Source organism: Oryzias latipes, chromosome 13, assembly GCF_053564925.1.
Source record: "Oryzias latipes strain Hd-rR chromosome 13, Olatipes_Hd-rR_3.1".
NCBI classification, from domain to species: Eukaryota; Metazoa; Chordata; class Actinopteri; order Beloniformes; family Adrianichthyidae; genus Oryzias; species Oryzias latipes.
Window position 1 is genome coordinate 20,072,872 of NC_136249.1, and position 474,113 is coordinate 20,546,984.

A 474,113-nucleotide genomic window follows, 5' to 3' on the forward strand; every position below is an offset into this window, starting at 1 on the left:
TAAGGTATAGGGTACCAGTCTGGTGCTTTTCCAGAAAGTCAATTACATAGTATTTTGTGTCTTTCTTCGGCTACTCTTTGGCAGCCCAAGAATTGATTTTCATACCATCCGACTGATATGCGGGAGCTTTGTTCCTGATTGGCAAATGCTGCAGATATCCAAACCATGGCATTCAAATGTTTATGTAAGGAAAAAAAAAGTTTTACCTATCAGAGAACTCCAGTTTTGTTAGCCGGGAGGTCAGAATAATAATAAAGTCATCTGAAAAAGACACACAAAAAAAGAAGTTTAGAAGCAAACTCCTCTTTCATTAGCTTCCATAACTTTCTTTGGCAACAATCATTGGAAGTGATTGATTTATGTATAACATAACACAAAACTTTTCAGCTTAAAAAAGAGCATTCTCAAATCTTGATTTTAGTATTCCTTATTTTGCAGAGGAGCTTGTGTTTGTTTGTGTTTGTTTAATTTAATCCTGAAATTATATAAAGCTGCAGTTAAAAAAACAACTTTATGGGATTTTAATGTGATTTTACATCTCTCTTTTGCAGCAAATCTGGTGTGTGTTTTTAATCTTCGATGATCTTACTGCACATCCAGTGGACTCAGTTCAAAAACAGAAAATCCCCAAAACTTCCCACCTTTCTTTAGTTTGCTTTCACATTGCAGAATCAAATTGCATGAGGCAAGAAGTTTTAAAAACAAAGTCTTTGTGTAAAGTCTTTATTGTTGTTCACATAAACGTTTAAGTTAAAAAATGCTGTGAGAAATGTATCATTTTTGCAGAAAAGCTTTCTGATCATTTGCTTTCATTGCCAAAGGCAGGTCTGTTTGTTGCGGTCTGCAATTTTCTGGAACTAAAAGACCAGCAATATGTTTGACTATCTTGAACTGTGAAAAAAGATCAGATTATTTTAGAATGTATCCTTCAAAAAATGACTCTGGCTGTAATACAGAATAATCCAAAAAATGACAACTCCTTTTAATTAAAAGTGAAAAAGTGAAAGCACCTGTTGAGAAAATATGACAAACTTGTACAGGTACAAATGACTTGTAATACATAACTGCTTCATATCATAGAAAATAACATTTTAGGTTAAAGCTATTTTGACTATAAATCCATTTGTGGCTTTGAACTCCTCTACTGCTCGCTTTTAATATGGTCTTCCTTTCATCCTGGCCCACATTCATGAAACCACACAAAAGCACAAACAATGCCGGATCTCTTCTCCACCCTTCATTTGCACCCATTAATAACCTCAAACTGCAACTACGCATGTGCGTAGTTTTAGATAGAAATTTGACTTCAATTGTCTGAATGCGGGGATGGTTGAGCTTTGGCACCAGCGGAGATGAAGTATCTTCAACTTTACCAGGCACACCGGCTTTCTTTTCCTCCTCCTCCAGCTGCTCTATAATGTCATTCCTATTTTTATTGGCTGAAAAAAATAAACATTTAGTAAAATAATGCACCATCTAGAGAAAGTAATTAAAAGAACCGCTTCAGCAGACACCCCTCCCTCCACACCTCATCAAATGACGCACATAGAGTGGCAGAGCGCATGATTGCGCGCGGTGGAGGCGGTCCCCCGTCTCCGTCTCTGCCCCCTCCGCATCATCTTCCCCTCTCGCACCGCTCCTCTTTCTCAGTTTCCCAGCTGGACCAGTATCTTTAGCACAGCCCGCACGTCTGTGGCACCCTCCACGCACCATGGCTACACAAATCACTGTCTCTTTGCTGGTTGCGCTTTTGCTCTTCGTCCACACCTGCGGAGGTGAGCCTATTTTGTGTTTGTGTGTGTGCGTGCACGCGCGCGTGTGGGAGGGGGATGGGGGTGGTCAGAGTTATTTTAGGTGTGATGATGTGCTTGCAAAGTTTTCAGGACAGAAAGAAGGAGAAACAAATGATAGAAAAGCCCTACAGCGAGGATGTTGGGTGTCACTTCTGTTCCAAGTTCATGGAGGAGTAACGCGTGAAGACCCACGGGACAGTGGAGAGGATCCACTCACTCTCATGCGTTAAAGCGCAGCTCCAACGACAGAGATGTGACTCTGCTCTGGGTCCTTTCTACTCACATGATTCATCCTGGAGCAACAATCCTGTGCTTCTGTGGAATTCGCATCCAGTTTTAGAGAGAAAGTTGACTTGGATGAGAGGAATTCATGCTGTTGAAGTGGGCATGCCTTTCACTTGCTTGCAGGTTTTTGATGTTTAGTTCTGTACTGAGGTGAAGGGGCAGAGAGGGCCATCTGTCTGCTGTCTGCTCTGTATGTGCTCAAGTGGTTGGGAAGGAGAGGAACACATTCCCAAAGAGAGCACTCTGCAACAGAGCACTTAGTGCACAGACTCACAGTGGAATTTAACTTCTTACAAACAGAAATAGAAAAAAAGAACACTTTTGTGGAACCTCTTTAAGATTGTTTTTTTTTTCACACTTATATATTCCTCCTCCTAACTTAAGCAGATCCATTGTTTTGTTTTTTTGGGGTGAGGAAGACAGGTTATCTCAGCCGACCACAGCTTCAGTTTGACTGATTTGTCTCCTGAATGTGCCCCCGTCAACCTTTCCTTGTTTCTTTTCACGCCTTTACCTTTGCTTTACCATGTTTGCCCCCGAGCACATGAATCACGCCTGCCTCCTCTACATTGTGCCGATCTCCCGCTTCAGTCCGGACCATTGTCTTTGATGTCCTCAAACTCTTATAGGCTTGTCTTCCTGCATTTGTTTTTCTGAGGCTTTCTGACCTCAGCTTCATTCATACTTTACACTTGGAACATGTTACAAATACTAATGATCGGCAGTTTTTTAAAATAATTTGTGTTGTCAGGAAGAATGTGTAGAATAATACTGCAAATGCAGTCTGATAAGCATAATTTTTGTTCCATTTAGTGTAAAATTCTGCTATGCAAGCAAAAAATTTCACAGCGGATGCAACTTTTATATTTTAATATCAACTATTGGATGAAAGTGATGTGCAAGACAAAAAAAAGGGATTTTAATTTACGTTTACTAATCACCTCCAAATTAAAATAGCTGGCAAATGAGGTGAATGTTGGTGATTATGTTCACATAAACCATGTCTACACTTCCGAAGACCAGTCCAGACCAGATCATGACGTCTTGCAGAGACAAAACCCAGCACCCAAGTGAACTCAATAAACCCCAAAGAGTCAAAGGTTTTCCCTTGGCTTCCAAACTTCCTAGATATGAATCTATAGAATGTGCTGGCATTTAAGGGAAGCAAGTGTATTTTCCGCGGCTCCACCCCAGAGGATGTACAGTTGCTGGTTCCAACACTCCAGGACATTGTCTATTGTCCAGAATCACACTGCTGATATGAAGCAGTGCAGATAATGCTCAGCGGAGCTCCACTCTGACTCTTATCTGAGGAAAGTTGGACTTTTAGCGCTGATCCTCCAGAAGGATTTAGCTCACTTCCTGTGACATAAGCCCATCAAGCCTGACCAAGAAGCAGCCACATTAAACCTCTGTGATTTAGAAGGTCATCAGTCGTGGCTGTGGCTGAGGCGTTGTGTCTTGGTTTTATGTGTTCAAAACAACTTCTGCTCCTTGGAGGAGGAGAAAGCAGCCCCAGACAATAATGGCCCTTGTTTGAGACCACAGCATACAAAATTGAGGCTAAGTAATCTGATAGAAGATCAGCAGAGGAGAGCAGCTCTGAATGGGACATCTACTGTATAGGTTAAAACCTCTTTTTGAGGAGATTTTTTTTCATTTCAGACAAATCTAGACTAGTTTCATTAAGTTCTAGTTCTAGTTTATTTACTTATTTGAAGTTCCACTGCATGTGTTGACAAATATGCGTAAACCCAGCACTTTTGCATGTAATTGTCAGATTCCAGTATAACTATTGCATATTTTTCAAATGTCATGCCTTGAAAGCATGTCCTTGTGAGGAGAAGAGTCCTGCTTGGGTAGTCATGGTCTTATCTTTGTCCTTAACTGAAATCTGAAGCAGAAACTCGCTCTGTTTACATGTTCCCATGGGACACGCTCCACAGAGCAACAGAACCGTCCCACTACTTTTGATTATCAATCTGGAAAACTGTTTTGGTGAATTCAAAATTGTTAGGATCATGAAACAATCCAGGCCTCCCCCTGTGATTCCTGAAGAAGAAACAGCTTAAAAGTTTGTTTTGTGACACAAAAGCAGACAGGTGTCTTTAAACACTGAACATTCAGTAACTCCGAAAGTCCTGTTTGGATTTGTATTTATCAGTTCTTCCCTTATGAATATGCTTTTTCTTTATTTCTTTTGCAGAAAACCCGAAAAATGTGTTTCTTCTACAAACAAAAGCACCTCTTCTCACTAATCTGAGTTTTAGATGAAAGCTGCTGTGAAAATAATGTTAAATGTGACCTGAATGTGTTGTAATTCAGAGCAGCCTCACAGTCATTACCATTTGTACCCACAGCTGTTGCTCCTCCGCCAAACTGCCATAAACTTGACCCCTAATAGATTACGAGAGCTTTAATTCTGCAACACAGAAACCTCACAGTGTCTGTATTAGGAGTCAGAAGCAAGATGTTTTCAAGTGTTTTTGTTTGGATGCTGCACTGAAGCGTGTAATGTGCTCAAGCTGCACACTTGGGAGCAGGAACTGTAGAAGGAAAGGGCTTCCTTTTACTGTTTGATCCTCCTATTGATGCAAATAACATCCATTATCACCATTACCTGGGTCAATACAGCAGAGCAGGGGTGGAGAGGGTGGAGAAAGCTCTCAGGACTTTGTGCTGCTGTCATCAGGGCCATTTTGTGCGGCTCCACCGAGTAGCAGTAAATGATTGTTTGCATAATGTAGCTTCTGCGAAATAACATTCTGCAGACATGGCTTGCTGAATGACGGCTTAATATCAACGCTTTTTGTTACAACAGCGAGCACTTTAAAACTGTGTTTACAGTGAGATCAGAGGGAAGGAAGTTTCCTTAACTTTTCCATTATAATCAACTTTTTTTCTCTCAAATCGAAACAGTTTGAAGCCACACACACACACAAAAAACCCCATCTTTGGTCGTTTTTTTTGTGAAAAAAATTAGAATTTTTGCAGCTTTTAAACTCTTTGAAGGTCTTAAACCACAGCTGTGTTTTATAAGGAGCAGGCTGTCGGTAATGGCCGTCAGAAAAAAACAAAGCTCAATATCACTTTCACCTGGAGATTTGCAATAAAGCATTTCACCTCAGAAGGTTTCTTTTTGTTTCTGATGTATTGCCTCGTGTATGGCCTCAAGGCGAATCCATTCTTGTCAGTCAGGGAAGAGCTGACTCCAGGTACCAGGGCATCTGAGGAGCCAACTCTCTTCTGACTGGAGCAGCTTATTGCAGTTCTTTGAAGCTGTCACAGCTGTCTTTGCTGCAGTCACAGACCTGACAACTTGCTCAGGCTGAAAACACCTGTGCATACACCTGGTTTACTTTTGAGAGACATCTTTTGGGTTTCACTGTGCGCAGAACAGTTTGGAGGTGAAACTCCACTGTTAAGAGACTGGATAAGAAAAGCTGCATACTATTATATTCACATTTTTAAAGTCTCTTGTAACAATCAAGCCTCCCTCTCTGTTCCTGAATTGAACGCAATCTTAGAAAAATAAAGTGTTGCAGTTCCCCAAATGACCACCAGAGGCAGATTTCAGAGAGGAATAACTTCATTTACTCTTGTACTAAAAAGTCCTATTTTATATAGACACAAAAAACATATGTACAGCCTGGAGTCAATAATATTTTTGTTTTTCTTTGCTGTTAATGACAACCTGGTGCTGGTGGTGGTGGTGGTGGGGTATTGGGGGAGGGGTTTACACTATGGTTTGAAATTGGCCGCTTTGATTTTTTTTAGAGCATGTTTTTGATTGTCAGCTTAGTAGGGTGGACAGTTGACTGAATATGAGAACTGGACTGTGGGACCCCTCCCCCCACGCGTTCCATACAGAAAATACCTGCTGGCTAAAATTCCATAGACTTCTATTCAGACATAAACAGCTAATATTCAGTCATTAGATTTGTCAGAATAACCATTCTTACTCTACATAATTTAACGTTTTCTTGCTAATCCACTTTTTGTTTTTATATTTTTTCTCTATGGCAAGATATTCAAGTTCTAAACTGACCAATCAGATGACAAAGTTGCCTTTGAAAACGTTTGAAGCATTTGATTGACAGATTCTCCTGAGCCCGCTTTCAAGTGGTAAGGGTGTGGACTTCCAATAAACTCATTCCTTATTGGTCAGAGTGGTATCCATAGAAACGATGACTCAGACTGATTCAAACCAATCACTAATTACTAATGTCGTCTGGCTTCAACATGGCAACATCCATATCACCAAAAAACAAACAAGCAAACAAACAAAAACATTGTTCAGGTAGGCGGAACAAACTTCAGGCGATATGGCTGACCTTCTTCAGGCTTCATTTTTTGCAAAATCTTCTGGCTGAAGTTAGAGATTATCGACAGATTTAATGTTGTTTGGGTAAATTTTAAAACCGTCTGACTTATTGTTTATCAACGTTTTCAAAAACAAGTTTATCATAAGGCTTGGTTGTTCTGTGTTTTAAAAAAACGAATTTTCGGTTGCTGCATGTGCAAGCACTTTTGCAGGGGACTGTTCATCCAAACATCTGCATACCTGTAAGGAAGTGTAATCTAAAATGACCAGATGAACGCTACAATAAAGCTATATGTGCAGTGAGGGACGGAGGGAGGAGAATTCCATTGGATTGTCTTCAGTTTCCTTCTTTGACCTCAAGGCTGTTTTATTGGAGCATGAGAGGTTAAGGGGATAGAGTGCTGGCATTCAGAAACCTCACGATGAAGGCTCGTGTTACATACTCCATTTCCTAGTTCAGTTTTTGAAACATTTTCCACATTGGCCACACTGTGGGAAATCAGGCTGAGGGACAGCAGAGGGCTTTCTTCTAAATAGATTTAAGGCCCTTGTGCTAATTTCATGCAGCGTGACATCCCGACATCCAATAATTTGTTTTGATGACGTTTTCAAATGAATTCAGCTTTAAAATAAAGAGTCAAACCCTAAATGTCTGAAATGTTTCTCCACTGCTGTGATCGCTGTTGCATGTCTGCCTCTCTGTGTTGTGTGGTCTGAGGTTTGTGTTGGAATGTGGGACTTCCAGAGCAGTCAAACAACAGTCAAACAACAGCAAAGTAGCCTCAGTTTGCTCTGATGAGGAGCTCAGGTTCTGCTAAAAGAGAGGAGAAAACCAGTGTACTGCCACTGGGTCAAGCTAATTTCAACGAATTGTTGCAAAAACTCACCATTTCCTGGGTATTTCATCTTTTCTTGGGAATAACTGGATGGACGTGTTAGTTAAATTCAGTAATCTTAAATACAAGAACCTTCCGAATTAAAGGAATCATACACAAAAGTGGCAACAACTGTAATTTCTACACAACAAAACAAGTTTTGAATGTCGAGGAGCTTTCACACTAGCAGTACTTAGTTTGATTGGATGGAAAATGCCGAAAAATAGTCCACTTTTGGTTGGTCCGCTTTGCTTTGTGCAATCACCAAAAAGGAGCTTGTTTGGAGTCAGAATTGCTAAAGTAAAAAAATAAAAACAAAAATTTGGAAGCAAAAATCCAATGTTGCAAAGTTTGCACAATTTAGAAACTCCTTCAGCTCTTTGGTACCCATCATGTGTACTGAGGAGACCAATAGGGTGTTTTCTTACTTTACTGAAGGTGCACAGGTTTGTTTTGAAACTTTTTGGTTTACTTTGAATATTTCATCGTTCCTATGTAATAAACCACAGCAAAGTTCACGTGAACTCTTCATGTGAACAGAAGCTCTCAGCTTCAGCCTTTTTTGGTCCAAAGATTAGGGTTCTGTCTGAAGTCTTTCACTACTCACTACATAGTGCACTATGTAGTGCATTTGACATTTTGTAGAGCTGTTTGAGTCTATTATTCCAAAAATAAGTGCCCTGGAATTTTCCTCAGAAGTCTGCAAAAACTCAGTGTACATTGATTCTAACTAGATAGGCAAATATAGAGGATAATGCATTTAAACCATGTTTTATGTGAAAAAAATGTATTTTGATTAATTTTTTATAAACCGTCCAAGTTTTTACCACAAGAGCACAGTGGAAATACTCTTTGTAAAATGTTTCCATTTATTAGCGTTTTACGTTTACACGAACATTCATTGGGATTGGTGCACCATAAATGGAAATTGGTGATGTCATATTTGCCATAAAAAAAAAGTAGTGAGAACGGTGTCCAAATTGCTTTTACTATATAGTTTCTTAGTAGTTAGGGAGAAGGAAGGGAAATCGGACATAACAACTTAGGTGAGCTTTTAAGCCAGCTGGGGATCAGGAAACAGGCTCTAGTGCGGACCAAACAGGCCAGTGTGAAAGCGTCTTCAGGCTATTGTCCTTGAGAGTGGATGGTTGTCCAGAAATAGATGTGAACAACAGGAAGGGTGGAAACCTTTGCATCCTGGAAAATCACACACAATTAATTTACAGTTCAAGCAGTTACTTTAGCTTTAAATGCAAAGGTTAACTTTTAATAAAACAATTCTGTTAAGAAACAGTAAACTTAAATGCTCAGTATTTATTAATTTAAACATTTTCTCAATGACTCTGCACACAATAGTTTGATTAAGCTTGAAAATCTGTTAATCTCCTAAAACACTGAGGTTAAAGTTTGCACTTGTATTTTCTGAACTTTCATAGTGTTTGGCTATTTTTGTAGGTTGACACATTTAATTGCAGGCTTCCATCTTTAGAGAAGTGTCTCTATTTTCTGATCTGCTTGCATAAACCTGCTGATTCTCCGTTTAAGTTGATAAACATGCAACATAAAGCAGACACTGTAAAAATCAGGGTCACGAAAAGGGCTGAAGCTGCAGGTGGTAAAAATGTATTTGCACACATTTGCAATGCGTGAACGATTTCCCTGAATGAGTATATTCAAAGCTGACATAACAGCTTGAACCTTTCCTTTTTTTCTTTTCGTCTGACAGATCACCAGTAATGCTTTTTCTTACACGGGATCAGAGGTTGTTTAATGGCTCTCTGATGAGCCAGCTGCCCCAACTTGTCAGTCACAGTGACTCCAGTGTCAGAGTGATGGCTTCACAGGGTCCTGCGGCCTAAAATGTTAATTAACGGGCTTGGGCGTTGCAGGAGTTTTACAAGAATGTTGAAATCATTTTCTGCTGTCGTGGTAGATGCCATGTGGGATGCATGAGATGTGTGTCAGTTATGAAATATGTCTGAGCCACTTTGACTTCAGTGACATTGAAAAACCTACCCTTTTCTTAATATGTAGGAAAATCTGTTAATTTATTTCCCATAGAACCTCTTTGACACTGACATGGGGAACATGAATCATTCCAGTGCTGGGAGTGTGCAGTTCACTGTCAGAAGAAATGGTTTTGGTTCACAATCTCTTCCTTCTTTTTGCCTTGTTGACTCATATTTCACATATTTCCATTTTTTTATTTTCCCCATATCAACATAATTGTATTTGTCACATATTTATTTCTCAGTTGGGACCTGTTTGTTGTGCAAAGCTCCTCCTCAAAGTGCTTAAAGATGTAGAGGTTTTTAATGGGTTTATGAAGACAAGAAACTTAATACTACATTTGATGAGAATAAATATTCTGGATTGTATTAAACATAAAAAAACAAGGGCAAGATACATTTAATTAAATTATCTTTTGTTTCTTTTACTGCAAGTGTATATACGTGGACTTTAAAATAAAAGAGAAGAAAAAGTTTTGTATCTTTACAATGTTATCAAAGAACACAGTCCTTTTTTAGAGAATGCATCCTGAGCCAGAAAAATATTCAAAAAACAAATCTTTGTCCTTGCAGAACCTTATCAAAGAAATCACAGCTCTGCGTAAAAAGGTGACATCTTAAACAAAAGCCCGCTCTGACCTGCTTTCCAGATTTTTCTGTGAGGCACAGCTGCAAAGCTACTGTAGTGCATGTGGAGTCATGGATTTCAGCCAGCATGTCTGATGTTTTTATGAAACGAGCTGTGGATCACTATGACATGTGCTTTTAAGCTGGGATGGAAGCTGAGGGTCACTTCAAAGCTGCCAGGAAAACTCCAGCCTTTCACAGCAAGTGTCAGGTTAAGATTTTGAGTATTTGGGACCTTTTGAAAACTGTTATAAATAACTATTGGCTCACACTTTTTTTCTGCAGATGTTCAAATGTCTGAGCCAAATAATTCTCTGAAGTGCTGTAGGAGGAGAATGTTTTTGACCTTTCAGCTGATACTTCAAAATCTATATATGACACATTTCTCAGATGGGTCCACCGTAAGTGGAAATTTTATTGCTTAAATGCTTAAAATATCAATTTTCTATACCTGCTTAATCCTGTTTGGGCTCACTGGAGTTTACCCAGCCACTGTTGGGTGAAGGTGGGGTACACCCTGGACAGTCTGCAGTCCATCAAGGCTGCAGAAAGACATACAGCTTAGCTTCAATTTAAAGTCACCAATGAAGCACGTTTTTGGAGTGCCTGGAGAAAACCCACAACATGTGGAGAACATGCAAACTCTGCACACAGGACCCAGCTGGGATTTGAACCAGGGCCTCACCATTGTGCAGCCCTTTATCAGAATAAAATATATTTTTTGTTTTTAGCAAATGACTTTTGTCCACATTTATAACTGGGGAATCCCTGTGTTGTTATGAAGTTCAGGAATGCAGAAAAAAGAAAACTGCAATACAAAAGTAGTGAAAACAAACTCTCTGTCTCTGTTAGCAGAAACGTCTGATAAATAATGCATGTTGTTTTTATGCAACAATGCTTTTTGCAAAAATGATGACCCTTTTAACCTAATGGTGACTCCACAGAGCAGAACCGCTGCTGTTGTCCTTCTCTGATTAGTTACATCAAATCTTTTGGTACTTCTCATGATTAACGTTTTGATGCTTCTTTATCCAACTGATTATCTCTCTCTTATCGGAATTGGTCTTAAAACTTGACATAAATCTGTCATTGCCTCCTTTTATAATGGAAATCTTCTCATACTGGGTCACACCAGAGATCTTCAACACTAAAAGTAATCAGGCTTCATTTGATTCAGTTACTTTCATTCCAACCCTGTATTCCAAGTAGAAACAGCAGATCCAGTGAAAAGAGACCTTTGTTCCCATCTCTGTGCTGCTTCATCAGACCTTTTATTATTTTCTAATAAAGCTTCTGATGAGGGAATCATGTGAGCCAGAAGTTGGTTTCAACACTGTTGCAGTTTCAGTGTGTTCTCAGTGACGTAAAGGAGAAGTTACAGGATGCTTCTTATTCTGTTTTGATGTTTTCTTTGGTTAGATACAGCACACAGATGAGCCGTGGGTAAATTCCCCTTCAGTTATGATGTGCACAGTTTGTGGGACAATATTCCTTAAGATGAAGCTGATAAGAGTCATGCAGTAACACTGTAAGTCTGATTTGAAAGCATGGAACTAACCTCATCACACTTTTCTCATGGAGAACATGTTTCTCTGGATGCGTTTCCATCACGGGAGTAAGCACTGGGAATGTTTTAGATAGAGTCAGCCTGATAAAAAAGTTTTTCATCAGGATATAGACTCAAATCATAGTTCAGTCAATGATTGTTTTAAATTATTATGCATTGAACCCTCAAATCTTGAATCTGAATCTGAACACACAGCTGTTGGAAAGAACGTCTACTTTGTAAAGCAACAAGAAGATTGAAAAGCAGCACAAACTAGCAAACAACAATAAAGTTAAACTTCTAGCAAAACAAAACATAAAAAAATATTTTGGAAGAAAACATAAAGGTATCAGTACTTAAGAAGTCCACCTAGTGCTACATTGAGAGTGGCGTAGAAGTATCCATCTAGTAAAAGATATGAACTCTGGATGTGGTCGCATTGGTTTGTACTGAGCTTGTTTGAAACTACTTTTCCCTTGTGCGGTTGTCCTCATCTTAGCAGACGTTAAAATCGTTTAACCTTAACCACTTAACTGGGTCGGCAGTGGCTTAGGTGGTTGAGCAGATCAGCCATTGATCGAAGGGTCGGTTCTTGGAAGCCCGCTCCCCCAGTCCACTGTTGGAACTGTTGAGCAAGACACTCCGCCCTCCCTACCTCCAGTGTGGCTCCACTGGTGTGTGTCCCAGTTATTGTCAGAGGGCGTACTGGCAGCCAGGCCTCTGTCAATCTGCTGTGGCCACATCAGTAGCTTACCATCACAGCATGTGAATGAGGAGTGAATGAATAATGGATATACACTAGGGCTGCACGGTATGAGGAAACTTGCAATTTGCAATATTAGTAATCAATATTGCGATGAAAATATGACTTGCAATACATAAACAAATATAAAAAAAAAAACAACCATCATTTCCATTACACTGCAAAAGTTTAATTTAAATAAGAGTCAACATTCACCCATTTTTTCACACACTGATGGCTTCACCAGAAGTGACCACAAACTTTAGGCGCAATATTTATACCAAAGATTATAGAAATGACAGGTTAATAATATTCATACCAAAGATTATGAAAATGACAGGTTAATAAAATCTCATCTTAATGTATGCATCAAAAATGCTAAAAATAGCTACAGAGAGTTAAAAAATTGTAAGGGACTGTAAAATGTATGTTTAAGGTTTTACATTGGAGGAAATTAGAGTTTTCTTATTTGTTTAACCCTTGTGCTATCTTAGATGACCCCACCCTTACATTGACGTGTTCTCCCTACCATGACAAAGGTGGATAAAGGTGGAAAGATTTCATGTAATCCATGGACACCAGTGAAGATCACAAATCATTGACGAAAAAAGGTTCAGAGCACTGTCTAGTGGGTCTAGATGACCCAACTCACAATGTTAACATGTCTAGGATAGCACAAAGGTTACCCAAAGTCTGCTTTAGTTAGTTTGGTTTTGTAAACAAGCTTCAATCTGGAATTCAAAAGGCCGTCCCTTCATCTGAGTTGAGGTCGAGTTTTGATATATACTCACTTGTCTGCTTTTATATATTTTAGCTTTTCCCGGAGTTTACTGTAGTGTAAAGTCACAATAGTGACTTAATGGAGTGAACAGATGCAAACAAATGTGCCTTATGGACTACATATTTTGAACCAGACTTAAAGACATGCATGGGTCTTTAGCCAGAAGACTAAGAATCATGTCAGACAAAAGTTCTCTTTGTTCATGTGGAGTATAGGCAGCACACATTCACAATCACCTGCATACAAAGCACAAGCATGATTGTGCTGTTATGAAAGAGTTGAAAACAACGAAGTGATTCATTGTAGGCAAGTGCAGCTTCCGCCAAAAAAGGCAAAAGCTGTTGCTGAGCACCTTCTTCTCTGTTTCAGTGGGTACGGAGCTCTGTGCATATCTGCTTGCATGTGTTTGCTTCTGCAATCTATATTTAGCATGATATGCCAGCAGTGAGCAATGCACATCTCATACTTTTGAAGCCATGTCATGAGATCGCTCCCACCCCCCACTCTGAATTGTTATAATCAGCCGTGCACATAAAAATACTGTCCTTGTTGGCCTTTCCCATACAGTTAGTGCGCTTTTTATTTCGGAATACTCATAGACGGGCTGGTGTTGATACTATTTTGCTGTCTAGAACGTGGGAAAGAGGATGGAGGGAGCGTTCGTACCACCATGGGACCAGGCACAAGGAAAAACTCGGTTTCACTCTGACACACAGACACGCTATGACTCTTGTGGCTGTGCAAATATTTCCCCTTTTAAAAAAAAACTTGATATAGTGTTAAACACAGGAAACTGACCTCACCAGAAGTTTCTCATGGAGAACACGTTTGCGTGGATGCCTTTTTATGCTGATCATGGGAGTAAAGCACTCGAAGTAGAAGGCATTAGATCTTTTGAGTAAGTCCTAATCAGAACGCAGAGATTCCTTTGGAGTGAAGAACAGACAGAGGACCAAAGAGCTACTTATCAAACATGCACCAGCCTCAGGTCAAAGAAACCTGAAAGTTTCTAACATTTCTGTCCAATGCTTTTGCATTTCTTCCTGATCTGTGTCTGCTATCTGTAATATCTGTTTTTAAGCAGTTTTTTTCTTTTAAGACCTCAGTGCAAAATGTCGCAAGGTACTTTGACAAAAATGAAAGCCTCCGGAAAAGCCTCTTCCACAAGTCTGGCTGTGCTTTCATTTAGCTAAAGTTTGCACAGCGGAAATGGCAGCTGCTTCAGAAAATATCATAAAGCCTGATGTCGTATTTGCCGAGCATTTATGAAAACTTCACAGTTTTAATGATAAATAGTGGTAACAGCAAAACAAACCCAAGATAAAAATCAAACTGACTTTTCTGAGACAAGAAAAAAAATAACCACACTGACCTCAAGGTAAGAGAAATCAGGAGAATTTCCAATGTGGCTTATAAAGTTGGAGTTTACTACACATTGCTAACGATTTAAAGAAAGAAAAAAACCTATGAATTAAAAGTTAACTCTGCAATTAAACACAGTAAAAAACATGAATCACTCCAGATCCTCCTCCTCCACGGTCATTGGTGGCTGGAGCAGCAAACTTTGGCCTAAAATTCAGCAGAAACTGGCAGATCAAGAAACAGGAAGCAAAACACCACAGATAACTCACAGAAAATGAAATTTTGCTAAAATTGAACACAGAAGAATCACAGATCAACAGGAACTAGTGCTACATAGAGTTTATCTTGACGTGGTTAACTGGTTAAAGTAAATCGTGTGTATATCTGTTGCTTAGTTATTGTGGTGGCTGTAACTGGAAATAAACTTGGAAAAGGATTTGGAGTAGTGAGCAGAACTCAGATGATCGTGTGGCGGTAAGCTCCGCCATCACATCACCTATAAAGATACAATCACATTGTTATAAGGAAGAAACGGTTATGGCATGTTCACATCCAGAACCCTGTTTCTGTGTTCCTGTGTAGTTTCTGTCTGCTTCATTATTTCTTCATCATATTTTTGCTCCGAGAACTAACCCTCTGCCTGCTATCCTTCATCTGTGCCTTTCAGTGACCATAGTAGCAATCGAGACACTACAAGTAGTGCAGATCGTTCCATCAAACTCTTGCCAGGTCTGGTTTAAGTGTGGTGAGTCAGCAGAGCCCACAGTGGACATGTGACAGTGGAGGTGTGCCAGTTTGATCTGTGCAACAGGTGGTCCGTTGAAATGGGAAGCACCATCATCAGGAGGGCAGCTCTCTGCTCATCTCCCTCTTTGTGTGGTCTGCTCTGATTCCCCTCCACCGTATTTACATTCTTTGAATCCTCAGTGTTCTCTGCCTTTTGGAAATGGCTAAATGTGAAGGCATGTTAAGTGCTGCTGGTGCATGTCTTCAGAACACCAGGGATTCCTGTGTTTATGTTGGAGGAACTGTCTGATGCATCCGTGTAACAAGTTGACCTTGTTGTCTCTGAGGTATTGTGGGAATGTCCAGTTTGGTTGCTTCAGCTGCTACTGTCTATCTGTCTCTGCACTTAAAAAGCACCACCTGAACCTGATCCACATTGGGCTTTCTGTCTATTGTAGTTCACATTTAAATGAAGTGGTAGAAATTCTAAATGTAGGTACCTTAGGAGCGTGAAGAGAGTTGGGCATCCTTTAAGTTTAAGTTTTTTTTTTTGTTTCTGTAAAAAACATACAAAAACAAAGTTTATTTGTTTGTCGGCTTCAGATAACGTCCCTGTTTATTTGAATAGAAATGCAAGCTGAAAATAAAAGCTACATGAGTAATTATAAATTCTGTGAAAAAACACAGTGCATTTGTTTTAAAGCAGTCAACACTTAAATATGCAAAACTTTAAACTATGTGTGTAGCTCCAGCTTCCTCACACAATCTAAAAATATGTTTTAATTGATGATTCTAAATTTCCCCTTAGGAAAACACAATTACAGTGAACCATGGGTTACCTGCCCAGGTTGTACCACACCTTTACCCTGCAGTAGCTGAGATTGGCTTTGGGACCCCTTGTGACCCCTAAAAGAGATGCAGCAGGTTTGTAAAATGAATGGATAGTTTTAGTTCTAAAGTTGTGGCTTCTTCCTGCACTTTTAACAACATTTTTTAAATTAAAAAAACAAAAGTCTAAGTCTTTTTTTAAAGTCTGTCCAATGCAAACAGTGAGTAATGATATACTCTGCATGAAATAGTCTTATGGAGTTTCATTACGACAAGCAGTGCAGTAATTTTTCCTTTTTTCTAACTAAATGATTGCACAGGTAAAGCTTTTGAAAGTCTATTACTCTGGTTTCCAGATGTTATTTCAGTTTGGCTTTGTTGGTCAGTTTGCTGAGATTCAGAAAAGTTAAAACGATCCACTCAGTACAAAGTGACACCAGAAGGTTAATAAAACATCCTTTCTGTGACCAGAGCCCAAATTAGGAAACATACACTTGCTGACCACTTTCTTAGGTACGCCTTACCAGTATCAGATTGGACCCCCTTTTTTTCTTTAGAACTGCCTTAATCCATGGTGGCATAGATTCAACAAGGTATATGAAACATTTCTCAGAGAGTGTGATCCAAATTGACATGACAGCATCACACAGTTGCTGCAGATTTTTCGGCTGCACATCCATAATGACAATCTCCCTGATCTACCACATCCAAAAGGTGATCTATTGGGTTGAGAGCTGGTGACTGTGGAGGCAGTTTGAGTCCAGTGCACTCATTATCATGTTCAAAAAATCAGTCTGAGATGATTCCAGCTTTATGACATGGTGTCTTATCCTGCTTGAAGTAGCCATCAGAAGATGGTACACTGTGGTCATAAAGGGATGGAGATGGCCAGCAACAATTCTCCAATAGGCTGTGGCATTGTAACCATGCTAAGTTGGTACTAAGGGGCTCAAAGTGTAGCTAGAAAATATCCCCCAGACCATTACACCACCAACACCAGCCTGAACCATTGATACAAGGCAATAGGGATCAATGCTTTCATGTTGTTGACGCCAAATTCTGATCCTACCATCTGAATGTGGCTGCACAAAATTAGATTCATCAGCAGGCAAAGTTTTTCCAATCTTCTATTGTTCAATTTTGGCGAGTCTTTGTGAATTTTAGCCTCAGTTTCCTGTTCGTAGTGGACAACAGTGGCATCTGATGTGGTCTTCTGCTGCTGTAGCCCATCTGCCACAAGGTTGGATGTGTTGTGCGTTCAGAGATGCTTTTATTGGTTGTAACCAGTGGCTATTTCAGTTCCTGTTGTCTTTCTATCAGCTGGAACCAGTCTGGCTATTGTCCTCTGATCTCTGACATCAACAAGGCATTTCTGCCCACAGAACTGCTGCTCACTGGATAGTTTCTTTTTTTGGACCATTCTCTGTAGAATGAAATGGTTGTGGGTGAAAATCCCAGCAGATCAGCAGTTTCTGAAATCCTCAGAGCAGTCTCTCTGGCACCAACAACCATGCCACGCTCAAAATCACTTCAATCACCTTTCTTCTCCATTTGGACAGGTGCGCCTATTAACCCTTGTGCTATCTTAGATGACCCCAACCGTACATTGACATAATATGTATTATTATTATTATTTTTTGGTGTTGTTTTAAAGTATTTTACTCATGTTTTATTTTTGTCAAAATCTATCCAGAACATTTAGTTTAGTTACATTTAGGTTTTGTTTCTTTCTATGCTTTTCATGATCACACATGGTTTAGGTTAATCATCCACACTGTTTCAGTTAGATTAAAAACTCTATAGATTCATGTCCATGCTCTGGGCTGCTTATCGTCAGCATGTTGTCATTCTTCTATGTTTCTAGATATGGCTCGCGTTGACAGTTAGAGAATCATTTATAACATTTAGGTTTCTTTAAATAAATCAGTTTGTTTCCGGATCTGCTGCCTTTGGGGTTTCCATCAACCACAAGGAGTAACAAAATGATGTAATATGAGACTGCGGTCAAGTGGAAGTAGAGGAAAAAAAACATTTAGTAAGTCATCTTTTGAGTGTGGTTTTCCTTCCTCTGTTTAGATTTTAGGATTAATTATAGTCAAATTTACAGAGGTTGAATTGTGTTTATGCAATAATAGCTTCTGGTTTTATGCTTTGTGTTCAAAACATCCCTGTTAATTTAAAGATCTGGTGGTTGGCTTAACTGTTAATATAAAAGGACCTTCAGTAGCTAGAATTGCAACAATTCCTCATTTGTAGCCACAATAAAATAAAGAGACACAACACAAAGGAACCCCTTCAGCTTATAAGAAAAATAAAAAAACACGCGGAGTTACTGTTATTCTTGGTTTGACACACAAACAAATGTTCTGCATTTTTATATCCATGAGTCAACAGTCACATGGTGCATAGTTTTGTATTCTGTTGTGGAAAATCAAATGTTCTTTCATTTGAACGCATTGTTGATGACAATCCTGTGATGGTTTTTGTCCAGTTCTGCTTTCACGTGAGCTTTTATCTCCGTTGCAGTACACCTGTGATTCATGGTCATGCAACAATCCACGTTGAGTGCATGCTGTTAGCCCTTGTGCTATCTTAGATGACCCCACCCTAACTTTGACGTGTTCTCCCTACCATGACAAAGGTGGATAAAGGTGGAAAGATTTCATGTAATCCCTGGACACCAGTGAAGATCACAAATCATTGAAGAAAAAAGGTTCAGTGCACTGTCTAGTGGGTCTAGATGACCCAACTCCCAATGGTAAAATGCCTAGGATAGCACAAGGGTTTCGAGAACATTTTTGCACATCAATTAATAAAGCTGACTTAATACAAACAAAGACTGGAGTGGGGGATGCTGTTCTGGTAAAGGGATTGTTGAAGCTCATATTCGTTTACCTGCATCTGTCAGACTTGCTGTAAATTTTACATGGTGGGACATGTGCTTCATTTATGTATATTTACGTTTAACCCTTGTGCTATCTTAGATGACCCACCCTTATATTGACGTGTTCTCCCTACCATGACAAAGGTGGATAAAGGGGGAAAGATTTCAATGTAATCCATGGACACCAGTGAAGATCACAAATCATCGAAGAAAAAAGGTTCAGAGCACCGTCTAGTGGGTCTAGATGACCCAACTCCCAATGTCAAAGTGCCTAGGATAGCACAAGGGTTACAGACGAGGTGTTGAGACGTGAATTTTAAAGTCAAGGTACACGACTTTTCTCGGTCTCGGTGCAGACCTAACACCATGTTGGCTCATAATGAAACCAGAGCTTTGAAATGCAGTTTACATGAGGAGTGTTGATGGTATTGTCTTTATGAGGGTGAGAAAAAAATAATAAAAGCTTTCAAAGTGATGAAAGCCACATCCGTTTGAGCCAAATAGGATTACAAATTGTGGTTTTGCATCCTCGGTTCTCATGTAGGCAGTTATGTTTGTATGAAAAAAACATAACTGCCTGGATTATTTAAAACTTATTAGTTTGACTTGAATTAGATCATTTTAAGTGTAAAAACCAAGTTAAATATTGATAATCATTTGGAATGCAGTCTTAAGGCCTTAGTCGCAACTCGCCTTATGGCTGCATATGGGTGATATGTCTGCGGGCAATCAATGGGCAAATTTGTCTGAGGCCCGCATAAAATATCAAGGTTGTAGACCGCTCAGTGAGCCTGTAGAGCCAATGTGTTTACGGACATTTTTTGCTACACCCATGCTGCGGGCGACAGCTTGTAGCAAACACCTAAACAACATGTAATGCTACATAAACATGTGATGGGTGTTCAAGAACGTGCTAAACGTGGGTTCTTAAACGTGCTTTTAGCATGGTTTCTCAGCGGAGCCTGAAAACCGACTTAATAACTTGTGTAGCAGCGCATGAATGCGGAAGCTCAAAAAGCGCGAAAACATGAGTTTGCATTGGAAGTGCCTGCTTGAACCCGTGTTTTCAAGGATGGTGTGATGGTAGCCTATGGGGAAGTATGTGAGACGCCGGTGCTGTTCAAGTGAAAGGTGTGCGCTTCTTGTGTAGCCTCTTGCATGCAAGAAGAGCTCAGCCTGGCTGTTAGAAATGTGAAAATTAGACAATCAGCGATGTCGGTGTTTGGCATCCAACGTGTGTCCTACAGGCACTTACATATCACCTGCAATTCAATTCAATTCATTTGTTTGTTCATTCATTCAGTCATCTTCTAAACCGTTTGTTCCCTTTCGGGGTCATGGGGCTGCTGGAGCCTATCCCAGCAACTTGTGGGCGAAGGCAGGGGGCATCCTGGACAGGTCACCAGTCTGTTGCAGTCAATTCAATTCAATGCAATTTTATTTATATAGCCCAATATTGCAAGATAAGTTGTCTCAATGGGCTTCAATGAGGAGCCAGTACTCCAACCTTAGAAATGACTTGGGGGCAGCGTAAGGGCGCAGTGTAACAGCATCATCCTACATCATAAGTGTGTGCAACTTATATTATCCCTTCACATACTAATATCACACACACGGCAATGTTACATTCGATTTTCAGGTGAATGTAAAAAAATGAGCATTTAAAACGTTTACCTCCAGTTTGATGTGGCTATATTCATAAATCTGTCTCTGTGTTGCTAAATGTCCTAGATACTCATGTCAGGTGTGTCACCTTCCAGCCCAGAGTCTCTACTTATGTTGTTAGACATTTTAGGAAATGCTGTCATTTATAATCAGTTCCTTCATAATGGGAAGACACTCATGACGCAATGGAAGGACGTTTATGTAGCTATTACATGAATGCTGCAAGTGTGAAATAATGGCATGGGTGTGCGAGAAAGGTCAAAAAGCCTAAAGTCAGTCCCAAAGCACAGCGATTTTCTGCTTGACACTATTGTCTCACGCTTCACCTGTCTTTTTAGTCTTTTTTTTTAACATGTAAACTCTCTAGAGACATGCTTGCATTCATTAACAGAGCAGGCTCGGCAAGGGACTTGTTTCCCATGCTCTTCTCACCCAGGTCCTGCAGCGAGCCTGCTATTTCTGGAGTCAGTGGGGTCAGTGTACTGTAATTCTGCTCTATCATGTAAGCAAACAAGCTTGATAGGCTGTTGTTATTCTTAGATGTGACAGGATTGGAAACAAGTCACCGAGCTGTCACTTCTTTTTACCCGTCCTTGTATGGGGGAATATATAGATTTTTTCTGGGGAAAATATACCCTGGGGTCTGCATTTTAGCACAAATCACCAGGACGATGTAACGCAGATTTGATTATAATGACCTTTAATGAAGCTTCTATTATTTTAAAGTTGATTGCAGTCATGCTTAGTTGTGCAGCCTAATATCTGCTGCATTTCTGAGTTGTTAGCTTTGCACCTACATGATTAAGTGGAGGATGATACCAATTAAGTCAATTGATTACCAACACATGCTCACACTCGGCATCTTTTTTGTTTCCTTTCTTTTGTCGTCATTTTTTTAACTTCTGTTATGCCTCAGATTTTTCCTCTGTATCCTGTCACGGGTACAACCCGAACTGGACTGTTAGTTTTAACGAGCAATGTAAACATGAATGCAGAGCCATAAAAATAGCCCTGTGGACGAAAAACACGATTACATTAGCATACCTACAGGCAAAATAGCCATGCATTTTCCCCCTTTAAAATATCTCCACCCTGACTTGATCATGTCTAAAATGAGCACGGCATGCAGCCCATTTAGAGTTTAGAAAGACAGGAATGTTAAAGGAGCAGAATAGGAAGTGAGGCAAGAATCCTGTCATGTTATATGGCTGTATCTGCACCATATCTTTTTTCCATTGTCTGCTAGTCTGTCTGAATATGACATGGATGCAAGATTATTGCATCATGATTCATTCTAGTGCAGGAAATAAATTATGCATTTTTCATTCTATTTCAAAATTACCCTTAAAGTTGTAGCTGCTAAGGCAAAGGTCAGACCACATGATTCTCAGAGTCAATTAGATTGTCTTTAGTCTTCTGAACTTCATGCTTTATCTACAACAGAAGAGGACACGCTATCTACATTTTCCAGAAGCCCTGACTTCATGTGTCTGGTCTTTGTCAAACAGAAACGACTGTCGAGTAAGCTTTACAAAAACGAGCCTTAAAAAATGAAAAAACTTGAAATCCCGTAGTGTTGATCTATTCTGAGCATACAGGAAGTGATGGTTACACGATTGTAATGATGACAGTTTGATATTTGCAAGTCGTGAAGGATCCCCACAGTATATTTAGAATCTGAGCGTTTATTCTGTTCTGTGTAAAGATACATGCCACAGCTAGTGCTAGCAGAGCCATTTTCTGACATCAAGTCCAACTGGCTTCAAGAGAGCCGTGTTCCAAAGTACGGCAAGTCAAAAGGGTCAATAGTTTTCAACATTTACACTGTTCTGGTCAGCACAATCTCTACATTAAAAGACAACATAGTTATGGTAATCAGAGCAAATAGATGGATATGTTCACCACTTTCATAGCAAATATATATTTTTTGGTGCGTATCCCACAATTTTAACACATAACTTTTAGGATGTGTAATGGTCTGTCTTTTTGTTTTAATTATACAAAATGCTATTTATTCCTACGCTTCATTCCCCTGTGTTCAGTGTTCCCTTTGCCTTTTTTTGTTTCATTGTCAGATGGGAGAAGTGGGTGCAACATTGACAATATCAATTGTTGTTTTACCTCAGTTATGCTCAAATTCCCGTTATAATTTGGGTTCTGTTATGGGAAAATAAGGAGCTATGACTGGCAGCTAACATTGTGATGTCTGTTTCTTTTTCGGTAAACTGTATGTTGTCAATGAATGGAGGTGGTCTCCAAGGGTGCTGCTGTGTTACAACGTCCTCTATTTCCTTAGAAACAATGCAGAAGGGAACCGCTTACAGATATACATTGCAAAAAAAATGTTTTATACAAAACACTGTGAATTACTCAAATATCAATGAACTACATCCATTTGGATGGCTAAACTTTCACTTTTTGTTGTGTAGGAGTGTAGTAATTTTGTACTACTGACCAGTTTTTAGTCATGCAAAAGAAACAACCCTCCCAAATGCACATATGGTTGCAGGGGTGTATCCCAGCTGTCATCAGGACACCCTGGACGTGTCAACAGGAGGACCACACAGACACACAGCAGACAAACAACCACACACACTCACTCCTACAGTATTTTAAACTTTCCATCGCGCTTAAATATTGTCTTCCCTTTGGATTCTCTTATTTTATTCTTTTATTCTATCTTTTCTTTTATTCATAGGATGATAACCTTGATTATCATTTGAAACCACCCAGGCATTTTTCAAAATAAATAGTTGCAAGATTGTAGATCTTTTTTTTTTGTCGGCTTAGCTAAACCTGCTAACTTTCTTTTTTAAACTTTTTTTCTTTTTGTTTTGCCAGACTGTGTTTTTTTTATAGACTTTTTGTAAAATTTTTAGAATTATGTAAACAAATAATGTGTGATTGGACAGAAAGAGCAGGACAATGAAATAATTACTTTGAAAGAGAATGTGGCAGGCTTTAAAATGTCTAATAAAAGAGCATTTGAGCCACCACAGCAGTTAGATCCCCAGAGAGTGATCGGCTCTGAATGCCAGTTACTGTGCTTAAGTTGAGCCTGCTTTCCTGCCTTCTCCCATGGCTGTGTTTGCTCTGGGCTTCATGCCAGATCAGCCTGGGGGAGGAGGGAGCGGTCTGACAGACAGCTGTTATTGAAATCCTCATTCAAAGAAAGTCAAAATAGACCTATTCTTTTGAGCGGCCTCGCGCCACAGCTAATCTGTCTGCTTGCAAGAAGGTCGTCGATGGCTTTTCTCCGGCGCTGTTGCAAATGACCCCCTGATTTGTTGTCTTTGATGAACCAAACAGGAAAGTTTATTGCTTCTGTTCACTCAAACAGACTCTTGGTTTTATCAACATTTGGGAAGAAAGCCATTTTTTCTGGACGCACGCCTTGTCAGACAGGACGTCCTCCTCACATTATCTTATCCTGTCTTGATAAGCAAGAGTTTTATCGTTTTTTCAAATTTTAATGGGCCTAAACTATCTATGTGTTTGAGGAAATCATCTGAACACTCTTTGTTTTGCCTTCAACTTTGACCAACTTTTGCCACAAATGTATTAATAGCCAAATTTTCTGCTTTTTTTATATTAACCCTTGTGCTATCTTACATGACCCCCACCCTTACTTTGACGTGTTCTCCCTACTATGACAAAGGTGGATAAAGGTGGAAAGATTTCATGTAATCCATGGACACCAGTGAAGATCAGAAATCATTGAAGAAAAAAGGTTCAGAGCACTGTCTAGTGGGTCTAGATGACCCAACTCCCAACGTTTAAGTGCCTAGGATAGCACAAGGGTTAAAAGGAAGCTGTAGACTTGAAATACAGCTTGATCTTTAACAGATCATTCATATTTTGCAATCAAATATTATATTCTTTAAACTACTACACTTTTGGGAAATCCATACATTTAAAATAAATCCATTTTAAATCTCAATTTATGTACAGTATGTGTCAGAAGGCATAGATTCCACTTATATTAACCAAAAATAATGTGTTGACATAGTTGAGACATTTAATTTTTTTTTAAACTGTCAATAAATGATTATTCAAATCATTTTCTAATTTTTGAGAACTGAACGTTTGTGATACAATTTACTTTTTGTTTCCAGTTTTGTTGGGAAAAAAAAAGATTTATTTGAACAATTTCTTCTATTTATTCTTTGGATCCTTTGTTAAGGAAAAGCATTTTCAATTTAAAATTGATTATTTGAATGTCTTGTTTAATGCTGCAAACACTTTTTCTATATTCCATGTTTGAAAGGTGATATATAAAAGTTGTCCTGCCTTGAATAAAATTGCCTGATGGATTATTTTCTAACTTAATAGACATGATCGATTTTGGAGGCTTGGGACGATCCTCTTCAGAAGAAGTTATAGTATTTTAATTTGATAAACACTTGAAACATGAGAAATGACAGATGAGGATGACTCTCAGCGCTCCCTTTCATCATTATCATCATCATCATTAACATCATCATCATCTTTATCATAAAGATCTGAGCCCCTGCTCTGTCAATCTTCATGATGGATAAACTAGAGGGGGAAATGGTGGTCAAGTTACCAAACATGACGTGCCTGACAGCCGTCAGACTGGATGAAGGAAGAGTGCTGTCTGTAGATGATGGGTCCACAGGTGGGGGCTGAAAGAGGGTGTGGGGTTATGGGATGCTGCAAACGAGTGAGGCTGTCCTTCCAACACTAATGGCCTGGAAATGTCCATGTTGTAGAAAATAATTGGATTTCTTCTACAGGAAAGCATCCATCCAACTGCATTAGTCAGAAGTAAACAGCAACAGAGGTCTGGCCGGGTGTTGGTTGGGAGGCGGGGGTTGTTGCTGAAAGTGAAAGTCTCTGAATTATTATGGCAGAGACAACGCAAAACAACTTTAAGTCTTTAGAACTGGGTTTATGTGAAACCAAACACAAGCATGCAAACTGACTCCCCTGTCATATTTTCTGTAAGCTCTGTGGCAATGGATCCGTCCTCCAACATGCGTTTTTGCCCTTTGACTGAATTAATTTTGTTTGAACTTTTTGGGGTTTATAATGTCAGATTAAAAATTCAAAAGAGGGAATTGTCTTGCATCTGGAGAAGGCAGAAGAAAGACAATTTTTTTTTCATTTGTTCACCTCACAACTGTGTAAAAGCAGCTTTTGACCTTCATTTTCTCTTTGGCACTGTGACAGGTCTTACATAAATGTCTTTGCTTGACATTTCAACCAATGGTGCAACAAAACCCACAAATAACGATCATCAATGTGGCACCAAGTTACATGGCCTTTCTCTTGCTAAAATTAAATATTATTTCCAAATACCCAAGCTAGGTACAGTATCTTTGTATCCTACCCAACATGGAGTAAATCTCACACTGCCTGAACATTAAAGGTCCTAACTGGCACTATACAATTTTTTTTGGTTATGATAACCATTAACAACATTGACCTGTACCTAGAAGTCCCACTCCGATCATCTTTTGATCTATTGTAAAAGCTTTCTCAGTGGTCTTTTACTTATGATTGTGCAGTTTTTAGCCAAAATCCCCCCAAACCTGTGTTGTTTTCTAGGACCTAGTTTCTGTAAAACAGCAGTGGTTTATCAAAAATTCGCCCTGGAGTTGTGAGTGGGACCGTTGGTGCAGAGTATGCTGGCCCCCATTTCTTGTCACTCATCTATTTACACGCTTTCTCCTGCCACCTAACAGCCCTTCACAATCCCAATCCAACATTACTGGTGCAACAAAAATGGTGAAGCAATATTGAGACTATCCAGTTGTACAGTTTTGGGCCAGATACCAGCTCAGACAAGGAAAACAAAAACGTGCACACTTGTGGTGGTCTTCAAGTGGATGCATCAAAATGGAGCGGAGCAGGTCGCTTGTGGCCTATTAATTGTTGTTTGTACGTCCCTGCTACAAGTTTTTTCCAACAACATGTTTTTGTCTGATCCTGATTCACAGTAATAAATAAAGACATACTCAGAAATGAGACAAAGGATGGTAAACAGTCCAATTTGAACTATCAGTGCAGTTCTAATCACCACTAGAGCTTTTAAAAGTGATTTATTATGCAGAATAATGAGACTATGTGGGATGTGTGGTTACAAGATCCCACTGTTATTCACTGTTTTGTTCACAATCAAAGCTGACCCTTGATGTGTGAACTAGTCATCCCTATTCATAATTATCCAAGCAGTGCTTAGCATAAATCTGATGTTTCCCTCATTCCTTTTTTTTTTGTCCCCCGTCAGCAAAGCTATAACAAAATGAACACACAGGAAGGAACTGATAAATCAACCCCAGCAGGCTTATGACCTTCGTGCTACACTTACACTGTTGGGCAAAGTTAATTGAGGGCCTCTTCAATTGACTTCAAGGGTGTGTCATATGGAGAGACACTGAATGGGGGGAAAACCTTTCTATCCTCACCGACAGATCATAGAGGAACAGTGGCGCTTCTATATTGCCTGTAAATTGGGCCTTTCTTCCTGGTAGAGGGTGACATGTTGGAATGCAGCACATAAATGTGGACATGGGTGGGCTTTCATTCTTCCCATAGCATCTCTCTCTTTCCTTTGACCCACAGTAACTCTCTCTCCTCTAATGGCCTTCATGCCTCCTTTTGAATTTATCAATGCAAAAGTGATTTAGACACAGAAGCGGTCATAACAAAAATGAGGACCATAAGCTGCTGCAAGCACTGAGGATTTTAGTTTTTGTATTGAACCTGAACCTGAACCTGAAAAAAACCACTGGCTTCTTCACATGACACTTTGGTTTTGTACTCTTGTGATTTTAAGCAGCTTCTGCCTCCATTTCTTACAAACATTTTGGACAGTCACTAAACCCCAGCTTTTCAGAAAATAGGCAGCCTGACCAAGAAAAGATAATGCACCAGTTTACGAGCAATTTCAAAGTTGAATATCCATCCATTTTCTTAAGCGACTGAATCCTTTTCAATGTCATTGGGCTGCTGGAACCAACCTAGCAACTGTTGGGTAAAGGTGGGATCAACCCAGATAAGTAACTAGTCTATTGCAGAGCCACTCAAACATGCACACCTAGTGGCAATTAGGAGACATCAATTCACCCATGAAGCCTGTTTTTGGACTATGGGAGGAAGCTGGGGTACCTGGGGAAAACCCACGACGAGAACATGCAAACTCAATGTAGAAAGTCCCCAGCTGGGATTCAAACCAGGGCCTTCTCACTGTGACGCAAGAGCGCTAACCACTGCACTGCTGTGCAGCCGGAACAATAATAAGGTTCTTTAAATGATGTATAATAAAGTCTGACAGGTGTGATGTGTTTATTTTGGCTAATCATTGAAGCATACCTGGCTTCAGTTACTTTAGGGAGAAAATTAGCTTCAGTTTAAAAGCCAACAGGTTCCTGCTCTGCTGTGGTGGAATGAGTGCTGCATCGTGGATTTAGTAATAGTGACACACTCCTGTCACTCAGCTGTTTCGTAGATGCTCGTTTGTTGGTCACAAGCACACACTGTTGTGGCACAGAAAATGACAAAAGTTGATGAGAGCTGTTTTTTCAGCAGCTGGATGGCTCAGTTGGCTGCATATAGAACTGGTGTATGGGAAATCAGGGTTTATTTCCCAGGGGATGAGCCTCATCTATAGTGGGTCTTTAGACAAGACCCTTCGAGCTACTGCCTGACTGTTGCCACAAGGGGGGCCAAGTCCAGGTCCGCCTGTGCTAGTCCCCAGTCTGGATGAAATGCCCATTTGCTAAGAATGGCATTACCAAGGAACAATATAGCTAAAAAAAAAAAAAATACTCCATGGGGCTGCCTTGTTATTTTCTTGGTTTTTAACAACAAAGTACCTGTAAATATTCTCTTTCTGAGATCCGTGATGTCTGTAGGAGAAACAAAAATGTTTTCAGTCAAAGCCTAAATGACCCTTTGGCACAAGGAACATTTAATTGAATGTTTTCTTTCTGTTGTCCAGTATGGGCCGTTGTGGAGGTGAACATGGAGGAAAAAGTGGAGGTGATGCGTGGAGAAACAGCTCAGATCACTTGCATGTACACGTCAGACGAGGGCATCGGTGGGACAACCATAGAGTGGCTTGTCGTGAGTTTCTTCAGTCTTTATGAACGCCTTCACAGAATGGTAAAGTGTGTTTACATGTGCCTTTTCTCGTGAGTTTTCAGGTAACACGTTCAGGAGAAGAGAAGGCGATCTACTTCCAGGACAGCTTTCACACAAAAACAGAGCCAAACACTCCCTACACTGACCGGATCAGCGTAAAAAGAACCGGAGCAGAGGAAGTGGTGTTAACCATCAATAACGTGCAGCTGCAAGACGAACGGGAATTCATCTGTCGCATCAAAAGTCTCACTGATGGAATGGGGATGGGGAGCACAAACCTGAGAGTATTTGGTAAGATTCAGTGTTTTCATTAGGAAACTAGGATGTGTGGTAGACTTTCTTTTCCCTCAGGCTGTCAAGTGTGCTCCATTCCATCGTGAATTATATTTGAAATTTTGCCTAAATACATTACTTTTTCTGTCATCTGCAGAAAGACCAAACTTTCCTACCATTGAGAGTAGGACAGAAGGCGTTACAGCTGACCAAGACAAGCTATCAGAGGTGATTAGGTTTTAAATCAATTCCAAATTGATTATTTTGTAATTACTTTCATCACTTCTTACACTCTTTGACTCGTATCCTCTCATCCAACCCCCTAGATCGGCACATGTCAGGTGAAAAATGGATATCCCAAACCAAACATCACTTGGTATAGAAACAACACTCCGCTGCGGAGTGTTACGAACGGTGAGAAGGTTTAGATTTGATCTGCTTTCCATTTAGCTGCTTTAATTATGTGTTAAGGAGTTTAAAGTGAATTGTCTTTTGATCTTTTGTGGAAGCATTCCAAGTAGTCTTTTCATTATGAGTAAGCCCCTTCCAGCCAAAATAAAAAGACCTGTGTCGTTTTCTAGGACATAGTCTCCCCCCCCCGTTATGAGAGCTCTCTGTTTACGCGCTCTCCCACTAGCTTACAGCCCCTCACAACCACAATCTATTATTAGCGGTGCAACAAAATGGCAGTATTAGATAATGGGATATTGGAGCATCACAATAAGCAGGGAGCTTGTGGCTTTCACAGCGTATTTTCTATGTCACAAATACGCTCTTCTTCTAACAGCATTTTTTTTTTCATCTGCTCCTGATTCACAACAATTTGAATAAAGAGATACTCACAAATGCAATTTTGAGTTAAATTTTCTTTCTACATGTCCTCCATCATCCGACAAAAAGTCACTTGTGACACATGTTAAAAAACACCAAAAGCACACTTTTAATTGGAGTGGGTCTTTATAGACATTGTGTAAGTGCGGTGAAAAGCACGTCTTGTCCATGAAAGGATGAGACGGGAATACTGTCTTCAAAAAAATGAAAATAAGTTCATTATACCTTCATAAAGAAATGAAAAACAAGCAGCTTTTAGATTTGAAACGCACTCATGTGCACAATGTATTCTACTTTAGTTTTGATCTTTTTTTTCTGTGTTTGCAAATGTTTTTGTGCATCCAGAGGTGGAGGTGTCCTCAAGCACCACAACTGAATCGACCGGCTTGTTTTCTGTCCTGAGTAAACTGAGTCTGAACGTGAAGAAGGAAGACAAAGACGCTGACTTCTATTGTGAGGCCACCTACCTTCTTCCTGGATTCAGCGGCATGAGTGAAACTGAACACATCAACATCACAGTGTTCTGTAAGTTTCAAAGGGGGACACTTTCGGTCTGAGTCACACCTCACGGAAATTTATTTAACACCAAAGTAACTCGCTTTCCAATGGGAACAGATGATCATGAGAAATTTGTATGACTGTGTCTGTCATGCACTGTTGGTCCAGTCCACAGTTGGACAGATTTTCAGCTTATGCATACACGACACTATCTGCTGTGGAGGAGATAAAAGAGGAGCCAAAAGAGACTTCCAGACAAAAAAAACAAACTTATTCTGATGATGTTTGAAAAAAAAAAACCAACAACAACGAAACCTTGAGGATAACAACATTTAAAATAAATCACGAGACATTTAAAAAGAACTGTAAAATTAGTTCATTACAGGTAAAATATCTAAGAGTTGAAATTGTTAACCCTTGTGCTATCTTAGATGACCCCCCCCTTCCATTGACGTGTTCTCCCTACCATGACAAAGGTGGATAAAGGTGGAAAGATTTCATGTAATCCATGGACACCAGTGAAGATCACAAATCATTGAAGAAAAAAGGTTCAGAGCACTGTCTAGTGGGTCTAGATGACCCAACTCCCAATGGTAAAGTGCCCAGGATAGCACAAGGGTTAAAGGAAGATTAAAGAGTGTCCATTTTTTCTTTATCTTTTGAAGAAAAACCCAATTCAAATGTAATAGCCCTTTTATTTGGTTTAAGCTGTTTGTATGTTTTTGGTAACACTTAAAACTTCTTTGACTTCTGTTTTTTTGGTCTTATTTAATTGTCTCTGTCATAGATCCTTCCACTGAGATCCATGTTTGGGTTGAGTCTCCAAAGGTTAAAATTAAAGAGGGGGACACGGTCGTACTGCAATGCAGCGGCAATGGAAACAGTCCAGCCTCATTTTTATTCAAGCACAATGACGTAAGAACATATATGTGGTTTATTTTGCAGTCGCTCTAACTAAACCAAGCCTGCATGTGCATTGAATTGTTGGGTTGTTATTGTTCTTTTTTTTTAAAGGTTGACCTGCCTGGTGAAGCTGATGTGAAAGTTCTGGAGAATGTTTCTCGTCAAAACAGTGGAGTTTACCAGTGCACCTCCACTGATATGGAAACCTTTGAGGAACTCCTGAACACTACTACAGTATCTGTCAACTGTAAGAGGCGCCATTGTCAAATGATTTGGAACTACTGGAAGCAGAACGGTTTTCATGTGTCGACTTTGCTCTCTGTCTGTAAAGATCTGGATGCTGCGGTTGTTACTCCCCGTGAGAACGTTTCCATGGCAATGGGGCAGGAGTTGGAGGCCACCTGCAATGCCCTCTCCTCTCTGCAGACTCAGACAGTCTGGTTAAAGGTTCAAAGCTTCTGTGCAGTTTCAAAACCATGCAGCGTGCTGCACATATTTATTAGATCCTTCAGTCTTAAATGTGCTCAAATCAGTCATACTGTTCTGTTGTGCAGGACGGAGAGGAGGTGTCAAAGGGTCACATTTTGAACCTGAAGGCTCAGTCGTTGGACACAGCAGGGACGTACGTGTGTGTGGTGACTGTTCCAGAAATTGAGGGAATGGAAACCAGCAGCTCACTGCGTGTGTTTGTCAAGAGTGAGTGTAATGAGCAGTGGGTCACTTATCCTGTGAATTCTGGAATGATGGAAGCCAATATAATTGTATCAAAACAACTAGATTCAAGGGTGTCAAACTCCAGGCTTTGAGGGCCGGTGTCCAACATGTTTTCCAAGCATTGAAGTTCCTTATTGACTAAACACACCTGATCCAGGTACTCAGTAGCAAATAAAGCAGGATTTCTGGAAAACCAGCAACTAACCGGCCCTCGATACCTGGAGTTTGACACCCATGATGATAAATCCTTTTATTTAATGTACTTTTATTTTTCTAATTTGTTTTAAACTCTACACAAAATCAACAAAAATTCCATTTTTCTTTCTGTTGTTATTGTAGTCTCTGATCAAAAAGTCTTGTATTATTTACTGGAGTATTACAGTTTTTCTGTGACTGTGTAACACTGTTTCTGCTTGAGCTTAGGTGGATTTAGTTTTGAGTATTTTTTCAGGTATCATCTTTTTCTCGCTCATTTCCCAATAGGCCCACCGGTGCTCAAAGAGGATGATGTGACAGAAGTGGAGACAGAGGAGGAAACTGTAGTCCTGAGCTGTCATGCCAGAGGCTATCCTGTTCCCACAATCACCTGGGACACCAAAGATGGAAAGAAACAGTCTGACCCAAATGTAAACTTGGTGAACTATTTCATTTATCAGCTTATTTGATCTTAACTCACATCTTGAGCGATTAGAATTGCTAGCAGAGATGCTGTCACTGTCTCTTCGGTTAGACATTTTAAAGCTGAATTATTTAAATGCAAAACATTTTTCTCAAACAAGTTGTTTTTTGTAAAGAATGACTACTCCTGATATCTGTACGGATGCTCTTTGGATATTTTTAGACATTGCTAAATTTTACTCGTATGACAGCAGCGTTGCACTTAAAGGGCCTATGTCATGTTTTTCTTAAGCCTTTCACAGTGAACTAAATCCATATACGGTATATGTAATATATTACCTTTGGCACATTAAAGAACACATTTATTATATTTTCGCAGCTAATTTTCCTAGTCAGAAGTAAGACGACTCAATCTCAGATCCACCGCCTTTCGCTCCGTGTGGATGCCGCCCATTCATGATGTCAACCTAGAGCTGGCCTCAGCAGCGTGCCTGCTTTTCGCCCATGAAAACAAACAACATCTGAACTTTTGCAATGATGGATGACCATATGGTGCATATAAAAGAAAATCATTTAACTGAACACCGCTAGCTCCGCTGAGACAGTGTGTGTGTGTTTGTGTGTTACCCTGGGGGCGGGGCTGGCCGCGCAGACTCTTCCTGGCTGAGGCAGGTCCTCGTTTATTTACGAATGAATGTGAGGACCCGCTCGTTTTCATGGATTGGGAGGGGCTGGTGCTCAGAGTGCAGGGTTTTAGAGAAATACTCAAAAAATATGTGAATGGATAAAAATACGGCTTTGGTTTTTTATGTGTAAAGAGTGACCATTGTAATGCACACAACCCTTGTGCTATCTTGTGGTGATCCCACCCTCACATTGACGTGTTCTCCCTACCATGACAAAGGTGGACAAAGGTGGAAAGATTTCATGTAATTCATGGACACCAGTGATGATCACAAATCAATGAAGAAAAAAGGTTCAGAGCACTGTCTAGTGGGTCTAGATGACCCAACTCCCAACTTTAAAGTGCTTTGGATAGCACAAGGGCTAAAAGTGCAATGAAGTTGATTTTGCATGATGTCTAAGCAGGAGCATCATCCTGTTTTCAATCCATCCCTCATGCAGCAATGCTGTCAGCTAAAAACCTGTAGAAAATTCACTTTTCACTCCTCTATCAATATTGCTTAGTAAATCTACTTTTCTGCTTGTGAACAAATATATAAATATATAAATAATAATAATAATAATAATAATAATAATAATAATAATAATAATAATAATAATAGATTGGATTTATCTGCACTTTTTCAGATGCTCAAGCGCTTACAATTTCCATTTAGCCTGGACTCCTTTCAGTCTGATTTCAGGTGTGTGACCTTCTTTTCTACCTTTTGTAACAGTTCAGGATATTGTCCGATGACAGCTCTCAGAGCACGCTCAGCCTTAAAGTGGATTCCAATGCCACCGTTTTCTGCAAGGCTTCCAACAACCAAGGGGATGATAAGGCGACATTCAACATCAGAGTCAAGACCAGTGAGTTCCTGCTGCTGTCATCTGTTCTCCTTTGTATTCACATGTGTGAATGCCCGTTTGTTCTCCAAGCCCCCCACCCCCCCCCCCCCCCCCCCCCTCCATCTGTGCCTCTTCTTCTTCTCTCTTTATTCCTTCATGGTTCAAAGGTCCCCAACCTTGTAATGTGTTGTTAGCGTGTTCATTGTTTTTTTCTGAACTTGTGCATTGGTCTTGTTCCAAGCGTGACACTGTAGTTGTGTTGTTTGTAATGTGAAACCCTCTTTATCCCTGATGTTGTAATGTGTGTTGTACTCCATTCTGCTGTGTCCCTTACCTGTTCTTAGCTGTTTACACCACACCAGTAGCTACCACCACTACCACCACGACTACCACCAATAACACCATTCCCATTTCCAATGTCACAGGTAAGAGACACTAATCCACTTGACTGGGAACAACTTCTCTTTATTTGCAATGATCTGTGAAATTATTTGTTAAATTCTTTTATAACAACAAAAAAGATATACAATTTCTAAACAAAAAACCGAAGGAGTACTTCTTACGATAAAATATTTTTTTACTCATGTCACTATAGGTGAGGTGAGTATCTCAGCCATTCTACTTCTAGTAGTACTCGTACAGGATGCCCTTCAAGTGAGGCATTATGGGAAATGTCCAGCTAATAGGAGGCTGCGTTTCTATTTCTCAGCTGGCCTCCTATTATCTCAATAACCTCCTGAAACAATTGGACTGGCCAGCTTTGGAGAGGGACCCAAACTTAGGGCAAAGTGGTGAATAACAGATCATAAACAAATGGATGGATGGGTTGTTCTTATTTTATCCAGCACTGACATCACCAAACCTGCTGCTGTCATCTGTTCTTTTTTGCATTCACATGTGTGAATGCCAGTTTGTTCTCTTAGTCCCCCCCCCCCCCCCCCCATCTGTCCTTCTTCTTCTCTCTTCAAGCCTTCATGGTTCAAAGGTCTCCTGCCTTGTAATGTGTTGTTAGTGTGTTCATTGTTTTTTTCTGAACTTGTGCATTGGTCTTGTTCCAAGCGTGACACTGTAGTTGTGTTGTTTGTAATGTGAAACCCTCTTTATCCCTGATGTTGTAATGTGTGTTGTCCTCCATTCTGCTGTGTCCCTTACCTGTTTTTAGATGTTTACACCACACCAGTAATTACTACCACTACCACCACGACTACCACCAATAACACCATTACCATTTCCAATGTCACAGGTAAGAGACACTAATCCAATTGACTGGGAACAACTTCTCCTTATTTTTAATGATCTGTGAAATTATTTATTAAATTCTTTTAGAACAACAAGAAAGAAATCCAATTTCTACACACACAAAAATGAGATTACATATGTCTACGATGAGAAACTGAGCACAGCTCAGCGATCAGACTTGTTTTTCTGGCTTTTAATTGTTTGCCTATTTGTCAACAGGGGTGTGATGTTGTCCTTTAATAATTGTGCCTGTTTGATTTTTCTCAGTCAAACCAAAAACCCCTAACTCAGCAGAGAAAGTCAAGGCAGGTCTGTATGTTTAAGATGCTGCAAATCCTCTCAAAGATGAGAAGCTTTTTTCCATTTCTTCTTTAAAGCACTTTGCTTTCCATCCGCCTTCTACTGCAGCTGCTGCTGAAGGCCAAATCACCGAGTTGTTCAGCACCTTCACCGTCTGCGCATGCCGTCAATGAAAACCCTCCCTCCTGCTGCACTCCTACACTTGCCACTTTTTAGCCACTTTTCCTTGCAGTTCCCAGGTTTTAGAAAACCTGAATGATGCTCGCGCTGCACTGTAGCTTATCTGTCTGCCACCTGCTGCTGCCGTCAGGTCTGAAGTTCAGCTGCAGTGACTGATCCCTGTGGTTGTGTGTGTGTGTCTGCTTTCTCTCCACCAGAGAGCAATGGCGTCATAATTGCAGTCATCATTATCTGCATCCTGCTTCTGGCCATTCTGGGCAGCGTGCTCTATTTCCTCTATAAAAAAGGAAAGATCTGCGGCCGATCTGGAAAACAAGACCTGTAAGTTGAAAATCTGATCTGTGGCATAATAAGCATTGAAAGAAAAGTTTTTTTGTCATTCTGTCGTTCTTCTGATGTTTTTCTACAGTTATTCTATACATTTATACATAGATTAAATATTTTTATATATCCATAAAAATGACTTTAACTGGAGTCTGAAAATCAACAAATGAATACTTTTTAATAAATATAGTGATACAGTTATTAAGCTCAATAAATGTAGCCTTCCATTATCTTTATCTCATTTGGGCTTTTCTAAAGATTGAAAGGAACTTACATACCACAGATTTATTTTTTAAATTCAGACTCTGCAGCTTTTTTTTCAATGATCACTCAATTCTTCTAATCATGAAAATGTTCAATATGTAAGACAAACAGGTAAATATATTGGACATCAATAATTTTCATGAAAGGAACAAATAAATAAATGAATGAATGACTTCTCCCCAAAAGAAAAAAAGTGGATCTTTAAAATTCAATTAAAAAATGCTCTTTTTCTGGAACTTTCCAAACTTTTTTGACTCAATTTACCATCAGATTTGTCTAAAACAGGGTTTTGTAACATAGTAATGTCAATGCACATGCATTTTTTTTCCAGACGAATCCTTGACAAAACGAGCTGAATAGATGCAAATTTGTTCAAAGTAATATAGTTAATGCCTTAGGTGGACCGCTACATTTCCTTGTTATTATGCAGAAATAGTCTCAGTCATTTGTTCCTGCTCTTGTCTTTCTAAAGCACAAAGGAGAAGTCCAGCAAAGATAACATAGTGGTTGAGATGAAGAGCGACAACACAGAAGAATCCATTCTTCTCGGTGCCAATGGAGAAAAGCAGCCCCCCAGAGACTAGGTGACGGAACAGGTTCCTGAAGTATTTATGTCTAATTATTATAGAAATGTTAAAGAATAAAGTGTTTTATTCTCTGTTTTTGGAGGAAAGAGTTGGGAGAACCTGCATGTGGAGCCATGAGGAGGCATCTGTGAACCCCACCGACAGCTGCACCCGCTCTCCCCTCTCAGGCAGAACTACCCTTCAGGTGTCCAAGCCCGCAATCGGATGGTGACGAAGAACAACCTTTTCTTCCACCCCAACGCCATTCAATAAGACGTGGTTTAACTGCGGATGAATCCTTCACCTTCAAGCCAAAGACCCCTCTGTCCATAGACCGTTTTCCTCCCTCCATGCCTTTGTACACTGCTGAATGTCCACAGAAAAGCCATCCGAGCACAAAGCTGAGCAGGGACTGTTTTTAAAAGTGACTTAGCATGATCGAAACCAAACTAAAGAGCAGCCTGAAGCCTACCAGTTTGTGTACATATTATAATCTGTGTATATATTTCTTTATTTAAAATAACACAGAAGAAAAGGAAAGTAGACATTAATCAGGTGGTCTTTTTTTAAGTTTTTATTTTTATTTGGTGCTTTTTCACAGAAAGAATGGAGAGCTATGTTGAGCTAGGATTGGTCTGCACACTGAAAGTGTGAGGCGCAGCTGAGGCCTCACCTCTTACCGCCAGTTCGCACCTTCACCGACTCTTTGCCTTTTTGCTGCAAATTAACTCGTCAGGTAATGTTCATGTTTTCCCGTCCTCTCTTCATCTGCGTCCTCATAAATTTATTATAAATGAATGAAGATACTGTTTTGTCTGAATAAACCTCACTTTTCTTTACGTTTTCATTTCTCATCAGTGCCATCCGACAGTTTTGTGTTTAATCTCCAGTGCACTGAAACAGCTGTGATTTTACTTTAAAAGGATGAAGGAAGTAGTACTTTTAACCCTTGTGCTATCTTAGATGACCCCACCCTTGCATTGACGTGTTCTTCCTACCTTGACAAAGGTGGATAAAGGTGGAAAGATTTCATGTAATCCATGGACACCAGTGAAGATCACAAAACATTGAAGAAAAAAGGTTCAGCGCACTGTTTAGTGGGTCTAGATGACCCAACTCCCAACGTTAAAGTAAATAGCACAAGGGTTACACAAACCAAAGACTCTTTTAGGAATGAATGAATTTATGTTTGGTTGCAGGGAGACCCAGAAACCCCCCTCAGAATCAAGGCTTTAATCAAAAATATGGATTTCACTGTTGCTGTTTTATTTTTGTGTTCATTTGTAGCAATAACTACTGAGGTGGGGGACTGACTGTGACTCCACCTGTCATTTCTGTTGGAAGATAATCAAGCCTCTCAACCAATCCTGCTTTCAAAATTATTTGTTTTTATTAATGCCGATTAAAAAAAAAAGTATTCTTTAAAGCCTTGGAGTTGTAAAATGTATGTAATTAATGTTTTTGAAGATATTCAAAACATTTCACAGTTTTTAGTTTTTTGGAAATTACACTGATCTAATTAAAGATGAGATAAAAAATTAAACTGCATTTTTATGGTTTTTATGTTTATTACTGGTGACACAAAACAAAACTCTGATAAGAAAAATTGAAAAAAAAAAAGCATGGAGGTAACGTATATGCCACTTCAAAAAATAATTTTTGTCTCTTTCTTTGGACAATAGATATTATGCTTTCTAAATTTTCCAGATAGATTTGCATGATTTTATACAGAAGCCAAAATTTTGTGTAGGACAGGCATGTCCAAAGCCCGTCCCGTGGGGCAAATGTATCCCACATTCAAATTTCATAAAAATGGCGGCCCCCCAGCCCTTTCCAAAAACTGCAAGATTTAATTGATTATGGTTTGGTAAATGATGTTACAAAGTGTTGTAAACGTGTGGCTACACTGTTGCTGGAGCCTTCTGTGACATTCTCTAGCTCATTTCTAAAATAACGACTAAACAAATGAACTTTTTTGTTTTTCTGATCAAAACCACAGTGGTCTGTAGTTCAGAAACATAACTACTAGTCTTCTTTTCCTGTTCATGGGATTTACATGTAGAAGTTTAAAGTGAGCATTTAATGATCAATACGTAGCATTTATCATGATTCCAGGTTTTATGCTGACTAAAGTTTTTTTTCCCTTCATTTTGAGTGCTGGTCATCAAATACAAAATGTAACACTACTCTGGGTAAAAATGTATTTAGCTGAATTTCTGTTGTATGTGAAGAAATGAAAATAATCTTATTGCAAAAACTATTTCATTAAATTGTTTATTATTTAATGTTACAAGTGTTGAAGGAACGCCAGCAAATTGGTTGGCCCTCAAACATTTTCACCTCACCAAATCTGGCCCTCTTTGCAAAATGTTTGGACTCCCCTATCCTATGACCCCACCCTTACATTGACATGTTCTCCCTACCATGACAAAGGTGAATAAAGGTGGAAAGATTTCATGTAATCCATGGACACCAGTGAAGATCACAAATCATTGAAGAAAAAAGGTTCAGAGCACTGTCTAGTGGGTCTAGATGACCCAACTCCCAACGTTAAATTGCCTAGGATAGCACAAGGGTTACTTGAACCATTTTGAGTTGATTACAATTGTGCTGACTCTGCAATTTGTTCACAAGCAGAAAAGTAGATGCAATTTTTAAAAACTTGACTTAAAAAAATGTTTCTTTTTCATAATTTCAACATAGAAACTTGGTAAATATGAGCCTTAAAACATGTGCTAGTCCAGGGCTGCATGTTTGTCTGCAAACACTCAAGTTCCTTCGAATTTCCTGCGATGCCATTTGATCCACATGTGAGGCTGCTAAATCTCATTTTGGTTTTTCCTGTAAAACCTGAAGGCATTCGATTGCGTCATACTTTATTATTGCTTTATTATTTATTATACTAGTAGTTATTGCTTTCTGGTTTACATTTAAACCAGAAACGAACTTAAATATCGACCGACTGCAGCTCTGAGCCGTCTTGAGGTTCTGAATATGTTTGTGTGGGATGGAGGAGCTGCAGTCATCTTCATTTGTGTCATGCCTGGACGTTTACGATGCCTTCTGTTAGTGCTGGTCCTCGTCTGAGGATTCTTTCTGTAGTTCAATTCCTATTTGTTTTCACGTATGCTGTAAATAGTCAGGGCCGTGAGTTCTTGTGGTATGAAAAATCAATCTAAAGAAAACATTGCCCCAAAATAACGTGAATATTTGAGCTTAATGGCATCTAAATCTACATCTGGTGAAAAACAGACAGGAAAAAGATGCTTTTACTCGCATATTTTATTAACAGCAATGTGCAGACTTTCAAACTGATATGAACTTAAAAAGGTCCTACTGAAGAGAAGCAATGTGATACAATGGCTCCCTCTCCTGGTGAATCTTAGTACACTGGTAGTTGGGCTGGCAGTAAAAAAAAAAAAAAAGAAGAAAAAAAAGTTGGGGGGCCAAGCAGGAAGAAGCACCTTTGCCTGGGTGCTGGTCTGCGATGAGCGAGCAAAAGGACGGTCCCCGCTGAGCGCTCACAGATCACGCAAAGGACAGGTCAATGGGAGCGTTACCGCACAACCGTGCCCGCACAGATCCACGGGAAAACGCCGTTAAAGCCAGACCCCGCCCAGAACATGGTGACGGCCTCGAAACATATGGCACCGCTGAAGGGATCAGTCACATCAGTAAACAAAACATACAGGAATGCAAAATGAAAAAAACAAACAAACAAAAACTTTTTCTTCTTTTTAAATTTCAAACATGTTTCTTTTCTTTAGAGTGACAGTATCAAAGCACAAAATGGTTTATACTGTGCAAAAACTAAACTTCTTAATACACGGTGCTTTTTATTCATAAAAAACAAAAAAAACCTTGGTACAGTATCCAAGCCCCCCTCGTTCAAGAAGTTCTTTTTTTCAAGGCAACTAACAGAAGAAGAAGCAGAAAAGATGGCAAGTCAGCGTAGACAGTATCCAGTCAACAGACAGCATTACCCACAAGACACTGGGACTGCTTAGCAGTTAACATAACTCGCACACATTCTTCCTAAGCAGGGACAGGTTCAAGCTCATGTACCAAAAAGCTGCTTGTATGAGTGTCTTTTTTCAATCATTAGTACCTTTTCCATCCTGCCATCCAGCACTGGAAAGAATACAGACAAATGTGCAAGTTGCAGAGGGACGAGGAAAACGTTTTAGGCTACTTGTGTGACTTCATCAAGCGGGTAACTTCTGGCTTCATGAGCTGCTGCCGAAATTCCGGCTTTTCTGACAGCTTCGTCCTACACCACCTTTTTAGACAAGCAGTATTCCTGAGTTCTTACAGTCGGCCCAAACACTGATTTTTAACGTAGGCTTGTGGGCGGGGCCAGCAGGCCCCCCAAACTCACGTCTCGACGGGTCGCAGCAGTCGCCGCCTTTTAAGAGCAGCAAGCACCGGCGCCACAGAGGGACGAGACAAAGTTACTTTACAGAGTTTATACAGAGATATACTTAAAAAAAACAAAAACACTGACAAGTCGACAACTTGAGGGAACTGCGGCCTCCCAAGCTGCTTTCATTTTCAAGTATGCTACATTATGAACTGGAAAAAACAAAAAGATACTGTCACTGTAAAGAAACATTATTCACAAATGTACATTTAAGGCTTTGTCGTTTAGCACTAATAGTAGCAGCAGTGAAGCACTTCTGACAAAAATAAAAATCGTAATATTTATGATCATGGTACAATATGTCAAAGGAAATGACCTTTTTGTTTCGTAACAACAGACTTGAGCTGGAGACAAGGAGCCTGAGCCAGTCAGTGAGGTTAAAGAAAGACTAAAACATTGCCGTCGCCGTGGGTTACGCACCATCTAATCGGTCTGCCGCTGCTGCCGCCGCCAGGGCCGTTGACGTTACCACGTCCTTTCATCATCTCACAGCTGCAGCAGAGCCGCACCGTGTCACTTAGAGCAGTAGTACGTTCAAAGAGGGCAAGTCCGAGCACACCGGCTGTGTTTCCACATTCACTTTGTACAGACGTTTGTTGGGGGTGGGGGGTGGGTGTTCAGGCCATGAGAAGTCTGTCTGGTTGTGACATGCTCACACTCACACACATTTAATACAGAATCTGCCAGCACAAAGGCCAGATCTGACACCGATGTCATGCTACTTTGGGTTAAAAAAAAAAAAAAAAAAAAACACAACAAAGACACCAAGCGTACCAAAGCAACATGAACCAAGACGGGCCGTATCAGACTGAAGAAAATAATAATAATCTGCTGTGTTTTAACCTGCTGACCAACACAACTGGGGGGGCAAGACACGCCCCCTTCTCATGGGACAGAGAGGGCCAACCCTTCCTCTTTAGGGTTTCCTGTCTGCCCATGTAGTTTGTACCAACTGCAACCCTCCAAGTTTTTTTCACATGTCGTATATGCACGTACTGTATATATTACACACATTTAATATATTTTCACTCATATATTAAATTTTTCATATAGATACACACTTTTAGTTTGATTCATGAGGTGTTGGTAACATTTTTCAAACACCAAAGCATCCGTCTTCCCAGCATTCCTATGACAGGTTCTGGCAGCTCCGCGTCTCATTCCTGGGGAGATGCTGATGCAGCCAATGAGGCCGGGAGAAAAAAAAAAAAAAAACAAAAAAAAAACAAAAAACGAAGGCCTGTTCAAAGCGCTTGGAGTGCAGGGCGCAGAATCCCAGAGATGCTGTAAGCCTGGAGAAACAGCCAGTTAAATCCACAGGGGCGAAAGGCGTAAGACGACGCGGGAGGCAGCGCTCCACCAAGGGGGCTTTCAGCTGGCCTAAGCCGACACGAACCAAACCAAGCTGGGCCAAGCCAGGGCGAAAGAGCCAACAGAGGTGCAACAATGTGCTATGTGAGAATATGAGTGGTGGAGGGAACGGAGACAAACTCGCGTAGAATATTCTTGGCCATTTCTACATTGTTTTGTGCAATCATCAGTGCTTTCTGGATGTCCTGGTACGAGTATCCCTGACTCATGAGGTGCTCGATCTCACTGCTGATCTGAGGGCTGGCGTCTCCTCCGGTCGCTCCGCAAAGCGGGGGGACTGGGGGGACGGGGCTGGGCCGGCGCTCCGAGTTGATCCGTCTGGGGAGAGGCTTTGGAGGTCTTTCTGGCGCTTCCAGAGGCTCTGACAAAGCTGAGCAAACAGAGGAAAGTAGCCTTTAGATTCAAACTTCTAAAACCAGCTTAAAAACTTTTTCAAAGCATGTTTCTTTTTTTTTTATACATGAAAAAACATTTTGCCGTCTAGAATTGTTACTATTGGAGAGCTCAACAAGCTTATTGTTGGACGATCAACGGGTAAATACTCAAAACAAGGAACTTCAGAGGAGAATTCAGTGTTGGATGTGACCGGCTGTAAATGTTAAACTGCTATTTAGAGAGAAAGCTGCTCAAAAAAGCCATTTTTGTGGGTGAAATCAGACAAGTTTAGACCTTTGCTCAGTTCCTCAAAGCTAACACCAAATGACTCACCAACTACCTGGACCGCACTCTCATTCAGGTTCCAAGCCAGTGTTTTTAGACTTTGGTTTGAGCATGGGGGGGGGGGGGGGGATTATTTCCTCCAAAAAATGAGTTCTAGACATTTTACAAGAGTTGTATTTTTGCAGTCTCACCAACAGTCCTTCCAAGCTGCTTTCCAAAGGGCACAAAGAACCAGTCCCATTAACCATACATCACTACACATGCACCCAGAAACCACTGCAGGGTAGGAGGATGGATGCTGAACAGTATAAATGAAAGGAAGCAAAGAGAATCCTCACCTAACATGTAAAAGTCAGATTTTAAATACTAATAATACGTCAAATATGGTTGGGTCTGAATTTACTCACTACTTAGTAAACTATATTGTGCCTTCGCCATTTATTTGTCCAAATCTACAATTTTCAAAAATGTACCGCCCTAGAAATCTCTAGTGTGCATTGATGCCCACTACACTAATGAGCATAGACCACAATGCATTGCGCTGCATGGTTTGTCATTAGAAAACAATGATTTCAATTTATTTTTTGCATAAATTATCCAATTTTCATCATCAGAACACAGTGGATTCATAAATAGTTCTTATTTATTAGTTTTTTTATTCAAGAAATGTGTGACGTCATATTTAGCGTTTGAAAAAAACAAAGTAGTGAGCATGTGTTTGAGTTGCATTACAATCTAGGACACTAGATTGTCCCACGCTTGATATTCTTTTAGGGGTTAGCAGTAAGGGGATTTGGAAGTGGGAAAGGACATGTCTGGAAAATGAATGTAGATTCTGTATTTCCACCTACAGCTGGAGTGGCAAACTACCCCGGGAACGGAGTATTTTCATGACTTAATACATTTTAGCTCAGGAATGATCCATTTACTCACAGACCATGGAAAACACAGCTGCTCTTGGCAACAGTGGCAGAGGATCTGATGCTATCAGAGCAGGTCAAGAAGACTAACACTTTGTATTTGTATGTGTTGGAGGGTAAAGGTCAATTCGGCAGCATGAGAAATGAATGGTTTGGCTCACCCCATTTTAAAACCGTATTAAGTCGTTATAATCCAGGTGTAATCTACTATAAATACAAGTAATCGGGGAAAAAAGTTGCATGTTTTACTCTTGTTATTGAATCAAAGAACAGCTGAATGTTTTTTCAGAAATGAACTTTTTTTCTTTGTCAGCGTAAGTTTGGAATTTTGCTGCACTGTGTCGTCCATGACCACATCAGTATCTTCATGCCTCAACAGGCTGGACCTTCTCTTCATCATTTGCATTCATATGCTCAGATAAACGGGAGGCTAAATAGGAAAATGTGCGCTTCACAAAACAAACAAGCCAACGATGAGTTCACTCACAAGCTGCAGCTCCAGCATCTGAATCCAGAGAAAGACGGCTGAAAGCAACGGTAGAGAATGAGCTGGACGACGATGACGAGGAGGAGGACGAAGATCCGCCGATTTCTGAAAGGGTTCTTCGAGCGGGGGGCTGCGGCAGTCGGGGCTTTGGGAGGTCATAATCGTTGTCAGCTTCTTCTCCGTCTTCAGCTGCATGTTCTCTGGGACCGTTCGCCACTGCTAAAGGTGGCAAATCGGAATAATCTGGAAGAATTCAGAAATATATATCTTCAGTTCTAAAGGAAAAAAAAGAAAGACATCAACTACAAATACTTGAAAGTTAACAGCTTAAAACTGTCTCTTGACACTCATCTGAAAGATGCTGCAGATAATTCCAGAGTTTTTTTGTTTATTTATAGCTTCAAAAAGCTACAACTCTCACATAACAATCCTTGCATTAGTTGTAACCGAAACCAAAGTCTGCTGACGGATCAAAGTTTAACTGAAAAGTATGTAAGAAAAAAACAAAGTGGCGCAGACATTTGGGACTGTCAAGCACTTTGGGCCTTCGAAGACGGCAAAAAATAATGCATTTTTCTTCTGTGTGTTTTAGTCTGAACTGCCTAACGCTGAACTGCTAAGTCATAACCACTCGCACAAGCACAAAGCGTGGCTTGTGGTTTGAAGATGGCTGTCGCCTTCATTGTGTTCAAAGTTGGTGCCTGCTCTCAGATGCTGATGTGCTGACCCACAGCAGTGAGCGTTCCGACCCTACGAGCTCTCCATGTCAGTGTGGTGCAAAAAGAGGCGGAGCTTTGAACGTGGTCAGAGGTTCAAAATACCTGAGTCTGTGGCTTGTTGTGACCTGGACTGCATGTGGAACATGGCTTCATGCATAAAAGGTGCCTCATCTGGGTCAGCCAGTGTTGACCTAAAATAGCGTTTACAAAAAGTGGCACAAAGCAATCATCAATAAAACTTCATGGTGTGCTCAGTGCAGCTCCTCTGGGGGGGTGTAAATACCTTGAGTTTGAACTAGATGCTTGTATCTGTGCTTGGGGCGTTGCCAGCGACCTAGGGACAGGTGGGATTTCTGCTGGAGGGGGAGCAGTGACGGGTCGAGAAGAGGGGATCATGTATTCTGAGTCTTCTTCGCTGTCATGGGCGTCATCTCCCGTCACTGGCCTGAAGAGCGAAGACGGTCTGGAAACAAACCAACAGTTCAACGATATTGCATAGATGCACATCTGTGGGTTTCCTCCCACCCTCAACTATCATTTAAACATTAATGTCTTATTAATGAGAAATGAATACGCAAATATTCTGCAGAAACTTTATCAGTCAGTTTTGCTGACTGAGATTAAATCACGTCTCTAAGTTCAATTCTAGTGCAGATTGAGGATGTGGACAGAAAAGGTGTCATCTTTTTCTGAGCACACACACACACCTCTTACCTGCCTTGAGGTTGAGTCTAACAATCTTCTCCTTTAAAATGTTTCACAGTCATCCAAGTGGCTTCCTTGTATGCAGGCTGAGGAAGCTACTTGGATGAGTGAGGAAACGTTTCAGGGAGCAGATTTAAAATTCATGTGACTCAAATTCAAGACATTGTCACCTGGAAAATGACAACTTTCACCGACCTTTTCATCTGCAAGCTTTATGGCTTATTTATGAACATAAGTAAGTACCAATGGACTTCAAAAGGTCTGATGTTCACATCTTAAGGTACATTGGGATTTCATGAGCACAAAGGGAATGCCGGGGAATCATTCCATACCTGTTTGCCAGTGCATAGATTGCATTGGCCGAGGCTGAGGGTTTCACTTTAGGGCTGTCATAATCTGGACTACTGACTGAGCCAAAACTCTGGAAAGGAAGCAAAAAAAAAAAGACTTATTGCAAAACAAATTCAACTTTTGCCATTTAAAAAAAAATAATGTGCTTGTTAATTTTCTGTCTAGAAGTTAGATGGTAAAACTAATGGAAATCTATATTTAAAAATAATGACCTGCATGCGTTTCTATTTTTGCAAAAAAGGACTACCGTACATTTTCTTTTTCACTCATGTTTCTTTAAACAAATGGAAAATGCTACAGAAAAACAAGTAAATAATTGGAAGCCAATAAAAAGTGTAGGACGTGGAGGCAGTCTGTTGACGTTAAGCATATTTTCTGTGACAGCAGCAGCAGCACGGCGATCCCTTCAGTAGACGGGGATAACAGTGCCCACCACACTGACGATATCATTGGGAAGTCCAGCCTTATACACTGACTGCAATTTCCCTGCATTCAAACACAAACTGGGATTTGGAGTTAGTCCCATTTTTGCTTGATCTGATGGCCAAACATTTGGCAGCCAGACTGCTTTTGATCTGGCTGCCAAAATGCAGAATAATGACATGTCCCTCCCTGAGCTCCACTTCCTCTGCTCCACAGTCTGGTGGTGGTTTGCTGTCACGACATGCCGTCTGCAGGCTGCCATTACTGTTTGCAAGCAGCTACCAAGCTGTGGACACCTGTGGCATGAAACTCCTGCTGCAGTTTTTGGTTTTACATCTCTGATGCTTTGTAATCAGCAAGGCCCTGCACATTTTCTGCAGAGTAAGCTTTATATGATGCTGGAATAGATTTATTTCAGTGATGGCTTTTTTTTTCTAGTGTCACTCAAAGGAGACTCATCAGGATGAATCATTGTGTTTCTTCAAAGTTGCAAAGTTGGAGTTAAGTAACAAAGAGCTTAATTTTTAAAAGTAGTGGAGTTGTGTTTTACTCAAGATTTCCCATCATAAAAAAGTTAATTTCACACGCAACTGGGCATGAAATGGATTTAAAATGGGTTTAGTCTGTTTCTTTTTATGCAAACAAGAAACTCACCATATCAGGAAATACAGTTATAACCTTCTGTGTTTAGCATTTTTTAATGCTTGTTATAGTAAAACCGTAAGTGTGACGGATAAGTATGTAATGTGCTTTGGTTCTGACCAGTTGGTGGTCCAGACTGTTGGAGCTGTTGTTGGTCTGGGACTCGGCGTGGTTGTCCAGAGCAGAAGGCAGCGCCAGGGGCAGGGAGTGTCTGTTGGACAGATCCCTGAGCCCCGATCGGACGTCTCCCCCTAAACTTGACACTTGAGTGGATGAAGAGGAGGAAGACGAAGACGATGATGAAGATGAGATGGGGGCTTTGGGAACGGGCCTGGAGTTCCAGTCAGAGAGAGGACGGTTTGGGGGCGTAGGAGGGAGCTTATCTCGAAGGGGTTCCACTGGAGTGGAGGGTAGAGGCCGTCTCTGAAGTCGGCCCTCGGGGGCCGCCCCGACTGTGTGGGGTCGGTCAGGAGGAGGAGGAGGAAGCTCCCGCAGTGAAGGGGGCAGAGGAAGAGGCTTGTCTTTGTGGTGAGTAGCTGCCTAGAAGCAGAGGTGACATTCTCACTTTAAATTGCAATATTGACTTCAAAACAAGAACACGTATTTAATTCTGTGCAATCGATTCCTTTATTGAACAAAGCACTGGGATCAGATTAGTCATCTCTGAGAATGCCTGCATAAACCACAGCACATCTGCAAACACCAGTGTTCACATTTCAAATGGATGAGAGAACACCAAGGCGGACCTACAAATATTCATTAAACAGGATGCAACACTTAGGTTGGTGTTAGTTTGCATTAACTGCTAAAATTAGGTTATGAACAAGCTAGGGAGGCAGTACGTCTTCGTTTTAAACTCTACTTCCGTTATAACAGGTGGTCCATTTATCGTCTAGGCATCAACACTAAGCCATGACAATAACTTCTGTCCAGAAGGCATTTTCACACTACTGCCATGCTCTATGGGGGGAAACCGGCCAATTGTGTTCAAGCTTTTATTCTGTCAACAATTACTGCAAACTAAAAAGAAAATTGAGTCTGGAGCTCAAATTGAATCACCTGGCTGGCATTCTCATGAAGGTGATGCTTTTTGACTTTTGTAATCATTCAAGCTATTATCGTGCCTCAGCTACTGCTTCATAACACGCTAAAAAGAGTTCTAACATGTCAAAAAGGAAGACGTGGCCTTTAACAGGGACAGAAAATAATTAACCCATTGACCACTCTGATCATCTTTAGAGTTATTTTCAAAGCGTTCCCAGCGGTTCTTTGTTTCACTATGATTATGTAGTTTTTGGCTAAAATCTTAAAAACTGTTTTGTTTTTTCGGACATAGTTTTTGCAGAGTTCTGGGCGGGACCATTGGTGGACTAACTCCGCCCCCTTTTCCCTCCTTGTTGCTGAGGCCTCGGAGCAGGGAGCTTGTGGTCTGCCCAGCGTAGTTTCTACGTCACAGATAATCTCTTTTCCAAGCAGCATTTTCATCTGCTTCTATTTTACTACAATTTGAGTAAATAAATATTCTGAAATACAATTTTGAGCTTAATATTTGTAATATATGTCCTCCATCACCAGAAAAATGCCACAATAACATGTTAAAAACACCAAAAACACAATATTCATCAGAATGGGTCTTTAACCACAGGTGCAACTGTCTGCACCGCTGTTGTTCTCCTACCTTACTGGTGGCCCCTGGACTGGAAGCACCAGGGGTGCTCGGAGGTCTGTGTGGTAACAGATCGAGTCTGGGAGGCACTGGAGGAAGAGAGGCCTGTGGAGCTGAGGACATGGGTGATGGGGGCCGTTCCACCTGGATCACACACATGCAAAATCATCAAATGATATGTGAAGAAGCAGAAAACAAACATTTTGTTGTTGAAATCCCCATGTTTTGCTTAATTTACTGGAGTTCAGAAATGCTCACATCTTTTAATTATTCCATTTGTACCAACCCTGCTGAACTCTGTTGGCAGTGTTATTTTCTAGAGATAAAAGGGGGGGTTACAGCGACCACATCAAAAACGAGATCTCAGGTATTCGGCTAATGTTATTTTAGCACACAGAAATGTTCTCAGAGGCACATAAAAGATGTGAGAGTGGAGAACCCAGAGATCTTTAATATTAAGGCAGTAAAAATGTTTAGCAGCATGAAAGGAGGAAATAAAGTCCTAGAAGAATTAAAACTTAATGCCAACAGTGTTTCATCTCTACTCAGATTGGGAAAAACAGAAGATGGCCCCAAAAAACAATTTTTAAAAAAAAAGGCAAACAGCAGGAAAGCTCTCTCTGTGAAACAGAAACGACTATCTGAAATGAAATTCAGGCTTTTCCAATCTCACCTTTGAAGAGGAGAGTTCTTTCATCATAAGGTGGGGGTCTTCAAGTCTGTCGTCGTCATCGTCGTCGTAGCAGGGTGAAGGTGCACCCTCGGCTCCCAGTGTGCCTCGACAAGAGCCTCTGCTGTTGTCCTTGGGGTCAAAAGGGTCGACAACGATGGGCTCCGTACCTTTAATCTCACAGCGGCAGAAGGGACATCCCGTGCCCTGACCCTCCGACTCCTGAAGGCCAGTAATGGCACACACAGCAAAAGACAGTTGCATGTAGAGATTATGTTAGACTCCACCTCTCAGCAGTTCAAAGTTCGAACATGAATAAAACGTGAGAAAGGCTTCGCTTTCATCCTTTTCTCATACCTGCCAGGCAGTGAGACAGGAGGTGCACATGAGATGGCCACATGGTTCAATCTTCACGTCCTTGTCATTCTCCGCACAGATCTTACAAAGCTGGAAAGTGGAGCCCATCTCACAGTACAGCTCATATTGCTCCTAAAGAAAAAAACACAACATTTTCTGAGAATCTTTTTTAATCTCCAGAGATTTTTTTAATGGTCTTGAAAATATCATATAACAATTTCTAACAAATAAAAATGTGCAACATTATCCAGGGGCCTCTAAAGTAGCCAGGCACCAGGTGATAATTCACAAGTGAAGTGAGTGAAGCAGCTGCCGCCTACTTTTTGATGACGAACAAAATTTTCATCTCATAAATTGCAGCAAATAATTTGTATATGATGCAATAATGAATTCATTTTCACTAGGAGAAAAAAATCCTTTGAGACATGTTTGCACCAAATTAGTCATGTTTATTAGCCCTCTATTTGGTGAATTTCTTTTTCCTTTAATGCTCCTCCTCTCATGTCCACATGCAAACAAGAGCACTCGACTCACAATTCAATCAACTCAAAAAAAGGAAGAGAAACACAAATGAACAAGCAATTCCAATACAATACATATTTGGAGGCAAATTACAGTGGAAAATCCTTGATGATAAGGATTTTTATCTGACCTGCGTGACTTTGATGTGGTCTTGAGGCGATGGCTCGCACAGCCCCGTCAGGTCGGGGTTTTGGGTTCGGCCATCAGGGAATAAGTAGCTGGGAATAAGGAGGAATATAAATGTGAAGGAGCTCCAAACATTTGTGTAAAAATATGAATGTACTTGATTTGGTCCAAATAACTTTAAATGAAAAGTTTTAAGCCTGTGTGACAAACAGAGAGAAACTTGGAAAATTAACAGTCTGGCTGTTCAAGGTTTAGAAAGAACATGGAAGAGGACACACTGTGGTTCCCTTTTGGCTAAAACTTTGATATTTTTTTTTTCTCTGATGCAAACATGACTACTTCAGGAAATAAAAAGGGAAGCCTTCCATATGAAGATGCATCAAATAAACATTATAAATCAGTCATTGAGAGGAACAGAACAGCAGCTCCAAAGTTCAGATAGAAAGCCAAAAAACTGGACTTACAATCCTTCCCTAAAACCATCGATGAGTGCCTGGAAGAGGGGTTTGTTATGGGGAATGGTCTGAAGAATGTTTCCGTCTGCCGTCACATAACCGATAGCCCACTGGCCCAGCCGTGTACAGCTCAGCCGGAAGATGTAACTGAGGAGAGATGAGACTAAAGTTTCTCTACTGAAGACTTGCATGCAACATTTAAATAAAATACATTAACTTCTCCCAAAAGTGCAACTTATACACTGGTGGTACTTATGCATGATTTTTTTCTTCTTTATTATGCAGTTATTGGGTGTCTGACTAATACCTTGCAGTGACATAGTAGGAAAAACATGGCAGGCCCATGGATTGACCTCGCAGAAAAACAGGAACTTTAATCTCAATTTTTTGTATGACATATTCACAAACAATGTTATGACATGTGGAAAGAGAAAAATCCTATATTTAGAGCCTTTTGGGCAAAAATGATCAGAATTTATGATAAGTCCATCTTTAAAAAGTCACACTATAAGAAGAATTGAATTAAAAACAAAACATTAGCTTCAAGACCTACAAATTGTTCGAGCAAAGAGTGCAATTGGGGTTCCTTAACACACACTTACAGAATACGACCTTGTAATTAAAAGTTCTGCATAGCTATGTTGATACTGGGCATAAAAGTGGAATGACTTCTGTATCCATTAAACCAACAAATAAACTAGTGACAACACTCTAAATTACAGGACACAAGTGCTGCAGTGACTGCTCAGATGTCAGAGGAGCTCGACGCAGGCCCAGCCTGCAGACTGACATCAGCTCACGCTGCACAATTAAGCCATTGATGGAAGGTACCAGTGCCCCCCCCCCCCCCCCCCCCAACTGGTCACATTTAGCCCTCCCAAAAATAATAATAATTTAAAAAAAAAAAAATCACACATGACGTAACATAAGTGCCTGTCTGTGAGAGGTGTGGTTACCCACAACCTGGATGCGTACTATGCTGACTAACACGTAGGAGTGTCTTTGTGTTTGTCCTGTAAAGCATTTGGGTCACTGGGCCTCACCTGCCGGGCTTGTGGATAAACTTTTGAAGCCGAGCTTTGACCTCATCGTAGGTGAGGAAAGCCATGTACCCCGGGTGAGTTACTGCCAAGCTGTTCCAGTTCCGCAGCAATGATGACCAGGGCTATACACACACACACACACACACACAAATGGAAAATATAAGCTTGAGTCATCTATTATAGTAAAGAGTGGAAATACTAGCATAGTGCAACTAAGCAAACTGCACATAAAACATGTTCATCCAGCTGCTAAATGAACATATGTATGATTTACACTGTCAAGTATAAACAAGCTGCCAATACAGATCACTATTTTTTAAGGGATTTGACTAAAATTCAGTTTTAAAAAAAAAAGGTAAAGCCTTTTAAGTAAACAGATCTTAAACTATTGAAGTCAGACTGAATGTGATGGGGGTTTGAGCTTTCAGGTCTCATTCTAAAGTAAAAGGAAGAACAAACAAACCACACAGGAAATGACTAAATAGAAGCTTAAAAAGGTAGCGAGTCATAGGCAAAGGTAAAAAAAAACCTGCCTTTTCTATAAAAGAAGAGAACAAGTTCCCTTTGTGTAATTTATCCTAAATTAAAACCCAATGCTGGTCATAAAAGTCCAATTAAAAAGGTCAGAACTCACTTCCTCTAGTAAGGCTGATGACATTTAGATGAAGGCTTTTTTTGTGTAAGGGAGTGTTCCATAAGAAATGTCTTTTGTCTCAGTGCAGCATAATACAAAACCAGCAAGGAGCATTGTCCCTCAGAATAAAGATTAGACTGTGCAGATGTGATGTTAGAGGCTTTGGATTAGGATTAGCTCATTAGCCTGCCAGAAATATTTATAGAGGTGTTTTCCTTCTTTTGCATCAGCAGTGATCATGTCTGCATTGTGGTTTCATGCATCATATGGTTAAAAACACTTGAGTTAAGCTACTAATAAATATTGTGTTTTGCTTCACATTATCCATCTGACATCTTACCTATATTGGGGAATCAATAAAGGGGAGGCTTAGCTCTCTCCCTTAACAGAAAGCAGGTTTTAAAGTGCACAAAACTAAGTTATGTTAGGGTGAATTTTTATTGACCTAACATATAAACTGGTGATATTTTACCAGAAAACCCTTCCATCATTATTCTGTCTGCTTTTAAGAACTCCGATCGTGTTCTTCTCTGATTGAGGTAGACCGGAGGAAGCTATGGTGCAATTTCCTCCATCTTTCCATTTCCCTTCACAAAGTCCTGTCAAGGCTTCACTTGAGAAAGCTCTTTTCATTGTTTTATCATGGTGAGATTATGAATACTACTGCGCAAGGAAAAAAACAAAACAAGGCAAGGTACTACCAACTTGTTCATCCTTATTCATTTAAAGGGTTATTTCAAGATTTTTAGGTGCTGTCAGGTTTACGGGCAAGAACGTGCCATTTCATCATGACATTTCATCTCTATCGTTTCCGTCCATTACACGTTTGGCTGGTCAACTATAATTGGAGAAAATTATGATTTCATAAAACGAGGTGTGAAACATGCTGCTCTCCTACCTGGAATAATCTGGTGAAGATGTCAAACTCAAACACGGAGATGTAGTCGTTGCAGGTGAGGTCTATGGTGGACTTGAGGGCCATCGCCTCCAACCCAGAGCTGATGGGATGGAACTCGTGGAGAGACTGGCGGAAAACCTTCCAAGGCACAATGGTTCTGTGATTGAATAGGGCAGAAACAAGAGACAGAGAAATAAAACACTGAGAAAACAAATACCCTCCCATTAGGACCTTACATATATTAGCTAAAAAAAAACCTGAATACATATGCAACTGGGATTTTCTGTCACCTTGTGATGAAAAGAGTGCTCAAAAACAGGTTAAGGTCAGGGATCACAAAAATGAATGTCACGGCTGAAAAGACTGCTGCATGATATGCAAATCAACACATTTCTCTCCTAATATAGCATGTGAACATTTGCAAAGCCAAAAACAATGGGATTCATCATGGTGCACATTTGCTGACTGTGTTGCATAATCCATGCTTCTGACTAAAAGGGAAGCCAGTGAATTTCAAAGTAAAACGAGAAAAGAAAGTTATTAAAATAGCCTGCATCAGCAGTGTGCACATGGAGACAGAATATCACAAAAAAACGTTGCTTACTGCCCAAAACCTTTTATTGTACTGCATCACTTATTGAGTCCACGGATGTCTGTCTTTTTTTTTAATAACATGCTGGCATGAACCTTACCAAATCATCTCAAACTAGCTCCATAAGAAGAACTCAAGGGTGATGACACACAATGTTTAGTATGAAAAACCTGAACTGTGGTATTTCAAAATAAAAGATAAATGTCCCATTATGCGTGACAGGTCTTACTTGTCCCCAAAAGCGCGTCTCCAGAACTCTGCTGCATCTGCTTTAGTAATGCGGAAGTTGTCCCCCTGAAACAGGCCATTGGGGAAGATGGCCTTCAGCTCAGCCAGCATGTGACTGAAAATCAGCGACAGTTTGGTGAGATTTCGCCTGTGAAAAGCAGAAAGGCAGAGTTAACCGCTGTTGTTTTCACAGTCTTCTTCAGAACTTCCAAAACAACCGTCAGACGACAAGAACAGAAGTAAAAAGAAAAGAAAATCCCAACAACGAGCAATATTGGAGCTATCCAGCCGTACAGTTTAGAGCCAGATGCCAGCTCGGACGATGAAAACAAAGATCTATTTGTCGTCAGAAGGGAGAACAGCAGGGAGCTTGTGGGTGCTACGTCACAACTAAAACCAATTTGTCGTCTGCTCCTGATTCACAACGACTTAAAGAGATATTCAGAATAGCAATTTTAATCTTATTTTTTTATGCCTTTAATCAATAGAAAAATGCCAAAAGAACTTGTTAAATAATCGACCTCAGCGTATCCGCGTCTGGTCAACCTTTAGTGTCGCTTTAAAAACTTCCTTTATTACCATTTCTAGTATTCTTTTCTTCAGGTGGCATCTCATTTTTATGCATTTGATGGATGAGACAAAAAACAAACAAACATCAAAACACCAGGGACTGTAACTGCTCCAGGAGGGACACCACACCAACTGCTCTTTTTTTTCTTTTGTTGGGGGGGGTCTTTGCATGTTAAGCTGAACAGAAAGAGTCATTTGCTTAATATAGAAGAGATATAACTGACCAAGTCTGTGTCTGTAAGGGCTCCACAACATGACAAGACTTAACACTCAGAATATCACAAGGTCATTACACAGCTTCACTTCTGGATGTATGGCTGGGGTGTGTATGTGTGAATGTGACTGTTTTTAATTGTATGACAAAGAAAAAAAAAGTAATTTTTAAATTTTCTAAGAAAATATGCTCACTACATAATGTTCTGAAAAGCATATTGAAGGAGAGAAGTGCTTCTCCTAGTGGCATAGTATGGGTGAATGCATCAGAGCAGGCAGTAAAAGTTGTTCTGTTTAGCGTTGTTCTCCACACCAAAACGCCGTGCAGTGCTACCCTGAGTTGATCAACGGCACCACGAGGGGAAATGAGTAGGACAGGAAAATGACACAGAGGAAGTGAAGAAATGAAGAAATGGGAGGGACGTTAGCCAGACAGAAGAAGCCACACACAAAAAAAAAAGGCGACTAGGAAGTACATTCACACAATGTCATCGCACCACTGCAGCACTGTTCGATGCATCATACTGAGAGAGCATGGCAGCACAGAGGGAGGCTGTTCCTGGCTGTGGGGCAGACTGAATTGGCATGCATGAAAGAGTCGACAGCAAAGGAGCCGTTTGCTGCAGCTGCCCCACACCAAAGCACGGCACACACCCTATGAGAACAGAGAATAAAGGGGGGTTGGACTGAGCGAATGAGGAAGGACAGTGACAGAAGATGGAAGAATTAGATTAGTTAATGGAGACAGACTCAATGCCTTTCTGAAACTTTTAGAGTAAATAGCTGAGAAAAGGTGTTTTAGAGTCAAAATTCTCTATGTGTGCAGCCAAATGTTTCATCTTTCACTGTGCTTTTCCTCATGTTCTGCAGCAAAACATTAAGGCATAAATGATGAATGCAGCAATATTTATCATTACAGCAAATGTCTTACTATTTCCCAGAGGAACCAACAGGGTAGTTGTCAAGTTTCTCATGAAAAGTAAGAGTGCTTATTTTCCCTCCGCTGCATTTGTGTACTTTAATCAGCAGCTATATTCTCGGCAGGAGGCGAGCCTTCATTTGTTCTGCTTCCTGCCGGCGCTGACTAACTGAGCCTAAAAAGCTGCAGTCTCATCCATCCTTCTGTCAGCCTTGCTTTCATTCAAGTTCGCACGAAGACAACTTTCTCGTCAGTCAAGTCTGGGCAAAAGAAACCCCTTCAAGATTTACATCAGTTGCCATTTTCTTCATTTAAATTATTCATATTAATACATCACTACAAACTCAATCTCACCACATAAATTAAAGCTTCATTCATCAGAGAACAGCAACATAAGTCTTCATTATACACTTGGCTACAAGAGATATAATCTAAAAAGAAAAGAAAAAAAATCTATTGTATTAGAATCTAGAGAAATCAATGCTACAAATCTTTACATCGTCAGTACCCGGACCATTAAGGTCGAATAACGCTCAATGCCTCAAAGCTTCATGAAAAATAAATGCCGACTAAATGAAAGGAGTGAGGAGCCAAGAGGCTTGATTTTTGCCAGTTTCCAAACGCTGATATATTCAAACACGTAGGCCAATACCCACAAACTCTTTGATATTTAATGTGTAATTAAATCTTTATTTTCATTTACAAAAGTTGTCAAAAAAAATTCACGTTTCAAATTCTAATGAATCTGACCAAAAACGGAATCAACACTAAACCAAACAAGAGCACAGTTCAGAGTCAAACAAACTACATTTATCCTAGTTCAAGCCTCAGGAGTCACTTCAGTCCAACTCAGCTTTTAAAAACAGGAAAAAAACGCCATTAAAGACAATAAACCAAAGATTGTTTTCACTGTCTGCCAATACGTTTCTTAAAAAATTAAATCAAGAATGGTTTCTGGCACTTGGTAACTATTGGGAAAAGCCAATGTAATCCACAATACCGACTGTCTTTAAACTGGGATTTTGCTTTGGCTGTATGTGTGCACCAACACTAAAGGCATGCAAATCTTGGCAGTTAGGCAGAACTCCTCAGCACCGGGAACTGTGGGTACATGTCCAAACTGCAGGTTTGAAGAAAAAAAAAAGGAAAAGTGTGAGGATGAGTCTTATGTGCAGTTGGTAAGTATATCTGCAAACCTTTTATTTATCTACAGATCCCAATAACTGCATAATAAAAAGCATATATCTGCAAACAAAGAGTGTACAGCCCTAGATAGTAGAATAATTACTGGACTTAGAGCAAACAGTAACTACCTGAAAAGTCTTTCTCTACAGCCAAATTGATCAATTTACCTTTGGGGGTTAACGCCATTGGCTGTGAAGAAAATTGTAAATAGATAAACCTAAAACCTGCCTGATTGCCATGAGATGATTAACACATAAATTATATCCTTAAATGACATAAAAAGAACTTCTCCATCTCTGCTGTGTGCAGTCTGGGCAGTGGCCAACACTTTAATTGCCAACCCCTACAACTGTTCATGCTATTTAAGCTATTGTGCCAATAGCGAGTGACACTGCAGAATGAGGTGCTCACTACTGTAGGATGGTTTAGTAAACCAACATAGACACTCATATGTCCTTAGTGTCACTGTCAGGGGAAAATTTGTCTTTTTCCCCCCGAACACTAGGTTTTTGTCCTCCTTCCCCCTCGTTCAATACAACGACCTTTGACCTTGCAGCTGGCTGCTCCCTTCCTGTTTCCTGCTGTCTTTGATAAAGTTACACAGCAAGCCAACCCGCACCACACTCTGTTAATGCAACGCAGCACAGCTAGTAAAGGTCAGTTTGGCCGACTCACAAATAGCTGTGGCACTGTCATGCAGCTTTATTATGTTTTCTACTCAAGACAAATCAAATGCTATTCAAATAAATACAGCTAGTCAACAAAGCTACTGCAGACCTCTATATTTAAAAAATTAAAAAAAAGCTAAGCTAAGACCAGGGGTGTGTTACTGCAAACAAATTCACTTTCTGTATTTTAAATTGTTTCAAGAAATGCAAGGATTTTCATTTCAGGTACTGCAGATATTTTCTCTGCGAGGAACCATGCACACCAACAAATGTGAAAAAAGAAGTCTAGAAAAACAAAAATGGCAGCCGTGGAGCAGGGTGAGGGCGGACAAATTCTGATAAGAAGATCGCTGCTTTTGTACAAGTTCTACAGAAGTCTCACTGTTTATGCATATGGCTGTAGGTCCCCACTATAGTCTCATCTGGAGGCACATCTGGTACATTTGAAACTAATGTGAGCTGTGGTCTAAACAAAGAAATTAGGTAGCTGACACCTCTAGGGGCATTGATTCTTGTTTGCTTTAATATAAAAGCAACTTTTTTATGTCCTAATACATTCAGATCAACCTGCAAGTCACACTTTTCCCCTCCATGCATAACACAAATCTCCATTGATTGTGCAGACACTGTCAATGTTCTTCTGTGTGCCAATACATATTACTCAGGGTTTGTTGCATTGTCGTCATTTCCAAAAAGCGGGGTTACATTAAACTATGTTTAAGATTAATTGCAAAATACTGGCAATGTCAGTGCAAAATCATGGAGTTTACTGGATTTGAAATAGTTTAGTGCTGCAAGACCACACTGAAATTATTGTATTATTGTATTCTGTTTAGACTTTTGAGCCCATAGTAATTATTATCAAAGAGGATGTTCTTTTCCTCATGTGCCAATAAGTTTATATTTTAAATTGCGACTGCTTCAGTGAAAAGTAAGCTTTCATTCCGCAACTAAACCCTCCTAAAGCCCTCTAAAAATAGATCTTTGCAAAGCAATCGGACCAGATGTTTTTAGCATAAATTTTTAAAGTTCAACTTTTAACTGTACATCTGAGTTCTACATAAGTTGTCTATGTATAAAAACAAAAGTGGCTTGTATGCCAAAATGGTATTTGCATCATTCTAATTATAAAAATCAAATAGCTCAACAGGTATACACATTGGTTGCTCCCTGCTACTCGCATAACGTAAATAGCCACAATACTCTGTTGTTTGTGTTTGAACACACAAACAGCACATATCTACACACAAAAGCCTCAAGCTACAGCAAAAAGAACAAAAAAAAAGGTAACTGAAACCTAAACACCTGAAATGTATGAAGTGTGAAGCCTTTACTTAATTTACCCCACTGATAGCCATTTGGCTGATATGCCAGCAATTAAAACTTGACCTCATTTACTTTCAAGTCCCAATATCAAACTCTGTCTCCCACTTGTAGTGGTGCAGAGGCATTTCATCTTTTAACTTTGTCTCTCTTGCTTTGCACAAAACCCAAGTGGAGATTCCGGTAAGAAGGAAGTAGAGATGTGAAAGTTCACAATGGCTCCCACACAAACAAGACATGGACTTTGATTATTTACCACAAAAAAGACACAACTCTTCATTGTGGTTTGAATATTGCAGAATGGTGTAAAGGACAAACTTAGGCCATGCTGGCATGATTTTGATTTAAAAAAGAAAAGCTGTAATATTTCGTAAAGTTTGTTACAGATCAGAACAACTTCACAACTGGGACATACAAGCTGTGTGCAGAAACAGCCACACAACTTTTCTTTTAATAATGTTTGTGAAAACTATATTTTTCCATTAAAACTCCAAGCTGCCGATAGGAGGATGAATGATTTTCATGCAAAATTTTACTTCTTATCAGTTTAATCTGACATTAGTGTAAAGACAGTAGTAATTTTCCTAACAACCACAAAGGATTCTGTAATGATAAGATGTATTTGCAGATAGTCAAAGTTAAGAACTGGTTTCTCAGGGACAAACTATAGATCTTAGTTATTGCTAGATACCTTTATATACACTGGGAGGTCATAGCTTAGGGTTGGTGAACAAAACTTGAAATCAATGTTTTTTAATTCTTTCAGATATCAGATGTAGTGCGAGAACATGAACCGTTTGTCTTTTCAGGTAGTGTAAAAAAACGTACTAATCAACCAACTTAATGCTATATTATATAACTTTTTTAATCAATTTGAGGTTCATTAGGCAAGATGTGAGTGTTGTACCAACCAAAATGAACTCTTATCATTATATCTCATTTTGTTGAGTTGATAAAGAAAAAAGCAACACAAAGGCAGTCAAAGCTTTTTTGTGTTTTACACAAAACCAAGAACATGTTTATGTTGTTGTGTAAAGATTAATTTGGTCAACAAAATGTATCTATGGTCAGAATGTTTTACAGCAAGCTTAGTGAAATAGTAATTACAAAAGTAGGATAATCCTCAGGCATAAAACCACATCCTACAGACTTGCTCACATTGCAGCTGCATTACCCAGAAGCCAAAGAGATTAAAAATTTCCTGTAACTAACTGAGACAATCAACAATGGTCAAGATACAAAGCCGAAGTGGCCAAAAGGTTAAGAGCAAACAAGAGATGTCTCTGACCTGATGGAATATCTGAATAAAACCAGAGTGGAGAAAGCCTGAATGCACATCGATAAACCACCTAATATAGAGTACAGCGCTTTAAGACTGTGCTCTGTGTAATCTATTAGGGATGTTTATTTTACTGACCTGCTTTGATCATTTTACACTTAAATAGAGAATTTGGATGAAGAAGTTTTAACAATCAAGTAAAAATAAAAAAATACTTAACTATTAGGTGAAAATTAGTTATTCTACAAAGTTTGCTGAATGAAGATGTAGTATCTTCAGAACTACTGAACACTTCTGATCATAATGTGATTCATATTTAACTTAAAAATTACAACAAGAACAAAAAAGGCTTTCTTCCAAAATCCTAATTGTAGCATGAATATGATGATAATTATTCATGGATATATAATATCAGTGCAATTACTTCTTAGTTTTGGTTGTTTTTGAGAGATTGTTATATTTTATTTTTTACTTTTTCCTGGAGCTTGCACTGGAGCAGATGGTCACTTGGCAGTCATTTCACTGTCATCTCTTTCAGCCGCACGGACAGGGACGTTCTCATCAAAAAGAACCAAAAATGCCCAATCTTTTTCTTTTGAATTGCCTTTGTAGATTGTTGTTTGAGTGTAGGAGACACTTACTGTTAGTTTTAAATACATATTTAAAGTTATTGACCCTGGAAGTCAATCTGTGAAACTCTTGCCAACTTTACCAAACTGTTTTTGTGTGCCTCCAGCTCAAACTAGCGCCGCATTCATCTGCGTTTCACAAGAATAAAATGCTGTGTTTCGTTCATGATATGAAGACTACTACAAGAGTATTCATCTGTAATAATAGACTTAAAATATAAAGCGCTGATCATAACATTGAGAATAAATAAATATCCTATCCCTGATCAGGACGCAAAATCCTATTTTGACTGAGTCTGAAACCAAATGATTGGGCCAATTTTAGATCATGTTGCAGGTAAATAATACAAAACCCTTTAATCCAACAAGAAATCCTACAACTATAGTCCAACCCAAACAGATACTTTTCTATTTTCCTTCAAAAAGTTAAAATAAAATACAACAACTACGTTAACGTCAGACTACTGTTGCACAACTTAAAGGAGCAGAAATTACCTAAAAAGGAAGAACTAATAAATGCAGTTTCAAGGAAATGGTGTTTTAGTTAACAAGGCAGTACTGGGTTGCGATTTGATTCAGTTTTAAGACAAGCTGAAAGAAAATGTTTCACACTTGGTTGGAGGAGACAGTAAAAACTTAGTAAGTACCAATTTCTGTGTTGCTCTCTAAATTAATGTCTCAGTTGAGAAGCATGTAGGGTTAGAGGAGGAAGTCAGTGAGGCAAACGAGGAGGAAGAACCGACTGTTGAGTCAATTATAGGCTGTGTGGTTAAATTTTTATATTTTTTCCTCACATGGATCTCAGTATACTCTCACTTTCTCTTGGTATTAAAAGATAGTAATCCTTTTCTTTTGGATCCCTCTGTTTGTATTAACATAAATTTCATATCCGCAACTTTGCTACTAAAACCAAACAAAATCCAGTGCAGTTGCTTCACAAATAAACAGTTTTATTCTACAACATCCCCCTGCTTCATTTCTGGAATAATCGGTATAGTTTATCACAAAGTGAGGGACTTGTTGAATAAAGGGTCTCTAGAGAAGAGAATACAGAGAAGTTTGCACAGCACATAATGCAGCACATCCACCCACGCTCAGTCTAGATCTCTCATGACGAAATTGGAAGCATAGCTCAAAACTGAATGTACCAAGCAACAAGCCATGGTGCTGTTCTGAGTCATTTAGGTAAAAAAGTACCAAGCACTAAATCTGATTGGAGTAACAGAAAAAAGAAATGATATTAGCTTTCAAGCTGAGGAAAAACTGAGGAGTTCAAATATTCTTTGTACCATAAGATACCATTTCATTGTGACGGTTTTATTTATCTGACTTGAATGCTACGACACGACTCTTTCCACATACTAGTTAGTTCCCAGCCATCCGAACATCACTGGCTGATTCTACAGCATTCTTAAGTGGGCTGAAACCATTGGTTAGTGCCACAGACACTGCCTTCTCCAGTCATACAAAAGCAGTCTTTGTATTTAATGTGTGTGTTTGTGTGTGTGCATCCGCACATTTCCTCTGTTTCAAGAAGGAATTTCTGTTTCAGCAGCTTCTGTGCAATAAAGTAACTTGATTGTGAAAATAAAGGTGTCACTCAACAAAATATCACTACAGCTATAAACAAACGAAGCTGCTAATGATGACGGCAGCGCATGCTAAAATGGAAGCTTCCTCTCACCACGGGTGACTTTCTATTCTGTCATTGCAGCTATGAAAGAACAAACTGAGGACTTGACTTCCATATGACTACGTATATATTTGGGCTCGACTGGATAAACCTGCATAATTTTTTCCAATAGTGTTTTGTGATAACTTATTTGCTGAACATATAGCACGGGTTGAAACACGTGTCACCCAATACTAGTTAGCCCACCCTGAGCAAGTGGTAAAATGTTGTGGTTCCAGATGATTTTCAGTATCTTCAGGTTCCAATCTTCAAGCTACATTTGAGCAATGGCAATGGTTTCTGCTCACCTATTTCTATAGAAAAACACCCACAGCAAGAAGAGCATGCAAATGTGACAGCTACATGACAAAGTTAAGGAGATGGTAGAGATTAAAAAAAGAACTGAAGTGGCAGACAGCTGTAGCTGTAGCACCATTGGAACCACAGATGTTGACATGCTCAATCAAACCACAAAACGTCTCTCATTGTGTTTTGGCTCATCTTCATCTGCAACCATCCAAGGGTCTAGGAATGGATATTTTTCGCATTGTTTCTGCACAGGCATTATTCATAACAAACACCAAATGAATTTAGGCATCAATCTGACGATAAACTTAAAAAAAAACAACAAAAAATCAAAGTGTGTAGACTAAAAAGAGCCTACTTTTTCCCACTTCACTGACCTGGGTTGAGAATTTTCCTCATACATTCGCTCCTTGCCTTCTTTAAACAAGCTGATGGTCTGCTTGGTCTTCTTAGTCAGGTTCTCCACGAAGACCCGGAAGTACTCATTGTCCCCTAGTGTCTCCATTTTGCCGTCGTAGCGTGACAGGATGGTACGCAGGTGCTGGTAGGTGTCTGGCAGCAAGTCCAGGATGTAAGGGGGGCTGTTCTTCAGAGCCAATTTGGGGTTTTGGCACAACCGCACCACCTGCAGAGACAGATGAGGCAAAGGGGATGAGATACAGATAGCTTTTAGAAGTGAGCTTTGAGGAAAACAGGTGAAGCGAAGACAGAACAAATGTCAGTGCTTTGTTTTTATTGTACATTGTTCTTCTCACATTGTATATTGTAAAGCTTTCTTTTTAAAGTTAAGGATGTGGTACAATATAACAGCACCCAATAGTATCACCTTAAACACAAAGCATTTCCTTACAGAATGCAGAACACCAAGGCTTGAGCTTTCAGTGCCATGATAGTCAACAATGAAACACATTCAATGCACAAACTGAACAGCGAAGATACTCTCCCTTTTTGGGGTTCATTTCAATTTTTGTTTAAATTCTGAACTTTGCAAACCCATAGAGGAATTTTTAAAAAACGATTTTTTCTTCATTTTTCTGCTCCCCGACACAGATAGATTGGTCCGTCAACATTTTAGTATAGGCCGTCGCTGCGTTTATTTATTTATATATTTTTTAGTTCCCCATTTCAAATCGGCACATCCTCTTTTTTTTTCCTTTTCCTATTTAACATTTGAATACGGCTGCTATGCAAATTTAAACAGATAACACAGACTGTTGCACAATGTGATCATGCTCTTTCAACAAGAGATGGTTGAATTACTACAACTAAAAAAAAAAAGAAAAGTGAAGAACAAGGTTATGTCTGATGTCTGGTCAGAACAACTGGACACATTTGGCTAAGCACATTTGCACGAGTTTGATCTTCAGCAATGTTCAACCAATCTCTCACTCATCTCACTGCGCTGTGTAATTCCCCTTTAAAAAAAAAAATCCTGCATGGTTGCAGTTATTCATTACTGGATGGGTCAGTGTCAAGACTTCTTTGTTTAACAGCAGGGGTACATAACCTCAGCTAGCGGCCGAACTGTTGCATGTCAGCAGCAGGATATGGTTCATTCTTTGTAGATCGTGTGTAAGAAAGAAATACAGCCGGAACTACTTTACAGGAATGTTGCTGTCAATTTCCTTGCCAGTCATTTATAAAAGTCAGGACTTTGGCATTGTGGGGAAAAAAAATTAAAGGTTAAAAAACAACCTTGTGTTGATGACTTAATATTAAGTATCAACACTTCATGAATCAAAAATAGACTTTTCTTATTAGTAGTCTTTTTTTCCCTCTATAACCAACATTCAAACATAAAAAGGCAAACTATCTCCAATGCCCCTAAGATTAGCAACCAATACTGAAGTATGGGGTAAATGGCAAATTATTTGAATACCATCTTTACTTACATTTCTCTAACAAGCTCATGTTTTCTCAGTTGTGTTAAAATTAGTCCCATAAACCAAAATGCCCTTTAGTTAGAATGCTACATTTGGACATGTTGCACTAAAGACCATTTGTGACCGCTGCACTCAAACCTCATCATTAGCACATCAAAGGTTGCTAAAATAAATGTCAAACTTCATAGTTTATTTTTAACCAGAACTAAATTTAAAACAGGTGACTTTGGTTAAGGTCATTACACCTTCTTGGCGTCCATCTCCATCTGAAGCAACTGTTCGCTGGGCTTTTATAGGACCAATTCAGTTTAGAGGTCAAATGTTTTTCTGTTTTATAATCAAATGACCACTTGATGACACTGGCAAACGGCATTTAAGGATTACAATTATAAAAAATGATCTTACTTTCTTTCCCCAAATACAAGTGTTGTAAGCAAAGATAAAGGATATAGTCTGAAATAGACAATATAACTGATGTAACAGGATGCAAAAACTGTTATAACTTAACATGTCCTGAGTTTCAACTATTTTAGTCTTAAAAACACAAAAACCAACCACCACTGGATGCATGTTGGAACCCAACATTGGGCTGCTTTACACAATGTGAAGAACAAAAACAGAAATGATGAGCAGAGGACAATTTCTGAAATCCTAGAAGACATATAAAGGTGCTTTTACTTTGCAATATTTCAGAGGATCAGCATAGATCAGAGGAAATGCTGAAAACATTCACACCTTCAATTGGTTAACCCAAACTTACACACACAAACACTTAGAAGAAATCCATTTAAGGACTTCGTCTTTTGACAATATGCGTACGTAACAGATAACTCATCATTTTTGCTTTTCTGGTTTCAACTTTGGGCTTATTTTAGTTGAAATGCACGGTGTGTAGACATTTACTCTCTTTTGCTCTGTCTTCAGTCCATGTGTGTCAGCACTTACATTGAGGTGAACCCTCCCCAGTGAAAATGTGTAAGCAAATTGAGTCCCTCATTCTCACAAGCATCAAAGTTCTGGTAAACTTTGACACCTGCTAAAGTTAGAGATAACCAATCCTGGTAAGGAGTAAAGCACTACATCAGAACCAAAATTTTTACTATAAAAGTGTGTTAAGCCTTCAAGTGGGCCCTTTTTAAAGCTAAAGGAAATCCATAAAAAAACAGCACGGGAATTGACGTTCATATGACAAAATGAAAAAAAATAAAAATGACTAAAGCTAAATAAAATAGAACTGAAAAAAAAAAGCATTTTAAAGTTTTGATCAGGCAACAGGACGACTTTTGGATTGTTATCCACAAACAACTTGGTCCAATTGAATTAAAGCACCTTTCTGAGTGTCAGACAAACACACCCACTTCAAGTGGCTACAAAACAATTACTCAAACATGAATCTAATTTAGAATTTAGAACATAACAAAAAAAACAACAATTTCTATAAATTGTTTGTTTGGCAGTCATACATGTTTGTCTTTGTTTATTTTTTTAATGTAAACAAAAACAATGGAATGGGATAGATCACCACTATATTTAGCAAAGCTCCTTAACAGATTTGAAAACTTTTGTCCTGTTGTTTGCTAATACATGTATCCTTTTTAGGAGAAAATTGTAGAATTTCGAAACCAGTACAAAACATTTTTGATACCATTTTAGAACAAACACCTGTTGGCAACATCTAAAAAAAATAAAATTAAAAATGACTGGGTCAAAGAATTGACTACATACAGGTTCTTTCCACTGACAAAGCACTGTGGGAACATGTGATGGTGGTTTAAATGAAATGCTGCAATTTCAAAAGTTTTGACCCTGACTGGCTTAATCTTTTGGTCAGAGGCCACAACTCCGGAACGCACACACAAAAAAAACCTGCAAAAAAATTAAGAGATTAAATGCTTTCTAACTACAATGACAAAGTTATATCTGAGTCTTATGACTCTTTTAATTCTTCTTTTAATTCCGTTTATTAACATATATAGCTATAGATATATAGATGCAGATATTCCACCTGGCATGCGTTTTACTTTTAAGGTTTTGCTACCTCAAAAAACATTTCATATATATAAAAAAAGAAAAAAAAGCATGTTTTAGCTGGCCCACTTTAATGTCATTGCATCTAAAGATTTAAACCATCCCTACATATTAAAGGCGCAGTCCTGAAGTCAAAGCTTCACTGCCTCTAACTAAAACTGCCTTTCTTTCCACTTTTTTCCTATGTTGGTACATTTTTCGGACACATTTATACCTGCCAAAGACCAGCGTTTCTGCATCAAGCTCCTGTCCTTAAAGGTTAATGAGACGAAGACATGTTCACATCAGGGAAATTCTGTCTTAGCTGTGAGCAGGCACATCTGCCTCTCCTGAAATTGCTGTTCTGCAAGACGTTTTAGGAATGACAGACTTTTTTGGGGCCGTTCTCTGATAGTGAAAAGGGTTTTTATTCCCAACGTGGATTAATAGTGTACTGTATATCAATTCGGTACCAATACAAACTACAAAAGTAAACCTAAACTTTACAAAAAAGAAAATAAGCTTTGTGCAACAGTATGTTATGCAATATTTATTGATTATTATCAGTCAATAGTTAAAAAATTCAAAGTGTGCATAGATGCACACTGGTTTTTGGTATGGTATGGACAGCACTACATAAGATATGGGAAAATAGACCACAATGCATTGCGTTTGAACAACTTTTGTGAAAAAAATGTATTTTTTTCAAATAAACCATCAACGTTTTCATCATCAGAACACAGGGAATTCATATTTAGTTTTCATAAAATACTCGTATTGATTAGGTTTTCACTTCGTGAAAATCAGTGACGTCATATTTGCTGTTTTAAAAAAAAAACGTAAAACCCAGGGCACTGGATAGTCCCACGCTATTTAGTTTTTTTAATAGTTAGGGAGTAGAGAGGGAATTTGGACAAAGCCATAATATTTCAAACATGGCTCGGATTTTTACTACTAACGTGAGTTGTGACAACAATTTTAAATTAAATATATATATATTTACAGTTTAATATTTGTTGCACAACAGATAGTTCATCTTTTGATTGTACTAAGCCTAGGCTTTAAGGTGAAACAACGTCAGTGACAGAGCACGCTTCAGCTAGGAGAGCAGAGACACAAGACGCTGTTTAATTAGACAGGAAATTGGAGGTCAAACTGCTTTTGACTTTTCTCCCCGAGAAGTAAAACCGTGAGAGATAAGTTTCCCTCGTCAAGAAAGAGCACAAGTTACACGGACACGCTCCGTTTTGCTCAATGATTTGACATGAGTGTTTAAAGGCTGACCGTGGAGACTTTTCAGCAATAACTAGAAGGGAAGGACTTGACTAAGCTAGCAGCAGTCAAGTCAGTGCAATGCCACTGCTGCTCCCACTAATCTGCATTTGTGAAAAGTCTATACATATATTGCATGTATATTCAACTAGCAAGTGTATTGAACACACTTAATTGGCTGGATAACATTTGGACAACTACCTTTAGCCCCGGGTTATTAGACCCCCGTGCACTAGTGTTCACGTATTTCTTTTGTCGTTAGGTTTGTGGTAATGTTAGTCTAAAATAGAAACAGAAATAAGGCGTAAATTGGAGAATTAGCTAAAGTGAGCTAACAATATTTTAACTTAGCTAACTCAACATTAGCATCAGACAGCGAAGATTAGCCATCTCGTTGCTAGTCACTAGCTGTGTTTAGCCCATTGACTGTGTATGTTTCTACAGTCTATGATTTAGCCGAAGTTGCCCTGGTTAAAATGAGAGGCGTCAGCTAATAGGTAGTTAATATTTTGCATAACAAACCTTGTCCATCAGTTTCCAGCATTTCTCCACCGTCTTCTTGTCAACGGCCCCCGGCTGGTGATGGGAGTGGAGATGGTGATGGTGTGGCTGGAAGGCATCCTTCATCATTCCGATAATCCCTACACCTTTTTTCAGGTTCCCTGCCATGTTCGGGCTCGGCTGGGGGGGGTCGACCAGAACGCCAGGCGTATGGGCGAAGCAGGGAAGGGGTCCGGAAGACCGAACCGCCGCCTGGAGAGTTAGAGCGACCCGGCGACGGTGATCTCGTACCCCCCTACAGCGCCCGAATGGCGTATCCTAGCCAGGGTCCGAAGGGGGTAAAACGGGGAGGGAGGGGGACTACCCAATGAAGGCTCCCATTGCGAAAATTAGCACCGGTTTGCCCTGATAGTACAGTGTCCAGATTGTGGGTGAAACAGTCGCGGCGGACACTCACACACCAGCAGCCTCGCGCTCTCCAGCTAGCAGCCTCGCGCTCCTTCTGCCCCTTTCTGCAGGGACCAATGCAGGCTAATTAGCCGAGTACAAGGCTCGTCCCCGCCGTTAGAAGGCTGTAGCGCTCTTTCCCCGTCCAGAGGTTCTTGTTTTCGACTCGTGCGCACCTTTTACTTTTGACTACTGCCGATGTCGTTCCTCTTTTTTGCGAGCAGCAGCTCTTTTCGCTTGTGCCGCGTCTTGACGGGAAGTTCACGGGCTGTGTGTCAGCCTCGCTCTGCGGGCTGAGAGACTGACGACAAACACCCCTCAGGGAGGAGGAAGTTACACTTGAAACTGCGACAGTTTCGCGACTCAAAACGGGAACAAGGGTGAACAAATAATTGTTGGTATTAAACATTGCCCAGTCTTTTCTGCTGGCCATGTGACGTGTAGATGCGGCCTTAGCCTTTCCTGTACGTCCCCTTCCGTTCACCCCCTTTCCCCCCTCCATTCACGCCTACCATCTGACCGTTCCTGAAGACACTCTGTCGTCTGGGCTGCATTTACACAACATCAGGAGGCTGCTTTTGTTGTAGAAGACACACTGACTTCACAAAACTAACTCCTACACTGACCAGGTTAAGGAGCCACTCCAATGAAAAAAACATTTTTGGTGATTTGAACATGTTCTTCTAGCTTTTTTCTCAAGCTATTGGGAGAGAGTGTACACAATAGGATGATGGGAAATCATTGGAGGCTTACTTCCACGCCAACTGTCCCACCTGCAACTTTTTAAGTTTCTGATTGAATTCCTGCCACTCTGCAGAAACTATGTCCTAGAACAGGGCTGGCCAACTCTGGTCCTCAAGAGCCCCAACCCTGCCAATATTTTCCAGTTCTCTCTGATCAGCTCGCTGCTGATTAGCTGACTCAAGGAATTCCACATCCTGATTCACTGAACATACCTGATTACTAGGTAGTCAGCATCAAGCAGTCCACGGAGAGCCGGAAAACAGGCAGAGTTGTGGTTCTTGAGGACCAGGGTTAGCCAGCCCTGTCTTGGAAAAAGACAGGTTATTTCATTTTGTCCAAGTTATAATAATTAATAGAGCACTTGGAGCACTTTTACAATTGATCAAAATATGACTGGAATGGGACTTTAAATTATCATTTCCTCGGCACGGTACAGTCTAGTCTAGTCTGGTATTGTGAACATTTCCATCATAAAATGGACCCATTTAGCTGGACCGGACTGTACCATGTTAGGGCCTGAGTTGGTTGTAGAAATGTAAAAATGGAATGGACCGGTTAGGGCAGAGCTTCTGTTGAAACCCGTTGATTGGCTGAAGGTCATTATGACAAAAGAAAGCGGCTGTATTCCTCTTCGCCATCCGCAATCTTCTCTCAAACAACATCAAATGCTTTGTTTATATGAAGTACCAAAAGCCAAGTGGAAAAACTGCTGGATGACCTCCATTGTTGTTGGTGTTAGTTGCACCCCGCATGCACCATGACGGTCCGACTTTGAGTGGAGACGAGCGTTTCTGAATCGCCTGGATCATTCTAAACCGGAAACAAGGTTTCTGCTTTTTCTGAGGGGTGTCGTTATTTCTTGATCAAATTGGACCTTGGACTATAACTTTTATTTTTTAACCATCCCTTTACAGCTTGATAAAAAAGCTAATAGTCGACCTCCACCATGTATGTGTTCCACATCCTTGATGTTTAACTGTTTTTAGAAGTAGCTAATAAACCAGTGACTGTCAAAAATGTGCACTAGTTGATTAATTCTATTGTTGTTTCCTGCTTTGCTAGAGAAACAGAAGGAAGGCACTAGCTGACCAGTGAGATCCAACATTTCTACAAGTTCAATAGTAAAGCCCTTCTACACCTGAGGCCCATAGTTAACTTGTCTGACAAAAATGTCCACTGGTTTATAAGTAAAACCCTTCCTAGATGTTTCCTGATAACCACTGACAGAAAAACCACACTTATTGGCTTTTTTGGTTAATAAAAGGGATACCAATGAAGTGATGTTCATGTTACTTTTTTTTCTACATGTATGCAGCACACCATGCAAGAATCACTAGTTTGGAACTGCATGTCAATTAGTGTGACAGATGCTAAAAAGGAGAAGGAAACTGAGCTTCCAATTGGCTATCCAGCAAGACTCCTTTGGAAACCAGGATCAACCCTTTCAGTACCATCTTTTTGTGATAAAAGAAGAGATATAATTATGAGGGGTTAACTAGCAGTAGACCAAAGGCTGGAAAAGCCAACACAGACATTACAACTACCAACACATTGGAATTTGTTCCAAACTTGTATTGTTACTGAACTTTAAAGCAGTATTTATTATTATAAGTTGACTAGAAATAGGTATAGACAAGAAATGTACATCATGGTACCATTATCTGCACCAGACATGTAAGATATTTTTAAAAGATTTTGCAGCTGTGGAATATTACATGCCTTATCTTATCTAAAACCTGGCATTTTGAATCTACCATATTTTTAAACATCTTATTAATTTGGACGGCCAATGCTTTCTTAATACAAAAAGCCGTTTGCCCGGTTGTATTATATCACAAAAGATTTCTCATAGTACACTAAAAGGTTGTATATATTATCATTATTATTTCAGCACAGATGTCAATAAAGAAAAACTTTATTAGTTCTGTTAGTGTAACCAAAAGTAAAAAACTCATTGGGGCTTGGTGGAGAAGGAAAAAAAGATCCTCAACTTCCTGTGTTCTCTGCTACTTTCTTTCCATACTTGAATTAAATGAGGAGGACCTCCACTGAAAGAAACCTAGAAAGTACATTCATCACTCTTCTCTAACTTACAGCTTTTCACACGTAAACAAGTATTTACATGTCTATTCCTAAAAAAATGACAATGAACGATTGACTTAGCAAATTTATTTCTGAATAAACTCCGATGTAGCCACTGTGTCAAACTGTGTTTAGCAGGAAAGGAGTGAATCAACACAAAAAGGAACAAGAACCTGTCCTTTCGTTGTGCTCTATCACTGCTGGGGTCCATCTAGCGACAATGTTAGGTATTACAGCTGTGCATATTCTGAAAACATGTTGCTTAAAGACAGTGTAAAAAGACTAACAATGTCTGTTTTATTGGGTTTTGAAGTGACCATGACAACATCTTTACTTGTGTGCATTTGTCCACAAATCATGAGTGTTTTTTTTGTCTCAGACTTCCTTATGCAGCTTTATTCTCTCTGACGTTTTGGCTTTTGTCTTCCAACTTGACTGTTAAATGACCTCGAGTGAAATTTTGAATGGTAATAAAAACTTTCTCTGTCACTGTTGGGATTCATTTGGAATTTTTATTCCCAATAATAATCTGGAAAATGCATAATGAACTGTTGAAAACAGACTTCTGTTCCTGTGAGACAACCCCTGCAACTTTTCTGGATCTGGTTTTCGAATGCAGCAAAATAGATTCTTGCCTCCTTCCCCGTTCATTAGCCTCCAGTGTCATTTATGGACTAGTTTACCAGTGTACTAGTAGTGCACATTACTACGGTAACTCTTTTGCTTTGCAAATCTCCATGGGAAGTTGTATATGTTCTAAAAAGGCCACCAGTTCCGGGCCATCCATTCTTTGAGGGCTGGTGAACTAATTGCTTTCCAGTTATGCCTGCTCTACCTGAATCAGGTGTGTTTCACCATTGAGGGCCGTGAAAAAGCAGGCCAGTGGCTCTTAATGCCTGGAGTGGGGCACCTCTTCTTTTCGCTGATCTAAAAAAGGAGACTGGGGTGTGTCTCTGACTTTATTATTACCCCTGTGACCCAGTCCTGAATGAGCAATAGACAGTAGATGGGCGGATGTAACTAAATAAACACATGGGAGGTGGCCACTAAAAAGGATGACTTGACAGATACACGTGCTGTGTCAGGAAGAGGTATCTGTTCATCTAGAGCTGCGGCAGGAAGAGCTGAGTAAAGACAAAAGGGAACATGATCTAGTGCAGGGGTCGGGAACCTTTTTGGCCAAGAGAGCCATAAACGCCACATATTTTTAAATGTAATTTCAAAAGAGCCATACAATAATGTAGTGTCTCTTTCCCACACTGAGGCACGGAGACTTAACCTCTCTTAAGGTTCTTTATTCTGGTTACTGTAGACTGCAACAAACGCCGTTCAATTAATTCAGCAACTCCTGAATCTCTCCCGCAGAGACGAGAGCGCTTCTCCCAACTTTATATTCGCTCCTGCCGCGTCAGCCCTCCCATTTCCCTTATTCGGCCCACAGCTGAACCCCATTGGTCCAAACACCCTAACAACAGCCTGAGCGACAGAACTGAGAGCCAATCAGATCTCTGCTTGATGCGTTCATGAACTCCAGAACTTTTAACGCGGCCCAACAGCCATCCAACTCAGTCCGCGACAATATGTTTAAAACTAAATATACAAATGAATGTGTGCATTTGATGTAAATTCAAAACTTTTAAAGTACAATAAGTCTGTGGATTCTTTTTTAATAACATTGTTATGCTGTTGCTAATAAATGATGAGTATTTCTCGTGGTGGTTCTGCTGATTGTCTAGTCTGGTTGATACGTGGTGAGTTTCTGCTTCGTTCAGGCGTTGAGACTTTAAACGTGATCGTAGGTCTGAATGTTCTGTAGATGTGAGACAGACTGCTCACATGCAGACGTGGAGCCAAACACACACTCACGCTGCAGTGAGTGACGGGCAGCAGGTTTTACGTTATTACAATCCCTGCGCGATTCACCTGCTGCTGGTCCCCCTCACCCCCACCCTCTGCTTTCTCCCTCACATCCCGTCCCCGCAACTGCGCGCTCTTTCTCAGAGACGGGAGCGCGCAGTTTTAGGCACGTCAATTCACAGGTTTCCGGCTGGTACAAACTCTGTGAAATTATAGATAATAGTAAAGTGACAATGCTGGCGCTGATTTTTCTCTCTAAGCACCGATACTACTCCGCGCCTCTGGCATCGCATCGCGCCCGAGAAGGACTGGTCTAATGAAAAAAAAGTATAATTAAAGATTTGTCTGCGAGCCACATGTGACCATCAAAAGAGCCATATATGGCTCGCGAGCCATAGGTTCCCGACCCCTGATTTAGTGGATCAGGAGAAGGACAGTCAAACCAGATCGGCAACACAAGCTGGATAACATTGGAAGAGTGTGAGCTGAATCACAGCACATTAAACGCTAATAAAGACATGAAAAGAAAGAAGCTTTTCACAACTTTGACCTCAAGCTGTTTTCTGTTGATGTTCTTGGGACTTTTTCTTTCATTTATTGCTGGTTCCACCTTATTTGAACTCAGTTTGTTTTGTTGTGCAAAAGATCTGACAGTGTTGCATAAAGTTATAAAATTTGACCAGGAATCAGAAATAACTTTAGTTGTAACTTAAAAAACAAAAAACTTTGCTTCATATAAATAAAGGGGTTTGAACTTTTTAACAGGCACATAGCATAAAGATGATGAATTAAATAGCTAATTAAAAAAATGCAGCTTCAACTTATTAATGTGAGAAACAAAAGCATACTTCAGAAAAGTTATTGCTTTTGTAATGATCACAACAATCAAAAAGGTGGATTGGTTTGTTAAGATGCGCTTAATGATGGAGTCATCAGATTGCCTCTTAAGTTTGAGTTTTTGTTCTTTTTTTCTGCACTTTATATTTCTCCTTGGATGATATTGTGACGCACAGGTTGCCAAATGACACAGCAGCTGTCCAACTGGGCTTTTTATTTTTTAAAGCTGATGAGTGTTTGCTAATACAACAAGCACTGTTGGAGAACCAGAATCAGTACATTTTTGGACCATTGCCTCAACTTTTTTTCTCTGCTGAGTTTTTTTTTAACTTTATTGCTCAACCCAGGTGATTCTAAAAAAGGCCCTTGGGTGTGTAGCCCTGCAATGGACAGGACTACACACCCTGTCTTTGCCCCGAAGTGACTGGGGAAGGCTCTCGTCGACCTTTACAGCCCTGCACAGGGCTAAGCAGTGGCACAAGATGGATGGATGGAAACTAAACTTGATATTTACTAAATATGACGCAGTCCTGGACCATTGCAATCATCAAGTCAACTATAATCGTTTGTATATGACAGAGTATTTCAAAGTCAGATGAGTGAACGTCTGTCCAACACCCAAATGGTTACCATATGGATTTTGCTGCTTGACAATAATCTAAAACACACGGACTGTAACTAGCCTCAGTAACACAGACGTACAGCTGTGGCTCAGGGGCTAGAGAAGGTTTCCATTGAAACACAGGAAGTGTTCTTGGTCACAATACTGGAGCCAGAGCTCTTTTTGATGTAAAAAAAAGTGGTGAGTTTTAAATGTTTAAAAGTTTCTCATGAGATTGTAATTATTTTACAATGTTACATTCAATTTACTATGGCCAAAACTTAATATTATATGCTTTCAGCATGTTTTTAGTTAGAGTTATGAACTGTGTTGCAAAAAGAATGATGTTTTCTACATGTTTTTTGTCATGATTTGATTTTGTTGTCTTGTTTTTGGTCCTTGTTCTGTCTTGTTTCTGTTTCCTGTTTTATTTTGAAAGTCTCCTGTCTTGTCTGTTTTCTTGAGTTTTACTTCCTTTGGTCCCCATCTGCCCTGATCGTGTTCACCTGTGTCTTGTCTGCCCTGTCTGTATTTAAGTCTTGTCTCTGCCTTCCTCCTGTGTTGGTCCATTATTCCTGTCCTGGTTGTCCTTGTCATGCCATGTTCCTCGTTTCTTGTTCCACGCCACAGTGAGTTTTGTTTAGTTTTGTCATCCTGCTCTGCAGCGCCTTTTGTTTGTTCATTAAACCCTCTAGACTCTGATCCTCATGCCTCCACCTCTGCGTCTGGGTCCAACCGGCTCTCGAGCCACCCTCCACCATGACAGTTTTTCACTCTATTAATGCAAATTAAAAGATTAAATAAAAGAAAATTACGCTAATGAACAGTTAAAAATATCACATTTTTATGACTTAATGATGTCATGCAAATACTTACAAATTAAAATCTTAATCTCTTCTTAAAAAACAACAGGATGACATAACTTTGAAGCACAATTTAGATTTCACGGGAGGGATGAAGTCATTTTTGGCTGCTCAGATCTTTAAAGGTGAGTGGTAAAGCCCGGGACTGTGCTTGTGGTGGTGCTGATGGGATTTTAATGTGTTTTTATCCTCATTTATCTCATCCCCACTAAACCTGATTAGCATTTGCTCACTCATGAAACCCAATGGAGATACAAGGAGAGGTATTATATTCAGATTTAAAATGGAAAATCCTATCCTGCATCATAACATTATTGACTTTCTTTTTTTTTTCTTATTTTTACAGGAAACTCTTGATGCTCTGACCTCACATCTAGATAGAGATGGAAGATTTTTTTTGTTTAAAATAGTGTTTGATATTCATTTTATGATTTGTTTCTGTCATTTTTTTAGCATCACTTTAAAATGCACAGTTTAGATGAACTTCTTTTTCAGTACTTCAAGAAAATAACAATAATGCTCAGATTTATCATCTGATGGAGTTTTATTGGAAGGCATATAGCAAACGCGCAATGGCTTTGTTTTGTGTAAACTCCCTCAAAATGTTTATGTAGAGATTCTTAAATCCAATAATAGCACATGGAGATTATTTACATGTGGAGTAAAATTGAAGAAGTGGATAGGACATCGCTGAGCCTTTCATCATCCTCCTGCATTAAGCATGTCAGCATATGTCAAAAAAGGAACTGTGAAAAAAAAAAAGCGCCTGGTGCAACCGGTCTAATGCATAAAAAAAGAAAATAATCTGAAGAAATATTCAGGTTGTAGTTGTAATATGTAGTTGACATGATTTAGGTGCCTGCTTTGATACTACTTTTCCCCCTGCAGAGAGCAAAAATATACAGTTGATGTGGAGCTGCCGTTTTTGCTTCTTTTTTCATTGCCTTTCCGGTCTTTAGCCTCTCATCTGTGAGGCTATAAATCATTTACCAACAGATTATAATATCTTGCTCTAACAACCAAATGTGACATTAACTCAAGAGGCCTTTATCTGAAAGCCAATATTTTCTCATGAAAGAAAAACAAGACGCTATTGTTCTCAGAGGGTGTGTGTTTCTTTTTGTTTGGAGTTTAACAGGACTGACTGAAGCCACCAGAGTCATTTGAATTAGATAAGCACCATGCATCCATTACTGAGAAAAAATCATCCTCTGTGTGGAAAGCTAAATATGCCTTACACCATTGAGTGATCAAATAGAACTGCACTAAAAAGTGGTAGAGCCAAATTCAAACACGTCATATTGTAACCCTTGTGCTATCCTAGGCACTTTGACATTGGGAGTTGGGTCATCTGGACCCATTAGACAGTGCACTGAACCATTTTTCTTCAATGATGTGTGATCTTCATTGGTGTCCATGAGTTACACGAAATCTTTCCACCTTTATCCACCTTTGTCATGGTAGGGAGAACACGTCAATGTAAGGGTGGGTTAATCTAAGATAGCACAAGGGTTAAATGTGCAGAAACAGAGGTGGAAATTCATCAACTTCCAGTCCATGTTGAGGTGAATTCCAGAGAGAGAGTCTCGCTTTGTCCCACTTCCTCTTCCTCTTGCTGGTCTCTCCAGACCCAACTTTGGGAAAACCATGTGAACAAACAAGATGTGATTTCCTTGTGTATGAGCAACACAGTGCAAACACACTTTACCTGTGCTAACAGACAAAGTCCTTTTCAGTCATCTCTGCAAGAGCGCATCACACAATCAGTAACTGTGTCTGCAGTGATCAAGGCAGGAATCAAGAAATGGAGTATTCTGAGAAGGCACAAAGTGCTTTACAGTCTTATTAACCCATGCACTCACACATTAACACACTAATTTCTCAGGTGAATAGACCTTCTTTGCAGTCCCGTCACAACAGTCACTGTCTTATGTTCATTTACAATAGCTTGCTTGGTCTCTCACTTCCATATTTGAAACAGTTACAACAATTAGAGTATCCCTCAAGATACAACACTCGTTCTTCACAACTCCTCAAATTAAAAGTTCCAAAAACACAGTCTTCCTATGGATTTATGTCTTTTCGTTTTGCTGCTCCAAATGAGTGGAACTTCTATCAAAATACGGCATTTGGAAACTCTGATTTCACTCTCCGCTTTTAAACGCAGAGTGAAGGACATTTTTAAAGAGTCACGTAAATGTTTTCTCAATCAGTAATTTAAAATGTCTAAAACATTTTTGTTGTCTTCTTCCCTCTCCTTTGAGTGTTTTTTTTAGCATTTTCAGGCCAACATTGTAAATGAGAAATTGTTCTTAATGTTTTGCCTGGTGAAATAAAGGTTTCAATCAATAATGGTGGCTCCACTGCTAAACACTGACCATTGTAACCACCAAGAGCAATGTGCGGTTCAGTGTCTTGCCCAAAGACACTTCGACACATGGGTGGGCAAGGCGGGAACCGAACCTGCGATACCCAATCCGAGGTTGACCACTCTACCTCTGCTCCACAGCCACCCAAGAATATATATAGAAAAACAGCACAACAGGTAAATGAAGTTCCATTTTTATTTCTCTGAAAGACAGGCGATGTCAAGACGTTTTGGTCAAATTCTTCAGCATCCGTCAGTGAGCAGAAGGTTGCAACGGCCTTGACAGCATCCTATTTTGTAGACATCACATACACCCTGAAAACCCCCTCATATGAGAACACATAAAGAACAAATAAGTTTGCAAATACAAAAATAAAGATCCTTACCGATGTATTCATCAGAATTGAATTTAGTTTGTGTTGACGATCATCTAATCCGGTGCTCATTAGTGCTAAGGATCCGTAGAGGGAAAGATCTTGTCCTTGCGAGTTTTGCTTTGAGCAAGGACAAAGCAATGATCTCACAATGACATGGAGAGGACAGGGGAAATGAGTTGAATAAGTTCAGCTACTGCCATAAAAGAACATATCAGAATAAAAGCAGGGGTACATGCACAGAGGTAGGAACTAAAGGAAAGGTTTTGTGGTTTAGCAGAAAACATGAGCATGTACTGTCAGCCATTATTAGGAAGAACTGTTACTCTTCACATGGTAAGCTTGAAGCAGCTCTCCAGGTGCTTAGTACCTATTATTGGCTTCATAAATCCAACAGCAGCAAGACATTGGACAGCAGCAAAAGCTCTTAATTTATGGAGGAGCACCAGATGATGACCAGAATGACAAACTTTACACACTGACATACAAGTAGAGGCGAGTGCCTGTGTGTCACTTTCATACTCAAGCATGTGCTTGTTGAGGAAATGCCATGTTAAGGTAAAGCCAGCACTAGACGAGGCCAAGTGCAGTCTAACTGACCGGTAAATCAGAAGCAGGTGATCCATCAGCATCCTGAGGAGGCTGGAAACTCCACCACAAATCACAATGAACAACAAACTGCAACGGAATTTAGACTTGTGCATAAATATGGGTCTTTAAAACTCGTCATTCTTTGCCAAAACTTCCTGCAAACACAAATTCTAAGCTTTTGAAAGATTCATGAGCATTCAGATCGGAAATGGAATAAAATCAGGATGTTGATGCTTTAAATTCCTGGATTTCACTCAGTTCCTCCTATGTTTACTCGGCAACCCTTACATGGCTGCCCTTTCGTGTCTCAACAAAGACAGTCAATCGTGATCATTTCTCCTGATTGAATAAATACATTTTAGGATTTAAAAATAAATAAATAAAAATGTTCCCTTAAACTACAAGAGGTGATTCAGCATGACCGATGGGAAGTTTACATAAAGGAGAGAAGAGAAGAGGCAAACATAAAGGGGGGAAGTTCAATTAAAAACAGATTATTATGGAAGAAAACGTAAGCAACAAATATAAAGCATATAGAAAAAAGCAGCCAGATATTGTTGGACTGTTTGGTAGAGAAAGTCGCCCGGAGCCTCAGTGGAATTTGTTTTAATCTTTACTTCTCTGCTCTCCGTGCTGTCAAGGTAATTGGCAATCTCAGTCGAAGCACGCTTGATTTAGCAGCCTTGTAAGTGTTTTCAGAGCTTAAGATGTTCCCATCAGGACCAGTGAGACCCTTCAAACTCTTACGAATAGTATTTTTTTTTAAGTTACATTCAAAATACGGATGGCAACTATTTAGAATACAATGATCACATGTGGATATTGCATTTTTTTTACACTTGATTTGGCATTTGAATCATTTATTATTAAAATAAAAGTATTTACCTAGAATGTGTCATTCTTTTGAAACTGAACATGTGCTAAAATATTGTGAATCTCTGGGTTTCCTCTCTGAAAGCATTGCAAAGTTTTGCTTGGGGGATGAAAACAATAAAGAGGTTCTATGAAGAATGGAACAATAAACAAGCTCAAGCAAGCTCAATGTGTGGAAAAAAAACATTTGGAGAAGACAACTCGTGGGAGAAAAATAATCACGACAAAAAAACAGACCTTTGAAGAGCTGTTGTGGTTTGATTTCCAATCTGCTTAGGTGGCTTTGCTATGATTACTGACAGCCGACAGGTGGATAACCTCTGATTCTTGTTGCTGTGACCTAAATCTGAGCAGGTTTCACGCAGCCCCTTCAGAAAAGATGAGCAATCTTTGTTTTTGGCGGTTTTTTTTCCTGAGGCAACAATTTCTACTGGAAACACAACCAAAATGGGTTAATTATATTTTTAAATAGAGGTATCAATGTATTTTGAACAAAGGGCTTTATTCATCTGATTAAATAATTCAATATAATTTGATTTGTCCAATTTCAAGAGGGAAAAACAAAGAAATGATTCATTTTTTTTAGCTTTTCTTTTAGTATTTTTTTACCCTTATAACAACTTGTTTAATATTAGATTTCTAAGACCCCTATTTCATTAGCATGATCCAAGCTTTTAAAAAAAACTTTGGATGTTTTCTGCCATGTAGTTTATTATCATTCCATTGGGGCAGTAGAAGTGCTTTTCCAGTCTGATTTCAAAATAGCTGCTTTCCCTAAATCTCAAAAACACTTGATGGGGAACATTTTGCTGATTTTAAAACCTTTAAGGTTAGAAGAACTCATTTGTTGTTATTCATTTTATAAAAATAATGAATTGCTGTATTAAAATAATGTAAGATTTGTTTATAATACTTTCTTTATAATAGTTATTCCATGTTAAAAATGTGTGAATCAAATTAGAGACAGTGGGTAAATAGTAAAAGTGCCTTTATCAATATGTGTCAATATTTTTATTTTTTAACTAACAATGTTGGCAAAAACTTACCAAATCATCATAACTGAGACTAACTAATCAAATGATATTGAATTTTTACATGTGGATTTCATCAGAAGGGTTTAAAAAAACATATTTATTCTTCCCCAAAAATCAAATTTTTGTCAGGACTTAGTGGGCTTTCTTAGTGTTTTTCCATTCCTATCTATCCCTTTAAATAAAAGTAAGAAAATGTTATAGCCTGACAGAAGGAGACCACAATTGAAAAGCTGCTTTAAATGGTGTGTGTAAAACTTCCCAATCAATAAAAGCAAAACTGCCTTGACATTTAGAAGAACCCCAGTCAACTGCAGACATAAAAAACCTCTTTGCTTTACTAGAAACTTTATGCTTTTGGTTAAATGTCATAAATGCTGGGTTTGATTCATCCACTGATAAAACCAAATCACCCTGCTTATATGCGCCATGAAAAGTATTCACCGGTGTACATTTTGAACAGTGAGGGTTCCAGTAAAGGGGTTTTTGGTACATTGAGTGGCGTAAAAAAGAATAAATAATGAAAAAGTAATCAAACGACACACAAAAAAGAAAAAAATGAATGGAGGTCTGTATGCAGGTATTTTTTTCCATCACTTTCTTTCAGCAAATCATCACTCAATGCCAACCCCTCCTGACATGCGATGCTGTCTTTCAGAGATATCAACAGTTAAAAATGTTTTAATTGAATATCATTACTACAAAAAGAAGTCTGTATGTTTTCTAACTTTGTTGTCTTCTCAAGGCTCAGCCACAAGGTCAAACTTATGGTTTTTGGCACTTTCAAAATAAAAGGTTTTGAGGAATGACCTTGTCGTAGCTTGTCCATCTTCCTCCAGCTGTTTCGAGGCAATACATGTTCGTACAGCAGAATGACAGATTAAAAAAAGAAAAGAAAACATACAATACAATACTAATATTCCAACAGAAAGTCATAATATTAATACCAAATAAAAAAGCAACAGCACGATGATAACTGACGGAAAATACTGCATAGTACAAATGCCCCGTTGCTGTCTTTGTCCATCCTGTGCAAAGAGCCAACAGGGACTACATGAGACAGACTCATCCATTTCTCATCTGCTGTGAGGGAAAAAAATTCACCCAAGGAGATTCCAAAAACTGGCTCTGGACTGTTGTCTCAAGGGCAAAGCAAAGCCCAGAGCATTGTCCTGCCCTTCAACAATAAGCTCCAAATGGCTGAATCAAAATACCACAATGTCTTTGATCCCTGCAATCAACAGGGGTGTCAGCTGGAAGGGTCAGTCTGGCATCATTTCCCGTGTGTTATTCAGGTTCACTGCTATTTGTGGCCTTGTCCCAGTCTATGCTTTCCTCACTGTGCGTGGGAGACGGCAGGATCCCCGTAGCCCCGGCTGCAGGACGCATTCTCAGTCCCTGGAAGCGACGGCACTCGGGACAAATCCGAATATGGGTGCAACCCCTAGCAACCAGGGCGGCCTCCTGTGTGAATCTGTGAGAGAGGTGCTCGGGCAGTCCGGTACCACCGCAGATTTTCCCGTTGCTGAGGCTGACGGCCGCAGCCCGCGCGCGGCGTTCTTCCAGGGGCAAAGGCTTTGGCCGCAGCATCGACGGCGTCCGCCGGCGCCTCACCTGGAGGCTGTTGCGGCACAGAATGATGCCCTGGAGCTCCCGTAGCATTTCGTCACACACTGACTGCTGCGAGCACACACACAGGAAGAAAAAGACAGGGTGCAGAGGGGGTAAGAGAGGGAGACAGGGAGAGATGCCAGACCACTCACTGACTGACTGACTTGATCAGGACAGACTGATGAACATCACAGACACATAACAGATACATTTTATGGTTATCGGAAGTGAATAGAGGGAAAAACACACAAATTGCAACACACACAGAACATCTGTACTCAGCTCATCTAAACGGACAACAATTAGAGGTTTAACTTAATTTTTCACAGAGCGAAGTCAGCAATGTACAATCAGATTTGCCTCAAATACACACAAAAAATAGCTTTTACATTTTTTAAGGGCAAGCAAATTTAAAAATAGTAGAATATCAATGTCTCTCTTCAAACAATATTTATATATCTGATCTCTTATTTGTGACGATACTACGACAGCGTATATTAAACTATGTACATCACTTTATAGATCGTTCAGAAATTAACAAAGTCAGAAAGAGGAAGACCTTTTTGACACCCCTTTCAGATGAAGTATTGGATTGTGGGGAAAAACTGACACAAATACAAAAGAATATGTCAGAATTCCCTCTCAAACCAATAAAAAACGATATAGTGCAGGACTATCTAGTGCCCTGGATTTTAAAAGCAATTTGGACACCACGCTCACTACTTTTTATTTTAAACAGCAAATATTTCACAAATTCCACAGATTTCACAAATTAAAAACCTAAGCAACACGAGAATTTTACGAATACTATTTATGAATCCACAGTGTTCTGATGATTATAATGTGGGTGGTTTATAATTAAGTCAATAAAAATATATTTTGTTTCAAAAATTATTTAAACGTAATGCATTGTGGTCTATATTCGCTAATCAGTAGATGTAGTATGATGCTCTCTCCCACCTCATTTCCTGGTGTTTGCTTTAACATCCAGACAAACTCCAGCACAGCCATGAGGATTGCTACAAGCAGGCCACACACCAGCACCACAAAGATACCGCCTATATTCTCCATACCCAGACCTGGAAAGAAAAAATCCTGATCAAGAATGAACACATTCGCTACACGTGAGCCATCCAGATCAGGACTTTAAAGTCGAAGAAAAACCTTTAGCTCGATGATCCTCCTCTTTTGGACACTTGCCACCATCCCACCATTTCCTCTTGAGGATCTCCAAACGATTCTCTTCCTGCAGTTTGAGGATGGCGAGGTCAAACTCATCACGGTACACAGACCCTGGGGGGGAAGAAGGAGGAAAAGAGTCTGAAATAAACCCACATTTCTAATATTTTCTGTGAGAGTTTACTCTCTCCTTTATCCTGTGAGTTTTTTTTAAAAGAGGAAATAAATTCAGAATTCCTAATATTTTAAATAGCCTCAAATATTGTACAACCAAAGCTATAGCAACACATCAATATTTGAACTACATAGCTAGATAGAAAAATTATAAACACAATACTCTGAGTTAACTTGCTCCTAATGTTGCAGTTCATTAGGCCTAAGCAGATCTTAGCAGATCTGTTCTGTGTGAGCTGCACCGAGAACATTATAGCCATGTGTGATTAAGAAAAAGCAGCAAGAAAAAAGTTTTGTTGGAGCACAACATGAAGAATTTTAACTGGAATTTGAAATGTTTTATGCTTGGAGACTGAGCAGCCAGAAAAACACAGTATTTTATCTGCACTGTGCGATGGCGATAGTCCAGGTTTTGGCCTTGTTTTACATCTTTTACGGGACTCCTTTGGCAAAGGAAGACTCATCTGCAGCATATCCTCTCTAACTGTTCTTGATTAGAGAAGGATTTCCTGGTGTGCACACAGACAGAGTGCAAACTGCAGCTCATTATTCACCCCCTATAAATAGCCAGCCGCTGCCTCCACATGACACCAGATCATAAACTAATGGACCACATAAGTCACAGCCAAGACATGTCAGGGGTTTTGTTAGTTCATCGTGGCTTGCAGAATCACTCACCACTAAACATCAAACAGGTAACTTCTGATCTCTTTGAAAGGATCAAGTTCCAGCACAAGGCCTTTTATCATGTGTCTGACCTGAACTCCTTTCTCTGGTTCTGTTTTGACACATATGTGTGACAGCAGTTCTGATGCAGGCATGGGGCATACAGCAAGAATGACAGGTCAAACGACGTGTGACCTTGCCTCCATAACCTGTCACCTAAAGAAGAAAAACAAGAAAACTATACCTACAGTTGAACTGTCCTCAAACTGATGTAGTAGGGAGGTAAATTAGTCCTCGGTTATTTTAAAGTAAGAAGTAAACCGGAAAAGTCTTATGAAGTTCTTGAGCTGGTTGGTAAGATTATTCGTCCACCTGGTTGGACAGCTTTGTGCTGTGTGATTGGTACAGACGGCAGGGTAGTCAGGGGGCAGTACACTTCACGAGCCTTCATCTCCCTACTCTCCTCTGTGCTTTACATCCTCAGAGGACACTCGAAAATTCATGCATTCCGGTTAATAGGATTCAAACTACCGTAAATAAAGATACAAAAAACAAAAAAAAAACTGAACAAAAAACAGATCCTAATAATACATGAGGCACAACATTTTCAATTATTTATAGTACAGCAAAAACTGGTCCAGAATACAGAGCTAGACTCAAACTGTCAGCTGAGTTGAATGCATTGGACAATGTTGAGTGCTGTCAGTTTCAAACTTCACCTCTTGTCTGTTTTCTTGCTAGCTGAAACGGACTTGGAGACTGACCAATGAGACGGCAGGGCCATTTCCGGCAGCGTTTCTCTGTTACTGAACTCAGAACACACTACCCTCTTTTTTAGAAATCAAGATTCATCATTTGATTTATTGATTTATTTCAAGCATTGTAGTCAAAGCAATAAAGAATTTACAGATATTTATCAAATTCATTACAGAAATGATGAAATGCATGGATTAAAAAGACAGAAAATAAAACAAAACAAAAAAGTCACTTAAATCACATTTGCTTAATTGAATACAGTGATCATTAACTAAAGTTAAGTAGAGCTTGATTTATTGCCTGAAAAGGAGTGGGAAGAAGCAAATTTATATAATCCCAGCCCTATCACGAAATAATCCGTTTTTAGAAATAAGGAAAAACAGCTTCTTTCATTGGAGAGTCATTGAGAAGAAGTTTTGTGTCTTTTATACATTCAAGAATTGATCATCGTTTTTGTTTATTTTAAGATTCTATATTTTTTGCAGCCAAGCATTGAGTTGTAAGTAGACCTATTACTTTTTCTCATGTTAGGTTGATTTATCTTTACTAAATTACAGAAAACAATAGTTTGCTTGTTTGGACCTACACTCTAACTACTTTTTTTTCTATCTATCTCAGCATCCCTGTGGATGGAATTAACAGCGAACCTCGAACCTCTCCTTCTTTCTTCAGTCACTTTGAATTCTTCTCTCATGCATCACTCTCTACTCACCCAGTGGCATGCCGACGCCATAGCCTTTGGTGTCCAGCAGTCCTCCGATCTGGGTCAGGTTGCAGTTTCTCTGGTGGTAGTACTCATTCATGGTGCTCTCCAACAGATAGGCGTAGTTGGAGTTTAAGACCCGAGCAATCCCCTCCTCTGTGCTCTTCACAAATACACTGGGCTGCTTTGAGTGCATGAAGTTCCACATCCGTTGATAGGTTTGATAGCGGGAGTTCTGCATGGCAGTGACAGAAATGGAGGATTAGCTGCAAATGTGCATGTACACAACCTCTGCCCATGTCTTTGTTTAGCATTTAGATATCTGACACTTTGAAGAGGAGGCAAAAAGAGCTTTGATTCCTGTCAAATGATGACCATCTATTCAAGGTCTGGTGAAAGTAAAATCACCAAGAAGTCCCAAGTTTCCTTTCCATCCCTCTCACCTTCCACTGTACTCTTCCCTGTAGCAGCATCTATTTCTCAGTGTTTTTTTTTCTGTCTGCTTTGTGTGATGTGCGTGTGATGTGGACAGAGCCTCGTCCCCCCAAAGGAGACACATATTTAATAGTTGTGCAGATAACAGATGTGAAGCAGATAAAGGTTGCATATAGAGGTGGCAGACGGCAGGAACAGGAAAAAAAGGCACGGGTCATGTCTCTCATTGATCACTAGAGTCTTTAAAGGGAGCAATGCTTGCATGTGTTCAGTGGGCTGCGGATGGATGTAGTCAAAGCTACAATGTGATTTATAAAAAATAAAAAAAAGGCAGACCTTCCTTTGATGCATGTCATTAGAGTTCAGGAAACTTTTGGATTTTATGTCTTTAATAACAAAATAATTAGAGAGTATATCAAAATGTTTTTTTTTAACTTCAAATATGTTTTAGATATATGTTTTTTTTGTAGCACACTTTTCCTGCTTGATTAGAGAAAATTGATGTTAAAGACTTTCCAAGAGACAGTTCAGAACTGCATCGGTGTGTAGCCTCAATTTATACTGATCAATTTGTTGCACTAGGAGGAAATCTCCCATAACTGTACAGTGTAGTCATTAGATTATAAGGGAAACAGGAAGTAACTAATTAAATATGTCGTAGTTAGATTTATTTTACTTCATCGTCCAATTAAAACGTTCCTTTGGGAAAAAGGCTATGTTTGTTCACGTACTTTTTTGCCATAACAGCTGAAAATTTTATTTTCAGGATGCACAACATTGGCACAATACATCTACAGACAAATGCATAAAAAAATGAGATTTTTGGCATTGGTCAACATAAAGATTAATTGCCAACAAAGTTCAGCTTTGACCTTTTAACTATTTTCTTAGTCTCAGAACCCATCGATGAGTTTGCCGCTCACAAAGTAGGAATGAAACCCCATTAGTATAATTTTTACTCTAAGATCCACATAAAAGTTTCAGAAAGTTTTTAGCTTTGACATTTTTGGGTCAAAACAAATATAAGAGTTATGACACATGATCATAAAAGAGCTTTAAATGGAGCCCTGCCTTTTTTTAAAACTTTTTCAAAATATTATTTTCCCTTTGTCTTTGCTTTGTCTTTTGTTTTTAGAATTTCTTTTTGCTGTTCAAATTTGATATTTGTTAGATAAGTATACTGTTTGCTCCAAATTTTTTGGGACTGATGCAGCAAAAAAAAAATTAAAGCTTACTAAATGTAAAAATGAAAGACTTGAAATTCAGATTTTCTGCCAATTACTGTGTAACAAAAATACCTGTAAATAAAAAAAAAAAATGGAAATCATGCATTGCCACATAAAATAAGTTTAAAGTTAAATTAACAGAGCAAATTTTAAAGTAAAAAAACAAAGACTTCAGACTACTAAGGGTTACGTTTGGTATAAATCAGGTACTGCAGGTTTAAACTATTAGCACTGTGTTACTCTTTCTCTAATGGTTTAGACATTCTTCTTGTACTTGGGCATTATTATTTTGAAAGTAGTAACACTCTTCCTAGCACATCTTTTTTTTAAATATTCCCCCCTTATCTATGAAAAGTTTAAGATGAAATTTCTAAACCAAAAATACAAGTCTAATTCCACCTCTACAGAAGATCAACACTGTTTCTTCAAATGTCTGACATTTTGCAAATCGGATGAATTCCGTTCAGCTATCCTCTGCGTCAATGTAAACTTTTGGTTGCAGCTGCATGCTGAGTGTCAGCCCTCACCTGAAAAAAAGTCATTGTGGATCCTCCGTGCATTGTGCCATACTCTATTGATGTCTGGTCTGCCAGATCATCCACCGACTCTATCGGCACCTCCATCCTCTGGACCGTTAGGAAGGCAGCCAGGTTGGCGGTGTATGAAGAGATGATGATCAGCGTGAAGGCCCACCTGTGTGAGCAGACAAATCCCTGACACATGTAATCAGATACTGCACAGACACATGTATATGCGCAGATGGCTGTGTGGAGATGGATTATTCAGATGAACGTGTGCAATCGCACACCTTGCAGGAGAACGCACAGCAGGATTTACGGAGGATTTTGCGGTGGATATATTGGTGGGCGGGTGTTTATGGAGAAAAGGTGAGAATGCTCGGTTTGGATGGTGACTAAAATGCAGACAATGTCTGATGTCATGAATGCACACACACATATGTTGCCGTTATCTTGAAATATGATATCCTGAAAACCCCGAGTGAAGTTAATAAGCAGTCACTTGGACAGCAAGTTATGGCCGTGTCACACAGACACTACTTACATTTTGCGCATATTGCACAAATGAAGATTGGTCATACGTGAATATACATGGAAAGAGTGAGAAACGTGGTGGTCTTTACGTGAAATTGTTCACAGATGTATCACGAAGGAACCACGTTAAAACCACGGAAGAAGTACAGATAAAACACGCAAATAACACGCAAATAACACGTAAATCAAAGTAGAACATGAACCGTGCATGATTATTGCGCTGTTTATATGCAATTCATTAGTGATTTGTGCATCAATTATGTAATTTTAACGTGAAATGTGCGCAGAACACAGTATAAATTACATGGTGGTACATGCGTGAAAATTTTGTTAGACATACTGTATGTGGAACGGTAGTGGAAAGCCATAAATTTGTGTATGCATCTCACAAAAATCACACACAATTCTTTAAGATTTGCAAAAGAATTGCAAATAAACTACGTAAAATATAAATAAACTGCGTAATTCACCATTCGAACAAAAATTTGTATTGCTAAAAAACTAAATTCAAGTAAAGACCCGTCAGCTGAATACCTTAATGGAAATCTGCGCACATGGATGAATGACAAACACAAGAAACATGTATGAATTACGTATAGCACGCATTTATCACGAAAGACTGAAACTTCATACATGGAAATTGCACAAATTGTATGTAGTGGCTCTATGACCTGGCCTTTGGGATTTTAAGCCTTGTTATGCCTTGGCAAACTGCAGAGACGTCAACATTTTCAAATATGAAAGCTGCAAAGATTATCTTTACATATCTGCAACTCGGTGCACAGAGAGAAGCGATAACCAAAATATTAAACACTCCAGCCACGTGCAGCCACAGCAGAATATTGCATTTCCTGCAATTAAAAAAAAAAGCGTACTCCAACTAGAAAAAAAATGATTTTACCAAAACATTTTAAAAGACAACTGAAAGTAAACTAAGCTTATTTACTTTAAAGAAATCATTAAAAAAAACTGTTTTTATTCTACATTATTGATTTAAAGGTGAATACTGACCATACGCCGCTCACACAACGTGTGGAGAGAGCTCTGGGAGCTATGGTGGACCCTTGCTGCATGAATCCCCCAACGGGGAACCAGAAACTGTTGCCGAGTGAGTACTGGTTGATCAGCAGGTTGCATTGGCCCTTCAGACACGGGTGAGGATTGTACCACTCATACGGTGTCAGTCTGGGGATGCAGAGACAACAGGTTATGCAAAAAGTGACAGGCAGGAAAAATGTATTCAGCGTGTGTAAATCCCCAGGGATAGAGAGATACAGAGGCAGAAAGAGGGTTGAAGGATGAGGTGACTAACAATCAACTGAGCTTGAAGTCACCATCAGTGGCTTCCTTTCATACCTACGTATTCTATATTTTCACATCTAGCAGTTACTTTTTTTTTTTAGGATAGTCAAAAAGGTATTTTCAACCAGTCTTTGAATTAGGGTTGTGTGTGTTTTGATGTAACACATTTACAAAGAAATGTGCTTTTTATAAAACCATTTTTAAACAAATTACTGCCCAATTTAATCTTCTCTTTGTAAATCCAGGAAAAAATGAGGTGCACACTTGATTTTAAGCATAATTACAACGATTAAATTGCATCTCCCAACCTCCATAAGTAGGGTGCCAATTATAGCCTCAAGCCACCCATACAGCTCTCTTCAGAGATGCAATAAGTCTACCAATCTGGAATCTTGATTAAATCAGCAGGCGTAGGGTAATTTTCTATTTTTTGTGACTAGATGTTTCTGATGTTATGAAGTATTTTTGCAGCAGTTATGCCACTTCCATCTCTGGCCAGCAGGTGGCAGTGTGGTGCCAGGGACCGACTGCTGGAAGGGAGGGGGGGAAACACTGTGATGTGGAAGATCAACGGCAGACGCCAAAGAGATGCGAGAGAGCAGACACCTGTTTCCTGCAGCATGCGTCCAACAAACAAACCTTTTCATGTTTAAACTCTCGTCAGAAGTCTTTGTTGGTTTTTCTCCTTCTTTACTGCCTGTCTCATCTGCAGAGAGACCCACTGAGCTTTTTACCTGGCAACGAGAAAAAGGACGCAGCTGACAGCCAAGTAGGCTAGAAGCATGAAGAGCCAGACGCCAGGGGAGAAGGGATCGAGGAAGGAGAAGTAACCTGGCCTTCGTCCCTGAAAAACAAAACATAAACTTTAGAAATCATTAGCAACATCCCACATTTAGCCCAGACATCAACCCAAAACAAGCTTTTGTTAAAACGACAGCAAAAAGTGAAAAAATAAGTGTAATGATACACTTATTAGCTTGTAAAAAAAAACATGGATTTTTGCCTGAGGACTTGAGTATTTCTGAATTTCAGTGTTGAAGCGTTTGACAAAACTCCGTGTTGCCTGGTTTAATTTGGCTAACAAGGGGAAAGAAAGTGACCGTGACCGTAAATATTGGGCTTGTGGTGCAATAAAAAGAGACTTTTCTGTCATGAACTGATAGCACTATTATTATTTGAATCTCATTTGCATGTAAACATTCAGATCAACACTGTATGAAAGCACAAACTCAGTCTCCCATGAGTTGCCAACAGAGCTGCACAACAGTGTCCTACCCAAAAGAAGATGCTTTCCTTTTTTCAGATATTAGTCCCAGAAATACAACAATAAAAGACGACTGCTGCTGATGCATTTAAACTACATGAAATGTTGGGTCCTGCAAGGTCCTCAATGTGGAAAAAACAAGAGAAAAACACGAGTATTTTTGCACGATGCATTTCTCCACAAGGAGATGCATTAAAGGGAAAACAGGTCAGATAATCAACTATACCAGTCCAGCTACATTAACTACAAACTCATTTCCATGACCTACACTTGACCTACAGTCTAACTGAGGGTACACAGTGGCCCAGTTTAGAGAAAATGAGAGAAACATTGTTAAAAGCTTTGGCTTGGGCAGGAAGGAAGCCAAGCAGTGCAGAAACAGATGCCTTTACCTGTTTGGACCGGCTACCAGGAGATAAAGTCGCTAAAATCCAACAAGCTAGTATGGAATAACAGCAAAGGAGGGACTGTTTCATTACAAACAGTAAAATTGTTCTCTAAAGTGAAGGCAGTTACTGATGCACTGGCTGGTGTCACTGTTTGTATGCGCATGTGTGAGATCATACTGTATTTTCCATCGTGCATCGTCAGCTTATAGCCTGTCAGCTGGGGGATATTAGCCATTTACACGCAGATGCACGTTTACCATCTGCTAATGACTGTAAAATGAAGGCGGCTGTGGGGGCCAGGAGGACAGTTGTACAGCTGAGGCGATCAAAGAGCCAACTGTCCGAGGGTTGTTATGAGGTAAACGCAGTCACTCAGCTTCAAGTTCCTTATGCTCTATTTCTGTGGTGGTGGGGTAAACACCTGAACAATTCCATTTCAAGCAGTCTCTGCAGTAGAGTGCTCCTTTGGGGGGGACGTGGGAGTTAAACGCTGCAGTGATGCATCTCTGTGGTCCTGAAAATTAAATTTGAGACGATGAGGGAGCACATATTTGGATGGGCGTGTCTTTGGAGGACCACATTCCCATTCGGAGTTGTTGATAGATGAAAATGAATTGTAATCGCTGGCATGTTGGCTGGGCTGCATAACACAGGAGTGAGCAGAAAGCAGTAAAACGGAGCACGTTTTGGGTAAATCCGGCTGCCAGTCATAACGAGTGCCAGTCTATCTATAGAGCGTAATTGCTTTTGACGATAATGATGATAGCCGACTGAAAATAGATCCGACAGCTGAAACACACACAATGGCCTCTCGGCGGTAGAGCGCTGCTGTAAAGACTCCTTAACTGCTAAGCGGCCTTTTGGAGTAAGAGCAGTATATGCTGACATGGGTCCTGCTGTTTGCTCATACAGTTCGGTGCATGCTGAAGCAGCATTTTGAGAATGGTTGGCCCTGTGTACTCACACTTTAAGTTCCCACCAAGGTGCTGTTATCAAGATGAAGAGAGCTGCAGAAAAGTGGGACTCTTAGCTAACAGATGGCACGTAAGTGGATGTGAAGGAGAGGAGCTAAGAAATGAAGACAACAGGAGGAATTTGAGAAAACGACAAGGACAAAAAGGAAAACAGAGGGATCTGTGCGGCTCAAAAGTCCCCACTTTGTGCTTTAAATTATTTACTCTAGACAAAGTTCTGTTTTCTAAGGTTGGAGCAAAAATGATGCAAAGTGGGAATGTGGGAAGCACTCTCAGGAGCACAGAGGCTCATCGAAAAAGACTTAACCTTTTTGTAAAACGTGTCACCGTATTTTCTTCCTGGAGTCATTTCTTGTTCAATTTTATTTGAAATCAAATTGGATTTGAGGAAAAAAGCTTAACACTCATTAAAACAGAGATAAAAATAAAACAAGGATTTTTTAGTGATTTGTCTTAATTTTCTAGTAATCCTACATTATTAATGGACCAGCCATAACGCGTGAAGAGGCTCCCCTGCTGACTAATGAGAGGATAATAATCAAGTCGCTCATTATTTTTCTTTTTTTTCCCTCTAAAGCTTAACAATTTGATTTACTTTGACTCCACTTCACTTTGTTCTTTGTAAATCTATTATTTATTGTAGAACCAAATCAGACATGTTCCACCAGTGACTGTCCAGTGAACGAAAACATTTAACAGCTGAGTGGCAAAATATGAAATACTGAAGCACAACAAAATATGAAGCTTACTAATACACAGTATATTCCCGTGCTTTCATGGAGTGATATTTCCACCTATATAAGTGGTCTCCAACCTTTTTAAGCCCATGGACCAGTCTAATGTCAGACATACTTTCATTGAGCTTCTTAATTTTTTTTTCTTTTTCTTTCCAGTTTCCTTCAACTTTTGAGGGCAAAGGTTACTCTTATCCTCTGTAAAATATCTGCAGCTCGTCTAATCAGACTATAAATAAAACAGAAAAAATACGTATCATGTTAGCAACTGTCCAACTGACTGGACCGTAACTCTCTGACACGGTGAAGTGCGGCTTTGCACCAATAATGACGACAGAAAAAGTTGATCGGCGCTGATTGCGTGATCACTTCACTACTGCACAGTGCTGCATATGAGCGAAAAAGATGGCTTATCTCCGGTTCAGAATCCTCTGGAATTACGTTAATTGCGTCAACAGTTGAAGAGTTAGTTAGTTGACCGAATGTCATCAAATAAAGGGTTAAAATCCTTAAACAAAATGATTATTGTAAAGAAGGTGAGGCACGGGGCCTCTGTTCTTTGTAGTAGTACTAGCATGCACTTGTGATGATTACATCGTTAGTAGAAAATTCCTCTCCAACATTTGTTTTTAGTGCAAACAAATCCACAGTGAACACAAAAGCTGCCTGAATGAAGAGGTTACAGCAAGACAAGCACCTCCAGATGGTCTGGGATTTAGCTTGAACACTATTATCATAGATGAATAGGTGGTCTACTCACTTTATTTTGGAGGGCTAGCCTGCAGGTTCGGGACAGATTGTCAGCAGTTTTGTGTTTGTGTGCGCCCCTGTTTCAAATCCTGTCAGCAGCTGTCTATGCTGTCAGCCATCTTCAGTTAGGCAGATGCAGTACGTGATTGGGCGGCTTCATGCAGCAGGCGCTTGTTTGCTCAGCCCAGAGGCAGCAGGTGAAAGAACACAGAAACTAACTGTAATCTGTAGCTGTTTGGGTAAAAGTAGTAACTTGGACAAGGTGGGAGGCAACAAAACCCACACTACAACCAAAGTGTGATTGCAGCATGGATCCGAGTCAATGAGCAGTAAATGTGAGTTTACGAGTGGTTACTTCAGCTCTCACAAACACTTTTTCTGCCATCTGTAAATTATTTTCATTGAGAGCAAGGGATCAATTTATGCCGGTTTATCGTTGTGTTAAAGAAATGAAACAACGTGAGGCAAAAGCAAAGGGTGTGAAAATAATGCAGACTTGGTTTACGGACGGAGAAACAGCCTTTATGACCTGCTTTTATGAGAACATCTCAACAAATAAAACAGCAAAAATGTCATTGCGCTACTGTAAACGTATGTTCGCTCTTCTCCTTTTAACAGGCAGATCAAGAACTCATTTATTTTACTTTGATCTGTTCTTGTCGGCACTCAACCTCCCACCCCATCCCCTCCTTCCGTCCTTGCCTCCCGCAGGGGGACTGTGTGCTGAAGGGGGGCTGGCTCAAGGAGCTCGTGAGGCTCAAGGATGTCACCCGTTCATTGGGTATTTTGGTATTCATACCACACAAACCCTCCAACTCCCCCAACAAAGTCTGCCTACCTGAATTCTAACTCACTGACGGAGCCTTCCTATTGTCACACACCTGCTTGCTTCCCTGGACTAGTATTTTCTGTCTGTCCTTCTTCCACTGCTTCAGCTTTCCCTTCCAGCTATTTATCACTTCCTCCTTTACGTGTGGTCTTTCTTCCCGTCCCTCCTGGGCTTGTGCCCTTTAATCTGGGCTCTTTGATGATGTGCACATTTCTAATTGTGTCAGAGCAGATGCTGTCAGCTGTTATGTTATGATAAAATGACTGCAGGGGCTGTCTGTGCAGAGGAGTTGATTTGGCAGAGGTCACTGGGTCATATTCACAACAACATTTAACTCTGAGCATTGTCTGGCTTGAAGTCAGAGGGATTTTCGAGGCCACAAGCCTGTGTGTGGGTCCCCGTCAACAGAGCGTTTGGGTAATTCTGTAAATAGCTGCAGCCAGAGTCAATAACCCATGGTATGGGTCAACCTGGACCAGTCTGAATTCATCAGCTGACTTAATTTCTACGTACTGTTTATTCTGTACTATAGGGCGCACCGTCAATGAATGGCCCATTTTTAAACTAATGCCATGAGGCGCACAGACGGCGCATTAGGTGAGACAAAAGAGTCAGTAGCTGAGTTTCCATTAAACATATGTACAAAACTTTATTGAAATTCTAGAAATGTAGAGAAAAAAAACAATTTCGCAATTACACCGTTTCCATTAAATCCCAATTATGCTAATAAACACAAACCAACTCAGGCGATGTCATTCGAAAACATGGTGAATACTTTGATTTACAGCAGTTAAATCCACATTTCTCCCACGGCACTAGCGCTCATCATCATCTATCAAAGGAGACGTCAGCGTCATATTCAGGCCATGGAGCAACAAGCTCCTTACACATGGGAGCGGCTATGAATGAAGTGATTTGGGGTTTACAGAGGAGCTGTGGATCCAACAATTCTGCATGACACACTCAACTTTTGATGAGCTGTGCGTGCAATGCTCTGTGGAAACTCCTGTGGTGTCCGCTGTATAGTGTCCAAAGCAGCCATCCGATTGTTACCCACGTGACTCATTTAATCCTAAAAAAAATTCTTTGATTTGCAGTTTTACAAAATGTGTCCTTTTTTAAATCCTCCCCAAAAACCAACTCCTCCGAGCTCAAAAACTTTGTTCGATAAATGCGAGTTTTTTCGAAGTTGTTGGGCTTCCATTAGCCAAATTTACTTTCCCAAATCAAGTTTGCGCAATTTCATAATGATCGGCTTTTACGTGTGCCATAAAATGTGGAAAATATGATTAGGTACTCTTGCTGTCCTTTTTTAAATATTTGCTTTCTCAAAAAAAATAAAAACTTGGTCACAGTGTTAGAACTGGCAAAGACAACTGGACTCTTTCTTTATCTGCTGTTTTAATTAGAGACGAGTTTTTTATTTATGAAAATGAGAATTTTTGTGGAGTGAGATACTCAAAAGTATCAAGTGTGTAAAAGACCACATTGGAAAGTAAAGAGAAAGGAAAAATAATTTTAAATGTGCGCCATAAAAAAAAAGAAAAAACTCAACATTTTATACATTTTCTTCCCCATCTTTCTTCTCAATACATTATAAATCTTACATCAAACTCAAAATTTGAAACCTTATTTTTTCATGTACTCACTTTTCTTATGTTAAATATTCCTTTTGGTATTAGGACAAAAAGGTTTTTTTTATTTGTTTTGTGCATTTGCGCCCTGTTGATACACCTTAACCATAACTGAGAGGAGAGGAAAAAAAACCTTTTGATATTTTAGTCTTTTGCTCACTATCCATGTTATTTTTCAGGGTTGAAGAGTGGTATTTTCTGAAAATATTACATCTTCCTCCCTAATTTTTAATGTAGATCAAAGGGGAATTGAAATGTCTGCAATGGGGCTAACAGAAAAAATGAAACCATTATGAGGTCACACATAAACAAGATAAACAAAGTTCTCTCCATCTTATGTCTGCATGGGAGAATATGCAAACTCCACACAGCCAAGAACCCAAATGAGATTTGAACCAAAACCTTCTTGCTGTGAGTCGACGGTACAACCCATCACACCAGCATGCGGTCCAATTTGTTCCAACTATATGATTGTATGCAGCACATCTACGAGTTTCATCCATTCCCAAATGTATTTTGGCAAAAAAGGGCAAGCACGGACAGATAGGGCCCTAACGTTGAAAGCAAAATTCATGCTGAGAAAATAGCTTCAGAATCTTTGCTTTGAGGTAGTTGAACTAAAAGTGCTTCTTTAAGTTTATGATCTCTTTTTGTGGTCCATTTTTCTATTTAAAGCAACACGATGATGCAAAATCATCTGGCTAGTGTTTATGCTTTATGATTTACTGCTAGTTTCCAGAAACAGGGCAGGTTGACATTTTTTAACACTTGCTGATCAAACTACAACAACATTTTGGTACGTTTCCCCCCCTGCTAATTTTAGAAGATAATGTTTTTCAAAGTTTTACCTAAATATAATTTTTGTTGCAGTTCATATTGACTAGAAAATGTGTTTCTTTATCCAGTTAAACCAAATAATGAAAGCAAAAATAACATGTAGTAATAGAATAAAGACAATAAGTGAGGAAAACACAGTGTGCCTGAGTAAGACTGACATGTAATACATACACACTGACAAAGATTAAATGGTAATACCCTGCAGACAATTTCATTTTATCACATTCGCTATTCTTATCGATCCCACTGAAATTTTCATTTAAAGTTTGAAATAAGAAGCCAACCTCCTTGTAGAAGTCACTGTGGCTCAGATCAATAGTCAGTGGGCTAGAACTAAATAAGTGGAGTCAAAGAAATTCAAATATTGAATTTTAGAGCATGTTGAGGGACCGCTGTGAATCAGATTTAAGAAAATGCCAAGGGAGGAACGGAGGAAACCACTGTGAGGGGTTAACTCTCATTTTTCCTTCTTAGCTTTTCGAACATAGCTTTGTTTGCTTCTGTTTTACAGTCATACTGGTCCAAAATTCTGTATGAACTGGGTCAGGTGTGTGCAGGTTTGACTCGCTGACTCTGTGCCAGCACCTTTGGGGTGGCAGCTACACATCTCCTCCTGCTGCTGCTAGCCTCCCGCCTGCATCCCAATTCTGGGGTCATGCGCTGCCTGGTAGCCCATTTAACATTGCACCTGCTGCAAACATTGATTGATTCTCTCCAACTGTTGGTGGTCAATTGAGTCTCCAACAGCCATAGCTTCTTGGAGTGCACAAAGACCATGGGACAGTGCAAAGAAGTAGGGACAAAAGCGAGATGGAAAGGGAGTGTGAGTAAACGCCCCTCTGAGACACTACAGTAATGTTAGTTTGTGCATGTGCAAGAACCTCAGTGTGGACTGCGGCCAGTGCCACTGGGCCCTGCAGTGTCACCTTGTATTTTGGGGGCGGAGGGCTGATGATTAATGGGCCACTGACTCTGCACACGCTGGCTCATTTCCACCTGCGAGACTTTTATTTCGGTCTTTCTTGTTCGGGCTCGTTCGCCGCCGTGCATGGAAGGCATGGCTTGTGTGAACACGTCTGCTGTACCTAATCAGACAGCGAGCAGAAAACAACTGCGAAACCGCTACATTCATCAGAATCTTCACACCGCAAACACACGCCATCTGGCGCTGCCGGGATTGGGGTCAGAGGAACAGAAGGAGCAAATTAGAGAACAGAGGTGAGCTGGAAAGGAGTGGAGGCCGTCTAAATGTACAACAAAAGAGCCAAAACAGCTGGAGAAAAATAAGCGCAAAGCAGGAGGACTTCTGCAAAACCATGAAAACAAAAATTTGAGGAAAAGCTGTAGCTGAAAACCACAGGACAGAAAAGATGCACCAGGGAGGAGAAACTACAGTGGAGATTTAGCAAATCTAAGAGAATACATAACAGCAGGGAGAGATGACCAGAAACTCTTCCAGTATGTTTCTACGTACGACCGAATGGTGTGAGCGTACATGTGAGGTTACTCACCAGGTGGACGCGATACATGATGCTGATACCAAGCGTCATGAAAGGCTTGGAGAAGTCGATCACCTTTTCACGCTCGGCCGTAATGGTCAGGCCTGCCACTGCCAGGTCAGCTTTCTGAAAGGCAGGTAGCATCACACATTGTCAGCACAAACTCAAAGATATTGAACACAGCTTTGAGGGGCCAAAATCCTCTTTGTGACATGGCCACTTGCAGAATAAAAAAAAAAAAAAGACCAACTGGCTGCTTGAACGGTAAAATGCTCTTTTGTATTGTTGAGCCTCTTTGTCCACCACTAGTGCTATCTATGGTGAGGATAATCCAGCATCAGCTGTGTGTGTGAGCTCATGGTAGCTATCATGGCTAGCCAAGAGAGCACTGTCAAGACAAATCACTTGACAAAGGAAAGGCTGCTAAAAAACAGGCAGAAATACACGCCCAACCACACACATGTAGAAATGGTCACTGCAGCTGAACACTGGACAGCCTCCCACTAATAATACAGGCTGGCAAAGTGCAACGGCAAGGGATTTTTCATTTCCCTGAAGAGCAAAGAACGAAAGCAGGAAAGCATTCCTCTTTGTCTGCCGCGGGAGGACTAAGAGGATTGGGGAATGTGAGGAAGACGGAGAGAGGAGAGCAGCACTCAAATCTGCAAGTTTTACAAGTGACACTGGCATCTGATATGTATGGAAAAGACTTTCGAACAAGAAGAAAAACATAAGTGATGTATGGAAATCTTTAACCTTTGGAACATATTTCAATAGCGTCATCCAAAAAAAAGTGCTCCGACCTGCACTAAAATTAGTGCGATGCACTTAAATTTTTCACCTCTTTAACCTCGTCCCTGCCTGCGCTGCACACTCAGGGTCTAATGTCTCCTGCTGCCCTATCCTCCGCCTGCAGGCTTTGACCCTCCATCATGAGCCGTCTCTCTCTTCCTGCTGTTGAAAGTCAAATCACCTGCTCCCACACTAAAGGGAGGGAACATGCAAGAAACCACTGTGCAGGGGATTCTGACAAAAAAGACAATTATAATAAATACTGTAAAAAACACGAATTCAATATTTATGATACAATATCTCATTAATGCTGACACACTGGCGCTTTAGCTTTAGCTGACATTCTTTTAACTACTGTAACTCTTTAAGTGTTGACGCAATCAACCTAATTCCAGCGGAATCTGAAGCAAAGAAAATCAGCCTGATATGCAACCCTTTACAGTAGTGCTTATGCAATCAACGCAATGATTCTGTTAAGGCAAAAAATTGACTTTGTGCCGTTAAGCCGGACTTTACGTTGGTAATGTGTTGTTCATTTGTGCAAGGCTGATATCAAAAGCCACTTATCTCCATGTTAAAGAGTCAAAGAGTGTTATTTAGGTGTTGCCAGCGATATCTCCGATGATAAAGGGTTAAAGATGAAAAAAATATTTTTGGTGTACCTTTGTTATGCATTTTACAAATCCTAAAATGCAACCACTTGGTTTAAAATATTAAGTAACATCTACTCTATTTTTCAGTGTATAAACTGCAATTTTTTGCATAGTTTGGCCAGGGATGAGACATACATCTGGTTTTCAAAAATAAATGTTGGCTCATTTGTTTTCCTGTTAACAACCGCTAGAGGGCTCTGTAGCTGTGTGTATCAGTATTTGCTACTGACAGCAAGGTAGAATAAGAAGTGCCTTCCAAGACAAACACGGAGGATAATCTGATCATTTCCTCCCGAACTTCATAATTTTCTAATTTGCATTGAGACATTATTTTTCTTCTTTCCATTTTTTCCTTATTCTGACTAATGAGGGGATAATGCCGGAAAGCACGTCATTAAACCGGGTTATAGAGACACGGAAGAACCCCTGAAAGCGCTGTCACTCAGACGCAGGTTCTGCAGTAGAAAGTAAAAATTACAGTTAAAAAAAAGACTCATAAACTCAGAAATGGAGACGTGATTACTTATGTTATTGTACTGTAGAGCTCTTCAAAATACATAAGCCAGATCTTTCAATGCTTTGCAAATTATATGTATAGTTAATGCATCTATGCAGCAATAGGCTACACACTTGTCGGTAGCCTCTCCACCAGACATGAGTATTTAGTTACTGAACACATTTTTGGACAAGCCTCGAGCATCAACAGCAGACACGAATTTGACACGTGAATCCCATTCGGTGTGAATGCAGCATTACGCCGGGTTTGGCAGATTTCTTTAGAAGCGTTGCACATTTAACCCAAAAGTGCGACTTACACTCCGGAAAATACGGTTATTTTAGAGCAGGGTTCACCAACCTTTTTGAGACCGAGGGCTATTTCATGGGCACCAAGTGGTATGAAGGGCGCCACTAAAAACCTCCTATCCCCCCCCCAAAAAAGAAAAAAAACAACACAATTTGAGGACTTCCTTTTGTGTGCCCTATTTTTATTTGCTCATTTTACACACAAAAACATGCATGAATTTTCTAGACTCGTATTACAGGGGGGGGGGGGGGGGGGGGTCAAACTCAGTTGCAGAGGGAGCCTAATTTCAAAACAGACTTTAGGTTGCAGCCGAACAAGATAAATATTTATTGAACACACTAAAGCTAAACTTTTAAACCTTTAAAACTTTAACTTAATTTTAACTTTTTAAACATAAATGTAAATAAAAACAGACAGGAATATTAATCCTCACATTAATGGATTACTCAACCACCTCAACCTATTCTCAAAATCTTTACATTACATGAATCATAAGAATGTCCAGAAATTGTGTAATTTTTTTGATCTATTTAAACTTTTGTAATAGACCCTTACTTTTAGTGATTATTTTTTAAGTTATATTTGTTTACATATTTGGGTTTTCTTTGTCTACCTTTATCTCAGAATTGATATTGTTGTCATTGACAGACATGCGGTGGTTGTTTGTTGAATATTTGCTTCAATAAAAAAAAAAAAGATTTTTTTTGGGTGCATTCCCTGCGGGCGCCACAAGGGATGCTCGCGGGCGCACTGGCGCCCGCGGGCACAGGGTTGGTGACCCCTGTTTTAGAGTAAACTTCGTAACCTGCTAAAAGGTAAGTCAGTTTGTGCTCAACAAACTGTGGCTTTATGGAAAAAAACTGATCCTATGATTGAAGTCTGCTTTCCTGCAAAACTACCTTAGAGTTATCTAACACCAGCAGAATAATCGCCCTCATTAAGTGACATATTATTTTGACTGACTGGATCAGACAGGGCTGCTCATCGTTTGTACCAAACATCCTCAGGCTTCCCTCCCTCCTCCTGCTTCAAACTACCTGTGCAATTCGTGTCCTTTCAATTCATCCTTTTAACTTTCCTGCATGACTGCTCCTACATATTTTTACTCTGCCTGTTTTTTCCATTTCTTTTCACAGCTCCAAACCCCACAAGCTCAAGGGTTTTGCTTCATTGTGTATCATCCCACCAGGTGACCTCTGTCCCATGACAAATCCCTCTTTCTCAAGTATCTTTTTGTCTGCTGCTTACAAGCTAAGGCGGCTATCAGAGACACGTGTTGCCTTCAACTATGGCCCCTTTGAAGGTCAGCTTTCCAGAAGCAACTCATACGGAGACAAGAACAAGAACAGGCATATCTCGCTTTACATACTTAATGGCTTTGCCCTCCATTAGCCCTCAAAATTAAGACAGATCACCTCATAGAATTACTCAGTCATTGTCTGCATCATTGCCCTTCTCCTCTACCACCCCCCCAGCACTACCCCTTCACTTTTTCTATCGCTTGTTTCACTTTTATTTCCCCCCTCCCTCCGATCCCTTTTTATAAAACCTTATCTGCCTGTTGACAGATGTATAAAGCATTGCTGGAAGAATGTAAAAGCTCACTCATGAGATTTAACCGCAACCCCAAAGACGGATTCAAGGGCAATATCTATTAAGGTCAGTTCAGGCAGCTCAAAGAAGAAGTGACAGCAAAAGAGTCACCAACAAGCTTTAAAAAAAAATGAAAGAGAGAAAATGAAAAGGCCAACCGCTGCTGGAAAAACAGCATGGCGTATGACATGGAAATTGAAAACCGTCTGAACCCGTTTTTGCCATAAGTTACTTGAGAGCACACAGGCTGATTTGATGTATGAGTGTGTGTTAAAAATGTGAGATGGTTTTTGGTTGGTTCATAGCTTATTTGTAGGCTGTGCAAACATTGTGACAAATTTACATCCTGTACAAACCCGGGAAATGAGCTCTCCGACCATGCCGGTCCATGTTCCGTTGGCTCCGGGAACGCCGTACAATCCATCCCCAACCAGCCGGATGCGATACTTGAACTTGAGAAGTTCTGCAAGCTCCTCCAGCATGTCCACGCAAAAGCCTTCATAGCGATCGTTTCCCTCAAATTCTTGGTAGTTTGGCTTCAACATGACGTATGGACTCTCCTGAAAGCACACACAGTTGACTTTGCAACACCGTGACCTATAAACAGTGGCGTAACAAAGCAAAACAAAGTATTGAGAAGATGCAGTAAATGAAGCTCAACAAGGAGTGAAGCATCTCCAGTGGACGCTGCCTTCTTCGTTCCTCCATTGTATGCCTTGAATTGTATATATAAGTGCTTTAATAAATCAGAGTGGCCCTTTAGAGTGTTATGTGATTGCTTTACAGAACCCGACTGGAATTTACAGTGAGGAAGACCAGTGAAAGCAAATCTCTTCCTTTGGAGGTCACGGTTCATATCAGGTTTACAGCCTTCGATGAAAGGTGAAATTTGTGGATTTGAAGCAGAGCCAAGTACTAAACTCAGGAGCTCAGCCTGCTATTTATCCAAAGGAAAGAAATCTGTTTAAAACCAAATCATTTTTCATCTCACACACAACCAAACACACATATTTACAACCTGTCTTTAGAAGAACCAACTGAGTGTTTGACTGCCGGTTTATTTATCTCTTTTTCTTTCTTTTTGACATAGTGGGAAGATTTACAGATCTCCTCAGTGCTGTGTTTCGGTGTGAATCTCACTGTGCTGTTTTTCAAACAATGCATCTGTCAAGCTGGTATTTTCAGCTACATCACACCAGAGATTCTTATTTACTTTGCTGTTGCTCATTCTCAGCTCATAAAATCTCCCAAACCATTAAATTTCCTCAGATCTAAAACGCTTGAAGAGTGCAAACACAAATTTTCTATAGCGCAAACGAAAGTTCCACTTTATTATTGAAGTCAAACACCAAAATTCTTGATTGCAGTTTTAAAAGTCAACATACCCAGCAATCATTGCTGTCAAATACTTAACTCAAACGCCTGCAGCCACGGAGTTCCATGTGTGAGGCCTTTAAATCCAACTGTGGCAGCTTTTATCGGGGAAAGTAAAGAGCCGTGATGTGGTGCTGTGTGTGAAGAACTAGAATCGAAGTAAAACTGTTTGTTCTTGGCGCAGCGGGAAATGTTTGCTTGTGCAGGCGCTGGTCCACTGGTGATGCATTTGCCACAGTGATAGTTACACTTCAAATGAAAACACTTGAGGACTTCAAGCATATTATGAGGTCCAAATATTACTGTGAATTGCCCTGTTGTTGTCATAGCAACTATTTGGTTCCACCTTTTAAGAAATAGCGGATGTGATGAAGGAGGGTGGTCACTTTGATGCCTTGTGCTGAGTAATCTTTTGCCCTTCTGGAACTTGAACTGAATTTGAATGGAAACCGAGGATAACACATATAGATTAACTGTTTTGTGACTCTAGTACAGTAGTCGCTCATAGCATTGCACGAAGTTTCTTACCAGACTTATAGCAGAGTTTACTGCAGAAATCTGAATTGGCTGCTTGGAAAGGTCCATTTTTGCTCTTATTTTTACTTTAAGGTACAGTATGAAGAATTTAGTGCCATCTATTAGTAGGTTTGAAAACTCCAGTCACTTTATAAATATATCTGATCAATAAATATACCTACAGTACAGACATGAAGTTTGGACACACCTTCCCATTCATTTGAGTGAGAAGGTGTGTCCAAACTTTTGGTTGTTACTGTATACAATCTTTTTTTCCGGAATCAGTTTTTTTAGGAGTTTTTCCTTACTGCGTAGAAGGGTCTAAAGGCAGAGATGTCCAGTTTAATTTAGCTAGTTCAGTTTAGAATTTTTCAATTGAATTGTATGTATTCATGATCCTTTTTATTTTATGTTTTACCCTACATTTATCCGCACAAAGACCATCGAGACAACTGTTGTTGTGATTTTGGGCTATACAAATAAAATTGAGTTGAATTGAATTAAGATGGACTGTGGATCTTGGTGGAGCCTATCCCAGCTTTCATAGAACGAGGCATAGACATCACATTGTACATGTCACCTGTCCATTGCAGTCACTGGCCACTTAATCATAGTCCACCTGTTTCTTAATGCAAATTTCTAATCAGCCAATCAAATGGCAGCAACTCAATGCATTTATGCATGTAGACATGGTCAAGACGATCTGCTGCAGTTCAAACTGGGCATCTGAATGGTGAAGAAAGGAGACTGAAGTGACTTTTGAAGTGATTTTTCTGATAATAGACTAGCAAGTACTTTTAGGTACTTTAAGACATAAATACAATTTAGCACTTTTGTCAATATTTTCCATTTATTCACCTTTTAAATAATAATATCCGTTCTCTGCCACTAGTTAATTTAAATATGCAAAATAGGATGCAACATATTGCCTGTGTATGTTGCACCCTTAGATCTTTTAGTATGAAGTATGAAATAAAAAACGTGCATACTGTTCTTCACACCAGTAAAAAAAAAATGGCTGCAATAACACATAATTAATAGAGCTCTTATTTCTCAGCTTTCCTGTCAGACAACCCCATTTTAAATTTTTTTAAGCACAAATTATAGAAGTTGCTCATCTACCCACAAAAGAGCCAAATTTACAAATGTATAGAATTTATTTTTCATAGAAGTAACTCAAAGGCAATACAGCCCCTAATACTTTCCTATGAAGACAAAATCAACCAAGAAAGCATTGAGTTTGAGACCACAAAGAAATGTCTATTTTAAAGCTGTCTCTTGTTCCCATTAGCAGTGTGGTTGCAGACAGATAAATTTGGTAGCACACCTTTAAAAGCAAGTACGCACATTTACTATTCAGAGCACCATGTGTGCAGTTAGATGTCCCTTTGAAAATGTCTCCATGTTTTGAGGCGTTTTTTTACAACTTCATTCTTTTTTTTTAAACTGTGTTCTTTTTTGAAAAAACGGACAACTGCAGAGCAGCTGGGGTGTTTAGTGAGTTTTGAATTTATGAAATTCTGACAATTCTCCCAAAAAACAAAACAAAAACCAAAAAAACTGGGTCAGTATAAAATGAGTATTTACACACAAAGCTAGTACAATAATAACAACAAATGCTTCCAACAAAGAGGCTGCACAAACGTAATTATAAAATAATAATTATTTTTTTCTGTCACATTAAAAATTCTTTCAAATCTTCTGCCAGACAAATAATTTCCTACATTTTTACCAGGTGTGAGAAAGTTTCCCAAAAGATGTTTTTGAGTCTACTTTCATCAGTGAATCTCTGAGCAGACTTTAAAACAAGCAGAGATTAAAAAGCGAGCACTGCGGAATTAAATTAAATACAAGAACCTTACACACACCTTATTTGCATAGAAAACAACACCTAGCCCTTGTTAAATCCTAACTTAGATTTAAAAATCAGAAAAGCTACAAAACTACTAAATGAAATAACCAAACCATTTACCCAAAAACAGGGCTGAACAAAAGCTCCAATCATCAAGCCTCCCCACTGGGTCTGTGTCAGGATTGTGTACTCTAGTTGGCTTTTAAGCCAACCCACATGTCCAGAATCGGCTGAATCCCTTTTGGGGTCATGGAGCTACTGTTGGTACAAGGTAGGGTACACCCAGAACTGATCACCAGTCTGTTGCATGGCCACACACTCATGCTCACATGCAGCTTTTTTTGTTTATTAAATGCTTACGTTTCTGCCACCAGGACGAGGTCCCCACATCGTGTATCCTGCGACACCAGTTCCTGACAGTCTGTTTGTTTTTTAATTATGTCGTCTTCTTGCACTCTTTTTTCCCAATTTTTTATTTTAAAAGATTGTCGTGCGTGGAGTAAATGTATTGGAACGTATTCATAAGTTAAACGCACTTATCACACACAAGCAATGCTGTTGTATGGTGCCCTGACACCACACTCTAGTCGTTAGGGTGCGAGTAGTGGCCCTTTACTACCACATGCGAATGCAGGCCACACGGGGTCTACAGGTAATACATAGGATGCTTGTATGATGCCCACACAAGCTAGATTATTTAATTTCCTATTTTCTAACTCTCTAACTGCGTAAGCAGCCCACATTCAGTGTTGCTAGATTAGGCGGCTTTGGTTCTAAATTTGCGGGTAAAAATGGCTTTGGGCGGGTATGCATAATTTGGGCAGTTTCAGGGTCAGTTCGGCGGGTTTTTTCCCTCATGAATATAAAATAGCAGACTAAGTTAGTCTGTGTGACTGTTGTAATCGTATGCACTGAACACGCTCTTGGAATCAAAGTCCCAGCTGTGTTTTAAGTCACACTTTGTAGTATTGGCTAAAAGGAGACAAACATTCACCTTGAGAGTACAACCATTTTTTTAAAGGATTAACAATGTAGCTCATATCCGGGGTCTAAGGTTTTAATTAAATTAATAAACCCCGTCTTCTCCTCGGTATATACGGTACCATGTCTTTGGCTATATGCAAAGTGACCGCTTTGGCGATTGTTCTCCCCCGTGCCCCTTTCCTAGGGATGGGTACCGAGCCCCTGTATTGAAAGAACCCCGGGGCAACATTGTTCAAGACTGCAGTATCATTAAGATCTGACCTCAACAGTTCTGCTATCGGTACTGGAGAAGTGGCATTTTTTGTCTCCCACAAGATACAAACTAGAACTGTGATGGTGTGGGGTTTTTGATCACCGCTATGATAAAGCACGCTGTGTGTGGAAGGAGCGCGTGTCGCGCGAGATTTAGTGAGAGCGAGCACAAGTGTTGGGAGTGCATGTGCATTCATGTTTGGAGTGACGGAGTGAAGGAGAACAGTAATAAAAGGTTTCCCCCAGATGTTGGAATAGGTTTGTGGTGCTGCTGCCTTTGATTGTGATGGGCTTTAGGCAAATGCTACAGCAAACCCATACCAGTTCCAAACAACAGATGATTTTATTCCTTTCTTGGGAACAAACATCCCATTTTCACAGGTAGCCATGTTGTCGCTGGTTGTTTCGTTTGTGCTATGATGTTGTTGTTTGTGGCTTGCCATCCTGCCGTGTCAAACTAAGGCTACCTTAAATCTGGGGAGCCAATTACACAAAAACTCGATTTAGTTATTTTTTAAAACCGCCCATAACAGAAAATTATATATTAGATGACTTTTGGGCTGGAAAACTGTGACACTATTTGGCAACACTGCCCACATTATGTCAACAGCACTCATGGGCGTCCTGTGGAGTGGGCAGGATTTGAATGTGAAGTATCAGTACAAAGCATGTCGTGTACAGTGTACGTCTCACCTACTTCACCTTTACTTACTCTTGCATATTGTGTGAGTCAACCATGACTGCATGCCCGTAGAAGAAATGTGGATCAACATTTCTGCTCTATGGGCTCACCAAGCGGTCTATGACCTTGCTATTTTGTGAGTATAACCTGCACGCCCTGTACAGGATTGCCCATTTTTCACCCGCAGACAGTCCGTATCCACCAGTAAGAGCTGTTGTGAGTAAGGCTTAAATGGATTAATGGAATTCTGTGAATAAACAATGGAACAGTGTAAAAGTCATTTGACTATTATCCTAAAATGAAAGTCCAGGCACAGAACCACACATTTTATTTGGTTGTGAAACTATTGAAACAAATTCAGGATGTTTTTTCAATTAATACAATTCCTATTTAACCTTAATAAACAAAAACAGGCAATACTAATTTAAACAAATGTATTAGGTTATAGGGCACTAAATTAAATTATCACCAAAGGAAAAAAAAAAAAACAATAATCGCCATGGCTTTACTGAATGTATCAGTAAATGATAAATTGTTGCATAATATTCTATAAAGCCTGAAGAAGGAACATTGAAAATGCTTATTAAAGTTAAGTTTATTGCCTCATGGCACAGCTGTCAAGTTTGTATGCATAAGCAGGATCCTGCTAGTCGTATCATGTTTCCAAAATAGAGCATTTGCTCAAAAATGAAAGAAATCCCTGAATAAACATGCTAAAGTACTAAAGCATACCAGAATTAATAAGTGTGCCACTGTTTTGCCTGGACATTGCTGCATTTGTTTATTAAAAACACAAATGTGTGTGTAAAATTCTTGATCGCCACCTTTCAAAGAGAAAGAAACACATAGCTGGAGCAGTATTAAAGTGTCCACTCTGTTACTTGGAATTCAGCTTTCTGTTTCTTCTTAGCGTAAGGACATGGATGTGAAAGAGAAAGATTGTCACTGAGAAAACAAAACCATCAAACTGGCAGTGAATGCTAGTCATATATATATAGTACATGCAAAAATAGAATTTGATATCGAAATAAAAACGCCCCTCTCACCCTCTGCGGGTGGTTTCTCCTCCAAGCTCGGGTCCTCTACCAGAGGCCTGGGAGCTTGAGGGTCCTGCGCAGTATCTTAGCTGTTCCTAGCACTGTGCTTTTCTAGACTGAGAGGTCTGAGGTCTTTCCAGGGATCTGTTGTAGTCACTCCTCCAGCTCGGGGGTTACAACCCCGAGTGCTCCAATTATCACAGGCTCCACTGTCACCTTCACCTTTCATGCTTTCTCCTGTTTTTCTCTGAGTCCCTGGTATTTCATCTGTTTTTTATCCACCACTACAATGTCTGGTCGGTTCACCATTACCATCATGTCATTCTGGATCTCGATATTCCACAAGATCTTTGCTCCCTCATTTTTACCACTTTGTGAGGCATTTCCTATATTGACCTTGGGGTTTGCAGTTCAGATACTGCATTTTTACATGTTCCTATACACTATTCCAGCCACTTGGTTGTGTCGCTCCATGTATGCTTTACCTGCCAGCATCTTACACCCTGCAGTTATGTGCTGGATTGTTTTAGGCGCCTCTTTGCACAGCTTACACCTTGGGTCTTGTCTGGTATGGTAGATCTGAGCCTCTATCATTTTGGTGCTCAGGGCTTGTTCCTGAGCTGCCAGGATGAGTGCTTCAGTGCTGTCCTGTAGGCCAGCTCTTTCTGGTCATTGGTAGGACTTCTTGATATCAGCCACTTCAGTTATGATCCGGTGGTACATCCCATGAAGGAGGTTGTCCTTCCGGAATAATCTGTCCTCCAGCACTGTATCCTCTGCTCTCCGTTGCCTAAGACATTCACTGAGCACAATGTCAGTTGGGGGCTTGTGCTTGATGTATTCGTGGATCTTGGATGTTTCATCCTGGGTAGTAGCTCACTATTCCTTGGCCTCCTTCCTTGCGGCTAGCATACAATCTCAGGGTGCTGGATTTGGGATGGAACCCTCCATGTATTGTGAGAAGACCACATCTGTGGTCTGTCTCTCTTCCTTTGGCCATCTTATCATTCTTGCAAGGAATCTGATAACTGGCAGTGTGTAACAGTCTATTGTCCGGGTTTTGTTCTTGCCGTTGACCTGGCTTGAAGGTAGACGGTAGAAGGTATTTGGCTGTTCCAGGTTTCCTCGTTTCCTGTTCCAGGTTGCCATTTGTCGGTGGTATTCCAAGGTACTTGTAACTGTCATCAATGTCTGCCATAGTTCCTTCCAGGAGTGAGACCACTTCTGTGTGGAAATATCTTGCTTCTTTTTGTCATCATCCAACTGCATTTCTCAAGGACAAATGACATTCCGACGTCCATATTGTAGATTCTGGTGGTGTGGATCAAGGAGTCAGTGCCATGGCCGCTCTTAGCACATAGCTGGATAATATAACAGATCATAAATTATATATATAAATGACTAAAAATCAATATGTCACAATCTTGGTGACTTTGTGATTTTGTGATTTTATGTAGCATCTTAACAGTTAAGATAAGCTGTAAAAGGACTGCTGCTCTGACTGTTTCTCTACTAGCAAATAGTCTGTATTCCTTTTCTGAGTTATTAAAGACAAAAGAAAACAAAAAACAAACATGAACATTTGGGAACAAGAGTAGCTCCAATGCTCCAGCATTTGTCTCTGAAATGCTTGTCCTACCTGTCCATCCACACACATGTACATTGACTCTACTGACAATTTTATTTTGTGGTTTTAAAAGTCTTTGTGTTATACACACTGTGTCTACACTAAATATAGGTTTGCCTTTGATTATGTTGTTCTTTGGAAATTGTCAAGTCTGTGTGGAATTGTGATAAATTATTGCTAAAAAAACAATACAATGACAAAGCTGGTAGTCTGAAATGTCAAGCTAACAGTTTCATTGATTTCTGAGATAACCCTAATTTGAAATGAGGTTTGTGTGTTTAAAATATTAACTGAATGAAATTCAGAGAATTACTTCAAGGATGCAAGATTAGCAAGTACCATAGCATTTTCCTCATAAGCTTGAGGGCAGTTCAATGTAATAAGTTGAAAGGTTTCAAATAGTTCAGCTTGATTTACCTTTCAAAGTCGATTGCTTAATGCCAGCAGGATCTATGCAGCTTTGATTTCCAATATAGTCTGCAGTTCACAAAACGTGTATAACTATAAAAATAAAGATTTACACATATTCATATCTGTGTCACTATGACTGTGATGGTTATTTTTCCTCTTTTCTTCCCTGCAGGTGTGCATGTGTTATCTCTGGATCCTACCAGCAAGAGCAGCAGGGCGTTATCAGTTCATCAATCTCCAAAGCTCTGACCAGCCATCCAGATTGTTTTTACCCACTCGGTAACAAATTGCCCTTCCAGTTTTTCCCTGTCTCTCTTCTGTATTTGGGAACCCCTAGTCTTTTTGACCATGGTGACCTTTAGGGGATGTTTGATTTGACCACAATGCCCCTGCTTCTCAGTAGGATAATTCACTTAGGGGCAAGTATCAGGCTAGTACTGTGCCAAGACTCCTGGAGTATATGACAGGAACTGGGAGAAATACTGAAGACTAGAGAAGATGCCAGGAACTTAAAATATTGAAAATAAACTTGAAAATGACCAAACATTGATAAAAGAGAAACAAATTGCCACATAGCAAAAGACTGAAAACAGAGACTTTAACGCCTTCAGGCCTGAATTTATTTCCAATTATATAAAATTATTTCTTTTTTCATTTTTTCCCTTTTCAGTGAGAAGCAAGTTCTGCAGCAGTCCTGGATAAGATGATATGTTGCAAATAAGCGACATAAAGGGGTTAAATGCAATGAAAAAGACCTGGATGATCATCCATCTAAACCATGTTTGACACTCTAGGGAAAAACACAAAACATGACCATAAAAATGACCACAAAACCCAAAGAAATATTCCTGAAATAAAACCAAAGGGATGCAATCCACACACGATCAGGTTCATGCTCTATATTTATGAAAACAGTTATCAAAATAGATATTTCTCATGTGTTTAGTTCACTTGGTAACATGAAAGTATTTGTAAAATTACATTTTTTTATTGTCCCATATGCAGACACATTGTTATTGTTAAATCACAATAAAAACAAGTTCTTTCACAGAAATGGAGATTTAAATATGGGAAACCTTGTTTGCTCATGCGAGAAAGAACAGCATCTCTGGGATTTAAGGACAAGGGGGTTGTAGCCATTGTACCAAAGGCAGACTTTGCTGAAATTAACTGAGAACACTAAAACCCCTCAGGTTGATCTTGGCAGTTGACCCATTCGTTTTCTGCTTGAATAACTTTCTAAATAACTCGTTTAAATGTCCGTATCCCAAAGTCTTTCTTTTTTTGCTGCAAATTCTTTTTGCCTGAGGCTTAAGGTAAGTCATCTCCTTGTTCTGTGTCTCACTCCATACTGTGGATGGCAAAACGGACGGAGCTATAACTATTTAAATGGCATGATGGCGTGTATGTGCCGCTTTAAAACCCAACACCGGCGATATTGTGTAACCTACAGTGGGGTTCAGTGTCTCGTCTAAGGACACTTTGACACAAGGACCGGAAAGTCAGGAACTAGACCTGCAATCCTCTGACCAGAGGTCGACCACTCTACCCTTATACCACAGCCTCTTGCATCGGTAATAACAGTTGTAGGTGAAAAAACTCTTTCCGTCTTCAGAGTGATCAGAACCAGGCTAACAACTTAATTTAACAGAGAAATTAAGGTTTTTCAAAGCAACAGGGACCAGTTTTTAATAAAAAATATATTTTTTGCTAGTAATCAGCAAAACTTATTTTAGCTAAAAAGAAATTGCCATCAGGGATGACTCACTGTTTTCCCTGCATGTAAACATGTACTCCAACTGTTCTGCTTACAGAAGCTCAGAGGTGCTCAGCATGCAGTTGCTTGTGCTTTTGACATTCTGACAGTTTGTGGATCTTTTGCCAGACTGCAGGTAAAGAAGATGAGCTGGGGGCAGTAACTGGCCCAATGATCTGTTAAACACTTTCAAACAATATTTAAATTATTGATTCTCCCTAAGCTAACTTAATACCTACGACATTTCAACAGCAGAGCTAGTTTTACATGTAACAGAAATAGTGGCACAAAACGAAAAATGGAAATAATGCTTGATGATAGAGCACAGATTAGGATCCGTATACTAGTAGCATCCCTTCACATCGCCACTTAAGTGGATAGAAATGAGCATGAGCATGTTATCATATTTTTAAAGACGGCCTACTTCTTAAAAGTGCTCTTATGGGAAGCCTTCTACATCTTACCAAAATGTGATCGTTTCTTTGATTTATCTATTGTGAACATCTCACATGACATCATCTGCTTAAACAATGAAAGATGCTAGTTTGAAGGAGAGTTTGTAAGCAGATTCAAAGTCATTAGAGGCACAAAAAAGAAAAAAAAAGCCAAATTACTTTTTAAACTGCTCATTTTAATTATCAAAGGATATAAAAATATTGAGGGCCCTTCATCCCTTTGCTCCGCTGAGGAGATGACATCATTCTTTTCCGAGCCAAGGTTGGCATAATGTATAAATGCTTCTGGGAATAAAAAACAGGAGAAGTGTTCCAAAATACACTCGCTTATGTTGTGTTCTCTCATTGAGTATTGTACTTATTGGTAAACAAGCTACTGTACAAATCCAGGATTATAAGAACCTGACAAAGATGAATAATTTCTGATGAACAGATTTTTTGGCTGAGATCTGAGCAGAGCCTGCACCAAACTCATCCAATACTTATAAAAACACGTCTTGTGGCCCTACAGTGAAGTTCTAATCAATTCTGACATTTTCGTTTTTTCCAGGTGGTATTTTATGAAATTGAAGTGGGAAGTTGACAGCATGTGTGGGTGTAATAAAACTGCTATGCTAAAGCAACACAGATGTGTCAAGAGTGTACACAAACCCAGCGCTTGGAGGAGAGAATCCATAAATACTGTAAAACACACATTTTCCCAGAGCTGGTGCAGCACACAAGGCCTTCAGCTCTGGAGGCCTTCAGTACCAGCTTGTCTGCTGCCCATAAGCAAGATAACAGTGACACAGCAATCACACTATGATGAATGAGCTCTGATAGGCACTGAAAATTGCTTCTTGGTGGCTTGAGAAGTTTGCTCCGGGGACTCTATACTTCTTAAGTGAAATCAAAGCAGTGTGTTTGTTCAATTCTTTCCCCCACACCCCGCTGTTTTTGTGTGTGTGAAAATATCACCTTATTCACACTCCAGTTTGGCCCAAACATTGATGCAAACATACTCATCTCTTTGGCTTTCCCCTCTCTGTTTGAAAAGGAGCCATTCCATCTGAATCCCAATCAGTCTCAATGAGACCAGTGAATTGTTCGGTGGTGAAATATGGCAATATGCCCTTCTCTCATTCCCATGGTTTGCAGCTGATAAGCCATCCACTCAGAATAACACACTGGGCCAATTGCTTCTGCTTACAAGCCACTTTGCCTCTTATCATGTGATTCATCGGCGGGGGGGGGGGGGGGGGGGGGGGGGGGGAGTGAGATGTGTCTTTGGTGCACAGCTGCCCCACTGAATAATAAAGATATGAAAAAAATGTGCCAGGTGAAAAACTAAATAGTAAAATATTTGTAAGGAAAAGTCCGCTGGCTGAGAGCTGCATCGACTTTTCAATAACTTGCTGAATCTTGTCCAACAGCTTTTTTAGTTGTTGTCTCACTTTGCACAGATTTGACTTTCTGGTTAGGTGCTGACAGTAGTTGAAACCTGCTTGTTAGCATCTGTTACCAAAGACCAGATTCTGACTGAGCTTAATTAATGTGTGAAGACCCTGAAAACATCCCTAAATACAGCCATGTTTTTTAGTGGAGAAAGTGTGATGATGTAGGGTAAAATGCAGAAATGCATGCAAATTTGGAAGTAAAATCATGCCAGTCAAGATTTTAAAATAAGTGTGTTGGAGTGGTTGTGTGCATTGCGACAGACTGGCGACCTGTCTAGGGTGTACCCCAACTTCGCCCAACAGCAGGATCCGGCAACCCCATGATCCCGAAGAGGGTATAGTGGGCTAAGAAAATGGATAGATGGATTCAACGAAGCTCTTTCCTGTCAGTAGATAATACTTGGACACTCCAAAGAGCCTGATCTATGTGTTTTTAATTAAAACATATGGTAAACAAAGTTTTTTTTAAACAACTAGATAATATAAATAATTACTGTTTTTGTTGTTACAATCCCATTACCATTACTGAATGTTAAACAGGTACAATACTATAGATTGATTTAATAAACTGTGCAATCCAAACCACTGGCCGGTGTTTGCCATGCAGTACATTTTTAAACTGGACGGGTTTACACAATTATAATCAATTATCGTTGGCTAAAGGCAGTGCAATTAAAACAGTTAACATTGTTTTACACACAAGCCAGGGTACCACACACAAACCCAAACACCAAACTCGTGGAAGAAGCTGCAGAGATGGTCAATGCAGGGAAAGTTCAAATTTTTAAGTGGGGATTTAAGGACTTCTGCAAGACTATCGTCTCAGGTTTTGAGAGTTTGATTAATTTAACCATAGGTACAGTTTCTGCTATAACCTGTCATAGTGTTTATCTTTTTACTTTACAGTTAAAATAAGTACAGATGACCAAATTGTAAATTTGATTATTTAATTTGGAATACAGAGTCAAGGTCATCATTCGTTATTTAAAGGTTTATTTTTGTTGTGTCTTCACTTTTACTATTATCTCAAGTTGTTAAGAGGTCATTTTAGAGTGTGGTAGACTTGAAGTCGCTTTAAAAGCTGTAACTTTTCACTTTCATGTTATAAAAGAAAAGATAAACCTTTGGCCATCTACTGATACTGATACTGAGATTACTTATTTCAATTGACTTGTGAAAAACTGATCAGAAAAATCCAAATTATAACATACAGAAACTTTTCTGTAACTATATAATTCCTTTTCCTCAGATAATTTGAATTAATAAATCAAATACTTTTTGATTACTTTAAAAATTCTTTAAATTAAAGTTCCCAACACTTTATTTTTCATGGTTTTTGGGATTGGTCTTCACGGAATCTTGACCTCCAATTCATTTTTGGGTCAAAGTGACCAAAACAACCACACGAGTTGCAAGTGACAAATACTGAATAAGGAATAGGATGCTATTCCTTAGCTGTATAGCTTTTTTTTGTTTTTACTTAGACTCCTGCTTGTGTAACAGATTAACCCCACAATAAGTCTGGCTTCTTGTGACTTCAACCACCCTGACCAACCCAAGAAAGAGCCAACAGCTAAAAAGTTGTTTGGCAGAGAAGACAAACCTAATAGTCTTCTGAACTACTTGCACTACAAAAGCATTTTCTTTACTAATCTGCTGCCAGATACATTGGAAATACACAGACCAAAGCACAGCTGATACAAATGATCTCAGAAATTCTACTTTTTGTGGCAACTTTATTCATAATATTTAATGTTCTTTGTATGCTAATGCACAGATACAATATTAAAGCAGTTGTTAAAAGGAAAGGGGGTGACTTTTGATCCCAAAACATCTGCTCTGGCAGTTAAATAAGGCAGATAATTATCGATTGGTGATTAATCATCATTAAGAAGCTGTTAAAGAGAAGTAGCTTTTTTCAGAAGCTTTTAAGAAGCACTTTAAATTCCGCTGTAGAACCTGAGTTGAATTTTAACTGGAAATTCACTCTCAATATGACACAGAAAAGTCTTTTTTCTTAAATGTTTGCAAAATAAATCTGGATAAATGAAGGGTTGTATTGTAATTTAGCAACAAATAATACATTTAACATCAAACAAAACTGCTGCATATGTGTCATCATTTGAAAAGAAATCATTAAGACTGTAAAAGATTAGTGTCTCACAAAGCTGGATTAATGCCTGGGCCTTGACTAGAACATTCCAAAGATAAACTTTTCTTTTATTCTCCAAAGTCTGGGAAAATGCTAGACTGTACCTCTGTTTAGCAACATCCATTAATCCTTCAATTTTCATCAACTTTCCTGGCTTGGTGAATGAAAACTGTCCCCACATTCTGATGAGAATACAAGTTATCTTCAGAGTGGTGCTTTTAGCATAATGGTTCTCCGCCACATAACATTTGTTTCACATTAAGTCTCATTAACATGTCTGAAGACTCCTAAATGGAGTTTGGAGAATGCTTAATTATGCATTTTGCGTTTCTTTTTGAATGAACTGGCAGTAGACCATCCCCTTCGTGCACTTTATGGCTTACATTTGTCTGCTCTGAAGAATCACGGCTTGTTCTCAGTTACTTTCAGCCTTTTTTCTCTCAGATTAATGACCCTCGAGCCTGGTCCTTGTTTTTTGGCAGTCACCCATTTCGTTTATTTATTTATTGTAAATCATTTTTATCCATAGCTTTGTTTTTATAGGAACTTAAAGAAGTTTAGAATTTTTCAGTCTTGCAATAAAAAAGGAAAAACCATACTAAGTAGCTTTAATCTGCACGGTACGGTGGCCGACAGGGCTCACACTACATTCAAAAGAAACAAGGCAGCAGCATTACTCGAAGCCAAAACCGTAAATTTACGAGAAAAAACTCGTAATTTTACGAGATTAAAGTGGAGGTGAGCATACAGAGCAGCAGCAAGTGAGCGCCACGCAGCAGCAGAGCAGACCCACTAAACTTAGTTAAACAGGTGAGCTGAATATTTATTGATAATGTCCAAATGTTTGGAAGCTCATTTATTTGATTTACGATTTATTAATGTTTTATTATTTGATGGGTGGTTTGCAGGATCTCTGCAGCCCGATGAAGCTGTCGCTGACGGCGTCGGTATTCCTGCCCCATTCCACTTGAATCCTTTCTTCTTCCATTAAAGACAGGATCTCCACGTTTGTGTGACGCTTCCGTCTGAGGTGTAACATTTTTTGGGATGGTCAACGTTTTAATGCAAATATAACAGACTATTTTCAATCCTCTTTATTGTTTTATGTTGAAACGGGATGTTTCATCTGGAGGAGGGGGCGCATGTAACACTGTTTACTTCCGCATAGGTGTTCGGATGACAGGTTCATGACGTAAGGAGATAAATGAACTTCAGGGTGTGTGAATGAAAAGGAAAATGAAGGCTGCAGCGGTCCTCTACACCCAAACGTGTCTCCACTGAATATAACCTGATTTTGAGTCGCCAAAAGGTTCAGAATCTCTGTTTTTTAAACCATTCAGGAAATAAAGTTTCACAAGAGGCTCCACATATTTCATCTTCTAGCTAGGCTCTGAAAACGGAAAACTTAAAGGATTTTTCCTCGTTAATCTATGAGTTTTTTTCTCGTAAGTTTACGACTTAAAAGTCATAATTAAAAGAAAAAGAGCGTTAGATACAGATGTCACTATGTGGAGAGCTGGGTAAATTTATAATTTTAGACAAACGTAGATTTGTAAGAAATTACTTTATCTAGTAAGAAAGCACCCTAATCTTGTCCAAATATAACGTAGCTCTCAGGAGCGCAGAATAGTTTGAAACGGAATCATTTTTTTTCCGCCGGTAGGAAAAAAAAAAAGTCCTCATTTCCGTTGTGCTGAGGTTAATGCTATTGCTGTATGTCGTTGTGTTGCATGTAATTTCGTTGTGCTTTGGGTAATGCCGTTGGGTTGTTTTTTTTGTATGTAGTGTGAGCCCTGTCGGCCACCGTGGCAAGGCCCTAAAGTGACATAGAAGATGGTTTTCGGGTGTCTGGTGTGCACCTTAATCCAACTGGTGCACACCTGAAACTAATTAGTGTGCAACTAAAACTAACCGGTGCACACCTGAAACTAATTAGTGTGCAACTAAAACTAACCGGTGCACACCTGAAACTAATTAGTGTGCAACTAAAACTAACCGGTGCACACCTGAAACTAATTAGTGTGCAACTAAAACAAACCGGTGCACACCTGAAACTAATTAGTGTGCAACTAAAACTAACCGGTGCGCATCTAAAACTAACTGGTGCGCACCTGAACCTAATTGGTAATGTCCGTTTAAGGGAAGATTGTTGTCATATTCTTTTGGAAATCTGTGTAGATTTTTTTTCCTCATCAATAACTGAGGTTGCACACATATCTTCGCAAAGAACAGCTCAGACGGGTTAAGCTTCTTTTTATAGCATTTTTTTAATTAAAAAAATGATTTTCCTTGAAAAACTACAATCCAAAATCACATTAACAAAAATAGCCGTAAGGAGGGATTAACATAAAAGATGCTTTGTTTTTGTAGTACTGATTTTTTAGCTCAGTGCATTGACATGACAGAAACATACAAATTTATGGAGAGGCAAGGGCATTCAGCCAAGAGAAGCCAATGATGACAGGCCTTTTGCTGCACCACTGCACCAGATGCTCTCAGATATGGTTGGACAAGATGTTAAAGGTTGTTTTCATTTCTGGTACATTTAAGCAACATCTGCAGATGCAGTCCCATCTGTCTCACTAGTGCCCACCGTGTACCTTCTTTTGTTTTTACTATCCACCTGATTTTCTAATCCCTTACCTGTTTTATTGTCTTTACCCAGGTTTTTGCCATGAATAACCATTTCAACAATGCTCAGCCTTAGCTGCAGGTCGTCAGTAACACTTAACAGCAACATAGAGTTCATGCCTGCTTTCACAAATACAAGCTAAAACTCCACTGAGCACATAAAAAAAAAATCCTCTCGAAAATGTTTGATTTCCCAGCTGACCTAAATTCATTTAGGATGAACCGAGGTGAAATGGAAGAATGTCTTTGCTCTGCGGAACAGATACTTGGTACTCCCTTTGGAAAACGAGGACGTGCAAAAATATGGACATCCTAAGGGCAGAAGTGTACAAGAGCCCATCTGGCTTGTTATCAACAAACACAGTTTAAAAAACAAGAATGCTGAAGTTCTAATAGGGCACATTTCATAAGCACTTTCTGCAAAAGCAACAGTATTGCTGAATTATATATTAAGGTTTTAAAACCACATATACTGTACATCTAACAGCTCTGAAATGACACAGTTTGAATCAACATTGCATCAAGTCACAAAATCTAAAAACCCTGAGGGCCGAAAGCAATGTCCTGTCTTAAGATGACCAGACTGCAGCCACCCTAGTGACAGGATGCAACAAACAACACACAGTTTAAACATCCATCCATCTTCTATTCCCAGTCAGTCCTGTGCGGGATCATGGAGGAGGCTGGAGCCTATCCCAGCTACTTCAGGGCGAGGAATGCACCCTGGACAGTTGGCCAGTACATTGCAGACACTCAAATTCACTTGCAATTTAACATCAACTTTGAAATTTTAAACAATCAATTATTTTGAAGAACAGATAAACATGGCAACACTTCAGCAAAACCAATGAGTCATTTCCAAAGTCCAAAAATACTGTCGAATTTGTTTGGCTGTCAAAAAAGTTGTCTGCGTGTTCCTCACGCTCTACAAAGCCCACTTAATTAATTAATATTTTATATATATATATATATATAAATCTCTCTCTCTCTTTCTCTCTCTCTCTCAGTCTTTATTTGAGTAAAGACAGTTTTTTTTTAAATTTAAACAAAAGTTGTTTTTGAGAAAAGTTCTAGAAATGAATTAATTTTTGTTGCAAAAGTGTGTCTTTGTAAATAGAATCAAACTGCGAACCTTTGAATCTAAAATGAATGGATTCTCTATTTTGGGCAGCGATGTCCTACTAATCTGCAAAACAAAACCTTGCTTGAGGTGAAACTACTACGGCCTTGTGAACCTTGCAAACACATCCACACAAAAACAGTCAACCCACCACAGAAAATGAGCAATGCAATAAATAAATAGATTTATTTATTTATTAAATGGCAGGTTTGGCCTAAATATATGCAACTAGTGTTATACATCATTGTGTGATTTCGACCTCAACTCTAATCTTAAACATGTTTTGAACACTGTGCCCCTGTTTTCATTCAACACACTCCTTTCCTTTTTCTTAGGACCTTAGGACCACTCTCTGTGCTGCTCAGAGATTCATTGTTAATCCTGGCCACTTTAAATGCACACTGATTCAGAAGCAGCTTTGTGGCAAATTAGCTTTATCCTTAAATGTATCTAAAAAATAAAAAAAAAGCAAAAATAAAATCGGAAAAAAAATTGAAACAAGGTCTTTATATGGGGGGTGTTGACGGTAATGGAGGGAGGGGTCTGGAGTAACTGTTGCAAGGTAATACTCAGAAAAACTGCAAATTTAAAATTGAACCTTTAGGCTATGTTCGCTTACCATTCATAATATTATGGTGCCTAAAAAATAGAAAAAATGAAAGAAAATAATTGAAGCTTATTACAAATGTACAGATTTGCTATATTGACTTTAAAGGGAACGCTGAACCTGATTCAGTTTTTTTGTGTTTCTAGAAACAAAGGCAGAAGATACAGGATTTAGTTAACTCCTGTAACAGATACATCTATAAATTTAACTCAATTACTTGTTACCAATTGTAGTAATTCATTTAAGTTGGCAAAGTTGGATAAGTTATATATATATATGCGTCACAATGAAAATAAAAATTAGATAGAAACTTGTGCGTTTACTTTGTCCGTTATTTTTCTCCAAGCAGAAACTCGTATTTTATTTTTATTTTTTTTTTGCCGATGCAGCCGTGTTACTTTTTTGATGGGCGTATAATCTTCACAAGCCGTTATTAAAATTTCAGACTCTCATGTGTAGCGCTCTCTTTTGCTCTCCACGCGTTTCCATGGTGACTCCGGAAATCGGCGATCCATTGAGAATGTCTTTATGTACTTGCCGTGCACGTGCATTAACCCAGGGTTACCAAGTCGAGCGTATTTACGCCAACTCATACCCGGTCTTTTGGAACCGACGTACCCAGAGTAAGCTAGTTCATGTGGATTTCAGCCAGAGTTCAGGGTTAAAGTCAGGGTAGTTCAAACATGCTTCCTGGAATACCCCCCAGGTATTAATGTTTGAGTCACACTTTTGGCTGAAGATGTCCTGGACTGATTTTAGGTCAGTGAATTGAATTATTCAAAATGAACCAATATTGACTATGAATTGGATTGGGAACTACAAATAATTATATAAATGAACTGAATTGTTAAAAGGAATCATTACAAACCTAGTTGGGACATTGAGATGCTTCCCATCATCTGAGGTTAAACCAATCCCAGAACATCAATTTCCTTTGGTTGACTCTGTTTTTCAGATTGTAAAAAACAATTCCATCTGAATGAAGTCCATTTGCTACACTCTATTCAAATATGTAGTTGTAGAATGAGATAACCTAATTCTTTTTTGGCAGTTCTGGGACATCGCCTGTTCGTCCTGGAGGAGGATCTCTCCTTCATGCGGACATCCCTGAGGTTTCTTCTTTTTTTTTCCAGAATCTGTTTTTTTAAGGAGTTTTTCCTTACAGAGGAGGGTCTAAGGGCAGGGATGCTCAGTTTAGTTTAGTCTGTTTAGTGTTGTTTAGCAATTGCCTTTTGTATTTTATGACATATGACTCATTGATATAACTATTGTTGTAATATTAAGCTATATAAATAAAATGTAATTGAATTACCAGAGTGTCAGTTGATGGTAGAACAAATTAGTCTGTGAGCACCTAAACCAGAATAACAAAAAATGTGTATTTGTGTGTGTGCATACAGTTCTTACCAAAATTGTTGTGACTGTCAGAGTAGTATTGAAGAGGGTGTCTGTTACATTGATAGACAGAGGCATTCTCTCCATGGACAGTCCGTCTTCAGAGTGCCACAACCCAATCTGCAAAGTCACACAAACACACAAACAAAAGACTGTCACCAAGTCCGTCAGCAACAACTATTTAAGCTTAATTCTGATCAAAGAAGTCCTTCAGACAGAGAAAAGTCAGTGAAGAAGTCACTGCTGTGTGAGGCAAGGTCACAGGAAATTTAAGGGTGGGGGTGGTGGGCGGCTGCCTAGAGAAGGCAGTAATTCTGGCTCCGTGAGGAGCCAACAAAGGGCATGTGTTCAATCAGAGGAGACACAATAGATTCATTAAATCAATTACCTGCAAATCCAGCGGCACAGAGCCAGTCGCCACAGCTTGACAAGGACTTCCCGCCTCCAGCTTTTCCATACAACATATTTCAATTTGTCCCTGCTTTTTACAGCTTCACCTTTTCCCTGTTTAGGTGTTAGGCACATCAAAACAATTTGAATCATCTAAAGTCCTAAATTTATTCTTTACAGTATTTCTTAAATTACAAGCATTTGCCCTGTTTATTTATGCCTGTATAGACATTTTCCTGAAAATTAACAGATTTTCAGGAATTTTTATTTATTGCATGGTCCTTTCATTACCTAAATTTATATGGTAATAGTAGCACAACAAAAGCAAAGGAAGTGTCAATGTTTTGTTGTATTACCACAGGGAATCAACTCAACTTCATTAAACACACTGACAAAAGTTTAATTGTACTACGGAATTAATCGCAGCTCACCTCCAGCTTCAAATCGCTATTTTTAGAGCATAGGTGCTCAATCTTTCCAATAGAACTTTAAGAACGATTATTTTGAGACCTGTGGTTAGGAACATTACCTTACTTTGAATGTGAAAAGTCTTTCAGATAAAAACCATGAAAAAAAGAAAAAAACGAACAAATGGTGCCTTAGATGTATTTAGATATCTGTATTCAAACTCACCCTTTCCCTGCATAAACATCCTCACCTTCATCTTTTAGATGAAATAATAATATAAAAAACTACCTTATCATAATAATCAACTTTTCTCCTTCATGAATGTTTCATAAGAAGATTTAATAAGAAAATATGGCATCTAATTTACACTTGAAACAGCCGCCACTTTTCAGTGCCTTTCCCTGGATTTAGTTCTACAATAACATGGTAGAGAACTACAAGGGTACAGTCATTCAATTTGGACTCAGAATAAACTATCAAGTTATGAGGGATTGAAACCGCCATCACTCTTAAGAGGTTAAGGACATTTTTAAATCTAATCCTTTATTTTAAAAGCCATTGACTCCTTTTTTACAGAGTTGGTAGGTTTTGATATGGGATTTGGGGGGAAAAAAATGGTTGAAACTAAAGACAGCTCCAAGAATCAAAGTTTCCCTTGGAGAGTGCAAGATCAAAAAGATCCCCCCCTACATTTCCTCTAGTGCACTTGTTGTGGGGAAAAACAGCACCTTGCTCACACAAACAGACTCCCCAAACCTCCCTTGCAACACATTGCACACTCTGCTAGTGATTGCCTGAAGAGACAGAGAGGGAGGAAGTGTGAGTCTACCGCAACACGACCAGAAAAGGGGACCAGTGAAAGACGCTGCAATCACCGCAATCAGCTGTCGAAGCCTGTGGAGGTGGTGGGAAGCTGGGAGACTTTAGCTTGGCTGGGCGCAGCATGTGTCAGGAGAGGTCTGAGCATGAGGTGACTGAGAGGCTAATGGGATGAGGTGGCACCGCGACTCCAGCCCGAGAAGAGTAGGTGGAGAGACAGAGGCGATGAGGGAGCTGTGAGCTGGAAGAGAGAACAAGCACATGCTGGCGGGGGAGGAAGTGGCCTTTCGGTGGCCCTCGCTTCAACTATTCCAGCTGAAAGTCGTGTGAAGTAGAGCTGTGGTGTCTAGAAGCCACTTTGGCGATGAGGGGCAGCAGGCGTGCATTTGATCATACAAGCAGAAATGCACGTTCAAAGGCAACAGATCACAAAACCTTTAAGTCATGCATGCTCACTCTTGAAAACCCCATTCAGCAGTTAATTATTCTTCCTAATATTGATTTGTGCAAAAAACAAAACAAGAGACTCATTCGTAAATGCAAAGATGAAAGCCAAAGGCCTGAATGCTAAAGGGAGAGAAAGAGCTAATTACGCTGATGAAATATTAATCAGAGGTCTACCCTTAATCCAGGGGCTGCATAACAGCTCACAAGATCAGTAACTGACATGTCGCTTTGCTGGAAGTACACTTCATTTTGTCCAAGGGTTAAATTACTTTTACAAAAATAAAGTAAAAAATTCCCAAACTCCACGTTCAATTTTTTGTCGAACAGTGACACAAGCTTTTATTTCTTTCTATAAAAAAAGAAGCAAAAGTCCGAACGTGGAGGAAATTGAAATGGGGGAAGTTTGATACAAAGATTTTAAGACTTTTGCCAATAAAAAACTGTAATTTTGGTGTTTTTAACATGTTGTTATGGTGTTTTTCTGATGATGATGGACATATATAAAGGAAATTAATCAGATATTTACATTTCTGAGTATTTCTTTATTCAAATTTTTGTGAATCAGGAGTTGACAAAAAAGTTTAAAAAGTGTAGTTGTGAAGTCCCTGCTCCAACGGTGGTGGTGGTGTGTGTGTGTGTGTGTGGGGTTACTCTATGCCAATGGTCCCACCCACAACTCAGCGGCGAATTTCTGACTACTGCCACTTCAAAATGAGTTGGATGTGGTGGGGAAAATTTCCACCATTAAATCTCCTTCACAATCAGATTTTAAATAAAATGGAAGAAATTCTACAGTATTTTCTGCAATGTATGGCAGACTTAAAAACCTTCATTGTCTTTCAAGAAACGGCAGTGTACCTTGAAATCTGAGGAACCTTCTAGCCTACATGGATTACGCATGTTGAAGCGATTATGAGACATACACAGTGCTCTGTCAAAATGTCAGTATGTTCTTTCTTTTGTCTTTATGAGTTAAAAACAAGGTTGGATGTTTTTGTAAATTCGCAAATCCAGCTAATGTTTAGCGGTGTGGAATTGTGTTTGTTTTTAAGGTTGGTATACCAACTATAGTCACTAAAGTCACAAAAACATTTGTTTTAGTGGTATCAGTCTGTTCTTTACGTGTTTCAAGCAAGGCTGAGATTTACAGGTGTTGTGAATACAGTAATCCCCCGCCCATTCGCGGTTTAATATTCACCCATTCGCGGGTGCCCGCAGATGACGTGACGTCACAAGCGTGAGACGCAGAACAGCGCTCATTCCACGAATTTTGAAAAACGATTTACTCTGTACTTTACTGTAAAGTATTGTTCACGCGTTTAAGACGCCATCCAAACGCCCTGCATCATCTTCAGCTTCTGGAAATGAACCGGTTGCTATTGGCAAACCGGAGAGTTCGATGGACTGGTTGACGCCCACTCGCAGCCTCTGACTGATCAAGATTTGGCGGAGCTGACGCAGTGAGTAAGGCTCACATAAGGCTCTGGGAGTTTTAAAACAGCATCAATTATTCGCGGATTTTCGTTATTCGTGGGGGGGGTGAGGAACGTAACCCCTGCAAATACGGGGGATTACTGTATACTAACATGGCTAGCGTGTAGCGTGTTACAAACAACTTCTAGAGTTACTGTGTTTGCAGTTGATGAAGTCTGGCAGACGTACTTGTCACTGACTCGCTTCATTTACATCATAGTTCGGTGCGGCTTACAAATGAAATAAATTCAAAAATAGACCATTCATCGATAGTACACCTCATAATCTGGTATAGTGCTGGTAGGTCATCTTCTTCCCGGTACCAACTGTCCCATCGACATGTATCAATCTGCGGCCAAGAGGTTACCGACCACTGCTCTAAATCACTTAGTGGTTTTACTGCACATGCCCGGAGGCTTTTTTATGAGAACTGAAGCTATGAAAACAACCAAGTCTGGCAAAACGAATCCACTGAATCTACTTCTAATCATGAAAACAGATAACAGAGCAGACTGAATGTAACTTTAGACCTCTGAAAACTTGGAAAGATGCTAAATATTGTATAACATCCAGCCTTGACTGGAAAGAGAAGGGAACCATTGAGGTAGCTAATGAGTGAATACATGTAGCAGACAAACTGGAATGACTGTGAAAAGGAGAAAAGAAATGACATACCCCGTCACTGAACCAATTTTAGCTGCTGCCATTTGTTTCACTGTGATCCTGCGGCTGTTTCCCAAGGAGGTTACTTTTTTTCACAGTTGTATCTTACATATCTAGAGGAAAGATGTCTGGGGCTCTATATAAATAAAATGAATGAACTAATATTTATTTACTTGGTTTACACTGAGAAAAAGAGGTTGAGACACAATTTTTGAGAAACAATTTTTGTCATTAATATTGACTACTTTAATTGATACTTTACTTAAAATCTACTTCAGTAAATACTCAGAAATCCCATGGCGGTGGTATTCATTTGTTATTTTTAAATACAATAAAACAACAGATCAGGAGTGTGCAATGCCCCAGTGAATCTACAAAACACGCTCTGACTTTTGATGAATGCTTTGCTCTATTTGCTCTCCTGAGGAGCAGAAAGGCAGGCAGCAGAAATGGAGATAATAGCAACGAAGGGAACAACAGCAAAAGTAAAACAAAAAAAAATATGCTGGGGAATGTCACTCACTTACTGAGTAGGTGTGGTGAGGCTGGCAAATAGAAAGAAATCAATGATAGAGTAGGAGAAGCAACCAGAACATGAGGTAGAGAGAAAAAGAAGAAAATGACAGAAACTGAGGACGGAAGGCACAGAGAGCAGCCACAAAGACAGAGAGTTTATGGTTTATGTGGGGGGAAAATATGGGTGAGGAGGAGAGCAAGTCAGACGAGGAGAGTGACGACTGGTGGAACGGTGTGCCCTTTGAAGGATTACGCCGGGTTCATTCTGCAGCCGAAATTACAGTGCGAGGAAAAGATTAGGGCGGTTGCTCGCTCAAGCGTCAGGATTGGCTGATTTTTTCTGTCAGAAAAATGTTGTGTCCAATAGGGTGTAGCAAGAATGCCACAGATACATCAATCATTTGTGAGAGAAGCAGTATTTATCATTATCATGCATTATGCCTCACAGCCCACTTAGACTCAGACTAAACCACCCAGGTGACACAGAGAGGAAATGAGTTAAAATTTGAAGACTGCTCTTTGTGGATCTCCCTAAGATACTCATCTTTTGAGAAAAATATCTTCCTGGATACTACATTTTTAGGCGGTCTAAGTGTAGTTAACAACTGTAATAAACAAGAAACAGTGAATGGACAACATAAAACGTACTTTACAAATCTCTGTTAATTTATCTTTATAACCGTTTTTTTGTGGCAATGCTTGATATAGATCTTTTTAGTACAACCCCAGTTTCTCTTTTTACTGATATTTTTCACCACATTACACTATAAATTCACATTTAACCTAAAATTGTCCAAACAACTCAATTTTTTTTGTAGATTTTGGCATTCTATGTTACAAAAATCACAAAAAATAAACCCAATAACAAAGCATAGGCAGAGACAAAACAATAGGAAAATGTCTAAAACCCAGGCGAAGCCTCACTAAACTGTATAGGATTTATTCCAAGGGATTATTTATTCTAACAGTTATGTCTCATAACTATTTTTATGTTCTTTTTAACAAAGAAATTAAAACCTTCATATTAAATTTGGAAGGAAAACTAAACAAGTGGAGGGGTTGATGTTATTTCTACGACCCTGTTAACAACCAATGTGATTGGCAAACTCACCGGTGAGTTCAGAGACTGTTGTTTGTTGTTCACCTTTTCAGGGGTTGCCACAGTATATCAGTTTGACTGATTCACACAGGTGATTTGGCAGAGATTTTTACACCAGATGTCCTTCCTGACACAATCCTGGCTGGGGACCGGCACTGGGGGGGCAGACGTGCGTTCAGACACTACTATGGGTCAATAATAACTATAAGAATACTAGATTTTGGAAATTGAAATCAAAGTAGCTGAAAAACTAATAACAATTAAAGTGCCGGTATTGTTTCTCTTAGTGTAGCATTCTCAGTCTGGAGAGAGAATATTCTCAGACACATGTATAATAACCTGCTGATGTTAGTGGCGGTTGAATCAGCAGCAGGTACTCCCAAAAGCAAACAGAGAACATGGAGTTATATTTAGATTAGCTTGTATTGAGTCCATTTTTGAAATAAAACCCAGACTCGGCTGTTCTGCGTGTTCTCTACGGAGCAGTGAGTGGGGAAATAGGCAAACATTTTACTGAAGGTCCTTCTGCCGTGACTCATCCACAGAAAAGAGACTCATCAGGGTGACGCTGCAGGCAAACTTTAAGAGCCGAGCACGCACAGGTGGTGGAGTAGGTGGTTTAGACCGTCGGGCACTAAAGACAGCTCTGACAAAAGGATCAACTAAAGCCTGGAGCTTTTTCGGCAGCATATCTACCGAGATCAAAAACGCTACAAGAGACCATATTTTTGAGATCTCTCCATTAAAATCTCAACTATCCGTTGAGTTAAATTTAAAACAGCAGGGATCAATGCACCCCTAGTTCAGCAATCTGACTCAAACTTGAAGAGTAGACCTTTGAGTTTACAAAGTGCATTCCCCTGGCAACCACAGCCCCGGCTCAACCTTTTCACCCAGACATAGAGGACTAATCAAACATCTTGATCTCAAACGCTCACAGTAGGAGAGTCGAACTAAATCACTGGGGACCGAGCAGTATTATAGGAGGGCAAGTTGGAGCCTCAGCTACTCAGTATTGTCTTCCTGCAGAGGTAATAGTCCATAGTTTTTTTCATTATCTTTCTTCAGGTATATTACAGCCAAGTTCTCTGGTCACATGCGCTGGCATACACTGATAGTCTCAGATTCTGATCACAACAGGCCCAATCTAATCTAAAACCCACAGGTTGAACCCATCTCTACAACTATAATGACATCTAACTGTGCGATCTCATCTTCTCCAGTTTTCCCTTTTTACCGCTTTTCATTTTGATGTTAAATTTTTTTAACGATGGTTGTAAATACATCCATTTATGTGAAACTTCAGCAGCTAAGCATGGTGTGGTCACCGGAGGTTAAGTTCCTGAATGAAATTACTTGCTTCACGCCTGAGTTGCACCCAATTTCCACAGAGGTGTATTTCTAGCACCACAGATGCGACTGACTGATTGCTTTAAAGAAAACCACAAAAATATAATGTACAAGATTTTTTTCTGAACTTGCTCTACAATTTCTGAAAGATGAAAAATCTTAAAAGATTTGAATCTTTGTGTTTTTTTCTCTGCCAGGAATGACTATATATTGGTAATACAGACTACAAAATAATACATAAAAATACATTACACTTTCAATTGGTGGTGTGCCTTGTTTTTTTTATTAAGGACAAAGGGTGGCTTGGCTTAAAAAAAGGTTAAAAATACGGTGTTCTTAAAAGAACTTTTAAGTTCTGCTTCATCGGGTGGGAGACCTTACAGCCACACCTTTAGTAGATCAAGCCTGTCTTGAACATGTACAAAATAACCAGAAACTTTGAAATAATCACAAAGCAGCAGCGTAATTCTGAGAGCGGAACATCTGATGACAGATAACCTCGTAGAAAATTCAATGCTGACATTAGATACACTGACAGGAAAGAAAGAAGATTGATCATGTCTTTACAATGCGGTGCTCTGATGGTTAACCTTGAGCCTTGGCATGAATCTGGATTACTCTGATGTGTTGAGCCTTCCTAACAAATATCTACATGACCTCACCTTTAAACTCCCCAAATCCCAGTCTGATTGAGCATTCACGGCATGCTGGGGCGCTGTCAGAGGAGCTCAGTCCGACTGCACACTTCGTGTTCGCCAGTCCCTGAACATTCTATGTCTTTAACTTGGTTTCAAATAACAATTCTGATGCTTATAAATAAGCCATCCGTCCATTTTCTTAACCCGCTATATCCCTTTTGGGGTCACAGGGTTGCTGAAGCCTGTCCTGGCAACTGTTGGGCACCCTAGACAGGTTCCCAGTCTGTCGCAGGGCTTATAAATAAGCATACATTCAAATATTTTTCAACAAATTCTAAAAGAAAATTGAGAATGTGAATGTAAAATCAAATAAGAACCCTTTGAAGAAATTCCATTGTAAGAGTCACAACAGCAAGTAAATGAAACAATTCCTTTTGGGATTCTAATCCTCTTTGGTGCTTCCGGAAATGCAGCTCGGTACATTTTGAATCTTGGTAGGAATTCAAGGGTGCACCGAGCTGACTGACGGAAACCGAGACACAGAGGAAAACTTGCAGGCACACAGGAACAGGGGCTTTTAGGCACAGACATAAATTTGCAAGTACATGCATATTTCACATGCACACACATTTGCACTCACACACGCATGCTCGCACGTGTGCGTTAGCTGAGCAACACATTCACTGCTTCACCAAGCCTCGAAATCCGTTAAGACTAAGGGATCTTGCAAAACAGCTCATCCATTCTGCTTTTGATCTATTCCCCATCTCCAGCCTGCAAAGTGCAAACTGAGAAAAACAAAAGAGGAAAGGGGACCGTTGTGCATCTCTCAGAGACCAAACAAAGGATATAAAGAGACACTCAAAAGACGGCGGTGTGTGCGTCTCCACATTCACTAATTCAATATGAATTTCAAAATACAGCCACAGATTGAGGACGGGAAGGATCATCCTGAGAAGATGGATGATTTCGTCAGCCTGTGCTGATTTCTTACCTGACATGGGAAAATCCATCATGCATGGCTTAAATCGGTGCCACACAAATGGACACAACAAATGGAAAAACTTGGTCTGCAAATTCATGCAAAGGAACTGCATCATCGTGGCTTGAACAGAAAAATTCCTCCAGGTTTTTACATAAATCCTAACAAAAGACCCAGTCTGTTAGGATTTACTGTATGTAAAGCACTCAAAAGCAAAATGCCTCGATGGAGATAATTTTAGAAGACAGCTGTGTTTCTCCGCTTCTGTCTTGTCTCTGTTTATTTTGACAGTGATAATTTAAATGCGACAGTGGCCGTGACCGTTAACTCCCCAGCAGCAAACAGCTTTGTGTCTTTTGCATGCAAATATGAAAGAAAAAGAACGTTTTCGATTATTAGTCACCGCATGAACACAGGGCTGGAATCAGAATCCCTTTCATGTTAGGGTCAGGCATTCTCATTATCCATCAAACACTGCATACAAATCCCTTTTATAGCTTGGGAGTAAAATTTGTCCATACTTTGATAAGTTCAATGTGAAGTAATAAAAGTTTGTATTCTTTGAAGACAGAATTTGTTTTATTCAAGAAACATATTTCTGACTTACAGGGCGGCCTGCAATTAAACCGTTTAGTTCACAATAAGAACGTTTGAGTAGACAAAGCTGGTCAAAGACAAATCCCCGCCGCTGTGGCTGAGCGATGCTGACGTTAAAGAAGGGTTTTATGCTAAAATTAAGCTTTCTGTAACAGCCTCCAACATGACATTTTCTAAACAAGGCTGATGTCAAATGAAGCCAATGTACAGTACATTCTTTTACAAATACACAGGGAATTTAGGCAACATTAAAGAAAGAGATCCAACCCCAAGGAAAGATGATACCTAATGAAGCGAAGCATTAAAAAATGAAATGTTTTGGCAAGAGGACTAGAAAGTTACTATAATGTGTTTACACATTTAATATCAGGTTTCAGCTGGATGATTCCTACTCCAAACTACACCTTAAAGGACATTATTGTCTCTTGATTTCACAAACATGGGGAGAAATAAACCATTTCCATTGCATGATCTTTAAAAGAAAAGAGGAAAGGAAAAGGCTGACAACAAACATACACTGTGATAACCATTTGTGAGGCACTTTTTTGTTTTGTTTCTGGTTGTGTCAAAATAATGTTTCAGTCACATTCACCCGTAGGAGGGTTGACTCGTCATCTGAGTGCTGCAAGATGTGAAGTCACATCTTAAAAGGAGGACAGGTGAGTTTTGCCTTAAATAGTTAACGATGAATGTATATATACTTTCTGCAAGGAACAATGTTGTTTACAAATCACTGAGACCATGTATACGCTGGAAGACTTTGAAAGGGTGGTCAATGAAATGTTATTTCAATTTATCGTTGATTTAATGTTAATTTAATTATTGACATTTTAATTTAATGTTATTGTTATTTTTGCAATGCCTTACGAGTCGTGTATTGATGATTTCTTAATCTTTGTCAATAATCATGCTGATAATCACTCACATGGGCAGGGGCAAAGTATTTTTGCTGAGGGGGCCAACCCATAGCTCCGCCCCTGCACTGTTGGCGACATGAAAGCCAGCTCACCATGGGCATCAGTGCGTTGCCCAAGGACACTTCAACAGAAACCAAACCTGTGAGCCATTGATTTCTATTAGCAAATTAAACTTAACACAACGTAGGTCGTGCTGTAACACTTCACTCTGGGCATGTGAGATGTATCAAAGAATGTATCAACAAAATCTAAGTACTTGGTTATGAGGATGTCCTACAATAGACTGGCGACGGTGTACCCTGCCTTCGCCCAACAGTTGCCAGTACAGACTCTGGCAACCCCAAAAGGGATAAAGGGGGTTAGGAAAATGTATGGATGGCTGGGTTCATGAGGAGAAATTAAAATCCTGACCTGATATATTGAACAAAAACCACGCAACATACAAAAAACTAAGCAGATCTGAGTGATGGACAACAGTTGATCCAGCCTGATTTATTACATAACAGTTGCACCGTGCTGTGCCTCAGGGGCAACACACCATACACGGGTTGCAGAGATATATTTATGATACACCTAAAGAGCAAGACTTCAGAAGTGCAAAAACACCCAAATACTCCTACTTGACTTCAGAGAGCTACCTCAGTTATTCACTGTATTGTAACCTCAGTGGAACAAGAGAATTGAGAGCAGGAGCTGCAGTTTTTACACACACCTATCAGCTCCTGTTAAGAATTATTCATGTCTGCAAGAGTGCACGATGGAGAAAGAGATCCCAGCAAAGTCAAGCTCCTGTAGCACGACAAGGGTAGAGAGGCTAGAGTCTCTTAAATCTCTGAGCCTGCTGAGACCAAGCCACATCTCTCATCCCTATTCACAGCCCCCCAACGATCCCACTGGATGTGTCCCTTTCGTCCCTTTCACTGCAGCATATAAATTGAATTGAGTACATCTGCATCTTCAGCAGCAGGGGCAGCTAGAGTAATAGTGTTCTCAGAGATGGTTTGGGGGCAAAGAAAAGGGGAGGGAGAGACGGAAAAAAGCAGCTTTCCGTGATGAAAGAAGGAGCAGTGCCGGCAGGAAATAAATAAATTCCACAGAAAAGGGAGAAGAATTGAACAAGCAGATTTATTCTTTAACTGGAGGAAGTCTTGTGTAAATAACAGCTTAAATCATTTCATGCAAAGGTGGTGCCCATGCAGTGTGAGTGTATCTGTGTGTGTGCACATCTGAAACAGTGAAAGTCTGTATGTTAAAGATATTCAGGGAACACAGCTTTCGCTCAGATGGAAGAATGCAGCTGAGGATAAAAAAGAGCCCCTCTTCCTTCATAAATTCTGCAACTTGACACCAAAACTCAAGCTTTAAATGTCTCAATAAGAAAATCAGAAACACTGCATTAACTTGGACAGCAGGGAATGATTAAACTTTTTATGGATTCTCGTGTCAAGAAGAAAAAACAAAAAAACAATGCTCAACGCAGGGATGCTGCAAAATGTGGGACAAAATAAAGCAATCCTGCAACTGTTATTTAGAGCAGACAAATTACTTGATAAACTCTTTGTTCATCAAAACGTCAGCTAAAAATGATCAGCTGCAGGTTGAGTTAATGTTTAGTTGCAGCTCCTGGAGTGCTTTTTTCTGGTTGAGAGCGAGGTGAAGGATCACAGCTGATCAATGTAAAAATCTGGATCAACCACGTTTTAGATTTTATGAGAAAGCAGCAAAAGTGAGTGAGAAAATAAAATGATGGTTTATTAAATAAGAATTTAAATGTGCAAATATGGATTAAATCCCCTTCAGCTACAAAATTACCTTATTTTAGCAAAAACATGAGCGATTTATTTTATAGCTGGAAATATTACTAGGCATCATAGGGGAAATTCATCTTTGATTTTTAGAAATAACAAAACTAATTTTGTTTTTGACCCTTTTCACTTTTTTTATTAAGCTGATCGTGGCCACATTTTTTATGTTTAAGAATTTTAAACATTGCTTTGTCATGAAAAGCACTTACTTTTCTAAACCCAGTTCTTGTATAAGGCCAAAATAATTTATTAGGAACAGTAAACCTGAATAAAATCAAATGCTTAAAACCTGATTTTAATACAGATCCTGGTTCTGCCCAAGTCGAGTACATTATCTAAACAGGTTAGGCATAAATTAAATGAAATAGATTTAATTGATAAGTGAACTTGTTAGCTTTTTTGGTGATACAAGAAAAAAAACATACAATTTGCACAGATCTAACTTCAGAGGAACCTGCAGTGTTAGTAATAAGACCAATTTGCTTTGACTCATGCTTCAGAGGGCCTTTGGCCTTTCCACTTCTGCCCAACGTGTTTTGCGTGTAACCTTTTCATAAAATGCTGTTAGCTTTGAAGCCATTTACAGCCTATTCCAACTGTTTTCCTAGCTGCACTGATTTGCCCTATTTCTCCCTCCCTCAGTGACACAGGAGTGAAAAACTATTATTGAGCTAAATTAGTGTAACTCTTCTCATTAGGAAGGTCTGGAGTTTGCTACCTGTCTGCACCACGCATACACATGGACAGACACATTATTTTTACAAAAATGCACATATTACAGTGAGGCTTATGCTCTTTTTGCACTCATACCCATAATAGAGTCAACGCACCCCAGCAGGCAGCAGCTTGCCTTGTTCAGACTGCAATAATTACTCGTTTTGCTGCTCCCCTCCAGTTAATCAGCATGCTGCTGTCAATGAACTATCACACAAAATGATGGCCTGTCCAGGGCAAAGGGCTGGACCACTGAGTCAGTATGGTGCACACTGCAGTGCACTTGGCTGGTGGGGTACAGTGTGTTTGGCTGGAAAAGCACTTGTGGCCCTGCATTTACATATTCAACAGTCAAGGGTTTTCTGACCACAATTTTTTGTAGCACCAGTATCATTGGTAAACGTCATCCAAACCATTGGTTCCAGAAAGGGTTAAATTAGAACACACACACACACACATATAACTTCAACAGCAAAAAGCATGCTAACAGATAACCCAAAGGCAGACAGCAGGACCTCCACCATGAGTTGATGACAGCATCAGTCAGAGGTCCAAAAGCAATCAAAGACAGCATCACAACAGCGTAAATGAAAACTGCTCTCATCTTCCCAACAAGAAAGCGCTGTAATCCATTTAAGGGAGCGAGTTAGATAACTGCAGGGTTTTTGGATACTCCTGGAGAGATGGAAGCTGTGTGTTTTCCTAAAAACAGGTTGAGTCACATTTTTTAACTGAATACATCTGGAATGATGTTGACTTACAGTGGAGTCCTGATGTTCGCACCATCTGGAGGGAGCAGGTTGAACACAAACTGAGTACAAACGACTTTATCATATATCACAAAGGATTGCATGGCGTGTTTATGATAATAGAGTCATAGATCACCCATTGGAAAGTATTACTTTAAGGTGACCACATCTGCCGTCACTAATACGTTCAAAAAAACTAAGCTACTTTATTAAAATCAAGTGCACCTATTCTATTTTTTTTTTTAGAAAGATGCCTCCTAAAAGTCAGTTTTTTATATTGCCAGCTCATTTAGTCCCTGTCTCCTTTCTTTTTTTTTTTAAACTTTCACCTTTTTTTAGGATTATTTTTGGCTGTGGGTGCCACTTGTACATTGGCCAGAACAAACAGTCATGCCAACCTTAGCATGACCAATGGTCCACAGGGATGGGAAGCAGCTGTGAAGTGCCAATCATCTGCCAATACTGAATAGGGAAAAAATGTTCCAGTTTCATGAACCACCCTCCTATTATACCCATTAAGCAACCTGCAATTTCAAGTAATCCTCGTCATTTCGGTTTATTCATAAACAAATGACAAAAAAATGTATTATGATTTTGTTTTACTTTTTTTCCCCAGAAGTCTGGATAATATGTTTTAAAATAGCTTGTAACTTATTTGTAATTCCCTCAAACAAACTTTTATTGAAATACTCTTTAAGTTAGATTATGAGTGGGTCTAATGACATATGAGGCCTGTTATGTTTGAGTAGTGAGGAAACCCTCTGCCCTGCAGCGTTTGTTCCATCTGCTGCAAAAGCGGCTCAGGAGGCTAACAGCTGCGGCAGCCAGCTTCTGGTATAGCTTCATCGTACCCGGAGCGAAGCAGCTGTCGCCGATTTCACCCAAGATGTGCAAAGAGGCAAAGACATGCAACCTATGTCTTATAGCATCCACATTCTGGCTACGTTCACACTGCAGGGCTTAATGCTCAATTCGGATTTTTTGAAAAAATCCGAATTGTTTGCTAGACCGTTCACATTTCCAAGTAAATCCGAACTTTTGTGATCTCCAGTGTGACCGTGACACGACCCAAACGAGACCCGCATGCGTAGAAGCCAGAAGAATACTCAACGGTGAACGACGTCACTTGTTGTTTGCGGAGCCAACGTTAACAATGGATGTCAACAACAGTGTTGTCAAAAGCGGAGCTCTTTTTGTAATATTAAATTTATTTTCACGAAGAAGCAGCACAATTACAATCTTCTCATTTTAAGAAGGCATTGGAGTCGGGATCGTCTGTACCCACTGTAGTGGAAGAGGAATGTGTATGTGCTGGGCCCGCGCGCCCGCGTGTGTGTGTGCAAGCGCGTGCCGCGATAGAGAATAGGGGAGGGGGGGGCAGTGTGGGCGCGCATTCATGTTGTGTGTTACGGAGGACGGTAATAAAAGAAGGTTTCCCCCAGAATAAATGCTATGGACTCTTTATTAACCCGTTCTGGAGAATCTAAGGATCAGAACAGGGAGGAGGAGGAGGATCGCCTCGGGTCCCCCGCGCTTCTGAGCACGGTGGAAAGGGGAGAAAGGAAAAAAAAGTTATCGCGGTAAAGGTTCAACACCACGCTCTGCCATTTATCTGGAATTTTTTTCAAAAACCGCCCAGTTGCGATAAGAGCCCTGGAGTTTGGCCTGAAAAAGGCGATCAGCCCAAATATTAATCCAATCGGGGATCTCGCTTCTCTTCCACTGACTGATCTCAGCAGCATCGTCCACCATGGTTAATGTTTACGTTCTCGTTCCCGCCTACTTCAACGCAAAATGATGACGTTTGTTGCGTGTCGATGACGTACAGTTCGGAATCAAGTCGCCTGGCCGGTCAGACGGCGGTCGCAATTGAAAAGATCGGCTACAATTCGGAATCAGGACGGCAAACCCACGGGGCCTGGGTCGCAATTGAAAAGATCGGATCTGTGTCATTCAGACTGTCATGAAAAGATCGGAATTGGGCCGCTTAGGGGCAAAAAATTCGGAATTGGGTCGTTTCAGCCTGCAGTGTGAACGTAGCCTCTGAGACACACCTGAAGATGTAAAATCTGCCTAATGAGTCACAGAACATAAAATATGGAAATGACAAAACTTTGTTGCTAGTGGGAATGAAGGGTAACTAAAATGTGTTTCTTGCTAGTTTTGCAAAAAACTGAAATGACAAACACAGAGAGGCTTAGTGGTTTACTTCTTCTAGCTCTGTATTCTTTTTAAAACATGTTTTCTAGATTGTGTTGTTGGTTATTTCTGTTCCGTTTCTGCTGTCCATGCCAGCTTCATGACATCTCAGTTAAGGTACTGAAAAGCTTTATTGTTTTAGATCAGGGTTGGGCAAACTTTTAGACTTTTGGCCAACAAAGTGGGTAAAATTTGATAGAAGGGCTGGACCAGGAGCAGATGCATGAAGTGTTATCATAAGAGAAATAAATAACATGGAATTTGGAAGAAAACTTGCTTTAATGTGGATTAAAAATGAAATATTTAAAACAGAACATTTTAGAGTTTTTAATTTCAAAACTTTTACTTTTGTTCTCATTTTAGTGCCAATTGCACCATTGCGTTGATGTCCCTCAGGAAAAAAAGCAAACTTAAGTGATCACAAAAAGGCCTGTCCGACTCATAAAAACAAATCTACCAACACCATATAAATATAGAATTGTGTCTTGACTTTTACTGTCTCTAAAAAACATGTTTACGTCCAGTTATGTTTCAGTTTATCCTTTGAATTAGTATTACCATAGTTTTTAATGTATTCATTAGATCAAGTTTTATACCTCTAAACTCCTGTACTTTAATCGTATAAGAGACTGTATTACATAAAAAGGAAAGAAACACAAAAGCCAATAGGTCTACAAAAAGAAAATGTGCCTGGAAGGAAGATGATTGGCTAAGTCAAGCTGTGAAAATATTTTCTAATGGGACATTTGAACCAAGAATCTAAAACCATTCATCATTTCTTATTAGATATTGAAGCAATAGAAAAGTCGTACACCAAACTAAAATATCATTATGCTTAAATATTTGTAATTATGTTTAAACCTATGGGATCCACATACTATAGTTAGAAAAGTTATGCCAATTTGTCACTCACTGCTCTGAAGGACATACAGCGCTTATTTACTACTTTCAAACACGCTGAAAGGCTGTCAACTCTTGTCGACTTGAATCAGTTTTTGTTTTTAAATAGGAGAACCATAAAGACTAAAACTGCATGAAAAACCTGGCCTTTAAATTTGTCATTTTTTAAGCGAGTTGGTGTCACATAATGGGTCCTGGGAAGCCAATGACAAAGAATCGGAAAATTGAAGCTTGAAGGACATATCTCAAACTGAACAAATCTCAAAATTCGTCTTTTTTAGATGCTCTTTATTCCTGTTCTCATCCTTTTAATATAAATTATAATAGCACAATCCATTTAATTTTGACTCTGATATTTGTATTCTGAATCTAAGGAACGGCCAAGGTCAAGGTCAAGGTAAAACATTCAAAAGGTTACAATTAAGTTATATATAAACCTTTGTAGTTTTTAAAAAATATATATTTTATGCCCTAACTCATCCTGAAGTCTGGTCGCCTCTTTAAGTTTTCAAGTCTGCCATGCTTCATTTGTGCCCACTAATAAGTATGAGGCTTCATTTCTTAGATGTCATCCTAAATCAAACCGATAAACTCCATTTCTGAGCAGATTTCTTTCTTATTGCATGTCTGTTAATGGCAGTCATAAGCGGTTTGCAGTAACGATCACACACCGGAACATAAACTGGACAAAAGTCCCGGAGCATGGAGGTGTCAGTTCTGCAAATAAAACGCTCAAACAGAGTGTGAAGGCAGCGTGACACCTTCTCTCTCTGCCAACAGCTTGCCCCTTCACTGTCTGTGTGGCCGAGGTTACCCAAACCCAACATGGGGTGGGAAGTGTTCGTTAACAAAGCAAACAACACCCCGATTCTGTCCCCCGATCTCACACCTTGCCCCTTCCCATTAACATAACTGGCAGCTCTGCTTTACAATGCGTCTGTTTGGAATCATCACATTAAGCCTGATAGCATTATCCTTCTGCTTTACTGGCCTAGAGCCAGAATGAAGAGGGGAGACAGACAAGGTTAATAAAGGCAAATAAGACATTATCTGACTGTTCCATGATCAGTTTCAGTGGGATTTTCCTCTGATCGCTCTTCCACTCAAACGAAAAGCTGGGATGTCACAGACCACTGTCCAGTGATACTGCCTATATTGTGCACAAAAAGAGCAACTTACAATGCTGCTGACAAGAAAGGTTATTTGCAGCTGGGTTCTTTGGATAATGGATGGGTACGTAGCCACCATAATGCCACACAAACACAAAGTAAGGGCAGTGAGTATTGTAGCTGTCAGTGTGAGGGGCAGACATATCCAGGACTACTCACTCAAATGGGGACACATAGCCTTGGTATTACACACAATTTATCACAACAGGACTGGCCAATAAAAAACTAATCTGCATTATTTTAAATGTTAACACTTGATTCAGATTCAGACTACAAATCATTAAATCTTTTTTATCGTGTTTTATTTGAGATCCACTCCCCACTGTTAGTGTAATGCCTCTCACTGAAGTCATAAAGCCACTGCATCTGTACAAAATGAGAATTGGGATGTGAAACAGTAAAATCTGTCAAAGTTTGCCTTTAGAGTTTCGTCACCTTCTTAAAATAATTGCCTAAGTAATTTTTTGACAGAAAGTTTTTTTTTTTTTACTAAATCCTCTCCTCATGATGCTGGCCACCTCTGGTAAAATTGCCTACATCCTCAGTTAAACAGAACATGCCATTCTACTCTTTTAGTATAATTGCCTATGTCAAGAGTGTGACTTAGGCAGTTTTATTTTACCTAAGTCACGAGTCAATGTGATTTAGGCAATTTTATAAGAATTTCATGATGGCTGCTAATTCAAGAAATAAAATTGTTTTTTTCAGATTTTGAGTTTATTTCCATAATTCAGTGCTCATTCGATATTGGTAGGTAAAAAGTTTTACTATGCTATACTCTAGGCTAAAAATATTCCATGAGATTTCATCTTCTGATCCATTTTTTTGAGTTAAAATTTCAGTTTAGGAAGTCAGCTAAAAAAAATGATAAAAGTAAATGGCTTTTAATAGCTTTTAGAAGTGATACTATGTCTCATCAAACAATGTTTGAATGAACAGTGGGATTTTGATGTCTCCTTTTCTCAACAGTCCATAATCCAATTGACATTTTGATACTGTATTGCAATCTACAATCTAAAAAGAATCCCAAAGGACTTTCTGCACCTTTGTGCTTTTTTAGTCATATGTAATATGAGTTATCATAACATGATTTGACTGGTATAATAGTATGCTGTTCTGCTATATCTAAAGGCAACTTACAAACCATTATGGGAATCCTAAATGTAGCTTAATTAAATAGACCGCAAGATAATGTTTCTCAGAGTAGTGATACATTTTTGAAGAGTCATGAGGCCAGTCATACGTCACCACTTAGGTCACAAAAATTAACATAAAAAAATGTTGCTGAGAGATCCTGGTGCAATTCAGCATTTTTCTACCAACTGAAGTTAAAAAATGGAAAAAATTGTTAAAGTGTGCAAGGCACTTTTTTTCTCTTCTCTTGGTCTTCCTGAAAAACATTAAAATATGGTTGAACAATCCCATTGACTGTGAAAACATGCACCAGCCCCATCTAAATCTGGACCTTAGAGCAACAAGCAGATAAAGGTTGAACCTGAATTTAAGAATTTCATTAAGACCGGGTTAAGGGACCTGCCCAGTACTGCAGAAGCAGAGCTACCTACAAAGACTAGAGGTCCCTTTACCCAGGTACCACCATCTCCTAACTACATTGTGAACACCAACAGAAAGCTACAACTTCTGGGGTGAGGGCTGTTGGAGTCCAATATTTCCCAATGTTTTCCATGAGAACTATTATATATTTATTTTGAGAAAAGATCAGTGGGACTTTTGTGTTTTATTCAAACACAGGAAAATTAGTAGGGATGTGTTTGACCCATGTGTCTACAAGAAGGATGAAGCGAGAGAATTCTCAGGATAAGGATTCTGCCAATGAAAAGAAGTCTGTTGGGACAATGAAACTTGTGCTACTGTGTACAAAAACCCCAGCTATATTGCAAAACAAAACTGCAGCCCCATACCTTTACCCTTTACAACTTAGGTTCAAAGAAAGCTACTGCTACATTTGAGACAAATCAGAAGGTTATCTGTGTCGTGAGATGTTTGCTCTTCTTTAATATTGTCCTTTCAAAGTGTGATCAAAGGCTATGAGTTTTCAGGAAAATATGGGGTACTAATAACTCACAAATACCATGTTGCAGGTCATACAAATGAAGTTAGACAGCATTCGTAGTACCATTAAACAAAACATAGTTAGCAGATACTTTCACCCCAAGACACCATGTCATTATACTTCAGATTGCAGTATAAGGCTATCCCTTTAACATGTGAAAGTGCTTAAGCACAATAGATCTTTCTTCAGGCTACAGGCACAAAAGGCTACAGGCAAAAAACCTTGATATCCAATTGTCCATTACTTGAAGGCTCTTCAGTCTATCAGTGATGGCAAGGTCCATTCAGACTGTCCTTCTCATGAGTCCCTGTATGGAAAGAACTGCCACAAAGGGTACAGATGTCAAATGGGCAATTGGTATGGATAAGATTGTTGTGCTCTGACAATCAAGAAGAAAGTTTCAGAACGTCCAGTCAATGAAACCCATCACTTCTTTTACAATTTTCCATACTAATAGGCATTAGACAAGAACCCCTACAAAGAAGATCTGGAAAGAGAAGTGAAGAAATGCACATTCCTCCTAAGCATTATGTTCAGTTAGTTTGTTAATAATGTTTTTTTCCTATTAAAATGGAAGGCTTAAAGTTGCCTAAATCACAAAGGCATGTTCAAAACTGTGCCTAAGTCATTTAATTCTCCTATGTTCCATGTTTGGGTAACTTTGTTGTTTATATGTCAACAGGCATGTTGTCATATCTATTTTGATTAAAATTGTTAGTATTTATCATATATTAAACCAATTGTTTAGTTTTTTGCGTTTCCTGAAAAATCAGAAAAAATGACGTTGGCAAGTATTTTAAGAAGATGACAGTATAAAACTCGGATTAACTGCCAATAAACGTACTAATTTTTCAATTTTAATTTCTTTTAGACATTCCTTTCCAAAGCCCTGTATGACTCCTTTTTCTCTATACAGGTGAAGGCAATACAGTTTTATCAATGTTAACAAATCAAATCAAACTTTATTTATAAAGCACTTTTCATATAAAAGCATGACACAAAGTGCTTTACAATAAAGCAAAACAAATTAAATAATATAAAAACAAGCACGAAAATTAAAATAAACAAGCACAAAAATACCTACACACAAGCCGCCACTCCTTTCCCACTTCCCACCCCCTAACTGATGGGGAAAGACAATGAGAAATAGGCTGAGCACAACACCAAGATGTTGGAAACGCTAATAATTGGAACCTCCCTCTCTGTGAACAGTCGCATAACCAGCCAAATGCAGCATCACAGGCGGGGACCGCCCCACCACAGCAAAGCAGTGATGCAGGTTCCCAACTAGACCTGCAGTGACTGAATGGCAGCCGACCCAGAGGGAGTGATTCCAGCTGAGAAAGCACTGGAAATCAAAATCAAAATAAAAATGAGAAAGAAAAAGTAAACACACTGATGAAAGGAATAAACAAAACAACGAAATAAGGTCAATTAAAATAAAACATTAAAAATCTAATGTAAGTTCATAAAACAAGATAAAATGGATAAATAAATAAATAAATACATACATACATAAATGAATAAATAAAAGTAGTACAATTTAGCTAAAAGCCAGGTTAACCTTTGTGCTATCCTATGACACCCTTACATTGACGTGTTCTCCCTACCATGACAAATGTGGATAAAGGTGAAGAAGATTTCATGTAATCCATGGACACCAGTGTAGATCACAAATCATTGAAGAAAAAAGGTTCAGTGCACTGTCTAGTGGGTCTAGATGACCCAACTCCAAATGTTAACGTGCCTAGGATAGAACAAGGGTTACAACGATGGGTCTTGAGCCTTTTCTTTACGGCATTAATGCTCTCTGCGGCTCTCATGTTCCATAAATGAAGACCATAGAGCTGAAAACTTGCCTCTCCGCAAGTTTTGGTTTTTACAGTTGGAATGGTTAGAAGACCAGTGCCAGAGGATCTCCGGGTCCGCGAGGGTTCATACTTTATTAAAACATCTGATAAATAAGAAGGCGTAAGACCGTTAAAACATTTAAAAACTATTAAAAGTAGCTTAAAATCAATCCTGAACCACATGGGGAGCCAATGCAGGGATTTTAAAACAACCAACAGTCATCTTCTGGCATAACGACAGTCTGTTTCACACTCAGTTTGACAATATAATCTGAACGCAATCTATTATTTTTCTTCTTTTTATGCATTTTTCAAAAAAAAAAAAAAAAAAAAAACCTCACCATGTTACAAAGACTAAATTCATCCCATTACAGTTTTATGGTCTTTATCCTCCAACAAACTGGGATGTCTGTCATAACACATCTTTGCACAAAATAGAAACCAGCAGATTTGTGACTCATCTGAAAGACTCGGTCTTTATGCATCCTTTAAAAGCCAGCTATTAGCAAAGAAGTAAACATGACTGTGGACACACTCTTTGTCTGAATGCACATCCACATCAATCTTACGTATGTTCGCTTTTGAATCCTTTCCTTTCCTTCATTACTCACAGGCATGAGGTTTTTAGTGCAGTGCTTTTTGGAAATGCAGTAACAGGTGGAAAGGAAATGAATAGAGAAATCTTTTTGTTTTTCAACGGCTTCAGTTCTCCAAAAGAGTGTTTTTAAACAAGGGAATTTCAACCACTAAGTATCTATGAACTTCATAGATCACATACTAGAAGTTCCTGCTAAATAATGATTACTAAAAAGTCAATTCTTTAAGCTCACCGTAAGCCTTCTTTTATTTCTTTGCTATTTGCCCTTTTAATGCTTCCAAAGACCCTGGAGGTAAAGTAGAACCAACTCACTACCATTCTACATAAATCAGTAGAAAAGGCTGCCTTCTTTCACTTTCGCTATGTAACAGCTGGGAATGTGACAGCTCCTGTTTGTAATTTTTTTTACAGAATACTGTCACTGAGTGGATGTTTTTTGCCATGTTACGAGGCTTTGCTAAAATCCTAGCTTGTTAAATACGCTTGTTTAAAAGCTGTCTGACTCTGGATCCTTTGTACACAAAACAAGAAAAACTTTTCCCGGACTATTTAATTCCCTTTTACTACATCCTGGTGCGCTGCAGATGACAACCATCTGTCATTCCTGAGAAAACTCTACTCTGGGTTTACCGTGCACAATAAATTAACTGATAAATGGATGGCACTGAAGGCAAAAGCGCAAGAACGTTTTTCTCTTTTTGTCATTGGTAATTACCAAAAAATTACAACAGCCATTTGTTATTTTGTTTATAGGCCTCCACTATTCTTTATCCTTGAATTAAGATTTCCCTTTCATCAGCCTGCATTATTATTGCTGGTGTTTTCCATACAGCCCTGACATGCTTACAGACATAAATAGAGATGAGTGCACTGAACTTTCTAAAGGACACTGTATTGATTACAAGAGGTTTTTTCTAATTCTATCTGCATGCATAATTAGATTTTTATTTTATTTTTTACCTTAAAAACATTGATTGGTATACTTAATGTTTCCACCAGGGACACCCGTAACTGTTAACTATTAAATAGTCTTTAGGGTTGAAAATAGAGCAGCCCCTGGAGTTTTTCAAAGGCCAGAGGAGTAAAATGAGTTTCACCTTTCATCTACTCAAAAGCGTATTTTCAGTGTGAAACTGAATTAGCAACATGGTTGATTTGAGTCAAGATGGTTAGAATAAAACTTCTATTTTTAAGCCACTCTTTTGCTATACAGCTTGATGCGACCTTCCAATCAGAGACAACAGAAACACTGACTTTTCTAAACCATGCAAAAAATATGTGGATTCTCTCTGCATGAATTTTAGTGGTGACAGATTATTAAAAAGTTAAATAAAAATAAATTAGGGACATACTACAAAAAAAAAACCCAAAGTATTGCAAAACCTGAAAAAAAGGTGAATGAATTGAAGTATTACTTTCCAAACATGTACATCTAAAGGTAAGTTGGAAATTGACACGAAAACTACAATAAACAAAAAAAATAAATAAAAAGAAAATATTGTGATGGGGGGTTGATTTAGAAAACAAAAAGGTTGTTCTGTGATGTGTAACAGTTCTCTCTGTTGGAGGAGATTTTTGGCCACAGAGAGTTTGGTTAATCCCTCGTATTATAAAGAATACACTTTCAGGTGATGCAACCATTCGGTAGAACTATATACACTATTGTCTTCTGTGGGAAACCCAAATAATAGGTCCAGTGAAATGTTTCTTGAATCATCCATCTCATAATTAGCTTCTTTTAAATCATGTATTAACTTGATGCTCATTCTTTAGCAACCTCGTACCCTGAAGCCCTGTGCCCACCAGCTGTCTGCGGTTCCCCAGCATCTCTTCAACCTGAGCCTGAAACTGGAGAAAGTACTGCTCCTCTGGAAGACCTCCTGCCTGGTCCCCGTACCCAAGAAGACATCTTCATCTCACCCTAGGGATTTCCGTGCAGTTGTCCTCACTTCTCATGTGATGAAGGTGCTGGAAAGGCTGGTGTTGGCTCAAAGGGGACCGTTGGTTAGTTCTTCTCTGGACCCCCTGCAGTTTGCCTACCGGCCACGCCTGGTAATGGATGATGCTGTCATCCATCTGCTGCAGCTCACTCACTCACTCATATCTGGATGGTGGTGGAGGCATGGTGAGAATCACCTTCTTTGATTTCTCCAGTGCATTTAACACCATCCAGCCTTCTGTACTGGGTGATAAGCTGCGGCTGATGGATGCTGGTCCGTACACTGTCTCCCGGATCACTGACTACCTGACAGACAGGCCACAGTTTGTCCGACTGGGTGGCGTCCTGTCTGACGTGGTGCTGAGTGGTGTGGGAGCCCAACAGGGCACTGTGTTCTCTCTATTCCTGTTCACCACCACACCTCAGATTTTCAGCACAACTCGCAGTTATGCCACTTACAGATATTCTCTGATGACTCTGGTTGTGGGGTGAATAAGCGGTGGACAGGAGGAAGAGTACAGGAGGCTGGTGGACGGATTTGTGGAGTGGGCTGGAGAGGATCACCTGCTGTTCAACGTGGACAAGACCAGGGAGATGGTATTCAACTTCAGAAGGAAGGGGACAGTCTTGCAGCCTCTCTGCATCCTGGGAAAGGATGTGGAGGTGGTGGAGGAGTATAGATATCTGGGAGTGACTATCAACAGCAAACTGAGCTGGAAGAGCAACAGTACTGCTGTGTACAGAGAGGCCTGCAGAAGACTCTACTTCCTAAGGAAGCTGATGTCCTTTAACGTGTGCAGCAAGATGCTGGAGACCTTCTACCAGTCTGTGGTGGCCAGCACCTTGTTGTCCTCTATGGTCTGCTGGGGATGCAGTATTGCAGTCAGTGACACCAACAGACTGAACAAGCTGATTAGAAAGGCGGGTTCTGTCATTGGCTGCAAACTGGAAACATTTGAAGCAGTGATGGAGAGGAGGTCACTGAACAAGCTCTTATCCATCATGGACAACCCCGACCATCTTCTCCACCCTGTGCTGGACAAACAGCGGAGCTCCTATGGAGGCTCAGACGGCTCCGCTCCAAAAGTGCCCGGTACCGGAAATCCTTCATATCCAACACAATAACTGTGTACAATAACTCACAATGCAACAGATAACCTTTGCAAATTTCATTTGTTGCACATCTTTTTACCTGCACTGTCTATAAATAGCTTTTTAAATTATACCACCTTATTGTTTACATTTATGTTACATTTTTTAATTTTAATTTACCTTATCTCCCATCAAACATTTCTTGTAACACCAAGTTTTTTCTATAAGTTATCAAGCAGTGTTTAGAGCAGGGGCGAAGCTACAGAGGAGCAAAAGGGGGAAGCTGCCCCTCCCAACAAAAAGCTCTGACCCAATTTTTGAGTCATTATTACTGTCATTATTGACAAAGATTAAGAAATTAAGAAGGCTTTGCAAAAATATCTATATTCATTTTTTAAATGCAATCTTGATATATTATTAATAACAAAAACTGCTTGAAATTATATATATATATATATATATATATATATATATATATATATATATATTTTGTCCTTTCATTTGTAATGGCCTTCCACTCTGCTCTGTCACTCTTCCCACATTCAGAGCGAAAACATTTTGAAGACTGATCAAGGTAGTTGTTAAGAAATAGACCTAAATAGACCATATATTTTCTAAAAATAACAGCACTTTAAAAATTAAACCAAAAAGAAGTATTTCCAAATCTCTGATGATAATTTATATTGTAATATTAAAGGTTAAGTGCAAAATTTTCTTCAAAGAATCACAATCTCAAATATGTCTCTGTTATTTATAAATTTGAGTATTTACCAAATTAGAAGAATGCATCTTTTCTAAGAAACATGCTTCTTCTTACCTTTGAAAGGCATTCTGAATTTTTAATTACATCCTTGGGCATCTAAGCCTTTCTGTTTCAAGGATAATTGAGATTGTTTGTAACATGTCAGCTCAGAAAATGTTATCACAGCTCTCTTTGGTGGAATACCGGTCCAGTAACTGTGCCTCACTTCTGTAAAGTAAGTGGTCATATTGGCTAGAAGTAGTGCCCTATTGGGACACGTGATAGCAGTCCGCTGTGGTCGATAGCTGCCGTATTATAGGCTGTATCTTGTGAAATCTCCTAACAAATAAAATACAGCTTGTATGTAAATCCCTGACATCCTGCCGCACAAGTGTTTTTCAGCAGCAACGCTCTGTGCTGATGGCTGACGGTGGCGGGAACATTGGAACTGTAGCATGAGGCAGACACAATCCCCGCGTCAGATTATTATTCTTTTTTTAAGGCTGGAGGTTTATTTACCTGCCTCAGGCCCTCCTTGCTGTTCTGCATAATCCTCAAAGCGTAGTTAGATCGTTGTCCTTTGCTGTTGAACTCAATGTGGCCTGTCAGACCTTCCAGCTCTACCTATCAAACAAAGAGACAGAATTGTGTTAAAAGGCTCACCACCAACTCTGCCAGCCTCCATCTCAGTAGCTATGATCCAAGCAGATATTAATCATCATTTCTGTCAAATTTAGATTTATGATTTGAAGGCAAAATTGTAATAACTTCAATTTATGACAAAAAATAACACTGCTAAATCCCTACTCTATTCTATTTTTCGAGTGGAAAATTCTAAAAAAAAAAAAAAAAAAAAACTGACTTTTTATCAGATTTACATCATCATTGTTGACCTTACAAGATTGAAGGCTACATCATCAGACTTTAATGAAGGTAAAAAAAACCTTGTGTTAATGTAAACGGTTAGGTTCTGGCATTTTTTTAGAAGAATAAATTAATGCTAAAGGAGGTAATAAAAAAAGTGAATTTTTTGAAGTATTTTGACAGGTTCTTATGTTTATGTTTAGGTTTTATTCTGTAAACATAAAACTTTACCAACAAGAACTGATTATAATTATGAACGTTTTTTTCTGCACGGATAAAGGATGTGCTGGTGCTTTCTACAGTCAAAGCGTCTCCACATAACAAAAAAAGAAAATATATAATTTTTTAACCCATGTATTAACAAAAGAGCATTTTATTGGTCTTTTGCATCTATTCACTCAAAGTTTTGTAGGCCTGTCTGCCCTGGGGCCTGTTTCAGAAAGGAGGTTCGACCAACTCTGAGGTTGAACTTGAACTCTGAGTTGGTCAATCGGGAGATTAACAACTCTGAGTTTTCTGTTTCAGAGAAGCTGATCCGAGTTAGATCAATCAACTCTGAGTGGACTGATTCGGAGGTGACCGTGCGCACCGCGACTATGAGAAGCCATTATCAATGGAGCGCAGATATCACGAGTCACCATGGCAACCGTGAAAAAAAGAGGTCTGCGTATTTTTCGCCAGCTGAACTTGACGTGCTGCTGCAGAGTTACAGTCAATATGAGCACATATTCCGGAAGACAAGCAACACCGCTGCATCTGCAAAACAGAGACAGTTAGTGTGGGAAAACATAGCTGCTCAAGTTAATGCATAAGTTTGCATTTAAATCATTGTTATAAAATATTGACTGTAATAATTTTTTAAATAGCGTAAGGAGTGAAATAAAAAATGGCGATATTTAGATGTACTTTTGAAGTGTTATTCCTGGTGTAAATGCATGAAATGCTGCATAGTGTACAGAACCAATCTGGGGGGAAAATGCATTTAACGTCGGTAATGTTTAGAGGACTTTTTTGTTAACCTTCCCCTCTTGCAAACGTTGGTCAGTTTAATATTAATACATGCAATTGTGTTTTTAAAAGTGAACTTTTGTCTACTGTTGAACCTTTCGCTGCGCAAAGACTTCTCCTTTCTTTTCTCTCATCTTTCCGACAGTGGTCAGAAGCGCAGGGGAGATTTCCTTCAGGGCCGAAGGGAATTCTCCTTCGGGGTTCACTTCCCGTTGGAAACCCTCAACCTCCAGAGCGGATTAAGAATGACTCCAAAACAGTTATTCTGGGAATGACACCTTCTCTTTATTTAACGAAGTGCTCTGTCCTCCGAACACACAATATATTCCACGCACACACCTCTGCTCCTTGCTCACCCCCCCCCCCCCCCATCTGCACCTGCAATCGCCCCTCCCCTTGTCTCTCGTGGATCGCACCCCGCTCAGCACACACACACTGCAACACTACCCTTGTATTGATCAAGTGGTATAGGTTTATATGGGATTAAGAAAGTAAGCAGTGCTAGCAAATTGTGTTTCCAAAAAGTAATTGTTACATTAATCTAATTCAATGTCCCTGATTTCATTTTCACGTAGTTGCAATCCTGCAGGAATTAAAAGAACATGGCAGCAGCTAAAAGTGAAAAAAAAAATCGAGTCTTCTCAAAATCCTCGTACGAGGTAAATGTAATTCTCTACGAAATAATGCAGCCTCTTCGTCTATTGGGTCCTCCAAAAAAGAACAAGCCATTCTTGTCACTTAGACCGTCTCTGTGTGACGGAAATGTGGGCAATGAAGGTTAAAGCGAAAAATACCGCTTCGTCTTTAAAAAGGGGAGGGGACCGGCAGAAACCTTGAGTTTGGAGAATAAAACCTGCTCCCGACCAGGTTTGGTTCACAGCATAAGTTACCATGGACACTGACTCCGAGTATAAGTTACCTCGCATTTCAGAAACGGGTTTGACTTACTCTGCTTTCTCTGGTTTAACAAACCTCCCATTCTGAAACAGAAAACCCAGGGTTTCCCTGATTTCAGGGTTAATGCACTCAAAGTTTACACTTAACCTCCTTTCTGAAACAGGCCCCTGGCCTGCTGACAACATAAATCCACATTTGTTTCCTCAAAACTAAAGAAAATTAGCCAGGTTTTCTATGAAGTACAAATTTAAGTGGCTGCTTTAAATTTTGGTTGACATTTAAAAACAAACGTCCGCATGTAGTCTGTAAGTACAAAAAACAACAACCTCCTACTCCCATCGGAAAATGTCTGTTAATCACTTGAAAAAAATATTTCCTTTAAATGTTCAGCTGGAAACATGAAGGGATTCAGACAACAACACCCCTGCAGACCTCAAAAAAGTCAAAGTCACATTAGTTGTCACGTACCTAGTTGTGTGACAATTGTTCTTTGCATTTTACCCCCTCCCCTGGGGGGCTGCAGACACAGCTGCACTTGGGTACCATTTGCTGGCTTAACCCCCCAATCCAACCCCCTTAATGCTGAGTGTCAAGCAGGGAGGCATTGGGTCCCATTTTTTAAAAGTCTTTGGTATGAGTTGGAAGTGGATTCTAGTCTTGGGGGACACTCTATCACAAGGTCACTGAGCTGTAGTTTCCAATATGTTATTTCTGCTCTGAGGTTTAGATTGTCCAATATTTCCACAACCCTGCAAAAGAAACACCACCACCGCTGAGAACAGGAGGTGGCAGTGCTCACAAAAACATCATCTCTTTTTTTGATTTTGACAACCCCCCCCCCCCCCCCCCCCCAAAAAAAATGTTTTTTTTGCCTTTGTGCACAAAAAAATAATGAAAAGCATTAATATAATTGGGCATCACTCTTTGTTATGGCTCAAGCATTCTGTTTTCGTAACATACGTTTAACAAATTCCCAAATGTGGCAGTAACAACAGCGAAAACTGACTTGACAGCGAAAGACTGGCAGCTTCTAGTTAGCCCGTCCCTCACAAGACACACGTCTGCCGTGTTTGTGATTCTCCTCACAAACTTATCTCCCTCTGATAGCCATCATGTCTGCCTATCCTCAACTAATCCACATTCTGAGGACGTTTAACAGGCTCTTAATTAGAGGGATGAAGTCAGTCATGTAAAAACAGGGATAGATTTTCATTCCCCCCACAGAACCACAGTTGTAATCCATTTTTGTGTTTTTATATATATTGAGCTCTCATGCAAAAACAATGTTTAACCTTTCAAATGCATACATTTTCAAAAGATTCAGCTGATATTTCATTATCTGGCTTGCAGCATCTTTTTTGTTTTGATGGTCAGAGGCTGCTTGGTTGCTGTTTGAGAATAAAAATCAAGCTAATTATTCCACAGACCTATTAGACTAATTCTATAAAATCTTTCACACTGAAGTTAACACAAACAGGAATTAGGTGTCTTTTTTTATTGGTTTCCAATGACTTTTTCCTCCTCATTTGGCTCCTGGTCACGTGAACACATTAGTTAGAATAAAGCAGCGAACATTAAGCATAGCCTTATCATCATTCCCCATCTGCTGAGGAAATGATAAACACACTCAAAACGTTTTAGAGAGAAAGGATAAGAAATGTGTAATCACAAGTGACAAGAAAAAGCGGGGACATGAGCGCTGTCTGCTGACTCATTTGACTCCAGACAGCAAATCCGTATTTTTCCAAAAAACATCAACCCGTTTCTTTAATCCAAGCAGTCAGTTATGTCATCTTCATTATGTCCAGCAGATTAGACCTTACCATCCTCAGGTAATTCATGAGGCTGGTTCCATGCTCCCAGATCTTGGAGGACTTGCAGGAGAGCTGAGTGGCGCCAACGTTCTGGCTCCGGTTCAACTCTTGGACCGCTGCCACCACTGCATACACCGCATCAAAGAGCAGCGCTGATGAGAGCTGTGTAAGCAGAGGAAGAGAAGGTGAATACTTTGTATCTATAGAAGACACACAAAGCTGCAACAACTGGGAGTGTAACATGTCAGCAGTTAGCGGTCAGTGAGGGTTTAATCCATCCCTGGAGTGGCAGCCAGATTATTCTATTAGATCATTAGGAAGAGTGTGATCTGCTGACGACGTTGAAAACTGTCTCCCCTCCCATCTTCTCTCAGAGAGATTCTGTCCTTTCCTGCTCTCATCCCAGATGAAGCTAGCCCTCCCTGACCATTCCAATTACTGTCTCCTCAGCTGAGGTCCCAAAAGCAGCAGGCAAGATAACTTCCATCTCATCCCCTCTTTACAAACAGCCGCATCGTCACTTCCCCTGCATCCTGCCATGCAAATTATACATTAATAAAGCAATACTCTATTTTAGACCTCAGGGAAAGAGTGAAAAACAAAGAGCTTCACTCCTTTATTTCTGTCCTTCATGTTTGGCTGGCAGATTTGATATGAAGCTAAGAGGGACTTTAATGGATATGACGATGTTAGGTAAGCCCCCCCATAACACTAGAACTGTTATGCTGTGCATTACAGTGCTAAACAATGGCTAAAAACCTGTTGAAAGAAGAGAACAGGCTGCTCTTGATGGCAGTCTATTCTATGATTCAAAATTATTCCCGTGATGTCACAAAGTCAGAAGCGAAAAGTCACACAGCGTATTACAGCAGCATTTTTTTCTCCATTTATACTGTGAAAAAATGAGCAAGATTTCATCTGTGTTATCTTTTCCTGCATCCTGCTTTGATGATAATTTATATGACTCACATGGACTTTCTTATCCTTCTTAAAGACCCGATCCGATCATTTTTTGATCAATCGTAGAAGCATTCCCAGTGTCCTTTTAATTATGATTATGCTGTCTGTAAGCAAAGAAAAAAAAATCTGTGTTGTTTTGAAGGACATAGTTTCTGTAGAGCAGCAGCAGTTCATCAGAAATTTGCCCCTGAGTTGTGAATGGAACTGTAGGCGTGGAGGTAACCCTCCGATGATATCCCATTGTCCCTTTATTTACACTCTCTCCCACTGGCTTACAGCCCCCTCACAAACCCAAGCTAACATTAGAAGCACGACAAAAAATGATGAGCAATATCAGAGCTTTCCAACCGTACAATTCTGAGCAAAATACCAGCTCAGACGAGGAAAACAAAAATGTATATGGATCTTGTCGTCTGCAAGTGGATGCATCAGAATAAAGCAGAGCAGGGAGCCTGTGGCCAGCTGATTGGAGTTTGTACGTAACAGCTACAAGCGTTTCTAAATGGCCTTTTATCCATTCATCATGATTTCAATAAAGAAATACCCAGAAACGAAGATTTAATCTTAATTTTCTTCATATATGTCGTCCATCATGAAAAAAAAAATGCTACAAGAACTTGTTAAAAACACCAAAAGCCTGATTTTCACTAAAGTGGGTCTTAAGATTTATGATCAGAATGATGATAGAAAATAAAAAAACAAACTGCTGCATTTTATTTCAAATCAGCAACCCTTGCCTCAGCAGAGAAAAACAGCAGAAATGACACTAAAGTGAACTGGATAGAAAATGCAGCACCTCTGGTGTCACACAGTGACATTTATGCACCCAAAAAATATTTGTCAAGTGTGTTAAACAGGTTTGGAGCTGTACTAAAAGGAACACAGTGACCTCAAACGACGTTAGAGCAGTGTGACATGCACACATTTCTTATATCACAGTTGCTATTTGTTTACCCACCTTCATCTAAAAGGAAAGCAACTCTGAAGGTAGATGCCATTTGTATGTTGACATCATCTTTGCGTGCAATTGATGGAAGTTTAATTGAAGCCCGACTGGTTTCTCAAAAAAACGTCTACTTTTCCATCACTGTTCAGTTGCAATCATAGAAGCAAAGAACAGCAAGAAAAAAGGAGATACTAGTATTTCAAATAAAAAATGAACTCATGTATACTGAAACTAAAAAGTAAAGGAAGGGCCATATGTCAAAAATATTTTTTGTAGAATCCCTTTTTGCGGCAGAAATTTAAAACAAAAAATTCAATTGTTTTGATTTTTCAAAAGTTAGTTAATAAGCTAAGATAAATAATCTCTTAACATTTACAGATATTTATTTTAAAGTTGGAAACTGAAAAATTAAAACAAGTTGCTATATTGTTTTATTTGATAAACATTAAATGGATTTTATAATGGCCATCTACTATTTCAGGTTTTGTTACAATTTTGCACAAAACCCTATTAATCTACTATCTCTGATACCACAATTATGTTTTACTGTAACTGCCTGCCTGTGGAATAGAGTTTTTGACATTTAGAAAAGTGTCAGTAATTGCACACACGCACATCTGTTAAAATATTCCAAGATACGTGAACAGTAGATTCAAGCTGTTTTCACGTTTACTGCAGCATAAAGTGCACAGCGTGCTAGAGCTTCTAAAAAAGGCTCTAGGAGGAAGAATTCAGGGTGACTGCTGGAAAAATTTTGTGTAGTATAGGTCCTTTAATGCTAATATAGTAAATAGAGATGAAGATACATTAAAGCGGGGTCAACCTTTGACAATAATAATTGCTGGAAAGAACAATTTTCTGTAACAACACATGAAATAAAAGGAGCTATAGGTACAGATAATTTATATTTTTTAAATCTGGCTCAGTGAGTTTGTGTAAATTATACAATAGTAACTATTTGGTGAGTGCAATGTGTAAGAAACGTCTATAGGTAATTTCTTAAACCACTTGGTGTTTTTCTTTGAGACAAAACATGTGTATTACCTACCGGAGTGCCAGCAAAGGGTGCATGATCACAGTTCTCTTGCCAGGAGCGATTGAGGCTTTGCACAAAATCCTGGAAAAAGGGATGAGTTTTGTTGAAGACGGAGAAGCCAACAATGTTGACTCGTTGGTCTGCCACATCGTCCAGTCGGAGTAAAGTGAATTCCTGTTGGTAATGAGAGACAGAAGTGTGAGCAGTCACACATTTGGATGCTCTTCTAATGTTTGAATGACAACAAATCAGTGTTAGAGCAAAGACAGCATGTGCTTCCAAAAACAAGAATTTATGTGACTGACTCTTTATTAACCTTCATTATTCTGCTTGACTGAAAAAGGAATCTAACACTTTCTTCATTTAATCCATTTAGCGATGCTTCACTGCAGAAAATTAAGCATTCTGAATATTTTTCCTTATGTGCCGGTCACTGTACACATACTAAAGCAGACTGCTGGCAAAACCAACGGGCCTGAAGCATGTAAGAGAGATGAAGGCAGAGAGAAAGTGATGTACAACCTTGGAAAAACTTTATCAGACCTGTGCTGAATTGATAGAGAAGCCTACATTATGCTGAAACGTTCTAGGTTGGGTGACGAGCAAAAGAAAAATGTGTCATTGGTTATTTTGACTCTTTTGCTCTAGGGACAAGCTTTCACTGCCCGGGGAACAGTGGAGACGGGGGACAGGGTGAGCGATGAAGCAGAGGAGGAAAAAGAGGACACAAAGGTGTGACAGTGGATGGACGTCTCCTGAAGGTTAATGGAAGTGTCAGAACCCAGTCTTCCCTCAGGTGGCGGCCTTCACCCGCCGGCCCTTTTAACCATCTAGCTTATGACAGGCAGACCAAGCCCGGTCTCCATATATGCCTGTCAGTGAGGCTGGGCAGCCTGGAGATAAGAGGAGATGGTGAAGGGTGGTGGAGAAATGATGACAGAGATGGTGGTGTTGGAGAAAAGGGCTGCCAGGTGACAGTAAGGAACAATTGGGGAGGGTGTATTATGTAGGCTGATGAAGTTAAAACGTCTGCAGCAAATAGACTGCCTCTTCACAGCAGACTTTCAGCCTGTCAGAAGGGAAAATCTCAGGTGAATCAGCCATTATTAATGATGCTCTGGTCCCTTAAGTACGAAACTGAGCACAAAGCATACAAAAATTCTTCAACTATGAAATGTTGCTTTCATTAACATTACAAATGTGTTTTTTTTCCTCCAATGACAACTTAAACAGACTGCTGTGGGAAATGTCAGCCAGGCAGGTAAAGCAGCAATCTCCAGCATATAAACAGGAAAAGAGGCAAAACCGCTGGTACAAAAACATCAACTCAAGCTCTTTAATCTTTTGAAGTGAACACCTGGCATGTTTGTGGTCTGACTCAAGTGTGGGATCGACCCTTAAGGACCTCACACATAATTTAGGCCAGCAAAGAGGAACCTTGACGAGCTCCTGGAGACATCAAAAGGAACAACGGCAAGTCAAGAAGCAGAAAAACAGCCTTTTCATCTGTGTGAGGGCAAACAGATGAGTTTGGCCGTTTGGCAAAACAGATAATGGTTGCTCCCACAGAGTGCTCAGGTCGGTTGATGAAGCGATACACAGAAGGGTGGGGGAAAAAGCTCTGTCCACAAGATGAGCTGGCAAAAGTCAGGCCACCTTGAGCTGAGCTCCTGCTGACAAAGAGTGCAGCGGGGCAGGCAGAGCAGTGAACACTGACTTTAAGTGGGAGGTCTATTATCCTCAGTGCCAACCTCACAGAAACCCAACTGTTCTGTTAATAACATGACCACAAGTGGAAGCTCAGTGATTCTGCATGCATTTATGATCTTATTTTTTTTTGTCCTCTGCAAAAGGCCAACCTCCTCATCAGGATTTAATGTCATTTCCCTAATACAAGTGTAAAAAATACATCCATCCATGGTTGCATCACTTAATTGCTTTCTCTGAATGCCCCAATCTTCCCCTGCTGGGGATGTCCTTCTATGACAAAAGCAGTCGCCACACCAAAATGCATTTGCAGTTTTTCTCTACAGGGTGACGTGCGTTAGCCTGCGTTTGAACAATGAACCAGAAGCAGGTTGAGCTAGTCTTTGACATGTCACTAAAGAGACAGCTGCAGTAAAAAACAAAACCTGTGATGTGTCAATCAAGTAGCATTGACTGGAACTTTGTCATGTAACAGCATGGAAAATGAATCCAAGCAGCAGGCTAATTTATGTGTTTGTGCTATTTTTTCCTCTGGCTCCATGCAGCTTTTTCACCCTGTTATGTAAGTAAACTTTATCTGTCTGCGTCTAACACGCCTGTGTCTGACCTTCGCTGACGCGACTTCCAAGTAAGAGCATTTAAAAATGCAATTAAAACATTTTCAAACAATGTTAGGGTTTAAAGCAAAGCATAATTAGAGGATGTGGGACTTTTGCTGCAGGAGCTTGTAGCTGCTCTTGAACCTCAGTCAGATAGGCTGATGATGGCACTAATGTAGTTAGACAACACTACTGTACACTTAAACATGTAGAGTATTTGACTGGAAATTATATAATATGTCGTATGTAGTTATGTGAATTAAAATCCAAAATGTTGGCCATTTGTAAAGATGGCAGCCATCCACTCAATTGTAGCCAAAATTATTTATTGTCTCATAGCCCCAGTCTCAACTAAATGAGCCCTTATTCACAAAATGCAGTCTTTAAACTTGAGGGGTACCTACCTAATATTATAGGTATATGTGTATTATATATATTTGATAATCCCAAAAGCCAAGTTCAAAGACCAGGGTTAGGGCCGCCGAGGCACCTGCCTTTGACTGCTACCCATACCACATTCCATCAGTGCCTTTGAGCTCTCCTGCAGGTGGTGGGCCCAAGTCGTTCCTTTGGGCTGGACCCAGTTGTCGTGTGGGAGGAGCCCCGGCCAGGGGCCCAACGAACCCCAGGCCTAGCTCCAGGGTGGGGCCCCTGGTGATGCCAACTTGAGTGATGTAGCAGAATCTTCCCTTCTACTTCTCATAAAGGGGGTTGTTTGTCTGGCTCATTGTTAGAATAAATTTGTACATACGTTATCCCATTTTCACTCAGAACTTCTGTATTGTTGCGTTATCACATATAATAAAATGTGTTCATTGTTTTTCTGCGAGGAACGTGATGCTGGGAATGCAGTAAAAGATTTTGTATTGACCCGGCTGCAGCTGTTCACCTTAAATCTGCAATAAATCGGCCTAATCTACAGCGGTGAACAAACGATCACAAGGGATGTTTTGATTAGCTTCCTGACGATGTCAAGAAATGTTCAGATTGGTTTCCTTACTTCTGTAAACCATATGTGTGTGTGTGTATGTTTTTATCCCTTACCCTTTAGACATAAATGTCACATGTTGTATGTTAGAAAACACCCAGATTCTAATAAAGGTGGGAGCAGAGCTTTGCAAAACACAGAGCAAACTAGTGCGTTGTCTGAGTACAAGTTTTACTTTGCTCTCCACGTGAAAGGAATTCCTCGAGTCCGCGTCCTTTCTTTTGGCATACATATAATTGATAAATGTTGGATTAGGTCTGGACACTCGTCACCCAGGACCTGGGATCACTTGAGCTCTCAAACCCCTCCACTACATTAAGGTGGTGGTTGAGGTGGCTCATCCATCTGGTCCGGATGCCTCCTTGACGCCTCCTTCGGAAGGTCTTCCAGGCATGTCCCACTGCGCAGGCCTCGGGGAAGACCCAGAACACGCTAGAGAGACTACGTCTTTTGGCAGTCTGGGAATGCCTCGGGACCCCCACAGAGGAGCTGGAGAAATTGGTCGGGGTGAGGGAAGTCTGGGCATCTTTCCTTAGACTGCTGGCCCCATTACCCAGTCACTAAATGAGTGGAAGAAGATGAATGAAAGGACATTTTAAAATCTTGAATTTTCTCATGGTTGACATGCTTTTCTGAAAGATGGGATCCTAAAGTACATTAATGCCAGATTTGGTGCTTGTATCTCAAAATGCATGGTTATTTTAAATAATCCACTACCACAGCTCCACTACTAAGTCAAATCGTAGGGAATTTCACCAACTATCTGGTCACAGCTGGAAAAAGAGTTTAACCCTTTATAAACAAAGATAAATCTCCTAATTCTGCAAAAGCACTAATTTATGTTTATATAGGAGTCCCATTTTATATACATATCTGCATTTAGTAAGGCTGTTAAGGCTTCATAAGCCTTTTGGGGCTGTCCATATAATTACTAGTTAAGCATACTTTAATAGTTTATTAGAGTCAGTGCAGTGCAAACGAGCCCATCATTAAGCATGCCCCTCAAGGGTACCTGTAAACTGTTCCAAGAGATGTGCATTAAATTGCAACACACAACTTAAGTGAAGTGTATGTGAGGCTGGCCACACAAATATAAATCAATAAAAACAGAGGAATGTCGTTTGGTTTACTGAAGAGCCAGGCCACCAAAACATCCTCATGATACATCAGAGAGAAACTAATGGACTGTGTTTGTGGGTTTTCAGGCTTCTGACCCGATACACGAGCACACACACGTGCCAGCAGAGCTCATTATACCGACTCTTTTTAACCACCACTATTCCTAATCGGACATATCATTAAACCGAAGGACTCAATTGAAAACAGTCCAATTTAATTGAGTTCAGCTCACTTCAAATTAATCAATCCAATATTATTTATGGACTACTATTACCTGTTAATAATAACTTAATAACTTAATAACATTCATAATTGTGTTTGATTAACAACAGAAAACTCATTTCTGCATGAGTGAATCCAAAGAAAGTTCTCCTGCTCATTTTGCAGGTCAAGAAGACAGATCTGTAATTTTAAACCTTTTTTAAATGAAAGCATAAACTTTGAATATACAATATGACGTTTAAACGTTTTCAGTTGCATTGACTGCATTGACGTCAATGCATCTACTTGTCTGCAAGTGAATGCATCAGAATAGAGTGGAGCAGGGCGCGGCCCACGGAGGCCATTTCAGTTTCTACGTCACAACTGACAGCTTTCTCTGCTCCTGCTTTACCATGATTTGAACAAAGAAACACTCAGAAATGCAGTTTAAATCTTAAATTCTTTTACATATATATCCTTCATCATGAGAAAAATGCTACAAGTGCTACAAAATGCTACAAATTTTGGTGTTAAAAACACAATTTTCTTTAGAGAGGGTCTTTAAATATACTTACAAATGTATGGCAATGTATAGTCAATGTCAAAATAAAAGGGCCATGTTGTAATTTACATGTCCTATAAATAAGGCATTATGTTTGAACTTCAGAAGCATTGGATATACGTGTAATTATTGTTCATTTGAATGCCAAAACAGACACAAAAATACAGCCATTCAAGGCCCCTTTTTTTCCATTTAAGAATGTTATCAGCCTCAGAATAAACAAGTTGGATATCACTGATGTCGACCAAAATATATCAACCCCATGATACAATTAGCTTTTAACCCCTTTAGCTTTAGCTACAGGAACTCCTAAACCGTTTGAGTAACCAACATAAATCAGCGGATTTCGTTGCAGAGAAAAGCAGCTTGGTGCTGTTACCCAACGCTTTCCTTTTTTCCCTGTCTCAAAATTAGCAGATTTATGTTGATTGAGTGAGCTTTTGAAGAGTTATGCTCGGTCAAAATGTGTGTGTTGTCAAGGTGTCGCTAGCGACAACTCCTGTGGTAAAGGGTTAACAGAGCAATAGTCTCTGCATACGGCAGCCTCTTTAGGTATTTAGTAAATCTGTTACATTTTGAATGCAATCCCAAGACATTTATTTAGTATTTAGATCAGTGCATGTAGAAAAACAGTGAGTGCTTCTATTGCAGTGATTGAAACCCAGCCCAGCATGCCCAGAGGCGTGGCAGCAGGCACTTTGCAGCAGCATGCATTCTTAAATACGATTTGAAATGGACAGTAGATTTCAATCAGCGAGTGGACAAAAAGCCAAAAAAAAAACGAGAGCTGCAGATGAAGCAAATGTCACCACTAAAGCAGGGAAAGGGCAATTGGACAGAACACTGACGAGGACAACAGAAAGACTGGAAGAGAGAGAGAGAGAGAGAGCAAGGACTTTGAATCAATACAGAGGAAAGAAGGTGAGAGATTAACTGGCACCAGAGAGGACTTAAAAAGCAGCAGGGGAAGAGAGACAGGCTGACAGAGCGAAGATGAGCAGGGCTGTGAGGGTGGAGGTGGGGCGTGGGGAAATGACAGCCTGGCTCAGGGCCCGTGACATCAGCTGTCACCTGGAGATCAATCAGTAGGCAGGACTCCAGCCAACCAGCCACAAACTGTTGCTGCTACCCCTCAAATCTGTTCCCTCTGAACACACCCCATACTGTCCTTCCCTTTTTCCTTGCACCTTTTTAAAAAAAAAATCTCAAATCTCTTTCACCCATTTTGGCTAGATTTCCATGTTATTTTTAATGATCTACCCTTCTTCTTCCTTTTCACCTCCCGGGTCATTCAGCTGCTGATGAACACTCACCTGTAGAGGCGCCTGAATGCATGACCACTTGGTGTTTGGAACAATATAGTCAGCTTGAGCAGAGAATAATGAGATCCCAAGAGGACTGATTCATCTGATGGTAGGATACCCATCTATGAACCTCAACCCCCCCATGCTTTTCCTACTATTTCCATTCCCTTGCATACACGGCCACATCATGTTCTTCAATAAAACGGGGCAAAGAGAAGTCCTTCCTGTCAATCTCTGTTCCCTCTCAGCTTGAATTAATCTCACACTCACAAAAGTAACGCTTACTCAGATTTAATAGTCATTTAAGGACATCCGCTACATCAGAATAAATCTCAGCTCCAACATATGTGAAGAATTGTGGTTGCTTGATAATAATGTTTTTTACTGTCATGAGTAAAACAGCAATTAAGAAGTTATAGTTTATTGTCACATAAGATTACAGAAAACAGAAAAGAACAACCTGATGATTGGAGGCGGTGTGATATAACACACAAAAATAAGAGTTGATTACTTGGTGACTCAATAGCACCTTTGTTTTTGATTTCTTGAAAGTTTTTTTTACAACTTTCAAAATATTAAAGACAAAGGAGCTAAATTTAACTAGCAATGTTAAATAGTTCTAATCACTGCACACAGGCTTCTGTCATGTCTCTCCTGGTACACATCTTTTCATCAACCAGCTGGACCTTCATACAATCCTGGTGTTGTTTTTTAAACATATATTTTTCTTTATTTCAAAACTGCTTTTGTGTTAAAAAAAATTAATGCTTGAGCAAAGCTGCTTTTTTTCTTATAATAAAATTCCCTTTCTCCTAGAAAAATTAAGAGATGATAGATTTGGGCTGCAGTTTTGTCTTCAGAATGAGTCCTTCCGTTGTCTTGGCTCAAAGGTTCTCTGCATGTCAGCCTGAAGGAACCTCCTTACTCTCCTGCTTTATGATTTTCACTATTAGTAAATGCTCATTTGCTAGACACAGTTCTCAATTACAGATTTCAAAAATAATAATAAAAAAAATTGTGTTACATTATCAGAAAAATTTGGGGTGTTTTGTTATGTTTTATGCATGAACAGAACCCAAACTGATGTCATACCAGCTCCAAGGATACTTTTTACCCCTCGAATTCATAATTGGTGGTTGCATGGTTGCAGGAGCGAAGAGAATCGAACAACTGAAGATGAGAAGCATTACAGAGTATTGCTTGTTTTGTAATGTACTTGGAAAGGACTGTTGTGAGCCAGACCATTTAAGGCCTCAGCCCACCTTCAATCTGTAATAAATCCATTCTGGTGGCATGTTGATTGTTCGATAATAGCTTAAACCTGCATGTCATGCTTTAGGCATAACTCATTTCATACCTGTGTCAAATTCCGAGGAAGCCACGAAGCTTCCTGCAGATTCTTAATTATGATTCTCTCTGGGAGTGCGGGATAGAATGAGAAGCAGAGCAGATCGGGATCATTACCAAATGTCATGACTATCTTGAACCTGGAATGTAATTGTAGAATTGAATAAGTGACTCAACAAGTTTTCTGTCTATTAAATTCAACCCACCGGCCTTTTGAGCTGGACATGGAAACTCATTGCATCTGTCCTTCACTTCATGCCTGTGTGGATGGGGCATGGACCATACTTCACTCTGATGGTTTGAGTCTCTGTGGGATGACCCTGACATTAAAATACCATTTATCTCAACACAGGGTTCTCTGGTTTACACTTTAGCTTTGTTAAATATTTAATAGCAGCACGAGGGAGCCAGTTTAGCTCGTGCTGGTTTGCGGCGCCTTCCGTCCGTGAAACCCGGGTTCGACTCCGGGCTGCTCCCTGTTCCCTTCTCTACCTCTGCCGGTTCCAAGCCCGGTTTGAGAAGGTTGCGTCAGGAAGGGCATCCGGCGTAAAACATTGCCAAATTTACCATGCGACTCGTTCGCTGTGGCGACCCCTGATGGGAGAAGCCGAAAGTGGAAGAAATATTTAATAGCAGCACATATCAAAACAATTTGGTAGCATTTCTGCAGATCATCTCTAGTTTTATTATTAATAAATGTTTGAACTGTAGGAAGAACTAGAGACTGTCAGCCCTGGAGTCCTCTATTAGAATTAATTTTGCAGAAGCCAGCATATGTTTGTAATCTGACAGCTCATTTACTGTAAATCTTAGTCATAAAATGCACAGGCAGCCGTGGTGCTGAAGTAGAACGGTAGACCTCTGATTGGAAGATCGCAGATTCGGTTCCAGCACCTGCCCACCCATGTGTGGAAGGGTTCTTGGGCAAGACATTGAACCCTACATTGCTCCTGGTGGTTTTAGGCTGGTGCAAGTGTTAAGCCCGATTTCCACTGTTCCGCCTGCAGTGTGTCTGTATCCGACATCCGCAATGCAAGCTTTACTCAAGAGTTCTATTTCAGTTTGTTGATGTGACAATGTCATGTCAAAAAGCTGTAGAAATAAAAAAAAAAAAAGGGTTTTGTTTCTAAATAATGACTTCCTTTGTCCTTTCAAAATAAAACTATAAAATGCTAGTTTGTATAAGGTGATGTACCTAGACAATTACACACTGCACACCGCACCACAGGACAAACCATTCCTGCACGAGCCAGGCGGGGGGAGAGACAGACAAGAGACGCAACAGAGACGATGTAAACTAACTGACGATCATGAGACGAACACGCAATGCATTTGAGACGCACCACAGAGTGTAAATCCGAGGTTTCACAACGACCCACATTTGAATCATTCATCCGTGTGTGAATGTGGGTGAATGGGACTGTGACTGTAATGCATTTTGGGCCTTAAAGGAGGGAAAGAAAGTGCTATATAAAGGCCTGTTCACACCGGGACGAATTTCGCCGGCGATTTTCGCCGACGTTTAACGCCTCGTGACTAAACAAAGGGCCCCAATGAGAGTGTGCACACCGACGCGAAAAAACGCCAGGCGTTAAAGCGTCAAAAAAAAAAAACGCCTCGGGTTCGTTTTTTTTTTCCGACGCGTCGCGTCGAAATCTACTCGACCAATGAGAACGGCGCTTTTGCTCACGTGTCTGGAGCTTCTGAAGTTACAGTAAAACACAACTTGGGGGCGCTCAAACACAAAACTGCCTTGCTGAGCACACATACCAGCGAAGAAGATAGACGCCAAGTAGCGTCTACACAGCCGCGAAGCAATAATGACGGACATTCTAAAACATCCCCGAACCAAGCACCAGTTGGAGCTACTGGTGCTTGAAATATTCATGTTTTCTTTGTTTGATTCTGACAAGCGTGTAAAAACTTGCTCTCTTCTTCTGAGTGAAAAGCGACTTTAAGAAGCGTAAAGTTGCGCAGCGCCACCTTGTGTACAGGAGTATTTCTGTTTTACATTAAGCGCCATCTAATGTCAGGGAATGAAATTGCATGTTCACTCCACTCATCGTCAGCGAAAATCGCCTGGGTGTGAACACAAAAAACGTGGCGAAAAACGCTGGCGAATAACGCCTGGCGAAAATTCGTCCCGGTGTGTACGGGCCTTAAGTATGTTTTATTGAAAAAAACTGCAAATTTCTGTGGGAAGAATAAATGCAGATTCAAAGATGTAATGTTTATGGATAAGACTGAGTCATAAGTCTGCTAACTTTGTAAAGATTCAAGTATCTTTCTATCCATTTGTTAGATTTAGAGACTACAGTGTTTTCTAAAAGGGCACTATAGAGATGTAATAAATAAAACATAATACAGGAAGTGCCTATAAAGATTTGAGATTATATTTTTAAATATTATTGGCTTTTTGGGAGGAAAAACAAACATTTTGATTCTAGTGTCCAAGCTAACAGTCTTCTTTCCAACAGCTCCCAGAAATAGAAGATTTTGCTCAAACAATTTCTTTTGAACGAAACTTGTTTTCTTTCAAACCCATGTTTCCACTTTATCATGCAGCACTGCATTTCTGATATTAACCCAGGAAAAAAATAATAATAATGCCCTTCACCTACAAACTGTCGTTCTCTACCATTGATGCTTTTGATCTCAAAATATCTATTTGCATTTTTTTTTTCTGTGCTACTCTTGAGTTTTCTCATTTTTGCTTCAAAAGAATATAAAAAATTGCTTGTAATTTTTCGAAGTACTCCTAGATACAACAGCCACATTTAAAAGAATAAATAAATAAAAACGGTGCTAAATCTGGAACTAATTGAAATGAATTAGAAAGCTGACAGACAAGAGAGCTCTTAAGCCCACAGTGTAGAGACATTACACACTGCTCAAAAATTGAGTCGATACAAGCTGGTTTCACAAGTGATATTCATGTTGTGAAAAAACAACAACACAAAGACTAAGTAAACTTGACCAATTATTTGCAGCAAAACGTCTTTACAGGATGATTATTTTACAGGAGTCCCACCCTGCTATTGATTCAATTTCTTTCATGACCTAATCCTGAGCAGATTCTTTTCATGCAGCACCACTTTAAAACAAATGCCATCTCAAGGTACTTTACTGAAATTCTAAAAGAAGATCAACTTACTGTAAAGAACTTCTTGTGTCACACACACACACCCTCTCAAACACACATACACCCACACACATTTTGCAAGGAAGGTGGGACCTGGGTCCATCTGTCCCCTACCCCTTCCCTGGTGGGGGGTGCGGGCCCCTTGGCGATGGCGGCCGTGTCCCTTGGGTGCTGGCTCCCTGGGCCCGGCGGTGCTCTCTCCGCACGGTGGGGGGGTTCATATTACACCTGAGCCGGGGGTGTTCGTGTCCCTGGGGGGTGGGTCCTGGTCCTTGCCCCTGAGCGCTGGGCCCCGCCAAACTTCCAACATGGCCGAGCCTGGTCGGGCCATATTTATAACACCTCTTGTGGGCCCTCTTTTTTCCCCGGGGTTCCCCCTCCTGGGCGGGGGCGGCGGGCCCCTGCCTTGCTCCTCCCTGGACCAACCGTGGGCCGGGCGGATGGCTGCCTGGAGTGCGGAGCAGTTCTCCCTTGGGGGGTCCTGGCTCGTACCTGGGGTGGGGGCGGGGGGATGCCCGGAACTCCTGGGTGGTGGTGGGGTGCTCGTCTGGGGCTGTGGGCGTCCTTCTCCGGTGGGGCCCTGCATTGGGCGCTCCCGGCGCGGCGGGGGGGCTGCTCTCTTTCCCTCCGTGCCTCCCTGCTCTCTGGCTCTGGGGGCCTTGCGGCGGTCCTGCTGGTCCTGGCCTGGGTGGCGAGCTTGGTCGCCCGGGCGGCGGTAGTTCCCTACCGGTTCCCGTGTGGCGTTGGGGGGATTTTGGCTGCCCCTGCTGCTGCGGTGGGGGTCTTGGGGTGGGGATGGCTGGGCACTCTCCCTCCTTCTTGTCACGTTCCACCATCCATTTTAGAAGAACATAAACACTCACCTGAGCACAGGTGTTAGCTTACCTTTGCACTAACAGTTTGCATGATTGAATGACTGAAATATTTCACACTAGTTGGTTTTAAGGCATAAGTATGCGTGTGAACACTATCTGTTTTGTGTACATGTCGACAGGTGGACATTTTTGCAGCTAGCAGGTGTGTTTATAACATTTGAGTGTGTGTGTGGATAGGCCCCGCCCTTTTTGTACTACATTTGAACCTTACTATAATGATTAACAACCAGTAAACTTGTTGCTTTATGCTGCTTCATGGTCTTACCCCCCTTCCCCTCCTATTATCACCCTCCTACCCCCCCTCTCTCTAACGTCCCTCTCTCTTCTTCCCCTCTTTCCATTTCCGTCCGGTCCAACACCAAAGATTTTCAAACATGATTGAAATTAATAAAGTTTGGCCTCAATTACAAAAGGGGTTTATTCAGACATACCTTTGGTTTGTCTGAAGATTAATAACCCCTCTTGTTAAAGTAAAATATGTCCAACACAAGAGGCCCTCAGCTCTCATCTGTCTGCCTAGCTGTTGGACAGGACAAGTTAAAAAAAAAAAAAGAACTTCTTGTGTCATACTTAACAAAAGAGGTCGAGCTCTGGTGAGATATTCCATCACAGTCAAAGCTACATCATTAAAAAGCAAAGATCGGCATGTAATTAAAAATCCATTAATGCCCAGTTAGGGAAAGTAATTACATGTCTTTAAATGCTGTATATGAATACTTGAAGACATGTAATTCAACATATTTCCTGAAATACAATGAGAATTGCTAAAGTATGGCAGGTCATGACATCACTGACAGCATATCATCAAAAAAAACAAAACAAAATAATACTATCCCTGCTGCTGCAATGAACACCACATGTTATGTAAAGTATCATATCATCCATGGTGCTCATTCAGAAATGGGTCTTTAAACCTTAATGCATAGAACCAAAAATGATTCAGAAGTCGTACACATCACCAGAAACCAAAGACAAAAAAAAAACAAGATTACAAAACATAGCACATTTTTTTCCTGTGGCATTTATCATCTCACAACCCATCTGGTTCCTACATCTGAAGCAGCTCAAACCGCCTCAACAGCAGTTAAAAACTGTTAATAATTCCTCACTATTAATCATCTACTGATGTCAGACATGATTACATGATGAGGAGATGGTCTCCAAAACCAAAATAGCAGTTTCCTATTAGTGTTGAGGTATTTGAACATTACCACCCACACACACAGCCGGGCTGTATTTAGCTCATTCTTAAACGCTCTATCTTAACATTTAATATGGAAAATGTGTTTCTCATATAACTTCAGTATATATACACACTCACCGGCCACTTTATTAGGTAAACTTTGGTAGTACCAAACCAGAACTGCCTTAATCATTTGTGGCAAAGATTCAACAAGGTACTGGAAAAATCCCACTCTATCAGAGAGTTTGGTCCATAATGACATGACAGCATCACACAGTTTGCTGCAGATTTTTTGGCTGCACATCCATGATGCAAATCTCCTGTTCCACCACATTCCAAAGGTTCTCTATTGAGTTGAGATCTGGTGACTGTGGAGGCCATTTGACTCAAGAGAACTCTTTGCCATGATCAAGAATCTAGTCTGAGATGATTTCAGCCTTATGACATGGTGCCTTATCCTGCTGGAAGTAGCCATCAGAAGATGGATACATTGTGGTCATAAAGGGATGGACATGGTAAACAACAACTCTCAGGTAGGCTGTGGCATTGCAACCATGATAAATTGGTACTATGGGCCCAAAGTGTGCCACGAAAATATCCCCCACACCATTACACCACCACCATTGCAGCCTGAAATCATGGACACAGGGCAGGATGGAGCCATGCTTTCATGTTGTTTACGTCAAATCCTGACCCTAGAGTCCGAATGTTGCAGCAGAAATGGAGACTCATTAGACAATGCAACATTTTTCTAATTTTTTTCGTCCAATTTTGATTAGTCTGTGTAAATTGTAGCCTCAGTTCCTTTGGTGCACTTGGTGTGATCTTCTGCTGCTGTAGCCCATCTGCCTCAAGGTTTGACATGTTGTGCGTTCAGAGATGCTTTTCTTGGTTGTAACCAGTGGTTATTTGATTTACTGTTGCTTTTCTATCAGCTGGAACCAGTCTGGCCATTCTCCTCTGATCTCTTGCATCAAAAAGGCATTTTCTCCCACAGAACTGCTCACTGGATATTATCTCTTTTATGGACCATTCTCAGTAAATCCTAGAGATGGTTGCAGGTGAAAATCCCAGTTGATCAACATTTTCTGAAATACTCAAACCAGCCTGTCTGGTACCAATAAGCATGCCATATTTAATCGCTTTTTTTCTTCCTCATTCTGATGCTTGGTTTGAACTACAATAGATCCTCTTGACCATGTCTACATGCACAGATTTTTCAAGTTGCTGCCATGTGATTGGATGATTAGAAATGTGCAATAAGGAGCAGTTGGACAGATGTAAAGTTTCCGGTAGTGTATATATGAATGCATTGAATTGGTTAGTTCAAAAGGGGCCCAATTCCGAGAGGTTTGTTTTTCCAGGAAATTATTGTAATTGCATAGCTTAAAGGGAGGCTACACCAAATGATAGATACTTTATCCAGATTTAGCACCAGCTTACAAATGCTATAATATGAAGCACCTCACTTTTATAATTTCAGAGGACTAGCAAACTAAAGTCTCTGGACTTGGGCCCTTCTTGAATTAAACAGGGGCACTGCCATATTGGATAACTAGTGCTGCCATCTATGAGACTAAGCAAAACCCATGGAAGAGAGGCCCAAGTCCAGGAATTTCGCACTTAATGCATTGAAAATGTCAAGCATAGTCAATACATTACAAAAGACTTGGGACCTTTTTGCACATAATAAGATAGCTTTTCCCTTGAAGACCGTAGAACATATAATATCTCTATTTTAAAAAAATTGTGGACTTCGCCCCATTTTGAACTAACAGATTCAATTACATATGAACACAGTAAAATAATGGACACATTAACAATAAAATTTTATTTTATTAAGAAATACAGAAACTACAACAGCAACAATAATATTAAAAATAATAATCAAAGCTGGGACCAGCGTTACATGTCCATATAGCAACTTGCCTCCACACCCACCTCTTCTGCAAACTTCCACATGAGCTTATCAAGCAATGGCGCAACAGTGACCTTGTTATTTTTCTACGTATCCCCTGACGATCATGAGCAGCCAAGGGCGGTATATTGCTAAACAAAGGACCTCAGTCCCAGTGCTTGCACCCCCCTCTAGGGGTACTCCCGCTGTCAGCCTTAAGGGAGTGCCATCAGCCTCCTCTTCTATCATCCACATGAGGCCTTTAAGCAGGCCAGGTAGAATATTGCCATACAAATCACATCTGTACTGCAGTAAACATCCAGCTGGATGATGCAATTGAGTGGTGGCAATTAACCTTCAATTGACTTTTTGGACCAACAAGGCTGCTCCAGTGAATGTGGTAGGCCATTTGCAACAGTGATATGTCATGCCCTTTTGTTAAAAAAAGGACAGATTCAAAATAGTGGAACTTTTGCAAAATTATGTAGAGAAAAAATCTACATTTTTATTTTCAGGCCACCCTTGCTTAAACATCAAATATCAAGATGCATTTAAAGAAAAGTTGATCATTATCTGTAGAGAAAATTTTTTTCTTCAAAAAGAGACCACAGTTTCTGCAGGCAGAAATGTTGGCCGCAAAGACCGTGTCTTAACGTCAGATGACAAGATACATTTACATACAGTAGGTTAAAGCCTAACAAAGCCACCAGGAGGTTTGTTTGGAATAAACTGTTAATACACATTTGAATGCAAAATATACTGCACATCAATTTTACAATTGAATGTAGTTATTTCACAATTTTGTTTAAACTTTACATTACAAAACAGGTTTGTACATGAAACGAGCAAACGTCTCTTTAGCAGTACGATGTAGCAAACACATCTTGTTCATTCACACATTTGCACCTTGGTCGGCTCACAGTTTTTTTATTTTTATGTCTAAAGCAATTGTTCCAATTGTATTCTAAATACATGCACTATTGCATTGTTGTGGCTAAATCCACATATGATTCCCTGCGTCTGTTGGTAGCGTCACCTCCCCAGACTGCACTATAGACTGCAGAGAGGACATCAGTTATTTTCCCAAACACAGCTCCTTGTTTGCAGTTCCTCTGAGATTTCTTGTTAAAACGGCTCTTACGACTATTGAGACAAAAATTGCCAAACCTGTACGGTGCACGCAGGTGACCTGCACAAAATCACAGGCCATAGACTGCTTCTACAGGTGTGCAGCAAGCGACAGGTTGTAGCAAACATTTATACAACTCACAAGGGTACATAGTAGGTGAGACACAGGTGTCCTTTTTTTCAACTCCCCCCAAATCTTGCAGACTGTGTAAAGAGCCTGTTAGTGAAGTTCAGGTGATAAGTGTGTGCTACTTGCATGCCCTTGTAGAGGTTTGCCCATTTTTGCCAGCAGACAGCCAATTTCTAGTTGTAAGGAAGTTGTTGTTACGGATGAATAGAGTGTGATGTAAGTGCACCGCACAACAGCGTCACCTGTACATCATAAGTGTGTGCTATTTACCATATCTCTACAAATTCCTACGACTATAGAGCCAGGTTGTCTGTGGGTGAAAAAATTTGTATGGGGCACGTAGGTGACCTGCACATAATTGCAGGTCTCCTTAAGTGTGTGCAATTTACCATATCTCTACAAATACTTTACCATACACTTACCACACTCGTCTATCGAACATTCCATTTTTAACGAGCGTCAAGAAAGCTGCAAGCCACACCTGCGCTCCCCTTAAGATACACCTTGAGACGGCCGCTTCACTCCATGAACCTCCTTGGACCTGGACAACCCAAAAACCTGCAGCACCTGTTTAACTGTAAACAAAGTTCTTCTGTTGGGTCAAACAAGTAATGTGATATTCTACATGCCACAGAACTTAGGTCTTGGGGAGCTCTAAACTTTTATCTTAATAGGTGTGACGGAATTTCTGATCAAAGGGAGTCTTTCTGGTTCTTCCTATTGAATCTTTGTGGCACCTTGTTGACATTTGTTTAATTTTTTTACGCATCCATCATCCTGAAGTAACAAACTTTCCTGTACTACTTTTTTGTAAAAATACTCTTATGGTTGTTACGTTGGTTGTTGGGGAGAACATTTCACCAGAGTTGATTCCCAGCCTCCAAATTTAACTTTATATGTAAAATTGCCTTCATCAGTCTCAACAAAATTCACCCTCTTTCCCTGCACGGGTTTCCTGCCTTTTAGCACAATAATTGCTTTGAATGAACTAGTTCTCAAGCTTTCTTAAAGACCCACTCCTATGAAAATCAAGTCTTTAACATGCTTTTATAGCATTTCTCTCATGATGAAGGACGTTTATAAAAGTATTTAAGATTAAAACTGTGTTTCTGAGTATTTCTTTATGAAAATTGTGATAGATCAGGAGCAGATGAAAATGTGCTGACTGAAAAAGCTCAGGTTTGTGATGCAAAAACTGACATGGGCAGGCCGAAGTTTCACTGCTCCGCCCCTCCTCCTCACCCCCCCCCATTTACATCTTTGTTTTTCCTGTCGTCCGAACTGGCATCAGGCTCAAAACTGTTCGGCTGGATAGCTCCAATATTGCCCGCCATATTTTTTGCACTGCTAATGTTAGCTTGGGGCTACAAGCTTGCGCAGGAGCGCGCAATCAGAGCTTTGCGCCAATTGTCCTGCCCACAACTCAAGCAAACTGACTAACTGCCGATGTGTAGTTGTGTTTGTAAAAATGACGTTTTTTTTTTTAAACATTTGTTAAACACTGCATAATCCTACTTAAAAGACCTCTGGGAATGTTTTAACAACAGATAATTATATAATTTAAGAGGGACTTTAAAGATATACCCCACATAATGCTCTGCAGCAGTAACATACAGTGTAGTAAATCAGATCTTAGTCAGTGTTGCCAGTTATGAAATGTCTTTAACCAGGTTTTCTCCTCTCCCTGGTAGAAAACCTCCCGATGGCACACTCATCACTTGTTACACCTGTCTCTTTTTGCCTAATAACATCAGACGTGTCATTATGCAGATTTTTTTCTCTTATCACTGACTCTTGAATCCCCTTATGGCTCATGTCATTTTCCCGTGTGACTCAGCTATAGGCTGAATGACTCTGTTGCTGGCTTTCAATGTCTGTGTCCTTGATCCTGAAGGTGTAATCGGCTTGCTCAGCTTCAGATTTGTTGCTGCTTTCATCTGCATTTTTCTCTAGTCTATCAAATTTGTCTTCTTGTCTCTACAGGTGGCGTCACCGTATGAGTTTGTCTTTGCACACTTTTACACGGCGGTACCTTGTTCCACACCTAAAACAAATTATTTCAGCATCACTGTCTCTGCTGTGGGTCTCTGCAGCGTGTCCTGGCTTGGCTCTCACCTCAGTTTTCATGATATTGTCACTGGATTTAACCACAGTTAATTTTTGTATATTTTAATATACAAAGTTTTGTTTTTATTTCTGTGTTTTGTGTATCACAAATGGTTTTCAACTTTCAGACATTTCTTTTAACCCTTAAATTTAACCCTTTAACACCGGAGATGCCACCTGCGACATCTATAAGAATCAGCTGTTTTACGTTAATTGGATGAGGACTTCACTACTGTAACGTGTTGCATATCAGTGCAAGGCTCACTAGAGTATCTGAAGCCTTTATTTAAACTGACTGTTATGATGCATCAACTGAAATCTAATTTTTACAATTTTGCCAAAAAAGACAGAATAAAGAAGGTAAATGTAATGTCATCAACTTATAGATATTTTAAAATTTGTCTTTTTTAGATGTTCCATTTTCTTGAAAATATTTATACTCAAATTGTGTTACTGTTTTTGTTAGCCACTACTGTGTTGATACGTGATTCCCCGTCCTAGAACATCTCACCCGAGTTCTTTTTATTTGAGGGAGAAGCACAATCCAGGAGATTAAACTAACCAATTTTACTTTAGATGGACAGTATCTGCAAAGTTTTGGAAAAGCATCAGCATTTTTTAAAACTGGTCTGACTTAATCCCCCCTTTGCATCCCTTGGTGCAGGCATGCAGGGATGTACCCTGAAAGTTTGCACTCACAAGTCATTGGTAACCTCACACCTGAGGCCAATTTTTGACCAATACCAATCCGAGGCCTCCGTGAGCTCCACCCCTGTCTCCTGCATGCCTCAGGCCTCTTCAATACTCAATAGACCAATGAGTAAAAGCCATAAAACACACTTTCGATGATAGCATAAAGTAATTAAAAAGCAAACAGTAATTAAAAAGCAAATAATTAAACACTGTATAAAAGATTTATAAAAATAAAATCTACATAACAAACTTTTATATGAATCTGAAAGGTTTTATAAAATTGCAAATCAGTTTTTTATGCACCAACAAAAATAATTTACAAGAAAATCTTTAAAAAAAAACTGAAATGATTCCTAATCACTGTTCAATGAATCAGCCTCATTTTCTTCATGGTCGTGACATTGGAGGTTTTATTTAGGCTTAATCAACACTAGCAAGTCTTCCGTTCAGTTAACAATACTGTAAAGCTTTTTGTTTTAAAAAGTCAACCATTTACCCAGGAAGTGAAGCAACCACAGAGCCTCCAGTTAACTGGTGAGTGGAAACGAACCCAAACCCAACTACACTTATTTTCTTTCTAAAAAAGAAGATGAAATTAGCTATTTATTTCCAATAAGGTTTAAATAACGGCCCACTGCAAAAAGACTTTACTAAAAGATACATTTTAAGCAATAACTTCATTACACTTCGGCCAAAGTACCAAAATTACTTTTGTGTTTAAAAAGGGTAGACTAGAACTAGTCATCTCCAGTCTGCAGTAGAAGTGAATCAGTTCCACGCTGGAACAGACACACCGTCTAGACAAAGTTCTCCACCGTCCATCAGGAGAACACGCAGTTTTACAAAAGTCTGATGGTAGACTGTAATTACCTGGTGGTACTTACTTGTTGTGACACAGTTATGGAGTAGTTTATATTCTGACTGGATGTCACTATCCTCTTAGCCTGTTACCTTTTCTATTACTCAGTTGATTGATTCTGAAACTCTGAGTCTAAACAGGGAAATATGAACTTTACATAAGCTGTGGAGAATTAATTAAAGCCCAATCATTTCCGGAGTCACAGTGGATGCTCTCTAAAGCACTTTGAATGACAAGATTTTTTCCATTTTATATTGGGGTGTGAATGTGGGGTGTGGGGGTCTAAATCGGTGCCTTTTCCTTCATTCCTTTTAAAACAAGAATTTGTATAATTTACATTAAAAAACTTGATTGCTCTTTGAACCGATAGCACACAGTTACATGTTTAACTAAATAAATCACAGTGAACTCATTATGCTTATTATAATGTAGGAATAATTGTGATTATTGAAGCAGATCTGAGGAAGCTTTGACTTATTGCTGTTGTAGAGAGGGTGTGTTCTTCAGGGATTCCAGCAGGAAGTTTCATGTCTTCTATAAGCCTGCTGTGGAAAGCGTAATCACACCTGCAGTCACCTTTTGTGGAGCAGCAGCAATACAAATGGCTTGAGGATCCTGAACAAACTGATGGCTCTGTTCTGGGCTCCTCTCTGGAGCCTTTAGAGCTGATTCTTCATAGAAGGATGCTTCTTAAGATAAAAGCTATTATGGAAAACATTGAGCATTCTCTTTACAACACAGTAGCTCAACACCAGAGCGTCTTCAGTCAGAGGCTTCAGATCTGCTGCCGCCAGCTATAACTACCTACACTGAATCTCTGAAGAATCCTTGAAAGTTAGTTACCTAATAATGTTTTTTCTATTATTTCAACTGAATTAAAAAATCTTTTGATAGGACGCTGACCTGAGCTGAGACCGTTGAAACACATTCATCTCACGGACTCTCCTGGTTCTCATCAAGCAAGTGCTCTTCAGCTGTAAACCGCTCCACTCCTGATCATCCTTCAGTGTTCTGGTGGTGTCCAGCTTTCTGATTTTTGACTGTGCCTTCCTTCCTTCCTTCCTTCCTAAATACATATTTTCTTTTTTTGTTTCAGTTTACTGACAATTCGAGGTTTATTTTTAGGAAAACACCCCAATGTCCTTGAGGGAATGGTGTTCTCGTCACAGAAGTTTGCTTATTCCTTGTTACTCGCAGTGCACCTCACTCTGTGGTTAGGATCGGTTTGATTGCATCTTTTAAAAATGCACAAGTCATTTGTTTTTATTGCACAGACATAGACCTCTCACAACTTGAGATGTCTCGCATGACTAAACAACCTTAGGTTTAGTTTCACCTCCCAAAGACAGAAACAAGATGGAAGAATGGAGGATGAAGGTTTTTAGGAATGATCAATACATTTGGGAAATAAAATACAAAGTGCTTTATTGAGAAATTTTGTTCAATACATTCATTTCAAAGATCCAGATAAGAAGTTGTTTGGCAAACAAGAGAGTACACCAGGATATGAGGACTGTGCATGTAAATGTGGTATTGGAAAGTTTTCAGGATTACATTCAAATTTGCAAAAGAAAAAAAAAATCTTTTGATTATAAAGGGAGGACTAATTAAGAGCACAGACCATGTCAAGCTCCAAATCCCCAACTGGTCAAGAACAAAGGTGTGTGTGTGTGTGTGTGTGGGGGGGGGGCACATTTAACTTACTGAAACAAAAGGGATTAGCTCTGAATAAGAACATCAGCCATGCTTCAAAAGCAAAAGCAATTTGCAAAAAAAACAATGATTTTAATAATACAAATAATTATAAAGGAAAAAGACATCTAAAAGAAACAGTAGGAGTTTTTTTGTTTTTGTTTACTAAAGCTTTGCCAATGGTAGAAATATAATTCAAAGGGGCACAGAGAAGATCCCCAGACCAACGCTTTATGCTTTTCTGCGTGATAGAGCATGTTTATAAGCTTATATAGTTTGATTTTATCCTTTCTGCTTGTGTGTGACGGTGACAGTTAGGAAGTGTTGACAGATTTTTAGGCATGGATGCATGACAGGGACAGCAGTGACAGGAGGGATCACGGTCGCGTGGAGGGGAAATGGGACATGAGGAACAAAACAAACAGGCCAAAGGGGGTCGAGGGGGGTGTTGGGGTGAACTTACAGCCTTCACTTTTTCAGAGGGGGATAATGTGTCAGCAAGCAAGGCGTGTTGGAGCGTGACTTTGTTTTTTTGTGGATTCGGTGGAACTAAGAGAGAATCAGACAGTTCGCATGCTCTGCAACAAGACTCAAATTGATATCCCAAAGTTAAAGTGAACCACGTGGAGCGCTGCCGGCTCAGTCCCCCGCTCATCTAACCTTCAAATGACATTAGACGTACCGTCAACATACGATGAGTCACTCCCCAATCTGATGTGATTTATTCAATGCAGTAGAGAGGCTTGGATGCAGCACACAAATCACTTAGATGGAAGCCGTGGAGCGAGCCACTGTGTCTCTCTGCGTGTTGGGTGTGTGTGTGTGTGCACATCCTTGCTTGTTTGGGTGTATCCGTGCACCTGAAACCCACAGACATGTGTGCACTTTTTGCATCTGTGAGATGATGTCAACAAGTTAAAAGTTTTCTTTTCACAAAAGGAAGGCTGTTAAGAGTTCAGTGTTGTCGTTTACAGACAATTAAAACAGAAAAGGTCCCACTTTTGTACTACTGTTAACAAATCAAGATTAATCGAAAAGATAACTTTTAACTTTTTAAAATTATTAGCTATTATTGGAAAAAAGCTGAACCATCGGCTACTTACAGGAACAGTTAATGGAGGTAAATAGATTCCTGTTGATGTGTGCTGTTACTCCTGGTAACGGCATTTACTTGTTTATTTATTTGCTATTTTTTCCTCTTAAAATATAGCAAAGTGGTCTATGGAGAGAAGAAGGAAAAGTGGGTGTTTTTAAAATATATACTATATGATTTTTTTTCACGTTTTAATCGTTTTTCAGAAAAAGTGGACCAAACGTGGTTTGTTGCATTGTCATGGTAACAGCTACAGCGTCCTCAGCAATTACTACAGCATCACTTCAGAGGGAAAGTTCACCTCTTAACACTTGTCCAGATAATGAAGCAAAAGACCGGTTAAATGAAACTATAATGTCACCCATGTCTTCTGTACTGTCTTGCGGTTGTGTAAGGTATAATACACAAATTATAGTATTAAAGTTTATGCTTAATATTTTTTGGATTGCCCTGAAAAGGGGTCCTACTGTTATTTGATCTGGTAAAAAAGAGATATTTTTTTGCTTGTTTGTTTTTGTTTTCCTAATTGTTTAAGATTGAAAAGAGAAACCCTTACTGGTATAAAAGTAAAGGCTGGAAGTCTGTTATAATAAAGAAAATAACTTAATTAAATCACTTTTTTACTTGTATTTTGATCTTTTACTGTGTGACAATGTCACAGCAATTACTATGTAATAAAATAATTTCAATGAAAGATAGATTAATAAGATTGATTGATTGATTAATTAGATTAATTAATTAGAGGTCACAACTAATTAATCAACCAAGAAAATGGATTGCATGACAGCATTGATTTTTACATGTAAATAACTGTCTTTTTCCACTTTGACTTGTTACATAATTTGGAGGGACAAACCTACTTATTAGCTTTAGTCCTGATTGGTGCTACCAGCTAATAAAAAACTGTGGATTTAGATTTTGAAGTTTCATAATAAACAACCAAATCAATGAGTAAAGCAGACAAAGAGAACTTTTGATATCCTTCGAGACTAAATATACTCAAATAATTGGACTGTTGTTGAGTAAATTATATTCTTTGCATTGATAATATGCTTTCAAACATCAGTTTGCCTTTTTTATGGGTAATAATGACTGGGGTTTGAAAATGTGCACCATTTTCCCTTTTTCAGATTCATCATAGCAAATTATTCACGTCAACACGAAAAGGAGTAATCTAAACCAACTCAAAATGAGGGCTGAAAGCAATCAAATCGGTAAGTGGCTCTGACAATAGTCCCGACTGGAGATGGGAGCCGCGTGAAGGTGTCGAAGAGCTCTGCGAGATGATGATTCAGGGGAAACAGATTAGGCAGGCAAGCAGTCTGGCAGATCGTTAGTCAGGGATGTCAGGACCAGATACAAATGAAGTGTCTGCACAGGAGGAAGATGGAAGCTGGGAGATAGTTGGACAAAATAGAGAAGCACAATGAACAGAAAGCAAGGATATGAAGTGGGAAATCATGTTGAAACAACTGTAAATGAAGAGTGATACACTTGCACAGGCCTCAACAATTTCTTAGGCAACTACCAAAATTTAGTGCAACAGTTGACACTATTTTAATGGAGTCAGCTGCAAATACCAGGTATATAGAGATCATTTATTGTGGGAATTACGTTCTAAAAATAACCCGCAATAGGTGAAATCTGTAAAGTAGTCAATGTAATTTTTTTTACATTACAGATGCTTCAGGGTTGTAAAAATCCCTTACTACACACTCTACACTTTTGTCAGACAGAAATGAACTTTTTCACACTTTTATGTCTTGATTAACCCTTTTACACCAGAGCCTTAGATCCAGCATTGACATTCTTTCGGCAACCATAACTCTTCAACCGTTTATGCAATTAACGTAATTCGAGTGGATTTAGAAGCAGAGAAAAGCAGCCTTGCGCTGACATGCAACACTGCACTGCAGTAAATCAGCTGACTAAAAAAATGTGTCTTTGCACCATTTATGCAACACTTTACATTACTAATATGTTACATATCGGTGCAACAATGAGACACCACAAGCAACTCGTTGAAATTTGTTCGGTTGATAGCAGGCTCATTAACACAACTTTTAATGTGATACATATTGCTTTTCACATTGTTTTCCTCACAATCTATATATCACAAACAGTGTACCTTCATAGTTGTCATTTCCTCAGTAACTGCCTTAGCATGCCTCTGCGTACCAAAATAAAAAGTGTTGTACCTGACGTGGAGGCAGATGATCAAAATTGGTCAGAAATTGTAAAGTTTATCCGGACAAGGATCGCAAGGCGTAGAACTTTATTTTTCTTTCTCTCTTTGCTTTACCCTGCCTTCGTAATTCTTGGCCAGGGACTGAAGAGATACTTGGTCACGTGCTTTTGTTTATGATGGAGTTTATGTAGCTATCATTTGCTCACACATGCAGTTATTACCCTAATATGATTGTGTCTCATTTCTGTCTTTCAGAGGGAAAACACTGGCGTGCAAAGTGCTGATTATACAAGATATGATGTTCCTGTTCTGCCTGATTGAATGACCCACTTTCATTTAATCAACCTCTGCCAACAATATGAACGGACTGCATGCAGTGGGAAGACGCAGTTCCTCTGTGGCAGCCTGAGCTGTGACAGACAGCTGTTAGACTGTGGTTCTTCTCCTTGTTAAAGAAATACCGGTTAAAAGTTAACCGGTATTTAGTTAAAATACTAGTTAAAACCATGACAATTTACAAGTTTTGGTTAGAATCAGAATAGTACGGTTGAAGGAGCCTGAATACAGACCAAGCGCAAAGCTCAGGACTCGATCCGGACCAAATTAAGTGGATTCAGTCTGAGCCAACAGAATTTTTCTGTCAGAATTCACCCTTAGAGGTGAATTGCCTCTAAGAAGTACACTTTTTTGTATTATTTATACATAGTTAAATCACTTCACAACTCTTTTGATTTTTCCTTTGGTATATGCAGCTTTGTTGTATTTTTAAAAACAATCAGAGTTTGTGTCTGTTAGTTTTTCAGATTTCTTAATCTTCTCCTAAACCCTGTTTGCAGCTAAATGATCCTAGCTATATTAGCTGCAGATGTGGGACTGGCTTCAACTCAACCCGGCTCGCTTTTCCTTCTCCTGTTTACCCTATTTAGGCTTGTTTGCTTTTATCCTTCTCTCCTTGTACACAAACATGTCTGTGCGTAACGTGTGTCCTACGACTGAGTCCTCCATCAACCTGCTTCTTCTACTGTTGCAGCTTGCATGCTGACAGATTTTCTTTAGTCTGTCGAGTTTGTAGTCTTTTGTAAATGAGATAATCATAGTTACTGATGTGCATGCATGCAGTTAGGAAGAGGACACTTCAAATCTCACTGTGGGAGAAATTAAGAAAAAATAGATCTTGTACTAGACTTGAAAAAGAGAAAAAAAGGGGGCTACTGTGCATAGAAAGCAAGAATAATGCAATTCCAACTTGACATGAAGTCTCTAATATAGCAGATTAGTATTTTTTTCAACACTAAGTAATGTTTTACTGAAAGAAATTCCTTCCTGGATGAGATCCCAGGACTGGAACAAGTCGCTGCTCTTGTGCATTATGGGTAAGAGCACTCTGAGCTTCTTAAAAAAATGTTAATACCTCGTGTACAGTCTTTTGTAGTATAGACTTTAGTTAAGCCATTCTGCTTAAGTTACCCATTATTTATATCAGCATTCACTTTAGCTCCAAACTAAACTTTATTTTTAAGATAAAAAAAACAAACAAACTGTAAGATAATGTAAAAACTCCAAGCTTTTCATCCTATAACCATAGGCACAGCCAAAAAACTCCTGACAGCAATTCAAACTGATTATGTTCTTTTGATCAGAGTACAAAAGTGGATGTTCCCACTCAACACATCATTTTTTAAAAGGTCAGAGACTCTAGTCTGATCCTAACAAGTGAGCGGGTGCTTTGGCATAATTTGATTGCGATTTCTGCTCACATAGACATTTCAAACAGGAGCAAAAAACTGTTTTTCTTTGCATGATGAGATTGTTAACATGAGAAAATCTATCAGAGAACGATAAGCTGTTTCTACAAGACGACTTCAACAACAGCTCAAAATATTTAGGGAGCTAAAAAAATTAAGAGAAGAAAACCTTTTAATGCTCATTTTAACAATGGCAAAGAATTTAAAATGGTGTTTTTCTTTAGTTTTTTTCTCTTAAGTTTTACTCTTTTATTTTAAACAGGAATCAGAAATCTTTTTTGATTTTCATGAATTGGCGTGTGGAATTCAGAGCTGTTCTTCCTTCTTTAATGACTAAAGCGTTTTATTAATCACACTCTTTTCACACTGCCAATGGTACTGTAATGGAGGCAGATTGATAGCCTTTCCACCAGGAGCAATGGGGGGGGGGGGTACAGCGTATTGCCCAAGGACACTTTGGCACACATTGGGCCTTTACATGTCAAACCACTCTAGCTCTGCACCATTTCCTCACCCAAATAATCACTAATACAAATGTATTTTTGTTCCATATATTACTGCCCTGAATGTACACATGTCCAACAATCTGGATCTATTGAGGCCAAAACAGAGAAATCAGACCTTTCAGTTTCACAAACATTCTCAATTAATTTAAAGTAGTTTAACCCTTATTTAGAAAACCTTTTGCTCTTTTAGGCATCAATGCTCCTTACAATCCAGGTTTCTCACTGCATGGATAATAGTAAGGCAGAAGAAAAACTGACTTTTCTCATGATTATCTTTTTGTATGCCAAAGCGTGAGCAGTTGTATGAAAATGATCTCCATCACATTTGACCTCTTCCCAACACTTCTTCAAGTGAGAACTTTTTTTTTTTAGGCTTTTGTGTTTTTCCTACATTTTTTATTTTTGCCAGAAAATATATATATATTTCTTTTATTTCTGAGAACTATATTTTATTGTGGGCTGTGAAAAATAAAAAAAAAACAAAAATATTATAAAACTAAGTGCAGGAAAGCATCCATGCTGACAGAATGTGAGTTTTATACTTTATCTAACCATACCAAGACATTTAAAGAGATTAGTCTTATACATGAAAGGCTAAGCTCCCATAATAAAATGGGAAATGCCTCCAGATTGGATTTGTGACAGATTCATACCTCTGAAATTTCATTCACTGGAGGTTTGCCCTGCCATTCTCCAGGAAAAAAAAGTTCTATTACGAATTAAAATTTAATCTTTGAATAAATCAACTAAAATCAAAGTTTTTAATAATACATAAGACTTTTCAAACTTTTGGGGTGTGATTTTCGCTCTACTAATAAACTTGACGCCTGACTCTATAGGAAGACTGCCAGGTATAGCCTTAGTCTCATAATAATTTGGTAAATTTTAAATTCATGTGCATGTTTTTCACACTTTCATTATGTTTTATGTAAGTTGTTTTTTTGATTCATCTTCTGTTTGTACAAGGTTATATTTATTTATTTAATTATTAACATTTTGGGGCCCCATACTCTATGGAGGGTTGACCCATTCAGGTGGTGCGGGTTTTTTGGGTGGTCCGAGCCAGAAGAGGGTCATAGGAGCGCCCGCATCTTAAGGGGAGCACAGGTGTGTCTCGCACTTTCCTTGAGGCTCATGCGGCCTCCTTAAGAGATGTCATGAAAACGGAACGCACCATGGTCATGATAAATAAAAATACATGTCACGTCTGCTTCTCACCTATTTCCCCCCTTACTTGTTGTATAAGTGTTTGCTACCACCTTTTTTGTGCATGAACATTTCCCTTCGATGGGCTCTATGGGCCCACTATCTTGATATTTTGTTTGGGGTGTACCTGCATGTCCTGGACGGGTTTGCCCATTTTTGCCCCTGCAGACAACTCCTATAGGACTTATGCTTGACAGAAGTGACAGTAAACAATCAGTAAATACAAAAACTCGAAGTGAAAGCTTAGGAAAGTTTATTTCTGTAATATTAGGCTGCTTAATTGAAATTCGTGCAATTTCATATATGAAACTCTGAAGCTGCGTTCACACCGAATGGGGTTCATGTGACAAATTTGCGTCGGCTGCCCCTCTATCGCCACTTGCCAAAAAGTTTTGTTCATGAACTTGACGGCTGCGTGTGGGAGGAGCAATCAGCTAATGTTTTTAGCCTGATGGCTATGGAGCGGTGTCTGTGTTTCTTTCGTTTACAATACATGGAAGACATAGATGATATTGAGAGATTAAGTTTATATATTTTGAAGACCTCTTAAAAAGTGTGGGTAATCACGTCTCCATGTTTGGGTTCATGAGATTGTCACACTACAGTGATCTTGTAATGAGACGACTGGTGTTGTGAATTTGGTCTATACAAATAAAATTGAATTGAATTGAACTTTCACTCCGTGCAGGTGAAAGGAGCCATCATTAAGCTGAGAAAACAAAAAAAAAAGCATGCCAGAAATTGCCACAGTATTAGGAGTGGCAAAATCAACAGTGTGGTACATCCTGAGAAAGAAAGAAAGCACTGGTGAACTCAGCAACGCAAAAAGACCTGGACGTCCACGGAAGACAACAGTGGTGGATGATGGCAGAATCATTTCCATGGTGAAGAGGAACCCGTTCACAAAAGCCAACCAAGTGAACAACTCTCTCCAGGAGGTAGGGGTATCAATATCCAAGTCTACCATAAAAAGAAGACTGCATGAAAGTAGATACAGAGGGAACACTGCAAGATGCAAGCCACTCATAAGCCTCAAGAATAGGAAGGCTAGATTGGACTTTGCTAAAAAGCATCTAAAAAAGCCAGCACAGTTCTGGAAAAACATTCTTTGGACAGATGAAGGCAAAATCAACCCCTACCAGAATGATTGCAAGTGAAAAGAATGGAGAATGCGTGGAGAAGCTCCTGATCCAAAGCACACTTCATCATTAGTAAAACACTGTGGAGGCAGTGTGATGGCCAGGGCATGCATGGCTGCTAGTGGCACTGCGACACTAGTGTTTATTGATGACGTGACACAGGACAGAAGCAGCCCAATGAATTCTGAGGTGCTCAGAGACATACTGTCTGCACAGATCCAGGTGAATGCAGCCAAACTGATTGGGCGGTGTTTCACAATAGTGATGGACAACGACCCAAAACTTACAGCCAAAGCAACTCAGGAGTTTGTTAAGGCAAAGAAGTGGAATATTCTTGAATGGCCAATTCAGTCCCCTGATCTTAACCAAACTGAACATGCATTTCACTTGTTGAAGACTAAACTTCAGACAGAAATGCCCACAAACAAACAGCAACTGAAAGCCGCTGCAGTAAAGGCTTGGCAGAGCATTCAGAAGGAGAAAACCCAGCATCTGGTGATGACCATGAGTTCAAGACTTCAACAAAGGGTTTTCAACCAAATATTAGTAATGACCATTTTGTTTTCAGTTATTTCATTTGTCCAATTACTTACGAGCCAAAAAATGAAGGGATTGTGCTTAAAAAATGCTTTTGTTTTTTACATTTGTATGCAATCTTTTTGTTCAACCCATGGAATAAACGCTGAAAGTCTGCACTTCAATGGCATCTGAGTTGTTTAATTTAAAATTCACTGGGGTAATGTACAGAAATAAAATTAGAAAAAAATGTGTCTCTGTCCAAATATTTATGGTCCTGACTGTAGCTGGATAGAAGTTTAGGAGAACTATTGGATAAATCCATCTTGTTGAAAGTGTTTTATACCCTCTGATCGAAACAATGAAAACGTAACATACCCAAAGTTGAGTCCCTAATTGGTTGACACAATGCAGTGGCCTTGCCAAAGTTTAGATTTTTAACTCTGGCCCACTGCGGCACGCCGCCCAAATCCAAAATTCCCGCAGCTGCCAGACCTTCGCTCAGCGCCCGCCGCTCAACTTTCACCGCAGAACTTCAGATTACGTCTGTACCATTGACTTAACTTTGAAACGGGTTGTCACTGACCCGCGAATCGTGTGCGGTGTGAACGCAGCTTAAATGTGCAGCAATATCACAAGACAACGCAACTAATGTAAAGACAATGTTTAAAATATATTCTATAATATGTTTGCCCGAGTAGAGACCAAATGTTTGGACACAACTCATTCAAATGAATTGGAAAGTGTGTCCAAACGTTTGGTCTGTACTGTACATTGCTGTTTCTTCTATCTGTACAGGTTGAAAAAAAGAAGTGAAAAAGAACAACAGTTAAAAAGCAGATAAAAACTTAAAGATGACAACAGCTTGCTTCTAATGAGTCATAAATCACCCTGATATGCATCCTCTCTGCTGTTATCATAGGAAAGTGTTCTGAACCTCATTAACTTCTATTAAGGAGCAGTTATTGGCAAAGGTTATTGTGGCATTAAATGTTCTCCAAGCCACAACGATTATGATCTTATAATAACCCTTTGTACTAAATCTAAGCCTCTGCCAGCGGAAGTAGGTACACTTAGGTCACATTAAGTGACCAAAGTGCAAGGCAAACAGAAAGATGGCCTTTAGATTATGGACATGTGCAACCAACTTAAAAACATTGGTCCCTTCCGTTTTCATGATGTACCTTGAGGTGACCGTACAAGCATAAAGATACACTCCTACAACCCTCCAAGGGCCCGGACAACCCAAAAACCTGCTGCACCCATGTGGGTCACCCCCCCCCATACGAGTGACTAAGGCTTAACAAAACCTGCATGACTAAAAGCTCTGCTCATGAGATGGTTTGAGAAATGAGTGATGAATCATTTATTCAAACAGATCATCTCACATGCCATTGCTTCAAATATACCTCTTTCATTGATCAGATGAGATCTGAACAGATCCTTTTGTTTAACCATCTTTTTAAAAGATTAATCCACAGGTAATTTCCCAAACACCCAAACGCACATTTTTGAATAAACCTACAGTTTGACTTTAATAATATTTCGAAAACCCACAAAATGATTTTCAGCACCAAGCAGCTACTTTTAATCTTACAACTGCACCACTTGGGGGCTACATCAGCAAATCATCTGCCCTATTGAATCCTATCTTTCTCACTCACACTAACCACCCTCGTGTCCTCCTCGACTCCATCTATGAACCTCCTTTTTGGTCTTCTAGACTAGACCTTGTTCCTGGTACTCCTAACCTATGCTTCCTTTTTCCAACATAATCACAGCTCCTCCTCTAAACGTATCAAAATATTTAACGCAAGCTGTTCCTCTGAACCCCCTCACAACAATAAACACATTGCTGAATGACCAATAATGCACACAAACACAAGTCTGGAGCTAAAAAGACAGAAAGAGTAAGCATATTTGTGTAACGATCTAGAACTTGCTTTCTCTGTGCTCAATTTATAAATGAATCTTATTTCCCTTTTTGTCTATCGCTTTTTTTGCATGTTTGTCTTCTTTAGTTTGGTTGTTGTTTTTGTTCAGCTTGCTTAAAAAAGTAACAAATCCAATCAATAGAAAATAGATTGCATTAAGAAAAATAAATCACATTGTCACTGTGCATTTGTGGTAAATAAGGTCCTGGTGATTTTGACTTTTCTACATCTACACAGCAGTAAATATAAAACAATATAGTATGAGAGTACATGTTCAAATGATAATCATCTAACCTTTCTTTAATAAATCCTAAAAATATACTTTTTATTTTCTACTCAAGCCCACCATCAAAGCACTATTCTCCCCCTGCAGATAATAGTGCAATAAAAAACATTATACCTATAGTGTGATAAAATCATTATACAGTGCCTTACCAGAGAGGTGAAGATGTAAGTGTAGTAGACTGACAGCATTCCCAGTTCTGATGCCTGAGAAGAAAAAATAAGAGAAGAGAGATACATGCATCAAAATCCAAGTAAAAAACAAAACAAAAGAAATACGAAGCACAAAGAGGAAACGGGAATCGACTTTTGCACAGACTTGTGTTAAGCTGGAGGTTAAAGAAATACAGAACGAGTGGGAGAGGAGATCAGAAAGCTAAGAGAGAAATAACTGGGGAAAAAGTTGAAACATCATTGAGTCACAGTAACTCATGCTCCATTCTGGGCACACAGATCAAATCCACATCTTGATAAGAGCAGACACCTTCCCATCTGACGAAGACTCTCAGTGGAGCAATTAATTTCAGAGATCCATTGGTATGCTGCATGGCAATGTCGTACACTGATTAAATCAAAGTCAGTGAGGAGTTGTTATGAAGGGTAGAATGAACTTTCCGTCGCTTCTTTTATTAAAAAAAAAAACATTATCAAAGCAAATCTTGTTTGATTATTGGCTTTAGTTCAATTACGCTACAGTGCATCCCAGAGTACAAGTGTAAAAACATACTGGACCAGTGCATGATAAAGAACATCTGCCACTTTAATATGTCTTTTTAATGAACACACTGCCCAATAGTTTACAGACGCAATGTGGGATTTATATTGACCCAATGACCGAATTCCATACAAACGATCTCACCTTCCACACCTGCCAAGTGTTAGTTTAAATCTGTATGTGTCTAAAGGCCTGTTCACAGCGGGACGAATTTCGCCGGCGATTTTCGCCGACGTTTAACGCCTCGTGACTAAACAAAGGGCACCAACGAGAGTGTGCACACCGACGCGAAAAAACGCCAGGCGTTAAAGCGTCAAAAAAAAAAAAACGCCTCGGGTTCGTTTTTTTTTTTTCGACGCGTCGCGTCGAAATCTACTCGACCAATGAGAACGGCGCTTTTGCTCACGTGTCTGGAGCTTCTGAAGTTACAGTAAAACACAACTTGGGGGCGCTCAAACACAAAACTGCCTTGCTGAGCACACATACCAGCGAAGAAGATAGACGCCAAGTAGCGTCTACACAGCCGCGAAGCAATAATGACGGACATTCTAAAACATCCCCGAACCAAGCACCAGTTGGAGCTACTGGTGCTTGAAATATTCATGTTTTCTTTGTTTGATTCTGACAAGCGTGTAAATACTTGTTCTCTTCTTCTGAGTGAAAAGCGACTTTAAGAAGCGTAAAGTTGCGCAGCGCCACCTTGTGTACAGGAGTATTTCTGTTTTACATTAAGCGCCATCTAATGTCAGGGAATGAAATTGCATGTTCACTCCACTCATCGTCAGCGAAAATCGCCTGGGTGTGAACACAAAAAACGTGGCGAAAAACGCTGGCGAATAACGCCTGGCGAATATTCGTCCCGGTGTGTACGGGCCTTAATGCTACTGTCACAACCCCTCAATAGGGAGGCATCGGCAGAATCTTCAAGATTTCATGCCGCTGCCTGCTTTTGAAAATTGTTGGGGTCGTCATGAATGTAGACGGCAGCAGTCAGGCGGCCATCAGTCGGGTCGCTCCGTGGCCACTGTGCGGTGTGTAAAAATGGGACTGTCGTCTCCGGATTACAAATGCTGCCACGCGGTCAACTGCCAAATTGACTGTGGTTTAAATATACTTGGCGGCCAGAAAAGTGAAAACTTTTAAAGTGAACATTTTTATGTGAATGGGAAACCCAGGGTCTTAAATTACAGAGTTGTCATGATCTTTTCTACCAAGCATATTACAGAAGCTCAGAAGGTTCAGAGTGGAGCTTTATTTTAAAAATCAAGCGCTTCTGTAAAGCAATACGCAATAAACTATTCGTAACAGGCTTTTATTGCTTTTTTTTTTGAAAAAGTGAGGCAGAGCAAGAAGACATGATAATGGAGAAAATATTTTCCTACTCCTTTGTGTGCTGCTTTCTGCAAACAGGAGCAGGGTTAGCTGGACTGATCAAAAGGGGACAAATTCTCAGGGTCTATACTCAGCACACCAGTTGGGTGGTGCCAGAGTCCTTACGAGATGTAGGTACTCAGAATTAACTACTCTCGAAATAAAACCCACAATGTGATGTCCTCATATGTGGACGCCAGGTCTCAAGAGGATAGATATAATTTTTTACATTTGATCTTCCTCTACTCTCCAAAAAGAGAGCATCCAAGGTACTATTAACAGCATTTTTTTCTCCTTCACAAAGACTTCCTGCCTAACATCCATGTGAAAGAAGATGATGCAGTTACTGCAGCACTTTAAATTAATGTTCACAATCACAATAGTACCTAACTGGTTTTCTAAACACCTAGAGGATTGCGGTGGTACATGACCTCTTACTCCTTGCTACATGTCTGCACCACAAACCATTCAATACATTTAGGCCTTCATAGATTAAAATAAACTGAAATGACAGCATATGGGTGCTGCATAAAAGGCAGTGAAAAAGCTCAACAAAAGCAAAACCAGAAACTTATTTATAATCCCTTATACCGATAATTTAAACCCTTTTAAAATCTTCTTCTTTTCCTTTTTCATGTCTGATCTTTTTGTTGCAGGTTTTTGGTCACAGTGCACATGGTTTGCATCACTGAGCTTTTAGTAAACGCCAGCCTGTCAGTTTGCAAGCATGTATCCTTGAATTCCACATAACATTTGGGACAACCATCCAAAGACCACGACATGACATATTAAGCTCAAAAGAATGAAAGAGGGAAGGATGACGCATTTTGTGTGAAGAAGAGTAAGAAATATGTAGATTTGTCTTCTTTGCATAAAGAACGTTAAAAGGCAACTCTTTGTTTGAGCCGAGCAGAAAAAGCCAGAACATAGAGAAGCCTATGATTGCCACTAATTGCCATGTTTGCTTCTGTGACTAAAGGCACAATGGGAATAAAAAAAACAAAAGAGAAAGATATGGTCAAATGTCGTGTAGACAGGGACAATAATAAAAAAAAAAAAATCCTTGGTCACATGCACCGGTAGGGAGGTTGACCCGTATGGGTGCTGCTGGTTTTTAGGTTGTCTTAGTGGAGGAACGTCGTATCTAAGGGGAGGTTTGGCTTGCAGTTGAGGATTAAAGGACGTTATGAAAATGGAACATTCGATTTTAGTACTTGTGGTAAGTGTAACATACTCTTTAGGTAACTTGTGTGCACTTATGACGTACAGGGGATGCTGTTGTACGGTGCCCTTACGCCACACTCTAGTGGTTAGTATGGCGTGAGTGCTCGCCCTTTATTGACAGTGTGTGACTGCACATGCAGGTGTTGTCCAGGTGACACATAAATGATGCCCATATTGCCCACACAAACCACACTCTATTTCCTGATTTCTAACCGGCTGCATGCAAATTACACTAAAGTCAGGGCTCCTTGCTCAGTCTGCTGCATTTGGGGGGAGCTGAAAAAAATTTAAATCCTGTGTGACACGCCTGTGTCTCACCTACTTCACCCTTGCTGGCCCTTGTGTGTTGTATAAGTGTTAGCTATGACCTGACCCCCATACCAAAAGTGTGCATGAACATTTTTGCCCTACAGGCTCACCGAGCGGTGTAAGACCTTGCTGTTTTGTGCAAGCCACTTGCACAACCTGTACTGCTTTGCCCATTGTTTGCCCGCTGACAGCCCATACCCGCCCGTAAGGGCAGTAGTGGCTAAGGCATAAGGAAAAACCATTTTTTAGCTACAACGGAGGCCAATGTTCACACAAACAATTATTTTCAACTGTATCTGTTTCAACTGTAAATCTAATGTTTAAGCTTTTTAGTGCAAATTTGATGTGTGTTTTTTTTTTACAGCCTGTAACATTACACATCAGTCCACAAAAACAAACAGTTTTCCTGAGAAAGTCAGCTTGTATTTTTATTTGTCTCAAACTTTTGAGGGTAAACTTTCCCTCTAAACTGCAGATTAGACAGCATTAATAATTACTCATCTAATTAGACTTTTAAACTGGAGCTAAACGTAATTTAAATTTCTTTTACTGTAGAAATTCTTGTCAAGTTCATTTCTGATAGCCCCCTTAGCAGTCAGTTTGGGTAAGTTTTCCATTAAGTCCAGCCAGTTCAGTTATCCTAGAATCATCATCCTCACGGAGGTATTTTATTTAATAGCTGCAGAAAACTGCACTTTTTACTGGATCTTGTTTCATTTTTACCCCATGAGTGACATTTGGAGAGCTTTCTTTGACTTGTGGTTTGACATGTCTTGACTGCATGCCAACAACTGACATTTTAGGAGTAATTAATAGGCTCGTTACCATTTCTGTGTTCGTTTTTTTATTTTATTTCAGTCACCAGATATTTCATGCTTGTTTGTGTTTTTAAATAATTTCTGCTTCACACTTTTGGCTAATTTGTCCACCAACAGCTTCTGTTTTTAACACCTTAGTATTTGTTAACACCTCATCCAATCTCTAAACCTCACATTTGGATGTTTTAAATGTTTTTTGGTCTTTATGTTACAAATATGAATTCAAAAAGACAGAAATTGGCTATTTTAGAAATTTTATTTATAAAGTATTTCCCTAAATCATCTTGACAGTTTTTCCACTATTAAGAAAGAAAAATAGACCTGCTGAGTGGCACAAAGAATCTTTAATGTTGGTCCCAACTAAAGCACTACCCCTGGAGAGTGTGCCACCGGGTACTCCTCTGAAGTTCTCGACTGGCCAACTGGGTTTGGCTCTTTCCTATTAACATAATCCTCTTTGGTCTCCATTTATGAGCAGATTCGTGCCTTTCACCACAGACAGTCATGAAACGATCAGATACATTTTAATGACAACGAAGAGATATGCAGCTTTCTTGCAGACACGACTGTTTATTCTGTTTGAGTCCCATCAATCGTTAAGATTGAATTAATGTCTCAGCCAGAGGGGAAAAATAAGTATTTTTAAGTAAAGCCTGTGAGCATCTTAATCAGTGGATCACACAATAACTTTGAAGTCTTTTGGAGGCTGTTGCTGTTGGCTAGTTGATTTTTGTCACTGTGAAACAGCAAACCCTGCAACCTTTTTTGTGACCTGCAGGTCATGGTTTAATCCTGATACAGATTACTTTTGTCCAGAAGTAACAATGCACGACATTTTCAACTTGTGACCCTTAATAAACAAAGGAAGCACTTAAACCACCTCCATGTTTACACTGTACTTTACTTTGTACTAAATGTGTAATAACCCTTTTACCACAGGGTTGAGCTTTAGCTGAAGTGTTTATGTTCTTTAGACCAGTGTTTTTCAACCTTTTCTGAGCCACGGCACACTTTAACCTTAAAAAAAATCCCGCGGCACACCAGCATCCAAAAATTAAAAAAAAAGGAGAAACTCATAGTCTGTATTGATCTACAGCCCCTGCACAATCTCACATGCATTTTTGAGATAATTGTTACAGAAAAAGCTGGAAACTGCAGCTGTTTTTTTTCTAAAAGATGCAATAAAAGTTAAGTTAGAAGATTTAAAAACAGTTTGTGTGTTCGTTAGTTTCAAGACGTTTAACAACAGATCTCCTTTTGCGCTGTCACTCTCACAACCCAATGCATCATGGGAAATGTAGTGCATAAAACGGCCGAAGATCGGTTTTCGGAGCTTCATTGTTTTGTTCACTTGTTCCACGGTCTGATACCGGATTCTGTGGAAAGCTGCACTGCTAAAGACGAGCTTTAGCTGGTATTTCTGTTAGAACTGAGCGACTTTACGAGCTAAATCGGGACAAGGAAGTGAAGACTTTAAGCACTTCTGATTGGTCAGACCGATGACATGTGATTAACCCCCCCAACACGGGACTTTTCCAAAATACAGCCGAAGGTGCAGCTGAATCGCGGTACGTCATTCTTATCAAAATGTCTTTAATAAAATAAAATAAACGCAAAGAAAAGGTATTTTATGATCTTTTATATTCCTAACTACTCAGTGTTTTATCAGGGCCTGTTTGGATGAACAGAGAGCTATAATCCTGGAGATGGGAAATGTTTTTAGATCAGTTAATGAGGGCAATTTCCCACGGCACACTTGGCCATCTCCCACGGCACACTAGTGTGCCGCGCCACACTGGTTGAAAAACACTGCTTTAGACTACTGTAAAGTTACAGTAGATTGAAGAGTACTCTTCAATCGTTTACACAATTAACGTAATTCCCGCAGATTCGGAAGCTAAGGAGAGCTGCTTTGCAGTTATGAAATACTTTATGTTAGTAAAGTCTTTCATAATGGTCATATTGGTGCAAAGCTGATATGTAAAGCTGATTTTCTTTGCATCATAATCAGCTGATTTACGTTGATTGCATTGGTCAACGGTCAAAGAGTTATAAAATGTCAAGGGACGGGGGATATTTCTCTCCAGTGTTAAATGGTAAATTACTTATAATGCTGCGTTCACATGGAACACGGTTCACTCGTCAATTTAGCATTCCTGGTTCTATTTCAACGCACGGCGAAATCTCTGCTCGGTGCCAGTCGAAGAATGTGTACATAAACTTGATGCCCCAGACACTTGTGGGAGGAGCTACTACTAAATATTTTTAGACTAATAGCTACATGGAGCAGTGTCTGCGTGTGTCTCATTCACAACGAATGAAAGACACAAACAATCAGGTTTATATATTTTATTTTTTTATTTATTTATTTATTTATTTTTAACTTGTCCTGTCCAACAGCTAGGCAAACAGATGAGAGCTGAGGGCCTCTTGTGTTGGACATATTTTATTTTAACAAGAGGGGTTATTCATCTTCAGACAAACCAAAGGTATGTCTGAATAAACCCCTTTTGTAATTGAGGCCAAACTTTATTAATTTCAATCATGTTTGAAAATCTTTGGTGTTGGACCGGACGGAAAAGGAAAGAGGGGAAGAAAGAAGAGAGAGGGACGTTAGAGAGAGAGGGGGGGGGGTAGGAGGGTGATAATAGGAGGGGAAGGGGGGTAAGACCATGAAGCAGCATAGAGCAGACAGGTTTACTGGTTGTTTATCGTTACGGTACGGTTCAAATGTAGTACAGAAAGGGCAGGGCCTGTTCACACACACTCAAATATTATCAACACACCTGCTAGCCGCAAAAATGTCCACATGTCAACATGCATACAAAACAGATAGTGTTCACGAACGCATACCTATGCCTTTAAACCAACTAGTGTGAAATCTTTCATTCATTCAATCATGCAAACTATTAGTGCAAAGGTGAGCTAACACCTGTGCTCAAGTGAGTGTTTATGTTCTTCTAAAATGGATGGTGGAATGTGAAAAGAAGGAGGAGGAGCGCCCAGCCACCCCCACACCCAGACCCCCGCCGCTGCAGCAGCGGCAGCCGGAATTCCCCCAACGCCACACGGGAACAGGCAGGGAACAACCGCCCCCCGGGCGACCAAGACCGCCACCCAGGCCAGGGCCAGCAGGACCGCCGCGAGGCCCCCAGAGCCAGAGAGCAGGGAGGCGCAGAGGGAAAGAGAGCGCCGCCCCAGCCCAGCCAGGAAAGCAGCCCCCCGCCGCGCCGGAAGAGCCCAACGCAGGGCCCCACCGGAGAGGGACGCCCACAGCACCAGACGAGCACCCCACCACCACCCAGGAGTTCCGGGCATCCCCCCCGCCCGACCCCAGGTACGAGCCAGGACCCCCCAAGGGAGACCCGCTCCGCACTCCAGGCAGCCACCCACCCGGCCCACGGTTGGTCCAGGTAGGAGCAAGGCATTGGCCCGCCGCCCCCGCCCAGGAGGGGGGAACCCCGGGGAAAAAAGGGCGGCCCACAAGGGGTGTTATAAATATGGCCCGACCAGGCTCGGCCATGTTGGAAGTTTGGCGGGGCCCAGTGCCCAGGGGCAAGGACCAGGACCCACCCCCCAGGGACACGAACACCCCCGGCTCAGGTGTAATATGAACCCCCCCACCGCGCGGAGAGAGCACTGCCGGGCCCGGGGAGCCGGCACCCAAGGGACACGGCCGCCATCGCCAAGGGGCCCGCACCCCCCACCAGGGAAGGGGTAGGGGACAGATGGACCCAGGTCCCACCTTCCTTGTAAAAGGTGTGTGCGTGTATGGTCGTTTGAGAGGGTGTTTGTGTGCATGTGTGTGTGTTTATGTTTGAATGTATATATTGAAGGGGGAGGGGTGTGTGTATTAAGGGGGGTGCAGTTAAAATTGGCGAGTAGGGCACTAAGGGGACATCTCCTGATTACTCACAGTGATGTCCCCTCACCCTCCACACCAAGGGGCCCTAAATGTCTAAGGTGCGCTTAAAATTGGCGGGTAGGGTGCCAGGAGGACATCTGCTGCTTGCTTGCAGTGATGTCCAAGCACCCCCCCTACCAAGGACCCTACATGTCTAAGGTGCAAATAAAACCGAAAGAGGGGGGGCCCACTCCATACGGCAACCATAGGAGGGGGGCCACTCCCAAGTAGCCCCCCCCCAAGGCGCATCGCAGGCTAGACCCCCCACCCCCTCACCCTAATATGAGGTTATATAAGGAAGGGGGTAAGTTGGGGACAGCTGGTAGACTGTCCCCCGGTGGTCAAACAGCCGTCCCCCAGCCCACCCCCAGCAAAGGGAGGGCTGGGGGTGTGTCTCATTCACAACGAATGAAAGACACAAACAATCAGGTTTATATATTTTAAAGAGATCTACAAAGGCATAGGTCATCACGTCTCTATAGCCGCGATTACATGCGCAAAATATCTTGATCGGATCAATGGTCGGATTAAAGTTCAACCGTGTACGTGGGATCAGAAAAACTTTTCCGATTAGAACAAACGTTCACATGGGTCTCACTTTCGGTCGGAATAAATCATTTGGGCATGCGCAGTAGTGTTGAAAATACTGGAAGAGGAAATGAGTCCTGTTGTAAGCAGACCTAGCTGCCATGTACATTCATGCAGCAGCTCAGTAATATACGAGACGATCTTCTAAACGTGCTTTTATTACTGTTATGAAAATTATGAAGCGCCTGTTCGCTCATCATTTTATTTTTAATCAGTGTGGTCAGTGCTTTTTTTTGTGGAAGAACGGAGCTGGAAGAAGCCAGGGTTAGGAGTGGGCTAACATGTGGTAAAAACGCCTTGTTTGATGAACACAAAATCCATGTGGGAAAAGCCGCAATCTGCATCTTGGCTGCACGTAAATATGTGGGAATAACATCAGCCTTTATTTTGTCTGGAAACGACTGGAAACACAAATCCACGTTATTGTTTGAACAGTTCGTAAGGACTGATTGGAATTTCTGCTTTGAAAAGCTCACACACTGCCCCAAAGCCGCTGGGTGAGGTGGAAGTCCGAGCTCTGCTCGAACACACGCTTCTCCTGAGTCCAGCAGTTGCTAAGCCAGAGCAGCGGGACGGATCGCAGTCCGAAGTCTCCCACACATAACAAAACAACAAAACGCACACGTAACAAAGCATCCTCCCTTCCCCTAAAACACAGAGTTATTAATCCAGCTGCTCTGCTCTTGGGACACAGTTCGTTTGGTCCACCGGCAACCGAGTCCGAACCACGCAGGGTCCAGACGTCACTGGGCACGAAGCTTGAGGCGAAGAGCCAGTGGGGCGAAGGCAGAGCGGCGCTTCGCACCGGGCATCCGGTGTCCTGTTTGAGCTCCAAAGCTGTATCTGGAGCAAAACACCGTCTATGCATGACGTTAAACCAGAGCAGTAGTGACACACGACTGGAATGAACCGTTTACATGAACAACGATCGAAACAACAATCGGCATGACCCACCTATCTCGATCGGAAAGAAATTTTGATCCGAACGAGTCTGATCAGGGCAGAATATTCACAACGGCGTGTTTACATGACAAATTTTTCTTCCGATCAGGCGTTCTTTCCATTACTTTTGTCCATGTAAACGCAGCTATGCCTGGGTTCATGTGATCATTCAGACTCTCCCAGTACCTTGAGCTTCACTGCAGGAGCTGTACTCGGGTCCCTGAACACATCACGTGACCAAAGCTGAGTCCCTGATTGGTTGGAGCTACGAGGCGATCCCGCCAAGGTTCAAATATTTGAACTCTGGATGCTGCTGCTAGACCGCGCTGCTGCTGGACCGACCCGCCGCTCAAATCGCATCACAGGACCTCTGACTCTGTCTGACTTAACATTGAAACTGGACCGAATTGTGTTCGGTGTGAACGCAGCTTTAGGTTGTTGTTGTCATTTTTAATTAAAATGTTCAACCCCTTATATGACTGTATTGTACTTACAGCATCTACTAAGTGGTGCTTCCGTCATGGTCATTTTTTATTTCAGATTTTGATTTTTCTTTTTTTTTAACTTTATTTTATCTAATCATGCATTCCCCTTTCTTTTTTAAGTGTGGTTTTCAAAGTTCTGATCTGTTTAATTATCTAAAGTACTTTACATAAACTTTGCTTGAAATGTGCCATATAGACAAAGTTGTCTTTCCTCTATAAAATTCTAAGACTTTCATTCCTTGGATTTGCCACTGGCAGTGAAAGCACAAAAAGGTCAAACTTGCATGCAATGAGCTGACAAATAAAGTGCTGACTAATTTTGTCAGAAAGCTCTTATGCCACACAGAATGGGTTTTATGATTCTTGCGGATGACATTTACATTACACTTAAAATGATGTGTTTGAATAAAGAGACCGAAGATTTATGACTAATGAAAAGAAAAATTTGACTTTACTTCACTTGTTTTAATCCTGAACATGGCCTGCACTAGGAAGCAGAGGTGTCTAATACTCCTACTAATCCACATAAAGCAGCAGAATAATTCCTGTTTTACTTACGGATGATCAATGCTTTTAAATAACCTAAAAGTAAATGCCCTAGTCCATGTGCAGCTTTTAGGTTTGCAGCCTGTCAAGGTCTTCTCAGTTTGTTTGGGTTTTCTTCTGACCATGCTGTGTGTAATTTCATGATTCCCTTTGTAGAGCAGAGTAACTTGAATTTTGATGAGGGATTTTTTTTTTTTACCACATTTTGCATTGATCAAGAATACAGGTATGTAGCTTTGATTAAAAAGAAAATAATACATTTGTAAGGAGCCCCTAAAGGGACACAGAATTAAAATAAAGATAATAGCATCAGAAAGTATCTGGTGCGCACCGGAAACTCATAACTGAGGTGCATACTGGCTTAAAGTTCAGGACAAAGCATACCTAATATTAGTCAATTCCACTTGGAAGACATCAAAGTTGCAGAATCCGGTGTTTATTTTCAACCAGTTTAAGAGAAATTTACACTCATTGTTATACCACCAAACAACTAATTTTATTGGAAAAACATTCAAATAACTTTATTAAAAAAGAACTGAGGTCACATTTTTGGGCTGCATATTTTTAATGAGGTGTATGTCTGAGTAAAAGTTGAATGACATACAAATTGTGATTGTATAATTATTTTAAAACATAAAAGTTTAAAACACAGAAACTCTTGTTTAAACGATATTTAAAATGTGAATTTTTTGTGTTTACGATATCATTTTTTTGGAATACCATAGAAACGCATTGATGTTTTTATTTTTATTTTTTTTGTTATATGATGTGTTTCTTATGTAGCTCAAGAAGGGTAGCTCTCTGGTAAGGACAACTAATGGAGATCCTCTAATCAATTAATAATAAACCTGAAACTACTTGATGAGCACCAGAAATTATCTGGTGCACACCTGAAACTAACTAATGCACACCTGGAAATTAACTGGTGCACACCTGCAACCAACTGGTGCTCACTAAAACCCGGCGAAGAAAAAAAAATAGTAGTGGTTTCTGGTGCCCTCCAGAAACAATCTGGTGCGCACTGGTTAGCTTCAGGTGCGCACCAGAAACCAGTACCAATTTTTTTTTTTTACTTCTATGTCCCATTAGGGCCTCTGTAAATATGTGTTTGGATTCCAAATAAAGATTACTTGAAAAATACATTGTTAATATCAAACAAACTGAGCAAGTGTATAACTATCAGGGTTATCACGAGAAGCATACTAACCCGCTCTAAAATGATATGAGACATGGTGGCGTTGGCATCCACTATGATTGTGGCAGTCTTGTCATCTCGAATCTCTTTCAGCAGAGGCGTTGGGTCCTGGCTGTCGTCAAGCATGCGCACAGACAGAGTCTCCTTGGAAATGAGGAACTGCCTGAGGAGCTGCTCCAGGTTCAACAAGCCTGCCAGTTAGAAAAACCACACCAACCCACACACAAACACACACAGACACGGAGAACACATTAGCAAAGCGTACCGGTAATTGTGATGAAGAAAAGAAAAAGGCTTTAGTGTTGTCGTCTCATAAAAGCAGAGAACCATTTGCCTTCATTTATACCACATTTATCTCCTGTTTCTTGTGTTTGCCATTATTAGCTTGTCACTGGCCTGACAGTCCACTTTACACCTCCTCCAGCCTGCATCAGTGGTCCTCCTGACTACTGGGCAGCGCATGACTTCTTCATCCCCTTATTATTAAGGTAAAACATATAATCATAGTTCAACAGTCAGTTATGGCTAAGTTGAACAGTTTTCTAAGTGTGCTCCACGTTTTAGCTTTATTCTTGTAACATTTTCCAGATCTAATCAGTTATTCAGCTTCATATTCATTATGTTAGGATCTCTGTTTCAGCTATGTCAGTTTCTTTTTTCTAACTCCATTCCCTCCTCCATCTATCCTAACATACTATGTTATCTTAAAATAACTTTGCACCGTTGATATTGTGTCATTTATTTGTCCTGCAAGGAACAAATTAGAAATGATCTGTTGGCGTTTTGACCTTATTTTATCCACAACTCTAACATTTGATTTTAGTTTGCAGGCATTTGTTCCATTTAAGGTCAACTAAGTCAAATATTTTTTCCATGAGTTAGCTGAATCATAGAGGTCAGAGGTTAATTTTCTTGAGTTGTCAGATAAAATGCAATCTCTGACCGTCTGTATAGAATACGTTTTGATGGTCTTTAAAGGAAAAGGTAAGTTAATTGCTAAATATGACTCAGTATCTGCTTTTTGCTTCCTTCTTTTATTTTTCTGTAAATAAAAATTATCTACTACAAGCAGCTGACATTGAAATAAGAATCTTATATTTGGTAAAAAAAAAAACAAACAAAAAAAATAAAATTTGAACCACGTGATAAAACTTGACTGTCAAAACAATCTTCAAAGGGTCACCAAAATTACCCAAAGCCATGAGCAGCACCCTACATAATGAATCAGGAGTCTTTGATTAAGACATTACAGTGCCGTTCATTTCTTTTCACAAGGTTCTGCTTAATTTATTCCTCCCACAATGGAGCAATAGTGCTTTTATATAGTGCCATATTTAACAGGTTTTTTTGGACATTATGTATTTAGTACAAAGCTCTTTTAGGTACGGTTATTGGAAATTAGTCCTAGGCTATAATCTGGTATGTTTGCATTACTAACATTTCATAATATTTTATGTAATAAATATAAATGAAAAACTATAAATTCACTTTCAACCTTTTAAATGCATTTTTTACACAAAAAACCCCCAACAATAATGAGGCTGTTAGGCTGTCAGTACCTCCTTCCTTTGGTAGATTGGAATAAATAAATTGATTATTTGGCATTTCTGTATGTCTTCTGAAACCCTGTATGGTACTCTGCTGTGAGCGAACCTTCATTTTGACAGATCCCATTGAATCAGGCGCCACCTTCCCCTGGTGTTGTAAAGCGTCATACTTCAAGGACTTAACTTTCCTGGAAAAGGGTTTGCATTAGCACAGCTTCCACCTGCCATTACCATTTAAAGTAAAAAGCTAAACAGCTCTGGCGTCAACAAACATGCAACATCAGTTTGGCCGTGATGACAAGCAGAGCAATTCATCTGTGATTTGAGAAACCTTTTTGGTGAGGCAATTTCAAGTCATCAAGCTCACTCCTACAGTTTCTCTATGGTACATTACATCAACCTACGGTGCTGCTTCAGTGGCCAGCATCATCCCTAAAAGCTTCTGTAATTATGCCTCAGTATCTGTAAGTTTTATGACGTGCGAATTCACCTCTGTGTGCTCGACTACCTGTGTTTGAGTGCTCCCGAGACCTGATTCCTGACTGCTGTTTCCATGCATGCCTGTGTCCTAAACCTGTCAGTCCTGCTTCCTCTGAACTATGAAGAAGAATCTCTTTGATGAGCTTGAAATAGCCTCTGCTACAGAACCCTCATACTGCACCTACTGCTTGCACTCTACTGAATCTTACAAGGCATCAAATAGTATTTCACGTTGGGTTTGTGACATTAGATGGTGCACTGCATCAGATAGTGCTGCTAAAGAGCAAACAACAGGAACAGAGATGTGTGGCACAGGGCCCATACTGTCTCTGCTGTTTTAGCTGCAAACGAATAAAAAAAAAAAAATAGTCTTTTTACGATTGAATGCTTTTCTGCCACCATGTGTTTTTGCTCTGGTGAACCAATTTCAATCAAATGATAAACATCTTGCTAAAGGAAAAATGTTTTTTTTTATGTGCTGAAACTTATGAGTCCCTTTAAGTACATAAAAACAACTCCGACTTTTGTTATCAGAAAACTGCAACTTGCATTTTTTTCCACTGGATAAGAATAGATGTTCGTTTCCTAAGAGTTTTAAATATGCTATCACAATTTCAAGCCATTAGATTTAATCTATTCTTTGTTGAGGCAAAAGTTTAGTTGGCAGACTGATGATCAGTAATTAAGGCTATAGTCATATTTACAACTGCCACCGCGCGATGGGGAGGCATCAGCAGGATCCGCTGGATTTTAGAAAAAAAAATGGTATATGTGGTCATGAATGTAGACGGCAGCTGTCAGGTGTAGATAACATTACTACAAAATTGGGCAGCCACACGGCAGTGGCAACAGGATCGCTGGCCAGTAGCAGCTCTGATTGGATAATGTATAAATGTCTCCGGAGGGCAGCCGTCCATTTCGAGTGCCACCGGCCGCCAGCCGCTTGGACGTCCGGGGGTATATAAACTGTTTATATACTGTCCTAACTACATTCTGCACTGCAACCACAGCCTCACCAAACAACTTCTTCTTTGTCCTTCTTGTGCGTATTGCTTTTCTATTTTGAGTAGTGCAGCAAGCACTATGTTGTTTCTTCCTTGTATTCTTCTCAGCATCAATTGCAATTTGTCAATACGCAGATCTCGATGTCGCTGTGGTGCTAATGCAATGATGAGTTTTGTGCAGCATCAATGACTATTTGGATCAGGCCCCCAGCCCATGTCAACAGCCCTTGTCGGGTGCCAGCGCTGCTAACAAGTGATTTCTAGCAGTCAGATGGTGGCAGTGGGACGGCAGCATGGAGGCAAGGGTGGCAGTCAGAAATGAGCCAATGATCATACAATTTTGGGGAACTTGAAGACCCTCCTATCAGTCAATTGTCTTCCACTACGCGACCTTGAAATGTACCTGGGCGGTCACTGACCAATGTCAAAATATCCTCCAGTCGCTGTGAAATGTAAGCTTCTTCTTAAAATCTAAGTGGCCGCAGCATGGCGTAGACAAATATAATTGCCGCCTCCTGATTACAAATGCAGCTGAGCATGGTGCCATTTTGGGATATGTGACTGTGGTCTAAGCCATCTGTAACATCGTTTGCTTCCCTCTGCAGAGGCTAACCAGTTCACAAATATGTTTGAGCAAGATGTTCTAAAGAATATCTGCTAAATACTATACAAGACCGCAAAAGATTTTTAGCAACATGTGAAAGAGCCACATTCGGATGGTAGGGACAGAATTTGGCGTCAACAACATGAAAGCATGGATCTATCCGGCCTTGTATTGATGGTTCAGACTGGTCGTGGTGCAATGGTGTGGGGGATATTTTCTTGGCACACTTTGGACTCCTTAGTACCAATTTAGCATGGTTGCAATGCCACAGCCTACCCGAGTAATGTTGCTGACCATGTCCGTCCATTTATGACCACAGTGTATCCTTCTTCTGATGGCTACGTCGAGCAAGATAAGGCGCCATGTCATAAAGCTGGAATCATCTCAGACTGGTTTCTTGAACATGACAATGAATCCACTGGAATCAAATGGCCTCCACAGTCACCAGATCTCAACCCAATAGATCACCTTTGGGATAAGGTGAAACGGGAGATTGGCATCATGGATGTGCAGTCGATGGTATCATGTCGATATGGACCAAACTGAGGAAGGTTTCCAGTACCTTGTTGAATCTATGCCACCAAGGATTAAGGCAGTTCTGAAGGAAAAACTGGTTTCAAACCCAGCAATAAGGTGGCGGTGAGTGTAGTACTGTGTTAGCGGCAATGATACACTTCAAGTAAAAATTTGACTTACCGTAAATATAGAGCTATAGAGCGCAACTGATTACAAGCCGCACTCTTTACATTTTTAAAGGGTAAACTATTTTTTACACACACAAGCCGCACCAGTATATTAGCCGCATGCGCTCATGTTCAAACATGTTGTGGCTTTTGTTCCACATGTCTCCAACAGTTTCAGAGAGTGATAAATCACTCAGATTGTATATTCTCCTTTATTGGCACTTCAGACTTTTCATTTTAACACACTCAGAAACAGCCAAACAGCATGGATATCACTTCTGCTCACAGCCACCTCACTTGTAGTTAGGAATTTTACACCCACGATTCCCCACTTCACATGAGTCTTAGGGCGGGGCAAACCCCCGAGTCGCCATGCTGTGTTGTAGATTGAGGATGTGAATGTGACAAAACCGCGCGCGTGTGTAAGAAGGAGGAGGGAGCGCGTGCAGCGCAAAAGGGAGTGAGAGCAAGAGCAGTTTAAGTGTGCTGGGGGTGTGTGTTTATGCTTGTTATATAAAGTGAAAGAGAACTGTAATAAAAGAAGGTTTCCCCCAGAAGAAAGATGAATGATACTTTATCAACCCACTCTGGAGCTCTGAGGGTCTGAACGGTGAAGTGAACAACCAAAGGAAGATCCGCCTTCAGCGGAGAGGAAAGAAATAAAAAAAGTAATGCAGGAAAGGTTCAACACATGATATATTTACAAAGAAAGATGGTACGCAGAAAGAGTTTTCAAAGTTTTAATAATGTTCAGGCACTGTTCTTTCCAAACAGTGCCTGTGACGCAGCAGTAACACGGCAGCAATATGGTAGTAACAGAGCTGGTTAAAAAAACATGAATGTAAAAGTCGCTGAGAGCTTTCTTCATCTTCCTCCTGTGCACTGAAACCATGGAAGTCTTCCTCCTCAGTGTCGGATTGGAATAGCGCCAGACATTCTTGGCCACACACTCTCTCAGTTTCTCCTTCATTGTCGTCAGTGTCACTCTGAGGCAAAATCACTTCTTAACTTGCGCTGATCGCTGAAAAGCAGATCGGCTTTTCCAAACCCGTTGTTGATGGTGGATTTTTTCACACTGCTTTTAACGATTGCTTTTAACTTGAAAGCTGCGTCATATTGTAGTGGCGGTCACGTGCACGTTGGGTCTAATAGCAGCAAGGGATTGTGGGATGCGGCCAAATTAGGGCTGAGCATGGGTGTTTCTTTTTTGTTGCACCATGACTCGCTCATAGCCTCCTCCTCAAACTGTTCCGAGTCAAGAGGTGTATGGTTCACAGATAGTTATCCATTAAGGTCAGTAATGTGAGTGACAGCTGAGATGACTGACATCTAGAACCATCTGCTGTTCTATTTGAATTTTCCGTGAGTATCTGTTCGTGCCATTCATTCTCAAAGCGGGAAAGTACATTAAACTTGCATTCCTCCTGTCTCACGCTTACCTTTCCTGCTTGAGCGCATAAATTAGCCGCATCCTTGAATGAGCCGCAGGGTTGAAAGCGTATGACAAACAAGCGGCTTACAATCCGGAAATTACGGTAATTAATAAATATAGGTTTTATTTAGGAAAAAAGCGGATGAATTGATAAACTATAACATTATGCCAGTATTTAAAATCTAAATAATATATTTTACATTATTAAAAAAAATTGAAAAATACAAAACTTCTAACCTTGCTAAAACAATGTGGAAAAGTGCTTTGACCAGATCCCAATAAGCAGAGTCCTCCTGCACATGAGTAGGCAGTCATACAGAAACGATGCTGAGTGTAAACTTTGAGTGTGATGGATGAAAGAGAGGAGAAGAAAACAGGAAATTAAAGATTTGTTTCCACAAATGTAGAAGTAATGACTCCATGTGTTTATTGCTTCTGACAGAGGATCCAAAACTGCCAGCAGCACCTTCCCTGCAGATCCCACGCCCTGTCTTAGCGAACAAGCATGAATGATGCTTTCACTGCAAAAATATGGAAGGTTGTCTTATCTTGTAAATATTAAAAAAAGTTAAAGAGTCCTGAAGCGATAATATATCTGTCCAACCTCTCATCTGCTGACTGCTAGTATCAGTTCCAATCTACAACGATCTCATACAGGATTCAAATAAAAGCACACCTACCAAACTTTTAAATGCACTCATGAAATCCCATAATAAACATTTCAAAACAACAACACAAGCTTCAGCTTGTGAGTGTAGCTCAACACCTGAAAATGAGTTCCTTGGCATGTAAAATAGGCTCTTCAGTCACAGATGAAGCTTTAACAAAGATCTAAAAGCTCTTTTGACAGCTCCACACCATGAGTTATGACGCAGCCTTGAGCAGTGAAGTAAAACCTGATTTTATGACTCTGTAATCATTATGGCTGTCGCTTCAGATCTGTGCATGTGAGGCCATGTATCAGAACATTCAATGCATGTCTAAGCACGATCTCCATCCCATAAATAACACAAATAGCCACAAAAGCTGCACTATCAGTCCAGACTGTAAAACAGCATTCAGTTCTGATAAAAGGACTCCAGCTGACACATAATTCATGGAGTTCCTAGAAGAAATCTTTGTTAATTTTGATATAATTTGGTCTCACCCACATCCACAAAGACAAAAAGAAGAGTCATTGCCTTGTGAATGCAAAAAGGGGAGCTGGACTTCCGTTATATCCAGAGGAGTGTCAAGACTTATGGAGGTCTCAGAAGAGCTTTCCTGATCGGCAGACACACTGGTTTAAAAGTCCCAACACTTTTTTAGACTGCTCAGAGAAGAAGGATTTAAGAGGAGCTGCTGTTAACCTTAGTGCTCAACCAGATTAGAGATTGTTACCCCGTGCTGTGTCACAGCGTGATATTCCAGTTTCACAGCAGCAGACAGGAAGGCTCTGCAGAGGGAGGTTTCCATTGCAGAGGAACTCATTCACTGTTCTGTCTTCTTTAAAGAACACAACTGCCAGAGTGTCAGCAGAGCTGGGACGACTGTGCGTGGGCAGCACAGGAGCATAAAATGCTGGAGAAAACAACTTATTCCTTTTTCTGTCTAAGCCTTCTCTTCTAGTGCTTCAATAATCAGACCTGTTTTTCGGAAATGTGTTCAACCACAGCAGTCCCAGCATGCTCCTCATTTTTTTTTCCCCGTTTAAAGTCTCATGTGGAGAAATTTCTTCACTTATCTGTTGACATTTTGTGACAATTTGATTTCTTGACCAAGGAAATGACAACAACGCCATAATACAAGCAAAAGTAAAAATTATAATTTGCCAAATAAAGAAAGAATAAAATGTTTGACATGAATGACATGAAAGACTTTTAATGTAGGGATAACGGCCTTCAGGTGTCCGTTATCAGAAATTAAGGGACTTCACGGAAGTTTAGGCTTTGGCTTCGTGTCGGACGGTTGCTTTCATGAAGACCGTTCCATTCTGATGATGGACACCTGAGAGGCCATCATCTCGCTTTCACCATGGTCACTTATGAAAGAAATAAACATTCAATCAATTTTTAGTTCTTTATTTTTGTTATCTTTTCAGTTTAAATCGCTTTTCACAAAAATCGACTTTTATACATGGTCGGGCTATGCGACGGAACTTCTTTTTCAGTTGTTGCAAATCACTGCGGTATATCACTTTGTAATCCACAAGCAGCAGCCATTCCGAACTGAGCTGGACCATGGTTTAAATCTAATTAAACAATAATTGTACATCCTGTTTACATTTTCAATAATAAAAAAAAATAACAGCTGATGGTGTAAGTTCTAAAGAGAAAAAGTAAATGATTCTAAATAATAAAAAAGAATAAAAAGAGTTGCAATAAGTCATCTGTGTGATAGTGCATCGATGTGAATAGTTTTTGCTCATCTTTGTTTATTTGTTGTGAAATTGAATTAAAGCATGATCTGCTCACACCAGAATCTGACAAACTTCAGATAGTAAGACTCTTGTAAAATTGCTTACTTAAAAGGAATGGGGTGTATAACTACTGAATAGGCTTTGACAGGTTTGGCTGGTCTTTAAATACAAAACAGTGTAGGTAATTACTCCGGAATAGTCTTATAAACAAATCGAATGCAATTAAAGCATGTTTCACACTCCATTTTTCCTTCTAAAGTAGCATCACTACACATCACCACGCCATGCTATAATGTTTCTGGGTATGTGTACATCAGACTATTATTAAGTTTAGGACACACACTGTAATACAATTTACATGTTGGTTTAATGAGAAATACTAAGAATAAATTAGGCAAAAGGCACCCCAAATGCCAACAGTGAAACGTTAACATTAATTTCAGTCAGATCTTATTAGCAGGACTGGACTGACTGCCACAGCTTCATTAAGAGTTAGCAAAGGCCAAAGTGAGAGATTCTGCTTCAAAGGCTTAAAATAATAAAATTGCAAGGTTTAGTTGTGAAGGATTTAATGATTCTTTGAAGGGTGAAGGGGTGTTAATACCGTCTCCACACTGCTGGGCCATAAATTCCAATTTTTTATGTTGAAACATAAAAACAGAAACAATTCCCTGTGTATACAATGATAACAACTTTAAAAGTAAACTTTATTCAAGCCTAGAAATGGCACCGGTTAGAACCTTTTTGCAAACCTGTGACATTAAATCTGAATCATTTTTATCTTGCCTTTAAGGCTGACATTCATGCAAACATTTTACCTAGTATTCTTTCTGTTCTATTAGTGATTAACATAGGGACATATACTCTTTTTGATACAGATATAATCATAATTGTACCACGGTCCGGGTGAATACTCGATACTGATTGGCTGCTGGGTGTGCATTAAAAAGTGATATACCACAGTGATAACTGCACGGAGAAAAAATAAGTTACGGTCACCTTTCTTAAATGTTTTGTTTCCGCTTCACGTCGGATGGTTCAGGCTTCCACGGCGTGCGTTAAAAAGTAATAATGCACACTTCGTCGGCCATTAACCCCTACGTGACCATGCCTTCTTCCTTTATCTTGCAGAAGAGGAGTATTGTTCCTGTCGCCATGGCTACTGGAACCCACACAAGGGTGGTGGTGTGAGGATCTGACACTTTCATTCAGTCTTTTTGGAATGTCTCCAAATGTGAGAGTTAAAGTTCGTTCAATTGATCTTATTTGTTTAGGTGCTGGTTTAACACATTCAGTGTGTTTACATCAAAAATGTTGAAATCTACAGGTTACACACTGCACAACCCACTCCTATAATCTTTATGAATATGTCAATTAGTGCCAAATAAAACAAACTTACAAAAAATAAAACAAAGATTTCTAAGACATACTTTCTGGTGAGTGGCAGTAGTTACTTAGAAATCTGCCTCCAAGTTGTGGGCTAGGACTGTTGGTGCTTAGGCAACACCTTCCCCTACCCATTTGTCTGCAAGCTACTTTACAGCCCTTCACATGCCCAACCTAACATTAGTGGAGCAGTAAAAATGGCAGGCAATATTGGAGCTATACAGCCGTAAAGTTTTGTGCCAGATTTAAGCTCAGAGGAGGAAAAACCAACAAGTACAGGGATCTATTTGTGCACAAATGGATGCATCAGAATGGAGCGTAGCAGGGAGCTGGTGGCTTAAAGTTTTTTACGTAACAAATACAATCTTTTTCAAACTGCATTTTTTGGTCTGCTCAGATATCAAAATTTGAGTCGAATTTTCTATTATAAGAAAAATGCCAAAAAAATTTGTTTAAAAACACCAAAAACAAAATTTTCTTTAGAATGGGTCTTTACAAAGCAGTATGTTGAAATTTTGGCAGTTACATAATCTTGTTCACACATTTATAATGTACTTTTATTTATTCAAATGTTTCATCAATATCTGTTATTACTCCTGTTTTATTTCCCATGGTTAAATTCAAGTCTGTCCTTGGTTTACAATGAATTCTTCCTTTTTTAGGGACCAAATTTTCAGTTCTGAGTGAGTACCTTAGCTCAGTAGTGAGACACATTACATACAGGTGTGGGGCTGGGATTAAGGAGAATGATCAAATTTCCATGAGTGACATGTTTAATAAACCAGATATTCCTTGTGAGATGAATGAAAAGCTGAGCTTTTAAGTATAACTCCAGGTAAACATAGGAGTGAAGAAACGGCAGCTCATCATTCCTCGGATTTGCTTCTCTTTAGGATTATGATATCACTTTGATTTTATAAATTGAATATCATGTTATAGACATTGCTTAGTCTTTTAATGTAACCAGCTGACCTTTAGACGCTTCACTTTAAGCAGGGAGGAGGGGGGTTGTTGCATTACTCAGTAGTTGATAAGCATAGCAAAGACTGTACAACCACAGTTGCTAAGTGCACTGGCCTTTACAAAATTGAAAGCTATGTTATAATATTACATAGTTGAATACATAGAAAAACATTCCTGATATGAGAGGATAAAGATAGTCTTTTACTGAAATTCTGCATACATTTCAAACTTTAGATGGAGAAAAGGCACCTCTCTGGCTGTGAAAAGCAAACTTCTTCTTGAAAAGTTCTAAATTTAAACCATCTCTGATGTGGCTGCAGCAGCTGCCAGAAAAAGGAGGGCCAGTCAGTATTGCTAATTGCCAGCTGTCACCATTGCACCTCTTAAAGTTTTGTGAAGGACAAGAGATAATCCATTCATAAGAGGGGACATTAGCCACAGCATCCAACTCAACAGGCAATTTACAAACAGCCAGCGCCTGACTTTTATAAGCATGAAGTTGTGCTCAAGAGGGGGCTCACAAACCTCATCTCTTGCTTTTTCATACAGAGAAAAAATGTTTGCTCGCTAAAGCTTTCAACTCTGAGTAAACATGTCAGGAATTGTGCAGGAGATTCAACTTGGGGATCTTTATTCATGCTGTGCCCGTTTTGGAAGTGCAGGAAGTAAAGGGGCTTCTCTAAAAGGCTCTTGTCCTTGGGTAGAACTTCTATTTGGTAAAAACGCTTTAGAACCATCAAGTGCCCTCAGCTATCCAACAGTGCACTATGTTCCATCTCTCTCATACATTACTGTAAAGAGGAATCATCTACCTTTGACGACAGTCGCCATAAAACATTTGCGCTACACACGAAGAAGCTCATTTCAGAAATTAAATCAATATAAAACAATGTTTTGTTGAATGACCTTAGTGTACAACAACAACATCAAGAATTAGTCTAAGACAAAGTATGGGTACTACTAGAAAACACCAATTTACTAATGTACAATCTGCACTGTAGCTTCACGTTAGGTTTCTCTTTGCCTTCTGGGTGTTCCTTTTCAGCCCACTGACAGCTGCCCACCAATACACTCACTAATAAAAGTACAGTAGGACTGAGGACCCATGAGTGTGAAAACAGGGTGCCGGTGAGTGTGCAAGCCTTGCACATTGTACATTTTGTTCATGTTGTCGACATGACGTAACAAAAACAAGTCTTGAATCGTTTCTGAAAAATATTCATGAACTGGCTGTGCTCTATTAGGCTGGGGGTAATTAATGAGGCCAGGAACATGGGTATGAGAGACTGACAGACGTCCGGGGGGCAACTAACCAACTAACTGAAGATGGTGAGAGAGGGAGGGCGGCTGGAACGGGTGTCAAACTCAAATGAGTCTTAGCTGATGATATTGCTGAAAAGGCCTTTACCCACACAGCAAACACACACAGACACAATCTAGGCAGGCCGCCATATGCTGTATTTTCTATTGAATGAATGCAGGTCATGTGAGAGCATGCAATCAATACAGCAGTCCATTTCCAGGATAATCTCCTGCTTGCTGCTTAAGTATAATTCCAGCGTGGTTCCCACCTCCCATTTCCTGATCCAAGTCATTTCACCTCGCCCACTCATGTCATGCTCTCCTCTCAATTCTACCTCCCCACAGTCTTTTTAACTCTGACTCATATGAGAAAAGTACAGTTCTCAGGCTGGAAGTATAAGGAAGGGAGTGAAGTAGAGTTCGGTCAGCGAAATCCCTAAAAAAAGCAAAAAAAAGCAAATACCCTTTCACGTCCATTTATCGTTACCAAATTACTTCAGTGTGCTAATCTCATTTTCTACTTAATGCACAAAATTTGCCACGGTAAAGTATGTAATGGAGCTCGTTGACAAAAATGAAACACGGCATTCTCAATGTTATAATTATGATTGTTATAATTCCTAATTAGAAAAGTCATGTCAGAGTTAAATGCTGCTGCTGCTGCTCTGAGGACATTTGCACTTCGGATTGCACCGGATGATCAGAAAACCAACATTTTTATTTTAGTTTGTTTTTACTTCTGAGATAAACCTTTGAGGCTTCAAACACCTCAAAACACAGAATTACCAATTTCAGTAGAAGGCTAAAGGGGGTCTGAAATGTGCAGCTTTTGAGCAAACGCCTTACTGAACTAGGGCAGGACTGCAGCATCCTGTTTTTACCTTCAGCTTTAAACAAGGGAATTGCATGAGTAAGTGAGTTTCCCCAATTTACATTGATTTATCTGCAACCACTGCTGTAGCATGTCCTCGAAGCATCTTTTAGCAGTGCATGTTCAATACAATTAAATATTTATGACATTTTACAAGAGCATTAATGTGCTGATATGTAGTTTTTGTGGAGACGTCTTTTACTTCCTTTGGTGAAACACCTTGATATACTTGTTTCATTACATATGTATTTAAACCTTTATTTTAAATGAATTACACTAATTAATGCTTAAAAACTAGCTGATTAATATTTACATTTGAATAAAAAGTCCCAGATAACGAGTCAACCCGCTTTATTGGTAAAATGTGTTTTTGATTTCAGAGTAAGTTTCTGTAATTAAAAAAAAAACAACTTTTTTTTTGTGTTTATATAATAGATTGATTTATTTGTTTGTTTTTAGAGACCAAATTAAATCATTGGTTAATTTCAATAATAATTTCACTAAATATGAATAATTGTTGATAATAATTTCAGCTTTACTGGGAGGTATTATTAAGCCCTTATGAAAGTTTAACCCCAGAAGAAAACCCCATAAAGAAAGAAATCCCTATTATATTACTGTACCTTTCTTTAAAAACATTAGTCCTAAAATAAAGATCAGAACATCATGAGAGGAAAAAGTTGAAAGGCAAAGGCACTAAGTAGTGACAGGCAGCTCACAGTGGCTCAATGCCACCTCCCAACTTCTGACACTGCTGATTTCTCAGACTTATTTCCTGTCTTCAAAGCCTTGAAGTGACTACAAAAAAAAAACAAAAAAGAAAAGGTCAGCTGATGTCACAGGGTTATGCTGCTTTTGTCTGGGGGATCTGTAATTACTGCTTTTTGGACTTCAAGAGGGTGGGAACAAGTCCTGATTTAATCTTCCACTCTATTTACAAAAATAACTTCCCTTCAGAAGATTTGCAAGCTTTTTAAGGTCATTCAGTCAAGTATCTTTAGAATCTAACGAGCACCTTCTACATTGGTGTTGGAGACAGCTGCATTCTCCATTGTTTTTGTCTTTCCCTTTTCATTAGCAGCGCTCTGTGCACACTCAGAGCGCTGCTTACAGTAAACCAAATTGAGAGTAGAAAACTGATTTTTATGACATGGAACATGCTGAAATGTAATCACTTTAATGATAACAACAGTCCTGTTACTTAGAAAGAATCATCTAGTAACCATAGTTCATTATTTGTTGGTGTAAGTCATGCGAGGAGTTTTATCTGTTGACAGCAGCAGATGCTGCAGATGAAAGCGTGTCACAGGCTGAGATGTTGTTCATCTTTGCATCTGCTGTCAGATCAAAGTCTGAAAGAAGCCTATGTGTGCTAAAACATGGTAAAAATAGCAAACAACAACAAAAAAAAGCCTGCGCTTCACCGGGAGACGTACAAGACACCATATGAACACTTCCCACAGGGGTGTAAGATTTATGCCGTAAAAGGTGCGAATGTCGTACTCACATTCTGCCTGGGCACAGATGAGGCAGGCGGTGGTGCTGTTAAAGAAGGTGAGAAGGCCGGCCACGGCTAAGCTGATGTCAGTGTTCGTCGGTCTCAAATCCAGAGTGGTGAAGCGGGGGAACTGCACCTTTAGAATATCCTCTGGGGCCACTTTGACATAGGGGACCTGTTTGACACAAGGATAAATGAGCAAATGTGAAAATGGCAATTAGAAGTTAGAGTTGTTCTTAAAAAATGTTTAAAGGTTAAACTGATGTAGAAAAAGATCTGAATTTAAGGTGGTAATAGGAACAAGCTTTGGTAAATGAAGCGCTAAAGAATGTTCAAGGTTTGGATGAAATATTTAAACATACTCTTTAGAGACTCACATAGCAGCCTATTTAAACATATGATTGATTCAACAGCATGAACCTCTGGTTTGTCTTGAGACAAATTGAAGAGAGTTTTTAGTTCTATGATCACAGATGACCCAAACAGATAGAACAAACAGCCCTGACACTTGTCAAAGGATGTCCTGAAGGTTGTTCTAAAACTGAGCATATGATGAGATAGATGATCTAAGGGCATAGATGCCAGTTTAGCTTAGTCTGTTTTGTTTAGCAAACAGCAATTGTATTTTATAAAATACATACAATCGATTGTACAACTGTACAAAAGTTCAAAAATCCCTCTTAATACATTTTTTAAAATAAAACTCTTATCTAACCACATATAATAATTATTAAAAAAGTTTTAAAACGTGGTTGTACGCATGTTTATTTTTCTTTTGTATAGTTGAAGTCTTTTATTGGAGTAAAAAGCCCCAAACTTGCATGTATTACTCATCGCCTAGTGGTCTCTTGGTGAACTGCACTTGGATTTTTTCTCCTCTTTTGTTTTCAAATGTGCTTCAGTCAGGAAGTCGAAGGGTTGCCTTTTTTAATGAACATATGTACGTAAAATGATGCATAACAAAAAGTCATTAATCAAAGCAGCAAAAGTTACTGCACTTGGATTTTTTCTCCTCTTTTGTTTTCAAATGTGCTTCAATCAGGAAGTCGAAGGGTTGCCTTTTTTAATGAACATATGTACGTAAAATGATGCATAACAAAAAGTCATTAATCAAAGCAGCAAAAGTTACTGCACTTGGATTTTTTCTCCTCTTTTGTTTTCAAATGTGCTTCAATCAGGAAGTCGAAGGGTTGCCTTTTTTAATGAACATATGTACGTAAAATGATGCATAATAAAAAGTCATTAATCAAAGCAGCAAAAGTTACAATGAGTTTATAATTTGGATTTCAAATAATAACAACTCACGTAATTTCAGATGACAATGTATGTGTCCCAAAAGTAGTGTTACTAACATGCAACACAAGCTTAAATCTACAGAGCTTCTGCTGTATCAGTAGTCAAAACAAAGCTCATACACAGTAACAGCCAGATAAGCTTTCATTAAAAATCAATAAATGTATAATTCTTTCATCCCATCCCCACTGGGAGGTGTACAACCTTCAGTAAGATTGATCGCAGTGTTTTCCAAGTGTTTGTTTGCTGTAGCTGTATTACTTGGCTGCCTCTAATTAATTTATCATACCACTCCCACAGCACTAACAGGCATATTTGACACTGTCTTGTATCTGCCGTGAAAAATGAAGTCAAGTACACAACAGTTAACCTTGCAGCCTTCGGTCCCAGGCCACAGCAACAAAAGCTGAATTTCAGCTTGATAAGAAAAAGTCCACCCGGATGCACAAAATTCCTCCTAATTATCCTCTCCCAAAGTAACCAGTCCTTTCATTAATCCAAAACATGAAAAAAGGAACAGAGGCGTTGTACCAGGCCTCATGTGGTTAGAGTGGCCGGGAGGGTGGCGGATGTCATGTCGGTCAGCTGGCAGCTTTAGCGGAACTCAGTGAAGCCTGAAGAGGATGTGTGTGGGGGGGGCGCTGGGTCCGAGAAGGGGTGCAAAAATGGGAGGCCCTTCATCATGGCAGATTGCTTGTCTCTGTGGCTCCCAGTGCCCATACAGTTCTTTCGACCCCCGCACCCGGATCTCCTCGATTGGTTTTCAATCCCTGCCCATCAGAGTGTAATAAAGTCCCTGGGTGTGGATGGATGGTGAAGCAGCCGCAGCCACTTGTTCCCAAAATGTCGGCAGGAAGAATAAAGCCCACGGCAGAAATCAGCCCCCCCAATCAGGTGCATCCTCATCACCCCTGTTTCATTTGTACAATTTCTCACCATCCCTGTTTCATTCCAGCTGCCTGTCTGCTTTGATTCCTTTTGTCCCTTTTTACCGGCACTGTCCTTCTCGACAGCACCGCAGACCGGGGCCTGCAGTAAATCTCACCATAGAATCCCAACACTTAGTTGAACCTTACAAGCACAGCTAGTTTACTAGCTATAAATGTCAACAAACGCACTTAAAAATCACAAGTACAGAGACATCCGCTCATTCGCTTTAACCTGTGAGATGTTATTATAAACACTGGCATCTTAAAAAAAACTACCTAATTTTCCGCACTATAAGAAACACTGTTTTGTTTTCCAAAAAAAAATAGTGGACCAAATTGGATTAATTTTGGTTTTGTGTACTTATGTTGAAACGATTTTGAGAGGCACATGGTGCTCTGTCAAAATGTCAGTTTGTTATTTTAAGTGTTGCAAAATAGGTTGGATGTGATTGTAGATACACCAACGGGGCTAACTATAGATGCGATTCTGTAGCGTAATTAAAAATAAGTCATAACCGTAAATGCTTTTTCATTTCCAAAATGAAGCTGCATTTTTTGACTCAAGAAGAAAATGAAAAAGCAATCCGCCAAAATGCTTTTTCATTTTCTACTTCAACACTACTTTTTCTGTCACTTAATTAAAATGAGAGAGAAAATGGTATTTGACATTTTCCTACTTAAAAACCGCTAATTCTGTGACATAATTAAAACGAAAATGCAAAGAGGGAATTGCATTTTGAAAATTAAAAAGCATTTCTGTTAATCCATTATAATTGTCAAATTAGACATTTCTAAATGAATTTTGCTACACATTTACCAGAGAACTTTTTGAAAATGAAATGTCAAATACCATTTTCTTTATCATTTTAATTAAGTGACAGAATAAACAGTGTTGAAGAAGAAAATGAAAAAGCATTTTTGCGGATTGCTTTTTCATTTTAAATTTGAGTCAAAAAATGCAGCTTTATTTTGAAAATGAAAAAGCATTTATGGTTTTGACTTTTATTTTTAATTATGCTAGAGAATCGCTTCCATAGCTAACATGTCGCAGTGTTACTAACAAGGCTGGGAGTTAGAATAGTCAGGGGCGGAGCTACAGGTGCAAGCCTCAAAAGCTTTGCTCCACACTTGCCCCTTCAATTTCTGAGTCAATATTAGTATCATTATTGACAAAGACTAATAAATCATTAATACAAGCTTCTTTAAGCATTGAAAAAATAACAAAAACAACATTTTATAAAGAAATAAAACAAAAATAATTATAAAACTGTTAGAAATATGCATATTTGATCATTTAATCTATAATGTCCTTGCACTCTTTTATTTTTCCACCCTTCAAAGTCTGTCTCCGCCCCTGAGTATAGTCACAATAGCATTTGTTTTAATGGGATCAGTCTTTTTGATTACGTGTTGCAAACACGGTTGAGAGATACAGATTTTGTAAATATGCTAACACGCCTAATGTGCCTAATAAGTAGCTTAATGGGCCTTAGTTCAGTACTCTTGATATATGACAAAAATTCAAAAATAGACTATTCATTGACGCTGCCACTCATAATCCAGTGCGCCCTACAGTGTGGAAAATACAGCATTTGTTTTTCAGTCAAAATTCGTCATCTAAGTTTACCAAATTAGGTCAAAACTATTAGAAAATATCCAAATAAAGCTTTCATTTATCTTTTTGTGTACCTTTAACAGAAATGTTAACATTTTTTGAAGGGATAAACATTTGTGTTAGAAGAGTGTCAATTGTTACTGTTCATTGAAAAATTCAGGGACTTTATCATTTATGTGGATAAATGCATTAGGATTTAACTGAAACAAAGGTTGTGCATCTCAAACTGGTGTCAATCACATCTAATAGATGATCGATTAAAGTTCCCCCCAAAAAGCCTGAAGCAGATTGTGTAAATGTGAAGTTGCTGCACTAAGTTGATGTCCCACTACAGTATGTGTTCATTAAATTTGGTCAATTGTTTCAGTGTTTCAATTGTTTCAGTGCGGTTTTTTCTCAGCTCCTCACCAGTTTGTACTCGTTGCAGTGCCCACAGCCGCACACTTTAAAACTTGTATCATGACATTATATTTTGTTTTTACATTATTAAACATTTCGAGATTATAGTCATAAACTAGAAAAAAAAAAAAAATCACCGTCACTAGGAAGAAAAATGAACCCCAGCATCTTGTAATTTTGAATGCTTGGCTGCTTCATTAAGCTTCATTAGAATCAATATGTCTCTGTAAAAATGTTTGCCAGCTTGGAAAGCATGTTAATAAATGGTGAATTAGTGTTTTAATAACGCAAGGCTTAGCGTTTGCTTGATAAAGCTGGTTAATCAAGTGGATTCAATAGTTATTGCTATCCCGAGAACAAGCTGCGTCTTTGTGGTATGTTGGGAGCTTTGGTTTGGTTGACCATTAAACTAACAGCACCCATTTCTGCAGGCCAGCAGAACTTAATGTCTATTAGATGCTAAAAAAGGATAATTAAATTGGAGAGATTTTTTTTATTCTTTTAAAATGTGGATAAAGGTGCAGGTAGAACACAAATACTCATTGTTGAACCTTCTTGGTGTTTTGGGTGTCTCTCTCTAAGGATCATCCATGATTGAAAAGGAATGAGGCCTGCCTGCACCCTTACACTGACCGACCTGTGTTTGTGACGCAGGATGGTTATTACAGACAAGAGAAAAGAGGAAAGTGGATTTGCGGATTGTTTTAGGTTGGAGTGGAATGTTATTTATCACGTGGCCCCCCACAAATATATGAAAGCATGTTTTTTTAAAGCCTTTTGATAGGTTGAACACTCAAGCATATGTGACTGCTGTATACCTCCACAGAAATGATCATTTTTTTATAATGTTTTTGGTTCTTTTGTTTGATCAAGCAAGCCAATGTAGCTTGTTTTTGATTTTGTATATTTACAATCATTCAATTCTTCCAGTAAACTATAAGCCTTAGTTATTTTTTATCAACAGTTTAGAGACTAAGCATGTCCAAACTGTGGCCTGGGGGCTAAATGTAGCCCACAGCCTATTTGAATCCAATTAATAAAGGAGCAGAAAACATAACTGTAAAAAAAAAAAAAAAAAAAGCTTTATATCTCATCAGAAAACAGCTGTAACACTGCAGCTGCCAATCTCACTAAATACCTTCAGAGTGTGCTCCCCTTGCAAAAGTTTCTACATGAAGTTTCACAATTATTTTCAAACTTTTATTTTGTTTTATGTTAAAGGTACACAATATGCCGTATATGTTAAGTATTCTTCAGCGAACCTTTGATATATTTGATGCAACAAATTGAAGTTCAGAAACAAGAACAAAATTTAAAAATGAGTTTGACTAAAATAGCCTCACAGGTTTTGCACATTGATGGTTTAGTATTAAAATATACTTCTTATGCACTCATGCATCTTCAGATGTAGTACTTTTGTACTGTTTTCCTGTTATTTGTTTTCAATTAAAACTTTATTATTTAGTATTTTTGGCATAATATTTATCTTTTAAAATGAGTTTATGCTGTGTTTTTCCTGTCTTAAATTTTTCTTCTTCGTTTACAGCTCAATACATTTGACATGTAATGAAAGTGAAGAGAACTGTACTCTATTTCTAAGAAATTTATTTTGCATGTTATGGTTTAAGTTAAAACATGTACAGCTGATTTTCAAAACCTTATCTTGCACAATCTGGTGCTCCTTGTAAGAAGTTTGCACAATCCTGATTTAGACTATGGTCAATTCTGTTTTTTCACCTATCAAACTTGACTGTTATGGAGTTGATGAGATCTGGTCGTAAGTTTATTCTAAATTCAAATTTGTACCTTCCAATTTCTACAGAAATGCCACAAATTAACAATTCTTTTATTGGAAAAAAAGTCTATTTCCTGAAAATTCCCTTTAATCCTGGGCCTGAGCTTCAGCCCTACATGCTTTTTCATGCTCTTTCTGCAATGCCTGATTCCGCTCATGAGCTCTGCTGAGACCTGATACTGAATTACAGCCTTTTGAACCAGGTGTGCTGGAGCTGGAAATCAGTTGTACATGCAGGGCCGTGGGTCCTCAGGACCAGGATTGAGAAGCACTGATTTACAAGGCGTAATTAACTCTTATCACCAAGTAGCAGTGCATTTTTTGTTGATATCACCGTAATAACCAATCTGTGCATGACCAGTAGATGTTTTTTTCACTCTGTACAACATCCGCTAAAGGCCGTGACACTAGTGGTGTGAAACTAGTTAAGCTGGCAGATTGTCAGGAGGGACTAAAAGCTTCTGGTAAACAATTCAGTTCAAGGTATCCTCACTTACAGTAAATATAATTGAATCCTGAGGTGTGTGCGGAAGGACAGACATGTGTCAAGTGGATGGAAAACAAACAAAATAATGTGAAAGGAAAATAGAAAAGGGGGGAAGGACTGAAAAAATTCAAGAGGAACAATCCAATTGGGGGAAAAAAGAAGGTTAAAAACCTAAACGATGTTGGTTAAAAAACTAGACTGAGCAATAACAAAAAGGATGTTTGGTTTTTTGCATGGTAATTAATGCTACTCAAAATCATGCATAAAGGGAAAAAAATTGCGAAACCTTTTAATCATACTGTATTACTAAGGCCTTACTCACAACTACCCTCTCGGGTGATTATGGGATGTCTGCGAGGGAATAATGAGCAAACCAGTACAGGGCACTTCAAGTGGCCTACACGAAAAGTCAAAGTTGTAGACGGCTCATTGAGTCTGTAGCTCAAAATTGTTTATTTGCATTTCTTTCTACAAGCAAGCTGTGGGCGACAGGTTTTAGCGAACACTTAAACAACAGGTAAGGGTAAAGAAGGTGAGATTCAGGCATGTCCTGCCGATTTACCAAATCCTGCACACTTTCTCGCAAAGAGACACTGAGTTGTACTTTCTTGTGCAGCCCAGCTGTAGATTGTCCAACCCTGTCACCCTTTTTTTCAGGCCTGCAAATGACGCGTCAGCTGCTGGCCGTGTCTGTTCAGCCTGACTTGGAAGTGTGCTCTTGTCCGTTTGTATATGTATGTGAGTGTGTCTGCTGCAATATGACAGAGAGGCTGGCAGGCCTTCAGACAGAGGTTTGACAGGCGTTTAATGAGAAAGCTCTCACAGGACACAGGCTTTGCACACACATCTCACACAAAGTGGGCAGAGGAAAATGAACAATCTTTTCTCCGCCTGCAAAAATACCTTAACGCAATTATGACGGCCTTCAAAATATTTACCTTAATTACCCTGAGCCTGCACTCTGAACTGCTTCGATTAAATACCAGACATAAAAAAAAAGAATTGAAAGCGCCCTGTACATTCCAACTACCTCCTAAGCGCCGTTTCCTTCTGAATTATAATTTGTAATTTCAGAAAGGTGGTTTACATCTGACAGAGCATTAGCGAGGAGGCCCAAAACTCATTTCCCTCTGTCCAGTTCAGCAAGCATGAGGATGCCCTGTGTGTTGAGCGGACAAAAACTAAAGTCATGCTGCTACCTGACCACTGGGATTGGAACAGGAGGCGGATGAGAAACGAAGGAAGGGGCAAAAGGGTTTATTTGGTGGTAACATGTGGAGAACAAGTGTAATCAGCCACCACATCTGCCGGCTTGGACACAGAGTGCAGAACCACGCGTTTTTTAATAACAAATAAGTGAATTTTACAGGTCTTGGAACGCTATGTAGCACAGCTGTAGAAACGGTTGTATTTGCTCTGATCATCTGTAGTGTTGAAGTGACTTGTTTACTTTGTTGCACACTGACCTGGCCATCAATTAGCACATAACACATGCCTGACAGCAGCTGTCCTGAGCCGATGTGTCCTTGAAAACACAGATTTCTCCTCCAAGAGGATGGCAGCTGCTCTTTCTGTGAATTGAATTCAAGGCTTTGCGAAAGCCGGGGGACTACTAGTCTATTCACAATCAAACAAATGTATATATATGAATAATTAAAGTGTATATAATGAGTTGTAGAAAATGAGCCAAAAGCAGATTATAGCAAAGTCTGAGGTCTGGATTGAAGCAGCCTTTTGCAAGCCAGGGAATTATGTTGGCCACTGAGCTTTACAGAACAGATGCTGTTGGAGACGTTGTCCATCAGTCAGCAAGTGGAATGAATGCCAAGACTGAGATACCAGAGTGGAGCTGGCTGAGGTTGTGTTGCAGGGTGTCGTCGAATGGAGGAGCACAGGTGGTAGTCTATGACGCCAACCTGATCCCCTTTTGAACCAAGAGGTTTATGGAGGATCGGACAGACCAGCTGTTGGCATTTAGAAAAGGCAAATAAAAATCTCAGGAGAAAAAAAAAAGAGATGAGATGCTGAAGATAAGTGAGGCAGAGCGTCAGTGCCGACCTATCAACAATCTCACCCCCAACTGCCTGCTCGTCCTGCTCTCAGCCCCTACAGCAAGATCTCTATTTGTGCTCGTAATGAGCTTGCATCAGGTCCCTGCGGTCAGAGCAGAGGCAGACCAGTGATAAAGATGAAGTGGGTTGTGCATCCCATGATGCCTTTTAGGAGACTGGAACATTGACCATGAGATCTCTATCTTATTGATCAGCCAGTTCAGGAAAAAAAGTTCCTTTACTCCAGAGAAGCCTGTTCCTGACTGCACTGCTCAACGCTGGAGAACTACTCTTTGTAAAAAATAAAATAAAATAAAAAGTAAATGTTTTAGGACATTGTTAGGATCTGAGTTTTTATTATGAGCAGTTAGTATCAAACAGAATGAATGTGCCAAGCATGCTAAACAAACCTGCTGGAATCCTTAGCAGTTATTTAGAACTTAATGCAGTCAACCTGTGTTAATTACAAGGACGAAAAGAAAAAAATTGTAGTACTCATAATTTCCCCCAAACGGATTGTTATCGGAGAAAAAATGTGTCGTCTTGGATCAAACAGTGGGATAAATCTATTTCTGGAACTTCATCCAGTAAAAATCTTTTTTCCCCCTACAAATGAAAAAAAAAAAGATGCCTAAAGCTTTTAAAACTTTAAAATGCTTATGAAGAGGATTACACTTGATTATTTTAAACCACTTGAGATGACGTGGTTACTTATTTTTCCCCCTTGCCTTTTACTCTAATCAAGTGGATTTCTTACAGAACGTTTAACATTTATGTTTTTTTTTTCTTTGTCCTACACATTAGAAATAACCATATTGTTAACACAAAGTCTACAACGTATTCAAATCTAACTTGTTTTCTTGTTTTTTTTCTGAAATTTAAGACTTTTTTTTTCTTTGTCTCTAAATCTAAACCTTATCTATTTTTATCCCTTGGTTATAATTTTACCTTCTCGTGAGTCAATATTTGATAACTACTTACGTCGCCTGAGGTGTTATTATTTTAAAGTAACACTCTTACTTGAGTCCAACTTTTTGAAACTCTGTCTCCCCTCATTAGTAACAGAGTTGGGTTTTCCTTTTTTTTTCAAACCCTAGAAAACTGTCAGGGCTTACAATTAGAAAAACAAAGTGACAGAGATTTGCAGCAGATTCCTCTGCTCTAACACTCTGATCAGTTTAAATCCATGTTGCTTTCTGCTCACCTGGGACTCGCTCTGTTTTTCCTTGCAGTCATCTCTGCGATTAGATGAAAAGACAGCACTACGAGTGGTAAACGTTCATGTGCTCTAACTGGTTGTGCTATTTTGGTCTCAACAAGATCAAGAATATTTTTAGAAAAAAGATTAGCGAAGGTTAAAAGAGGTGAGAGCGGCAATATTCTAATTATGACAAGTGAGAGACAAAAGAAGCACCTTTGTCTGTTGGCAGGCAGACTAAACAGAGGGATCCTGTGTGAGCAGGTTTAAACAGAAGGTTTCAAATCCTCTGATCTAATCTGCAAACAGATGTGCATAACTCTGTGCTATCAGCATGAAAGCCTCAAATTATTTTCTTGTGATCAATTTTTCATATTTTGAATGAAATTATCACTTCATTTTTGCATCAATCTTGTCACTTTGTGCCTTAAGTTGCTGTGATTTATGCTAAACAAACGGCTTGTGGGGAAAATTTTCTGCATCACGCTTTGCATCATTTTGATAAAATATGAATTATGACAAGAAATCTGTGTTTCATTTACTGCAAAATGCGCTGCGAAATGCATCAGGTCAAAAGCTCCTGTAATTATGCTTTATTCTTTTAGTGAAACTGTGTACAATACATCCAAACAGGGATGTTATCACAAACAGTCCAGTTTTTATCTGCCGGACAGGTTCAGTATTTAGCATGAAACATCACTTAAAGACAAAGGAAATCAAATTTTTTTCATGTGTGATGACACATATAATAGAGAATTTATTTGTGGGCTTGGCAGCACTAAATTTCATGATCTGATCGGACCTCCTTTTGTGTTAAATTTGAGAAAGTCTGTTGTTACTTAACAGCTTCTGTTGGTTTGCAAACAAAGTGGATCACACAAACCAGGTCCTTCCAACATTTCCTTCATTTCTGAACTGGACCTAAATATTAACCTTCATCACATGTTAATGCAGAAACCTAGTTTTGCCACTGCAATCAGAAGTGGAGGTTTAGATGACCAACATGCAGAATACTTGCTAAAGGATTACAAATACAAAATAAAGTTAAAAAGATCTGAAACAAAAAAATGGAAAATTATATAGAATAGGACTCAGACAGTTACAATTAAAACTTGAAAAACATGAGAAAAATAAAATGGGGGTAACACAATGAGCCTGTTAACAGAACTTGCCCTAAACACAAAACCATGCATATAGCTTCTAAAGCACAAAAAAAAACCAAGCTTTAAAGGAACCAATTTGCTCAATACTTGTTAGTTTAGATCATAGATGTTCTGACATTATTCTTTAGAAACTCCTAGAAAAAAAATTCTCTGCAGAATATCATGACATGTTCAGACAGCTGGAGACATAAAAAAGGGCCATGATTCTGCTGCCACCATGCATTAAATCTAGAAGAACAAGTGGACAGGTCCTGAGTTTGAAAAAGTCCCCCTAAAGAACCACAATCTCTGGATGGAGTAAACAATAAATTACCTTTTTGAGGTTTATAAGGACTTTTTTCTGAGAAATTTTACTGTCTTTAATACCATTTTATGCCCTTTAGAAAAAAAATAAACCTAAAGGCACATCATCATATTAGAAAAAGACTGAAGATTTTGTTACACAACTTTGGAAAAGAAAAAGCAAGACTGAGGGGTTTACAGACTTTGATCGTTTAATAGAAATGTGTTTGGGTTATTTTCTTTTTTCAAAAACAAACACTATTATAATAATTTTGTGTAATTTTTAAACGAAAATCATCCCTTTGCATAACGTTAGTGAAACTGATAACAATTAGCATCATCTTTGCAAAATTCCTCCAATCCCAGAAAAGAAGGAACAACAAATTTCCAAGTGATATTCTGGTAAATCCAATGCCATAAAAGCTTTAAGTACACAAATTCTGTATCCCGATAGATAATATCTAAAGTCTACTAAAGGGGACAACAGCTATTTAAGTGCAGTATATAGTGACTGCTCATTAAGTAGCACTAAAGATTTACACTCTAATTTGAAGGAAATAGAAAAGCTCTTTAGGAGTCCAGTGAGGGAAATAAATGTGAGAACTATGATGCCGCCCCAGTTTTGAACTAAGCCGAGCACCTGCCGCTAAACCATTTTGACTTCCACTTCTGAGTCTAAAATGTAATGTGTAAAATTCACCCACACATATACACAAACACACAACTGCGAATAGCGACCAAATCTTAATGGAAATCTTTGCTGGGTTTCTTCCTGTGTTTCCATGCATGAGTGTGGTTAACTCTTAAGCTCACAAAGGTGAACGTGTCTCATTTTAAATGTAAATGAATTCAAGAGAAGGTGCAAAAAACTGTGAAAACGTTTGAAAAAGACAATAAAATTAAACATATAACTAAAATAATTACTTAAATTCAGTTCCAGTATTATCACTACGTAGCTCTGAGCAAACTGCAGCTTCAGTTTTTCACTCCACACTATGTACACTTGTCTGACGTGGCTCCTCTGCCGGGCACGCTGCATCGCAGAAAACACAGATCTGCTCCTCCATCAAACTGAAGGTTGAGGCTGAAACAACCTCTGGCAATAGCTATGGAATCTCAGGTCTTCTGGGATGTTCGCATTTATATTGCAGGAGTTGTAATGTGGCTGCCAAAACAACATCAGCTGCAGTAAATGAAAAAAACAAAACAACTTAATAAATGGTAGTTTTAAAAGCACGTTACTCAGAGAGGTTGCGGGATCGGGCAGCATAAGACTAAGCAAAACGGCACTAATGTGAATCCTAACCTACAGATTTATTGTAAAATCAATATGGAGGAATTAGGGAGAGGCGAAGAAAGAGGAGCAACTGACATCAGAGAACTACCTCCCCCACTGTTACTATTGCTTTTCTTAAGAGCCAGGGAGCTACTTATTTGTAGCTGATATCAGCGGGAGAGTTAGGAGGAAGGAATATGGGAGAAAATGGGAAGTTGGAGGGATTTAAAATAAAAAGAGGAAAAGAGTAATAGGAAATAGGCCAGAAAAAAAAAAGAAATAAGAAGGAACAAATTAAATTTAAGAGAATGGCGACAGACACAGCTCTGTGTCTGTTAATGTAAAATAGAAGACAGATTAGTGAATAATCAACGTCAAGACTTTCATTATCTGATTTATGAAATTGAAAGCAGTTGACCTTTTACAGAATCCAAACTCTAAACAATCAAGAAACAAGGCTGATATCACTGCTTGGAGATAATAAGTAAGCTGTCTTCATGAAAAGTAGCAGACAAATTCCTATGAAGACTGAAATGTCATTAAATAAAAAAGATTAATGTGTTGTGTATGAGAAAAATAGATGCCATCCTGTTCATGCAGAAAATGGGATTTTGGATTCCCAGACTCGCCGCCAAGAGATTCTTGTTGGAACGTTCTGTTTGTTTTTGAAGGCAGCTCAGGAAAAGTTGAGGCAATTAAAAACTTAGGAGAAAGCATTAAAGAAAACCTAAAATGTGTTGGTGATTTTCACCAATCTGACAAGGGATTCTGCTGTGACAGGTGCTGTTCATATATAAATAACATTCATTGTTGTTGTTCACCTTTCAGCATATCCCATCACAGCGAATCAGCTTTCACTGATTCACAAAATTGGGTCTGGCAGAGATATTTACACCAAAAGTCTTTTCTGACACAACCCTCTATTTATCCGGGCAAGGGACTGGCACAGGGAAACTCAGGCTAGGGCCCCCTTGTGGCTATATAGTTAGGCAGTAATGTGAACGGTCATGTCTAAAGACCCTCATTGGATGAAGATCATTCCAGTCCCCCCTGGGAAACAAACCTTAGTTTCCCATGTGCCAGTTCAACGGCTGAGCCATCCAGCCCTTATTTAAATTACAGTGATTAATCAGTCAACTAATACATACATACACACATTTACTGTGAGTGTGTATATATATATATATATATATATATATATATATATATATATACATATTTTTTTATATTTTTTTGTTTTTTTTATAAAGGTGAATTCAATAATGATTTTTGCACTTGTAGAACTTGGCAACATAAGAATAAGGGATGTGGTCTGCTGGTTTTGCTGTGAGCCATTGCAGTGGAGTATCTTAAGGAGGACTTCAGGGGGAAGAAAGAGTGTTCGAGCAATCTCTGGGCAGCAAGGATTTGCTGGGTTAACTTGTCCACACTTCATGTGACAAAAAGCTGTTCCAGACTTTAGTGTGGTGCAAACACACCCATTTTTAATCGCTCAGGACACACACTTGCACACACTGCTGGGTCAGAATCTGAAAGTGGGACTGCTAATCACTGAATAGACACTAATGTGGCACCCTAAGGTTTGAATGAGTAAACTACTTCACAATTATGATACAACTGAATCAACGGAGCTGCAAAATATTTTTTTTCTCTGGGAAATCTCCAGTTATCATCTGCTGTGATAATGTTTTAAGATTTCCTCCCAAAAATATTCACAAGCAATCAGCTGTGGCGGCTGGGGTTTTCTCTCATGGTGTCAGCAGTCGTTCCTCTCTGGCTGTGTGCAGTAATCCCACTTCATTTCCTCCTAATAAAGCAATCATAGCAAATATGCCCGACTCCCAAAGTGTTTTGGAAGCAGAGTTAGATTAATAAATAGGGAGAAAAATATTTGTTTTAAAGACCTGGAATTAGTTTTTAGCAGCACTTTCGCTGGTGTAGTGATGAAAAAGCGCAACCAATCCATATTTTAGTATCCCCACTTAGATTAAATTACATTTTCAAATAAAATTGACACTATTAAAACATTGTTTAGTTTTACTGACCTTTTTTGGCCATTTTCATTTACACAGGAGGAATATTTCCTTTCTGTGGAGCTTGAGCGTTTCCAGCGACCCCTAACCTTCATCTAGTCTGCTTTCTTATTTGTTTGCAGACTTCGGAAACACCATCCCCAAATGCAGCTGTGCAATCTGTCTGTACCCCTACAAGCTGATGGTTTTATTCAACCAAACCAATCTCCAGAAATCAGATATTATATTAATATTCATGAATATTTGACACATGTGAAGTCTACTTGGGGATGCTGAACACTCCATCCTTTGGGAGGGATGAAAGAAAATGAGATAACGTGAAAGTGTGATCATCAACACTGGAAACATTTCATTTGATATCTTCCAACAAGAGAGTCTCAGGACGCGATAAGGAATGTTAATAGCTTGAGATTCAGAGTTTCAAGATTCGGAGATCCAACATCTAAACCAGGCAACATACGAGAAGCACCAGGAGCCATTTATCCAAAGCCCAAACTAATGCTTCCTATTAGAGGATATTAGAATGCCCTTGTCTGAAATCTAGAGTCCGAGGTTTGCTCACCGCAGTGTGTGAGATGGATTCAGCCTACTGAACACACTCAGCCCTTTCACTGCATTGGCAGAGATTTCTATTAGTCCCTATTAGTGTGAAACCCAGATGGACTCGGTCCCTGTCTGTCTCCTCAGTGGAAATGGCCTCAGCAGCAGCAAGCAGCAGCAGCAGAGCCCAGACAGTGATTTATAGAGACCAGAAAATGATGTGCTGATCACCTAGTGGGGTCTGTCAGCTGCAATATTGCTGCTGCTGTCTCAGGCAACGAGGCGTTGTGATGCCGGCATCTGTGGCCTTTTTCGCTCACAGTGAGAGATTAGGAGGTCAGATTCAGGTATGCACAGCAGTGGGTAATGACACACAGATGCACTCGTTCTCTTCAGAGGCTGCATTCAAGGTGACATGTTTTCACAATTAATAAAGAAAGAATTAGTCACTTGTGGAAACCAGTTATGGATCTGGTAACTGCTTCCTGTTAGGCATTCTCTGAACTTTCAGTGTTTATTTGAAGACACGCTCTGTATGAATTAGAATGTATTGTAGGCTTCATTAGGCATGAGGATTCTGTCTGAACATCTTTGAAGTCCTGGACGTCATGACTTTCATGCAGACGAAAAAAAATTATTTAACCCTTTAACACCGGAGCTTTGGCTCCAGTGTTGACATTCTTTTATTACCCTATCTCTTCAACTGATGACGCAATTAAAGCAATTCCAGTGGATTCTGCAGTAAAAAAATTACGCTTTGAGCTGATATGCAGCACTTTACAGTAGTAAAGGGCTTGCACCATCAAGCTACATCAGTGAAGTCTTTAGTAGAGAAAAAGGATATTATGTAGCTCTTTACATTAGTACTATGTTGTACATCAGCATAAAGCTGGAATAAAAGCCGTATTTTTCCACATCAGAATCAGCTGATTCACGTGGATCATGTAAACGGTTGAAGAATGACAGTACGTCAAAGAGCGTTTGTTTTTTAGGTGTTGCCGGCAACATTTTCCGTGTCATGCTGCGTTGATACAGAACGTGATTCGTGTGTCCAGTTTGCATTACCGGCACAAGTTTTGAGCCTCATTGCTACATGGAAGCATTAACTGTCTATTTTATTTACAATGCATGACAGAAAACAGATGATCAGTAAGTGCGTCTCTAAGTCTGGGTTGATGACATTATTCAAAGATTCTTCCAGTACGGTTCACCATCTACTGCAGGAGCTGCATCTGAATGACGGCTGCTTTCAGCTGTACCTTTATGTCTTTGTGACCCAGTCTACTGACTAGTTCTCTTGAATTAGTCCAAGGAGAGAAAAAATAAATATTAGATTAAAGAGGCCCTTTTTAGTATTGTCAAAATAGAAAAAAAATATATCACAAAGATCAGAAGGAGAACGATTAGATTTTCCTCCATTTTAGTTTTAGACACAACGCACTGATTGCATCAACAACGGGTCAACCCCGAGCCCCTGAATGGTTGATGCAACGGGTCTTCTATGCCAATGTTCAGATATTTGAACTCTTGACGTGCCGCAATGCGCAAATTAATTCGTAACGGCCAAAACACACCGATGTGAGAGCAATGTGCCATACCCTACACTCAAATTATCCTGCAGGACCTCTAATCGCTTCTGTACATTGATTTAACATTGAAAATGGACACTCATGATGCGTGAATCACTTTTCAGTGGACGCACCTTAAAAGGGTTAAACAGAGAGGCTTCTTCTCTCATTGCACAATAATGGGGTTTGTACTGCTGCTTCTCTCATCCTGAACGGTCCACAGAGGTGTGCTGCAGATCATTTGCAAGCCTGGCATAGAACGCAGCTTTACGTTATTTCCCAAATGGGTTGTTGGTTTGTCTGTTGTGCTATTGGATGAGCTAGTTTTTTAGAACAAGAAATGTGTTGCTCATCTCATAAACGACGATTTTGTCATTTATAGCTGCATCGAGTTGATCCCACTTAGCAGGTGGACCGGCTGTGTGAAATTTTGCATCATGCTAAACCTTCAGCGATTTCTCTTATGATCCAAGATAGACTGGAATTTTACAGGTCCGCCGTGATCGGCAAACAGTTTCACTGAATAATTACTGCTGTGGTGCCAAGGTTATAATGTTTTATTGTTAACACCAGTCAAATAAATCAGCATGCTTGATAGCATCTGTTTTTGAAAAGCAAAACTATATTTCAAAGGCTTGTCTTTCATCTTTAGTGATAATCAATGCAATGTTTCTGCCTGCAAAATTGTTTCATCTTTACTGCGATTACTTTCTGTTATAGGATTTGCGGCACCCTAAAAGTTCTGTGGATACAATGATGTGATCACACTGCAACATTAGTAAGCATATTTAATAATAATATAATATTTTGCTGGTGGAGATCATCATTCATGTTGCCCTATTAGGGTAATCGGGACTAGAACAGGCCCATCTCGTATTGCTCAAAAAGCAGGCAAAAGTACACTAAACTCCAACAATCAGCAGCCTCAAATGACGGACCTAATCATTGTCTACATGTGATGTCAAATTCAAATCTACACTCACCTGAGTTTGAATGAAAAATTTGCTGCTCTATAAATTGAAACCATTGATGGTTTATGAGAATGGGACTGAGTGACCCCTCCCACCTCACATTACAAAAAGGAAGTACCTGCTGGTTCCAAGAAGCCAAAATCCCGTAGACTTCTATTGAGAGCTATTGGTCAGTCATTCTATTTATCAGAATAACCATTCTTAAACTAACACCTTTTTTAAAAAGTTCTTACCAATCCTCATTTCTTTTTCATGATTTTTTTCTTTAGTGCAAATTCTTCAAGTTATGAACTGGTCAATTGGCTGCCTCTATAAAAGACTGTGGTGCTTGTTGGCCTCCACAAAGAACGTTTGAATTGTTTGATTGACAGATTCTTCCGAGTGTGGACTTCAAACAAGCACACTCTTGAGTTTAAAGAGTGATTGCCATAGAAACGATGACTCAGACCAATTCAGACCAGTCATTGCTTACTGACATCATCTGACTCCGACATGGCAGTATGCGTATTGCGAAAAAAAGAATCGACATAATTTTGTTGGACCTGGAAGTAAGTAATTTTCTATGAATGACATCACACTCACTTCACTTTTCATACAGTCAAAGGTTGAAGCAGGATTTCAACTTATTAGACAGTACTTTTTAAATGACATTGGTAGACTTTTAATTATTAAATTAAGCACTTTTACTGAACTTTAAGTTTGAAGCAGTTACTGGCCAGATTTGGTCTGCTGATTTAAAGTGGATCAGATCTGAGTGAGACTGAATTGAATTGAACATGAGTTTGAACCAACATCAAATTCAACTGAATTTGGAAAAAAAAAAATAGCTCAGTTTTTGAGCAAGCATACCTTGAGTTTTGAGCTATGACTTCGAAGTAAATATTAGAGATAGGTTTGAAGTACGTTTAATTGACTTGGATTGCCTTTGAAAAGGAACAGATGGGATTTGATAGGATAGAATGATATAAATAAAAACTGACCACATTTATAAAATTACAACTATAAAAATGAGTTTGTCACAACAGCTAAAAAGCCTTTAGAGTTTTTTTTGTTTTGTTTTTCAAAAAATGGATAAAATGTAATTTTAAAAATGTTAAACTAGGTAAAAAGGTGTACTAGAGGTTCACCATCTTTGCATTTGGTGCACCACCAACAGAAAAAGGCTATTTCTACAACAACTTGGCTTACATCGAAATGTGAAAAACAATGAGAATTGTAACAAGAATAAACCCAGACATGTGCAAAGGGGACAATAATATTTTAGTATGAGAGGCTTTTGCTACCTGCCCCTAAAATAGCAATAAGTACAGGACAATAGACTGCCCCCCCACCTCTAAAATAACACCTACTGGAAATATACTGTTACATACAAGGATATCTAAATACAGTATGATGTTCCAGACTATAAGATGGATGAGTTCTTAAATTATTTTTCCATCAGACACTGGTTTGTTTTTGTTAAACGTACCGACATGTTTCGGTGGAATACCTTCAGCCTTCGTCAGGGTCGTCATCAGGTGGTAGTGTGTTAAAAACAGATGATTTTTAAAAACGTCACAAACTACCTGATGATAACCCTGACGAAGGCGAAAGGTATTCCACAGAAACATGTCGGTAGGTTTAAAAAAACAAACCAATGTTTGATAGAAAAATAATTTAAGTACTCAGCATGCATTTATAGACACAATGAACTTTATTGAATCATATAAGATAGATGCTGTATTCAAGACAACCAGCTCAGTGAAGAACTCTTTTCACGTGTCACATAGCATGTTTGTTCTCGTCATTTTGCTTGGGTCACAATAACTGTTCATAGCCCCAATACTGAATACAGCTCTCAATTCAGCCTATTGAAAATCACCACTTAATCAAGTGTTACACAAGAAAAAAACACAAAGATTAACTCACTACGACATCGTATGATCTTATAATCCCTCCGCTTTCTGCCACAAAAGCCTAAGATTGGCTCAGCTTCCAAGTATTTTGTCAATGCAGATAATTACTCTATCCTGTCACAATAAGAAGGAATATATAAGGATGAAATCTAACACATCATTCCCTCGTCTGGATTGGATTAATAGACTAACAACTCAAAAATGTGAAATCCCCTGTGACTGGCTCGTTAATATGCATACAGTAGTTATCTCAGTCAGTGTTTCAAAGCAGTTGCTCCCACAAGTCGTCTCCACCAGAGGTTTTTATCAGCAGGGAGTCGCGGTCTGTCTTTGGTGGTGGCAGAGTGATGTCTCATTAGAACAACCGGCTGTACTGTGGCAGAGGACATTAGAGAGACTCAGATGGATATGGGATGTCTGCTAGTGTTGCAATCATTCTGATCAGATTTGTGAAGGCAAAAGGGCGGCCTTAATAGGCCAAAAATAAATATGAAAAGTGGCGTGCAACATGGCGCTGGTGAGAACTGAAAGACTGGTAAAGAAGACGCCAACTAACATTTTTAAAAATGCATGTTTGATAACCGAGTATTGGTTTAAAATGTTTCTGAAAGTGAATGGGTTTATACTGATTATGAAGAAAAAAAAGTGATTCATTTGGGATTGAATCAAGAATGAAGGCAAAGCTTCCACTATAGTGACTCCAGTTGTTTCCTATTCTGTTTGTAAGAAAGTGCCACCTCAGCAGAGGTGATGTTTTCATTACTGCCTGCTTGTCGGGAGGATCATTGAATAACTAGGAAGCTGAATCACACAATGGGTGGTTTTGATTGCAGATGCGCACATCAAAGCAAAAATGGAAAATTGGCTTTGGCACAGATCTGCCCTCTCCAAACGGTACTGTAGTTAATTATTCATTTAAAGCCAGTTCATAGTCTTGTACAGCTCAGAAGCACTCGGGCTCCTACGAGCTGAAGACAAGATACACAATTTCCCAGAAAATTAGAAACCTATTCGGCATCAGTCGAAAAAAGATTTGCTGGAGTGTAGTTTAGTGGCCACACAAAGTCTGGAAGCAATTTTATTTTTCAGTTTTATGATCAGTAAATGAAATGAGATCCAAAAACAGGAAACCGTTTGCTTGGAAATCAGAAATGAATAAACAAACATATTTTTTATTTATTTCAAAATCAATATATATATATATATATATATATATATATATATATATTTTTTTTTATTTCAAAAATATGTAAAGTAAAAAGAAGAAAAAAGAACTAAAGAACTATTACATGCTATTATTTATGTTTTGAGTTTTTTATGCATTTTCTTTTTCTTAAAAACCTTCATCCCCTTATTTTTTTTTTCAAAATAATAATTTTTAAAAAATGACTGTTTTAAACAGTTTAAAGACTCCCTCCCATGAAAACCGTGGTTTTACCATGTTCTTGTTGCATTTTTCTGAATATGGAGGACATATTTATTTATTTTTACATAATTAAAAATCAGTCTTAAATTCGCTTTTCTGAATATTTCTCAATCACTGTTAATCAGGAGCAGAAGAAAAAAATGCCAGACAGAGAGCACTCAGCAACAGGGAGGGGAAAGGGGAATATCTTATAGGACAAAACAGGTTTTTTATTTTCCCTAAAAGCAGCAAAATCATAATTAAAAGACCACAGGGAAAACTTTGAAAATAGATCAAAAGATGATCGGAGTGGATCTGTAATTTGTAAGTGGGCTAACAAACACATGGAAGCCGGGAGGTTGCAGAAACTCACCTCCTTTTCTCCACATATATTGCTGATGATGGAGTTGGACGCTGGACTGGCAGACGGACCAAGAACTGCCACCACCCCTTTAGACATGATCTGGCACACTGAGAAGCAAACAGAGGGCGGAGAGGACAATAGAATGAGACTATGTGAGCCTGCCAAAAGTAGGCACAAAAACATTTCGAATAACTGTCTGTGGCCAGCTGTTAAACCGACAGAGTCCTCTTTAACTAGGAAAAGGAAGGTAGTGTGGTAGAAAATTAGTCAGAGGATTGATCAACTGCTTCAGAGCTTAACTAGTGGTAATTTAAGATTAATAGTAAGACACATTCAAACACAGGGGACACAATATGAGAAAAAGAGACAAAGTCACAGGATGACAGGCACTGAGAAAAGTCAGGAGACAGAAATAGAGATATCTTGAGGCTTAAAACTTCAAATCCGGCATTTGAAATATTTGCACATGAATAGGATAATATCCTCAAAAGTGACACACGTCTCTTCTTGTTTCTTGAGTTTGACATCTACAAGTACTGATTTTAGGGATTTAAAGTTGAAAACATATCTTTTGACAGTAGCATTTCAGTAGAATTGAGTAGTCTGACTTGTGTACACAAGCTTTCATCCTCCATGCAGAAAAAAAGTGAATGGCTCTTGTGGTGAGTTGATAATCCTTGACTTTAAAACACACACACAAATGTGTGAGGCAGAAAGAGTTACAGTTGTGGGCTGTTGTCTTGTGTGAGTGTACATGTCATTGCAAGTAAGTGTTGGTTACTGGAGCAAATACAGAGCATTAATCAGTCATGCGTGTGAAAAAGGCAAAGCAGAAGCATTTTCAGGCCTGTGCGGTGAAGAGGCGGCGAATCGAATGATTAATAAGTAATCCCCTAGTCACCCATGGGGCCTGTAGGACATGAATACACTACATCTTACAAGAACAACACCATGCAGAGGTCTGCTCACATGCACACTGCATTTACACACACAGCTGCACCTGTCTGCATATCTTCACTGAATTATTTACCTGACTGATCTGACTGCTGCTGGTCATGATGACACTTTCATTTGCTTACTTTCTACACTGTACAGCCTGTTAAATATATCCTGCAGGATTTCAAACAAAATGTTTAGTGCAACATTTAAGTTTTGGCTTCAGAACAAGTGTTGTTTTAAGATAACTTTTGGAGTTATATGGTACCGAGCACTTAAAGGAACATAGAAGTATAAAAAAAAATAAAACAATGTTCTTGTTTCTCATACGCACGAGAAAGTAAGTGGTTATTTGGGGACCAATGACTTTTATTTAGAGTCATTTACCTGAAAATGACATTATGTGAGAAGGTGGCGTTTTTAAAAGCATACTGACCAGGCTTGATAAAGGCTTTCTGAAATCCCTTTTTGTGTCAGTTGTAAAGGTTTTTTTTTTTTTTTTTTATGCCAGCCAGCATTTTTAATTAATGCATCCGAGCAGGAATTTTCTTTTTCTTTCTTTGCCATTGGCAAATCTTACTCTGTGATCCACTTACACAGGAGAAATAATCCACATGGACATTAATAAGAAAGTAAAATGCAGAATTTAATAAATAAAACCGATTCACTGAACATCAGACACACCATGCAGGAATTAACCCAGAAATAAAGAATCAGGAATGCAAGCATTAGTCGTGGAGGGAACATACATATTCAGGGGTGAATTGAAAACCTAATAAGTGAAATTATGAGTACCTTTACAATTAAAAAGGCATATGTACTTTTCATTATGTTTAATGAATGTCTGTTAACTCTGGTTGACTGGCCACACTCCTGCATCCACACGCCCAGACCGCCAGAGTTATCAGCTGAAGTTAATCTGTTGTTAATTAATATGAAGCAGCAATACTTGTAGCAGTATTGAGACTCAAGTATTTTTCTATTACCAGTTGAAATCAGCTTCACTGTCTGATAACCTGATCTTTAAATAGAAGTTTTTTTTTTGTTTTTTAAACCTGCAAGGTTCCAAGAAAATAAAAGTAAGACACTGGTCTTCACTTGATAATTTTATTTTACTGTTAGTGTTTGTTTTTCTAATGTCAAATTATATTAAAAAAATGCTTTCCACTTTATTTATCTTTAAGTGACAGTATGATGAGGAAATGAAACCTTTCTTTACTCAGGGATATTAAAAAACAGATATTAAAAGAATGAATATTTCTATTTTCTAAAAAACTTGTTTTTTTCTTTCTTAAAAAAAATTAAAAAGGTTAGCTAAAATGAAATTATCTAGTCTGATTTTTTTAATTACTTTTTACAAGTGCAATGGTTTCACTCGTTAGAAAGGTTAATTTTGAAAATAGTTACAATTTAGGGCATATTTACCCAACTTTTAAAATCAAGAAACATATGACATAAAACAAACAAAAAAAAAACTTAAAGAACTATTTTAGATCTATAATGGTCCTACATTGACACATTATTCCTAAGAACCTTACTAATTGTCTAACCCCAAAGGCATAGTTTTCGTGTAATTAAAGTTTTTCTTTTTTTTTTAACTGCAAGCTTGAATATTTATCTTATTTTCAGAGAGGTTATTTTTTCCAGTTTTTCTCTCAAGGATGAATAGAAAGTGTCAAATATCAAGGCGGTTTATTACATCTGCACACTGACATTTGCTGCAAATGCTATTAGAGGCCAAAAAGTGACTTAGACAGATTTGGAACAGGGGACCATCTGCCTTAATTTAGCAAAACAATAACTAATAGATCCTTCCATGGAAAAATGTCCATAATAAAAAATACTCTTTTAATCTGATGAATTAAGATTTATAAATTTCAACCAAAGTTACAACCAAAGGTGGCTGTAAGTTCCAGTTTCTGAATATCAACAATGCTAATACAATTTGATTTGCTAACTACATGGGCTCAGGCACAAAGTCGAAACCACTGGTCTGTGCTTCTTAAAACCACCTTAGATTGTGTAGATTGTAATAGAGAAGTGGACCTTTTTATTGTGTAGACACACTTTGCAATGTTCCTGCCACAAAAAAAACAAAACAAAAAATAACAACCACAAACCAGGTTATTGGTCACACAATCACAGATACAACTCATGTGCAATAAAGGCTCACAATCCAAAATTTAGCCTCAACCCAAACATACATCAAAAGCAGTTTTTTTTAAATTATCGATTTGTTTTAATTCAAGACCAGTTAAACAATCTTTTAATTTTTTTTCAGCCAATTTCACAGTTTTTTAAATGAATCTGGCCCTCTTGCTTTTCTTTTTAGTGTATTTTATGGAAAAATCAATCTCCTTAATTTTCATCGCAGCTGTTTTTATTGGTCATGTTCTAAAGATGAATTCTGTGTCGTATTGATGTTGAAAGCTTTTCATTGAAATGAAATAATCGAACCAGTAAACAGAGAGGTGTGAGGTAACCACTAAGGTGCAGTGATCTCGGGATGTGTCAAGTGTGTATGCAATAAAATACCAAAGGGTTATCTTCCTGGTGTCAAAGGTGTGACCTCAAGTGTTGCATTTATCACAGAAAACCACATAATGGGCCATTTAAATAGCCCTTTACTTCATTCTGATTGAATACAGTGAGGAGAGCTTTAGAGTGCACAGAAGTCTCTTTTATCTGCTGAGAAAAAAAAACTAATCAGATCAAATGTTTTTTTTTTATGAAAATGATCAAAGTTTTTGATCTTAAATAGTTTTTAAATGTGAAAATATTTTTGTCTTCCTTACATTCATTGTTGTAATTATAAATGAACGGATCATTCACTTAACATATATTTAAGGAGTTGGGGCAGGGTCTGGCCATATAGAAAGAATCAGCTCTTCCTGCAGGTTCTAGGCCCAAATGATCTCAGGTTCATACTCAAATAGCCGTAAGTCTCTGCAGGAGGCCTTTGAGCTGGCACAGAGAGAGGGGAAAGTATGCTATGGCCTGGACGGACAAGTGAGAGAGAAAAACAGAGGTCCAATGCACAGCCGGGTGTCCTTTGGAAAACCAGGCCTGCAGAACCACCCTAACAACCAGGGACAAAGCGGTGTCCTGACAGCATGCCCCAACTAGACCGGCAGCAATGCGATGCTGACGTAGAGGACAGAAATGACCTCTGAGAATCTTGTGACTTTTGGCTAAACCTGTGTTGGAAAATGCTGGTTTGCCAAGGAGATCTGAATAATCAATCCAGGAAGGCGGGGAGATCATTCCTGGAGTGGGCGGAGCACCGCATTGTTTGTTGTTTTTGTTCCTGTAACTTCAACATGATTTGAGTGAATTATATTGTATGTAAAAAAATGTTGTTTGTTACTTTTAAGTGTTAAACTTTTTCTGTTCATTTAAAGTATTTATGAGATTAATTGACTTTTAATGTTAGATAACTCCTCCCTCTTCAGGCATGTCAATGACGAGCCTCACATTAAATAAAACACCTCAGTGTGCCTCGTAGGGGAGAAGACTATTGGGAGGTCAGGTGCTGTTTGGTTCACTTTTCAATCTTTCTCAGTTGCACACAAGTGTTTTGTTTTTGCAATTTACTTCAAATCTCTAGTAAACTTGGACCAAGTTTCACACCTTTGTCCAGGTGCCTGATATCCATCAAGACATTCACTGGGCTTCTGAATGAGTTCAGGGCTGATATGGACACAGTCATAGTAGGGAGACATTAACTAATTGCCTGTTTTCCCCTTTTTGCCAATGTCTCATTTTTACCTAGAATGCCCTTTTGTGCACAGTCTATTCATTTCCTTCATCACTGCTCCTCTCTTCTTCCTTTCAAAGCTCCAGCTGCTGCTCCATCTGGGCCAGCTGATATTAAGAGCCCTTGCTATAACATGTATCACATCACACACGGGAACTATTGGCCATCATCGACACCTAATAGCTGCCTAAAGCGTGCTGCAATGACCCGAGCATCTTACCTTAGTACTTGCATATTAGAAAGCAGTGCAGACTTTGTGGGAAAGATGTTAGATCATCATCAAGAGCTGGAGAACATTTAATTTCTCCAGGATTCCTTGTGTACTTCTCCAATGTACATTGCATTGCTTGCACTGGTTTAAATACTGCTGATTGCACCTGTTTTCCATTGTGCATTCAGTCTCAGCTAATCACTTTCAAATCCTAAATTAAGAGGATTCTCTATTTATTTGTGTACACATGCCATTTTTTTCCTTCTTTTTTAGGAACTTTAGTAAATCACTCCCCATGTGTCATGAGCAGAAAGAAAATACATATTTTTAAGAATCAAATGGGAATCTTTATGTTCTAGCAAGGATTATTTTTTCCAGGTTAGTGCTCCTCTTGAATAATACGGTCACAAAAAATGTAGGAGTAGTAATTGTGTAGTTTGTTTTCATGACGTACAGTGTAAAAGAAGACCAAAAAGAAGAAGCGGGATTAAATTAAGTGCGCTGCGGCTTTTCTGCTCTAAAAGTGCCTCAAAAAGCTAAGAGTATGGTCACATTTACCGAGATGCCATCGTCCAGTGACCTAAATGCAAGTTTTTCAGAAAAATCGGCAAGAGGCCACGTGATGGAATTTGTCATCGGCAGACGGTAGTAGTATTATTACGTGGTGGCCACAGAGGTTTTAAGAAAAAATTAAAATTTTACAGTGAATAAAAAAACTTTTAAAAATTGGTCAGTGGCGATCCCGGCACATTTGGAGGACTTGACACATGCTGTTGACATGGGCAGGGAGCCCAGCGACGACCAGACCTCAATCTGGCAATCCTGGACACCATGGGCCCTGCATTTAAAAAGGGGGAAGGCACTTGTGATGCACAAAACTCATCATGGCGTTAATAGCACGATAGCAACTTAGAGACCTGCGTCTTGACGAATCACGTTTGATGCTGGGAAGAACACAAAATACAGAACGTTTTGTTTGCTGCACTACTCATCATAGAAAAGCAACACGCCCAAGAGAGGCGAAGAAGAAGTTGTTGGGTGAGGTCGTGGTTGTAACGTAGTGTTGCTCGGACAGCATATAGACAGTTTATTTACTCCCAGGTTACAGGCAGCCAGCGGCACTTAATATCGATGGCCACCTTTCGAAAACATTTACCCATCGTCCAATCCAACAATAGCTGCTGCTGGCCGGTGATCCTGTGGCTGCCCGATTTTGTAATGACATAATTCCTGCCTGACTGCTGCCGTCCATTATCCTGACCACGCCAATTATTTGTTTTCCTCTAATCAGGCGGCGGCAGCTAATCTTGAAGATTCTGCAGATGCGTCTCCATTTGCGGCGTGGCAGTTGTATATGCGACTATGGCTAACTCCATGATGCAGTACAATACTAATTAATATCTATATCACATATTTCTAAGCAAATGATCACAATTCCTCAATTTGATTAATGATTATGTTGCACTGTGTGATTAAAACATGCATTAATTAAGGTTAATAGTTGCCCCCATTATATTACGGTAAAGGGGAGTTCTTATGTTAGGAGTTCAAGAGTTTGCCCATAGAGTAAATTGCATTTTGTGATTTGCCCAATCATAACAGTTATGCCATCTGTATAACTATACAGAACTGTACCAGTGCTGGCACAATGTGATGTTTTTGAGATATATTGCTACAGAGCTAGGTTCTGTGTTTGGCCAGTACTAGTTTATTGTATGGGTTAATAGTACAGGGTTAGGCGAATGCATCAGTAGCTGATGGCGGCAGAAAAAGAGCAGTCAGTACGTGATAAGCAAGACTGCAGAGTATGTGACCAAATGCGCTCGTATGACTTTATTCTTGCATATTTTGGATCTTCTTCAAAAATTAAATATGTTGGAAGGAGAGCGAGTTGGCCGATCATTCTTAGTCGTGTAACAATTACACTTCTTTTTTTTAAGTGCAAATCTTTCAGTACTAACAAGACCAAATTTGCAGCCATGTCACACTGAATATTTCTTATGGGAAACATTTAATTAAAAGAAAAGATGTTTTTTTTTTCCACCTCAAAAAGCATTACTTCCATGAAAGTTCAAAATGTATTAGAAAGATAAAATTCAGCCTTGCTGATAAAAAAAACCTCTTTGACTCCAACAGGTATTAAAAAAAGATGGGGAAAAAAACTCCTCTCATGTTCTTGCACAATACCTGTCATTTCCTTTCATTTTGTCAACAATGCATTTCACAAGACAGTGAGAGAGAAGACATCAGTGAGGTTTGAAATGACAGGCCTACTTAATAAAAAACAATATGCCTTTTGCTGTTATGATTGCTGACTGGACTCAGCAGCACACCTTGATTTTTTTACTGTCTTTTTTTTGACACATACACATGCACTTTGATTCAAATGTATAACAAACATACAAGATCTCTGTTTTTCCTCGACAGTTAGTTGGCATTGTTTGTTTAAGTCACTTACTTGTTTCACCCATCTCATATTCACTGTCTCTCAGCAGTTCAAAGATGTCCACCTCCAGCTTGCCAGTGGTAGAGCGGTTACTGCTCTTGTTGATGTTTTCTTTGGCCAGAGTGATGGCCAAGCGTTCGCCTCTGCTGCACTCCATAGGATCATCAAGGATGGCAGCTGGGTAAAAGAAAAAGTAAAATATTGTATTTTGAAAGAGGTAATAAAAAAACAAGAGAGAAGCTGTATTTATCTCCAGTGCAAACTTTTAAAGATGCCACCAAATGAATGAGAGCCTGGATGAAATGTGTGGCTAGTCATCTGAGAACCCACAACCACTTTTTCCTAGTGCAATAAAAGGTTATTCTACTGAAAGCTGCTCCCTCGGCGCCTAGATTTATTGTGACCAATTCTTACGTGACATTTCTTGAATGCTGCTTGCCATTAATCTTGGCAGAGTATTTCCCTTAATAAATCTACATAATTTGGTAACTGCTTTTATTGGAGAGGGACTGGTGTTGGTCTAAAAGGCTGAGCATAAGAAGCAAATCTGGAATCTCAAAAGTTTGAAAATCCTGCAACTCCTCTAAGGTATTTCCATCAAAAAAAGGAAAAAAAATGTTTTTCATTATGCCTTGTTTACTGCAGCAAAACGACTCAAAACATCTGCTGGTTGTTTGGTTTTTAATAAAGGCACACATGAGACTCAGTCACTGCTGCAGCTTTTTAAAGATGTTACGCAGTGTAAATGTTGTACAAAATGAAATCAGTCTCTCACGTGAGCATTAAGAGGCAAAACATAATATTCAGAAATTATTCAGATGAGTACAGCCTGGGATATTTGCTATAATTTGGAACAGTCAGAACAAATTTTTGCCCCCATGTGTGTCGTAGATGAACAGATTATAAAGGCAGCAAATATTCATAATACATCGTCTTTCTATGCAGAAAATAATGCAATTTCACCATCATAATTCTGCATAAAATACTATTAAAATGTAGCAGTGATATATTATGCATGTATACATGCGCTGTAATCTGTGAACTTTGACAGCATAGGATTCAAATGGGCCATTAAGTGTGTACAGCAAACATCAATTATGTGAAGAGTTGTCAAACAGGTATAACAAAATGGCATTTGCTTTCATATATACAATATAAATTATCTGGCTTATATTTTTTTACAGAGTCTGACCATAATTTGCATCCATCAGAGGTTCATAAAGTAGCTTTGCACTGACTTTAGCACCTGGCACAAAGCTGCATAACTAAATTATTTTTGCATTAACCACTCAGTCATGCTTTGGCTTAGAAATAAGCTGATACAAATGTTTACAAAAGCCAATATCTCAGTACAGAAGATTCTATGAGATTCATGTTAATTATATGAGATAAGTACCAAGGTAAGAATGTCAACAGATTTAGTTAAAAACCCAATACTTGTTGGGGGTTAAAATAACCAACAACATGTATAAAGCTAATCAATCAAACACATAACCATTTATTCTTGTCCGGATGAAAAACCCTGCACAGATGATAGGAAAGGAATGTGATACACCCATGAAAAACAAACACTGGAATGGTGGGTGGTGTGTTGTGTTGTGGGCTTAAGTCTAATCAGATTTGAAATATTTGCATTTAGGTGCTGAGAAAATTAAAGATGTTTGAAGTAACATTTTTCCCGACTGACGGCACAGCTAAATAAAAAAAATCTCAGCATTTTGTTAAAAACGAAAAAGAAAATGCACTCAAATAAAAACATTGGAAGGCCAATAAACAGCTGTTCCCCAAAATTATTAAAGTGTTGAGCTAAAAAAAAAAAAAGAAAAGCCTTTAAAGATTCTTTAAAGCTTCACATCTGTTTGACTTGAAACAGTTACAACTCCTTTCTTGACATAACTGTTATTTGTCAAACTTCATTAAATACACGTTTTTATAAAGTGTAGGTACACGCAGATCTTGCCAATTTCATTGTTTCATTAGGGACCATGAAACAAGATCTGTTATGTCTGACTGATTTAACCAAGTTTCCTTCTCTTTTTACAGTTTTTCAATGGCTTCGGCCCAGAAAAAAAAAGGCTTGCCTTACTATATGCTCATTTCCCACAGGAACTACTATAAGGGGTCAGTGTCCTGTGATTTGGATTCCAATGGACGCATTAGCAGCTAAATGAACAAAAATGGACTCTAACCATTGAGACATTGAGTGTTGTCTCACTTATGGAAAGGAGTCTGAGATTGTGTGCAGGGCCAGTCACAATTTGTCCCTAACAACCACTGTGCTTGATCATAAGGGTGTCTAGCAGTGCACCTGGTACAAGGACACCCTAGGCAGGAGGTCAATGATTGACCTTGTTGTTGCGTCAGTTGACAATGTGTGAAGAGAATGGCAAAACTGTGAGTTGATCACCACCCAGTAGTGTTTCGATTTTCTGGCTGAGGAGGAGGCCAGACAGACTCGTGAGCCAAACGGATTGTGAGACTCTGTAGAGAAGCTCATTATCCGAAGGGTCTTCAACTCTAACATCTGGGAGTGCTTCAAACAGATACCAGGGAACCAAGTGGACCGATTCTTTAATGTCAATGTAGATCGTTGAAGCTTAGACTGCTGTGTCTCTGGTGCCTGTCAATGCAACAGTCTCCAAGTGGGGTTGGTTGGAAGTAAGATAATTTGTCAAGCTGAAGGGTTTAAAGTCTTATCAACTCTGGTTGGCTTGTGGGACCCCAAAAGCAGCTGTTGGGTATCTGCAGCCCAAGCAACAAGTAGTAACAAAGTCAAAACTTAGTTCTGGAAGGAGTTGAGGGAAACCGTATAGAAACACTAAAGGTCAGCTTGAAAACTAATTTAAAATTATTTGGAAAGGGTCTTGGGCCAGATGAGGCCTGAGTGCATCAAGTCTCTGGATGTTGTAGAGTTGTCTTGTATGGGTGACACGTCTTTGCGACACCTGTAGGGTAAAGTAGAGTATCTCTGGCAGTTTAGGGCGGTGGTGTTTCTTTTGAAGAAAAGGTCTTTTCTGGTCTAGAAGGATGTGCAGGGGGGGGGAAAGACTGCTTAGCCAGTCTGGGATCGTCAACTCCAAGGTGGAAAGGAAAATTTGTCAGATAGTCAAACCTCTGATTTAGGAGATACTCTGGTTTTCATCCTGGCTACAGAGCAGATCAACAATAAACACATTCAAGTGTAGAGCCCCACTCATAGTGGTATGCTATGTTCTGTAAGAGGGACTATGGTTAAAAAAAAAAGAGGTCCAGCGCAGCCTACTAAAGTCCGCCTGACTCCCTAACAGCCAGGGCAGGATTTGTATTTTAACCCTTGTGCTACCCTATGACCCTACCCTTACATTGATGTGTTCTCCCTACCATGACAAAGGTGGATAAAGGTGAAGAGGATTTCATGTAATCCATGGACACCAATGAAGATCACAAATCATTGAAGAAAAAAGGTTCAGAGCACTGTCTAGTGGGTCTACATGACCCAACTCCCAATGTTAAAGTGCCTAAGATAGCACAAGGGTGAAGCAACAAGTTGAACTTGTTGGTCTTCTAATTTAAGGAAGGACAAAGTGTACAAGACAATGTCATAAATAAATAAAAATTCTGATCAACCGGTCATTTCATGAGTCAGTCAATAAATTTTGAATTAAAATTTTTTTGATATTATTTACTTAAGTGCCAACATATCTGAGTTTTTTTTTCTTTTTTGTTTTTTATTAGAAACCATTGACAAAAAGACAATCAGCTGAGCTAACCTGGAAATAAAAGCTCATATTTTAGAGTTTTAAGGGGGAGCTGCCTTTATATTAAGCAATCCAAAAGATTGTTTTTTACATTTAATTAAATTGACACTGAGCTTTTTAAGAGGGTTTTATTCTTGCTCCTTTTACTCCCAGAAACTGTTTTCTTTTAAAAATATATTCTCCAAAAGAATACACCTAATTTGTGTCTCTCAATAAACAGTGCAGCTCTTCCCATTAAACTGCAAATTTATTTTCGCTGTAAATCATTTAACGCTCCTCCTCTGAATTGTTATCACAAAGAATTTTGTAGGGTTGGATGATATTTCTTCCTTTTACAAAGACATTTCCAGCATATCTTCTTTTAAAGGAGATAATGAAAGGAGCATTGGATTTCCTTTGCTTTATTACATGGTGAATAACTATCAAAGGACACAGTTATTTTAAGGTAATTTCATTCCAAATGAGGGATCCTTCTTTTTTTAAATGAGTGCTGGGATACTCAACTCAACTCAACTCAACTTTATTTATAAAGCACTTTAAACAGAACAAGGTTCACCAAAGTGCTGAACAATACAAAAATTAATAAAAGCACATAAAAATATAAAGCATAAAACACATAAAATAGGTCCGGATCCCAACTCAGTTAAAAGCCAAAGTGAAAAAATATGTTTTAAGAGCAGATTTAAAAATACTGAGTGAGTTTATCTGTCTGAGGTACAGGGGCAATTCGTTCCAGATTTTTGGTCCGAAGACCGAGAAGGCTCGGTCACCTCTCAGTTTTCTCCTGGTCTTCGAGACGACCAGCTGTGTCTGATTTGTTGACCTAAGGGAGCGGGGGGGATTGTACACCTGAATCAGGTCAGACAAATATTTTGGGGCGAGTCCATGGAGACATTTAAAAACAAATAGGAGAATTTTAAAATCAATGCGTAAGCGAACTGGGAGCCAGTGAAGAGATGCTAAAATGGGAGTGATATGTTCTTGTTTCCGTGTACCAGTTAGAAGACGGGCAGCTGCATTTTGGACTAACTGCAAACGAGCAAGTAATTTCTGGGAAAGCCCAACATAGAGAGCATTACAGTAGTCCAAACGTGTTGAAATAAAAGCATGGATTAAAATCTCAAAGTCATGGCGGGAGAGGAGAGGTTTAACCTTGGCCAGTTGTCTCAGGTGAAAAAAACTGGATTTCACCACTAAGTTTATATGAGCATTAAAAGTTAAATTGCTATCCAGTTTCACACCTAGACTTGTTGCTGTCTGTTTCAGGTGATCATTTAAAACGCCTAAGTCGACATGTGCCTTAGAGACATCACTTGGACCAAATAGCAGAACCTCTGTTTTTTCCTGGTTTAAGTGCAGGAAGTTACATGACATCCATGTCTTAATGTCATCAAGACATTCTAGTAACTGGTGAGCAGAATATGCTTCTTCCTGTTTTAACGGTATGTAAATCTGACTGTCGTCAGCATAGAGGTGGAATGAAATCCCGTGTTTGCGGAGAATAGACCCAAGTGGAAGCAGGTACAATGAAAAAAGAAGAGGCCCCAGAACAGAGCCCTGAGGTACACCACATGTGAAAGTTGCTCTACGGGATTCTGCACGTCCAAGACGGACACAGAAGCTCCTCTCATTTAAATAAGATCTGAACCATTCTAAAGCACTACCTCGAAGACCCACCCAGCTTTCCAGGCGAGACAAAAGGATTTGGTGGTCAACTGTGTCGAATGCAGCTGCCAGATCGAGCAGAACCAAAACAACATGGTGACCGGCATCCGTTGCTAGAAAAATGTCATTTGAAACCCTCAATAGCGCAGACTCGGTACTGTGACGGGGTTTAAATCCTGACTGAAACACCTCAAGGATGCTGTTCTCCTCTAAAAACGTTGTTAACTGGCAGTACACAATTTTCTCCAAAACCTTCGAAAGGAAGGGGAGCTTAGAAATTGGTCTAAAGTTTGACAAAATGGAGGAGTCCAGGCCAGGCTTTTTAATAAGTGGTGTTACTACTGCATGTTTGAAGCACGAAGGCACACTCCCATGAATTAAACTGCCGTTAATTAAATCGAGAACATAGGGAGCCAGAGTGGGAAACACTTCTTTAAAAAGACGAGGTGGAACTGGATCATTGGGAGATCCTGATGGCTTCATCTGACTAATTAATTTTTCCAAGTAAGACAGACTGACATGCTCAAACCGGTGGAGAACAGTAGAACATGAGGTGGAGACGGAGTGACTGAAAGAGGGGGGGCTAATGAGGGTCCTAATGTTCTTGATTTTATCAATAAAAAAGGTCATAAACATCTCACAAACCTCAGTTGAGTTCTCAAGAGAGACCGGTTGTGGAACATTTAAAACAGAGTTAATGGTTTTAAATAAAACCCGAGGATTGTGCTGGTTGCTTGCAATGATGTCTGAAAAATGTTTAGTTTTAGCAGCCTTCATGGTCTTTTGATAAGATCGCCAGCTGCCTCTCAACAACTGGAAGGAAACTTGCAGCCGGTCTTTCTTCCATTTCCGCTCGGCTCTCCTGCACTCTCGCCTGACGGCACGAGTGGTCTCATCTAACCAGGGCTCAGACCTCAACCTGGAGAGCCTTGTTTTTAGTGGAGCTACACTGTCTAAAACAGTTTGACAGGTTGAATACAAGCAGGATGACATGTTCTCAACATCTGAATTGCAGCTCTGATGTTCTGGTAAAATGATGGTAGAGTTAAAAGCTGCAGAGAATTGTGCGGCCGTATGGGAGTTAATAGTGCGACTGCATAAAAAAGGGGCTGGAAATTTAACTGTGTGACATGGCAGCTGTACATTAAACAAAACAGGCATGTGGTCAGAAAACAAAGCATCACAGATTTCAAGGTCGAAAGTTGTTAAGCCATGGGTTAGAATTAAGTCAAGTGTGTGACCATGTTCTTGCGTAGGGGCAGACACAAGTTGAACAAGATTAAAAGAGTTGATAAGATTCAAAAAGTCTCTGGCCGGTGCTTTATCAGGACAGCAGACATGAATATTAAAATCCCCAACTATTAAAATTCTGTCATATTTTGGCATTATTCCAGCCAAGAACACAGCGAAATCATCAATGAAGTCCTTGTTGTATTTTGGCGGCCTGTATATAACAGCACAAAACATTGAGAGAGCAGGGTCTAGTTTAAAGACGCTTGCCTCAAAACTAGAGTAGGTCTTTGTTAAAGTCACCTGTTTACAGTTGTAGCTGGTCCTGTAGACGGTGGCCACACCCCCTCCTCGACCTGACGATCTAGGAGCGCTTAAATATGAGCAATCCGGTGGTAAAAGTTCAGTGAAAGCGCTACTGTCGTCTCCAGAGATCCAAGTTTCAGTTACATAAAGGAAATCCAGTCGATGGGTGACGAAGAAATCCTTTAGGATGAAGGTTTTGTTGGCTAGCGATCTAGCGTTCACGAGCGCCATCCTAGCCGGGATTGGAGTGCCCTTCATTGGCAGAGCGCGAGGAAGCTGCCGCAGGTTGTGGAGGCCTCTCCCCCGCTTGCGGAGGTACGGCAAGGTGGGTCGACGACCCCGCAGCTCCACGTCCACGCCGACCAGAGAAACCAAACAGGGAGCGACCGGGTCCGTACAACGTACAGCTTTCAGTTTCACCAGTAAACCGCTACGTCTCCCTCGCCGCCTGCGCCGCCATCGCGGAAGCGGAGCACGATACAGGTGAGCTGGTATGCTTGAGAAAAGCGGGGGACAGCGCGATTCTTGCCCGGGGAATTTAAGTTGAAGCGGATTTTGAAACGGGTTTCTGAAGGGGGGACGTAGATTCAGAAGAGTTTGGCGATCGTAGATCAGCAACAAGTTGACATTCGTCACTAAAGTCAGTAAACAAAGCGCAAATACAAACAACACTCGTAGAGACAGAAGGCTAGCCAAGCACACCGGCGCCATCTTGACTCTCATTGTGCGACGATGACAAAGACTGAGACTGGATACATCCATGTTATCCCAATTGGAAAATAACAGAAAATTTCACATAATCCATGAATATTTCTTTGGTTTCATCCTCCCTGTATTATGACTATTATAACTGGGCAGATGAAAAACAAACTAGTTGGGTGATAAAATAGATAAAATTAAGGTTCTGCTAATTACACCAGGAGCTAAAAGCGAGCACACCGCATTTCCCAAAGGTTTTAAAAAATGATTACTTAAAGGGATAAGGGCTATTGTAAAATTGAACCAGTCGGCTGCAAATATAGTTGCATAATAAATGGTGTAGGCAAAGCATTGTCTAAATGAAAACAACACACTCCAGACTATTAACCCCATCAAATATTGATGAAGCATAGAAATTGCCTGCAACTGTCTGTGATTTTGATTCCATTGTCTAATTAGTTTTGGTCCTTTTAATATAAAGACATAATTTTTCCAAATTAGAGGTGGGTACCCTGAAACTAACACTAAATATCTGCACTTTATGTCCACTGCATTGCATACCCCATATATTACCATGAAATAAATATATTGAACAGTAAAAGTTATGAAAAAGTCCAGATATTTTAAATATTTGACCATTAAAAAATAGTCCAGCTTTACAACAGAAATAAACAGCTGGAGTCTGGTTTCAAATGATTTCTATCATCTACATTAGACATGATTTATAACCATGTCAAAAGTACCAGGTGTACATTTTGTGAGTCGCGTATTTGGAATATAAGAACAGGAATTAAGCACAGACGAGGCGATGGTCTTTTGATTGACAGGGAGCTGTTGCATCTTTTGCCATCCAAAAGAACTTAATAGTGTTCCAACAGCGGCCAGGCTTGGTTGTCCTGCTGGATTTAGATTTTGGTCAACAGAAGAGAGCGCTGGCACATAACATACTAGCAAGGAGTGGCGTAAGGCCAGATGAAAACAAGGATTATGATGCTCTATGCAACCAGCTGCAAATACAGACAATTAAATTCTCTAGTAAGATTGACTGTCTTTTTAAGCCATGGGATGTTCAGAAAACATTAAAACACTCCGCCTTGTACCTCATGGATGAAGCTGCACAGGTACTGTTATTGTATATTCTTTTTGTTTTTTGTTTCCCTTGTTTTGAAAGGGTTAATTAATGTGTTTTTTAACATTGCCTGTATATGGAGAACTAGACAGAGCAAGTGAAACATCACAAATAGAAAAAGCCTTCAGTTTCAACTAAATTAAGTCATTTTTGCATGCATTTTACACACTGCAATTGAACTCTCTTTACTAAATGTATAATCACCCTTGCATTACTCAGCATTTAAAAGTTATTTCTAAAAACAGTTTCTAATAAAGCATACTGCTCAATGCCTTTTGTGCAAGAGCTCATTATAGATTATTTTTCTACATTAGTGAATGCAAAGGTCATGGATCTCACTATACTGGAAAATGAAGTTAATGAGTTAACATCTACAAAAATATTAATAGGTTAGCACATGTAGTCCACACCTAAGTAAGAAATATAAAACCATCATTAACCACACTAAACTGACTTAGATTACATTTTGGACAAAATTACAATTAGAATTACAATTGGACGCAGCAGGACTGATATTAGAGTTACAGTCCAGTATTTGTGTTTTGCTCAAGTTTTATTTGGAGGGAAACCATCTGAAAACCAGTAACTCCATTGGGAGGCACTTACACCATCCTCGAATCTGTTGTTCCATGAACTGGGGGGGAATTTGACAGACTTTCTTCATGAAGATCTCAAAACAAAAAAGTCAAAATGCAAGAGCAGAAGTTTCGACAGCATACGGAAAAAGTTTTTAGCGCAAGAAAAACTCAAAATGGCAAGAAACACATTCATGGAAGTAACATGTGTCAGAGATAAAAAAAAAGTTTTGAAGAAAAGCGAATGTTCATGCAGGGAGGGACTTCTTAAATGTGTGAGGGCAGAAATTTGTGGAAAAGTTGTTTGACTCATGAACTAGAAACATGCAACCGCGTTTTCAAACAATGAAAGATGTGTTTTTGATTAAACCGTTGCTGTGTGGTATAACCCCATAGAGAAAATTTGCACTAAATCTATTTTTAAATAAGAGCTTACATAGAACAGGTAGAAAATCTCAAAGAGTGAGTAGGTTAGGTGCATTAGGAGAGAAGGTGTTCCCTGAAGACTCGCATATTCATCAGATTCTAGTCATTGAGGAGGCACGTGTCTGCTTTGGTAAAATTCGGTTGCTCATTCCACCATCAGGGAGCAAGAAATCAAAACTCTCAAGATTAAAAAGACAGGTATGCAATGTGGGAAACGGAATCCACCATTTCTTAGAGAAATAGCACAAGCCCCTGGTTTGGCTCAAGGTTAACTGCTTTGTTTACAGAGCTGGATTGGAGACTCACAGACAACAGCTAGTTCACTGCCAAACTCACTGTAAAACATTTGTGGTAAAAACTTCACACCTTCTTTGTTGATGTAGACAAATATTAGATTTTAGTCCCAAGTGACCTACTTGCCTGACAAGTTTGTTAGTTTCAAGAATGGTAGAAAGAAATTGCAATACCCGGCAATTCTTTTCTAGAATATTTGCAGCACGACATACTTAAAAAGTGAAAACAGACCAGATTGAAACTCATTTGAAAATAAGCGTAATTGAAGCTAGGTACAGTTCACCAAGTTACCTCCACCATTGGCTTTCTAAATGCAATTGCATTGCATTCAAACTTAAAATAGTTAGAATTTATAAGTATGACATGGACCAACCCCCCTTCCCTGCCTGCTGCTGAGAGCTCTCTGTTTACATGCTCTCCTCCTGCTAGTTTCCAGCCCCTCACACCTCCAACCCTAACATTACTGAGCAACAAAAATGATGAGCAATATTGAAGCTATCCAGCTGTACAGTTTAGAGCCAGATTGCAGCAGAGATGGGAGCTTGTGGCCTGACCAGTGTATTTTCTATGTAAAAAAACACTCTCTTTGCTCCTGATTCACAATGAAATGCAATTATGAGCTTAATTTTACTAATATATGATTTTCATCATCAGAAAAATCCCACAATAATATGTTAAAAACATCTAAGGCCGCATTTACCCTGCATGGTTCAAGTGACCCAATTCCGATTTTTTCCTCTTATGTGGCACAGATCGGAGATGACCGGTGAACGTGTAAGCAGGAAAAAAGCCCATGGCTTCCGATTTTCTCAGATCGGATACAGGCCTCATTCATATGTGGAAATAAATCGGATACTGCATTTGCGCGTGCCATGTAAGCAGAAAAATCGGATATTCCCCAGTAAATGCTAGTCGTAAGTCAGTGACATCAACTCAGGAGACCACCAACTGAGATCACATGACTCATTAAAGTGCTTTTGTGCGCTGATTTTGCTGTCAGCGTGTTACCTTTCAGCGTCAGGCTTCAGACCGTAGTCGGAAACCGCTGTTATTTCCGGTCGGAACAAGCTAGAAGCCGTTCATTTATTTGCTTGTGTTGGGGAGTGGGGGCGTGTATGATGGGGACCGCGCGTGCTGTGTGTGTGTGTGTGTGTGTGTGTGTGTAAGGGGAGGAGAGCTGGTGTGAGCGTGGAGCGGGGGAGTGTCGGAGAAGCGTAAATTAAAAATAAAGTGTCTCCCGCAAAAGTTTTGGAGTCTTTCTTAACCCACTCTGGAGGCTGAGGGTTCAGAACGGGAAAGTGAACCCCGAAGGAGAATCCACCTTCGGCCCTGGAGAAAATCTCCCGTGCGTTTCTGACCACGGTCGGAAAAAGAGAAGTCATTGCGCACTTCCTCATTCAAAACTCACAGAGACCACATAAGCCAGCCGAGCAGCCCCCCTTTTTCCTCTCCCCTCTGTAGCACCCAAGGCAATGCCTCCTTCGTCGCTGAGTTGCCTCCATGACAACCGCAGTCACAAAAGTCTGAAGGTGGCCCGCGGAAAGCGGAAATGCTTCTGCTTAGTCCTCAGAACGTCTACGTTTGATGGTTTCAGCATTGTGTAGTGTAAATGCAAAAATCGGATACGGGTCACTTGTAAAAGATGATGTAAGCTGGTCGTCAAAAAAATCGGATATAGTCAGAAAATCGGATATGGGCATCAAGACCTGCAGTGTAAATGCAGCCTAAAACAATTTTCAGAGGAGTGGGTTTTTAAGCCAAACCTAAATATCACTCAGTTCAAGTCCACGCTTTGCGTGAAAAACTTCTTGCAAATGTTAAAGTGCCTTGCAGAATTCTTCATGGTTTTTACTAAAAAAAATTTCTTTTCACCAAATATTTCCTATAACAGTGAGGCACTAAAATAAATGAGAGCAGTCTGGACAGTCTGTTATGCATCACAGCCGATTGGACATCATCTGATTGACAACTTCTTTTTCAAATTGCAAACGCTGCATCTGTAAAAGTTGGGTTTCAAATCCCTTGGGTTCTTGCACAATACAATCCAACAGTGGTTAAAAACTGGATTTGACTAGCCTCTTGTGTTCTGAATTTAGGTTTTCTTCTCCCCATAAATCCTGAAATCTTTACATAGTTTTAGTAGTACTGGGAAAAAAAGAAAAAGCATGACAAATACACATTTAAATGAGAACAGTCTTTGTAGTTGCAAATCCACCTTCTAAAGGTGTCAGAATCATGTTTTTTTAATGGTTAACATGAAATTCCCCTGTTGGTATTTTCAAAAACATCTCACTCATTTCGTAGTGAATTCATATGAATAAAATCCATGCAGCCACCCAAGCCTTTTCCTTGTAAATGTGGATTTTTCAGAATCCACACCTGTGTGAACTCAAACCCATACCAAGATGCACACAAGGATATTTGTGCATGTCTACTGCAAAATGCATCATGTTTGTTTAATAGCTATTTTATTCACTTGGAGCAGCGTGACTGCAAATTTTAACCCAACCAATATGTCTGCTTGTCTGACTGGATGGTAATGAAATTGCTGCTTCTACGCTTTAATCAATCTCATCCTAAAGCCCTGTGGTGTGAACTACCGAGGGAAGCAGAGGTGCTACCTTATATAATTAGAAAAACCTTGCTCGCCGTAGACCTAGTGACAAGAAACTGATTTCCTGGTGTCACATAATATAATTACAGCCCACAGTCTTCTATAATAATGTGTGAGTGGACCAAAATGGTGAGTCTCATTAATCTGAAGCGGAATGTTGAAGCTGTGCCTACAAATCTGTAGAAAGGTTTGGCTGTTTTAGTCCTTTTCTGGTTGCAACTGGTGGTTTGGGTTATAAAATTGGTCATCAAAAAATGAGTTTAGTAATTATAATGAGGAGCTGTTAAAACCACACTTGATTTAATAAAAAAAAAAAAGAAGAGTAAAAGACATCATCAGGGAACCATAACATTAAATGTGTTACTGTCTTTGACATTTCTTTAAAAATAAGATGATGGATTGAGGATTTTTTTGGACAGAGTGTTTTTGCAACAGCCGGTTTTGGCTTTTATGACTGGAACCCAGGAAACCCAGGAAAAGTACTTTGTTTTTTTTACAGCAGTCAGTAATCCAGCAGCTCAACTGCTACATAAAAAAATATATATATCTATTATATGATTTGGTGAAATTAATTTTTCTATGAGTGTAATTGCCGTAATTTCACACAGTCGCATTCGCATGCTGTTATTTCAGACAATAATAGACTTTTATTGTCATTCGTAAAAGATCATTTAAATTGAATGTTAGCTGTAGGTCAACTTTCATTTTTATTTCTTAATTCTGACACAAAAGGTGACTTTCAAAATAAAATATTTCCAGAAACTACTTTTATAATGAACCAGAACTGAGTGAAAAGACATGATTTTAGTGGCTTTGCACAAAATGTCATCTAAACACAGTGCTTTAGCATCATTATGGAACTGTGAGATAACACCAACAATCAATAGTGCTGCCTCAAATGTCACAAAGAGAAATTACCGTCTAAGGCAAGAGGGTCAATGAGAAAAAAGATAAAGACATTTTTTTTTTCTTGTGAGGAACAAAGTCACTAAAGCGAGTTAGAAGTCTTAGTTTTGTTGGAGTTTACCTTTAAAAAGAAGACACATTTTGAAATGAAAAGAGGTACACATATACACAGACATGGACAAAACTGAAGGTACGTCCTCATTATTGAAAGTAAAAAACACGTAATAGCCACTGAAATACCTTTAAACTTCTGAAAGCTACAGTCAACTAAATATAAACTTGAATTCATTTTGAATAAAAACAAAATTTGAAAAAAAACAACTTTGCAACACTCTTTGCAAAAAGAAGACTGACTGATATTAGGTTAAACGTTTTTAAGCTTATTAGAGGTTACATATGATTTTTATCTATTTTTTTTATCATTTTTATCAAGTCCTGATTTATCAGTTTTTATCAAAGCAAAGGTGAAAGCCAAAGACATTGCACGTAATGGATGGAGAAAATGAAGGACCATCTGTGATCAAGTAAAAAAAACAGTCAAGAAAGAATTTTGAAATAAGTCAAAGGCATTAGGCAGGAATCTCTGCAGCACTGTCAAGGGCACTGCAAAGTGCCATCCCAACCCATATGTGGAATTTGAAACAAGGACAACAAAAGAAAGAAAAAAAAATATGAAACTATTTCTGATAGGCATTTCAAGAATAATTTTTCAGTCAAGGTTAAGATAAAACAAAACAAACAAATAAATAAATAATGTTCACTTCCACAAAGCAAATTAGCCAAAACTGTCAATAAAAATAGAAAAACCCTGACAAGCACAAGCCTTATCATTTGTAATTATTTGTGGGAGCAGTACATAAACAGGTGTAGGAGCCATGACTTTTACAGAAAAGAAGAAAAATACCCAACATTCTTTGCACGTATACGCAGGAAATCACTGTACTGGTATTCTGTCAGTGTGTTAATCATCCAAAGCAAATTCTAAGAACTGAAACACTTTTTTAACGGAAACTTTTCAGGTATCACAAGATGCTACACAAGCCATCCTAAAAAGTATGAAACAACCTCATTTAGAAGTTACAGGTTTAAATATCTTTTTTTGAAGTCTGGAACTTTAACTGCAGGCGTAAAAGCTTATGGTTTAACTTTCTGCAAAGTAAGCTATGAATTATATGCATTTTTATTCGCTTTTGAATTATTTGGGATTCAGCCCATGTTAAAAATGCAGTTTCCTCCTTCTGTCATATATTTTACTTTGGATTTGAATGCCAAGTATATCCAGATGTAGCATATATTTATGATCGGGTTTATGATGTGAGGCTTATTTCACTCAGGGGAATAAATGAACAGAAGCTGCCATGCATCACGTCTGCGAGACAGGACTCATGAGGCGGAGAGTACTTGTGAGTTGCTGTGTTTGCTTAGTGTTTCTGAGAGTGTGCGCAGTTGGCATATGTGTCTTGGGAATAATTGTTTGCATAATGTCACTCTAATTTCTGCTCCACTTGAGCTTGTTCCCAGCCAGCACGGCAGAACTGCTGTGCTTTAAGACACTGGCGAGCCAAAAGCGCATCTGCAACTAGCTGATGGAGGCGTTTCAGTGCTGCACAACTTGTTGAGGTGAGCAGGATGATGTATCTGAAAAGTTTTGCTAAGACCATTCAAAGAGGAGGAAGTGTCGTCATTCAATTATAAATATTTCTACATAAAAAAACAGTTATATGGTTTGTGTTTAGTTTGGTGCAAAGACACCTTAAGAGTAAAAAACAGAATGACCGCACACATACAGTCAGTGTAGGAGAGTGTGCGGTGGTGGTGGTGTGTGTGTGTTTGTGGGGGGGGGGTAATCTATCATCAACTCGTAATGCCAGGGTATCCTAAACCCAGGTGCTTTTAATCACATTAATTGGATAAAGTGATCATCAGCAAGTGTGACCCTCCACCAGCAGGTTTGGCCGTCTGCTCTCGAGGAGCATTCAGGCGCATCACAGCCGGCTGGGAAATGGAGGCATACTGCTGGGCTCTCATTGATAAAGAAAAGACCTGAAGATGACTGCTTATCACTCTTCCCACCAAGGAATTTTTTGTAACTATCGTACCCCTTTTAATTCTAGAATTAGAACATGCTAGGAAACGCCTCAGAGTTGTAGCAAAGGTACAGACTTTTAACTACCTGAAGAAATGTAGAGTGTCCTTGAAATACATATTTTTGTTTTCTTTTTAATATATTTTTTCCAGATACAAAAATATATGCTGTCAAGCACAAAATGCCTTTTATTTCTTTTGATATGTATGAGTGTGTTCTTTAAAGCAAAGTGTACCAAAAAGCAGAGCATGACAGGTGAAAATTTCTGTATTAATGGAGGAAAGAAGAAGAATGAACATTAAAATAAAATCACAGCAATTCAAGCAAACACAGCAGCTGCAGATGGTGAAATGAGAAACAACATAAATAAAAAGAAAGTATCGCACAGAACAGTCAACCTTTTTTTGCACAGGCATTAGCATCGGTGAAGTGTTAATGAGGGCGCTGCATCATTCAGTAAGACAATTCTGAAGCTGTTTGCGCCAGAATTGGTGTAATAAAAAACAAAAGTAAAAATGTCAGAGGCTGAAAAACAGATGGGATGCTCAAGCTAATGAACATGTTTGTAAAGGCAGGACACAGCATCCTAACTGTTTTCACTTCATTGTGTTAATGAATAAACTATAGAAAATATTGCTTTTAGTATGACTGTGTAAAGGAGACTGGAAGATGAGGCTTTCAAAATGTCTGCTTCCCACTACTACTAAGTGAAATCACTGTCTAATCTAGCTGTGTAATAGTAGACACTGTTGCCTCATGCATAACTAGCATTTTTTATACCAAGATTGCATAATTTCTATGCTCATATAATCAAACAACAACAAAACACTTCACTTTTTCAGGAATGTCATGCAAAATACTTTAGAAGTCTTCCCAGTCAACTGATTAATCGAAATAGAAACTGTAACTTGTGAAAGAATAATCTAAGGGTATAAAATTATTCTGCAGTCAACAGAAATTTGCATTTTGTTAAAGATTACTTTCCTCCAGGATTTTGCAAAGTTGGGATTGCACCATTTCCAGTGAATTTAGACCAAATCCGCACATTTTTCTCAACGTAGAAACTTTGTCCAATCACTGGAACTTTGTCACCACTTTAGCCAAAAGTTGTAATTTTTAACTAGTTCTGTTGCACTTTCTTGTAATTCCAGAATGTTTTTTTCTTTTCTTTTGTTGCAGTATTTGAGGCAAGAAACCAGGTCTGAGTTTATGTGGCTTTTATGAACACATCTAAAGAGTGTAGTTACAGTTCTCTCACAGAACCTCCCATCAACTCCTCTGACCAATCCTATACCTTTTGACTCTTTTAGGCATTCTGGGTAACAGTTAAACCACAGGTTAAACCAGTCAATCAAGTTTGGGAGCTCAAAGTATAACTAATATCTAAGTATCTAAAAAACCATGGCCCCCACAAGTTTACCACGCTACACTACTATATGCTACTATTATATACTATTAATACACTGATTTGCAGTTTTGTCGAATTCTCGCAAAAACCCTCGCAGTAAAACAAATCAGAGGCCAGTTACGTTCCATAAATCAATCAAGCCTATACTCATAGAGACATTTTGGTTACAGTCAAATGCATGAAAATTTTGCTTAATGACAGGATAAATGAAATAGAACCATACCATTTCTATCACTCAAATAAAATTCGAAAACAAGACTTGGCACAGAAAGCCTTCAAAGAAAGCCGTCACAGAAGAGCCATCTGCATCAGGAGGTGGATGCTGGCATTACCAATGTGGACAAATGGTCCACAGAAGTAAAACCAGTACCACTGCCCTTTTTTAATGATGGCAAAAATTGAAATCTGGTAAAATAAGACATTTGATAAATTGATTCTAAAAAACACACAAAATGAAAAGGTGAACATGAGTTAAAAGCCAATTCAAAGAAGTGGGTTTTGATCCCGTTTAAAAATAATTAAATTATTTGCAGCCTGTGGCTACCTGATAGGTTGATCCAAGGAAGCACTGTATTAACATAAACATCACTTTTTTTTTCAGACCGCTGAAAGGCTGGATGTCATTATGGTCTGCAAGGGCTTATATATTAAAAGCAATTATAAATATAAATAACATTCCATTAATTGTTTCAAAACTAGTACAAGATCTTAAAATCCATGCTAAAAAACATGGAGAACCATTGGAGTAATTTGAAATATGCCTGACTATTTAGGCTTTCCTATGACACAATGCATGACAATTTCACCTTGGCCACCAATGCCCTACAGGGAACTGTGGTTCTATATTGAGTCAGTAGTTTAATCAAAGTTCAATTAATTGGGTCTACTTTCAAGGAACAATAGCAGAAAGAGAAAGCTACAGACTCTGAACAATTGTTATTCTTGACATATATTCATAAAATATCATCAGTTGGATTCTCATATAAATAAATGTAATACTTTATTTGTAAAAAATATACTAGGCTAATATCTCATGAAAAACTAGTTGACATTTTTTTTTTTGCCTCAAGGGTGTGATACACACAGTCAATGTTTTTAATGTGATATTTTCTAAATGTGCTCTACTGTTTGGTTGAGCACACTGTTAAAGGGTTTTAAGCAAAGCATCTAACCCTACATTCCTTTAACTGTAAGAAACCTGAACTTTTCTTTGATTAAACCATCTGCTATAAATAAATGGAAATGTCTTGGGAAGTCTAGACCTAGTATTTTTAATACTAGCAAGGCATAATACATCTGACACAACCCATTATTTTATTCGGACTGGGAACCGGCACACACCATTGTAGCTACATAGTTAATCAGTAGTGTGAAGGGTGTTGGCCAATAACCCAAACTGGATGAAGCTCGCACAGCCAACAGAGCCATCCACCTGCTCATTTTGGCATTTTCAGATGTGCTTCTTCTAAATACTGAACCTGGTTTTGGTCCAACACTGGCCTTTAACAGCCCCGTTTCCATTCCCATCAGCCTGAGGCTACTTTCCTTATCTGTCCAAAGGATATCAACAGTGATCAATATTTATTTAAGAATCATTTTATAAATTGGTGTGGAGGTTAAAGATTGTGGTTCTCCATGTTTCTCTGTTTTGCTTTAACATATTATTTATAAGTAAAAGTTTCAGTTCTTTGGCACTAACTTTTTTAGCTTGAGAACAAAAAGCTAAGGGTCAGATTTATTTTTACCTTTACCGGCCTTTCTGAAGAGCACTGATTTCTATAGTTGTCTTGAGAAAAGGTAACACTTCCTTTTTTCATGTCCTCCTCTTTACGTTAGATTTATTGTTTTTGAAGGTTTGTTAGCCAAATTAATTGTCTGTAGGCAAAATTTGTACCACTTCGCCCAGCTATTTGAGAAATACAAAATAAATAAAAAAAGATATCCTAATGACTCTGAAAGTATTCCAGTGTTTCAACAATATGCACACATTGAACCAGTATTGTGTTCCAAAGTAACCAGAGACAGTAAAAAATGCAAGTCCACATCTGATTGAAATAAGGAATAAGATTATGAGGTTGATAATTAAACCAAAATCTAACTTTTGCTGATAATGTAGTATATCAAATAGATGCTTTGGGGTGTTCAAATCTCCTCTGCTGTGGAAGTGTCTAAGAGAGTGGCTTGACCAGTGGACCATAAAGTAAAGCCTATGATAAAAAGCTCTGTATTTATTATAAAGACTGCAGAAGGACATGGACTGGCAATTTTGGAATTTTAACAGGTTCTAATATATTTTGGGTTGAGACACTGACAAAGGTCACTGCACCTATAAAGCAAATTTCACGTTGTAAGAAATGCACTGCCCAACTCCCCCCTCTGCCTTTTAAGCAACAGGCAGCAGCAAATTGAGAAAAATTTGAGAACAAAATTTGACCCAGTAAAGCTGTGCTAAAATGCAACACGTGCCATTGAAAAGAAAAAAAAAAAAAAGAAAACGTGTCGGGTTTGTGTTGGTGCACCGGGAAACAAAAAAGATGAACCGGATTAAAATAATCGGAATGGTACTTTAACAAAAGTCCAGCAACGACAACGGAAATTAAAAGATGAGGTCAAATAAATTTTTTATGGCTAAAAAGTAAATTCAAAATCTTCATTTTCAGGAAGTCTGGTCACTTTTTTTATTTTTGTTTTATTTATTTATTTTTCTTAGGCTCTGTCACTTTTGGCTTCAGTAGGGACTACCATAGTGATGGACACAAACTCATTAAAAACCGATTATACATATGATATAAAAAAATTATTTAGGGCACATTAATCACATAGTGTAATTTTAAGGGCTGTACTTGTTTACTTGTTGTTTTAAAAAGAAGAAGAGAATCCTCAAGATTTATTTCTAAAGTGAAGAAGAAGAGTAAAGATCTCTACATTAGCTGAATGGTAAGAAAATGAGCTTTCTCTGTGTGCAAACAGCAACTGTTTTATAAGTTCCAGGTGGTTTACATCCAGAATGGTTTGCCTGTCAGCAAATGAAATTATACATTTACTTCTCTATTGATGTGTTAATGAGCTTTCAACGGCTGTCCTTCTTCTGAACATCTTTAAACCTGACGCCCCAGAGGTGAACCAAGTCGGTCCATTTTCCCATCCAGCCTAGTTTATTCAAAAAGCATCAGATAGAATTTCAATTCCTGAGGGAAAATGGCAGCGCCAGGTGCCAAGCCTGTGGTTCTCATCAATTATCACAACTGCTTCATTGAGTTACGAAAACACCCACCTGTCTTTCATAAAAACACATGAACACATCTGTGTAGATTTATACTTAGAACTCCTTCAAGTCATCATCACATCATTAGCTTATACTCCATAGAAAAGATTATTTAAGTTTCAATTTTGTGTCTCTCTAAAACAGTAGGTTTGGCAGTGGAAGAGCTCAAAATATTTAGCTTTTGGTCGTCTGATGTCCATGATGAGGGGAAAAGAAGATGACACTTCCATCTGAGTCTTTGATAGTTAAACTGCCAGACAAAACATCAAGCGTTACCAACATCACCACTGTATGAGACAAGGAAGAGATCACACTGGCACACCTGGTACGAACATCAATGATCTGATAAACCTGACAGAGACACAAAATAAGACAACTGACAGTAGAAAAGAGAATGTTTTTTGCCCAAGGCTAACCCTCCCAATAATAACTTAAGGAAGCAAGCCAAATCAATTTAACAAAACATTTATGCAAGTAAGCTTCATTCCTGGATTTAAAAGAAAATTAGACGGCAGGTTTCCCTATCGTTTTGCAGTCTAGCAGACTGTATGTCCTGTGGGAATCATGTCTCTCAGTGGGTGTCATTACCTGTCAGCCACTATATCTCCCTCAACAGGACTTGCTCAGAGATAAAGCTCCTGACATGCTATTGTCTGGAAAATCAAGAAAGACCAGTAGACATGTAGATCGAGCAAAACTTTTCGTGAAAGAGGTGAAGGCCTTTCGGTTTCTGGGAAAAAACTTTTACCGTTGAAACAACCATCTGATTGCTGATGAGGGTGCTTGGTATCTGACTGATATTGCTTGAATTTGAATTCTTAAGTTGTTGTTGTTGACTTTTTGACATTACCCTTCACAGCAAATCATCTTTCACTGATTCGCACAGATGGTTTGGCAGAGATTTTTACGCCAAATGCCCTTCCTGACACAACCCTGTATTTAATTCGGGCTGGGGACCGGCACAGGGGTACCCAGACTTTGCCCCCCTTTGGCTAAATAGTTAGGCAGCAGTGTGAAGGGTCTTGGCCAAGGACCCACACTGAAATAATTGCTTTGCCAGGGAAACAAACCCTGGTTTCCCATGCGCCAGTCCTACACACAGCCTACTGACCTGTCCAGCCACTGAAATCAAATATAAATTATAATTTTGTTGCAAATATAACTCAAATTTTTATTCCCGAACTCAAAATATATTCCATATCGAACTACAATATCACATGGGTTGACAACAGCTAAACTGCAAATACAGCTAATACCTGGTGACATTTTGTCCACAGCAAACAAATCCAGCGATACCATCCTTGAATATGACTTTATAAGCTAGATATGATTTTGAATGGAGAAAGCTGATTGTGTATGGATTTTACACACACGTAACCACATAAAACCTTTGTTGAAAAGGTCTTGAAAGTAAAAAAAAAAAAAAGATTGTTGTACTGCACCATTTTCCTATCCATTATTACCATGTGGCTCTCTTTGATGTGACAGTCCAGGGAAATGGTCTGACATTCAGCAACTCCAATGGGCTGAGAGCACTCAAGGGGGCTAGTTGCTCATCCTGTTGCTTTAGGGCAATGCTACATCATACAGTAATCCACCACATGAAAAGGACAAGAGTAACCTTTGCTTTCAATCACTAGTCTCCCCTCCAACTCTGTCTCATCCTTTTCCTCTATTTCTTTTTCTCTAATGCATACTGGCATGTGGTCCAATGATCCCAGTATGAGTGATGGGCACTGCACATGAAATATTGACTTTGCATCACCACTTCTACAGCTCGGGCAGAGATCAGACAAAAGTCGTGTGGTGTGAGAGCAGCATTCCCCGAAGATAGAAGACAGTTGTTCCTAAAAAAATAGTAGTTTTATTAAACTTAGGATCTATGGAACCCAAATCTGTCAGCTCTTGATCCAGACGGGCAATAACAAACAAATACTTGTGAATTGTTTTTCTCATTACATTTCCGATGTTGTTTTTGTCTTTTCTTTTTTGTTTTTTCTTGTTTGCACAAAGATAAAAGAAAGAACTGTGTGGCTCAAGAGCATTTTTTTTCCCTTCGGCATGCACTGTAAGTACCATGTACAAATATTTGAATGAACTAAATAAAGAAAAAAAAACTTTTTTTTTAACCTTAGGGGATTTCAGACCTGAAAAAAGACAGCAAATTTGATCATGACTTGATTAAATGAGCAGGGAATTATGGAAAATCTTGTTATATTCATGGACAAAAATATTTGACATTTTGGACAAAAAAATCACATAGAAATTTAGAAAATGATCTTCATAAAGTGTTTGCTTGTCATTTTAAATAAGCTCCCCATTTGGAAAAATGAACTGAAATCAATTGTTTCCTTTAACAACAAATGAGTTTGTCACACCTCTGTACATGAAATTTGTAATTTTCTTTTTTGTTGTTGTTGGAAACTGCTTTTGTTCGATTCAAAATATGCCCTCTTTAAACAGCTGATTTGAGATTTCTTCACAGGTTCTCTATGAGATTTGGACTTACTGCTGCCATGTCAGAACAGTTCTTTTGTTTGTAGCCATTTCTGAGAGGTTTTTAAAGTGTTTCAAGTTGTCCCGCTGGAAGATCCATGGAATCTGGAAAGATGCTGCTCTCTGACACTAGTCTCTAACAATGTGCCCCAATATCTTTGTTAATCATCAGATTTCGTGATAGTGTTCACACAATCAAGGAATCAAGTACCAGAAAGCAACCCCAAAGCATCTTTGAACATTTACCATTTTGGACTGTAGGGACTGTTATTCTCTTTGAAGGTCTCATTTCTTTTTCTGTAAACAGTGCCTTGATGTCTACTTTTGTCTCTGCTGTCCACAGCAAGTTCTCCTACAAAGATAGTGGTTTTGTGTGCCTGGACGCACATTTTCTTATCTTAGAACAGAGAGGTTTCTGGAGGGGAAAAATGTAAAAAGTATTGAAGTTTTAAGTAGAGAATGCACGGATTTATCTGAGGATACATGAGGTTCGAAAGCATTACTAAAAAAGCTTTGATGAGAACACCAGCAGGCACAGTAGTACACTGTTTTGGCTTGTGTCCACATACATCTGAGTTTCAATAACCCTTAAAGATAATGGCTGGAGCCCATGCAATGTGATTTTAGCAGCAGAACTCAGCGGGCAATTATTCCCTCCTTCAATTTCTACCCCGGCTCATCACCTGTGTATTACTAAAGTCCTCTTTACTGCCCTCTAAAATTATGACCTGAGAGTCTTAGGGTTCTAGAGACCATATTTTGTTACAACAACACATTTAGATCATTTTCTCATGTAGGAGGTGCCACTCTGTTAGTGGAAAGATGTTTTTACAGTCAAACAGTTTTCTGCTAAACAGGAAAGAAGAGCTAACAATGTAACTGGTAGGACTCTAGGGATCTGCCTGGGTAAACACAGTGTGTTTACTGGACAGATAACAACCTGTGTCAAGAGATGGTAAGTGCATAGTGCATGTGACAATAATACATGAAGGACAACATGCAGGGGATGGAGAACCCGCATGGGAGAAACTGCTGCTGAAATGTGTTGTTGATAAGGTGAAAGATCCAGGGACACTACAAGACACAGGTGAGTGGAAGTAAAAGGTGATTCATGGTGATTCCCGGATGCTCGGTAATTTGAGATGAGGAGAAAAGGAGAAATACAAAGAGAGACAATCTTTCCCTGACCCTGAACGGTACAGGAATGGGCAATGGAGACAGCTGTAGTGAGAGGCAGAAAACCACACAGACACATGCACTAACTCACACACACCGAGACAGGGAGACCTGTCAATTGATTCAGTGTAGAGCAAGATAATAATGCAGTGGGTCGGACAATGAAAGCAGTAGCCCTATTTGTACACTCTTGGCAAGGTTTTCCGGAAGCTTTTGTTAGATCTGTCACTGTAATGCTGTTTAATTGATGCCATTAGTATGGGGGAGAAGGACCACAAGCTCATCTAAAAAGCTAGTCATTGTGTTTTCTCCAAAATTCTGCTTACATGACACCCACATGTTGACTATAGTTTACCAAGTTTTGTACCTCAGGCTTGGATAAAAGTTTAAGAATAATCAGAATCTTCTGGCCCGTGTGGCATCTTCATTTTGTCACTGAAAGGCACCAACAATAGATGTCCATAGATGTGAAATGTGTTTTGTCATAAATGAATACTTTGATAATGCAGTTAGACTTCCCTATACCAGTCATATCTGCTTAATTTAATACAACCATAAGAAAAATGACCTTACATGGGGTTCTTTCTAGATTTAAAAGCTCTGTCAAAATGCTGTGACTACATAGGCGAAGAAGATACATTAAATGAAACATACAAGGAACATTTACACTGTAGATAATCATAGCATTTTGTTTAACATGTCATGTGTGCTTCCATCTGTGGTTGCATTTACCTAGTACCTACATGGGTTCAGATCATTTTTATGGCAGTTACGTTGACAGGACAGAGAACATTCTCTGTCAATTGCTGCACTAATACAGTGACATGGATCATTGGGGGTGCCGCAGTGGTGTTATAACTCCTGCATTGAAATTATCTCAATGCAGAGAGATAATGTGATATTCTGGCACCAATGACAATCCAATATCTTCAGCACTACAATCTAACAACGATGCACACACGCACACACACAGAATGGGGTTTATACGAGTATGAATAGATTCCGGGAGTTTCCTGAAAATTACCAGCCAACCTTGATGGCATATCTGCAGCAAATGTTGGGAAATAACATTCCACAGCAGAGTAGGGCAATCCTGATATGTAAAGCTATATAGAGTTAAGCTAAGTTCTTCCAAAGACTGATGGTGCTCCATCCATTCATCCATCCATTTTCTAAACCCGCAGTATCACTCTTAGGGTCATGGGTTGTAAGAGCCTAACCAAATGCAACAACCTGGAGAGGTCGCCAACCTGTTGCAAGCCACATAATTACACACTCATACACACTCTCAGTCACATCTATAGGGACAAATATAGTAAATAATAAACCAATTAATCAAGCATGATTTTGGACTGTTGAAAAAAAATCTTGGAGAAAACCCACGGATAAGTGAGGAAAACATGCTAACTCCACACACAAAGGTCCCAGCCGGGTTTTGAATCAGGGCCTTCTCATTGTGAGGTGAAAGATTCAAGATTCAAAGGGTTTATTATCATATGCACAGTAAGAAACGGGTTTCCCTGCACAAAATAAATTCTTAATTTGCGTGCTTATGTATCCAGTCACATAGTCAGCATAATCCTGTATGCTGACAAAAGAAGAAGAGTCCTCCAGAGTGGCTGCAGCTTTGGACACATCCCAGTCTGTTGTCATGAAACAGACCTGCAATGTGCTCTCAGTCTCAGGTGTCCAGAGCTGAACCTGATGTCCGGTCTCCCCGATGAGTGGAGTGCGTCTGTAGCTGAGGAGCGGAATCTGGGGCGTTTTCTGAGAGCCAAGTTTTGGTTAAAATCAGAGTGCAGCACTCTCTTATTTCCCGCTGGGTCATCGTCCTGGCTCTTAGTTCGTCCAGTTTGTTGTCCAGAGACCGCACGTTGGCTAGCAGGAGGCTGGGTAGCGGTGGTCAAGTTGCACGGGATTTTAGCCGAGCGTGGAACCCCCCCCTCCATCTTTGAAGCACTCTCCTCGGGTCAGCTGGCTCGCAGGTGATGATGACCTGATGGCTGTGGCGGCGGTGGTCATTAGGGCGTACAATGAATTACAGATCCGCAGGTATAAATCCACTAAATCCACGCAAAAAAATAACAAAAAGCCGGCATTCTAGAGCAGTGCGAGCAAACGTGTTATTCTTGGGGGGCGCCATGTTGCCATGTTCAAGGCAACCCAGATGGTGCTCGTGTTCATTAATTGATACGTTTTCAAATTTGTCAAGATGATTTCTTCCGCCAGCATTAAATCATCTTATTATACAAAGAAAAGCAATTCTCTAAACAAGAATGATCTAGTTAGAGAAGATCTGGCAAATTTGAATTGGGTACGTGCTCAAATATTCAGCTGTGCTACTCATCCAACAAGCCCATGTCACTTGCAAACGTGGCACCAATAAACTTGTTATGCCTACTGGAAAATGTCCAAGACGTCTGCTAAAACAAAGGAACAAAAGGCAAAATATTTAGTGTTTAAACCTAAATATTCAATGAAAAAAAACTTTATTGCTTCATGGATGGAATTAAAACTATTGAGCTCTACAATAGTCAGCATCCCAGCAAACACAAGCATGCAGCAGACATCTGTTTAGCCAGAGGTGGTGTTCAAGGCAAAGGTGGCAACTCCCGCTGGCAACTTCAACGGCTGAGTGCCTGGCAACAGCTGGAAGAGGAGGGCTCTGAAGGCTGGCCAAACTCCTCACTCTGTACCGAGATCAAAGGTGAGGCATAATGGACTGAGATTGGCAGAATGAGGTTTCAAGTGTGAATTTGTAAAGATATTTTAAAACTTTTGCTGTTGCTTCCTTAAAGTTAAACATTCTTATTTAAATTGTTTCAGGCCAGATAGGGTTGGGCTGACCATAAACCAAATTTGATAAGTGATTATGTCAATAATTAAGCTGCTGAAACTTTTTCTTTTGAGATTTTACATTGGATGTAGGTTAATATCCAACAAGAAGTCTTTAGAATGAAAACAGGTGACAGGTTTCCATATTAGACTTAGCTCTACATGCTCCTGCATGCATAGAATGAACGGATCTGCAATGAGAGGCAACCAACACCAGGAGAAAGGATTGTGAAGATTAAAAAATAAAAGTAGTTGGAAAATAACTTAAAGTGAAAGCCAAACGATAAAAAGAAAACTGAAAATCATTCAACAGTATCTATAGAAATCTGCAGAGTTTTGCTTTAAGATGCAGCACAGGATCAAAATATTTAACCTGCTCCATCATACTGCGTTTTTCTGGTCTGTCTTCTCAAATAAAAGCCACACACTCAGGAGAAATGCAAAGCAGTGACAGTTTTGTTTTTGAAAATCGACCCAAAATACTTTTCATCTTGGCGTGCCATCCATTTTGTCCATACATCAAAAGCACTTTTCACATTTTTTCACATTTTCAGAGGGATTATGTTGTTGTCGCTCAGATAATTTGAACAAAAAAACAGTCTGGAATCTTACAAAGAAAAAGGCTCAGATAGAGAGCAGCTGAAGGAAAGTCTGTAGTCTCAGATGAAAAGCAGCAGCTGGTGCTTGCATTGCATGGAACACTCTACTTATCACAGTTCAACTGTGATAAGCTGTGGAGTTCAAGAGGAATTGACCGATTCGAACAGGAAGAAAAACCAACAAAAGTGGGTTTTGGGATTATTCCTGCAAACATACTTTGGATGCAGAAGTAAGAGGAGAACAAAAATAAAGAACAGAAGAGGAGAAAGAACAATAGGTCGATAAGGCTGCAGGGCCATAGCACATAGCCATATCTCATCAATACTCTAATCTCAGCCATTACTGCTGTTTCTCTGCAGTAATAAAGCCTTTCCCGTTCAAACCTAAACCCATTATGTTTCTATACCATCAGTTTGAGATGTTGCAGCTCAGTTTCAAAAGACAGTGTGCAATGCAAGAATTTTGATCCCTTTTCTGAAACTGAACAAACTCTTGGCAATAAAAGATATTCATTGGGCTTCAAAAGAACAAAGACCAAAAAAAAATGTGGGTCAATTTTCAGTCGTTTTCTGTACTCTTTGTTATAGAAAACAGTTAGCTTTTACTTAACTGTCAGAGAGAAAAAGATCTCATAAACTGCACCTCAAGTTGAGGAAATGTTTTGTTCCAAAAAAGCTAAGGGGAATAACTGTTAAGTAGTGCAGGGAATTTGATACAATTCAACATCAAAAAAGCCCCAAAAAGTTTAACAGAAGACTGACACCTACTGCAATGCAGCTTATATATCACATAGTTTACCCTCAGTGCTCAGTCTTCTCTAAATAAGAAATAAATAATAATCATCACTGTTGTTTTCTCTTTTATGAGATTGAATTAAACTAAGTTGTCTTCTGATACTTTCTTTGTCTGTGCTGCTGGGGCTGCTTTTTATCAGGAGGAATTCTTTTCCTTCTCCGTTCTCCTTGGGTTCCAACAACAGATTCATTGCTAAAAATAGCTTTGAATTACTTTGTGGAAACTTGCTTCTCAGTATGAAAAAAGCTATTCCAATAAAACTTCTTTGCCTTGGTTATAAATGTAGAATGGTTTTCCATGTGCCATCTTTTTGTGCCCTGTGTGATATCAGAAAACAGCATGGCCACAGCTCCAAACTAAAAGATTTCCATCTCCACTGTTTCAGCCCAAAACTCAGAGTTTTGTCTTTTATAGAAATTGATGGGGAAAAAATGATAAAAAGACATCTGAAAATGTTACAGTCAGTGCTGTTTTTTTCTTTCCATCTTACTCCAGCTAGTTTGCTGTTTGGCTCCAACTACACCTCATAAATTTGCACAGACTAAATCAAGCTGGCAAACAATCAGCGCATAAATGCCATGGGCCTATGATTCATTTTGAAAATAAAACTGCACAAACATACTTTAAATAATTCAAAAAAAAAAAAAGTTTAATTGACAAACCAAAAAGGGCACAAGCAAACCACTTTGGGGGCGCCAGCGTTATTTTATAAATGCAGTTGTAATTAATTTTGAAAGTCATACAATAGAATGAGACACCATGGATAAGAAAGCTATTTTTCTTCTTCTCATTAAAGATACAAATCGTTTATTTTGCTGTTTGTAGATTTTGCTGCCATACGTAGCAGAGACTGAAAGCTGAAAGAGTTTTTTAAAGACCCACTCCAATAAAAAACATGTTTTTGGTGTTTTTAACATGTTCTTCTGGCATTTTCTCATAATGGTGGATATTTATTAAAAGGTCAAGCTTTAAATTAAATCTGTGAGTATTTCTTTATTCAAATTGTTGTAAATCAAGAGCATGATTAAAAAAAAAGTTGGAAAAGGTCTGTAGCAGCGACATAGACTCCACAGTCTGCGGATGACAAGCCCCTGCCCCACTCCATTCTGATGCATCCACTTAAGAACAAATAGATCCATGTATGTCTATGTTTTCCTCGTCAGAGCTGGCCTCAGGTTAAAAACTGGACAACTGCTTAGCTCCAATGTTGCTCGCCATTTTTGGTGCACCACTAATGTTAGATTGGGGTTTTAGGGAGCTGTAAGATAACGGGAGAGAGAGGAAACAAAGGGGATGATGGGGAATAAGGGCTGGCTGACTCCATGTCAACAGTCCTGCCCACAACTCAGAGACAAATTTTATTGAACATCTGCCATGTTATGTCTGAAAGTGTTCAGATTAATTTCATGTTGGTTGCTGTTAAAGCAACGTTAATAAGAAGTGAGTTACTGCGCCTTTAAGAGCAGAAGCTCTTTGACTGCAAAAGTTGGGATAAAGATATTGGGGGGTTGGGGGTTAAAATAAAGGAGTTTTGAGCAGCAACGCGGCGTGATCCTTGTCTCGATGCAGACGCAACATTTGGCGAACGAGGATGTCTGAATTCACTTTGCCTCCACCGCCGTCTTTCTTACTGGTGCCAGGGGGTCCCGTGGGTCCGTGGGACCGATGTCTGGCGTCATTTGAGGACTATTTGCTGGCTTTGGGCCACACGGATCTGGCAGAAGCGCGAAAGTGCGCGCTTCTCCGCCATTGCCTCGGACAGTAGGGCCAACGAATCTTTGCAACGCTCACCTTATCAGATGATACGTACGCTACAGCCACGGCCGCACTGAAGTCCCATTTTTGTTCAGGGAGGAGCCGTTGGATGCATCGTTTTGAGTTTCGCCAGCGCTGTCAGCAGCCGGGTGAGACTGTTGCACATTTTGCATCGGCACTACGTGAGCTGGCAAAGCTCTGTGATTTTGGGACATTAGAGGATGGACTCATAGTCGACCAGTTAATTGAAAAAACGTCTTCAAATCAGCTGAGGGAGAGGCTGTTACTAGAATCTAACTCCATGACGTTAGCAGATGCTTTAGTGATCGGGAAACAGTTGGAATCTGCCCTGACGGAGGCGCACAGATTCGTCCGCGCTGCAGATCCGCCCGTGACGTCATCATCACCGACGCAAACCGTGACACTGCCCGCAGAGGTTTCTGATGATCTACCGATCCAGAGAGTGGACAGCAGACCCAGAAGGAGTGGGTCTCGGCGTTGTAATAACTGTGACTCCAATCAACACTCTGCTAGAGATCAGTCATGTCCTGCAAACGGGAAACGCTGCCGTAACTGCAACAAGCTGAACCATTTTGCACACTGCTGTCGCTCTTCTCCGGCGCACGCTGGCCCTTCCACTATTCCCATTAATTCAGTGCAGAGCTCCCTTCCTGCTTTCAAGCTTTGCACCAGTCGTGTGGGCACAGCCCAAATTCCACTGCTCGTAGATACAGGTGCTAAGGTATCAATTTTAAACAAATCCACTTATGATCGTTTCTTGAGCCGTGTGCGTCTGGAAGCTACAGTTAGGAATCTGTCTGGTTATGGCCATTTCCCTATCTCCAGCCTGGGTGTTGTTCGTCTCCCTGTTTGTTACAATCAACATTGTGCACCGGATGCAGAGTTCTGTATCACTCAGAGAGGAGCTAACATTATGGGCCTAGATTTGTTTCTTGCTCTTGGGTTTTCAGTGACGGATTCTAGCGGCACTTGTGTCCTGCATGTCGTCTCGTTCTGGCCAGATCGCTACCCCCAACTCTTCACAGGGCTCGGTCGCATGTCCGCCTTTGTGCACCAGCCCACTGTTGACTCGTCTGTACGCCCAGTTATCCAACCATTGCGGCGTTTTCCTCTGGCCCTTCGCGACGAAGTCGAAGCTGAGCTGGGTCGCCTAGTGGAAGAGGATCTTATTGAACCGGTTGACGCCTCACCGTGGGTGTCTAATTTGGTGGTGGCTAGGAAAAAAGGGGGTGGTCTGCGCCTTTGTGTTGACTTGTCAGATGTGAACAAAGCGATAATTCCTGATAAGTATAAGCCTGCATGGAAGAACGGAATGTTTTCAGCGAGGCCCTCAACCAAACTCTTTTGAGCATTCGAGCGACAAGGGCACTCCACCACTGGGGTGTCTCCGGCTCTGCTCATGATAGGACGCGAACTGAAACAACCCCTGGACGGTTTAGGGCACAGCCTGTCCCTCCACATGGCACTCAAGGTTTGCAGAAAGTCAGGGCCCGGGTCATAAGTTCACAGGCTCGGATGAAGAGGCAATTTGACGACACACATCGATTGCAGACCCCTTCACTAGCTGTTGGGGATTGGGTCAGAATTAAACGGGCCCACCGCCAGCACAATTTGCAGTCGTACTGGTCAGACCCTCTCCGGGTCACTCAGAAGCTGGGGTCGGTCACCTACAGACCAGAAAAAAGGACACGGTGGCACTCAAACCGTCTGCACAAAGTCCCAGCCCCGAAAACACCTATGTCATCTCCATCTTCTGCAGCAACCTTGGTTTGTCCGGCTGGGCCGAGGACCAACCGGCCTCAGGGAGGTGTGCCACTCAGGCCTGAAGCGGAAGTTCAGCCAGCACGGCCACAGAGGATAAGAGGCCCACCTATCTGGCACAGAGACTATGTGACTAGGTGATGGTGACATTGGGGTGGGAGGGTTGGAGTTTTCGTTCCAGTGAAAGGGGGGAAGAAATGTTATGTCTGAAAGTGTTCAGATTAATTTCATGTTGGTTGCTGTTAAAGCAACGTTAATAAGAAGTGAGTTACTGCGCCTTTAAGAGCAGAAGCTCTTTGACTGCAAAAGTTGGGATAAAGATGTTGCATGTGGATGCAAAGCCCTCACCGGAAGGTATTGTTGTTTCATTTAATTTATCCCACAAAACTTTGGAAAACATTTACAAGTGACTGCATTCAGGTTTGATTCGAACAGTTATTGATTACAAAATGATATGTTCCTTAGCTTTTTTGAAACAAAATCCTTTGGTTCCTTTTAATAACTCCCTAAATCAAAACTGTCGGTCAATGCAGCTGTTCAAGCCATAATCTGGAAATGTAAAACTGGTGAAAATCATTTTCAAATGTTGCTCTCGTATTCATATTGATCAAAAGTAACGCAGGTACAATGTCCTGTAACATTCAAGATTATATTTGGATTCTAACAGTGTATTTTTACCTCCTAACCAGTTGAGTCATAAATAAAAAGTAGAAACTGGTGGGAAAGAGAAAATAAATTCATGTTCAGGAGAAGTCTAATTAGCAGTCTGGACCACTACTGTTTCAACCTTAACGCTCTCCCTTTTGTAAACAACCAAACAAAACCAAACAAACAAGATTTAAGAAGTGGATGAGTTCCTAAAGCAAATCTTAAATCTGTTCTAAAATGCCCCATTTGCTATTTCATGCTTGGTTGTGAAAGGGAACAACCTGTTGTAACTTCATATTTCTTTGTCTATATCCATTAGTGGTCTCATCCTGTATACAAGGACAAAGTGCACATTACCTCTAACTGAGAATTCAGCTTGAGCCCAGAATGAGGCGAGCATTGGACTGTGGCTGTTGCCCTCTTTGATTCACTTTCTGGTTTATGTCAATACTGGATAAAGGACAAAAAATAACATGATGCAGATTGTTTGTGTGTTTAAATGTGTGTGAAAGTGTTATGTACCTCCTTTAACCTTGGTTAGTTGTTGTAGATGCACAGTGTCAGAAAACAAGGACAAAGGCTTTTGATCTGGATAAAACTGCTATTGCAACACATGAAACAACTACTTGGGTTCTTACATCCATTTTAACTTATCATTAAATTATCATTCCCATAGCTAAATCATGCTGGTGCTCGTTGTATTTAAGTCCCTCTAGCTTTTAAAAAACACAAAATGCGAACCCAATCGGCCTATGTTAAGTCAGCTGTAACAATAATCAGACACTACTGTCCGCTGAATTTGCAAGGCTCGGGATGTTTGTATTAGAGCAGGGAAGCTGGAAGTACTTAAGCTCATGAAACCCCACTTTACTGGATGATACAAGTTTTTTTTTTTATCAAAGAGGGAGCTGGCAAAATGGTTTACCTTAACTAAATGTTAAGTTTGTAGAAGTAACACCTTTGAGGACCTGTGATGGACTGTTGGACCATTCAGAGTGGACCACATCTTTGTCCAACAGTGGCTGGGATAGGCTCCAGCAATGCACTGACACCAAAGGGCATTTAGTGGGTTTGGAAATTGGATGGATTGATGGTAACACCTTTACAAAAAGAAAAAAAAAATCAATTTCTTGTTTGGTAGCTCCACAATGGGATAGTTTTGTTTAGTTAATCAACAGGTGATCCATAATTAAGATTACTGCCATTGTTTTCATCAAGTTGTTTCTTTCACTGACAGCTACAAACCAGTTAGACCTGTAATTTCAATTTCCCTCTGTTATACTGCCCTTCACGATGGCCTTGGAATTTTTTTCTTGTGTATTTGTTTTTTTCTGTGCCTATATTCATTTTGCTGCATTTCTCTGTGTAAAAGAATGTGAACAACAAACCAAAAATTTAAGACAATACAGGAGTTCACAAGATGATTTGTGGGCTTCACGGTGGACCCGTGGTTTGCGCTCTTGCCTCACAGCGAGAAGGCCCTGGTTAAAATCCTGGCGGGGACCTTTCTGTGTGGAGTTTCCATGTTTTTCCTTGTGTGTGAGTTTTATCCAGGCTCTCTGGCGTCCTTATACAATCCAACAACATGCTTCATATTACCCTAAATTGCCCCTAGGTGTATGTGTGTGCGTGAGTGTGTGGGCATGGAACATACTTGCAATCTGTTAAACCCCCCTTAGCCCAATAACAGCTGGGTTGGCTCCAACAGCCCAAAAGGGATAAAGCATTTTCTGAAGATGGATGGATGGATGAATGGATTGATGGATATCCTTATCAGCCTTTAAACACTGAATGAATAGAACTAGTGCAAACAAACAGACATTTTTCTGATACTGACCAAATAAATGCTTTTTAATTGGCCAATGTCTGAAATACAGAGTAGAACACACAAACATTATTTTAGGACTAACTGTTATTTCCCATATCTTGTTGGTGACACACCACATGTTTTCCATAAAATCTTATTAAAGTTTCATTGCCCCTCCAAATCTACCGTGGCTTTTTAATATATCGGGATATCTGTATTGTTCAAGAAAATGTGACTTGAAAACCAAACAATACAATTTTAAAGCATTTCTTATGAGGGAAAGTCCTAGCCATTCTGCTTGACCTTAGCACCAACAACTGGGCAGTTGGGCCTGATGACATTTGATAATGCTTATTTCCTAAGGTAACTAATACTGAACCTGAGTGGTTTTTAACAAAAAGCAGTATAGCCAGATATCCAAATGCATATACCCATAGTAACAACAGACTACACTTACTTTGAAGATAAATCTATCATTACTCTGATTACGAGAACTGCTTGACTGTGTGTTTAGTTTTAGAATCAGATTTAAACTATTTTTGTTTAAACTGCTTTAAATCCTTTAAATGATACTAGTTAATAGACAACCCACTAAATAAAAATGAAAGGACCAAACTTGTATTTAAAGAACAAAACATGTTATTTTTGTCTTCATCAGTAAATTTAGGAAGGATATCACTTAATAACCATAAGCTTAAAGAAAAATCTTGCCATTAAAACCTTCTGGAACACTATGCAATTACTGGTAATTTGACTCTTATTCTTGTCTTTTTGTCTTGAAAAGAAATGTTTTAGTCATGAGTTCAGATATACAACAGCAGTGCTGCAATCTGAGTATGAAAGCGTATTTGCACAAGTCTAACAATCAGTTCACAGAAGGAGAGGTTTAATGGCTGTGCAGCTCAGCAGGAAAATGCATGCGTTTGTTTATGTTCATGCATTGCAGACAACTGATGCTGTGTGTTTCTGCCCTAATCAAAACAAAAAGCTGTTTTTCCCCACTAACTGCCAACAGATTGACTACAGGACCAAAAGCAAAGCTTTATCAACACTTTTGATGGAAAAAAAAATAAAACTTTATGCAGAAAGGCATAAGTGGAAACATTGGCACAAGTTTACAGAGCTTACACGGTAAGCCTTGGCAACAGGAATTTGGTGGCTTTGTGACTGGCGCAGGGGTTGTGGTCACATGCTGCAGATGGAAGACTGTTCAGGACAGGCTCAATACCATCACAATCAATATTGAGCCGGCATCAATCATGTCTAATCAAATCATGTCATTTAATTTTGTTTAAAAAGATCCTGCTGTATAACTGTGACCCTAATAGAGGAGGACAGCCAACATCTGTAGTGCCATGAAAACTGTTCAAGACAGGAAGTGGATGTGTTTGTGCGGGATAAGTGGCAGAGATGTGGGATGCAAATTTGGGATAAATTAAAGATAAACAGTGCAAAACAAATCTTTGCTTCTATCTGAAGTGATTTCAAGGAAAACTAAACACTAGGAAATTCAGATTATGCTTTAATACACAGCAAGGAAGCTTCAAAAGGCAGTATGTTTGGCAAATGTTTTGGTCAGTAAGCTCACATGGCATTTAAAAAAAAGAGAAGTCATAAAATGCATTTAAACATGCTAACTAATCTAAAATCAAAGTAAATAGAACTTGTCTTGGTCTGATTTACACATGAGAAAGACAGCTGAATTTTGTTTTTGCTAAACATTTGTGTTTAGCTGGATGCAACGGTTAATCTTTTTCTTCTTCAAAAGACAGCAGCGAAATCAAGGAATAGAGTAAAACCATTGACATTTATAATATGCTCAAACTGGTTTTAAAAATTTCTAATTCACTGCTGGACATAAGCCAGTTTGGCTTCTTGGTAAAGTGCTCCATCTCTTTGTTAAGTGGCATGATGGGTCAATAGAAAAAAGACAAATAGTGAGAATCTCATTGGGGACATATTGCTACCTGTCGTAGTGCAGTCAGACATATGGTCAATAAATCGACTTACTTTCCTATCTAGACTAGGACAAGGACAGCAGTCCAATTAAATGCCTGAGCTATAACCATGGTTCAAATGTTAGTGGCATGGAGTGGTTGGTTCTGGGATTGTGCAAACAAACTGCTGAATCTGTCTTTCTGCCTGTCTTATTACAAAGCCTAAACTCGTCCCAGACTAATGAAAACAGTTATGGTACGTGTGACGCGTTCAAGGATACGCTGAATGTGATTTCATGCGTTTTTAGCATATGGTGTTCACACAGGTCTGTCGCTACCCAATCCTAAGGCATGTATTCACAGTTGGAAGAGGCAGGGTGCAAAATAAGGAAGCAGTGCAAATCTCATGAACCTTGCTCCAGACTTTTTCTTTCACAGCTCAATTCCAATAAATATTAAACTTGGTGTCACGAAATTTCTGCTGAGAACAAACCACAGTTATTCATTTCTCCTTCATGATCAATTTTCAAATGGTTGGCTATTCCATGTTTTGAAAAGAATGCTATCTATACGTCACTATAACTAAACCCCAGTCCCTGATAGGTCAAAGATCAACTCATTTACCTTTTAACGCATACTCTTTGCTGTGGGTTTTGTACGCAGAGCCTGAAAACCAACTTAAAAACTTGCGTCTTTTGGAATGCAGGAGCTCAAAACACGCATTTACGTGTGCTTAAATAGACTTTTCACTGAAAGCCAATGCTTGAAAACGAGCCTGATGAGAGCGTATCATCAAACCACCTAGAAACCCAGATATTCATAGATTATAAATGGTAACTGCTGCTATGACATGAATAAAAGTTAAAATGGCAATGTCCTTCAAAGTGTTTTCAACAGGGATTCGACATAAATGCTTGCTACATTCTTGTTACAACTGTGCAATATTAGTGTAGCATTTAAAAAAAAGAATACAGAGGTGTCCAACACTGTTGTACATTTTGGAGTAGACACATAAGTTAATTTATATGTATGTGGTGTCTTTCATGTGCAAGTTGTATTTTATGTGTATTTTTCTAGGTTCACAAATAAATATTGGGAAGTGTTTATAGTCAAATATTATTTTTTTGTAAAGCTGGAAAGCATTGATTAAAGAGTTACTTTTATTTATTTAGAACTTTCTTCTGACTTGAAAATGCTAGCTTACAGCCCCCCCACAACCCTAATCTAACATTAGCAGTATGACAAAAATGGCGAGCAACATTGGAGCTATTCAGTCGTACATGCCAAAAAGGTAATAAGATGAACAATCTCAGCTTTCATTTAGGTTTTGTTTAAACTGCTTTTGTAGAAGTGCAGAAGATCAGAATATTTACCAGGTTTATGACTCTTTTTAAGCTTGACTGTTTTTGTGCAAAGTTTTGCATGAAGGCATGTCTAAATAAATTAAACTTTTGTAGTGTGTGTACATGATTATCGGTGTGTTTGGGTTTTGTTATCATGAATGCACATTTCACAAAAATGCAACTGTTGAGGATTGTAAATTGTTTTTTGTCAGTTATGTTATGGTTTTGGGTCATGTTCTGTTTTGAATTGTTCCTCAGCTAGACCAGTTTCAGGTTTGTCATGAATACAGCTGTCTTCATTTCACTTATTAACCTCAGTCTGTTTAAGTGTTTAAGGTTTTCAGTTCTTTTTTGTCAGGTCATCTGTTCTGTTCTGTCATGTCACCTTTTTGTTGATCCATGGGTTTTGTCTTTTTCAAGTTTATTTATTAAATGTCTAAGTTTCCGTCACCAAGCCTGGTCTCCTGCATTTTTGGTGCGTACACCACCACTCCCTGATAGTGACTGTATGTATATAAATATATCCCAAAGATATTTACTCTCTTATGTCTTCTGTTGATTACTTTTATTGTCCTCTATATTTTTTTGATTCAATTTGTTTACTTCTCTTTTCTTTCTTCCTTTGCTTTTTTTGTTCCATCAACCTAAATGAAAGAACTTTAAACTGTGTTTAAGAGGAATGCAAATGAAGTTGCAGAGCCCTCTTTCAACCACAAGTTATTCCACAAGTGACGATTGCAGGGGTCACTAGTCTATACAAATCTATCCGTTTTGGGGTTTGTGTAAATATACAACTGGAGCTTCCAATTAGGAACATAGTTAACCTTTATTTTAACAGAGAAACATGTTAATCACAGAAGGAATGTAATTAGCTTACATTTTTTTCTGTTGGACAGAAAAAAAGACAAAGAAATATTTTTCTTTTTGACATGAACAACATTTCTTCCACAAATGCCATCCTGCAGCATGAAATGTGAATATGAAGTGCAGATGCACATTTGAAAATGAGCAGACTCATTTGAATTTGTCTCTGTTAACTCCACTGAGGATATATTGATTGAGGACATTGAGTTTTGTGTGTAAATAGGGTTTGTTATTGAAACTAAGCACACACACGTGTCTATGTTTGGGTAAGACTTATATGATTTACTGCTTAATTTATGCAGTACACTGGAGGAAAGAAGTGTGCATAATTGCATAACATCGCTCCTATCTGCCATTGCTGCCATTAACAAAACGACCGATCCCAGCACCTGCCCTGGTAATTAAAACCTCAGAGATTAATCATAAACTCTCCTTGTTTCAGCCTCGGGGTGATATTTGTTTCAGGACTCCATTCTGCGCTGTAAACACAGGAACACACTTTTAATGCCCAGTGGCACAGATTCTGGTTTTAAAATCATGGTTTCATACGTCTTCATTATCTTTCTGAAATCTCACTAAGTTAGAAAAAAATAGACAGATGGTCACCTACAAAGAGATGCTGCTCAAAATAGCCCTCTGACCACAGCTCCATGAGTCCACACATGAATCACAGAGCAATTAATTGCTCTTTATCCTCTGAGCTTATTTGTTTTTAACCAAACATTAGGCCAACACTAAAAAGTTAAGCACAATGACAACACCAGAACAGTGGTCATCAACAAAAACAACAACAGCTCTTCTTGTTTGTCATTTAACTGCAACAAGCTTTTTTTTGGGGGGGGCAAACTGGGAGAAATTGCACTCGAGTTTAAAATACCAAAAAAGACAAAAACAACAAACAAAAAAAAGCTCATTAGAAAACACCTTTTTCAGTTCAACAAGTTCCAAAGTGTTTTTCTTAAATCCTAATAAAGAGCAGCTTTGTTGGTCCCTTAGAAGGAATCCATGGAGGATTGCATGGGTCACTGCAAAACAAGAGCTAGAAGTGCTCATTGGAAAATGACAGAACGGCTGTTAAAGAGTAGAACGGATGCCATGCTGGCATCTGTTACACACAAGTACCTTTCAATCCTTAACACTTTGGCCTCAGATAATGTAAACGATCTGCCTCGTCACCCGGATGGGAGAAAGAAGGCAAGTTCTGAAATATTTAGTTTTTTAGAATTGTTTTCTTTTTTTTTTTTATTTAAAACATAGTATTCTAGTAATGACATTTATTCAGTTGTTAACCATAAATAGTTCATCACCCCCTAAAGCTGATGCGTAATCTTGGCATCTTCATTTTTATTCTAAGATTTAGGGTTGTTTTTTTTGTGTCATACAAGATTTACTGTTTAACAGGGGCATCAAACTCCAGGCCTTTTCCAAAAATCTTGCCTCATTTGCAGCTGATTACCTGGATCAGGTGTGTTTGGCCAATAAGGAGCTTCAATACCAGGCTGGTTGGAAAACATGTAGGACTTCAAAGCCTGGATTCTGACAGCCCCGGTTTAGAATCACAGTGGTTATGTTCAAAGTTTCCTAAAATCTGTTAAAATATGTTCTTAAAATATCAATATTGAAACTTATTTCACAGAATTTTACATTGTATTTACTATGGAATACCTGGAACACTTTGAAGTAATTGTTTTTTGTCATCGGGAAAAGTAAGAGAAAAGAATCATTGACCAAATGCGATTCATCTCCACAATTCCAACAGTTGTGATATTTAAAAATAATTGATTAGATTTTACATTTTTAAACAACTTTTACCAAAATAATCTGGTTCACTTTTAACAATATATACAAGTTCAGAAAAGCTGGCCGGAATCAGTAAAAATGAGGGCAGAGTGAACCTGACTGGAGGCAAGGGCACAATGACTCAGCCGCAGTGGCTCTAGCAGCCACCCTTAATAAGTCACTGTGAGTGCAGGACTGAGGTTTGACAGTATGGGGCTGCTGACTTGTGGGTATTACCTCAGCGGGGCTAATTACACTATTAGAGTCTGTCTGTTGGCTTCAATTCTGCTGACCAGTATGTACAAAAACAAGCCAACACACAATCTCAGCCTCTATAGAGTTTGTTTGAAAAAAAATGAAAGAAAAACATCTTTGGGGTTCATGGCAATAAGATTGCGCTTTTTTATGAAAAATATATTTCGTATTTCAAATCACACGAGAAGTGCTGCTTTAGTTTAACAACAATATATTGTTTTTGGATGGAAGATTGCCATTAAATTGACAAACCACATCTTTAATAAGCCGTGCACTTACAAAATGCACTAAATATACACATCAACTAACTAATACTTGATATTTACCAAAAGTGTGACTCTCAAAAATGCCAGCAAGGCCTGTCCCAAAGGAACACTTATCAACCTCAACTTCTTACAGATAAAGTGAGGTCAAACGAATTTAGCCCACCAAGGATCTGCTATGCTACTGAGAGTGGAAAAAGGGAGCAAAAGATGCACATAGATTTGTCTGACTTCTACCTGTGGAGACAGTCAGGGTCAGAAAGCTGTGCAGGAAGTTTTTTCTTCATGTAATACAAAAACTAATACTTTGGTTTGACAGGAAGTTAAGATGTCTGGAAAAAGTAAAAGGATTCAAAACTCGACATACTAGACCAGCACTCTACTACATACTTACTAAAAACAAATAATGTAACAACGTTTTTATTATTTTCTTTACATTAGAAATCACATGGTACTGAATTTTAATGCCAAACAAATTATGAAAGATTACAAAAATCAGAAAAACACTAATCCTTACAATAAAACACGATAAAACACAATAAAACATAGTTAAACACAGAAAATAAAAACCAATTAAAAAAAATGCAATTTTAAAAAGATAGGTTTTTAGCTGTTTTTTAAAAGAAAACACTGAGTCCGCGGATCTGAGGCTGAGAGAAAGGGAGTTCCAGAGGGATGGAGCCACTGCTGCAATATTAATAACTATAGTAATAAATTATGAAAAATAAATTAAAACCTACTATGCATGAGTAGCTAACAATTGCTTCTGATATCATAATATGCATATTAGATTAGAAAGGTTTTTTTTCTTGATGACATGTACAGTTTGTTCATCATAAGTGTTGTCACTACAGTAAATTTGCCTAAAGTAAAAAAGGACTATGTACACTGAAAGAAATGCAGTGTTAATCAAGATGCCGATACAATAATGCCGTATGATGCAATGATCCTGTAAAAAACAAGAAAAAAAAGAAAACTTCATAATTCAAGTTCCTGCTTTTGAAAAAAAATTAAAATTTTTGTTTTGTTTGTGTTTTCATTTTTTACTTTACTGACTTCTATGCTTCTCTCTTCTGTCTTTACGAGTACAGGTCAAACCTTAAGTTTGTGAAACTTTGTGGGGTAAAAAATTAAAGCAGAAGTAATGGTAAAATATTACTTGTGTTAGTTCCAGCCTTAATTGACAATAAATAAATAAATAAAAGCAAAACTGATATTTTAAACAAAAGACAAAGGAATATTACAAGATTGCATCTATTTAGCACTGTCAATCTTTAAAACATTTAACCTGGTTTATAAACTAAACTACGTGTCTTCAATGCAATGTTGAGACACACACAGACAGAAATGTAAAGGTATTTGCTGTAAATCCAAATATTGCTCACATCCGTGTTTATGAAGCTAGAAGCTAGGAGCTTTGTCTGGTAGGCAAAGCAGCAATCCGTGTTTATGAATAACTTATGACGTAAATAATTACTTCGCTCGCACGTATTAATTGATGCATCGGAACAGAATATTATTTTGTAGGAACAAGATCCTATTTCGTTCGCACAACTTAATTATTTCGAGGGAACGAAATAGTATTTCGTGGGAACAGAATATTATTTCGTGGGAACGGATTATTAATTTGTGGGAACAAAATATTAAATTGTGGGAACTAAATATATTTAATTTTTTCCATGTCAGGACACTGGCTCTGTACTAAACAACCGTTTAAATGGTGAATGTAAGATTAGAAAGCCTTAATTTCCTACAAAACCCTGCTTCATAATTTTTTTTTTTTTTTTTTTTTTGTGTGTGAATTCAAAATGAACTAGACAGTTTCTGGATTGAAGAAAAGAGATGTTTTTTTCCCCCCCGATAGAGATAATTGTGTTGGTCTAACTCTTTTCTACAGCTTTCAAAGCTTTATTAACACAAAACAGCCACAAACTGCAACAGTCATTATGTGAACGAGAATCTTTATTTTTCTACACATTAGTGGTTGTAACAGTGCATAAGATATGATGCTCTCAGATAAATACAACTTGATTACTTGCTAAATAACTATACTTCTATAAAATTTTGTACGAAACAGGCTGTGTGAGCATGGTGACAAGATTAACTAACACGTGCCACCTCATTAACAAACAGTAGTCCATTTTAGGCCATAGTTTTGTGTCCTCAACAGATATGGCAACAATAACGGGCCCTCATTTCACCTAAACAGAGCTTAGAAGGAGGAGAGACACCATTATTGGAACTGATACATTAATAAAAGGCCAGACAGTGACATTATGCCTTCCAGACTGGACTCGGGAGACACATGTTAAATACCATCTCCAGGAGCGCAAATGGCAGGGACTTTGTGGCGACATTAGGGAGTATGTCTTTGTTTCTGTGCTTCTCTTCACTTTGAAATGTCCGTGTGGGAGTCTGTACCTGTGCCTTGAACTGAAAGTACACCAGCAAGAAGAAAATGCTGCTGTGTGCAGACCACAACAGAGGAAGAGGAAAGGAACACAGGCCATGCACATAATTATCCATCAGTGATTCGACACAAGCAAAACAAACCATTGCTGCTGTAGAATTGCCATCAATAGGTTTGGATCAAAGCTAATGCACACAGGGTTCTGCTGTGGCAGTAAAACCAGATTGAAAAACCTGTGTGAGGCAAAATAAGTTACTCAAAAACAATAAATATTGATATTCTCTAAAGATAACCATCTTGTTTTTAGCCAACATCTGAAATACTGGCAGAATAAAAAGACCCTTTCTCTTGAAATAGCAGGGATTTGCACACATTTTTCGACAGATTATTTTTGTCAGGTTAAATATTTCACAATTTAAACTAAGTCATAAAAGACAAGCTAGTCCGTATTCCCCAAAACAAGGAAAGTCTTAACTGAAAGAAAGAATGGAACTAAAATCAGCTCAAGGGTTACGTGTTTGCTTGGGTCTGGGAGATCATGGGCTCAAATCCATACCAAAGGCATAAAAATTGGACCTGATGGCTCCCTGCTGGACACTCAGCATTAAGGATTAAATCGGGGGGTGTAAATCATTTAAGTTTTCAAACCGGGTTGTGACTCTAGCTCACAGACACCCCCAGCCTCAGCAAGTTTTGGACATTTTTGTGTTTGTCAGTTGAACACAACCATGTTAAAATTATCTTAATCTCTGAATTGAATTTGACACAAACTCCAAAGGCTCCAATTCCACTAAGGTGAACAATTTGACTTATGGGGCGGTCTACTTTTCATGGATTTACTATTATTTGATACAATTATCGTTACACAATGTCAAAACAATATCAAACAAGCAAAGACAAAATGAAAAGGTGCACTGGTGTAAAGCCAAATAGCAAAGGTAAAAAAAAAACATCCTGGACAGAGACCTCATAAAAATAAGATCTAGAATCTCATAGTTTATGTGTTGAGATGTACCTATTCTGAAGGACAGTGGGCCACCAGACGTGCTTCTCACCAACATGGCTAAGAAGAGCAGAAGCGCCCAGGCTGTGAGCATCTTCTATGACTCCTCATGGGTCCTGCCCCGGGTGTGCCCCTGTCACAGCCACCTGTAAAGTACACAGATGAAGTTATTTACATTTGTTCAGCAGTGACACTAAGAAAAACAATAAAAGCACACGTCTAATCCACAGAGATACATTCTTAATTTTTTCTTTTTTTTCTCTATAGATTTCTTTACTTGCATGGTCAAGATTCCCTTTCAGTGTCTGTACTGCAGAGTAATTTTATTTGCATGAGCATGTTATTTATTAGGATTATAATTACTGTAATTGTTTTATTTAATTACAAATATCAGTCACACAATTGAGGTTTAAATAATAACCTTGATTTGCATGGAATGAAAGACATATTCCAGTTAATAACGTTTCCCTTGTGGAGACACAATCAAAGTATTGTCAGACTATTAGTGCTAATGCCAAATACGTATACCTAACGTAAAATACAAAGGCTGTATACTTCATAAAAACAAGCTTATTTATACACAGTGATTAGATTTAAAAGTCTGATAGACCTTGTTCAGGGTATAACGGTTTCACTGACAATAAACCTAATAGATTTGTGCGGCAGAGCAAAATTTCCCATTCCATAATTTCCTAAATGGGCATTATTAGATCAAGACATGTTGTCTGTAGGCCACTGGAGTTAATTAGATTTTTGTTGATTTTCAGTTAAGTATCCTGATCTGGAATTGGATGTTCTTTGACATGAACCATTATGTTGCTGAAAGCGACCAGAAGGAAATTGGTGCATTAAGTTCATAAGAAGGAAGATATGATCAAGGTAGCAGGGAGTATAAACTATTCCCAAGCAACAACACATTTTCCCCTAAAAATCTGGTTTTCAGACAGGACAAGATCCTGTTTCATCTTGGTTTGGTTAGCTTCCAAAGAAAATAGTTCTCAAAGAAATGCAAAACCTACTACTACTAGTTATAGTTTTACAGTGATTTGCTGTTCACTTTTTTTTCCAGCTGTAGCGTCATCAGATCACAGCTTTTTTAACAAGCATAAGGAATTGCTGGGACATACAATTCAGAAAACAAAACGATAAGCAGATATAACGACAAAAAAAACAACAAACATCTGCAGTTAAGGCTCACTGACAACGTTCCTCAACAAATATAACCAGTAAGTCATGTTTCTAGATAGGGGTGATCAATGCAACTGTGCCAATCAGGAAAAGCAAGCCAATTAAAAGTAAAACAGAAATCACACTGGGTAGGGTAAGGGTTAACGGGATAAGAAAACCTAAACAAACACCTGGGTCGTTAACAACTGAAAGAGATGACCAGTGTGGGGAGGGAGTCACTGGCTCCCCAACCCCCAGCTGAGGACAATGGACTCTTAGCGACCCGAATCCATGTATGCTAAGTGGAAAATCCCATCCAGTTTCAGGTGTAACTCCTCCCCCATGAGCGCATACCAGCTCTTTTACCAGCTAATTCAGAATTGACAAAGCCTTTTGGAAAAGAGGTGAAACGTCTTCTAACTTTAAAAACTCAGTCCAGATGACAGCCCCTAAACCTACAACTATGATGGAATCAACCTGGATGAATGAGAGTCTTCATAGACAAGATAAGAAAACTGTATTTCAAAGCCAGATATAAAAAATAGTACACAACCCTTTCCCTATCTTAATGGATAACAAAACTCTTAGGTTTTCTGTCAAGTAGCTTACCTAGTTAAATAAGCCCGTTAATAAAGACCTTGCATTCTGCTAAATAGTGGAAAGGTTTGCTAGAAATGTTTAGTATTGAGTTCTTACGCACCAAAGAGTCATGTCGCTGACATTTTTTTCCCTCAACAGACTGATAAAAATGTGCATTATTTTCCCTTAAGTGCCTACAATGTTAAAATAACAGAGCAATGGCAGCCCTTTTTCAAATTGAACGATGGAGTAAATGACTGATTAAAAAAAGGCAATTATTCAAGCAGTGCTGTTGTATTTGATGGAGGTTTTACCAACGTCTTCCAATCTTAACCTGGGTTAGAAATAGGAAAGGAAAAACATTTCGACTTTCATAAACAACAAGGACATTAGTGATGGTTATTTATCTTGTTGAGTGTTACCTTTTTTTTTTTAATTGAGAGCTGTTGGTAAAAGCTCTCTCAAATTAACATTCTTGTGCAAAAGGCAAAAGCAAAAGGTTAAAATGTATAAGAGGGACACTCTCAATGCATGAGTGTTTCCTATTAAAACAATGGTTCAGGTTTTATTTAAAAAACAAAACAATTTTTCCTTCTTACTGACTGTCATGATTTAATTATACAAAATTTCACTTGTATTTATCAATGTTCAACAAATACACAAAGAAAATCTCAAATTTTGATTTTTCTTTACCTCCGTTTACTTCTTCTTTTTTCTGTTGAACCACCTAGTTCTCCTCCTGAACAGAACTACTTAGAGAGAGCATAGACATTACCTGTACAGTTGTCTGCTCAATGGCCAATCAAGTGTCCCTATATAACCTTCAGTCCCCATAAAGTCAGTTATTATACAATAACTAAATGCAGGTAATCGTCCTCATAATATAACAAAAACAGGTACATGTGCAAACTTATTTTTGTTTACCAACATCTCTTTGGTAAATGTGTTTTTAGTTCCATTTACACTCTTTGTCTCTTCTTAGATTATTAAGATCTTCATTGAATACTAGTTCTATTTTTGTTCAATCAAAGCAGATCATTTTTGGTTTGAGAAAACCAGCAAAATAATGGGTTGATTTTAGAATTTAATCATAACGTGCTTTATGTTAAGGGTAGACAGTGCAACCAGAGTGAAAACCTGGCCCTAAAGAAATCACGATACAAATAAAATGTCTTGTTTTTTAACAAACTAAAAACATGTTTTACACACATCTTACTAAAACTAGTCTGACAGTTTGACTTGAACAATCTAGAGTGTAGGCAATACCTTAAAACCAAAACTGTGTCTATGTGTACGCAAAATGGAAGAAAAGTGAGGTAGAAATGTCACCAATATACATTTTTAGTTAAAAAGAAGTCTGATGCCTTTGCCCAACAGTGCCCAAGACGGGCTCCGGCAACCCAGTGACCATGAAAACAATACTTTGGGTTAAGAAAATGGATGGGTAGATGGAAGAAATCCAGTTTTCCGTTAACTAAATCTATATTTGTGATGTTTGTATGAATGTTTAAGAAACATACACACATTGTTACGTAAATGAATTAGAAATACTGTCCTACAACCTTTTTTAACACTAAGATATATGAAATAATTATATAACTTAGGCTACACTGTTGAAACAAAAAAGAAGACTCATTTTTGTAAAGGTTCATGTTTTGCTGCTTTTTTAACTATATGTTTTTTTTCCATTTTTTTTTTTTAAATCCAGGGGTAACCAAAATCAGAATTGCATATTTTCATGAACAAGGTGTTATGACTTACATATATTGCTCTTATTCTTGATGTCCATGTTTTCAAAAAAATATTACAAATGAGGCAGTGCATGATACTGATTTTAGTGTTATTTAAAATTATCCCAACTTGTTCTTAACAGTGTTGTTTTTTAAAGTCTTGTATTGCCCATCAGCAATGTATTATTAAAGAGTTTCTTGTCTGTCTTTTATATATTTGTTGAGAAGGATAATTGGATTTGTTTTTTAACAACCTGTCTCCTAATAATCTGGAAGTTGTATTCTTCTTGTTTTAGGACATAAAACAGAATCAGTCCAGACATAGTGATATATTTACTTTAAAAAGACATTACAGGAGCAAATAACTATATAATCCTTTAATGTATAGATTGGATATGTTTGTAATTTTTTTGTTTCCAGTTTAGTATATTTATTTATTATTTATCTTTTTTTTTGTTTTGTTTTCTGCAGCCAACACCTCAAAGCTGCAGTCTTAATAAAACCTGGAAGATTGACAGGTTGACCGGTTAATATTCAAGCAACCCAATTGATTAGTTATGTTTCAGAAGGCAAAATTAAAAAGAGCTGGAGTTTTTTTTTTTTTTTTATGTTTTTAACGCCATAGAATTTGTATTTAAACATGTATCAACTGCAGGTGTTACCACATTGATAAAATGCTCAACTTTACAATGATCAGGAACCGTTCATGGAAAAACACCAAAATGCAGAGGATACTGTAGAACTCTATAGGTTTACTGTATGTCTGGAACAGAAACACTTCAATAAATAAAAAAAACCTGGAGCGAAACAAGAAAGGGTGACAAAATGGATATCATGAAAAGCAGACCCACTGAGGATGATTAACTTAAATGATGACAGCTGTGTGGGTATTTAACAGCTTGAACCTGGTGTATGTGTGTAACAGGAAAAACAAAACCCGAAAACAGAACATGACAAGAACCAAGAAAACATCTAAAAACAAACCAAACAACAGTGCAGTTCTGTACTCTCCAGCAATGGATTAAGCACTTACTGTTTAGTGTAGGCAGCTAAATTCACCTTCATTCTAGGCTGCAGTTGAAAATTGTATGTATTAATTATGAAAATATTCCCGCCTGCTGTGTAAATTTATCTCTCAATTTATATGAGCATGTGAAGAAGTCATCCTGCATGCATGTAACTTTAATACTTTTTTTTCAATTAAAAATAAACAAAAAAAAAGAAGCATTATTAGCGTTATCTCAGTTGACACTCTTGAAGAGGTGATGGTGAGAACAAATTATATCCAGAGACATGTTTATGGGTTTGATATAAAAACCTAAAAACGCGTTTTTTCCCCCCTCCTTCTTGCTCATTTATGTTATTAGACATTAGGTTATCCCTCTGTGGGGGTCTGTAACCTCACGACTGCTTTGCTTGTTCAAATGTTTGCAAGCTTGCTAAAATGTAATGGATTTGAAAGCATCAAACATTTATAGGATGCCGATTTATCACAACCACAGTGTTGTTGTTTTTTATTTATTTGTTTCATTCATTCATTTTTTTATTTATTTTTTGTTCACCTAATAATTTGTGATGTCCTCCAAATGTGTGAAGATTGTGTCTCATCATTTGGGCTTTTAGACTGGGGAAAAATACAACAATACATTAATTTATTGTTAAGGCAATAATGTTGAAATTCAATTCAATTTCAATTCAGTTTTATTTATGTAGCCCAATATTTGTCTCAATGGGCTTCACCAAATTGAAAATAGCTCTTATTTAGGACTAGACAGTTACATTGTTTGTATGTAGGAACAAAACACTGAATACATTTTACATTGAAATTCAAATTGAGCAAATTTTGACCCATTTTCAACTGTGAAAATGAGTTTTTATCATCTTAAACAAGGAAAACAAACTGTAAACTAAAAATAATAATATAAACAGTTAAACGGTATCTAACATTTCCAAAAGAAGCTTCAGTGTCAATGCTCATATGTTACAGCAGCCTTCGGTGCCTAAATCACCACTGAATAGAGACAATAGCCTTGTCAAGCTTTAGACTGATGGTGCACTCTGCAACACTAATAGCTCCTCTGTGAAATCAGCCCTTTCATATTAGAGTTTAAGACAAATTCCAATTTGCTCAGTTCAGGGGTAAAATAAAAGTTGAGTTGAATGATAGTCCTCATTTTTCAGCACTTTAAGTCCATCATATCAAGTCTAGTTAAGTTTCTCATTTGTGAAAGACAAACAGAAATTGATTTGTATCTGTGCTGCTGTACTGGCACAGAACCAGGTTGGGAAACTATGTACATCACAACTCAAGAGACTGCATGCATTTCTTTATATGAAAGCAAAATGAAGGTGATAACTTTGAAATATTACATATACTTAAAAAAGGACACGACAGCACCTTTGACCAAAGATATTTCTCATAATACTGTGTCCATATTGACTTTTTATGAAAACCCATAAAAGGAAGGGTCACTTTCTAAGCTACAATCTTTTGATTTACTTCAGAACAATTGACATCATTTAAGCCCCTAAATGTAGCCATGAAAAATGACTATGTTGATTAAAAGATTTTCCTTGAAAATCCAGGGTAACTGGGATCCGTACATGTTCTTGTGATATTGGGGGTTCCCTCATGGCTCTGTGAAATATTTTCTTCAGCTGAGATCTAGTATACCTGGGCTACTGAATATCTGCTCTAAGGTGTTTAACACATCTTTTTGGGCCAGGTTCTTTTTTGTCTTTTTTCTTCAGGAGTGGCTCCAAACGCAGCCCAAGTCTTGCCAAGAGAATGAGTTTAAAACCCATGTCGTATATTTCAGATGGAGAACTGGCTTCTGTCTTCAGAGAGAATTTTTGGGGATGCCCCATTAGCAGAAAAAATACAAACACTTTTTAGAGTTCTCACTCCATCTCTCTGCTCAAGCAGCACAACATTTATCTGCTCCAGCACTGCATCTCAGATGCTCTAGCACTGCATCTCAGATGGACTTTCCTTAACAATTATGCAACAATTATTATGTACATTCTGAGGCAAAAAAACATCATTCTTAACGTACATTTTGCATAATTTTAACCATTTTTGTTTTTGGCATTTCTCAGGAATCGTTTATGAATTCAGAATTTACTGAGAGGTGGGCTGAACTCCATTGCCTATCATCTTACCAAGAAGTTATGCCTCATTTTTTCTTAGAGCTAATTTGCCAGCATGATTCTTAAAGCTTAAATACATATTCAATAAAAGAAAACATAAAAACCTTCAGTGGAGGTCAAAACATAGGATAATATCACAAGAGAAGAGAATCTGTTACACAAACCTTTTTTACCATCAGACACATTGACAATAGAGCTGCAGGGAAACACTGAAAACCTTGCAGCTTAGATCATTTTATCACTTTCACTGCTCCCACTCTTGGTAACACATCCATACAATTTAATAGTATAGATTTGCAACTGTACATTTAAAATCTAAAAATACAAACACATCTTTAACATATTTTAAAGGCAGTAACGATAAGCACTTACCATATTTTCCACACTGTAGGGCACACCAAACTATAGGGCATATTGTGTGAGACAAATCAGCCAGAGACAAGTCCCCAATCTTCACAGTAACAGGTGAAAAAAAAAACACTGTCCGACACAGCTATACGTTTGTCGTGATTACGTATTTACAATAACACGAACCTTGTTTGCAACATGTAAAAGAACAACCTGACGTTTTGACAGAGTGCTGTGTAGCCTGCCTCTCAAAATTACTTCAACATCAGTGAGCAAAACCAGAAAGAATCCATTTATGAGCACATTGTAGTTTTTTTTAAAAACATTAAGGCTTTTAAGTGTGCTTTATAGTGCAGTAAATATGGCACTTATAGAGTTCTTACTTATAAAATTAAGGACCACATTATCTTGTGGCTGGAAAATATGTTGAGTTTCTTTCTCTCTTTGCATAAAATGATTTTATAATTTCAAACATCTCCATTAATTAATTCATAACTGATCAACACTGCTGAGGCTTGAGCACACACTCACAATCCTGAGAGTAACGGTGTTTTCGCTTTGTCAATATGGCTCCACAAGAGCGGATCAACAACTGTCATGACAGGTTGGTCTGACAGCTGTCTGGCTTGCCAAAGCAACATTTGACACAATTCAAATGTCAAAACTGTCAACGCCACATCAAAGACTCTATTAATTCTGCTGAAAATGGACCTACAAGCTGATGGTTTGAACCAAATGTGAGTCGGGTACATAATGAAACTTGTGGATCAGCATGAATTCACGTCCTACTGAATTGGGAATTAATTTTAAAAAAAACATAACATCAATGCGAATCAATGTTAATGAATAAAAACAGTGAATTGATGTAAGCTCCAAAAGAATTTTGAATGTTACAAGATGTTAACCTGTATTTGAAGTAACTTCTGCCATGATTAAAAAAAAAATCCCAATATGCTCCTGACATCGTAAGAGTTTTCTAATTACCCTAATTAAAAATGATTGTTAAAATATCAGAATTTCATAAGGGCATTTTACGTTTGGGTGGATGTTTTGAGTCTGTTGTTAATGAATACTCCTCAAAACATGACAGGCATCAGTTATTCTCAGCAAAAGGGCAAACACTGCACAGCTAGTCCTATCAGGATAATAAAGCAGCCAATGATATGAGGACTTCTGGAAGCAGTCAATAAGCTTTCTGCTGAAGCATATTAAAACGTACAAATTCTGATTTCCACAAGCGAAAAGTAAAACAAAATGTAATCCTGGTTTTGTGAAAACTATCATCATGTTCACAGCTAAACTATAGCTAAGCTACACTGCTACACCCAGAAATGCTTGAAAACAGGCGTTCAAGCGACCACTTCCGATGAAACGTCTATGTAAACGGACATTTGTACATGTTTTGGGCTTCCCCATTCAAAACTCTCACGCTTGTGAGACACTACACGTTTTTCAGTCTGTTTTCTGGTTCAAAGCAGGTGACCATTGAAAAGTTAAAACCAGTTGAACGTTGTCCAATCAGGGACTCAAATTAGATAGCGACAAATGGGTAGCATCCTTTTCAAAACACGGAAGTACCCAACCATTTGAAAAGCAATCATGAAGGAGACACTAATAATCGTGTTCCAGCTGAAATTATATGACATCAAGACTTTAAATTATCTGAATAAAGTTCTGAAAGAAAATGCCTGGAGCAAGATTTGTAAGATTAACTTTTGACATTTCACACCAAGCCTTTTCCAACTGTGAGGACATGCACTAATAGTAAAGTCCAGCGTTAACACCGTATGCTAAAGCCCTGCGTTCAGCACATCCTCTAGGGTTAAGTGGCAGGTTTAGAGGTGGCCTACATGTAAACTTTGCCTAAGAGCAGAGGAATAAGAAAAAATACTCCTTATTTTTAGGGTAAAAATGAACATGGGAAACAAGGGTTACAGTTGTTGGCACATTGTTGCATTAACTGGACTTTTACTACTGTATTTACAAGTACACTGTGACATTTCGAAATATTCTGTTTTGGGTATATCTTTCAGGTTTCAGTCTCATCAGTCATGTCACATTCATTAGAAGTCTGTCTGTTAGCTTTAATACCAGTGTTTTCTGTAATCAGACAAAATTATAAGTCCCAGGTGATCATAATACACTGGACTGCTGGAACATCCCTAGCCTGAGCCAATTTATCATCTTGTTGAAAAGATTTTAGTCATTTATTTTGTTCATGCTCAAATCCCCTACAGGTCTCCATATTCTGCTTTTCTGTAATCTCACTAATGGAAAAACCAAATCTCTAGCTTTGGTGAGATGTGACTGTATGATGGGATGGCTGACACCTTTTTTTCTGATAGAAGCCATATTACAAGGGCTAAATTTATGTAACATTTTAAAGCCAAAGTAACCTGGCCTAAGAATCCCATTTGTATGACTTTTTGCTCCATTTTGAAAGATTTTAGGATAAAATTTGTGTACCTATTTGAAGGTACACAAGTAAATTTGAGCTGACTGGTGAACAGGTATAGAAAGCAATGATCTTGTGGTAATCATGACCTAAAATCTCAGACTTAAGGGGCTCAAAAGGCACTCCAAGAGAACCACTTTCTGGGGTGTAAGGAGGAAAAGAGTACACAAATATCCATTTGTGTGTTGCAGGCCCAGCTGATGGAACATGTGCAGAACTGAAGTACTTACCACTATTGAGTCAAACTGATGTTAGGGGGCTAATGTGGCTTGCTTTTTAGAGAGCTCTCTTTGCAGAACCCTGACCTGCACTTGTGCTCTACAAGAAACCTCTTGAAAGTGTGATGCTTTTCACAGTAGGTGGGCTAACCAGAACCAATGGAAGCTTTTTGACCCATTTACGCCACGTCCTGATTTAGGGGCTGAATCCTTTAAAGGATGAATTTGAAGTCTGGTTGCATCACAGCGACGTGATGAAGGCTGTCCCATTTTAACAGCTGTCTTGGAGAGTCTCCTTCTTTTACTGAACACAAGTGTACAGGGAATGTTTTTAAGGGATAGTGTACTGTGAGACTCCTTGTGCTACCTATCACATGGTTGAAAGTGCACAAGGACAAAGTTTTAATTTACTTACTCTTGCTACTTGTTTTTCTAACTGTTATATTTATATGCACATACGTTTGTTTTTCCAACATGTTATATTTCCCATGTGGCTGCTGTAACAACTCAATTTCCCTCCAGGGATTAATAAAGTCCCATCTCATAGAAAACTTTTTTTTTATTCCTTTAAATGACATTATCATAATTAAAGGACCACTGGGAGTGCTTTGAAAATAGATCAAAATGTGATTGGAGTGGGACATTAAAGGGCTAAACTATAGTAGAGTTTACAGTAGTGGAAAGAGAATGTTGAATTATTAACCAGAGCAAATGAAGTACACAATTCCTGAACACACAATAATTTCCACTGAGTTTTTTAAAATGTTAATAAAGTACAGAGAAAATTGCTTTTTTTTTCTTAAGTCTGAACTTCAGGAAGTCCCTCCACACACACTAATGAGGCATTATTCAATGAATGGACTCCTTTGATTATACAGTAGTCATTTACTTAATTAAATTTCCATCTTCAAAAAACAAGTACAGAACACACAGTGATGCTGCAGTTGGGAGGCATGAATCTAATAGATTCTATTCAATAGAAGTCCTTACCAACACTCATTGGTGCAGTTGTGAAACAGTCAGGAAAAATGACATGAGTTTTATTTTTGCTGCACTGCAGTGGATAAATCAACATAAATGGAACCAGGCAGAAAGTGGATTTTCGTAAGGGTTGGAAAGACAGAAGGAACAACGCAGATAGATCATTTGCTTTTTTTTAAATGTAAAACCAAAGCAAAAAAGAGAAAACTGGTCGGCTTTGTAAGTTGAATCCTGTATCTGTGCCTTAAATATAACTGCCTCGCACACATGATGCACAGCTAAACACTTGTGAGTTTTTGTGTTTCAACTCTTTCACTGCTTGGATTTTAGACTCTATTTGTTCTTTTATTTGGAACCAACTCCCTAAAAACTCCCTGAAAATAGGAGAATTTTACTAGAGAGAAGTAGATATCAAAATAGTGTAAAGAATGACAACCATTCTCGTAGGTTGTAAATTACTCCAGCTTTTATGTCCTTTTAAATTTTGTGAACAGTATGTTTAGTCAACACTCCAGAAACCACCCCGAATGATGCCCCACTTTTATACAATAAAAACAGGAGCCAAGCTCTCAATCCTGAAGCCACATTTGCATTCATGCTAGGCGCAGGACTACCAGGACCTCTGCACAGGCAGAAGTCAGAATCTGTCTCCTGATGGTAGCTTACAGGTGCACTCAGGTGCATTCTGCAGTACAGAGACCTGATCTGTATACAGAAGATGAAGAAAAGGTTTTTTAATCAACAATGGACATTTATGTTGCTCCAGATCCTTTTATAAAAGTTGAAAAAGTTACAAAAAATAAAGCATTAAGACCATTCAATTCTATGGTTTTACACGAACAATTTAAATAAAATTATTTGCAACTTAACATAGAACATTTTAATACTACAACAAATTGTTCGTTGGGTTTAAATGAGCTTATTCACAATTAACTTAAAACTTAAAATAAGACAAGATTATTTTGTGAAAGATCTTTGAAGGTTCAAAGTCCTGAAGTTTTTGGGCATGCTAATTTGTCTGGTGACACAAAAAACTTCATTTTCTCTGACCAAGTCTTTTTTTAATGATGACAATGAAAAGTGGGACGAGTTGTTGACACAAACAGGAAGCTTTCTATTGGTTTAAAAAAAATGGCTAACAAACATAACGGTCTTTGAATAACTTTGATTCTTTGCAAGTGACAATATTGCAGCCACAATAAAACCCATAAAACGAGTGAACAGCTTCAGAATCAAGCTCATGGCACATCAAAATGTTAGGCTCATACAAATATTATTATTGAAAAATTAAATGCTAAATAAACTGTTTTTATTTAGTAATTCTGGCATGTTTGCAGACAAACTGACATAACAAAAAGTCAGGGGAACATGTACGTTTCTGAGTTGAAACAAGACCTCAAACAAGCCAAACAACGTCTTTAGGATCATCAAAAGTTCAGAGACACTAACAGTCATAGCACCATGTAATTGTGGCCATATGACACATAAAGCATGACTTTCCAACAGCGCTAAATCAATCTCTGGTCTTTTCTATTGCCTAGAAGTCATGCCAGGTTGCTTGAAATGTCATTGCATGTGGAGAATCCCTCATAAAGCCAGATTTTCTGGTAATCATTGATCTATAGACAACAGTTAGCATTAATATGTCTGTAGTACATATAATTTAGCTGCATAACTTAGTCAACGCCTAGATATCAAACTCTTAGTAAACAAAGAAATCGCAAGACCCAATCAGATAAAACGAGCTCCTGCAATCACACCTGCAATTGTACAATCGTGTCTGATTGCTTCCTTGATTTTCCTGCCAATGCCCAGTGAAACTAAATCACTTATGAGAGGATAACCTTGCAAGTGGCCAGAGAACATCTAGAAATCAGTGAAATTTTATGAGGCAAAAGAAAAGAAATGAAAGGAAGAGAGAGAATGAGAGCGAAAGGGCAGGGCTGAATAAAAGATGAATGACTTTGGAGGAAATGCTTGTCTGATCTCTCCTTTCGAGCATCCCCCAGTCTCACCGTCCTTCTCAGCTGGTATACTTCACATCCTCTATTTCTTACTTAGACTGGCATTGTGTATAATGTGTGGAAATATACAGTTTGAACTCAGTCTCCACACACATTCAGTGTATGTGTGTGGAGACTGAGGTCAAACTGCTCCTTATTTGACCCTGATCTGTATGTTTGTAAAGTGCTACGTATGAGTCCTTCCAGTAAATGTGTTTAATGACCAAAACAGACTCCAAAGGCTGGAGGCTGTTAAATCATAAACACCAAGGGCAACAGAAAGGAGGCGGAAACACAAGTGACAGGCAAACAGCAAGACTGGTCTGGAAATCCGCTTGTTGGCAGACTGAGGCAGCCTCTGCTTCCAGTTGGCAAAACGCACTGGAGGAAAACGGCCTGATTTTATAATCAATGCCCCTCCAAATTGTAACAACTTGTCACTCCACTTGAACAGCTGTAAGGGTCGAACTGCATGGTACATTTGTTTTTGCATTGGTGTTCTGTGCATGTGTGTGGTTTCACAAGACAAATGTAGTGAATAAAAGCTAATGGGGTGTTGATGGAAGAAAAAAAGAAACTCGCTGATACTTAAGAGCAAATGAATTAGAAAGCTATGGGGTTGATATAACAACAGTAGTAGCAACAATCTTTTTTGAGATGCAAAGCTCAGTGTGGGAGCATGGTACCCTGCTCAAGCATTGTTCCAGTGGGAATAAGAGTGGTGCTGAGGAGAAGGGAAAAATACCGATCTAGTTAATTGTATCTTATTTTCTCAGTAGCAAGTTAAGTTACAGTCCAGCTCAACATGTTGAGAAAAGGTACAGTTTCTAAAGAAACTTGAGTTTTCAATTTAGTTGCATCTAAAGGCATTAGGCTGCAATGCAGCTTGTATATTCTTGCATGTTCCTTTATTTATTCAGCTATGTGTAAATCATTTACAATAAGCCAATTGTACCTTTTGACAAAAAAACCTTGATTGTGTTTATTTTTTGTAAATTTTAAGTGCACACCACTGCTGTGATAATTGGCACATTTGTTCACTACATGCTTGGTTTTGTTTGTTTGTCAGCCATAAGCTGAATGGACAGCTGGCCTGTCCACAGCGTACACCACCTCCCTGCTGATGGCTGCACGGACAAAATCCAGTTTTTCCAGCGTGAGCCTAAAAACAATCAATCTGCAGTAGGACAAGAATTGCATCTTCTAGCGCAGCTTTTATACAATATCACAAATATTACATTCTTCATTTTCAGAGGGATTTGCTTGTTCAAAGTGAAAATAGTCGTACTTAATAGTCGTTATTTTTTCTTTTTCTATTACAGCAGTAAGTTTAAACTATGGATCATTCTTGACTGATCCATATCTGCAACATCATTCTGACATGGGGTTAGTATATCTGCGTTGCCTAAGTGGGAGGGAGAGTGGCTTCCTCCAAAAGACTTTCCAGAGAGTTTGTTCCAGCTGTGAGGCAGTTTCACCCCTCATCCTTCCAAGGGGCTATGTCAGATTACTAAGGAAGAAAATAGAGGACAGGTTCAGGAAGAAGCGGGAGCATTCTAGAACTGTGAAAACCTGAACCGGTTTTCTGTTCATTCCACAATCCAACATTTAGAGACATAGAGTAATTCTGCAGAACTGCCAAGTACAAAAGTGTTTTGGAGTCGGGAGCCTTAAAATCATGTTCTGCAAACACTATTGCCCTCGCAACCCAATTCTGGATGAGACGGAGATAATGAATTGGACTTGAACAATTTTTTTACACAGCAGAACAGTAAAACGTGAAAAACAAACACAAAAACAAGTCTCAGGGCCTCAGAGGGTTTAATAGCTGCAGTGTGCTTTCATCCACATTGTAACTAAGAAGTCAATCTCTATTTCAGTCTGGCTGTCAATCTCCTTTCTTCCCTGTGTGTCCTTGAAAGACCCCAGGCCCTCATGTGCCTTTTTTTCACTAATTAGGTAGTAGCCGGAGCTCCTTCTAATACTTCAATCACAGAGATATTTGTAGCTAATGTTTTCTATGGGTTTGTCACAGACAAGTAGGATGCAGTGCATTTGCTTTGACACTTTTTGTAAAATACACATCAAAAATCCTCCTACATTCATCAGATGGCAGATCAGCCATCCTTCTCAATCTCTAGAACAGAAGATGACCCAGTCATAGTTTGGTTTTGTAACACATGCATTATGGGTAGCCTTTTGTTCTCCATGACTCATTTCTATAAGACGTAACTACATTTAGTTTTGCATTAAAATGATCAAACTCTTATTTCACTTTGTTACATTAATTGATGCATGTAGCCCAGATTCTGCTATCTGTTTTTTTTTCATTTATCATATTTGTTTTTTGTTTGTCATCAGTCTCATTAACGTACACATATGTCATGGTTTCAGTTCAGTGACTCAGAATTCTTGATTCTCTGTCTTTAGAGGGCAGATATTCTCCCTCTCTCTGCCTCCTCTTCTGTTCGTCCTGCATTTTGGTCCGTCCTCCATGTACCTGACCATGACACATCATCCTAAATTTCTGACAGCTATCTCAAGTCATAAGACCGTGACAACAATGGGCTTTGAACCTTTCCTACTGTCCGGAGTAGAAGTACTGTTTTTAGCTGTGATCAAAGTCTCACCAATTTTTTTTTTTTTCTTTTTTTCAATTTGGTTGTCTTTCATCTGAGACAGCCAATATTCGCAGTGCACAGCCCGCCTAAGGCACAGCCATGTAAAAGGAAGCTGCAGGAACTGGGCAGGTCTGCCTGCATACTTCAGCTTTTCCTACATGTTTTAGGGATAACTTCAAACCCTGCTTTTGATAAACAACTGAAAGTGCGCTTGCAGGAATAACAATGCTGCTAGCTGTACAACCTCTTTCCAACGGTGTTACAAACCTGCAGTGTAGGAGAGGATGAAGAGATAGGAAGCTGGACAGACAAGTATTCTTGGGGTTTTCTCTCATTTAGTCTTTCAATACCACCCTTTTCGTTTATTTGCCAGCTGATAGTTCAAGGCAAAAGTTTTCTTTATTGATTGTTAACTGGGAGGGGCTGAAGAACATTCCCTAGTAAAATAATTGAACATATTTGGGCCAATTTCCCAGGGGGAGCGAGTGAAGTGCACTTTTACTAATGTAGGATGAGTGCTGCCAGAGCAGTTAAACACTCGCAAAGAATAGGTAGCGGAGGCTAATGTATCACTTTCTGCCAAATGTGCCAGCTTTATGATATTAGTTAATCACCTAATGATTCCTCAGGTTACATGTCAGTTAGTAATTAGTGAATTATTTAAACCCTGCTGTTTAAACCACCAGCCTCTAAGGTGCTAAAAAAACAAAGAGAGAAGTTACAGTAAAAAGTAAACTGCATGGTTTTTGAAGGGGTTCTTTGGTGTATATGCATCATCTGAAACAGTCTAGTTATCCGCCCTTAGACGGTTGGCTGGATAACAATCGCATATCAACCTGCAGCAAAGGCGACGCCAAGCCAGAGAGATATGATAGAGAGATGCTGTGAAGAGAAACGGTGCGGACATAATCATCTGAAATAGTTTTGAAACAGCAAAGTCTGAACCCTATAGAATCCAGGGTTCTTATAGACCTCAGTGGTTGCCATGTGAAAGGTAACGCTTTCATCAGATGCTGAGATAGATTCTGTAATATATTATTTTGCATTTCAATTCACATATTTTTGAATAAAACCTTGGTTTAAGCCATTGACTTTATGACAAACAACAGGGCATTGAGAGACGCCGTCACGTTAATGCAATGCATCTTGGGAGTTTTAGGGAAAAGCAGTGGTGCTGATGCCAGACAGATGTACGTCTCTGAGCTTCATTATTTCATTCACTTCTTAAATGGTTTGAGACTGGATCCCACGGGAAGCTACTAGAGGTGCACAGATGATCGAAACGTACGGATCAGTAACCCCGGTTCTGCACAGACATGTGGCGAGAATTGTGGGAGGAGCTACCTTCAAAAGTTTTTCTCACCCTTCTTATGAAAGACACTGAAGATGCTGAGAGATCTGGCACATTTATTTTGAAGAGCTCCACAAAGCTGTCAGCAAACTACCCAGTGTGAAACACAGACCTTTGTTGATGAACACAGAGCTGTTAATCTGGTGATCAAAAGTGTCATAGATCAGAGAAAATGAGTAATTACCCGTGACACGCCTGACCATCGCTCACAGAACACTTGTGTGCCGCGGCACAGTGGTTGAAAAACGCTGTTCTGACAAACATAATGACTAAGCAACAGCTGTTTATTTCTCTACAGAAGTCTGTAGGATTTTGGCTTGTTGAAAACAGCCGGCAAATCCTATGAGAAATACAAAGGTGGAGGGGCCACTCAGTCCAGTTCTCATGTATAGTCAATGGTTTGAGCAGAGGGTTTGCTTCCATGCCACTGAAGCATCTTCTAACAGCTGATGCTAAGGACCCCTTCACAAATTTTTTATCACTGCCATCTAAAGAACAGTCACAAATGACATCAGACACTAATGCATCAGAGGATCTTACTTTTCAAGTTCATTCCTTGAATGACGCCAGAGAGAAACAAGGCATTTTCCAGGAGATCCAACTAATGAGCACTCAACTTGGGAGCTCCTAGTTTAAGGATTACACTCCCAAAGTTAGCTTCCTTTCAATCGGAGGCTGCAGCATGCAGAACTTGTTAATAAAGCACACCTGCATTTCCTGTTGAGTCTTTTTATTGACTGGTTAAGTTGAAGCTGGATCTCTTGTAGGTGGAAATGTGGTAAGGTGGAGAGCTCTTAAATGTTTTATTATTTATTGTCTGCCTGCAACAGCTTCAGTTAAACTTCTCTGTGGTAAGAGACCCTCATTAACAGCCAGCTACAGTGTGTGCCACACACCAATGCAACAGACACACACAGCAAGCTCGGGAGTACAGCATCTGCCACAGCTTTAACCATGTCTTTGGCATGATCCTCGAAACGACCTCAGACAGAACTCTTGCAAATCCTCCATAACAGAAGAATATGCTCAAGCCCGCTCACTTGGCATGGCTGGAGTGTGAACACGGAATATGTTTAGCATGCATGGCTGCTCTGTTCGGAGTCACATCCCCACCCATCCACACTGCAGCTGAACTGATGAGAGTCATTGGACTTACTCTGCTTGTCCAAAAATCTGTCCTAAAGCTCAGCATATTCAATTCCTATAAAACATAAATAATTTTTTAAAGTCTCCATAAAATCGTACTGGCAATGTGACAACGTTTAGGATCTTATACCTGGCCTCCAGCACAGCAAGAAGACAGCAAAATCACTTGTAAACAACGGACAATGGCTGAGTTTCCAACAGAACCTAAGTGGTTGTATTGTTCTTTTCCCATTTTTTCTCATAACCACTCAGGATAAAGTTTGTTGCTGCTGCTGGTTTCTGCTGCTAACAAACTCATCGTACTTGTCTTGTGCTGACTCTTTAAATCTATATTTAAATGGGGTACAATTTTGCATTCTGCTGTATTTTTGTCAGTCATTTTAAAACATTTTCACACAGCAATCGTTTTTCTGTCTCCCGCTACTCAGAACAGTGAGCACTGCATGTTAATGATGTAAAATCATTGAAAATGTAGGAAAGCTGATATTGAGTATTGACATCGATTTGAAGGCTTGCCTTGTTGACAACTCACATTGAACATAAGATCTAAAGATTTTCAGACATAGTGCATTCCTGCAAACTAAAGAGAATATTCAAACATGCAATACCACATGCAAAGACATTTTTGAAGCAAATAAGCTTATCTAGGTAAAGAAACAAAAAAAAGTTTGTGTCGTTATTATGTGCCAGGTTTCTTTTTGTACATGTTAATAAAAAAAACATGCATCCATCAATTTTCAGAACCCGCTGATTCCCTTTCAGAGCCTGTCATGACTATTGTTGGGCGAAAGGCGGGGTACACCCTGAACAGGCATGTTGCAGGACCCTACAATCACACACAGTCACACCTAGGGGCAATTAAACAAAACCAAATAACCTATGAGGCATGTTTTTGGACCGTGGGAGGAAGTGCCCGGAAAAAACCCAAGCATTTGTGGGGCGAACATGCAAACTCCACACAGAAAGGGCCCAGTCAGGATTCGAACTCACCAGAGACGAGAGGGTTAACAACTCCGCCACTGTGCAGCCTTTCTCTTCAAAACATATTTTGAAATATGTAGCAAATTCTTATGAACTAGAATATATTCCTGCTAGTAAATAACTTAAGTTCATGCAAAACACTTTAAAGAAAAAAAAACTTAGCAGTTATGAAAATGCTGACAAGAAAAAAACAGAGGTTTTGACATAACATACTCTAATAGGCTCTTTGGTTCCTGAGCTGCTTGATAACATTCAAGAGAAGTCGTTTGGTGGAACAAAGATTAAAGATAAAGAAAGTATCTGATATTTGCAGAATGGATTTGACAAATGAACTTTTTAGCTTCTTTCTATAACAAATATTTAAAGTTTGCTAAATATGCAAATGTAAGTCTTGTAAAGCTTAAAAGCTACAAGTCTGACAAACTTTGGAAAAAGGCCCCAAAGCAGGACTTAGTTCAGGTGACTAAGAGTTGAATTGTAGTTTTTTTTGTTACTTTTTTTAAGATCAATGATCCCAAATGGCCAAAATGTAACCTGTATAGATAATCTCACCTGTGACTCCTGTCATCAGATGTTCACAGGATAAAGCCGGTAATAGCCAAAGAGTAAATCAAGTCAAATATCTGCAGAAACGATCAACTGGCTAAGCCAATGACGAAGCAAGCTTAAAAAAAAAGAAAAAAAGTTTCAACACTTGAAAGAAGTCCAAGCAAGACGCATTATATCAATACGCTCATGTCTGCAGATCTGGTTCAAACAAAGGTGAAACTGTGTAGAAATAAAAATAGAAAAAAAAAAATCAGTATGGCCACAGAATCGCAAAAGGAACTTGCAGTATTGCTCATTGAGTTCTTATAAATGTTGGCATCGGACTGACGTCCCTGCCCTTATAGTTGTTTGTATAAAGCCCATGACAGATGTCAGATTTGCATAATCACTCTCAAATGTTTCTACACCGGTTTGTGCACTCGAACATTTGGAAATGACAGTGCGAAAAGTATTCCTAAAGAGGCAATAATTCCACCAAAGGAGGATTGATTTATTGATATGAAGTACATAGAAGTCGTTTACAGCAGCAATAGATCCTTGGGGAACTGCACATAATTCAGTGAAGCTCGAGAGCAATGCTCCTTTGCAATGACTCAGCAAATGTTGTAATAATTTTCACAGTGATTCACTTCTTGAGGATATGTGCTACAGATGCTGCAGTTTATTGTTACAGAAACAAGATTACACTGTTTAATTACTGCTCTGCGTATGCTGTAGTTAATGACGCAGGACCACAGCAGAAATGTTTGGAGCTTCAGCTGAGAAAAAGGAGAAATAAAAGAAAAGGAAGAGGAGGATTTTTACATGTATTCTAAACAAATGTGGGCATATTGAAGGGGGACATAAAAGAATGGCTACAGATCCATAAAATAAGAGCTAACAGTTATTGCATTTTTTCTGTTTAATGAGCTGCGCTTTGACCTTGGAGTCAAACCGCAGTTCTGTCACAACATTAGCTATGCCTGAATCTCACACACACTGTTAAAAGTGTGTCAGGCTTCATTTCTATAGAATGAGAAGTAGTTACTTCCCTAACCTTAACATCCTTGGGAAAACACATCGGGTCTGACCAAAGCAAAGCTTTTAATGGTTTCTGGGATCAGGCCACCTTTCATATTTACTCATTTTAAACCTCATTAGAAAGCACTGCTGGGGTAACTACAAAAGGACAAAGAAAGGATATATCGAAGATTTAAATGAGAAAACTGCAGATGGAGAAAGTCCAAGGTGGTTTGTGCAGCTGAAATTAAACAGAAAGGGAGAAAAAGATGTAAGTATTCAAGAATCAGAAGCAACGGCAGTGAGAGGGGAAATAATGGCACAGAGGTGTTTAAGAAATAGGATGGAAAGGATGAAAAGTGTGGGCAGAAACCAGTTGGGGCTCATTGTTAGTCCTGCTTAGAAAGGTAAGTTAATTTTGCCCTCTCACGCATGCACACTTGCACATGCTCATAAAGAGACGTGCTGATCCTATCAAAAGGTGTAGATGTGTTGATGGGCACCTCGAAGGCTCTCCTTCATCACTTCCCCCTCTGTGCCGGACGGCCTTACTCACTCAGGTGAACATTTAAAAGCGGCTGGAGAACTGTGCACTTACATTAAGAGAGCAGAAGAACAGATGAGAAATCCCTTTTTAGGTTACCCGTGCACTCAGAAAAATCTGAAGCTGCACAAATATGAGCCAGCATCAATATCCTATCAACCATGTAAGACATTAAACATGAAATAGAGAAGCTCTTTGTTCACACACCTGGATAAAAAAAGCTTTTGAAGTGCAGTACTAATAAGGATAGCATTCCTCATGTTTCACTTTATTATTTTCTTATAATAAAGAGCTTCTGACATAGTTTTTTAATAAATGGTGATCTCTCAAACCTTGATAGAGGGAGACTGATTTAAAAAGACTGTCCTCTGCTGATGGGTAGATCAGTACTTACACAAGTGCTATTTAGAATTAAGAAGATAAATAAAATATTGTTTTTGGTTTATTTTGGCTGCTTACCATTGAAAATGTTACAAGTAACTCCTGATGTAAGTGGGGAGCGGTTTCTGCACTGACTGTCCTTTTGACACAAAATAAACTGATATCGAACCTGGTCTCAAACGTGCCAAATACGGTCCAAAACAACTCCAAAATGTTCTCTAGAGTCTGAAAAAATGTAGAAACATAAAAGAATTATTGAAAAATATCTTTGTTTCCACAAGGTCACATCTTCCATCCAATCAAGTTTTACGACACCGTTTACTGGTAAACTTAAAGCAACCAAGATTTCTACATGTCCTTTTCTTTCTGTTAAAGGGTGAACAACTCCAAAAGTTTTTTTTCCGTCCATTTTAACATAAAGCTTTACCTAGATTTTTTATTTACCTAATACATTTTTTATATCCTAATTGCGAGTTAACTGATAATCCAGACAGGAAACTATTTTCTTAGATCACTCAGTTTTAAGGAATTTCATACATTTTGAAACTAAATATAATAGTTAAAGGCAGGAAAATCGAAATAAATTTGAAATTTCCTGTGGCTTTCTCTAAAGCTGTTTTTGAACCTATACTCGTTTCCCTCTGTTGATGTCCACGTCATTAACCCATGATGGCCACTTCAAATGATCACATTTAGCCATAAAACTCATTGTTGGTCACCGTTTTAATCACTGCTCTTCTAACTCTGAATATTGCTGATTTTAAATACAGAACTTTCTAAGCAAATATTCAGTGAGACCTGTATAACACACAAAAAATGTCATATATAAAAAACTTTAAGTTTATGCTGATTGAAAAGAAAAGTTGAAAAGGGCTTTTGAGCACAAAGGTTACATTTAGTCTTTGTTGATTCTTCACTTTTCTGTTGTATTTGACTGGATAGCTATCAATTTGAATCTGTTCCATCAAATGCATTACTGCAATAATATGTCATTGAATGCTGGAAACAAAATCTGTCGGTGCCCAAAGAATGCTCTAGATGATTTTTTAGCATTTTCAGATACCTTCAGTTATCTTTTCTCTGTGAGTAGCAGATTCCTGAGTCCAAAAACCATGTCCTCATGACGTTTTGTGTCATAAAGGCTTTTATCACTTTCCCCTGAATTATTATTGTTTTTTTTTTTACCTGAACCTCGTCGTCTCTATTCCTACCAGAAATGACTCATCCTTTATAAGCTGCTTCCCACTGATCAGAGCAGGCCCAGCTTAATGTGAGTGCCTTTCTACAAAACTCAACATTATTACTAATGACAGTAATATTAGCCAAAATTAGTTATTATTACTGTCGTTACTACAGATACAGAAAATGTGTAGGTACAGTGTATCTTGCTATGAGCTCAATATTAATTAAGGGTGACAAAAATCCAGTAATACATATTAAACAAATATTATTTTACTAAGTAAAAGTCTGGTAGTTTGAAAACATGCATCAGTTGTTTGTCTGGATGCAGATCATAGGAACATGCGTAGTTAGAGCTCAAATAAATAAACCACAAGTCTTTATGACAGATTAAGAAATGCAAAACTGTTTTGTATCAAACTTAGAAACTATTTCTACATTAAAATGCACAAGATCTCTTAAGGTCACTTATTATCACTAAGGAAAGTTAAGTTTGACAAAAAAAGGACATTGCTTAAGTAGTTTTCTTACAGTCTTTAAAAAAAAATGTGTTCGCCATCACAGACTGCCACAAGGGGGTTCAAGTCTCACTGTGCTGGTCCCCAGCCCAGATAAAAATAAAGGGCTGTGTCAGGAAGAAGATCCGGCGTGACAATGTTAATGACCCTCTGCAGTGCCTTTTTGTGTGCTGTGGTGCAGCTGGAGAACCACACGGAGATGCAACATGTCAGCACACTTTCAATGGAGCACCGGTAGAAGACAGTCAGCAGCTCCTTCTTCAGATGGGTCTTCCCGAGAATCCTCAGAAAGCGGAGACTCTGTTGGGCCTTCTTCACAAACTTTGAGGTGTTAGAGATCCACTGGAGGTCTGCATCTGTGTGCACTCCTAAGAATTTGCAGCTGGTCACCCTCTCCACACATTCCCCATTGATGTAGATGGGCTCAAGGTTGGACTTCTTCCTCCTGAAGTCATTAATTAGCTCTTTGGTTTCGGAGATGTTGAGGACCAAGTTGTTGTCTGCACACCACCCCACCAGCTTGTGGACCTCACCCCTGTATGCTGTCTCATTTCCACCGGAGATGAGCCCCACCACGGTGGTGTTGTCTGCAAACTTAATGACAGTGTTGTCTGGGAGGATGCTGACACAGTCATATGTGTCGAATGGTGAACAACAACAGCAGGTTTGTAAGCAACATTGTTTGCAGAAACTGCTCATGAGTTGGGTCACATTTATAACTTGAGTAATTTATATTTTAAAATTTAAATTCATGAGTTTACGTCACTAAAAATAACCATAAGAAACAATGGTAATAAGGGAGAAAAGGGCAAAATTAAGCTTTAAGGATACCAATATGGCTAAATCAATATGGTCAAAGTTGTTAGGGACAAAGACAGAATCTAACAAAGCCTTAGTAAATGTATTAATCGATCAAAAAGATTTTTTTAGAAAGCCTAAACTCTTTGCAAACTTAAGATACCTTGAAAAAATGATTTGGTAAAACTTTATATTAAGATTCCTTAACAAGCTTTGTTAACACATTAACAAGCATTATAAATGAATTTATAGGGTGTTAGTAAGACATTTATTAGTACAATAAGTCTAATAAGCTTTATTAAATTACTTAGTTAACACATCTACAAGCATTATTATTAGAATGTTTTTAAGATGCTAATGATGCATTTACTGATATTATAGGTGCCTAACAAATGTGTCAGTGTTAATAAGCTTAATAAGATTTATTAACAACATTTGTTAACAAATTAAGAAGTATTATTATTATTGTTTGGGGTACTACTAAGATATTTATTAGCATTATAGATGTCTCACACAAGCCTAAGTGTTCATAAGCTTAATAAGTTATTGACTAACTTAACAAATTAATAGGCTTTATTAATGTGTCAGATGCTAATAAGATTTTTATTAGCATTATAAATGTCTTGCAAATATCTGAAAGTGTTAATAAGATTTATTAACATCTAAAGTCAGACCATTGTCTTCTAAATCCATATTACTAAACTGCTTATAAGTTTTACAAATGTATTAATTAACTTTGTTAATAGGTTATTAATTGTTTTGCAGCACCTCATCTAAAGTGTGGACGTTTTTTAGCACAAACAACCACAAAGCATAAAGATTGTAAAAATAACTTTATGACATTAAAACAGACTAAACATACACAAACCTTTCTGTGAAAGATATATAATAATTTAATTCAGACAAATAAAAAATATTAAAAAACATATTGTGTTGGTGGTGTTGGATGACTCTAGCATCATAGCTAGTTATAGGATAAAGTATTAGCATCTATCCTGAGTGAAACATTCATTGCAAATCCCATCACCAGGAGACAGTTCTCTGCATTCAATGCCAACTGCATTCAACCACCGTTGCCTTGCTTCAAAGTCCACAAGAAAGTTGCACAAGCCAGTAATTTTTGAAGAACGAAGACAATAAACCTACAGGAGCCATGCTAAAGCTAACACGCTAACGACCGACCGGTACAGAATCAAAGATGGGCGGGGCTTTTTTCGTCACCTGTGTGAAAGCAAAGTCTAAGAGGCCATTCAATTGGCTGAAAGTAAGAACGCCTGTTTTGCTGATGAGTTTGATTGACAGATTCATTAGCCAATGGTGACATTAGTTAACCTGCCCATCTTTTATTATGAATCAAAGATGGGCAGGTTAGCGTGTTAGCTTTAGCATGGCTCCTGTAGGTTTATTGTCCTCGTTCTTCAAAAATTACTGGCTTGTGCAACTTTCTAGTGGACTTTGAAGCATGGCAACAGTGGATGAATGCAGTTGGCATTGAATGCAGAGAACTGTCTCCTGGTGATGGGATTTGCAATGAATGTTTCACTCAGGATAGATGCTAATACTTCATCCTTAATATTAGCTATGATGCTAGAGTCATCCAACACCAGTATATATGTTTTTTAATGTTTTTTATTTATCTGAATTAAATTATTATATATCTTTCACAGAAAGTTTTGTGTATGTTTAGTCTCTTTTAATGTCATAAAGTTATTTTTACAATCTTTATGCTTTGTGGTTGTTTGTGCTAAAAAACGTCCACACTTTAGATGAGGTGCTGCAAAACAATTAATAAACTATTAACAAAGTTAATTAATACATTTGTAAAGCTTATAAGCAGTTTAGTAATATGGATTTAGAAGACAATGGTCTGACTTTAGATGTTAATAAATCTTATTAACACTTTCAGATATTTGCAGAACATCTATAATGCTAATAAATATCTTACTAGCATCTGACACATTAATAAAGCCTATTAATTTGTTAAGTTAGTTAATAAAACTTATTAAGCCTATGAACAATTAGGCTTGTGTGAGACATCTATAATGCTAATAAATATCTTACTAGAACCCCAAACAATAATAATACTTCTTAATTTGTTAACAAATGTTGTTAATAAATCTTATTAAGCTTATTAACACTGACACATTTGTTAGGCACCTATTATGTCAGTAAATGCATCATTAGCATCTTAAAAACATTCTAATAATAATGCTTGTAAATGTGTTAACTAAGTAATTTAATAAACCTTATTAGACTTATTGTACTAATAAATGTCTTACTAACACCCTATAAATTCATTTATAATGCTTGTTAATGTGTTAACAAAGCTTGTTAAGGAATCTTAATATAAAGTGTTACCAATGATTTCAGTTCATCCTAAATACATTGCTTGCATGGACATTAACCCTGTGTTCTCCTTTTATTGGAGCTAAGAAAACAGATACTCCAGTATCCTAATTTTTGTGTTTTTCAAAATTGTTTCAACCAATTCAAACACATTTTGCATAATTTTCTTCGTAAATAATTAAACTTTGACTTGCAGCTGAAATAGCACCAGGAAATAACTCCAACCATCTCAGTTTTATAATGTCCAGTATGTAAAATCATTGTATAGTGTGTGTCAACACTTACAAAGGCTTTACTTTGAAAAATCTGAATGTATGATGAGTCATTAAGAATTGTTTTAATCATTCAGTAGTAATTTATAATTCATTTGGGCATCATAATTTTGACCTTAAATGTACCAGAGATAATCCAGAACATAATTTATCTTTAATCCAATTACAGCCAGATCCTTTTCAGCATTCCTCAAATAGTGTTGCGCAATGTTCTGCCTGGAGCTGGTGTTTACAGACGCATGTGAAATGTCTACAGGCGCTGAAGTCTTGCAGCTCTTTCACAGTGGGGAGGAACAGGAAGATGTATGCCAAATTACAGATTTTCTTGAATCCTAGACTTTTGTCAAAAAATATTACGATGAAGGACTCCCACAGTTATTTTTCTCTCCATTTGTCTTCCCTAAAGTGATATTAAATTAGTGTTTTCAAAGACACAGTGCGTCATATTTTGTTTGATTCTCACAAAGCTATTGGGGGTATACATTATTTTTTAAAGAACTCTGATTATTTTAAGTTAAAGTTTGAAATTTTCTTTTGCAAATGCTTCAAAAAAAAAGGACATCAGTGGAGCTTCTGCCCAAAAGGAATCAGAAGACTTAGTTTGGCCTGGCAAGCATCCATGAAGAAACCATAAATTGTCTGAAAGTGGAGGGTAATCTAAGTAATCATTTTTTCTGGGTGGATGTTAAAAACATTTAAACCTGTTTTCCTGCAATGAGAAAGGCTGTTTATTCTAATTAAAACATTCAAATGATTGCTTGCTGGTGTTGTTCTTTCCGTCTTTTATTTTAGTTCAAGACTGACGTAGTGAAGGTTTGCCATCGCGCTTGGCTGCAGATTGTTACAACTGCTAAACTTCTATCTGCCCTTTGTCATAAAATGTGTTGTTTCAGTTACTTTACACATATAAAATAATATTCTTCTTGAAGTTTGGTTTAAAAAGATGTATTTTAGAGTCTCAAAAACGTCACTTTAGTTTCTATATAGTAAGTATAATATTTCATGACAACCAAAAACATGTCACTTTTATTATCATCTCCTTGTATCTTTTCAATAGTCACAAAGAAACACTGAGTAAAAGCCTGTTGACTAAACTCCTCTTAAGAGTCCAAAAGCAGAGTACAATTAATGTTTGACAATTGAGAATAAAAGAAAACAGTGTCGTACTTCGTCACACTCATGGCTCCAACATCAAAAAACATCACAATCAAAGAAAATGTATAAAAACTTGTAGCATTTAGCTGACTTTGTGCTGTTGCTGACCTTCAAAAAGTCTTTAAAAAAAACCTTGAGTGTGAAAAGAAAAAGCTCTCTCGCTGTTAAACAGAAAAATCGATCATTTCAGGGGCTGGAAGAAGAATTAATTTTCCTTGTGCCTCTAGATTCTACTATATTTATTACATTCATACAGTCTTTAGTTAACATATCGGGAAATGACCTACTCCAATGACAATTGTGTCTTTAATGTGTTCTTAAAAGCATAAAATAGCATTTTTGAGTATGTCTTTATTCAAATTGTTGTAAATCAAGATCAGATGAAAAAATGCTGTTTAATAAAGATTGTATTTGTTAAGTAAAAAACAGACTGGGGAGGCGCGGGCCAAAGGGGAAGCTGAGACCCCAAGGACCCAGGAGTGATGCAGCAGGGATCCCGCCCGGATCCAGGCGCCACCACCACAGGCCAGAACAGGTCCAGGGGCCTCATTTATAAACGTTGCGTACGCACAAAAGAAGGCGTACGCCACTCTCTACGCAATAGTTGAGATTTATAAAAAGCAAACTTGACGGGAAAATGTGCGGTCCTTCACGCAAGCTCTGACCCAGGCGTACGCACAAAAACGGGTGAAATGAGAAACGGCGACACCGTTGGCAGATGGAAGAAACACGTGAAAGTGAAAATGACAATACTGCCTCTCAGAAATAACATGAAAACTTCACAAAGCAAGTCTGACAATTAACAGCTACACGAACACCCGTTTGATCGATCAGCAGTGAAACAAACAAAAACAAAATCAAACGAAAATTACAACAAAAATTCAAATGAACACTTATTTGCAGAAAGAAAAGTGAAATATTTTCTGCAATATTGGCATGTTGTGCAATTCATCCTCATAAATAATATAGTTAACAGAACGAAATAATGTACAAAACTGATATTCTCGTCAGTGTGTCCGTCTGGCGGAGCAGATATAGGTGCGGGCGTGCGGACGGACGGACAGACGTACTAATTGTCCACAAGTTGTTTACATAGTAAAACATTTCTTCATAAGCTACAGAATTATGGTATTCATGCATATGCCTTTAGTTTGTTTTATTTTTGATAAAACAATGTATGGCGTATGTCTCAACAATTCAGAAAGCAACAAGAAATTACATTTGCGCTGAACAATTTCCCATTTGCACGTCGATTATTACCGACATCTGTAGCTTGTCAGATGTAATTAAATGGATGGAAATAAAATGCCTCATCACAATGCGTAATGATGCACAATGGCTGATCTTGCGCTCTTAGAAGATGTGGCAAATGGAAGAATTCGGAGTGAACGCATCTTTAGACAGCAAGAAGACTTGCTTATGAGTGGCTTATGAGCCGGTTCCGACTTCCTCGAGCCATCCTTTTGGACCTCTGCGGGCTTTTGGGCCCGGCGTTACAGAGGAGCACTCGGAGGAACCACGCGTCACCCAGTGAATCTGGCGCTCCGGTCCCCCCCCCACCCACTCCAGCCCCTCGGACCGGCCACGGTCCGAGGTTGTGAGGCTACAGCATTAACGGCGTCTGCCACGTGCCTTTTTGGCATTAGTAATGCCCACACTGTGCCCTCCAAACAACACTTTTCTCCTCTTTTCCACCCCGCCAACGATAACTTCTACTTCACATTGAGTGAAGTTACGTTTTTTTGATTTCCTCTCCGTGTGTGCCATGGTTTCGCAATTAATGAATATTCATTTGTGGGCGTTTCACGGACTATTTATGGGCAACTATGGGCGTGTCATGAGGCCGCAAAAGCTGCGCTGCATTTAGGATCGGTTGTGATTTATTAAGGGAAAGATGCGTAGGATGTGCGTGCGCACGGTTTTATAAATCCGAATATTTCTGTGCGTACGCACGTCCTATGTTTCATCCGTACGCCACTTCTGACGCAAATCCTACGCAAAGTTTTATAAATGAGGCCCCAGGTGACCAGGCTGAGAACGCAAAGCCAGGCCTGTCCCCACCCAAGCACTCTCAAACTCTCTCGTCTGGGTGCTTCCCGTCACTACACAGCAACCCCCGCCAGGCCGACCGATCCCCCGGCATGGCATGCCCAGCCACTGCCACAGCCAGCAGGACCCCGAGAGGACGGTGGGGGAATAGAAATAGATCAAAAGATGATCAAAGTGGGAATTTAAAGCAAGTTGGGCCAGATTTTTAAAATATAGAACCAAAAATATATGTTAGATTGTAGAAAATATAATTTTGAAAATATAATTTTGCATGATACAAAGGCATTGTTGTAAAATATAACTTTCTGATCCTCTTTATTGGCTTTTTTTTAAAAACGAATTAATCATCAGTGTAAACACTGAAGTTAGAAATAAAATAAAAGTGAAGCTGTGGGTGAATATAAATCAGTTCTGCAGAATGTATAATGTATATGTATTATGGTACGTTTTTTATTAATGTTTAAAGCCCTCAGACTGCAGAAAGAGGTTAAAGGTAGACTGAGGGGTTTATTTGTCTATAGGTGCTAGTGTCCAGGAATCATTAAACATCTTTCAATTAAGTTTGTCCCTGCCTTTATCTGTTGACTGCTTAGCTTTTCATCTCCTGCTGATTACTTTGTGCATTTAAATAGATTTTCTCTGTGACAGAGACGCATTCTTATCTACAATATCATCCACACGAGCGTAATCCGGTGACTGCGATTTTTAAACGTCAATACTGATGTTTTCTTGATAAATGAGCACCCTGTGATATGGTGCAGAATACTGAATCTTTTCTGCAAAGTTGATTAAATATTTGTATTCATAACACGGCAGAAAGATTGATAGATTTGTTTCAACTTCAGTCTTAAAGATAAGGACTGCATCTTTTTCAAGGATGGCACGGCAAGGCCTCCATGCATTATTTAAATCTTTTGGCAGAGCAACAGGGTCGCTAGGTTATTGAACGTTTTTAAAGATTCCAAGACATTTTTCATCCATTCCGAGTTTAACTGTAATTTTATGAGTTGTCATGCTGTGCTTAGAGTGGATTTGAATGCACAGTCATATTTGTGGTACTTCATTCTTGAAGCTGTTGTTGCTTTAGATGTAGTCATATTCAGATAGACCAAATTTCAATTATCTCCCTAATTCTTGCTATTGGTTTGTGTTGGTGTTTGTTAGGTGGTCCAAATCCTCTTTTAGTTGTAGAAGGGGAAAAGACTGCGATGGATCTTACTACAACCTCCTAAATATTCACCAGGACAGAGGAAATATTCAACAAACATGTATGAAAAACCTACAAAAAAACTGTCGGAAATGTAAGTATTATCCCAAAAACCAGGGATTTACAACCATTGCCTTTTTCTTACAGTGAATATGATTAAATTAAGTAAAATGTGTTTTTAAGGGTGTATTCCGACTGGAAAAATCTGCTGGTCTGGACAAAGTTTGCTTAACTTGATTTGGATTACTTCCTAAACCTTGCATTTGGTCTGTAATCAGACTGCCTTCAACCGGACATTTCTGTTTCGAACTAAAACTTTTAAAACCGAGAGCGGTTCCTGATCCCACAAATACCAGCTCTCTTTAAGTGAACCAAATCTATTGAACCAAAATTATGACGAAGATGCCATATTTTATTTGCAGAATGGCTTTTTTTTTAACCTTGAAACCTCAAAAGATAGCTGAACTTTTCAATTTGTAATTGTAATATATTTTAGAATCTGCATGGTGATAAATAAAAGCTTTGCACTCATTTCATGGCAGTTATTTGGAATGAAGCACCATGTGAATACTCTTTTTTTTAACCTCTTCTCTTAAACAGCATCAGCAACGAAGCTGTTTTAAGAGTCAAAGAGAAGAGTGAAGGACAGGGAAAAGGGTCAACATTTATACATCGTTGTTTAGAAAAGTTTTTTTTTCAATAGTTGTGTTTTCAGGTAATATGTTCTTTTTAACCCTTGTGCTATCTTAGACGACCCCACCCTTACATTGACGTGTTCTCCCTACCATGACAAAGGTGGATAAAGGTGGAAAGATTTCATGTAATCCATGGACACCAGTGAAGATCACAAATCCTTGAAGAAAAAAGGTTCAGAGCACTGTCTAGAGGGTCTAGATGACCCAACTCCCAATGTTAAAGTGCCTAGGATAGCACAAGCGTTAACTGTAATTGTCTCTGCCTCAGCATCACTTCACCTGTAGTTTTGTTGCTAAGCTTCTCCTTTAAAGCTAAACACAGTTGTCCTTTGTTCATACAGCTTTTCAGGCAGAAACATTTTTATGCTGACAATTATTTTGCAAAATAAGATGAGGCCTAAAAAATACACGAAATCGAAAAAAATGATTGGATTGATGGATTTTTGTTGTTTGTTTATGTAAAAATGCTGCAAAGTCACAGCTGCATTTTGTTAAACAACATGAAAATGTGAGTTTGAAGAAAATAAGATGTCTAATTTGCATTTCCCCTGGAAACAGGAAATATTTGAAGTCTAAAAATTGTAATTAAATAAACTAGTTTCGAATTGAAATCCATATTTATAATATTTTTAAATAGATTCAGAGCAAAACAGATTTTTTTCAGGTGGTAAAATTACAGAACAGAAAAGAAAAGTGCATAACCTGCATCCAACAAGCTATGACTGAAATGATTTTAAGCCATAAATAAAGCTTTAAAAATGCTAACAGGTATGTTGTATGAATTACAAAATTTGCTGTGTTCACACAATACATTATTGTGCAGATTATAGTTTTCCGCGTGTAAGGGGAAAAAAAAGTTTCTGAATAATCTAAAAAAGCTTTCACCAGGAGGTTTTGAGAAATTAATGCATACTGATGCAAACATTCATACAGAAAAACGAACACATGCGTATACATGTACTCCCATACTAAGACTTATTTAGAAATTTCACAGCTCACCTGTGTGGAAATTCTTCATGATTAAATTTCATCTGTAGCAACTGGAGTTTCATCACAAAGTAAGAGGCAAAGAAGCTGAAACATGCTTGGTTCCACTTGGCAGCAACAGAATATCAATGTGAACCACCATTTCCATGTTTCCCTTCATTCTCTCCATTTTCTACTTCTTTTCTTGTTTTCCAATCCCTTTCACAGAACCACTTCATCCCCAGTTTCAGCTTATCTCTATCCTTCACTTCAATCCTTTAATTCTGCTAAATTATTCCCACTTTCTTCCCCTTGTTGACATCATTCATCAGCACATTGGCATCACACAGAGAGAAACCACAAGCAGACTAAAAAACACAGCCCAGGCAGAAAAAGGCATCTCTAAATGACAGCAAAGGCCTGGGGCCTCATTTATAAACGTTGCGTACGCACAAAAGAAGGCGTACGACACTCTCTACGCCAGTGTTTTTCAACCAGTGTGCCGCGGCACACTAGTGTGCCGTGGGAAATTGCCCTCATTCACTAATCTAAAAACATTTCCCATCTCCAGGATTTCAGCTCTGTGTTCATCCAAACAGGCCCTGATAAAACACTGAGGAGTTAGGAATATAAAAGATCGTAAAATACTTTTTCTTTGCGTTTATTTTATTTTATTAAAGACATTTTGATAAGAACGACGTACCGCGATTCAGCTGCACCTTCGGCTGTATTTAGGAAAAGTCCCGTCCCTTTAACTATCTCCACCAATCATTCTTGAGGGGCTTAATCACATGTCATCGGCCTGACCAATCAGAAGTGGTTAAAGTCTTCACTTCCTTGTCTCGATTTAGCTCGTAAAGTCTCTCAGTTCTAACAAAAATAACAGCTAAAGCTCGTCTTTAGCGCTGTAGCTTTCCACAGAATCCGGTATCAGACCGTGGAACAAGAAAACAAAACAATGAAGCTCCGAAAACCGATCTCCGGCCCTTTTATGCACTACATTTCCCATGATGCATTAGGTTGTGAGAGTGACAGCGCACAAGGAGATCTGTCGTTAAACGTCTTGAAACCAACGAACACACATCAAACTGTTTTTAAATATTCTAACTTAACTTTTATTAAATCTGTTAGAAAAAAACAGCTGCAGTTTCCAGCTTTTTCTGCAACAATTATCTCAAAAATGCATGTGAGATTGTGGAGGGGCTGTAGATCAATACAGACTATGAGTTTCTCCTTTTTTTAAATTTTTGGATGCTGGTGTGCCGCGGGATTTTTTTTAAGGTTAAAGTGTGCCGTGGCTCAGAAAAGGTTGAAAAACACTGATCTACGCAATAGTTGAGATTTATAAAAAGCAAACTTGACGGGAAAATGTGCGCTCCTAGACCTTTTTTTGCCTCGACTTTGATGTCCGACCATTTCTTTTTTACTTCGACCACGGTCCGAGGTTGTGAGGCTACAGCATTTGGCGTCTGCCACCGTTTGCCACTCACGTGCCTTTTTGGCATTAGTAATGCCAACACTGTGCCCTCCAAACAACATTTTCTCCTCTTTTCCACCTCGCCAACGATAACATCAACTTCACATTGAGTGAAGTTACGTTTTTTTGATTTCCTCTCCGTGTTTGCCATGATTTCGCAAGCCATGAATACTAATTTGTGGGCGTTTCGCGGACTATTTATGGGCAACTATGGGCGTGTCATGAAGCCGCAAAAGCTGCGCTGCATTTAGAATTGGTTGTGATTTATTAAGGGAAAGATGCGTAGGATGTGCGTGCGCACGGTTTTATAAATCCGAATATTTATGTGCGTACGAACGTCCTATGTTTCATCCGTACGCCACTTCTGACGCAAATCCTACGCAAAGTTTTATAAATGAGGCCCCTGGTCATTAAGGAGATAGACAGAACCTTTTTGCAAAAGGTTCAAAAACAGAACAGTTGAATCGCAAATAAATTCTTTGTCTAACTGACTTTCTAATTTATAGAGAGTACAGGTAAATACGTCCTATTCAGTTCAATCCTGGACTTCCACGGGCTCCCCACAAGGATTCCTTTTCTCCAATCTTTTACACTGATAACTGTTGAGTGGTCCCCAACCCCACAGACAGCATACCAGTACCGGTCCATGAGCCAATTAAGCCTCGTTTCCATTGATTGGTACAGTACGATCCGGTCTGGTCAAGAACAGTTCAGGTGAGCGTTTTTACTTAAAGTTGGACTGTCACAGTGCATGTGGGATGTAGATCGATTGTGTAGCTTTGTTGTGCGCCTACAACAAAAGGGAAGCTATCAACAACAAAAATGGATGACAAGGAATGTTGTATTTGTAGTGCCAATCAGACCTTGCTGTTTGTTGCAGGCATCTTTTCCTGATGCACGTTGATTCAAAGACAACAATTGAATGTTTAGAAACGTTGGCACTGGTTTGGTGTTTTCTGTTGTTTTAATGACCTTCTGCCAATCAACAGGTTTCATCGTGTGATGACAATAGCTCCGCCCTAACCGGTCCGTTTCTTTTTTTGGTGTCCCCGTTGGTTCATACAACCAACAGGGGCCCAAACCTGGTTTTGTTTTTGTCTGGCTCAATGGGTCCATTTTATAATGGAGACTCTCAAAGTACTGGACCAGATCGTACAGTATCGTACTGCTTGGTGAAAATGAGGCTTAAGTGCTGGGCTGCAGAGAAAAATGTTTTACATTTTTAAAAATATTCACTGCAATCGCGTGTTGAAATACATCTCCTACCTTAAACCAGCTTCTCTGATCGCTGAATTCTAACAAATTCAAGCTAACAAAGTTATTAAAGAGCCATTAAGGAAATGGAGGCAGAGTCTTTGACTTAATGCAAAGTGTGCAGCGACTGACTCAATGGTGTTACATGTACCCGCTGGATTTGCATTTAACATGGTATTTAAAAAATATCAGTTTTATGATGGTTTTGTCATTTTATTTTACTTTATTAACTATTACACCTTAAAAATTGGATGCAACTGTTAGTGTACACTCTGACGTTTAAGAGAAAAATGACATCAAATTTGAATGGGTCAAACACTAAATTAAAATTTAAACCAAATGCAAATATTTTCTATAGAATGAAGGTTCAATACATTTTTAGAATCTGTTGCTGGGTTGTCAAAACTTGTAAAAGGGACATCTTAGATTTTTCTATAGAAAAATTATAATAATAGCTGAAGTTACAATTTATAAGGCAGGCACCTTTAAAGAAACTTTAGCATAAACAGTACTCCACTGTGTAAAAGAAAAATAAACAATGAATCAACATGTATTCAATAGCAAACTATGATTAATCATTTTGTCCTGAAAGATAATCTGAGCCTGAATTGCATTATGGGTGTTACAGTCTTGTAATGCTGCCTTTGTTGAATTTTCGCAAATCAGAAATATCGTTTACAAATCAACAACTATGTCTTCGTCTGAACTTTACCTGGACTAAGAAGATAATTGTGACTTTCTTTCCCAGGCAGAAACAGAAGTCTGAGTTAGTCAGGTCTAACGCTGGAATATAAGAAACTGGACTAGTTTTGAGAGAGAAAATCTTGAAGGAATGCAGCCAGAGACAGTACTTACTCTGAATACCAAAATCATTTGGAAACATTGATATTCTCACTGCTTTCTACTGTAAATTTATCTGAAATGTAATACACTACTTTTTCACTCACTGGGATCGCTCTCTCTGTACAGAACCCCAACTGACTGCTGAGAGTTTTCAAAGTCTGCTCAAAAATCAGACTCTTTGATGCCTCACAACGTTGTGTCATCAACAGACTCTCAGAACAGGACAGAGAATTTCAAGAGTTTCTTCCTACAATCTGTCTTTTGAATCTGAATGGCTTCCCTCAGGACACAGACTTTACTCTACAGCTTGTAAAATACAGAGGAGGAATTGAACCTTTGTACCAGGAGTAATGCAGCTCCTCAATGCAGGATTTTTTTCAACTGTACTTCACATAAATACTCCTCAATACATTTTACCTATTTTATTTAATTTATTTACTAATAATTATCTATTTATTATTAACAGTTTATTACTTGTGACTGTCAACCTTGCTACGTTTTGACATTGGGCAGCTTCCTGCACCTTTTAAATGCCTTCCAGTAACAATAAGGTAATTGGAAGTGGATTGAACTTTATATTTGACTACTTTTTCCCATTTTCTTAGCCTTTGCCTCCTTCCTCTTGGTATAGAGAAGAACAAACACTTAGAGATGAAGGTTCTTAGTACAACGAGCAGAAGATGCAGCAGCAGAATGACCCAGTCTGTTTGTCAGGGGAGCAGAAAGCTATGTGGGTGCTGGGAGAAGCATCTCCAACCCAGCAGAGTAAATAAAGCCTCTTTTTGCTTGTCCACTCTCATTATCAAAACACACTCCACCACACAATTCCTGTCTCACGTTGCAGACCAGGTCATACTCAGCAAATTTAGTCAATCCAGGCAAACAGTCCGGGGTTTAGGTATCTTAGATACTATTTCTACAAACTGGAAACAAGGCAAACTGACTCGCAAAGCTGACAGCCCAGAGATCAAATGGACCCCCCCTCTAACAAAAGGCAGGCAGATCACAAGAATACTACTGCTTAGTAGGTGGTGAGAGACCATCCCACTCTGATTGATCAAAACTTGGGTGTAGAAGCTGGTTGGAGCAGATGCTGAGAATTATTGTAATAATACACACAGAAACAGAAGGAATGACCTTATAAAGAAAGTATGGGGCTACGTTCACGCTGCCCTCGGCAACGCATGTTCTTGTGTGCACATGTAGCTACACTAGTGTCTACAGCGGTTTTCAGGCTCAACATACAAAACGTGCGAACATTGAACGGGCGTTGAAGGTTAAACCAGGTCAAACTTTGACCAATCAAAGACTTAAGATTGGGTAGTGACTCATGGATGGAGTCTCTTTAATTCAGAGAAGGGGGAAGCTTTTGAAAATTAATCATGGAGGATAACAATTGCGGTTTGTGCCCGGCCAGAATTATATGACACAAAGTCTTTCATTTATTGGACTAAAGCTGTGAAAGACAAAGCCTTAATGCAAAATACACGAGACTCGCACTATGTCACAATTACGTACTAAGCCTCTTCCAACTGTGGGTGCCAGACATGCACTAATAAACCCTAGAAAAAGACGAAGACCCTCCTTGCTTGTTCTTTGTGAACAGCGTAAGCTATACTTGAACATGTCTGGTGTGTCTAGCTTTAGAGCAAACCATGACAGACCCTAAATAGGACCTTATTTTTGTAAGTTTACCCGGCAGTCTTTTACTCATGTTTTATTCATATTCATAAGATTGAATCATCAGTGTGCATTTTTGGTGTAAAAAATGTATTTTGCATTACTCTGTGCAGCAGGTTGAGTTGAACATTTTTAATGAACACATCTTTACAAAATATGTTTAAGGAAGTGAACCAGCAGATTTTTGGCCTCATAGGTTCCTCTTTATTAATGTTCCCCTTTGTACTGTTCATACACACTAACTGAAGATAAGGCTGTCTGTTCTCTAGTATGTCTTTACATTCATGCTTGTCAGCCCAACTCTGCAAAAAAAACCTTATTTTACACCAACGGTGAAGCATATGAATGGAGTTGCAGTGAAACTGCTGCCAAAAAACTGGTTTCCATTTGGGTTCTCTGTTTGTGTTAAATTATAAAATGCTAAAACATTAGAAAAAAAAATCCTGATTTGCATTTTTCCTTTTGTCAGAACAATTAAAGGACTCACATGTATATAGAAAGAGAGAGAGAGAGATGTGCGCTATGGCCACATTCTTAATGTTCATTTCAAGAAATGGTATCAGTGACTGAGGGTGACACTTTAAAAATAAATAAATAAATAAAATAAAAAAACAAACAAAAAATACTGCAAACACAAAGTGGTTGCTAGGAAACTGATCATGTCAAATTAAAGCATTTAGAGGAGGAAAATAAATTAAGGTCTGTAAATAAAAAGTCTAAGCAATATATTTCAAACCACTTCAAATGACTTACAGCTGCAGTGACAAGTTATGATATAATTAAGAGGAAGACAACTATGAAACAGAAATAAATCCCAGTCAGTATGGAAGGCTCAGGGTCAGGAAGGTTTTGCTAAAAAGGGCAAAGACACTTTTTGCTGTATTGTTGTTTCTTTTTTTTCTAATGTAAAAAGACTTTTTGATGGTGGTGACATGTAATGCCATAACGCATCACAAACCCACTTAACAAAGCTAAAACCTGTGCAACAGCAAAACGTTTGCCATTTTTTGTTTAAGAAGATGCCCTAAAGATACACATTATATGGTGGCCCTGAAATGCAAAACACATCAACAAATCACTTGACGCAAATACATTTTAAAGATCAAAATGATAGTATTTTTATTTTTTAAACAGGATTATGATTTTGAAAACTGACTTACATATGTGGAGCTACCTGTCACACAAACAGCATAAAACATAAATAAACACGCAAATTATGAAGCAATAATCTGTAAGAGCTATAGTTATTTTCCATAAGAAGCAACTTGGTATGTTTCTTGCAAAACCTAGATAAACACAATTAAACTGAAATTTAAAACAACTCATAGTTTTAAATGTGATCATGGTCATTGCTGATCATCATCATTCAACATTTCAGTTATTAAGCCTCTTTACAACCTCTACGTGACAAAAACATGCTTCCACACAACAATATTTTAGCACTCCAGATTTTTTTTATTTTGGTTGGTAAAGTTTAACCTTATTGGACGCACTTTATGCCTGGTTATGACACAGAGACTGCCCCAATCTGCCCTCTACTACCTCAAAGCCGTGTCACACACCCAATATGTACATTTTGCGTGTATTGCACAGATAAAAATTAGTCATACATGAATATATATGGAAAAAGTGAGAAAGGTTGTAGTTCTATAAGGGAAATTTTCACAGATATGTCATTAATGAACCATGTGAAAACTACGGCACAAGTACAAATAAACCATGCAAAGAACATGTAAACCTGCACTTCATTCAATTTCTTCACTTTGGCATTCAGAGCAATTCAGAGCAAAATCACATTGTGTCAGCACTGTGGTCAGCAACCTGCCAGGGGCCTTCGCAATGTTTCGCTTTAATTTAACAGTCAGATTCCCCTGCTAGGCGCCAGCTGTGGCAGCTGAGCCGCACTCAGCCGGACACCTCCCCTCTAGAGACCTGACCCTAACCTGGACAAGCCGGATAGGGGGATCAGGAGGTCCCCCACTCTGTAAAGAAAGATTGGCCAATTTATATACCTGTCACACAAAACGCCAATCATGCGTGACCTGTGCGTAATTGTTGCGCTGTTTGTATGCAATTTTTTGGTGATTTGCGCATCAATTACATCATTTGACCGTGATATGTCAGCCTTATAACCGACAGAGACCTGGTCATACATGTAATGGTCATGGAAAGCCACACGTTTCTGTATGAATCTCGCATCAATCACGCATGCACAATTGTGTAAGATTTACATAATAAATGCATATTGACCAAGTAAAATGTGCATGTACTGTGTAATTCTCAACTGACCAAACATTTTGAACAGCTAAAAATTCGCAAAGACCTGTTGGTTGAAACCCTCGACGGACATCTGCACACATCATCAAATGAAGAGCCCAAGAAACACTTAGGAATTACACGTATCATACATGTATCACTAAAGATCGACATTATGTATGTAGACAATGCGCAAATTGGACTTAGCAGCAGTTTGACATGGCCTTTACGAAATTGTATTTGTCAAGAGTTCTAGAATTTCGATAAAGTTTTGCGCATTTGTGTCATGGAAACACAGCTAGTGACCGCCTGGTGCTGCGTTTCAAACAACTAAGATGCTTTGCTCATATAGAATTGTCTGTAAAGCAAATCAATAGAAGCCAGGGAAGCATGTGGTGTCTGTGTTTCTTTGTGTTAGCTGACATAAATGTACCTTTACGTTACTGCCTCAGAGAGTGTAAGCTGTATTGTGGCCCTTACCCTGTCTTTGATCAGTCCCTTCCTAAGAGATTTCAGACTAACTGGCCCTAACCCAATTCTGTGGCTAATGCACCAACACCAGCTAAGCTTAGTTGGGTGCGTGGGTACCACCTACACACTGCAGCTTTGTTTCTTTATATTTCAGCTTCGCCTCTACACCTCCTGGCCGCTCCAAACACAAAGTGTTCAGCCACATTTCAGAGCATGTCATTGCTGATGCTTTTCTTCAGTCATGTTTTGGTCAAGATACATAAATGTAAACTTTTTCTACGTAAAAGTCTATCTATCATAATTCAAGGTGACACAAGCCGTTGGCCAACAGAAATTATTTTTCAACAGCATTTTGAGACATATACATTTATTTCATATAACTTTAGAGTACTAGAGCAAGTATTAGAGCACAAAAGTACTAATAATTTTCACATAATGTTGTTTTGAACTTAGAGTGCCAATCCGACGCTGCTGTGTGTGCATTGACAACAAAGGATTCTGATTATTGCTTTACAACTGCTTGTATTCTATAAGGCATTCAACCCATTGCTTTCCTGTTTCTATCTTTTTATTAGTTGAATGCTATAAAGCATAGAAACAGGAAAACAATGGGCTGAATGCTATAAAGCATTCAACCCATTGTTTTCCTTTTTCTCTTTATTTCTTTATCATAGTATCTTCCGCCATTTTTTACCGCTTAACTCTTTCTACTTTTCAACAATCTCCCCTGCTCTGGCATGACGTCATTCGCTGTGCCGGTCAACGGAGGAAAAAAGCCTACAACTTTTACAAACAAAGCTCCATCACGTCTAGAATGTCAAATGTTTTTATTTATTTATTTATTTATGTTTTGATTTATTTATTTCAAGCATTGTAGTCAAACCAATAAAGAATTTACACATATTTATCGAACTCATTTCATCCCAATAAAAATACGTATGAAAATGTGTGCATTTTTGTTGGCTTTTCGAAAATGTATTTTGGGTCAAGATATTAGTTTTACTTTTCTTTTAAATCATCACAGATTCCAGAGTCGCTGCAACACTAAATTTCACTAATCAAAAACAGTGGTTATATGTCCTATCCACTGTACCTGGTTGGTGGTGTCATGGCATGACATGTGAGCTGTGATGCACACCTTGCTGGTTTGATACCTGGTGCTCGCATTTTTCATAATCATATCTTTTTTGTTTTTGTGCTGTTTTCACTTTATTTATGCTCATTGATCATGTATTTAATTTTTTTTTTTTTTGCCAATTAGTACCCTTTAAGTTTCATCTTCATTCAGCAATATAGCATTCAACCCTGCATTTTCTTCTGAAAATGCAGCTCCTTCTAGTTGAATTAATATTTTCAAGAACAGGCAAATCTTACTTGTTGTTCCATAGACTTGAATACGGAGGTCTTTTCATACTTACAATTCCTAAAAATGTAATAAATCAGATTGTAGATCTTTTGAAGTCTGTATTTAAGTGCTAGTTCAATGACACCAAGACTGCTTACTTTGAACTATGAAAAATACTGTGTGTGATGGCTAACCTTTAGATTTTATTCCTAAGGTCAGTGCACACAGTCTTGGTAAAATACAACAAAAAACATACCTCATTGGTACTTTACGGAAGAGGATTAGGGCCATGGAGAAAGCAAAAAAAGGGCATGGAAAATTATGACTTTTTTCTCAGAATTCTGACTTTAAACTCAGAATGACTAGTACAGAGCAAGCTAATTAATGACTAGTTGGTGTCTAGAACTGAAATCTAATAAATGTGGTTCTGATAATTTTATATGGTTTTAAACTGTCATAATTAGATTTCATTCAAACCTCTGTTTGTTAATATGCTACAATAATTACTTGTGAACCTTTGAGTGCTGGTCAATTGTGCTTTAAAAATAATGAAATAAAAACAAAACCAAAAAAAAAAAATGTGTAAGGCCTGAGTGGGTGAGAAAGAAGCAGAAGAGCTAGATTTCCTATTGTGTTTAAAAAAAGTCAAGCTGTAATCTCTGTCCACTCTCAGTTATAGGAGGACATTAAGTGGGACAGGGTTGTCATCTCTATCCGATCCAAAGTGCTTCATAGATGGGAATTGTTTATGCAATGTGGTTGTTTCTGAGTGTATACCAGAGCTTTCATGCAGACTTTTTGTGTTTGTTTTGTTACTTCTCCTCAAATTTTGTTCAGGAAATGTTACCCTATCAGCACAGTAGAGTAAAAGGTGTCAGGGGAACTCACAGACACTAAAGTCCATTTATTGGATAAAGCATCACTGTGAAGGTACAAAAAAGCTCTTAAATAACTTGATGTAGACAGCTCACTTCAAGAAAGTGTCATATCACCAAGAGAAAACAATATTCTATCACTAAACATCAAATATAAAAAGGTCTGATCTTATATATGCTTTTTTTGCAAAACAGTAAACGTGGTGGATGCAAGTGCCATTTATTTTGCTTTTATAAAAAATATTGTGGTCACCCACATATGTTTGAAAAATTGCAACGAGCTCTGCCAAAATTATTGTCAAAATGTCTTGTGTTTTACATTTATGGCATTCAATCAAACTATAATCAGAGAAATAAAACATTCGGATATCTGTTGATGACATCTGAATGTTGTTAAGTAAATAAAGACATCTGATACCGGAATGATTTTAATACACAGGGGCTGAGAGTGAAATAAAACAACAACAACAACAACTATGTAGTTATTTGAGAATGTGTCATTAAAACTGCACATATACGAATGCAAAATTTTCTGTTTAAAGGTTAGGGCAGAGAAAAACGTTCCAATTTCAGATCTTGCCTGTGCCTTTATGAAACTGAAGGGACTGCAGGGAAAATGGGTTTTTGTGCATTCCTTTTTTTCCATCCTTTTATTTTGGTGCATAAATGAGTGTTTAATTTTCATCAAAACAATTGCAGAATCTCTTTTGTTAAAAAAAAACAGATCAGGACTGACTGTAATCAAAGGATGATCCTATTGTGTTTTATATGTGCTTCATGTAAAAGATGTAAAGGGGCTATGATTTATATTTAGCAATATTTATTTGTATATTTTATTGATTTAACTTAAATTTCCAATTTTAATGTATGTATATTAACTGTCTTTTGAATATATTTTTTTATGAGGCTTCGTCAAAGAAAATCCTCATGCAGACAAAACCTTCCTCCATTTCCTGTTTTGTATTTGTAAATAGGCATGCATGTGCTTTTTTTCAAGAAACAGCAAATATTGTTCTGGGATTTTAATAGAAAAGCAAAACAATGACTAATCCCTATTAAAGAAGATAGGCTTCTTTAACCTCCCACAGGGTCTCAAAACAAGTCAAGGTGAGAAAATCTGGCTTTTTGTGTGATCTTGCAAACTATTACACTGGGATTGATTCCTGCAGCATCTGCCTGAATGCCTGTCTACATTTCAATGACCTGCATCACTCTGCTTCTCCCAGATGTACATTGACTCACACACAGCCTTGAGGTGCTGTTGCACATACATTTTTACACTACAGTAGTGAGAGCCAAATGTTATGCATTCACCAATTTTGTAATACAGATCATAATATACAGTTGCACAACAAGGATTTTCTTGTCTTCTAAACTTAATGTTTACACATTATAATTATTAAATTATATATATTGCTATGGAAATCAAGATGACCTGACTGACTTTGTGATGCTGAAGGGGAGAAGTAGAAATAAAGCTCATCGATGTGGTGACATCACAAAACAAGCCATGAAAGCTATATTACAAATATATGCACATCAGGAGTTTGCTTACATTGTGGCAGATGCTGCAAAACTATGTATATATTTTTATTTTTTTTAAGGAGCAAGAGACACAGATGCAATTCAAAAGTGCAATTACAATTTTTGAAACTACTGCAGTTCACAAATAAACTCACTGGCCACTTTTTTAGGCACACCTTGCTAGTATCAGGTTGGACCCGCTTTTGCCTTCAGAACTGCCTTAATCCTTGGTGGCATAGATTCAACTGGATATTTTCTCTTTTTCTGACCATTCTCTGTAAACCCTAAAGAGGGTTGTGGGTGAAAATCCCAGCAGATCAGCAGTTTCTGAAATACTCAGACAAGCCTCTGGCACCAACAACCACATTCAAAGTCTCTTCAATTTCTTTTCTTCCCTATTCTGCAGCAGATTGTCTTGACCATGTCTACATGCCTATTGGCATTGAGTTGATGCCATGTGATTCGCTGATTAGAAAATTACATTACCGAGCAGTTATAGAAGTGTGCTTAACAAATTGGTTGGTGAGTGTAGTTTATACATTACAATCTTCATGTACAAGTAGATAATTTATTAGTCATTTATTATTAATTACAAAACAGATTTTTCCACAGATTTTGCAACGATACATCCTAAATTCCAAGATCCAGAATTGTGAAGTTTTTGCAACCTTTAATGCAAATCCAAGTGCATAAATATCTTACTGTGCATTTCTAGTGTGTGGAGTGTATGAAAATTAATCTCAGTTATTCTAAATTAATCATCAAGTGTATAAAACAGTCATGTGTCAGGAAAAAAGTGTCTTTCAGCATCTGTGCTGAGCCAAATATTTTTCTATAATACACAATTAGAGAATCAAGAAATAATCCCCTGGCTTCACAAATACACTTTGAAACCTTCATGTTGTGACGACCAAATGTTTGGCTTTGCTCCTCACTAGGCATAAATATATGAGTGTGCTGCAATCTTTCCAAGCATTGATCACATGGGAAAACGGTTGAATGCTGATCTGAGGGAACAGTGATGCACTGTGTGGGATATTGAGTTCCACACTGTTCAGGGTGTCCAATTGAAGTCCTACTTCAAACACAATGTTACCAACATTATGTGGGAGTGTTTGCACATATTTTCTTCTGCAAGACGAGATATATGTTCTTGTTCGAACCATTTCTTACCAATCTCATGTTGGGAGATGAGAGCTGAAGTAGCAAATGACTACTGTATCTTCAAAGTTAGATAGAAATGGAAGAATTAATGGTAAATGAACCACAAAAACCAACCCCTGACCTAATGTATATATTTCTTTTTGCAGAAGAGCAATAAAAAACATATATGGAAGGGATTCTAGAATTTAGTTATCCTGAATTGTTACAACTCAGATATAAAAATATTTTCAAGTTATAATAACAATATATGTTTAGTCAACCTGGTGACAACCAAACTATTCTGATTGGTCACTTGATAGAGTTTCCAGAAATGGTAACAAAAGAGGCCCTAAAGGGTAAATGACATCACTGCGTTTTTGGCTTATAGCTGTTGGCCAGGACTTTCAAGCAATGATTGGGACCAGGGTACTGTAAAAGGACAACACAATTTTCCGTTTGTCAATAAAGCACTTTTGTTTGCCAAAGTCTGCAAGGTATTGGACAAGTTAGAGGCTCATACTCAACAAATTTATCAAAATGCACAAGTCCATTGCACTTTGCTGCAAACACTGTCACAAAGACTATCCTGAACTTTTGCAACAAGCATTGTTTGTATATTTAAATGGCCTGCAGCCATCAGTGGTGTTAGTATATGTGAAGAATAGTTAGAAACTGCCTTTAACTTTTATTACACTAACTGTTTAAACTTAATTCACTGAGAATGTATTGTCATCTCAAAATTATATTACATTTGAATACAGCACAGCCAAGCTATTGTTTTCACAGTTTATTCTCATCCTCCCTTTTTTCTGTGCATATGTGATCTGCTGAGCAGGCCTCAGACTTATCTTCACTTTAGCCTTGAAGCTTCTCTCCAGCAGTAACCTGTGGGCGTGATTTTCACACGGGGTCCATCGGACGATCTTCTGAAAATGCAAATGCAGGGTTTTTATACCAACCCCATCCCTGAGCTCGTTGGTTCGGACTTTGAATGCACCATGTTCATCTGTCTGTCCCCTTCGTGTTTGTGCGAAGTAAAACCTCCACAAAAGCTAAGTAACTGTCTCTGAGTCATTATTCATTATTTCTGTGTGCAAGAAACTGACGGGGTTACGAACTAATACAATACAGTCCTTTCTAGAAAATCCAGTTTCTTCACAGTATACATATGGTGAATCTACTGACACGCGTTGCTTAGATGTCAATAGACATTTGAGAAAAAACGTTGACTTTGTAGTGATATATTAGTGAAATATAACTGACCATTAACATTAACAAGTGCTTTCCTTTTTTAAAAAAAAAACATAACAAGTAGAGTGAAGCTTCATTTACAGTGTCAGTTAAAAGCTGTGACATTTTCATTCAACTGTGACATTTAGAAATGAAGAGAGCTCAGGATCAGAAGCAATATTATATACAGCCGAACTTGACCTACTTGGGGGTAAGTGTTCCACCTTTAACCCACTGACGGCTGAGTAAAACTCTGTAGACCTCAGGGACAAAAAATGATAAAGCAGGTATGCAAAGCAATTTGATGAGGTTAAAATATGTTTAATATGATAAGTTGTTGTTCACCTTTCAGCATATCCCTTCAGGGGTCGCCACAGAGGTTCAGGTTTTTACTGATTCACACAGGTGGTTTGGGAGAGATTTTTACGTCAGATGTCCTCCCTGACTTTACTTGTACAAAACGTACCAAACTAGGGGACCACTTAAGCTTATGGTATCATTGAAAACAACTTTAACTTTGAAAAAACGTTATTGAGAAGTTTCTTGATTATATTGGCTCAGTTGCACTACTAGAATGCCAACAGCTAAATGCCAGATAAAACTGGACAAATAAATGGTTGTACAGTAGCATTGTGCCGTGTTTACATGAGGGCATGCTACAAATGTAGTGTGACAAACAACAGATGGACCTTAAACACAGGATATGCATTTATGAGCAACTTTATCAAACCACTATCGACGCAGCATATGTAAGAGCAGGAAAATCAATGAGCTTTTGTCGTTTGCAGTAAAAGCAAATGTCACTCTTCATTTCCATCCAGCTGTTTTCCAGCGACCTGCATCTAATCTGCTAAAACTAATGTAATGGAGCCTTAATGTCCGGGAAATAATCCTGCTGCTGAAGACATCCGGTACATGAACACAATTACAGCTGAGCAGATCAGGAATAACTCCTGCACCGTTTAACATGCAATTAATATTGCTTTATATTGTAATTGCTTATATAGAAAAATGATCTGCCCTGGGATGGGGTAGAGACCTGTCCAGGTATTACACCGCCTTCACCCAACAGTAGCAGGGATAGGCTCCAGCAATGCCATGGCCCCATCAGGGATAAAGCGGGTGTGGAAAATGAATAAATAAGCTTTAAATAAAATAAATGACTTCATAAACCTTTTTGTACTAGTAAATTAGGTATTTCTCTTGTATTTCTATAAAACTAGAACAATAAATATCTGATTTCATTTGTGAAACAAGAGGTTTTTGTTTAGTAATTCAACTCTATCATTCTTTCGATTTGTGTCTAAAACTAACAGAAAAAAACATCAAGGTTTTTTTTTTTTATTGTAAATATCAAATGATTGCCTCAAGGCTGTGACAAGTGCAATTCTTTTATCAGTTAATATAATTATCAAAAAGATGTATATACAATCCTAAGCAACTGTTTGGGATCATTAACCAATTGCTTTTTTATGTTATGTGTTTTAAAACAACAACATATTTTTGCAAATATTGGTAGTTTCTAAAGGATGCTCCAGATTATCATTATCATTTTGAGCCTAAAGTTAAAGTGTGCTCGATTAAAGGATAAATGAGTTTTTTTTCTTGCAGAAAACATCATTGTCTCATACTCCTTTTGTGTGACGTGTCCCAACATTTTCAAAGCTTTCAAAAAGCCCTATGTTGAAATGACATCTCAAAGCAGAGACTGTGAAATGATGGAGCCTGTAGTCAGGAACACAATAGTTTCAAACCATATCAGTGCATTTAAAGTCAGCTTATAATTCATACTCAGAGTCCAACTCTGATGAACCGCCTGAGCAAAAATCTGCTATGATCCTAGAATGATTTACCCCCATCCTTTTGATTACCCCAGAAGGCAGCATCTTTACTTACAGCCAAAAGGAAACTTTGACATATCCATTGAAATGCACCAGTGCACCACAACTAATAAACATTCAGGGGACAACAGCCAGACCACCTAACGGCATCACAGAGTAAGTCAGGAGTGCATAAATGATGGAGCACTCCTTTAATCTAGCCTCCTTCTTAAAGCTGCATGTGCTTTTCTATGTAGCACCAGTTGATGGTGAGGGGGGCATGGAAATTATTTTGGAATACATGATTAGAGTCAGATGAGAAAATGTTTGAATGCCATTGTGCTGACTATATAGATTACGTGCACAGAAAGTGTAAAGTGCTTCTGTCAGAAGGAAGGGCAAAAATATTTTAATAAGCAACACCACTGCCTTAATAAAGCCAGGTTTTGCTAACAAAATGTACAATGTGAAATAATATTTTTTTATTGAACATGAACATGCTGGAACGGAAGTTAGTTAACTAAACTCAGTTAAACATGAAAGAAACCATACAAAGTATCATGATCAATGTTTTATTTTTTCAATATAATTAGATTACATCTATTTGGAGCTTTGGCTGACAGAAAACATTGAGGGGAAAAACACAAACACATAATGAAAATAAAACACAAGGCTTAAATTAGACAATAAAACAAAACAAAAAATGTGCTGGTCGTGTGGGCAACGCAGCAATATGCTTGGTTGCATGTCATTACGTGTGAATGACATTAGCCTATGCAATATTCTCTGATTTTCATTAGTTAAAAGAAGATGCAGACTATGTTTCAACAATTCTGAATAAAACTAACTCAGATTTAATATCCAGATTCAAAGACAGCACCTTAGCTAATACAGTATTGTGATACTTTTCAGTAAAAGACATGTTTCACCTTTAATCCTATAAATTGCCCATTTTAAGTATCACATCTGTAATTTCCCATCCTTTCTTACAGACCACAGATTTAAACTTCATCCATCTTTAAAAAGAACAGAACATTTATTTCCATTATTCAAAAGACGGCAGTCTAAGACTGGTGGAGAAATTAATTACTAAAATCAGTGATGGTATCTGTTAATACACACAGTACGAAGGAAACAGCATTCAAATAGGTGAGTATAGCGCTCAAGGTGATGTTCTGCTTGGAAACTCAGGCACCAGGCATTAATATATTAGTATTATATAATAAGACGGGGGTCAGTTTAATATGAAACCTTTGGCCATCCTGGAGCCCATTCAGAATAAATCCTACTCTAGGTCAGAATTGCAATGCTAAAAAATAAAGAACTGATGGGATCTGTAAATCAGGAACCAAACTGACAGAGAAATACCAACAGTGACAATGCAAATCCATGTGATTGTGTGTTCAAATCCACATACCAAATACTAAAAGATAGAACTATAAGATGCCGGTGATTTCATTCCTTCCTGCCAAGCACTATGCCAAACAGTGCCTTGAACCATAACCTCCTTCTTTATGTTGCAGGGTTACCAGCAGAATGCACATCGTACAACAATTTGCCCTGAAGCATTTAATCCAATGACTGCAGTTACTTCTAAAAGTGCCAGTACTTATCTATATATTTTTAATCCGTATGTGTGTAGGAAGCAAGATACAGAGGCCCCATGGTGGAATGTGGGTGTCATGCTGATGGAGGAATGAGCCATGTCAGGTGAGCAAGAAGGACATGTGGTTAGTGCTGCACTGCTGAGGCTCCCAGCCAGGATAAATCGAGCCTGTGTGAAAAAGAGTCCAGGATGCAATTACACAGAGATGGAGGGACAAAGGGGTGGCAGTTTGTTTGACACAGCATGGACGCTGTTGCTCACTGCGAGTGAAAATAGAATGTATGTCCCACAGAAAAGACACTGTGCTCCCTGGTTTTCTTTGAGAAGATCCATTTGCCATGCCACTTGATGTGCTTTTTATTGCTACGTAGACTTTGTTTACGAGAGGGCGTCTTTCCCTTTTCTCTTTTTTGCTACTAAGCAGTTTTTTGTTCCCGAAAGACAATTTTAAGTTTTGCTATTTAAAAAAAAAAAATAATTTCACTATAATTACCAAAAAGATAAAGTTAGTTTATGTCATATTTTTGACTACTTTGTGTTTGAAGTAATCCATTTAAGAATGGTGATCTGTATTATTCAGTTTGTATAATATTCAGTAATGTCTGGAGGTCACTGGCTGTCACCCAAAAGAGAAAGAATCTGGCACAGATTTAGAAATGAGAAGTAAAGTTGTTTTTGATCAATTCAAAGTAAATGACCCACGAGAAATATCCATCCATCTAAAGTGACACCAACTGTATTTATTAGCCTACTCTTAAGTTGATGTCCTTTTCTAAACTATCGGCTATACATTCTGTTCTTGTTTTTCCTTTTTTGTAAATGTTTTACTGTTAATTTAATGTTTGAAATAACATTTTTAATTGTACAAATGCAAAAGCAATTGGTGATGCCTCAAATGCTCTCTGAAGGCAGGACAAAAACAACAAAATTAATTTATTTATTAAACTTTAAAAAAAACAGACAGAAGGACAACCATGAAAAACACAATAAAGACACACCAATCCAAATCCTGGTATGGCTCAAACAAGCAGAAACGTCTCATGCATGTCTGTCTGCTTCCAAATTGACCCGGTACGATTTACTTTGGTTCCTTATGGTGTAAACATAAACTGTTTCTGACCCAACTTCAAATGTAGTCAGCCTTTTTATGAACTTACAAGCTACCACAGCTTGGGAATTAGAGAATAAACCGCGGAGGAAATCACACAAAAATACATGAACCATGAGCATAAGGAGATCTAGAGCCTCTTTGTTATTTGGAGAAATACAAAGAACTAAATTGGTGAAGACGTCTAGCAAAAAGACAATGGAATGTAGTTTTGTTCTCTTTAATAATTTCATTCTGAAGTAAAAAAAAAAAAAAAATCACTAAGTACAACATGCATTAAGCAAGAATGGAAACTGTAATGAATAAAACACCAACTAGCCTCGTTTGACAAACTTGAGACCAGTTGTTTGTCCAGTGGACAGTGTAAAGACCAACGTAAAGTTGAAGAAACCAACCAGGGGCCTGTTTCAGAAAGGAGGTTCAACCAACTCTGAGGTTGAACTTGAACTCTGAGTTGGTCAATCGGGAGATTAACAACTCTGAGTTTTCTGTTTCAGAGAAGCTGATCCGAGTTAGATCAATCAACTCTGAGTGGACTGATTCGGAGGTGAGCGTGCGCACCGCGTCTATAAGAAGCCATTCTCAATGGAGCGCAGATATTACGAGTCACCATGGCAACCGTGAAAAAAAGAGGTCTGCGTATTTTTCGCCAGCTGAACTTGACGTGCTGCTGCAGAGTTACAGTCAATATGAGCACATATTCCAGAAGAAAAGCAACACCGCTGCATCTGCAAAACAGAGACAGTTAGCGTGGGAAAACATAGCTGCTCAAGTTAATGCCTAAGTTTGCATTTAAATCATTGTTATAAAATATTGGCTGTAATAACTTTTTAAATAGCGTAAGGAGTGAAATAAAAAATGGCGATATTAAGGTGTACTTTTGAAGTGTTATTCCTGGTGTAAATGCATGAAATGCTGCACAGTGTACAGAACCAATCTGGGGGAAAAATGCATTTAATGTTGATAATGTTTAGAGGACTTTTTTGTTAACCTCCCCCTCTTGCAAACGTTGGTCAGTTTAATATTAATACATGCAATTGTGTTTTTAAAAGTGAACTTTTGTCTACTGTTGAACCTTTCGCTGCGCGAAGACTTCTCCTTTCTTTTCTCTCGTCTTTTCCGACAGTGGTCAGAAGCGCAGGGGAGATTTCATTCAGGGCCGAAGGGAATTCTCCTTCGGGGTTCACTTCCCGTTGGAAACCCTCAACCTCCAGAGCGGATTAAGAATGACTCCAAAACAGTTATTCTGGGAATGACACCTTCTCTTTATTGAACTAAGTGCTCCGTCCTCCGAACACACAATATATTCCACGCACACACCTCCGCTCCGTACTCCCCCCCCCATCTGCACCTGCACTCGCCCCTCCCCTTCTCTCTTGTGGATCGCACCCGGCTCAGCACACACACGCTGCAACACTACCCTTGAATTGATCAAGTGGTATAGGTTTATATGGGATTAAGAAAGTAAGCAATGCTAGCAAATTGTGTTTCCAAAAAGTAATTGTTACATTAATCTAATTCAATGTCCCTGATTTCATTTTCATGTAGATGCAATCCTGCAGGAATTAAAAGAACATGGCAGCAGCTAAAAATTAATTATAAAAACATAATTCAATCAGGTCAGATTTGAGCATTTCATGGATGTAGGCTTTGTTGACAATATTTGACATATGAAACATCTACATAGCAATACATATCTAATGTTGTTTTCATTCTATATATGTAATTGACTGCAACAAAAAACGGTAACGCTCAAACAAAAACGTATGGGGAAATGACAAAAAAATCGAGTCATCTCAAAATCCTCGTACGAGGTAAATATAATTCTCTACGAATTAATGCAGCCTCCTCGTCTATTGGGTCCTCCAAAAAAGGACAAGCCATTCTTGTCACTTAGACCGTCTCTGTGTGACGGACATTTGGGCAATGAAGGTTAAAGCGAAAAATACCGCTTCATCTTTAAAAAGGGGTGGGGACCGGCAGAAACTTTGAGTTTGGAGAATAAAACCTGCTACCGACCAGGTTAGGTTCACAGCATAAGTAACCATGGACACTGACTCCGAGTAAAAGTTACCTCTCTTTCAGAAACGGGTTTGACTTACTCTGCTTTCTCTGGTTTAACAAACCTCCCATTCTGAAACGGAAAACCCAGGGTTTCCCTGATTCCAGGGTTAATGCACTCAGAGTTTACACTTAACCTCCTTTCTGAAACAGGCCCCAGGTTCATGTTGTCATGCCACAAAAATAAGCAGAATGTGTTGGAACAGACTTTGTAACAGCTGCAGGAGAAATGATGTGTAACACCTGCAGTGTTGCATTGTCGAACCCTTGCCATTTGTAGCCAATGGATGCAACTCTCGCACACATGCTTCTGTTTACTAATTTTAGTCCAACTCCAAAAAGTGCAACAAGAATACAAACTAAATAAAAGAGGATAAAGTTTGCACTTGCTCCATACTAAGGAGGTGTATAAAATGTTTTCAAATATTAAGCATTTTCTTCCCAGAGACCGTCATTTCAACTCATTTGCATCTAATTTCTAACCAAACTTCATATTTTTTTATGAATTCAATGCACAAACTCAGTAGGAAAGTTTGTCTGTGAACTAATAATACATATTTTGTGACCATTTTATAATAATCTCTTTAAATAAGAGAATTGACTGTAGTTCAAAATTGATATTTGACTGATGACATGTTTTTAGGGGTAAAACAGAAGTCCAGTGGAGAGACCAGGGTTGACACATCACTTGTAAGGCTGGAGATGACTTAAAAAAACAACAACACACAATTGAAGACAACATTTTTTCTTGGTGGAAGAATTTACTTAATTTAGTTTTTTACTTAAGAATGAAAAGTGAAAGAAGCTCAGACCTAAACAGCAAATTGAAGAAATCAGAATCATTATTTTCTTTTTAAAAGTCCAAAAAACAAACTAAGTTTTCAAAATTGAATAATGTGTTAGCACAAAAAAAACAAGAAAAAAGAAAAAAACTTAGGAAAAAGCAATAGATGATGCAAAAGGTTAATGAGATGTAAAGGTTAATTGATGTATGTAATCTTTGTTCACCTTAAATACTGTCACAGAAAGCATTAAAAGATGTAAAAAAAAAAAAAAAAAAAAACTATCACCATTCTTTTCTTTTAAGAAAAAAGAAAACCTTTTTACAGTTAAGGAATGGAACCCTTTTGTTTTTCTGATTGCTATGATTTTGTTGGATTTTTATGCAGCCACAGAAATTGTGTGACAAGGCTTTGTGTCAATGGTTATCTGCCGCTGATGCAATTCACTGAAATTCAAGGATTCAAGGAACTAAATCAACTGAAGCTGACTTATACAATACTTCAATCTCTTGATTATTTTGCAAATTAACTAAAATTATTTTACGATCATCTGAATATCTAAGCTCCATTCTCTTAATTTTTCTTTTTTTCTTTATCTGTTATAAGTTGGCTGTAGAACCCATTGCGATGACTAGGATGTAAAAACTTATTTTTATGCCCACATAGGGATTTGAATTAAAGATAAAAAAAACTAAAATGTCAATAATTTAGACTGATTATGCTCTATGATATTTAAAAAAAAATGGTTCAAGATAATTGCCATCTTAGTAGAAAATTGATAAGCAATAAATCACTCTACTGTGCAGCTTTTTCCTTGTGACACGTTAGGTTACCATTACTATTTTAGTAAGTTTTGCAGCAAGTTAGGGAAAAAAAAGGATCGTTTGGGTACAAAAAAAAGATAAATTCATCAACCAATAGCAGAATAAATATATACCATCCCTGATGTGATTTAAAACTTAATTTTCATACAAAACATGAGTGAAAGGGAGCCAAATGTTTCTGCATTAGTTTATATTCTGCCTATCTTTGCAAATGTTTAAAGTAGATGTTTTTTCATTATGTTTTTCTGTAAAATATTGAGTTAAAAAATGTGCATTCTAGAGAACTGCATCATTTATACAAAAAAGGTTATCAATACCTGTAACATTCCAACTTTCAAATAATTGAGTAAGCCAAAATAGCAGTAATATAAAACTTGGGCTTGCAATAAAATCAGGGCAAATATATAAAACAAAGTGCAGGAAATCAAAGCAAAAATAATGTATGGGGTTTAAAAGGAGGCAAGGTTTGGGTGATTTCTGAAGCAATTATCTACTCTTGATATTCAAGAGATTAAAAGAGCTCCATGAAGATTTTTTTTTTAAATTAAAATTTTATGTGAAGATTTGCCTGAAGCAGAATTTTTAAAAGCATAGGCTGTATTATATGAAGGACCAACAGTGAGCCAGCACACTTAAGAGACTGAAGCATCACTTTTTAGAGTTAAGCTTTGCATGGTCTTCCCAAGGAGCCACTTCAGAGCTATATCAGCATCCCAAATGAGTCGGGACAGACAACCTCTGTAAAACCAGCATCTTTTACCATCCAGCTCACTTTACTAACACTTCATGATCAAAGAGGCCAGCAAGAGACAAAGAACTTCAGGAATTACAAAGTTCCTAAAATGTCAGCTTGACGCGCATAATGTTAGAACATGATTGAAGTCATTTCAGTATAAAATAATGCAGAGGGACATTTCCTGTTGGGACATAGGTTCATATAATAGGAACTAAGAACATTTTTTTTTATTAACAAAAGTTAGAGTAAAAAAAATACACCACTCATATCAGTTGGATCCCCTAAAGAGAAATAGAAGTAAAAGAAAAATAGTACTGGTTAACCAAGCACACAAAAAAGTAAATTGTGCGCAGTGCATCAGTTGATCAAAGCGGGTTTATGGTTTACCCCCCGCGCCGTAACAAACCACATGGCTTTAGAACCCCTTTTGAGGTTACGCTCAGAGATAATATAATTCTGAAGCCGGATAAGCAAAGCTGATGTGTCTTTGTAAGCGAATCCGAAGGTAAAATAAAAACTCAATAAGCTCACGTAATGTCATTTTCAGGTACCTGACTTTCTCATGCACACAAGAATTTAGTACCGGTATTTTTATTTTTTTTACTTCTATGTCCCCAAAATAACTTTTTATCTTAAGTCTTATCATTAGTTTTCTGTCATTCTGCACTTGTTTAGCACACCTCCTAGCTCTTTATGTTTCTGCCGTGCATGTATTTTTACTTACTTTTAAATACAAATAATAGTTCCTCACTTATTGGGTCTATACTCCACTAGTCTAAACTCACTATTCTGTTTACTGTAGTTCAACAGATGAGGTTCACAAGTCCTCAGAATTTTTACTCTCGAATGACATGTTGAATTATTACAGCATTCTACTCATTTCTTCAGTGTCTGTGAGATCTAAATATACAGGTCTTGACTTAAGTGGCAGTAAAATCTTACCAAATATCCGGTTGCTTCCAGCGCGTGGGCCAGCTGCCTTCACCTCCTCTCTCCTTATCGCCTCCTCAACCACCCTTCCTGCTTCCATGTGAAACAGAGGGCTGATAAATCTTTGGGGTAATGATACTGACTTTATCTGTCTCATTACCATAATCTTTACCGATGCTTGAAAAAAAAAAAAGATTTTATTTATCCATCGTCATTGTTTACAAGCCAATTAAAAGATATGTACATGTGCTAAAATATAAATATAAAAAATAGAACTTTCAGTCTCAAACCCAAACTGGTTAATTACTCTATAGGAGCAAAGCTGGTGCCACTGTTACTGCCGCTGTAATCTGCTGCCTTAATGACTTCTCTACTTTGAGCTATTAAACTCCTGCTGCACTCACCTCCAGAAGCTCCCCCTCAGGATCGCTGCTGTCCTGCGCCGCAATCAACTAAGTCCTGATTAATGAGAGTCTGAACTTTTTGGGAGCTTTTTTAGAATCCCAGGTAAAACAGTCACTGGAAAGACACTCAAATTATTTTTAATCGAGTCAGTGTCTTCAGTTATTGATGAATCAGACATTATATAGTTATAGACTGCACAAAAAAAACAAATAACCGATTCCAAATGCCTGTGCAAATAGTATACCTATAGTTTGGGGTAACACTGGGTTGTCATGGTGATCAAAATGCATAGAGGCAGGCCGTGACTGATGACTTAAGGAAATTGAACCTCTAGTAGGAAGCACAAAGCGTAAATTGATTTAGCCACTTGAGGCTAAGGTGGTGTAGCACAGATTTCCCTCCTTTTACCTCCCCAAGGAAATGTTATGGGTCATTTGGGCTGAGAGGGAGAGACTTGTCTCTGCCTAAATGGCATGTTGGTGGTGGAGGTGCTGGTGCATCTTATGAAAGGAGGCAGCGATTGCCCTCATCAATCTAATGCTTTTCCTCCCAAGGTAATCATTTCCAAGCAGCACCATGCTATCTCATTAGGGTGATTCGCTTTCAGTGTCAGTCAGCCTCAGCCACCTTCACAACAAAAATCTCTGCTGCGTGAGAGAAAACACACTTAAATGATTACACAAAGTGACGGTGCAGCCTCTGTCACAGACAGTGACCAGGTAATGATCACATTCTTTTAAGCTATTAAGGAAACACTCCTCGACTGGCACTCCTGAACGTGAAGGACATGACTGAAAATGATAGAATGTATCCAGTTTTTCCAATAAGGAATCAATTGATACCATTTATGTGGAAATGTAGAAAAAAACCTTATCCTAAAATAAAATATGAGTATACAATTCATGTATTGAGACTGGAGTAGCAGAGAATTTGGAGTTGTGCAGGACGTGAAGGCTGTGAGACAGTGAAATGTGCTGTAGGTGTGACAGAGAAGATCAAGGTGGAGGTGGGACTGCACCAAGGATCAGCTTTGAGCCCTTTCTTGTTTGCTGTGGTGATGGAAAAACAGACAGAGGACACTAGAAAGGAATCCATGTGGTCCATGATGTTTGCATATGACATAGTGATTAGTGGTGAGAGCAGGGAGCAGGTGTTGAAACACCTAGAGAGGTGGAGGTTTACTCTTAGTAGGAGAGGAATAAAGGTACAGCAGAGTGTGAGAAAGAAGTGAAGAGGCATGTGCTAGCAAGTTGGAGTGGGTTGAGGAAGATGTTTAGTTGCGATGTGTAAGAAAAAAGTGTCATCAAGAATAAAAGGAAAGCTGGTGAGAGCAGCCATGTTGTTTCAGAGACAGTGACTCTGAGAAAGAGACAGTAGGCAGAGCTGGAGGTAGCGGAACTGAAGATGTGGAGTTTCTCTTTGGGATGGATGACGATGAGGAATAAAAACATCAGAGAGACAGCTCATATTAGATGTTTTGGAAATGAAGGGAAGCAGTCTGAGATGGTTTGGACACATTAACATGAGGGAAAGTGATTGTGTTTGTTAAAAAAAGCTGAAGTTGGAGCTTCCAGGAAAGGGGGCTAAGGAATGACCAAAGAGGATCAATTAAGGAGAACATAATAATGTTTTTTTTTGTGAGGGAGGCAGATGCTGAGGATAGAATTAAAATGAGTCAGATTATTTGCTGAGTAGACATCGGAAGGAAGCAGCTGAAAGATAAAATAAAAAATTAATTGTTCAAAACTGCATACTAGCAACTAACTGCACCAACGGAATGATAGCATGGTGAAGGAAAAAAAAAAACGTAATTTCAAAATGCTGCAAAGAAAATAAAAATTCTGATAAGTATTAACTTCAACTTTTGCTACCAAAAATGTCTTTATTTAAAAGCCACAACAAATAAATTAATCTCCTCTGGGATGTGGTGGTGCAAAGAACCGTAATGTGATAAGACTCCAAAAAACTCTGCAACTGAGGGTCTCAGTCAGCACCCCACCACCAAAACGGAGACATGCAAACATGTGTAATTGAAGACCTGCCCCAATGAAAATTGTGTCTCTGGTGTTTTTACATACTGCAAAATTTGCATGTTTGCAGTATTTTTTTCACATTAGATAAAAAAAGATTAAAACTGTGCTTCTAAGTATTTCTTTATTTAAATTGTGAATCACGCACAGATGAAAAAAATGCAGTTTGAAAAATTTTATAGTTGTTACGTACAAACTACAATCAGCAAGGCCACAAGTTCCCTGCTCCTCTCTACTCCAATGCATACACCTGCATACAAATAGATTAATTAATTGAATTAATCTTTGTTTTCCTCGTCTGAGCTGGCGTCTGGTTTAAAAACAGTACAGCTCAGATACTGCTCACTGGTTTTTTTGCACCGCTAATGTTAGCTTGGGGTAATGAGGGGCTGTAAACGGGAGAGAGGGTAAACAAAAGGATCATGGGAAATGAGGAGAGGTTTACTTCCACACCAAAAGCCTCATCCACAAATAAGAAGGGAATATGAAATGAACTCCTGCCGATCTACAGAAGCTATGTTCTAAAAACAAACATATTTTGGTTTCTTTGGCTAAAATGGCATAATAGTAATTAAAAGATCACTGGGAACCGTTTTACAATAGATCAAAAGATTATTGTAGTGGAACTTTAAAGGAGGAACAAGTAGAACACAGATTCAGACAGCAAGAGAGAAAAAAAATGAAGTAGAGTGTCACGGTTAGGGGGGCTCGAGAGCCGGTACGACCCAGACGCAGAGACGGGAGGCAAAACGGTTTCGGGACTAGAGGGTTTAATAAACAAACAAAAGGCGCTGCCGAGCAGGATTACAAAACAAAACAAAACTTACTGTGGCGTGGCGAAGAACATGGAACAAGGACACTAAGACAAGAAGACGTGACACCATGACCAGAAGCTAATGGACCAGCACAAGAGGAAGGCAGAGACAAGACTTATATACAGACAGGGCATACAAGACACAGGTGAACACGATCAGGGCACATGGGGACCAAGGAAGTACAACTCAAGACAAGACAAGACAGGAACCCTTTCAAAATAAAACAGGAAACAGAACCAAACAAGACAGAACAAGAACTTAAAGCAAAACCCAAGACAAAACAAACTCAAACCATGACATAGAGTCCGTTTCAGAACCTGTCATTGACTGGGTCAAACAATCAAATAAACAAGTTTAAAAAGTGCATTTTTTTTCTATGTTGTCTAAATGAAAATAAAACTACAATAAAAATAAAAGTGAAATAACTTACAGAAGCTTCTACTTTTATTTGGTACAAAATAAGATGCACATTTTTCCTCTTTTGCATTAAGAATTCATTGTTTTGGGACCTTGGTATTGTACAGAAACTATATTGTGAAACCTTTTTAAATTTTCTTTTGAAAAATAAGAAATAAATGCCACCACAAATATATGTGCTTATGACTGTCATTAAAGCCCTACAGATATTTTTCATAACTGCATGTAAATGCTTCAGTTTATTTAAGCCTTTCAGACAAATTCCCACCCAAGGATTTAATTCATTAAAAAGTTGCTTCTCCATCACAAATGAAACATTTCAAATGCTCGTGCCACTGCAGCGTGCACATAGACCAGCAAACCCACAGCAACACCCGCAGAGTCTTTGTTGACCAGCAAGCTGTGAAAATGAGAGATTTGAAAAGGCCAAGCCACAAAGACAAAGTGAGAGGAGGCAGAACGCAGAACAAGCTTTTATGGATGCCCTACTGCATGCTTTATTTCTTTCTCCGTGACAGTCTTCACAGCCATGGATAAAAGCTGGTAAAAAAGAACATTTCTACTTGTTCGCATGTGCAAATAATACAAAGAAAACCATAATGTGTCTTAGTAGTAGGCAAATAAAATTTTACGTGCATGACAACAAATAACGTTTTTTATTAGAATGTTCCTTTCATGGAAAATAAGTCAAACGAGATAATTACATTTGGGAAATAAAAATCAAACTACTGACTATTAGCCCTTAATGGTTGGATCATCAACATTAGTGAAGATTTTTCTTAAAACTCGAGTTTTCTAAATTAACTGTTGTAAAGCATTTAGGTTTGTGTCCCAACCTGCCAAGAACTGATCCTAAAAAACAGTTGTTGCTGGTGTTGTCATCTTCTGGGAAGTTAAAAAAAACAGTTCAAGGCATTTTACTGTTTTGGAGCAAAGTACAATCCACAGACGGGACCATGGAGTATATGTCTGGCCTGAATAATCAGAGCAACATTAAAACAAAATTCTTGTTGGGCTCTAACTGGGGTTGCTTAAGTAGAAGTCCAGGATTTATGCAACGGGATTCCAAGTGAAACTGATTTTTTTTCCTTCACTAATTTACTCATTATAGCAAGGTAAGATGGTTTCATGCATTTCAAAAAGAAATTATTTGAATAAACTTCAAGTACAAAACCTTAGAGGAAGGATATTTGATTGTCACGCATTCTCAAAACTGTATCACCTCTTGTTGAAGTAACCACAAATCTATGGATACCAGAAAATTCCAAAAGCACATTTCCTGCACTGTCCTGTCCAACACCTAAACAAACACATGGAGCGGAAGGTCTCCTGTGTTAGACAGATTTTACAGTTACAACAGGGGTTTATGAATCTTCACACATGCAATATATATATATATATATATATATATATATATATATATATATATATATATATATATATATATATATATATATATATATATATATATATATATATATATATATATATATCTTATATATATATTTGTATAAAACACTTTTGTGTGGCTAAACCTTATTTATATTATTATTAAATACTATTATGTTTGCATACATTTCTTGTTAAACCAGAATGGGGAAAAAAAAGAGAGAGAAGGAGAGAGTGGGATGCTAGTGACGGCGGATAAGGGTACAAGAGAAATGGGAGGAAAAAAGGGGGGTTAATGAAGTTGGAGATTTAAAGAAGTGGGGGTGGGGGGTAGAAAGGAACAAGTTGCTGGAGATTTATCATTATTACTGTCAGGTGTAGAGTCTAAAGGGTGGGACCTCTCCACAGACACACTCAAATATTACAAACATTTTACAGTTAAGTTATTTGCCTCACCACTTAGTTGCAACAAACGTGCACATTAGCGACTAAAAAAATACAAAAACTAGGAAGCAAAGTTAACTTATTTTAAGTGTTGAGGAATCACATTGCATCTAACTGAATCCTCCGAAAATGTACAGCCAAAACATTATTTTAAAACAAATGTCTTAGTGAAAAAAGTTAGTGTTTGTTTTGTGAGATTATTTTTTCTATTACTTTCAGACCAGGAATGTCTGGCTGACTCACTGCTGTTGTGATTTTCGAGTAATTAGTGTCTTTTCACACTGCACTCCCAAGAATAGACCACAATGCAGAAGTTGCATTGTCAGACAGAGGTTCTGCACATAATAATCACTGACTACAAGAAAAAAAACACAAGGAAAAAACAAACAAACAGTAAACAGTTTTTTTTTTGGTGTTCTCTTTATTGCAGGCAAACTGCAGTCTCATTTTGCAAACAAGCTAAGACCCTTGTTTCCAGGCAGACCAGAGTTACCTCTTTTAGTCAACACCAGATCAACCAGGTCAGAGGAGTTTTAAAACCAACCAAACTGACTCCTAAAAAATCTGGCCTGCAATCATAACCCTATTGTGAATAGAAATGTGGGCCCATTACAACAGTGTGTTTTCAAACGAAAGGTTGAGTTTTACTGAAATAAACGTCTTGATTTGGTGACAAGTAAACATTGGTGTGGTTTGCTAATAATGTGGATCATAAAAAGGCCCTTCTTTTCTCAAAAGGGAACTCAACAAACACAGGGCAAATCCATAACCACTAAGGATTGGGGCTGGGGCCTACTTTAAGATAACAGAGCACTATGTCGGTGATTACCAAAAACACACTGAGGGTATCTGTGGTGTATCAGCTAGTTTAAAAGCATGTTCCTATCATTTCTGGCCTTACAAACGTCTCTCTCTGTGCTTGAAGTGATAAACGAATAGGAGGCTTGCATGAACTCTGGACATTTTAATTAATTGGTCTTTAATTCAAACTGACCCCATTTCAACTTTGATTAGTGTTCTGGAGCTCTGATAAGTACCTGTCATTCACACACAGACATGGGGGTTACTTAATGGTAAATTGTCTTCCCACCATTAACATCTGCTTTCCTTCGGTGGTGTCATGGGAGAGTTGTTCATGGCTCAGGAAAAGCTAAAAGGTGGAATAGAAATGTCACACAGGAGATACGCTTGTTCGTTCAAACTCTCAATCTATTAAAGCGTGGAGAAATACAGAGGAATACAAGTGCAGTCCTTTTTTTTTTTTTTTTTTGGAGTCCAGTGATTTCTTCAGACAACATTTAGATTGAACTCTTTAACACAGTGCCTGTCTCTAAAGACACCTAAATAACAAATACCTTAATCAAAAAACTCTTTCTTTACTTTTTCCACTATTCTTTAAATGTAAGATTTGTAATTCTCTTTGTGTTAGTTATTTTTATATTTGCAGTTTATCTCTTGCTTCTCATCTCATTTTTTATCCAAATTTCCCCTCACCTGCTTTTACTTTTTATCAGTCAGCACAGACTTAATTTGTTCTTCCAAATTCTTATTTGTCAACCCCCACCCCCTCCATCTCTTTGTAGTACAATGAGCCTCTGAGTTAGGACAAGTGAATCTGTGAAGGGTATTCATTTCTATTCAGCAGGTACTACACCTACTTACGAAGTAGCAGGATTGTAGTCCAGCTGATGTCCTCAAAATGTCCTATGGAAGAAACATGCTTAGCCAATGAAAGTAAACAGAATCTAAAGGTAACACTCTATTCCAAAGCTGGATATTAGAAATGACTCAACATTTAGAAATAGCAGCGGCCTGTTTAGTGTTGGACCCTTGCTTTCTGGCCGTGTAACAAGAATATAGCTGAAGTTCTCTTTCAACCTGAACACCCATTTGTGTACAGGATTACCACAAACCGCCATAGTTAAAGCAGTTTCATTGCACTCAATGAGATCAAACAAAGTTATTTCCTCGTTTTTGACAGAAAACTACTGTTTGAATCACTCCATACCTTGCTGCTATACATGTCAACTGTCTGTTGCAACTCACTGCAAGCTGAAATCTGCCCAAAGCACCAGCCTTCACTCATAGGTTATTCAATTAAAGTTGAAACAGCAACTTTCCTATTTTTAAACATGCGGTAGATTCAGTCAGATACTGTCTTGTATTCAAGCATTTGTTTGTTACTTAGAATGTGACGCGTGTTGCTTGTCTTGGTATCGCATGAGTTTGTGTGTGTTTTGTTTCTCTTTAAGAGTGCTATGAAGATGCACAATTCACATGTTAAAGTGAAATAAAACTTTCAGATGTTGCCAGCAGCCACACATTCTTATTTTTACAAAGTGGCCTAACAACGGTCTTCAAGAATACTGATCAAAACTCAGCTCTAACTGAACTGAAGATAGAATGAGGACTATACCAAACGGCAGAGATCAACAAGTTCAGAGTTTTAAATAACACAAACGCACTTAAGCCGGGAGCTTTTTTATGTCATTCTCTTAATGGTTGATAAAACGCTCTGCACAGCAGCAGCACAAATACACATTTTGAGAAAAAAAAGAGCAGAGCACGGTGCTCAGTTTGGAAAACATTTTTTTTAAAACCCTTATTGTCTACATTGTCTGTTCTCCTTCTGCGGCACATCAACTCTGTTAATTCTCTCAGCCGCTCCTCTCTCAGTGGAGAAGCTCTGTACTTGTTCAGAAGATAATCTGCTGAGGCACAAAGGTATAATACAGATGAAATCCCAGATCTCTTGAGCACACATATGAACCTCGAACAAATGCCGTTTTAGCTCCTTTTCTCCTTATGGTTCCCTCTCTTCCAAGTTTGAAGTATAAGAGATGCAGCAATTTTCTCTCAAGTGTTCTTTGCACAACTAAAAAGGGCTAATTAGGGAGTTTTACACAAACTATTTTTCCTTTTATCATACCCTACAGGGTCCCAGCTCACTTCTCTCAGGGTGAATTTTAAAGAGACAAAAGTTCCTACATGTAAAAACATAGATTTGAAAACTTGTTTCTTGAAACAACTCTACACATGCACTAAGATATTCATATAATAGCTAATTTTAGTCTAGAAACAATACTAAAAATGTCATAATAGCTGCTGGGAGAACAACGACAAAGAAATCTCTCTTGCTTCATCATCCTTTAGAAGGAGAATGTGGAACAGTGGCTTCTATAAATTACAGACTGATGGATTAAGAACATGCAAAATAAAATTAAACGAAAGCTAGATATCTGTAATTGTGATCAGATGGATAGATTTACCCAAACTCTGCTTTCCTCTAAACTTTGGAAGTGAATGGTGAGGGGTCTCAAAATAGTATCTCTCAAACACATCATATACAACCGTAACAAAAAACTTGATTACCGTATTTTTCGCACAATCTGATTATAAAGCGCGCTTTCAATAAATGCCAAGTTCTTGATCTCATGTATAAGGGGCATTAAGCGAGACAAAAGAGTCTGAGAAACACAACTTTACTTTGAGTATCGCTCTCCCATCCAAATGATCAGAATCGGGTGTCCTGATGACTTAGCCTAGCCACAGGTGTATAAAATCAAGCAATCAGGCATGCAGACTGTTTTTACAAGCATTTGAGAAAGAATGAGCCGCTCCAGAAGCTCAGTGAATTCCAGCATGGAACTGTCATAGGATGCCACCTTTCCAACAAATCCAGTCGTGAAATTTCCTCCCTCCTAAATATTCCAGTCAACTGTCAGCTCTATCATTACAAAATGGAAGAGTTTGGGAACAACAGTAACTCAGCCACCAAGTGGTAGGCCACATAAACTGACGGAGAAGGGTCAGCGGATGCTGAAGCGCATAGTGTAAAGAGGTCGCTAAATTTCTGCACAGTCAATTGCTACAGGGCTCCAAACTTCATGCGACCTTCAGATAAGTCAAAGTACAGTACGCAGAAAGCTTCATGGAATGGGTTTCCATGGCCGAGCAGCTGCATCCAAGCCACACATCACCAAGTGCAATGCAAAGCGTAGAAAGCAGTGGTGTAAAGCACACCGCCGCTGGACTCGAGAGCAGTGGAGAAACCTTCTCTGGAGTGACGAATCACGCTTTTCCATCTGGCAATCTGATGGACAAGTCTGGGTTTGGAGGTTGCCAGGAGAACGGTACATTTGGGACTGCATTGTCCCGAGTGTGAAATTTGGTGGAGGAGGAATTATGGTGTGTTTTTTTTTTTCAGGACTTAGACTTGGCCCCTTTGTTCTAGTGCAAGAAACTTTGAATGCTTTAGAATACCAAAACATTTTAGACACTTCCATGCTCCCAACCTTGTGATAACAGTTTGGAGTGGGGCCCTTCTTCTACCAACATGACTGTGGACCAGTGCTCAAAGCAAGGTCCATAAAGACATGGATGACAGAGTCTGGTGTGGATGAACTTGACTGGTCTCCACAGAGTTCTGACCTGAACCCGATAAAATCAAGGATTTTAAATGTGCCTTGTTATGTGGCAAATATTATGTGGCCCCTCAAATCATATGTATTATTAACCCTTCTAACTGCCATTGCATATATCAATGATATAATTACTTTCCAGACCAATTAATCTTAAATGACAATTGCCGACATGATACTGTCTAATGTCTGCCTCTCTGATCAGTACATCACTGAGAAACAAATCCAGGAAAAAGAAGTGCGGTGGAATGACGATGGTGACTTGACCTTCTGGTCATCTTTAAGCATTCAGAGCAAGTTGCGCTGTGGCCTCACATGTACTGTAGCCATCTGCCAGAGTCCTTGTATCTGCCTGCTTCAGTAATCTGCCAGGGTAAAGACAAACATCAGAGCACCTTATCTCTACTTCTCAGGAGCAGCAGGGAAAAGAGGCAGGAAAAAGGCAGGGGGCCTAACATCAACAAAGACAGGAGCAGCCTGAGGCAGAGTTCAGTCAACACACAAATACAAATGGTTCATTTAACATATGTACGATACACACAAGTTTACAGTACACACACGCATGCGGGTGAAAGTGCACTCAAAAAAAGGAAATTACCAGCCAATTAAGTTAACGAAAAAGTAACTTGTCATTTCAACCAGAAAATTTTATGTTTGTAAATCTTACGTGAATGAATCATGTCGATTGTACATAAAAATAATCCATTTAAAAGTTACTAATTTCAATCATGTTGATCCAACATGATACCATTAAATTGGATGCATTAGTAATCGCAAGGAATTGTGGGATACCATTTTCTTTGTCTATCTGGGCAGATTGGGGTCTAAGTGTGAGTTTTTGTCCATGGGTTTTATTGTCTAGCTGTTTTACTCTGTTTTAACTAGTGATTTAAACTGTTATGTTTATTTTTTTTTGCACCATGAGTTAAAGTTTGGTAGAGGATGAAGACCAACCCCCTTGTGTGGCAAACTGTTAATGTTCCAATACTTAACACAGAGTTCGCGGTAGTTGAGCTCCTGTCTGGTGATGTGGGACTTTGCTGGGTAATTCATGTCTTTGATGTGAAAATTAAAAGACCCATTGGTTGTAACTTTGGAACAACATATCAATTACAGATGAATAAATAAAATTATAGAAATAAATAGAAATTCAAGTTAAATAAACTTAATTTACTTAGGTGTGACCAATTGAAGTGATTCAATTAAATTGGATCAACTTTTTTCTTTTTAGAGTGAGCAACAATATCAATTTAAAGTTGGGTGCAACTGCTCTATTTAAATTGAATCAACTTAAATTTATTAGTTTGAACCTAAATACATTAAGTTGACCCAACCTAAATTAATTAAGTTGAGCCAACCCAAATAAATTATGTAGGACCAACATGATTCATTTTTGTTCAAGTAACGCAATCTAATCATGTGGAAATCCTTTCCATAATTTTTTTATGTTCATTCAAAGTGAACGTTTTTTGAGTGTGAAGTGTGTATAACTTGCTCTGAAAATGAGAAGGAGCTCATCAGACATGCAAGGTGTTGTTTCAGCTAAGCTGGAAAAGAGGACTTTTCTTCAGTCCTGCAAGCACAAGTGATGAAGTGACAGTTAATGACCACAGCAGCTCAGTGTTTTGCACTAGGCCTGAGAAGAAAGATTTGCACGTTAGCAAAAGAGAATGCTTTGACTAAGTCATACTGAGAGGCTATATTATACCATCTGCAGCACAGTGATATCCCATACTTTCATCTTATGCAAAATTTTATTTGCAGGCAATAAAACTGAAACCATCTCCTCAAACTACTTCATCGGAGCCAAAGTCAGTAAAAAGTCAAATTCTGTCAGTCGCAGATTTTAGCTGGTGCCTTGGAGAAAGTGACTCCCTGTAGAATGCACTGAGAGTTCATTCATTTGGACTCCTGACAAACCAAACCCACCTGAGGGTGTAGTAGGGTGGAACAAAAATGCAAAGTGTGTTTCCTATTAAATGAATTTAAATTGGTCTTTACTATGCCAGCGTGAGCTTAGCTTTACTTGCCGAGACTTGTGTTAGAACAAGGGAAGATGTGCAAACAAATAGTGTTTTTTTTTGTCTATTTATGCTTAGATGCTAATCGATTGTGGTGATATGCAACCTGTATACTTCAGCTTTTACTCCTAATCTGATAATGAATGGGTAATTTTGTATCATTTGTAAAGAAATGCATTTTCAAAAACTGTCAGTACAGAAAATTAATCTCACTACAACTCCTTGTTTAATTAATAGTTGCCTACTTGTTGTTGACTGACTTCCTTTTATAAACCACTTGAATAATATGGTGAAATTGAAAGTGTGTCTTTTCTTCAAATTTTTCCATTTTATCATTTTGTTAAAAGGGTCAACAAGCAATCTACTGCAACTCTATTGTTATTAATTAAAAACGATGCAACATATTTTGATACTGTTTTTGATGGAAAGTGTAGGCAGGTGTGGACTGAACAAAAAAGTGAACAAGATGATATTCACATTCACAAACCTTTGGCAGAGATCTTTCAAGGCTGAGGCAGATGTGTATAATTTGCAAAGACATTTTCTCACCATTAAGCCTTGCCCTTTCAGTTGCTGGATGGTGGTTCTGTTTATCCATTTTCAAAAAGCACAATGTCAGGCTTTATAGCACAAGAGTCATAACATTCATATCTGTCTGTCAAGACGGAGTGCATGTGTTACGATATAGGGTACATTATGAAGAGATGAGATAAAAAAGGTGCAGAATGCGGACAAGCTGATACCTTTTTTTTATGCTTAAGATGCTTCTTGCACAAGTACACAGCAATAAGCATGCCTCGTCTTTTCTCTCTTTTTTTTGTGTATCAGCATCAGGTTGTGTGTGGGTGCATGAGTGCTAGTGCTGTTGGCATTAACTTCCAGATTTGTCCTTTTTTTTTTGGTAAATGCAATAAAAGTTGGATGAAGAGAAATATTCACTGTTTAGCATATGATTGCCCACAGAAACATGAGCTTTTTTACACATCACAAGGATTATTTTGCATTTATATTTGTTTTCTTCTAGGAATACATGGAAACACAGAAACACAAGATGGATACCACTGGAATCAAGTCCAATCAAGTACGTTATAAAAAACTGATTTCTGCACAGCTAGTTGTCTCAGAAATTAAACAAAGTACAAGTGCAATAGAAGTGTCTAAGTGATTGGTGTGGCGTTGCATGGTAAAATTACCTTTCCTTAAGTTTCTGTTCCAATCAAGACAAGAGGACATTGGTATAATTATTATTACTTTATTATTACTTTATGTTCTGAGACTTTCATCTGCCTCTCACATCTGCATAAACAAGCATTAAAAAATACCATAAAAAAGGAGAATATATAGATCCCTAAATATATTACTGTGTCCCTGGCAGATTAGCAATAAGCAGTGATTTACTGAGCACACAATAACCACTTTTTTGTTGTTGTAGATCAGACAATTTACCAAAAAACAATTAATAGTAGAATAAGCTGTTTGGTTTTATGCAGAGTTGAGACACACATAAGACCTGCAAACATTGAATAATTACAGCAACAACACATAAATAATATGTAATCAACTAAAGAAAATTTTATTTTATATTTTTTATTATTTTTATTATATTTATATGATTTTTTTAATTATAATTTTATATTATATAATTATTATTAGTTATTATTATAATTATATTTATAACTATAAACCTATTTTATTTTTATTTTAATTCTGTGTGGAAGTAGGTGGGAACGAGAACATAAACATCAACCATGGCGGACGATGCTGCTGAGACCAGTCAGTGGAAGGGAAGCGAGGTCACTGATTTCATTAATATTTGGGGTGAGCGCTCTTTTCAGGTAAAACTCAAGGGCTCTCATCGCAACCGGGCGTGGTGTTGAACCTTTCCTGGGATGACTTTTTTTCCCTTTCCGACAGTGGTCAAAAGCGTGGGGGACCCTCAGATTCTCTAGAGCGGGTTAATAAAGACTCAATAGCAGTTCTGCCGGGGGGAGCCTTCTTTTATTATCGTTCTCCTTCCTCCGTAACACACAACATGAATGCGCGCCTACACTGCCCCTCTCACTACCTCCTGCGCTGCACGCGCTCTTCTCCTATCTCTTACACAAACACACGCGCGCACGGCCGCAGCACATAAACATCCCCATTCCACAACAGTGGGTACAGACGATCCTGGCTCCAATGCCTTCTTAGAATGAGAAAATTGTAATTGTGGTTGCTCCTTTGTGAAAAAAAATGTAATAATGCAAAAAGAGCTCCGCTGTTAGCAACACTGTTGTTGACATCCATTGTTAACGTTAGCTACTTCCACAAACAACAGTGACGTCGTTCCCCGTTGAGTACTCTTCTGCTGATGAGGGTCACTTCTGGGTCATTTCTTCACAAAAGTTCGCATTTAATTGGAAATTTGAACGGCCTTGCAAAAAATCTGAGTTTTTCAAAAAATCGGAATTGAGCATTAAGCCCTGCAGTGTGAATGTAGCCCTAGATGGGTGACTGCTAACGGGACCTTAACTTTTAACTTTTTATTAAGGTCATGAGAAATCAATATGGTTTATGGTGGTTTTTAATATTTTTAATGAAAAAAAATCCCGCTTCAGACCATCAGCTAAAGTAAATCATTATTTTTATACAAGAAAACATAGTCTTTATTACTCATAGAAGAACCGTGTTTGATCTTCTCATCTACTATAGTGTCAAAAAGGAGCATTTGTACAGAAATTGTACAAATGAAGTGATTGACAGTAATAATGGCTGCCAAAAAAAAGGAGAATGAAAAAAAGAACTCCTGTGTAAATGCTTTTTCATACAATACAGAACTTTTCTACTCAAATTGGTCATCTCTAAATTGCCAAGACAGTTAGATAAAGTTTTCTAAAGGCAAAAGTTCATTCAGCTTGTTTATTTTAACTCCTTTTAGAGGAAGACTGTAAAAGACTGATGATTTAATGGGTCCATTTTACAAGGATTGACAAAACCTTCCCAGCTAAAAAAAAAATCTCAATAAAGTTATCCCTTTTCACGCACACACTGCAGGATTATGGTTCAATAAACAACTTACGATAAAAACCTTTTTTTCTATTTTTTCTGATTTTTTCTTTTTTTACATTGTCTTGCTCACAGAAGGAGAGCAGTTTTTGATGCATGTTTGGATGTGTTTTTAATTTTATTTGTTTACCTTGTTTTTCATCAAGTCGCAGTCCTGTTTACCAGACTTTTTTGTTTGAGGGACAGCATTTAATGAAGGAAACCTAAAGAAGTTTCTTTCATCTGTATTACATCTATGTTTATCACCCTGCAATATGTTGTGCAAGTTTTTAAATGATGTAAGGAATCTTTCATCTTCACTTTTCTAAGACGTGCTTCATCTGTTTTCAAAACAAAAAAATAAAAAATAGAAACACAAAAAATGGCTTTCTTTAATTGATTTTAGCGATCTTCACAAAAACTGACTGGATTTTGAATTTGCCAGCTTACTATTTTTGTTGTCATGAGAGGCAGGCTGTTCTCCTCCCAAGTGAATTTGATGTTTTGTCCACAGAATTAATTTGGGTTTGATCTTGATCCAGGTGTGGTCTACACATCGGAACCACAATGGGCCAAACTTTCTCTTGAAACCCGACACACTGGTTTTACCCAGAGAAGCAGACAAGGCTGTCCGTTCTCACAACAGCTACGAACGGTAGGACTTACAACAACCCAAAACCACTTTTTTCTCAGCCTATTTTTCTCTAAGCAGTATAAGGGAGTCATGTTGTGAACACTTTCTTCCTTGAAGGATATAGAACCTGCTCTTGCACCCCAGTATTTCAGAATTAAGAAGCCTCTCAGATAAGGGGTGAAACGTCTTCCATATCAAAAGAGAAACTGACTTCTTTTTCAGCTACCACGTTGATGGAATGAAAAAATACACAGATGTTCACTGAAAGTTGTCCAATTATAATGCACAGTACCCAGCTGATTAGAAATGGACCACATGATGAAAAGTTGACCAGCGGGTTGGATGAACATAACCGTGAACATATTTTGGACTAAGGGCTTCATTTAATTCTTCCAATAAAAAATAAGTCAAGATACCAAAAATAAAAACAGTTATATTTCAAAGAAAACTTAAAAATGGACATTTAAGTGAAATATATATGAGATAAGTGTGACGCACGTCGACATTACAATCATATCGCTTTTATTTGACACAGCAGATATGATGAAAGCATGTATATCCTTGGATTATCGCCTGTGGCAAGGTAAGGCTGCTTTGATGTCCAATAGACAGGGCAATGGTGAGAGCCCGTTATTTCCAGGGTGGGAGCATCAGAGACACATACGGCAGTAGACAGTGACATCATGTTAGCCAGACCAATGGCAATTTGACTAATGTAAAGGCCGTGTCACACAGACATTTGGCGCATTTTCCACCTATGAAATTTCGGTCTTTCCTGATACATGCGTCATAAGTGTTTCTTGGGCTTGTAATTTGTCTATGTGCACAGATTTCCGTCAAAGGGTTTTGGCTGATTGGTCTTTACGTGAATTCAGTTTTGAGCTGTCCAAAATTTTTGGATGGTTGAGAATTACACAGTTTATGTGTATTTTAAGATTCAAGATTGAAAGGGTTTATTGTCATATGCACAGTAAGAAACAGGTTTCCCTGCAAAATGAAGTTCTTACTTTGCTGTCTGCTCCGAATGCCAAAAAAGTATACAGGAAACTAAAATTAACACAATAACACAAGATGTCGTTCAAATTCTAATTTTACGTTGCTTATTATGTAAATCATATGCAATTCTGTGTGATTTTTGCGAGATTTATACACAAATTTGTGACTTTCCACAACCGTTCCATGTATGTCTAACTGACTTTTCACACATGCACCATCGATGTATAACTTTTATATCACGTATACGGTGCATATTTCAAATTCAAATTATGTAATTGACACACAAATCACTAATGAGTTGCATACAGACAGCACAATAATCACACACGCTTCATGTTGATTTGAGTGTTCTTTGTGTGGTTTACTCCTACTTCTTCTGTGGTTTTAATGGTTTATTTGTGATAGATCTGTTAAAATTTCACTTAAAAACCACAACTTTTCTCACGTATGACCAATTTTTATCCATGCAATATGCGTAAAATGTACGTAGTGGCTGTAAAAGAAAACACACAAACAGTGCAAAACATTTCACTTCCACAATCAATCCTTCCAGACTCATTTAGCTGGGGATTGGTACACTTTTTTTTTCTTTTTTTTTAACTTGTCCTGTCCAACAGCTGGGCAAGCAGGTGAGAACTGAGGGCCTCTTGTGTTGGACATATTTTACTTTAACAACAGGGGTTATTAATCTTCAGACAAACCAAAGGTATGTCTGAATAAACCCCTTTTGTAATTGAGGCCAAACTTTATTAATTTCAATCATGTTTGAAAATCTTTGGTGTTGGACCGGACGGAAAAGGAAAGAAGGGAAGAAGAGAGAGGGATGTTAGAGAGGGGGATTGGTACACTTAGTATATATACAGCCTTGAGAATTTATTGTAATCCCAGCCTGTTCGGGGACTGCAAACATAGAAACTAATAGCTTTGCTAAAACATGGCACCTGTTAAACAACGTTTATTCTAGAGTGCATTTTCTCTCCTAACATATAACAACTAATGCCTTATTCACATTCACCTGTCTAGGGGTTGACCCCTAAGGTTCTATGAGTTTTTGGTTTGTCTAGGCTCGTGGAGGGTCACAGACAAGTGCAGCTGCATTTTAAAGGAAGCACAGATGTGTCTTGCAGTTCCCTTGTGGCTCTGATCTTGCACATTTTGTATAAGCCACCTGCATCCTCTGTACAGGTTTGCTTTTTTTTTGCCCAGATGTCTATGTTCTGTACAAGATTAAATCACATCGCCAGGGGTTTAAACAATTGAAGAGTGCAGAGTGCAACGAGTGACTGGGGAATGTTACATCTTGCTCGTACAGGAGGTTTGTTAGACAGTGCCGCAATACAGGAGCTGAACCAGAACTTACTACCAGTCGGGCTGTTGCACCTGGTTTACTGCTGCATAATACCTGGCTATGTTACCAAAGTTGCTGAATTTCCAGGTTTGAGCAGGTCACTATTTTTTCAACAGTTGATTAAAAACTGCACTCAATTACCATAGCAGGATGCTCAATTAGTGAAATCCAGATGTCTACATAATGTTGCAATAGCAGCATTTCTACCAACCTTTTTTTCCTTTTCTGCACACACAGAGCTGACAGACCTCCGTCCCCAATCTTACAGCAAACAGATGGCAGATGGACCTTTGCCTAAACTCTTTGTCAGTCATCCTTTTCTTTCTCTCTGTCTCACCAGCCACAGTGTCAATCAACACAGCAGAAAACAGCCCACTGATTCTGAAACATCCTCACCTACCTTTGATTTACAGCAGAGCGAGACTCTTCTTCATCCTGCAGCACAAAAGGCTGATGATCCAAGAAATTGTTGTAGCCACTTAGCTTCTTCTCATCTCACATGCACATATTGTGCAGGATATCACAAGAGTGTGCACACATGGACACACAGGATGGCTCTGATGGTGCTGCTGATGGTGACTCTAGGAGAGAAACAAGAGACAAAAATCTGAGTGGGAAAAAAAATCAAAACAAGTAGTGGCTTGTACCAAAATATTCATAAAATTGGAAACGTTTTCCCATTCTCTGACATGGTGCCGTTTATAATCCAGTATTGTAATTGGGTTCACAATGCATGAATTTAAAGAAAGCTACATTTTTTACTTTTAGTGAGGGAGGTTCAAGTTTTTTGCCTCCAAGGGTCAAAATGAAAATTTGCCAATGGAGCTGCAAGTACAATATTTTCAAACACAAACGAATTTAAATTCTACTTATTTCAATTGTTTTTCAATAGCATTATGAATACATTTGTTTCTATCACTGCAAATAACAAAAAAACTAATCAGTGTGGACAACAACAATAAAACCATCATCAGCAAACAGTAATTGTAGCCTCTAACTTGCAACCAAATGCAGCACAAAATGTTGACAAGAAATAATCTATGTTCAACAATGCAAGCTATCACTACTACACGTCTCTTTCACATCCATCCATCCATCTTCTTAACCCGCCATTTTCCTTTCGGTGTCACAGGGTTACCGGAACCCGTCCTGGCAACTGTTGGCCGAAGACGGGGTACACAAACACTCCCACACACACTCCCACATGCACACCTGGGGACACTTTCAAGTAATTAACCCATGAAGCATGTTTTTTTCTAACTGTGTGTGTGTGGGTGGGGGTGGGGGGTGGGGGGGGGGGGCAGTGTCCCCAGAGAAAACCCACTCATGCACAAAGACAACATGCAAACTCCACACAGAAAGGTCCCAGCTGGGATTTGAACCAGGGCCTTTGCTTACACAAAGTACTTCAGTAATGAGAACAAATAAGCTAAAATTACTAGTTAATTACTAGTAAAATAAGAATGAAATAAGGGGGGGATGGCTGCCACCCCATCAGGGCAGTAACCTCCTGCACCTACACTACATACAGTATATTTTCTCACTTTACATTGTGCACTCACTTTTACATGTTTTCTTTTCAAACAAAACACAAAGAAAACACACTTTTGTTAGGTTTAAATATAAAATGTATAAACATATATTTTAAGCTTAATTTCAATGTACTTTCATTAGAGGTGAGTATTGCTGCTGCTGCTGCTGCTGGAGCCATCAAATGAGGCCTACCAGTTAGTAGAGGCATTATATTCAGCAGGCAGCTGATTGGACTAGACCATCGCACGGGGGAGAAGAAACTCTTGTTGTGTTGAACATTGCTTTACTTTAAATTCTATTTGATGTTCATTAGTTTTATTTTTTTGTGCTAATTTACCATAGAATGCACATTAATTTTGTTTGTTTGCTGTACTTTGTAGTTTGTCTTAGTCTTTTTCCGTTCCCCCTTGTTTATCTACTTGGTCTGATCAGCCACTATACATACCCCTTGTGTTTCCAATTAGTTTAAGTAAGTTTGTTTGTTCTGTTGGTTTTTTTTAATTTATAGCTTTAATTATTTTTGTTACTTTGACTTCTGTTAAGGGTCCATTTTGTCTATCCAGATGTTTTTTGAAAATAAATTTTAATATTTTCTATATCATTTTTGCCGTCCTTTCCTTTTACTGTTCAGTCCGAGACATAGGGGCTATAGTGTATACAGTATAAACATGAAAAACAAGATAAAGAAATAGAAAATTGTAATTACTTTATGCAAAATATTATTATTAAACAGTGAAACTGTAACTTTAAAAATACTTCAAACTTTGTAGAAAACACTATTAATTACTGATATGAAATAGCAGTTAAAACAGTCATTAATGCACAGGGGAGCAAAGGAAACAAAAACAGCACCAGTCAACAGCATGCATAGCAACATTACAGTCTGACTGCTGTCGGGAAAAAGGGCCTGTATTAACATTCTTTGCACTGAGGGTGCAGTGGTCTGTGGCTAAAAAGAGCTCCCCTACATTCCAACTGTCTAATACAGGGAGTGAGAGGGATTGCTCCATATCCTAGACAGCTTTGCTAACATCTTCTCTTTGCACAAGGTCACTGAATGCACAGGGCAGCACTAGGTCAGAGCTAGCCCCCTTTATCAGGTTGCCCAGCTTCTTCTTGTCCGTGTTTGTAATCCCACCACTCCAGGAGAGCAGAGCATAGATAGTAGCTATTGCAACTATGGTGTCATAGACAGTTCCAATAAGTGGCCTTCCACACACCAAAGAACCTCAGTGCGTGTGTATTTGCGCAGGTTAGTAAGAGGCTAGTGCTCGCACCTTACTGATGACTAGAGTGTGACATAAGGACACCGTATGACAGCATCACTCGTACGTCATAAGTGCATGTAACTTAGTATCCTCTCAAATACTTTACGATACACTTACTTCACGTATAGTCCTGTGTCTCATTTTAATGACATCCCTAGATGTAGCCATACGACCCTCATGGGAACTGCAAGACACACCTACACTCCCATTAAGATACATCCAGTCCTCTTTACTATTCTGCATGGGCCTAGACTACCCAAAAACCTGCAGCACCCATGCGGGTCAACCCCCCCTCACAGGGGCATGGAACAAAGGCTTTACATAGCACTCATATTGTATTTGTAGTGTAGTGTATTTGCACTCATATAAAAGAGTGTAGTGTTGTGTATTCTTATTGCAAGGACCTCAGTTAACCATTTCACATTTGGGTTGTCAAAGGGTTTTTTGAACTACCATAACTCTTCGACTGTTAGCACAATTAACTTCATTCCGACGGATGAAAGCAGCACGGAGAAAAGCAGCTTTGTAGTAATATGCAACACTTTACATTAAAAAATTGTTGCATATCAGCTGAGTTATGTAAATTGTGTAAAGACTTTAGTGTTAAAGGGTTAAGTTGTGTTTCGGGCATTGGCAAATCCTTTAGGGACATTCTATCTATAGAAGTGACCATATGTAATAGCTGGCTAAACATGTGGGCCAAATTTGAGCATTAGTAGAACCAAAAATAAAATAAAAATATGGTTTAAGGGTCAGTTTCTGATATAAAAGTATTTTAAAATCAGCAAGATTTTTGATAAAAACTGAAAGAGCAATTTATTGAAAATCACCTTTCAGGCTACCAAACTGCTTCTTCAGTCTTATATCCAAAGCTGGAGAGGAATTTATCCAACATCTAAAACTTCCAAATTAATGTAAACCGTAGCTTTATTGCAGACACTTTGTTGTACTGATGGTCATGTTTACTGTTTGTCCTTTACTCCGCCAAATACCCTCCCATATACTTGGCATATACAATACTGTTGTTTCACTTCCTTTTAAAAAAATGTCAAAATTTATTGGCATTTACAGCAGTTCAAAGCAGTAAGCACACAATATTTGAAGGCCCTATTCCTAGAAAAAAAAAGAAACTGAATGCCACTTACACAATGAACACTGACCTCAAGTCCTTGCAGTTTAAAGGCACCCACTCATCCAGTCAAAGGATTGGGACAACCTAATCACCATGAAACTCCAAAACGCTTGTCCCAGGTTACAAAAAAGTCAGAAATCTCTTTCTAAGCAATGTGGCGATGCTATAGCAGCATGTTGTTTTACTAAGTCTCGTTCATCTTTCAGCACATCCCTTCAGGGGTCACCAATGCAAATCAAGATTTTTAAGCTGCATGCCCTTCCTGATCCAAACCTGTATTTTATCTGGGCTGGGGACCAGCAGAGGGAGACCTGGGAAATGAACCCTGGTTTCCCACTGACCAGTCCTATACCCCTTAAAGTAAAATGTAATTTAAGAAATTAACACAAGGTTGTATTCTAGCAAAATGTTGTTCATCTACTTGTCTGTTATTTAAGATTTTAAAGATAATATAGATATTTTATAGCAGAAGCTCCATATAAAGTTAGATCAAATGATTCTTCCATCTTGAAGCAAAGTGGGGTAATGGATGAACTTTTGAAGTGCTGACATGTGCTATTTAAAGTTTTTGCTTGAAATGATATTAATGCTCAATGTTCCTTCAGCCTGGTCCAGCCTTCAGCTCATTTCCCCCGCTTTTTCCCTCCTCGTTTCCGTTCTTTGTCTCAGTTCCAGGCTGGTAGAGCAAACTAAAGGTAAAGAACCTACTTCCTATTAAACATCGCCCAAAGGACTAAAAACTCCACTACACTGCACAGCACAGTCTGACCATTAGAAACAGCAACGTTTGCATCATCAGCACAACCACTGAGACTAACAGGAAGCTTCTAGAGCAGTGGTCTCCAACCTGTTTTTCACACTATGGTCTAAATTAATGATAGATGATATTTTCCCAAACCGGTCGTCAAGGTGCAGTAGATAACGTAATATGATAATGTCACTTCTTCCCACTCCTTTTCAAACAATAAATCAAACTCTACTTGGCTTTAGTTAATAATCATATTTAATCAATCTTTTGTGAATTGTATTGTATCATTTCAAAACCTCTATGATAATAAGAAATTAAACAGGAATTTTCTTCTAACACTTACATTAATTTTTCTTAGTTTTTTTTAAATAAATGCATGTTCATAATTTTGGTAATGTGCGTGCGTGCGTGTGTGTGCGTGCGTGTGTGTGTGTGTGTGTGTGTGTATACATATATATAATGCATCCTTGATGCCAATAACTTTAATAACATTTTTTTTCCAACACCTGTTTTTCTAGCATGATAATTAGCAACAGCAGACTGGTATTTCATAAATGATCTATGATCTTGATTCTTAAGTAGTTTTATTTAGATATTGCATATAATTAAAATGAAAACAAATATTTGGACTTTAATGTGAGTTGCAATGGAAAAGTAGGTTTATGAACTTTGAAAAGTTGGAAAGTCATAACCATCTACATGCATAATAAAAGAAAATAGCTAATGTTATTGCATGATAATACAGTGCACAGTGTAATTTACTGAATCAATTGGTTTGGTCTGAAACAAAAGGCTTTAAAAGGGCTAAAGAAGTTCCACAATAGCTCTGGGCATAAATGACATAGCATAACAAAGGCTCAAAGTTAAATAGCCAAGCTGATTCTAAATCAGATCATTGGATCTGATTTGTTTTATACATTAAATGTGAGAAATGATCATTTTGATTAGTTAAATTAAAAAAAAAAAACTGAAATGTGATTTAATCTTAGGTTCCTAAATCTTTAAACAAACTGCCCCAAGGTGAGTATGTCACATTTAGCCCCATAATGACAGATATTTGATACAGGTAAATGGCAATAAAAGAAATTTTAACATTTCACACTTCAATGCCAAGTTTAAAATACATTTCGAAAAAAACCAACAACAAATGTTTTTTTTAACAAGTTATTTTTGTACATCTGAGTAAAACAAAGAAAGCCCTTCGGCAGGAATCACAGGGACATGACGTGTCAGCACTCAACCACAAAAAAGGCTCAAACTGCGATGACAAGTTGGTCGAGAGAGCCGACATCATCAGTCAGATTATTTGACAGGGTAAATCTTGTGCCGCGGCTATTGAAGTTGAACTTTTTTCATCCTTTTCCCCTGAAATACCCTACAAAAGTAAAAAAAAAAAAAAAAATAATTCAGAGCATGAGGTCAGCCCATTGAAAGCACTTAACATAATTCCAAAACGCGATTTGTTACAGAGAAACGTGTACTGCCCTTGGAGAGATCCAATATGTATAAAGGATTGCTGTTTGGAATTTATTGCCCTTGAGTAAAAAGACACAAAATTTAAGGGGTTTAAAGCTGTGTTGAAACAACAATTTCACGACTTTGAGGAATACTTAGGACTTCACTTGTATTAGTTGGAATTGTCGAATTAAAATTTCAATAAATAGTTTGACACAAGTGGTCTTTTTAAAAATTGTTTAGTTTCAGCTTACTATGTCTTTCTATTACTTTTCATGTGTGGAAAACATTTTATACATATAAAGTACTGTTATTGTAAAACCGACCCAAAGGTTAATAGGGATCCACAGCTTAAAATCAAATTTGAATAAATTCAAAGTGAAAAGCATCCATTAGCCTAAAACATAATGTACACTTTACCTACCGCATTTTCAGCATTTTAGGGTTCACTGGATTATAAGGCGCACGGTTTATGAAAGATCTATTTTTAAATGTATGTCATAAGGTGCACTGAACTATAAGGCACTTTAAGGCACATTCACAGTAATCCTAGAACTTGGTTGTGACACTCTGTTAGTGTATTCACAATACCTGTATCTTCGAACACTGTTCATAACATGTCAAAAACAGACTGATATGACTAAAAAGATTTACTGTAATGACACTAACTCCCAACCTTATTAACAACATGTAAAAAAAAACACTTTCCAACACAGCCACACATTAGCCCTGTTAGTGTATTTGCAATAATCTTCAACCTTATTCTCAACTTGAAAAAAAAAAAAAACAGACTGACAGAGCTGTGTGTACATCTCAAAATTGCTTCAACATCAGTTAACACAACCAGAATAAATGCATAAATAAAGTGCTCCAGATTATAAAGTACACTGGTGTTTTTAAAGAAATAAATTAAGGTTTTTATGTGTGCTTATAGTGCAGAAAATGCAGTCCCTGACAAAAGTCTTGTCGCTTATCCATTTTGTAGTAACAAAAGCGTATAACCTCACTTTTAATGAATCCATTGGTTTTAGAAATGTCTCATATGAAAGCTAAAACCCTCCCAAATTATGTTCAATATACTAAAACAAAATTGCTTCACTGAAGAAAGATTGATCATTTAATGAACACAGAAAGGTCACATTTTGGCAAGACAAGTTTTGTCGCCTACAGAGAGTAATGGGAAAATGTAACAAATAATTTACTTCAAAAACAAAAATATGTTGCATAACATCAGTGAATTAGGTAGTGCTACTGTGAGATCCATATTTAATATCTTGTATGACTTCCATTAGCTTGAAAGACAGCATCCATGCGGTTTGACAATGATTCATACAATTTATCGATGAAGTCATCAGGAATAGCAAAGAAAGCAGTACATGGCTCCCAGAGTTCATCAAGATTCTTTGGTTTTGTCTTCCATGCTTCCTCTTTCATTCTACCCATCCCAGACATGCTCAATGATGTTCATGTCTGGTGACTGGGCTGGCCAATCCTGGAGCACCTTGATCTTCTTCGCCTTGAGGAACTTTGATGTAGAGATGGAAGTATGCGATGGAGCACCATCCTGCTGCAGAATTTGACCCCTTTTATGGTTGGGAATGTAAGAGGTAGCTAATACTTCTTGATATATTAGGCTATTGATATTGCCTTCCACCCTGCAAATGTTTCGCACACCCCCATACTGGATGTAACCCCAGACCATGATTTTTCCGCCACCAAACTTAACTGTTTTCTGGGTGAATCTTGGGTCCATGCGGGCTCCAGTTGGTCTCCTGCAATATTTGCGGCGGCTGTGATTTAATTCAACTGAAGACTCATCTAAGAAATCCACCTTCCTTCCATCCTTTTAGCAGGCTGTGGGCCTTGGCAAATGCCACACGTTTTTTCAATTGCCTTTTGTTTAGTGCTGGTTTTTGGGCACTGATTCGACCATGGAAGCCATTTTAAGAACTGTTCTGGTTGACACAGGAACTTGAGGTGACCAGGCCTGGTGGAGCTCTGCTGCAGTGGAAAAGGGGCTGTCCTTGGATTTTCGAACCAACAAACGGTCCTCCCGAGCAGTTGTCTTGCGGGGTCTGCCAGACCTGGGCTTGTCAAAAACATCTCCAGTCTCTTCAAATCTTTTTCTTATTCTTTGTACTTGACGCTGAGACACATGGAAGGTGTCAGCCACCTCAGCAGTGGATCTGGTCTTCAGCCTCTTGATAATCAACGCTTTGGTCTCAGGGTGAATCTTACGCATGTTGTCAGAGGTCAAGTTGCAGTTGATGTGAAGGCCTGGTGTGCTGGGGTTCTTTTTATAAACACCCACTAATTGATTGATCAGTAATTGATCACAGGTGATGCTGTAATCTAGGATTGGGTGCATGACAAGGCGACAAAACTTTTGTCTTGCCAAAATGTGACGTTTTTGTGTTCATTAAATGATCAATCTTTCTTCAGTGAAGCAATTTTATTTTAGTATATTGAACATAATTTGGGAGGGTTTTAGCTTTCATATGCGACATTTCTAAAACCAATGGATTCATTAAAAGTGAGGTTATACGCTTTTGTTTCTACAAAATGGATAAGCGACAAGAATTTTGTCAGGGACTGTACATTAAAATATGTGCTTTAGCAAGAGAATTTATACACACATACAGTAAAGGCCATGTCACAAAGACACTACAAACATTTTGAGGATTTTCCACTTATAAAATTCAGTCTTTCGTAATACATGTTTGATTTACGTGTTTCAAAAGTGTTTCTTGGTTTTGTCATTTGTAGATGTGCACCGATGTCCTTTAAAGGTTTCAGCCGACAGGCCATTTTAATAATTTGGTTTGGAGCTGTTAAAAATTAAGCAGTTTATGTGCATTTTAAATAGATTATACGCAATTATTATGTAAATCTTACGCGCTTGTGCATGGGTTTTGCAAGATGCATACGCAAATTTGTGGCTTTCTTGACTGTTTGTCTACATTTGTCTATGGAATTTTCATACATGCACCACCGATGTTATGTTAAAATGTTATATACCAGTAGATAAAAGTTGATTTGTAGTTACCTGTTTTATGTTTAAATTATTTATTTTGAAGGAAGGAATAATGGTATATACATATCATATACTTGAATAAAAGCTAATTTTTTACATTAGTTATTTATTATGTCCATATTTTTTAGCATAATAAATTAAATAAAGCAGCAAAACAATCTAAAGAGCCATTTGGGAGCCAAAAGAGCAAGTTCTTTTTAGTTAGCCGATTCAAAAGAGCGGAATTCCCATCACTAGTACGTAGTGGCTGTATGACACGGCCTTAAGATTAAGCAAATAAGGATTTGATGCTTATATTTTTTAATTTGCACATTGATGTTCAAATATAACTAAAGAAGATAAAAGAAATAATAACAGTAAATTTGACTGTGATTTTATGATTTTGTGTTAGGAAACCACCTCTGCTTTAGTATGGTTCATATAACTTAATCTCTGCTAGAAATTTCATGGTCAAATTGTTGGAAACATCACTTCAGCTGTGCAGGTCAAAGAGCACATCAATCACTGTTAGAGCACAGAGCGTAACAAAGTTGCCAAAGCTGTTCTTGGCCTCAAGAACTCCATGTTTTTTCATTGTGAGGAATCAGAAATTCTTCTTCTTAAACACAGTAAGTTGAAGATGAAATTTCAAAGTGTTTTGTAGTGTCTTTTTTAATTATTTTTTCACTTCAGATTAAATCAGACCTACGTTTAGGCTCTTAAGATTTTACTGAAGATCTCAACAATTTTATAGGGTGCTTTTTATGCAAGAAAATGCAGTGAAAAAAAGCATGCATGTAACTTCTAAAATTGTGTAAAATCTGACCACATTAACATCTGATATAGCCTGCAAAGAAACCAAGCTGCAGAGGCATTCGACATTAATATTATCCTCTCTGCTCAAAAATTGTACCTTATATTTTCGTTGATAATGCTAGGTCTGGTTAAATTGTGGCTCAAAACGTTGTGCCAATAACAGACATGTTTCCACCTGATGGCACTTAAACATAATAAAATTTAATACAACGCAGGCAGACTAAATTATTACAGAATTAAATAATAAACCTCCACAAATACAGTTAGGAATATTAAAGTGACCTAAAGTCCAACAGAATTGTTGTTCAAGGAGGAGGAAAGTTTCAACCACTCAAAAATAGAAGGAAGCAAAGCCCACACACCTGTACATGCAGTAATGACAGTAATAGGTGATGAAGACAGTTTTTTTCTTTTTTTCTTAATGATGTTATTGGCTGCGGTGACTTTGATCTCAAAGTAGAGATGAGGCACAAAAGCTCTGAAAAGAGGTGGAAAAACCTGCATTAAAGGGCCACGGGTCATACACTGCTCCCTGCCACAAGCAGGAGAAATAGTCTGTGCACAATTCGCATAGCCAGTCAGTTGGCTAATTGTTTGTGACCAAAACAAAAGTATATCACCCTTAATTGCTGGCCTGAGAGGTGAGGCAAATGCAAACCTTTTTAGAATGACTTCCTATTTTGTTGCTAGTTTTCCTTGTTGGTTTGAATAGGAAGAGCTAAAAATAATCCCAGTTTCCTCTATGCAATTGGCTTCGTTTTGGAGAGTGACAGAGGTCTGGATCACAGTTGCAGCTTTGCAAGAGGGATAAATGCAGTTAAAAAGTAACTGGAATTGTGTCACCGCCTGCATTTCCTGTCTAAAGACCCCAGATTTCTGCAGAAATGCTTGCATTTGGCATGGAGAAAGAAAACCCAACAGCTCAGTAAAACAGTGTCTTTTCTTCCCCTAGCCTTGCATGCTGCATCTTCTATTGATTCTCATTTTTTGAGCATTAAAATCAGATTAAATTGTGGCCACATTTACTTTCCTTACCTTTGGTCTGTTATTTTACAATATTGTATTGAAAGTGAATGTACATTTTTATCATCATATATAATTTGTTACAAAAATATATATGTCAGTAATAAAAAATAATCAGAAATATTCTCTCGTTGATTGTACAAATGTCTAAGAAAGAAATACATTCTTGTTAAAATCCTTTTGGAGTGAATAGTCATTGATTTATAAATACCTTATATTATTTTCAGAGTTGCAATAACACATGTCACAGAAATTCATGTTTTATTTGAAAATCGGTGCCGCATTGATGGAGTAAGAGAGCAGAATAGATTTTCCTGTTTTACCTTGGCATGGCCATCAATCCCACTTGTGATCTGGAGGATAAACCAAAGGGTATAAACTGAGCTGCTAGAAGCTGCTTGAAGCCAAGGCAAGCAAAAAGAGAGTTCCATATTAACCTGCTTATTTTATCAACCTTTCACCCTCATATATGAGCACTAAATGCAATAAATGAAAAGCAAAAACAAACAAAAATAATTTAACTCAGGAGCTATTCAAGAGCTGCTAAAGCATTTACATCTTTGCATTTTACAAGCCAACCAAAGCTCCAAAAAGGTTTTTCACCTTAGTCACAAAGGACAAGATTAGATGTCAACATTCTTTTGAAGAGTTTGTTCCTTTCTCTTTTTAAGGGAAATTCATAAAGAAAATGGGTGACAAACCCTGTCGGACTTTGAAATCCTAATGTTATTGGTGCTAAAAAGAGAAATTTTTCTTGATAGATTGAAGCAAAACTGAAGAAAAACAAAAAATTTGGATCCGACTTTGGGCCAAAGCTCTAACTATTAGGAATTTGTGGCATCTCTACAGAAAATTCCTTGACCGACAGACAGTGTTTCGGGCAAATGAAATGCAACACTTAAGTGATTCAGCTGGCACTTGCAGTACAAGAATGAAATCTATCAAAGGTTTCTTAGCTGCCTTTCAGGAGAAGAACTCCGTTATCTCCACAGAGAAAAGTGATACACAGACAAAATATTTAATTATTAGAAGGACAAAATATATTTCAACTGTTTTTCTTTTTTCTTCAAATGTTTCTTTTGTAGAGACTCTTGTCAATTAGCTTGTGGTCAAATCTGCCAACCTGAAGCTGTTGTTCATAATGTGACCTCTGCCTCTTTGCCTTGAGGTATGAAGGAATAAAGCACCATATCTGCTTGTGCCATGACCCCAATTGGAGAGCCATATTCAATGCAACCCACAGGAGATGGCAGAAAGCTGTCCAGGCAGGCTGCAGGGGACTGATAAAGCTTTTAGAATTCACAAGCTATCAGCACACCATCCCTGATACCGCTTCTATCACCCTCCAGGTGCCAGAGGGACATTAAGAACATTACTGGAGCGCCACAAATATGCACAACAACAAGGTCTCTCTCAGAAACCACAGTATGAGTTGTGAGAGAGACCACATTGAGGTTACACTGAGGTTTAATATCATATGCAGACAGGTAAACAGATTTAATCAAAACCAAATATTATAATCCTTCCATTGTTCATTAATCTGGCTGCTGGAACACTTTGTCAACATTTATCACTGACAATTTTAGGTATTTTGCAGAAAATCAGCACAACAAAAAAAAATAAAAAAGGTCTTTGCAAAGAATCCAATGTCATACGTATTCTAAAAGGCAAAAGGAAAAATAGTGAAAGCGTGGTAAAGAAATTGATTTAATTCATGGGCAAAACTACAACCAAATGGAGAAAGGCATGATGATTGGCAAAAAAGTAAGTGGAAAATAATAATATTAAAATACACAATGTGTTGCTGAACTAAAAACAAAGGTCAATGTGTTGAAGAAATGTTATTTGGCCACTTTTTCTTTTAAATACAAGTACTTTAAAATGATACTAAAAAAAAGCAATGTTGTTTGGAAACTGAAGAACAAAACAAAAACAACAACCTCATTATTTGGTCACATGCTTGTAATGGATGTAAATGTTCATTTTAGTATTAAAGCCTATAGATATGGAGAAAAGCTCCACGTCTGCAGAGCCTGCAGTGATTTAAGCTCATGTGAAGTTGTTGAGTGTGGATCCTGAAATAAATGGACACTGACCAATCATAGCACACTGAGTGGATACGATGGACTGTGAATGTAAAGAAAAAGTGACAGATGGATTAAATGCATGAATAGACAAGGAATGTCAGAGTGTGGAGGAGAGAATCACACCAAGATTGTGATGGTTGAGAGGCAAGACTAAAAGAGACAGAGAAGGGAAGGATGGACAGCATGACAGAATGTAGCAGCAGGAGAGGTGGGGGGATGTTAGGAGCTGAAGAGGCTGAGTAAGTGGCGGACTGCCACGCTGGGCATTGCAGGACAGAACAGACTCATTTAGGCGTCTGCAGTCAACGCTGCTGAATGGCGATAGTGCTTCCTCTGCTGCTAGCTTCACAGACGTGCCTGGAGTGTAGAGTAGTCGTCTTCCTGTGGCCTGGGGCCCTAAATCAGTTCTGCACTAGACACACTAAAGAGCTGCACACACACTTTCTCACATGATTCCCTCTTGCTTGCTTTCTGGTGGCCAACAGATGCCCCATTTGCCCATGTGAGACCCTTAGGTGAGGCATAACAAACAATACTGACCTGGCATTTGATAGAATTTTGTAGGGAGAAGGGAAAAAAAAACAAGTGAAGACTGATTCTAAGTTTTAATAGCATGGAGTCAACAAAACATAATAGAAAGACAACAAATGATGAGTTTAGGTTTATCAAAGCTGGAACTGCTGCAGTGTCATGGATGTTCAAGGAACTGAAGAGAGATGTTTCATTTGGACTTTCTTCATGCAACAAAAAAGAAAAAGTAAGAGACTTTTTTTGATCAAGGCAGCCTAGGGGCAACATTGACCGTTGGAGAAAATCGTCTTCCACATTCCTTGTGTGGCTCAGTCTCATGGGTGGCCAGAATCACAAAGCATGTCTTCTTCTGTTGGATTTTAACCTTTCTCAACCACAACAAGTGTTTGTACATCCTACAGCTGTTCATGGTGATTTATAATGCATGACCTGGAGAGTAATTTTTGTCCCTATGGGTATCCAGGTGTGTGCATAATTTCCCTCTGATTCATGAAAGCCGACAGCAAACTCTGCAAACTGCAGAACCTGTTTGAGAGAACCCTGCAAATGACTGTCCTGCAGGCAACAGTTTATTTCAATCCTAAAAATAAGAAAAGCCCTAATACTCCAATAAGATTCTGATTCCCTTTTTCCATCCATCAAATGGACAACTTTAGACAATTAAATCGTAAAAAACAAACAAAGCAATCCGTTTGCCGCAAACCAAAAACATTTCTATAATCCATTCTGAAATCTGAATGTCCTGTCTTTTCAATACTTTACCTTCTTGGTTGAGGTTTGTCTGAAATTTTGAGGTTGAAATGTGATGAAGAATTTATAAGGTGAAAAACAAAGTGTAAAGCTATAAACGGTCAATGCTTTGTGTATAAGTTGCTGTTCTGTACAACACTTTGAGTTCTTTAATATGGAACAAAAAGCGCTCCTATATGAATAAAATTTGAGTTTATAATTATCTGACTTTTATTCAGTCTAAATGCTTATCTAAAATTTATTTTAATAATGATCTAAAATGCTGGATTGTGATTGTGGACTTCTAGAGTTAGTATTTATAACCAACAGTCCTGTTATTCCCATCAGGTTCCCTATGGCATTTCAACTGAAACCAGCAAGTCTTATTTTGTTACACTCAGCAAATAGACTTAATCCCTCAGGCCAACTAACAAAAATTGGAAGGAAAAAAAAAGTGCAACTGCAAATAAAGCTACAAACCAACACCAAACCCTGAAATGGGATTATCCTCCAATAAAACACATTTTACACAAAAGGAAACACAAGTGGATCTAAAATGGAGTCGTGTGGTACTCCATTGATGGAGGAAAATCTTCAACCAAGGTGCAAAAAGACAATTGTGCCCATCTGAATTCTATAAAGCTTGGCACATTCCCTAATCTTGCTCTTTTCAAAAAGGGACCAAACAAGAGCATAACGTGAGAGTAGATGGAACACAGTCCTAAGGAAGAAACTGGTTAGATCAAAAGACATGGTCCCATTACTTTTCAAGACTTATAAAGCAGAGCTGGTGCAATGCTATTTGTCATGACACAGAAGGACAAACACCTGAATTGCTAGAAAAGACTCAGGGGGCTCTAGTAGTCTGATGTAAAAATCTCAACTTGATTTACACAGTTGAACCATAAAAAAGCTGTTTAGATCACTGAACTTCAGCAAACTGAGTGGGTTAAATACATTCCGTGCACTTAAAAGATTTTTTTCTTTTTGAATTTTGCTGCAAAAAAAATTGGGATTTCTCTTTTTCGTCAACACTGCTTCTACAGTTTGACTTATTTTTCTTCGCTCATTAGGTTGTGGGGTAAACTGTTATTTCCTGTTTGTTTTTTTTCTTTGTAATTAAGGTCTTGTGATATCAAGAAAAACAAGCTTAAAACATTGCACCATACTATTTTTTACTATAAAATTTTTTCAATCAATTTTCATTCCAACAAACCATGTCTTTTCAGAAATATATTATTTTAAAATATACATCTCTGACATTAAACAACCTACATTTGAGTAATTTTCATACTAAAGGACAGTTACTATTTAGTTTTCACAAACTGTCCTGGCTTTATGAAAAGGAATGGGTTTCAGCCTCATCTGCTTCTTCTCTCTTATAAGCTGTGATTAATTTTTGTGCCATACGCCAATTTGCCCACTTCTGTGATCATTATGAGCCACATGCCCACAGCACTTCATGAAACATCCAATACTGATTCACATCTGTCTGCTTTTCAAGTCTGCAGGTGTTTTCGTTTTATGTTGATTTCTCATACCATTTGGATTCGGTGAACTCAAAATGACAACAATAACTGCTCTTTAATGAGACATTACCATCAGGATGAAGGGCATTGGCTGTGTGTCCAGTGGCTGCCTGGGTTTTAATGAATAAATGAATCCAAAGCTCACATGTGTACATGCAGCATACAAATGTATGAGGAAGTTGAAGGTAAAATGAAGTGCTGAAATTTCCTTAAACGAGTAAGCATAAAAAGTGTACTATTGGAAACATTTAAACTACTTTATATGCTTTTTGTCTGGGATTTCTACCTGAAGACACAATATACCTTGTTTATTCATTTTATTAGACTGTTTTAACAAGATGGAAAAGCATATAGAAGTTCAATTTAGCAAGAAATGGAAAACTACCTTGTTCTTGTTTCTGACAGCCATCTCAAGTTTGATATGACGTACAAGCCCAAAGGTAGGACGAAAAATGTCTGCCAAGCCCTCAGAACTTGTGGATGTTTGAACTCTTAATTCCAGATCTCAAGAAAACATTACAAAAAATGAACCAGAGCCAAAAAGGAACTCTGAACAGGTCTTGACTGTCCAAGAAAGTCAAAAAGACTTTTAGCAGGCCCAACAGTCCATTTTAAATGCTTATCCCTTTTAAAATGAATTTAAAATATTTATGTATTTGTATGTGTATTGTCCTTTGCCTTTGTTTTATTTGATTTGCTTGAAATGAAGCAAATCAATCCAACAATCATTTATAAACTTGGAACAATCATAAGAGTCTAGCAACAAGAGTGTGGCCATGTGGTTAATACTGACAATATTTTACTTATTTACTATTTTAAAGATTATTATCAATTTTAAACTAACTTGAACATTTTTTATCGTTTTTTGCAAGAAATATTTTGTCTTCAAAAGCATAAGCATTCTTACATGTGGTAAGTACCATAAAAGACACCTTTGCGCAACATGTAAATACCCAGTAAGAATATTATAAATAGGTATGAACCAAATAGCACTATATAAATACATGGTAAGTACCATGTAAGTACAGAGTAGACACAAAAAAGTACCATGTAAGTACCCAGTAAAGTCCCATAGAAAGTACCATGTAAACACACTGTAAGTACCCAATAAATTACATAAAAAGTACCATGTAAGTACCCTGAAAGTACCCAGTAGTTACACAATAAGTACCATGTAAATACCACTTAAGTACACTGTAAGTACTGTACTGTAAAAGAAAGCGTTACCAAATAATAAAATGTTTTCTGACTATAACTAATCATCGGATGCCATGCATGGAATCCAACATCAGTCATGTCTTTCTTGTTGAACAAGAATCAATGACCACTTTGACAGACAATACTGCAGATGCTTAACAGGGAAATATTTTATCCACGCAGTTTTTTATTACATTTTCATTAACCATTGTCTGTGGCTTTGTCCTGATAGTTTGAATGCATGTGTTAATGAAACTGGGCATTAAATCCCAATTATGCAGCTGCCTTTCAGCTCTATTGATCACACTATATCCGTGCCTTTGATCCATTATGTCAGACATTCATGTACAACATGGAAGCTGTGATTACCAATGTGGCCCTGCTGAAATTTAACCTGAAATAAAGCATTCCTTCTGCACAACAGCTTATAAAACCAAACAATTTTATTTAACCTATTATTTGCAAGGGATGGTTCTAAAAAAGTAATCAATTAAATGTAAATGAAACTTTTCTATGAACAGTAAATCTACACAGTTTTCAGGTAACGCTGGTTTAAATTCTACCAGCTTGGGTCAAATCTGTTCACCTGACTTCACTGCAGTCTATATATTTTCAAACAACAGATTTTTCTATACCGCATGAATTATTTCATTGCAGGTTATCCAACATGATTTCTGACCCGACCTCTGACTCATTGCCCGCATCTGTGATTTGTTAAATGATTCATAAAATTCCGGGCCTCTGCTCTCTAATCAGTCTGAAACAGGTCCTAAATTAGGTCTGATTCTTATCATTTGTGGTCATAATCTCAAACAGAATAGGATCAGCTGACCTTGGGGCTCTGGCTTTTATTTTTCCAACCTCCCTCCAATCCTTTCTTGAGTTCTTATCTCATCTTCTTCTCAGCCAACATATTTCTCCAATAATCTTCCCATGCATTTCTCTCAGCCCTTTGTTGTTATTGTTGCCTTTCTGGAAAAGGAGTCCAAGCCTCTATGAGAAACATTTGATCTGCAACTCAAAGTTAATATAAAGTATACTGATTCCTTTACACAAAGGAAAACAAATATCTTGTTTCAGAATTCATTTCCTTTTTTGTGAAACTGCAACCAATATTTTTTTACCTGCGTACTTGCACAATTTTTTGAGATATTTAGGGCAGGAAATTTCTACAAATAAGCCACTGACTAGGAAATTAATGTAAGAAAGGTGGTTGTAGCATAACACAGAGTTAATGAATGTTTCACTTTGCCGTACTGAAGCTGCCTCACATCTGTTGGAGGCATTTGATTCCAGGTGAAAATGTCAAGGTTGCACTTCAAGTCCTTGACAGAACAAGATCAATGAGACAAAAGAAGACATCAAGGGAGGATTTGATGAACAAGTGATAAAGGAAGTGAACAATAGATGCTCAATGAAATGTAGTCTGGTTTATTTATATCTGCAGCAGAGCAAGTTTTTAAAAATAAGAGGAAAGGGATGTTTCAAAATTAGCAAACATGTTGAAGAAAGGTTTCATACATAAATAACAAAAATAAGTCTGCTTTTATTAACTCAAGGTTTGGTATTTTAGTCACCACACTGATGGTATGCGCATATTTTTGTGTGTTCTGATATAAGAGCACGACTTGGTTCATTTGGCTTCTGAATTAGAGTTTGTTTGTTTGTGGCCATCAATCATCCTTTTTTGTGAGACAGCCAGTCATGTCTGGCTTTGCGCTTCAGAACCCAGCTGATCTAAAACCACTGTCAAATCAGCCGCACACTGGGCATCCCTGTCATCTCACCTCAAGCCACACAGCGATTTTACCTACATGGACGGCTAAGCATTTTTTTTCCCCCTATATGCTCGTCTTCACTCTCATGCACATCACCACTGGAGTCAGACATCATATTAGACCATAACTCGTGATGTCTGTCAGTGCTTTTTCTTGCTGTAGAGTAATCAAAGCCATTAAAAGCACAGTCAAATGTAGGCACTGTTGTTTGTGATGGGATAATACCGCCATTCACATATATAATTATACTGACAGGAGATGATGCAAATGTTTGTTTAGCATACATTTGATTAAGGAAAAAGAAAATATATAAATGGTTTCATGAAAGTTACTTATCCAAGTCTTTAGTGACAAAAATAGGAAAAATAGCACTAATAGATCTCAAACAGGTAAATAAAATAGAATTCTACTGAGTAGCAGAAACAGCCAGAGATGCTTCATGTGCAATTAGTCTAATTTCAACCGTTAAAAGCCCAAAGATGTAACATAAAAACCTGCCTTTTCACTGCCAGTATCTCAAAGACTTAGCTCAACACTGTGCACACGACCCAATTGCCTTTCAAGTTCATTAATCCCCAGTAATGGCTGCTTGACAAGTAATGGCGAAGTAAAGGGTATCAATGTTTTTTTTTAATCAATACTCTGTATAGCCATTTGTAAATTATCCCACATGTGCAATAGGGTACCTTGCTATTAATAAGATTCTACTAATGTAACTTTTTCTAAACTCCCAGAGGTATTCTGCTAAGAAGGAGTCAGAATGGTTTTTTATTAATGTTAATTTATTTTTAGGTCTTTTGAACCTCTAGAGCACATAGAGGCTGTGTTTGCAATGCAATGGCACATACCATTAGTCCAATTGTCAATTTTATACATTTATTGCATTTCTGTTTATTTTTTAGCATTTTCTAAGGTACCCTTTGCAGAACTCTTTATACAATGAAACATTTTTTTTAATTAATACTTTACATTATTCACAATTCTATTTTTTTTTTTCAAAACAAAACAATGAACCCACAAACAAGGCTGGTAATATTATTCTCAGTCTTACAAAGTAAGACTAATTTCCTGATAATATTCGTGATGCCCCTTCACCCTTTCCACCACCACCACCACACGCCCCACAAAAACAGCAATCACTTGCTCCACACTCTTTGGTAACACTTCCCCAATCTGACATAACCCACAACCAAAAACTTTGGTATTTGCTCATTCGATTGTCTTATACCCGTCTCTTTGGCCCTTGTGAACTCCACGTAGTTCCAACAACTTTTCATTTGGGAGCTATACTGACAAAAACAAGCTCTAAATAGAATGGAAAGCAACTAAAAGAACACAAAAAAGGAAAGTTCCACTAGGTGACTTATAATCACATAAGCCGCATCAAGACCTCCACACTCCACAACAGTCACAGATCAAACGAGGACCAAATGTGTTGATGTGAACGTCGCCTTAGAGGCTCAAAAATCTGACAGCAGTTCTGTACTTTTAGGATGGTTTGGTTATGTTGGCTTTTTATTAAGACCCCAAAAGTTCCTGTAGTTTAGATTTAGGGAAAAAAAAGGTTCTCTATGCCTGATGTGTAAATTATTCTAAACAACTCCATTGTTCATCAGTCACTTCAGAGATGTGCGTCACCAACATTAATAAGATCTAGCAGCTGTTTATTGGGTATCTTTTCTGTTCGATTTTAGCCTGAGCCAAATCCACTCCACCCATATGGGTAGTGCAGGTTTTTGGATTGTCCGGGCATGTAGAGGGTCGCAGACAGGAGTGATTGCATCTCAAAGGGAGCATAAAAATGGAACGCACCATTATTTTGTGTGTGGTAAGTGTACTGTGAAGTATTTGTAAGGACGATGTAAGCTACAAGCCCTTATGACGTACGGGGATGCTATCGTATGGTGCCCTTACGTCACAATCTAGTCATTAGTAAGGTGCGTATACTAGCTCCTAACTGAACGCACGCAATTGCTGCACATACAGGGTGTGCAGGTTATACATGAGTGGCCATAGGTCGCCCATATAAACTAAATCCTGATTGTCTAATTTCCACATTTCTAACAAACAGGTTGTTAGCGAGGAGTGCACACTTATTACATGAACAGCACTAAAACCCCCTTTGTGGAGTTTGGGGAGGTTGAAAAAATGTAAAATTTCCATGTGACGTGCCTCCGTCTCACCTTCTTCACCTTTACTTGATCTTGCGTGTTGTTTAAGTGTTTGACATGACCTGGTGTCCGCAACATGCCAGTTAAAAAAATTTGCATCAACATTTTCTCTCTTCGATCAAGAGCAAAATTAAAGGGTTTATTGTCATGTGCACAGTGAGGAAACAGCTTTCCCTGTACGATGAAATTCTTGCTTTGCTGTTCACTCTTATTGCCATGAAACACTCGAGGAAGAATAAAAGAAATCTATATAAATAATAAAAATTTGAGCTATAATTCATGTACAATCCTAAAATCTACAATCGTCTACAATCCTAAAATTTTATGCGGGTCACCTGTGTGACCCGTAAAGGCTTGCCCTTTTTTTTTTACATGCAGACATCCCTTATCTACTCATGTAAGGGCAGTTGTGACTAAGGCACATTCCATTAGTCTAAAGCTAAACATAAGGATAATATTTCTGAAACATACAAAAACCAATACTTTTTTGGTGTGATTTTTTTTTTTCATCGCCAAAAAGTATGGCTTTAGCATCATAGATCTTGGTATTGTTTAAAATGTATCACAGAGAGAATGCTATTCTTTTTATTTTATTTTTTATTTTTCGTACAATGGTAATCACAAGCAAACAGCTTCAAAAATGAATATCTGAATCGTGTCCAACTCTCTATTTTAATAGCTGTTACATCTGTAGTGGGATTTCAGCATAGCAGAACATCCGAAAGCACATATCACAGGACACATGCCCAGCACTGAGCCTGAGGATATCACCCTTCTTATTCAAGCAGGAAATATAACCCCACATGCTTTGTAAACTGTAGAAAATCAAATCCACAAGAACATGGAAAAAGTCCCTCCATTGCTGACTTGAACAGCTTTGCTGGCTTTCTTCAGAGCTTCACCATAGTGATTAAAGAGGATGACAACAGAAGAGACAACCGTCACACTCCAAGCCTGTTTGCCCAGTAAAACTGCAACTCTCTTGTCTCTGGTGCTTTGCTTTACTTCTCTTTTTAACAACCATTTCAACTAATCAGTGCATTGAATTTAATCAGGCTCAAGTCAGCCCCAAGCAATGATGCTCGAGTGGGGAGTTTGTGATTGAGGAACATCACAAATTAATCTAATTATCAAAGCAGGGCGAGAAAAGACAGCGCTAACATTGTTGTAATTGTTCAACCTCACCCACTTCCTTTTCATCCTTTTGTGTGTATGTGTGTGTGTGTGTGTGTGTGTGTGTGTGCGTGTGTTTGTGTGGGCATGAGAATGAGGCATAATAGGGAATGAAAGAAGAACGCTGTCATCTGGGGTAAGGCCAAGTCCCCTGCATCTCAAAGTGCTGAGAAAGAATCGTCTCCTCTCTCCAACGGCCCATTATCTCGAACTACAACATCTTAGCAAAAGCAAATCTTCACAGAGTTCTCCATATCTCTCCTTACTCTGAGTCTATTATCTAATACACAATCATATGTTTTATGTAACATTAATATCTCACTTTCTTACACAACATTTTAGCACTAGGGTTCTGTGTTCTATGTCCTTTGAAACTGCTGAAATTCCTGTTGCACAGTTGCAATTGCATATTTGAGGCAGCCTCCATCACACAAGGTCTCCTTTAAACCTGAGCGCAGACCGCGACCATCCACCCACACAGACGGATGTCAAAAACACACTTCAAGGAAAAAGAGGAGCCCTATGCTTTAAGAGAAGAATTACCATAAACATTTGAATAAACACCATTAAAGAAAATCTTCTTCAGGGAAATCCACCGTAGTAATTGTATTCAGGGCGATGATGGCATACTGTTTTTATATCCTGTTGAAAGACTGGGGGAATAGATAGGAAACGCTTTAACGTCACGTGAAGGCATTCTGCAGACACTCTCACAAAGAAAAGTCTTAGGAATTTCAACCTCCCAAAGATATTTGGAGCCACATTAAATATGAGAGATGGCCCCACTCTCGAGAACAAATAATTATTTTGCCGGAAATGCCCAATGTTTCATTTTCCCACATTTGCATAAACTCAAGTAGATGGATGCCATTACTGAAAAGGGATAGATGCATAGATATCAATTCTACACCACAGTATTGGGATTATATAAGAAGTTTTATTTTTTTTATTTTTTCCAAGGATATCAGTGGACTAAAGAGCTTTGACTTCAAAGCAATGTAAAATAGGGACATTGCTTCTTTTCCTTTTCCCTGTCTAATATAGTGAGTGAGCTTTAATTGCATTTATACTCAGAGGTCAAACATAAAACTCCAGACAGTCATCAAAATCTACCACGTCACCTACTCTGCTCTTTCCTGTGCCGTCCTCTCTTTGATTGTGTCATTCACTCCGCTTGAAATGCTCATTACCCTCCAATCGACTCTCCGCTGGAACAGGACCGGACCGTAAACTGCTCCTCAACCGCACACACATTTAAAGACCTGTCATAATCATTTCTATTACACGGAAAAGGAAACTGGATGCCAAGCTGAGATTATGGGTTATGGCATCATAATAAAGCCAAGCAGGAAACAGTTATTCATTTCAAATGACACTATTTTAAGGTATGTCCTAGCCTGGCTAATGTGCTTGTTGTCTGTCGACAGAATTTAAAATACAGAAAATGAACAATCAGCAATAAGACGGTGGTTTGGGGGTTTAACCAATTAGATGGACCCTAGATGTGTCTGACGATGGAGAGACTGACTTTAACATGAATAAAACTTTACTGGGCTGCGAGGTGGTGCAGCGGAAAGTGATTTGGCCTGATCGGCTGGGTCCTTTCCTTGTGGACTTTTTGGATGTTCTCCCTGTGCATGCATGGGTTTTCTCTGGGCACTCCAGCATCCTCACACAATCCAAAAACATGCTTCATAGATTAATTAATGACTATAAATTTTCCCTAGGTGTGACTGTGTATGTGTGTGATTACTTGGCCCAGCGACAGGCTGGCGACGTGTCCAGGGTGTACCATGCCTTTGCCCAACAGTAGCTGGGTTAGGCTCTGACAGCCCTGTGACCCCAAGGGGGTTAAGAAAATGGATTAATGGATGGGAAACTTGTCTGGAAGAACTGATAAGATAAATACACAGAGAAACAATAACAAAGCTGAACAATACACAGACAGCAAATGAAATAAAAGCTTATTTGGAAAGTGGAAAATGGTGTTTTTTTCTTCAAAAAGATTTTGTACTCTTATGGTCCTCCTACAACATAAAATGGGCAAAAATTGTATTTGTTTGTAAATGTAAAGCAAAATTCCTGCTGCTGCATATCAATCTTTAAACTTTATCATGAGGGAAAAAAACTGCTTTCCTTCGACTGCTTCTCCTCTGGTCGCACCCAGCATGCTCTCCCTCGACTTCAAACCTCAATCATGTACACTGATTCATGAAATTTTTCTTCCCCTCTTACAAAACATCTACTCTGTGAACAGCTGCTTGAGTTATTTAAACTTATGTCAGCCCGTTTTTTGCACCATGACTCCTTTAAAGCCTTGGCTTTTTTATGAAAATATTCGGCTGAATTTCTCACAGGCGTTCCATGATGTCCCACAGGAGGAAAACGAGCCAAAAAATGTGTAATTTGCGTAAAAGTAAAACTACTTCTGTAGGCTTTAAATTTAGTTAATGTGACAGAAAAAGATGGAGATTGTGTGAGCGCTTTTCGAGAATAAAAAGGCTTAAGCAGCATCATCATGGATCACGGAAACCTGATCACTCACAAAGGCAAACCATTCATTAGAAACGACTACATCTTGCTAAACCTTTGCAATTATAATTACACTGGAAATGACAGGCTACAATTCAGTGTTACAAAAAAGTGTGATTACGACAATTAGTGATGCTACCTATTGAGAGCAGAGTGACCTTCTAATGTAACACGAACAATTTCTTCCTACCTTCTGCCACTCTTTGACACCTGAGCACTCAGCTGTCTATTGAAGTTAGATTTGTCCTTGCTTGTTCTGAATTTTTATTTCATGTAGGGACGAGCTCTGAACCCTTAGAAATTGTAAAAGCTAACCTTGTAACAAGATAGAAGACTATTCTCGTTTGACATATTGCTTTTTCATTAGAAATGCAGAGTGATGTTTAATTCCTTGTAATTTGTCAGAGACCGGTCCCATAGGAAAAATCTGTTGCTCATATGTTGCTTGATCTCGTCTCTTGAGATCAGTTTGAGCGTCTCATATTCGTATCATTCTGTGATCATTTGCTTCTGAACTCTTGCTCCTAAGGGTCCCTTAGGAGCAAGAGTTAAGCTATAATGAGAAAAGACATCACTGAGACAAATGAGGTTGAGTTGAGACAACTGTTTGAGCAATAATTAAGAAGTGGGAGAGACGAATCTAAGACGCTCATGAGACAAATCTGAGAAGAATGAGTCGTAAAAGAGATCTCATCGTTGTCTGTCTGATGTCTCTTTCATGTCTTAATCATTTCTCTTGAATGTCTAACCAAAGCCGTTAATGAGAATGATATTTGAGATGTATTTGAGAAAGAAAAGAGAATTTATTTTTATAGCAATGGTCGCCAATCCTGGTCCTCAAGGGCCACCATCCTGCAGGGTTTAGATGTTTCTTTGCTCCCCAGATGTGAATCAACAGGTGATTAACCACCTCCTGCAGAACTTGAGGAGGCAATTCAACCACTGCAGCAGATCTGTTGGAGCAGGAAAACAGCTAAAACATCCAGAACAGTGACCTTCAAGGACCAGGATGGGAGACCACTGATATACAGTAACAGTAAAAACAATACTAGAAATGTAAATGCTTTACACTTTATTTGGGCAGCACCATCATCAGTACAGCATTTGAATTGTGGTAGCAGTATTAGACACTTTTTAAAATATTAAATGCATTAAGTACATGAACCGTGGCGTACTCAATCTGGTTGACATGCTGGTCATGAATACTTCCAGATTTTAAACAACACACTGAAAAAAAACAACATTATAAAAACATAAAAATATAAACATTCTCTGAAACTTGCAGACTATCAAATCCATGAACCAATTTGAGAACCAAATTAAGATTAAAAATAAGAAAAAAGATGGAAGAGAAACCAGTCCGCATACTGTAGATCATAGCAGTTGCCTTAGAACCGGTTCTGCCCTACATTTGCTGACAACGGCTTTCTTGAGCTTGGCCTCTTCAATTTGTTCCCAACCAGGTAGAGTGGCACATCTTAGCACATCAGCTGTAAGACAAGAACATTAAAATCAGGCATGAGTAAATTGATAATAGACCGCACATAACAAACAAAGATAACACTTCAAGCTAGAAGCAAACTGTAGTTTTATAAAAGCAGCTGCATAATGCTACCATAAGATTACGTTTCTGTCATCCCTAAAAGCAGCCACACGTCGCTAGAGAGGACATCTGTTTCAGTTAAAAGAATTGAAATGCAGCATTCTATGGGCATTAACTATTTAACAAATAAGGTTCAAATCTGTTTCATTTCATTTTTCATGATACAGTCCAGATCAAACATTTAAGAAATGATCAAGTCACATTTTGCATGGTTGGCTCTTAACAAGGGAAAAATAATACCCATGTCTTAATTGGGACGCTGAGGGCTGATCGTGTCAGACTGCAAACTGTGGAATAAGATATTTCAACGAATATATATTATGGTATGATTAAGAATTTTGTGGTCAATATTTTTTGGATTGTTCAGAATATTTCCATTAGTTTTTTAAATTAGAGCACTTTGGCTTACGTCTTTGTTCTGTTTGAGACTGAAGAATTATCCCTTAGTGGTACAAAAGTAAAGGTTGGAAAAAAGTCTGTTATACTTAGAAAACTTCATAAAGCCACCCTTTAAATTGTATTTTATTTATTTTAATGTGACACAATCTTGCTATTTAAATCAAATTACCCCAAAATAAGGATTTTCAAAGCTAAATTTTAGGTTAGCCAGGGCTGCTCATTCCTGGTCCTTGGGATCTATCACCCTGCCTGTTTTCTAGATCTCCAAGCCCTGCTAGCTGTTGATCAGCTCAACCAGATGTCTCCACATTCTGACTGAATGAACACACCTGGTCCAGCTAATCAGCTGGAAATCAGGCAGGCTGGTAGATCTCAAGGACCAGGGATGAGCAGCCCTGAGTTAGATTAATACAAGATTAATTAGAATAACTAACTGCAGGTCATGATTAACTAACACACCCAAAAATGAATCGCATGACAGCACTCATAAATATGTACCTTTGCAGAAACTCCAGGGTTGAAGCCAGCTCAGTTGGATAATGACTGTTAAAGCAGAAGTAGCTTCTGAACATCAGGCACAGTGCTGCAATGTTGTTGTGTACGATGGAGCGGTCCCAACTGAGCATGAACCTCCTTGGGGAAAAGCAAGACTGTCCTAAAGACAGAACAATGGATAAAGTAAACATGTCACTCATGTACAGTGTACAAAGACAAAACCTTTAGAATAATTTAACATTTGAAACTTTACTTACCACATACAATAACAGTTGGAGTCAACAGCACCTGCTGCAGCTGGACCTCGTCTGCATCTTCTACAAGAACATGGCATCCTCCTCATTAAACTAGCAGAGCAGAAGAAAGAGCATCTCTTTAACATCTCATCTCTTCTGAGCAGCCACTCTGCTCTCCTTGCATCATCTGCAGCCTTTTAGAGTTTGGAAAAACGTCTTGCTTTCATCATTTCTGCAACAAGAGTGCAAACCATTTCCTTCCTTAGTCTTGGGTCAGGTCCCTTTCCAAAGACTCTCCAAAGACTGCACAAATTCCTCAGAAAACTTACTCCATGGAATTTCAAAGCTGTCCTCCCAGTCAATGTATGTACAGTCCTCGGCTTCTGGAAGATGTGGATGACGAACTTCTCGGTGACTATAACAAAAGTGATGATGATTGTGTTGGTGAGGTCTCAACAGATGACGATGTGCTGTTCTCTGGCGTTTAGTCTGCAACAAAAAACAAACAAACAGTATAAAGGCCCGTACACACCGGGACGAATATTCGCCAGGCGTTATTCGCCAGCGTTTTTTGTGTTCACACCCAGGCGATTTTCGCTGACGATGAGCCGAGCAAACATGCAATTTCATTCCCTGACATTAGATGGCGCTTAATGTAAACAGAAATGCTCCTGTACACAAGGTGGCGCTGCGCAACTTTACGCTTCTTAAAGTCGCTTTTCACTCAGAAGAAGAGAGCAAGTATTTACGCCGGCGAAATTCGTCCCGGTGTGAACAGGCCTTAAGTGTATTAAGTTTACACTGTACTGTCAGTGTGTTACCCATTCATATTCATATCCACTTCCGTGCATTACAAATACTCATTTGTAAAATTTTGAGACTCACATTTCAATTTCCAGAAAGCAAGACGTTTCCAGGCTTGAACAGGTCTCAAAGCTGGCAGCAAGTCAGCCTCTTCTATGAATCGTAGATCGTCATACAACTCCATTTATTCCAATGGACTGCAAGTGTTCTTCCAGGATGTCGTGTGGCTCTGGTAGGACCTCCATAATGGCAGTGTGGAGGAACATGGGTTCTGATTCACTCATTTTCACGTGTAGAATTTAGATCACCTTGAATCAGAAAGGAAAAAAAAAAAAACATGTACACACATTTTATACAGCACAAAGTAAGATCTGGAAAGGTTTTTAAATATGATTTATATGATTCACTAAAATCCTCCTACATATCAATGTTGACATTGTTGGCTTAGCTACATCTGTGCCCTCTAACATCTCCACCACTGACAGAGGGCTGAGAACATGTTTTCCTATACAGTACATACTTAAATTTTCAGATTATGATTTCTAGACATGTGAGCAGTTAATGGTGACTTTATTTAAACACATGTCCATAACCAGTTTCAAAAGATGACATGCCAGGCCAAACGTCTGCAGATCTTTTAAACAAGATGAAAGGTTTTTACATCGTAAAAATTGCACATACAGTGAAACTGCACATCTTGAAGTTAGCAATAATGGAAATGGTCTGTGGTGTCGTCACACTGTGATGGGATGAACCCTGCAGACCCTTAATCTTAACTGAAGAGCAATTAAATGTCTTCCAACAGTTACTTAGCACTCACGCGTTTGGAAAAATATCGAGGCTCATTCTGTAAACTCTGCACTGCAAATAACTCTTCAATGTCTCTATTTTTTATTTCAAAAAGCACAAGTTAACCTTTGTAAAATGTAATAATTACTTATACAGCCAAAGCCACCGCGAGTAGCCCAGACGTCTGCAGTACTGGCGGAGCTAGCTTAAAACACCTTTAGCATTCAACTGAGTTCAGAGTTGGAAGAAAGAAATCGCAAACTTACCGTTCAAACTTCAAAGATTTTACTTGAATCTTTTCCAGACAAGTAAAAAATATGTTGGAGATTCATCCCACGGATTGTTAAAACGCAGAAAAAATACGACAAACGCTCGTCAAAAATCTCGTTCTCTGCACTTCTCCCGCTTGCAGAGTCCGGCCCGTTGGTGACGTCAACCACTGAGTTTTCCCTCCCACCGTGATCAACCAATCAGAAATCTGTGTCAAGTGAGGCTGTGATACAGTTTAAAATTCAAATCGCGTTACTCCAGGCTTCTGTTTTTTTAATATGATGAAGACTAAAATCAAGAAAACAGAAAATATTTTCAGCTTGTAAGGCTGCATGAAGGGGGATTTTTAAAGACAAAGATAAAGTAACTCAAACTGAACCCCATAAATCTGTACCACCCTAAAGTTGATTTATTTCTTTGATTATTTTTATTTGTGTATTTTATTTGTTTGTTTCAAATGTAAAATCTATTTTTTGTTCACTTTAAGGTGATCCAACTTTGATCCCAAATGTCCTTTATTTAGTTCAGACATCAATGTGTTAAATGTTTTATACCCACCAACATATAAGTGTGTATATATGCACTTGTGCGTGTATGCATGTGTGCCAGTGCATGCGTGTGTTTGTGTTTAACTAAACCTAGCATCATTAACCCAACATACATTCTTGTTCATTTATGTTTAAATAAGCAGTCAAAAAAAAGTTTATTAAATTGACACTGCAACATTGTCTTGAAATTTCATGTTTTTTAAAAAGTTTCAAAAATATGTCTTTTGAGGACATGACTGTCTTAATGATTTAACTTTTTTTCTCTTGAAATTGTAATTGAGTTATATAAATGTGTAAGCAATAAACAACTTTTTTAAGTTAAGTAAAATAAAATAAAAAATATTATTTTCTCAAGATGAACTGTAATGGTGTCATCATGAGACTCATTTTAGGGCTTGTACTACTCTCATTTTTCTTTTTGCTGAGACAATAAAAAAGAGGCTAAAAGAAGATCTAAATTATTGAGCAACGAGAGACAGAACCATTTATGTCTTTCACTGAGACATAACTGAGATAGGGATTTGAAGTAAGGATATCAAATTGAGACATACTTGAGCGCAACATGATATGGCTCATTTTTCTCTTAATTGAGATCTGGAGAAGAGACAGTTGTGAGAGAATTTTGAGATCTCAAACAGTGCTCACTGTGAGACTTATTTCTCAGGAGAAATGTTTGAGAAGAATGAGAAAAGCAGTTTAGTCTCAAACAGTTCTCATTTATGTCTAGGAGACGTAAATGTGACAGAAACGAGATCTCATCTTCAGTTTTGCTTTGCTATGGGGTGCAGTGGCTACATGGACTCCCGGGATTAAACGACTGGTTGATCCTTTGCTTTGTCAACACAGCAAACAGCAAAACATCTACTGCTTGTTGTTCTTCAAAGTCCTAATTCGAACATCTTTTGATCTATTTTGAAAGTGTTCCCTATAGATGTGCTGTTTTTAGCCAAAATAAAAAAATAAAAATTGTTTTCCAGAACAGTTTCTGCAGAGCAGCAAGAGTTCATTAGAAATTTCCCTCGGAATTGTGGGCAGGGCTTTTGGCACGGACTAAGCCCAGCCCAACTGCCAGTCATCTATTGGTTTACGTGCTCTCCTGCTGGTTTACAGCCCCTCAAACCCCTAATCTAACATTACCGGTTAGACAAAAATGGAAAGCAATATTTTTGCTATCCAGCTGTACAGTTTAGATTCAGATGCCAGCTCAGAAAAGAAAAAACAAAGACATACATGGATCTAGTCAACTACAGTATATGAGGATGCATCAGAACGGAGAAGAGCAGGGAGCTTGTGGCCTGCTGATTGTGGCTTCTACGTCACACCTACAAGATTTTTCCAATGGCATTTTTCATCTGTTCCTGATTCACAACAACTGAATAAAGAAATACTCTGAAATCCGTTTTAAGCCTAATTTTCTTTTTGTTCGTCCTCCATCATGAGAAAAATGCCAAAAACACATTTTCAAAACACCGTAAATACCATTTTCATTCAAGTGGTTTTTTTAACTTATAGAATATTACATATGCAATGCAACAACAGAATTATAACACACTTAAAAAGAAATTTTCTTAAAGTGCTCAACATATAAAGAACACAGAAAAATAGTGTGAACACTATTTAGAGTCATTTCATGCTGTGGAATAAGGGCGCCCATGTTGGCTTAGGTCAGGAGTGGAAGGAGGAAAAGAACTGTCAGATGGTAAACGTGTCATGATCTAATTTCTCCACGAGCTGTTGGGATTTGAATCATTTATGTGTACATTCATCCAGTCACAGTGGCTCAGTGTACTTTGGTGTACTTTTCCAGACTGGATTTCTGTTTTAGCCTGTTTTTTTTTTGTTTTGTTTGTTTGTTTTGTAGTTAATTGTATTTTTGGAGATGGAGCCTCATCAATAGGCGGCCTCTTTTTTTTCCAATAATTCTTGTTAATACTCAAAAATCATCACTTCTCAACCATCTCCGTGCAGTGAACCAACATTTGTTCTCATCATGCTTCTCATGGACAGCATGGTTCGCAATTGTCTTTAACAAAGACGTCACATGTTGTTCACCTTTCGGCACATCTCTACAGGGGTTGCCAGAGCAAATCACTGATATGCACATTTGGTGTAGCAGAGATTTTTTACGCCGGTTGCGCCTCCTGACACAACCCTGTCTGTATTTTATCCAGGCTGGGGATCGGCACAGGGAGACTCAGACCCGAGCTCCTTTGAGTCTGCATAGGTAGGCAGTAACGTGAAGGGTCTTTCCTAAGGGCCCTGCTGTTTCCTGTACTGACAGAGAACACCTCAAGCCACGTTCACAGCACCCTCGGGAACACGCATTAATCAACCACGTTCAATAAAACTCTATGTAAACGTGCATATATGCACATCTTGCTTTCGCTGCACAACTCTGGCATCACTACTCAAATTTCTAACTTTTCTAACCCATGTGCAAAAGGCATGGCCATTGAACTTGCGTTGAAAGTTAAACCAGGTTGAACTTTGACCAATCAGGCACTCGGATTTGGTAGTAACGACTGGTGGCGTCCTTTTTCACTCACGGAAGTGCCAACTTTTTAAAGATTGATCAGGAGCAATTAATTATAGCAGTTTGTTCTCAGCCAGAATTCTATGACACCAAGGAAGTCATATAAATTGGAATAGAGCTGTGAAAGAAAAAGCCTGGAGCAAGATTCAAGAGATTTGGACCACTTTGACAATTCACACCAAACCTTTTCCATATTTAGGTGACAGCCATGCGCTAGTGAACAGTAGAAAAAGAAAGGGAAGACAAAATCCTGTCCCTGCTTGTCCCGCGTTCAAGAATGTGCTAAATGCTCATTGCCCGGTGTCCCCAGTGTGAATGCAGCATCATACTTGCAAACTAAACAAAACTGCTGTAAAAATGTTTTAAATGCACTGATAAAAAGTTGGTAAAGCTGTAGATAAATTCAAGTTCAGCTTCAAACTAAAGAAGATAAGTGACGGCTGTGAGTACAGAAAGATGCCCAAAGGATTTCTGGACGAGAAGTTCCTCCAAGATGTTACTTACCGAGGTCAGCAAAACGTCTCTGTGTTCAAACAAGATGGGATTTATTGCCCAGCACTGGAACCTAATCCTCACCCAGGAAAAGGAAGAAGTGCATTAAAACCCCACATATGTTCCCTGACAGCACCTGCACGCACAGGCCTTTTCCAGCTCAGTCTCTTCAGCTGCTTCTTCGTGAGATTTTTAGATTTGTTGTGTATATGCAGGTGGGGGTTTCAAGGTTTCTTAATGTGAAGGAAAAATAGTCAGATTCCTTCTGAGCTGAACCTGTTATAAAATATTTTCATTTTATTGGCTTCCTCCGGCTTTTATCAGTCTCATCTCCCTTCTCCTTGAAGGCAGTGAAGCCATTTATTTTGCTTGACAGAAAGCTGACATTCCCCGTGATGATAGGAACGATAGAGGGAAAAAAATGTTTTTAACTTCATATTCCTTTTTGTTCCTGTCCCATATCTCCAGTACTTCCTCTTCAACTCATTTGGGATTTGGGGTCTTATTCAGAGCATTAGTCTGGCTTTGAAAAAAAAAGCTCAATCAGCTGCTCCCTCATGTCAACAGCCCCTCGACTGGCACGGTTACTCATCACAGCAAATGTTGAAACAATGCCATCAGGACTATAATGAAAATCCGTTCAGCAGAACAGCATTCAAGCCAATGAAAAAGAAATCTCTTAGAGATTAACGTCTAACAGGAAACACACTTATGAGAAAGATGACTAGAGCCATGCAAAACTTGAAATGTAAGGGTTCATGGATTAACAGGTATGCCTCTTAAACCATCAGTGTTGTGTCTTGGGGTTATGCATAACACAGAAAACTTGGTCAATAGGAAAAATCAAATTTAATCTTTTCACTTTTCATTAATCAAGAGATTCAATTAAAATTAAAGCTACAAGTAGCATTTAGCGGGCCCGAGCACGTGCCACCGCCTGGCACGAGCGACCGCCCCGTGAGCAACGCCCTGCTCGAGCCATTCTCGTCGTTTTTTCTTGTCCATTCTGGAGCTCCAAGCTAATGTTAATATGACAGCAGCCTGTGGGGGGGGGGGGGGGGGGGGGGGACTATAATCTGTTGCCTTAAGGGACAAAGACTTATGCATATAGCTTTAAAAAAAAATTCTTAAATCTAAGCCTCGTTTAGACCTGCTCATTTTCTCATCAAGTAGAAGAAGGTTTTTATCAGATTAAGAAACAAGCAATGATGATAATTGCTATCACTGTCCCTAAGGATGAGAACAATAGAACTCATTCAATTTCCACTACAATGTCTAGATGAGTGTCAGCTATGTCTGATAACTTGGCGAATTAGCTGGACCGGGATCTTACAAAGTGCAGGTGGTTTAACGTCCAGTGTGATGAGTCTGTGGACGGCAACAGTACAGCATAGCTTTTGGTTTCCACAAGAAAAGAATTCCTGACACATCTGCCCTAACAGACAACAACAAGAGGAGTTGAAATGTATAACACGGTGAAGGAGTTTTTGTGCAGAAAAAGGTACCATTAGAAAAGCTGGTAGCCATACCTGCAGACGGGGCTCCTGCTATGATTGACCGACAAACAGGTTTCATCACTCACTGTAAAGCTGACCAAGACTTTCCAAAATGTCTGCATTACTGCTGCTTCTTTCACCAGTAGGCCTTATGTGCAGAAGTGATTGGCTCTGGACATATAATGACTCCTATTGTGAAAATCATAAAAAACCTCAGCTGCAAAGCAAAACAGAACAGGATTTTTAAGGTGCTATTGGTGGAGATATCTGCTGAATATGGTGAATATGAATATGGTGAATCTGAACTTGTATTCTTGACTGACATTACTGGAAAACTAAACCACTTGATCTGCGAGCTGCAAGACATTGGCAAAACTATATTTTTTTATTGACCAGCCTGCCTGAGCCAGTGTTTTTCTTGTGGGGATCTTTTCTGCCAGGGCTTGCCAGCTTGGTCAGTGGATGTTGCTGCAGTTGTCTCCCTTGCTGGGACAGCTGGAGTTAAACACAGCAGCCTCACGGCTGTGAAGTGGACCCCGTTGCTGTCCCAGTCTGGATGGGCACTGTGGTGATGTTCCAATGTTCAGGCTGGCTCCTGGTATGAAGAGATTCCCAAATACCATTTCCTAACCGCAGAGCCAAGGATGTGTTTACATGTTTAGGTCAAAAATGTGATGAACAGCTTCATGTTGTCTATTGATGTAAGTTTAAACCTAAACATGTTTCCCTGTTACTAATCCAGTTGATATGGTTCTCCATCTGTGTCTAGGTGATAGAAAAGCATTTTTTTATATTTAGAGCTCCAAGCAAACAAACAGTTGTCTATATAAGAGCTTTTACAATTGTGGACTTTTAGCAGGTCTCTGAATACATGTGACCAATGTATGGTGGATTTTCACAGACTTTGTTTAAAACTGAAGGTGATAGAGACTTTGGAGAAGTGGCTACATTGCTCTGGACTTCTTTGTTTCATCCACAGAAGAGTAAAATATGTGATTGATTTTGAAAAGCTGCTGAAAAATGTATCTTTTTAAAATTGCAATTTCTAATTTGGGTTTTACATTTTGTGTTCCATTTTTTGTGATTGTATTAGAAAGATTTGTTATTTATTTGGTGTTTAAAGGTGGTACATATTGTATATACACAATCTTCTTAGAGACATTTGCTATATGTTGTGTTTGTTGTCGTTGTAGTTTAATTTCTTTGGATGTATTGAAAGGAAATGAAAAGAAGTTGCAGCATTGATTAAAAAAGCATAAAAGAGACATTTACTGTCTGATGTTACATCTGTAGGAGTGTACTGAGGCTGGGTTTTGTTTTGGAGCACATTCATATATTTTGTTTGTAAAAAAAAAAAAGATAAAATATAAAGTTAATTGTATTTTGGATGAATAAAAAAGCAATGATTAGTGCTAAGGATGTATAAAAGACAAACAAAACAAAGGAAATTGCTGTAATTTAGTGTTGAACTAGGCTTTCTAACTGTTCTACTTTCTGTCTGCCACTCCTGGCTAATTTACATGTGAGCACACAGCCGGGGGTTGGGGGGGGGGGGGGGGGGGGCTAACTCCACTCCTGCAGCAGGGGAGACTGATGAAAAGCTTGAGGATGTAAGATTGAATAAATAAAATCCTAGAGTTGACCAGTTCATTTTATAAATGTAAATATTTTTTATTTTGGTGCTGATAAACTAAACAGAAGTTATGATAAAAATATTTGCTTGAGTCAAAATGTCCAAAAATTTGCTTTCAGCACAATAGGGTGATTAAGGTGGTTAAATGTTTCTCGTACGTATAGTGCTGCTTTTCAAACATGGAGCTTTGTAGGACGCATCTAATTCTGAAATCTCAGCTTCCTGAGACAAACGGCTGATTTCCTATGAAGCTTGATTATATGATCATGCTTCATGATCATTTATGAACATATATAGCTCGTCCAAAATTGTCATATCCATGGGTTCAGAATGGAAGTTTCATCAAATCTATTTAATTTCAGTGAGATCAGACAAGGAATGTGAACGTGAGAGCAACATTTGTGCATGGCGAGATACCCAACTTCGCCGCTCTGTCACGACCACACCCCCGCGTTGAAAGATTTGTTTTTCATCAGAGTAAACTTCAATGGTTTTTCAACAGGTGGACGTCATTTTGAGGTGTGTTTGCTCATCCTACTTGGAGCAGTGATGCTCCAAGTAAAACATGTCATTTCCTGTTGCCAACAGGTGGCGCTACACCTGTTTCGGATTTTTCCACTGCAGATGTGTTCAAAGTCAGACTACAATCATGCACAACAAATTTGGATCAGATTAGATTATTTATGGCTGAGTAATGGCCATTTTTCTTTTCATGGCGTGATTTCGAAACGACCTCAAATTTTGACGCGCCGCCACGGTCACAAACAACCGTAAAAACTTAAAAGCTTCGCAATTTAAGATCGGACATGTGTTTAGTTTACAAAACCAAAGTTTGGAGTCATTGTTCAAAAATCTCTAGGAGGAGTTCGTTCTAGAACGAGGCCTGCAAATGACCAAAATACAGCAAAAATGACATATTGACACCAATATAGCAGACTTCCTGTGCGACTGACAGCTTGGTCCCAAGAGACTTTTTTGTAGGTTTCTATCTGATGAACATGTCCTGTAAAAATCAAGCTTGTATGTTAAAGAACATGGCGGGGCTCTCAAAAACAAACATGGTAGGTGGCGCTATTGAGCCGTTTTTTGTTCACCCATGCAAGTGCTGTGTATCTAAGTTGGAGATATGTAAGAGGCCTCTCATTCTGAAATCTCAGCCTCGTGATACAAACGGCTGATTTTTTATGAATTTTTAATTATCTGACTGCAACGCAATCAACCACTTCCTGTTTGGCACTGGCTTGCGCAGGCACCGTCAGGTGTACACCCATGAAACTTTAGACGATGAGAGAAGACCCTTATGAGTATCTCCTGTTGTAATTTTATGAATGTCGGACAAAGCACAGAGAAAAGATAGGTCAGAATGTGACATAAAATGTATTTGTCAATATCTAGGTGGCGCTATGGAGCTCGTCCAAGATTGTCATATCCATTGGTTCAGAATGGAAGCCTCATCACCTCTATTGAATTTCAGTGAGATTGGACAAGGAATGTGCACGTGAGAGCAACTTTTGTGTGCATGGCGAGACGCCCAACTTCGCCGCTCTGTCACGACCACACCCCCGCATTGAAAGTTATGGCTTTTTATCAGAGTAAACATCAATGGCTTTTCAACAGGTGGACATCATTTTGAGGTGTGTCGGCTCATCCTACTTGGAGCAGTGATGCTCCAAGTAAAACATGTCATTTCCTTTTACCAGCAGGTGGCGCTACACCTGTTCTGGATTTTTCCACTTCTGATGTGGTCAGGGTCAGACTACAATCATGCATATCAATTTTGGATCAGATTGGATTTTGCATGGCTGAGTAATGGCCATTTTTCATTCATGGCGTGTTTTCAAAATGACCTCCATTTTCGACGCGCCGCCACGGTCACAAACATCCGTAAAAACTTAAAAGCTTCGCAATTTAACATCAGACATGTGTCTAGTTTACAAAACCAAAGTTTGGAGTCATTATTCACAAATCTCTAGGAGGAGTTCGTTCTAGAGCGAGGCCTGCAAATGTCCAAAATGGAGCAAAAATGACATATTGACCTCAATATATCAGACTTCCTGTGCGAGTGACAGGTGGGTCCTTTCAGACTTTTTTGTAGGTCTCCATCTGAAGAACATGCCCTGTAAAAATCAAGCTTGTACGTTAAAGCGTATGCGGGGCGTCGGGACAAAAGTCACTGTAGGTGGCGCTATCGAGCCGTTTTTCTGCGCCCATGCCAATCTCCTATAAAATACGAAATTTTTCGCGACTCCTGATGTGTGTGCCAAATTTGGTGAGTTTTGGGGTATGTTAAAGGCCTCAAAAAGGCGACTCTTCCGGTAGAATAATAATAATAATAATAATAATAATAAACATTCGAATTACAATAGGGTCCTTGCACTCCGTGCTCGGGCCCTAATAAAAATCAACATATATTTTAATTAGCTAAGTTTCCACAAAGGGATTTGTTGGAAGTCATCCAGCTACTGTGATCTGCTAAAAAAAAAAATCAAAAACAGAAATGAAAAGAGACAATACAGGAGGGGAAAAAGAAAAAAAAGACAGATGTAGGTTGTATTCAGACTGGACACATTTGGAGTTCTTTTTTCCCTAAAATCCATAACAAATATTCAGTCGGAATACCGCCTTACCTGCCTCCGCGCTACCGAAGTAACAAGTAAAAAGTGTTGTTCCCGAAGTACAAAGCTGGTAATCGACGTATAAAGTTTTAATAAGTTAACTGTCCCAATAAGAATTGTAAAGCATAGCACGTCCGTCTTTCTCTTGTTGTTTTGGCCCGCCCTCGTAGTTCCTGGTCAAAGACTGACGAGAACTTTAGTCACACTGTTTTGTTTACAAGCTTCGGTCCATAACAGAATGGGCCGTTTGATGACAATCTGTTTTCAGACTCAATCCAGACCAAATTAAGCGGACTCAATCCGGAACAAAGGAATTTTCCAGTCTGAACACACCTCTAAAGGCTGCTTGACTTCCCACACGTTACACTCCAAAGTGACCAGGTTACCATAGGTTTTCTCAAATGACATACATACTTAAATGCCACACAAACCAGAAACCTGGTTTCTCCAACAAGAAAGGAATAAGCATCGATATACATTTCATCATGTCTGGGTTCATGAGATCATTCAAAGGCTCTCCCGGTATGGTGAGGTTCACCATCGACTGCAGGAGCTGCAGCTGAAAGACAAGGCCTTCAGTGGGACTTCTGTCTCTCTCGGAACCTAGTTTAATGACTTGCTGCCCCAAATTGGAATGAGGAGGGAAAAAATAAAAATAATGGTAAAATTGGAAGAGCTTTTTATTATTGTCTTATTACAATGGAGAAGAATATTTTTTAAGTTAAAGAGGGGAACAGTCAGATTCTCCTCCATGTTGGTTTTGAACTCCACCCACTGATCATATTTTTAACACATCACAAGCCACAGCTGAATTCCTGATTGGTTTACGTAACACAAAATTCGACAGAGTTCAAATATTTGAACTTGCACATTGTCGTGCTGTTTCACATCCCCACACTTGACGCTTAGACCGCGCCCCAGGACCTCTGATCATGTCTTTTCACTGACTTAATATTAAAAATGGGCGTCCCTGCCAAGCATATCTCGTTCGGTGTGGGCGCAGCTTCAGAAGTGACATGTTAAGATAGGTGAAAATGCGATCGCGTCTTTTGGAAGAAATAAAGGTGAAACCTAGTTAATTTTGAAAACAGATTATTTCAGTAGACAATAAGGCTTTTTTACAAATAAAGTATTTCTTCATATTAAAATAAATTTGGTTTGTTTGTGATGTGCCTGGTCCCATGCATCAATAATGAAGGACGAATAACAACTTTTTTTTATCCACTAGAGGCCACACCCACAGCTTCACATGCATTTTTCTGGAAATGTGAATTGCCGTGATATCGGCATTAACAGCAGAAACTGTGATGGACCCAGTCAGCAGCATTATATTTCTGACTACTGTGTTCTATTTCCCAACCTGTTACATTTTTCACTTGTTCACTCACATATTCCATCATTTCCTATAAAATGAATTACCCCGCAGAAGATTGAATAGTGGAAAGATGGAGCAAACTGCTGACAATACAAATGCAACAGAGAATCGTATATGTCAACTGTGTCAAATGTTATCTATGTATATATAAAAGAAAACTAAAACATTTTTATTTTTACTCAAAAAACAAAACTACGATTCTACTATGATTTGTGTTTTGTAACCCCAGATATTTTCATTTTATCTTTCCAGCTTTTTTCATGTATTGCTTTCCATAGACTTGTAAACACTTGGCTGAAAATGTATTTGAAAGAAACAACAAAAAATAAGAAAATAAGAATTGGAGCAACCATGAAAAAAAAAAAAGTATCTACAGTTAATCCAGAAGACCAAAACTTTACTTTTTTTTTTCTTTATCAAAAATGTTCCTATTTTTTTTTTTTTTAGATAGCTCAGTTGGAGGACTGGCACATGTGAAATTAGGGTTTCATTCTGAGAGGGCGCAATGAGCTTCATACAGTGTGGGTCCTTGAAAAAGACCCTTCACACTACTGCCTGACTATGTAGCCATAAGGGGGGCCCAAGTCTAGGTTCCCCTGTGCCAGTCCCCAGCCCAAAAACAAAAGAAATACGGGGTTTGATCTGGATGTAGACCTAGCTAACAACCAGGAGCCCCTCAGCAGGTAATCAGCTTGCTCAAATGCCAGTTCGCAAGTTTAAAATGTTTACCCTCCTTATGATCAACCACCATTTTGGTATTGATTTTCAGTGAGCTCAGTAGCAAAGCCCTTTATTGCTTGATCTGAGCACGTCTAACAAATGAACAAACAATGAATCACAAGTGAAAAGTGCGGTTACTGTGCCTGTCTCCAAATTTATGGGTCTCTGCAGGATCAACTAAGCTGTAAACTTAGGGTATGTCTGAAATCCCTCCCTACTCTCTTACCAATAAAAAAACTATATAGCACGGGACTATCTAGTGCCCTAGACTTTAAAAGTCAGACACCATGCTCACTACTCTTTTTTTTTTAACAGCAAATATGAGGTCACGATTTTTCCGAAATAAAAACCCAATAAACATGAATGTCTTACAAGGACTATTTATGAATCCACTAGGTTCAGACGGAATTATTTGCTAGTCTAGTGAACATTGATGCACACTAGTTTTGCAGAGACTTCTGGGAAATTTGTAGGGCAATGGCTTTTCGAATTGTAGAATGAGATATCCCAACAAAAAGCTGAACACACTGGTTGTAGTGTGTAATGAAAGAATTCGGACACAACTTTAGACTTAATTTGTCAGTGGGGTCTCATTTAAGATGTGGGAGCGGTTTACCTCACATTTAAAAGAACGTTTAACGTTTCCCTTGACATTAACGTTTGCATCTGAGTTTTATTAATTTTAACAACAGCAAAAAAAGGCTCTTTTACAGTTTTGGCTACAAAAGCTCCTGATAGCAGAACCACTTGTGTGGTTGATAACTAGCATTAGCAATTAACCCTCGCATTCACTTTTGATGGGCTTCTAAAACATTTTAATAATCTTTAATTACCAAATTACTATTGACCCATTCTATTTGAAATTGCAAATTGTTTTTAACCTTTTCATACACAAAAAGTCAGCGAAGTGTTTGGAAGAGTGTTGCTAATGTTGCACAAAAAGCTAAACAAGCAGTTTATTTTTGTTCTCCTCTTGAGGCATGCTTTAAAAAATGTTAAGCAACACTTTAAAGTAACACAATTGAAGCTCTGGTGTTCGCTGCCATTTTGGTCCATTGAGTCTGAATACTTTGACGGTGGGTCCACAACTTGGAGAGAAAAAAATCTAGGCAAATCACTCATTACATATGAGAAGAACCTTACTTTGTACAGAAATGTCTTTGATTTAGTTCAATTTGCATGCACAGTACAAAAAAGCATATTAAAAAATAATAGTATATTAATTAAATGTTTGCCCTTTGAATAGTGTCTGAATAAAGCAAAAAATAATTGACAAATTTCAAAGTATTTTTTTTAGCTCTTGCTATTAATTTGGTGACTTAGCTTTAGAGAGAAGCTCTGAAATCATTGACAAGACAAGACAAAAGACCAAAAGAAATCCCAGTAAGCAGCAACAATCTGAAAACTTAGAGTGTAATGTTTTTATTTTGTGTGTGTGTGTTTGCAAACAGGATTAAAAATGAATACCCTGGAGTTTTGCTGGTGTTAATAGTTTGCAAAAATATGCATTGCAAAAACCTCTCAGCCAGACCAGAGTCAGCATTTAACTACACAAAAACATGACTAAAATTAATCATTGAGTTAAAGCAAAAATACATTGTTGTGTTGTGAACCCCAATCAAAACAAGTTTTTAGCTGAAAAAGGTTAATAAATAATAGTGTGGTAATATTCCTTAAATACCTGTAGGTTTCTTTCTGTCCTTTGGGTCCCATCTCAGTGATCCAGTAAGAAGCCATCTGTCACTGTCATTGTAATTAATCTGGTGCTATTTAGTGGGTAATGAGTTGCTATCGAGGGTGCTGCTTCTTTTTCCAGAAACTTATTTCCTGTCTGTGTCATGGCACAAAGAAAAAGAAATTGGTCAGGAAAAAAGAATGAATTGAAACAGAGCAGTGCAGTAGCACAGAGGCTGCTGCTTATAATATGTGCACAAATATAAAGCAAAACTAGCTTTCTCTGAGATTGCCACTCACAACTTGCAAATCAAGGACTCGTAAAATGCATGTTTCAAGCAATCAGCAACCTAGAGGGTTTACATCTTTTGTGATGTATGCCCACTTTTCTTCCTATTACACAGAGGAATCCAGAAATTATATGATATATAATGTATATAATATACACAAAGCTTTAATAATTGTTCTCTATTTCCCACATCGTTTATGGAAAAGGTGCCAGTTCTTCTAAAGCTGATTTGACAAAGTCCAAGGACCAAGTTCCTTTCAGAAAAAAAAAATCGTTTGCAATCACATGCAAAAATTAAACGTCACACTACTGGGGCTGCTCCTGCTCGAGATGGAAATTGCCCTGCCACATGTAATATCTCATGGTAAGGCATTGCTTTCAAGACTTATACAATTTGCAGACTTGCTTCTAAAAAGAATTCATGATGGAATTGCGATACTTGGAAAATGAATTAAATTTTGGGTCCCCCACACTGACTGACAGTGTCAGAAACTGTGAAATATCAAAATGTAAATATTAATGAGTCTGAGTAATTCGGTAAACGATACAAGTTGTATTTTTTTTCACTACCAGAGATGATATTTATCAGGATGCAACACAATTGGTTGGGCTCCAGGGGGGCTCTACCTAAACCGCCAAATCTGTGGAAATTTTGCCTCTGAATTTTGTTATTTGCTTTCATTGCAACAAAAAATCAATGCTATCTGTTGGAGAGGGGCAATCTGGGACACAGAAAACAAACAATGAGCTGTAGTAAGAGCAAGTGCTCTAAATGAACAGAGAAAACAGTGTCAGCTGTTACTGTTGCTGGCATGGCTCTTTCTTTCTCTCACTATCAGATCCCTACTTATTTGCATCTTCAAACCATCTCTATGGTTAATGCCACTTTAAACCTGAGCGTCCCTAGACATTGTCACTTTTCAGAGCACGGTGGCCTCCTCTGATCCAGTACAATATGGGACTCCCACCAAGTCAATGCTTTTAGACTCAAAGACGTTTCAGCAACAATTTGCTTTACTTTTGCACTCTAAATAGATGTACAATTGAACCTAAGCTCCCATGCCTTGGTTGTCACTATTGATGGTGTGATTTTTTTTTTTTTTTGCTAAAGGGGCCCACGCTGATCACCAAAGGTTCCAATGACCTGCACATCTGACTTTTAAAACTTAAGAAAAGTTTTATTAAAGGTTCAAGTGCAACAGTGAATTGAAACATCATTATTAATTGGTTGGGGATTTGATTTGATTTATGGGTTTATTTCAATCATTGATTGTAGGCAATAAAACAAAAAACTGTTACAGAAATAGTAAAATAAATTGATTAACAACAAAAACAAAAAAGAATTAACATACAGTAAATTTAAGACGAAAAATAACTGTGTAATTACTTCATATAAATAGAGATTTTTGCAATAATGCATACAATGCACACTTAGCTCACATTACATTAATTAAATACGATTAAATAAAGTCAATTTTCTTTTATAGCTTGAAAAGGAGTGGGAAGAAGCAAACTTATATAATGCCATCCCTACTGAGTTATTTCATTTTATTTTTTTTCATAGTTGTCATAATCCAGTTCTGATCAGATCAATTGATGTAGTAAACAAATGAAGGACTTGACTCCAAAATTTGATTTTAATCAGCTAATTAAGGGTTTTGGGTCGTCTCACGATCACACTGGAGACCACAAAAGTTCGGATTTACTTGGAAATGTGAACGGTCTTGCAAAAATTCGGATTTTTTCAAAAAATCCGAATTGAGCATTAAGCCCTGCAGTGTGAATGTAGCCAAACTGTGTTGGGAAATTTCATCAGTCAAGCATGTTGTGCACATTTATCATTGAGTCAAATAGAGCAGTGTTTTTCAACCAGTGTGCCGCGGCACACTAGTGTGCCGTGGGAGATGGTCAAGTGTGCCGTGGAAAATTGCCCTCATTAACTGATCTAAAAACATTAACCATCTCCAGGAAATCAGCTCTTTGTTCATCCAAACAGGTCCTGATAAAACACTGAGTAGTTAGGAATATAAACGATCATAAAATACTTTTTTCGTTGTGTTTATTTGATTCTATTAAAGACATTTTGATAAGAATGACGGTAACGCGAAATAGCTGCAGCTATAACTGTGTAAGGAAAAGTCCCGCAGCTTTTACTGTCTCCACGACTCCACCAATCATTCTTGAAGGCTTAATCACATGTCATCAGTCTGACCAATCAGAAGTGGTTAAAGTCTCCACTTCCTTGTTCCAATTTAGCTCATAACTCAGTCAGTTCCGACAAAAACACCAGCTAAAGCTCGTCTTTAGCGGTGTAACTTTCCACAGAATCCGGTATCAGACCGTGGAACAAGTGAACAAAACCATGAAACTCAGAGACGCGAGTCTTTCTGCCGTTTTCTGGCAGTTTTCACACTACATCTCCCATGATGCATTGGCTTAAAGGGACAGCGTCTTGAAAACACAACGAACATACAGTTTGTATGTAACTTAACTTTTATTACATCTTTTAGAAAAACATCTGCAACTTCCTGCTTTTTCTGCCACAATTATCACAAAAATGCACGTCAGATTGCCGGGGGGGGGGGGCTGTAGATCAAAACAGACTATGAGTTTCTGCTTTTTTTTTTTTTGGGATGCTGGTGTGCCGCGGGATTTTTGTCAAGGTTAAAGTGTGCCGTGGCTCAAAAAAGGTTGAAAAACACTGAAATAGAGAATGGTATGAAGGCTAAACTTTACTGATGTTTTCTGTGTGGGAAAAATCAGAAAAGTCCATAGCATTTCTGTCCAGCTGACTTGGTTTTTGTGTCTGTTTGCTTTCAAAGATGATAAGTATACATTTAAAAGAATTTGCATCCAATCCCCTAATCAAATATGTATGTAAACTCTAAAGCTACCAGATCAGCCTCAACTAAACTGTAAATTATTTTTCTGTTAAACCTCTTTAGTCCAAACTGTGAAAGTAGCATACATTTTGGAATTTGCTCCCCATCAATCCAAAGTATGTGACCAGCTTTAGCATTTTTACAAAACAAATGTGTTTTGTGCCAGCCGCAGCAATGCATGCATGCTTGAACAGGTTGAATGGTTGTGTGCTCTCATCCCTTTATTGTTCTTATTGACTGTATTTGTTTCAAACTGTTTTTTATAAACTTTTACCATCCCTTTTTTTTATCTGTCACTCAGTATTTATTTACCAATTCCTATTCTTTATTTAAAGCCCATCTAGGAACAAGTGCTGCAAATTAGCTGTCACTAAAAGCATTGTGCAACTGCTGTTTTGCAGTTTGACTTTATGTTAATATCAAAAAATCAAGTTAAAAAATAAATAACTAAATATACATAAAAGCAGCAAAAAGATAGTACGGAAAACTAAATTTTTGAAAACAGAGTAATGTTGTCCTATTAATTAAGCTTTAAGAAATTTTTTGGCTGGCACCCTACCCGCCAATTTTAACCGCACCTTAGACATTTAGGGCCCCTTGGTGTGGAGGGTGAGGGGACATCACTGTGAGTAATCAGGAGATGTCCCCTTAGTGCCCTACTCGCCAATTTTAACTGCACCCCCCTTAGTACACACACCCCTCCCCCTTCAATATATACATTCAAACATAAACACACACACATGCACACAAACACCCTCTCAAACACCCATACACGCACACACATTTTACAAGGAAGGTGGGACCTGGGTCCATCCGTCCCCTACCCCGTCCCTGGTGGGGGGTGCGGGCCTCTTGGCGATGGCGGCCGTGTCCCTTGGGTGCCGGCTCCCTGGGCCCGGCGGTGCTCTCTCCGCGCGGTGGGGGGGTTCATATTACACCTGAGCCGGGGGTGTTCGTGTCCCTGGGGGGTGGGTCCTGGTCCTTGCCCCTGGGCGCTGGGCCCCGCCAAACTTCCAACATGGCCGAGCCTGGTCGGGCCATATTTATAACATCCCTTATGGGCCGCCCTTTTTTCCCCGGGGTTCCCCCCTCCTGGGCGGGGGCGGCGGGCCCCTGCCTTGCTCCTACCTGGACCAACCATGGGCCGGGTGGGTGGCTGCCTGGAGTGCGGAGCGGGTCTCCCTTGGGGGGTCCTGGCTCGTACCTGGGGTCGGGGCGGGGGGATGCCCGGAACTCCTGGGTGGTGGTGGGGTGCTCGTCTGGGGCTGTGGGCGTCCCTCTCCGGTGGGGCCCTGCGTTGGGCTCTTCCGGCGCGGCGGGGGGCTGCTTTCCTGGCTGGGCTGGGGCGGCGCTCTCTTTCCCTCTGCGCCTCCCTGCTCTCTGGCTCTGGGGGCCTCGCGGCGGTCCTGCTGGCCCTGGCCTGGGTGGCGGTCTTGGTCGCCCGGGGGGCGGTTGTTCCCTGCCTGTTCCCGGTGGCGCTGGGGGAATTCCGGCTGCCGCTGCTGCTGCGGCGGGGGTATGGGTGTGGGGGTGGCTGGGCGCTCCTCCTCCTTCTTTTCACATTCCACCATCCATTTTAGAAGAACATAAACACTCACCTGAGCACAGGTGTTAGCTCACCTTTGCACTAATAGTTTGCATGATTGAATGAATGAAAGATTTCACACTAGTTGGTTTAAAGGCATAGGTATGCGTTCGTGAACACTATCTGTTTTGTGTGCATGTTGACATGTGGACATTTCTGCGGCTAGCAGGTGTGTTGATAATATTTGAGTGTGTGTGAACAGGCCCCGCCCTTTTTGTACTACATTTGAACCGTACCGTAACGATAAACAACCAGTAAACCTGTCTGCTCTATGCTGCTTCATGGTCTTACCCCCCTTCCCCTCCTATTATCACCCTCCTACCCCCCCCTCTCTCTTGTTCCCCTCTTTCCTTTTCCGTCCGGTCCAACACCAAAGATTTTCAAACATGATTGAAATTAATAAAGTTTGGCCTCAATTACAAAAGGGGTTTATTCAGACATACCTTTGGTTTGTCTGAAGATGAATAACCCCTCTTGTTAGAATAAAATATGTCCAACACAAGAGGCCCTCAGCTCTCATCTGTTTGCCTAGCTGTTGGACAGGACAAGTTAAAAAAAAAAAAAAAAAAAAAAGAAATTTTTTGGAAACAATCATAGAAAATTAAGTTATCAGACACTATCAAATAATCAGAAATATTTTAGCCCGTATAAAATTGTTGTACTTCTAAATCATGTCAGCTCCTGAAAGCCTCCCTGAACCACCAGGAGCCAATCAACCAAATAAATTAGTTAAGTGGATTATACAGTCCAATCTAAGAGGAATTTAAAAAAGATGATCAAATTATTTTTTGGTTTCCTGCTGGTTACAACTTTTTCTTTTTTTAATTGTCAGGAATTTTAAGCCAGATTTTGCCACAACTTTCACTTTGAAATGAAAAATGTTCCCCCACTTTGTCTACCTCCAGTAAAATAACTAAGCTGGCCCTGTTAGACATAATGCAACGCATTCAGCATCACTTTAGATTTACCTAAAAGGCAAGAGATGCGTATACAGCTGCTAAATCCTTGTTGGGTAGATTGATGCTTGGCACTCGAAGCCAGTCAGTGGGTGCTAAAGTCAAGCATCATTACTACTGCCAAGCACTCCAGGTATGTGGTTAATGGCAGGAAAGAGACCAATGTCCGCATGTGCCAGTTGCTCAATGAGGCTCTGCAATGTATGTGTGTAGATGTGTGGGTGTGTACGCCCACTAAGGGGCTATAATGTAAAGTGACATCTAGAGTCATTGAAACCTTTGAGCTGACTTCAATTACATCGTTAGAGACTCAAGATTCTCATTAGTTCTATATTACGGCATTGAAAGAATCTACAAAAAAAAACCAAACTCTACTGGCCTTTCCAAAGTCAATTTGAAACTGGGCTTTTTTAGAGATGTTGGTTATGATTAGCAGTTAGAAAAGACCCCAAGATCAAGCCTCACTAAAAATGTGCTCTGATATTCTAATGTGTTCTCATTAAATGTGTAAAAGAATTAGGCCTTGAGAAGGCTTACTGGCACTAGGGAACTCTTAATAACACTGAGTGAAAACTATCAATAAAGGGTCAAGAAAAGGTATTCTCTTTGAAAATAAAAAGGCTTCTGGTCAATATAGCATGGGTAAAAAGAAGCCCAGAATCTTTATGAGCGCAGGTACAAGATGACATGGATGGCAACATGACTGTTCCTGCTGATTTTTAAATAGACTCAGTGTGGTTATTCTGCTTGGCATCAGCAACTGTTGGCTAGTAACATTCATCAGAGTGTCACCACAGCAGAAAAAAAAAAGTTATAAATGAACTACAGTACTGTCGGAGGAGCAGCCCTTTGGGACACGTACAAACCCACCACTGCAATTTGTAAATGACAGGAGTGGGACACAGATGTAAATGTGTCTATTCTGCTTTTTTTTCCTTCCACCGTGTGCCATGACTGCACACCTCTAGGTCACATGGGATGAGTGGAAAATTCATCTAAGCATTCAACATATCATAATTTAAAACATGTCAGTTGAGTGTATATAAGCACAGACATAGACATGCATTAAATGTGTTCTATTTATTTCACCTACATCTGCGGTTTTGTGGATCAGCAACAGTGAAAACAATTTAAGATTTTTGTATTTTCATATGTTTTATCTTCAAAACGGTTTCAGCATCAATTAATATTTAATTTGTATCAGAAATTGTCAGCATTTTGGTCAGATCCTGTTGATGCACTGAGGCTTGATGCATTACCGCCAGATTGTGGACGCTGTCATGTTTTATTGCCAATAACACAATTAAACGCAGGCACAACTCATTAGAATAGCTGCAAATCTTAGGTTTATGTCATAGGTGTCTCCAAACCTTTTGCAAAGAGGGCCTGATTTAATGAGTTGAAAATGTGTGAGGGTCTGCATTCTTTGAAAACTTACATAACATTAAATGCAAATGAAACACTAAATGAAAATTTTATTTCAATTTTATACTTTTCATTTCTTCACAAAAGATCACTAATTTTATGACAGAAGCCCGTGGGCAAGTGGAAATTTGAACGTGGACCCCATTTGGCCCACGGACCGGACTTTGGACATGTCTGGTGAATATAGATCAGTGTGAAACAGAATATTATCGGATAACACAAACAAAAGAAAGCTGCTTTTATTGAGTCAGACCTTGAAAAATTGTTGTTTGCTAAGTGAAGACAGCACAAACCACAATTTGTAATCCATCAAGCTCTTGTCGCCTGTTTAGATGTAATGAAATGCACAAAGTGAAACCCCGGGTAAAACACTTAATCGATCAGTTTGTAGCGACATTGTTGTCTGACTGAAATTAATATTGCAATTACATGTAAATAGTAATTAAGTTTATGCAGGCTTAGGCATGGATACAGATAATGCACGCATAATTACTTAAACACTTGCTACGTGCATATCCACAAACTCACACCAGCAAAGGCAAATACATGGCATCCCTGCTCTGTGAGTTTACAGGTCTACAACTCATATCTGAAAGCCCCTTCAGTTTTGTACCACATCAGGCACGTCTCAGCTGGATTAGCGTGACTGTGTGAATGTCACCAAGCTTTGCAGTGGCAATTAGTGCAAAATTCTCGCAATAGCCACGAATGTGCCCATGTCTGAGCTGAGGAAAAATGTACATGTCCACTGAGAGGTGTGTTCCAAAGGAAAACAAGCACCAAACTTTTGGATCTTAAAGTTGGTAGGGCAGTCAACATCCGATCGGAATGTTGCAGGTTCGATTCCCGCCTTGCCCGCCCAGTGTCGAAGTGTCCTTGGGCACCCCACCTTGACCCTGGTAGAAGGCTGGCGCTAGTGTTCAGCAGTGGAGCTGCCACCAGTGTGGGAATGTGCGTGTGAATGCGTGACTTGGACTATGACTGTAAAGTGCCTTGGGCCTTTGAGGAAGAAAGGAAAAAGGCTGTAAATACAAGTATTTACTATTTACCATTCTTAATGAGGAAAACACATACAGTATATAAGTTACAATTCTGAATAAATATTTACAAAGTTATTCAATTTGTTCACATTAAAGTTTAAAGTTTTTGATCCAATGAAATTTTGAAAGACTGACATCTAACCACCTTTCTGGCTATCAAACTCTCTCTCTGTGAGCGTTGGAGGAGTAGTGCAAACCTCTGTGCGTGTGTGTGTGTGTGTGCGTGTGTATGCACACTTCTGTGCTTGGAGAAAATGATGTACTATCACATGAAAGGAAACATTCACCTTTGCCCAGATGCTCTAATGATGTCTGATTATGCTGTGATGAGCTTTAGTACATTTTCATTAATTAATGCACTTTATCAAAATTAAAATGAACGGTTCAGGTGTTTGGAGAGCTTGTTAATAAGCACTTTTATGTTCTTCAGCTTTATTTTATCTGGAAAATATTTATGATAGCCACCAAGAGATATTGCACTTAAGCAACAGGACAAGAGCAACAGTCATTAATATTCCAGCTATGAATGAAAAAGGTCAGAGAATGGAACGCACTGCACAACCAGATTGGTCCATCAGTACACCTCTTTTGCCTGGCATGTTAGAGAAGGCATATTCTGGGATGACACAGCCAGGATTCCTTGAGCTCAATTTGTTAGAATGGTTGAGGGAGCATGAGATATCATTTTCACACATGAATTGGCCACCAGAGACCTGACTTAATCGCAGGGAGAATCTCATTGGAGCAGCAGTCACACATCCTCTCGAAAATATGATGGAAAAAATGAATAAATACTAATCAAAAAGTCACTGTGATATTGCCAAAAAAACAAAAGTTCATTAAATCATTTTTTTACGTGACTTTTGAAAATGTTCTGTCCCAGCCTATGTCCATAAATCGTCCACCTGAATAAGCCACAACTGTCTGAAAGTCCCTCTCCTATCATCTTTTGACCTATTGTAAAAGTGTTCCAAGTGGTCTTCTCATAATAATTATGCCGTTTTTAGCCAAAACCCAAAAACCTGTGTTGTTTTTGTTTTCAAGGACAAAGTCTGTGCAGAGCAGCCGTAGTTTATCAGAAATTTTCCTCCGAGTTAGCGCAGAGTAAAAGTAAACCTGCCCCCATTTCCCATCATCCCTTTGTTTACACTCTCTCCCGCTAGCCCACAGACCATCATACCCCCAATGTAACATTAGTAACACAACAAAAATCTTGAGCAATATTGGAACAAAGTCCTCTGCAAAAGCAGCATAAACAGCAAGTGCATGTTTCAAGTGGAGCCAATACCTTTTCCTCAGTGTCTGGTAAATGTTTACCACCATCCTTCTATAAATACATTGTAATATCAGCATTCAATGTCCCATATATGTCATCTCAAAGCTTGTCGGTGCCCACGGTTACAAAGACTTCACAAAAATCAGTCAATTAGCTCTTTTTGTTTTGCCTGCTCAAGGAATTCAATCATATCTAACACACACGTATGCACACATGAATTTTATTAAATTTGAGGGTAGCTCACCTACACTCTAAATAAAAAAGTAACTTCATTTACCCAAATGTTTCACATGTAAAGCGTGTTACCCTTTTTTAACTATGGGTCATTATCTGTATGCACTACTGTTTAACAGTTCATGTGCAAACATGATCTGTTTGCACATGCAAATGAGGTGAGCTTTTGGGGGGATGAAACTTATGAGTAAATGTTAGCTGGACTAGTTTGGAGGACAGAGACACGGTGAAAAGGCCTTTAAACAAGGAAACAGCTATCTTTCTTTACAGGCTGATAGTTGAGGCACTCGTGCTTTTCTTCCTATTTCTGTATTAAAAAGAAAAGCTGGTTTCCATTTTTTCCGCATCTCTAAATATTTCTTCTCTTTTTTCTAACAAGCACAAAAACACACAGAGAAATGTAACACCTCTAAGGGAGTTTAATCAATGTCATAATTTACTTTTCTTGAATTATTTTTGCAATGTAGCGATTATTCTACCCTAATGAGTTCTATGCCACTAGATGCATCTCATGTTGAGCTCCAACCCCTGCTGCAAAAAACAGAGAACCTTTTTTAATGAGGCTGGAGGAAAGAGAAATCAAACAGAATGAGAGTGACAGCATGTCTGTAAACAAGAGTCACACTGTGGGTGACAACATAGGTGAGCCAGGTAGGACAGTTTTGTGGTGTTGACGTGACAAAAAATTAAACACAAGGAGGGTTAATGCGCACATAATTATTGTAAATCGACAGTAGTGATGGAAGCGAGTCAAATAAAAAACTTAGCAGTCAAAAAAGTTGTTTGTAAGGAATGATGACAACGGCCCTAAAAGCAAGAGACAGACTTTAGAACAGGATGGAACCCAATGTGAAGAATACACCTAAATGTGATATAACATTAAAAAGAAAATTTGAGTAAAACCAAAAAAAACTAAAACACAACTCAATAGAGGAGGTGAGGACATGAAGTACTGGAAACAAGAATCTTGTAAAAAGAATGAGAAGTAAATGAGGGGACTGAAACTGAAACACGGTGTGAACACGAAAGGAGCATGTGGAAACAGACTAAACACAACCCAAATACAAGAACAATTGAATTACCCATCAAGCAAAAACATCAATTAAAAAGAAAATAACATGACACAATGAGATTCACAAATATTGGTGTCTCTACATTGTCCATGGGTATAAACGTGTTTTTGTGGTTGTGTGGCTCTGCAATGGACTGGTAGCCCATCCAGGCTGTACCCCGACTTTGTCCAATAGTGGGTAAGATAGGCTCCAGCAACCCCGTGACTCCAGAATGGATTAAGCGGGTTCAGAAAACGGATGGATGGATCTGGACTTTTGACATCTACAATTAAAATGCTGTTGTCTTTAAATCAGAACATTCAAATGGTGTTCCAGAAGACACCAAGACGAGAAAATGACCTGCTTACCTGCTGTCCTAAAATGTTATTAAAGGACTAATCGTATTATTGCATTACTGGGTGCCTAAACTCTGAAAGTCCTTGGAGTCCTGCTTTGTTCTTCAGCCCTGAAAATCTGGAGCCGACAGCTGACAGTTGACTGTTAGTAGGCATGACTGATTGAGAGCAGCATGCCCAGTCTCGGTAATCACCAATCTTGTGACAGGTCAAGCATTTGACGTATTTGATTGTCTGACAAGATAGGAAGTTTGTGGTACCTCAAATAATATTTTAACCACCCCCTCCCCACCTCCACCATTCACCCACTTTTCACTTGAAGACAATTATTTTGATGAACAACAGGTAATTTAACGCTAGAAAGTAGGTCATACTCAGTCTCCAGTGGACTCAAGGAGGTGACATGTGAATGTGGTGTGGATCAGTGCCACTAAACCACACGTTTTGAAAGAGAGGTTTGGGTGGGTTTTTTTTTTAAAGGGAGACAAATGTAGCATGCTTTAGAAAAACTGGTTGTTTAAATTCCAACTTGAAAGTCTTTGAGTGTATGTGTCATTTATTGAGGCATTTTGTCTTTCTCCTGAATAAACTATGAATCTGCTTTAATGGCATCATTACTTACTAATGACACGACAGCTTTTTAACGGCTTCACAAACAAATGCATTTTTGTTACAACCTCCTCAGTTGACTTTAAATGGTCTGAACAACTCAAGAAATAAAGTCTAAGAGTATTTCATTTAACACTGCCCTCCAGTTGCATAGCTCACATATTTACCACTTCACTATCATTTGCTTTTAATATTTTTCACTCCTCATTGGTTAGATGTGTTCAAACAACTGTGTTTTTCTTTGCACTTAAAAAACTTAGAATAAACTGTTACAGTCATATAAAGTGACTAAAAAATCTTCGACTCAAAGAACAAAAATGTTTAGTATTTTTGTATGCTTGCTCTCTATGACAAGTTATACTGTAAATAAATGTTGCTTTGTTTAGTTTGTCTTGAATTTAATTTTCTACCATGTTCCTATTTTCTCCTTTAAAAGACCCATTACTGCTGTATAAAGGATTTTTGACTTAAAAGAGCCCTAGAAATACTGCACCCACATTTTGGACAAATAATTTGAGGTCATATTAAAGCAAAATTAAGACTTTTCTCTAGGGTTGTATAATGCAAGTTAAGTACTTGGGTATTCTGGTGTACATGGTGAAAATTGAATTTTGCATTTAATCAAGGTTAAAAAAAATGTGTGGGTGTGTGAAGGTCCCATTGGACCCATTAACAAAGAACTTATTTGAGCAGGTATTAATTTGCTGCACAACTCGATTAAACATGACACTGGCTTGAACTCAATCGGCGTCCTGTCTGCAAAGACTGATGAAGGCACACCCACACTGGGAGAACACCCATAATCATGATGATCCAAATTTTATCTGGATAGATAAGGGAAAGATGAAAATACTGGCTTATCATCACACTTCCCATACTGGCTTCAGCAAAGCTCTTTAAGCATTTGATACAATTTAATAAAAATAAACTCTTTGCAATAAAAGCAAATTACCGGTAAGCTTTTTTTCTTTTATTTTGAAAACCTTTGATGACTGTAGGACAACTATGTTCACCTGGAGTATAAAAACCCCAGTAACAGCTTGAACATGATTAGAACTTATGTTAGGGGGGAAAAAAATCAACATGTTGACAACAAAACTTCAATCTTTCTGCACATTTGCATCATGACCTCATATGGAGATTACTTGTAAAAACAAAAGTAAAAAAGAAACTCCATGGAATTATCTAACAATATCTAAAGGTTACTGCATAACAATACTTCATGAAGAACATGAGCTGCTGTGGTAGTTAGGACGATAAGAGTAAGAAAAAGCATATTCCAGAGTTATGAGTATTTTTCTCAACAAGCACTTTTTAGACTTAAAGTTTAAAAAACCACAAATCAATCATAATGCATCCAATAAAAATGTTTATTAATCTCATTAATAGTTATATAAAAATTGTCTACAAGATAAATCATTCACTTTGGGTCTAGAATTTTTTGAGAGAGAGTCAACACTAAAGCATGGAATATTAAGGCTTAACAGTGAAACGTGAGGGTGGCAGTGTAGTTACACAGGAATTTATCTATATGGGAATTTGTCTAGCGAGATAGTCTGACTTAAAAATGTTAAATATATAGAAAGTGTTGCTGTTTGATGTTTGGCCAGGACTACCTCTGCATGCAACATCGTGTCTGTCTGAACTGTTGCTGGTATTTTGGCCCCTTCCTCCATGCAGATCTCCTCTAAAGCAGTGTAGTTTTGGGAAGTGTGGTTTTGGGATTTTTGCTCACCGTTCTTGTGATCATTGGAGATCTTGCAGAAATCCTCAGAATGGAGTGAGATTATCAGTGGTCTTGTATGTCTTCCATTTTATAATAATTGCTCCCACAGTTGATTTCTTCCCATCAAGCTATTTACCTGTTGCAGATTCAGTCTTCCTAGACTGTTGCAGGTCAACAGTTTTGTTTCTGGTGTCCTCAGACAGCTCTTCGGTCTTGGCCATAGTGGAGTTTGGAATGTGACTGGTTGAGGTTGTGGACAGGCATTAATACAGATGAGTGGAGGACAGAGGATCCTCTTACAGGAGAAGTTACAGGTCTGTGAGAGCTGGAAATCTCGCTTGTTTGTAGGTGACCAAATACTTATTTTCCACCATAATTTACAAATGAATTCTTTAAAAATCAGACAATATCATTTTGTGGATTTTTCTTTTTACTGTGAAGTAAATGGAAGAAAAAGAGACCCAAAATTAAAAGACAGTAGCTTAAAGACCCCTCGGATCATCTTTTTGACATTATCAGTGGTCTTTTAATTATGATTATGTTGTTTTCAGACAAAGAAGATCATTGCCCTTTTCAAGGACAAAGTGTCTGCAAAGCAGCGGAAGTTCAATAGAAATTCGCTTCTTAATTTGTGGGCGCCCTGTCCAGCAATACAGTTTTGAGCCCAATGTCTTTTCTGTCCTCAATCATGAGAAAAATGCCACAAAAATATGTTAAAAAAAATACACTTTTTATTGGAGTGGATCTTTAACATGTCTGATCACAAACTGTGATCAGAGGAACAGGGACACTGGCGTTTTGACTTATGCATGTGGCTGCCTACATATCATCAGGCAAGTGTGTCATCTAGTTTCAGGTGTTGTGTTATCCAGCTTGGTCTGTCTGCACACTTTTGTATGAGAGGTTTGTGATATTGTGTTTTTTTGCTTTTTATGGTTAGAATAAAATGATATAATATCAACAGTGAAAATGTCTTTACTCTCTAATGTCAAAAGCCATATTAAATGCTTTGCTTAAACAGCTAATTAGGCTCGTTTCTTTATGCCCTGTGGTGAAATAAGCAACAAGCCATTCGTGAATTACAGACTTGTAATTATCAATAAGTCTCTTCGTTGGCAACTCTTTCATAATTTTGACTGATCTAGTAATTACTGAGATGTGCAAGAAGCAGCTCTGTTTATAAATTACCACAGTTTTAGTACCTCGCCCGCAGAAGTGGACGCACCCACGGACACCGTTTTTGATTTGCGAGCGCACAGTAATTTGCTGAGGGACAGTAAATTTGCCTTGTAAAGTCAATTAATATTGTGGGTTTCAGAAAACCGACAGCTCTTCACAGAAAGAGCTCTAGCTGACACCTAGATCCTCCAACAGCCTGGTACTCTCTCCCTAATTAAAAGCACTTTCATGTTTTGTTGAGCAGTTTTCAACCCTCCAATGAACAAAAACTATCTTTTTTACAAACCGACAGAAAAAGACTCACCTTCATCTTAAAACATGACACACTGTTGTTTAGAATGCTTAGAAAACTAAAGGAAGGAATGAGAAAGGTACAGAGTAAGAGCTGAAGGATAGAGATACGCACAAATAGTGAGTGGGATGCTACTGTGTTTTTGCAAAGGCAAGACAAGAACGAAGACTTCAAGCAAGAGCAAAAGAGGGGATGACTTTCCTCTACAGGGGTGAACAGAGTCGGCACAAGAGGAAGGGAGACGTTTGGCTGTCTAGATTTTGAATTATGACCAAAAGGCTTAAATCAACAAGCCTGAATCTCAGTGCCAGAGAGGGCATCTGCTGTGTTTAGGCCCCTGTTCAGATCCTTCCACTTACCAGCAGGTTAAAAGATCTGCTTACATTCCCCCCACAGTCTAATTACAATTCACCAAATGCTTTCACCAGATTGTTGCTCTTATGCAAGAGCATGCGCAGGCACGCTTTTCAAATAAACAGAGAAAACAAAACTACTTTTTTCTGAAAATATGCAACTTGATTCAAGTTATGTCAGGCACACCAGCACCTGTTTGATAAAGATAAAATCAGGAAGTCACTGGAATCATGTTTTTGGAAGTGACATTATCCACATATGTATGTAATTCTCTGTAGTAAATCAGATAATTGACAAGAAAGTAGACCATGATTTTCTGACTGTAACATTTCCATAGTTTATTTGCACAACTACTCCCAGTTATCAGATTTTTGTGGACATGTAAACCAGTTCACCAGTTAGACTGAGCAGCGCTTCTTCTTCTGCGTTGCCGTGAGTAAAAAATAGCAACATTGCTGTTGCTATTTTTTTTTTTTTAAATCCCATATAAGTTGCACCTGATCATAAGTTGCATCCTCAGCAAAACTATGCAAAAAAGCTGATTTATACTCTGAAAAATAAGGTAATACTTGCAACAGATAGAAAATAGCACTGTGCAAATTTGATGCATTAATGGCAAATTTTGCCTGTTCATTGTCGTGCATAGTCCCATTCAAATAAACAAAATGAATAAATAAAAGTCTAAGAGCTTGTGGCAGAGGAAAAAGTATTGGTATCCTTATGTTAGGGTTGTTTTGGGTTCTATTTCCATAATTGCAATATGTTTTGAAACTCTTTTACCCATAGTCATGTCTCACTCTGCTGCTGTAACCCTTCTTTAACCAGACACTCATTGAACATACTGTAATGGACTACTTGCTCACCACATCCACTGGTTAAATAAGCTGTTAGAGTGCGACTGTATGCCAATTAAAATTATGCGCCTCACTCTCAATGGCTGGATTGCATGAAAAATGGTCTTCCAATTTGATTTTACTGTGATATTCTCCATTAAGGGGTCACTTATAGGCCAGCACTTCTTTGAACATAAATAAACCCTAAACCTTGGAAAACGGCTTATCAGGAACTGGTCATGTAATATTTTCACACAGCGATCTGTATGAGTTACATAACCCACTTTGAATAAAAATAAAAGTTCTTGATTGAGCTTCACCTACTGTGCTGTTGTCTACATATATGCTTCTGTGTTTAAATGGTGTCGTTTTTGTCTTGTATGTACACATTTTATTAAGCACTGTTGAGATCCGACCTTTTTTGTCACCAATGCCCCCCCCCCCCCATACTGTAATCCATCTACACCCACCCTGATGAAGGTGCGCCTACATGGCTGCGCCTCAGTCAACTTTGAACTGTATTTATGATATTTAGTATGTGTGTAAAAACTGCTTACCTTAAGTTAAAGGGTTTTTAGTACATGCTTTAATTTTGGCTATGGCAACACACACATTTTCTCCACATTAAAAGCATTAAAAGGATAAATGTCTTCCCCAAAGACAAAGTAACTGTTATACTTATTAGTTAATCTCACTGACAATCTGTTGAAAGATGGCTACTCAACCCACTGCCACCTTTAAATTTTCCAAAAATCCCAACATTTTTGCAAGGTCTTTGTGGATTCTTTCCTCAGAAGTCAGTACAAATGTGAGAGGCCAAAGTCAAATGTTGCAGATTCACTGAATTAATACAGACAAAGCCAAGGATCTTAACAACCCAACTCCCTCATTTTCTTGTTGGCTTGCCAAAAACAGAGCCATCGCCTCAGAATGCATCATGTCAAAGTATTTTGATCACCACTAATTCTATCAAGAGCTGAGTATTTTCTGTGTGCTTTCAAGTGTATAAAGAGCCTGTAATAAGGAGTCTCGACAGAATCTCCCACTCCAGGCTCCAAAGTCATATTCTGTTCAGACAAAGACATCCAGCAGATGTTTCAAATACAAAGGTGTGTAACACTTGCTGAACAATTTTAATTTCAAATTTCAAAAAATCTAAAAAAAAAAAAAAATGTTTTCCAGTTTAAGTTCATTTCTTGCACAAAGCATCTCAGTTCACTAAAAGAGGAAGTTCAAAAATGTACGGTAGTCAAACATTCTTAGCCTTAGCAGAAATCTTATGTTGCTGCTTTTACCAGAAGTCAAACGACCAGTTGAATTTTTTGTAATGACAATTAAGTTAAATCCTTTCTCCATCTGTGTGTCACACAGAGAAATATATAACAGACAGGAACAAACAGTGAGGTGGGAGCAACGGTTCCATTTCAAAGCCTACCTGCCCCTTCTTCCCTCGCTCTTGGGTTTTGTTATCAATGGAGCCCAGCACTCTCAGCACTCTGTAATTTACAAATAAATAAATCATTAGTGGTTCCTGCCCAAGAGTTAATCAGGGGCCGCTGCTGCTGTTTCTCTTGCCTGTCCTTAGGAGTGACGCTTTACTCCCACTACATTCGCTTTGAGCCCCATCAGCAGCAACTAGCTAGGCTATGTCAATTGGTAGAGCTGACGAGGGGAAAATGTAAGTGGAAGTCTGCAGCCACCAAGTAATGCCCGTTTCAGCTCTCCTTTTCTCTCTGTTAAACATCCTCTTCCACATTTTGATCATTCCACCGTTCAATTAATTTAAGCTTCCAGAATTAGATGAAAAAATTGATGGGCCCTTTTTTTTTTTTAACAATACTTTCATATGTAGGGCATATCTATAATGAAAATCTGGACTTTATGGTTGATCTTAGGGACACACATTGATATCGGTTTTTAGGAGCGTGATGTAATTGAGTCACTGAACAGAAAGCGCTTGTAGGATATAAGGGGGGGACTGATGGAGTGAAAGAGAATAGAGATAGTAGATGGGAAGATGGTTGGAAAGAGATGAAGAAGAATAAATGCTTCACCGGCTCATGGTGGAGACTAGCAGACTCAACACAGAAAATTCAATACACTGAAGGGGGGTGGTGGGTGTTTAACAGTAATAAACTGATCTTGTCCAGGATGGATTAAAACCCTAGTTCAGAGAGAGAAGGTGCTGCCTGCTGCTTCATGCTTTAGCAAGCTCGTTCAAATGTTTTGATTATTTAGTGACTGGATAGTTTTCTTCTCATTTTACTGTTTGTCTTGGTGTTTACCAGGGTTCTCTTTCTGGACTTTTTTTTAAATGGCAAAAGGGATTATATACTAGTATTGTAGTAAATGTTTGTGTCGATGCCAGAAAGGGGCTTTAGTAATAAATGTATGTGGAACTGAACATAAATTGTACATTTTAAGACAAAAAGAAAGGACTAAATACTAAATTTCAGAAAAAGTTCAGTAGAGTTATGCATTCAGTATTAAAATAATACATGCCTTTTTACTAAAATGATTTAGTTACGTACCCATTTTTAATGCAAATGTGATTTTAAGGAATGACACCCCCCTGCCAAAAACCCAAAAAGGCATACAAATACTTTTATTTGATAAAAGCTACCATATATTCAGCACTATACAGCTCACCGGTTTATGAGACCCACAGACAATTGTGTCATATACATAAAGCGTAATAACGCGAATTGAGCAAAAGAGTCAGAGAAAAGTTTGTCAGACTTTAACTTTGTTCACAATAATTGTAGAACTTATTAGCCTCAATAGAAGCGATAACCTCGTCAGCGTATTCACGCTACTACTTGTAAACGCCCAAACTTGTTTGCAACATGAAAAAACAAAAAAAGACTAATACCTCTAAAACAAACATTACTGTGATGACGCTAACTGAACTGAGCGATCCCTCCCCTCTCACGTTCTAAACAGAAAGTACCTGCTGGCTCTAAGAAGTCAAAATCCCATAGACTTCTATTGAGAAATAAACAGCTATTACTCAGTCATTGTATTTGTCGAAATAACAATTTTTGCTGCTCTGATACCTTTTCTTAACATTTTCTTGCTAATCTAATGTTTTTGTTTTGTTTTTTATGGGATACTGTTTCTTTATCACAAGTTATTCAAGTTATAAACTGGGCCATCAGATGCCTCAGTAAAAGCAGGTGGGGTCTGCTGGCCCCTCCTTCAAACGTTTGACTGACAGGTTCTCCCAAGTTCGCTTTTAGTGGAAGGGCTGTGGACTACCAACAAGCTTACTCATTCTACTGGTGACAGTAGTTCCCATAGAAACGTTGACTCAGACCCTTTCAGACCAATCACTGTTGTCTGGCTCCAACATGGCGACGTCCGTATCACAGAAAAGGGCGACTGCATTGGTTTCATTTCGCTGGAGTGTTGCCGAGAAGACCTCGGGTGTTAAACCCAACCAAATATAAGAGCTATTGATTCCTCTTTTGGCCTTACCTTTTTGGGAGATTTTTAGAAGAAATGGAGAAACAGAAAATAAAAAACTTCTTTCTCCTTATCAAAGTTTGTAGGTTGTACTTGTGTTTCAGCAACCAGTAGATGCAAAAGGATTTTCATTCTTAACCTCAAATCATGTAAGTGTGAATATTTGGACATATTTTCAATTAAAGTGTTTAACTGCTGGCTGTCTAGTGTTTTGTGCTCATTTGCTTTCCTTTTTTTGCCTTCTTTGCATTCATGCTGAATTCAAATTGTAGAGTAAAAGACAGAGAGGAAGTAAATAATAGCCCCTAGTTCAGAGCAAGACCAACAGTAAGTGAAGGACTAATTACTCTTACAAACCCATGCCAGGACACTGTCTGACTCTTAAACACAATTTATAATCAGTGAAGTTCTTTTGTAGGCAGTTACCAAATAGTTGTTGACAGAGGAACCAAAGAAAAAGTTCATAAAAAAGGAACTGAGGTTATAAAAAATTAGGAACATAGAAAAAAGGGGGTTAACTGTGACTTTAGACAGTGACTTTAATTATTATGAACTAGCACATCACACAAGTGTTCAAAAAAGATTCATCAAGAAGTTTTTTTCTGTGATTTATTGCTAAAGCATGTTGGCAATTACTTAAGGGACATAACTCAAGCAGAGACAGTGGCATGGCAAAGTTTTCCCTTCATTTATCGCACCTCTGTTGTCATCTAGACCCTTTTAAGAGAGGAGAAGTGCACAGTGTCCCACCTGCATTACATACACTGTAAACACACAAATCACCTCTTCTTCATATTTTGTCAGGGTATAATGTACAATAAGTCTCTGAGGAAATGTGGCTGCACTGTCAATTCAATCAATACTGTAATACAAGGCCAGGGTGTGTCCTTGAGCCTGCAGAGCTAAAACAGAGCACAATACATATGGTCTGCCTTGGACAATAAAAAAGCACGTGCTACTAAATAACACTTAGGGAAAATACCAAGCCCTATATAAAAACAGAAGAAAGAAATCATAATTCTTATTGACAAAATATTATGCTTGTATGAAGGAGTTATGTAATTTTTTTATATTTTTGATATTTTAGATGCTAGCTATGAGATTTCACCCCACATTTTTTTATTTAAGCTTGTGTGTTAAAGATGAAAGGAAAAAGCTGACATTCAGACATACATTATTTCTTTCATCCCTAAATGAATTCTCTTAACTTTCCACTGAGCAAAGCCTTCAGTTCCAGGAGTCTTCTCTCAGGGAAACAGCTCCCAGCTTGGGTTTTGGAGGCGGACAGCCTCAGTACCTTTAGAAGTAGTCTTCAAAGTTTTATTCCTGATAAAGTTTTTATTTGAGGCTGACATTGGTAATATTGAGCCATGCTTCTCGTTAAACTGTTTTTCTAAATTTAAGCTGCGAGGGAATATTTTATGTTGCGCTAAGGAGTAGGAGCCTTTCCTTAAATTACATTTTTACCCTCCACATAAGTTTATATGCTATTTTCAAGTCAACACCTATGTGTGTTTATTACCTTTCTTTGCCATGGCGGGCATATTAGTTGCCTCACAGTATAGCTTTTTGTGTCTGTCCCTCAGGCAGACTGAGCAAAATTCTGATTCTGCACATTGTTTTAAAATGAAATTGCTTTTATCCACTGAAACTCACTACCGTGTCCCTATTATGAATGAGAAACTACATACAAATAGTTATTTCCATAGCAGAGTTTCTTTTAGACTTTTAGATGCAGCCAGAATAACTCGAACTTAAACAAAAAGTAAAATCTAACTGGAGGAATAAATTGAAGTGCAACTTTTGTTGTGACCTAACACACTTTCAATAGACTAAAATGAGTTTTACTTAAATATGACATCCATTGTTCATAATTTAAGTAACTAATAGCGGGTTTTTTTGGAGCATGTTTCTTTGAGCCAGAAAAAAGAAAAAAGTCGGATTGAGCAAAATGTAAATATCAAAGCTTGTCGCACAACATATTTTCTCCTTGACACTGATAAAACAAAGAAAGCTTCTTGAGATGTGCTGAAACAACTGAAATGCTCTTCACACCCAGGAATTATTTTAAGCCCATTTAAAGGAGTTTTTTAAAAATATCCTGGACTAAAAAAATGTAATGTATCTTCATTACAGAAATGAGACCCTCCCTCTAAATTACTATCCCCTGTCATTTCACAGTTCAAATTTTTGTCTTTTTGTTTTGTTTTTACTCTTTTTTAGTACAGCTCTAACACAAAAAAAACCCCCAGCTGTCAATAAACACATTTTCCGTGCTACCACGGATGCCTCTCTATTAACTTTTGTATTATTTTTTTTGTTTAGTTTATATTCAGTAGAAGCGGTGGGGCATTGATCCAGAAAGTTAATGTCAGTGTACCAAAAAGGGAAGAATGATCAATTCTGTCTCAGTAGAATGGCAGCAGCCCAAACTCACAACACAGATGTTAGCTTTCCTGCTTTAGAACTCTCTCTGCTCAAGCCCTTTGATCAACACTGAATGTCCATATTAACCAAATTAAACAGCTATGAGCAAATCAAAATTAGACAAAAAATTGCAGCAGTTATAAAAACTATTTATTCCAATAACTCTCTCACTCCTGAACTCACCAAAACAAATATTAGTCAAAGGTTTTCAATCCTGCAAAAACTGTCACAACTCTGCTGGCTGTTGTTAATGACAAAGTCGTGTGAGCGCAAAACATGACTCCATCCCAGCGGAGCTGAGAGCATTCATGTGAACGACCATCCTATTACAGGTGTGAGATGGAGCTAAATGGAGAAAAACGATGTCCAGTCAGGCAGGCAGGACCCTGTCCCCAAGCTGTTGTTTAGCAGTTTGAACCACAGCACGGGTCACCTTGTCCATCCACTTACAGCTTAGCTAGTGCACATCCAAACACAATTCACAAAACGCATGTGTTAGGGGGAGATGAATCATTGGGTCAGGCGGTGTTCTCTCACCTCTGTGCTGTGTCCTCATAACAGTTAACCCCCTGATGGGAAGAAATGGTTTGAAATGCCCCTCAGAGAACGCAACCAAGAGTTGCGTTTTGCCATGCTGCAAAGCCAAAAGCTGCAGAGCCAAATGTTGCTGCTTTAGTTCTTTTTTAAAATGCTTTAGTATGATTACAATAATAGGTCTTCTGTCTGTTTGGTCAGCTGTGTTAAATTTAAATACAAGCAGACAAAAATAAACTAGAATACTTTTAGAAACAATGCCTTTTTGGGCCTTTTTTTTTTTTCCATTCAGACTTCCCTTGCAGACCAAATGTAATAAAAAATTTGGGTTTTTTTGCATTTTTAACATGTTCTTGTTGCATTTTTCTCATGATGCAGAGCATAAAAAAAGGATTTCTTTATTTAAATCATGGTGGACCAGAAGCAGATAAAAAAAAATACAGTTTGAAACAGCTTACTGTTGTTACATACTACAATCAGCATCCACAAGCTCCCTGCTCCGCTCCATTCTGATCCACATGCAGACTAATAGATCAATGAACGTCTTCCTTTTCCTTGTCGAAAATGGCATCTGGGTCGAAACGGTATGGCTGGATAGATACGGATTTGCCTGCCATTTTTGTTGCACTTCTTATGCTAGCTTGGGGATTTTGAGGGGCTGTGAGCTAGCGAAAGAGAGAGTAAACAAAGGGTTATGAGATATCAGCAGACGCAACACTCCCTGCCAACAGTCCATTTGTATGATACACATATACACATATACATGTAAAGCCTTACACTGTATTTGGCTGCCATGTAAGCAAAATTTACTTTCCATAGAATACAAATGAGTTAACTTGCAAACCATCATTACATAAGAAGTTTTCAAAAATGTTCTCAAAGCTGCACAGTGTTGAAAGCAAAGGAACTTTGGAATTGTGCTGCACTTGTATCAGAAGACAGTTTGTAGTAAAATCTTTACAAATAATAAAAACAACAAACCATTAGAACCTCCATTCATGTCTATATTGTAGCAGCCTGTTTTTCGTTCCGGTCAAACTCTAAAGCCTTGATTCCACTGAGCGATCCGGTATGGCGTTTCCATTGTAAAATGGACCCATTAAACAGTACCAAACCGTACCACTTGGGGGTCCCCCATCAGTTGTAAGTCCACTGAAAAGTGGAACAGAACAGTTGGGATTGAGCCGCTATAACCACCCGTTGATTTTTAAAGAGTGATGATAACATTAGGAAGCGCCAATATTGCACTTATTTAAGCCAACGTTTGTAAGCATTCTTAGCCGAACCCAATCTTCTTTCAAATGACTTTAAATTCCTGTTATACACGATGTACCAGAAGTAAAGCAATAAAAAGACGAGCTGCTGGATGACCTGCATTGTTGTTGCTTTTCTAGTCATCGCACTACAATGACACGCCAGCGTTCTACGCCGCACATGCGCCATGAAAACAAACAGCTCAGTGAAAGCGAGGCTTAAGTGAGTGGAAATGCTCACCAGAATTAACTGGACCGTACCGTACCACTCCTTACCATAGTCCTTACCATCAGTGGAAACAAGTCTTAAAAACCTGTTATTCCAGAGAATTTCATGATACAAGCATAAAACTTAAAACCACAATGGCACACTGATTTTTTTTTTTTCAATTTAATGCATAAGGTATTAGGTTCATGACAAAAGAAGGGAAAAAAATGCTTTTCTTGCTGGATATCTGCTTCCCATCCTCTCAGAAATTCTGTTTTTAGCCAAAAAAAAATTTGCACCAGACATCTCTCTGTTGCATTACAAATTCATTCACACCTTTTTCTCATCCTTCTGTACCTTACTCTCCTTACATCACCCGTCACAGCCATGTTACCTTCAAAATTTAAGCACGAAAATACGCTGCACTTAAAAATGTAAAGCAAAAACTCGAGTGATCCAAAAAAGTATTTTATAAACAAATATGTGACAAATAAAAGACCTAAAAAATGAATAACAATATCCGGGCAACACCTTTTCACTACATCAGTAACTTAAATGTGTGTGGCCACTTTGGTTTGTAAAATTACTATAATAAAACATTCTTGTTAATGTTTCATTTATTAATATGTGTGTAAGCATGCGTGTTTGTATTTGAATTGAACCTCCATATGCTTTCCTCTCACATATACCTTTCTTGGTTTAAGATTCTATACATTTTACATAATATTTGATCATTTCCTCACTTCCTTTCTTTAACCTCACACTGTGTTGCCTCAAGAACCAACAGTCAGAGACACCACATTATGACAGTGCTAATAAATCTGTGTGAAATGATAAAACCAAGGCATGGAAAAACAGAGGCGTTAACCATCTGGTAGCATTACATGCACGAAATTCAGACATCTATAAATATTATATAGGTTATAGTCAAATCTGCTTCTTACACTTATTATGGAGACCTGTCTAAATATATTCCCGCTTATATATATTCCCCCCTCCTCATATGTAAATTATCCAAAGGTAACACGTCCCCCGGTAAGTTGGTTTCTATTTATGCACGGAAGGGCACGCGCGCGCAGACAAGCGCGCACACGGGCAAGCACACGCGAACCAGCACACACTCGCGGACATCCCGCAAACACCTCACATAAGCCCACATAGGACACATGCAACATGCAGCTCACACAGTCAGGAAACGCGCACGCACACAAACGCACAGTGTTTCTTCATCGATCAGCGGGCACGCGCACATGGACCGGCACACACTCTATTTAGCCTTACATTCTCTTGGTCAGAGCAGTTATGAACAGTCTTAACATTGTTAGCTGGAATGTGCGTGGGCTTGGCTCTGGGCCAAAGAGATTGAAAGTGTTATCTCACCTGGATGATCTTAAAGCAGATATAGCTCTACTGCAGGAGACCCATTTATGTACACAATCTCAGGACCTCCTGTGCAGCTCAAAATTTCCAGTCATATATTCTTCTAGTTATAACTCCAAGCAAAGAGGAGTTGCTGTTTTGATTAATAAAAATGTTACATTTACTCATAAGGATACAGTTACTGACCCAGAAGGTAGATTTGTAATTATTAATATATCCATTCAGAATAAGGACTATTGCATAGCCAGCATCTATGGTCCAAATGTTGACGACTCTTCCTTCTTTCACAGATTCTTCACCTCACTCTCAGTTCACTCTGACTCCACAATCATTATAGGAGGAGACGTCAATCTGGTTCTGGACCCTGAACTTGACAGACTCAGCACAGCAGCAGCCCAGCGCACATGGAGGTCTGCAAGTATTCTAAAGCAGTACATGAATGATCTGGGTCTCTGCGACGCGTGGCGCTCATGTCATCCAAGCACTAAAGGGTTCACCTTTTTTTCTCCAGTTCACCGCTCACACTCCCGTTTAGACTATTTATTAATCAGTAACTCTCTTTTAAAAGAAATTAAAAGTTCCAACATTCATCCGATTATTATCAGTGATCATGCACCAGTCTCTGTAAATATTTCCAGGGAAAAATCCACACCCTCATGTACGACCTGGAGGTTTAATACGTCTCTGTTAAAAGACCAGGAATTTCTTGAATTCTTTAAAAAAGAATGGGCAACCTTCCTAGAATTCAACAATACACCAGACATCTCACCGTGCATTCTGTGGGAAACGGCAAAGGCAGTCATGAGAGGGAAAATCATTTCTTATTCAACGCACAAAAAACGCAAAGAGAAAGCAGATTTATTAGAATTAAAAAAATAAAATCCAAACCCTGGAGACTGCTTATGCTGCTTCTGCACAGGAACACATTCTGGGAGATCTGAAAAATTTAAAGCTGCAGTTAAATGACATCATTAATAAACAAACACAATTTCAAATACAAAGGCTACGACTTGAAAGATTTGAAAACTCTAATAAATCTGGCAAATTTCTGGCTAATCAGCTTAAAATTAATAGAGAAAAATCATCAATCACCTCTATTACGGACCAAACAGGAAATATCACTCATGACCCGGTCAAAATTAATAACGCATTTGAAAACTTTTATAAAAACTTGTACACACCACAGATCAATCCGTCAGAGCAAAGTATTGACTCATTTCTTAATAATGTAAACCTACCCAGGTTAAATGAGGATCAAATAACAAACTTAGACTCTCCGTTCTCGTTGTCTGAACTTCATGAAGCTCTGTTACTTATGCCTAATGGTAAAGCACCAGGGCCTGACGGCTTTCCTGCTGAGTTTTATAAAGAATTCTGGGAACAGCTGGCACCAACGTTTTATGAAACGGTCACATCTATCAATGAAAGCCAATCAATGCCACCTAACATGAACTCAGCCAACATAATTCTTCTTCTAAAACCAGACAAAGATCCCAATAGTCCTTCAAGCTACCGCCCTATTTCTCTAATCAATGCAGACGTAAAAATTATCTGCAAAGCACTAGCACAGAGAATAGAAAAAATCACTCCTCACATAATTGACTTCGACCAAACTGGATTTATCAAAGGCAGACACTCGGATGACAATCTCCGAAGACTTGTTAATATAATAGATTTTGCCACCATTAACAACCAGGAAATGTCCATACTATCACTGGATGCTGAAAAAGCTTTTGACAGAGTAAACTGGAAGTTCCTTATTGCCGCCCTCCATAAGTTTGGTTTTGGAGAAGCATTCATCAAATGGATCAAAATATTATATCACAACCCCAATGCATCAGTTAGAACTAATAAACAGACTTCAAACAGGTTTTTTCTCGGAAGAGGAACCAGACAGGGCTGCCCACTCTCTCCTTCTCTTTTTGCTATATTCATTGAGCCTTTAGCTGCAGCAATAAGACAGAATGAAAGCATTAAAGGAATCAAAACTAAACACAGCCATCATAAAATTAGTCTCTATGCAGATGACATATTACTGTTTTTAAGTAATTTACATTCTGTAAATGAAACGGCAACAATCATTAATGAATTCTCCTCTATATCAGACTATTCCATTAATTGGAATAAGTCTGTTTTATTACCACTGAACAATAATGCGGAGCAAAGACTCACAATACCAGTTAAATCAGGAAATATCAAATATCTAGGTATCAATTTTTCCCCCAAACTATCAGAACTGGTGCAGCTAAACTACACCCCATTACTGAAAAACATACAGGACGATCTAACACGCTGGACCAACCTGCCTCTGTCCCTTATGGGCAAGGTAGCCACGGTAAAAATGAAAATCTTACCCAAAGTTAATTATCTCTTTTCAATGATTCCCACACAACCGCCACTAAAATGGTTCAAAACATTAGACTCATCCATATCAAGCTTTTTATGGAACAATAAACCTGCAAGAATTAGTCTAAAAACTTTAAAATCTGCAAAAAGCTGTGGAGGATTAGAATTACCTAATTTCCACAAATACTTTCTTGCAAATAGATTACAATACATCTTAAAATGGTTAAAAAATAATCCAGAAACCAACTCATGGTTAGACTTGGAACAGGCGTTATGTGGAAAGATCAACCTGTCAGATCTTCCATTTATTAGCCAAACAGTTAAAAAACAGGATTGTTTCAAAACTATTAATATAAACGCCACTTTAACAGCCTGGTGGGAATTTCTCAAAATATCAAAATCATCAATTCAACCGTGCAAAATGACACCCATCTGGAACAACCCAGACATCCTCATAAACAAAAAAATTATCCACTTCCCAGCTTGGCAAGCAGGGGGCATAAAACAACTAGAGCACGTAATTATTGATAGAAGATTCATAACTCCCCAGGAACTTCAAGACAAACATGGAATAAATAACTTCTTGGAATATCAGCAACTTAAATCAAGTATTACTAAAAAATTTAAATACAGAGACAACGATTTAAAGCTACCAGATGTAGTTACCACTCTGATCAATTTCTCAATGAATAAAACTCTCTCCAAAATATACAAACTTTTATGTAATTTAGATAATAACATTTCACTTCCGACAACAAAATGGGATGCGGATTTGAGCATCAGCACAGATGAAAGCTTTTGGTCAGAACTTTGTCTAAACACCTTTAAACTGACAAAAAGTCCAAATCTGCAGCTAATCCATTTTAAAACCCTTCACAGAATTTACTACACTGGACAGAGGATGTTCAAGATGGGTCTCAGCAACTCAGACATTTGTCAGCACTGTGACAGTAATCTACCCGACAATTACATGCATGCACTGTGGTTCTGCACGCCTGTCCAGGCTCTCTGGCAGCAGGTATGTGCCGATTTATCAGTCTGGCTTAAGGTTTCAATCACAGCTTCACCGTCACTTTGTGTGCTTGGTGACATGAGTGCCATCGATGTAGAAGGAGGATTAGGCTCTATCATTTTCATAACTCTTTGCATTGCTAAAAAAACTATTTTAACAAATTGGAAAAGCAAGAAAAATATAAATATAAGTCAACTCAGAAATCTGCTGCTTGATCAGATCAGCTTGGAAAAAATGTCAGCCCAAGGTTCAAGTAACTTTGAAAGAATTCGGTCTCTCTGGTCTCCCATAGCTGACTCCATGACTTAGGGGATGGGGGGGCCTGGTCGTCGCTGCTCCTTGCCCTTCTGCCGTGGGCTGGGGTGGGGGCCGGGGCCTCCGGTGCCTGGCGGGGGGTGGTGGGGGCTCCGTTGGTCGGGGGGTCGGGTCCGGCGCCGGGGTGGGGCGGGCTGGGGCGCTGCGTGGTCCTCTGGGCTTGGGTGTGGGGGTGCGTGGTGGGGGGGGGGGGGGGGGGGGGGTGTTCTGGCTTGGCTTGGGGGGGTGGTCCCTTTGCCTGTGCTGGGGGGGGTTGGCCTCTTGGGGCCCCCGGGCGCTCTGGGTGTCATCCGCTTCGGCTGCGGGGTCTGGGGAGGGGTGGGGTGGGGGGTCTTGTCGGCCCTGTCCTGTGGGGGGGCATTCTGGGGGAGGGGGGGGGCCACTATTGGTACGGGGCAGGGGGGGTTGACGGGTCGGGGTCTCCGCTGAGGCCATCGGCGGTTTCCCCGGCCGGTTGGCTGCCTCGGTCCCGTCGAGGCCTGACCAGAGCTCTTCTAGGGCCGGCGTTTGGGGGTGGGGGCCTGGGCTTGCTCCGGGGGGGGCCGGCGCTTTCTGGCTCCTCTCCCTCTGTGTGGGGTGGGTGGTGCTGGGCCTGGGGTGTCGGCGCCTCCGGGGGTGGGGCCCCTGGGCTGGGTGGGCCTGGCCCCCTTGCTGGGGGGGGGGGCGGGGGACAGCTGTTTGACCACCGGGGGACAGTCTACCAGCTGTCCCCAACTTACCCCCTTCCTCATATAACCTCATAATAGGGTGAGGGGGTGGGGGGATTAGCCTGCGATGGGCCTTGGGGGGGGGGTTTACTAGGCAGTGGCCCCCCCTCCTATGGCTGCCGTATGGAGTGGGCCCCCCCTCTTTCGGTTTTATTTGCACCTTAGACATGTAGGGCCCTTGGTAGGGGGGGTGCTTGGACATCACTGCCAGCAAGCAGCAGATGTCCTCCTAGCACCCTACCCGCCAATTTTAACCGCACCTTAGACATTTAGGGCCCCTTGGTGGGGAGGGTGAGGGGACATCACTGTGAGTAATCAGGAGATGTCCCCTTAGTGCCCTACCCGCCAATTTTAACTGCACCCCCCTTAGTACACACACCCCTCCCCCCTCAATATATACATCCCAACATAAACACACACACATGCACACACACACCCTCTTAAACACACATATACGCACACACATTTTGCAAGGAAGGTGGGACCTAGGACCATCTGTCCCCTGCCTCTTCCCTGGTGGGGGGTACGGGCCCCTTTGGAGCGGCGGCCGTGTCCCCGGGGTGCCGGCTTCCTGGGCCCGGCGGTGCTCTCTCCGCGCGGTGGGGGGGTTCACATTACATCTGAGCCGGGGGTGTTGGTGTCCCTGGGGGGTGGGTTCTGGTCCTTGCTCCTGAGCGCTGGGCCCCGCCTAACTTCCAACTGTGGCCGAGCCTGGTCGGGCCATATTTACAACACCCCTTGTGGGCCCTCTTTTTTCCCCGGGGTTCCCCCCTCCTGGGCGGGGGCGGCGGGCCCCTGCCTTGCTCCTCCCTGGACCAACCGTGGGCCGGGCGGATGGCTGCCTGGAGTGCGGGGCGGGTCTCCCTTGGGGGGTCCTGGCTCGTACCTGGGGTTGGGGCGGGGGGATGCCCGGAACTCCTGGGTGGTGGTGGGGTGCTCATCTGGGGCTGTGGGCGTCCCTCTCCGGTGGGGCCCTGCGTTGGGCTCTCCCGGCGCGGCGGGGGGGCTGTTCTCCTGGTTGGGCTGGGGCGGCCCTCTCTTTCCCTCTGTGCCTCCCTGCTCTCTGGCTCTGGGGGGCCTTGCGGCGGTCCTGCTGGCCCTGGCCTGGGTGGCGGGCTTGGTCGCCCGGGCGGCGGTTGTTCCCTGCCGGTTTCCGTGTGGCGTGGGGGGATTCCGGCTGCCGCTGCTGCTGCGGTGGGGGTCTTGGGGTGGGGATGGCTGGGCGCTCTCCTTCCTTCTTTACACATTCCACCATCCATATTAGAAGAACATGAGCACTCACCTGAGCACGGGTGTTGGCTCACCTTTGCACTGGCGGTTTGCGTGACTGAATGACTGAAATGTTTCACACTAGTTGGTTTTAAGGCATAAGTATGCGTGTGAGCACTATCTGTTTTGTGTACATGTCGACAGATGGACATTTTTGCAACTAGCAGGTGTGTTTGACACTTGGGTGTGTGTGTGGACAGGCTCCGCCCTTTTTGTACTGCATTTGAGCCTTACCATGGTGATTAACAACCAGTAAACTTGTTGCTCTATGCTGCTTCATGGTCTTATCCCCCTTCCCCTCCTACTATCACCCTCCTTCCCCCCCTCTTTCTAACGTCCCTCTCTCTTCTTCCCCTCTTTCCTTTTCCGTCCGGTCCAACACCAAAGATCTTCAAACATGTTTGAAATTAATAAAGTTTGGCCTCAATTACAAAAGGGGTTTATTCAGACATACCTTTGGTTTGTCTGAAGATTAATAACCCCTCTTGTTAAAGTAAAATATGTCCAACACAAGAGGCCCTCAGCTCTCATCTGTTTGCCCAGCTGTTGGACAGGACAAGGTAAAAAAAAAAATAAATAAATAAATAAATAAATAAATAAATAAATAAATAAATAAATAAATAAATAAATATATTCCCGCTTGAGAAAATTCATAGAAGATGCGCATAAAACTGAACACATAATGAGGTAGATAAAAGTTCTACAGCCACAAACCCCCTTAAATCACTTTCCCAAAGGACACCAGTCACATTTGTTGCTATGGATACCCTTCAACATCTGTGTTTTTGTTGGAAAGTTTTTGTTGTTGCTTGGAGACTCTACAGCACAAAGAAAAAGGAAAAGTGTGGAAAAATCATTGAAATAAAACGATCTGAATATGGATGGCATTGAGTAAGGTGGGAACACAGGTTACACTTGAAACTCCACATGTATTAGAACATTTGCGTTCATACATATTCTGGCAGATTTTCCCGCTCCTGAAACCCCCCACACAATCTTTTATTACATGTTGACCAGGTCACCTGTTACTGCAAGTCGGGTGGGTGCAAACACCCCCTTACAAGTCACACCACCAGCAGGTGTCTGCTACTTCTTAAATTCACATCAACACATTCCTTGTTTAGTTTTGGGTTGTTTCTTTATATAGATGATTCTGATGTGTTTGTTCTATTTACGTTTCTTGTGTTACCGCAGAGCTTCCTGGTAGGCAATATTCAGCAGTTCTGCAAGTTGTTCCACTTAAAAAGATGGGAGAAGTCTGTAACTTTCAGCAGAAAAATTCTCTTTAACTGTGTGAGACAGAATGTAAAACAAGAATCCAGGAAATCACATTGTATATTTTTTAAAGAATGTATCCGTATAATGATGCCAAAAATAAGGATTTAGCTCCAACAACCAAGCAAGAGTTGTGTTCATCACAGACGTGTTATTTCAGAAGCTCTTTGATTTCCCTGTTGTTACAGTAATGGCACATGTTTGAAGCAGTAATCTGCATAAAAAGACACCTGTTCACACCCTTAATAGCACGGAGCTGGTTTTCTGGATCTAGGGTAGGTGTCTTGTACAGAAAGAGAGACCCCCTGAACAAAGAGAGCAACAAACGCATTCTCCAGCGCCATGTTGGTCAGGGGCTGAAAGTACAACAAGATTTTGACCCAAAACATCTAAAAAATGGTGAAATAATGGAGAGGCTAGTCCAACTCATGATCTCTACCCAAGCTACTGAGATGACCTGAACAGAAGAAGGAAAAAAAAAACCTACAATATTCAAAAATTCATCAAAACATCTAGAGGACACTTGGAATCAAATATTGGAAGAAAATGCATTGTCTTTTGTTGTAAAAAAAAAGTCAGAGATAGTTTACATCTATTAAAGAACTTTGATTATTCAAAGTTCAGTGTACATTTTCGTTTATAAATTGGTTCTGTCCTACCTTTTCATTTCAGAGTGCTACAAGACAAGAATTTTGTCCAGCTGTGTCTTTTTCTTTTTTATTCTTATCGTTGTTCACCAAAAAGATGGTATTTGATGTTTTGCTGCTTTGTTGCAATCAACCTTTCCTCCAGCGTTTCGCATCCTGTTATTACATTACTGTCAGCAATATTTACATCTTTATACTTCTTCCTACGCTAAATGTCTGTTTCACTGGAGTTAAAAGTGTTTTTCCCTAAAAATACACTGACACATTTTCCCAATAAAGATATTCTACACTTGGTGCATTTTTTTAAATTAAGAACAAATTAACAAAACTGTCAAAAGATAAAGTAAGAATGTATGGCAGAAATTATGTAAGATTTTTGCTTAAATAATTAAGTGTTAGGAACATAATTTACCATGACTGATGGGTTTTTTTACACATAAAATTGAAACTTTTAAGTTTTCACATAAAAATCCTGTAGCTTCAAATTTTAAAAAAAGGGGGGGAAAAAAGCATTTATCAAATAAATATTCATTCAGAAAAAAACATGAGTCAGTTTTATTTTATTGTAAGTCGGTGAATTGATTTAGGCAAACAACAATATGTTATTTTCTGATCTAGCCATTCATCATTTTATTAATAAATGTGCCAGTTTTATTTAATCTTAAATCAAAAGTAACCTCAACATGATTTTTTTACAACAAAAAAATAAAAATTTGGCAAATCAATTATTTGTGAATGAAACAAAATGTTGGAATAAGATCCCTTACCATAACTGGTATTTCCTTTAGTTATGATTTCCATAAACACTTAACTGTTGCAATTTGCAGCATGTCAAAACTCATGTCTCTAAAAACTTGGCTTCTCCATCAACCAGACATAATCTAAATACATTCTCCTTTCTTTGCCAACTGTCTCTTTTTCTTAGCCTCTGTTCATTATCTCCACATACAGTTTTGTCCTCTTGCCAATAAACAGAAGAACAACAAGGAACTACATCTATAAAAAAATTTTCCTGCACATGTCAGACATCAAAATATAAGAAGAGACATCCACCAGTTATTCCTAAAATAGGTGCAGACTGAAACCACCATGCTGTGATACAGGAATATTTCTGACTTGTCTGTCAGCAAATGCAGCAAGGCAAAGTTGGTTTATGTGATCGCATAATTCATACACACAGTAATTCAAAGTGCTCAGAAAATAACCTTAATACCCATGGATCTTATGAATAAAATGTTTCATATCTTGCACATTGTTGCTGTCCGCATTTTTACTAACTTACTTCAAGCAACAACTGAAGCCGCTCTCAGATATGCTTAAGAGCTTTACATAGGAAATGCAAGAGGCTGTTTGGAGCATCACGCTGTCAGATGGAGAACAAAACTGTTTCAGTTTTTCTCTCATTTTTTGTCTGCTACAACAACACAACACGTGTAACTGCAGAAAATCATAGAAAAGTCCATATAAAGTAATCTCACCAGCTCTTCTATTTTAGGGCTAAAGCCTATTAGCTTATGCAAAGGTGCAGGCCTGGACTTTGATGAAAAAATGATTAGACAAATATTTCACTGACTGGATCAGAAGTAATTAGATTTGATGGTTAATCAAAAATTCCAATCAAGCCCTGAAGTTAAGCAAATTAGCTGACTGGATCCACTTCTGCGCGTCTATAACGACCTATTTACAGTTGGGGACAAAAATTGCGCATTTCGTGGCAGAATTTATTTATTTATTTTGGACAATACATTAGGGGTGTGACGATAACCGCATCACTGCACTTTTTTTGTGAAAGTTCTCCATATGGTGCATGATTGGAACTATAATAAACACATTCATCTTGTTATCTGTCCCCCGCGCTTCTGACCACGGTTTAAAAGGGAAAAAAAAAGTCATCACAGGAAAGGTTTAACACCGCGCTCGGCCATTTCACTGGAAATGTTTTCAAAAATTGCCCGGTTGCAATAAGAGCCCTTGAGTTTGGCCTGAATAGAGCTGTCACCCCAAATATTAATCCAATAGGTGTCCTCGCTTCCCTTCCACTGACTGGTCTCAGCAGCATTGTCCGCCATGCTTGATGTTTACGTTCTCGTTCCGCCAACGCAGAATGATGTAGGTATCAATTACATACGGGTCGGATAAATGTGGCTTGGCCGTTCAGACGGAGGTCACATTTCAAAAGATCGGATATGTATCGGATTCAGGATCACATGCCCAAGTGGCCTGGGTCGCATTTCAAAAGATCGGATCTGTGTCGTTCAGACTGTCATGAAAAGATCAGATACAGGTCGTATGGGGGCAAAAAAAATTGGAATTGGGTTGTTTCAGCCTGCAGTGTGAACGTAGCATAATAGTCATTCTACAACACCTATATAGTTAATTAGTTAGATAGGTAGTAGTTAGTTACCGTTATCTGTTAATATATGGACTGATATTTCTGCCACTACGTTGCACACAAAACTTTTTTGAGTTGCAAATGAAAATATTAAATATTTGCTTTTCAATTATTTATTTGGCTTTCAAATTTTTTTGCATTCAAAAACTTTTTTTGCGTATGCAAAGCACATATTTTCGCATGCATTGTGTCAAATCTCGCTTTTTTCCTATCTTTGATTTTGCTGACTACTCTGAGCGCGACTTAGCGTGATAAAACTGCCACTACTGCCACTGCCAAAAAAGTTTTCGCTTGCGTTGTGTCATCACACTTTTTACCCATCTTTGATTTTGCTGAGCTAAGTTTCTGTTTAGCGTGACAAAGCTGCCATCAAACAGCTGCGGATTGGTCCAGAAACTAACCAATCAAATTACCGTATTTATCGAATACGGTGTCTGCTACCGTGGCTCAGAGGCTGAACCAGCTCTTTTTACCCTCGATTTTGTCTCTTTGGATGAAGACGTTTTCATTTTTTTTATCATTTTAACAATAATTCAAACTTTCTTTCTTTTTTAGCATTGATTAATTTTTATTTGGTCAGATTTGTGAATTTATGGCAGAGGATCTCCAGAAACTGTAAATAACATATTATATTATATCAACAGGCCTGTGTGTGAGATATCTGATATCTGAGCAAAATATTAGTAAGAAGTTTGATTTTCTTCAAGATCTGTTTGTTACAACTAAACAATAAAATAACTAAAGCACATATTATTTTATGCTGCACACATGTTTGGAATTAGATGAACAGCAGTAATAAGCAAAAGAATGATGGCTCAACAAAGCAGACTCAATGTATATAGCAGAAGAAGCATTTTTAAATTTTATGTTAATTTTCAGTGTCTTGTGTTTTAGAACTCCTGAGCATTTGTCCAAATAAACAAATAAAAGATACTCATGAAAAAATGCTATTTTCTCTTAATATTTCATCATTTATTGATTAGAATAAAAAAATAGTGCAGATACAAATCTTAAAAAAGTCTTACTTCCTGCTGGACAGAGTCGGAGCTTGGACATTTTTTTTCTGCTGCAAACATTTTAAACACACTGGTCACTACACGGACTCCAAGCACCGGCAATATCAGAGAGACACCTGATTGGTTAGATTCTGGACCAATCAGCAACTGTTTGATGGCAGCTTTGTCACATCAAACTGAAACTTAGCTCAACAAAATCAAAGATAGGTAAAAAGTGAGATTTGCAAATAAATTCATTTGCGACGTGGCCGCCGGGAGATTTTGTGTTTTGCGCAGGGAGGGTTGACCTCGACATCGCACCCCCTGCTGGTTCATTACCACTGGGATCAAAAATCCCACACAGTCACAGCTCTACATTACATTTCCTCTGACTAAAAGAACATGGTGGCTTGAAAATGAGATTGTCTAAAGGTTCATCCGAATGATGACTTATTATGGCAACGTGTCCCGACTTTATGGTGAAAATGACATGTTTCTGAGTTTCTTATATTTCCCCCCACCAAAACAAATTCCATCTACAATCCATTTTTTATCTAAACCCGTTTCATCCTGATCTGGGGCACAGAGGTTGTTGGAGCCTATTTCAGCTATCTTTTGAGCAAAGGCAGTGTACATGCTGAACATGTCTCCAGGGCATCGCAATGCCACAGACATACAGATGACCCCGCAAACTCACACATTCACCCCAAGGAAACTAATACCGGCACAGACAGAACATGTAAACCTTAGGTAGTAAAAAACCCCATCCTGGATTTGAACCAGGACTTTCCTGTTGTGAGGTGACAGAAGACAGACAGCACCAGCATGCACCGGCATGACCAGTCTTGGTTAATGTGCACTGAAAGCAGTAAATGATGAAATAATAAAAGCCTAAACACTTGATTCAAAACCATCTAATTCTAAGAGTCGGAAAATTGCTAAGCTTGTTTTGAGACAAGTCAACTAAAATATGACACATTCACCTTTTTATTACACAAACCAACTATCATTTTGGTTTCCCACAATCTTAATCTTAGGATATTTTGTGTTTAGCATAAATGACAACGTGATACAAAACAAGGAATTTTTGGGGAAAACAGTAGCATTGTGCACACGTCGTCTACAGTCTTAAGGTATAGTTACAAACACCTGTGTGAGGGGTTGACCCGTGCAGGTGATGTGGGTTTTTTGGGATGTTTCAGTTTCCTTTTGACTCGTTAAAAATGGTGAGTTAAATTGTTTTGCATGTGGGAAGTCTATCACAAAGCACTTCTGACGTGATAGTGACGCTATCGGTGCCCTAATGCCCCACTCTAGCTGTTAGTAAAGCATCAGTCACAGCTGCCCTTAGAGATCGGTTTGGTCTGCAGGTGCAAAATGGGCAAATCTGTACAAGGAATGCAATGAGCATGCACTTATTACGTGAACAGCACTTACAGGTCCCTTGCACAGGCTGTGGAATTTTTATTTATTCATTTATATTTATTTACTTATTTGGGGGAGGTTAGAAAAATAAGAAAAATCCATACAAAACATCTACATCTCACCTGCTTTACACTAACTTTATCCTTGCATGTTGTTAAACTGTTTGCTATGACCTATCGCTCGCAGCATAGGAAAAATGGTGGTTTGACAATTTTTTTTTGACACCTGCTTGCCCCGTACAGTTTTGATCTTTTTTTGCCCGCAGACAGCCTCTAAGGGCAGTTGTGACTAGCTAGATGTAGCTTTAATTAATGTAGGTCCTTTTGGGGAGAACGTCTTTTTTTAGCTTTACACAGAATTTTGTTTTTATATATTTTTCTTATATTGTCAAAAAAACATTAAAATCTCAGACAGTGAGGGCAAAACTCATGAATAAAACATGTAGTTAAAAAGTAGACACTTAATAAATAAAGCTTGTTTTTGGAATATCCCATCAAACTAATTATAATAATTCAAACCAATAGAATGGAAAGATAATTGTCTTCAGCCTCTGTGCTGGGTAAGAACTTGGAGAAAGGCAGTGGTTCACTTGGTGGAGTTGCCAATAATGCCCCTGGTGTGCTTATTTGCATGTAAATGTGGAGACAATAGCAGTGCATACTGATGAAAAGATGTGGCCTATGAGTGATATGTGTAAATTGGTGAATAAGAGAAGCAAAGCTCATTGCAAAATCTAAAATGTGAGCCAAAGACTAAGAGTGAGTGAAAAAAATAACCTTTACTCGCAAAGTCACAGAATCAAATAGCTATTTATCACACTTTTTTTTTTTATTTTAAATATTTTTCTATTTTCAAAATAATATGATCATCACAAAACTTGTTGCAACCAATTCTACTTATGTACTTTCATACCTTCAGCTTATCCTCCATTTTCCTCCAGTGGCCTTATGTCAAGTCAGCCCAACAACCAACATATACTGCCAATGTCAAAGGTTTTATACCCAAGACAAATGCAAAGCAAAGCCCACATGTGCTTTAGTGTTCCACAAAGAAGCTGCTTTTATGATGACCGGGAGGTCATACATTTTACGTTGCAGTTTGGTTGAAACACCTTTTTTTTTTTTACATGAAAACTTGTTTATTTGTACATGAACTAATAGCTTTCTTTTTTATCTAATCCTTCTGGGAGTCATGTGGGCGAAACTTTTTCACACTCAAATTAATCACAGGCCTAACAAAAGGCTTAAAATAAATCGTTTATTTTTAAAAATATATTAATGTCTGAATAGTAAATTGACTTAAAAAATATTTCTGTGGTTGTTTAATTTGAAATGATTTTCAAAGTCAATGGCAAAAACACAACAATTTACATCTCACTCTGCCACCAAGTTTAGCCCTTTATAAATAACCAAACATAGTGTTACAGTATCCGATAAACAAATAAATATATATTGAACACTAGTAGGCTATTAGAAGTGCCTAAAAAAGTAAACTGATTGAAGCTAAAAGTACCTTTGATGTACAAAGATGGAGGCTTTAATGAACAGAAGTAGGTCTTCAAGCTGTGACCCGAGTAAAGCTGGCTGACTCTCATTTGTGGATCTGGTCAGGAGGCCACTTACCGAGCCAAAAAGTCTGAGATGCATTTTGGGGAAGGACCACTTAAAGCTTTGAAGCTAAGTGATCAAGATTTTCAAATCAATAGAGTTTTGTTTTTACTCGCTAGTCTTGCTGCAGTGGCTTAAGCCAGCTGGAAGAAGAAGTACTACAGGTCACCGCTGCGAAGAATAGGGTTGACAAAAGTCAGCAACACAAGTCAGGATAGTGGAAAGCCATTATGTGGATTTGATTATTGTTTGCTATTTAACACACCACTCAAAGTCAGAGGAAAACTATTAGTACTTCAGCCTGTTAAGCAGGGCATCCATAAACAACGGTTAAAATTATGTACTATTTCATCAGCACCACTTCTAGTTTTCAGTTTTCGTGCATGCATCTACAGATAATATAAATAGTTTTAGTAGAAATTAAAATCTAAGTGGAGCAACCCCTTGGAGGGCAAAAAAACTGCAGTTATTCAAAACCCACTAGCTTATGAAGGCTAGAATTGTTACGGGGAGATGAGGGAAGCACCCAGGCACAGAGAGGAGGAGGAAGGAATAGGTTCCAGGAAACAGGATCTTTAATAACTAAACTAAACTAAATACCACCGCAGCAGGCAGGCAAACTCAAAATTCATTCAAAGTACAAAGGACCAGGGGAGACCTAAGACTATGGAGCAGCACAGGAGGAAGGGAAGGACAGGACTTAAATACTTTCAGAACAGACGAGACACAGGTGGAAACAATTAGGGCAGATGGGGACCAAAAGTATAACTCGAAACGACAACGTAACAAGAAACCTTTCAAAATAAAACAGGAAACTGAACTCAAAACATGACAGAAACAAAAGACAACTAGAACACAAAAGCAAACAAACTGAAACCGTGACAAGAATAGCCTATTTTTTAAAAAAAACATATGCCAGATAGCTGATGTGCCATGGTAGGCTTATTTGGTGAAGAGACTGTTTTACAAAAGGAATAATATTAAAGCAGAAGGGAAAAAGTTTGATGATTTACACTTAAAAATGGGAATCGTCTAAATGTGCCCACATTTGCAACAAGCAACTGCAGGAAAAAATACAATTTGTTGATTCCATCTTACCTGACAAGTATAATAATGTGATTAAAGTGCACAAACTGTGGGGGTGGAAAACTGACTGCTTTTTATAAATTCTTCCATCTAGGAGGACTGTTTGGTCACATGTCATGGGAGGTGGCAGTAGGTGTATGACTAAAAAAATTAGTAAAATAAAAAGCCTTCTTTAAAATTCCATGCCAGACAGTGAAAGTCTTCTAAAATAGTTGAAAATAAAAAAGAGTTTGTCTGAGAAAATGTTTTAAAGTGTGCAGTAGGTTTTTTTACAGCTTTAGAATCTCTGTTATTATTTTTAAAAAATAAAGATGTTTACCTTCCAGATTTCACTTGCTGTTGGTTATTTTTAAAGCTCCTGCCATTAATGAGGAAACTCTGCTTATTTATTTTTATTAATGGCAAAGGAGGGTTAAAAGTGAGCAAAAGTACTAAGTACACTTTTTACACCTTTCAAAATAAAACAGGAAACTGAACTCAAAACATGACAGAAACAAAAGACAACTAGAACACAAAAGCAAACAAACTGAAACCGTGACAAGAATAGCCTATTTTTTAAAAAAAACATATGCCAGATAGCTGATGTGCCATGGTAGGCTTATTTGGTGAAGAGACTGTTTTACAAAAGGAATAATATTAAAGCAGAAGGGAAAAAGTTTGATGATTTACACTTAAAAATGGGAATCGTCTAAATGTGCCCACATTTGCAACAAGCAACTGCAGGAAAAAATACAATTTGTTGATTCCATCTTACCTGACAAGTATAATAATGTGATTAAAGTGCACAAACTGTGGGGGTGGAAAACTGACTGCTTTTTATAAATTCTTCCATCTAGGAGGACTGTTTGGTCACATGTCATGGGAGGTGGCAGTAGGTGTATGACTAAAAAAATTAGTAAAATAAAAAGCCTTCTTTAAAATTCCATGCCAGACAGTGAAAGTCTTCTAAAATAGTTGAAAATAAAAAAGAGTTTGTCTGAGAAAATGTTTTAAAGTGTGCAGTAGGTTTTTTTACAGCTTTAGAATCTCTGTTATTATTTTTAAAAAATAAAGATGTTTACCTTCCAGATTTCACTTGCTGTTGGTTATTTTTAAAGCTCCTGCCATTAATGAGGAAACTCTGCTTATTTATTTTTATTAATGGCAAAGGAGGGTTAAAAGTGAGCAAAAGTACTAAGTACACTTTTTACACTTTTTATCCCGGTATTAAATAAAAGGTCCCTAAGGTGCTACTACTTAGAACATACATCAACACTTTAATCATAACTTTTTACATGTTGGATAATATTCAGTTTGTACCAAATAGTTAGGTGTAGTGTCACAGATTGTAACTTAAGTCATTATAGTTAGAAGCGCACAAGTGAGTCATACAATAGACACCAGTCCACAGATGACAATCACAGAACCATGTGTGGTTGAACATAATTAGCTATAACTGGGTTCCATATGTTACACAGCCAAGTTGTGCAGATCCATTAAGCACGGTTGTCTGAAAAAATGTTTACAATATTGATGTTTCTGGGAGAACACTCAAAAAATTTGGGAGGGGTAAGACAAGCAATGTGATTTATCAAACGTGAGGCAGAGGTGATTCCATGCTGTCGCGTTTATACTTTGCTTGTCTGAAAGGCAGGTGTATGTGTCACAACTTTAAGCAATAATAGTTGCATCCATTGCTGCAGGAGGAGTAAATGTCATCAAAGGACATAAAGAGAGCAGTTCTTTTCTGCTCATGTAAATACTTTACAATGCAAAGGCAAAGATTATTGAGATATAGGCCAGTGCATATTCAGTGTTGGAATCTTTGAGCTACTGATTGAGTTAAGAACTCATCATTGGATCGTTGACTCATTGAAACAGTCATGGTGATTAAAGTTGACATTAATTACATCTTCCTATTTTCCTCTTTTTAGCCAATGTCACAGATTTAACTTGACGTGCATCTCTCCTGTGCTCTTCTTCAAGCATCGGCTGCTCTCTGGGGCAGCTGATGACTCCCTCACCACTGCCTGTGCCCTATATTTGATCTCTAATGCGTGGGCGTTACTAGCCGCCATCAGCACAAACACTGTTTGATCAGCTGCTGAGTTTGTGCTGCAATGGCCTAAACATCCCACCTAAAACCTTGGGAGTCTGGGGGATAATTGGCCATTTTTGTCTACTTTTGAGTTTTCCTTGATACTTTTACCTTAGAAACTGTTAATCTTTCTTTGTTTGGTATCATTAGTTTCAGCACAAACTCACTAATGAGACTTCACTGTTCTGTTTATCATTTTGCCATACTGTATTTGCACACTGAACCTAAAATCACACAAAAAAACAAAAGTCAAAGTAGGAATTATAGCATTTTCTGGGGTTAAAATGATGATGCATAGTGTTATGCTACATTCAAACCGGGCTCAGAAGCACTCGTTTGAACAACCACTTCAATGAAAAGTCTGTGTAAACACACATATATGCACATTCTTGATCTCTGCGTTTAAAACTCCCCTGTTCACATGTCACTATGTAAGTTTTCAAGTCCGTTTTCGGGCTCTACATACCAAACCCCGCCGCCATTAAATGTGATACAAAAGTTTAACCAGTTGAACTTTGACCAATCAGGGACTCAGATTTGTTAGTTATGTATGAGAAGGGTATTTTTCAAAACACGTAAGTGCCAGCCATTTGAAAGTTGATCATGGCGGAGAAATCAATATTTGCGCTTTGTAGCCAGCTGGAAGTCCTTCATTCATCAGAATAGAGGTGTGAAAGAAAAAGCCTGAGATTAGCACTGCTTGGACATTTCGCACAAAGCCTCTTCCAACAGTGAGTTCATGGGCTAGTATTGGGTAGCAACAGTCCAGTGTGAACACCGTATGCTAAAAGCACACACAAAAACCCACATTCAGCACATTCATGAACAAGCCACACATGCTCAGTGTGCACATGGCATTATGAATGAAGAATTAAAACTTCATTTTTCTATGTCTCTTAAGTTTAAAGTTTACCTACAAGCAAATCGAGTCAGTCAGTTTGTTTGAATCATAATTGCAAAATTGTCACACCAATAAATGATGAAATCCAGTAGATGTACAATTCCACTTTTGAAAAAAAAAGGTAAATATGGGTTAACTTTTGAAAAAATTTAAGATAAAGTTTGTCGTTGTTTAAAAAAGTTGCTCTAAATGTGTGATCAGTACACCATTGACCATACCTACAGAAAAATATCGCTTGAGTTTATATCTGTCCCACTCATGTATTGAAAGTGAAGAAAACGGGAGTCCTAAGGTCAAGCAAGCTCAACATATCTCTAAAAACATTAACATCCCGACTCCCCATCTGCTCATCACAATAGAATAAGTTCACAGACTTCAAGCAATCCCTGTGGCAATTGATTTGAGTTCCCTGGGGAGTGAGCTTCTCCTTTCTGTTCTAAATATCTCTAGTAACTCTGTAACCCCTGAGGAGACTACAGTCTGAATACTAATGCATTCATTCCCCCAGACAGAGCACAGCGAAGAGCCATAATCCCAAGGCCCATGTGCAAGGCCGTTCTCCTTCAACCACAATCACCCGTGCAACTCTTAAGCACCAGAGTCTGGAGAACATGATTAAGGCGGCGCCATGCCTTTCCACATCTGCACCTAGGACATAACTCGTCAATGCCTCGCATGTCAATCAAGTTGAAAGGTAAAGATATGCAAGTACTTGTGGCCTCACTAGTCCATTAGAGGAACATGAAAGTCACATGAAATTTGCTGAAAAAAAATAAAAGGGACCACTGTAAATTAAAATCCTTAGTTTGTTTTTGAACACCTCTAGCCGTTCGGGATTACTGACGAATATTACCAAATCCAACTGGAAATGACCTCCCACATTATCAACTCACTGGCCAAGATTGTAGTTAATTCATAGCAAGTTAATGAGACAGTAGACTGACAGACTAAAGGAGATTTCTGTCATCTAACGAATAAAAAGCTGGTAACTGGTCTCTTTCTTAGGGAAGGTTCTTATTTAGTTAAAGTTTGACTGTTCTCAATGAGGTCAGTAAACCTTTAGGGTACAATTTACATGAGGAATGTATCTGAAACAATGCTTTAACACAAAGCTAAACAGACAAGTTTCCTCACATCATGATGCCTTGTTTTTTTTTTTTTTACAAGAATCTAAACTGCTAAAAAACAGAAGTATTAAACAGGAAGTAATGGAAATTCTCCATAAGAGCTTGATAAAATGTGGTTTTTGTGGTAAAAACAGCAAACCGTAAAGTGATGAAAAAGAATGGAAAATTGCAGCAAGAAAAAAAAAATCAGTGAAGGCAGCCTTCAAAAAGAACACAGTATTTTTGCTAAAGCTTTTTTGTTTACTAGATTCACTGATGTTCTTCTTTCAAAACAAGCTAAAAACAAATAGTTGTTAAAATCTGCGAAAGCATAAGTAATTGTACTGTTTTTAACACTCGCTTTGGGCACCCTCCTTAAAAAAACTTGGAACACTTTGTCACTGAAAAGTGCAAAACTTTGGGATAAAGTTCTGCTTAAGTAATAAAACAAAAAATACTGTACAATTTCACTAACAAGAAGTAATCAAAGCTCTTCAAACAAAGATGGAGATTACAACAGCGGTGATTCTGAGGCAGGCACGTTGTTGAACACATAGCTCTTTTCTTGTCTGCAGAACAATAAAATACCCATTTGGATATGATTCAAAAGAGTATTGACATTTGATCGAATTCACATTCACAAATCAAAGTGAAGTACAAGGCTGCTGGTGGAGCAGACAGGCAGGCCAGGGAATATGTGAAGACGTGGAGAGCAGGTTGAAAAGATGAGGGAGCTTTAGGAGTGATGTACCAGGATCAATTCAACAATGTTTATTTTGTTCACGCACCAATGAGAAAGGAGGTCAAAGTATTTCAGATTAATATAAAGACCTTCAGGACTAACATTAAGAAAACAATACTGAGCTGCAAAGCATTTTTATGTAACAATTCAACAATAATAATAAAGTACCGGTAATCAAACTGGATACCCTGCTGCCACAAAAGGTTTTAATATTTGTTTTTAATTTCCTTTTTTTTAATCACATAATTAAATGTACTTTTAAATGTTGTTTGTTGTACCGTAATTAGACCTAAAATATTTCTAGTTCAAATATTATACATTTCAAAAGTTTAGAAAAAAACGAAAAAACTTGTTTTGGTTTCAGAATAGAATAGAATAGAATAGAATAGAATAGAATAGAATAGAATAGAATAGAATAGAATAGAATAGAATAGTTACACTTCAGTTTATAACAAAAAATGGGATTTTCCAACAGGCTAATATGTGGTTCACAAAGTTTTATATAGAAATGTTTGCCATCCAACTTTAACCCAAAACATGACTGTATATTGAAAAAAAAAAAAAAATTCTGTCAATGTTCATAAAGCATTAAAAGAAACACCTCCAAGTGTAGGCAAACTTACTCATGCGGTAGTTTTCATTTGTTTGGGGGGGGGGGGTTGCTTCATCCTACATGAATGTATTATTCAGTGACCTAACTGAACGACAAGGCACGGTCTGACAACTTGACAGGTCATAATTGCAAAGAGCTCCTATATTGATGCATAGTGCATTAACTTGGATTTTATGGCTCATCACCAGAATGACACAAAGTGGTAGGTAGGGACTAGCTGCCATGGCAACAAGAATCACACAAAAAAACAGGGAGACTTTTTATTTGAAATCAAATTTTTAGGAAATTGATTCCTTTAACATGACCAGTATATTCTATCACCACTTATGTCACTTTATATTTAACTTTCTCCAGATACTGAAAGGACTTAAACGTATATTTTTAACAACCTGTTTTGTTGCTGTGTCTGTTATCACCCATTTAGGGCTTGGTACATTAAAATATAGAAAGGCAAAGGTCCGCTCTTCAAATGAAAAAAAGTTTCCTAAAGAGTTAATGTCACACTTATTGTATTTGTCCGATAATAAGTTGCGTTTTTTGCACAGTTTTGGCCAGGGGCGCTATTTATATGTAATTGACGTGAATTTTTTTAATAAATAGGTATGTGTATCAACATTTAAGGTACCGACAGCAGATTTGAGGCGATGTTTAGCTCGTGCTGGTTTGCGGCGCCTTCCATCCGTGAAACCAGGGTTCATATCCGGGCTGCTCCCTTTTCCCTTCTCTGCTCCTGTGCCGATCCCAAGCCCAAACAAATTGAGAGGGTTGCGTCAGGAAGGGCATCCGGCATAAAACATTGTCAGGTTAACCATTGCCAAGTTAACCATGCAACTCATCCTCGAAGGAGGTTTCGCTGTGGTGACCCCTGATGGGAAAAGCCGAAAGTGAAAGAAGAAGGGATTTGGGGCGAAATAAAGAGGTTAGTTCACATGTTATCATGTTCTTCATTTACGGTTCTCTAAATAATTGTTATATGTTGCTCTAATATACTACATTCCTCTTATTTTTATGAAGCTAAATAAACATCAGTGTGTTGCGATAGTGAAGCATGAAGATATTTAGTCTGTTATTGTTATGATTTGCCTTTCAAGATGAAATGTCTGTTCTTGTATTTTCTTAAACAAAAGTGCAATTTATTCTCAAGTAGAACTTGTTTTTTAGTGATGTGATTTTTTTTCTTCTTTATTTTGCATTTTCTGGATGTTTTTTCTGGATGATCTATGGAGCAACTTAGAGCTGCAGGAAACCTAAGTCGAGCTTACGTACCTGGTGGTTTGAAATTTCTAAGGTATTGTCGTCTCATTGTGGAATATATTTTTAAGGGAGCAAAGGTTGATTTTTTTTTTTTATTTATTCATTTATTTATTTTGCTTGGTAACAGCTTTAATGCACTCCTCTTAGCAATGCCAAAATCTAAGCTGCTGTGCTTCATTTATATTTAGGCTAAGGCCAAGACACCCAATTTATCTGTGTTGGCATAGACTAAAATAATAAAGGTTTTAGTTTTATTTAGCCACAGCTGTATCTGTTTTACAAACTTTTTTTGTTTCCATTAGATGACACTTTTTGTCTCTTACTCAGACAATAAAGAAGTCTGATAAAAACTGCAGGGAAACTGCCTATTTCTTTTAATACACAGCCATAAACTCAAAGTTAAAGGAACAGTTACTATATAACCATGTGGCAGACAGAAGCTAATACCGGGTCCCTGGTGGATGAGGTGGTAGAAAAAAAACCTGCCAGACTACCAGAGAGCACTTTCTAGTGTCAGCGTTGAGATGTCAGTTTGTTCGGTTAAGAACATACTCTGAAGAGTTCCAAGCCTGAACTCCAGGATTAATACTTGCACCAACACCAAGCAGAGAAAAAAAAGTTTACTACAAACACAAAAGGAAATTTCCAAGTCTGTAGATCAGTGTTATGTCTGTAGAATGAAAAGTAAAGCATACCCTGAAGAAAATACTCTTGAAGTAGCAAAGCATCAGTGTTATGGTCTTTTTGAAGTGTAACCCTCAGTGTATACCTGGGAAAATGGACTCAATTAGGCATTGAGAAAGCTGAGAAAAGTTATGCGCTCTGGAAGAAAACTGAATTATAGGTGTCACTGAACCTTTTGACAGTGCAACAATCCTAAGATCACTTCGTACTCCAGATTTTGAACCCCATAAAAATATCTGTAAGGCAAACAAACAGACACATCTAAAACTTGAAAAAATTGCTAAGACCTCAGGAATCTGCAGCCAGCAGCTGGTGTTTAGCTTTAAATCATTATTACATCAGATCATAACAGCACCTAAATACTCTGGACACATATCAGGTCAAGGTAGCCACCATAAATGTCAATTAACAACTGTTTTAGCATTTCAACGGATACCTGTACAACACCCAAGAAGGAGAGGAAACTGAACCAAAGAGTCAGTAACAGTTGGGTCACCCTTTAGAACCCTCCTATCAAAGCACCTTTCACAGCATGAAAGTGAGCCTTTAGCAGTTTTGTTAAGGTATTTTAAACCCCAATTAGCTGGTTACTGACATTAAATAAGTAAAGGAATTCAACCACCGGTTAATAAAAACATTATCTTTGCAAATCAACAGTATTTCTGTCTGAGAGGAGATGCTTAATCCAACTGCTGACCAGAAACACATTAGGGAGACACCCAATACCATTTGTCTGCTCTGGAGCCATCTAACAGGATTAACTTTTATTAAACTGCTGCAAGTGAGTGAATTAACTGCCAACAGCAATTCCAGCTTATGAAATCAATGGCGGAAAAAATAATTCATTCACATCATTTAACTTAATACATGACATACAAAGCATTAAAAAGCGCTCATTCTGGCCAATTCGCATAGGAATTCATCAATCACCAGTTTGATTAGACACTCTTAATACCATTTAAGTTCTACTACCTAAGAGTTTTTATAATAACAGACATCTATCATGTAGCTGTAAACTTCAGGCAGACGCTATTTTTGAGGTTTATGCATCGGGGTTTTCTCTTTTCTCTTGACCACCCATCGAAATGGTGAGAGCTTCATATGTGACGGGCTGCTTTGCACACATTTTTCTTTTCATCTATCACTGTCTCAACATGTGACAAGGGGCGCAGTGGATATGGATCATCTTTGACAGACAGATGAAGCAATCCTGAAGGTGGACATAAAGTTATGGGGGGAGGGGGGTGACAAAAGATGCACCCATGAGGTGGTGCATGTATAACAAATACTGTGTGCTGTGACCTGGTATTATTCAGTGATGTGCATGTGCCTAGGCGACAAAGATGTCAAAACAGCAAGAGTCTGTCAAATACTTCAATTTGTTCCTGAATTTGAAGGATTCTTATTTATTTTTTGCTAGAGCATCCTACATTCTTTATCTTTTCATTGCTGTTGGCTTTCTCCAGCTTCTACATCCAGATTTTACACTGTGAAGGGTGGATATGCAGCAGCAGGTTGTCACAATAACAGGCAGACGGCTGGACCCAAACGCAGCAGGTTTATTAGCTCAGCTAAAAGTCCACAAAGCTAAATCAGGGTCAGGCAGGGGTCGATGACAGGCATCAGATCATCAGAGGAAAAACAGGGTGGTCAAAATCCAGGCGAGAGTCGTGGCAGGCGGAAGGCAAACAGAGACAGAATATCATGTAATGAAGGCAGAGTGGCACAAACAATCCTTCACACTGAGCTTCACTCAGTGCAGAGCTTGAGTATGCTGTGGTAGATTCAATGAATGAGAGTCAGGGGTGTGGCATCCAGGAAGTGTGCACTGGGGGTTGCTGGGAGTTGCAGTGTGGCTAGAAGTCTGGGGACGGCTCCTGCCAGTGACCAGAGGGGGAGACAGAGCTCTTACTTCTGACACAGGTCAACCTTTATAATTTTGGAGAGTTGAAATCCCACGTCTAAAACCTCGAAATCAAGAGCCCTAAACACAATTAAATCACAAATATGCTATTTAAAAATTCGTTTTAGCTGTTCCCTTCAGGAGGGGCCGCAGTGAATCTGCTACTGACCCTGTCGTCTGCATCTCCAGCTCCTACACCCACTAGTTGCATGTTTTCTTTCACTGTATCTATAAATCTCCTATTTAGTCTTTGTGCTTTGCCTCCTACCCAGTAATTCCACGTTTGGCCATTTAGGCTAAAAGTCAAGCCTAACGCCTTTCCAAAGGCTGCGTTTTGAGCAAATGGGTTGTGGTTTAACAGTTGGACAGAGAAACGAAGCAGCGTTTGAGGAGTACTGACAGGTCACTCATTATCCGGCATCGTGTCCCGAGATAAATCTTAATCACAGTATTGTCTTCAGCAGTTGAACCAAACAATTAAAAAGCTAATTAGCAGTTAAGTTATGTGGCCAATTCACTCGCAGTAATGGTGCCTTGAAATATTGGAGTATCTAACTGGTTGTCAGCGGCTGGAGGTTGATGCTATGGCTCTTGTGGCACGAAGCGGTTCCATAAAAAAAGAAGTTGTATTCGTACAACTGCTACTTTATCGTAGGTATTTTGCATTCATGCAAAACTGTCATATGAATGTTACCTGATTGTTCGACATCAGCCTGTTTCAAGTTGGTGAAAAGATTTTTTTTATTAGTTGTCCTTTAACTCTCGAGAAAAAGCCATAAAACCCTTTAATTTTGAACAGCTTCCTCTAATGAAATGTGCTACAAGGTAATAACAAGAAAGTGTGGAGGCATAAAAACATTGTGTTTATCATGTGAAGGACATTGTTAGCCTCACCTTGAAGGAAACATTTCAGCAGCTGTATGCATGAGCTATGGCAGAGAGGATGCCTGTTCTTTAGATGGACAAAGTAACTTCCAGTTCCAGGAAGAAGAAAAAAAACAGATTTTTGTTCGTGCAAAATTTGTAAGCCTTCAGTCTCGAGTAAGCCGAAGTGACAGCCCGCCAAATGAAGCAGGGCAGATGCAAGGCACGACAGTGTTGTTCCATCCCCCTCACAGGAAAAAAAGAGTATTTGTTAAGGAATAATGATTTTCACTTGGTCCCTCACTGTGAAGCAGAGAGAAGCTGATGATAAGTAACCTGCAACAGTATCAGAAAACCCCCCAGAAGCAATGTCAAGCAAGCAAATGCCGTTACAGTAAAGCATACGACGAGCACAGAGGAAATAGAGATTAAAACACGTGCGACGCAGACGTAACCACGAGAAAATTACATTTCTATTCCCCAAAAGAATGAAACGCTAAAAGGACGTTCAACCATGCACACAGCATTCTCTTATAACACGAAGCCCACTTTCCTCATTAAAATGTACTTCTACTTGACTGCACTTGACATAGATTCTCGTAAGAAATCTCGTTATTTTGCCATCATTACCAGAGTAAAATGAGATAACCTGGCAGCATATAGCTGAAGTGTAAACCTTGAGTAGATGGAGAAACTGTTTATCTCTGCAGTAAAAAAAAAAAGAACTACAACTCCATTTAGTCCAGACGATGGCAGAAGAATGTAAAATAGAACTGCAAAAGTTGTTAGAAGCCGATACTTTCTATATTTACACTGAGCACATTACTAATGCTGAGGGAACGAAAACACACCAGGAGTAAACACGGCTTTTCAGTTCAATTGCCCAACTGAGAATTACAAGTATTTCAACAGAAATATGCAATATTGATTCCTCAGTTATTATCCATGCTAATTTATACCGGGGCTAGTATTCAAATATGTAACTGTAAATATGTAAATTTCTTACAAGTTATCTTTAAGATTGACCATTATTGATCTAAGTAGAAAATATTTGTTTACTTGGAAAAACTGTTTTTTGGAAAATTAATGCAGTTAGCTGCATTTGAAGTGTATTACTTAAATACTTTCTAATGACAATTTGCTTATTTTTGTTTATTTGTAATTTGAGACAGAATTTCAGCTGTTTTTGGGTTGCAGTGCTGCACTGCTGTGCTTGAACCAAACTATCAGCCTTTCTTTTACTTCATTAAAAGTACAATAAAATGTGTCTCCTAAGATGTTCATAGAAGGAAAAATTATTTTAAATAATTTGATTAAGTTGAACATAAATAAAGCAAAATCATTACTGGGTAAAAACTGTTCTGTTGGTGTAGAAAGACCACATCTAAAAAACAAATGTGCATGAAATGACAAATTATTGCAGATGTTTTTTGGATCGACTAACAAGTGTTAAGTAAAACGACATTTATTATTAAAGATTCACTTTGAATTATCATGTAAATATTTTAATTGTGTAAATAATAATTTCTTGTAATGGAAGAAACTGACCTGCAGGACTTCCAGACATTTGATCATTGACATTTGGTCAAAGTCCTTAGGTTTAGTTGTTGGTGTTTTAACAAGTTCTTGTGTCATCTTTCTCATGAAGGAGGACATGTATAAAAAATAATCTGAGTAAATCTGAGTTTTTCTTTATTCCAATAATTGTGAACCAGGAACAGACAAAAAAACAAAGTTTGAAAAAGGTTGTAGTTGTGATACAGACATTACAACTGGCGGAACACAAGCTCCCTGCTGCGCTCCATTCGGATGCAGTCACTTGTAGACGACTAGGTTCTAGATTCTTTGCCAGGATCTGGCTTAGAAGTGTACAACTGAATGGCTCTGAAATTGCCCGCCAATCTCAATTGCACCGGTAATGTTAGGTTGGAGTTGTGACGGGCTGTAAGCTGGCAGGAGATAGAGTAAACAGAGATCTCTCAGTAACAGGGAAGGGAAGGGGGGCCGGGGTTGTACCATGTCAAGGTCCTGCCCATAACAAGGTGAGTAAATATGTCCAATAAAACAACAACGTCTTTTTCTTTTTTAATTTAGGCTAAAAACTGAATAAACATAATTAACGCTTTTACAATAGATAAAAAGATGATCGCTGTGGGTCTTTAAAAAAACAGATATCATAAAGAAACATTAAAAAAAAAAAAAAGAGTTTTCAGTTTAGACTTGAAATAAGTCAGTGGGGAGCAAAATGAAACTACGGCCAGTCATAGTTCTTCCATCCATTTTAACTTTGCCATCTTTCATGTCATTTCTTCCTATCAAAGTGAAGCAGGTGCTGAAGGAGAGTGAGAGTTCAGCCTCAAATAAGCCATTTTATTCACTTAGGTTTGATGCCATAAGTGGATATTATGGCAGGAAAAGAAGTGATACCAACCATCACCTTTGCTTTTCAAATGAAACCATTAATTTTGGAAAATTACAAAGTAGTCCAGAAGAAAAAGAAATGCTTTGTTCTTCTCCGACACTGAAGCAGAAAAAACATTAGGTATTCTAAGCAGGTTTGCAGAAGCCTGGATCCTCTTGGAGAAAATGTGAATGAGCTGCATAAGTAAAGAAATCTTACCCAAAAATGTAACCAGTCTGAGAAGTTGACATTAGGAGTCATAAAAAAAGCAGAACTGCTCTAAAACTAAGGGATGCACCAGTGACATTTAAGTTAAAAGTGACTTTGGTATAAAGCCTTGCATTGAGGATCACAGGAGATTATCAGTCATGTCGGAAACACTATGAATCCTGATTCACATTTCTGTGAAAGCACACAGGTTAATTCTGCTTCTGGGCTAAAAGAATCACTTTTAAAATCACTTTTGAGACTCCTGGCGGAAATATTTCTGCATACTTTAAGTCCACTTCAAGATTAGATCATGTACGAGCTTAACTTTGTTTAACAGGCCTCCGCACATTAAGATGCCCTTTTTTTCTTCACTTTTTGACCTTAGTTTAGGTTTGTGTTTGTTTGAGCTATTCATCCATTCAATCTTTCCTCTTCTAATCCTGTTTTGACCCTTTCTGGGCCACGGGGCTGCCGGAGCCTATCCCAGGCCACTTATGGGCGAAGGCAGGGGACATCCTGGACAGGTAGCCAGCCTGTTGCAGGGCCACAAATCACACACCCATGCACTCTCACATTCACACTTATGGCCAATTTAGAGTTACCAAAAAGCATGATTTTGGATGGTGGGGGTCCCCAGAGAAAACCCACGCATGCATGGGAGAACATGCAAATGTTCTGTTTCAGGTCCCCCAGCCCAGGAGCTTCTTGCTTTGAGGCAAGAGCGCTAACCACGGTGCCACCGTGCAGCCTTTATTTAGTAAATCAAAAAAGGTACAAAACGAAATGATCCTAAATGTGATCTAAAGAGGTTTTAGTTTGGAAGACTTATAGCTTATCAAAAACAGCCTTTCCCAAGCTTTGATTTAAAAAGTGATGGAAAAAATGTAATGCTAAACAAATGCATGATTATCATCTAGTAGCATCTATATCTACATTATGTTTAAATGTTCATTGAACTACATCTAAAGATATAGTAAATCTGTTACTTTTTAGCTCACTGCAAAAATAGCAGTCTTATAATAAAGAAGTAACACTTTATTGTTTCTTTATTCACAATTTCTGCAACTACACTGAGTAGGAAGAACAACATTTTTGGTTTACTACTTTTATGGAGGAAGTGACAGGATGAAGTTAACTTAACGTGATCACACGAGAATCGAAGGAGGAACAGAAGGACAAATTAAAAAAAAATATCTTGTTGACATAACTTTAACAGCTCTAATAAGTTTAAATTATAGAAACTTCTATTACTTCAACCTGAAGGACTTTTCTAAAATGTGAGATCCAAGTGTGTAGATTTACTTTCATTTGCAACACATCATTCATAGAGCAGATTTTTTACATTTTAACACCAAAGTATTCCAACAGTTTAGCTGCTGTTGATTTTTAAATATACATTTCATTCTGTCCTGCTTGTCAATGTGAACGGCTGCTGTGATTCTCAACTCTGACTTCTGCCAGAATTCAACAAAAAACAAATTTCTTTTTTAAAACATGAACTTAAAGCTGACTCCATCCTGAGCCTTAAAACAAGAGAAGGAAAGCAAACTGATGAGTTCAGGGAACGCTCCTGCCTTCCTTCCTGCATCAACACAAACATGATCTGACAAAACCGCAATCAGCTGACAGCAGCACACAATTAAAATGCAGTTTATGTTCTCGGGAATCGTACAATGTGAAGAAGAAACAAGAAATAGTGTGCGTGTGCTTATTTCTGCACAAGGACTATTGTGATGTAGTTTTTTTTTTTCTTTAATTCGCAAAATCTCCTTTGTGGAGGACGGAGTGCAGGCTGCATATCCACGAGTCACATACGGGGTTACTAGTTTGCATAAGTCGCTTCCTTTTCTCATCACAGCACATCATAGCGAGTACATGACACACTAAGAAGGATTTTCTCATCAACCTGTGGATGCCACCAGTGGTGCAAACAACAGGAGTTCAATGGGCCACAAGGTGGAGCCAAAAATGAGGTTACCCTGGTTCATGAAAACCTAATGTTCTATCAATGTTTCTTTGAATGAAATTGTAATAATGAACAAAAATTCGAAGACAGTAAAAATACAAACTAAGTTTGGCTGAGAGTATTAGATCAGCATGTAACCTAAAGACCGCAGGTGTTTGATGACTTTGCACTTGATCTGTGACTTAATGTCACGGCTGTGTGACGTCTCACAAACTCATGAGTGTGATATGCTGCACAGGCTTCAGTCCAAGCCCAGCATGCAACAATGCGTCCACAGCGCGATCACCAACATGACTGGCAGATCTCAAAATTTAAAAAGAGAATATATTGGCATCAAAAAGAAAATAAATGTCTTATCAGGAATAATCAGAATCATACATGTTAGTATAGGATAAATGTAAACTTCTCATTCACGCAGAACCGTTTTAATCCTGGGGTTTTCCGCTCTTAGACGCATTCTGTGCCGGTTACGCACAGACAACACTGCACATTTCAAGTTCAAAGACTCACTTGTCTTACCTGTTCAGCTTCGTCTGCTTGATTTTCCACCTTTACTTTACGCACAGCTTTATGTGTATTAATGTCCCCAGAAAATAAATAAACAGCGTCAATTGAAGAAAGCCAAAATAAGTCAATTCTCCTCCCCTGTTCTGTGGATCATCCGCACCTCCCACCAACACCAGCGAGAGTCTGGACGGATGGCAGATGAAACGCGGATAAGATCAGCGGCGGTCCAGCTCAATCTGGTCTTTGGATGATCGAATCGCTCTCCTCTTCAGGGGTTAGCAGCGCCAATAAATAGAAAACATCCAAATCCGATAGTTTGGAAGAAAAAAAATCCCACTCCACTTTATCTCCAGTAGAAATCAGTGGGTTTCCCACGAAACAGAGTTGTTTCCTTCTCCTTATCTCCTCCTCCAGTGAAGTCTTGACCACAAGTGCTTCAGAATCAGACGAGTCCTCTGACGATGGAGGTGGTGTTCGTGTCGTGCGCCGGTGACAGCATCCCTCCTATAGCGGGGTGCGCATTGAGGTGTGAGCGAAGCAGGGGGATCTGGCTCTGAACCAGCAGCCCCTGCCTGGCTGCCTGGCTAACACACCGAGCAGCCAAAGGAACAGCCTCCTTTACGCGTCGGTGCTGAGCTGTGCGCCGCAGAGACGCGGGGCAGTCGAATGTGCGGGCGAGGACGCAGCTCTTCTGCGCTCACACTGGGAGCTCGGTCCTTCCTCACAAGACCGGGGGGGGTGGGGGTGGACCACAGATGCATTTATTGTTAGGAGGAGCTAAAAAATCATCTTTATGCAAAAAAATTTATGTTGGATCTAACTTTTCGTGTGCCACAGTCAGTCCAAATATATTTATTCCCACTGAGGACGCACTGGAGAGGTTTCTTCTTCTTCTGTCTTCTTCTTCTTTGCCCATTCCCCAGCTATTTTTTTCAAAGACAAAATGGTGGAATAAAACCAAAGTCCACTTATAAACCTAATTTATCACCAAAGCCTGTTTAGACATAAACCACTCCAAAGGTGAAGGCTGATGTGACTCACAACAGTAGTGCGCGCACTGCGTGAGTAATGTCTCCATGACCCCGGCTCACTCCCAACCCTCAATCCACCCACCAGCCATGTCGTAAAACTGACGTGAATTCGTGACATAGTGCTGTCAGAACAGCAAGAGAGGAGAAGTCCAGCTTGTTTTAGGGGATCATTGGAACAAACGAGCGGCTTCAGGTGTCCCCAGACTCTCCTGCTCTGCTGTGACCGCACCAGGCATTCCTAGATGTTGGAAACATGCAACATGTTTAATAAAACTGAAACTCAATGATTCTCTCTGAGCTCTTTTTGTTTTATCCAACAAAAAAGATGAGGAAAAACACACTTTTCTAGGTGCCATCCTCCTAATTTTAAACTGTTAAAATGTGATCAAAACTTTAGTCCTAATAGTAGAGCAATATTCCAAAAATTTCTAATTGTAAATTTGGGCCAATTTTGCATATGAGCAATCCAATTTTTAAAGCCCACTACATCAAAGAATTGACAGAATCTTTTTTAACTGAGATATGGATACTATCAATTATCTGTTATTTTAAAAAAAAGTGCAATTACTGCATTATTGTCACCATAAAGTTTTGAAAATTAGCAACATTTTTCATGAAGTCACAATGTGTTTTTAAGGAAACTTTAGATCATGCTTAATAGATAAGGCTCTCAGAAAATGTGTCAAATATGACACCAGTCGGATTAAAGCATGTTGGAGAAGGCCTCCATTGTCAGCAAAAACTAAATAAATTTAAAAAAAAAATTTAATCTAAAGACTAACCTTTACAAAACAGTATTCTTCCTTCTATTATGTCTCCCATGTATGGAATGCATTGAAAGGGATATTTGAAGTATTTTAGTTCAAATGCATCACTTCCTCTGTTCGATACAGCCTTTATCTCAAGAAAGAAACATTTTTTTCTCCAATTAGTTACCAGGAATTAGCCTTTAAACAGCCATGCTCGGTGGAGAACCTGTGATCTGCTTGCTTTCCTTCACCTGGCTCCTTTGATCATTAAGATAACTATACCCCACAAATCTAGTATAACAGAGCAATTTATCAAAGACCAAACTAAAGTGGACACTGTAGATGGAACAAAAGTGCACTCTAATAGGTGGTAAATTGCCTGCAATATAAACAGTGGCTTTTAACTTAGGGTTTTATTTCATTAGGACTGAGCTGCCATGCAAAGTGATGAACCACCAGCCAAGAGGACTTGTGGAGCAGCGTCTTGCCAAAGGACTGTCTGGCAGGAGCTGTGGCTAAGAAGTGAAAAATCTGCTCTCGTCCAGAGCCAAAGCTGCCCAAAACACACGTCTGCTATTCTTCAGTTCTTCTGTTTTTGACCAACACATGGGAAGGTATGTGTGTGTGTGTGTTCAATAAATATGCTTTGCACAAAGTTCCTTCCAATAAAGGATCACCAAGTGCATTCACATTAGCACAAAGATTAATCCAATTCATATTCTCACTTCATTTGCTGCACAGCTGTGGGTAGTTTCAATCTCAGTTTCTGTGGATGATCATGTCAAAGGCGTTTATGGTGATTATTGTGACTTGCAGGTGACAAAAACATATAAAGAGATTATTTAAGATATAAATAAGATGAGTTTTAAATGTAAAGACTTGTCACATTCAACCGGACAGCTGTTGGATCTTTGAAAATCCCGCTGCAGGCGTGTTTGTTTGTATGCCTATAACAACCAGAAATGTAATGAATTATAGGCTTCAGCTCATTAAGAAAGCCCTCATGCTGCTGCGCATCATCACTGCTGTGATTTGTAAGCCAAACGGGGATCTGGGTGTTAAGTAATTCAAGATCAATTACTGACAAAGAACAACATCAGCATGCTTTAAGTGGGAGTCAGTGATGTGATGGCTATCATCCATGTTCAATATATGACAAGAATGGAAATGTAATGGGATATTTGTGTCCGGTAGTGGATACTGAGAGTGGATAATAATTTTTCATGTGCCCTGTGGTGCAAACACAAAGCTTAGCTGAATTTCAGTTTGACTATTTGCTATTCTCCAAGTGCACTGCCTAAGCCATTCTTATTATCTTGCATGTGTAGATTTTTTTTCCCCACCTCTGATAACACAATCCATGAAGAAACCCTCAGACATGCAATTAGCAAGAGAAGGGAAATGAGGCCCAACTGCTGCAGATCGTTTTCCTTCCTTGCTATGGTAACCCTCAGACACAATCTCCATGAAGTCAACATCATCTCAATGCCTTTATATGACCAGGTGTGTGCTTGACATTTATGTAATACTGTACTGAATGCAGCTCTCCAGAAAAAACTTTGCTCTGATCTGATGACCTCAAAAAGCCAACTTCAGAGAGCCTCAAAGTTAAAGCTTCAGGAAAAGTACTTTAAAGTATTTTAAAAAAAAATGTTGATGCTGCTTTAAACCTGAACCTTCATATGCTGTCTGTGCATTTTCCTTTTATTTATTAGTGACTTTTAGGGCGTTTGAGTTTGTCAGGAAAAGTCAGCTAAAAGCAGAAGAGCAGGGAGGCTTTGTACATGTAAATGCATATTATTTTGATGTTCTTTTCACTTTTTGGTTTCCTATCAAAGGATGAATAAATACGGCAAAAAAAATAGTTCTTAAAATTTTTTCTTTACTCCTCCTGAACACATAGCAACTGCACTCAGGTCCTTATTTCTGTCTCCACCACTCCAGATAAAAGATCTCTGTGCTCTTCTTCTGCCGGTCATTCAAATGCCGTGCTTACTCTGTGACATTCTCTTCCATTTCTGGCATCCAGACTGTGCCTTACTTTCCATCTCCATCTCTCAACATCATTCCGGTTGTCCAGGGCATCCGAGTCAAAGTCGGCAAAGTCAACTAAACCGCTGCCAGGATTTAAACTCCCGGGTCCTGTCCTATATCCCACCTCCTGTTGAGACACTGTTCTGGTGTGACGTTTCGCATCCGAGTGGCTTTATCCATCCTCCTTTATCCTATTAGGGGGCCAGTCGGGGGCCCATTGCAGCTGGACAGGTCACGAGCCTGTTAAAGATTCATGCAGAGACATGGCCACTCACACTATTAGTCCATTAAACAATAAGTCAAATTCACCATTAAAGTGAAATTAAACTGTTAGGATTAAAAGCACAATAATAAATGACTACAGCAGCTTTTGCTGCAGTGGACATGAAGATATTCAATTGTTTCAACAGCATATGGTGCAGAGGATGTGTTGTCCGTGATGTTTTGCAACTTATGCAACACTCCTCTTTGCACAATCAGCTCCAGGGCCCCTCGAGTCATGCTGAGCACAGAGCCATCCTTCTTGATCAGTTTGCTCAGTTTCTTTGAATCCCTGGCTCTGATGCTGCTGCTCAGCGTGTGGGTATGAATATGCCACATCATGCTGCAGAGTTTAGAGGGTTTCAGCTTCGCAGAGAAGCAACCTGCAGCCTGCTCTGTCCTTTTTTTTTTCTTTTTAACTCATGCAGTGTTCTGCAGCCAGGTGAATAGCAGTGGCTCTTTCCAGGGAAATGCCATATTACCGGTCTGTGGATGTCTTCAAGGACTTGGACTTGACATCATCTGGACCCGCTGAGTTCTTCTGGAACAAAATTGTCAGCTGCTGTGTCTTCACCTGATCAGTCCATGAGCTGTGGGGGAAACAAAGAGGCAGAGGAGGTCTCCATGTTTCCTAGGATGGAAGGAAATGCTGCGGGGAGTGGCTGGGTTAAGATTCATGGCAGAGGAGCAAGATGAGGGAGTTCAGACGCAACAGAGGAGCTGCGGATACAGGAAGGAAATGAAGTCTGTGTCAGCAGGCAGGGAGAATTCTAATCATTTTCCAGAGCTAAACCTGTTGCAGCAGAGATTTGATTTATGCACGCTAGCTGTATTTATACCGAAGTTTCTTTTCAGTCAAACTATAAATACATCCAATAATTGGAGAGGGGGGAAAAAAACGCCTTTTTGACCTCCCTGACTTGTGGTCATGGGTCAAAGGGTTGGAACATGGGAGTTGAGGTCCAAGATAGGACTGAGCATGGCTCATTTACTGTGCAGCGAAGCAACTAAAAAGTGCACAGAGTTTAAAAAAAAGGATCGCATTGGGGACACGGCACAAAACGAAGAAAAACACAACAATCCTTAACCGTGACTGAAAATCTGATTTGAGAAGCTGCCACACTGACAACTGCCAGGAACGTAGTAGAGCAAGGTAAACTGAAGGGCATGTGAAGTTCCACTGGTAGAGTGGAAACAATCACTGAGGCTGAATAAAAAAACTGTCATCTAAAAACAGATGTTTTCCATCAACGCCACACTCCAGCAACACCGTCTTTAGCCGGCCACCGTCTCGCCTGCCAGCCGTAAGCAAACTTAGGACCTGATTCATATTTACATGTGGTGCCTTCTTCCAAAAAACTGGATTTGACTGAAAGCTGTTTTGTAATTAGACAGCACGCTCCCCCTGCGAGAGGTTTTATTGACAAAGTCCTAAATCCAAAATAAACTGCAGCCACATGTGAGTGGGATGGATGTGAATAAGACTGCTGATGCAGAAACGGCAGGACAAGGGTACAGTCACCTCACTCTGATGCAAACAAGGACGTGTGCTGCAGCTCATAGTGGATGACATATAATGCTGAAGTCAGGGAGTGGGTGCATCCCTGCTGGTGTATTGATTGTAGGAGGCTGGGGAAGTGCACTAACAGCAAATAAAGTTCACTAACAAATCAGAACAAGGATTGTCAGCAATTTCTGTCATTAACATTAAGAGCAATATTCAATCGACAGATGTTCTGGAATCAGTTTCCTTCTTTCGGCGACAGCCCAAGAGATTTCTTTTTCTCGTCTCATTCAGAGACGTCTCATCACTCTGAGTTATTTTGGCTTTGAACTATTGTGAAGTGGTGTTGTGAGTGAATTGTCAAAAGAAAGAGGGTTTTGTGTGAAAAGGATATTAAAAAAAGACCAAAAAAATAGAAAATTAGGGAAAAGCTTTTCAAATGGCTAAAAATATAGGTGGATTCACACTGCAGGTTTGATTCACTTCTGATGTGTTGATTAGGCTTTTTACAGCTAGTGTGAAAGCTCAATCTGAAATCTGGTGGGGACCAAACATGCAAACTTGTTCCTCTAAAGAACTAAAGTAGAAAGTAGAGCATTTTCTAAGTTTTTAAAATACTGTCCACACTGCAAAGTTGAAGAAGCGGGACTCCGTATAAAAGTTGTAAAATGTGTAACAGATTATCAAATGGAAGGTAAAGACACCTATTACTACTTTATAATCAGGGGTTTAGGGGGATTAGCCACCCTGAACAGGTTGCCAGTGTGCTGCATGGCCACATGCACACCTATCAACTTACAAAGCATGTTTTTGGACTGTGAGAGGAAGCTGGAGCTCCCAGGGATAGCCCACGTATGCACAGGGAGAACATTCAAACTCCACACAAAAAAGTCCCAGCCTGGATTTCAATCAGGATCTTCTCATAGTGAGGCAAGAGCGCCAACCACATCACCACCGTGCAGCTCCTCCCCAAATGTGTTCAACCAAATCTGAGTTGGCAGAAGATGATAAAAGAACTACACTTCACATTACATATAACAAGTATTGGGACCAATAACTTAACTTTAAGTCATCATTCTTTAATGCAATGTTATAAAAAATAAAAGAAGGACTTTTAGGCTACTCTTCTTTTGAAATATTGATTTTTTTTTGTCTCTCCCACAGCTTTTTCAAATATAGAAGCACTTTTGGGTACTTAACATAAACAAAACATAAATCAAACTGTAATAAATCTGCACAGGTTGACAATAGGATGATAGAAATAATAGAATTTATTAAGTATTTTTAAAAATGAATAATGAACCATAACTGCCATAATTGGTTTTGCTTGAAATTTCTGTCATTTGTGGAAACACATTGGATATGATTATATTCCCAATAGCTGCCATACTCTGTGTCATCAGTGTCTGCCATACAGCAAACATGGCAGCTGTAGAAGAATTTTATAGGTTTGTGCCGTTGTGACGCATATCTATTGTATTGTAATTTTAGTAAATAATCCAAAAGGCACACGTGGTCAATGTTTATTTCATTGTCCTTCGGGATATTCAGCTATTAGCTATTAGTCACAGTGCACGGTGGCAAAGCCCTTTGGGACTTAAATACAGAGGACCCACGAGATACGGCGACCTATATGTGACACGTGGGAATTTATGTACATAAATGTTAAGCCCTTAACATTCATCAATGCAAACCCATACATGCACGAATGGTGTACCCCTCACCTTGACAGCCGTCAGCATTAAAGGCCCGATTTACAAGTTTCAGCCATCCAAGGTTCAGCACCTCTGTTTCACCTGCAAGCCGGCACAGTTGTAGCCAGCTGGTACATATTTATTAGCCATGAATCATGTAACTGCTGCACCGGTGCAGCAGCTTCATGTCCGTGTGAGCTTGTGCTGCACTTGTGTCCATCTGCAATTTCACAAACAAGGATGTTGTTGTCTCCGTGAGCCACAATACCTCCAGTCCCCAAATGTCCTGCAGGGCTGTGAATTGTGTGACCGAGTGGTGATATTCATTTTGCATCAGCTAAAGGGATGGATCCTCCTCGTCTCTCAAACTGACAGCTGGCTAATGGTTCTGGCTTTCTTCCAATGGGCATGGAGAAATCAGGGGACAGCAATAAGAAATAAAGGAACGGGAGAGCAAATGAAGCAGTGATAAAGCACTATGGAAGAGTGGAGAAACAATACAAACACTTTTTATTTTCAATATCTAACTTTTTGTAATGTTCTCCAAGCATTCATATGACTGGATGCCACCTGAATCTGCGCTACAGCTAAGCCTATTCCGTGATAGCTGCCATTGGCTGTAATGAAGCGAAGGTTATATGTTTTACTTGGACAATTCTGCCTCCCAAAGCAAACAATCAGTCCAGCAAACAGAGCAGCTATAGTGCAAAGCCAAAGAGAACGGGCTGTTAATTTTTCCATTACTAATTCCTAAGCAGGAAAACCAGCAATGGCCTCCAGCAGGAAAACATAAGTGAGAGTAATGCTCTGTTGAAGAGCTCACATCACATTTTATGGCAGGAAAATGATTGAGCATTGCAAAAACTCCTACAACTTTCTATGCTTCTGCGGTTTTTGTTAAGTCAAATTCAGGTACTTCGCTAAAACTTTCAGGGTCCCTTTGATGCTTTTCAAGGATCATACTAAAACTCTTGTTAATTACATATTTAAACAGTTAATTAAAAAAAACAACAACACACATTTCACGGGTGCTTTTCGGCAATCATGTGAGGTCCTCCGTATTATTTCATTTCTACAGTGAATATTCAGTCAGGTGGTTTTTAGTTTAAAAAAATAAGTAGCAATCTTAAGGATTGTTTTTAAAACTTGACAAAAATTCTGTTTTTTTTTTGAAGGATTTGAATCATCTGCATGAAGCAGCTTTAAAAGGTGAGACAAAAACGCTTTTGAGAAAGATTGTATAGTCCATGTCTGAGGTCTGCAACCTTGAACGCTAAGAGAGCCATATGAATCAGTTTCTTGCTGACCAAAATCCAGCGAGAGCCACAAAGCTTCACCGAGAATGTTTAGAAAAACACACTTTAGGTTTTTCTGGCCATCAAGCCATTTATTTATAAAAGTGTGGCTTTTAAATATTACAATAATTGAATTATAACAATGTTTTATACTTCTATTTTTGATTCATTTTAACTTAATTTATTTTGCTGGGCATGCAAGGTCCTTTCAAAATAAAATACATCCAGTGTCAAAGAAGATCGTCTTGCTGAGCTAAAAATGTAAGAAAGCCATGTCAAACATGGCATTTTCTGTCATTATGACTTTGGTGAGCAGCTTTTTTCTCATTTTGCTATTGATTCTATATAATGACAACACTGGTGTGGAATTAAAATAATTTAAAAAAACACGAGCACAATAATAAAGTTTAATATAAAAAAAAAACACTAAAAGTAATTCAAATCTTTTACCATCATTTTGTTGTTATCTGTCATTTTAAAAATCAATATATAAATGATAAAACTAAATTTACTAAAATAAAAGTAACCAAACTACTTTTTTTTATTGTTATTTATTCATTCATCTTCTAAACATGTTTTTTCCCTTTCGGGGCTGCCAGAGCCTACCCCGGCCACTCGTGGGCAAAGGCAGGGAACATCCTGGACAGGTCGTCTGTCTGTCACAGGCTACAATCACACACCCATGCACTCTCACATTCACATCTAGGGACAATTTACATTAACCAATTAACCTATGAAGCATGTTTTTGGATGGTGGGAGGAAGCCGGAGTCACCGGAGAGAACCCACGCATACACGGGGAGAACATGCAAACTCCACACAGAAAGGTCCCCCTGTTGGTGTTCTGTTTCGGGTTCCCCAGCCAGGACTTCAACCAGGGGCCTTCTTGCTGTAAGGCAAAAGCACTAACCACTGCGCCATCCACTGTACAGCTCAAAAATTATTAGCATTTTCTTCTAACCCAAAGAGTCACAATGGAGGCTTAAAAAAGAGCCGCATGTGGCTCCAGAACCTCAGGTTGCAGACCCCTCATCTATGTAGTTTGTACAGTAAAAATTAAACTCACTCAGTAACTGTCTTGTTTGTGTGCAGCAGTAGAGCGGTCGTCCTCTAATCGGAAGACTGAAGGTTTGATACCCGCCTAGCCCGCCCATATGTCGAAGTTCCCTTGGGCAAGACACCGAACCTCTGCCGGACGGTTGGCACCACTGTTCAGTGTGTGAATGGGACTGTGACTGTAAAGCACTTCGGGCCTTCGAGGACGGTAGAAAAGCGCCATACAAGTATACACCATTTACCATTTCACTGTCAAATATCTCAATCCCTCGATAGCCAAACATATTTTATCTGGTTCATTTGTAGGTTTACCGCTGGATTTGTCTTCCCTTGTGTAGCGCTCATTTTCCTTTTGCCTGAAGGAGACACTTAATCTCAATTTGGGAAAATTCTGTCGCGATTAACACACCTCCGTTTCATCTACAGCTCAGATAATCTGCTGTCAATCACCTCTCCTTACTTCATTAAGAGTCAAACAGCGAACATCTGAAAGATTTATCCTGCCAGTAAAGCGGGCTTTACACCGATAAACACTATCCATACATTATGTATCGTGGTGCCACTGTCACTTCATGACCTCCGATTAGAACTAGCTTTTGCTATTAAAAAAAAAGAAAGAAAAAGTTGTATCTCACCAGCTTATTTCTTTTTTCCAAAAGTCAAAAAGCCTTCACGCTAAAATACCAGACACACACACTCACATGCGTCCGAGGCTGTCTTGAAAGATAAAAGCATCTTTCTTTTATACAATTTCCAAGGTGAAAAATGCAGAATGAGTGTCTTTGGGCCCACTTTTGAACAGGTGTTCCTCAATTACTTCCTCACAAAGGTCAATCTCAGTCCTTGTTAGGCGCTTTAGGTGGATCTACGGGGCCCTTGACAAGAGTAATTTTCTGCTGAGCCCCTTAGTGAACTTCTTCTCCAATAGGTCTAGAGAGGCAGTTCAGTTTCAGGCCTTACTGGGGATTATTAGTGTCCACTGAATTTGTGCCCTTTTCAAAAGCCAGCTGGATGCTGTCAGATGAGTTAAACCTGACAGCAAGAGACCATCATATTTGTTCCAAATGATTCGTTTAGGGGCCTTCCAGTCTGAGGAGAGGATAACAACTGAAACGGGAGTCGTTTTCAATTTCAGTCAGGCTGGTTTGTTGTTTTCTTTGTCACTATCTCTGTTCTTTCTTGGACTTTTCCTTCTGAAGGTAGATTCATTCCTTCCTGATGTTGGAATTAGTGGAGGAGCCGTTATTGATCAGCTCTCTGCAGGAGCATGGCAGGCAGATTAAATCACCTGACGCTGGATTGGTCTCTCAGCATCTCTAAAAGAGTCTCCGACAGGCGTGTGTAACCTGAAGTGCTGAGATGCAGATGGAGGTTAAAAGCTGAGCAAAGCGATGCAAGTCCCACCTTTTAAAAACAAAGGTGTTGTCATAACAGCGCAAGAACTCTGGGATTTTGACCAACAAAATATGTGCGTTGTGCTGTCTTGCACGTCTAAACCATCAATTGTTTTCCTTTTGTTTTTTTTATTCACAGTCACACATTTTGTCGATGTAAAACTGCTTCAAAGCTCATTTAAAATTCATGCTCATGCTTAAAATATTAGCCAAGCCCACCGTTGGGCATCAACGGTTCATAATAAAACAGTAAAGTGAAATTATGGATTAGGGCTGTGGAGAAAACAGCAAAAGACTGTTTATGTTTATGTGGCACACGCTTACAAAGACTGATTGCACAATTAGATGAGCTAAAAATGTGCGATAAAAAAATCAAAGATTCGTGATTCCTAGATGACTCACTGTGACTCATGACTATTATTGTGCTGTGCAAAAATTAAAAAGAAAAAAAAGCAAGGATGCCAGATACCTCTATAAATTGTTTTAGGATTAATACCAGCATGCCAGCTGCTTCAGGATAATAAAAAGCAAAAAACAAAAACCTTTATCGGAAGTTGCTCCCCTTAACAGATTTTACCAATGAGATGCAACAATAGCGGCAATTCTCCCATTAGAGGCTCTGCAGACTGTGCCAGTATTTTTCTATAATGTGTGTATGACACTGTGTTGTGAATTATCAGCCCTGAATTGAAAATGAAACATTAACTGCTCTCTCCTCTCAAACCCTGCATTCGTAGGAGTGCAGCAGGCTCCATCCGTTGCCTCCAAACGCCCGAAGGGCAACACAGAGTAGCTGACTCCAGCCATATGTCAAACAGCCCACTTAAGCTTTTTTAACATCTCACTCTGACTTCATTCTAGATCCTATCACCCTCTTCTTTTCCAGTCTTCACGGTCTCGGACATGAAAACACAACCGCTCTCTCTGCCCACCCAGCCTTGCAGGGTGGAGGCGGTATCTGTGCGTTATGCCAGGACGGCTCACCAAAATCTGCAGAAACACAACTGCCAATAATGCCATTGATTTCTGCTGTGCCTGTGGGGTACGTGAAGCGCGGGTGTGATCCCAGGTCACAGCTCAGCGCCTGTGCGACGCTCCCGCTGGTTTCTCTTTCACACCAGAGTGAACAAGGAAACTCACTGCCAGCTGGCCTGCCTGAAGCTCTATACCCAGACACTCCATCAAAGGGTAGCGTGGTAATTAGACAGGGTTAACGCCAAGCCAAGCCACAGGTGGCTATCCATTACTGCATAGCTCCAAAAAAAAAAAAAAAAAAAAAAAAAAAAAAAAAGTCCCACAGATGGCGGCGTATAGACAGGCTTAAGCATCTTCTGGTGTACAAGAAGATGTCCTCCTCTAGCCCTTCTTTCTGCTCATCTCATCTGGTTTTAGAAATCCATTTCCCTGTCAGCTGAAGGGACAGCTCACAGGGAAATTCCCTCACTACAAGTGCGGGACCATCTAGTATCATAGATTTTAATCCAATTTGGTTTCATGCTCTTTATTTTAACGCTGAACATGATGTCACCATTTTGCTGAAGTAAAAACCTAATAAATTGTGACATTTTAGAAATTTATGAATCCACTGTGTTCTGATGATGAAAACTTAATTTAAATACATCATTTCAAAATGACAAATCGTTGAAACGTAATGCATAGTGGCCTATTTTCAGCATTTCGGCCATGCTTGGATTCCCTCCCAATTCCATAACTACCGTACCAAAAAAATATATATATAGTGCAGGACTATTGCCCTGGATTTTATCCCTTGTGCTATCCTATGGGGTCTAGATGACCCAATCCTAACATTGACATGACACCATGACACAGGTGGATAAAGGTGAAGAGGATTTCATGTAATCCATGGACACCAGTGAAGATCACAAATCATTGAAGAAAAAAGGTTCAGCGCACTGTCTAGTGGGTCTAGATGACCCAACTCCCAATGTTAAAGTGCCTAGGACAGCACAAGAGTTAAAAAGACATTTAGACACAATGCTCACTAAATTTCTTTTTATTATTATTTTTGTTTAAAACCGACCAGTACAATGATCTAATACAGCCTCTTGCTCAA

At 38.9% G+C, this 474,113-nt stretch overlaps 3 protein-coding genes and 3 long non-coding RNA genes across 18 annotated transcripts; 3 read left to right on the top strand and 3 right to left on the bottom strand.

Moving 5' to 3' along the window:
- Positions 1-1,553: 1,553 nt before the first annotated feature.
- mcamb (melanoma cell adhesion molecule b) lies at positions 1,554-38,321 on the top strand. 10 transcript variants are annotated; one of them, XM_023961620.2, is made up of 18 exons: positions 1,554-1,775; positions 28,414-28,538; positions 28,619-28,847; positions 28,987-29,057; positions 29,156-29,243; positions 30,006-30,185; positions 30,946-31,073; positions 31,173-31,308; positions 31,393-31,508; positions 31,616-31,757; positions 32,259-32,401; positions 33,794-33,926; positions 34,250-34,330; positions 35,068-35,148; positions 35,412-35,453; positions 35,822-35,945; positions 36,685-36,796; positions 36,882-38,321. In XM_023961620.2, the coding sequence occupies exons 1-17, from the start codon at positions 1,712-1,714 to the stop codon at positions 36,794-36,796; spliced, it is 1,995 nt and encodes a 664-aa protein (XP_023817388.1). In that variant the 5' UTR covers positions 1,554-1,711; the 3' UTR covers positions 36,882-38,321. The 10 variants fall into 10 exon arrangements, with proteins under 10 accessions (XP_023817388.1, XP_023817387.1, XP_078786194.1 ...); XM_023961619.2 differs by having other exon boundaries at positions 36,887-38,321; XM_078930068.1 differs by lacking the exon at positions 35,068-35,148.
- Positions 38,322-40,042: 1,721 nt separating this feature from the next.
- cbl (Cbl proto-oncogene) lies at positions 40,043-70,068 on the bottom strand. The gene is made up of 16 exons (XM_004075681.5): positions 69,116-70,068; positions 63,809-64,056; positions 54,669-54,815; positions 53,848-54,004; positions 52,316-52,437; positions 51,282-51,419; positions 50,822-50,909; positions 50,170-50,301; positions 49,816-50,034; positions 49,155-49,286; positions 47,597-48,016; positions 46,393-46,481; positions 45,639-45,818; positions 45,458-45,546; positions 44,637-44,879; positions 40,043-42,939 (listed from the first exon to the last, which is right to left on the bottom strand). Exons 1-16 carry the CDS (start codon positions 69,260-69,262, stop codon positions 42,650-42,652), a joined length of 2,841 nt encoding a protein of 946 aa, XP_004075729.1. The 5' UTR covers positions 69,263-70,068; the 3' UTR covers positions 40,043-42,649.
- Positions 70,069-76,030: 5,962 nt separating this feature from the next.
- LOC144981745 (uncharacterized) lies at positions 76,031-77,077 on the top strand. Its single transcript, XR_013647263.1, has 4 exons — positions 76,031-76,291; positions 76,575-76,650; positions 76,748-76,788; positions 76,872-77,077. It is a non-coding gene; the product is annotated as an uncharacterized LOC144981745 (long non-coding RNA).
- Positions 77,078-79,075: 1,998 nt separating this feature from the next.
- Positions 79,076-461,938, bottom strand: grik4 (glutamate receptor, ionotropic, kainate 4). Of its 4 annotated transcripts, XM_078930071.1 has the most exons (22): positions 461,035-461,769; positions 422,887-422,947; positions 363,367-363,547; positions 288,682-288,815; positions 244,594-244,758; positions 237,241-237,338; positions 215,977-216,142; positions 201,812-201,990; positions 189,856-189,909; positions 157,574-157,735; positions 154,629-154,781; positions 150,556-150,660; positions 123,919-124,026; positions 103,976-104,179; positions 99,789-99,902; positions 91,601-91,710; positions 90,576-90,749; positions 89,040-89,205; positions 86,861-87,086; positions 84,538-84,666; positions 84,334-84,452; positions 79,076-83,442 (listed from the first exon to the last, which is right to left on the bottom strand). In XM_078930071.1, the coding sequence occupies exons 4-22, from the start codon at positions 288,761-288,763 to the stop codon at positions 83,050-83,052; spliced, it is 2,907 nt and encodes a 968-aa protein (XP_078786197.1). In that variant the 5' UTR covers positions 288,764-288,815; positions 363,367-363,547; positions 422,887-422,947; positions 461,035-461,769; the 3' UTR covers positions 79,076-83,049. The 4 variants fall into 4 exon arrangements, with proteins under 4 accessions (XP_078786197.1, XP_023817123.1, XP_023817122.1 ...); XM_023961355.2 differs by lacking the exon at positions 422,887-422,947 and having other exon boundaries at positions 79,076-83,439; XM_023961354.2 differs by lacking the exon at positions 422,887-422,947.
- LOC144996784 (uncharacterized) lies at positions 388,739-392,458 on the bottom strand. The gene is made up of 6 exons (XR_013659602.1): positions 392,274-392,458; positions 391,300-391,526; positions 390,744-390,903; positions 390,436-390,646; positions 390,182-390,338; positions 388,739-389,171 (listed from the first exon to the last, which is right to left on the bottom strand). It is a non-coding gene; the product is annotated as an uncharacterized LOC144996784 (long non-coding RNA).
- LOC144981746 (uncharacterized) lies at positions 430,335-434,255 on the top strand. The gene is made up of 2 exons (XR_013647264.1): positions 430,335-431,128; positions 433,944-434,255. It is a non-coding gene; the product is annotated as an uncharacterized LOC144981746 (long non-coding RNA).
- Positions 461,939-474,113: the final 12,175 nt, after the last annotated feature.

Excerpts from the sequence above, each read along its gene's own strand:
- mcamb (XM_023961620.2), top strand. The coding sequence starts at position 1,712 with ATGGCTACACAAATCACTGTCTCTTTGCTGGTTGCGCTTTTGCTCTTC. Across the intron at positions 29,244-30,005 it reads GCTGCGGAGTGTTACGAACG|AGGTGGAGGTGTCCTCAAGC; the intron begins GTGAGAAGGTTT and ends TTGTGCATCCAG. Across the intron at positions 31,074-31,172 it reads TTTTATTCAAGCACAATGAC|GTTGACCTGCCTGGTGAAGC; the intron begins GTAAGAACATAT and ends TTTTTTTTAAAG.
- cbl (XM_004075681.5), bottom strand. The coding sequence starts at position 69,262 with ATGGCAGGGAACCTGAAAAAAGGTGTAGGGATTATCGGAATGATGAAG. Across the intron at positions 50,035-50,169 it reads CCTGTCTCACTGCCTGGCAG|GAGTCGGAGGGTCAGGGCAC; the intron begins GTATGAGAAAAG and ends ACTGGCCTTCAG. Across the intron at positions 45,819-46,392 it reads ATCTATGCACTGGCAAACAG|ACCGTCTTCGCTCTTCAGGC; the intron begins GTATGGAATGAT and ends GTTTGTTTCCAG.
- grik4 (XM_023961354.2), bottom strand. The coding sequence starts at position 288,763 with ATGCTCACAGCCTGGGCGCTTCTGCTCTTCTTAGCCATGTTGGTGAGA. Across the intron at positions 157,736-189,855 it reads CTTACATCTTCACCTCTCTG|GAATTCACTTTACTCCGACT; the intron begins GTAAGGCACTGT and ends CATTACCAACAG. Across the intron at positions 154,782-157,573 it reads CACCCTTTGCTGGCACTCCG|CTCTCATCAGCGCTGCTCTT; the intron begins GTAGGTAATACA and ends CTGCTTACACAG.